Source organism: Hemitrygon akajei, chromosome 6 (genome assembly GCF_048418815.1).
Source record: "Hemitrygon akajei chromosome 6, sHemAka1.3, whole genome shotgun sequence".
NCBI lineage: Eukaryota > Metazoa > Chordata > Chondrichthyes > Myliobatiformes > Dasyatidae > Hemitrygon > Hemitrygon akajei.
In genome coordinates this window covers 10128995-10705710 of record NC_133129.1, presented here as the reverse complement: position 1 = coordinate 10705710, position 576716 = coordinate 10128995, and the positions used below count along the sequence as shown (strand labels likewise).

The 576716-nt window shown below is 45.9% G+C and overlaps 5 protein-coding genes and 1 long non-coding RNA gene across 8 annotated transcripts in view; 4 read left to right on the top strand and 2 right to left on the bottom strand.

Moving 5' to 3' along the window:
• LOC140728692 (uncharacterized) overlaps positions 1-36130 on the top strand; it is a 48158-nt gene extending 12028 nt beyond the window's left edge. For both annotated transcript variants that reach the window (XR_012099150.1, XR_012099149.1), the window contains one exon: positions 35585-36130. This is a non-coding gene — a long non-coding RNA (uncharacterized lncRNA). The remainder of the gene's footprint in view (positions 1-35584) is intronic.
• Positions 36131-64352: 28222 nt separating this feature from the next.
• On the bottom strand, positions 64353-74552 carry LOC140728851 (selenoprotein P-like). Its single transcript, XM_073047855.1, has 5 exons — positions 74399-74552; positions 71631-71842; positions 68946-69158; positions 67139-67256; positions 64353-65704 (listed from the first exon to the last, which is right to left on the bottom strand). The coding sequence occupies exons 2-5, from the start codon at positions 71822-71824 to the stop codon at positions 65483-65485; spliced, it is 747 nt and encodes a 248-aa protein (XP_072903956.1). The 5' UTR covers positions 71825-71842; positions 74399-74552; the 3' UTR covers positions 64353-65482.
• Positions 74553-128408: 53856 nt separating this feature from the next.
• On the top strand, positions 128409-217965 carry LOC140728799 (von Willebrand factor-like). Its single transcript, XM_073047755.1, has 15 exons — positions 128409-128481; positions 133011-133056; positions 140792-140825; positions 179745-179814; positions 182917-183059; positions 186941-187056; positions 188380-188546; positions 195568-195662; positions 195768-195862; positions 202941-203041; positions 205764-205883; positions 214764-214872; positions 215901-215947; positions 216866-217002; positions 217873-217965. The coding sequence occupies exons 2-15, from the start codon at positions 133049-133051 to the stop codon at positions 217963-217965; spliced, it is 1335 nt and encodes a 444-aa protein (XP_072903856.1). The 5' UTR covers positions 128409-128481; positions 133011-133048.
• Positions 217966-218848: 883 nt separating this feature from the next.
• On the top strand, positions 218849-454628 carry LOC140728850 (uncharacterized). Its single transcript, XM_073047854.1, has 28 exons — positions 218849-218934; positions 225568-225748; positions 229795-229919; positions 241331-241546; positions 244562-244742; positions 245029-245115; positions 250175-250227; positions 252897-253038; positions 254016-254126; positions 258897-259038; positions 261675-261815; positions 264421-264564; positions 266354-266461; positions 272100-272204; positions 274120-274276; positions 282385-282411; positions 283566-283712; positions 288624-288902; positions 290836-290953; positions 297488-297567; positions 300113-303714; positions 309584-309695; positions 316980-317143; positions 327855-327962; positions 371131-371253; positions 441358-441409; positions 451459-451532; positions 454240-454628. Exons 1-28 carry the CDS (start codon positions 218868-218870, stop codon positions 454438-454440), a joined length of 7047 nt encoding a protein of 2348 aa, XP_072903955.1. The 5' UTR covers positions 218849-218867; the 3' UTR covers positions 454441-454628.
• A 31505-nt stretch (positions 454629-486133) lies between these two features.
• On the bottom strand, positions 486134-544607 carry LOC140728849 (UDP-glucuronosyltransferase 3A1-like). Its single transcript, XM_073047853.1, has 8 exons — positions 544476-544607; positions 543820-543954; positions 512407-512508; positions 511126-511246; positions 506243-506774; positions 500270-500501; positions 492219-492438; positions 486134-486864 (listed from the first exon to the last, which is right to left on the bottom strand). The coding sequence occupies exons 2-8, from the start codon at positions 543911-543913 to the stop codon at positions 486600-486602; spliced, it is 1566 nt and encodes a 521-aa protein (XP_072903954.1). The 5' UTR covers positions 543914-543954; positions 544476-544607; the 3' UTR covers positions 486134-486599.
• A 2933-nt stretch (positions 544608-547540) lies between these two features.
• Positions 547541-576405, top strand: capslb (calcyphosine-like b). Of its 2 annotated transcripts, XM_073047850.1 has the most exons (6): positions 547541-547571; positions 549382-549572; positions 560359-560536; positions 568093-568302; positions 570679-570801; positions 575449-575557. In XM_073047850.1, the coding sequence occupies exons 2-5, from the start codon at positions 549436-549438 to the stop codon at positions 570778-570780; spliced, it is 627 nt and encodes a 208-aa protein (XP_072903951.1). In that variant the 5' UTR covers positions 547541-547571; positions 549382-549435; the 3' UTR covers positions 570781-570801; positions 575449-575557. The 2 variants fall into 2 exon arrangements, with proteins under 2 accessions (XP_072903951.1, XP_072903952.1); XM_073047851.1 differs by lacking the exon at positions 570679-570801 and having other exon boundaries at positions 575449-576405.
• The last annotated feature ends 311 nt before the right edge of the window (positions 576406-576716 follow it).

Genomic DNA, 576716 nt, shown 5'->3' with positions numbered 1-576716 from the left:
TGTCACCAAGTACTCCATCACCTCATCCTTGACAATTGACTCTAACATCTTCCCAACCACTGAGGTCAGGCTAACTGGTCTATAATTTCCTTTCTGCTACCTTCCTCCTTTCTTAAAGAGTGGAGTAACATTTACAATTTTCCAGTCATCTGGCCCCATGCCAGAGTCCAATAATTTCTGAAAGATCATTTCTAATGTCACCACAATCTCTAACGCTACCTCTTTCAGAACCCTAGGGTGCAGTTCCTCTGGTCCGGGTGACTTGTGTACCTTTAGGTCTTTCAGCTTTTTGAGCGCCTTTTCCCTTGTAACAGTAACTGCTCCCACTTCTCTTCCTTCACACACTACAACATCTGGCACACTGCTCGTGTCTTCCACAGTGAAGACTGATGCAAAATACTCATTTGGTTCATCTGTCATTTCCTTGTCCCCTGTTATTATTTCTTCTGCCTCATTCTCTAGCGGTCCTATATCCACTCTCATTTCTTTTTTATTTTTAACATACTTGAAAAAACTTTTAATATCCATTTTGATATTATTCTTGTTTCATCCTTTCTTTTCTAATGATTTTTATAGATGCTCTCTGTAGGTTTTTAAAAACTTCCCAATCCTCTATCTTCTCCCTAATTTTTGCTTTGTTGTATGCCCTTTCTTTTGTTTTTACAATAGCTTTGATTTACCTTGTCAGCCACTGTTGTGCTATTTTACCATTTGAGTATTTCTTCATTTTTGGAATACACATGTCCTGCACCTTCCTCATTTTTCCCAGAAACGCACACCATTGCTGCTCTGCTGTCATCCCTGCCAGCAGCTCCTTCCAATTTACTTTGGCCAACTCCTCTCTCATACTACGGTAATTTCCCTTACTCCACTGAAATACTGCTATGTCAAACTTTACTTTCTCCCTATCAAATTTCAAGTTGAACACAATCATATTGTGATCATGGGTTCCTAAGGGTTCTTTTACCTTAAGCTCCCTAATCGCCTCTGGTTCATTACATAACACCCAATCCAGTGTATCTGATCCCCCAGTAGGCTCAATGACAAACTGCTCTAAAAAACCATCTCTTAGACATTCAACAAACTCACTCTCATGAGATCCATTACTGACCTGATTTTCCCAATCAACCTGCATGTTAAAATCTCCCATGACTACCATAACGTTGCCCCTTTGCCTCACCTTTTCTATTTCCTGTTGTAATCTGTGGTCCACCTCCCAGTCACTGTTGGGAGGCCTGTATATAACTGCCATCAGGGTCCTTTTACCCTTGCAGTTTCTTAACTCAACCCACAAGGATTTAACATTTTCTGATCCTATGTCACATCTTTCTACTGATTTGATGCCATTCTTTACCAGTAGAGTCACACCATCCCCTCTGCCTACCTTCTGATCCCTCTGATATAATGTGTAACCCTGGACATTCAGCTCCCAACTACAACCATCCTTCAGCCACGATTCAGTGATGGCCACAACATCATACCTGGCGATCTGTAATAGTGCAACAAGATCATCCACCTTATTTCCTATACACGTGCATTTAGATACAACACCTTGAGTAAATGACTTCACCTCCACAGCCATCCATAGCAATGAATTCAGATTCACTACCTTCTGGCTAAATAAATTCCTCCTCCTCTCTGTTGTAAAGGGATGATTTTGTACCCTGAAGGTGTGCTCTCTGGCCCTTGATTCCCCCACTATAGGGAACATCCTCTGTACATCCACTCTTTCTAAGCCTTTTAATATTCAATAGGTTTCAATGAGATCCCCCTCATTCTTCTAATTCCAGCATAAGCAGTGGTAGCTCCAGGGTTAACTTCAGTCCACTGCTTTTTCTGGTCCTATTTGAAAGCTTGAAGATATCCAAAACTGAGGCTTATTAATAAATAGCGAGAAAGAACGTGATAGCTATTGGAAATACATAAAATGTCTGGGCTAGCACTCAGCAGGCAAAAGTTAATGCCAAGCACTGTAAAGTGATAACTTGTTGTGCGGGTGAATGAGAAGTTTAAATAAAATGCTGAAATATTTATGCAGGGGTGAGAATATAAGAGGCCTAAGTGATATATGATTACAAGTCTTAAGGACGTAGAAAAATCTGATAAGGTGATTAATCAGAGGTAAGAAATAATTGGTTTTGTAAACAGGAGTGTAGGCTACAAGGACATTATGCTTAGAGAAAATGCAGTGAAAATTTAATAGAATTGTGTTTTTGGGATGAAAGCCTTTATTTTTGAAAAGTGTGTAACTCTTGCTTCGGCTAGGGGCTTAATACAGGGAGTGATAGCCCCCGGTCAGGCCAAACTTAAGAAATCTCATTTGGGTGGATGCTGCATGATGTGTCCCCTGTTACAAATCAGTACCCAAACTACCAAACAGTACACAATATGCAATTAAACCATTAAGCTTTGTAATTCTTACTTTGACTACCGTAGATGTCGGATTATAAGCCGCTACTTTTTTCCCACATTTTGAACAGCTTTGAACTCTGCGGCCTTTAATACGGTGTGGCTAATACATGATTTTTTTTCATGCCGCCAAAAACATTTTGCCTCGTAACAGTAGACCAATAAAATTGATGAGTAGTTCACAGAGGTCCAATGAAATTGTACGATAAATCAAGCGCACTTTCACAATTAAATTATTGTAAATCAGTCATTTGTACTCACCCTCATCAACATGGAAAACACTCGAAGAAAAGCATTGTGCTGCCTTTATGGCAGTTATTTAGTTTATATATTTTCGCTTAGTAATTCATTTTCTAGTTAAAGTTAGAAGTGTTTTAACTATATTTGTTTTCTGTACTACATCGCGGGATGCTATGACGTCACACCCGGTTTCGCCGCGTCTTGTGGGAAAAATGCCAGTTTGCGATAAACGGGAAGGAGGGGGGCGAGCGGCATTATGCGAGCGGCATTGGATCTGAGCGAACGCTGCTTTTAAGTTAAAGGCGATCAATAACTTTTCCTGGTAGGCTGCAGTATATATATTTTTTACCAGTTGTTAGGAGATATTGGAATGTTGTTCAGTAAAAAAGTATACGCAACGTATATTTAAAAGTAGCCGCGTTACAGGCACGGTTCGAAAAAAAGCATTTGCAATATGTATTTGTTTATGTTACCATATGGATTTAATTAAAAGTTAAAAAATCCTCACGTGTAATATCTTTCTGTGTAAATATCTCATATTACAACGTGGGATACCTGCGGCCGAAAATCCGGTGCGGCCTGTACAAGTAAAAAATTGATTTTCTTTCTAAAATTAGAGCCAGCGGCTTTTAATCAGGTGCGCTCTGTAGTCCGGAATCTACGGTATATGGTTAGTAAAGAAATGAAAAAAAGAAAAAAAGGGCCCAATCTTATTAAACAGTCTGTGCACAAAGTTGGAGCTCACTGATAAATCAGTTGTCCACCATCGACCTCCTCCGATCATCGCTGCCCTTTGGACCCTCGCTCCGAGTCCACCCCGTCTCTACCAGCTCTCTCCATTCACATCTTCTCTCCTCATCTCTCCCCAGCAAAAGACCATGAAAATCTCTCTTCCACTCACAAGAAAGAACAGCATTCCTAACCCCGTTATCTCTAGTCATAACCCTAACATTGCTGCTACATTAGCAGTGAAACCCTACAGCACGTTACACTCTGCCCCCCCCCCACCAAATTTAGTCATGTCCTCATGACATTGAGATAATTCGCCAATGCTTCCTGCCAAACACAAAGTCCAATCTACGTGTAAAAGGCAGTGACATAGCTCCCCAACACAGTAGGGTTCACACTCTGCTCCCCTGGTGCTACGTAGGCCAACCTATCCATGGTCTCCTAATTCTCTGAGACCCCCGCACCCCATCATCTAACTCTTCAGATTCAGACACTACTGGGGATACTTCTGGTTTATATGATGAGGCCACCCCTGATCTATCACTCGTGCCCACCTGCAACTTGGAGCCCTCTGTCCCGTGATCAAACCCCGCTTCCTCCCCTGCAGAGTCCCGCTGCACCCCAGGCTGCCCATAGATAGCCCCCCCCACTTCACCTTTCTCAATGGGAGATGAGCTGGGAGTCTCTTCCTCAATCACTGGGGAGTTAGCGAAAGGCAGCATAGACCACTCATCCAGGTCCTCATCCTCCGAATCAGTATCCCTCTCAGGGGTGGGGGCTGGCCTAACCTCGCCTGTTGGGTGCCCTGTAGTCCCCCCGCATTTCCAAAGAGTCCTCTTACTAGGTGTAGGTTCCAGGTCGGGCTCTAGGTCTACCTGCACCTCTCGACCCAGGGCCAGCAGGAGGTTCTGATGGAGAATCTTGACAGCCATTCCCATCCTTTGGTTTCACCTGGAAAACTGGTAGGTTCGGCATCGGACTCTCCACCACATACGGCATGGCCGCCCAGCAGTCAGCTGGCTTGTGCTTTCCAGGTAGCCCCAAACTCCTTATGAGGACTCGGTCTCCCGGCGGGAGTTGAGAGAACCTCACTTTCTGATCATACCTCCTCTCATTCCCTTGATTCTGCTGGGCAGCCACAACCCCAGCTAATTCATAAGCTCTTTTCAACTCTCTCCTCATATCAGACACATACTTCAGATAGGGCTTCAGTGGTAAGTCACCCTCGTCAGTCCCAAAACAAAGGTCAATGGGCAACCTGGCCTCGCGCCCAAACATCAGATAGTATGGTGAGTACCCAGTAGCTTCATTTCGCGTACAATTATAACTGTGAACCAGATGCCCAATATGTTGACTCCACCTGCTCTTCTTGCTGATCTCCAGGGTCCTGAGCATGTCTAGCAAGGTCCAGTTAAACCTCTCGGGCTGGGGATCACCCTACGGGTGATAGGGTGTGGTTCTCGACTCCAAGCATGCCCAGTAACTCATGGAAGAGTTTGCTCTCAAAATCCCGTCCCCAATCACTATGTATCCATCTGGGAAAGCCATAATAAATGAAATACTTCTCCCATAACACCTTTGCCACTGTGGTCGCCCTCTGGTCCTTGGTATGAAAGCCTGAGCATATCTGGTGTGGTAGTCCGTGATGACTAAGATGTTCGCTGTGCTGCTGGCATCGGGTTCTATTGACAGGAAATCCATACACACCAGGTCCAAGGGCCCGGCACTCTGCAGGTGGGACAAGGGTGCTGCCCTCGTAGGCAGTGTGTTATGCCGTATGCATCGAATGCATGACGCTGTATTCTTCGACCTCCGACCTCATTCGGGGCCAGTAAAACCGATCTCTGAGCAATCCGTATGTCTTTTCCACCCCCAAATGTCCAGAATCACCATGAAGTGATTTCAATGTCATCCTCCAATACTTCTTGGACGGAACCAGCTGGCAACGCCGAGGTCAGTCCGGGGGTAATGTGACCCAGTGTAGGATCTGGTTCTTCAACTCCAACAGAGGCCATTCTTTCAGTAATGGAGGCACCGAAGCGTGTTTCATCTTCTCCTGAGCCATGTCTCCCTTTTTGACAGCCGCCCAAGTAGTACCAATGCCCGGATCATCTCGCTGAACAGCTGCCTCTTCCCCAGAACTCAATTCCGGCAGCTGATTTGTCTTCAGAGCAGTCAGGTTACAGTAAACTTGGGGTATGACGTCATCAGAAACCCCCGGTTGATCCACCGCTCGCTCCTGCCCCTCCTTTTCCTCGACCTTCACAGTAATGGCAAACTAACAGAGGGCCTTCTCCCCAGGGGCAGGAATGTTCTCACACTCCTCATCCCTGACCAGTCCCTCATGTGGGACAAAACATCAGCATCAATGTTCCGGCTCCCCAGCCAGTACTTTCCCCAGGCTGAAATCATAGGCAGACAACTTCACCAACCACCAATGGTCTGTGGCATCCAGTTTTGCCGAGGTCAGGATACAAATTGTTTGTTCTCACCTCAAACTTGGCCCTGTAGAGGTAGTCACTCAGCTTATCCACCACCGCCCATTTCAACGCCAGAAATTCCAACGTGCGTGGGATAGTTTTTCTTGGAGAGCAACAGACTCTGGCTGACAAACGCAACGGGCCTCAACCCGGAGCCCTGATCCTGATAAAGGACGCCCACTAAACCATCTGGGCTGGCATCCGTGTGCAGTACATATGGTAACCGGGGGTCTACAGAAGCCAGCACTGGCGCCTGGGTCAGCAGCTCCTTCAGCGACTGAAAGGCCTCCTCACATTTTGCATCCCACCTCGGTCCAAAGGGCTCCAATGGGCTAAGATACTCTCCACCCTCCTGTCCTTTCTCCCCCTCTCTTTCTTCCCCAAGGGAGGGTAACCGACAGAAGCTGATTCAAAGGGTGACTCACTTTCGCATAGCCTTTCATAAACCTTCGATAGTAACCACAGAACCCAAAGAGCGAGCTCACAGTCTGGGGTCTTGGCCAAGTGGTAACTGCCGCGATCTTAGCCGGATCTGTAGTTACTCCATCCCATGAGATTATGTGCCCAACATAACTAACAGATGTTTGGCAGAACTGGCACTTGTCCCGGGAAAGTTTTAACCCTTCAGCCTTCAGGTGGCTCAGCACCTTCAGCAACTTCGCTTCATGATCCTCCAAGGAGGATCCAAACACTATGAGGTCATCCAGATACACCAACACCTCCAGCAAGTTCATATCCCCCACCGTCTTCTCCATGACCTGCTGGAAGGTTGCGGGAGCTCCCGAGATGCCCTGGGGCATCCTTTCAAACTGGAAAAATCCCAGGGGACATATTAATGCCGTCTTCTCTTTGTCAGCCTGACTCATGGGGATCTGGTAATACCCACTCCTCAAGTCCAGCACACTGAACCACGTCACACCACTCAGACAGGCCAGTGTGTCTTCGACCCTCGGGACAGTACACTGGTCAGGGACAGTGTGCCTGCTTTGAGTCCTATAGTCCACACACATGCGCACCTTCCCATTCTTCTTTTGGGCCACTATTATTGGGGACACATAGGGGCTTCGGGACTCGGTGATGGCCCCAGCTTCCTTCAACTTACACAAATGCTGCCGAGCGTCCTCCACCTCTGCAGGGGCCATTCACCGTGACCTTTCTCTGAACGGGGTATCCTCAGTCACCTGGATAGTGTGGCGAATGCTCTTGGAACAACCCACATCAAACTCATCAGTAGAAAAGACACCTTTCAGCTTCAACATCTTCTCTACCAGTCTCCTGTTCCAACCCGCAGGAACCCAGGAGTCCCCAAAGCTCAATGACTCAGCGGTCAACTTTCCCACCTTTTCCAATAGTTTCTCCCTGGCGTGTCTCACAGGGGCACTAGACATTACCGTCACCGGGGAACAAATGTGCCAGGGGCATCACCAGCTTGAAGGTGACCTCCCTCTTCGTAGTGTTCCTGACGATCACTGCCATCCTGCGTTCCTGCACAACCGAGGGCGTCTGCAATTCGGGCCTCACCAGTACCCCAGCAGGAAACCCCAACTCCCCCTCGTGGTCTTCTGAGCGTCCACTAAGAGGGCTTTGCCCTCAGGCACTCTGGGAAATTTGGGGGTCCCCATCACTCTCGCTATTTCCCTGGGCTGTATCACCATTGGCTTCAACTGGGTGAACCACACAGTCCCTCGTTTAAATTGGGTATCCGGCCCAATGCAGCCACGCACTTCCTCAAAACCAGCTCAAAACCCCAGGTGCACGGACAATGCTCCCAGAAAGCTCTTGCCAGCCTTCTCCTTGCAGGCCCCCATGAGCCTCCTCACACGAGGGGCATTGGTCCCCAACAGAATTGAAACACCACCCTTCTCAACAGGGTCTGAACAAACCAGCACCAATGTATCAAAGGCCTCAGACACTCCCACATCGGCCTCTGGGAACTCCAACTTCACTGACAAATAACCGTTGTATGGATAATCACCACACTGAGACCCCAGATCTCCAGTGCACTGAGTGGTGTCAAGGGTAAATGCTTCAGATACTGATGGTAAAACGAACAGTACAGTAACGTGACCTGCGACCCGGTGTCGAGTATGGCTTTAGTATAAACACTCTCTATCCATAGTGGCACACTGGAGCATGGTCCCACTAAGCCTTCAGGAATTGGGTCTTTCGCTTTCGGGGGTTCCTTGGTGCATTGCTGGGAATGTGTTCCCACAGAGACACCAGGCCATTCCCCCACTGGGTCTCCTCTATGTTTTCCCAATGACTCTCCCTGCTGAGGTACCCGGGGGCTCCCTCTCCTTCTGGCGTGACACCTGCTGCCAGCAGCCCTCCACCCACAATTGCAACTTCAACAGTAATTAACAGTGGAATTAACAATTCATCCGGAGTACAAATATCTGCTCCACTGGTTCATTGCTCAGGGTAATCACACAACATCCAACGGAACCAATCCTGAACGTAGCCCCCACAATCATAACTCTTGCTTCGGCTAGTGGCTTAATATAGGGGGTGATAGCCCCCCAGCCTGGCCAACTTAAGAAATCTCGTTTGGCTGGATGCTGTGCAATGTGTCCCATTTACTATTCAGTACCCTGAAATGAAAAGCAGTACACAATATGCGATTAAACGATTAAGCTTTATAATTCTTACTTTGACTATATGGTTAGTAAAGAAATGAAAAAAATAAAAATAAGGGCCCAATCTTATTTAACAGTCTGTTGTGCAATGTTGGAGCTCACTGATAAGTCGATTGTCCACCATCGACCTCCTCCGATCGTCGCTGCCCTTCGGACCCTCGCTCCGAGTCCACCCTGTCCAGCGGTTTACCAACTCTCTCCATTCATGTCTTCTGTCATCTCTTACTGGCAAAAGACCATGAAAATCTCTCTTCCAGCTTACAAGAAAGAACAACAACATTCCTAACCCCATTATCTCTAGTCATAACCCAAACATTGCTGCTACAGAGAAACCATTACATTGTCAGTGAAACCCTACAGCATCTTACAAGTGCAATTGTTATGAGAGTAGAAAGATGATTTAAGAACTGCATCGAACTCTTCTTTATAGAGTAAGTAAGGAGAAATGGTGTCCACGGCCAGTGAAGTGAAGAGAAGGAGAGGTAAGCTGGTTAGTGCAGAATATCGAGAAATCTGAGGAAACATTTTATTTAAATGTCAAGTTGTTCTGGTCTGGAACACATTATTTAAAGGATGATGAAAGCTGGTCCATCAGAAATCAATTAGATGAATAATGGAAGGCAAGGGAATGGGAAGAGAACTAATTTAGTAGCACCTTCTGACTGTTACAATGGAAACGAATCAAGAGTCGACGTTTTGGGCCGAGACCCTTCATCAGGACACCTTATGAAGGGTCTAGGCCTGAACCATCAACTCTTTATTCCTCTCCGTAGATGCTGCTCAGCCTTTTGAGTTCCTCCAGCATTTTGTGTGTGTTACTCCGTATTTCCAGCATCTTTTCCTATTGCACCTGATTGTTTACCCGCACTGCACTTTCTCTGTAGTTGTTAAGCTTCATTCTGTGCTGTTAAAGTTTTAACCTTTTCTTCCTCAATGCACTGTGTAATGATTTAATCTGTGTGGACAATATTTCATTGTACCTCAGTACGTGAGACAATAATAAACCAATTCCACTTCCATTAGGTGTCACTGTTGCCATGTGAAAACAAGAAGTCTGATCTTGCAGTCAACATTGAGTCAGCTTTGTCAGTGGTTCAAGTCAAGTCAAGTTTATTGTCACTTCGATCATAAACTGCTGGTACAGTACACAGTAAAAACAAAACAACTTTCCTCCAGGACCCTGGTGCTACATGAAACAACACAAAACTACACTAGACTATGTGAGACAGCACAAGGCTACACTAGACTACGAAAGGTGTTGGGGAGGCAGCATTAAGAAGAGGGACGCCTCACGTCTTAATAAGCTGGTAAGGAAGGCGGGCTCTGTCGTGGGCAAAGTACTGGAGAGTTTAACATCGGTAGCTGAGCGAAGGGCGCTGAGTAGGCTACGGTCAATCATGGAAAACCCTGAACATCCTCTGCATAGCACCATCCAGAGACAGAGAAGCAGTTTCAGCGACAGGTTGCTATCGATGCAATGCTCCTCAGACAGGATGAAGAGATCAATACTCCCCAATGCCATTCGGCTTTACAATTCAACCGCCAGGAGTAAGATATGTTAAAGTGCCGGGGTTATGACTGAGCTTAAGTTACCATTCAATGTATTTTAGTAAACTATTTAAGAACTTTTTAAAAGCTATTTATTAATGCTTTTTTTGAGAGGGTGATTTTAGATACATATCATATTTATACTGAGTTAAGTATTGTATGTAATTGTTTTTTTGATATAATAAGTGTATGGGACATTGGAAAAATGTTGAATTTCCCCATGGGGAATAAAGTATCTATCTATCTATCTATCGATCTATCTATCTAAAACAACATAAAAACTGCACGGTCTACAGACCGGCACAGGACTACATAAAGTGCACAAAACAGTGCAGGGCAACACGATAATTAATAAACAAGACAATAGGCACAGTAGAGGACAAATTACAATATAATAATAAATGATGTAGATGTCAGTCTAGACTCTGAGTATTGAGGAGTCTGATAGCTTGGGGGAGGAAACTGTTACATAGTCTGGTCGTGAGAGCCCAAATGCTTCGGTACCTTTTCCCAGATGGCAGGAGGGAGAAGAGTTTTCGAGGGGTGCATGGGGTCCTTCACGATGCTGTTAGCTTTACGGTGCAGTGTGTTGTAAATGTCTGTAATGGCAGGAAGAGAGACCCCGATGATCTTCTCAGCTGACCTCACTATCCACTGCAAGGTCTTGCGATCTGAGATGGTGCAATTCCTGAACCAGGCAGTGATGCAGCTGTTCAGGATGCTCTCAATACAACCTCTGTAGAATGTGGTGAGGATGGGGGGTGGGAAACGGACTTTACTCAGCCTTCGCAGAAAGTAGAGACGCTGCTGGGCTTTCTTGGCTATGGAGCTGGTGTTGAGGGACCAGGTGAGATTCTCCACCAGGTGAACACCAAGAAATTTGGCGCTTTTTATGATCTCTACAGAGGAGCCGTCGATGTTCAGCGGGTAGTGGTCGCTCCGTGCCCTCCTGAAGTCAACAATCATCTCTTTTGTTTTGTTCACATTCAGAGACAGGTTGTTGGCTCTGCACCAGTCCGTTAGCCACTGCACCTCCTCTCTGTAAGCTGACTTGTCGTTCTTGCTGATGAGACCCACCACAGTCGTGTCATCGGCGAACTTGATGGTATGGTTCGAGCTGTGTGTTGCAGCACAGTCGTGAGTCAGCAGAGTGAACAGCAGTGGACTGAGCACACAGCCCTGAGGGGCCCCTGTGCTCAGTGTGATGGTGTTGGAGATGCTGCTCCCGATCCGGACTGACTGAGATCTCCCAGTCAGCAAGTCTAGGATCCAGTTGCAGAGGGAGGTGTTCAGGCCCAGTAGGCTCAGCTTTCCAGTCAGTTTCTGAGGGATGATTGTGTTGAATGCTGAACTGAAGTCTATGAACAGCATTCGAACGTACATGTCTTTTTTGTCCAGATTTTTGTCCCGTTTTGGTTCAGAATGCTGTTGTTGTTCACTTCAATTGTTTGCATGATTTAATATTTTTTCTTTCTGTTGCACACCCAGTGTTGGCCTTTATCTTTACTTTTATTGTTATTCTTTAATTGGGTTCTTTTGGGTTTCTTGCTTTGTGGCTACCTGTGAGTGAACAAATCTCAAAGTTGTAGAATTCATACATTCTTTGATAATTATAAATGAATCTTGAGGAGTGTTTGATAGTTCTGGGCCGGTACTCACTGGAGTTCAGGAGAAAGAAAGGGAATTTCACTGAAACTATTGAATATTCAAAAGTTAGATAGAGTAGACATGGAGAGGATGTTTCCTATAGATGGGGAGTGTAGGACCAGAGGGCACAGATAGAGTGGATGTGGAGAGGATGTTTCCTATAGATGGGGAGTGTAGGACCAGAGGGCACAGATAGAGTGGATGTGGAGAGGATGTTTCCTATAGATGGGGGGTGTAGGACCAGAGGATACAGATAGAGTGGATGTGGAGAGGATGTTTCCTATAGATGGGGAGTGTAGGACCAGAGGATACAGATAGAGTGGATGTGGAGAGGATGTTTCCTATAGATAGGGGGTGTAGGACCAGAGGACGCAGATAGAGTGGATGTGGAGAGGATGTTTCCTATAGTGGGGGGTGTAGGACCAGAGGGCACAGATAGAGTGGATGTGGAGAGGATGTTTCCTATAGATGGGGGGTGTAGGACCAGAGGGCACAGATAGAGTGGATGTGGAGAGGATGTTTCCTATAGATGGGGGGTGTAGGACCAGAGGACGCAGATAGAGTGGATGTGGAGAGGATGTTTCCTATAGATGGGGAGTGTAGGACCAGAGGACACAGATAGAGTGGATGTGGAGAGGATGTTTCCTACAGATGGGGAGTGTAGGACCAGAGGGCACAGATAGAGTGGATGTGGAGAGGATGTTTCCTATAGATGGGGGGTGTAGGACCAGAGGACACAGATAGAGTGGATGTGGAGAGGATGTTTCCTATAGATGGGGGGTGTAGGACCAGAGGACACAGATAGAGTGGATGTGGAGAGGATGTTTCCTATAGATGGGGAGTGTAGGACCAGAGGGCACCACCTCAGAATACAAGGTCATCCCTTTAGAACAGAGATGAGGAGGAATTTATTTGGCCAGATGGTGGTGGATCTGTGGAATTCATTGTCACAGATGGCTGTGGAGGCCAAGTCATTGGGTATATTTAAAGACAAACAAGAGAAAATCTGCAGATGCTGGAAATCCAGCAATACACACAAAATGCTGGAGGAACTCAGCAGGCCAGGCAGTATCTAGGAAAAGAGCACAGTCGATGTTTCGGGCCGAAACCGCTCGGCAGGACTGGAGAGAAAAGCTGAGGAGTAGATTTAAAAGTAGGGGGAGGGGAGAGAGAAACACAAGGTGATCCGTGAAACCTAGAGAGGGAAAAATGAAGTAGGGAGCTGGAAGTTGTTTGGTGAAAGAGACCGAAGGCCATGGAAGAAAAAAAGGGGGGAGGAGCACCCAAGGGAGGCGATGGGTGGGCAAGGAGATAAGGTGAGAGAGGGAAAAGGGGATGGGAAATGGTGAAGGATGGGGGTGGATCATTATTGGAAGTTTGAGAAATCAATGGTTCATGCCATCAGGTTGGAGGGTTCCCAAATGGAATATGATGTTGTTCCTCCAAACTCAGTGTGGCCTCATCATGACAGTGGAGGAGTCCTTGACTGGACATATTGGAATGGGAATGGGAAGTGGAATTAAGTTGGGGGGCCACTGGGAGATCCTGCTTTTCCTAGTGGACAGAGCATAGGTGCTTGACGAAGCTGTCTCCCAATCTATGTCTGGTCTCACCGATATCCAAGAGGCCACATTGAACACAGCGTGTCACCTCACCTGAAAGGACCCTGAATGGTGGTGAGGGAGGCGGTGAAGGGGCAGGTGTAGAACTTGTTCCGCTTGCAAGGATAAGTGCCGGGAGGGAGATCAGTGGGGAGGGAGGAATGGGCAAAAGAGTCGCGTAGGAAGTGATCCCTGTGGAAAGTAGAAACTGGGGTGGGCTGGGGAGGAAAAGCTGTGCTTGGCGGTAGGATCCCGTAGGAGGCTGCGGAGGTTTTGGAGAATTATGTGCTGGATGTGGAGGCTGGCGGTGTGGTAGGTGAGGTCAAGAGGAACCCTACCCCTGGTAGGGTGGCAGGAGAATAGGTTAAGAGCAAGCGTGCGTGAAATGGAGGAGATGTGGTTGAGGGTAGTGTTGATGGTGGAGGAAGGGAAGCCCTTTTCTTTGAAAAAGGACACTCCTTTGTTCTAGAATGAAAAGCCTCATCCTGAGAGCAGATGCAGCGGAGACCGAGAAATTGAGAGACGGGGATAGCATTTTTAAAAGTAACAGGATGAGACGAAGTATAGTCTAGGTAGCTGTGAGAGTCCATTGGTTTATAACAGACATCAGTGAATAATCTGTCTCCAGAGATAGAGACAGTGAGATCGAGAAAGGGGAGGGAGGTGTCGGAAATGGACCAGGTAAAGTTGAGGGCAGGATAGAAGTTGGTATACTTAAAGCAGAGGTTGATAGCTACTGGATTAGGGTAAGGCAGGAGAATGGGGTTGAGAGGGATAATAAATCAGCCATGGCCGTATAGATCAATTCTGCTCCTGTGATCGTCTGGTGGGAAATCAAGAGCAGTTTGGATGATACTGGATGTCAATGCTCCAATGCCACACAGTTTGAGTTCAAGTTAAAAGTGAATACTGCAGAAATGGAGTCAGTATTTCTGCAATATTATACTCCCAGTGAATCCGTAACGTAGGAACACTGCGCTATCAGATGGTCAACACCTATGGGATTTTACCTTCCCAGAGGATTGCTAATGAGCAAATGCTGCGCAGAGAATTGGTACTGAGGGAGCACTGTTCTGAGATTTAAGATTCGAGATTCAAATTTGTTTATCATGTCTACTTGTGACGTGTCATTTGCGTGAACAACCAGGGGTGTGCAGGGTGCAGCCTGTAAGTGTCGCCACACATTCCAGTGCTAGCGTAACATTCCCGGTGCTCGGCAGAACAATACAGAAGGAATATGGCACTGTCTTAATACAGAGGGAGCAGGGTGGTGAGGAAGGCTAACAATGAGATTTATTTATAAAAGCAACACTGCTGTGGGAACTCAGCAAGGAGTTCCACTCTCCTCACCTGCCCACCACCTCACTCTGGGTCAGACAGGATGAAGAGGTCAATACTCCCCAATGCCATTAGGCTTTACAATTCAACTGCCAGGACTTAAGAACTTTTTTAAAGCTATTATTAATGCTTTTTGAGTTAGTGATTTAGATGCATATCATATTATTACTGAGTTAAGTATTGTATGTAATGAGTTTTTGCTACAACAAGTGTATGGGACATTGGAAAAAATGTTGAATTTCCCCATGGGGATGAATAAAGTATCTATCTATCTATCTATCTATCTTTCTCCCCTCGTCCACTCTGCTGTCCTATCTGATTCCTTCTTCACCTTTTCCACCTATCACATCCCAGCTTCTCGCTTCATCACACCTCTAACTCACCTGGTTTCACCTATCACCTGTCAGCTTGTACTCCTTGTCCTCCCCCTCCCCCACCCCACATAGGTGCTGCCCGACCTGCTGAGTTCCTCCGGAATTTTGTGAGTGTTGCTCTGGATTTCCAGCATCTGCAGAATCTCTTTTATTTACAATAGAGTCTGGAAATGTGCATCAATGTTCCTTCAGTACTAAACCCAACGTGACCACTGCAGCCCCTCAGCACAACCATCAGTGAATGGAAGAGAACTGTGAACTGTGATGGGTTTGATTATTATTTCAACACCTCATTCACCAGGATAAAATATCATTATTGTAATGTGTGCATAACAGATCAGAGGCAATAATTAGACAGCCTCAGTACAGAAAAAGACAATGCAAATTGACTGTCAAAAATGAGAAAAAGGAGTTTTCATTTAGAAAGAAATTGAATTTATAAAGGAGATAAATTGGGTAAAAGATTGATCTATAAAAATGCTAAAAATGAGAGATTCTGCGGATGCTGGAAATCTGAGCGACACACACAAAATGCTGGAGGAACTCAACAGATCAGGCAGCATCTATGGGGAGGAATGAACAGTCAAAGTGCTGGGCTGAGACCCTTCATCGGGACTGGAAAGAAATGGGGTAAAAGCCAGAATAGAATGTGGAGTTGTAGGAAGGAGTACAAGCTGGCAGGTGATAAGTGAAACCAGATGGGGGCGGGGAATGGAGTAAAAAGCTGGCAGGTGATAGGTGAAACCAGATGGGGGCGGGGAATGGAGTAAAAAGCTGGCAGGTGATAGGTGAAACCAGATGGGGGTGGGGAATGGAGTAAAAAGCTGGCAGGTGATAGGTGAAACCAGATGGGGGCGGGGAATGGAGTAAAAAGCTGGCAGGTGATAGGTGAAACCAGATGGGGGCGGGGAATGGAGTAAAAGGCTAGCAGGTGATAGGTAGAAGTGGTAAAGGTCTGAAGAAGAAGGAGGGGAGAGATGGTTTCTTCTGAGTGTTCCGTTTTCCTCTCACATTCCCAAGATGTTAGTAATACATAGGCATGCTACTTTGGTGCTGGAAACATGGTGACGTTTGTGGGAGGCCTTCAGAGAAGATTTGGACTATATTGGTCATTGATGCATTCCTCCATATGGTTCACCATAAAGCCATAAGATATAGGAGCAGAATTTGCCCATTTGGCCCATCGAGTCTGCTCTGTCATTTCATCATGGCTGATCCAAATTTCCTCTCACCCCCAGTCTCCTGCATTCTCTGCGTATTCCTTCATGTCCTGACCGATCAAGAATCTATCAGCCTCTGCCCTAAATATACGTAAAGACTTGGCCTCCACAGGTGCCTGTGGCAAAAGAACCATAGATTCACCACCCTCTGAGTAAAGAAATTTCTCTGTTCTGAAAGGACGCCCCTGTATTCTGAGGCTGTATCCTCTGGTCTTAGACACTCCTGCCATAGGAAACATCCTCTCCACATCCACTCTAACAGGGCCTTTCACCATTCAATAGGTTTCAATAAAGCCACCCCCCATTCTTCAGTGAAGAATACAAGCCCAGAGCCATCAAACATTCTTCATATGATGAGCCATTTAATCCTGGAATCATTTTTACCCATCTTTCTTCTAAAACGATGAACCTCTGAACCCTCTTCAGTTTCAACGCATCCTTTCTAAGATAAGGGGCCTAGACTGCTCATAATACTCCAAGTGAGGCCTTGCCAGTCCTTTATAAAGTTTCAATATTACATCCTTGCTTTTATATTCCAGACCTATAGAAACAAATACTAACATTGCATTTGCTTTCCACACACAGACTCATCCCACAAATTAACCTGTAGGGAATCCTGCACAAGGACTCCCAAATCTCTTTGCACCTCAGATTTTTGTATTTTCTCTCCAGTTAGAATATAGTCAACCCTTTCATCCCTTCTGCCAAAATGCATGACAAAACACTTCCGAACACTGTATTCCATTTGCCACTTCTTTGCCTATTCTCCTAATCTGTCTAGGTCCTTCTGTAGCCTCTCTACTTCCTCAAAACTACCTGCTACATCATCTACCTTTGTATCATCTGCAAACTTTGCAACAAAACCTTCAATTCCATCATCCAAATCAAGGGCATATAATGTAAAAAGAATCGGTCCCAACACAGACCCCTGTGGAACACCACTAGTCACCAGAAGCCAACCTGTAAAGGCTCCCTTTATTCCCACTCTTTGCCTCCTCCCAATCAGCCATTACTTTATACATGCTAGAATATTTCCTGAATACCATGGGCTCATATATGATACCTTGTCAAAGACCTTCTGAAAATCCAAGTACACAACATCAATCAATTCTCCTTTGTCTATCCTGATTGTTATTTCTTCACAGAATTCCAAGATTTGTCAGGCAAGAAACCATGCTGACTACAGCCTATTTTATCATGTGCCTCCAAGTACCCTGAGACCTTGTCCTTAATAATCTACTCCAACATCTTCCCAACCACTGAGGTCAGACTAACTGGCCTATAGTTTCCTTGCTTCTGCCTCTCTCCCTTCCTGAAAAGTGGAGTGACATTTGTAATTTTCCAGTCTTCTGGAACCATTCCAGAATCTAGTGACTCTTGAAAAATCATTACTAATGCTTTGATGTACAATAAAGCTAATCTCTTTAATCTCTCTTTAATGAAATGATCTGTATGGATGGTAAGCAAAACTATATTTCACTGTATCTCGGTACATGTGGCAATAATAAAACATTCCAGATCAAGTTCCAAAACTCCTAACTTTCATGAGTTAATTTTGGAGGTTTCGCAAATTTGCTACCAAATATCTCTGACATAATAAGAGTGCCAGGGGGCAGAACGTAGTTGCTATTACTAAGGAGGAGATGTATGGGAAGCTGAAAGGTCTGAAGGTAGGTAAATCAACTGGACCAGATGGTGTACACCCCGGGGTTCTTAAATGGTGGCTGAAGAGATTGTGGAGGCATTAGTAATGATCTTTCAAGAACTACTAAATTCTGAAATGGTTCTGGAAGACTGGAAAATTACAAGTGTCACTCCACTCTTCACGAGAGAAGGGAAGCAGAAGAAAAGGAATTATATGCCAGTTAGCCTGGCCTCAGTGGTTAGAGTCCATTATTATGATTGAGGCTTTGGGGTATTTGGAGGTACATGATAAAATAGGCCAAAGTCAGATGGTTTCCTTAAGGGGAAATCTTTCCTTATAGATCTGTTGGAGGTCTTTGAAGAAATAACAAGCACTATAGACAAAAGTGAATCAGTGGATGTTTCATACTTGTGTTTTCAGAAGTCCATTGACAAGGTGCTGTATATGAGGCTGCTTAACAAGTTAAGAGCCTATGGTATTATAGGAAAGATACTAGCATGGATAAAAGATTGGCTGACTAGCAGGAGTCAAAGAGTGAGAATAAAGGGGCCCTTTTCAGGTTGGCTGCCAGTGGTGTTCCATGATGTCGGTGTTGGGATTGCTTCTTTTCATGTTCAATAACTTGGATGACGGAATTGACGGCTGTATGACTAAGTTTGCTGACATTATGAAGATAGTTGGTGGGACAGGTAGTGTTGTGAGAGCAGGGAGTCTTTAGATTGGGAGAATGGGCGAAGAAGTGGCAGATGGAATATTGTGTAGGGAATTGTATGGTCATGCACTTTGCTAGAAGGAGTAAAGGCATAGACTATTTTCAAAATGGGGAGAAGATTCAAAAATCAGAGCTGCAAAGAGACTTGGGAGTCATCGTACAGGATTCCCTGAAGTTTAACTTGCAGGTTGAGTTGGTGGTAAGGAAGGTAAATGCAACGTTAGCATTTGTTTCGAGAAGACTGGAATATAAAAGAAAGGATGTAATACTGATGGTTTATAAGTCATTGGACAGACCGCACTTGGAGAATTGTGAGCAGTTTTGGGCCCCTTATCTAAGAAAAGTTGTGCTGGCATTGGAGGGGGTCCAGAAGAATGATTCCAGGAATGAATGGGTTAACAGAGCTTTTGACTGCTCTGGGCCCAGACTCTCTGGAGTTTAGAAGAAAGATGGGTAATCTCATTGAAACCTATCAAATATTGAGATGCCTAGATGGAGTGGATGTGCAGCGGATGTTTCCTATAGTGGGGGAGTCTAGGACCAGAGGATACAGATAGAGTGGATGTGGAGAGGATGTTTCCTATAGTGGGGGAGTCTAGGACCAGAGGACACAGATAGAGTGGATGTGGAGAGGATGTTTCCTATAGTGGGGGAGTCTAAGACCAGAGGATACAGATAGAGTGGATGTGGAGAGGATGTTTCCTGTAGTGGGGGAGTCTAGGACCAGAGAACACAGATAGAGTGGATGTGGAGAGGATGTTTCCTATAGTGGGGGAGTCTAGGACAAGAGGGCACAGCCTCAGGATAGAGGGATGTCACTTTAAAACAGAGATGAGAATGAATTTCTTTAGCCAGAGGGTGGTGATCCTGTGGAATTCATCACCACAGGCGGCAGTGGAGGCCAAGTCATTGTGTATATTTAAAGCAGAGATTGATAGATTCCACTAGTTAGGGTGACAAAGGTAATGGGAAGAAGGCAGGAGAATAGGGTTGAGAGAGTTAATATGTCAGCCATGAAGGAATAGCGGAGCAGAATCGATGGTCTGAGTGACCTAATGATGTTCCTATGTCTTATAGTCTTATGATCTTACTTACACTTAAAGCCTGAAAGAATGTACTACTGGCTTCAAGTACATCCTGCTGTTAGAAGTCTATTGAATGGTTCCCTAGTACCATAAGGTAGACTCTTCTCTGTTGAGGCAACTGCTTAGCAGCAAAAGGGCAAAACAAACAGTGCCAGCAGCACCCAGCGTCACCCAACGTCCAACAAGAATCACCGGCCAGAGGAACACGAGAAAGCCGGAGCAGAAATTGGCCCCACGCCCCCTCAAGCACCGCACGTCTTTCAGTCTGATCATGGCTACCTGGGGGAAGCCTCTGGCACTGAGTCTGGCCCTGTGGCTCAGAAGGGTAGGGAACTGAAGAGTTTGGCAGCAGTAACAGGGGCTCTATAGTCAGGGCATTGATAGCGATTCTGTGGACACAGGAAAGAAACTTGGATGGTAGTTTGCCTCGCAGGTGCCAGGGTCTGTGCCATTTCTGAACCCGTCCACAATATCCTAAAGAGTGTGGGTGAGCCACCAGAAGTTGTGGTACATATTGGTACCAACGACATAAGTAGAAAAAGGAGGGAGGTCCTGAATTCAGAGAGTTAGGAAGGAAGATGACAGCAGGACCTCAAGGGTAGTAATCTTGAGATTCCTACCTGTGCCATGCGGCAGTGAGGATCGGAATAGAATGAGGTGGCGAATAAACGTGTGGCTGAAGAATTAGAGCGGGGGCAGGGATTCCAATTTCTGGCTAATTGGGACGTCTTCTAGGGCAGGTGTGACCTATACGAAGGGGCGGATTGTACTTGAATCTGAGGGGAACCAATATTCTTGCAGGCAGTTTTACTAGAGCTGATGGGAGAAGTTTAAACTAATATGGCAGGAAGAGTGAACCAGTGTGATGGAACTGAGGATGAGCCTCAATGCTGAGGACTTCATTGGTGCTGCCTCCTGCACGCATGCTGAGCTCGTCGACTGCATTAACTTTGCCTCCAACTGTCACCCTGCCCTCAAATTTACCTGGTCCATTTCCGACACCTCCCTCCCCTTTCTTGATCTTTCTGACTCCACCTCTGGAGACAAACCTATCTACTGATATCTACTATAAGCCTAAAGACTCTCACAGCTACCTGGACTATTCCTCTTCCCACCCTGTCTCTTGCAAAAATGCTATCCCCTTCTCACAATTCCTCCGTCTCCGCCGCATCTGCTCTCAGGATGAGGCTTTTCATTCCAGGATGAAGGAGATGTCTTTCTTTTTTAAACAAAGGGGCTTCCCTTCCTCCACCATCAACTCTGCTTTCAAATGCATCTCTCCCATTTCCCGCACATCTGGCCTCACCCCATCCGCCCGCCACCTCACTCGGGATAGGGTTCCCCTTGTCCTCACCTACCACCCCACCAGCCTCCAGGTCCAACGTATAATTCTCCATAACTTCTGCCACCTCCAACGGGATCCCAGTACCAAGCACATCTTTCCCTCCCCCCTTCTGCTTTTCGCAGGGATCGCTCCCTACGTGACTCCCTTGTCCACTCGTCCTCCCCCCCCACCATCCCTTCCCACCGATCTCCCTCCTGGCACTTATCCTTGCAAGTGGAACAAGTGCTACACCTGTCCTTACACTTCCTCCCTCACCACCATTCAGGACCCCAGACAGTCCTTCCAGGTGAGGCGATACTTCACCTGTGAGTCGGCTGGTGTGGTATACTGCGTCCGGTGCTCCCGGTATGGCCTTTTATATATTGGTGAGACCCGATGCAGACTGGGAGACTGTTTCGCTGAACACCTACGCTCTGTCCACCAGAGAAAGCAGGATCTCCCAGTGGCCACACATTTTAATTCCATGTCCCATTCCCATTCTGTTATGTCTATCCATGGCCTCCTCTATTGTCAAAATGAATCCAAACTCAGGTTGGAGGAACAACACCTTATATACCGGCTGGGTAGCCTCCAACCTGATGGCATGAACATTGACTTCTCTATCTTCTGTTAATGCTCCTCCCCTTCTTACCCCATCCCTGACTTATTTAGTTGTTTGTTTTTTTCTCTCTTTCTGCCCATCACTCTGCCTGTTCTCCATCTCCCTCTGGTGCTCCCCTCCCCCTTTCTTTCTCCCAAGGCTTCCTGTCCCATGATCCTTTCCCTTCTCCAGCTCTGTATCACTTTCGCCAATCACCTTTCCAGCTCTTAGCTTCATTCCACCCCCTCTGGTCTTCTCCTATCATTTTGCATTTCCCCCTCCCCCCACTACTTTCAAATCTCTTATTATCATTCCTTTCAGTTAGTCCTGACGAAGTGTCTCGGCCCGAAACGTTGACAGTGCTTCTCCCTATAGATGCTGCCTGGCCTGCTGTGTTACACCAACATTTTGTGTGTGTTGTGAGGATGAGCCTGCAGATTTACAAGTAGATGATGGGTATAACATGAATGTAAGGAAGGACAAGCCAATGATTGGGTACAAATGCAGTCGGAGCATAGAGTTAAATTTGTACCACAGAAACAAAATTCAAAAGGGCAAAGAATTCAGGACTGAAGGTGCTGTATTTAAATGTGCATAGCATTTGGAATAAGGTGGACAAACTTGTGATGCATTTAGAGATTGGTTGGTATGACGTTGTGGTCATCACTGAGTCACGGCTGAGTATTGGGAGCTTAGCATCAAAGGATATACTTTGTATCAAAAGGACATGCAGGAAGGTATAGGCAGTGGTGTGGCTCTGTTGGTAAGAGATGGAATTGCATCTTTAGAAAGAGGTGACAGAGGGTCAAAGAATGTTGAACCTTTGTGGGTGGAGTTGAGAAACTGCAAAGGTAAAAAAAAACATTATGGGAATTATATACAGGCCTCCAAAGAGTAGCCAAGATGTGGGGTTGAGATTGTAAAGAGAGCTGGAAAAGGCATATAATAAGGGTAATGTCACAATTGTAATGGGAGGCTTCATATTGCAAGGGGATTGGGAAAGTCAGGTTGGTGTTGGATCACAAGAGAGGTAATTTGTTTGTACAATGTACTGTGTATGTTAATCAAAATGGCTTCTTTGTTTTGTTAAGAGTAGGAATGCTTCTTTGTATGATAAGTGCTTTCTCTCGCAGTTGTTTAGCTTTGGACTTGCTGATATCGGGATTGTATTCATTTGTTGACCAATGGGGAATGTTATTTTGTTTTGTGGGTCTGGGAGCGGGGGTTTTGCGGTCTTTTCAGGGGAGGCGGGAAGGAGACGCCGAGTGAGGTGGACGTGCGCTGCACTGCTCGGTCGACTACCAGGGTGGTCCCAGGTGCGAGGACGTGGAGGTCGGAGGAAAGCGACGAGGGGTCGAATTGTTCGATGGTTGAGCTCCAACGATGTGCACTAATCTGACTGAACTTTGATAAGTTGGCGCCTTTTACTTTATTTTCTTTTCCTTCATATATATATTGTATTGCATAGTACTCTTTTAGTTTTAGTAAAATCTTTAAAGTGTATTCCGTAACGGTATCTGGTGTGAGTTTGATATTGTGTGTGTGTGCGCGTGGCATAAACTTGATTCCTATAGCACCTGCGTGTATTGGAGGTGGGGTTGGTGAGTGGCTGGATCCCCTTTTCCTCTAGACATATACCAGCCTGTTGAGTAAGTGTTACATGTTGAATGCCTATGAGATGGCTTTTTAGAGCAGCTTGTGCTTGAACCTACTCATGGAAAGGCTGTCTTAGATTGGGTGTTGTGTAGTAATCCAGATCCTATTAGGGAGCTGAAGGTAAAGGAACCTTTAGGAGGCAGTGATCATAATATTATTGGAATCTTACTGCAATTTGAGAGAGAGAAGCAAAAGTTACACATATCAGTATTGCAATGGAATAAAGGGAATTACAGAGGCATGAGAGAGGAGCCTGCCCAGGTGGATTGGAGAGGGATACTGGTGGGGATGATGGCAAAGCAGAGATGGCTGAAGTTTCTGGGAGTAGTTCACAAGGCACAAGATAGATATGCTCACAGAAGTAGTTCTCAAATGGCAGGCTTAGGCAACTGTGGCTGACAAGGAAAGTTAGGGACTGCATAAAAGCCAAGAAGAGGGCATATAAGGTAGCAAAAGTGAGTGGGAAGTTGGAATATTGGGAATAAAAGCCAATAAAAGGCAACTAAAATAGCTATAAGAAGGGAAAAGATGAAATATGAGGGCAAACTAGCCAATAATATGAAACAGGATACCAAAAGTTTCTTCAGTTATATAAAGATTAAAAGGAAGGAGAGAGTTGACATTGGACCACCAGAAAATGATGCTGGTGAGGTAGTAATGGGGTCAAAAAATGGCGGATGAACTTAATCAGTATTTTGCATCAGTCTTCACTGTGGAAGACACCAGCAGTGTGCCAGAGGTCCGTGAGTGTCAGGGAACAGGAGTGATTGTCATTGCTATTGCAAAGGAAACAATGCTGGGCGAATTCAAGGGTCTTAAGGTGGATAAGTCACCTGGACCAGATGGACTACATCCCAGAGTCCTGAGGAGGTTGCTAAAGAGATAATGGATGCATCAGTCTTGATATTTCAGGAATCACTTGATTCTGGAATGGCCCCAGAGGACAGAAAGATTGCAAATGTCACTCCAATCTCTGAGAAGAGAGGATGGCAAAAGAAAGGAAATTATAGGCCAAACACGAGGAAATCTGCAGTTGCTGGAAATTCAAACAACAACACACACAAAATGCTGGTAGAACACAGCAGGCTAGGCAGCATCTATAGGGAGAAGCCCGAAACGTCGACAGTGCTTCTCCCTATAGATGCTGCCTGGCCTGCTGTGTTCCACCAGCATTTTGTGTGTGAAATTATAGGCCAGTTAGCTTAACCTCAGTGGTTGGGAAAGTGTTGGAGTCTGTTATTAAGGATGGGGTTCTGGGTTACTTGGAGACTAATGATACAAGAAATCAAAGTCAGCGTGGTTTCTGTAAAGGGAAATCTTGCCTGACAAATCTGTTAGAGTTCTTCAAGGAGGTAACAAGCAGGGTGGACAAAAGAGAGGCAGTGGATGTCATTTACTTGGATCTTCAGAAGACATTTAATAAGGCGTCACACATGAGGCTACTTAACAAGATAAAATCCTATGGTGTTACTGGAAAGATGGTGACATGGTCAGAGGAATGACTGACAGGCAGGAGGCAGCCAGAAGGAATAAAAGGAGCCTTTTCTGGTTGGCTGCAGGTGTTCCTCAGGGGTCAGTATTGTGATAATACTTCTCACATTGTTTGTCAATGATTTAGTTAATGGAATTTGTGGCTTTGTGGCAAAATTTGCAGATGGTATGAAGATAGGTGGAGAGGTGGGTAGTGCTGAGGATTGCAGCAGGACTTAGACAAATTTGAAGAATGGGCAAAAATGTGGCAGATGGCATACAGTGTTGTGAGATGTATGATAATGCATTTTGGTAAAAGGAACAATAGTGCAGACTATTATCTAATTGGGACAAAGTTCAAACATCAAGAGGTGCAGAAAGACTTAGGAGGTTTTGGGCAAGACTCCCAGAAGGTTAATTTACTGGTTGAGTCTGTGGTAAAGAAGGCAAATGCCATGTTGCCTTTTATTTCAAGGGGAATAGAATATAAAAGCAAGGAGATAATGCTGAGGCTTTATAAGACACTAGTCAGGCCGCACTTGGAATATTGTCAACATGTCTCAGAAAGGATGTTTTGTCATCGGAGAGAGTCCAGAGGAGGTTCATGAGGATGACTCTGGGAATGAAGGAGTTAACATTTGATAAGTGTTTGGCAGCTTTGAGCCTGTACTCAGTGGGATTTTGGAAGAACGCTGGGGGATTTCATTGACATCTACTGAATGTTGTTTTATATGGTGGGGTATCCAGAACTAGAGGGCACTGCCTCAAAATTGAGGGGTGACCTTTTAGAACAGAGGTAAGGAAGAATTATTTTACCCAGAGAGTAGTGAATCTATGGAATGTTCTGCCACAGTTTGTGGTGGAGACCAATTCCATGGGTATATTTAAAGTAGAAGTTGATAGTTTCCTGATTGATCAGGGCATCAAAGGATATGATGAGAAGGTTGAGTGGAATCCGGGATAAGACATGATGGAATGGCAGAGTAGACTTGATGGGCTGAATGGCCTAATTCTGCTATTCTATCTTATGGTCTTTTGCCTGACCTATCCCAGGCATGAACACGCCGATTTCCCTGATACCTACCTCCTTCTAATATACTCCCAGAGATCCAATCTCCACATCACTCCGAGGCAGAGATTTCCCAGGGTTCACCACTGTCTGGAAGAAATATTTCTACACACCTCACTTTTAGATTTCTGACCCTTTATCTTGAACTATATTCCTTTGTTTGAGACTCCCACAGAAGCATAGTTTGGAGTTCAATTCCAGTGCTGACTTTACATCTTCCCAGTGGAACGCCTGGGTTTCCCTGGGAGCAGAATTAGGCCATTTGGCCCAACAGGTTTGCTCCACCATTTCATCATGGCTGATCCATTTCCCTCTCAATCATGGCCTAGCTAATCAAAAGCCTATCAAGCTTTGCCTTAAATGCATCTAATGACTTGGCCTCCACAGCTGCCTGTGGAAATGAATTCCACAGATTCAGCACTCTCTGACTAAAGAAATTCTTCCTCATCCCACTTCTAAGTGGATGTCCTTCTGTTATGAGGCTGTGCCCTCTGGTCCTAGACTCCCTCACCATAGGAAACATCTTCTCCATATCCACTCTGTCTTGGCCTTTCAACATTCTCGCGAACCACCTCTGAACCCTCTCCAATGCTGGCACATCCTTTCTTAAATGAGGGGCTCAAACCTGCTCACAATACTCCAAGGGAGGCCTCACCAGTGCCTTATAAAGCCTCAGCATTACATCTTGGCTTTCATATTCTAGTCATCTCGAAATCTCACAGTCTATTTTAATGTTTTGATGTACATTTGACAAATAAAACTAATCTTTAATCTATATTCAACTTCATTTACTTCAGCGAAGCCAAATCTCAGCCTATCCAATCTCTCCTTGTAAGTTAAGTCCTTCAATCCAGGCCATGTCCTGGTGAATCTCCTTTTGGTGGCGGCCTGCAATATTTAACAGGAAACCTATGCAGGAGAGTTTTTAAAGAGGAGAAGCTGCGGCACTGGGGCAGTTCCAGTCTCTCTTCCTCAGAAGTCTGGGTCCAGTGGTATAATTAATAGTCACAGCTGGGGTCGCCCTTGGTTGCAGTGCATGACCATGACCTTTTCTGTGCCTCCTCATGTCATGGAGCGTTGCTGCTCCGCCTTCCTCGCCATTGGATCTGACTGCAGATTTCATCCACCCTGTCTGTTGGAGCTGACCTCGCTCGCGTGCTCCATGCTAAGGCAGGCATGTGCCGATTTCACCCAGGTGCGAGACCCACCTGGTTTAGCCCGCCTCTCGAAGCTGTGCACTGCGGTGTGGCTGCTGTCTCATGCAAACAACCATTTGGAGCCACAGGTGAGAGCTGAGTGTCGGGTGGGGACCAAAGTTGAACGAGCTGTCCCAGACTGGACATGACAAACCCCTTCACCGGAGCTACCCCTTCCTGTATACTCCATACACTACATATCTCCTCTACACCCAATCAGACACAACCATGGACTTCCTGTGATGAGAGAAATGTACACAATGCTCCAGCATTGCATCATAATGTGACTTTCATATTCTCTGCCCTAACCAATTGCAGACGAAGAAGAAGATGGAAGCCCTTACCTCCAAGTGGAGTCATCGGGACGCCGTTGTGACGGCGTTTTTTTTTAGCAGGCTTTCTTGCTTTTACAAGGCCGAGTTATTTGCTTGACGCTCAACCCAGCACAGATGGAAAGCGTGCAAGGGAGCCGGCTGGATTCGAACTCGGGAGCCTTCGCTCTGAAGTTCGGCACTGACTACACCACCAGCCGGCTGACCAATTGTAGGATGTCTGTTTATTTTCTGACCCTTAGGGTTCTGTCGGGAGTCAAGAATGGCGAGCAGAATTAATACTTAACAATTGTTTATTTTAAAGTTCAGACAAACATACAAACACTAAGCAAACTAGATAAAGAGCTGATAAATTAGGAGAAGATGAATGAACAGCAAAGAAGTGAAAAGAAAAGAGAATAAGATGGCGGCTCTGAAAAATACATCACCTTTATAACCGAGGTAGGAAAATTCCTTGGATTAACTAAACCAATCAATGATTGCACAATTACATCATGTGGATAATGTGCAAATACTCAGCCAATGAGAAGTGAGAAAGGTGATAAACAGTTAGCTTAGCTGCTGTACCACTTTGTGCCAGTAAGTGGGATGAACCACCGCACACTATGAAAAACATGAGTTTGTTAAAAGTACAAATGATTAAGCTACCACTTTAGACTTATATTAATTTATCTAATATCTTAAAAAATATTATTTTAAAAAATAATTTCCAACACTATGAAGGCAAACATGCCACATGACTTCTCCACCCCTTACTGTTGCCACTTTCAAAGAACTATGGACTTGAATCTCTAAGTTCTCCCTGCTCATGAAAATTCCTCTGTGCGAAATCAAAATAATTTACTGCATATTACCATCATCATTGCTGAGTCCTGTTGTCGATACTGAAGCCTGAAGGTCAATCGGAGGTCTGGAAGTCAAAGCCCAAAGGCCAAAGCCTGAGTGTGTGAGGACGGACTCTGGGGAAATTGGATGCTGATGTCTGCCAGGCCAGTCCATGAGTGCAATGGAGGCGGGAGGCCCGTCCTCTCCTGGAGGTGTGTGTGTGTGTGTGTGTGTGTGTGTGTGTGTGTGTGTGTGTGTGTGTGTGTGTGTGTGTGTGTGTGTGTGTGTGTGTGTGTGTGTGTGTGTGTGTGTGTGTGTGTGTGTGTGTGTGTGTGTGTGTGTGTGTGTGTGTGTAGAGGGCTTGTTTTGCTATTGTTGTTTTGTTGCTGTCATTCTGCTGAACATTGAGAACAAGCTATGCTGGTTCAAAGTTCAAGGTAAATTTATTATCAAAGTACATATATGTCATCGTACACAACCTTGAGATTTATTTTCTTGTGTGCATATCCTGTTACTTCATAATAGAATTATAACTATAATAGAATCAATGAAAGACCACACCAACTTGTGGTTTAACTGGTAGCAAATGCAAAAAGAAAGAAAGAATAATAATAAATAAACAATAAATAGCAAAGACATGAGATGATGAGTCCTTGAAAGCGAGTCCATAGGTTGTGGAAATATCTCAATGATGGGGCAAGTGAAGTTGATTGAAGTTATCCCCTTTGGTTCAAGAGCCCGATGGTTGAGGGGTATGAACTGTTTCTGAACCGGTGTGGAACCTGCGGCATTCTGTGTCAGAATGTGTGGTTTGCACTCTGCCACCAGAACATCCTTAGGTTATTGACACAAACTATGCATTTCATTGTATGTTTTCATGTAAATAAATCTGAATCTGATTCTGAATTTATCTTACCTCTATGACTTCCCAAAATGCATCACCTACACTTATCGCGATTAAATTTATTTGGCTTTGACCTCATCAGTGTTATGGTAATGGACTTATCAATATCTTACTCATGTTTGATTTGGGAACTTTTCAGTAAGAATGCACAATGAACTTCACATAGCCCTTGCAAGTCCACAGTAGCCCGAGCTTAGACTGAATAAAATTCTCGTGCCTCCGGCTGGTTTGAACAAACAAGATGCAGGCATACCATTCTATGATCAGAGATCTCTTTACAGACTTGATCACAGAGTGAATACAATCATGTTGTGCTGAATAGGTCAGATACTGGATTTCACTATTCACAGGAATAGATTTATCCACTTTTGGTATTTCCAGATACTGAACATGTTGAACTCTGTAATTTTCCCAGGTGGCCAATTTGAATATTTATGTTCGCCTTCCTGCTTGAACTGATTGGAAATGCAGTGTCGAGGAGACAAGAAAACAAGTAGATGCTTAAATCTCTGAAAGGATTTTTTATTATTTAAAAGTTAGAGAGGGCAAATCTGTTTGGGTGTAGAGTAAGTATTCATGCCATAACCAAGGAGACCTAGTTCTAAATTTTTACCACTTTTATGCTCTCGATGCTCCCTGAGTTTTTCCCGGAGGGTTGTACTTAAAGTTCAGATTCATTGATTTGTGATTTCTTTGTCTAAGTACAGTATATAATTTTTCTGTGACAGAAGAGTTTTTGTAGATGCTGGAATTCTTGAGAAACACACACAAAGTACAAAGACCCCCCCTTTAGAACAGAGATGAGGAGGAAAGTTTTTAGCGGGAGGTGGTGAATCTGATATTCATTGCCACAGACGGCTGTGGAGGCCAAGTCATTGGGTACAATTAAAGCAGAGGCTGAAAAGTTCTTGATTAGTAATGGTGTCACAGTTATGGGGAACAGGCAGGAGAGTGCAGTTGAGAGGGATAATGAATCAGCCATGGTGGAGCAGACTTGATGGGCTGAATGGCCTAATTCTACTCCCATGTCTTATGAGATAAAATACTGGAGGAATTCGGCAGGTCAGGCAGCATCTGAGGAGTGAAATAAACTATCAATGTTTCATTCCAAGACCCTCTCTCTGGAATCATCGTCACAAATAGGTCCTGATGAACGTTTTGCAGCCCAAAACATCGACTCCCCTCCTGACCTGCTGAAACCCTCCGGCATTTTGTTCATGTTGCTCTGTAATTTCTCAGCTTCTACCAGACCAAATATCTCCTTGGAATCAGCAGAGGAAATCCAAATGACAGGTGTTTGTTGGTCAAAGGAATTAAGTAATTTTATGGAGTTATGGCAAGATCAGTGAATGACGACCCAGCTTGTGAGGCTGAGTAGCCTCTTAGTCCCTATTTTTCCTATAGAATTGATGATTGGAAATTGGTTTTGTTACGTATTCAGGCAACAATAAATATATGAGTTAGGCAAGGGTTTTTATAACAAATAACACGTTTATTAAACACCGAAAACAAACCCCCCAAAAGTAAACAAATCACTAACGTAACCGGAAATCAGCTGCTGTGCGGCAGCTTAAACAGTTCTTGAAGCAATGAAGCTTAAACAGTTCTTAAAGCGATGTTGCAAAAACAGTTCTTTATAGTATTATTGCCAAAAGTTCAAAATGCTCACAGTCCATTTAAGGGGGAGACTTTTTAAGACGATTTAAATTCTCTTTCACGTCGTTTTGTTTCAGTCCCCAAAGTCGAACTTTTCCCACGAAGAATTTTACGAAACGAAACGTCTTAAAGGCACTGACCTTTCCTTTATCACACTGTCCTCAATCTTTTCTGCTATCTCACAGAGATTAACACGAGAACAGTCAACGAATTCCTTCTGAATAAGGATCAAATAAGGTTGACCCCGTTTCACCGTCGAAATCGATTCTCCTCGATCTTTAACTCCCAAACTCCGATCTTCACTCTCCACTGATTCTCAACTAGCAGTATTGTAAAGAAACTGCTGGCAATGACCTTTTAAACTTTAGGCATTAGACAAAACTTCATTTTTCAACTAAACTGCGTCATCACATTAAATCACGCAGTGACATGAAGTCAACATGGCAAATCCAGCCACAAACTGCCCCTCCTCACTGGGAGGGGTCCTCCTTTTATACCCTGTAAAAAAAACCTGTCACATGATCTCTACTGGCGGGAAAATGACGTCACTCCACCATCACAAGACCATTACCTCAAGTCCAGTATAGCTTCAACCCCAGTCACGGGACAAGGGTACCACTGTCACGTGTCACGGGTACGTAACAGTTTATTATCATTGCACTTAACGAGATAGGTGAGAAGCTTTGTTTATATGCCACATGTACATCAAGGTACTACGATGGGAAAAACAATAAGAGAATGCAGAATATAGAGATTCTGTGACAAGAAAGTGCAGTGCAGGTAGATAATAAGTTGCAAAGGTCATGAGGAGGTTGAAGGCCTGAAGTCTGTGAGTCTGGGTCAGGAACTGGAGGTTGGAGGCCCAATATTTGCGACTCTGAGAGTCCAGGGCTAAGAAATGGAGATCAGTGTCCTATCCTGGGATTGGAGGCCGGTCTATGTGTATGAGTGGGTGGAGGGGAGGGAGGTAAGAGGCCCAATATTTGGGAGTCTGAGAGCCTAGGGCTAAGAAATGGAGATCAGAGGTCCAGAAGTGGTCTATCCTAGGATTGGAAGCCTGTCGATGTGTGAGAGTGGGTGGGTGGGAGGGAGGTAGGAGGCCCAATATTTGAGAGTCTGAGAGCCTAGGGCCAAGAAATGGAGATCACAGGCCTGTAAGTGGCCTACCCTGGGGTTGGAGGCCTGTTGACGTGTGTGAGCAGGTGGGAAAGGAACTTGTTTTGCTTTTCTTTTTTGTTGTTGTTGTGTTGTTGTTTCTTGTAGCTTCTGTTGTCCTGCAGAACACGGTGGGCATGCTATGTAGGTGCCAGAACGTGCAGCAACACATGTGGGCCTGCCACAAGCACATCCTTAGGTTGTGTTGGTTGTTAATGTAAATGACACATTTCACTGTGTGCTGGGATATGTTCAATCTCAGTTTATTTTCTGATCTTTAGGGTTCTTCCAGGAATCAAGAATGGCGGGCAGTCTTAAATTCTTAATGATGGTTTATTTTAAAGTACAAACAAACATACAGATACTAAAAAAACTAAATAAAGGGCTGCGAAAGAAAGTGAAGATGAATGAAAAGCAGTCAGAAGCTGAAGATAAAAGATGGCACCTCTGAAAAATCCATAACTTTTATAACTGAGAAAGAGAAATTCCTTAGATAAACTAAACCGATCAATGACTGCACAATTACGTCACGTGGATAATGTGCTAGTACTCAGCAAATGAAAACTGAGAAAGGTGATAAACCATTAGTTTAGCTGCTATACCGCTTTCTGCCAGTATAGATCCACCACATATTCCAAAAAGTACATGAGTTTGTTAAAAAGTACAAATGATTAAAATACAACTTCAATCATATTAATTCATCTTATAAAAAGTATTAATAAAACACTGGTTTCCAACAGATATACATGTGATTAATGAATGAATGAATGAATGAAAGGACTGTGAGATCAAGAGTTTATCAATGAGAGGTCCATTCAAATGTCTGACAACTGAGGGATAGAAGCTGTCTTTGAGCTTGGTTGTAGATGCTCTCATGCTTTCTTATCTTCTGCCCAATAGAAGGGTAGGAGGGGTCTTTGATGATGTTGGCTGTTTTCCTAAGGCAGCAGGAAGTGTTGACAGAGTCAATGGAGAGCTTGCATATTGCACTGGGCTGTGTTCACAACTCTCTGCAATATCTCGTGGACGAGAGCAGAGCTGTGGTGCATCTGGATAGGATGCATCCTCTTGTGCATCTATAAAAAGCAGTAAGAGTCATGTTGGAAAACCATTGCCGGGGGGAGATGGTGGAAGACAGGAAGAAGAGGAAGGCACTGCCAAGGCTTTGCTGGTGTCTTCATGGGGAGTAAATGGAAACAGATTTGTCAGTGATGAGACTCTACAGTGTCTGAGAGATATCAGAGTGGATTACCATTTACTGACTATGGTGCTGTAGGAATGATGCCGTTCCAACAAAGCTTCTTGGAAACAGATGTTCTCTCTTGCTGAGCACTATCTTTGATTGACACAATGCTTGTTCTGGAACAAGGTCCAACATGTTGAAACACTGATCGGGCATGTCGAGCATGATGTTCTCATAAGGGGCTGTCTACTGGTGGGTCCGCAGGTGGCTGTAGAGGCTGATCTGGGATCCACATAATCCAGGATGTTCGGGTGGACTCCCTTAATGGGGGATGCCTGTGCATGACTTTGCATAATGTGGGGAGACTGATGCACAGGCAGCCACTACACAGTTCTTGCTTGAGGGCAAGCAATTGTAACTCTCAGGTTCGGCTAGTGGCTTAATGTAGGGGAGGACAACCTCTGGCCCAGCCAAACTTGAGAAATCTCATTTGTGTGGATGCTGCTTGATGTGTTCCCCTGTTACAAATCAGTACCACGAAATAACAAACAGCACACAATATGCAATTAAACAACTGACCTTTATCATTCTTAATTTGGCTATATGGTCAGTAAAGAAACAGAAAAACGAAAAGGGCCACTCTCATGAAACAGTCTAATGCACAAAGTTGGAGCTCACTGTGTCGTCCATTTGTTCCCCGTCGACCTCCTCCGAGCATTGCTGATCCTCGGACCCTCACTCTGAGTCCGTTCCGTCCGGCGGTCTACCAACTCTCTCCATTCGCATCTTCTCTCTTCATCTCTTGCCGACAAAAGACCACAAATCCCTTCTGCCAGCCTCACGAGAAAGAAACAACATAGAAACATAGAAAATAGGCCCTTCGAGCCTGCACCGCCATTCAGTATGATCATGGCTGATCATCCAACTCAGAACCCTGTACCTGCTTTCTCTCCATACCCCCTGATCCCTTTAGCCACAAGGGCCATATCTAACTTCCTCTTAAATATAGCCAATGAACCGACCTCAACTGTTTCCTGTGGCAGAGAATTCCACAGATTCTCCACTCTCTGTGTGAAGAAGTTTTTCCTCATCTCGGTCCTAAAAGGCTTCCCTTTTATCCTTAAACTGTGACCCCCTCATTCTGGACTTCCCCAACATCGGAAACAATCTTCCTGCATCTAGCCTGTCCAATCCCTTTAGAATTTTATACGTTTCAATAAGATCCCCCCTCAGTTTTCTAAATTCCAGTGAGTATAAGCCTAGTCGATCCAGTCTTTCTTCATATGAAAGTCCTGCCATCCCAGGAATCAATCTGGTAACATGCCTCTCATTGGATGGCGCACATTCTAAAGTCATAACACAAACGTTGCTGCTACAGAGAAACCATTACATTAGCAGTGAAACCTTACCTTACATTCACAAAATCTTACACTGGTGACACCAAGCTCATCAAATGCACAGCCTTCTGAAAAAAAACTAAAAAAATTTGCCCAGTTCCAGGACAATCAGGAATGAGTAATAAATGTTCGGCTTGCTACCAGTTCTTATGCCCCATGAAAGTTTAGGAATTCCAAGGAATGGTGACAGTTTCAGAGTGTGAGGAGGAAAGTTGCTTTGACTGTTTCAGTGTGCTAGTGACTTTATAAATCCATGGCGTTAAACCAAAGTTCTACACCACGGTTCAAAGTTGAAAGCAAATTTATTATCAAAGTAGGTGCTTTTTCATTGTATACTACCCTGAGATTCATTTTCTTGCAGGCATTCACAGTAGATGAGAAGGTCTCAAAACGTGGATTTACATACAACAGCCACTTTATTAGGTACACCCGTACACCTGCTCGTTAATGCAAATATCTAATCAGCCAATCATGTGGCAGCAACTCAACGCATAAAAACTTCCAGACATGGTCAAGAGGTTCAGTTGTTGTTCAGACCAAACATCAGAATGGGGAAGAAATGTGATCTAAGTGACATTGACCACAGAACCAAGTTGGTGCGGCCTTTCATTGATTCTATTATGCTATTATTCTATTATGGATTTATTGAGCATGCCCACAAGAAAGTGAATCTCAGGGTTGTATATGGTGACATATATGTACTTTGATAATAAATTACTTTGAACTTTGAGTGATTGAAGGTGCCAGACGGGGTGGTTTGAGTATCTCAGAAGCTGCTGATCTCCTGGGATTTTCACACACAACAGTCTCTAGAGTTTACGGAGAATAGTGTGAAAAATAGTAGCCAGCAGTTCTGTGGGCACAAACACCTCATTAATGAGAGAGGTCAGAGGAGAATGGCCAGATTGGTTCAAACTGACAGGAAGGCAATAGTAACTCAAATAACCATGTGTTACAACAGTGGTGTGCAGAAGAGCGTCTCCGAATGCACAACACATCAAACCCTGAAGTGGATGGACTACAGCAACGGAAAATCACAAACATACAGACACGCGGAGCGAAGTCAAGATGGCGTTAAACAGTGACTCCTTTGATTGCCTCTTCGGAAACAGCTCTATTTCCATCTTTAATATTTTTATTTTTCCCTTTCAGAGTTCTTTTGAAGACCCTGACCTGGAGTTATACGCTGACTTTGGTTCTTTGAGGGACTGGGACCCGTTCTCAGGGTTTCAGGACTGGCCGTTGTTCGGCACGCCAAGGGCTCGGCCTGAGGGTCTGGCTCAGATTTAGAAGCCTGGGATCTTGAGGCTCTGGAGACAGGCAGATCGAGGGCCGGTGTCACGGCAGGAGACCCGCGTGTCGTCGGTGGAGTCGGAAAATCTTCCGCTGTGTGCCCAAAGACCCGGGATCTTTGAGAGCTTTGGGAACAGAGTTTGGAAAAAGTGACGTAACAGAATTTTAACATCGTAAACCAGCGAGTTGTTTGTCATGTCTCCCCACTCACTGGGAAAAACAGAGACAACTCCTTCTCCCTTATCAGGGAGAGTGAGAGCCTGTGGTATGTTAAACGTCGGGTGAAATGCTAAGTCTTTGGGGTAACTGCAAGTTTGTGTCTTTGCTGTTGCTTTGCTCACGCTCGAGTGCTCGGTGATGGTGCCAATGTTTTTATTTGCTAATGGGGGAAGGGGGGATTGTTGCTTGCTGCCGCTTACGCGTGGGAGGGAGGGGAGCTGAGGGGGGACTTTGGGGTTCTAAAGACTAATTGTCATTCATTCTTTGGGGCACTCCTCTGTTTTTGTGGATGCTTGTGGAGAAAAAGCATTTCAGGATGTATATTGTATGCATTTCTCTGACATTAAATTGAACCTTTGAACATACACTTAATGGCCACTTAATTGGATGCAGGAGGTTCGAATAAAGTGGCCACTGAGCGTATTATCATGAGCAAGCTCCTCCATGTAGTAACTTCACTTCACCCCAAAGATATTAACTATATTTTTGCTACCAATAAGACATAGTGATGCGGATTTTTGAGGATGTCTCTTGTCTGGCACAGGACAACATGGATTTAAATGCAAGTCTTTCTATTGCAATAGCACTTATGCCTGAAGTTCTGAAAGTGCTAACATTCTGTAAAAGCAAAACAAATTAAACCACATTTCATAGTTCCTTGCACCCATTTATTGAACGTTATAAAATGTGGTTCTTAAAATGGATATAAATGAGTTTCGCTGAATATTGCATTGTGGAAATTATTACTATTTTCAAATAGTAGCGCATTCAAGCCTAAGATGCAAACCTTTTTATTCTCACTGCTCTTTGTATAGAACCTATTTCCTTTTCAAAGCAACTTCACTCAATAAGCTAGTCAGTAAATGAGTATGTATTTACGTCTGGGATTCCTTGGTGAGGGGATCAAAGCACAAATGGTGGCAGAGCTTATCGACTTCTCTACTTTTTGATCAAAATGCAATTTTTGGTCAACTTTATATATCAAAGGTGCCAACCATTGACTCCATGCCATCATGCAGGTCATCCTTGGGCAAGGTGTAGCACCTGCTTAGCCACCCCTGATCAGGGTCATGTGAAACCATGGGAGCAGGTGGCGGATGGTCGTATGAGCTGCTGGTGCATATCACAAGTCCTGGTCATGTGACCACAGATGCCAGGCAGATGATCACTGAAGAGTAGTTGTTAACGGTCTGGGCCACTGGTTTTTGGTGACAGAACAAATGCATACGAGAGAGTGTTCGCTGAGACTTTGGAAGTAGGGTGGCTGCATTTGAAAGTAAAATAAAAAATAACTTGTATTTCTGCTTCACAGAATGCTACAAAGAATTTTGCAACCTATCATAGAATTATAGAATCGATGCAAATGTGCAGAATTATACGTTAAGGAGTGAACTCATTTGGTTCACTGTGCATGTCCTAGTTGTATGAAAAAAGATAAGTGAATCATTTCTGCTATACCTCTGTTTCAAACAGGCCAAAGATAAAGAGCATGGTGCATTGCCAGGTTCTGAGGAATTACCCTGGGAAGGAAAATCTTAATTTATGAGGAGCGTTTGGTTTCCCTGGACCAGTACTTACTGGAGTTCAAAAGGCTGAGATGGGGGATCTCATTCAAACCTTATGGATACTGAAAGGCCTGGATAGAGAGGACGTGGAGATGATGTCACTATTAGTACGAGAGTCTAGGACCAGAGGGCACAGACACAGGATAGAAGGATGCCCCGGGAGACTGAGATAAGGTGGAATTCTTTAGACAGGGGTGGAATATCTGTTGAATTCATTGCCACGGGGCTGTGAGGACAAATAATTGGGTGTATTTAAGGCAGAGATGGATATGTTCTCAATTGGTAAAGGGGTTAATAGTTACTGAGAGAATGGCGTTGAGAAAAAAATAATCAGTCATAATTGAAAGGTGGTGTAGACTTGATGGACTAAATGTGTTCCTTTATTTTATGCACAAACCTGGTATATGATTCTCTGACTCAGTTTGTCCTTTAGATATTTGTATAATTACTATGGATTTACAGTATATAACAAACATCTTACATATAAATGCACATGTATCATACATTTTTACAACGCAAGGATCACATGTGTGATCGTACACTCAGTTGCCACTTTATTAGGTACCTCTGTAAATAATAAGGTAGCCACTTAGCGTATGTTCATGGTCTTCTGCTGCTCTGGCCCATCCAGTTCAAGTTTCGATGTGTCGTCCATTCACCAATGAGGTGAGGGACGGCCGGCTCAGATCACAGCTCCACAACTTGGCTCTGCGCTGAACTCTGGGACTTTCTTTGTAGACTTCAGTCCAGAAAGCCATTTGCTTGTGGTTATTGTCTGCATGATGTGTTTTGCTCTCTCTGCACATTGGGTGTACGATGGTCTTTTATTATAAAAGGATTCTTTTGTGTTTCTTTGTTTCGTGTCTGCCTGTTAGGAGATGAATCTCAAGGTTGTATAATATATACATACTTTGATAATAAAAGTACTTTGAACTTTGATTCTGCAATGCTTTCTGCACACCACTGTTGTAACTTGTGGATGTTTGAGTTCCTGTCACCCCGGCCATTCTCCTCTGACCTCTCTCATTAATGAGGTGTTTTTGCCCACAGACCTGCTGGTCACTGGATGTCTTTTTGTTTTTTTTCCTTTTTTTTACACCACGTTCTGTAAACTCATCCGACTCCTGTGTGTGAAAATCCCAGGAGATCAGCAGTTTCTGAGATACTCAAACCACCCCGTCTGGCACCAACAATCATTCCACAGTCAAAGTCACTCAGATCACATTTCTACCCCATTCTGATGTTTGACCTGAACAACAACTGAAGCTCTTGACCATGTCTGCATGCTTTTATGCGTTGACTTGCTGCCACATGATTGGCTGATTAGATATTTGCATTAGCGAGCAGGTGTCTAGGTGTACTTAATAACGTGGCCACCGAGTGTATATCGTTCATTTACACAACCTATAGCTCAGTTAGCAACTTGGTCAGCATGGGTAGGTTGGACCAAAGGGCCTGTTTTCATGTATACATCTATTATTGGAAATAATCTACCTCGACTTACTCTGCCATCTACTACAGGCTCCTTAAGGATATAAATTTGATGATCTCCTAATCTTCTGTAATCATGGAAACGCCAGCCTTGAATTGGGTCTTGTACTCACTGTAATCTCACTCGAAATTTAACACTTTATCTTCCTGGTGAAAGCAGGCAGCAGTACCTCCAACTCTGAGCTCTGGGGTGAAAGATGAGATATTTATGGGAAATCTGAGGGAAACATCTTCACTCATCGTGGAATGAGCTGCCAGAGGAAGTGCTGGATGCGGGTTCAATCGCAACATCCAAGAGAAGCTTGGATAGGTAGACAGAGGGACATGGAGGGCCATGATCCAGCTGTGGCTAGATTGGACCCGGCTGAAAAACAGACAAGCATGGACTAGATGGGCCGAAAGGTATGCTTCTGTGCTATAGTGCTCTATGGTTCTACATTACAGATCTCTGAGATGCAATCTGAATGTCTGAGTGCATGATTCACAAATAACCATAATAATGGTAATTATTATCAAAAATGATAATAATGCAAGTAGAATCAGAAACAGGTTTAATATCGTTGGGATACGGTGTGAAATTTGTTGCTCTGTGGCAGCAGTATAGTGCAAGACATAAAATGTATATATTACAATAAGAACTATAAGTTACAATATTATTAGGAAAGTTGTCTGTTTTGTCCAGGAGTATTGTACGGAAGAGTAGGGAGGTGATGATTCAGTTATTGAAAGTGATTTGACATCTGGTGCACTGTGTCTATTGGTGGTTGTCTGTTCTGTCTGCCGGTGATGGGATACCTGTGCAGGAGAGTTTTTAAAATGGAAAAGCCATTGGACTGGGGCAGTTCCACTCTCTATACCTCAGAAGTCCAGGTCCAGTGGTACGAACAAGTGTCACAAATGGGGTCTTCCTCAGTTGCAATGGATGACCAAGACATCTTCTGTGCCTCGTCATGCCCTTCGCTCTCCACGGAGTGTTGCAGAATCACCTTCCTGGCTGTTGGATCTCATCTGCCTCGTCTACTGGAGCTGACTTTGAGACCACCTGTTGAATCTACGTACCGGGGAGTGGCTGCTATCACATGCACACAGCTACTTGGAGCCACCGGCAAGAGTTGAGCGTCTCGTGGGGACCAAAGGTGAGTGGGCTGCCCTAAAATAGACACAACAAACCCCTTCACCAGAGATGTTACCCCTCCCTGGACACCCCATTCACCCCTCTGTGTCTATTACTGGTCTCCGTATTTAAGGAATGTCATAAATGCATTGAAAGCAGTGCAGAGAAGGTCAATTAGGCTCTCTTATGAGAACAGGTTGGCCAGGCTGGGCTTATATCCACTGGAGAGTTTCCTTCAGCATATCCTCGGACTGTGTTGGTCAAAGTCATAGAACACTACAACACAGAAACAGGCCCTTCAGCCCATCTAATCCACACTGTACTATTATTCTGCCTAGTTCTATCGAATTGCACCTGGACCATAGCCCTCCAAACCCATCCCATCCATGTACCTGTCCAAATTTCTCTTAAATGTTGAAATCAAACCCACTTCTGCTGGCAGCTTGTTCCACGCTCTCAGCACCCTGATTGAAGAAGTTCTCCCTCACGTTCATCTTAAACTTTTCCCTTTCACCCTTAACCATGACTTCTAGTTCTAGTCTCACCCAACCATTTTGGAAAAAGTCTGCTTGCATTTACCCTATCTATGCCACTCATAATTGTGTATACCTCTGTCAAATCTCCCCTCATTCTCCTATGCTATAGGGAATAAAATCCTAACCCATTCAACATTTCCTTATAACTCAAGTCCTCAAGTCCCATCTATGTCCTTGCAAAGTTTCTCTCCACTCTTTCAATCTTATTGATATTTTTCCTGTAGGTGACCAGAACTGCACACGACACTCCAATCTAGGCCTTACTAATGTATGATATAACTTCAAAATACCGTCCCAACTCCTGTACACAATGTTATGATTTATGAAGGCCAATTTACCAAAAGTTCTCTTTACAACCCGATCTACCTGTGGAACCATTTTCAAGGAATTATGGATCTGTATTCCCAGGTTTTTCTGTTCTACTGATCTTCTCAGTGCATACCGCTCGCTGTGTAAATCCTCCCAAAAGGCAACACCTCACACTTGTCTGCATAGTTCTTGAGGCAAACAACACTTTTCACTAAAAACACAAAATGCTGGCAGAACTCAGCAGGCCAGACAGCATCTATGGGAGGAGGTAGGGACAACGTTTTGGGCCGAAACCCTTCATCAGGAACCCTCCTAATGAAGGGTTTCGGCTCGAAACATTGTCACTACCTCCTCCCATAGATGCTGTCTGGCCTGCTGAGTTCTGCCAGCATTTTGTGTTTTTATTTATTTCCAGCATCTGCAGATTCACTCGTGAACACTTTTCACTGTATGTTTGGATGTTTTGATGTACATGTGACAAATAAAGCTAACGTATTCTATTCCATAAAACCATAAGATATAGGAGCAGATTAAGGCTATTTGGCCCATCGAGTCTGCTCCACCCTTTTCTCATCGTTGATTCAATTATCGTCTCAGCCCCAGTCTCCTGCCTTCTTCCCATATCCCTTTATGCCCTGGCCAATCAAGAATCTATCAACCTCTGCCTTAAATACACATGGAGCCTTGGTCTTCACAGCTGCCTGTGGCAATGAATTCCACAGATTCACCACTCTGAGGCTAAAGAAAATCCTCCTCATCTCCGTTCTAAAAGGACACTCCTCCATTCTGGTCTTAGTCTCTCCCACCAGGAGAAACATCCTCTCCAAATCCATTCTATCAAGGCCTTTCATCATTTGTTAGGTTTCAATGAGGTCACCCTCATTCTTCTGTATTCTAGGCCCAGAGCAGTCAAGTGCTCTTCATTTGACAAGCCATTCAATCCTGGAATCATTTCCATGAAACTCTCTCCCTTCATTGACTTGAGGTAGTGCTGATGGACAGCAATGCTCTGAGTGACCAGCAGGTGGCAGCAAACCACCAGATTCTGAGCACAGGGGCAGCATAGAATGAACGGAGAACAAAGAGCTGTTCTGAGACCCAGCAAGTGTAAAACTAATAAAGCTGTTGATTCGTAATAATTCCAGTCGAATAACCATGGGCTATGTTAACTACTGTCAACTTATTTGCTTTTCCTAATGTATTGTATTGATCAATAGGCTGTGAGATGGAGGTAGAGACAGATACACTGGGGATTTTTAAGATACATTTAGATAGTTACATGGATGTGAGGGAAGTAGAAAGATATGGACATTATGTGGGCAGGATGGATTAATTTAGTTGGCCATTGGATTGCTGGGTACAACATTGTGGGCTGAAGGGCCTCTTCCCGTACTGTTCTGTGTTCAATGTTCTAAGAGACGGGAGCAGGATTAGGTCTTTCCGCCCATCGAGTCTGCCGACTTACTTTTAACCCAATTTTTCTGCCTTTTCCCTGTAACCCTTAACCCTTTTACCAACCAAGAACCGATCAATCTCCACCTTATCTATAACTTACACATAGTTTTGTTTTTGTAAATTCTACTGTATTTCACGAGGTTAATTCCTGGGATGTCCAGACTGTCTTACGCAGAGAGGTTAGAGAGACTGGGCTTGTACACGCTGGAATTAAGGAGATTGAGAGGGGATCTGATTGAAACATATAAGATTATTAAGGGATTGGACAAGAAAGAGGCAGGAAATATGTTCCAGATGCTGGGGGAGTCCAGTACCAGAGGGCATGGTTTGAGAATAAGGGGTAGGTCATTTAGGACAGAGTTAAGGAAAAACTTCTTCTCCCAGAGAGTTGTGGGGGTCTGGAATGCACTGCCTTGGAAGGCAGTGGAGGCCAATTCTCTGGATGCTTTCAAGAAGGAGCTAGATAGGTATCTTATGGATAGAGGAATCAAGGGATATGGGGACAAGGCAGGAACTGGGTATTGATAGTAGATGATCAGCCATGATCTCAGAATGGTGGTGCAGGCTTGAAGGGCGGAATGGTCTACTTCTGCACCTACTGTCTATTGTCTATTGTCTATTTCTTGTTCTTCCTTAAATGCCTACAAGAAAATGAATGTTAGCGTAATACATAGAAACATATATTATAAATTTATATCATAATATTATATTATATCATAAATTTACTTTGAACTAATTGCACCCAAAGGCTTGGCCTGCAATGACTTCCACAGATTCACCACCCCCAGTTGGAAAGGGTCCTTCCAAGGCATACGTGAATGGTATACGTAATTATGTCACCGTGTTACTACTCCACTAAAGGAAAACTATGCACAACTTCCCCGGCTCCTGTGTTTTTCTTTCATTTAGTTGCTGGAGTTACAAAACATTACAGTGGTGATGAGTAAGTTTTAAATTGAACCCGACATGACTTCCTACCTGTTGAAGCACAGCATGTTTTTCCCTTTGGAAGGTGAGAGAGATGTTAGAGTTTAAAGAAAGGCAGAAGACGGACACAATTCATGGGTTCAGAAACAGTGAGTGCCAGGTGATAACAATAATACATCTTAAAAGAGCAGAAATAGCTGGTTACATCAGAGATATAGCTGTGTTCAGTTGCACAACAGGTAACTGGATGATGTATACTGAATGAATGGAGTAGTATTTTGGAGCAAATGAAATAGGCAATGAAAAGTGAGTGCCAGTGTCACTGAGTGTAAGAGGTGGAAAAACATACAGTTTAATTATGAAGTTTAACTGCTCCAACCAAACCAACTGAAATGAACTTTGCTGCTATTATGAACATAATGCAGGAACATTTAGAACAGAAACCATTGTTGATTGCAGAATGCTTTAGGTTTCATAAGTAGTATCGAAAGGAAGGGGTGTCCATTTCAGCTTATATTGCTGAGTTGAAGAGATTGTCTGAACATTGTCAGTTCAGTGATGGGCTTAATGATGCACCAGGAGATCACTTAGTTTGTGGAATCTTTCAAGAAAGCATTCTAAAATTGCTCCTAACTCAGTGGTTCCCAACCTTTTCTATGCCCCACACCCCCAGGAAATGTTTGATTCATGTTCACACCCCCTACAAAAGTAATATCACATTTGAAGATGAAGAAGTCTAATTTCTAATTTTTGAACCACATACAATACTGCGGGTGAACAAATTGAACTTAAAAAAAAATAAGCTTTTAACTCAGTGCATAAAATGCAAATATAAATTGAGCAATTAGATTCTAATTTAATCAGAAAAAATTGTAAACAGTAAAATCAATCCCAATTGTGAACATAAAATTCAATGACTTCTTTGCTCCTGCTTCTCATTCATGATTTTGTCAAAACGTGGAACTTTCTTGCTGACTGCGATCCGCAGGTCTGCCTGTGGATTCAGGCGATTCCTAGATTTTGTCTTGACTGACAAAAGAGAACTGAATCCAGATTCACTCAAGTATGTTGTTGCAAATGGAATGAGGACACAGAGTGCTTTTCCACCAAGTCTTGGGAACATATCCAGTGCTGCACTCCAAAACTCCTCCAAAGTCTTGCTTTCAAATTGCATTTCAAGAACTCGATTTGTCTGCAAATCAATAAGATCTTCCTTCAGCTCTTCAACATCTGACATTTTCTCCAAATTGTAGGAGTATGGATTCACGATCCATTCTTCTGAAACCTTCAGGTCTCCAGCAGCAAAATATCCGTCAAACGATTCTGACAGCATTTCCAAATGAGCCATGATTTCTTCACGCACAGCAGGAGTTATGGATCCAGCATCATCAACCATCTCTTCTAGTGAAGGAAAATTTGAGAGACTGCCTCTTTCCATCCTTTGACGCCAAAGGCGTAACTTTTCTTTGAAGGCATTCAACTTTACACAAGCCTTCAATTTGTTTATCCCTTTTTCTTGAAGAGAAACACTCAGGTCATTCATACGAGTGAAAATGTCAGCTAAGTAAGCCAACATTTGGGTGAATTCCTGTGATTCCATTGCCCCACCCAGATCACATTCACACTCCTCCAGAAAAACTCTGATTTCTTCCCGCAGCTTAAAGAAGCGGGTTAAAGCTTGTCCTCGTGACAACCAACGGACTTCTGTGTGGAAAAGCAAAACTGATTGCTCACTTCCCAGATCCTCACAAAATGATTTGAAGATGCGATGGTTCAAAGCATGCCCCCTGATCCAGTTGATGATCTTCACACAAGTATCAAGGACTTTCTTCAAATTTGGAGGCAATGTTTTTGATGCCAAAGCATGCCGATGAAGAAAACAATGGGTAACTTGCAAGTCTGGAATCTCCTTTTTCATCAATGCAGAAAAACCAGATTTATTTCCAAGCATTGCAGGTGCCCCGTCAGTGCACACAGAACCAATGACTTTGATATCTGAATCATGTTTGGCAAAGAAGTCTTTCACCAGCTGCATCACATCCTTTGCAGCTGTGTTTGTTTTCAGATCTTTACAAAACAGGAAATCTTTCTTCACAGCACCATCATTGACATACCTCACTAATGTGATGAGTTGAAGTGTGCGTGGGACAAACGTTACTACCACTTCTCAAGGCACACTGGCAGCTGGCTGAGTGATGACTCGTGACTCATCACTCAAGGTCATAAGCCACTCTTTGTCACACCTCCTGAAATTCCATCTCACACCCCCTGGGGGTGCAGGCACCCAGGTTGGGAACCCCTGTCCTAACTGAAACACAACTTACATTTAAAAGAGCAGTTGAAATTGTTGTATCAATGGAAACGGCAGCAGGAGACGCAATCGATGAATGAAAGTGAGCGTGAACAAAATGGCAATGTCTAAACAGAAACCGGCCTGGCTGAACACATTATGTTACCAACGTGGCAGAGGCTCACATATACCAGACCAATGCAGGTTTAGAGATGAAGCAGGTTCAGGACACATACAAAGAGCATGTCAGGCATTAATGGACTGCACAAGGAAGACAAAAAAGATAAAAAGTCAAGTTGCAGTTTCATGAAGAGCACTACTCTGCATGCTGTCGATGAAAATTCTGATAATGGTAGAGGACTGGGTAGCTTTGAGATTTACAATGTGAAAACTAACAAGAGACAAGCAATATGGCTCACACCAGAAGAGAACAGAAATTAATTAAGATGAAACTGGACACAGACCCGGCTGTTCCAGTCATTCCACAAAATGAGTTAGGGTGGCATTTCAAAGATACTGAAGAGAAGCCTGCAGCTATCCAAATCAGAACTTGTCCAGTTCCTCATACCATTTGTGATAGAGTAGCCAGTGAGCTGGACTGCATGGGTACCGAAGGAACTCCTTTCAAGGATGAATGGAGCCCATGGGCAATGCCAGTGGCCCCAGTAGTCAAGAAGAATGGGTCTGTGATGATTTTTAGGTCACCATCAACCCGGCATAGAAAGTAGATCAATTATCTCTGTCTAGGATAGATGATATCTTTGCAAACCTTTCTGGAGGACAACATTCAGCGAAGTGGATTTAGCAGAGGCCTCCTTGCAGATGGAGTACTTGCAGAAGTACTTGGAAAAATTAGGGACAGAAATGGACTATTCTCTTACACTGTGGCGAATGCGTCTGATGTCATCTGGAGACCATGCATTGATCAGTTGAGGAGAACATAGTCAACTGTTAGAGAAGAAAGGTCTCCAGAGCAGACAGAACCACTTCCTGCCATCCCAGAGTCAACTCCTACAACCAACACGGAGAGACACTCCAGAACATGAGATTGTTTCACAGCCACAAGTCTCACCTGCCAAGGAAAGACATTTTTTCACAAGAGTAAGAAATTCTCTACAGCGATTAATTCATTAGGTCTCAGTGGGACAACTTAAAACTTACCCTGCTGTTGATGTCTATATAGTGGTTGTATTATATAGGATATGCGTAAGATGACTAGAGAGGAATACGTTACATATTTGAGTTAAGGTGCATTCTATGTTGGGTTGGAGTTTATAGCAAAGCAGGGAGTAGTGTAGTGTATTTAATATTTCAGTAATACTGTAAATATATTGTTCGATAAAGCATTCTTTGTTTACGTAATTCATTACGGGTTATAGGTACGAAGTACGTGAATGGCACGCGTCATTAGTGAGTGCTTCACTAACAGTAAATGTGCAAAGCAACACACGCAAAGCACTGGAGGAACTCAGTGGGTCGGCAACATCAATGGGAAAGAATAAGCGGTCGACATTTCAGACCAAGACCCTTCTTCCATACTAAGCAGACAAGTTTCCTGAGCTTTTGTGTTTTTCTTTCGATTAATTTCTGGAATTACAACACATAACATTGGTGTGTCTACAGATGTACCTTGGAGAGTATCTGGACTGGTTGTATCTCCACCTGGTATGGAGACTCCAATGCACAGGACTGAAGGGGACTGCAGGACATTATAGACTCAGCCAACTCCATCATGGCATAAAAACACAAAATGCTGGCAGAACTCAGCAGGCCAGACAGCATCTATGGGAGGAGGTAGTGATGACGTTTCGGGCCGAAACCCTTCATCAACCCCTCTTGCTGTGTAGCACCTCTCTGCCCCTTTATTAGGGTGAGGGAGAGTTTGTGGGATGTCGAATTGTCGGGTGAGCGATGATCTTTTGTTGTAAAGCAGATCATGGTCTCTCTCGGGGGCTTTGCTATTGTTTGCTTGGTGAGTGGTGGGTGCTGATGGTTTTTGCTGAAATACATGAAGGAGAAGGAGGAGGAGGGGGAGTGGAGGGTTGACGTTTTGCTTCTGCTTGTGCACGGAAGGGGGACTGGGAGGGCTTTGGGGTTCGAATGATTTTACTGTCACTCATTCTTTAGGGTGCTCTTCTGTTTTGTGTCTGTCTGTGAAGAACAAGAATGTCACATTGTATATTGTATACATTCTCTGTTATCGATTGGAACTGTTGAGCTATTGAAACCCTGTCATGGTTCGGAGGCTGGCGTGCCTCAATGATCCAGAGAGTTTCATTGGCTGGAGTCTGGGCTTTGTGCTTTGGCTCTTGGCTGGGTTACCCATGCCAAACAGGTCAAAGGGTAGAGGTCAGACTAAGAGTGGTCACACCAGTCCTCCAGGTTTGGGGGCTCAGCTCAGGGCAACAACACTGACTCATCAAAAATGTTGTTATGGAAACAGCAGTGAAGAATCCTGCTACTGTATATCTATATGTGTGATGGTATGGACAGTCAGGTGGAGGACTTTCATTGCTGTCCTAAATGCTAGCGGCATAATGGACAGTAAGTAAGTAAGTTAGGCAGTGAGGTTGCCCTACTAGTCTGAGATACCTTGTGTAGGATGTTTTCTGTGGTGTGTTTTAGGACTATCCCTTGGATATTGATATTCCGTTCTGTAAAACAACTCACCATCCCAAGCCACTGTTGTTCAGGATGCAACTAGGAATAGAGCATGCACAGGTTGATGGAGCAAATCAACTGGTCAGGCGGCATTTACGGAGGGAAATTGATGGTCAGCGTTTCAGCTCGAGGCCATTCATCTGCCTGGGATTTGGAGTCAAAGACTCTTAGAACCAGACAATGCTGATATAAGCCCTTCAGTACATCTTTCCCACAATGGCCATCCAATACCAATCTATACTAATCCTATTCACCAACCATCAATCTGCAGAATGGTTATGCTTTGGTGATTCAAGCGCTTTTCCAGAGGCTTGTTAAATGTAGTGAGAGTCTCTGCCTCCCCCAGGAGGTATATTCCAGATTCCACCCACCTTCAGTGGTAAAAACACTTTTTCTCAGATTACCTCTCAACCTCCCATCTTGTACCCGAGATCTACATCAGCCTGATGCACAGTCTCCTTCAAAATGTCGACACCTCCTTTACCAGCTGAAGATATCACTCGTGCCACTGAGATCCTTCAGCTGACTGCCAACCTGGCCTGAACTCTGATACCAATACCAACTCAATATTCAGATTCATTTATTGATCACATGTAAATCAAAACATACAGGGTGTCATGAGTAACCTTAGTTGGTAACAGGGTCCAGAATAGACCCTATGAACTGTGCTGCTGTTAAGAGAGAGGGAGGGAGGTGTCCAGCACAATGAGAAACAGGGAGACAGAAACTGCTGGAAAGATTGATGTTATGGTTTCTCTGCAAGTTGTTTACCTTTCCACAAGGACAGTGCCTGCTTGTTGAAGTTCCTGCAGAGAGAGGAGAATGGAGCAGGTTGACGGACAGCTGGTGTCCAACATGTGGAGATAAAAACCAGGTCCGCTGGGACACAGACAGACACACAGTTCAGACACTGAATGAGCTTGTGCGTCCATCCTTGCCTGGGTGATAATTCCACCACTGAAGAACGGTCGTACATGTTGTGGTCATAGTTGGTGACCACAACAGGATTTCGGAAGACAATGTGAAGATCGACGACATCACCCCTCAGCTCTCTCTCTCTCTCCAACGTTATTCAACGAACTACCTCAAACTGAACTGAATTCCCTCGTTCATTGTAAGACTGTACCCATTTACCCGTAGGTTTGAAAGAGCCTAGTTTTATTCCTATTTACACACACACACACACACACACACACACACACACACACACACACACACACACCTGTTGCTAACCTATTCAATATATTTGCGTTTATATTACTGAATTGCTTAGTTACTAATAAACACTAGTAGTTTATAGCAATACCAGACTCCAGTGCTTTCTCCATTTCTGCTGATTTTCCACACAACCAAATCAAATAAGGGAATTTCCCCAATCAATTCAAACAAACCCCCACACAATTTTGTTCAAATCCTGGACACAGGCTCCAATTTTGTCACGTACCCCGTGACCGGGTTAAAGAACCAGCAGAAATGGTACCAGACTCCAGTGCGTTCTCCATTTCTGCTGGTGCTTTAACCCGGTCATGGGATACGTGACAAGGGAAATGCATCATTTCCATTAAAAACCAACATAACCTAGGGGCAAGTGTCACCACACATTCTGGTGTCAACATAGCATGCCCACAATGCTCAGCAGAATAACACAAAACACATGAAGCAAAAAAAAACCCTTTTCCTCCTTCCCATGCACCCAATTACCCCCACAGTCAGTCGTGCAATCCCAGCATAGGCCGCCAGGTATCCAGCGATGTTGATGACAACAGGCCTCTGACTTCCCAGTAGATTTCAAACACATCGACCCAGGGCTTTGATGAATGGGCTTGGACTTCCATACTTCCAACCGACCTTCAGTCTTCGGCCTTTGGTATTGACCCCAGAACTAACTGATGATGGGAGCCTGAACTCCAGGCTCACCGGCATACGCAGAGTGTCTCTGGCTCTCTAGCCTCCTGCTTGCGTGGACATATGATCCCATGATCCACCAGGCTGAGGGTAGTAGCTGACCCTCGACCTCACTGGTCCACCATTGAGCACGTCTACACAGAGCACAATCGCAGGAAAGCAGCTTCCATCATCAAGGACCACCAACATCCAGGCTGTGCTCTCTTCTCACAGCTGTCATCTTGAAGAAGGTACAGGACCCTCAGGACCCACACCACCAGGTTCAGGAACAATTATTACCCTTCAACCCTCAGGCTCCTGAACCAGAGGGATGACTTCTCTCAATTTCATTTGTTCCCACACTCTATGGGCTTACTTTCAAGGGGCTTTTCATCCATTGTTCTCCATACTTATTGCTTTCATAACAAGTTTACTCTGTGAAGTCCTATTCCAGCAAAGACTGACATTCTAAATTGTTTTAAAGTTGGCATGGTAGCGTAGTGGTCAGCGCCACGTTATTACAGTTCAGGGCATCGGAGTTCAGAGTTCAATCCTGGCGTCCTCTAAGATGAGATGTTTATCAGAGGATCTGTCTCTCTGCTTCTGTTTACATCAACGGTGTTGAGGTTGACAAGCTCAACTAATTATGTGACTTCTAAAATCAATTGGGTGCACTAGTGATGATCTGGTGTGTCATTAAAGGGGGTGAATGCTTATGCAATCAATTATTTTGTGCTTTATATTTGTAATTAATTTAGATCACTTTGTAGAGATCTGTTTTACTTTGACACAAAAGAGTATTTTTCTGTTGATCAGTGTCAAAAAATCCAAATTAAATCCACTGTGACTCAATGTGGTAAAACAATAAAAAATGAAAACTTCTGGGGGTGGAATACTTTTTATAGGCACTATATGTCTATCCAAGAGATTTTTAAATGCCCCTTTTGTATCAGCCTTTACCACCACTCCCAGCAGTGTGTTCCAATCACCCAACACTATTCATGTTTAAAAAAACACTTCTGATTTCTCCCCTATACTTTCCTACACTTAGACAAATGTCCTCTGCAATTGACCATTGCTGCCCTGGGAAAACAGTTCTGGCTGTCCACTCAGCTCTAAAAAGCCCTGGTTAGACCACACTTGGATTATAGTATTCAGTTCTAGTTGCCTCATTATAGGAAGGAGGTAGAAATTTTAGAGAGGGTACAGAGGAGATGTACCAGGGTGTGCTAATGGAACAGAGGTCTTACCAGTGTCTTATAGAGCCTCAACATCAAATCCCTGCTCCTATACTCTACTCCTCTAGAAATGAATACCAACATTGCATTCACCTTCTTCACCACTGACTCAACCTGGAGGTTAACCTTAAGGGTATCCTGCACGAGGACTCCCAAGTTCCGTTGCATCTCAGAACTTTGAATTCTCTCCCCATTTAAATAATAATCTGCCCGTTTATTTCTTCCACCTAAGTGCATGACCGTACACTTTCTGACATTGTAATTCAGAATTACAATGGCCACTTCTTTGCCCATTCCCCCAATCTATCCAAGTCTCTCTGCAGACTCTCTGTTTCCTCAGCACTACCGGCCCCTCCACCTATCTTTGTATCATCAGCAAATTTAGCCACAAAGCCATCTATTTCATAATCCAAATCGTTGATATACAACGTAAAAAGAAGCGGCCCCAACACGTCCCCTGTGGAACACCACTGGTAACCGGCAGCCAACTAGAATGGGATCCCGTTCTTCCCGCTCTGTTTCCTGCCAATTAGCCAATGCTCTATCCACGTATGTAACTTTCCCGTAATTCCATGGGCTCTTATCTTGTTTAGCAGCCTCATGTGCGGCACCTTGTCAAAGGCCTTCTGAAAATCCAAATACACAACATCCACTGCATCTCCCTTGTCTAGCCTACTTGTAATTTCCTCAAAAAATTGCACTAGGTTTGTCAGGCAGGATTTTCCTTTAAGGAAACCATGCTGAGTTCTGCCTATCTTGACATGTGCCTCCAGGTACTCCGTAACCTCATCCTAGACAATCGACTCCAACAACTTCCCAACCACCGATGTCAAGCTAACAGGTCTATAATTTACTTTTTGCTTCCTTGCCTCCTTCTTAAATAGCGGAGTGACATTTGCAATCTTCCAGTCCTCCGGAACCAAGCCAGAACCTATTAACTTTTGAAAGATCATTGCTAATGTCTCCGCAATCTCCACTGCTACTTCCTTCAGAACACGAGGGTGCATTGCATCTGGTCCGGGAGATTTATCTACCCTTAGACTATTCAGCTTCCTGAGTACTTTCTCTGTCGTAATTGTGACTGTGCATATTTCTCTTCCCTGACACCCTTGAGTATCCGGTATATTGCTGATGTCTTCCTCAGTGAAGACTGATGCAAAACACTCGTTCAGTTCCTCCGCCATCTCCTTATCTCCCAGTACAATTTCTCCAGCATCATTTTCTATCAGTCCTATATCTACTTTCACCTGTCTTTTACTCTTTATATACTTGAAAAAGCTTTTAGTATCCTCTTTGATATTATTTGCTAGCTTCCTTTCATAGTTCATCTTTTCCCTCTTAATGACCTTCTTAGTTTCCTTTTGTAAGCTTTTAAAAACTTCCCAATCCTGTCTTCCCACTAATTTTTGCTTCCTTGTATGCCCTCTGCTTTGCTTTTACTTTGGCTTTGACTTCTCTTGTCAGCCACGGTTGCATCCTTTTTCCATTCGAAAATTTCTTCTTCCTTAGAATATATCTGTCTTGCACCTTCCTCACTTCTCGCATAAACTCCAGCCACTGCTGCTCTGCCATCCTTCCTGCTAGTGTCCCTTTCCAGTCAATTTTGGGCAGTTCCTTTCTCATGCCACTGTAATTTCCTTTATTCCACTGAAATACCGACACATCGGACTTCGGCTTCTCTTTCTCAAATTTCACAGTGAACTGAATCATGTTATGATCACTGCCTCCTAAGGGTTCCTTCACTTCCATCTCTTTAATCACCTCTGATTCATTACACAATACCCAATCCAGCACAGCCAATCCCCTAGTGGGCTCAACAACAAGCTGTTCTAAAAAGCCATCTTGTAGACATTCTACAAATTCTCTCTCTTGAGATCCTGTGCCGACCTAATTTTCTCAAACCACTCGCATGTTAAAATTCCCACACAATTATCATAACACTGCCCTTCTGGCAAGCCTTTTCTATTTCCTTTTATAATTTGTAGTCCACATCACTGCAGCTGATAGGAGGCCTCTATATAACTGCCATCAGGGTCCTTTTACCCATAGAACCATAGAACATTACAGCACAGAAACAGGCCTTTTGGCCCTCTTGGCTGTGCCAAACCATTTTTCTGCCTAGTCCCGCTGACCTGCACCTGGACCATATCCCTCCAAACCCCACTCATCCATATACCTGTCCAAGTTTTTCTTAAATGTTAAAAGTGAGCCCGCATTCACCATTTCATCTGGCAGCTCATTCCACACTCCCACCACTCTCTGTGTGAAGAAGCCCCCCCCCCCCAATGCTCACTTTAAATTTTTCCCCCTTCACCCTTAACCCATGACCTCTGGTTTTTTTCTCCCCTGGCCTCAGTGGAAGAAGCCTGCTTGCATTGTCTATCTATACCCATCATAATTTTATACACCTCTATCAAATCACCCGTCATTCTCCTACACTCCAGGGAATAAAGTCCTAACCTATTCAACCTTTCTCTGTAAATCAGTTTCTCAAGTCCCAGCAACATCTTTGTAAACCTTCTCTGCACACTTTCAACCTTATTAATATCCTTCCTGTAATTAGGTGACCAAAACTGCACACAATACTCCAAATTCAGTCTCACGAAAGTCTTATACAACCTCACCATTACATTCCAACTCTTATACTCAATACTTTGATTTATAAAGGCCAATGTACCAAAAGCTCTCTTTACAACCCTATCTACTTGTTACGCCACTTTTAGGGAATTATGTATCTGTATTCCCAGATCCCTTTGTCCTATTGCACTCCTCAGTGTCCTACCATTTACCTTGTATGTTCTACCTTGGTTTGACCTTCCAAAGTGCAATACCTCACACTTGTCTGCATTAAACTCCATCTGCCATTTTTCAGCCCATTCCTCCAACTGGTCCAAATCCCTCTGCAAGCTTTGAAAACCTTCCTCACTGTCCACTACACCTCCAATCTTAGTATCATCAGCAAATTTGCTGATCCAATTTACCACATTATCATCCAGATCATTGATATAGATGGCAAATAACAATGGACCCAGCACTGATCCCTGTGGCACACCACTAGTCACAGGCCTCCACTCAGAGTAACAATCCTCCACTACCACTCTCTGACTTCTTCCATTGAGCCAATGTCTAATCCAATTTACTACCTCTCCATGTATACCTAGCGACTGAATCTTCGTAACTAACCTCCCATGCGGGACCTTGAATGCCGGCGCTCGGTTCTCCAGCAGTGGCGGGATCTCCCTGTGGCCACACACTTCAATTCCACAGACCACTCCCACTCCGATATGTCTGTCCATGGCCTCCTCTACCGTCAAGATGAGGCCACACGCAGGTCGATGGAGCAATACCTTATCTCCCGCCTAGGTAGCCTCCTTCCTGCCGGCATGAATATCCAACTCACTGACTACCGTTGATACCCCTGCCCCCCACCCTTACCCCCATCCCTATCTATAATTTTAGTCTGGTTGTCTTTCTCTCTCTTTCCCCCCTCACTATAATCTCCCCCCAGCCCTACCTTTCTTTCTCTTTTATTTCCCATAATTCTCCACCTTCCCCCTAGCCCATTTCCCTCCAGCCTATCACTTCCCAGCTCTCTACTTCATCCCTCCCCCCACTTCTTATCCCCCCTCGACCATCCCATGTTACTTCACTCCTGATGAAGGGTTTCGGCCCGAAACGTCATTATTACCTCCTCCCATAGATGCTGTCTGGCCTGCTGAGATCTGCCAGCATTTTGTGTTTTTTATTTATTTCCAGCATCTGCAGATTCACTCGTGTTCCTTATTCTTATTCATTTTGCCTTTAACCCTGACCGGAACATACAAACTCTGCACTCTCAAAATCTCTCCTTTGAAGGCCTCCCACTTACCAATGACATCCTTGCCAGAGAACAACCTGTCCTAATCTACACTTTTTAGATCCTTTCTCATTTCTTCAAATTTGGCCTTTTTCCAGTTTAGAATCTGAACCCGAGGACCAGATCTATCTTTATCCATGATCAAGTTGAAACTAATGGTGTTATAATCACTGGAACCAAAGTGTTCCCCTACACATACTTCCGTCACCTGCCCTAACTCATTTCCTAATAGGAGATCTAATATTGCATCCTCCCTAGTTGGTACATCCATATATTGAATTAGAAAACTTTCCTGAACACATTTCACAAACTCTAACCCATCTAGACCTTTAATAGTATGGGAGTCCCAATCAATGTGGAAAATTAAAATCCCCTAAAATCACAACTTTCTGTCTCCTGCAGTTGTCTGCTATCTCTCTGCAGATTTGCTCCTCCAATTCTCACTGACTATTGGGTGGTCAATAATACAACCCTATTAATGTGGTCATACCTTTCCTGTTTCTCAGCTCCACCCATATGGCCTCAGTAGACAAGCCCTCTAATCTGTCCTGCCGAAGCACTGCTGTAATATTTTCCCTGACTAGCAAAGCCACCCCCCCCCCCCCCAACCCTTCATCCCTCTGTCTCCATCACGTCTGAAACATCGGAACCCTGGAACATTGAGCTGCCAGTCCTTCCCCTCCTGTAGCCTAGTTTCAGTAATGGCTATGATGTCATAATTCCACGTGTCAATCCAGGCCCTCAGCTCCCACAATACTTCTTGCATTTTAATATACACACCTCAGAAGATTTCTTAGCTCAACCCATAAAGATTCTGCACCTTCCGATCCTATGTCACCTATTTCTAATGATTTAATATCATTTCTTACCATTAAAGCCACACCACCCCCTCTGCCTACCTGCCTATCCTTCTGATACACTGTGTATCCTTGGACGTTCAGCTCCCAGAGACATGCATCCTTTAGCCACGTCTCGGTGACGGCCACAACATCATACCTGCCAATCTGCAGCTGTATGACAAGATCATCCACCTTATTCCTTATGCTGTGTGTATTTAAGTATAACACCTTAAGTCCAGCATTTGGTACTTTTTGCTTTGATTGCACTGCAACTCATCCCAATGGCTGCAAATTTGCCCCATCACCTGCCGGTCCTCCCTGACATCTTTACTGCTCACTATCTAAGATTTATTTCTGTTTTCCCCCTCCTCTGCTCTATCATTCTGGCTCCCATCCCCCTGCCAAATTAGTTTAAACCCTCCCTAACAGCTCTATTAAACCTTCCCACCAGGATATTGGTCCCCTTCGGGTTCAGGTATAACCTGTCCTTTTTGAACAGGTCATACTTCCCCCAGAAGAGATCCCAATGATCCAAGAATCTGAAGCCCTGCCCCCTGCACCAGTCTCTCAGCCACGCATTCATCAGCCTGATCCTACTATTCCTGCCCTCGCTAGCACGTGGCACAGGTAGCAATCCTGAGATTACTACCCTGGTGGTCCTGCTTCTTAGCTTCCTTCCTAACTCCCGGAAATCTCTCTTCAGGACCTCCTCCCTTTTCCTATCTATGTTATTGGTACCAACATGTACCAAGACAGCTGGCTGCTCGTCCTCTCCCTTCAGAATATTCTGGACCCAATCCGAGACATCCCGTACCCTGGCACCTGGGAGGCAACACACCATGCAGGTACCTCTATCAGGCTCACAGAATCTCCTGTCTGTTCCCCTGACTATGGAATCCCCTATGACTACCGCATTCCTCTTCTCCCTCATTCCCTCCTGCACAACAGCACCAGGCCCAGTGCCAGAGATCCGGTCGCCGTGGCCGTCCCATGTCAGGTCATCCCCCTTAACAGCATCCAAAGTGATATACTTGTTGCTGAGGGGGGCAGCGACAGGGGTGCTCTCCACTATCCGGGCATTTCCCCTCCCTCTCCTGACAGTCACCCAGTTTTCTGACCCCTGTAGCCTAGGGATTACTACCTGCCTGTAGCTCCTGTCTATCACCTCTTCACTTTCCCTAATAAGCAGTAGGTCATCAAGCTGCAGCTCCAGACCCCTAACACCGTCTCCGAGGAGCTGCATCTTGGTGCACCTGGTGCAGATACGGCCATCAGGGAGGCTGGAGGTCTCCCAGGAGTCCCACATCTGACACCCTGAACAAAGTACTAACCCTGCAGACATGCTACCTAACTCTACAGGAATGAAACAAGGAAAAATAAGTCTACTCACCCACTTACCTCGCCAAACACACAAACTTTTTAAACTGTTAGCTCGTACCATTAGCTATATGAGCCCTGCTGTTCCTCCGTCTGTCCGGGCCGATTCGCCAAGGTGGAAAAGAAGAGTTGGTGCCTCGGCCTCGCCTCTTCCCGTTACCGCCTAAGCCCGTTGAGCCAAAGCCCTACACTCTGCTGCCACTCACTCCGCTGCCCGCTGTATAGGGTGTTCTTCTTTTTAAACTCTCCGCGCTGTCCTGCCTACGTCAACCCAAGGAGAGACTACCTCTGGGCCTTGTCTCTGGACTTGCATGCATTGGGCCTCCCACTTCAGACTTCACCCCAGGACACCGATTGCAAGTCTGACTGCCGGACTCATACAACCTCTGACCTTGGTGACCAAGGCCCCTGTGACTCTCTTGGACCCTCGTGATTCCTAAAAAGAGGGAATGAGGGTAAAAAAAAATCAGAGACGTTTGGGGCAAGATTTCTTTTTTACATGGATGGTGAATACCAGGAATGCATTGTCAGCAGTAGCGGTGAAGACAGATACCATAGAAACGGTTCAGAGGCTTATTAGAATATGCAGGAATTGGAGGGATATGGACCATGTTGAGGCAGAATGGATTAATGTAATTAGACATCATTTGATTAATTGTTACACCACAACATCGAAGAATCTGTTCAAGTCGATGGTCATTGAAACATACATATGTTTACGGCTAAGCGAAACATCATTCCTCTGGAGGCAAGGTGCAAACCACAGTACGTAGGATCACACCCAACACATTTAGCTATATAATCACAAAATAATATTAGCACAAGTCCATGAAGCTTGATAGGTTGACGTAAAATGCAAAGCACACGTTTATGTAAGCTAGTATAATATTCCTAACATTATTATAATGGGGGTAGGTGGAGCTAAGATTTCACTAGATAGCGACTTCTATGAGCTTATCTGCAGAAATGGCTTATTTCTACCTTTAGTGTCTCCCTTTTTCTTTTCAAGGTGGATGGGGTTCTGTCGAATACCCTGACCTAGAGCTACCCTCAAACTTTGGTTCTTTGCGGTGAAGGGACCTGCTCCCAGTGCTCATCAGCCGGCTGTTTCTGATATCCCAAGGACGTGGCCTAGAAGGTGAGCGTGCCTTTGGGCCTAGAAGGTGAGCGTGCCTTCGGCCTAGAAGGTGAGCGTGCCTTCGGGCCTAGAAGGTGAGCATGCCTTTGGGCCTAGAAGGTGAGCGTGCCTTCGGCCTAGAAGGTGAGCGTGCCTTCGGGCCTAGAAGGTAAGCGTGCCTTCGGGCCTAGAAGGTGAGCGTGCCTTCGGGCCTAGAAGGTGAGCATGCCTTCGGGCCTAGAAGGTGAGCGTGCCTTCGGGCCTAGAAGGTAAGCATGCCTTTGGGCCTAGAAGGTGAGCGTGCCTTCGGCCTAGAAGGTGAGCGTGCCTTCGGGCCTAGAAGGTGAGCGTGCCTTTGGGCCTAGAAGGTGAGCGTGCCTTTGGGCCTCGGAACATCCAGAGCAGCAGATCAGCTGTGGGGGGCTCTGTACTTCGGAACCGGAAAGGTGGCCATGGAGGGGGCCAAGAACACTTATCATTTGGACTGACCAAAAGAATCTCGTCTACATTCAGGAGGTCAAGAGGCTGAATTCCAGGCAGGCCAGATGGTCTTTGTTTTTTAACCAGTTTAATCTCATCCTGACCTATCGACCACGGTCTAAGAACCAGAAGCCAGATGCCCTGTTCTGCCAGTTTGACGAACCAGAACGAGAGGAGCAGCTGACCACCATTTTGTCCCAAGTCAGGGTGTAGCACCAATTCACTGGGGAATCGACTGCGAATGGTCTTCTGGGTCAGCTGATCGTCACAAGTTCCCTCCGTTCTCAGGTACTCCAATGTGGACATTCATTGAGAATGACCGCTCACCCAGATATTGCCAGCACCCTCGAGTTTATCAGGAGGAGATATTGGTGAGAGAGGTTCAGCAGTACATGCAGCAAGTGAGGTGTGCGTTCAGGACAAGGAGTGGGGCAATCTTGGCCGTTTCCCCCATGGAAGGGTAGCTTCTCCAAGGCCAGCACATATTTTCTTAGATAAGGGGCCCAAAACTGCTCACAGTACTCAAAGTGTAGTCTGACCAATGCCTTATAAAACCTCAGCATTAAATCCTTGCTTTTATATTAAGGGGCAAAAGTTTAGGGGTAACACGAGGGGGAACTTCTTTACTCAGAGAGTGGTAGCTGTATGGAACGAGCTTCCAGTAGAAGTGGTGGAGGCAGGTTCGATATTGTCATTTAAAGTAAAATTGGATAGATATGTGGACAGGAAAGGAATGGAGGGTTATGGGCTGAGTGCGGGTCGGTGGGACTAGGTGAGAGTAAGCGTTCGGCACGGACTAGAAGGGCCGAGATGGCCTGTTTCCGTGCTGTAATTGTTATATAGTTATTCTAGTCCTCTCAGATTGAATGCTAAGATTGCACTAGCCTTCCTCACCACTGACTCAAATTGCAAGTTAACCTGAAGGGAATCCTGCTCGAGGACTCACAAGTCCCTTTGCACCCTCAGATTTCTGAATTTTCTCCTCATTTGGAAAACAGTCCATGCCTTTATTCCTTCTACCACAGTGCATGACCATACACCTGCCACTTTTTTTACCCATTCTCCTAATCTGTCTGAGTGCTTCTGTCACCTTCCTACCTGCCCCTCCACCTGCCTTCGTATCGTCTGCAAAGCCGGGCGCAAAACCATCAATTCCATCACCCAAATCATATAACGTGAAGGAAGCGGTCCCAATACCGGCCCCTGCGGAAACCCACTAGTCACAGTCAGCCAACCAGGCGGGTCCCCTTTACCTCTTCCCATTGCATGTCAGCTAATCTTCTATCCATGCTAGTATCTTTCTTGTAACAATGGACTCTTATCTCGTTTAGCAGCCTCATGTGCAACACCTTGTCAACGGCTTTCTGAAAGTCCAAGTGAACATCCACCGACTCTCCTTCACCTATCCTGCCTGTTATTTCCTCAAAGAGTTCCAGCAGATTTGTCCACTTAAAGAAATGCTGACTTTAGCCTATGTTATTAAGGTAAACAACAGCTTGTATTTCTATACTGCCAATGACATGGGGAAAATATCCCACCATTTTGCAGTGAGACCAAAGAGGTAGGGAGCCACAGAAGGAGAAGATAGGGAAATAAAATTCTGCAGACACTGGAAATATGAGATCAATTTTCCATGGCATAGGTGTGGCGGTGTAGCAGTTAGCATGGTGTTATTTGAGCACCAGCGACCTGGGTTCAATTCCACAGTTGCCTGTAAGAAGGTGTCTCCATGATCGCATGGGCTTCTTCTGGGTGCTCCAGTTTCTTCCCACATTCCAAAGACCAAAGTGCCAGTAGGTTCATTGGCCACATGGGTGTAATTGGGCAGTATGGAATCATTGGGCTGGAAGAGCTTTTTTGCTGAACTGTGTGTCTAAATAAAAAAAAATAAGTTCAAGTGATTTTTCTGATTCCTCCATTGTACTGCGTGTGTTGAGGCAGGTACAATGGTGCCATTTAAGAAGTACTTGGGTAAGTTCATGGAGGGTAGGACTTGGAGGAGTAAGGCCTGAACGTAGAAAATTGGGACAAGCTGGGTGGGCACAATGGTTAGTATGGACTCGATGGGCTGAAGGGTGAACCTCAGTGTGTAAACATGGTTGGAAAGTGTAGAAGGGTTACAGCTCCTGTGCTCAGCGGCCAGCTGGAAGGGCAGAGGGTTTCAGACTCATTTACTTGTGACGTGCACATCAAAAACTAGTGTCATGTGTTCACAGCCTACGCAAACTAAGGATGTGCTGGGGGCAGCCTGCAAGGGTCGCCACATATTCCAGTGCTATCATAGCAGGCCCACAATGCTCAGCAGAGCTGCACAACAACATTAAAACGAGCCCCTCACTCACCCACCACCCACTTCCACACGCAGACAGGCCTCCAACTCCAGAACACACCTCTGGACTTCCAGCTGGACTCACGAGCCTGCAGACACTGGGGTTCCCAGAGGACTCACAGATTCGTACACCCAGGACCTTGAACATCCAGACTCAGCTTGCTGAGCTAGGGGCTCACCGGCCCTCGTGCCTCCTGTCTGCACGGACCTCTGGTGCCAGACCTGCCAACCTGGAGGAATTCACCGACCTGCGTAGTGGCAAGGGGGTAGTCAACCTTTGACCTTGCTGGTCTTTGTCCACAGCACTTATCAACCCATCATCTGTCTGTGTGGGTCGCTGGCCTTTGACCACTGAGTCCTCCAACCTGGACTCCGGCCTGACCTCTAACTTACCCACATCCCTGACCCTAAAACGCTAACCTGACTCCTAATTCCCCACTCTGTGCCGAAAACCATCCTTGTGAACATAAAACAGCTAAATCTGAGACAAAACCTCGACGGACATTGCTGTTTGGTGCCATCTTGAACAGAAGGTGAACAGAACCGAGATGGTGCAATTTCCGAACCAGGCAGTGATGCAGCTGCTCAGGATGCTCTCAATACAACCCCTGTAGAATGTGATGAGGATGGGGGGGGGGGGGGGGGAGATGGACTTTCCTCAGCCTTCGCAGAAAGTAGAGACACTGCTGGGGTTTCTGTGCTATGGAGCTGGTGTTAAGGGACCAGGTGAGATTCTCCACCAGGTGAACACCAAGAAATTTGGTTCTCTTAACGATCTCTACCGAGGAGCTGTCGATGTTCAGCGGGGAGTGGTCGCTCCGTGCCCTCCTGAAGTCAACAACCATCTCTTTTGTTTTGTTCACATTCAGAGACAGGTTGTTGGCTCTGCACCAGTCCGTTAACTGCTGCACCTCCTCTCTGTAAGCTGACTCGTCGTTCTTGCTGATGAGACCCACCACGGTTGTGTCATGCTTGAGAAATAACTTGGATCTGCTCAGGATGCTTTTTATTGATTTCAGCTTGGCATTTAATGTTATCATTATCTCAGAACTAACCAATTAGGTTCAAGGCCTTGGCTGCTTGTGCAATTGGATTCTGGATTTCCTCACTTAGTCAGTTCAGTTTGGCAACAGCATCTCGTCCACAATCTCCTTCATTTTAGGTTCATCACAAGGCTGTATACTTAGCTCCTGGCTCTACTCACTTTCCATTGAGTGGCTTTACACTCACTCGACTGTGTGGCTAAGCACAGCTCCCATGGCATGTGCAAGTTTGCTGACAACACCACTGTAGTAGGCTTATTCAAAGGTGGTGACACATCAGCACATAGGAGGATGATGGATACAACCACCACCTCTCAATCAGTATCAGCAAGACCAAAGAGCTGTTTATTAACTTCAGGAGGAGGAAACCAGAGGTCCATGAGCCAGTCCTCACCGGGGGATCAACGACTTTAAATTCATCATTGTTGTCATTATGGAGGACCTGTCTTGGGTGCGGCATGTGTGGGCAATTAAAAAGAAAGCATGACAACGCCTCTACTTCCTGAGGAGATTGTGAAGATTCAACATGTCATCTAAAACTTCAGCCAACTTCAATAAATGCGTGGTGGAGAATATATTGACTGCCTGGAATGGAAACACCAATGTCCTTGAAAGGAAAATCCTACAAGTAGTAATGGATTTGGCCCAGTCCATCATGGGTAAAGCCCTCCCCACCACTGAGCACATTTATGTCAAACATTGTCACAGGAAAGCAGCACCCGTTATCGGGGGCCCCCACCACCCAGGTCATGATCTCTTCTCACTGCTGCCATCAGGAAGAAGGTACAGAAGCCTCAGGACCCACAGCACCAGGGTCAGGAATAGTTATTACCCCTCATCCACCAGGCTCTTGAACCAAACAGAGTAACTTCACTCAATTTACTTGCCCATCTCATTGAAATGTTCCCATAACCTATGGACTCACTTTCAAGGAAACTACATCTCACGTTCTCAATATTTATTGCTTACATATTTCTTTTCTTTTTGTATTTGCACAGTTTGTGTCTTTGGCACATTGGTTGAACACCCAAGTTGCTGTGGTCTTTCACTGATTCTATTATCGATTTATTGAGCATGCCCACAAGAAAGTGAATCTCAGGGTTGGATATGGTGACATGTAAGTACTTTGATAATAAACTTACTTTGAACTGAAGTGGACGAGGCTGAGAAGAAACCTAATGAAGTTTATAATGAGTGGCATAGTTAGCTGGTTTTTTTTCTCAGGGTCAGAATGTTACTATCAGAGAATGTGTGTTTAAGGTGAGGAGGAGGTTCAAAGGAGTCTCTACACAGAGTGGTGGGCCCCTGGGTTGCACCAGAGGCAAATATAAAAGAGGTGTTTAAAAGGCTCTTTGACGGATATATTAATGTGGAGGAAATAGAGGGATACGGACATTGTGTAGGCAGGTGAGGCTAGTTTAATTTTGCATTTAGTTACTAGTTGAATTGGTTCAGCACAGCATTGTGGGCTGAAGGGCCTGTTCCTGTGCCGTACTGCTCTGTGTTCCATTTAAAAAATCTATCTTTGTTAAGTTCATCATTTCATTAAATATGACTGGAATGTTTGGAGACAGAAAGGATTAATCTTAACACAAGAGATTGTATAGATGCTGGAAATCCAGAACACACACAAAATGCTGGAGGAACTCAGCAGGTCATGCAACGTTGATGGAGATGAATAAACAGTCCAAGTTTCAGGCCGAGATGCTTCATCAGGACTGGAAAGGAAGAGGGAAATTGCCAGAATAAGAAGGTGGGGGGTGGGGGGGGGGAGTACATAGTAGCAGGTGATAGGTGAAGACAGGTGAGGATTAATCTTTGAATTGTCACATTTAATACTAGTTAATTGATGTGATTGTTTGGTAAAACTGTTCCCAAGCACACAACTGTACAAAGATTTCCAGAAGCAGACATTTTATTGACATTTTTTAACACTTTCTGTGCATTACAATCCTTCCAGGAATGTAATCTGCCTGCATTTGCCATAGTGGGATTTCAGGTTAACTAGGGTTACAGTTTCCCTAGTAACTGTCATGAAGTATGGCGCTTGCCTTCAAACAGATCACATGTACTTTTCCATCTTCTCTTTTGTTTTTTAACTAAATGCCTTTCTGTGGTCTGCTAGCTGGATATTGACAATTATGTTAATTTCTTTGATTGGCCATAAAGCAAATGGAAAAATGATCTATCTGAGATGAGATTCAGTTCGTACTCTAGATGTGTTTAATTCCAGTAACTTTAGCTGTTACTTGCTAACTGTTAAGAATCTCTCTTGCTTGCTTCATGCAGCAGAATTTCATGGGATAATGCAATGTAGAGGAATTCACGTTTTCAAAATTCTTGCAGTAAAAGCAGATGGATTAGAATGCAAATTCGTTGATTTGGTAAGTTGTTGCAGGCTGTGAAGATTAGCTTCTCCGTTTTACTCATTTTCCCTTTGTGCTTGTCTTACATCAGCTAGCAGCTACTACAGTGTAGTTTGTGCTGCTGTCCTCATAGAAACAACCACAAGGAATGGGAAAAGATGCAAAATGGACAAGGACTAACCTGGATGTTATACTGATGGGGCAAGTAATACTGACTGGTCCTCACGATGGAGTATAGGATTTGCAGAAAATCTTAAAGTTGAAATCCAAGTGGTTTCAAACTTAGGAGAATGAACAGCAGTTTACATTCCGATGAGAGCGCTTACTGCTGCCCATTTTGTCATTCTCCGTTTCTGCTCGGTTGTCATTGGTCCTGCTGCAGCACAGTGCGGTCTGGTCAGAGCGCAGACAGCGGTCGTCACTGTCAGGATTCGGACAGCTTCACCCCATCAACCTCTACCTGTCATTGTCAGGATGATGACCGCGTGCTGCACTGTCAGAACACTCCTCCATTTGAGGAGCTTTGATGGTGCAGTTGGCGGCAGTATCATCATCACCTGATCCCTACTGGAGCTGACATGCCGCTGGGCTTTCAGCTGTACATCCTCTTTCAGCTCTGTGTGTCTGTTCATGAATCTCCCTGAGAGTGTGTGTTGTGGGTTCATCCTTCACTCGCCAGGTCGTGTGAGTGCTGGAGATGATGGTGATGGTGCTGCTGATGGTCGTGGTCGCCCGATTCTGAGTGCGTTCTGTTCTTGAGAGGACGTCTCACAGGTTTTTTATGGGAATGATGTACGTGGCTGTGACCGTGGCCTTGATGGTCCTCTACTTCAGTTTCTCCTTGTTCCTCTGTACTTCTGACGTGACATACCGAGGGCTGGTCCTGAGGGTGGGAAGAAAGAATATTTCAAATGCTGTAAATGTGCCTCACAGTTCCAATTGCATTTAATTCAGAATCCGTGTATACATTATAAGTGTGGCAATCAATCATGTAATCATGGTCTTCAAATAAATCCTTGATGCACTCTTACCAGATGAACCTCCCTGCTATTCTGCTGGTAACCAACTGATTTCACATCTTAGAAGACAGTGATAATAAACCTGGATTACTAATTCTCCTCAAGTTTCAAGTTCAGTTTATTGTCATTCAACAGTACATGTGTATACTGCCGACCGAAACAATGTTCACCACACAGTACATATAACTCGGGAAGTATTATTACACAAATAAATTAACAAATAATAAGGTGCACTTATGACACAAGTTTAAAAAGTAAACGGTATAACACTACTGGCACTTCATAAGTGATGAGACCTGAGTGGTGACAGGGAGTTCAGTATCCTTACTGTCTGGGGGAAGAAGCTGTTTCATATCCTAATGCTTTGGTACCTCCTGCCTGATGGTACGGGGTCAAAGAGATTCTTGGACAGAGGACAGATGGGAGGTATCATTGACAATGCTAAGAGCCCTGCACATGCATCGTCCCTGATAAATATCTCTGATGGGTGGAAGGGACACCCTAATGATCCTCTCAGCAGTGCGTGCAATCCTTTGTAGGGATTTGTGCTCAGAAGCCTTGCAGATGAATGTGTTAGCGAAGTGCTAAATACATTGCTGCAGCATGACCGTGGTTCCAGCCTGAAATTTAAATCATGGACCCTCACAGGAGACCTAGGACTAGTTCTTCTGCACGTGTCTGGTCACAGCAGTAGGGGTGACACTCCATGCAGTTGCACACAGGGGCAGGAAGCGCAACCACGCTGGTGAGGGAGCAGAAGGCTTTCTGTTTTCCTCTGAAAATTGAATTCGAGATAGACATTCCTTCTCTCTTTATATCTGTACATGATCACATACAGACATGTCAGCGTGACAGCTCCTGTATGTCCAATCTGAAGATAAAGATTAACTGTTAGGCCTGTTCCCACAGGCACCTCCCAGTCTCCACTCAGCTAACAGAATTCACCTGTTGCTCATTCCAGTCTCATCACCGGCAGCCTATTTAAACCCAGCTCTGATCCACAGTCTTTGTTCACTCATCGGACCAACCGGCCTCCTACCTTTCACTCTCCCTGCCTGAAGTTTACCTTGTTACCTGTTGTGTTTAGCTTCTGTTTCTCTCTTGTTTTCTGGCCCCTCATGGCTTGTTATTTTGTGGACTAACATTAAAGTTATCATTCACCACTGAATCAATTCTGCTGCTCTGCCTTCAACTTCCTTCTCCACCATCTGATCCACTGCCCAGCTTCTGTCCCAGGACTTCTGTCACTGGCATTCCCACCAGGGTAATACAGGGCAAATTTACAACTTGATCCTTACCGTCAAAGAACAATTGGTGCAGACTGTTTGACAATATGTTTGCTTAATTCCATTCTCCACATATGCTTGTTTCAGGTTGGTGTATGGCAGTGCCAAGTGAAAGGTCTGTTGGCCACACCTGTTGGATACATATGCACACACCAATCAATGAATGGCTCTAGACTGATGGAGCACCACAACACAGAAGCATGTCCTTTGGCCTATCTAGCCTGTGCTGAATTGTTATTCTGCCTAGTCCTATTGACCTGCACCCAGACCACACCCCTTCCATCCGCGCACTTAACCAACTTCCTTTAGATGTTGAAATTGAACCCACATCCACCATTTAGACTGGCGGTTTGTTCCACACTCTCACCGCCCTCTGAGTGAAGAAGTTGCCCCCTTATGTTCCCCTTAAACAGTTCACCTGCCACCCTTAACCTCTAGTTCTAGTCTGACCCAACCTCAGTGGAAAAAGCCTGCTTGCTTTTACCCCATATATACCCCTTATAATTATGTTTACCTCTATTTACTTGTTTATTGTAAAGCAGCAGGGGGCCACTCAGCCTACCAGATTCATACTGGCTCTTAGCAGAGGAATCCCATCAGCCCCATTCATCCTGTATCTCACATGCTCAGCATTGCCACTTTAATCTTTTTGCAGGGAGCATGAGGATGTCAGTATTCGAAAGATGGAAGTGTTAGATGTCTTGGAAAGCAAAAGGGTGGATAAATAGTAGGTGGTAAGGACATGAAGGAGCTGCAAAGAGAATGGTGGAGGCAACTTCACAACATTGAAGAGACATTGGTACATAGATGGGAATGGTTTAGAGGGATACAGGCTAAACTTAGGTAAATGGGACTGGCTTATCTTGGTCAGCATGAGTGAGCTAGGCGACAGGGCCTGTTACTCTGGTGCATATATGTCTCTAGACTAGTCCAGAGGATGAAGGCACAGGGTAGCTGGCTGATTGGATCCAAACTTGGGCTGGCAATAGGAAGCGCAGGGCATTGTTGAAGGGATGTACACACGAGAGAGAGAGATTGCAGACACTGGAATCTGGAACAGACAATCTGCTGGAGGAACTTAACAGGTCGAGCAGCATCTGTGGAGGAGATGGAACTGTTGAGACCCTGCACCAGCAGATTATTCTTGGTGAAGGAGTATTTTTCTGATAGGAAGTCTGTGACCTGCAGTGTGCGATAGGGATCAATTGTGTGAGTATTTTTCCCACAGAGAGTGAAGCATACTTGGAACGGACAATTAGAGGTGATGGTGAAAGCAAAACTGTTTGTGGTGTTCAGGAGCTTGTTAGATGGAGGCACTGTATGACAGTGCAGAGAATGGAGGGGTGTTGACGATATCCAGAGAGAAAGGACGGAGTTTAATTTGCCATTGTGTTTTGTGTGGGCTGAATGGCCTGTTCCTCTGCTGTACTGTGTAGTAAGCTGCTCATTGCTTTCTTTCCTATCTATCTATTTACTTCCCTGCTTGTTTGCTTGTCTATTTATTCATTTCATTTTTAGTGATACAGCACAGTAACAGGCCCTTCTGGCCCAGGGAGCCTGCACTGCCCCACTACACCCCTGTGACCTGGTAACCCAAATGTGTTTGGAATGTGGGAGGACACCCACGTGGTCACATACAAACACCTTATAGACAGCAGTGGGAATTGAACCCAAGTCCTGCTGCTGTAAAAGTGTTACACTAACTGCTACTCAACGGTGCTGCTATATTACCTACGTAGTGGTGAGCGTGGGTGGGGTGATTGCACTGTATGGCAATGGCTGGAAGACCATTAGATACCCACACAATGTGAAAACTGACCTGTCGTAGATGAGGAAGTCATCCTTCTCGCCTCGCAGGAGTGTCCACACATCAGCCTGATTCTCTTCCTGTTTGTACACCGGCAGGGCATCTGACAGCTTTGCCTTCAGCTGTTGGTGAAGTTCACGGGACCTGTTTCCCTGGTGATTTACCACCATGTAGGAGACATTCAAGAAACCCTCCCGATCCAGTCTCTGCTTCAGGCGCCTCAGTCTGCAATGATAAATCACGCAGTAACACAGTGACAAAGCTGTAACCTGATGTAAATCAGGCCGTGGTGGACGTGCCTGGATGTTTTACTGAGCTAAACACATTAGACCATAAGATATAGGAGAAGAATTAGTCATTCGCTCCATCGAGTTTGCTCTGCCATTGCAACATGGCTGATTTACTTTCCCTCTCAACCCCATTCTCCTGCCTTCTCACTGTAACCTTTGACACTGTGACTAATCAAGAACCTATCAAATCCAGGGGCCTGTGTACTCTGAATTGTAGCGTTTGTTTCACAGTCCAGCAAAAAGAATGAATACTATAATCAGCAATATCATCCACTCAGTACAAGTCAATAGGTTTCAAAACCTGGCCACTGTTCCACTCGATACAACTGGATCACTGACGTCCCACAGTGATCCAGTTCATCACACTGGGTGACTGAGACAGTGAGACCACAGTCACTGCAGTGCCTCAGTCACACTGTCTCAGTGTGAACAGTCTCGCTGTCTCAGTGTGAACAGTCTCGCAGTCTCAGTGTGAACAGTCTCGCTGTCTCAGTGTGAACAGTCTCGCAGTCTCAGTGTGAACAGTCTCGCTGTCTCAGTGTGAACAGTCTCGCAGTCTCAGTGTGAACAGTCTCGCTGTCTCAGTGTGAACAGTCTCACAATCTCAGTGTGAACAGTCTCACAGTCTCAGTGTGAACAGTCTCACTCTCAGTGTGAACAGTCTCAGGTTCTCAAAGGGCAATGATTAAACTGTCAAGTTGTTCAACTGTGTGAAAAACTGCAATGAGCAGCTCTGCCATCCTGCCAGTAGGGGGCAGCGTGTCTGCTGGCAGCTAGGAGGACCTCCAGTGGCGACACTGCTGCATTACAATGTAGCTGACATGGACATTTACCGCGTTCAATTCTATCACTCCTCTTTAGACAGCCCCTAAATTAGATGGTGAGTAAAAAAAATGTAAACTCCTATACTCTGCAGTAACAATAATAAAACAAATTCATAATGGACAATAAAATATATGGTTAAAATACAAAAAATAAATCTACCATTATATTTAAAGCATTTCATGACAGGTTTGGTCTGAATTAATTCCACCCCCAACAACAAGAATCATTAAAAAGTGGTTCTAATCTTGATGGAAGTTTGTCAATTCGTATTCGGTGTGAAAAGCCCAGTGATTTTCCATGTCAAGTCCTGGACCGCACGTCATCTTCCCTCCTCAGATGAATACAAGAAGGACGAAGTTCCAAGCACTATCTTTCTTGGGGAATGTATAACCTCTACACAAGGGATGTTTTGCACCAGGATTCAAGGGGGACGTTTATCTTTGCAGGCAGATTTGTTAAAGCTGTCGGGGAGGGCTTAAGCCAGTTGGGCAAGGGGATGGGAGCCAAAATCTTATACTTTGAGCGATACTTTGATAGATTTTCTCTTTGGAGTGAAGGAGGATGAGAGGTGACTAGTCAGAGATTTTTTCCTGGGGTGGAAATGGTTAGTTCAAGGAGCTACAATTTAAAGGTGAAAGTGGTATGTCATTGGTAGGTTTTACAAAGAGTGTGGTTGGTGGGTGTGTGGAATCCCTGCTAAAAGTGGCAGTAGAACCAGATGCATTAGGGACATTTAAGAGACTCTTGCAAGATAAGAAAATGGAAGGCTATGTTGGAGGGAAGAGGTAGATTGACCTTAGAGTAGGTTAAACGGTCAGCACAACATCATGGGCTGAAGGGCCTGTGCTGTGCTGTGATGTTCTGTGTTCTAGCTTTAACTAGTATTAAGCAGGAGAGAGCTACACACTCAGAAGTGGGCTCCTGCAAAACTGAGCTGACTGTTGTGCTGAACATAAGAAGTAGGAGCAGGAGTCGGCCATCTGGCCCATCGAGCCTGCCCCACCATTCAATAAGATCGTGGCTGATCTGTCCGTACACTCAGCTCCATCTACCTGCCTTTTCCCCAAAACCCTTAATTCCCTTACTATGTAAAAAGGTATATACAGCAACTGAAGATTTCTTCATGTTCTCACCAGCAACATTGAGATCAGCATTCGTGTGGTGTCTCTGTCTTTGTTGATGAGCAAAGATATTACCGTGGTTCTGTGTTTTTGGATTGTGGGCTTTCTCAGATTTATGGTTTTTATATTCTGTGTGTTTCACCGGTTTCTTTCTGTTTTGTGCGAGGGTAGGGGGTTTGGGGTCAATATTCTTGTTGCATTGTGTGCAGGGGAAGGAGGGATTTGGGGTTGACGATCAGGATGCCATTCTTTAATGTGCGAGAGGTGGGTTTGATGTTCCTCTCTGAACCGCTTCCATGTTCGTTCTTTGTTTCGTGGCTATCTGGGGAAGATGAAACTTAAATTTGTATATGGATATAAACTTTGATAATAAATGAACCTTTGAGATTCTACAAGTGATTATCAAAATAGTTTACCTTATTAACATAATTAGGAGCAACTGTTTACTTCCGAGTCCTTACCTGGCTGCCTGTACCAGACAGAACTGTCAGCTAGCCTGGAATAATGCCACCACTGTCACTTTCCCCAACGACTCCTTCATGGGGTCTTTGGATTCAATAGTCCATGCTGATGGTTTCTCACATTGTCCCTGACTCTCTGCCCACCCCACTAGGAGCAGGCAGAGAGTCAGGGCAACACCCAGGTCCTTCTGCATTGATGCAGAGGGCTTTGGCTGAAACAGAAGCATAGAGGTACAGGTTCAGTCTCATCTTCAACATGACATTCCTCCTGAACTAAACATTCATCGTGACTCATGGAAAGTTCACCTGTGGTATAGTTTGTTGAGGGTGGAGGGGGTGGTTTCAGATTAGTGAAATTCCATAGATCAGAGCTGTTTTGATTGGATCACAGTCTGATGCATCTTCAATTCTCAATAAAGGACTCAATTTCTCAACATGTCCCTAATTGACACATAACATTGGAGCAACTGCTCAGGCTGGAGAATGATCTGTGTTGTTCCATGTCGGAACGAAGGCAGAATCTGCTGTCAGTTCCCCGATTCTCAGGTGGAGAATGATCTGTGTTGTTCCATGTTGGAACGAGGGCAGAATCTGCTGTCAGTTCCCCGATTCTCAGTTCGGAGAATGATCTGTGTTGTTCCATGTCGGAACGAGGGCAGAATCTGCTGTCAGTTCCCCGATTCTGAGCGCTTTCCTGGTCATTTGGGAATTGTATTTTGTGGTACTACTCCACATATACAGCAGAGTGCTGGAAAAGAGCCAGTAACATCATGAAGGATCCCAGCCACCCTGCTCATGGACTGTTTGACCCACTCCCATTGGGAGGAGGCTACGTGGCATCCACACCAGGACCACTAGACACAAAGACAGTTACTTTCCCCCAGCAGTAAGGCTGATCAACACCTCCACCCACTAACCCACCTCTCCACTTCCCCACCATCCACAGGTTCTGTGCCTGTGATGGAGAAGCGAATAGCTTTTCATTGCGCTCGTGCACATGACAATAAACTTGACTTTGACGTGTCAAGTTGAGGATTTTTCAAAGATCTTTAGATAGGCACGTGAATATAAGGGAAATGGGGGAATATGGACATTGTGTAGGTGTTAGTTTAGTTAACCATTCGATTACTAATTTATTTGGTTCAACACAACATTGTGGGCTGAATGGCCTGTTCCTTGGCTGTACTGTTCTGTGTTCTTTACAACAAAATGTTGTGGACTCCTGATATCTAATGGTCAAACAGGGAGATCAGGTGCCAGTTATGAATCTCAGTGTTTTAAACCGATTATCCTTTGTCCAAACCTTGAAAAAAAGTCCTTGAACTGATCCCGTCTCTTCTCAGATGTTCCTCAGCTGGTCTACATTTCCTGTATGATCCAGTTTGGTGTCAACAGCCTCTGAACCAACAGCACATTTTAATCATTGTTCAGCTGGATTTATTTATAGTTGGTACAGACAACAAGGTCATTGGTTATTAAACAGGACCAAATATGTCTCTGATATTAGTTCAGCCCTCTCTCATTGCTCCCATCAGGGAAAAGGTACACAAGCCTGAAGATCCGCACTCAATGATTCAGGAACAGCTTCTACCCCTCTGCCCTCAGATTTCCAACAGGCAATGAACCCATGAACACTAACTCATTATTTTGCTCTCTTTTTGCACTTTTGAAAAAATATTTCTTATTTAAACTTGTGGTACATTTTTATGTATTGCACTGTGTAGCTGGCATAAACAATTTCACGACAAAATGTCAGTGATAATAAACCTGCTTCTGATTCAGTTTTTTTGCTTCATTCCAAATTTGGCTGACGTCCAAGCATAAAATATCCTTACCAACACTGTCTGTCAGAAAAGCGAAGCAATATTGTATATTCTTTGTGCATTAAATGGTGTGGAAACAGGTGAGACTCATGTTAACTGTGACAAAGCTGGCTGAGATATGGGAAAGGTGTGCTCTCACTATGTAATACTCCACTGCTCTCGTACAGAAAGGGCAAAGTTCGGAGTATCACATTAAGCATCAGCCTGTTGCACAATCAGAAGCAAAGTTGGCTGACAGCTTCTCTTACTGACGGTCGCTCATTGCTGTGTGAGAGAGCGCCCTGATAAGCCCAAGCAGTATTGCAATGCAAAGCTGCAGCACAACAAAGATTGTCATGGATTTGCACCCTACAGCAGCACAGGAATAGTTTATTTAGTCAATCAGGAAACTGCTGGCACTTCCCCAACATCTTTGCAATATTTTCTTCTGCAATTACAGTATTTATCCAGTTTCCTCACTTTTTTAAAGTCTACTGTCAGTGGAGAATTGTTTTCTTTCCTTACTGTTGATGACTTTAAACACTCTGTAAAATTCTTCTCTTTTCTAACAATCCCAGATTTTCAGGTCTGTTTACCCAGCTGCCCCTTAATCCAGAACCTGTCCAGTAGTAAATAATTACCACATAATCTAACACTACAATGTTAACGTGGGTCAAATCTGTTAGTTTTGTGTGGCAAAACAATTTATGAAAATGAAAACTAATGCAATAAAAGTAATCAAAATTATTCCAGAACTTAGAAGGTGTCACCCACTGGTTAAAACGCTTGTGGGTTGCAATGAAGAACATGACACACTGCCCGAGTAAACTGAGCACATTAACAAGTTCAGGCAATTTTGTTTTCCTGAGATCATTGATATTTACAAATTTCACAAATCTTTAAAAATTAAATCCTTTTTACCCTGATAAATCGATGGGAAAAAAGATGATAAAATAATGTTCTTACGTGTTTTTGTTCACTGCTCCTTCCTGTACTGGTCTGCTTTCTCTTGTTATTCAGATCCCAGATGTTCTCGGCTATTTATACCGTTGTTGATTTCTCTCTCTCGTTTTGCAGTCACAGGATTTGGCTCAAAGTTCAGATGTGTCAATCAAGAAATAAAAAAACCAGTTCATTTGCCAAATTCCTGTTTCTGCTTTTTTCTTTTTATTCTGGAATTCTGAGTCTCCTTCAGTGAAGAAAAGGAATCTGTCAGCCAGCTAGCTACAGAGGTCTCCAAACTTTGCATCAAAACAAAAGTTAATTTACAGATTTTCTGTTGAAGGCTACCCGAATATAGTTGGTTTAAAGCTGTGGCCCTTTAATTACATGGGATCTGGAGACATTTCCAGAATCACACATTGTAACTAGCACTGAGGCTGAGGCTGAATGTGTGATACATGTTGCAGATGTGAAGGTCTTGTTTAGGCATGATGTAATTTGGAATAATGCACATGATTCAAAAGGCTAAACTGAGCATTTGCATTGTTATTCACGTGAAATACTAGAGAAGTTCAGAGGGAAAAGACAACGTTTCAGCCGAGACCCTTCATCAGGACTGGAAAGGGAGGAAGAAGAGACTTCTTTTCCAGCTTCTTCCCTCTTCATTTTCAGTCCTGGTGAAGGATCTCGGCCCGAAATGTCAACTGTTTATTCATTTCCATAGATGCTGCTTGACCTGCTGAGTTCCTCCACTATTCTGTGCACGTTGCTCTAGATTTCCAGCATCTGCAGAATCTCCTGTGATTCTCAATTGCATTGTTATAAAAGCAAGGATGTAATACTGAGGCTTTCTAAGGCTTTGGTCAGACCACATTTGGAATATTGTGAGCAGTTTTAACCATATAACAATTACAGCACGGAAACAGGCCATCTCGGCCCTTCTAGTCTGTGCCGAACGCTTACTTTCACCTAGTCCCACTGACCTGCACTCAGCCCATAACCCTCCATTCCTTTCCTGTCCATATACCTATCCAATTTTACTTTAAATGACAATATCAAACCCGCCTCTACCACTTCTACTGGAAGCTCATTCCACACAGCTACCACTCTCTGAGTAAAGAAATTCCCCCTCGTGTTACCCCTGAACTTTTGCCCCCTAACTCTCATGTCTTCTTGTTTGAATCTCCCCCACTCTCAATGGAAAAAGCTTATCCACGTCAACTCTATATATTTTGGGCCTCATATCTAAGAAAGGATATGCTGGCATTGGAGGGGATCCACAGGAGGTTCACGAGAATGATCCAGGAATGAAACAATTAACAGACAAGGAGTGTTTGATGACTCTGGGTTGTCCTCACTGAAGTTTAAAAGAATGGATAAGGGGTCATCACTGAGGCTACATCCACACTAGACTGGATAATTATGAAAACGCTGGTTTCGCGTAAAAATGATAGGCGTCCACACCAAGCGTTTTTGAAAAGACCTCTGTCCACATTAAAACGGGTATTTGGGCGAATCTCCTCCTACTGGGCATGCGCAGGACACATCGACAGAAAACAAGCAACATGTTTGGTGTTGAATCTCGCAATGAAAGTGTGCGTTTGTGCAGTTACAGACAAGGAAAATTAAAAGGAAATTGCCAAACAATGGACAGCTGTTGGCTCTTGCGCAGGAGGACTTAAAACTAAAAAAACTAAAAAAAAGAAATACTGGACCGTATGGAGGCAACCGATGGAGTTCACGGACAGTATGACCCAGCTGACGACAAACATTGAAAAACTCTGACTAACTCTGCTGCATTAATAAAGCACCTTGTTAAATGTATAAAACATAAAACACAACATATTGTGTACAGTTCTGGTCACCGAATTATAGGAAAGATGTCAACAAAATAAAGAGAGTACAGAGGAGGTTTACTAGAATGTTACCTGGGTTTCAGCACCTAAGTTACAGAGAAAGGTTGAATGAGATAAGCCTTTATTCTTTGGTGCATAGAAGGTTGAGGGGGGACTTGATAGAGGTATTCAAAATTATGAGGGGGATAGATAGATTTGACATGGATAGGCTTTTTCCTTTGAGAGTAGGGGAGGTTCAAGCAAGAGGACATGAGTTGAGAGTTAGGGGGCAAAAGTTTAAGGGTAACACGAGGGGGAACTTCTTTACTCAGAAAGTGGTAGCTGTGTGGAACAAGCTTCCAGTAGAAGTGGTAGAGGCAGGTTCAATTTTATCATTTAAAAAAAAATTGGATAGGTATATGGACAGGCAAGGAACGGAGGGTTATGGGCTGAGTGCAGGTCGGTGGGACTAGGTGAGAGTAAGTGTTCAGCACGGACTAGAAGGGCCGAGATGGCTTGTTACCGTGCTGTAATTGTTATATGGTTACATGTCTGCATCAGTGTTATCTTGTATTTCCATACAATGTTACATTAGGCTGTTACACATCTATTGTCAGAGAAGTACTTGCATAAATAGGTAAACCACCTTCATAAAAGCAAGGACAGAAAACAGGGCAAAGTGAATATACTTATTTATTCAGTAAGTTATGGGTCAAAGTATTTGGTGAGTACATTTCTGACTCTTCTGGCTTCAGTCTCGTTGCCATCTGTTCTGAAATTGTTTGGTTGTGTGGGGGGGGGGGTTGCGTTCAGGAAAACAATGAAATGCTGCCATCTGTTCCGGCACGGCATGACAGCGTTTCTAGAAATCTCTGGTTACCCCGTCCACACTATGCTTGCCCAAGCAGCATTTTCAAATTTACACACACTGGAGGGCATTTTAGAAAAGCTCCATTTTCGGGGGAGGAAAATGCCATTTCAGTGTGGATGGAGGGTCAAAACAAAGAGAAAAGGCTTCGGTTATGGATTTATCTGGTCTAGTGTGGAATAGCCTCAGAGACTAACCTAATACTGAAAGACCTAGATAGGGTGAACGTGCAGATCATGGTTCCAATAGTGGGAGAGTCTAGGTCCAGAGGGCACAGCCACAGAATAGAAAGATGTCCCTGTAGAACAGAGATGAAGAGGAAATTCTTTTGCCAGAGCGTGGTGACTCTGGGGAATTCATTTCTACAGACAGCCATGGAGGCCAGGTCATTGAGTATACTTAAAGCGGAGACTGGTACATACTTAATTCGGAAGTGTGTCAAAGGTTACGGGGAGAAGACAGGACAATGGGGTTGAGAGGGATAATAAACCAGCCATAATCAAATGGCAGAGCAGACTTGAATCAGAATCAGGTTTATTATCACCGGCGTGTGTGGTGAAATTTGTTAACTCAGCAGCAGCAGTTCAATGCAATATGTAATCTAGAAGAATGAAAAATAAATAAATAAATCAATTACAGTATACGTATATTGAATAGATTAAAAATCGTGCAAAAGCAGAAATAATATATATTTAAAAAAGTGAGGTATTGGGTTCAATGTCCATTTAGGAATTGGATGGCAGAGGGGAAGAAACTGTTCCTGAATTGCTGAGTTTGTGCCTTCAGGCTTCTGTACCTCCTACCTGATGGCAGCAGTGAGAAAAGGGCTTGCCCTGGATGCTGGAGGTCCTTAATGTAGCATGTACTTTGGAGCTCACGCCTCCAGTTCTATCCACAACGACCTTCCGAGCCTTTGGCCACCGTCCGAACCGCCAACATCCAGTATCTTCCACCCTGGAACCGCTGTCCGCTCCTCACACGTCCATCCTCCACTCGTCTCCTCGAAAAAGACTGTGAACTCCTGATTAGTTCACAGAAACAAGGTAGCATAACAATTCTCCATTGGTTAGTTCCCCCCTTATCTGCAGTCATAACCCAAACATTCCAGCTACAGAAACCCATCACAGCATTAAGAAACATTACAGAGAAGCCAGTTTGTTAGCCTGAACAGTCAACAGTTAATGGTACTGAGAGCCCTACATTAATAATGGACGCTGCCTTTCGGAGACACTGCTCCTTGAAGATGTCCTGGGTACTTTGTAGGCTAGTGCCCAAGATGGAGCCGACTAAATTTACATCCCTCTGCAGCTTCTTTCAGTCCTGTACAGTAGCCCCCTCCCCAACCCCCATACTCGACAGTGATGCAGCCTGTCAGAATGCTCTCAACGGTACATCTGCAGAAGTTTTTGAGTGTTTTTGTTGACATACCAAATCTCTACAAACTCCTAATGAAGTATAGCTGCTGTCTTGCCTTCTTTATAACTGCATCAATATGTTGGGACCAGGTTAGATCCTCAGAGATCTTAACACCCAGGAACTTGAAGCTGCTCACTCTCTCCACTTCTGATCCCTCTGTGAGGATTGGTATGTGTCCCTTCGTTCTACCCTTCCCGAAGTCCACAATCAGCTCTTTTGTCTTACTGCCAGGTTGTTGCTGCGACACTACTCCACTAGTTGGGATATCTTGCTCCTGTATGCCCTCTCGTCACCACCTGAGATTCAGCACAGTGTATGGTGCACTCCCGTGGTCAAGGTCCTGGGTGTCTGCGTCTCCTGGGCCCGATAAATCAATGCAGTTGCAAAGAAGGCGTGACACTGCCTGTACTTCATTGGGAGTTTGAGGATATTTAGTATCTCACCAAAGATACTTGCAAATTTCTACAGATATACCATGGAGAACCTTCATCACCATTAGGTAGGGGGAGTGGGACTCTGCACAGGATCGGGAAATGCTGCAGAAAGTTGCAAACTTAGCCAGCTCCATCATGGACACTCACCTCCCCAGCATTGAGGACATTTTCAAAAGGCAATGCCTCAAAAAGGCAGCACCTATCATTAAGGACCCTCATCCCCCAGGACATACCCTCTTCTCATGGCTACCATCAAGGAGGATATACGAGAGCCTGAAGACCCACATTCTGAAAGGAGAGTGAATACTGCCTCACTGTTTTCTTCTTTTTTGCTCTCTTTTTGCACTACTCGTTGAATTTTTATTTATTTCTTTATTGTATTATTGTAATTTATAGTTTTTATATTATGTATTGAAATGTATTGCTGCCACAAAACAACAAATTTCAAGGCATACGGCGCTGATATTAAACCTGATTCTGGTTCTGACTCTGAATGTGGTTGATAGAGAAAATAAATCAGCAGAAACAATGGGCTGAATGGCCTAATTATGCTCCCATGGCGTATTACTTTCTGCCCTTTGAAAGTCTGCAGTAGCAAAGATTTTGTTTTATTATGCCTGAGGAAGGTGCTGAGGGAGCGTTTATTGTTTCCGGGTTTGGACCTATCTTTTCAGTCAGGACTTGACGCTCTGCGAAAGGGTGCAAGGTCAAGGAGATTTGTGAAGTGCCTCAGTCAGCAGTCTGACTATCAACTGATGTAATCTCTTCAATGGTTTTGTTCTGAGAAACCGTAGGAAGGAGTTGCTTACTTTTTAGCTGATGATAGGGCAAAATTGCAGTCAACAGGATGAGCTGCAATGTAAAAGGCTGATAAAATAAAAAAGGGTGAATACAGGACTGGGGATGTTAGATCTGAATGTGCGCAGTATACAGAATAAGGCAGATGAACTTGCAGCGCAGTTACAGTTTGGCTTGCATAATGTCGTAGGCATCACTGAATAATGTCTGAAAGAACATTATAGCGGGCAGCTCCATGTCCAAGGATACACATTATATCAAAAGTACAGGCAGGAAGCCAGAACGGTGGTGTTGCTCTACTGGTAAAAAATGATATCAAATCATTGGAAAGAGGTGACATAGAGTCAGAACCTCTTGCATCATTGCAGATAGAACTAAGGAACTGCAAGGGTAAAAAGACCCTGACTGGAGTTCTAAACAGACCCCAAACTGTAGTAAAGATGTGGTCTACAAATTACAACGGAGGACAGAAAACGCATAACAAAAGGGAAATGTTACAGTAGTCATGGGGATTTCACAATGCAACTAGACTGGGGAAATCAGGATGGTGCTGGATTCTGTCATGGTTTCTCGTACCCCACAAATGACCAGGAGACACAGAAGATTCTTCAAGAAGGGTTAAACTTTAATTTGCAAATCAAAGCTGAGACAGTCATTGAGCTAGTCGCTGATTGCCCACCGATCCTCGGACACAGCATTTTTTATAGCAATCTTCTGGTCCAGTTGCATTAGCATATGTAATTGGTCTATAGTTGCGTATCACACGTACCACACGTACATCTTGCCACTATTGTTTTTATCCATGTTCTAATCTACATCTCTTAGCTACCTCTCATTAACACACCATTGTCTTCTACATTCTTAAGATTTCGTGACTTAATCATGTTCTAATCTACATCTCTTAGCTACCTCTCATTAACACACCATTGTCTTCTACATTCTTAAGATTTCATTCTCCTACTAAATTGAGTACATGCTTATCAAATAGCAAGTTTCAAAACTGACTTCATAGTTTTGGTTACACAGCAAAATTTATACTTTTATACTCCAATAATTCCAAGAGGATGAATCTAGACTGCCTATGAGATGTCTTTTCGTAGCAGCTCGTGGTCGAGCCCACTAGGGGATCAGCTCTTCTGGGTTGGATGATACGAAATTGATTAGCGAGCTTAAGGTAAAAGAACCCTTAAGGGGAAACTGATCATAATATGATCGAATTCACCCTGAATTTTGAGAGAATAAAGTCAGATGCATCACTATTACAGTGGAGTAAAGGGAATTACAGAGATATGAGTGAGGAGACAGCCAAAATTGATTGGAAAGAACACTGGCAGGGATGACAGAAGCAATTTGGAAGGCACAGGATATATACATCCCAAAGATGCATTCCAAAGGCAAGATGACACAGTCATAGCTGACAAGAGAAGTCAAAACCAACTTTAAAGCCAAAGAGAGGGCAGATAATAGAGCAAGAATTAGTGGGAAGTTAGAGGATTGGGAAGCTTTCAAATACCAACAGAAGCCAACTAGTAAGTCATAAAGACAGTAAAGATGGAATACAAAAGTAAGCTAGATAATAATATTAGAGGATGCCAAAAGTTTCTTCAGAATTATAAAGTATAAAAGAGAGGTGAGAGTGGATATCAGACTGCTGGAGACATAGTAATGGGGGACAAGGAAATCACATGCAAACTGAATAAGTATTTTGCATCAGTCTTCACTGTGGAAGACACTTGCAGTAAGGTGGAAATTTGAAGTGTCAAGGGTCATGAAGTGTGTGAAGTTACCATTACTAACCATATAACCATATAACATATAACAATCACAGCACGGAAACAGGCCATTCCGGCCCTCCTAGTCCGTGCCGAACTCTTAATCTCACCCAGTCCCACCTACCCGCACTCAGCCCATAACCCTCCACTCCTTTCCTGTCCATATACCTATCCGATTTTACCTTAAATGACACAACTGAACTGGCCTCTACTACTTCTACAGGAAGCTCATTCCACACAGCTATCACTCTCTGAGTAAAGAAATACCCCCTCGTGTTTCCCTTAAACTTTTGCCCCCTAACTCTCAAATCATGTCCTCTCGTTTGAATCTCCCCTACTCTCAATGGAAACAGCCTATTCACGTCAACTCTATCTATCCCTCTCAAAATTTTAAATACCTCGATCAAATCCCCCCTCAACCTTCTACGCTCCAATGAATAGAGACCTAACTTGTTCAACCTTTCTCTGTAACTTAAGTGCTGAGAAAGAGCACTAAAGAGAAGGTTCTTGAGAAACTGAAAGGTCAGAAGATAGATAAGTCACCTCAGAATCAGAATCAGGTTTATTTTCACCGGCATGTGTTGTGAATTTGTTAACTTAGCAGCAGCAGTTCAATGCAATACATAAGACAAATAAATAAATAAGTCTGTTACGAATAGATAGATAGATACTTTATTCATCCCCATGGGGAAATTCAACATTTTTTCCAATGTCCCATACACTTATTGTAGCAAAACTAATTACATACAATACTTAACTCAGTAAAAATATGATATGCATCTAAAATCACCCTCTCAAAAAGCATTAATAATAGCTTTTAAAAAGTTCTTAAGTAGTTTACTTAAATACATTGAGTCCTAACCCCGGCACTTTAACATATCTTACTCCTGGCGGTTGAATTGTAAAGCCGAATGGCATTGGGGAGTATTGATCTCTTCATCCTGTCTGAGGAGCATTGCATCGATAGCAACCTGTCGCTGAAACTGCTTCTCTGTCTCTGGATGGTGCTATGTAGAGGATGTTCAGGGTTTTCCATAATTGACCGTAGCCTACTCAGCGCCCTTCGCTCAGCTACCGATGTTAAACTCTCCAGTACTTTGCCCACGACAGAGCCCTCCTTCCTTACCAGCTTATTAAGATGTGAGGCGTCCCTCTTCTTAATGCTGCCTCCCCAACACGCCACCACAAAGAAGAGGGCGCTCTCCACAACTGACCTATAGAACATCTTCAGCATCTCACTACAAACATTGAATGACGCCAACCTTCTAAGGAAGTACAGTCGACTCTGTGCCTTCCTGCACAAGGCATCTGTGTTGGCAGTCCAGTCTAGCTTCTCGTCTAACTGTACTCCCAGATACTTGTAGCATATGTATGTTGGAGATTAAAAATCACGCAAAAACAGAAATAATATATTTTGAAAAAGTGAGGTAGTGTTCACAGATCTATGGCCATTTAGGAATCAGATGGCAGAGGGGAAGAGGCTGTTTCTGAATCGCTGAGTATGTGCCTTCAAGCTTCGGTACCTCCTACCTGAAGGTAACAGTGAGAAAAGGGCACCTAGACCAGATGGTGTGCACCCAGGGTTCTGGAAAAGGTGGCTGAAGAGATCGTAGTAGTAATGATCTTTCAAAAATCACTAGATTCTGGAATGTTTCCGGAAGACTGGAAAATTGCAAATGTCACTCCACTTTTAAGAAGGGAAAGAGGCAGAAGAAAGAAAACTATAGGCCAGTTAGTCTGAGCTCAGAGGTTGGGAAGATGTTGGCGTTGATTATCAGGGTACTTGGAGTCAGCATGATTTTCTTAAAGGAAAGCTTTGCCTGACAAATATGTGGGAATTCTTTGAAGAAATAATAGTCAAGATTGATAAAGGAGAGTCAATTGATATAGTATTTGGATTTTCAGAAGACCTTTGACAAGTTCCCATGCATGAGGCTGCTTAACAAGCTATGAGCCCATGGTATTACAGGAAAGATTCTAGCACAGATAAAGCAGTGGCTGATTGGCAGGAGGCAAAGAATAGGAGTAAAGGGGCCTTTTCTGGCTGGCTGCTGGTGGCTAAAGGTGTCTCACAGGGTTCTGTACTCAGACCGATTCTTTTTTACGTTACGTGTCAACAATTTGGATGATGGAATTGATGGCTTTGTTGCAAACTTTGCAGACGATATGAAGATAGGTGGAGGGGCAGGAAGTTCTGAGGAAGTAGAGGGGCTTCAGAAGGACCTAGACAGATTAGGAGAATGGGCAAAGAAGTGGCAGATGGATTACAGTGTCGGGAAGTGCATATTGGTTGAAGAAATGAAAGAGTTGACTATTTTCTAAATGGAGAGAAATTATAAAACTCTGAGGTACAAAGGGACTTGGGAGTCTTTGTGCAGGATTTCCTAAAGGTAAATTTGCAGGCTGTCGGTGGTGAGGAAGGCAAATGCAATGCTAGTATTCATTTCTGGAGGACTAGAATGTAAAAGCAAGGATGTAATGATGAGATTTTATAAAGCACTGGTGAGGCCTCACTTGGAGTACTGTGAGCAGTTTTGGGCCCCTTATTTTACAAAGGATGTGCTGAAGCTGGAGAGGGTTTAAAGGAGGTTCATGAAAGTGATTCCGGGATTGAATGGCTTATCATATAAAGAGCGTTTGATGACTCTGGGCTTCTATTCACTGGAATTCAGAATGGTGAAAGGTTTGATAGAGTGGATGTGGTAAGGATGTTTCCTATGGTGGAGAGTCTATGACCAGAGGACACAGCCTCAGAATGGGGGGGGGGGGGGGGTGGGGGGGGAGGGGCGTCATTTTAGAACAGAGATGAGGAGGATTTTTTTAGCCAGAAAGTGGTGAATCTGTGGAATTCTTTGCCAGAAGAAGCCGTGGAAGCCAAGTCTATATGTATTTAAGCAGAAGTTGATAGATTTTTGATTGATCAGGGCATGAAGGGATACAGGGAGAAGGCAGAAGATTGGGGCTGAGAGGAAAATTGGCTGAGCAGACTAGATGGGCCAAATGTCCTAATTCTGCTACTTTATTTTATTGTCTTACGTAGTACACTGGAATTCTAGAAATCATTCAGTCAAGTGCGACTTAGAAGATTTTTGCATGAAGTAAGAGCAGTCAGGTTGAGTTAGATTATGACATGGAAAGAGGATGAAACGTACACAGACAGGTGATGATTGTGAAGAAGATTGTTCTAAAGTGTAACTAGGAAAGTAACCAAAGCAGAGGTTGAAGGAAATTAACTTTGAACTATTACGTGCAGCTATGGTCACCTACCTACAACTGAAAAAGTACAGAGGAAATTTACAAGTATTTTGCTGGGACATGAGGACCTGAGATATAGGGGAATGTTGGATAGGTTCTGAATTTATTCCCCAGAGCATAGGTGAATGAGGGGAGATTTGATCACGGTGTACAAAATGATGAAGAGTACAGATAGGGAAAATGCAAGCAGTTTTTTTCCACTGAGCTTGGGTGAGATTAGACCTGGAGGTCATGGGTTAAGGGTGAAAGGTGAAATATTCAAAGGGAACATGGGTGGGGGGAACTTCTTTACTCAGGGTGGTGAGAGTGCAGAACGAGCTGCCAGCAGACACTCATGTTTTGCCACATGGTCTTTAGCCATAAAAGACACTTTTTTTTTCAAATAATGTGCTATTGTTTAACAGGTTGGCCTTGTAAAGAACGCTGTGTTTGGCTTTGCATATGACCCAAGCATTGCAGTCCCTTCTTCCTTGCCTGACCCTGCTTCTTCATGCCCATGCCCTCTTGATGGGGGGGGGGGGTCTGCTAGCCCCCACCTCACCCATGGCACATCAGTTCAGTTCTCCTGGCAAATACAGATTTAACAGTGTACTTTTTGGCCTGCTTAACTGGGACCTGGGTTTGTTGTTTGTCAGTTCTTGGCAATGTGAAGCAGGGGAGGGTTGGAATGCAGATCAACAAGTTACAAAATACTCAGTTTCAAGGCTGTAGAGATTGAGAAATCCCAGGCACTTTTTAACGCCTGGGTAAGAAATTCATTGAGTCAGACGAGGCGTCTATGAACCTAGGTCCTTTCAAATGAGACAAGAGCCTTAACAGCGTTGATGAGCAGAGGGATCTTGGGGTCTAATTTCACAGCTCACTGAAAGTGGCTACACGGGTCGATTGGGGGTTTGAAAAGGCTTATCGCAGGCTTGCCTTTATTAGACTGAGTTCAAACGTCAGGAAGTTATGTTGCAGTTTTATAAAACTCTAGTTAATCTATATCTGGAGAATTGCACAAAGATATGGTTACCCCTTTACCTTGTCGAGGGTTGGAGAGGGTGCAGAAGAGACTTACCAGGATGTTGCTTGGATTGAAGGGCATGAGCTTTAATGAGAGGTTGAACACAAGGAAATCTGCCGATGCTGGAAATTCAAGCAACACACACAAAATGCTGGTGGAGCACAGCAGGCCAGGCAGCATCTATAGGAAGAAGTACCGTTGATGTTTCGGGCCGAGACCCTTCGTCAGGACTAACTGAAAGAAAAGGGCAAACTTGGCTTGATTTCTCTGGAGCAGTGGAGTCTGACGGGATCTGATAGAGGTTTATAAAATTATGAGGGGCACAGATAGAGTAGACAGACAATATCATGCATTTAAGATGAGAGGGGGTATTTTTCAAAGGAGATGTGAGAAGTAAGTTTTTTACTCAGAGAATGGCGGGTGCTGCCTGGGGTGGTGCTAGAGGTAGATATTTTAGGGACTTTTAAGAGATGTTTGGATAGGCGCATGAATGTTGGAAAAATGGAAAGATATGCACATTGTGCAGGCAGAGGAGATTAGTTAGTCACTTATTTACTAATTTAGTTAGAACTTTGTGGGTCAGAGGGCCTGTTCCTGTGCTGTGCTGTTCTAGGAAAGTTAGCTGAATAGCAACAGCACAGCCTACAAGTTACTTGTATAGGATAGACTAAGGATCCCAGCTCAGCGGTTTTTGCTGGTGCCTTCTAGCTGATAAACTTTTAACTTTTACAGTTTAGTTTAACAATTTGTTACTGTCTATGGGTAGGAAACAGAGGAGGGACTCTTATCAGGGTCAGTCAGTACTGGCAATATCTATTGTCCAGCCCATTTTCACAAATGTGTTTTGTAAAGAATTCATTGCACATTCCAACTAAAATGAAACAAGCTAATGTTCAAAGTTCAAAGTGCATCTGCGTCACCACATACAACCCCGAGACTGGTTTTCTCGTGGGCATTCTCAGTAAAATCCATAGTACAGTAGAACAATAACCATAATTGAATCAGTGAAAGACCTCACCAGCTAAATAACAACATGAAAAACTGGAAACACATTTAAAGTAGAAAAAGATGCTTCAAAGCTTTCAAGTGCTATGTACACTGAGTGGCTACTTTATTCGGGACTAATAAAATGGCCACTGAGTGTGCGTTCATATTCTTCTGCTCCTGTAGGCCTCGTGTTTCAGCTTCGACATGTGCATTCAGAGCTGTTCTTCTGCACACTGAATGTAATCAGAGAATTTAAAGCACAGACAGACTATTCAGAGAGGTGATTATGTTCTTAAAGAGGATTCACATAAACAAAAGGAACTGTGCAGACAGGAGATGGAATTCACTGAAACAGGGCATTAAGAGAAGTGAATGGGAGTAATTCATAGATCTATTAGACCAGTAGACCACAGGAGCAGAATGAGGCCATTCGGCCCATCGAATCTGCTCTACCATTCCATCACGGCTGATTTCTTATCCCTCTCCACCCCATTCTTCTGTGTTATCCCCGTAACCTTTGACACCCTGACTAATCAAGAACCTATCAACCTCCACTTTAAATATACCCAATGACTTGGTCTCCACAGCCGTCTATGGTTATGAATTCCACAGATTCACCACCCCCTGGCTGAAGAAATTCCTCCTCATCTCTGTTCTAAATGGACATCCCTCGATTCCAAGGCTGTGCCCTCTGGTTCTAGATTCCCCCACAACAGGAAGCATCCTTTCCACATTCACTCTATCTAGACCTTTTAATATCTGGTATGTTGCAATCAGATCGCCCCTCGTTCTTTTGAACTCCAGTGAGTACAGGCCCAGAGCTATCAAACACTCCTCATACATTAACCCTTTCATTCCTGGAATAATTCTCGTGAACCTCGCCAGCACATTTTTTTTCTTAGCTACGGGACGCAACAGCTCACAATATTCATACTGGGAAAGAGTAGGGAAATGGGACTGACAAGATGACTTGTTCCAAGCCAGCTCATCTCCAGCCTCCTTGACCTGAGACTTAACTCCTCCCTTTGCTGCTGGATCCTTGACTTCCTGACCTTCAGACCACAATCAATAACTCCACCACGATTACCCTCAGAACAAGACTATATGCTTAGACCCCTGCTCTACCTCACAATTTTGCTGTAACGAGCTAGGGTTCCCTCAGATAATATAGCTGTTCATATCTCAGAGTACAGGAGGGAGGGAGACAGCCCAGTGACCTGGTTTTCCCGCAGAGTCAGCAGATCACTGGAGCTGGTCATTGACTTCAGAAGGGATGTGCTGTACATGATCGTGCTTACATCAACAGTCCTGAGAGCTTCGTGTTTCTATGAATAAACATCGCCAATAGCCTGTCCTCGTCCACATTTGTAGCTTACCAGAGCCTCTGTTTCCACAGGATACGGAAGAAATCTGGCACCAAGTTGACCTTTTGACCAGCACCAATAGTTACAGATGCACAATGGAAATCTTCCTTTCTGGATGCATTACGGCCGGGTATGGCAATGGCTTTCCTGAGACTGCAAGAAACTGCAGGGAATGGTGGACACAGCTCAGCAGAACTCAGTAAATAGTCTCCCCCTCCATGGACTTTAACTGATTTCCTTTTGCCTTGGTAAAGCAGTCAACATAATCAAAGACCATCCCAGACATTCTCTCTTCTCCTTCCCATTGAGCAGCAGAGGCAAAAGCCTGAAGTACGTAGCCCTGTGCTCAAGGGCAGTTTCTCTCAAGCTGTTATTAGACTGTTGAATGGTTCTCTAGTACGTAAAGATGAACTCGATCTCAAAATATGTCTCATTATGACCTTGCACCACACTATCTGCCTGTACTGCACTTTCTCTGTAACTGTAACACTTTATTTGACATTTATTGTACTACCTCGAATGGCTGTTGTAATGAAATATCTGTATGGATGGAAAAGCTTTTCACTAAACCTCGGTACATGTGACAATAATAAAACAACTTACTAGCTGCTGGCATGGGCCAAGAGGCCTTCTCCTATAGAGTAATAACAGAGGAATACTGATCCATGATTCCTGGAAAATGACGTCACATGTAGATAGGGTTATAAAGAAAACCTCGTGAATTAAAGTATTGGGTACGGGAGTTGGGATGTTATATTGAAGTTATATACATAAGACAGGAAAGTTCTTAATAAGATTGGAAGAATACAGGACGTTCCCAGGACTTGAGTGATAGGGAAAGGTTAGGACTTTATTCCCTGCAGTGTGGATGGAGAGAGATTTGATAGAGGTATACAAAATGATGAGCGGTATTGGTACAGTAAATGCAAGCAGGCTTTTTTCACTGAGGCCACAACCAGAGGTCATAAGTTAAGGGTGAAAGATGAAGTACTTGAGGACCCTGATGGGGAACCCCTTCACTTAGAGGGAGGTGTGATTGTGGAATGAGCTGCCAGTGGAAGTGGTGGATGCGGGATTGATGACTATGTTTTAGAGAAGTTCAGAGAGATACATGGATGGCAGGAGTATGGTCTGGAGTATGATCAATGGGAATGGGAGTGGACTGGATGTGCCACAGGGCCTGTTTCTATGCTGCAGCGCTCTATGACTCTATGAATCGGTGCCCTCATATAGGAGACCATCAATATATTTCACCTGCACACTCTACAATGTCTCAGAGGTCTGACTAAGAAATGGTCTAGAGATTTGCTAGATGAATATCTGATACCAGCACCGGCTCAGTGTTAGAAAGGTAAAGATTAATTTTATTTGCCACATATACATCAACATCAGTGAGGAATTGCTGGGGGCACCCCACAAGCATCATAATGCTCCTGGCACCAGCATGGCACGCCTACAGCTCATTAATCCTAACTCTAACCCTTATGTCTTTGGGCTGTGGGAGGAAACTGGAGAATGCAGAGGAAAGGTCTCCTTACTTGAGGAAGGATATACTGGCTTTGGATGATTCCAGAGTTGAGGGGGTTAGACTATGAGCAGAAATTGAGTCACCTGGGACTGTATTCACTGGAATTCAGAAGAATGAGAAGATATCTTATAGAAACATCTAAAATGTCGGTATCCACGGGTGAGGTGCCGGAGGATTGGAGGATAGCTCATGTTGTTCAGTTGTTTAAAAAAGGCTCTAAAAGTAATCCAGGAAATTATAGGCCGGTAAGTTTGATGTCGATAGTAGGTAAATTATTGGAAGGAGTACTAAGAGATAGGATCTACAAGTATTTGGATAGACAGGGATTTATTAGAAACAGTCAGCATGGCTTTGTGCGTGGTAGGTCATATTTAACCAATCTATTAGAGTTTTTCGAGGAGGTTACCAGGAAAGTGGATGAAGGGAAGGTAGTGGATGTTGTCTACATGGACTTCAGTAAGGCCTTTGACAAGGTCCCACACGGGAGGTTAGTTAGGAAGATTCAGTTGCTAGGTATACATGGTGAGGCAGTAAATTGGATTAGACATTGGCTCAATGGGAGAAGCCAGAGACTGGTAGTGGAGGATTGTTACTCTGAGTGGAGGCCTGTGACTAGTGGTGTGCCACAGGGATCAGTGCTGGGTCCATTGTTATTTGTCATCTATATCAATGATCTGGATGATAATGTAGTAAATTGGATCAGCAAATTTGCTGATGATACAAAGATTGGAGGTGTAGTGGACAGTGAGGAAGGTTTTCAAAGCTTGCAGAGGGATCTGGACCAGCTGGAAAAATGGGCTGAAAAATGGCAGGTAGAGTTTAATACAGAAAAGTGTGAGGTATTGCACTTTGGAAGGACAAACCAAGGTAGAACATACAAGGTAAATGGTAGGACACTGCAGAGTACAGTAGGACAGAGGGATCTAGGAATACAGATACATAATTCCCTGAAAGTGGCATCACAGGTAGATAGGGTCGTAAAGAGAGCTTTTGGCACATTGGCCTTTATAAATCAAAGTATTGGGTATAAGAGTTGGAATGTAATGGTGAGGTTGTATAAGACATTGGTGAGGCCGAATTTGGAGTATTGTGTGCAGTTTTGGTCACCTAATTACTGGAAGGATATTAATAAGGTTGAAAGAGTGCAGAGAAGGTTTACAAGGATTGTGGTGAACTACATATACCTGTCTGGACACGCCCCCTGCTGACTGCTCCTGTGGCCCCTCCCACTGACCGTGGCTCCTCCCACAGACCCCGGTATAAAGGCGATTGAGGCCTGAGCCCGGCCCTCAGTCTCCAGGATGTAGTATGGTGGTCAACTACTGCTTGTTCTTTCTTCCAGTCAATAAAAGCCAATATCTCGCCTTCACGTCTCAGAGAGAGTTATTGATGGTGCATCAAGAATGTTGCTGGGATTTGAGAAACTGAGTTACAGAGAACGGTTGAATAGGTTAGGACTTTATTCCCTGGAGCGTAGAAGAATGAAGGGAGATTTGATAGAGGTATATAAAATTATGATGGGTATAGATAGAGTGAATGCAAGCAGGCTTTTTCCATTGAGGCCAGGGGAGAAAAAAACCAGAGGACATGGGTTAACGGTGAAAAGGGAAAAGTTTAAAGGGAACATTAGGGGGGTGCTTCTTCACACAGCGAGTTGTGGGAATGTGGAATGAGCTGCCAGATGAAATGGTAAATGTGGGCTCACTTTTAACATTTAAGGAAAACTTGGACAGGTACATGGATGAGAGGTGTATGGAAGGATATAGTCTAGGTGCAGGTCAGTGGGACTAGGCAGAAAAATGGTTCGGCACAGCCAAGAAGGGCCAAAAGGCCTGTTTCTGTGCTGTAATGTTCTATGTTCTATGGTTCTAAACATTTAAAATTATGAAATGGATAGATGAGATAGAGGCAGGAAAGTTGTTTCCACTGGTAGGTGAGACGAGAACTAAGGGACATAACCTCAAGATTCGGGGGATTAGATTTAGCATGGAGATGAGGAGAAACTGCTTTTCCCAGAGAGTGGTGAATCTGTGGAATTCTCTGCGCAATGAAGCAGTGGAGGCTGCCTCAGTAAATATATTTAATATGAGGTTGGATAGTTTTTTGCATGGTAGATGAATTAAGGGTTATGGGAAAAGACAGGCAGATGGAGATGAGTCCATGGTAACATCAGCCACAAGCTTATTGAATGGCGGAGCAGGCTCGATGAGCCAGATGGCCGACTCCTGCTCCTATTTCTTATGAAGCCTATGTAGACACAGGGAGAATGTACAAACCCATTTCAGGAATTGGGGAACTTAACCCTGACTGGTGATTGCTGGCACTGAAAAGCAATGTGCTATTGTGCTGGATAGGTGTGTGGTCTTCAATCTGGCTGGATTACAGTTTCAAATGGGTCTGTATTTCAGCCTGATTTCTGGGTTTAGTGCTTTGTAGCTGAATCCATCGACACCAGTGTCTGACCCTAGCAAATGATAACAACATTAAACTTAAATTTACGTGAATTTGAGTGAACAGATATGTAAAAAGTGACAATTTCCTGGGAGCTCCGAACAGTTCAGTGAACTGTGCTTTGCTAGCAAATGGAGAAGGCAAAAAAAAAGTTTCCAAGGTCAAAATGTAGCTTTTGGAACTGGTAACTATTAGCCAATGGATTCAAAGACCATTCAGTACAAAGGGCCGTCCCTTGTAAACAACGAGATATGATATACAGAGTATCTCCTGTGACTATCTTATAGCAATGTGGGCAAAGCCTTTTGCCACAGTAAACTATCCAAATTTCTTTTAAATGTTGAAATCAGCCCCACATTCACCGTAAGTACTAGCAGCTCGTTCCACACTCTCACCACCATCTGAGTGACAATGTTACTCTTCAGGTTCTCCTTAAACATTTCACCTTTCACCCTTAACACATGACCTCTGGTTCTAGTCTCACCCAGCCTCAGTGGAAAACATCTGTTTGCGTTTACCCTATCTAAACCCCTCATAATTTTGTATCATCAGCATTATGTGCCTGTCATATGATGTGGGTGATCATGACCTTTGACCATGACTGTTCTAGGCAATTATTTTTACAGAAATGCTTTGCCATTTGCCTCCTTCTTCCTGGCAGTGTCTTTACAAATTGGGTGGCCCCAGCCATCATCAAACACTCTTCAGAGGTTGTCTGCCCGGTGTCAGTGGCCATAAAAACAGGACTTCTGATCTGCACCGGCTGCTCATATGACCGTCCACCACCTGCTCCCATGGCTTCAGGTGACCCTGATCAGGGGAGGGCTGGATGCTAAGTAGGTGCCATATGTTGCCCAAGGCAAACTTGCAGGCTAGCAGAAGGAACGAGCACCTTACACCTCCTTTGGGAGACATATCTCCACCCTATCACCCAATAATTTTGTATACATCCATCAAATCTCCTTTCACTCTTCTACATCCTAGGGAATAAAGGCCTAAACTATTCAAACTTTCCCTAAACTCACAGTCACACACCCATCCCCTGATGTCCTCTCCTGTCCTGTACAGTTCCCTCAGTCACACACCCATCCCCTGATGTCTTCTCCTGTCCTGTACAGTTCCCTCACAGTCACACACCCATCCCCTGATGTCTTCTCTTGTCCTGTACCGTTCCCTCAGTCACACACCCATCCCCTGATGTCTTCTCCTGTCCTGTACAGTTCCCTCAGTCACACACCCATCCCCTGATGTCTTCTCCTGTCCTGTACAGTTCCCTCAGTCACACACCCATCCCCTGATGTCTTCTCCTGTCCTGTACAGTTCCCTCAGTCACACACCCATCCCCTGATGTCTTCTCCTGTCCTGTACAGTTCCCTCAGTCACACACCCATCCCCGATGTCTTCTCCTGTCCTGTACAGTTCCCTCAGTCACACACCCATCCCCTGATGTCTTCTCCTGTCCTGTACAGTTCCCTCAGTCACACACCCATCCCCTGATGTCTTCTCCTGTCCTGTACAGTTCCCTCAGTCACACACCCATCCCCTGATGTCTTCTCCTGTCCTGTACAGTTCCCTCAGTCACACACCCATCCCCTGATGTCTTCTCCTGTCCTGTACAGTTCCCTCAGTCACACACCCATCCCCTGATGTCTTCTCCTGTCCTGTACAGTTCCCTCAGTCACACACCCATCCCCTGATGTCTTCTCCTGTCCTGTACCGTTCCCTCAGTCACACACCCATCCCCTGATGTCCTCTCTTGTCCTGTACCGTTCCCTCAGTCACACACCCATCCCCTGATGTCTTCTCCTGTCCTGTACAGTTCCCTCAGTCACACACCCATCCCCTGATGTCTTCTCCTGTCCTGTACCGTTCCCTCAGTCACACACCCATCCCCTGATGTCTTCTCCTGTCCTGTACCGTTCCCTCAGTCACACACCCATCCCCTGATGTCTTCTCCTGTCCTGTACAGTTCCCTCAGTCACACACCCATCCCCTGATGTCTTCTCCTGTCCTGTACAGTTCCCTCAGTCACACACCCATTCCCTGATGTCTTCTCCTGTCCTGTACAGTTCCCTCAGTCACACACCCATCCCCGATGTCTTCTCCTGTCCTGTACAGTTCCCTCAGTCACACACCCATCCCCTGATGTCTTCTCCTGTCCTGTACAGTTCCCTCAGTCACACACCCATCCCCTGATGTCTTCTCCTGCCCTGTACAGTTCCCTCAGTCACACACCCATCCCCTGATGTCTTCTCCTGTCCTGTACAGTTCCCTCAGTCACACACCCATCCCCTGATGTCTTCTCCTGTCCTGTACAGTTCCCTCAGTCACACACCCATCCCCTGATGTCTTCTCCTGTCCTGTACAGTTCCCTCAGTCACACACCCATCCCCTGATGTCTTCTCCTGTCCTGTACAGTTCCCTCAGTCACACACCCATCCCCTGATGTCTTCTCCTGTCCTGTACAGCACAGATAAGCAGTGAACAGCTTGCTGACCTAGTGATGATACCTCGATGGTGTCATTAGTCTCAGCCTGAGGGAGGAAGCTGTTACCCAGCCTGGCGGTCCTAGTCCTGATGCTCCTCTACCTGCTACCCGACGGTGGTGGATGAAAGAGATTGTGGGACGGGTGGTGGGGATCCTCAGCTATGCTTCAGCCTCTTCATCTACACCAGTCAGGGTAAATGTCACAAAGAGGGTGAGGGATCCTCACGGTGGTTTCTACTCTCCTCTGTACGGTTTGTGGTCTAGTGCCTTTGCTAACTTGATTGAGTTTTTCAAGCTGACGAAGGCGAGTGAAGAAGTTTGTGGCGTGAATGTCTTCTCTGTGGATTTTTGTAAGATTTTTATTTATTTGTTTAGAGACACAGTGCGGTAAAGGCTTTTCCGACCCTTTGAGCTGCACTGCCCAGATACCACTCATTTAGCCCTAGCTGGCACGATTTACAATGACCAATCATCCTACCGCTCAGTACGTCTTTGGACTGTGGGAGGACACCGGAACATCTGAAAGAGATCCACACGTTCCATGATGAGGACGTAGAAACTCCATGCAAAGGATGGTGGGATTGAACTTTGAACTCCAATGCCCCGAGCTGCAATAGTGCTACACTAACCACTGCACTATCATGGTACCCCATTGACATTGTGCAGGCAGAAGTGATCAGTCTACGTGAGCAATTCGTGACTGAAGACTATAGCACCACACACAGAATGCTGGAGGAACTCAGCAGGCCAGGCAGCGTCTGTGGAAAAAATTATTGCCGACATTTTGGGCTGAGGCTCTTTCACCAATCAACTTCCCAGCTCTTTACTTCACCTCTCCCCCTCCAGGTTTCACCTACCGCCTCGTGATTCTCTCTCCCCTCCCCCACCTTTTAAATCTACTCCTTAGCTTTTTTTTCCAGTACTGCCGAAAGGTTTTGGCCTGAAACTTCGACTGTACTCTTTTCTATAGAGGCTGCCTGGCCTGCTGAGTTCCTCCAGCAATTTGTGTGTGTTGCTCAGATTAGATAAATAGATAGATAGATAGATACTTTATTCATCCCCATGGGGAAATTCAACTTTTTTCCAATGTCCCATACACTTGTTGTAGCAAAACTAATTACATACAATACTTAACTCAGTAAAAAATATGATATGCAACTAAATCACTATCTCAAAAAGCATTAATAATAGCTTTTAAAAAGTTCTTAAGTCCTGGCGGTTGAATTGTAAAGCCTAATGGCATTGGGGAGTATTGACCTCTTCATCCTGTCTGAGGAGCATTGCATCAATAGCAACCTGTCGCTGAAACTGCTTCTCTGTCTCTGGATGGTGCTATGTAGAGGATGTTCAGAGTTATCCATAATTGACCGTAGTCTACTCAGCGCCCTTCGCTCAGCTACCGATGTTAAACTCTCCAGTACTTTGCCCACGACAGAGCCCGCCTTCCTTACCAGCTTATTAAGACGTGAGGCGTCCCTCTTCTTAATGCTGCCTCCCCAACACGCCACCACAAAGAAGAGGGCGCTCTCCATAACTGACCTATAGAACATCTTCAGCATCTCACTACAGACATTGAATGACGCCAACCTTCTAAGGAAGTACAGTCGACTCTGTGCCTTCCTGCACAAGGCATCTGTGTTGGCAGTCCAGTCTAGCTTCTCGTCTAACTGTACTCCCAGATACTTGTAGGTCTTAACCTGCTCCACACATTCTCCATTAATGATCACTGGCTCCATATGAGGCCTAGATCTCCTAAAGTCCACCACCATCTCCTTGGTCTTGGTGATATTGAGATGCAGGTAGTTTGAGTTGCACCATATCACAAAGTCCTGTATCAGTTTCCTATTCTCCTCCTCCTGTCCATTCCTGACACACCCCACTATGGCCGTGTCATCAGCGAACTTCTGCACATGGCAGGACTCCGAGTTATATTGGAAGTCTGATGTGTACAGGGTGAACAGGACCGGAGAGAGTATCCAGCATCTGTAGATTTTCTCTTGTTTGTTAAGATTATAGATTAGCTTTATTTGTCACACTGAAGATAGATTGAAATGTATTGTTTGCATCAATGACCAACACAGTCCAAGGACATTTGGGGGCAGCCCACAAGTGTCACCACTCTTCTAGCAATGACACAACGTGCCCAAAACTCACTAACCCTTATCTGTACGTCTTTGGACTGTGGGAGGAAACCGGAGCACGCTGCCATGGGGAGGACGTACAAAATCCTTACCGACAGTGACAGGAACTGAACCTGGGTTGCTGGTACTGTAAACCATTGTTCTACGTTACTGCATTGTCTCTCATCGTTCACTAGTTTAACACTAGTGCCCCATGATGGGCTGACAGACCCGTTCCTGTGCAGTACTGATTTGTGGTCCAAGTGGACATTCTTGTTAAAGCCGCAGACTGAATTCTGGACGGTGGGCTGAGACTGGGTTGACCAGTGTCTAGAATTCAGCAAAGCCACAGACTAATTCTGGACGGTGGGCTGAGACCGGGTTGACCAGTGTCTAGAATTCAGCAAAGCCACAGACTAATCCTGGACGGTGGGCTGAGACCGGGTTGACCAGTGTCTGGAATTCAGCAAAGCCACAGACTAATCCTGGATGGTGGGCTGAGACCGGGTTGACCAGTGTCTAGAATTCAGCAAAGCCACAGACTAATCCTCGACGGTGGGCTGAGACTGGGTTGACCAGTGTCTGGAATTCAGCAAAGCCACAGACTAATCCTGGACGGTGGGCTGAGACTGGGTTGACCAGTGTCTGGAATTCAGCAAAGCCACAGACTAATCCTGGACGGTGGGCTGAGACCGGGTTGACCAGTGTCTGGAATTCAGCAAAGCCGCAGACTAATCCTGGACGGTGGGCTGAGACCGGGTTGACCAGTGTCTGGAATTCAGCAAAGCCGCAGACTGAATCCTGGACGGTGGGCTGAGACCGGGTTGACCAGTGTCTGGAATTCAGCAAAGCCACAGACTGAATTCTGGACGGTGGGTGAGACTGGGTTGACCAGTGTCTGGAATTCAGCAAAGCCACAGACTAATCCTGGACGGTGGGCTGAGACCGGGTTGACCAGTGTCTGGAATTCAGCAAAGCCACAGACTGAATTCTGGACGGTGGGCTGAGACCGGGTTGACTAGTGTCTGGAATTCAGCAAAGCCACAGACTAATTCTGGACGGTGGGCTGAGACTGGGTTGACCAGTGTCTGGAATTCAGCAAAGCCACAGACTAATCCTGGACGGTGGGCTGAGACCGGGTTGACCAGTGTCTAGAATTCAGCAAAGCCACAGACTAATTCTGGACGGTGGGCTGAGACCGGGTTGACCAGTGTCTAGAATTCAGCAAAGCCACAGACTAATCCTGGACGGTGGGCTGAGACTGGGTTGACCAGTGTCTGGAATTCAGCAAAGCCACAGACTAATCCTCGACGGTGGGCTGAGACCGGGTTGACCAGTGTCTAGAATTCAGCAAAGCCACAGACTAATCCTGGATGGTGGGCTGAGACCGGGTTGACCAGTGTCTGGAATTCAGCAAAGCCACAGACTGAATTCTGCACGGTGGGCTGAGACCGGGTTGACTAGTGTCTGGAATTCAGCAAAGCCGCAGACTGAATTCTGGACGGTGGGTGAGACTGGGTTGACCAGTGTCTGGAATTCAGCAAAGCCACAGACTAATCCTCGACGGTGGGCTGAGACTGGGTTGACCAGTGTCTGGAATTCAGCAAAGCCACAGACTGAATTCTGCACGGTGGGCTGAGACCGGGTTGACTAGTGTCTGGAATTCAGCAAAGCCGCAGACTGAATTCTGGACGGTGGGTGAGACTGGGTTGACCAGTGTCTGGAATTCAGCAAAGCCACAGACTAATCCTGGACGGTGGGTTGAGACCGGGTTGACCAGTGTCTGGAATTCAGCAAAGCCGCAGACTGAATTCTGCACGGTGGGCTGAGACCGGGTTGACTAGTGTCTGGAATTCAGCAAAGCCACAGACTGAATTCTGGACGGTGGGTGAGACTGGGTTGACCAGTGTCTGGAATTCAGCAAAGACGCAGACTAATCCTGGACGGTGGGCTGAGACTGGGTTGACCAGTGTCTGGAATTCAGCAAAGCCGCAGACTGAATCCTGGACGGTGGGCTGTGACCGGGTTGACTAGTGTCTGGAATTCAGCAAAGCCGCAGACTGAATTCTGGATGGTGGGTGAGACTGGGTTGACCAGTGTCTAGAATTCAGCAAAGCCGCAGACTGAATCCTGGACGGTGGGCTGAGACCGGGTTGACTAATGTCTGGAATTCAGCAAAGCCGCAGACTGAATTCTGGATGGTGGGTGAGACTGGGTTGACCAGTGTCTGGAATTCAGCAAAGCCGCAGACTGAATCCTGGACGGTGGGCTGAGACTGGGTTGACCAGTGTCTGGAATTCAGCAAAGCCGCAGACTAATTCTGGACGGTGGGCTGAGACTGGGTTGACCAGTGTCTGGAATTCAGCAAAGCCGCAGACTGAATTCTGGACGATGGGCTGAGACTGGGTTGACCAGTGTCTGGAATTCAGCAAAGCCACAGACTAATTCTGGACGGTGGGCTGAGACTGGGTTGACCAGTGTCTGGAATTCAGCAAAGCCGCAGACTGAATTCTGGACGGTGGGCTGAGACCGGGTTGACCAGTGTCTGGAATTCAGCAAAGCCGCAGACTGAATCCTTGATGGTGGGCTGTGACCGGGTTGACTAGTGTCTGGAATTCAGCAAAGCCGCAGACTGAATTCTGGATGGTGGGTGAGACTGGGTTGACCAGTGTCTAGAATTCAGCAAAGCCGCAGACTGAATCCTGGACGGTGGGCTGAGACCGGGTTGACTAGTGTCTGGAATTCAGCAAAGCCGCAGACTAATCCTGGACGGTGGGTTGAGACCGGGTTGACCAGTGTCTGGAATTCAGCAAAGCCGCAGACTGAATTCTGCACGGTGGGCTGAGACCGGGTTGACTAGTGTCTGGAATTCAGCAAAGCCACAGACTGAATTCTGGACGGTGGGTGAGACTGGGTTGACCAGTGTCTGGAATTCAGCAAAGCCGCAGACTAATCCTGGACGGTGGGCTGAGACTGGGTTGACTAATGTCTGGAATTCAGCAAAGCCGCAGACTAATCCTGGACGGTGGGCTGAGACTGGGTTGACCAGTGTCTAGAATTCAGCAAAGCCACAGACTAATCCTGGACAGTGGGCTGAGACTGGGTTGACCAGTGTCTGGAATTCAGCAAAGCCACAGACTAATCCTGGACGGTGGGCTGAGACCGGGTTGACCAGTGTCTGGAATTCAGCAAAGCCACAGACTAATCCTGGACGGTGGGCTGAGACCGGGTTGACTAGTGTCTGGAATTCAGCAAAGCCACAGACTAATCCTGGACGGTGGGCTGAGACTGGGTTGACCAGTGTCTGGAATTCAGCAAAGCCACAGACTAATCCTGGACGGTGGGCTGAGACTGGGTTGACCAGTGTCTAGAATTCAGCAAAGCTGCAGACTAATCCTGGACGGTGGGTGAGACCGGGTTGACCAGTGTCTGGAATTCAGCAAAGCCACAGACTAATCCTGGACGGTGGGCTGAGACTGGGTTGACCAGTGTCTGGAATTCAGCAAAGCCACAGACTAATCCTGGACGGTGGGCTGAGACTGGGTTGACCAGTGTCTAGAATTCAGCAAAGCTGCAGACTAATCCTGGACGGTGGGCTGAAACCGGGTTGGCTAGTGTCTAGAATTCAGCAAAGCCGCAGACTAATCCTGGACGGTGGGTGAGACCGGGTTGACCAGTGTCTGGAATTCAGCAAAGCCACAGACTAATCCTGGATGGTGGGTGAGACCGGGTTGACCAGTGTCTGGAATTCAGCAAAGCCGCAGACTGAATTCTGGATGGTGGGTGAAACTGGGTTGACCAGTGTCTGGAATTCAGCAAAGCCACAGACTGAATCCTGGACGGTGGGCTGAGACTGGGTTGACTAGTGTCTGGAATTCAGCAAAGCCGCAGACTAATTCTGGACGGTGGGCTGAGACTGGGTTGACCAGTGTCTGGAATTCAGCAAAGCCGCAGACTGAATTCTGGACGATGGGCTGAGACTGGGTTGACCAGTGTCTGGAATTCAGCAAAGCCACAGACTAATTCTGGACGGTGGGCTGAGACTGGGTTGACCAGTGTCTGGAATTCAGCAAAGCCGCAGACTGAATTCTGGACGGTGGGCTGAGACCGGGTTGACCAGTGTCTGGAATTCAGCAAAGCCGCAGACTGAATCCTGGACGGTGGGCTGTGACCGGGTTGACTAGTGTCTGGAATTCAGCAAAGCCGCAGACTGAATTCTGGATGGTGGGTGAGACTGGGTTGACCAGTGTCTAGAATTCACCAAAGCCGCAGACTGAATCCTGGACGGTGGGCTGAGACCGGGTTGACTAATGTCTGGAATTCAGCAAAGCCGCAGACTGAATTCTGGATGGTGGGTGAGACTGGGTTGACCAGTGTCTGGAATTCAGCAAAGCCGCAGACTGAATCCTGGACGGTGGGCTGAGACTGGGTTGACCAGTGTCAGGAGGTTTGACCCAGAAGCAGAAGAGCAAAGACAGTTCATCAGAGAATGATAACAAACACTAAACACAACAGGCAGCAAGGTAAACTTTAGGCATGGAGAGTGAAAGCTCAGAACAACTGGCTGGGACTGACTAGTCCGATGAGAGAACAAAGACTGCAACGGCTGGGTTTAAATAGGCTGCCGGTGATGAGACTGGAGTGAGCAGCCAGTGAACCCTGTTAGCTGGGTGGAGACTGGGAGGAGTTTACGTGTGTGACGGGGGTGTGCGCGTGTAACTGTTGGTGTCTGCATGGGCGTCTGTGCGTGACGGGGGGTTGTCTGTGTGACTAGGAAGAGTCTGTGTCTGACTGGGAAGAGTCTGTGAGTGTGACTGGGAGGTGTCTGCATGTCTTTAAAGAGAGTGAACCCTTGCAAGGCAGAAGGTCCCGATGGAGTACCTGGTAAGGCTCTGAAAACCTGTGCCAACCAACTAGCGGGAGTATTCATGGACATTTTCAACCTTTCACTGCTATGGGCAGAAGTTCCCACTTGCTTCAAAAAGGCAACAATTAAACCAATAACTAAGTGGGCTGCCTTAATGACTATTGCCCAGTAACACTCACATCAACAGTGATGAAATGCTTTGAGAGGTTGGTCATGACTAGACTGAACTCCTGCCTCAGCAAGGACCTGGACCCATTGCAATTTGCCTGTCGCCACAATAGGTCAATGGCAGATTCAATCTCAATGGCTCTCCACATGGCTTTAGACCACCTGGACAATACAAACACCTATGTCAGGATGTTGTTCATCGACTATAGCTCAGCATTTAATACCATCATTCCCACAATCCTAATTTAGAAGTTGCAGAACCTGGGCCTCTGTATGTCCCTCTGCAATTGGATCCTTGACTTCCTAACTGGAAGACCTCAATCTGTGCAGATTGGTGATAACATCTCCTCCTCGCTGATGATCAACATTGGTGCACCCTTTCTGTGTTGTGTGTGAGTTATATGTACTGTGTTGTGCACCTTGGTCCAGAGGCACATTGTTTCATTTGGTGGCATACATGTGTACAGTTGAATGACAATAAACTGGACTTGAACTTAAGGGCAAGACTCTTAAGAGAGGGAACTTGGAGTCTAAATTCATAACTCCCTGACTACACAGGATGGTAGGGTGGTTCAGAAGGAATATGGCATGCAAAGACAGTTCATCAGAGAATGATAACAAACATTAAACACAACAGTTTATTAGTTGAGACATTGAACTCAAAAGTCAGGAAGTTATGTTGCAGCTTTATAAAACCCTAGTCTGGCTGCATCTGGAGTATTGCTCACAGTTCTGGTCGCCCCACTATAGGAAGGATGTGGAGGCTTTGGTGAGGGTGCAGAAGAGGTTTAGCAGGATGCTGCCTGGTTTAGAGGGCATCTGCTGTAAGGAGAGGTTGGATAAACGGGTTGTTTTCTCTGGAGCGTTGGAAGCTGAGGGGAGACCTGAGAGGTTTATAAACCTAACACTAAACCTTAGATTCGGCTCATACAGGAAACTGAGCAGATGATAGATCGGAACTACAGGTAGTCACCCCCAAGTTGCAGGAGGCAGGACTGTCAGCAGAGGGAGGGAAATGGTACCCCTGTGGCCATTCCTCTGAACAATGAGTGTACCTTTTTAGACACTGTTGAGGGGGATTACCAACCAGAGGTGAGGGCGGAGGACTCTGATGCTGTGGCTCAGAAGTGAAAGGGGGAGAAGTTGTGATGGGGATTCCATAATTAGAGAAGGAGACACAAGATTCTGAGGACACTATAGAGACACACGAATAGTATGTTGCCTCCCAGGTGCCCCAGTCAGGGACGCCTTGCATTAGGTCCATGGTATTCTAAAGGGGGAGGGGGAGCAGCCAGAAGTCTTGGTACATATTGCCAACAATGGCATCGATAGGAAAAGCAAGGAGGTCCCAAAGAGAAAATTTAGGGAGCAATTTCGAAAGCTGAAAAGCAGGACCTCCTGTGCCAGTGAGTAAGAATAGAATGATTTGGCAGATGACTGCGTGGCTGAGAATCTGGTGCAGATGGCAGAGTTTCAATTCTGGATCACTGGAATCTCTCCTGTGAAAGATATGACCTGTACAAAAGGGGCAGGTGACCCCTGAACCTGAAGGAGACCCAATATCCTTGTGGTCAGGTTTGCTGGAACTGCTTGGGAGGGTTTAAACAAATTTCACAGAAGGGTGGGAACCACAGTGATAGGACTGTTGTTAGGCAAGTATCTTTGCTTATAAGGAGAGCTTTGCGGGCATTTGGGCTCATTCTGGTGGCACAATAAGCAGCAGGATCGGGCCACAGTAACAATGTTTCTTCCAGGTCAGCGACGCTTGGTTAAAAGTAGAGAAGAGACAAGCGGAGCGGCCATTGTTGGGATTAGGCAAGTGGTCAAAGTATGAGTGTCAGGCTTTGGCTTGTTACAAGAAACACAGGCTCGTACTGTGAGCGTTACCTTAAGAGTGCCTGATGAGGTGGGACTATGACGTCAGTCACAAACTGTGGCAGACTTAAACCGAGAGAGAGAGGTCGAGAGAGAGAGGAAGAGACTGGACAAGGTGTGAAACTTCAGCTTGTCGCTGCTATGGTTTGGAACTCTTCGAGGCCCAAAAGATTTGATGATCATCGACACGCAGTGCACAACAGACATGTGACTGTCACTTCATGTAATCCATATGTGTGGATTTGTTGGGGTGTCCTGTGGTATCACTTTTGTTGGCCCTTACCTGGAATCGGGGTGTTATGTGGTAACCACTTGAAGACAATATTACTGTGACTGTCACCTGGTGATACTTTTAAGTGGATTTGGGAATGACTCGACAGATAAGATCTTCAGTGACTGTTATTTCATTTTACCAGCGGGGAACTTGTGGAATTCGACGTAATCGCCTTCTCTCTATATTATATCCTGGGTTACAAATCTCTCTTCCCATCATCTATTCCGTGGATTACTGAACTTTTCTACTTTACCATCTTAAGACTTTAAGAATTGTTCCTAAGCATGATTGTTTGGAAGCCACACACGCATATACACAGACATAACGCTGTTAACTTCTGTATATTTCATTTAAGTTACTATATTATAAGTAGATACTAGTAAAGATAATGGTTTTAACATTAAAACTTGACTCACTGTGTGCTCTCTTACTGCTGGTACATAACAAAATTGGGGGCTCATCCGCGACATTAACAAAATTGGAGCTTATTGATTATTGATCTGATTGGTTATTTCCTTTTTGATTGACCTGTGTGTGGAAACCCAGCAGCAATGGATATTGGGGAATTTCTGGCATTGCCAACTCCTGAGGCATTAGAGAATGCAAAAAAGGATGACTTGTTGGCCATTGCTAGAGAGCTGGACCTTGCTGAGGTAAAGCAGTCTATGAGAAAGCCAGAGATTCAGAGGAAAATACCTGAGCACTATATAGCTATGGAGAAGTTTGAAGATGAGGTGTCAGAAAGGTTTCCTGAAAGTAAACCAGCTAGCCCTGAGCTCCAGTTGAAGCTGGAACAAATAAAGTTAGAAAAACTTAGATTAGAGATTGAAAAACAACGAGGACAGCTAGAGGCTGCCGAAAGAGAAAATGAAAAACAAAGGCAGTTTGAAGCTGCAGAGAAAGAAAAATGGGCAGTTTGAGGCTGCACAACAACAAAGATTACTAGAGGCTGCTGAGTTAGAAAAACGAAGGCAGTTTGAGCTAGACGAGGTAAAGCTCGAGAGGCAACCTTTTGTCTCTGGTGATAAGTTTGTTGCCAGTCGGGAAGTTAAATTGGTCCCTCCATTTGACGAAACTGAGGTTGAAACTTTCAGCATTTTGAGAAGGTGGCTCAAAACCTAAAGTGGCCAGAGGGTAGTTGGCCTCTCTTGTTACAGAGTGTAATTAAGAGTAAGGCTAAGCAGGCTTATTCTGCCCTATCAACTGAAGATGCAGCTGATTATGAGACAGTGAAAGAGGTTGTGTTTAAAGCCTATGAGCTAGTTCCAGAAGCTTACAGACAAAGGTTTAGGAATTTGAAGAAATCTGTGAACCAGACTGGTGTGGAATTTGCTTATGAGAAGTCTGTGTGTTTTGAACGACGGTGCACATCTAAAAATGTGGATGGTAATTCTGATAGACTGAAAGAGTTGGTTTTAAATGAAGAATTTAAAAGGTGCATCCATAATGATATAAAGGCATATTTAGATGAGAAGGATGCTGCCACGTTGCAAGAGTCTGCTAAATTAGCAGATGAGTTTACCCTTGTGGGTAAACTTTACCCACAAGGTTAAGTTTACCCTGAGTAAGACCTTCCAAAAGAGTAGCACGGACAGTCAGGGTAAACCAGAAATCAAGTCTGGGACTAGTGACTAAAGTAAGGATGAAGGGAAGCAATTAAAGGAGAAACATTCTGGCCTTACTTGTTACTATGGTAGGAAACCTGGTCATGTCATGGCTAACTGTTTCCTCTTAAAGAAGAAGAAAGATAAGTTCCAGATGCCTGTATGCAACGCATTGAAACACCCATAAACCCACAGGGCTCTGAACATTCTGATGAAGCTCTGTTAAAGGCTGAGGTGTCTGGTCGGGTTAGGGAAGAATTCCTTCATTTTACATTAGATGGGTTTGTTTCAACAAAGGAAGAGTCAACCCCAATACCAGTGAGAATTCTTCGAGATACTGGGGCTTCTCAGTCACTTATATTAGACAGCGTTCTAAAGTTTAGTGATGAGACTGCCACTGATGAGGTAAATCTTATTCAAGGTATTGGAGGTGACATTGTTTCTGTACTTCTGCACAAGGTAATTTTGAAGTCGGAGTTAGTTTTGGGACCTGTTAAAATAGGACTACGACCCAGTTTACCGGTGGATGGTGTTACTCTGTTGTTAGGGAATGACCTAGCAGGTGGTAAAGTTGTTCCTGCAGTGCAGCTGATGACTAAGCCAGCCACTGATGACCCACAGATGGATTCTACCATTTACCCCTCCTGTGCAGTAACTCAAAGCATGGCTAAGAAGTCAACCAATGCAGATAGTTCTGCGCAGCATGGTTCTGCTACCCATGATAGCCAAAATCGGGATTCAGGTTTTGATGACTTTTCTGCCTTTATTATTTCACCAGGATCCAGGTATTAAATTGGACGATAAAGATTTATCTCTGTCTAGAAAGGACTTTATAGCAGAACAGAGCAGAGACCCTGAGATTGAAGTTTTAAGAGAAAAAGCTCTCTCAGGTGATGAGATTGGGAAAGTGCCAGTTGGATATTATTTCAAAGATGGAGACCCAGATTCTCCCAGGGAACTACATCTTTGTGAAGTGCATCCAGCTGCAGCTCCTTGAACACCATGTTAGGGATCTGGAGCAGCAGCTGGATGACCTTCGGCCTGTATAGGAGAGTGAGGAGATCATCGATCAGAGTTACAGGGAAGTAGTCACACCGAAGTTGCAGGAGGTGAGTCGCTGGGTGACTGTCAGGAGAAATGGAAATGTGAATAGGCAGTTAGCGCAGAGCACCCCTGTGGCCATTCTCCTCAATAATAAGTATACAGTTTTGGATACTTATTGGCAAGGAAAGTTAAAGCCAGTGTAAAAAACAAGAGAGGGCATACCACAAAGCAAAATTCAGTGGGAAGACAGAGGATTGGGAAGAGAGCAACTAGAAGAGTCATTAGGAGGGAAAAAGATGAAAAATAAAAGCCAACTAGTAAACAGGACCGCTAGAAAATGAGGCCGGAGAAATAATAATGGGGGACAAAGAGATGGCAGATGAACTAAATGAGTATTTTACATCTGTCTCCACTGTGGAAGACACTAGCAGTGTTCCAGTGAAGGGTGTGAGGAAAGCAATGTGGGTGCAGTTACAGGGGAGAAGGTGCTCAAAAAGCTGAAAGACCTAAAGGTACATAAGTCACCCTGACCAGATGAACTGCACCCTAGGATTCTGAAACAGGTAGCAGTAGAGATTGAGGAGGCATTAGTAACGATCTTTCAAAAATCATTGGATACTGGCATAGTGCCAGAGGACTGGAAAACTGCAAATGTCACTCCACTCTTTAAGGAAGGAGGGAGGCAGCAGAAAGGAAATTACAGAGCAGTTAGCCTGACCTCAGTGGTTGGGAAGATGGTGGGGTTGATTGTGAAGGATGTAGTTTCAGAGTACTTAGAGATACAAGGTAAAATAGGCCAATGTCAGCATGGTCCCTTTTGGGAAAATTTTGCTTGACAAATTTGTTAAAATTCTTTGAGGAAATAACAAGCAGGATAGACGAAGGGGAATTGGTGGATGTTGTGTACTTGGATTTTGAGAAGGCCTTTGACAAGGTGCCGTAAGTGAGGCTGTTTAACAAGTTAAGAGCCCATGGTATTACAGGAAAGAAACTAGTATGGACAGAGCTTTGGTTGATTGGCAGGAGACAAAGAGTGTGAACAAAGGGAGCCTTTACTGATTAGCTGCCAGTGACTCATGGTGTTCTGCAGGGATTGTTGATGGGATCACTTCTTTTTACGTTATATGTCAATAATTTGGGTGATGGCCAAGTTTGCGAATGATATGAAGATACTGTAAGTGGAGGCACAGGCAGTGTTGCAGAAGGATTTGGACAGATTAGGAGAATGGGCATAGAAGTGGTAGATGGAATGCAGTGTAGGAAGTGTATGGTCATGCACTTTGGTAGAAAGAATAAAAGTATAGATCATTTTCTAAACGGGAAGACCATTTAAAACTTCAAGGTGCAAAGGACCTTGGGAGTCTTTGTGCAGGGTTCCCTGAAGGTTAATTTGCAGGTAGAGTCAGTGGTGAGGAAGGCAAATGCAACGTTAGTATTCATTTAAAGAGGACGAGAATATAAAAGCAAGAATGTAATGCTGAGGCTTTATAAGGCACTGGTGAGGCCTCACATTGAGTATTGTGAGGAGCTACGGGCCCCTTATTTAAGAAAAGATGTACTGACATTGGAGTGGGTTCAGAAGATGTTCACGAGAATGATTCCAGGAATGAAACGCTTATCGTATGAGGAACGATTGATGGCTCTGGGCCTGTACTCATTGGAATTTAGAAGAATGAGGGTAATTCTCATTGAAACACATCGAATGATGAAAGGCCTAGATAAAGCGGATGTGGAGAGGACGTTTCCTATGGTGGGGGAGTCTAGCACCAGAGGGCACTACCTCAGAATAGAGCGATGTTCCTTTAGAACAGAGATGAGGAAGTATTTCTTTAGCCAGGGCATGGAATTCATTGCCACAGACACTTGTGGAGGCCAGGTCATTGGGAGTATTTGGGGCAGAGATTGATTGATTAGTCAGGGCTTGAATGGCTACGGAGAGAAAGCAGTTGAGAGGGATATGGTGCAGCCATGATGAAATGGTGGAGCAGACTTGATGGACTGAATGTCCTAGTTCAGCTCCTATGTCTTAAGGTCATATGGTCTTAATGTGAGAGGCATAGATAGAATAGACTGTCTGTATCTTTTTCCTGGGGTAGTAATGTCTCATACCAGAGCCAGAGGGTGTGCATTTCAGGTGAGGGGGTAATTTCAAAGGAGATGTGAGAAGTAAGTTTTTTGCCTGGAATGCACTGCCTGGGGTGTTGGTAGAGGCAGAAATGTAATGGACTTTTAAGAGGTGTTTAGATAGGCACTTGAATGAGAGGAAAATGGAAGGATATGGACATTGTGTAGGCAGAGGGGATTAATTGGGTTGCCCATTTGAGTCCTAATTGAATTGGATTTGTGCAATCTAATGGGTCAAAGAACCTGTTCAATGTACAAAGCTGTACTACAGTTCTCTGCTCTGTGTTTTATACCCCTAGGTCTCTTGGTTCCAGAGCACTCTCCAGGGCTCTTGCACAGGTAACATTCAGGATGGTCTGATATGATATTGCCACCATTGCTGTATTAATGGATCCATATTCATTAATGTACCATGCGCAGAATGCTGGAGGAACTCAGCAGGTCAGGCAGGATCTATGGAAATGAATACAGTTGATGTTTCGGGCCAAGACCCTCAATGTACCTGCTCCTGACCTGCTGAATTTCTCCAGCATTTTACATTTGTTGCGCTGGATTTCCAGCATCTGCAGAATCTTTGTCGTACATATAAAAACTATAGCATTGTCTTACCAAACCCATCTTTGCTGAAGTCTCTCACCGACAGCTAGAGTGCTGACAGCTGTGGAACTACTTGTTGACAGTTAACAGTGCCTGCATTTATTTTAGATTTTTAGCACCAGAAATCCCAAAAATAGAGCTTGTGGATTTAGTAAATGTAATAAAAACTGGATACCATGAATTAAACATTAAAATAACATTATTCATCCTGTAATGATTACACTCAAAAAAGCTTAGAAAATAGCGGGTGTCCTGGTTAACTTTTAAATCACTGGAACAGTACAAAGCGTATTCTCTGAAGTTATGAACAATTTGTACAGAACAGGTATGTCATTCTTGCTATTTCTTAACCTCAGGTTCCTTGTTTTAACTTTGTTCAACTCTCTGATGAAAATGAATGCTCTATTGATATCATTAATATTTCCCCCCTAAGATCCTTATAATTTCTTTGTTTATAGTTGTGCTGGTCCTTGGGGGAACATGATAGATGGAGAAAGCATAGACTAAGACCAAGGAGGTGTTGAGTGCAAGGTCTAGGAGTTTTTAGGTGAGATTGCTTGGAATTACAGTATTGAAGGTGGATCTGTAGTCAATAAACAATAGTCTAAAGTAGATGCCTTTACTGTCCAGATGTCCCAGAGATGAGGGATGAAGCTTTCTCGAAGATAGGGCAAATTGCAGTGGTTGAGGTGGTCTGGCGGGCTGAAGTTGATGAGTACCATGAAGAGCCTTTTGAAGAACTTTATTATGGTAGATATCAGGAGCAGAAGTCATTAAGACATTACATTTTTGTTATAGCATAGATAAGACATGCCTCTTGATGAACGGAAGACCAGGTACACTGTGCACTTCACCGTGTCTTTGCCATACGGGACCAGGACCAGTGGTGAATGTTCTCAGCCAGCCATGTCTAAACTTGTGTGATTTTTCTCTAACAAGGAGATTGAAGTTTTCATTTGAAAATCCTGGCAATTTGGACAATGTTTCTTACCCCCTGCACGCACCTTGCCTGAACAGAGGAGCACTTTCAGAAATAGACTAAGCCAACTGCACTGCTCCAGAGAGAGCTATACGAGGTCATTCTTACCCTTGGCTATTAGGCTTTATGATGAGTCAACCCATAGCCGGGGGAACAATCTTGTACTTCTTATTTTTAAGGTAACTTATTTTTATTCTTTCTTACTTCTCTTCTGATATTTGTATATCTGTGCACTTGCAATGCTACAGCAACACTGTAATTTCCTTTGGAACCAATGAAGTATCTGTCTATCTATTTATCTACCTGCATGTGAACTGAAGGGAAGACACCAGGATGTACTGTATTTCTCCATGGTCAAATGACTGTTGCTGTATGTGATGTTCCTCGGTTCCATACAGTTCCTGTACAATCTTCGGGAGGATCTATAGTCAAAGAGCATATGCTGAAAGGTCCTTCCTCTGCCCAGCAGTGAACATCATCTCCTGGCACCCATTCCTCATCCTCATTGTACTTCTCTTTCGGAGACCGGGCCAAAATAGTGAGCTCTCTTGAAAGCTGAGTTTATTCAGGATGCATAGATGGCAATGAAGATTAAAATCCAGTCTGGTGTGTAGCGAAAGGTGCCTGGAACGGTGCATACAGTGGACTCACATCTCAAATCCTTGTGGACTCTCCACCACGTTCCTAACGTTGGCACGGCTGTCTTTAGAGTCGCAAGGTAAGAAGCTTAGAAAGAGGTTTAGCCACAAACAAGAGAAAATCTGCAGATCTTGGAAATCTGAGCGACACACACAAAATGCTGGAGGAACTCAGCAGGCCAGGCAGCATCCATGGAAAGAAGTACAGTCGACATTTTGATCCAAAACCCTCCGGCAGGACAGTTTAGCCCTTAGTCCAAGTTATTCTGCCCCGATATTAATCTTAAAATCCTGTTCTGGTCACGGAAAACAAGGAGAAGCAAATGGAACTTGGAACAGAATTGGATACAATTAAGCAGTCAATTAATAATGGCAGCAGATAGACATATTGGAATAATTTTTTGGGCAAATTGATTATGGAAATACATACATAGTCTTGTAAAGAGGAATTGTTTAGTAGTAATGCTACAATGAGACTGCCTGCCTGCGATCTTATGTATGCATGAGTTATTTGGGAGCATTCATTGATGAGGAAGCTATGTCCCGAGTACAGTTTAAGTAGTGGAAAAAGTTGGCAAGCGATAAAAGATTTTACACAATGTTATTTTCTAAGCACAAGCTGATCCTGTCTCTCAGACAATTAAACACAAGATACGAAGTCACAGACTATTACGGCAGCTCCAGGTATCACGTTTGAGTTAGTGAATTGTCAGATTGTTGTGAAGGCCATTAGTCTATGGTTGTTTTTCAAGCAATCTAGTCCGTCCCATTCCCCTCGCCTGTATGTTGTGAATTATTCTCCCACCATCACCTGTCCAGTGCCCTTTCAAAAAGCCCTGGTTGACAACAGAAGTACTTTAGTAATTAAGCCTCTGATATCACCCATGATCAATGGAAAACTAGTTTTAAAAAGATTGAAATATTGGGTTTATTTGATGCTGGAAAATCTGAAATAAAAGGGAAAATTGCTGGAAACATACAAAATTGAAGATCAGCTTTATTTGTATAGTGCATTGAAACATACAGTGAAATGCGTTGTTTGCAACGACGACCGACACAGTCTGGGATGTGCTTGTGGCAGCCCATAGGTGCCGCCACTCTTCAGTGCCAGTGTAGAATGCCCACAGCTTAACCTTAAGTCATTGGAAAGTGGGAAGAAACCAGAGTACCCGGAGGAAACCCATGCAGTACAAACTCCTTACAGGCAGCAGCAGGAGTCAAACTGTGATCTTCTGATCACTGGCACTGTAAAGTGTTACAGTGCTGTGCCACTGTAGCAGTGCTGCTATACTACTGTGCACAGAGTACAGTGCGATACACCATCATCTAGATTATACTGTAAACTTTCATTTAACCTCAAAAACTTCCACCTCCTCAAAAAACCAATAAAATTTGTGAAACAGGACTTCTTCCTCACAAAGCCACATTGACTATCCTAAATAAATCCATGTTTTTCCAAGTGTTAGCAAATCCTGTCCCTAAGAATATTCTCAAAGGAACTTTATTCTCAAAGTGTATCTATGGCACCATATACAACCCCGAGATTCATTTGTACATAGCCCGCAGAACGTTGCTGGTGTCACTTTGAAAAAAAAGATTCTGAAGATGCTGAAATCAGCAAGGAATTCTTCAGTTACAGACATAAAATACTGGAGGAACTCAGCAAGTCAGACAGCACCTATGGAGGGGAATAAACAGTCGACATTTCCCTTCAACAGGTATGGAAAAGAAGAAGGCAGAGTCATAATTAAAAGGTAAACACAAAATGGTCAGGTCACAGATGAACTGGATAGGGTTCTGAAAAACTCCAGCTGCAGTCAGTGGAAGAAAAGGATGTGTGGATAACTTACTGGATTATTATAACTCAAGTCACTGGCAATGCTGGCCTAACAGAACTGCGTGTAGACCAGAAAAATGTACGGTGTTGTCCAAATGGCATGCTTTGTGTTTCCAGAAACAAAGCAGTGGAAACTGGAGCAACACACACAAAATGCCGGAGGAACTCACAGATCAGGCAGCATCGATGGAAATGAACAATCAGTAGAAGTTTCAGGCTTAGACACTGTTAGACAACTTAGACAAGTTTCTGGACACTGTGAGTGCATCATCTGTTCCAAGTGGAGAAGCCTCTGAGGGGTTAAACAAAATACAAAATGTACATGGAAAGTAAGAGAACTCCCTTCATTGGTTAATTACGTTTATGTACAATGTCATGATACATTAACTTTGGGATAAACATTTAACTGCAGACACAGATATACCTCATTAGATCTCCAGCAATTTTACTGAATCATGTACTTAAAGGATTATCACAAATTACATTTAGATAGCTTGGGTGGTTACGTAAAGGATTGAGGTTAGTTTCATGCCAACAATCAGGACTAATGCATTTCAGTTAAGTATTGATTAACTAACAGAATTTGGAAGTTGTGGACAAAGAAAGGTTAAAACACCAGAGATTCTACAGATACTAGAAATCCAGAGCAACACACACAAAATGCTGGAGGAACGCAGCAGATCAAGCAGCATCTATGGAGGGAAATAAACAGTGGACATTTAGGCCCAATAAGTTAAAAGCATTGTGACATTTTAATGCCTTTTGAATAGAAAATACTTTTTCTCAAAAAGAGGTCGGATCCCATTTTGTGGGAGAACATGAGAAATGTTAATTTCATTGCAAACTGGAATTTGGAAGGAAATCTTTGAGCTTTTCCATGAGGTTCTCAGTTAAATAATTTCTCAGCTTTTCTAACAAGGTTCAGCTGTGCCTCTGGTTGTGTAGACAGGGAATCCATTTTATTTCTGATATGTGGGCTCCACTAGCATCGCTCGCCTTGGATCGTCCTTAAGAAGTTGGTGAAGAGGTGAAGGGGTATATGAACCTGAGAACAAAAGAGTAAAATCTGGAAACATGTTTCTTGATGAAGGGACTCAGCCCGAAATGTTGGCTACTCTTTTGTCACGGATGCTGCCTGACCTGCTGAGTTTTTCCAGCGTTGTGTACGTAAGTAAAATCTGGAGCAGGCTGCATGGTGAGCTCAACAACTCTGACAGAGCGACCTTGCCTGGTGCTCTATTTCATATTCCCACCTGATCTTCATGTGCCTTGCCCAGAGATGTATCAGTGTTCTTATGGTACTGGCACAACCCCCTTAGAACTGTCATCATTCAACTGCATTATTCCTCTGTGTCTGATCCGTTTCCTCATATACATGGAGTGTACTGAGTAGGGTAAGGATTGGTGATGACATGGAGTGTATTGAGTGGGGTAAAGATTGGTGATGACATGGGGTGTACTGAGTAGGGTAAGGATTGGTGATGACATGGGGTGTATTGAGTGGGGTAAAGATTGGTGATGACATGGGGTGTATTGAGTGGGGTAAAGATTGGTGATGACATGGAGTGTATTGAGTGGGGTAAAGATTGGTGATGACATGGAGTGTATTGAGTGGGGTAAAGATTGGAGATGACATGGAGTGTATTGAGTGGGGTAAAGATTGGTGATGACATGGAGTGTATTGAGTGGGGTAAAGATTGGTGATGACATGGAGTGTATTGAGTAGGGTAAAGATTGGTGATGACATGGGGTGTATTGAGTGGGGTAAAGATTGGTGATGACATGGAGTGTATTGAGTGGGGTAAAGATTGGTGATGACATGGGGTGTATTGAGTGGGGTAAAGATTGGTGATGACATGGAGTGTATTGAGTGGGGTAAAGATTGGTGATGACATGGAGTGTATTGAGTGGGGTAAAGATTGGAGATGACATGGGGTGTATTGAGTGGGGTAAAGATTGGAGATGACATGGGGTGTATTGAGTGGGGTAAAGATTGGAGATGACATGGGGTGTATTGAGTGGGGTAAAGATTGGAGATGACATGGGGTGTATTGAGTGGGGTAAAGATTGGAGATGACATGGGGTGTATTGAGTGGGGTACTGCGATGGTGTGAATATCAGGAGCGTGAGGTGAATCAGCCACTAAGCACTTTCATGCAACACGGTCATGCCTTGCACTCACATGCAAGTCTGTGCCTTCATTGGCAATTGGCGTGCCTATTGAACCTCTGCCATTCGTTGTCACCACATTTTCCTAGCTTTTGTGCATAATAGCTACTATCCTGTCACTTTTTACTAAGCCTGGGCCTCTCCTGGGAATACCACACAATCTGATCAAAGCTGTTCACTGTATGAAACCATAGCCGTTTCTTTAAGCACAGTGTGATGGCTAGAGTGGTCAACTTCCAACTTGTATTATCAGCAAGTTGATGAGCTTAGGTTGAGATCAAATAACTCATTCCCTCATCTCAGCTCTCTCTTTGCCTGTTGCAAGATTCAAGATTCAAAATTCAGAAGTGTAAAAGAGAAAAAAATTGTTACTCCAGATCTGATGTAGCACAAAAATGCAATAAGGCAATGAACACAATAATAATAAACACAGTAAATATAAATACTTAAGATAGATTATACACACAGATTGATGTATGTCCATGAAGTGATGCTAGGTACAGGAGTGTCTGTACAAAAGGTGACTGACAGGAAATGATAAAGAAGTGGTGGTTTGGGGTGTGGAGGGGTGGATCAGCCTTACTGCTTGGGGAAAGTAACTGTTTTTGAGTCTGGTGGTCCTGGTGTGGATGCTACGTAGCCTCCTCCCTAATTGGAGTGGGGCAAACAGTCCATGAGCAGGATGGGTGGGATCCTTCATGATGTTACTGGCCCTTTCCCACCACCTTTCTGTTTACACAGAATGACCTTGATGGTGGGTTGGCTGGTGCTGGTGATGTGTTGGGCGGTTTTGACGACCCACTGCAGATCCTTGCTGTCCACCACGGTGCGGAGATTTCCTGATTGTGGGTCCACAAGAGCTAGTGTGAGACGTGCGCTCCCCAGGAGTTTGAAACTGCTTGCAGTTCCACTGTTGTGCCGTTGATGTAGAGCAGTGTGAGTGGTGCAAGTTTGCCTGAAGCCGTCTCCTTTGTCTTGTTGACTTCGAGGAAGAGGTTACTTGCCTGGCACCAGGCCTCAAGCTCTTTCACCTCCTCTCTGTAGACCATCTCACTGTTGTTGGTGATGAACACCACCATTGTCAGTTCATCAGTAAACTTGCTGGAGAGCGTTCTGATAGAGACGAGAAAAATGTCTAAGCAGAAGAGAAGCTGAGTACGGTATGTGAAATCAAAATGACTATATCTGTTTTTCACACAAAGTTTTCTGAAGAACTGTGTTTGACTTGAAATGTCAAGTCTTTTGTAATTTCAGAAGGCATTTGATAAGGTCCCACATAGGAGTTTGGTGGGTAAAATCAAAGCTCAGGGCATCGGGGGGAAGACATTGACATGGATAGAAAACTGGTTGGCAGATAGAAAGCAAAGGGTAGCGGTGAATGGGTGTTTCTTGGAATGGCAGGTGGTGACTAGTGGGGTGCCACAGGGCTCGGTATTGGGACCACAGCTGTTTACGATTTACATCAACGATTTAGATGAAGGCATTGAGAATAACATCAGCAAGTTTGCTGATGATACTAAGCTGGGTGGCAGTGTGACATGTGATGAGGATGTCAGGAGAATTCAGGGTGACTTGGATAGGCTGGGTGAGTGGGCAGATACTTGGCAGATGGCGTTTAATGTGAATAAGTGCGAGGTTATCCACTTTGGGAGTAAGAACAGGAAGGCAGATTATTATCTGAATGGTGTAGAATTAGGTAAGGGAGAAATACAAAGAGATCTAGGAGTCCTTGTTCATCAGTCACTGAAGGTGAATGAGCAAGTGCAGCAGGCAGTGAAGAAGGCTAATGGAATGTTGGCCTTTATTACAAAGGGAATTGAGTACAAGAGCAAGGAAATCCTCTTGCATTTGTACAGGGCCCTGGTGAGACCACACCTGGAGTATTGTGTACAGTTTTGGTTTCCAGGGTTAAGGAAGGACATCCTGGCTGTAGAGGAAGTGCAGCGTAGATTCACAAGGATAATTCCTGGGATGTCTGGACTGTCTTATGCAGAGAGGTTAGAGAGACTGGGCTTGTACACGCTGGAATTAAGGAGATTGAGAGGGGATCTAATTGCAACATATAAGATTATTAAGGGATTGGACAAGATGGAGGCAGGAAATATGTTCCAGATGCTGGGAGAGTCCAGTACCAGAGGGCATGGTTTGAGAATAAGGGGTAGGTCATTTAGGACAGAGTTAAGGAAAAACTTCTTCTCCCAGAGAGTTGTGGGGGTGTGGAATGCACTGCCTCGGAAGGCAGTGGAGGTCAATTCTCTGGATGCTTTCAAGAAGGAGCTAGATAGGTATCTTATGGATAGGGGAATCAAAGGATATGGGGACAAGGCAGGAACCAGGTATTGATAGTAGATGATCAGCCATGATCTCAGAATAGTGGTGCAGGCTCGAAGGGCCGAATGGTCTACTTCTGCACCTATTGTCTATTGAAATGTTAAATCACGTTTTTTAAATGAAAGATTAAAGAAATTAAGTGATGTTGTCTGATCTGCTGAGTGTCTTCACAATCTTTGTGTTTCCGTATTAGATGAACTGACCATGAGCAAAACAGAATATCTCATAATTAATCAGGTTTCTGTCTGGCGAATTTGACTGTGCCAAATTCCCAGCGTTTTAGGTTCAAGTTCAGTTAATTATCATTCAACCATACATATGTATACCACTAAACGAAACAACATCCCACAGACCAAGGTGCACAAGACAGTACATATAATTCACACACACAGCATGTAAAGTAATATTATAACAAATCAATTAACTATGTAAATGTGAGTTCTCTGCAGCTCAATTAAAAGTTAAACAAAAAGATGTATGTGCAAAGAGCTGACAACAATGTTTTAAAGGAACTGTGATCATATACATTGCTTCCAGTTAGATATTTATTTTCTGATGTTGAAACACGCCCCACCCACCTGTCACGTGGATATGAGGTGTGCATAAAGGTTGGAAAGCAGACGAATTGGATGAGGGAGGAATGTGATGGAACATTACAGAATAATCCCTCACTTAACCAGGCTGAGCCTCCACTCTGGAATGCCTGTCATTAGTTCACTCATCCTCACCCTCTTTATCCTGGTACAAACAGGTATTTGAAGTGTGTTTCTCAATAGATATTGACTAAAATTTTTTGTCATATCATTTACAAAATGATCCATGTTTTCTATATAATCATTGTGCTTCAGATGGAGCATTGAATATTTGCCGACTGGGATATTTTTAGGAATGTAGGTTTTTACTTTACTTTGCCTTTTCCCTTCTGATGAAGTCTTTGCCCTCAGGAGTGAGTGCGAACTGTCTTCTGACACCTCGAAGGGTTTCTATACCTGAAAAGTGGGCACAAATAACATGCAGGAATTACAGCTGGTTCTTGTATAGTTTGTAATAGCTGTTCTTTGGCTGATTTATATTATCAATAGTTGGAAGCTGACAAAAATTAGTTGATGGCACGTTGTAGGCATGAATTGGGGCTCTCTTTGCCCTATTTGGATGTATAGCATTTAGTATTAGCATTTATATCATGCCAATAGTAATAATAATATTACAGTAATTTATTCATTGACACTTTTCATACAGACAATGTAGTTCAAAGTGCTTTACAATGGGATACGGTATTGAAAACATGAAAATAAAATTTAAAAAGATGTCCATTAAAACATGGTTAAATAACTAGGGTTGGAGCTGGTGTTTAAAAGTGTTAACTGAGTCTGCATCCCATCAGGCAGGGGGTACCATAGCATTAGGACAAGGACTATTAGTATGGGAAACAGCTTCTTCCCCCCTAACGGAACTCTCTGCCAACACCCAGTCTCATCAGGCATGAAGCGGCAGTAGCATCATACAGTTCACTTTTTAACTTATGTTGCACATGAACCTTATTATTTGCTAATTTATTTGTGGTGATGTTTCTTTATGTGATATGTGTGTGAGTTATATGTCCTGTGTCCGGGGAAACATTGTTCTGTTTGATTTTAGTCCTGGCCTGAACCATCCACTTGCATGGTTAAATGACAATGGACTGAACTTGAACTTGAATTTCAATTCCACAATTTAAGAGCAGAGTTTAAAAAAAAACAGACCTGCAAAATTTCTTTTGAGGGAGGCTGCTTAAATTGAAGAGAAGAGGAGCTGAGAGATCGAGTAGGATTATAAAGTAGGATCTTCGTCTTGTGGTTCATTGTTTCCAGGTGACAGAGTAATAATTGAGTTTTAATTGGGAGTATGCTCAGCTTAAAGAATGGCCATTTAGAGAGCAAACAAATTCAAGGACTTTTGTGAAGGTGCTGGTTGGACTGTTAAATTCATAGGTTTAAATTATTAATTGCTTAGGTAATACAGAGTTAAGTAGTTATTAATTTGGTACGGTATTTGCATTTTAATTTTTCAAATACATGAGGACATCTCTATCCTGTAGAACTCAATTCATATGTCAAGTAGGAAATTTGGGATACTTTTCACTTCTTACTCAATCACACATGCAGGAAATATTGTCAGCTAGAACAGATCAACGTCTAAATTTTAAACATCATAGTAGAGCACTTGCAAGAGTATTACCCTCTCTCATGTTAAAGGCATACCCTCAGGTATTAGACATTGCAATGCTGGGAAAAATTATTCGCTGTCTACTCATCCAATGACTGAACCCTTATGTGAACAGCAGGTTCCAGAAAGTTGTCGCCAACAGCTTTAGCGTTTCTGAAAGAGAGGGATCAGTTGACATACTGGGCCCGTCGCACTGCAGGCCAGATTACATGTGACCCAGAGTGAGATAGCAAAGGAGGCACAAAGTTGCCTTGGTAGCAGGTGGTAGTAGAGGGCCTGTTCTTCAGCTTAGAAACCTGTAACCAGTGCTGTGCTGTAGGGATCGGTGCTCTGTCTTTTAACCAGTGCTGTGCTACAGGGATCGGTGCTCTGTCTTTTAACCAGTGGTGGGCTGTAGGGATCGGTGCTCTGTCTTTTAACCAGTGCTGTGCTACAGGGATCGGTGCTCTGTCTTTTAACCAGTGGTGGGCTGTAGGGATCGGTGCTCTGTCTTTTAACCAGTGCTGTGCTACAGGGATCGGTGCTCTGTCTTTTAACCAGTGCTGTGCTACAGGGATCAGTGCTCTGTCTTTTAACCAGTGCTGTGCTACAGGGATCAGTGCTCTGTCTTTTAACCAGTGCTGTGCTACAGGGATCGGTGCTCTGTCTTTTAACCAGTGCTGTGCTACAGGGATCGGTGCTCTGCCTTTTAACCAGGGCTGTGCTACAGGGATCGGTGCTCTGCCTTTTAACCAGGGCTGTGCTGTAGGGATCGGTGCTCTGTCTTTTAACCACTGCTGTGCTGTAGGGATCGGTGCTCTGTCTTTTAACCAGGGCTGTGCTACAGGGATCGGTGCTCTGCCTTTTAACCAGGGCTGTGCTGTAGGGATCGGTGCTCTGTCTTTTAACCAGTGCTGTGCTGTAGGGATCGGTGCTCTGTCTTTTAACCAGTGCTGTGCTACAGGGATCGGTGCTCTGTCTTTTAACCAGGGCTGTGCTGCAGGGATCGGTGCTCTGTCTTTTAACCAGTGCTGTGCTACAGGGATCGGTGCTCTGCCTTTTAACCAGTGCTGTGCTACAGGGATCGGTGCTCTGTCTTTTAACCAGTGCTGTGCTGCAGGGATCGGTGCTCTGTCTTTTAACCAGTGGTGTGCTGCAGGGATCGGTGCTATGTCTTTTAACCAGTGCTGTGCTGTAGGGATCGATGCTCTGTCTTTTAAACAGGGCTGTGCTACAGGGATCGGTGCTCTGTCTTTTAACCAGTGCTGTGCTACAGGGATCGGTGCTCTGTCTTTTAACCAGTGGTGTGCTGCAGGGATCGATGCTCTGTCTTTTAACCAGGGCTGTGCTACAGGGATCGGTGCTCTGTCTTTTAACCAGTGGTGGGCTGTAGGGATCAGTGCTCTGTCTTTTAACCAGGGCTGTGCTACAGGGATCGGTGCTCTGTCTTTTAACCAGTGCTGTGCTGCAGGGATCGGTGCTCTGTCTTTTAACCAGTCGTGTGCTGTAGGGATCGATGCTCTGTCTTTTAACCAGGGCTGTGCTACAGGGATCGGTGCTCTGTCTTTTAACCAGTGCTGTGCTACAGGGATCGGTGCTCTGTCTTTTAACCAGGGCTGTGCTACAGGGATCGGTGCTCTGACTTTTAACCAGTGCTGTGCTGCAGGGATCGGTGCTCTGTCTTTTAACCAGGGCTGTGCTGCAGGGATCGGTGCTCTGTCTTTTAACCAGTGCTGTGCTACAGGGATCGGTGCTCTGTCTTTTAACCAGGGCTGTGCTACAGGGATCGGTGCTCTGTCTTTTAACCAGTGCTGTGCTGCAGGGATCGGTGCTCTGTCTTTTAACCAGGGCTGTGCTGCAGGGATCGGTGCTCTGTCTTTTAACCAGGGCTGTGCTACAGGGATCGGTACTCTGTCTTTTAACCAGTGCTGTGCTACAGGGATCGGTGCTCTGTCTTTTAACCAGTGCTGTGCTACAGGGATCGGTGCTCTGTCTTTTAACCAGTGCTGTGCGGTAGGGATCAGTGCTCTGTCTTTTAACCAGTGCTGTGCTGTAGGGATCGGTGCTCTGTCTTTTAACCAGTGCTGTGCTACAGGGATCGGTGCTCTGTCTTTTAACCAGGGCTGTGCTGTAGGGATCAGTGCTCTGTCTTTTAACCAGGGCTGTGCTGTAGGGATCGGTGCTCTGTCTTTTAACCAGTGCTGTGCTGTAGGGATCAGTGCTCTGTCTTTTAACCAGTGCTGTGCTGTAGGGATCGGTGCTCTGTCTTTTAACCAGGGCTGTGCTACAGGGATCGGTGCTCTGTCTTTTAACCAGTGCTGTGCTACAGGGATCGGTGCTCTGTCTTTTAACCAGTGGTGGGCTGTAGGGATCGGTGCTCTGTCTTTTAACCAGTGCTGTGCTGTAGGGATCGATGCTCTGTCTTTTAAACAGGGCTGTGCTACAGGGATCGGTGCTTTGTCTTTTAACCAGTGCTGTGCTACAGGGATCGGTGCTCTGTCTTTTAACCAGTTGTGGGCTGTAGGGATCAGTGCTCTGTCTTTTAACCAGGGCTGTGCTACAGGGATCGGTGCTTTGTCTTTTAACCAGTGCGGTGCTGCAGGGATCAGTGCTCTGTCTTTTAACCAGTGGTGTGCTGCAGGGATCGGTGCTTTGTCTTTTAACCAGTGGTGTGCTGCAGGGATCGGTGCTCTGTCTTTTAAACAGTGCTGTGCTGTAGGGATCGGTGCTCTGTCTTTTAACCAGTGGTGGGCTGTAGGGATCAGTGCTCTGTCTTTTAACCAGTGGTGTGCTGCAGGGATCGGTGCTCTGTCTTTTAACCAGTGGTGGGCTGTAGGGATCAGTGCTCTGTCTTTTAACCAGTGGTGTGCTGCAGGGATCGGTGCTCTGTCTTTTAACCAGTGCTGTGCTGCAGGGATCGGTGCTCTGTCTTTTAACCAGTGGTGTGGTACAGGGATCGGTGCTCTGTCTTTTAAACAGTGCTGTGCTACAAGTATCGGTGCTCTGTCTTTTAACCAGTGGTGGGCTGTAGGGATCAGTGCTCTGTCTTTTAACCAGTGGTGTGCTGCAGGGATCGGTGCTCTGTCTTTTAACCAGTGCTGTGCTGCAGGGATCGGTGCTCTGTCTTTTAACCAGTCGTGTGCTGTAGGGATCGGTGCTCTGTCTTTTAACCAGTGATGGGCTGTAGGGATCAGTGCTCTGTCTTTTAACCAGGGCTGTGCTACAGGGATCGGTGCTCTGTCTTTTAACCAGTGCTGTGCTACAGGGATCGGTGCTCTGTCTTTTAACCAGTGCTGTGCTGCAGGGATCGGTGCTCTGTCTTTTAACCAGTGCTGTGCTGTAGGGATCGGTGCTCTGTCTTTTAACCAGGGCTGTGCTACAGGGATCGGTGCTCTGACTTTTAACCAGTGCTGTGCTGCAGGGATCGGTGCTCTGTCTTTTAACCAGGGCTGTGCTGCAGGGATCGGTGCTCTGTCTTTTAACCAGTGCTGTGCTGCAGGGATCGGTGCTCTGTCTTTTAACCAGGGCTGTGCTGCAGGGATCGGTGCTCTGTCTTTTAACCAGGGCTGTGCTACAGGGATCGGTGCTCTGTCTTTTAACCAGGGCTGTGCTACAGGGATCGGTGCTCTGTCTTTTAACCAGTGCTGTGCTGCAGGGATCGGTGCTCTGTCTTTTAACCAGGGCTGTGCTGCAGGGATCGGTGCTCTGTCTTTTAACCAGTGCTGTGCTACAGGGATCGGTGCTCTGTCTTTTAACCAGTGCTGTGCTGTAGGGATCGATGCTCTGTCTTTTAAACAGGGCTGTGCTGTAGGGATCGATGCTCTGTCTTTTAAACAGGGCTGTGCTACAGGGATTGGTGCTTTGTCTTTTAACCAGTGCTGTGCTGTAGGGATCGGTGCTCTGTCTTTTAAACAGGGCTGTGCTACAGGGATCGGTGCTCTGTCTTTTAACCAGTGCTGTGCTACAGGGATCGGTGCTCTGTCTTTTAACCAGTGCTGTGCTACAGGGATCGATGCTCTGTCTTTTAAACAGGGCTGTGCTACAGGGATCGGTGCTTTGTCTTTTAACCAGGGCTGTGCTGCAGGGATCGGTGCTATGTCTTTTAACCAGTGCTGTGCTACAGGGATCGGTGCTCTGTCTTTTAACCAGTGCTGTGCTGTAGGGATCGGTGCTCTGTCTTTTAACCAGTGCTGTGCTGTAGGGATCGATGCTCTGTCTTTTAAACAGGGCTGTGCTACAGCGATCGGTGCTTTGTCTTTTAACCAGTGCTGTGCTACAGGGATCGGTGCTCTGTCTTTTAACCAGTGGTGGGCTGTAGGGATCAGTGCTCTGTCTTTTAACCAGTGCTGTGCTACAGGGATCGGTGCTTTGTCTTTTAACCAGTGCTGTGCTACAGGGATCGGTGCTCTGTCTTTTAACCAGTGCTGTGCTGCAGGGAATGGTGCTCTGTCTTTTAACCAGTGGTGTGCTACAGGGATCGGTGCTCTGTCTTTTAACCAGGGCTGTGCTGCAGGGATCGGTGCTCTGTCTTTTAACCAGGGCTGTGCTACAGGGATCGGTGCTCTGTCTTTTAACCAGTGCTGTGCTACAGGGATCGGTGCTCTGTCTTTTAACCAGGGCTGTGCTACAGGGATCGGTGCTCTGTCTTTTAACCAGTGGTGGGCTGTAGGGAATGGTGCTCTGTCTTTTAACCAGGGCTGTGCTGCAGGGATCGGTGCTCTGTCTTTTAACCAGGGCTGTGCTACAGGGATCGGTGCTCTGTCTTTTAACCAGTGCTGTGCTACAGGGATCGGTGCTCTGTCTTTTAACCAGTGCTGTGCTACAGGGATCGGTGCTCTGTCTTTTAACCAGTGCTGTGCTACAGGGATCGATGCTCTGTCTTTTAAACAGGGCTGTGCTACAGGGATCGGTGCTTTGTCTTTTAACCAGGGCTGTGCTGCAGGGATCGGTGCTATGTCTTTTAACCAGTGCTGTGCTACAGGGATCGGTGCTCTGTCTTTTAACCAGTGCTGTGCTGTAGGGATCGGTGCTCTGTCTTTTAACCAGTGCTGTGCTGTAGGGATCGGTGCTCTGTCTTTTAACCAGGGCTGTGCTACAGGGATCGGTGCTCTGTCTTTTAAACAGGGCTGTGCTACAGCGATCGGTGCTTTGTCTTTTAACCAGTGCTGTGCTACAGGGATCGGTGCTCTGTCTTTTAACCAGTGGTGGGCTGTAGGGATCAGTGCTCTGTCTTTTAACCAGTGCTGTGCTACAGGGATCGGTGCTTTGTCTTTTAACCAGTGCTGTGCTACAGGGATCAGTGCTCTGTCTTTTAACCAGTGGTGGGCTGTAGGGATCAGTGCTCTGTCTTTTAACCAGTGCTGTGCTACAGGGATCGGTGCTTTGTCTTTTAACCAGTGCTGTGCTACAGGGATCGGTGCTCTGTCTTTTAACCAGTGCTGTGCTGCAGGGAATGGTGCTCTGTCTTTTAACCAGGGCTGTGCTACAGGGATCGGTGCTCTGTCTTTTAACCAGTGCTGTGCTGTAGGGATCGGTGCTCTGTCTTTTAACCAGTGCTGTGCTACAGGGATCGGTGCTCTGTCTTTTAACCAGTGCTGTGCTGTAGGGATCGGTGCTCTGTCTTTTAACCAGGGCTGTGCTACAGGGATCGGTGCTCTGTCTTTTAACCAGTGCTGTGCTGCAGGGATCGGTGCTCTGTCTTTTAACCAGTGCTGTGCTGTAGGGATCGGTGCTCTGTCTTTTAACCAGGGCTGTGCTACAGGGATCGGTGCTCTGTCTTTTAACCAGTGCTGTGCTACAGGGATCGGTGCTCTGTCTTTTAAACAGTGCTGTGCTACAAGTATCGGTGCTCTGTCTTTTAACCAGTGGTGGGCTGTAGGGATCGGTGCTCTGTCTTTTAACCAGTGCTGTGCTGTAGGGATCGATGCTCTGTCTTTTAAACAGGGCTGTGCTACAGGGATCGGTGCTTTGTCTTTTAACCAGTGCTGTGCTACAGGGATCGGTGCTCTGTCTTTTAACCAGTTGTGGGCTGTAGGGATCAGTGCTCTGTCTTTTAACCAGGGCTGTGCTACAGGGATCGGTGCTTTGTCTTTTAACCAGTGCGGTGCTGCAGGGATCAGTGCTCTGTCTTTTAACCAGTGGTGTGCTGCAGGGATCGGTGCTTTGTCTTTTAACCAGTGGTGTGCTGCAGGGATCGGTGCTCTGTCTTTTAAACAGTGCTGTGCTGTAGGGATCGGTGCTCTGTCTTTTAACCAGTGGTGGGCTGTAGGGATCAGTGCTCTGTCTTTTAACCAGTGGTGTGCTGCAGGGATCGGTGCTCTGTCTTTTAACCAGTGGTGGGCTGTAGGGATCAGTGCTCTGTCTTTTAACCAGTGGTGTGCTGCAGGGATCGGTGCTCTGTCTTTTAACCAGTGCTGTGCTGCAGGGATCGGTGCTCTGTCTTTTAACCAGTGGTGTGGTACAGGGATCGGTGCTCTGTCTTTTAAACAGTGCTGTGCTACAAGTATCGGTGCTCTGTCTTTTAACCAGTGGTGGGCTGTAGGGATCAGTGCTCTGTCTTTTAACCAGTGGTGTGCTGCAGGGATCGGTGCTCTGTCTTTTAACCAGTGCTGTGCTGCAGGGATCGGTGCTCTGTCTTTTAACCAGTCGTGTGCTGTAGGGATCGGTGCTCTGTCTTTTAACCAGTGATGGGCTGTAGGGATCAGTGCTCTGTCTTTTAACCAGGGCTGTGCTACAGGGATCGGTGCTCTGTCTTTTAACCAGTGCTGTGCTGTAGGGATCGGTGCTCTGTCTTTTAACCAGTGCTGTGCTACAGGGATCGGTGCTCTGTCTTTTAACCAGTGGTGGGCTGTAGGGATCAGTGCTCTGTCTTTTAACCAGTGGTGTGCTGCAGGGATCGGTGCTCTGTCTTTTAACCAGTGCTGTGCTGCAGGGATCGGTGCTCTGTCTTTTAACCAGTCGTGTGCTGTAGGGATCGGTGCTCTGTCTTTTAACCAGTGATGGGCTGTAGGGATCAGTGCTCTGTCTTTTAACCAGGGCTGTGCTACAGGGATCGGTGCTCTGTCTTTTAACCAGTGCTGTGCTGCAGGGATCGGTGCTCTGTCTTTTAACCAGTGCTGTGCTGTAGGGATCGGTGCTCTGTCTTTTAACCAGGGCTGTGCTGCAGGGATCGGTGCTCTGTCTTTTAACCAGTGCTGTGCTGCAGGGATCGGTGCTCTGTCTTTTAACCAGGGCTGTGCTGCAGGGATCGGTGCTCTGTCTTTTAACCAGTGCTGTGCTGCAGGGATCGGTGCTCTGTCTTTTAACCAGGGCTGTGCTGCAGGGATCGGTGCTCTGTCTTTTAACCAGGGCTGTGCTACAGGGATCGGTGCTCTGTCTTTTAACCAGGGCTGTGCTACAGGGATCGGTGCTCTGTCTTTTAACCAGTGCTGTGCTGCAGGGATCGGTGCTCTGTCTTTTAACCAGGGCTGTGCTGCAGGGATCGGTGCTCTGTCTTTTAACCAGTGCTGTGCTACAGGGATCGGTGCTCTGTCTTTTAACCAGTGCTGTGCTGTAGGGATCGATGCTCTGTCTTTTAAACAGGGCTGTGCTGTAGGGATCGATGCTCTGTCTTTTAAACAGGGCTGTGCTACAGGGATTGGTGCTTTGTCTTTTAACCAGTGCTGTGCTGTAGGGATCGGTGCTCTGTCTTTTAAACAGGGCTGTGCTACAGGGATCGGTGCTCTGTCTTTTAACCAGTGCTGTGCTACAGGGATCGGTGCTCTGTCTTTTAACCAGTGCTGTGCTGTAGGGATCGATGCTCTGTCTTTTAAACAGGGCTGTGCTACAGGGATCGGTGCTTTGTCTTTTAACCAGGGCTGTGCTGCAGGGATCGGTGCTCTGTCTTTTAACCAGTGCTGTGCTACAGGGATCGGTGCTCTGTCTTTTAACCAGTGCTGTGCTGTAGGGATCGGTGCTCTGTCTTTTAACCAGTGCTGTGCTGTAGGGATCGATGCTCTGTCTTTTAAACAGGGCTGTGCTACAGCGATCGGTGCTTTGTCTTTTAACCAGTGCTGTGCTACAGGGATCGGTGCTCTGTCTTTTAACCAGTGGTGGGCTGTAGGGATCAGTGCTCTGTCTTTTAACCAGTGCTGTGCTACAGGGATCGGTGCTTTGTCTTTTAACCAGTGCTGTGCTACAGGGATCGGTGCTCTGTCTTTTAACCAGTGCTGTGCTGCAGGGAATGGTGCTCTGTCTTTTAACCAGGGCTGTGCTGCAGGGATCGGTGCTCTGTCTTTTAACCAGTGCTGTGCTGCAGGGAATGGTGCTCTGTCTTTTAACCAGGGCTGTGCTACAGGGATCGGTGCTCTGTCTTTTAACCAGTGCTGTGCTACAGGGATCGGTGCTTTGTCTTTTAACCAGTGCTGTGCTACAGGGATCGGTGCTCTGTCTTTTAACCAGGGCTGTGCTACAGGGATCGGTGCTCTGTCTTTTAACCAGTGCTGTGCTACAGGGATCGGTGCTCTGTCTTTTAACCAGTGCTGTGCTACAGGGATCGGTGCTCTGTCTTTTAACCAGGGCTGTGCTGTAGGGATCGGTGCTCTGTCTTTTAACCAGTGCTGTGCTACAGGGATCGGTGCTCTGTCTTTTAACCAGTGCTGTGCTGTAGGGATCGGTGCTCTGTCTTTTAACCAGTGCTGTGCTGTAGGGATCGGTGCTCTGTCTTTTAACCAGTGCTGTGCTACAGGGATCGGTGCTCTGTCTTTTAACCAGTGCTGTGCTACAGGGATCGGTGCTCTGTCTTTTAACCAGTGCTGTGCTACAGGGATCGGTGCTGTGTCTTTTAACCAGGGCTGTGCTACAGGGATCGGTGCTCTGTCTTTTAACCAGTGGTGTGCTGTAGGGATCGGTGCTCTGTCTTTTAACCAGGGCTGTGCTGTAGGGATCGGTGCTCTGTCTTTTAACCAGTGGTGTGCTGTAGGGATCGGTGCTCTGTATTTTATTGCACTCCATTTGTACTAGTGACAGCGGAGAATGTCGCCAGCACAATGAGCAAGCTTGGACATGACACCAACATTTGTGAAGAGGTTTTCCAGGACCTAGATCAACTGGGAAGGTGGACAAGAGAATGGCTAGTGGAATTTAATTCAGACTAGTGTAAAGTGATGTATTCAATCAGACAAGCTCATAGGGACCTAGTAAACAGGGAGGTGAAATCAGAGATTAAATTACTGAAAGATTTATCCAGAATCAGAATGAGATTTATTGTCAGTGACATAGATGTGAAAATTGTTTTGCAGTAGCAGTACAGTGATTTACAAGAAATAAATAGTGCAAAGGTAAACTGAATAACGAGGTAGTTTTCATGGGTCCATGGACATTTTAAAAATCTAATGGTGGACAGGAAAAAGCTGTTTCTGAGTCATTGAGAGCAAGAGTTTATGGTGGAGCTGAGAAATAAGAAGAGGCTGGTCACCCTTCTGGGATCGTAACACAGGCCCATGAATAGTCATCATGAATTAGAGGAACAAGTATGCAGGGAGATTGCAAAAAGTTGCAAGAATAGTTGAGGCGTCCCAGTCGGGGATTTTAACTTTCCCAATATATACTAGGCGTGCATAGTGCTGAGGACCGAGATGGGGCAGAATTTGTTAAATGTATTCAGGAAAGTTTCCACAGGCGATATATAGAGGGCAGAACTTGGCCTATTGTTGGCAAGCAGGGCAGGACAAGTGACTGAGGGGGCAGCAGGAGAGCACATTGGTATCAGTGACCATTGTTCTATTCATCTTAAAGTAGTGATGGAAAGGGACACACCTGGACCACAAGTTCCAGATTAGGGCAAAGCAAAATGTAGACAGTATTAGACAGGAACTGACACAACTTGATTGATTCTATTATGGTTACTATTCTGATCTGGATTTGTTGAGTTTGCCCACAGGAAAATGAATGTCAGGATAGTAAATGCTGACATAAAATATTTTGATCATAAATTTACTTTGAACTTTGATTGAAGTAGGGTTTTTGTGGACAAAAAGGGTCATCTGACAAGTGGGAACATTTAAAAGTTGTATATCAAAAGTTTTCTTGACTGGAACCAGGTTGGTCTGGAACTACATGATAGTGGAGGTCAGGAATTTTCGGAGTTAGAAAATGGAGCTATGATTTTTGATTGTCTTAAATTTACAGAGGGTGAGCAGTGGACACCAACCGTGCATGATGTAGAATATGAGATTGACCAGGAGTGGTGTGGAATGTGAGACTGACCGGGAGTGGTGTGGAATATCAGATTGACTGGGAGTGGTGTGGAATGTGAGACTGACCGGGATTGGTGTGGAATATCAGATTGACCAGGAGTGGTGTGGAATATCAGATTGACCAGGAGTGGTGTGGAATATCAGATTGACCAGGAGTGGTGTGGAATATCAGATTGACCAGGAGTGGTGTGGAATATCAGATTGACTGGGAGTGGTGTGGAATGTGAGACTGACCGGGAGTGGTGTGGAATGTGAGACTGACCGGGATTGGTGTGGAATATCAGATTGACCAGGAGTGGTGTGGAATATCAGATTGACCAGGAGTGGTGTGGAATATCAGATTGACCGGGAGTGGTGTGGAATATCAGATTGACTGGGAGTGGTGTGGAATGTGAGACTGACCGGGAGTGGTGTGGAATGTGAGACTGACCGGGATTGGTGTGGAATATCAGATTGACCAGGAGTGGTGTGGAATATCAGATTGACCAGGAGTGGTGTGGAATATCAGATTGACCGGGAGTGGTGTGGAATGTGAGACTGACCTGGAGTGGTGTGGATGCGAGACTGACCAGGAGTGGTGTGGAATGTGAGATTGACCAGGAGTGGTGTGGAATGTGAGATTGACCAGGAGTGGTGTGGAATATCAGATTGACTGGGAGTGGTGTGGAATATCAGATTGACTGGGAGTGGTGTGGAATATCAGATTGACCAGGAGTGGTGTGGAATATCAGATTGACCGGGAGTGGTGTGGAATATCAGATTGACCGGGAGTGGTGTGGAATATCAGATTGACTGGGAGTGGTGTGGAATGTGAGACTGACCGGGAGTGGTGTGGAATGTGAGACTGACCGGGATTGGTGTGGAATATCAGATTGACCAGGAGTGGTGTGGAATATCAGATTGACCAGGAGTGGTGTGGAATATCAGATTGACCGGGAGTGGTGTGGAATGTGAGACTGACCGGGAGTGGTGTGGATGCGAGACTGACCAGGAGTGGTGTGGAATGTGAGATTGACCAGGAGTGGTGTGGAATGTGAGATTGACCAGGAGTGGTGTGGAATATCAGATTGACCAGGAGTGGTGTGGAATGTGAGATTGACCAGGAGTGGTGTGGAATATCAGATTGACCAGGAGTGGTGTGGAATGTGAGACTGATCGGGAGTGGTGTGGAATGTGAGACTGACCGGGAGTGGTGTGGAATGCGAGACTGATCGGGAGTGGTGTGGAATGTGAGACTGACCGGGAGTGGTGTGGATGCGAGACTGACCAGGAGTGGTGTGGAATGTGAGATTGACCAGGAGTGGTGTGGAATGTGAGATTGACCAGGAGTGGTGTGGAATATCAGATTGACCGGGAGTGGTGTGGAATGTGAGACTGACCAGGAGTGGTGTGGAATATGAGATTGACCGGGAGTGGTGTGGAATGTGAGATTGACCGGGAGTGGTGTGGAATGTGAGATTGACCAGGAGTGGTGTGGAATGTGAGACTGACCGGGAGGGGTGTGGAATGTGAGATTGACCAGGAGTGGTGTGGAATGTGAGACTGACCGGGAGTGGTGTGGAATGTGAGACTGACCGGGATTGGTGTGGAATGTGAGATTGACCGGGAGTGGTGTGGAATGTGAGATTGACCAGGAGTGGTGTGGAATGTGAGACTGACCGGGAGTGGTGTGGAATGTGAGACTGACCGGGAGGGGTGTGGAATGTGAGATCGACCAGGAGTGGTGTGGGATGTGAGACTGACCGGGAGTGGTGTGGAATGTGAGATTGACCGGGAGTGGTGTGGGATGTGAGACTGACCGGGAGGGGTGTGGAATGTGAGATTGACCAGGAGTGGTGTGGAATATCAGATTGACCAGGAGTGGTGTGGAATATCAGATTGACCAGGAGTGGTGTGGAATGTGAGATTGACCTGGAGTGGTGTGGAATGTGAGATTGACCTGGAGTGGTGTGGAATGTGAGATTGACCTGGAGTGGTGTGGAACGTGAGACTGACCAGGAGTGGTGTGGAACGTGAGACTGACCAGGAGTGGTGTGGAATGTGAGATTGACCAGGAGTGGTGTGGAATGCGAGATTGACCAGGAGTGGTGTGGAATGTGAGATTAAATGTAATATATGCAATCTTCTGAGCTAAGGCAGGACTGGGAGAAACTGGACAATGCTTAAAGGAGTTGCGAGTGGACCGTGTGAATCACGTTGGCGTAATAGGATTTTCGCTCATCTCTGCATCAAATTTGCAGGTTACAGTTGAGAGTTGGCAGGAAGAGGCATGAAATCACTGTTTCGGGCAATTTGAGGCAGGATCTGAAAATTATAGTTTTTGTGTTCCTGGTGTTCAATTGCAGGATACTTCTCTCATTCGTACTTGATGTGGTATAAGCAGCCTGATATGCCAGTACTAGCTGTGGGCTGAAGAGAGCTTCAGCAGGTGGAGTTGGGATCAGTGCTCGTGTGGACAGGTTGTCACCGAGAAGCAGCTTCTTGATGAGAAGAGAGATGGTACCAGTGGAGATACACTGAGAGATAAATGCGCTGGCCACAGGAGCAGAGCAGAGGCTGAGAGTCTTGTGCCCCGTGACCTGTCTCCTCATACCCCAAAGCCTTGCCGCCAGCTACGAATCAAGAGCATGATTAAATGCTGCCTGTGTTGCTTGGATGAATGGTCTGAAGAACAGGATATCATTCAGCTTGCTTGGCATCCAGCTCACTGTTCATTCACACTGCACTTTGGCTGCAGAATGTATCTTCTACAAAATGTGCTGCAGTTACTCAGACAGACTACTCCAACGTGACAACCTCTTCCCACCAGGAATGACAGCAGCTTCGGACACATAGGAGAACTATCAGTTAAAGGTTCCTCTCCAAATTCCTTGTCGGACTGACTTGAAAACCTATTGCTCCTTGGCCAAAATACAAGATCTCTCTTTTCATTAAGACACTGGCACCTTCACAGCAAAGATTACGATGTTTTAAGGTGGCAGCTTGCCACCATCTTATCAAAACAGTCTGGGTAGGCGTAGCTACTGACCTTATCCAGTTTCCAATCCAAACAATAATTACACGAAATAAAAGGCTGATTCCAGGGTTGAAAGGGTTAAGGAAAAGGTTGAACAGGCTGGACCTCATCCTTGGAGTTTAGAAAAGTGAGATGTATAATATTCGTGGGGATTTGACATAGTGATTATTGGGAGATTAGAATAAAAGGAGATCGATTCAGAATTCAGCAGATTGTGTGGAAGAATTCAGTTTGAATACATCCAACAAGTATTTTGTATCATGTCTGCACTGGTATTTAGTTCTGATGGGATAAACCAACCAATTTGTTGCAATGTGCAATTTTTACTATAAAAATAGTTTATTTTAAATAAATTTCCTTTTGGTTTTCAAGGTTTAGCAAAAAATGACACTGATGTTTTGAAGAGAGGCATGACAAGGTAAGAGAATTTTGATCATTCACATGAAGACGTTGATGAATTAGCAGCCGCAGTGTCAATAGGCAGGAGACTATGAAGGTGTGGTATTGAAAATAAATGTCCGCTCAACTGAGCAAAGGACTTGTGAGTTTCTTCCCTCACGTCGCAACTCACTTGCTCAGACCTCCTTTACTAATATTTCTTAAACAGAATTCAATTTCTCAAATCACCTCAGCGAACTTAAAAGATTAGAAGATCAAGGAACAGAATTAGGCTATTCGGCCCTTCGCACCCGTTCTGCCATTTCTTCATGGCTGATCTAATTTTCCTCTCAACCCCAATCTGCTCCCCCTCTCCCCATATCACTTTTATGCCCTGACCAATCAAGAATCTATCAACATCTGCCTTAAATATACATAAAGGCTTGACCTCCACAGCTGCCCGGGGCAAAGAATTCCACAGATTCACCACCCTCAGGCTGAAGAAGTTCCTCCACATCTCTGTTCTAACCTCTATTCTGAGGCTGCCTGAGACTCTCCCATCATAGGAAGCATTCTCTCCACATCTACTCTATCAGGGCCTTTCACCATTCAATAGGTTTCAATGAGGTCCCCCTCATTCCTCTGAATTCCAGTGAGTACAGTTTCAGATACATCAAAAGCTCCTTATATGACAAGCCATTCAATCCTGGAATCTTTGAACCCTCTCCAGTTTCAGCACATATTTTCTCAGAAGAGGAGCCCAAAACATCTCACAATACTCCAAGTGAGGCCTCACCAGTGCTTTATAAAGCCTCAACATTACATCCTTGCTTTTATATTCTAGTCCTCTTGAAATAATACCATAAGATCATAAGACATAAAAGCAGAATTATGCCATTTGGCCAATTGAGTCAGCTCCACTATTCAATCATGGCTGATAAATTTTCCCCTCCTCAGCCCCTGTCCCCGGCCTTCTCCCTGTAACCTTTGATGCCATGTCCAATCAAGAACCTGCTTTAAATACACCCAACGACCCGGCCTCCACAGCTGCCTGTGCTAATAAAGTCCACAAATTCACCACCCTCTGGCCGAAGAAATTTCTCTGCATCTCTGTTTTAAATGGACACCCCTCTATCCTGAGGCTGTGCCCTTTTGTCCTAGACTCTCCCACCATGGGAAACATCCTTTCCACATCTACTCTGTCTAGGCCTTTCAACATTCGAAAGGTTTCAATGAGATCCCCCCTCATCCTTCCAAATTCCAGTGAGTACAGACCCAGAGCCATCAAACGTTCCTCGTATAAAAACCCTTTCATTTCCAGAATCATCCTTGTGAACCTCCTCTGGACCCCCTCCAATGCCAGCACATCTTTTCTAAGATGAGGAGCCCAAAACTGTACACAATACACAAGGTTAGGCCTCTCCAGTGCCTTATAAAGCCTCAGCATCACATCCCTGCTCTTGTATTCCAGACCTCTTGAAATGAGTGCGAACATTGCATTTGCCTTCCTCACCACTGACTCAACCTGTAAGTTAACCATTAGGGTGTCCTGAAGTCACAAGGACTCCCAAGCCCCTCTGCATATCAGATTTTTGGATTTTCTCCCTATTTAGAAAATAGTCTGCACATTTATTTCTACTACCATTCTTTACCAGCAGAGCCATGCCACCTCCTCTGCCTACCTTCCTACCCCTCTGATACAAACTGTAACCCTGGATGTTTAGTTCCCAACTACAACCATCCCTCAGCCACAATTCAGTGATGGCCACAACATCATACCTGACAATCTGTAAAAGTGCAACAAGATCATCCACCTTATTTCTTATGCTCTGTGCGTTATGATACAACACTTTGAGTGCTGTATTTGGTACCCTTTTTGATTCTGCATCCCTAATGCACTGACAAGAGAGGGAGGGGAGAATGTCAAATAGTGGAGAGCACCCCTGTGGCTGTCCCTCTCAACAATAACCACTCCATATTGAGTACTGTGGGGGGGGGGGGGCATGAACTACCTGGGGGAAGTAGCAGTGGCCATTCCTCTGGCACTGAGTCTGGCCCTCCGGCTCAGAACAGTAGGGAACAGAAGAGGATGGCAGCAGTTATTAGGGACTCTATAGTCAGGGGGACGATTCTGTGGAAACATGGGTGGTAGTTTGCCTCCCAGGTGTCAGGGTCCCAGATGTATCTGAACGTGTCCACAATATCCTGAAAAGGGAGGGTGAGCAGCCAGAAGTCGTGGTACATATTGGTTCCAGTGTCATAGGTAAAAGAAAGGGAGGAGGTCCTGAAAATAAAAAATACAGGGAGTTATGGAGGAAGTGAGAAGCAGGACCTCAAGGATAGTAATCTCAGAATGCTGCCTGTGCCACGTGACAGCGAGGAGAGGAATAGAATGAGACGGCAGATAAATGCCTGGCTGAAGAATTGGAGCAAGGAACGATTGGGACCTCTTCTGGGGCAGGTGGGACCTGTACAAAAGGGACGGCTTGCACTTGAATCCGAGGGGGACCAATATTCTTGTAGGCAAGTCTAGAACAGTTGGGAGTGGTTTAACCTAATATGGCAGGCGGATGGGAACCAGTATATAGAGCTGAGGATCAGCCAGCAGGTTTACAAGTAGATAATGGGTGTAACATGAAGGTAAGGAAGGCCAGGCCAATGATTGGGTACAAATGTTAAATTGTACCACAGAGGCAAAATTCAAAAAGGCGAAAGGTGCAACACTGAAAGTCCTGTGTTTAAATGCGCGTAGCATTCAGGAATGAGGTGGATGCACTTGTGGCGCAATTAGAGACTAGAAACATAGAAACATAGAAAATAGGTGAAGGAGTAGGCCATTCGGCCCTTCGAGCCTGCACCACCATTCAGTATGATCATGGCTGATCATCCAACTCAGAACCCTGTACCTGCTTTCTCTCCATACCCCCTGATCCCTTTAGCCACAAGGGCCATATCCAACTTCCTCTTAAATATAGCCAATGAACCGGCCTCAACTGTTTGCTGTGGCAGAGGATTCCACAGATTCACCACTCTCTGTGTGAAGAAGTTTTTCCTCATCTCGGTCCTAAAAGGCTTCCCCTTTATCCTTAAACTGTGACCCCTCGTTCTGGACTTCCCCAACATCGGAAACAATCTTCCTGCATCTAGCCTGTCCAATCCCTTTAGAATTTTATACGTTTCAATAAGATCCCCCCTCAATCTTCTAAATTCCAGTAAGTATAAGCCTAGTCGATCCGGTCTTTCTTCATATGAAAGTCCTGCCATCCCAGGAATCAATCTGGTGAACCTTCTCTGTACTCCCTCTATGGAAAGAATGTCTTTCCTCAGATTAGGGGACCAAAACTGCACACAATATTCTAGGTGCGGTCTCACCAAGGCCTTGTACAACTGCAGTAGAACCTCCCTGCTCCTGTACTCAAATCTTTTTGCTATGAATGCCAACATACCATTTGCCTTTTTCACTGCCTGCTGTACCTGCATGCCCACCTTCAATGACTGGTGTACAATGACACCCAGGTCTCATTGCACCTCCCCTTTTCCTAATCGGCCACCTTTCAGATAATAATCTGTTTTCCTGTTCTTGCATCCAAAGTGGATAACCTCACATTTATCCACATTAAATTGCATCTGCCATGAATTTGCCCACTCACCTAACCTATCCAAGTCACCCTGCATCCTCTTAGCATCCTCCTCACAGCTAACACCGCCGCCCAGCTTCGTGTTATCCGCAAACTTGGAGATGCTGCATTTAATTCCCTCATCTAAATCATTAATATTTATTGTAAACAACTGCGGTCCCAGCACTGAGCCTTGCGGTACCCCACTAGTCACTGCCTGCCATTCTGAAAAGGTCCCATTTACTCCCACTCTTTGCTTCCTATCTGCCAACCAATTCTCTATCCACATCAATACCATACCCCCAATACCGTGTGCTTTAAGTTTGCACACTAATCTCCTGTGTGGGACCTTGTCAAAAGCCTTTTGAAAATCTAAATATACCACATCCACTGGCTCTCCCCTATCCACTCTACTAGTTACATCTTCAAAAAATTCTGTAAGATTTGTCAGACATGATTTTCCTTTCACAAATCCATGCTGACTTTGTCTGATGATTTCATCTCTTTCCAAGTGTGCTGTTATCACATCTTTGATAACCAACTCTAGCATTTTCCCCACCACCAATGTCAGACTAACCGGTCTATAATTCCCCGGTTTCTCTCTCCCTCCTTTTTTAAAAAGTGGGGTTACATTAGCCACCCTCCAATCCTCAGGAACTAATCCAGAATCTAAGGAGTTTTGAAAAATTATCACTAATGCATCCACTATTTCTTGGGCTACTTCCTTAAGCACTCTGGGATGCAGACCATCTGGCCCTGGGGATTTATCTGCCTTTAATCCCATCAATTTACCTAACACCATTTCCCTGCTAACATGTATTTCCCTCAGTTCCTCCATCTCACTAGACCCTCGGTCCCTTACTATTTCCGGAAGATTATTTATGTCCTCCTTAGTGAAGACAGAACCAAAGTAGTTATTCAATTGGTCTGCCATGTCTTTGTTCCCTATGATCAATTCACCTGTTTCTGACTGTAAAGGACCTACATTTGTCTTGACCAATCCTTTTCTTTTCACATATCCATAAAAGCTTTTACAGTCAGTTTTTATGTTCCCTGCCTGCTTTCTCTCATAATCTTTTTTCCCTTTCCTAATTAAGCCCTTTGTCCTCCTCTGCTGGTCTCTGAATTTCTCCCAGTCCTCAGGTGTGCTGCTTTTTTTTGCTAATTTATATGTTTCTTCTTTGGACTTGATACTATCCCTAATTTCTCTTGTCAGCCATGGGTACACTACCTTCCCTGGTTTATTCTTTTGCCAAACTGGGATGAACAATTGTTGTAGTTCATCCATGCGATCTTTAAATGCTTGCCATTGCATATCCACCGTCAACCCTTTAAGTACCATTTGTCAGTCTATCTTAGCTAATTCACGTCTCATACCTTCAAAGTTACCCTTCTTTAAGTTCAGAACCTTTGTTTCTGAATTAACTATGTCACTCTCCATCTTAATGAAGAATTCCACCATATTATGGTCACTCTTACCCAAGGGGCCTCGCACGACAAGATTGCTAACGAACCCTTCCTCATTGCTCAATACCCAGTCTAGAATGGCCTGCTCTCTAGTTGGTTCCTCGACATGTTGGTTCAGAAAAACCATCCCGCATACATTCCAAGAAATCCTCTTCCTCAGCACCCTTATCAATTTGGTTCACCCAATCTATATGTAGATTGAAGTCACCCATTATAACTGCTGGTCCTTTATTGCACGCATTTCTAACTTCCTGATTAATGCCATCCCCAACCTCACTACTACTGTTAGGTGGCCTGTACACAACTCCCACCAGCGTCTTCTGCCCCTTAGTGTTATGCAGCTCTACCCATATCGATTCCACATCCTCCAGGCTAATGTCCTTCCTTTCTATTGCATTAATCTCCTCTCTAACCAGCAATGCTACCCCACCTCCTTTTCTTCCCTGTCTATCCCTCCTGAATATTGAATATCCCTGGATGTTGAGCTCCCATCCTTGGTCACCCTGGAGCCATGTCTCTGTGATCCCAACTATATCATATTCATTAATAACTATCTGCATATTCAATTCATCCACCTTGTTACGAATGCTCCTCGCATTGACACACAAAGCCTTCAGGCTTGTTTTTACAACACTCTTAGCCCTTATACAATTATGTTGAAAAGTGGCTCTTTTTGCTTTTTGCCCTGGATTTGCCTGCCTGCCACTTTTACTTTTCACCTTACTACTTTTTGCTTCTACCCTCATTTTACACATTTTAGACTGGTTGATATGAATTTGTGGGCATCACTGAGTCGTGGCTGAAAGAAGGCTGTAGTTGGGAGCTTAACTTTGTATCAAAAGGACCGGCAGGATGGCATAGGCGGTGGTGTGGCTCTGTTGGTAAGAGATGGAATTACATCCTTAGGAAGAGGTAATGTAGGGTCAGAGAATGTTGAATCTTTATAGGTGGAGTTAAGAAATTGACAGGGTAAAAGAAAATATTATGGGAATAATATATGGGTCTCCAAATAATAGCCAAGCCGTAGGGTTGAGATTACAGAGGGAGCAGGGGAGGGTATTTGTTGAACGCCTGTGAGATGGCTTTTTAGAGCAGCTTGTACTTGAGCCTACTGAGGGAAAGGCTGTCTTAGGTTGGGTGTTGTGTAATAACCCAGATCTTATTAGGGAGCCTAACGTAAAAGGGACCCTTGGGAGGCAGTGATTACAATATGATTGAATTCATACTGCAATTTGAGAGGGAGAAGCAGAAGTCACATGTATCAGTATCACAATGGAATAAAGGGAATTACAGAGGCCTGAGAGAGGAGCCTGTCCAGGTGGACTGGAGGAGGATACTGGTGGAGATGACAGCAGAGCAGAGATGGTTCAAGGCACAGGAACGATTTGTCCCACAGAGGAAGAAGTTCTCAAGTGTTGGGTCGGCAACCGTGGCTGACAAAGGAAGTTAAGGACTGCATAAAAGCCAAGGAAAGGGCATATATAAGGTAGCAAAAGTGAGTGGGAAGTTGGTTGATTGGGAAGCTTTTAAAGTCCAACAAAAGGCAACTAAAAGAACTATTAGAAGGGAAGAGATGACAAAGAAGAGGCAGTGGATATCATGTACTTGGATTTTCAGAAGGCATTTGATAAGATCCCACACTTGAGGCTGCTTAATAAGATGAAATCCTGTGGTGTTAGAAGAAGTATGCTGGCATGGATAGAGGAATGGCTGACAGGCAGGAGACAGCAACTGGGAATAAAAGGGGCCTTTTCTGGTTGGCTGCCGGTGACTAGTGGTGTTCCTCAGGGGTCAGTATTGTGGCTACAGTTTTTCACAATATTTATCAATGATTTGGATAATGGAATTGATGGCTTTGTGGCAAAGTTTGCGGATGATACGAAGGTAGGTGGAGGGGTAGGTAGTGCTGAGGAAGCGATTGCAGAAGGACGTAGACAAGTTGGAAGAATGGGCAAAAAAGTGACAGGTGGAATACAATGTTGGGAGATGTATGATAATACATTTTGCTAAAAGGAACAATAGTGCAGATTATTATCTAAATGGGGAAAAGGTTCATACATCAGAGGTGCAGAGGGACTTTGGAGTCCTTGTGCAAGATCCCCAGGAGGTTAATTTACAGGTTGAGTCTGTGGTAAAGAAGGCAGATGCAATGTTGGCATTTATTTCAAGAGGAACAGAATATAAAAGCAAGGAGATAATGCTGAGTCTGTGTAAGACACTAGTCAGGCTGCACTTGGAGTGTTGTCAACAGTTCTTGAAGAGTGGAGTGACATTTGGAATTTTCCAGTCTTCCAGAACCATTCCAGAATCTATGTTATTAATGAAAGATCATTACTGATGCCTACATAATCTCTTCAGCCACCTCTTTCAGAACCCTGGGGTGTACACCATCTAGTCCAGGTGATTTATCTATCTTCAGACCTTTCAGTTTCCCAAGAACCTTCTCCCTATTCTTGGTAACTTCACACTTCATGACCCCTGACACCTGGAATTTCCACCTCACAGCTAGTGCCTTCCACACAAAAACTGATGCAAAGTATTTATTCAGTTCGTCCGCCATTCCCTGGTACCCCATTTCTACTTCTCCAGCATTGTTATCCGGTGGTCTGATATCCACTCTTCCTGCTCTTCTATTAATCGCAGATCACTGCTTCATCCTGTATCCTTATTAATCCATTGTTCTTATTTCAGGAAGAATGTCACATTACAGGAGCAAGCAATAGAGGTAAATTAATTCAAAACTTTACACATCATTTTAAACAATGCTTATCCCCAGGGCATAATACATGGGGCATAATTTTAATAATACATGGGGGCATAATTTAAGGTGATTGGAGTAAAGTGTAAGGCGGGTGTCAGAGGGAAGTTTTTACACAGAGGGTAGTGGGTGCGTGGAATGCCCTGCCGGGGTGGTGGGAGAGGCAAATACTTAAGGGACTCTTAGATAAGCACAGGGATGATAGAAAAATGGAGGAGTAGGAATGAAGATTTAGATGGAGTAGGTTAAAAGGGCGGCTGAATATTGTGGGCTGAAGGGCCTATACTGTTCTAATCAGAAGTTTATTTTGATGCCGTTGGTTATTTAAGATAATTTGTGCCCTGATTTCAATCTGGTCTTTATCCATGATTCTGGAAATGCCCTGATAAATGACCAGGGTATCCTGTCACTCCTTATTAAGACTGGAAGATGCAAACAGCGTGGAAGCAGTACGTGTCCACACTGAGCAGTGGACACCCATCTGTACTGGGGAATTCAGCTGCTCGTGTAGAACCTCCTTAAACGCTGTCAGTGACTCTGCTTCTGCTGCTCTCCCTGGCAACGTATTCCAGGTGCTCACATCTCCCTGGGTGAAAAAGGTTCTTTTCCATACAGCGTTTCTTCTTTACTTCCCCACTCCAGAATGGACGGTGATTTCCACCATGCCAAACACAAGAAGGCTTAGTGTTCATCTCGTCTGGAGGAGGGCTTATCCATACGCAAAGGATGGGTTGCATCTGAACTGGAGTGAAACTAGTATTCTTGAAGGAAGATTTGCTCGTGCTGCTTGGGAGTGTTTAAACTGGCGAGGCCGAGAGGCTGTCAGTTCAGCAGAGGTGCAGATTGACCAGTGTGTACAAAATAAAACAGGCAGGTCCAGTAGAAAGAGTAGGCAGAGTCATGAAGGGAAACATGGCAGGGCTTTGTGGCCAGGTTTGCAGACCATATGAAGATAGTTGAAGGGGCAGAGAGTGCTGAGGAAGTAGAGAGTGTGCAGAACAACTTAGACCAGCGGTTCTGTGGTGAACTACATATACCTGTCTGGACACGCCCCTCTGCTGACTGCTCCTGTGGCTCCTCCCACAGACCCCTGTATAAAGGCGATTGGGGCACTGCTCCTCCCTCAGTCTCCAGGATGTTGTGTGATGGTCTCTTGCTGCTGACAATGCTTTCTTCCAGCTAATAAAAGCCTATCTCTCGCCTCACGTCTCCGAGAGTTATTGATGGTGCATCAGGTTCCCAACCAGGAGTGCATGGCATAAAAACGGTCGGCTGTTATCGAATGTTGAAAGGCCCAGATAAAGTGAATGTGGAGAGGCTGTTTCCTATAGTGGGGGAGTCTAGGACCAGAGGACACAGATAGAGTGGATGTGGAGAGGATGTTTCCTATAGTGGGGGGAGACTAGGACCAGAGGACACAGATAGAGTGGATGTGGAGAGGATGTTTCCTATAGTGGGGGAGTCTGGGACTAGAGGATACAGATAGAGTGGATGTGGAGAGGATGTTTCCTGTAGTGGGGGAGTCTAGGACCAGAGGACACAGATAGAGTGGATGTGGAGAGGATGTTTCCTATAGTGGGGGAGTCTAGGATCAGAGGACACAGATAGAGTGAATGTGGAGAGGATGTTTCCTGTAGTGGGGGAGTCTAGGACCAGAGGGCACAGATAGAGTGGATGTGGAGAGGATGTTTCCTATAGTGGGGGAGTCTAGGACCAGAGGATACAGATAGAGTGGATGTGGAGAGGATGTTTCCTGTAGTGGGGGAGTCTAAGACCAGAGGGCACAGATAGAGTGGATGTGGAGAGGATGTTTCCTATAGTGGGGGAGTCTAGGACCAGAGGATACAGATAGAGTGGATGTGGAGAGGATGTTTCCTATAGTGGGGTGTCTAGGATCAGAGGATACAGATAGAGTGGATGTGGAGAGGATGTTTCCTGTAGTGGGGGAGTCTAGGACCAGAGGGCACAGATAGAGTGGATGTGGAGAGGATGTTTCCTATAGTGGGGGAGTCTAGGACCAGAGGACACATATAGAGTGGATGTGGAGAGGATGTTTCCTATAGTGGGGGAGTCTAAGACCAGAGGACACAGATAGAGTGGATGTGGAGAGGATGTTTCCTATAGTGGGGGAGTCTAGACCAGAGGATACAGATAGAGTGAATGTGGTGAGGATGTTTCCTATAGTGGGGGAGTCTAGGACCAGAGGACACAGATAGAGTGGATGTGGTGAGGATGTTTCCTATAGTGGGGGAGTCTAAGACCAGAGGACACATATAGAGTGGATGTGGAGAGGATGTTTCCTGTAGTGGGGGAGTCTAAGACCAGAGGGCACAGATAGAGTGGATGTGGAGAGGATGTTTCCTATAGTGGGGGAGTCTAGGACCAGAGGAAACAGATAGAGTGGATGTGGAGAGGATGTTTCCTATAGTGGGGTGTCTAGGATCAGAGGATACAGATAGAGTGGATGTGGAGAGGATGTTTCCTGTAGTGGGGGAGTCTAGGACCAGAGGACACAGATAGAGTGGATGTGGAGAGGATGTTTCCTATAGTGGGGGAGTCTAGGACCAGAGGACACATATAGAGTGGATGTGGAGAGGATGTTTCCTATAGTGGGGGAGTCAAAGACCAGAGGACACAGATAGAGTGGATGTGGAGAGGATGTTTCCTATAGTGGGGGAGTCTAGGACTAGAGGACACAGATAGAGTGGATGTGGTGAGGATGTTTCCTATAGTGGGGGAGTCTAAGACCAGAGGACACAGATAGAGTGGATGTGGAGAGGATGTTTCCTATAGTGGGGGAGTCTAGGACCAGAGGGCACAGATAGAGTGGATGTGGAGAGGATGTTTCCTATAGTGGGGGAGTCTAGGACCAGAGGACACAGATAGAGTGGATGTGGAGAGGATGTTTCCTATAGTGGGGGAGTCTAGACCAGAGGATACAGATAGAGTGAATGTGGTGAGGATGTTTCCTATAGTGGGGGAGTCTAGGACCAGAGGACACAGATAGAGTGGATGTGGAGAGGATGTTTCCTATAGTGGGGGAGTCTAGGACCAGAGGGCACAGATAGAGTGGATGTGGAGAGGATGTTTCCTATAGTGGGGGAGTCTAGACCAGAGGATACAGATAGAGTGAATGTGGTGAGGATGTTTCCTATAGTGGGGGAGTCTAGGACCAGAGGACACGGATAGAGTGGATGTGGAGAGGATGTTTCCTATAGTGGGGGAGTCTAAGACCAGAGGACACAGATAGAGTGGATGTGGAGAGGATGTTTCCTATAGTGGGGGAGTCTAGGACCAGAGGACACAGATAGAGTGGATGTGGAGAGGATGTTTCCTATAGTGGGGGAGTCTAAGACCAGAGGACACAGATAGAGTGGATGTGGAGAGGATGTTTCCTATAGTGGGGGAGTCTAGGACCAGAGGATACAGATAGAGTGGATGTGCAGAGGATGTTTCCTATAGTGGGGGAGTCTAGGACCAGAGGACACAGATAGAGTGGATGTGGAGAGGATGTTTCCTATAGTGGGGGAGTCTAGGACCAGAGGACACATATAGAGTGGATGTGGAGAGGATGTTTCCTATAGTGGGGGAGTCTAAGACCAGAGGACACAGATAGAGTGGATGTGGAGAGGATGTTTCCTATAGTGGGGGAGTCTAGGACCAGAGGACACAGATAGAGTGGATGTGGTGAGGATGTTTCCTATAGTGGGGGAGTCTAAGACCAGAGGACACAGATAGAGTGGATGTGGAGAGGATGTTTCCTATAGTGGGGGAGTCTAGGACCAGAGGGCACAGATAGAGTGGATGTGGAGAGGATGTTTCCTATAGTGGGGGAGTCTAGGACCAGAGGACACAGATAGAGTGGATGTGGAGAGGATGTTTCCTATAGTGGGGGAGTCTAAGACCAGAGGATACAGATAGAGTGAATGTGGTGAGGATGTTTCCTATAGTGGGGGAGTCTAGGACCAGAGGACACAGATAGAGTGGATGTGGAGAGGATGTTTCCTATAGTGGGGGAGTCTAGGACCAGAGGGCACAGATAGAGTGGATGTGGAGAGGATGTTTCCTATAGTGGGGGAGTCTAGGACCAGAGGACACGGATAGAGTGGATGTGGAGAGGATGTTTCCTATAGTGGGGGAGTCTAAGACCAGAGGACACAGATAGAGTGGATGTGGAGAGGATGTTTCCTATAGTGGGGGAGTCTGGGACCAGAGGATACAGATAGAGTGGATGTGGAGAGGATGTTTCCTGTAGTGGGGGAGTCTAGGACCAGAGGACACAGATAGAGTGGATGTGGAGAGGATGTTTCCTATAGTGGGGGAGTCTAGGATCAGAGGACACAGATAGAGTGAATTTGGAGAGGATGTTTCCTGTAGTGGGGGAGTCTAGGACCAGAGGGCACAGATAGAGTGGATGTGGAGAGGATGTTTCCTATAGTGGGGGAGTCTAGGACCAGAGGATTCAGATAGAGTGGATGTGGAGAGGATGTTTCCTGTAGTGGGGGAGTCTAAGACAAGAGGGCACAGATAGAGTGGATGTGGAGAGGATGTTTCCTATAGTGGGGGAGTCTAGGACCAGAGGATACAGATAGAGTGGATGTGGAGAGGATGTTTCCTATAGTGGGGTGTCTAGGATCAGAGGATACAGATAGAGTGGATGTGGAGAGGATGTTTCCTGTAGTGGGGGAGTCTAGGACCAGAGGACACAGATAGAGTGGATGTGGAGAGGATGTTTCCTATAGTGGGGGAGTCTAGGACCAGAGGACACATATAGAGTGGATGTGGAGAGGATGTTTCCTATAGTGGGGGAGTCTAGGACCAGAGGACACAGATAGAGTGGATGTGGTGAGGATGTTTCCTATAGTGGGGGAGTCTAAGACCAGAGGATACAGATAGAGTGGATGTGGAGAGGATGTTTCCTGTAGTGGGGGAGTCTAAGACCAGAGGGCACAGATAGAGTGGATGTGGAGAGGATGTTTCCTATAGTGGGGGAGTCTAGGACCAGAGGATACAGATAGAGTGGATGTGGAGAGGATGTTTCCTATAGTGGGGTGTCTAGGATCAGAGGATACAGATAGAGTGGATGTGGAGAGGATGTTTCCTGTAGTGGGGGAGTCTAGGACCAGAGGACACAGATAGAGTGGATGTGGAGAGGATGTTTCCTATAGTGGGGGAGTCTAGGACCAGAGGACACATATAGAGTGGATGTGGAGAGGATGTTTCCTATAGTGGGGGAGTCTAAGACCAGAGGACACAGATAGAGTGGATGTGGAGAGGATGTTTCCTATAGTGGGGGAGTCTAGGACTAGAGGACACAGATAGAGTGGATGTGGTGAGGATGTTTCCTATAGTGGGGGAGTCTAGGACCAGAGGACACATATAGAGTGGATGTGGAGAGGATGTTTCCTATAGTGGGGGAGTCTAGGACCAGAGGACACAGATAGAGTGGATGTGGTGAGGATGTTTCCTATAGTGGGGGAGTCTAAGACCAGAGGATACAGATAGAGTGGATGTGGAGAGGAAGTTTCCTGTAGTGGGGGAGTCTAAGACCAGAGGGCACAGATAGAGTGGATGTGGAGAGGATGTTTCCTATAGTGGGGGAGTCTAGGACCAGAGGATACAGATAGAGTGGATGTGGAGAGGATGTTTCCTATAGTGGGGTGTCTAGGATCAGAGGATACAGATAGAGTGGATGTGGAGAGGATGTTTCCTGTAGTGGGGGAGTCTAGGACCAGAGGACACAGATAGAGTGGATGTGGAGAGGATGTTTCCTATAGTGGGGGAGTCTAGGACCAGAGGACACATATAGAGTGGATGTGGAGAGGATGTTTCCTATAGTGGGGGAGTCTAAGACCAGAGGACACAGATAGAGTGGATGTGGAGAGGATGTTTCCTATAGTGGGGGAGTCTAGGACTAGAGGACACAGATAGAGTGGATGTGGTGAGGATGTTTCCTATAGTGGGGGAGTCTAAGACCAGAGGACACAGATAGAGTGGATGTGGAGAGGATGTTTCCTGTAGTGGGGGAGTCTAAGACCAGAGGGCACAGATAGAGTGGATGTGGAGAGGATGTTTCCTATAGTGGGGGAGTCTAGGACCAGAGGAAACAGATAGAGTGGATGTGGAGAGGATGTTTCCTATAGTGGGGTGTCTAGGATCAGAGGATACAGATAGAGTGGATGTGGAGAGGATGTTTCCTGTAGTGGGGGAGTCTAGGACCAGAGGACACAGATAGAGTGGATGTGGAGAGGATGTTTCCTATAGTGGGGGAGTCTAGGACCAGAGGACACATATAGAGTGGATGTGGAGAGGATGTTTCCTATAGTGGGGGAGTCTAGGACTAGAGGACACAGATAGAGTGGATGTGGTGAGGATGTTTCCTATAGTGGGGGAGTCTAAGACCAGAGGACACAGATAGAGTGGATGTGGAGAGGATGTTTCCTATAGTGGGGGAGTCTAGGACCAGAGGGCACAGATAGAGTGGATGTGGAGAGGATGTTTCCTATAGTGGGGGAGTCTAGGACCAGAGGACACAGATAGAGTGGATGTGGAGAGGATGTTTCCTATAGTGGGGGAGTCTAGACCAGAGGATACAGATAGAGTGAATGTGGTGAGGATGTTTCCTATAGTGGGGGAGTCTAGGACCAGAGGACACAGATAGAGTGGATGTGGAGAGGATGTTTCCTATAGTGGGGGAGTCTAGGACCAGAGGGCACAGATAGAGTGGATGTGGAGAGGATGTTTCCTATAGTGGGGGAGTCTAGACCAGAGGATACAGATAGAGTGAATGTGGTGAGGATGTTTCCTATAGTGGGGGAGTCTAGGACCAGAGGACACGGATAGAGTGGATGTGGAGAGGATGTTTCCTATAGTGGGGGAGTCTAAGACCAGAGGACACAGATAGAGTGGATGTGGAGAGGATGTTTCCTATAGTGGGGGAGTCTAGGACCAGAGGACACAGATAGAGTGGATGTGGAGAGGATGTTTCCTATAGTGGGGGAGTCTAGGACCAGAGGTCACAGATAGAGTGGATGTGGAGAGGATGTTTCCTATAGTGGGGGAGTCTAGGACCAGAGGACACAGATAGAGTGGATGTGGAGAGGATGTTTCCTATAGTGGGGGAGTCTAGGACTAGAGGACACAGATAGAGTGGATGTGGTGAGGATGTTTCCTATAGTGGGGGAGTCTAGGACCAGAGGACACATATAGAGTGGATGTGGAGAGGATGTTTCCTATAGTGGGGGAGTCTAGGACCAGAGGACACAGATAGAGTGGATGTGGTGAGGATGTTTCCTATAGTGGGGGAGTCTAAGACCAGAGGATACAGATAGAGTGGATGTGGAGAGGAAGTTTCCTGTAGTGGGGGAGTCTAAGACCAGAGGGCACAGATAGAGTGGATGTGGAGAGGATGTTTCCTATAGTGGGGGAGTCTAGGACCAGAGGATACAGATAGAGTGGATGTGGAGAGGATGTTTCCTATAGTGGGGTGTCTAGGATCAGAGGATACAGATAGAGTGGATGTGGAGAGGATGTTTCCTGTAGTGGGGGAGTCTAGGACCAGAGGACACAGATAGAGTGGATGTGGAGAGGATGTTTCCTATAGTGGGGGAGTCTAGGACCAGAGGACACATATAGAGTGGATGTGGAGAGGATGTTTCCTATAGTGGGGGAGTCTAAGACCAGAGGACACAGATACAGTGGATGTGGAGAGGATGTTTCCTATAGTGGGGGAGTCTAGGACTAGAGGACACAGATAGAGTGGATGTGGTGAGGATGTTTCCTATAGTGGGGGAGTCTAAGACCAGAGGACACAGATAGAGTGGATGTGGAGAGGATGTTTCCTGTAGTGGGGGAGTCTAAGACCAGAGGGCACAGATAGAGTGGATGTGGAGAGGATGTTTCCTATAGTGGGGGAGTCTAGGACCAGAGGAAACAGATAGAGTGGATGTGGAGAGGATGTTTCCTATAGTGGGGTGTCTAGGATCAGAGGATACAGATAGAGTGGATGTGGAGAGGATGTTTCCTGTAGTGGGGGAGTCTAGGACCAGAGGACACAGATAGAGTGGATGTGGAGAGGATGTTTCCTATAGTGGGGGAGTCTAGGACCAGAGGACACATATAGAGTGGATGTGGAGAGGATGTTTCCTATAGTGGGGGAGTCTAGGACTAGAGGACACAGATAGAGTGGATGTGGTGAGGATGTTTCCTATAGTGGGGGAGTCTAAGACCAGAGGACACAGATAGAGTGGATGTGGAGAGGATGTTTCCTATAGTGGGGGAGTCTAGGACCAGAGGGCACAGATAGAGTGGATGTGGAGAGGATGTTTCCTATAGTGGGGGAGTCTAGGACCAGAGGACACAGATAGAGTGGATGTGGAGAGGATGTTTCCTATAGTGGGGGAGTCTAGACCAGAGGATACAGATAGAGTGAATGTGGTGAGGATGTTTCCTATAGTGGGGGAGTCTAGGACCAGAGGACACAGATAGAGTGGATGTGGAGAGGATGTTTCCTATAGTGGGGGAGTCTAGGACCAGAGGGCACAGATAGAGTGGATGTGGAGAGGATGTTTCCTATAGTGGGGGAGTCTAGACCAGAGGATACAGATAGAGTGAATGTGGTGAGGATGTTTCCTATAGTGGGGGAGTCTAGGACCAGAGGACACGGATAGAGTGGATGTGGAGAGGATGTTTCCTATAGTGGGGGAGTCTAAGACCAGAGGACACAGATAGAGTGGATGTGGAGAGGATGTTTCCTATAGTGGGGGAGTCTAGGACCAGAGGACACAGATAGAGTGGATGTGGAGAGGATGTTTCCTATAGTGGGGGAGTCTAGGACCAGAGGACACAGATAGAGTGGATGTGGAGAGGATGTTTCCTATAGTGGGGGAGTCTAGGACCAGAGGACACATATAGAGTGGATGTGGAGAGGATGTTTCCTATAGTGGGGGAGTCTAAGACCAGAGGACACAGATAGAGTGGATGTGGAGAGGATGTTTCCTATAGTGGGGGAGTCTAGGACCAGAGGACACAGATAGAGTGGATGTGGTGAGGATGTTTCCTATAGTGGGGGAGTCTAAGACCAGAGGACACAGATAGAGTGGATGTGGAGAGGATGTTTCCTATAGTGGGGGAGTCTAGGACCAGAGGGCACAGATACAGTGGATGTGGAGAGGATGTTTCCTATAGTGGGGGAGTCTAGGACCAGAGGACACAGATAGAGTGGATGTGGAGAGGATGTTTCCTATAGTGGGGGAGTCTAAGACCAGAGGATACAGATAGAGTGAATGTGGTGAGGATGTTTCCTATAGTGGGGGAGTCTAGGACCAGAGGACACAGATAGAGTGGATGTGGAGAGGATGTTTCCTATAGTGGGGGAGTCTAGGACCAGAGGGCACAGATAGAGTGGATGTGGAGAGGATGTTTCCTATAGTGGGGGAGTCTAGGACCAGAGGACACGGATAGAGTGGATGTGGAGAGGATGTTTCCTATAGTGGGGGAGTCTAAGACCAGAGGACACAGATAGAGTGGATGTGGAGAGGATGTTTCCTATAGTGGGGGAGTCTGGGACCAGAGGATACAGATAGAGTGGATGTGGAGAGGATGTTTCCTGTAGTGGGGGAGTCTAGGACCAGAGGACACAGATAGAGTGGATGTGGAGAGGATGTTTCCTATAGTGGGGGAGTCTAGGATCAGAGGACACAGATAGAGTGAATTTGGAGAGGATGTTTCCTGTAGTGGGGGAGTCTAGGACCAGAGGGCACAGATAGAGTGGATGTGGAGAGGATGTTTCCTATAGTGGGGGAGTCTAGGACCAGAGGATTCAGATAGAGTGGATGTGGAGAGGATGTTTCCTGTAGTGGGGGAGTCTAAGACCAGAGGGCACAGATAGAGTGGATGTGGAGAGGATGTTTCCTATAGTGGGGGAGTCTAGGACCAGAGGATACAGATAGAGTGGATGTGGAGAGGATGTTTCCTATAGTGGGGTGTCTAGGATCAGAGGATACAGATAGAGTGGATGTGGAGAGGATGTTTCCTGTAGTGGGGGAGTCTAGGACCAGAGGACACAGATAGAGTGGATGTGGAGAGGATGTTTCCTATAGTGGGGGAGTCTAGGACCAGAGGACACATATAGAGTGGATGTGGAGAGGATGTTTCCTATAGTGGGGGAGTCTAGGACCAGAGGACACAGATAGAGTGGATGTGGTGAGGATGTTTCCTATAGTGGGGGAGTCTAAGACCAGAGGATACAGATAGAGTGGATGTGGAGAGGATGTTTCCTGTAGTGGGGGAGTCTAAGACCAGAGGGCACAGATAGAGTGGATGTGGAGAGGATGTTTCCTATAGTGGGGGAGTCTAGGACCAGAGGATACAGATAGAGTGGATGTGGAGAGGATGTTTCCTATAGTGGGGTGTCTAGGATCAGAGGATACAGATAGAGTGGATGTGGAGAGGATGTTTCCTGTAGTGGGGGAGTCTAGGACCAGAGGACACAGATAGAGTGGATGTGGAGAGGATGTTTCCTATAGTGGGGGAGTCTAGGACCAGAGGACACATATAGAGTGGATGTGGAGAGGATGTTTCCTATAGTGGGGGAGTCTAAGACCAGAGGACACAGATAGAGTGGATGTGGAGAGGATGTTTCCTATAGTGGGGGAGTCTAGGACTAGAGGACACAGATAGAGTGGATGTGGTGAGGATGTTTCCTATAGTGGGGGAGTCTAAGACCAGAGGACACAGATAGAGTGGATGTGGAGAGGATGTTTCCTATAGTGGGGGAGTCTAGGACCAGAGGGCACAGATAGAGTGGATGTGGAGAGGATGTTTCCTATAGTGGGGGAGTCTAGGACCAGAGGACACAGATAGAGTGGATGTGGAGAGGATGTTTCCTATAGTGGGGGAGTCTAGACCAGAGGATACAGATAGAGTGAATGTGGTGAGGATGTTTCCTATAGTGGGGGAGTCTAGGACCAGAGGACACAGATAGAGTGGATGTGGAGAGGATGTTTCCTATAGTGGGGGAGTCTAGGACCAGAGGGCACAGATAGAGTGGATGTGGAGAGGATGTTTCCTATAGTGGGGGAGTCTAGGACCAGAGGACACAGATAGAGTGGATGTGGAGAGGATGTTTCCTATAGTGGGGGAGTCTAAGACCAGAGGATACAGATAGAGTGAATGTGGTGAGGATGTTTCCTATAGTGGGGGAGTCTAGGACCAGAGGACACAGATAGAGTGGATGTGGAGAGGATGTTTCCTATAGTGGGGGAGTCTAGGACCAGAGGGCACAGATAGAGTGGATGTGGAGAGGATGTTTCCTATAGTGGGGGAGTCTAGGACCAGAGGACACGGATAGAGTGGATGTGGAGAGGATGTTTCCTATAGTGGGGGAGTCTAAGACCAGAGGACACAGATAGAGTGGATGTGGAGAGGATGTTTCCTATAGTGGGGGAGTCTAGGACCAGAGGACACAGATAGAGTGGATGTGGAGAGGATGTTTCCTATAGTGGGGGAGTCTAGGACCAGAGGGACACAGATAGAGTGGATGTGGAGAGGATGTTTCCTATAGTGGGGGAGTCTAGACCAGAGGATACAGATAGAGTGAATGTGGTGAGGATGTTTCCTATAGTGGGGGAGTCTAGGACGAGAGGACACAGATAGAGTGGATGTGGAGAGGATGCTTCCTATAGTGGGGGAGTCTAAGACCAGAGGACACAGATAGAGTGGATGTGGAGAGGATGTTTCCTATAGTGGGGGAGTCTAGGACCAGAGGACACAGAAAGAGTGAATGTGGTGAGGATGTTTCCTATAGTGGGGGAGTCTAAGACCAGAGGACACAGATAGAGTGGATGTGGAGAGGATGTTTTCTATAGTGGGGGAGTCTAGGACCAGAGGACACAGATAGAGTGGATGTGGTGAGGATGTTTCCTATAGTGGGGGAGTCTAAGACCAGAGGACACAGATAGAGTGGATGTGGAGAGGATGTTTCCTGTAGTGGGGGAGTCTAAGACCAGAGGGCACAGATAGAGTGGATGTGGAGAGGATGTTTCCTATAGTGGGGGAGTCTAGGACCAGAGGATACAGATAGAGTGGATGTGGAGAGGATGTTTCCTGTAGTGGGGGAGTCTAAGACCAGAGGGCACAGATAGAGTGGATGTGGAGAGGATGTTTCCTATAGTGGGGGAGTCTAGGACCAGAGGATACAGATAGAGTGGATGTGGAGAGGATGTTTCCTATAGTGGGGTGTCTAGGATCAGAGGATACAGATAGAGTGGATGTGGAGAGGATGTTTCCTGTAGTGGGGGAGTCTAGGACCAGAGGACACAGATAGAGTGGATGTGGAGAGGATGTTTCCTATAGTGGGGGAGTCTAGGACCAGAGGACACATATAGAGTGGATGTGGAGAGGATGTTTCCTATAGTGGGGGAGTCTAAGACCAGAGGACACAGATAGAGTGGATGTGGAGAGGATGTTTCCTATAGTGGGGGAGTCTTGGACTAGTGGACACAGATAGAGTGGATGTGGTGAGGATGTTTCCTATAGTGGGGGAGTCTAGGACCAGAGGACACATATAGAGTGGATGTGGAGAGGATGTTTCCTATAGTGGGGGAGTCTAGGACCAGAGGACACAGATAGAGTGGATGTGGTGAGGATGTTTCCTATAGTGGGGGAGTCTAAGACCAGAGGATACAGATAGAGTGGATGTGGAGAGGATGTTTCCTGTAGTGGGGGAGTCTAAGACCAGAGGGCACAGATAGAGTGGATGTGGAGAGGATGTTTCCTATAGTGGGGGAGTCTAGGACCAGAGGATACAGATAGAGTGGATGTGGAGAGGATGTTTCCTATAGTGGGGTGTCTAGGATCAGAGGATACAGATAGAGTGGATGTGGAGAGGATGTTTCCTGTAGTGGGGGAGTCTAGGACCAGAGGACACAGATAGAGTGGATGTGGAGAGGATGTTTCCTATAGTGGGGGAGTCTAGGACCAGAGGATACAGATAGAGTGGATGTGGAGAGGATGTTTCCTATAGTGGGGTGTCTAGGATCAGAGGATACAGATAGAGTGGATGTGGAGAGGATGTTTCCTGTAGTGGGGGAGTCTAGGACCAGAGGACACAGATAGAGTGGATGTGGAGAGGATGTTTCCTATAGTGGGGGAGTCTAGGACCAGAGGACACATATAGAGTGGATGTGGAGAGGATGTTTCCTATAGTGGGGGAGTCTAAGACCAGAGGACACAGATAGAGTGGATGTGGAGAGGATGTTTCCTATAGTGGGGGAGTCTTGGACTAGTGGACACAGATAGAGTGGATGTGGTGAGGATGTTTCCTATAGTGGGGGAGTCTAGGACCAGAGGACACATATAGAGTGGATGTGGAGAGGATGTTTCCTATAGTGGGGGAGTCTAGGACCAGAGGACACAGATAGAGTGGATGTGGTGAGGATGTTTCCTATAGTGGGGGAGTCTAAGACCAGAGGATACAGATAGAGTGGATGTGGAGAGGATGTTTCCTGTAGTGGGGGAGTCTAAGACCAGAGGGCACAGATAGAGTGGATGTGGAGAGGATGTTTCCTATAGTGGGGGAGTCTAGGACCAGAGGATACAGATAGAGTGGATGTGGAGAGGATGTTTCCTATAGTGGGGTGTCTAGGATCAGAGGATACAGATAGAGTGGATGTGGAGAGGATGTTTCCTGTAGTGGGGGAGTCTAGGACCAGAGGACACAGATAGAGTGGATGTGGAGAGGATGTTTCCTATAGTGGGGGAGTCTAGGACCAGAGGACACATATAGAGTGGATGTGGAGAGGATGTTTCCTATAGTGGGGGAGTCTAAGACCAGAGGACACAGATAGAGTGGATGTGGAGAGGATGTTTCCTATAGTGGGGGAGTCTAGGACTAGAGGACACAGATAGAGTGGATGTGGTGAGGATGTTTCCTATAGTGGGGGAGTCTAAGACCAGAGGACACAGATAGAGTGGATGTGGAGAGGATGTTTCCTGTAGTGGGGGAGTCTAAGACCAGAGGGCACAGATAGAGTGGATGTGGAGAGGATGTTTCCTATAGTGGGGGAGTCTAGGACCAGAGGAAACAGATAGAGTGGATGTGGAGAGGATGTTTCCTATAGTGGGGTGTCTAGGATCAGAGGATACAGATAGAGTGGATGTGGAGAGGATGTTTCCTGTAGTGGGGGAGTCTAGGACCAGAGGACACAGATAGAGTGGATGTGGAGAGGATGTTTCCTATAGTGGGGGAGTCTAGGACCAGAGGACACATATAGAGTGGATGTGGAGAGGATGTTTCCTATAGTGGGGGTGTCTAGGACTAGAGGACACAGATAGAGTGGATGTGGTGAGGATGTTTCCTATAGTGGGGGAGTCTAAGACCAGAGGACACAGATAGAGTGGATGTGGAGAGGATGTTTCCTATAGTGGGGGAGTCTAGGACCAGAGGGCACAGATAGAGTGGATGTGGAGAGGATGTTTCCTATAGTGGGGGAGTCTAGGACCAGAGGACACAGATAGAGTGGATGTGGAGAGGATGTTTCCTATAGTGGGGGAGTCTAGACCAGAGGATACAGATAGAGTGAATGTGGTGAGGATGTTTCCTATAGTGGGGGAGTCTAGGACCAGAGGACACAGATAGAGTGGATGTGGAGAGGATGTTTCCTATAGTGGGGGAGTCTAGGACCAGAGGGCACAGATAGAGTGGATGTGGAGAGGATGTTTCCTATAGTGGGGGAGTCTAGGACCAGAGGACACAGATAGAGTGGATGTGGAGAGGATGTTTCCTATAGTGGGGGAGTCTAAGACCAGAGGATACAGATAGAGTGAATGTGGTGAGGATGTTTCCTATAGTGGGGGAGTCTAGGACCAGAGGACACAGATAGAGTGGATGTGGAGAGGATGTTTCCTATAGTGGGGGAGTCTAGGACCAGAGGGCACAGATAGAGTGGATGTGGAGAGGATGTTTCCTATAGTGGGGGAGTCTAGGACCAGAGGACACGGATAGAGTGGATGTGGAGAGGATGTTTCCTATAGTGGGGGAGTCTAAGACCAGAGGACACAGATAGAGTGGATGTGGAGAGGATGTTTCCTATAGTGGGGGAGTCTAGGACCAGAGGACACAGATAGAGTGGATGTGGAGAGGATGTTTCCTATAGTGGGGGAGTCTAGGACCAGAGGGACACAGATAGAGTGGATGTGGAGAGGATGTTTCCTATAGTGGGGGAGTCTAGACCAGAGGATACAGATAGAGTGAATGTGGTGAGGATGTTTCCTATAGTGGGGGAGTCTAGGACCAGAGGACACAGATAGAGTGGATGTGGAGAGGATGCTTCCTATAGTGGGGGAGTCTAAGACCAGAGGACACAGATAGAGTGGATGTGGAGAGGATGTTTCCTATAGTGGGGGAGTCTAGGACCAGAGGACACAGAAAGAGTGAATGTGGTGAGGATGTTTCCTATAGTGGGGGAGTCTAAGACCAGAGGACACAGATAGAGTGGATGTGGAGAGGATGTTTTCTATAGTGGGGGAGTCTAGGACCAGAGGACACAGATAGAGTGGATGTGGTGAGGATGTTTCCTATAGTGGGGGAGTCTAAGACCAGAGGACACAGATAGAGTGGATGTGGAGAGGATGTTTCCTGTAGTGGGGGAGTCTAAGACCAGAGGGCACAGATAGAGTGGATGTGGAGAGGATGTTTCCTATAGTGGGGGAGTCTAGGACCAGAGGATACAGATAGAGTGGATGTGGAGAGGATGTTTCCTATAGTGGGGTGTCTAGGATCAGAGGATACAGATAGAGTGGATGTGGAGAGGATGTTTCCTGTAGTGGGGGAGTCTAGGACCAGAGGACACAGATAGAGTGGATGTGGAGAGGATGTTTCCTATAGTGGGGGAGTCTAGGACCAGAGGACACATATAGAGTGGATGTGGAGAGGATGTTTCCTATAGTGGGGGAGTCTAGGACCAGAGGACACAGATAGAGTGGATGTGGTGAGGATGTTTCCTATAGTGGGGGAGTCTAAGACCAGAGGATACAGATAGAGTGGATGTGGAGAGGATGTTTCCTGTAGTGGGGGAGTCTAGGACCAGAGGACACAGATAGAGTGGATGTGGAGAGGATGTTTCCTATAGTGGGGGAGTCTAGGACCAGAGGATACAGATAGAGTGGATGTGGAGAGGATGTTTCCTATAGTGGGGTGTCTAGGATCAGAGGATACAAATAGAGTGGATGTGGAGAGGATGTTTCCTGTAGTGGGGGAGTCTAGGACCAGAGGACACAGATAGAGTGGATGTGGAGAGGATGTTTCCTATAGTGGGGGAGTCTAGGACCAGAGGACACATATAGAGTGGATGTGGAGAGGATGTTTCCTATAGTGGGGGAGTCTAAGACCAGAGGACACAGATAGAGTGGATGTGGAGAGGATGTTTCCTATAGTGGGGGAGTCTTGGACTAGAGGACACAGATAGAGTGGATGTGGTGAGGATGTTTCCTATAGTGGGGGAGTCTAGGACCAGAGGACACATATAGAGTGGATGTGGAGAGGATGTTTCCTATAGTGGGGGAGTCTAGGACCAGAGGACACAGATAGAGTGGATGTGGTGAGGATGTTTCCTATAGTGGGGGAGTCTAAGACCAGAGGATACAGATAGAGTGGATGTGGAGAGGATGTTTCCTATAGTGGGGGAGTCTAAGACCAGAGGGCACAGATAGAGTGGATGTGGAGAGGATGTTTCCTATAGTGGGGGAGTCTAGGACCAGAGGATACAGATAGAGTGGATGTGGAGAGGATGTTTCCTATAGTGGGGTGTCTAGGATCAGAGGATACAGATAGAGTGGATGTGGAGAGGATGTTTCCTTTAGTGGGGGAGTCTAGGACCAGAGGACACAGATAGAGTGGATGTGGAGAGGATGTTTCCTATAGTGGGGGAGTCTAGGACCAGAGGACACATATAGAGTGGATGTGGAGAGGATGTTTCCTATAGTGGGGGAGTCTAAGACCAGAGGACACAGATAGAGTGGATGTGGAGAGGATGTTTCCTATGGTGGGGGAGTCTAGGACTAGAGGACACAGATAGAGTGGATGTGGTGAGGATGTTTCCTATAGTGGGGGAGTCTAAGACCAGAGGACACAGATAGAGTGGATGTGGAGAGGATGTTTCCTGTAGTGGGGGAGTCTAAGACCAGAGGGCACAGATAGAGTGGATGTGGAGAGGATGTTTCCTATAGTGGGGGAGTCTAGGACCAGAGGAAACAGATAGAGTGGATGTGGAGAGGATGTTTCCTATAGTGGGGTGTCTAGGATCAGAGGATACAGATAGAGTGGATGTGGAGAGGATGTTTCCTATAGTGGGGTGTCTAGGATCAGAGGATACAGATAGAGTGGATGTGGAGAGGATGTTTCCTGTAGTGGGGGAGTCTAGGACCAGAGGACACAGATAGAGTGGATGTGGAGAGGATGTTTCCTATAGTGGGGGAGTCTAGGACCAGAGGACACATATAGAGTGGATGTGGAGAGGATGTTTCCTATAGTGGGGGAGTCTAAGACCAGAGGACACAGATAGAGTGGATGTGGAGAGGATGTTTCCTATAGTGGGGGAGTCTTGGACTAGAGGACACAGATAGAGTGGATGTGGTGAGGATGTTTCCTATAGTGGGGGAGTCTAGGACCAGAGGACACATATAGAGTGGATGTGGAGAGGATGTTTCCTATAGTGGGGGAGTCTAGGACCAGAGGACACAGATAGAGTGGATGTGGTGAGGATGTTTCCTATAGTGGGGGAGTCTAAGACCAGAGGATACAGATAGAGTGGATGTGGAGAGGATGTTTCCTGTAGTGGGGGAGTCTAAGACCAGAGGGCACAGATAGAGTGGATGTGGAGAGGATGTTTCCTATAGTGGGGGAGTCTAGGACCAGAGGATACAGATAGAGTGGATGTGGAGAGGATGTTTCCTATAGTGGGGTGTCTAGGATCAGAGGATACAGATAGAGTGGATGTGGAGAGGATGTTTCCTGTAGTGGGGGAGTCTAGGACCAGAGGACACAGATAGAGTGGATGTGGAGAGGATGTTTCCTATAGTGGGGGAGTCTAGGACCAGAGGACACATATAGAGTGGATGTGGAGAGGATGTTTCCTATAGTGGGGGAGTCTAAGACCAGAGGACACAGATAGAGTGGATGTGGAGAGGATTGTTCCTATAGTGGGGGAGTCTAGGACTAGAGGACACAGATAGAGTGGATGTGGTGAGGATGTTTCCTATAGTGGGGGAGTCTAAGACCAGAGGACACAGATAGAGTGGATGTGGAGAGGATGTTTCCTGTAGTGGGGGAGTCTAAGACCAGAGGGCACAGATAGAGTGGATGTGGAGAGGATGTTTCCTATAGTGGGGGAGTCTAGGACCAGAGGAAACAGATAGAGTGGATGTGGAGAGGATGTTTCCTATAGTGGGGTGTCTAGGATCAGAGGATACAGATAGAGTGGATGTGGAGAGGATGTTTCCTGTAGTGGGGGAGTCTAGGACCAGAGGACACAGATAGAGTGGATGTGGAGAGGATGTTTCCTATAGTGGGGGAGTCTAGGACCAGAGGACACATATAGAGTGGATGTGGAGAGGATGTTTCCTATAGTGGGGGTGTCTAGGACTAGAGGACACAGATAGAGTGGATGTGGTGAGGATGTTTCCTATAGTGGGGGAGTCTAAGACCAGAGGACACAGATAGAGTGGATGTGGAGAGGATGTTTCCTATAGTGGGGGAGTCTAGGACCAGAGGGCACAGATAGAGTGGATGTGGAGAGGATGTTTCCTATAGTGGGGGAGTCTAGACCAGAGGATACAGATAGAGTGAATGTGGTGAGGATGTTTCCTATAGTGGGGGAGTCTAGGACCAGAGGACACAGATAGAGTGGATGTGGAGAGGATGTTTCCTATAGTGGGGGAGTCTAGGACCAGAGGGCACAGATAGAGTGGATGTGGAGAGGATGTTTCCTATAGTGGGGGAGTCTAGACCAGAGGATACAGATAGAGTGAATGTGGTGAGGATGTTTCCTATAGTGGGGGAGTCTAGGACCAGAGGACACGGATAGAGTGGATGTGGAGAGGATGTTTCCTATAGTGGGGGAGTCTAAGACCAGAGGACACAGATAGAGTGGATGTGGAGAGGATGTTTCCTATAGTGGGGGAGTCTAGGACCAGAGGACACAGATAGAGTGGATGTGGAGAGGATGTTTCCTATAGTGGGGGAGTCTAAGACCAGAGGACACAGATAGAGTGGATGTGGAGAGGATGTTTCCTATAGTGGGGGAGTCTAGGACCAGAGGATACAGATAGAGTGGATGTGGAGAGGATGTTTCCTATAGTGGGGGAGTCTAGGACCAGAGGACACAGATAGAGTGGATGTGGAGAGGATGTTTCCTATAGTGGGGGAGTCTAGGACCAGAGGACACATATAGAGTGGATGTGGAGAGGATGTTTCCTATAGTGGGGGAGTCTAAGACCAGAGGACACAGATAGAGTGGATGTGGAGAGGATGTTTCCTATAGTGGGGGAGTCTAAGACCAGAGGGCACAGATAGAGTGGATGTGGAGAGGATGTTTCCTATAGTGGGGGAGTCTAGGACCAGAGGATACAGATAGAGTGGATGTGGAGAGGATGTTTCCTATAGTGGGGTGTCTAGGATCAGAGGATACAGATAGAGTGGATGTGGAGAGGATGTTTCCTGTAGTGGGGGAGTCTAGGACCAGAGGACACAGATAGAGTGGATGTGGAGAGGATGTTTCCTATAGTGGGGGAGTCTAGGACCAGAGGACACATATAGAGTGGATGTGGAGAGGATGTTTCCTATAGTGGGGGAGTCTAAGACCAGAGGACACAGATAGAGTGGATGTGGAGAGGATGTTTCCTATAGTGGGGGAGTCTAGGACTAGAGGACACAGATAGAGTGGATGTGGTGAGGATGTTTCCTATAGTGGGGGAGTCTAAGACCAGAGGACACAGATAGAGTGGATGTGGAGAGGATGTTTCCTGTAGTGGGGGAGTCTAAGACCAGAGGGCACAGATAGAGTGGATGTGGAGAGGATGTTTCCTATAGTGGGGGAGTCTAGGACCAGAGGAAACAGATAGAGTGGATGTGGAGAGGATGTTTCCTATAGTGGGGTGTCTAGGATCAGAGGATACAGATAGAGTGGATGTGGAGAGGATGTTTCCTATAGTGGGGTGTCTAGGATCAGAGGATACAGATAGAGTGGATGTGGAGAGGATGTTTCCTGTAGTGGGGGAGTCTAGGACCAGAGGACACAGATAGAGTGGATGTGGAGAGGATGTTTCCTATAGTGGGGGAGTCTAGGACCAGAGGACACATATAGAGTGGATGTGGAGAGGATGTTTCCTATAGTGGGGGAGTCTAAGACCAGAGGACACAGATAGAGTGGATGTGGAGAGGATGTTTCCTATAGTGGGGGAGTCTTGGACTAGAGGACACAGATAGAGTGGATGTGGTGAGGATGTTTCCTATAGTGGGGGAGTCTAGGACCAGAGGACACATATAGAGTGGATGTGGAGAGGATGTTTCCTATAGTGGGGGAGTCTAGGACCAGAGGACACAGATAGAGTGGATGTGGTGAGGATGTTTCCTATAGTGGGGGAGTCTAAGACCAGAGGATACAGATAGAGTGGATGTGGAGAGGATGTTTCCTGTAGTGGGGGAGTCTAAGACCAGAGGGCACAGATAGAGTGGATGTGGAGAGGATGTTTCCTATAGTGGGGGAGTCTAGGACCAGAGGATACAGATAGAGTGGATGTGGAGAGGATGTTTCCTATAGTGGGGTGTCTAGGATCAGAGGATACAGATAGAGTGGATGTGGAGAGGATGTTTCCTGTAGTGGGGGAGTCTAGGACCAGAGGACACAGATAGAGTGGATGTGGAGAGGATGTTTCCTATAGTGGGGGAGTCTAGGACCAGAGGACACATATAGAGTGGATGTGGAGAGGATGTTTCCTATAGTGGGGGAGTCTAAGACCAGAGGACACAGATAGAGTGGATGTGGAGAGGATTGTTCCTATAGTGGGGGAGTCTAGGACTAGAGGACACAGATAGAGTGGATGTGGTGAGGATGTTTCCTATAGTGGGGGAGTCTAAGACCAGAGGACACAGATAGAGTGGATGTGGAGAGGATGTTTCCTGTAGTGGGGGAGTCTAAGACCAGAGGGCACAGATAGAGTGGATGTGGAGAGGATGTTTCCTATAGTGGGGGAGTCTAGGACCAGAGGAAACAGATAGAGTGGATGTGGAGAGGATGTTTCCTATAGTGGGGTGTCTAGGATCAGAGGATACAGATAGAGTGGATGTGGAGAGGATGTTTCCTGTAGTGGGGGAGTCTAGGACCAGAGGACACAGATAGAGTGGATGTGGAGAGGATGTTTCCTATAGTGGGGGAGTCTAGGACCAGAGGACACATATAGAGTGGATGTGGAGAGGATGTTTCCTATAGTGGGGGTGTCTAGGACTAGAGGACACAGATAGAGTGGATGTGGTGAGGATGTTTCCTATAGTGGGGGAGTCTAAGACCAGAGGACACAGATAGAGTGGATGTGGAGAGGATGTTTCCTATAGTGGGGGAGTCTAGGACCAGAGGGCACAGATAGAGTGGATGTGGAGAGGATGTTTCCTATAGTGGGGGAGTCTAGGACCAGAGGACACAGATAGAGTGGATGTGGAGAGGATGTTTCCTATAGTGGGGGAGTCTAGACCAGAGGATACAGATAGAGTGAATGTGGTGAGGATGTTTCCTATAGTGGGGGAGTCTAGGACCAGAGGACACAGATAGAGTGGATGTGGAGAGGATGTTTCCTATAGTGGGGGAGTCTAGGACCAGAGGGCACAGATAGAGTGGATGTGGAGAGGATGTTTCCTATAGTGGGGGAGTCTAGACCAGAGGATACAGATAGAGTGAATGTGGTGAGGATGTTTCCTATAGTGGGGGAGTCTAGGACCAGAGGACACGGATAGAGTGGATGTGGAGAGGATGTTTCCTATAGTGGGGGAGTCTAAGACCAGAGGACACAGATAGAGTGGATGTGGAGAGGATGTTTCCTATAGTGGGGGAGTCTAGGACCAGAGGACACAGATAGAGTGGATGTGGAGAGGATGTTTCCTATAGTGGGGGAGTCTAAGACCAGAGGACACAGATAGAGTGGATGTGGAGAGGATGTTTCCTATAGTGGGGGAGTCTAGGACCAGAGGATACAGATAGAGTGGATGTGGAGAGGATGTTTCCTATAGTGGGGGAGTCTAGGACCAGAGGACACAGATAGAGTGGATGTGGAGAGGATGTTTCCTATAGTGGGGGAGTCTAGGACCAGAGGACACATATAGAGTGGATGTGGAGAGGATGTTTCCTATAGTGGGGGAGTCTAAGACCAGAGGACACAGATAGAGTGGATGTGGAGAGGATGTTTCCTATAGTGGGGGAGTCTAGGACCAGAGGACACAGATAGAGTGGATGTGGTGAGGATGTTTCCTATAGTGGGGGAGTCTAAGACCAGAGGACACAGATAGAGTGGATGTGGAGAGGATGTTTCCTATAGTGGGGGAGTCTAGGACCAGAGGGCACAGATACAGTGGATGTGGAGAGGATGTTTCCTATAGTGGGGGAGTCTAGGACCAGAGGACACAGATAGAGTGGATGTGGAGAGGATGTTTCCTATAGTGGGGGAGTCTAAGACCAGAGGATACAGATAGAGTGAATGTGGTGAGGATGTTTCCTATAGTGGGGAAGTCTAGGACCAGAGGACACAGATAGAGTGGATGTGGAGAGGATGTTTCCTATAGTGGGGGAGTCTAGGACCAGAGGGCACAGATAGAGTGGATGTGGAGAGGATGTTTCCTATAGTGGGGGAGTCTAGGACCAGAGGACACGGATAGAGTGGATGTGGAGAGGATGTTTCCTATAGTGGGGGAGTCTAAGACCAGAGGACACAGATAGAGTGGATGTGGAGAGGATGTTTCCTATAGTGGGGGAGTCCGGGACCAGAGGATACAGATAGAGTGGATGTGGAGAGGATGTTTCCTGTAGTGGGGGAGTCTAGGACCAGAGGACACAGATAGAGTGGATGTGGAGAGGATGTTTCCTATAGTGGGGGAGTCTAGGATCAGAGGACACAGATAGAGTGAATTTGGAGAGGATGTTTCCTGTAGTGGGGGAGTCTAGGACCAGAGGGCACAGATAGAGTGGATGTGGAGAGGATGTTTCCTATAGTGGGGGAGTCTAGGACCAGAGGATTCAGATAGAGTGGATGTGGAGAGGATGTTTCCTGTAGTGGGGGAGTCTAAGACCAGAGGGCACAGATAGAGTGGATGTGGAGAGGATGTTTCCTATAGTGGGGGAGTCTAGGACCAGAGGATACAGATAGAGTGGATGTGGAGAGGATGTTTCCTATAGTGGGGTGTCTAGGATCAGAGGATACAGATAGAGTGGATGTGGAGAGGATGTTTCCTGTAGTGGGGGAGTCTAGGACCAGAGGACACAGATAGAGTGGATGTGGAGAGGATGTTTCCTATAGTGGGGGAGTCTAGGACCAGAGGACACATATAGAGTGGATGTGGAGAGGATGTTTCCTATAGTGGGGGAGTCTAGGACCAGAGGACACAGATAGAGTGGATGTGGTGAGGATGTTTCCTATAGTGGGGGAGTCTAAGACCAGAGGATACAGATAGAGTGGATGTGGAGAGGATGTTTCCTGTAGTGGGGGAGTCTAAGACCAGAGGGCACAGATAGAGTGGATGTGGAGAGGATGTTTCCTATAGTGGGGGAGTCTAGGACCAGAGGATACAGATAGAGTCGATGTGGAGAGGATGTTTCCTATAGTGGGGTGTCTAGGATCAGAGGATACAGATAGAGTGGATGTGGAGAGGATGTTTCCTGTAGTGGGGGTGTCTAGGACCAGAGGACACAGATAGAGTGGATGTGGAGAGGATGTTTCCTATAGTGGGGGAGTCTAGGACCAGAGGACACATATAGAGTGGATGTGGAGAGGATGTTTCCTATAGTGGGGGAGTCTAAGACCAGAGGACACAGATAGAGTGGATGTGGAGAGGATGTTTCCTATAGTGGGGGAGTCTAGGACTAGAGGACACAGATAGAGTGGATGTGGTGAGGATGTTTCCTATAGTGGGGGAGTCTAAGACCAGAGGACACAGATAGAGTGGATGTGGAGAGGATGTTTCCTATAGTGGGGGAGTCTAGGACCAGAGGGCACAGATAGAGTGGATGTGGAGAGGATGTTTCCTATAGTGGGGGAGTCTAGGACCAGAGGACACAGATAGAGTGGATGTGGAGAGGATGTTTCCTATAGTGGGGGAGTCTAGACCAGAGGATACAGATAGAGTGAATGTGGTGAGGATGTTTCCTATAGTGGGGGAGTCTAGGACCAGAGGACACAGATAGAGTGGATGTGGAGAGGATGTTTCCTATAGTGGGGGAGTCTAGGACCAGAGGGCACAGATAGAGTGGATGTGGAGAGGATGTTTCCTATAGTGGGGGAGTCTAGGACCAGAGGACACAGATAGAGTGGATGTGGAGAGGATGTTTCCTATAGTGGGGGAGTCTAAGACCAGAGGATACAGATAGAGTGAATGTGGTGAGGATGTTTCCTATAGTGGGGGAGTCTAGGACCAGAGGACACAGATAGAGTGGATGTGGAGAGGATGTTTCCTATAGTGGGGGAGTCTAGGACCAGAGGGCACAGATAGAGTGGATGTGGAGAGGATGTTTCCTATAGTGGGGGAGTCTAGGACCAGAGGACACGGATAGAGTGGATGTGGAGAGGATGTTTCCTATAGTGGGGGAGTCTAAGACCAGAGGACACAGATAGAGTGGATGTGGAGAGGATGTTTCCTATAGTGGGGGAGTCTGGGACCAGAGGACACAGATAGAGTGGATGTAGAGAGGATGTTTCCTATAGTGGGGGAGTCTAGGACCAGAGGGACACAGATAGAGTGGATGTGGAGAGGATGTTTCCTATAGTGGGGGAGTCTAGACCAGAGGATACAGATAGAGTGAATGTGGTGAGGATGTTTCCTATAGTGGGGGAGTCTAGGACCAGAGGACACAGATAGAGTGGATGTGGAGAGGATGCTTCCTATAGTGGGGGAGTCTAAGACCAGAGGACACAGATAGAGTGGATGTGGAGAGGATGTTTCCTATAGTGGGGGAGTCTAGGACCAGAGGACACAGATAGAGTGGATGTGGTGAGGATGTTTCCTATAGTGGGGGAGTCTAAGACCAGAGGACACAGATAGAGTGGATGTGGAGAGGATGTTTTCTATAGTGGGGGAGTCTAGGACCAGAGGACACAGATAGAGTGGATGTGGTGAGGATGTTTCCTATAGTGGGGGAGTCTAAGACCAGAGGACACAGATAGAGTGGATGTGGAGAGGATGTTTCCTATAGTGGGGGAGTCTAGGACCAGAGGACACAAATAAAGTGAATGTGGAGAGGATGTTTCCTATAGTGGGGGAGTCTAGGACCAGAGGACACAGATAGAGTGGATGTGGAGAGGATGTTTCCTATAGTGGGGGAGTCTAGGACCAGAGGGCACAGATAGAGTGGATGTGGAGAGGATGTTTCCTATAGTGGGGGAGTCTAGGACCAGAGGACACGGATAGAGTGGATGTGGAGAGGATGTTTCCTATAGTGGGGGAGTCTAAGACCAGAGGACACAGATAGAGTGGATGTGGAGAGGATGTTTCCTATAGTGGGGGAGTCTAGGACCAGAGGACACAGATAGAGTGGATGTGGAGAGGATGTTTCCTATAGTGGGGGAGTCTAGGACCAGAGGGACACAGATAGAGTGGATGTGGAGAGGATGTTTCCTATAGTGGGGGAGTCTAGACCAGAGGATACAGATAGAGTGAATGTGGTGAGGATGTTTCCTATAGTGGGGGAGTCTAGGACCAGAGGACACAGATAGAGTGGATGTGGAGAGGATGCTTCCTATAGTGGGGGAGTCTAAGACCAGAGGACACAGATAGAGTGGATGTGGAGAGGATGTTTCCTATAGTGGGGGAGTCTAGGACCAGAGGACACAGAAAGAGTGAATGTGGTGAGGATGTTTCCTATAGTGGGGGAGTCTAAGACCAGAGGACACAGATAGAGTGGATGTGGAGAGGATGTTTTCTATAGTGGGGGAGTCTAGGACCAGAGGACACAGATAGAGTGGATGTGGTGAGGATGTTTCCTATAGTGGGGGAGTCTAAGACCAGAGGACACAGATAGAGTGGATGTGGAGAGGATGTTTCCTGTAGTGGGGGAGTCTAAGACCAGAGGGCACAGATAGAGTGGATGTGGAGAGGATGTTTCCTATAGTGGGGGAGTCTAGGACCAGAGGATACAGATAGAGTGGATGTGGAGAGGATGTTTCCTGTAGTGGGGGAGTCTAAGACCAGAGGGCACAGATAGAGTGGATGTGGAGAGGATGTTTCCTATAGTGGGGGAGTCTAGGACCAGAGGATACAGATAGAGTGGATGTGGAGAGGATGTTTCCTATAGTGGGGTGTCTAGGATCAGAGGATACAGATAGAGTGGATGTGGAGAGGATGTTTCCTGTAGTGGGGGAGTCTAGGACCAGAGGACACAGATAGAGTGGATGTGGAGAGGATGTTTCCTATAGTGGGGGAGTCTTGGACTAGAGGACACAGATAGAGTGGATGTGGTGAGGATGTTTCCTATAGTGGGGGAGTCTAGGACCAGAGGACACATATAGAGTGGATGTGGAGAGGATGTTTCCTATAGTGGGGGAGTCTAGGACCAGAGGACACAGATAGAGTGGATGTGGTGAGGATGTTTCCTATAGTGGGGGAGTCTAAGACCAGAGGATACAGATAGAGTGGATGTGGAGAGGATGTTTCCTGTAGTGGGGGAGTCTAAGACCAGAGGGCACAGATAGAGTGGATGTGGAGAGGATGTTTCCTATAGTGGGGGAGTCTAGGACCAGAGGATACAGATAGAGTGGATGTGGAGAGGATGTTTCCTATAGTGGGGTGTCTAGGATCAGAGGATACAGATAGAGTGGATGTGGAGAGGATGTTTCCTGTAGTGGGGGAGTCTAGGACCAGAGGACACAGATAGAGTGGATGTGGAGAGGATGTTTCCTATAGTGGGGGAGTCTAGGACCAGAGGACACATATAGAGTGGATGTGGAGAGGATGTTTCCTATAGTGGGGGAGTCTAAGACCAGAGGACACAGATAGAGTGGATGTGGAGAGGATGTTTCCTATAGTGGGGGAGTCTAGGACTAGAGGACACAGATAGAGTGGATGTGGTGAGGATGTTTCCTATAGTGGGGGAGTCTAAGACCAGAGGACACAGATAGAGTGGATGTGGAGAGGATGTTTCCTGTAGTGGGGGAGTCTAAGACCAGAGGGCACAGATAGAGTGGATGTGGAGAGGATGTTTCCTATAGTGGGGGAGTCTAGGACCAGAGGAAACAGATAGAGTGGATGTGGAGAGGATGTTTCCTATAGTGGGGTGTCTAGGATCAGAGGATACAGATAGAGTGGATGTGGAGAGGATGTTTCCTGTAGTGGGGGAGTCTAGGACCAGAGGACACAGATAGAGTGGATGTGGAGAGGATGTTTCCTATAGTGGGGGAGTCTAGGACCAGAGGACACATATAGAGTGGATGTGGAGAGGATGTTTCCTATAGTGGGGGTGTCTAGGACTAGAGGACACAGATAGAGTGGATGTGGTGAGGATGTTTCCTATAGTGGGGGAGTCTAAGACCAGAGGACACAGATAGAGTGGATGTGGAGAGGATGTTTCCTATAGTGGGGGAGTCTAGGACCAGAGGGCACAGATAGAGTGGATGTGGAGAGGATGTTTCCTATAGTGGGGGAGTCTAGGACCAGAGGACACAGATAGAGTGGATGTGGAGAGGATGTTTCCTATAGTGGGGGAGTCTAGACCAGAGGATACAGATAGAGTGAATGTGGTGAGGATGTTTCCTATAGTGGGGGAGTCTAGGACCAGAGGACACCGATAGAGTGGATGTGGAGAGGATGTTTCCTATAGTGGGGGAGTCTAGGACCAGAGGGCACAGATAGAGTGGATGTGGAGAGGATGTTTCCTATAGTGGGGGAGTCTAGGACCAGAGGACACAGATAGAGTGGATGTGGAGAGGATGTTTCCTATAGTGGGGGAGTCTAAGACCAGAGGATACAGATAGAGTGAATGTGGTGAGGATGTTTCCTATAGTGGGGGAGTCTAGGACCAGAGGACACAGATAGAGTGGATGTGGAGAGGATGTTTCCTATAGTGGGGGAGTCTAGGACCAGAGGGCACAGATAGAGTGGATGTGGAGAGGATGTTTCCTATAGTGGGGGAGTCTAGGACCAGAGGACACGGATAGAGTGGATGTGGAGAGGATGTTTCCTATAGTGGGGGAGTCTAAGACCAGAGGACACAGATAGAGTGGATGTGGAGAGGATGTTTCCTATAGTGGGGGAGTCTAGGACCAGAGGACACAGATAGAGTGGATGTGGAGAGGATGTTTCCTATAGTGGGGGAGTCTAGGACCAGAGGGACACAGATAGAGTGGATGTGGAGAGGATGTTTCCTATAGTGGGGGAGTCTAGACCAGAGGATACAGATAGAGTGAATGTGGTGAGGATGTTTCCTATAGTGGGGGAGTCTAGGACCAGAGGACACAGATAGAGTGGATGTGGAGAGGATGCTTCCTATAGTGGGGGAGTCTAAGACCAGAGGACACAGATAGAGTGGATGTGGAGAGGATGTTTCCTATAGTGGGGGAGTCTAGGACCAGAGGACACAGAAAGAGTGAATGTGGTGAGGATGTTTCCTATAGTGGGGGAGTCTAAGACCAGAGGACACAGATAGAGTGGATGTGGAGAGGATGTTTTCTATAGTGGGGGAGTCTAGGACCAGAGGACACAGATAGAGTGGATGTGGTGAGGATGTTTCCTATTGTGGGGGAGTCTAAGACCAGAGGACACAGATAGAGTGGATGTGGAGAGGATGTTTCCTGTAGTGGGGGAGTCTAAGACCAGAGGGCACAGATAGAGTGGATGTGGAGAGGATGTTTCCTATAGTGGGGGAGTCTAGGACCAGAGGATACAGATAGAGTGGATGTGGAGAGGATGTTTCCTATAGTGGGGTGTCTAGGATCAGAGGATACAGATAGAGTGGATGTGGAGAGGATGTTTCCTGTAGTGGGGGAGTCTAGGACCAGAGGACACAGATAGAGTGGATGTGGAGAGGATGTTTCCTATAGTGGGGGAGTCTAGGACCAGAGGACACATATAGAGTGGATGTGGAGAGGATGTTTCCTATAGTGGGGGAGTCTAGGACCAGAGGACACAGATAGAGTGGATGTGGAGAGGATGTTTCCTGTAGTGGGGGAGTCTAAGACCAGAGGGCACAGATAGAGTGGATGTGGAGAGGATGTTTCCTATAGTGGGGGAGTCTAAGACCAGAGGGCACAGATAGAGTGGATGTGGAGAGGATGTTTCCTATAGTGGGGGAGTCTAGGACCAGAGGATACAGATAGAGTGGATGTGGAGAGGATGTTTCCTATAGTGGGGTGTCTAGGATCAGAGGATACAGATAGAGTGGATGTGGAGAGGATGTTTCCTGTAGTGGGGGAGTCTAGGACCAGAGGACACAGATAGAGTGGATGTGGAGAGGATGTTTCCTATAGTGGGGGAGTCTAGGACCAGAGGACACAGATAGAGTGGATGTGGAGAGGATGTTTCCTATAGTGGGGGAGTCTTGGACTAGAGGACACAGATAGAGTGGATGTGGTGAGGATGTTTCCTATAGTGGGGGAGTCTAGGACCAGAGGACACATATAGAGTGGATGTGGAGAGGATGTTTCCTATAGTGGGGGAGTCTAGGACCAGAGGACACAGATAGAGTGGATGTGGTGAGGATGTTTCCTATAGTGGGGGAGTCTAAGACCAGAGGATACAGATAGAGTGGATGTGGAGAGGATGTTTCCTGTAGTGGGGGAGTCTAAGACCAGAGGGCACAGATAGAGTGGATGTGGAGAGGATGTTTCCTATAGTGGGGGAGTCTAGGACCAGAGGATACAGATAGAGTGGATGTGGAGAGGATGTTTCCTATAGTGGGGTGTCTAGGATCAGAGGATACAGATAGAGTGGATGTGGAGAGGATGTTTCCTGTAGTGGGGGAGTCTAGGACCAGAGGACACAGATAGAGTGGATGTGGAGAGGATGTTTCCTATAGTGGGGGAGTCTAGGACCAGAGGACACATATAGAGTGGATGTGGAGAGGATGTTTCCTATAGTGGGGGAGTCTAAGACCAGAGGACACAGATAGAGTGGATGTGGAGAGGATGTTTCCTATAGTGGGGGAGTCTAGGACTAGAGGACACAGATAGAGTGGATGTGGTGAGGATGTTTCCTATAGTGGGGGAGTCTAAGACCAGAGGACACAGATAGAGTGGATGTGGAGAGGATGTTTCCTGTAGTGGGGGAGTCTAAGACCAGAGGGCACAGATAGAGTGGATGTGGAGAGGATGTTTCCTATAGTGGGGGAGTCTAGGACCAGAGGAAACAGATAGAGTGGATGTGGAGAGGATGTTTCCTATAGTGGGGTGTCTAGGATCAGAGGATACAGATAGAGTGGATGTGGAGAGGATGTTTCCTATAGTGGGGTGTCTAGGATCAGAGGATACAGATAGAGTGGATGTGGAGAGGATGTTTCCTGTAGTGGGGGAGTCTAGGACCAGAGGACACAGATAGAGTGGATGTGGAGAGGATGTTTCCTATAGTGGGGGAGTCTAGGACCAGAGGACACATATAGAGTGGATGTGGAGAGGATGTTTCCTATAGTGGGGGAGTCTAAGACCAGAGGACACAGATAGAGTGGATGTGGAGAGGATGTTTCCTATAGTGGGGGAGTCTTGGACTAGAGGACACAGATAGAGTGGATGTGGTGAGGATGTTTCCTATAGTGGGGGAGTCTAGGACCAGAGGACACATATAGAGTGGATGTGGAGAGGATGTTTCCTATAGTGGGGGAGTCTAGGACCAGAGGACACAGATAGAGTGGATGTGGTGAGGATGTTTCCTATAGTGGGGGAGTCTAAGACCAGAGGATACAGATAGAGTGGATGTGGAGAGGATGTTTCCTGTAGTGGGGGAGTCTAAGACCAGAGGGCACAGATAGAGTGGATGTGGAGAGGATGTTTCCTATAGTGGGGGAGTCTAGGACCAGAGGATACAGATAGAGTGGATGTGGAGAGGATGTTTCCTATAGTGGGGTGTCTAGGATCAGAGGATACAGATAGAGTGGATGTGGAGAGGATGTTTCTTGTAGTGGGGGAGTCTAGGACCAGAGGACACAGATAGAGTGGATGTGGAGAGGATGTTTCCTATAGTGGGGGAGTCTAGGACCAGAGGACACATATAGAGTGGATGTGGAGAGGATGTTTCCTATAGTGGGGGAGTCTAAGACCAGAGGACACAGATAGAGTGGATGTGGAGAGGATGTTTCCTATAGTGGGGGAGTCTAGGACTAGAGGACACAGATAGAGTGGATGTGGTGAGGATGTTTCCTATAGTGGGGGAGTCTAAGACCAGAGGACACAGATAGAGTGGATGTGGAGAGGATGTTTCCTGTAGTGGGGGAGTCTAAGACCAGAGGGCACAGATAGAGTGGATGTGGAGAGGATGTTTCCTATAGTGGGGGAGTCTAGGACCAGAGGAAACAGATAGAGTGGATGTGGAGAGGATGTTTCCTATAGTGGGGTGTCTAGGATCAGAGGATACAGATAGAGTGGATGTGGAGAGGATGTTTCCTGTAGTGGGGGAGTCTAGGACCAGAGGACACAGATAGAGTGGATGTGGAGAGGATGTTTCCTATAGTGGGGGAGTCTAGGACCAGAGGACACATATAGAGTGGATGTGGAGAGGATGTTTCCTATAGTGGGGGTGTCTAGGACTAGAGGACACAGATAGAGTGGATGTGGTGAGGATGTTTCCTATAGTGGGGGAGTCTAAGACCAGAGGACACAGATAGAGTGGATGTGGAGAGGATGTTTCCTATAGTGGGGGAGTCTAGGACCAGAGGGCACAGATAGAGTGGATGTGGAGAGGATGTTTCCTATAGTGGGGGAGTCTAGGACCAGAGGACACAGATAGAGTGGATGTGGAGAGGATGTTTCCTATAGTGGGGGAGTCTAGACCAGAGGATACAGATAGAGTGAATGTGGTGAGGATGTTTCCTATAGTGGGGGAGTCTAGGACCAGAGGACACAGATAGAGTGGATGTGGAGAGGATGTTTCCTATAGTGGGGGAGTCTAGGACCAGAGGGCACAGATAGAGTGGATGTGGAGAGGATATTTCCTATAGTGGGGGAGTCTAGACCAGAGGATACAGATAGAGTGAATGTGGTGAGGATGTTTCCTATAGTGGGGGAGTCTAGGACCAGAGGACACGGATAGAGTGGATGTGGAGAGGATGTTTCCTATAGTGGGGGAGTCTAAGACCAGAGGACACAGATAGAGTGGATGTGGAGAGGATGTTTCCTATAGTGGGGGAGTCTAGGACCAGAGGACACAGATAGAGTGGATGTGGAGAGGATGTTTCCTATAGTGGGGGAGTCTAAGACCAGAGGACACAGATAGAGTGGATGTGGAGAGGATGTTTCCTATAGTGGGGGAGTCTAGGACCAGAGGATACAGATAGAGTGGATGTGGAGAGGATGTTTCCTATAGTGGGGGAGTCTAGGACCAGAGGACACAGATAGAGTGGATGTGGAGAGGATGTTTCCTATAGTGGGGGAGTCTAGGACCAGAGGACACATATAGAGTGGATGTGGAGAGGATGTTTCCTATAGTGGGGGAGTCTAAGACCAGAGGACACAGATAGAGTGGATGTGGAGAGGATGTTTCCTATAGTGGGGGAGTCTAGGACCAGAGGACACAGATAGAGTGGATGTGGTGAGGATGTTTCCTATAGTGGGGGAGTCTAAGACCAGAGGACACAGATAGAGTGGATGTGGAGAGGATGTTTCCTATAGTGGGGGAGTCTAGGACCAGAGGGCACAGATACAGTGGATGTGGAGAGGATGTTTCCTATAGTGGGGGAGTCTAGGACCAGAGGACACAGATAGAGTGGATGTGGAGAGGATGTTTCCTATAGTGGGGGAGTCTAAGACCAGAGGATACAGATAGAGTGAATGTGGTGAGGATGTTTCCTATAGTGGGGGAGTCTAGGACCAGAGGACACAGATAGAGTGGATGTGGAGAGGATGTTTCCTATAGTGGGGGAGTCTAGGACCAGAGGGCACAGATAGAGTGGATGTGGAGAGGATGTTTCCTATAGTGGGGGAGTCTAGGACCAGAGGACACGGATAGAGTGGATGTGGAGAGGATGTTTCCTATAGTGGGGGAGTCTAAGACCAGAGGACACAGATAGAGTGGATGTGGAGAGGATGTTTCCTATAGTGGGGGAGTCTGGGACCAGAGGATACAGATAGAGTGGATGTGGAGAGGATGTTTCCTGTAGTGGGGGAGTCTAGGACCAGAGGACACAGATAGAGTGGATGTGGAGAGGATGTTTCCTATAGTGGGGGAGTCTAGGATCAGAGGACACAGATAGAGTGAATTTGGAGAGGATGTTTCCTGTAGTGGGGGAGTCTAGGACCAGAGGGCACAGATAGAGTGGATGTGGAGAGGATGTTTCCTATAGTGGGGGAGTCTAGGACCAGAGGATTCAGATAGAGTGGATGTGGAGAGGATGTTTCCTGTAGTGGGGGAGTCTAAGACCAGAGGGCACAGATAGAGTGGATGTGGAGAGGATGTTTCCTATAGTGGGGGAGTCTAGGACCAGAGGATACAGATAGAGTGGATGTGGAGAGGATGTTTCCTATAGTGGGGTGTCTAGGATCAGAGGATACAGATAGAGTGGATGTGGAGAGGATGTTTCCTGTAGTGGGGGAGTCTAGGACCAGAGGACACAGATAGAGTGGATGTGGAGAGGATGTTTCCTATAGTGGGGGAGTCTAGGACCAGAGGACACATATAGAGTGGATGTGGAGAGGATGTTTCCTATAGTGGGGGAGTCTAGGACCAGAGGACACAGATAGAGTGGATGTGGTGAGGATGTTTCCTATAGTGGGGGAGTCTAAGACCAGAGGATACAGATAGAGTGGATGTGGAGAGGATGTTTCCTGTAGTGGGGGAGTCTAAGACCAGAGGGCACAGATAGAGTGGATGTGGAGAGGATGTTTCCTATAGTGGGGGAGTCTAGGACCAGAGGATACAGATAGAGTCGATGTGGAGAGGATGTTTCCTATAGTGGGGTGTCTAGGATCAGAGGATACAGATAGAGTGGATGTGGAGAGGATGTTTCCTGTAGTGGGGGAGTCTAGGACCAGAGGACACAGATAGAGTGGATGTGGAGAGGATGTTTCCTATAGTGGGGGAGTCTAGGACCAGAGGACACATATAGAGTGGATGTGGAGAGGATGTTTCCTATAGTGGGGGAGTCTAAGACCAGAGGACACAGATAGAGTGGATGTGGAGAGGATGTTTCCTATAGTGGGGGAGTCTAGGACTAGAGGACACAGATAGAGTGGATGTGGTGAGGATGTTTCCTATAGTGGGGGAGTCTAAGACCAGAGGACACAGATAGAGTGGATGTGGAGAGGATGTTTCCTATAGTGGGGGAGTCTAGGACCAGAGGGCACAGATAGAGTGGATGTGGAGAGGATGTTTCCTATAGTGGGGGAGTCTAGGACCAGAGGACACAGATAGAGTGGATGTGGAGAGGATGTTTCCTATAGTGGGGGAGTCTAGACCAGAGGATACAGATAGAGTGAATGTGGTGAGGATGTTTCCTATAGTGGGGGAGTCTAGGACCAGAGGACACAGATAGAGTGGATGTGGAGAGGATGTTTCCTATAGTGGGGGAGTCTAGGACCAGAGGGCACAGATAGAGTGGATGTGGAGAGGATGTTTCCTATAGTGGGGGAGTCTAGGACCAGAGGACACAGATAGAGTGGATGTGGAGAGGATGTTTCCTATAGTGGGGGAGTCTAAGACCAGAGGATACAGATAGAGTGAATGTGGTGAGGATGTTTCCTATAGTGGGGGAGTCTAGGACCAGAGGACACAGATAGAGTGGATGTGGAGAGGATGTTTCCTATAGTGGGGGAGTCTAGGACCAGAGGGCACAGATAGAGTGGATGTGGAGAGGATGTTTCCTATAGTGGGGGAGTCTAGGACCAGAGGACACGGATAGAGTGGATGTGGAGAGGATGTTTCCTATAGTGGGGGAGTCTAAGACCAGAGGACACAGATAGAGTGGATGTGGAGAGGATGTTTCCTATAGTGGGGGAGTCTGGGACCAGAGGACACAGATAGAGTGGATGTAGAGAGGATGTTTCCTATAGTGGGGGAGTCTAGGACCAGAGGGACACAGATAGAGTGGATGTGGAGAGGATGTTTCCTATAGTGGGGGAGTCTAGACCAGAGGATACAGATACAGTGAATGTGGTGAGGATGTTTCCTATAGTGGGGGAGTCTAGGACCAGAGGACACAGATAGAGTGGATGTGGAGAGGATGCTTCCTATAGTGGGGGAGTCTAAGACCAGAGGACACAGATAGAGTGGATGTGGAGAGGATGTTTCCTATAGTGGGGGAGTCTAGGACCAGAGGACACAGATAGAGTGGATGTGGTGAGGATGTTTCCTATAGTGGGGGAGTCTAAGACCAGAGGACACAGATAGAGTGGATGTGGAGAGGATGTTTTCTATAGTGGGGGAGTCTAGGACCAGAGGACACAGATAGAGTGGATGTGGTGAGGATGTTTCCTATAGTGGGGGAGTCTAAGACCAGAGGACACAGATAGAGTGGATGTGGAGAGGGTGTTTCCTATAGTGGGGGAGTCTAGGACCAGAGGACACAGATAAAGTGAATGTGGAGAGGATGTTTCCTATAGTGGGGGAGTCTAGGACCAGAGGACACAGCCTCAGAATAGAAAGCTGTCCTTTTAGAACAGAGATAAGAATGGGTAAAGAAATGTCAGATGGAAATACTGTAGGGAAATGTATAGGTGCACTTTTGTAGAAGGAACAATGGTGTGGACTAATTTCTAAATGGGGAGAAAATTCAAAAATCAGCAATGCAAAGGGACTTTGGTGTCCTCGTGCAGGGTTCCCTAAAACTTGCTGGCAGAATCGGCAGTGAGGAAGGCAAATGTAATGCTAGCATTCATTTGGAGAAGGCTCGAATACGAAAGCAAGGATGTAATGCTGAGGCTGTATAAGGCAATGGTCAGACTGCACTTGGATTATGTGAGCAGTTCTGGGCCCCTTATTTAAGAACCGATGTGCTGACATTGCAGAGGATCTAGGGGAGGTTCACGAGAATGATTCTGGTAATGAAAAGGTTAATGTATGAGCAATGTTTGATGGCCCTGGGCCTGTACTCACTGGAGTTTAGAAGAATGAGGGAGGATCTCATTGAAACCTATCAAACATTGAAAGGGCTAGCTGAAGTGAATGTAGAGAGGGTGTTTTCTATAGTGGGGGAGTCTAGGACCAGAGAGCACTGCCTCAGAATGGAGAGATGTCTTTTTACAACAGAGATGAGGAGGAATTTCTTTAACTAGAGGGTGGTGAATCTGTGGAATTCATTGTCACAGACGGATGTGGAGGCCAAGTCGTCGGGTATATTTAAAGCAGAGGTTGATAGGCTCTCGATTGATAAAGCTGTAAAAGGTTCCAGTGAGAAGGGTGGATAATAAATCAGCCATGAATGGGTGGCAGAGCAGACAATGGGCTGAATGGCCTCATTCTGCTCCTGTGCCTTATGGTCTATGAGCAGGTTGTTTATTTTAATGCAAGTAGTTTCAGTGGTAAAACAACTGAGCTGAGAGATCACATTGGATTGATGCAGTCATGGAAACGTTGAGGGAAGGGCGGGACTGGCAGCTTAGTGTGCTTGGGAATGAGAAGTTTGAAGTTTGACAGAGAGGGGTGCAAAAGTAGAAAGGTTGCTTCACAGGTAGATAGAGGTTACAGGTCCTTAGATCAGCTAAGCGGTTGGACGGCAGGGCTGCAGATGAAATTTAATGGAGGTAAGTGTGGTGGGATAACGCACTTCAGATATATGGCAGGGGTCAGAGGATCGTTGGTGTACTGACATACATTGGGATGCAAGTGCTTGAGTCCCAGAAAGTGGTAAAATGAGTGGAAAAGAGAGTTAAAAATACATATGGTTTTGCTTGTCTAGGCTAAGGCATTGAGTATAAGGTTTGGGATATCATGTTCAAAGTTTATTATCAAACTATGTCTGCATTATACAACCCTGAAGATTCGTCTCCTTACAAACAGCGACAAAACAAAGAAAGCCGAAAGAACCCAGTAATAAAAGAGAAAAAAAACCAAAACATGCGAACACTAAAAACAAGCAAATAGTGTTCTGAACTGACATCTACCAACAGAGTTTGTCCACGGACCCTGGGACTTGTTCAGAACAGTGGTTAGCCTGCACGGAGCACCGTGCCACAGTACAGGAAGGATGGAGTCGCAATGGAAGAGTGCAGGAAATTGAACCGGCTGCTGCTGCAAGAGAGGGCTGCACTTATAAGGAGAGACTGGCTGGGTGGATTTATTCTTCCTGCAGCTTGAAGGTTGAGGGGTGATGTGATAGTGGTTAGCAAAATCTGCAGGAAGCACCTTGCTCCCTGTGAAAATTGAAGGGCATAGACAGGCTATGTAGCCAGAATTAATCTCCCAGGGCAATGGAGTGTAGTAGTAGAGGGGAAAGATTTAAAATAAGAGGAGAGAAGTTTAGTTTGTCCACACTGAGGAAGTGGTGGAAGCAGATACATTAATGATGTTTGAAAGGTCATTATACAGGTATTGAATGGTCACTGAACCCATGAACACAGTAATAATAGTTATAGGCATCCATTAGTCTTGTGAGACCATGGATTTGCACCTTGGAAGGTTTCCAGGGTGCAGGCCTGGGCAGGGTTGTATGGGAGACCGGCAGTTGCCCAAGCTGCAAGCCTTCCCCTCTCCACGCCACCGATGTTGTCCAAGGGAAGGGCACTAGGACCCAAGCAGCTTGGCACCGGTGTCGTCACAGAGCGATGTGTTATATGGGGTATAAGGATATGGGGAGAAGGCAGGAACAGGGTACTGATTGTAGATGATCAGCCATGATCACATTGAATGGCGGTGCTGGCTCGTAGGGCCGAATGGCCTACTCCTGCGCCTATTGTCTATTGTTGTTAAGTGCCTTGCTCAAGGACACAACACGTTGCCTCAGCCGAGACTCGAACCAACTTCACTACATTTTTATTTCCTATTTTTGTACTAATTTAATTTCACTATTTATATATATATACACACACACACAGTTACTGTAATTCACAGTTTTTTCCACATTATCATGCATTGTAATGTACGGCTGCTGAAAGTCAGTAAATTTCCTGACTTATGCTGGTGGTATTAAACCGATTCTGATTCTGAAAGGCACAGAGCAAGGGTTTCCAGACTTCTTTAGGCCATGGACCTCTATCATTAGGCAAGGGCTGCGTAGACCCGGTGTAGAGGGATACAGTCAGGCACCACAAACAGCATGGGCAAAGTGGGGCCGTTTCTGTCCTGTACAATTACAGAACAGTCAGAGAGTACATTGCATTAAAAATATTGTCCTATTAACACCCAAAGATACGATAGTGCTTTTGCTGTTAAAGAGGCTGAGAATATAAGCACTGACTCACTAAGCCTGTTTGCCTCATATTGTAGGTCCAGGGAAGCAAGAAAGGGCTGGGAGTGAAAATGAAGCAAAATCTCATAAGTCACTTCACTTTGTGTCATTATGTTCATAGGGTAAAAGAGACGTGGTGGATCTGTTAAGAAAATCAAACTCAACTGGTGAAGAATTTATTAGAGTTGAAGGTAAATGAAGTTTCAGTAATTGAGGACGGGCTATCAAAGTAACATTTATTATCAGAGTACACACGTGCCACCACACACACCCTGTGGGTGTACTCAGCAAATCTGCACTGGAGCACAGAGTGATGAGGTCTCCTCTACCCAGTGTCTTGTTGGCGAATGTGTAGCCGGTCCCAGGGCAAGGCTGCCGTATCAGAGGCAGATGGGACAGGTCTCAATTGTTTGTTACACCGAGACTTGGTTAACAATGAATACGCTGGACGATTTTCAGAACGGGTCGAACCGCAAACTCTGGTAAGGAAAAAGGAGGCAGCGTGTGCTTTTTAGTCAATTCTCATTGGTGTTCGGACGTTGGGGTTATGTCGACCTCTTGTACCTCTTGTTCCCTTCCTTAGAACACCTGACTATCAAATGTAGACCATTCTATTTGCCTTGGGAGTTCTGACCGTGATCCTGACTGCAGTTTATATACCACCAGTGACAGATTATAAGCAAGCACTCGTGAAACTGTGTGATGTCATCTGCAGGCAAGAAACAGCCCATTCTTACGCTTTTCAGATTATACTCGGTGACTGTAACCAGTCCTGTTCAAAGAAAACCCTGCCCAATTATTACTAGCATGTAACCTGTTGCACCATTGGGCCCAACACACTCGACCACTACGGTAAGAAATGCCTATCATTCCTTCCCTGGACCACATTTTGGCAAATCAGACCATTTGTCTGGACTCCTATTACCTGCATGCAAACACAGCCTAAAGAGCAAGGCCCCAGTGATGCAGACAGCTCGGGCGGTCACGGGAGGCAGAGGAACGGTTACAGGGTTGCTTCGACTCAGCACTTATCTGAGGATCTGAATGACTACACCAGACTTTACTAAAACAACTGTAGATGAGTGTGCCCCCACAAAGTCTTTCAGGATTTACCACAATCTGAAGCCCTAGATTAACTATGAAATCCGGAATTTGCTGAGGGCCACATCAGCGGCATTCAAGTCTAGAAGTCAAGAATGCTACAAGAGTTGCAGGTATGATCTCCGGAAAACCATCTCGTGGGTGAAGTGGAGATTCCGGACTGGACTAGAATCAATGAGGGATGCTTGACAGCTGTGGCAGGGTTAGAATGCCATAATCTCTTATGAAGTTAAATCTAGTGACACAGGGGACAGCAGAGCTTCAGTTCCAGATGAGCTGAATGTGTTCTGTGCTCGCTTTGACCACCAGAACGTGGAGGAACAATCGCGCACCCCCATGCCTCCAGATACTCCTTTGGTCTCAGTATCTGAAGATGACATGTGGCCTGCCTTTAGAGAGTGAATCCAAGGGAAACATCCAGTCCCTGGCTGAGTACTGAAGGCCTGTGCTGACCAACTGGCCGGTGTGTTCACAGACACCTTTAACCTCTCTCTCCGGCAGTGCGTGGTACCCACCTGCTCCAAGCAGGCTGCAATCGTACCGGTGCCCAAGAAGAGCGTGTAACCTGCCTCAAGGACTGCTGCACAGTGGTGCATATATCCACAGTGATTAGGTGTTTTGAGAGGCTAGTGTGAAAGATATCAGCTCCGTGAGTCTATCCCGAGTGTATGAGGGATATCATACAAAAGAAGGATGTTGTGACTTTGCCTTTCTTGTAACTTCTCTTCAGACCACATTTAAAGCACTTTTTCTCTATCAAGTTCAAGTTTATTGTCACCTAACTGTACAAAAGAATATCAGTGACTGGTCTGACACCTTGGTTCCCATCCCCCTTCAACTCTAGTTTAACCCCCATCATGTAGCATTAGCAAAGCTTCCCACTGGGATATTGGTCCCCCTCCAGTTCAGGTGCAAACTGTCCCTTTTGTACAGGTCCCACCTTCCCTGAAAGAGAGCCTAATGATCCAAAAATATTATGCCCTCCCTCCTACACCAACTTCTTATCCACGTATTAAACTGTATAATCTTCCTAGATCTGGCTTCACTAGCATGTGGTACGGGCAGCCAGAACTAGATCACAACCCTGGAGGCCCTGCTCTTTAATTTAGCACCTAACTCCATGAACTCTCTATGCAGAACATCATCACTCGTCCTACCCACGTCATTAGAGCTACATGGACCACGGCTTCTGGCTGTTCACCCTCCCACGTAAGAATGCTGAGGACTCGATCTGAGATATTCATGACCCTGGCAGGTGGGGGGGTAACATACCATCCGGGAATCTCGTTCTCGCCAGAGAACCCCCTGTCTGTTCCCCTGACTAGTGAATCCCCTATCACCACAGCATGCCTCTTCTTTCCACTCCCTCTTCTGAGTCACAGAGGCAGAGACAATGCCAGAGAGCTGTCACTTTCCTCTGTTAGGTCATCTCCCCCCCCGCCACCAAAGTGATATACTTGTTGTTGAGAGGAATGGCCATGGGGCACTCCTTAACCCCTTTCCACTTCCTAACTCACCCAGTTCCCTATGTCCCACAGCTTGGGTGTGCCTACCTCTCTACGTGTCCTATCTATCATCTCTCAGCCTCCCGAATGATCCGCAGTTCATCCAGTTCCAGCTCCTACTCCTTAACATGGAATTTTAGAAGCTGCAGGTGATGCACTTCTCGAAGTTGTCGTCAGGGACACTGGAGGTCCCTCTGCCATCCCAGATCCCGCAGGAGGAGCATTCAACTATCCTGCCTGGCCCCTCTGCTGTCCTAGCTGAGCAGATATAAAGAAGGGCAGGGAAGGAAGGGAAAACCTAACCTGGAGCTGTCTCTCCTTTGCTTTCTCTTGGTGAAGCCTCTCTTCACTGAAGCTTCGAAGAGCTAAAGCCTCAAGATCACCAGACTGACTGTCCACCCAGACGATGGCCGCTGCCTTCCTTTAATTTGCTCTTCCTAGTCAATCCCTAACGTGGACTGGTGGCTGGTCAAAGCTCTTTTGTTACACGTTGTGTTCTGAGTTGTTCTGCTGGAGCCGGAATGTGTGGCAACACTTGTGGGTGGGCTGCCCCCAGCACATGCTTAGCTGTGTTGGTCAGTAACACAAACGATGCACTTCACTGTATATGTGATAAGTAAATCTGAATGTGAAAATTATATTGAAAATACCAGTCACAACTAACATACGTCTGCCTGACTTCCACAGGTGAGAAAGAGCAACAGTGTATAGTAACTGGCATTGGGAACACGTACGTCTCCACATTCAGAGAAAGTCAGTTTGAGTTTCGTGGGCACTGCATGTATATGTTACTCACTGAACTGAAAACACCCTCTGCCTTCAGCATTGTGGTAAGTTAACAAATGATAATAAACCTGATTCTGAGCAAAAGCTGATACGCCAATGAAACTGGCGATAGCTTGTTTTATGTTAGACACTGTCTTCAGATTCCCTCTCTCTTCAACTAGTAGACTGCCATCACTGTCAGTTTTACTTCCTTCTTTATCAACTCTGAATAAAACAACCATGAAGCAACAAGTTCAGTCTGACCTCCAAACAAGGAAAAGATGCACTGAACTTGTTTTTCTTTTTAATGATATAGGGGGTATGTCTAAATTAATCATATGGGATACACTTAAAGCATTTTTACGTGGTCAGATCATCTTATTCAGCTAAGGTTAAAATACAGACTAAAGCAGCAGATGTCTGTCCTGATGAAGGATCTTGGCCCGAAATGTCGACAGTGCTTCTTCCTATAGATGCTGCCTGGCCTGCTGTGTTCCACCAGCATTTCGTGTGCATTGCTAAAGTAGAATTAGGTAAGATTTCAAAACAAATTAAAGACTTAGATAATATTTATACTATTTTCCCTAATATTGACTTATTTAAACAAAGGGTGGAACTTCAATCACAATATAATTTATTATTAACTCATCCTATTGAAGGCTACTTGCTTAAGCTAAAAAGTCAATTTTATATGTTTGGAGATAAAAATAACAAATTGTTTGCATCTCAATTAAAAACGGCCAGAACCAAAAGGCAAATTTTGAAACTCTGTAGGAAAGATAGTACCCTGGCTTGGGAATATGAAGAAATTAATAAGATTTTTCAAGATTTTTATACTGAATTTTATAAATCTCAATTTCCAGTGGACTCTTCTAAAATGAATGCTTTTTTATGAAGGATTGTTTTTCCTCAAATTTCTGTTGATCAAAAAACTCTTGATGTCCAAATTACTGAAGCCGAAATTCATAAAGCTATTTTTTCAATGCAATCCGGTAAGGCCTTGGATTTGATGGCTACCCTGTAGAATTTTATTAAAAAATTTTGGAAAATTGCTCTCTCCATATATGTTGGAAATGTTTAAGGACTCTTTTGTGAAAGGTGATTTACCCTCTACTTTTCATGAGGCTTCTATTTCTTTAATTCTTAAAAAGGATAAAGATTCTACTGATTGTGCCTCATATAGACCTATTTTATTATTGAATGTTGATGCTAAGATCCTGTCAAAGATAATGGCCGATCAGTTGGAAAATATTTTGAGTAAAATTATTTTTAAAGATCAAACAGGCTTTATAAAGGGTCATTATTCTTTTTCAAATGTTCAGAGATTATTTAACATTATATACTCGACTTCTTTTAAAATTCCACAATGCGTCGTCTCTTTGGATGCTGAAAAAGCATTCAATCGAGTCGAATGGAAATATTTATTTAATGTTTTAGAGAAATTTGGTTTTAGTGTTAATTTTAATAATTGGAGTAGAATGATATATAAAACCTATTGCTACTGTCATTACTGTAGATTCTCTTTTTTCAGCTTTCACGGGGGACAAGACAAGATTGTCCATTAAGTCCTTTGTTATTTAACTTAATATTAGAACCCCTTGCTATTGCTCTTTGTGAAGCTAAAGATATTCATGGGATTCTTGTGCATTCATAAGATTTCTCTTTATGCTGATGATTTACTGGTTTATATATCTAATCCTGAGGAATCTATCCCTGCCTTGCTAAAATTATTTAATGAATTTGGAGATTTTTCAGGATATAAAATTAACTTTAATAAAAGTGAACTGTTTCCTTTAAATGAATCTGTTTCTATATATGATCATATTCCTTCCAAAGTTACAGATTCCTTTAGATATCTAGGCATTATAATCACTAGGAAATATAAGGATCTTTATAGAGCTTACTTTGTTCCCTTGGTTGGTACCAATCTGTACCACGACCTCTGGCTGCTCACCCTCCCATTTCAGGACATTGTGGATGCGATCAGAAACATCACGAACCCTGGCATCTGGGAGGAAAACTACTATCCTTGTTTCTTTTTCATGTCCACAGAATCACCTATCTGTCCCCCGAACTATAGAGTCCCCTATAACCACTGCCATTCTCTTCCGTTCCCTACTCTTCTGAGCCACAGGGCCGGACTCTGTGCCAGAGGCACGGCCCCTGCCGCTTCCCCCAGGTAGGCTGTTCCCCCCCCCCCCCCCCCAACAGCACTCAAACAGGAGAACTTATTTAAGGGGGACAGCCACAGGGGTACTCTCCACTCCCTTCTCTCTCCTGCCGGTCACCCACTTATCTGTCTCCTGTGACTCTAAGGTGACTACCTGCCTGTAGCTCCTGTCTATCACCTCCTCTCTCTCCCTAACAAGCTGAAGGTCATCGAGCTGCAGCTCCAGTTCCCTAACACTGTCTCGAAGGAGTTGCAGCTCGATGTGGTGATCAGGGAGGCTGGAAGTCTGACCCCCAGAGCAGAAAACTGGCCTTGGAGTCATACCCACTAAACTCTGCTCTCTGACCTGTGCAATCTCTCTCTCTCTTCGAACTGATTGGTCCACCGCTAATGCGCTGAGCCCTGGGAAACACTCCTTTTTAAACTTTTCTCCCCAACATGCACAAAGCTCTCTCTCCCTTCAAATCAACTGGTCTGCTGACGAGCCTGGTAAATTTGAGCCAGCACATAATTCTTCCTACCTTCGACCATCTCCAATGGAATCCCATCACCAAACACATCTTTCCCTCCAACCCCCCACTTTCTGCTTTCTGCAGGGATCACTCCCCACATGACTCCCTTCGTTCCTCCCCACTGATCTCCCTCCTGGCACTTAACCTTGTAAGTGGAACGTGCTATACCTGCCCCTACACCTCCTTCCTCACTACCGTTCAGGGCCCCAAACAGTCTTTCCAGATGAGGCAACACTTCACCCATGAGTCTGTTGGGGTCACCTACTGCATCTGGTGTTCCCAGTGTGGTCTCCTGTATATCAATGAGACTAGATGTAGGTTTGGACACCGCTTCACCGAGCACCCTCGCTCCATCGGTCATAAAAAGTGGGACCTCCCAGTGGCTACACATTTCAATTCTATTTCCCATTCCTATTCCAAAATGTCAGTCCCTGACCTCCTGTACTGCCAAAAGGAGGGCAACACCTTCTATCCAATCTGATGGCATGAACATAGACTTTTCGAACTTCTGATAATTGCTCCCCCCTCTCGTTCACCATTCCCTATCCCCTTTTTCCTCTCTCACCTTACCCACCCATCACCTCCCTCTGGTGCTCCTCACCCTCCTTTCTTCCATGATCTTCTGTCCCCTCCTATCAGATTCCCACTTCTCCAGCCCTTTATCTCTTTCATCGGTCAACTTCCCAGCTCTTTACCACACCTCCTCCCCCTCTCCCAGTTTCACCTATCACCTGGCTCCTAGTACATCTTCCTTCCCTCCCCTCAACTTCTTCGTCTGACTCCTTTATCCCTTCCTTTTCAGTCAGCCCAAAACGTTGACTATTTACTCTTTTCTGTAATGGCCTGTGGAGGGAGAGAGGGAGATGAATGTTTCATGATGATTCCAGTATCAGTTAAGTTGAAGTTAAGGTCTCTTTCCGTGGTGTGAAGCGACTGAGAGTCTGAGACCCCCCCCCCCCCCGGATAGGACACCAGTCTATCGCGAGGTTAACCCCACCTCCCCCCAGCATTTTGTCGGTACCCATTTTCAGCTGGGTGGACTTGGAGCAATGTGTGGTTAAGTGCCTTGCTCAAGGACACAACACATTGTCTTGGCTGGGGCTAGAACTCACAACCTTCAGATCGCTAGTCCAATGCCTTAACCACTTGGCCACGCACCACACAATTCCAGTATCAGTCGTTTACTAATCACTTTCCACTGAAGAGTTGTATTAAGTGTGAAATTGATTTATTAGCTTGATGTCTATTTTAATTTTGATTATAGATTGACCAACAAGAGGATTGTCTGAAAGGGAAGTGCACCCGAAACATCATCATAAGCAAAGGGAATTTGCCTCGATTGGAGCTGATAAATATGACACAGTTCATTCAACAACATGGGTGAGAAGGAGTTACATGATGCAACTCTCTGTCTCTGGTTTTACATGTTCAATGTGTTAAAATTATGGATTTATTGAGTGTGCCCACAAGAAAATGAATCTCAAGGTTGTATATGGTGACATAGATGTACTTTGAAAATAAGTTTACTTTGAACTTTGAAAATTGTTTACAACACAAGTATTACACAGCCTAGAACTTTGCTTCTTTCACCACAAGTAAGAGGAATGGTTAGATATGTTGTTTCAAAGTACAAAAGTTCAGAAGTAGAAGTATTATGCTGGATGTCTCAGTAGCTCAAGCAGAAAGGAATAAAAAGTTGACGTTTCAAGCTAAGGGCTTTTAACAATTAACAACCAGTCCTATGGTTCAACTTAATATCAGAGAATGTCTCCTGTATACAAACTGAAATCTTACTCTTTTCAGAAATCCACGACACAGAGAGAGAAAAAAAAAACAAAGAATGAATGACAGACAACATTGGAAGCCCTATTGTGTCAGATATTAATAAGAAACTATTCATGTTTGGCAAAATTTATTCAATAAGGAACTGAACATTCAAGGAGAAAGAAGTAATTGTTACTCAGGGTTCAATGCAGCACAAAAAACACATTAAAAACAGAATAAATAAAAATACTTAAGATAGCTTATATACATTGATTGATTGTGTGTTCATAAAGTGACACCAGGCACAGGGGTGTCTGTCCATAAGGTGACTGACAGGAAGTGATAAAGTAGTGGTGGTTGGGTGTGTGGAGGGGTGGGTCAGTGGGTGGTTGGGTGTGTGGAGGGGTGGGTCAGTGGGTGATTGGGGGTGTGGAGGGGTCGGTCAGTGGGTGATTGGGGGTGTGGAGGGGTGGGTTAGTGGGTGGAGGTGTTGATCAGCCTCACTGCTTGGGGAAAGTCAATGTTTTTGAGTCTGGTGGTCCTGGTGTGGATGCCACGTAGCCTCCTCCCTTATTGGTGTAGGACAAACAGTCCATGAGCAGGGTGGGTGGGTGCGACCCTTCATGATATTAATGGTCCTTTTCCGACACATTTCTGCTGGTGTCAGTAATTTGTTTCATATCAGAATAATAAAGTTTTAGGTTTGAACATCACCTTTAGAGACATAACTCTGAGCATTCTGGCACATAAGATCCAAACTAATGCTCAAATGGACATTGAATGATGAATGTGTTGCAGACTTTATTATCTGATTTACTGGTACATGCTGCTAATGTTTATTTTCAGATAAAAACTGCTGAAGTACAACTCATATCTCAGAGTGATGGAGAGGGGAAGAAATCAAAGAGTTTATTTATAAATGTATTATTCAATCTACAGGCAGTCCTTTCCAATTTCCTACAGTGGAATGTCTATCTATGGCACACAGGAAGAGCTGCTTATCGAAATTAACAAGCATCTGACAGTCCACTGGAATGGAAAGGGAACAGTTATAGTTTCTTTGAAGAAGCAGAAAGATTTGGCTGGTCTTTGCTGCTACTCAAGTGGTAAGGAATGTTTCATGAGTTTAAAAATGGTGCTACAGCGGACAAATCTAGAGGTGACAGCACGTGGTTGGAGATTTTAGCTTCAGATGATGTGAGGCAAGGGTGGAACTGATTTCGGAAGTAGTCTTGGAGCAACACAGCTTTGTAGTCAATAGCCAACCGATGATGCCGTGTAAGTACATCAGGGCAAGCAGCGGCTTCTGTCTATGTCATTTTCAGTGGAAGACAACAATCTGACAAATTCCAGATGGAAGTTCCATGTGTCAGGGATCATGAAGTGTGTAAAGTTACCCTAACTAGAGAGAAGGTTCTTGGAAAGTAAATGAGTCACCTGGACCAGATGATGTAAACCACAAAGTTCTGGAAGAGGTGGCAAAAGAGGTTGTGGAGGCATTAGTGATGTTCAAAGGAGGTTCACAAAAATGATTCCAGGATTTCAGGCAGAGGCTGATAGATTCTTGATTGATCAGGGCTGAAGGGATGTGGGGGGAAGGCAGGAGAGTGGGGATGAGAGGAAAAATAGATTAGCCAGCTGAAGTGGCGGAGCAGACTCGATGGTCTAGTTCTGCTCCTATATCTTATGGACTAAATTAGAGACAGTGGGTGTAGTGTGGGCAGTCAGGCTGATCACCACCACTAGCCCACCCCTCGACAGTCATGTTATGTACAGACACTCCTGTGCCTAGCATCACTTCATGAACATACAATCAATCTATGGATATAAGCTATCTTATGCATTTATATTCATTGTGTTTTAGAAACATAGAAACATTGAAAACCTACAGCACAATACAGGCCCTTCGGCCCACAAAGTTGTGCTGAACATGTCCCTACCTTAGAAATTACTAGGCTTACCCATAGCCCTCTATTTTTCTAAGCTCCATGTACCTATCCAAAAGTTTCCTAAAAGACCCTATCATATCCACCTCCACCACTGTTGCCGGCAGCCCATTCCACGCACTCACCACTCTCTGTGTAAAAACACTTACTCTAGACATCTCCTCTGTACCTACTCCCCAGCACACTAAACCTGTGTCCTCTTGTGGCAACCATTTCAGCCCTGGGGAAAAGCCTCTGACTATCCACACGATCAATGCCTCTCATCATCTTGTACACCTCTATCAGGTCACCTCTCATCCTCTTCGCTCCAAGGAGAAAAGGCCGAGTTCACTCAACCTTTTCTCATAAGGCATGCTCCCCAATCCAGGCAACATCCTTGTAAATCTCCTCTGCACCCTTCCCATGGCTTCCACATCCTTCCTGTAGTGAGGCAACCAGAACTGAATTAGAGATAGTTTTCTTCTCTAGACTTACGCTGCCAAGGAAGCCTGGGGGTTCAATCATTATCGTGTTCTTTATCTTACTGTTTTTTTGTGCTGCATCAGATAGGGGTTAACAGTTATTTCATTCTCCTTTACATTTGTGTACTGGAAATAACATTAAACAATGTTGAATCTTAAAGAGACATACAGTATCAAAACTTCCATGCTGACCTTTTGGCCTACACTACTAGCCTGCATTAATATCTTCATTGTCCATCTGTTCGTCGAGCACATTCGAAATGCTGAGGTAGCATGTATAGGAGAGGATCGAAGATCAGCCCACTGGTGTGGAATCACCAGTGCTCAGAACAGAAAAGTCAGCAGACAGCAGAGTTTTCCACAGACCATCACAGGCAAAGCCCGCCCCACCATTGAGCACGTGTACGCGCAGCGTGCCACGAGAAAGTAGCATCAAAGACCCTCACCATTTCTCACTACTTCCATTACAGAAACCTTGAGTCCATCACCACAAAGTTCAGGGACAGTTATTGACTTGTAACCATGAGGTGGCTGAACCAGGGGGGGTAACTTCAACAGTGAACTGGTTCTACAAGCTACACACTCTCTTTCAAGCACTCAACAATTCATGTTCTCCGCACTGCTTATTTACTTTATAATTTGTACAATTTCCTTTTATGCACATTAGTTGTTTATCATCCTTTCTTTATACATAGTTATTGATAAATTCTATTGATCTTATTTACTTTATTATAAATGCCTGCAAGGAAATAAGTCTTAAGGAAGGTAGGATATGGTATAATACGATATAATATATGATGATAATATGATATAATAGGTAGCTACAGTATGTTGGTAATAAACTTTGACTTTGAGATACTTGAGGTAAATGTATATAGTGCCTGCTGGAGTCAAAGCAGAGCTGAGATAATTAACTAAACTCTGATACAAGAAAGGTTTCATAATAAAGCAGGTCGTTCATCAGCGTTGTTATTCAATGGAGACACTTTACATTGTTACCCAGCAAGCTTTTTATGTGACTCTAGACTCAAATCAGTGAAGGTGATTCTGAACTGCCCTCTAAACTGAAGCCAGACACATGATGAGGAAGTCTAGGACCAGAGGACACATGGTGGGAGAGTCCAGGACTGCTCACAGCACTCCAAGCAAGACCTCACCAGTGCTTTATAAAGCTTCAACATTATATCCTTGCTTTTATATTCTAGTCCTCTTGCAATGAGTGGTAACATTGCATTTGCCTTTCTCACCACCGACTCTACCTGCAAATTAACCTTTAGGGAATCCTGCACAAGGACTCCATAGTCCCTTCGATCCTCAGATTTTTGAATTTTCTTTCTATTTAGAAAATAGTCACCCTTTCATTTCTTCTACCCACGTCCATGACCATACACTTCCCAACACTGTATTCCATCTGCCACTTCTTTGCCCGGTCTCCTAATTTGTATGTCATTCTGTAGCCTCTCTACTTCCTCAAAACTACCTCCCCCTCCAGCTCTCTTTGTATAGTCCATAAACTATGCAACGAAGCCATCAATCCCATCATTCAAATCATTGACATATAACATAAAAGAATCAGTCCCAACACAGACCCCTGTGGAACACCACTAGTCACCAGCAACCAACCAGAAAAGGCTCCCTTTATTCCCACTCTGCCTCCTGCCAATCAGTCACTGCTTTATCCATGACCAAGCCCTGTAATACCATGGGCTCATAGCTTATTAAGCAACCTCATGTGTGGCACCTTGTCAAAGGCCTTCTAAAAATCCAAGTATGCATCAACTGATTCTCCTTTGTCTATCCTGCTTGTTATTTCTTCTAAGAATTCCAACAGATATATCAAGCAAGATTTTTCCGTGCTCACTACGGCCTATTTTATCATGTGTCTCTAAGTACCCCCAAAACAACATCCTTGGCAATCAACTCCAACAAGTTCCCCAGCCACTGAGGTCAGACTAACTGGCCCATAGTTTCCTTTCTTCTGCCTCTCTCCGTTCTTGAGGAGTGGAGTGACATTTGCAATTTTCCTGTCTTCTGGAACAATTCCAGAATCTAGTGATTCCTGAAAGATCATTACTAATGCCTCCAGAATCTCTTCAGTTACCGTACAGTTCTTCTTTCAGAACCCTGCGAGTATTCCATCTGGACCAGGTGACTTATCTACCTTCAGATCTTTCAGTTTCCCAAGGGACTTCTTCCTAGTAATGACAACTTCACACATATGAGCCCTAACACTCTCGAATCTTCAGCATACACGTCAGTATCTTCCAAAGTGAAGACTGATGCAAAATACTCATTCCGTTCGTCTGTCATCTCCTTGTCCCATATTTCTTGGTTTTGATCAAGGCATGACTGCGCAGGTGCGTGGATATCAGCCAGTTAGAACTGCGAGAAGAGTTTAAAAAGCTGACAGCTTTATAGAGCGGGCTAAAGAGTAGAGGGAGACAGAGTAGGAAGGCTTTGGCTCAACAGGGCTTAGGCAATAACGCGTCGAGTCGAGGTAGGTTGCCTGTGTAGAATAGAGACAGAAAGTCTGTGTGTGAGGCCGGTGGGTGACAGATGTGGGAAGTCCGGGAGACTCCCAACCTCCCAGACAGCCACATCTGCACCAGGTGCGTCAAGGTGTAGCACCTTAGGGACTGGGTTAGGGAAGTGGAGATGCAGCTCGATGACCTTCGTCTGGTCAGGGAAAGTGAAGAGGTGATAGAGAGGAGCTATAGGCAAGTAGTCACACCGGGGTCTCAGGAGGCAGATAAGTGGGTCACAGTCAGGAGAGGAAGGGCAGGAGTCAGATACCCCTGAACAATAAGTACTCCTGTTTGAGTACTGTTGGGGGGGACAGCCTACCTGGAGGAAGCAAACAGTGGCTGTGCCTCTGGCACAGAGTCTGGCCCTGTGGCTCAGAAGGGTAGGGAAAGGAAGAGGAAGGCAGTAGTGATAGGGGACTCGATAGTCAGGGGGTCAGACAGGCGATTCTGTGGATGCAGGAAAGAAACGCGGATGGTAGTTTGCCTCCCAGGTTTCAGGGTCCAGGATGTTTCTGATCCCATCCACGATATCCTGAAGTGGGAAGGAGAACAGCCAGAGGTCGTGGTACATGTTGGTACCAATGACATAGGTAGGAAAAGGGAGGAGGCCCTAAAAACAGACTACAGGGGGTTATGAAATGAAATGAAATATCTTTATTGTCATTGCATTGTACAATTTTCACGCACCAATACGCGAAAATGAGTTTGCAACTCTCGTACTCAATGCTATAAAACAACAAATAAAATAAACAAACAATAAATAAAATCCAGTAACCAGCCAGTACAAGCAATGTCCAGCAGCACGAAAGAGCAACTCGGACGCATGACGGCCATAAAACCAGGATTAAAAGTAGCAATATAACAAATTTATGGATGATGCTTGATCGATTGGTTCAGAGCAATTATAGCTCTGGGGAAAAAGCTATTTTTCAGTCTGGAAGTGCGGGCATAGAAAATCTTATAACGTCTGTCAGATGGGAGAAGTTCAAACAGATGATTGCATGGGTGTGCATTGTCCTTACAGATGCTTGTAGCTTCCCTTAGGCAGCGTGAGCTGTAGGTGTCCTCCAGGGCTGGGAGCTGTGTCCCGATGATCTTCTGTGCACTAGAGACGACCCGCTGAAGTGCTTTCCTATCAGCTGTTGTACAACTGAGATACCACACAGAGATGCAGTATGTTAAGATGCTCTCTATGGTGCAGTGGTAAAATGTCACCAGCATCTGTTCAGGTAGACCAGCTTTCTTCAGCGTCCTGAGGAAAAACAAGCGTTGCTGTGCTTTCTTAACTATTGTTGTGGTGTATGTGGATCATGTAAGGTCTTCTGAGATGTGTATTCCCAGAAACCTGAAACTGGACACTCTCTCCACTATGTCTATTAATGGAGGAAGGAAGTTGAGAAGCAGGACCTCAAAGGTAGTAATCTCGGGATTACTGCCTGTGCCACGTGGCAGTGAGTATAGGAATAGAGTGAGGTGGAGGATAAATGTGTGGCTGAGGGATTGGAGCAGGGGGCAGGGATTCAGAAATCTGGATCATTGGGACCTCTTTTGGGGCAGGTGTGACCTGTGCAAAATGAACGGGTTGCATTTGAATCAGAGGGGGACCAATATCCTGGTGGGCAGGTTTGCTAAGGCTATTGGGAAGAATTTTAACTAGAATTGCAGGGGTGTGGGAACCAAAATGAAGAGACGGAGGAAGGGGCGGTTGGCTCACAAACAGAGAAAGCTTGGAGACACTGTGAGAGGGAGGACAGGCAGGTGATAGTGAAGGCATGCGATCAGACCGATGGCTTAAGATGTGTCTATTTTAATGCAAGGAGTATAATGAACAAAGTACATGAGCTTAGAGCATGGATCAGTACTTGGAGATGTGATGTTGTGGCCATTACAGAGACTTGGATGGTTCAGGGGCAGGAATGGCTACTTCAAGTGCCAGGCTTTAGATGTTTCAGAAAGGACAGGGAGGGAGGCAAAAGAGGTGGGGGTGTGGCACTGTTGATCAGAGATAGTGTCACAGCTGCAGAAAAGGAGGAAGTCATGGAGGGGTTGTCTACGGAGTCTCTGTAGATGGAGGTTAGGAACAGAAAGGGGTCAATAAATCTACTGGGTGTTTCTTATAGACCAGCTAATAGTAACAGGGACATCGAGGAGCAGATAGGGAGACAGATTCTGGAAAGGTATAATAATAACAAGGTTGTTGTGGTGGGAGATTTTAATTTCCCAAATACTGATTGACATCTCCCTAGAGCAAGGGGTTTAGATGGGGTAGAGTTTGTTAGGTGTGTTCAGGAAGGCATTTGATAAGGTACCCCATGCAAGGCTTATTGAGAAAGTAAGGAGGCATGGGATCCAAGGGGACCTTGCTTTGTGGATCCAGAACTGGCTTGCCCACAGAAGGCAAAGAGTGGTTGTAGACGGGTCATGTTCTGCAAGGAGGTTGGTCACTGTTGGAGTGCCTCAGGGATCTGTTCTGGGATCCTTACTCTTTGTGATTTTTATAAATGACCTGGATGAGGAAATGGAGGGAGGGAAAGCAGCATCCATCATCAAGGACTCCCACCACCTGGGCTATACTCTCTTCTCACTTCTGCCATCAGGAAGAAGGTACAGGAGCCTCGGGACCCACACCACCAGGTTCAGGAACAGTTATTACCCCTCAACCATCAGGCTTCTGAACCAAAGTGGATAACTTCACTCAACTTCACTTGCCCCATCGTTGAACTGTTCCCACAACCTATGGACTTGTTTTCACGGACTCTACATCTCATGTTCTCGACATATTTATTTATTTATCTATCTCTCTATCTAGTTATTTATTTGTTCATTCATACACTCTCTTACTGGTTAATTAATTATTTACTATTTCTTATTTCTTTTTGTATTTACGCAGTTAGATTGTCTTTTGCGCATTGGCTTTCTGTCCAGTTGATGCGGTCTTCCGTTGATTCTATTACGGTTATTGGATTTATTGAGTATGCTTGCAAGAAAATGAATCTCAGGGTTGTATATGTTTACGTATATGTACAGTACTTTGATAATAAATTTACTTTGAACTGATGAATGCAGGGCTCAAGGGTAGACGTTTGAAAATTTAAATTGCATTCATCTAATAAGCATGGTTTGGTTGCAATAATTATGGAGAGCATTGTGTTTAAGATACACTTCATATTCTTGTGCTTTATCTCATTGTTGAAGATGTTTTGGGCCAGACGGCTGCAGCAATGTGGGAATTAAAAATGAACGGGAGGTCCTGCGTTACCAAGTTTGCTGAAGATCAACAGCTGTGTCAGGTGGGGAGATGCAACCTTTTTTTTTAGTCACAAATACTTTTCTTCTGTGCATTTGGTTTATATAAAACAAAAATGTCAAGCTGATGAATGATTTCTTCATTTCAGGCTTCAGTAAATTGCTTAGACAAAGGGGATTATGGCCAATGTTCTTTGAAAACATTAAGCATTCTCCAGCGCGCCTGTAAGAATGATGCCTGCTGGTGAGTTCCTGTATTTTGGCCATGAGAGGCAATTGAACCCAAATTTAAATATAAGACCATAAGGCATAGGAACAGAATTAGCCCATTCAGTCTATTGAGTCTGCTCTGCCGTTCCATTATTTATTATTTCCCTCAACCCCATTCTCCTGTCTTCTCTCCATCACCTTTGATGCCCTGACTCTTCAAGAGCTGCTCAACCTCCATTTAAAATGTACCCAATGACTCGACCTCCACTGCTGTCTGTGGCAATGAATTCCACAGGTTCACCACCCTCTGGCTAAAGAAATTGCTCTTCATCTCCGTTCTAAAAGGACATTCTTCTATTCAGAGGCTGTGCCTCTGATCCTAGACCTTCCCACTATAGGAAACATCCTCTCCACATCTACTCTAACTAGATCTTTCAATATCTGATAGTGAATCAGAACCAGGCTTATTATCACCGGCATGTGACGTGAAATTTGTTAACTTAGCAGCAGCAGTTCAATGCAATACATAATCTAGCAGAGAAGGAATATAATAATAATAATAAATAAAATAATAATACATAAACAAGGAAATCAATTATGTATATTGATAGATTTTAAAAATGTGCAAAAACAGAAATACTGAATATTAAAAAGAAGTGAGGTAGTGTCTGAAGATTCAATGTCCATTTAGGAATTGGACGGCAGAGGGGAACAAGCTGTTCCTGAATCACTGAGTGTGTGCCTTCAGGCTTCTGTACCTCCTACCTGATGGTAACAGTGAGAAAAAGGCTTACCCTGGGTGCTGGAGGTCCTTAATAATGGATGCTGCCTTTCTGAGATACCGATCCCTAAAGATGTCCCGGGTACTTTTTAGGCTAGTGCCCAAGATGGAGCTGACTAGATTTACAACCCTCTGCAGCTTCTTTCGGTCCTGTGCAGTAACCTCTCCATACCAGACAGTGATGCAGCCTGTCAGAATGCTCTCCACGGTACAACTATAGAAGTTTTTGAGTGTATTTGTTGACATATCAAATCTCTTCAAACTCCTAGTGAAGTATAGCCACTATCTTGCCTTCTTTATAACTACATTGATATGTTGGGACCAGGTTAGATCTTCAGAGGTCTTGACACCCAGGAACCTAAAGCTGCTCACTCTCTCCACTTCTGATCCCTCTATGAGGATTGGTATGTGTTCCTTCATCTTACCCTTCCTGAAGTCCACAATCAGCTCTTTCGTCTTACTGATGTTGAGTGCCAGGTTGTTGCTGTGGCCCCACTCCACTAGTTGGTATATCTCACTCCTGTACGCCCTCTCATCACCACCTGACATTCTACCAACAATGGCTGTATAATCAGTAAATTTATAGATGGTATTTGAGCTATGCCTAGCCACACAGTCATGAGTATAGAGAGAGTTGAGCAGTGGGCTAAGCACGCACCCCTGAGGTGCACCAGTGTTGATCATCAGCGAGGAGGATACATTATCACCAATCCGCACCGATTGTGGTCTTCCGGTTAGGAAGTCGAGGATCCAATTGCAGCGGGAAATACAGAGGCCCAGGTTCTGCAACATCTCAATCAGGATTGTGGGAATTATGGTATTAAATGCTGAGCTATAGACGATGAACAGCATCCTGACATAGGTGTTTGTGTTGTCCAGGTGGTCTAAAGCCGTGTGGAGAGCCATTGAGATTGCGACTGCTGTTGACCTATTGTGGTGATAGGCAAATTGCAATGGGTCCAGGTCCTTGCTGAGGCAGGAGTTCAGTCTAGTCATGACCAACCTTTCAAAGCATCTCAAAGACCACCGCCATCATTTTTCTAAACCCCAGTAACTAGAGGCCCAAGGCCATCAAACGCTCCTCATACGTCAGCCCTTTCATTCCCAGAATGATTCTCTGGACCCTCTCCAATGCCAGCACATCTTTTCTTAGATAAGGGGCCCCAAACCCCTCTCAACATTCCGTACGTCGTCTGACCGATGTCTTAGAAAGTCTCAGCCTTACATTCTTGCTCCTACATTCTCGCCCTCTCACAACAGATGCTGAAAGAATATAAAAGCAAGAACCCAGAATCTCAGAGATTCTCTGCAGTTGTAGGACATAGAGACAGAACCTTCAACCCACTGCATCTCAGAGATTCTCTGCAGCTGTAGGATATAGAGACAGAACCTTCAACCCACTGCATCTCAGAGATTCTCTGCAGTTGTAGGACATAGAGACAGAACCTTCAACCCACTGCATCTCAGAGATTCTCTGCAGTTGTAGGACATAGAGACAGAACCTTCAACCCACTGCATCTCAGAGATTCTCTGCAGTTGTAGGACATAGAGACAGAACCTTCAACCCACTGCATCTCAGAGATTCTCTGCAGTTGTAGGACATAGAGACAGAACCTTCAACCCACTGCATCTCAGAGATTCTCTGCAGCTGTAGGACATAGAGACAGAACCTTCAACCCACTGCATCTCAGAGATTCTCTGCAGTTGTAGGACATAGAGACAGAACCTTCAACCCACTGCATCTCAGAGATTCTCTGCAGTTGTAGGACATAGAGACAGAACCTTCAACCCACTGCATCTCAGAGATTCTCTGCAGTTGTAGGACATAGAGACAGAACCTTCAACCCACTGCATCTCAGAGATTCTCTGCAGTTGTAGGACATAGAGACAGAACCTTCAACCCACTGCATCTCACTGGCCATCACGCCTGTCTATACTAACCCCACTTGCTCGTGTTAATTTCATATTTCTCTGCACCCTGCTCATTCAAGTAACCTTCAAATTATTGTTCCTGTCCCTTCCTCCACTAACTCTTCTTGCAGTTCATTCCACACGTCCTGTCCAGACACTAGTTATCAAAGTTCAATGTAACTTTATATTAAAGTACCTATATGTCATCATATACAATCCCGAGATTCATTTTCCTGCAGACATTCACACTACATACAAAGAAACAGAATAGAATCAATGGAAAACTACACACAAACAGTGACAGACAAACAACCAATGTTCAAAAGACAACAAATTGTACAAAAACAAAAAGAAAGAAAAGAGTACAGGTTGAGTACCCCTCATCGAAAATACTTTGAGCTGGATAGAAATCTTTCATCCATACAATGAAATAGTTTGAGATGGGACCCAAGTCTAAACACAAAATCCATTTGCATTGCATACATAGCTTTCACATTTACCCTGAAGATAGTTTTAGATAATATTCTAATAACTTTATACAAAAATCAATGATGTATGCATTGAACCATCAGAAAGGTACGCTATCACTCTCTTGGCCACCCAAGTGGACAGTCAATGGCCGTTTGACATCGCCAGCATTCCCGACTCTGAATTAATGTGCTACCAGGTGGCAGCCAATGCCTTACACTTGTTCATCACACATATCTACTGTGCAGCCGTCGGAATTTCACCAGCGACGATCTTGGGAAACTCAGTGAATTTCTCTGCTGCTTCATGATCAGCAGACACTTTATCACCACAAATCTTTAAACATTTAACACCATGCCTTTTCTTAAATTTCTGCAACCAATTGCTGAATATTCACAATTACCTTCAATTTTCAGTTTGCCCTGATAGATCTTCGCTTGTTTCGTGATCAGCATACCGTTTAGCAGCTTACGTTCACTCCGATGCTGACAAATCCACACTTTCAATACACGATTGAGATTTTCACTTTATGAGGTGTTTTTCTATTTTGCATTAACTTCTATTCATTACATATGTGAGGTCACTTCTCAGAACTGTCTGAGACTCCTGGGAACTCATGGCCTGGGAACCTTCCCAGTGCCTTTCACAATTTTCCATTTGTAATGTCATGTCCGTACTCAATCCGGGATTTCGGAGGTTTTCAGATTTCGGAATTTTGGATAAGGGGTGCTTAATGATGACAATAAATAAATAAAGAAATAATATTGAGAACACAAGTTATCTACTCTAGGATAATTATCTACTCTCTTATTATCTCTGATCATTTTCCAGACCTCAGTCATGTCAATTCTCAGCCTTCTTTGCTGCAGACAAAAAAGATCCAGCCTATTCAATCTCTTCTGATCACCCAAGCCTTCTCTCTAGTCAAGGCAAAGTTTTGTGAATATTTTCTGTCTCCCTGGCTTAATCACATCTTTCCTGCAGAGTGGTAATCAGTACTGCTCACAGTACTCACAAGGGCATCAAACCAACATGTGGGACTACGATGTTACATTATTCAAAACTCTTGTACTCGATACCTTGGCCAATGGTGGAAGGGATGCCATAGGACATATCCCTCATCAATTTATTTATACTGATGTACCACAGCTTGGTATGACAAATGCTCTGACTGCGACCTCCAGAAGCTGCTGAGAGTCATGGACACAGCTCAACACATCTCGGAAACCAGGGGCGCTGTCCACACTGGTCGCTGCTTTAGCAAAGCCGTCAGCTTAATCAGAGACACCTCCTGTCCTGGACTCGCCCTATTTGCACCAGTAGACAGGGTGGCAATTGGAATAGGTGTATTATTCCAATACATTGTGCTGAGATACAATGAAACTCTAAGCCAATCATTACAGATCGTTTGAAAACAAGAATATGGAGCTAGTGTGAGGATAAAGCAATAACAGAATGAAATTTTATGCTACAGTCACAATTAACAGGTCAGCATACACCCTTCCCGCTGCCCCTTATCATCTCATTTCTTTCCCCTTCTCCACCCATTCTACCCACATCACCAATCGACTCCTCCCACTGGGGTCCCCCCCCCCTTCCACTGTTCCCATCTCCCTTATTTGGTTCCATACTCGATCTTCCTTTCCTATCAGATTTGACCATCTGCAGCCCTCTGTTGCCTCCTCCTCATTCTCAGACTTTATCAATGTTTCTACTCTTCCGCATCTACTTGTCACCTGATCTACCTACTCTTGCCAGCTCTTGCCCCAAACCCTTCTCCTCACCCCTTTTTATTGGCTATCACCCCTCTATATTTCAGTCTTGACACAATACTTCCACTATCCATTTCCCTCCACAGACACTGTCTCATTCCTCCAGCGGTTCATTGCTCCATCTTCCAGCATCTGCTGTCAATTGAGTCTCTTTCTCCACAGTAGGCCTCAATGAGATACAGAGCCTGATGCCACAGCTTGCTTTGGGCAGTTGAGTCTCTTTCTCCACAGTAGGCCTCAATGAGATAGAGAGCCTGATGCCACAGCTTGCTTTGGGCAGTTGAGTCTCTTTCTCCACAGTAGGCCTCAATGAGATACAGAGTCTGATGCCACAGCTTGCTTTGGGCAGTTGAGTCTCTTTCTCCACAGTAGGCCTCAATGAGATACAGAGCCTGATGCCACAGCTTGCTTTGGGCAATTGAGTCTCTTTCTCCACAGTAGGCCTCAATGAGATACAGAGCCTGATGCCACAGCTTGCTTTGGGCAGTTGATTTGGTGAAACTGGTGAGCCTGTTGGCCTTCACTCACATGAGAGAAATGAGAAAGAATGGGAAAGGTGGAGAAGTGGAGTGAGCTGAAAATGGAAAGAAGGGAACATGGAAAAAGCAAAAGAAGGATTGAGAGGCACAAGAAAATGAGAAGCAGTAATGGATAGAAACACAGAAAACCTACAGCACACTACAGACCCTTCAGCCCACAATGCTGTCCTTACTTTAGAAATTACCTAGGGTTACCCATAGCCCTCTATTTTTCTAAGCTCCATGGGCCTATCCAGGAGTCTCTTAAAAGACCTTTTTATATCTGCCTCCACCACCATTGCCGGCAGCCCATTCCACACACTCACCACTCTCTGCGTAAAAAAATTTACCCCTGACATCCCCTCTGTACCTACTTCCAAGCACCTTAAACCTGTGCCCTCTCGTGCTAGCCATTTCAGCCCTGGGAAAAAGCCTCTGACTATCCACACGATCAATGCCTCTCATCATCTTATACCCCTCTATCAGGTCACCTCTCATTCTCTGCCGCTCCAAGGAGAAAAGGCTGAGTTCACTCAACCTATTCTTGTAACGCATGCTCCCCAATCCAGGCAGCATCCTTGTAAATCTCCTCTGCACCCTTTCTATATTTTCCACATCCTTCCTGTAGTGAGGCAACCAGAACTGAGCACAGTACTCCAAGTGGGGTCTGGCCAGGGTCCTATATAGCTGCAACATTACCTCTCAGCTCTTAAACTCAATCCCATGCTTGATGAAGGCCAATACACCATAGAACTTCTTAACCACAGAGTCAACCTGCATAGCAGATTTGATTGTTTTATGGACTAGGAGCCCAAGATCCCTCTGATCCTCCACACTGCCAGGTGTCTTACCATTAATGTTATATTCTGCCATCATATTTGACCTACCAAAATAAACCACCTTACACAGAAAGGAATGGAGAAATATGGAGAGAGAAAAGAGAGGGTGAAGACGTGTTGGTAAAAGGGGAAGAGAGAAAATTATCTGGTTTTATTGTCAATGGATAGGGAGGATGAGTTTAAATGGATAGGGAAGGTGGGTTTATTGTCATATACACCCTTGTGCAATGAAGTTTTTTATTCATATGAAAGATGCAAGAGAAGTGGTCAGAAATAAAAGGGAAGAGGGCAGTAAGAGGGATATTAAATGAAAATTATTCAGCAAAGCGTATAGACTTGGAATATTTATAAAGTCTAAGAAACTTGATTGGGGACCCTGGAGCAGTGGTGTACATGAAGGTGATATTTATGAAGCTAAGTACAAAGCTATGTAAATATTCTGGAATTTTGCTTCACCAACTTTAAAGGAATATTTGAACAATATCTTCCCTCAGAAGATCAAATGGACAGAACACTGTTTAAACCAGGACAATCTGAACATGAGGCAGTGTCCAGAGATAGTGTGAGTGGATTAAATGGTCTGTAGAGTCCATAACGTGAGTAGGGATTAATAGGCAACTAGTGACCAGAATTAGATGCTGAAACATTAGCTGCTAAAATGGCATCATTCTTCCTCTCTGGTGTTGTAATAAAATAATTAACTATTCACAAATGGTAAATCAATACAGCACAAAGATAATAAAGTATAGTAATGTGGTTAGCAGATACAGCTAGTTCCGGTTTCAACAGGTCTGCCTGTATTAATATTTTTGATTTGTTGTAGGGGTAATGAAATCTGTTCGTCACGTTTAACGTTGCTGAGACAATGTGCTACGGGTGGGTTTGAAAACCACATAACAGCAGAAACGAAGCACTGTTTTCCAGGTAACTGCGACGTCGTCCATTCAGCTGGGAAGTCCTTTCAGAAACCTTCTCCACAAGCAATCGAGTCAGTAGCAAGGACATAAATTAAAGATCACTCCATGAGAATGAAGGAAAAATGATGAGAATGTATTTTGCACAGCGAATACTTAGGATAAAGAGAACATTGAATTTGTTAGGGGATGCACAAAATGCTGGAAGAACTCAGCAGGCCAGGCAGCAGCCACTGAGGGGAATAAACAGACAATGTTTTGGGCCAAGACCCTTCATCATGTCATCTCTATCCATGCCAGTATCTTTCCTGTAAGGCCATAGGATTTCATCTTGTTAAACAGCCTCATGGGTGGCACCTTATCAAACACCTTCTGAAAATCCAAGTAAATGACATCCACTGCCTCTCCTCTGTCCACCCTGCTTGTTACTTCCTCAAAGAACTCTAACAGATCTGTCAGGCAAGATTTCCCTTCACAGAAACCACCCTGACTTTGACTTACTTCATCATTAGTCTCCAAGTACTCCGAAACCTTATCCCTACTAATAGACTCCAACACTTCCCCAACCACTGAGGATGGGCTAACTGGCCTATAATTTCCTTTCTTTTGCCTTCCTCACTTCTTAAAGGGTAGAGTGACATTTACAATCTTCACGTTGTCTTGAAAGACCATGACCAATGCATCTCGTCAGCAACCTCTCTCAGGACTCTGGGATGTAGTCCATCTGGTCCAGGTGACTTATCCACCTGAAGACCTTTGAGTTTGCCTGGCACTTTTTCCTTTGTAATAGCAGTGGCACTCACTCCTGCTCCCAAATACACATGGGGAAGACACATGCAAAGTAGCCATTTAGTTCATCTGCCATTTCTTTGCCCTCTATTATTACCTCACCAGCATCATTTTCCAGTGGTCCAATATCAACTCTCACCTACCTTTTACTCTTTATATAATTGAAAAAGCTTTTGGTATCTTATATTATTGTCTAATTTGCCCTCATATTTAATCTTTTCCCATTTTATAACTTTTTTTAATTGCCTTTTGTTGAATCCCAATCATCCGACTTCCCACTCACCTTTGCTACCTTATATGCCCTCTCTCTGGCTCTTAACTTCCCTTTCAGTCATGGTTGCCTACCCCTACCATTTGAGAGCTTCTTCCTCTGTGGGCATATCTATTCTGTGCCTTGTGAACTACTCCCAGAAACTTCAGCCACCTCTGCTCTGCCGTCGTCCTCACCAGGATCCTCCTGCAATCCACCTGGGCAGGCTCCTCTCTCATGCCTCTGTAATTCCCTTTATTCCATTGCAATACTGATACATGTGACTTCTGCTTCTCCCTCTCAAATTGCAGTATGAATTCAATCATATTATGATCACTGCCTCCTAAAGGTTTCTTTACATTAAGCTCCCTAATAAGATCCAACAACACCCAATCTAAGACAGCTTTTCCCCTAGTAGGCACAAACAGAAACTGCTCTAAAAATCCATCTCAGAGGCATTCAACAAATTCATTCTGTTGTGATCTGACACCAACCTGATCTTCCCAATCTCCTCGCATATTGAAGTCCCTCATTCGATTTGTGTCATTATCGTTATTACGTGCCTTTTCCAGCTCCCTTTGCAACTCAATCCCACACCTTGGCTACTATTTGGAGGCCAATATATGATTTCCATAATGGTTTTTACCCTTGCAGTTTCTTAACTCTGCCCACAAAGATTCAACATTTTCTGACTCTATGCCACCTCTTGTTAAAGATGTAATTCCATCTCTTACCAACAGAACCACACCACTGCCTATGCCTTCCTGCCTGCCCTCTTGATGCAAAGTATATCCTTTGATGTTAAGCTCCCTACTAAGGCTTTTTTACAGCCACGACTCAATGATGCCCATAAGTCATATCAACCAATCTCTAACTGTGCCACGAGTTTATCCACCTTAGTTCGAATGCTACATGCTTTTAAATACAGTGAAATCAGTCCTGGATTCTTCACCCTTTTGAATTTTGCCTCTGTGATACAATTTAACTCTTTGCTCTGTCTGCATTTGTACCCAATCATGGGCTTGTCCTTCCTTACATTCATGTTACACCCATCATCTATTTATTTATTTAGAGATACATCACAGAATGGGCCTTTTTGACTCAATGAGCCAACTGCCTAGCAACCCAACTATTTAACCGTAGCTAATCGCAGGACGATTCACAATGACCGATAATCTACTAATTGGTACATCTTTGGACTGTGGGGGGAAACCCAAATGATCACGGGAAGGACATGCAATCTCCTTAAAGAGGACACAGGAATTAACTCTGAAGGACACCCTGAGCTATACTTGTACATTGTTAAAACACTAAATGCACAGTGATAATGGTGAGTAACTAAGGGGGAAAAGAGAATAAAAATGTAAAATAACGACCTAACCTAAAGGGACTAAGATGTAAAGATCTAATAGGTTGCATCGAGTGCATGCAGGGAAAGCCCACGAGGCCACGGAGAGAGAGAATACAAATCCCAGAGCGGTGAGGTACTGTCTGCTGACCTGACCCACTGTGATAGGTATCACAGATAAAGTTCTGCTCCCCCCCTGCCCCCCACCACCACTCCAACAACTCACAGTTTTGAGTGTGAGTTGAGCTTTCTGCAATTGTTGATGGCCTAATTTTTTTTTCATAGCATTGAGGTAAGAGCTATTTTAAATTTTAAATCTTCCTCGTTTCTCTCTTTGTTCCTTAGAATGTCGTCCCTCACACTATTTCAGTTACAACATCAGTATTTGTCCCAAAACCTGTCAGACCTACTGGAACAATGCTCAGTGCAAGGGGCCAGCTCTCATGGGATGTGTCTGTCCTGATGGTAAGAGAAAATATGAAAATATCAGATTTCCGTTTGTCTGGGAGCTGCATTAGTTATGAATATCAGTTGAAGTTAGGATTAAATGTTTACTTCCTGTTTGTATACAGTAAATGTACGGGACACTGCATGATTTTTTCAAAGGATTGAATATAACAATAGAAACTAACTGATACTATGGATACAAATTCAGTTTCTCAACACCTATCCCAGCAGCTGAGTGTGTTTGATTCGGTGGAATGTGCATATTTCTGACATGTATTACCCTTAACCACTGAATGTTTCAACACCAGTTCAAAAAACCAATTAAGATTCATGGAGTCACAGAACACTACAGAATAGAAACAGGTCCTTTGGCCCATCTAGTCCATGCCGAACTATTAATTTGTCTAGTCCCATCAACCTGCAACTGGACCAACCCCCTCCATACCCCTTCCATCCATGTACCTCTCCAAATTTCTCTTAACCTTTGAAATTGAACCCATATCCGTTACTTCCACAAGCAGCTCATTCCACACACTCTCACCTTCCCCTAAGTGAAGAAGTTACCCCTCATGTTCCCCTGAATCATTTCACCTATGAAGTCACGAGGGCTAAAAGAAGGCATGAAGTTGCTCTAGAAAACAACATAAAGGAGAATCCTGAAGGATGCTATAAATATGTTAAGGGCAAAAGGATTTCAAGGGACAAAATTGGTCCTCTGGAAGACCAGAATGTGTGGAGCCAAACAGATGGAGACCTTAAATAATTCTTTTTGCATCTGTATTTATTCAGGAGACAGACTCAGTACCCATAGAAGTGAGGCAAAGCAGCAGCAACTTCATAGACCCTGTACAGACTGCAGAGGAGGAGGTGTTTGCTATCCTGAGGCAAATCAGGGTGGATAAATCTCCAGGGCCAGACAAGGTGCTCCCTCTTTTCCTAAGGAGGCAAATGCAGAAATTGCCGGGGCCCTAGCAGACATATTAAAACCATCCTTAGCAACAGGAGAGATACCAGAGGACTGGAGGACAGCCAAAATTATTTTACTGTTTAAAAAAGGCTCTAAACATAAACCAGGAAATTATAGGCCAGTAAGTCTGACATCAGACACAAGACTCCAAATTAGGCCTCACCAATGTCTTATACAACTTCAATGTAACACCCCGACTCCTGTACTCAATACTTGGATTTATGAAGTCCAATGTGCCAAAAGCTTTCTTTATGACCCTATCTACCTGTGACACCACCTTCAAGGAATTGTAGACCTGTATTGTCAAATCCCTTTGTTCTACCACACTCCTCAGTACCCTACCGTTTACCGTGTAAAACCTACTCTGGTTGGTTCTACCAAAGTGCAACACCTTGCTCTTGACGGCATTTAAGTATCTCTGCTGGAAGACCTGCAATTTCTGCAGAAGCCTCCCATAAGATCTGAGGAACATCTTGTCAAGCCTTCAGGATTAATCCACCGCATTTTGCCTCAAGACAGCGAACACCTCCTCCTCTGAAAACACAAAGTAACTGCAGCTGCTGTGGTCAAAGCAACACGTACAACAAGCTGGAGGAACTCAGCAGGTCGGACACCTCCTCCTCTGTAATCTGTATAGGGTCCATGACCTTGTTACTGCTTTGCCCCACTTTGTGTTCATCTCCCTCGTATCTCTGGATTTTAAATGGATTTTTTGCATCTGCATTTCTGTGGGTTAAGGTTTCACACAAAGACCTGACTGGGTAAGAATAACACATTTCCTTCTCACAGCTAATTTCGTCAATGTCTCCATTCTGTCACCAGCAACCACTCCACACTCGTCAGTCACAGCTTCATTGAAAACGGATTGTTGGACCCATGCTGTTGAACTGATTGAGAAAGGGATCCCAACCTGACCACACTCCCCTGCAGAGGTCCTGAACCCTGCTCATGACTCTTCATGTACAGACCCAAGATCTCCTTTGTTCCAAATGAGCAAACTCAGATTATCCAGTTCTTCATTACTGCAAGTCTATTGTTACTCAGAAGCACGGGAAAAGTGAAGAACTCATTTCTAGCAGCATCAGATACACCCATTCATTACAAAGTAAAGCATACATCAGACATAAATGATACGTGAATTCAGAAGTCCATTGTAGTATAAAGTGAGTAAAGTGGAGAGGTTGAAGGGAAGTAGCAGTTCTTGAACCTGGTTATGAGGGACTCGGGCTTCTGCGCCTTCTGCCTGAGAAAATGGCGTGGCCTGCATGGTGGGGAACTTTGCCGACCGATGTTGTTCTTGAGGCAGCACCTCCTGTAGATAAACAAACAGGAGAGAATCTGCAGATGCTAGAAATCCAAAGCAACATTCAGGAACTCAGCAGTCCTGAAGAAGGGTCTCAGCCTGAAATGTTGACTGTTCACTCTTTTCCATTGATGCTGCCTAGCCTGCTGAGTTCCTCCAGCATTTTGCATGTGTTACCTCCTGTAGGTAATACCAATGGTGGGTATTCCAGTGATGTTGTTGGTTCCCTCACCTCCTGGAGACACTGCTGATGGTGGGTGTCCCAGTGATCTGGTTCATTCCCTCACCTCCTGTAGGTACCACCAACAGTGGTTCCCTCACAGACAGACAGACATACTTTATTGATCCCGAGGGAAATTGGGTTTCGTTACAGTCGCACCAACCAAGAATAGTGTAGAAATATAGCAATATAAACCATAAATGATTAAATAAAAGTAAGTAAATTATGCCAAGTGGAAATAAGTCCAGGACCAGCCTATTGGCTCAGGGTGTCTGACACTCTGAGGGAGGAGTTGTAAAGTTTGATGGCCACAGGTAGGAATGACTTCCTCTGACGCTCAGTGTTGCGTCTCGGTGGAATGAGTCTCTGGCTGAATGTACTCCTGTGCCTAACCAGTACATTATGGAGTGGATGGGAGACATTGTCCAAGATGGCATGCAACTTGGACAGCATCCTCTTTTCAGACACCTCCTGTAGATACCACCACTAGTTCCCTCACCTCCTGTAGGTACCACCAAAGGTTCCCTCACCCCCTGTAGATACCACAAACGGTTCCCTCACCCCCCGTAGATACAACCAATGATTCCCTCACCTCCTGTAGATACCACCAATAATTCCCTCACCTCCTGTAGATACCACCAACGGTTCCCTCACCCCCTGTAGATACCACAAATGGTTCCCTCACCCCCCCCCGTAGATACCACCAATGATTCCCTCACCTCCTGTAGATACCACCAATGATTCCCTCACCCACTGTAGATACCACCAATGATTCTCTCACCCACTGTAGATACCACCAATGATTCCCTCACCTCCTGTAGGTACCACCAATAATTCCCTCACCCCCTGTAGATACCACCAATGATTCCCTCACCCCCTGTAAATACCACCAATAATTCCCTCACCTCCTGTAGATACCACCAATGATTCCCTCACCCACTGTAGATACCACCAATGATTCCCTCACCTCCTGCAGGTACCACCAATGATACCCTCACCTCCTGTAGATACCACCAATGATTCCCTCACCCCCGTATATACCACCAATGATTCCCTCACCCCCTGTAGATACCACCAATGATTCCCTCACCCCCTGTAGATACCACAAATGGTTCCTTCACCCCCCATAGATACCACCAATAATTCCCTCACCTCCAATAGATACTACTGATATGTAGTATCTATTCCCAAACTGGTAAATACTGTATGTGTGGTAATGAATGTCCTGTTACTTATGAGGTAATATCAAGCTGAAATCTCCTCCGCTATCATCTGACAAATTCTATAACCTTTCCCAACTATTGACATTATTGGAATGGTAATATATCATGAGTCGATATTTCAGTGATGAGGTTCCCAAGTTACTGGTAGAGCAGTAGTTGTAGAATGGCTGGAAGAAAGAGTTGATATGAAAAATATGTCAGAGAATGGGTTTGATATTTATTATTATTATTGCAATAGAAGAGAGCTACACCGGGAGAGCCAGGGAAGGGAAATCTTGATCAAATAGTGAGGCAATATATCGGGCAAAAGTCAGGCATAATCTGTCTAGGTGATTTCAGGCCTCATCTCAGCTTTAGTTCAAACAAAGAATAGACATAAATGGGCCATATTTTTGGATAGACAGGGATAGTGAGATGTGTGCCACAGGGATTGGGCCAGACCCTCGAAATGTTAAAAATTATAAGTAAGATTTGAATAATGTGCCAAATGTATGGCTGTGAAATTTGGTGATCCCACATGCAGCAATGATAGGCTGTAAGGAGTACAGAAGGAGCTGTTAAGGGATATAGATAGGCTCAGTGAGTGGGCAAAGATTTGGTATACTGTATATAGTATTATGGGACAAAGTGTGAAGTTGTTTATTTCTTCTTGGACAATAAAGCTCCATGATGACATATTGCAGGGCTCTGAGATTCAGAAGGCAAGCAGAATTCTTGGGAACACTGTTGTACAAAGAAATCTTGGGATCACAGAGAGTTAGCTTGCTTTCTCTAAAATGTCAGGCACTACAGGGAGATCTGACAGAAGTTTATAAAACTGAGAGGCATAAACATAGAAACGCACACAAAATGCAGGAGGAACTCAGCAGGGCCATAGGACCACAAGACATAGCAGCAGACTGAGGCCATTCAGCCCATTGATTCTGCTCTGCCTTTCCATCATGACTGATCCGGGATCCCACCCAACCCAAAAATCTGCCTTCTTGCCATATCCTTTGATGCCCTGGCCGATCAAGAAACGATCAACTTCCGCCTTAAATATACCCATGCACTTGACTGCCATGGCAGACTGTGGCAGAGTATTCCACAGATTCACTACTCCCTAAGAAAATTCCTCCTTACCTCTGTTCTATATGGTTGCCCCTCAATTTTGAGACAGTGAATTGAATTGAGTTGTGTCTTCAAGTTCTGGAACATAAGTGGAGATGTGGAGAAAGCGAACCAGCTGAACAACTTCTTCAACAGGTTCGACAGCTCAATCTCATCCTCACCGCAGAAATCCACACCAGGCTTACTTCCCTCACAGGAAAATAGCCACTCACAGGAGACCTTGCCCACGCCCAGGATTACGGCTGCACAGGTGGAAGGTCAACTGAGGAAGATCTGTACCAGCAAGGCGGCTGGACCGGATGGAGTTTCCCACGATTACTGAGGGCCTGTGCGACTGAGCTGGGAGAACCACTACAGCGCATCTTCAACATGAGCCTGGAGCAGAGAAGAGTACCCAGACAGTGGAAAACATCCTGTATTGTCCCGGTACCGAAGAAACCACAACCAAAGGAGTTGAATGACTTCAGACCTGTTGCCTTGACATCGCACGTGATGAAGACCATGGAGCGGCTGATAATACAGAATCTGAGGCCACAAACCAGGCACGCCCAGGATCCTCTTCAGTTTGCGTATAAGGAGAAGGTGGGAGTGGAGGATGCTATCACGTATTTGCTGCACAAATCACTCTCTCACCTAGAGGGGGTCAGTTGTGCTGTGAGGATTACATTCCTTGACTTCTCTAGTGCCTTTAACACCATCCAGCCCAAGATCTTAAGGCACAAACTAACGGAGATGGGAGTAGACTCTCACATGGTGGATTGGATAGTGGACTACTTGACAGATAGACCTCAGTATGTGCGGTTGGGAGACTGTAGGTCTGACACGGTGGTCAGCAGCACAGGGGCGCCGCAGGGAACCGTACTCTCTCCGGTCCTGTTCACCCTGTACACATCAGACTTCCAATATAACTCGGAGTCCTGCCATGTGCAGAAGTTTGCTGATGACAGAGAAGCAGTTTCAGCGACAGGTTACTATCGATGCAATGCTCCTCAGACAGGATGAAGAGGTCAATACTCCCCAATGCCATTAGGCTTTACAATTCTACCGCCAGGACTTAAGAACTTTTTAAAAGCTATTATTAATGCTTTTTGAGATAGTGATTTAGATGCATATCATATTTTTTACTGAGTTAAGTATTGTATGTAATTAGTTTTGCTACAACAAGTGTATGGGACATTGGAAAAAAGTTGAATTTCCCCATGGGGATGAATAAAGTATCTATCTATCTACCCCCACCATTAGGAACATCCTCTCCACATCCACCCTATCTAGTCCTTTCAACATTCGGTAGGTTTCAATGAGATCCCCCTGCATTCTTCTAAATTCCAGTGAGTACAGACCCAAAACTGCCAAACGCTCCTTATATGTTAACCCCTTCATTCCTGGAACCATCCTTGTGAACCTCCTCTGGACTCTCTCCAATTACAACACATCCTTTCTGTGATATGTGGCCCTAAACTGTTGAAAATACTCCAATTGCAGCCTGACTAGTGTCTTATAAAGCCTCAGCATTATCTCCTTGCTTTTATATGCTATTCCCCTTGAAATAAATGCCAACATTGCATTTGCCTTCTTTACCACAGACTTGACCTGTAAATTAATCTTCTGAGAGTCTTGTACAAGGACTCCTAAGTCTCTCTGCACCTCTGATGTTTGAACCTTCTCCCCATTTAGATGATAGTCCACACTAATGTTCCTTGTACCAAAGGCATTAACATACATTTTCCAACACTGTATTCCATCTGCCACTTTTTTGCCCATTCTTCCAATTTGTCCAAGTCCTGCTGCAATCGCATTGCTTCCTCAGCACTACCTACCCCTCTACCTATCTTCATATCATCCGCAAACTTTGCAACAAAGCCACAAATTCCATTAGGCAAATTATTAACAAACAATGTGAAAAGTACCGGTTCCAATACTGACCCCTGAGGAACACCACCGGTTGTGGATAATCAGCCAGAAAAGGCCCTTTTTTTCCCCACTCACTGCCTCCTGCCTGTCAGCTATTCCTCTATCCATGCCAGTATCTTTCCTGTAACGTCACAGGATTTTATTTTGTTAAGCAGCCTCATATGCGGCACCTTATCAAACACCTTCTGAAAATCCAAGTAAATAGCATCCACTGCCTCTGCTTTGTCCACTCTGCTTGTTACTTCCTCAAAGAACTCTTATAGATCTGTCAGGCAAGATTTCCCTTTACAGAAACCGTGCTGACTTTGACTTATTTAATCATTAGTCTCCAAGTACCTTGAAACCTCATCCTGAATAATAGACTCCAACACTTTCCCAACCCTTGAGTTTGGGCTAACTGGCCTATAATTTTCTTTCTTTTGCCTTCTTCCTTTATTAAAGAGTGGAGTGACATTTGCAATTTTCCAGTCCTCTGGGACCATGCCAGAATCAAGTGATTCTTGAAGATCATGACCAATGCATCTGTTATCTCTTCAGCAACCTCTCTCAGGACTCTGGGATGTAGTCCATCTGGTCCAGGTGACTTATCCACCTTAAGACTTTGAGTTTGCCTGGCACTTTTTCCTTTGTAATAGCAATGGTCCTCACTCCTGCTCCCTGACACACACGGACCTCTGGCACAGAGGTAGTCCTTCCACAGTGAAGACTGATGCAAAGTGCCCACTAAGGACAGGCAACGCCTATGGAAATGAATAAATAGTGAACACTTTGAGCTGAGACCCTTCTTTAGGACTGGAAAGGAAGAAGGAAGATGTCAGAATATAAAAGTGTGAGGTAGAAGGTGATAGGTGAAGTCTGGTGGGTAGGAAAGATCAAAGGCTGGAGAGGAAGTCATCAGGTAAGAGAAGAGAGTGGACCATAGAGAGGGGGAAGGAGGAAGGGAACCGGGGGAGGTGATAGTCATTTGAGAAGAGGCAAGAGGCCAGAGTGGGGGATGGAAGAAGAGGAGAGGGGAGGATAAATACTTTTACGGTAAGAAGAAATCAATATTCATGCCCATTTTGGAGACTACCCAGACAGAATATAAGGTGTTGCTCCTCCATCCTGAGATTGGCCTCATCCTGGCACAAGAGGACGTCTTGTTCCGACATATTGGAATGGGAATGGGAATTGGAAATATCATGTTGGCCATGGGGCAAGCTCTGCTTTAGGCAAGATGGAGTGGAGATGCTTGATTTGATGAGGCGGTCCTTCAATTTACAGTGGGCCTCACCAATGTAGAGGAGGCCACATCTGGAGCACCGGACACAATAGATGACCAGAGCAGATTGAGAGGTGATGTGTGGTGCCTCACTGGGCAGTCTGCTTGGGGCCCTGAATGGAGGAAAATCACTTCCATTTGCTTTATTTGCAAGTCCAGTGCTGTCCCATAGAAAGACAAGAAGTGGTAAGTCTCATCATCCTGCAGCATAAATCAGGGAATGACAGTCCATGACAACCCATAACTTTTCCTGTTCATTTAAAGAATGCATATTCATTTAAAGAACGCATATTCATTTAAAGAACATTTTAGAGACTGTTGTTAGGAAATACTAAATCAGGTCAAACATTTGCAAAATCATCCTGAGAGAAAATACAAGTAAAAAGCAAAAAAAGAAACACAAATTCAGTAAATATTCAGCAGGTTGGGCAGCATCTGCGGAGAAAGAAACATTTTGCCAGAAAGCTCATTGACCCTCTTTCTTCATGTTTCAACATTTTCCATTTTATGATGAAATTTAGATTCCGATTCAGATTTACTTGTGTATATCAAGACATAGAGTGACACGTATCATATACATTAACAACCAACACACCCAGGGATGGACTGGAGGCAGCCGGCAGGAAGTGCCATCTATTCTGACGCCAACGTAGTATGCCCACAATGCTCAGCAGAACAGCACATGCAGTAGCAACATCAAAGCAAGCCCCTTTCCCACCCTCCCACCCACTCACACTCACGGACTAACCCCGGGACTGGGCAGCTCTGGGACTCCCGTCCTTCCCCCAGCCTCTCAGACTTGCCCCCACTTGGTACGTCACTTCAGCTGACCAGCCAATGTGTTGTGCGTCACCGCGGATGGTATTTTCATGCTGATAACCCGTTATGAATACTTTTGTCCAGGTTTAGTTTCTTACCATGGGAAGTGCATCCAGCCTGAAGACTGTCCGTGTTCGTATGATGGACAAGTGTTTGAAAGTGGAAAGAGTGTGCAGTTGCATTGTTTTAAATGGTAAGCTGTATTCACCGGGTTCAGGAAACGTGCAATGAGAAGTCTATTCATAGCTTGTGCTTTTTGCCCTTGGCATTGGTTTTATATGAAAGACAATGATGGGATAGTCTGTCCTGGCAGATCCTGAATATCATAGTGTGGACTGAGTGTTCTCCGAGGGTATCACAAATATCAAACTGTTTTTGTTACGTGCAGCCATTGTTATTTTCACAATATTTGCTGTGTCTATTGTAATAATTTTTTGAAATATTTTTTACTTATAAAAAATCATCATCACTGGAAAAGAGCTCTGCAAATATTTAATTGCTGGATGGTAGATTTATCCACTACAGCAGATACTGGAGAAAGCATTAATTCTCACAATGTGCAGTTGAAATGGACGTGGAGATTAATGTTTATAAATCTGACCAGCACAGTGTGAGATTGTATTGTATTGCAGCATTTAACCAGTGTTAAATGTAAGCAATTAAGGGGAATCATTCGAAGTTCAAAGCAAACTTATTATCTAAGTACAAATATGTCACCATTTCCAACACTGAGGTTCCTTTTCACGCAGCATGCACAGTAAATCCAAGAATCACAATGGAATCAATGAGACCACAGCCAACAGGGCGGACAAACAACCAATGTGCAAAAGACACCAAACGGTGCCAATCCAAAAACAAATAAATAAATAAATCAACCAACCCAACCGATCAATCAATCAATAAATAATCAATCCAGCAAGCGAGCAATAATGATCAAAAACACGAGATGAAGAGATATTGAAAGTGAGTCCATGGGTTTTGGGAACAGTTCAGTGTTGGGGTGAGTGAAGTTATCCCTTTTGGTTCAGGAGCCTGATGGTCGATGACTGTTCCTGAACCTGCTGGTATGGGTCCTGAGGCTCCTGAAGTTACTTAAACGGTTATAAAAATAGAACATGGAAGATCAGTGGTTTTCATCAATAGTAACACACAACTCATTAGCTTAATTAGATCTCTTCTTCATTTGTCCTTCTGATGCGATGCATTGGTTTTCCTCTGCAGTGATTGCAACGCTGGACAGTTGGAATGCAGTGAGTCAGATTGCCCAGGTAACGTTTGTACTTTCTTCAAACTCTGTTATTACTGATAATGGTAGCAATCTAGTCAGTTAATCACTCTCAGAAAGACAGAACCAGTGACTTCCTCCTTTGTTTTGAAATACCTAAGATAGTAACATCTTTCCTCCAGAATAGGGGAGTCCAAAACTAGAGTCATAGATTGGGTGAGAAGAGGGGCAACTTTCTCATGTAGAGGGTGCTGAGTAGCTGGAAGGAGCCAAAGGATGTTGGGGCAAGTGTAATATCATCATTTCAGATAGGCCTTGGCTTCCTCTTCTGCCATGATGAGGCCACACAGGCTAGAGGAGCAACACTTCATAATCTATCTAGGTAGCCTCCAACCTGATGGTATAAACTTCCAATGATCCCTCCACCCTCTCCTCTTCATCTATTCCTCACTATAGCCTCTTATCTCTTCTCACCTCCCCCATTGACCCTCCTGCTTCCCTTTCTCCCATGGTTCACTTTCCTCTCCTATCAGATTCCTCCTTCTTCAGCCCTTTACCTTTTCCACCTATCACCTCCCAGCTTCTTACTTCACCACCCTCTCCCACGGTGCTGACTTCACCTATCACCTTCTAACTTACACTTCTTCCCCTCCCCGCCACCTTCTTATTCTGGCCCTTGGTTTCCAGTCCTGAAGAAGGGTCTCAGCCCAAAACGTTGACTGCTTGCTCATCTCCATAGAGGCTGCCTGACCTGATGAGTTGCTCCAGCATTCTGTGTGTGTTACTTGTTTATGAGCCAAATGCAGGAAATTGGAATTGTCTTGGGGGGTGTGTGCGTATCGTGGTAGGCATGGACTCGGTGGGCATCTTACTGTATGATTCATTTTATTTCAAACTACCTGTGATTGCTGCTTCCTTGTAATTTCACATAACTATTCTCCTGTTTCTTATTATCTTGCAGTGGTTTGTTCAGTCACCGGTAGTCAGTACATCACGACCTTCGATGGACTTCAGTATTACTTCTATGGTGGATGTGTTCACATCTTAGTGAAAGCTGATGCGTTTGTCATCTACATTGGCACAAACACATGTCAAAAGGTGAGAAGAGGGTGTGGAACATTTTAAACAAAAGAGTAAGAAATGGGCAATTTGGCCCGTTGAATCCGCTCTATTATGTGCTGAAATGATTTCATTCATTTAAGGCAAGAGATTCCTTGCCTCATATACATCCTCCAACCCCTTTCTTCCCAGTTCTGCCTCAGCCTGCCTCATCGCTCCCACCTACCTCGGCCTACCTCATCACCCCCCACCTGCCTCACCCTGCCTCATCACCCCCCACCTGCCTACCTTATTGATTCATCTGCCTTGACCTACCTCATCGACTCAACCTGCCGCATTGAACTTTTCTGACAAAATTATGCACAAGCATGTCACCTTTATGCAAGAATGAGGTCTGCCTGATGCTGCATTCTTTGCCACAATGTATTTGATCTTCCCTTGTATTCTGTGGATGTGAAAACTTTCACTACATCGAGTATGATTAGTTTCAGAAACAGAATCAGGTTTAATTTCACTGGACTGGCATATGTTGTAAAAATTGTTGTTTTGTGGCAGCAGTACATTGCAATACATAATAAAAGAAAATTTATGAATTACAATAAGAAATATATAAGAAAAATTATAATAATAAGCAGCACAAAAAGACAGCCAAAAAAAGAGAAAAAAATGAGGTAGTGTTCATGGGTTCACTGTCCATTCAGAAATCTGTTGGCGGAGGGGAAGAAGCTGTGTCTGAAACACTGAGTGTGTTAAATTGAGTTCCTGTACCTCCTTCCTGATGTGCAATGGGAAGAGGGCATGGCCTGGATGATGCTGGGGGAGGGGACGGGGTTGGGTCCTTAATTCGACCAATTGCTTTATGAGTTCTAGCACTTCCGTTAAATTATTTTGAACATCCTGTTTGCAAAGAGCAAGTTTTGCTGCACCGAGAGGTCCCAAGTGGAAGCCAGGCATCCTTCCACAGCATTGAATAATAAATCGTCCTCCTCCCTCAGTACTTAACTTGGCAGTGATACGTAATTGCAACACTGGGATGGGGAACAGCAGTGCTCCCTACTGCAACAGGGGGTCAGGCAGCGTCTGTGGAGGAGAATGGAACTCCTGGTCCAGACCTGATGTGGGAAATTGGAGAAGAAGCTGGGCGTGCCTTTGCAGAGACTTTTGCTTCACCTCTGGCCTCACATGGAGGACAGGTGCGAGGCTGATGAGGTAGTTTGTTTACACAGAGCGTGGGAGGTGTGTGGAACACCCCGGCCAGGGGTGGTAGAGAAACTCTTCGACAGGCAGATGATGGTAGAAAAATGGAGGGCTATCTGGGAGGGAAGTGTTAGATAGATCTTGGTTAAAAGATTGTCAGGACATTGTGGGCGAAAGGGCCTGTATGGGGCTGTAGTGCTCTATGTTTAAAACTGCAGAATTACTGGAGGTGATTGAGATTCAGGATTTGCCAACATATGGAAACAGAGTACAAGAAGTACAAGCCAAGGAGCTAGAGAGGAACCTGTAGATGTAGTGTAGACTTGCAGAAGTCATTTGGCAAAACGCTACAGGAAAAATCTGGTGTAAAGGTAAGTGCTCATGGTATTAGGGGAAGTTTGTTAAGTGTGCATTGAAGTTTGACAGTTGAAGGACTTCTACAGCTGTAAATGTTGAACTGGAAGTGATTCTGATTGGAGCTGAAAACGCTCAGGGGAGAGATGTGCAGTTGTGTACGCATGCTGCCACAGACCTGTGATTCTGATTGGAGCTGAAAACGCTCAGGGGAGAGATGTGCAGTTGTGTACGCATGCTGCCACAGACCTGTCGCTGAGCCTAATCTGAAGTTTTGTTTTCCTTAGGCTGAGAATGGTAACTGTATTGAATACATAATTCTAGCAATCAAGGAGCTTGGAATATCAATTAAGATGACCAAAACTGGCCGTGTCCTTCTTGGACAGAAAGAGATTGGGCTTCCCTATGTCTACGAGGCAGGTAAATTCCCCATCTCCGCAGATTAAAATGTGTGATTTGGAATTTTCTTGTGGGCATTCACAGTAAACCTATAGAATAGTATCCATAACAGAATCAATGAAAGGCCTGCCCCCAACCTGGGCGTTCAGCCAGAGTGAGGAAGACAACAAGCTGTGCAAATACAAAAAGAAAGAAATAATAATAACAAATATCAAGAACATGAGATGAAAAGTCCTTGAAAGTGAGTCCATAGGCTGTGGGAAGATTTCAGCGATGGGGCGAGTGAAGTTGAGTGAAATTATCCACTTGAGTTGAAGAGCCTGACAGGTGAAGGGCAGTAACTGTTCCTGAACCTGGTGGTATGGGTCCTGAGGCTCCTGTACCTTTTCTTGATGTCAGCAGAGAGAAGAGAGCATGGCCTGGGTGCTGGGGTCCTTGATGATGAAGGCTGCTTTCTTGCGACAAAGATCTGTGTGGTTGTACTCATTGTGGGGAGAACTTTACCGCTGATGGACTGAGCCGTACCTGCTACTTTCTGAACCACCTTCCATTCAAGGGCATTGGTGCTTCCGTACTAGGCTGAGGATTATACAAAAGTTCTTGCAAGGACTTGTGATTGTGAGCAGCAAATCACACTAGAATAGGTTTCAGGGATTGTAGCGAGAGAGGTGGACTGGGGAGAGAATATGCATAGCAGAAGAAGGGTTGAACTTAGCCAGGGGTATAAAATTATGAGGGGCATAGACAGGGTGAATGCACACTCTTTCTCCCAGGGTTGATAAATCAGAGAACTAGAGGGCACAGGGTTAAGGTGAGGGGGTGATATTTCATGCAGGGAGTGGTCAGTATATGGAAAAAGCTGCCAGAGGAAGTAAATGAGGCAGGTATATTAAAAACATTTAAAATGTACATGAATAGGAAGGTTTAGAGCAGGGACTCCCAATCTGAGGTCGCTATGGTGATAGGAGATTCATCGGTTAGAAGAAGAGGCAGGAGGTTCTCAGACAGACAGACATACTTTATTGATCCCGAGGGGAAATTAGGTTTCGTTACAGCCGCACCAACCAAGAATAGCGTAGAGATATAGCAAAATAAAACCATATATAATTAAATAATCATGTTAATCATGCCAAGCGGAAATAAGTCCAGGACCAGCCTATTGGCTCAGGGTGTCTGATGCTCCGAGGGAGGAGTTGTAAAGTTTGATGGCCACAGGTAGGAATGACTTCCTATGAAGTCATTCCTACCTGTGGGCGAGAACAAGATTCCCGGATGGTACGTAGCTTCCCAGGTGCCAGGGTTCGGATATCTCAGATCGAGTGCTCATCATTGTTGACTGGGAGGGTGAGCAGCCAGAAGCCGTGGTCCATGTAGGTACCGATGACATGGTCAGGACGAGTGATGAGTTTCGGCCAGGGAGTTATGTGCTAAGTTAAAGGGCAGGGCCTCCAGGATTGCTACACCTGCAACGTGCCAGTGAGGCCAGAATTTAATACGTGGCTAAGGAGTTGGTATAGGAAGGAAGGCAAATGCCATGTTGGCATTCACTTCAAGAGGGCTGGAGTATAAAAGCAAGGATGTAATATTGAGACTTTATAAAGCCAGAGGGGTGAATCCATGGAATTTTTGCCACAGGCAGCCAAGTTTTTATGTATGTTTAAGGCAGAGATTGCTAGATACTTGAATGATCAAGCAGGGAAGAATATGGGGTGAAGGCAGGAGATTGGGGGTGAGGGGAAAATTGGAACAGCCATGATGAAATGGTAGAGTAGACTCGACAGGCCAAATGTCCTAATTCTGCTCCTATATCTTATAGCCCATGAACCCCTCAGTTAATGGTAAGGATCCATTGCATTAAAAATGTTGGAAACCCCTGGTTTAGAGGGATATAGACCCAAAGCAGGGACATGGGTCTATCTTGGTTGACATGGGCTAGATGGGCTGAATAGCCTGTTTCCTTGCTCTATTACTCTATCACTTCAACAAGAGCATCAAGGTGAGTTCAGACCTCTATCTCCATGTCTCTCATATAGTATTTACATTTCCTCTTCCTCACTACGTTCAATAGTACCAACCCCCTTCATCACACCCTGCACCCTGCACTCGTTCACACTCAAAGCACACCAGTTTCTTTGCGGTCACCATAGATTTGTGAGAATGGAAGACAAAGAAGGAGGCTTTTTGGCTCATCATGACTGTGCCATCAAAGAAAAAAGAGATATCTATCCTAATAACATCACCAAGTCCTCGGTCAGCGTGAACATCATCGGGTGGAGGACCTGTTTCCATGCTGTGTTATTTTACCTTCGCCCACCCCTCCTCCTACAAATACTTGATTCCATTCTCCTTTTTATATTTGCTCTCATTCAAGATTCGAGATTGTTTCACATCATTTCCAGTACACAAGTGTAAAGGAGAACAGGTTAATTGTCACTCCGCATCTAATGCAGCACAAAAAACCAATTAGATAAAAGAACACAATAATAATAAAACGCAATAACTATAAATTCATAAGATAGCTTATACACACAGATTGATTGTCCATAAAATGATGCTGGGTACAGCAGTGTCTGTACATAAGGTGACTGACAGGAAGTGATAAAGTAATGGTGGTTGGGGATGTGGAGGGGTGGGTTAGTGGGCGAAGGTGTTGATCAGCCTCACTGCTTGGGGAAAGTCACTGTTTTTGAGTCTGGTGGTCCTGGCGTGGATGCTACGTAGCCTCGACCCTGATGGGAGTGGGACAAACAGTCCATAAGGAGGGTGGGTGGGATCCTTCGATGTAGAGGTGTTAATGAGCTTTGTCGATTGTTTAGGATGAAACTTGATGGAACATTTTGTACAGGTGCCTCTAAAATGTCTTCCAGAACTGTGATTTGCCCTCTGCCATTATTAACAAAGTCCTTGATCGCATTTCATCCACTTCCCATGCTTCTACTCTCACAGGAATTGAATAAGGATAGAGTTCCAATGGTCCTCACATTCTGTCCCAGCAAATTCCAAACTGAACAGATCATACCCAATCATCTCCAAAATCTTCACTGAGAAGACACACCAGTGTCTCAGTGTGCGCTGGTAAAGGCTGAACCCAAGGGTGGAGCAAAGTCAAATTCCCAGGTAGAGACGGCAACCAGGTTTATTAATAAGAATTCCAGCAAAACATTGATGGCTCAGCTGAGCAACACTGTGAGATGTAATGTTCTCAAAGCCAGAACCCCCGATGAGTGCCAATCAGGTGTCTGCTTAAATAATCGCAGCACCCTGAAAAGCTGAACTAATCAAAATAAATTTAATAAAGTTAAGCAGAAAGCTTCAGGGATTAACGACTCTTGTTCAAACAACAATTAACAAACGGGTGCTTTAGAAACCTCAGAGCCTAATGATCTCTGGCCCCCCACACTGGCCTGGAGAGCTCATTGCACCATACACATCACACCTTTCAGCATTCTGTTTGTAGCTCTTGTGTTCAGTCTTCCTTTTCCACAAGCACTTCCCTTCAAACAACACCTTCCCTGATGATGGAACACCTGTCCTTTCACCGCTGCCCTTCCCACCAAACAGTCTCTCCAGGAGAGGCACCGTTACGTGCACCGTTTCCAATCTAGTGCAATGCAGTGTTCACAATGCGGTCCTTACTGGAGAAACCAAACACAGACTGGGTGATCATTTTGTTAACTGTGCCCAGTCCATAGAGGTGACCCTCAGCTTCCCCTTCCCTGTCACGTTAATTTCCCATCCCTTTCCCATTCTGATTTATTGGTCTGTGGCTTCCAGTACTGCCAGTGAAGTCCAACGCGTGGGGACTGGCACCTCGTCATTTGTCCACACCTTGCAGCTTCCTGGAATTTTGCAAATATGAAATTCTGCAGCTTTAGGTAATTAGATTCCTAATCCTGATGAAGGGATTTGACCCAAAACATCAACAAATTCTTTTCATCACAAAGATGCAGTTCAACCCATTGAGTTCTTCCAGCAAATAGTTTTTTGCTCCAGATTCCAGCATCTGCAATCTCTGCTGTCTCTAACTTGATTTTGTTCAGATATGCGTTATCCATCAGTGAGGTAGGCTCAGCTTGCTTTGCCACGGTAGTGTGGCGGTTAGCACAACGCTATTTCAGCTCCAAGTGTCAGAGTTTGCAGTTCAATTCAGGCACCAAATGGAAGAAGTTTGTCTGTCCTTCCTATGACCATGTGGGTTTCTTCCGGGTGCTCCAGTTTCCTCCCACAGTCCAAAGATGTACTGGTTAGCGGGTTAATTGGTCATTGTAAGTTGTCCTGTGATTAGGCTAAGGTTGGTTGGCATCCGTCTATCTCAAAGGACAATGGGTGATGATGATCATCATCAGAAGCCTGGCTGGAAGGTTTGGAGATCCTGAGCTGTCCAGTCATCAAGATCCCCGTCCCGGCCTCACCAGTGTAGTCCAAAGGAAAGCTAATGAAGCAATACGTTTGGCACCAGCTTGGCTGCAGGAGCTGCCGGAAGGATGTTCAGTGACGTCCAGCCATCTTAGTGCTCCACTCTGAATTTGCTGCTTGTGTTTACTCCCGTAGCCTTCACCTTTCCTGAGGCTGCCCACAAGGTAGTGGGGCTATTTACCTTTAGCTGGGTATCTGGTTCATGAGCACCAGGGCGTGTCCACACACTGGTGGGTCTGCAGGGTCCAGACCTTCCTCCCCATCCTCTGCAGTTTAACCTGAGTTTCCATGTGTCGCAGCGAGGAGACACTACATGAGGCTCGCTGTTGGAGAGGCCGTGTACTGGCAGAGAGAGTCTTACACACTTAGCTCTCCTTTTCACAAGACTGCGAGCCAGTGGTGGAAGCTGAAAGTGAGAGTGACAAGCATTCCCACTACACTCCCACACTACACTCCCACACTACACTACCACACTACACTCCCACACTACACCCCCACACTACACTACCACACTACACTCCCACACTACACCCCCACACTACACTCCCACACTACACTCCCACACTACACTACCACACTACACCCCCACACTACACTACCACACTACACTCCCACACTACACCCCCACACTACACCCCCACACTACACTCCCACACTACACTCCCACACTACACTACCACACTACACTCCCACACTACACCCCCACACTACACTACCACACTACACTCCCACACTACACCCCCACACTACACCCCCACACTACACCCCCACACTACACTCCCACACTACACTCCCACACTACACTACCACACTACACTCCCACACTACACCCCCACACTACACTACCACACTACACTCCCACACTACACCCCCACACTACACCCCCACACTACACAACCACACTACACTCCCACACTACACTCCCACACTACACCCCCACACTACACTCCCACACTACACTCCCACACTACACCCCCACACTACACCCCCACACTACACCCCCACACTACACTCCCACACTACACTCGCACACTACACTCGCACACTACACCCCCACACTACACTCCCACACTACACAACCACACTACACTCCCACACTACACTCCCACACTACACCCCCACACTACACTACCACACTACACTCCCACACTACACCCCCACACTACACCCCCACACTACACTCCCACACTACACTACCACACTACACTCCCACACTACACTCCCACACAACACTCCCACACTACACTCCCACACTACACCCCCACACTACACCCCCACACTACACTCCCACACTACACTCCCACACTACACTCCCACACTACACCCCCACACAACACTCCCACACTACACCCCCACACTACACTCCCACACTACACTACCACACTACACTCCCACACTACACTCCCACACTACACCCCCACACTACACCCCCACACTACACTCCCACACTACACCCCCACACTACACTCCCACACTACACTCCCACACTACACCCCCACACTACACTACCACACTAGGTGCGTCACCTCAACCATTTCGATGGGTTGCTAGTTCGTACAACCTGACAGGCCTGTTCTACACTCTATCTCTGAATAAATAAATAAAATTAAGTAAATATTCTGTATTTTGCAATTCCTACATTCTTCTGACTATGTTTTCACTTTCTAACTGCTCATTGGTCAGATAACTTTATTTACTCCTTATCTCTATGATCTCACAGGTTTGAGCCTATCATAGACATCCCCATTCTGCAACCGTCCATCCCCGCAGCTGGAGGAGCTTCCCATTTCTCCTTCCCAGCTCTGAGCAGGAGTTTTCCACCCAAAATATTCGTTCTGTTTCTCAGCCCACAGATGCTGCCTGATCTCATGTTCTTAATCTCAATTCAGGAGCTCTCCAACCACATTAGGAAAACTCTTACTCCAATGACTGAAGTTGTTCTAACGAAAAAAAAGAAAATGGTGATTGAAGATGCGAAATAAACACTGTGTAAGATAGCTAATGTACATCCCAAAAATGAATACAAGTGTAAAAGGCTTTGGCTCAAAGTTCCAATGGTGCTTATAAGGGGAACATGTTTGGGGAATAAACTATAAGAACTTCTATGAATTGGAAAACAATTTACCGAAGAATTTCATTTATCTTTCCTTCCAAAAGTATTCTGAGTCTCTCTTTGTCATTTCAATGTAGAAATTCCACAGGATTCCCACTTTCATTCCTAACTTCTTTTTTGTGTAGCCCCTTTCTTGACTGTCCGTCTGGCATCTTCAATGTTCCTGGAGATACTGAGTGCATCTAGAGTGCATATCCAGTACGATTTCAAAGGTGGCAGAGTCTATGTAATCATGCACCAATACACAATCGGAGAAACTCTTGGGCTTTGTGGAACATTTACTAGGAACCACCTGGAGAACTTAATGTGAGTAAATAACATCCTGTTATTTAGATTTATGGATTTCAGTCCTTCCAACGTTTGATGCTGTTCACTGGGTGGGGGCCTCGGCTTTTCATCGTAATGCACAGGTTTAGCTACTGATCTAGTAATCCAGAAACATGAGCTTGAAGTACATTGAATTCCAGTTAATTGGGACAGATTGGGACCACGACATTTTGGCTCACTTAAGTGGCTGCCCCAATTAGCCAATTGTTGAAGAAAATGTTTGACACGCTTAGTTATGGCATTGTGTATTGGAGTGGGGACGGCGTGTTACAACTGTATAAAATGTTGGAGTATTGTGTGTAGCTGTGGTCATCTCGCCATAGGAAGGATGTGATCGGTCTGCAATGGAAGTTCTCAAGGATGTCACTGGAACTGGAAGGTTTGAGTTATAAGTAACTGGATAGGCTGAGACTGTTTTCCCCTTGATCGTAGGATGTTGAGGGTGACTTTATATAACCATGAGGGGCACAGATAACAGAATACATACAACAGAACAGCACAGGAACAAGCTCTTCAGTCCACAGTAGATGGAAGCTCCGCTTGATCCCTTCGACAGATCCATGTGCCAACCTAAAAGCCTCTGTTTTCCTCTACCACCCCTGGCACTGTGTTCCAGACACCTACCATTCTGTAAAACAAACATTTGCCCTGCACATCCCCTTTTTTCCCATAGATGCTGCCTGGCCTGCTGAGTTCCCCCAGTATTTTGTGTGCCCCCCCTTTATCCGGGCTCTCTACCCTACCAATCATCTCCTTTAAACTTTACCCCTCTCTCAGTAAAGTCATGCTGAAAGGAAGATCCTGGCTGTCTACCCTCTCTATGCCTCTCATCATCTACAAACCTTTATCACAACTTCCCCAGCTTTCATTGTTCTCATCCTGCTGAACGTCTTCTGTGCCCTCTCCAGAACCTCCACGTTGTCCCTGTAATGATGTGATCAGAGTTCCACACAATACTCAAGTGCAGACTAACCAAAACTGTATACAATTACGACATGACTTTGCCACTGTGAGACTCGGTGATAAAGGTAAGCATGCCATAGACTGCTTACTTACATAACCACACTCAGGATGAATATGGCAAAGTAAGTAAATGGAAGGTGTGGACGGACCCCATCCAGGATCCCTCTGTACATCGATGCTGTCAACGTTCCTGCCATTAACTTTGACCTTCCAGAGTGCATCACTTCACACTTGCCCAGATTAAACTCCATCTGCCGTTTATCCACTCATCTACATCCTGCTCGATCTTTTGTCAGCCTTCCTCACTGTCCACAAATCTACCAGAACATTCTCCTCACACTCAAAAATCATTCTCCAGGAAGCATTGAGTAGAAGATTGGGCTAGGGTTAAATTGGGGTTTTGCCGGGCAGTTTGGCTCAAATGGCCGGAAGAGCCTACGCCGCATTGTATTGTCAAATAAGTAAATGAAAACAGCAAACCATCCAGTTAATACTGACAGAGTTGTTGTCAGCATCCAGACGCCTCGAGAGACGATGGTGTGACACTTTTTTGACGGTTCTTGGGGCTACTTGCACTTTCTGGAGTGGCTGTCCAGCCCCGCTACAGTCTTGTTCACAGCGGCTGCAGGTGACGGAGGAAGGTGCTCTGCATGATGAAGCTCTGGTTCTCTTGTTGATGAGCATGTTGGTCCTTGCTATCTCAGTACGTTGAGCACTGCTTTTGACTGTGGCCCTCCATGCTGTCTGTGTCACCGGGTTCAGATATGGCCCACGTGCATAGTGAGAGACACTGAAAGGGGTCAGTAGTTCACAAAACTTTAATGCGAACAGTGTTCAAGGGAAAATAAAACAATAGATGCAAGGCCAAACAGGGCCGTTAACTAAAACTCTCAATGGGAAATGGAGCCTACACTGCGGCTGAAAAGAACATCTACTTGTTAAATGAATACCGCGAGTCTTCAGAGTCAGTTGACTCGACTGTCCAATTTCTCAGGCAAGGCCGATGCAAACAGGCAGCGAAGCATTGCTGTGCTCTGTCCGATCTCGACAAGCACTATGATGACAAGTATGGGGTCAAATACTATCATGATTAAATAATAATTAGCTGATACGTGCAAATTCACAAGCACAATTTCCATATCTACTGCGCTGCCGAATCTGTGCTTGTGACAGTCTGGTCTTCAAGTGTTTCCTCCCATTGTTGAGGTCGATGCCAACCAGCTTTATGTCGCGTTTGCAGACGTCCCTGTAGCGGAAGCATGGTCTTCCTCGTGGACGTTAACCCTCACTCAGCTCACGTGCAGCATGACCTTGGGAATGCGTCACTGGTCCATTTGTCTGACATGGCCCAACTATCTGAGGAGTCTGTGGCTGAGTAGTGTGTGGATGCTGGAGGTGTCAGCCTGCTGCAGAACCATTGTGTTGGTGATTCTGTCCTGTCAGGAGATGTGCCTGAGGCTGCGTAGATGGAACGAGTTTAGCCTGTTCTCTTGGCTGATGTAGGGTGTCCAAGCCTTGCTGGTATAGAGGGACAGGGAGCTGGTGATGGAAGGTGAAGGAGTTAACTACATCAAGAGAGCAACCATCAGTGGTGATGTTTGGGGGAGATTCAGCACCCTGGGCATGACGTTTGTCTTCTTCAGACTGATGGTGAACCGACAGTCCCTGCGGGCGTGGGCGAAGCAGTTAATCGGTTGCTGGAGTCCGCCTTCAGTATGTGACGTCATCTGCCAACAGCATCTCCCGGGTGAGGGCTGTTCTAACTTTGATCTTGGAGCCCAAGCGAGCGATTGAACAGCTTGCCATCCCCTCTTGTGCGAGGCGAAGGTAGATGCCCTCAGTGTAGTCTGAAAGCACAGTGAAGGAGCATGGAGAAGGTGATTCCAAACAGGGTCGGTGCCAGGACACAACCTTGTTTCACTGGAAAGGCTCGATTGGAGCAGACAGTGCTGACCCTGTCCTTATGGCATGAAAACATGGTGATAAATAAGAATGAAAACAGCAGACCATCCAGTTGATACTGACAGTGAACTCAGAGTAACACACACAAGATGCTGGAGGGACTCAGCATGTCAGCAAGCAGCTGTGGAGGGGAGCAAGCTGTTGATGTTTCAGGCCGAGACCCTATCAGGACTCAAAAGGAAGGGGGAAGATGCCAGAATAAGAAGGTGCGGGAAGGGGAAGGAGTACAAGCTGGCAGGTGATACGTGAGGCCAGGTGAGGGGGAAGATAGGTGGGAGGGAGAGGAGGGTTGAAGTAAGAATCTGAGAGGTGATCGGTAAAAGAAATAAAGGCTTGAAGAAGAAAGAATCTAATTGAAGAGGGGAGAAGACCATGGAGAAAGGGAAGGAGGAGGGGCACTGGGGAAGCTGTGAGCAGATGAGGAAAGATAGAGGGCAAGAAGGGGGCCAGAATGGAAGAAGAGAGAAGGGGAAGGGGGGAAGCGGGAGAAATTATTGGAAGTTAAAACGTTCAATGTTCATGCCACTGTCTGGAGGACACCCTGACGGTGTAGATCCATGTAGCTCCCCAGTCCGACAGTGGCTTCTCTGTGGCAGTAGAGGAGGCATTGCCCGACCTACTGAGGGTTCCTCCAGCATTTTGTTTGTGTTATTGTGGATTTCCAGCACCTGCAGAATCTCTTATGTTTGTCAACAGTGAGCTCATAAAACTTTGTGCCAAAATGGGCAAATTTTATCCAGGTTGTGCGCACACTTTTTCGAGAGCTGAAAGTGTCACCGAAGAGTTTTATACTTCACGATTCTCCGTCTGGGAAAGGGCTTCATGCACTGGAAGGATTTTTATGGCAATCAATGGTTGCATTACAGAGATCTTTTTGCTTTTAAGTTTAAGCTCCAGGTTTATTTTTGTGATTGAAATTAAATTCCCCTGCTTCATGGTGAGATTCAAGTTTTAGCAGTGGTCATACCTCACTAGATCAGTGATCCAGCATTCTGTCTACTAGCCCATAAACAAATCACTGTGCCCACTCTATCGGTGCAGGAGTGAAAGAAAAGCTAGCTAGTTCAGTAATAAGCACCATGTTATTATTTATTCTACAGGTCTGCAAATTACTTGATTGATTCTGTGCCAAGGGTCTTTGTCAACTCTTGGAAAGCAAGTCCACAGTGTATTGACCTACCCCCAATGCCAGTGTATGACCCTTGCAAGGCTAACCCTCAGAAAGGTAAGAGATTCTTTATTTCAACCATACACTCGAGCAGGTATTCACTGGAGGATCAGAAGGGCAGATATTACTTGGCATTTCTTTGTTAAATTTAGTAATCAGACTGACAAATGCATATTCTCTCCTGTTTTTTCCCCACAAAATGTGTCTGGAATAAAAGTAATGATAACACAAATCTGATGGTGCAAAACCATAGAATCATAGAGGTATACTGCATGAGAAGATCTGCAGATGATGAAAGTTCAAAGCAACACATAAAATGCTGCAGGAACTCAACAAGTCAAACAGCATCTGTGGAGAAGAGTAAACAGTCAACCCGCAAGTTAACCCTTAGGGTGTCCTACACCAGGACTCCCAAATCCCTTTGCACCTCAGATTTTTGTATTTTCTCTCCATTTAGAAAATAATCTGCGCATTTATTTCTTCTACCAAAGTGCGTGACCAAACATTTTTCAACATTGTTGCAATCTTGGCAACAAAGCCATCTAGTCTATCATTTAAATACAGCATTAAAAGAAATGGTCCCAACACCAACCCCTGTGGAACACCACTAGTCACTGGCAGCCAACCAGAAAAGGAACCTTTTATTCCTACTCGCTGCCTCCTACCAATCAGCTAATGCCCTAACCATGTTAGTAACTTTCCTGTGATAGCATAGGCTCTTAACTTGGTAAGCAACCTGATGTGTGGCACCTTGTCAAAGGACTTCTGAAAGTCCAAATATACAATATCCACTGTATCCCCTTTATCTATCCTACTTGTAATCTCCTCAAAGAATTCCAACAGGTTCGTCAGGCAAGATTTTACTTAAAGAAACCATGCTGATTTTGTCCTATCCTGTCCTCTGTCACCTAATTCTTCATAACCTCATCCTTAACAATTGACTCCAACATCTTCCCAACTACTTGGTCAGGCTAACTGGTCTATAATTTCCTTTCTGCAGCCTTCCTCCTTTCTTAAAGAGTGGAGTGACATTTGCAATTTTCCTGTCCTCTGGCACCATGCCAGAGTCCAATGATTTTTGAAAGATCATTGCTAAAGTCTCCACAATATCTACTGTTACCTCTTTCAGAACCCTGGATTCAGTTTTTCAGCTTTTTGAGAACCTTCTCCCTTGTAATAGTAACTACACTCACTTCTCCTCCCTCACACCCTTCAACACTGATATACAGATAGAGTCTTCCACAGTGAAGACAGATGCAAAATACACATTTAGTTCATCTGCTGTCTCCTTGTTCCCTGCTATTATTTCTCCAGCCACATTTTCTAGTGGTCCTATATCCACTCATCTCTCTTTTATATTTTATATACTTGAAAATGCTTTTTCTATCCAGCTTGATATTGTTTGCCAGCTTGCTTTCTCATTTCATCTTCTTCCTCCTAATGATTCTGTTAGTTGCTTTCTGTAGGTTTTTAAAAGTTCCCCAATTGTCTACTTTCCCACTAATTTTTGCTTTGCTGAATGCCCCCTCTCTCGCTTTTAGATTAGATTTGACTAAGTTAACTAATTTCCCAACACATGCCGGTGATAATAAACCTGATTCTGACTTCCTTTACAGCCATGGTTGTACTATTTTGCCATTGGGGCATTCCTTCATTTTTGGAATGTATTTATCCTGCACCTTTCTCATTTTTCTTAGAAACAGATGCCAGCATATCCTTCCAATTTACTACGACCAACTCCCCTCTTATACCACCGTAATTTCCTTTACTCAGCTGAAATACAGTTACTTCAGTCTTTACTTTCTCCCTATTTTATTTCATTTTGAACTCAATCATAATGTGATTACTGCTTACTAAGAAACATAGAAACACAGAAAACCTACAGCAGAATACAGGACATTTCACCCACAAAGCTATGCTGAACATGTTCTTACTTTAGAAATTACCTAGGGTTGCCCACCTAGATGGTATATATAATTATCTGGATAGACAGGGTCTGATGAGGAACAGTCAACATGGATTTGTGCGTGGAAGGTCATGTTTGATAAATCTTACTGAACTTTTTGAAGAGGTTGCAAGGAAAGTTGATGAGGGTAAAGCTGTGGATGTTGTCTATATGGTAAGGCCTTTGACAAGTTTCTGCACGGAAGGTTAGTTAGGAAGGTTCAATCATTAGGTATTAATATTGAAGTAGTAAAATGGATTCAACAGTGGCTGGATGGGAGATGCCAGAGAGTAGTGGTGGATAACTGTTTGTCAGGTTGGAGGCCAGTGATTAGTGGTGTGCCTCAGGGATCTGTACTGGGTCCAATGTTGTTTGTCATATACATTAATGATCTGGATGATTGAGTGGTAAATTGGATTAGTAAGTATGCAGATAATACTAAGGTGGGTGGTGTTGTGGATAATGAAGTAGGTTTTCAAAGCTTGCAGAAAGATTTAGGCCAGTTAGAAGAGTGGGCTGAACGATAGCAGATGGAGTTTAATGCTGATAAGTGTGAGGTGTTACATTTTGGTAGGAATAATCCAAATAGGACATAGATGGTAAATGGTAGGGCATTGAAGAATGCAGTAGAACAGAGTGATCTAGGAATAATGGTGCATAGTTCCCTGAAGGTGGAATCTCAAGTGGATAGGGTAGTGAAGAAAGCTTTTGGTACGTTGACCTTTATAAACCAGAGCATTGAGTTTAGGAGTTGGGATGTAATGTTAAAATTGTACAAGGCATTGGTAAGGCCGAATTTGGAGTATTGTGTACAGTTCTGGTCACCAAATTATAGGAAAGATGTCAACAAAATAGAGAGAGTACAGAGAAGATTTACTAGAATGTTACCTGGGTTTCAGCACCTGAGTTACAAGGAAAGATTGAACAAGTTAGGTCTTTATTCTTTGGAGCGTAGAAGGTTGAGGGGGGACTTGATAGAAGTATTTAAAATTATGAGGGGGATAGATTGAGTTGACGTGGATAGGCTTTTTCCATTGAGAGTAGGGCAGATTCAAACAAGCGGACATGAATTGAGACAGGGGGCAAAAGTTTAAGGGTAACATGAGGGGGAATTTCTTTACTCAGAGAGTGATAGCTGTGTGGAACGAGCTTCTAGTAGAAGTGGTAGAGGCAGGTTCGGTATTGTCATTTAAAGCAAAGTTGGTTAGTTATATGGACAGGAAAGGAATGGAGGGTTATGGGTTGAGTGCGGGTCAGTGGGACTAGGTGAGAGTAAGCATTCGGCACGGACTAGAAGGGCCGAGATGGCCTGTTTCCATGGTGTAATTGTTATATGGTTATATGACAAGCCATTCAATCCTGGAATCATTTTCATGAACCTCCTTTGAACCCTCTCCAGTTTCTGTACTTCCCTTCTAAGATTAGGGGTCCAAAACTGCTCATGTTATAAAGTCACAACATTACATCCTTGCTTTAATATTTCAGTCCTCTTGAAATGAACGCCGACATCACATTTGCCTTCCTCACCACAGGCTCTACCTGCAAATTAACCTTCATGGAATCCTGCACAAGGACCGTACACTTCCGGACACTGTATTCCATCTGCCATTTCTTTGCCCATTCTCTAATCTGTCTAAATCCGTCTGTTGCCTCTCTATTTCCTCAAAACTACCTGCCCCTCCACCTATCTTTGTATTGTCTGCAAACTTTGCAAAATAGCCATCAATTCCATCATCCAAATCATTAACATATAATGTAAAAAGAATTGATCCAAATACAGACCCCTGTGGAACACTACTAGTCACGGGCAGCCAACCAGAAAAGGCTCTCTCTTGCCAATCAGCTTTACCCATGCTAGAATCTTCCCTGTAATACCATCCATGGACTCTTAGCTTGATAGCAGTCTCACTTCTGTAAATCCAAGTACACAACAACCACCGATTCTCCTTTGTCTATCCTGCTTGTTATTTCTTCAAAGAATTCCAACAGATTTAGAAACATAGAAACATTGAAAGCCTACAGCACAATACAGGCCCTTTGGCCCATGATGCTGTGTGGAACATATACTTACTTCAGAAATTACCTAGGGTTACCCATAGCTCTCTATTTTTCTAAGCTCCATGTACCTATCCAGGAGTCTCTTAAAAGACCCTATCATATCTGTCTTCACCACCATCGCTGGTAGCCCATTCCACGTACTCACCACTCTCTGCATAAAAAACTTACCCCTGACATCTCCTCTGTACCTACTTCCAAGCACCTTAAAACTGTGCCCTCTTGTGTTAGCCATTTCAGCCCTGGGAAAAAGCCTCTGACTATCCACACGATCAATGCCTCTCATCATCTTATACACCTCTATCAGGTCACCTCTCATCCTCCGTCACTCCAAGGAGAAAAAGCCAAGTTCACTCAACCTATTCTCATAGGGCATGCTCCCCAATCCAGACAACATCCTTGTAAATCTCCTCTGCACCCTTTCCATGGTTTCCACATCCTTCCTGTAGTGAGGTGACCAGAACTGAGCACAGTACACCAAGTGGGGTCTGACCAAGGTCCTATATAGCTGCAACATTACCTCTCGGCTCTTAAACTCAGTCCCACAGTTGATAAAGGCCAATACATTTGGACCCCATAGGACACTCAAAGCTGCCATACAATATTTGTCAGGCAATATTTCCCCTTGAGGAAATCATGCTGACTCTGGCCGATTTTATCATGTGCTTCCAAGTACCCTGAGAATTCATCCTTAATAATCGACTCTAACATCTTCCCTACCACTGAGGGCAGACAAACTGGCCTATAGATTCCTTTCTTCTTCCTTTCTCCCTTCTTGAAGATTGGAGTGACATTTGCACTATTGCAGTCTTCTGGAACCATTCCAGAATCTTGTGATTTTTGAAAGATTGTTTCAAATGCCTCCACAATCTCTTCAGTCACCTCTTTCAGAACCCTGGGATGTACACTATCTGATCCAGGTGACTTATCTACCTTCAGACCTTTCAGTTTCCCAAGAACCTTCTCTCCAGTTATGGTAACTTCACACTTCATGACCCCTGACACCTGAAACTTCCACCATACTGCTAGTGTCCTCCACAGTGAAGACTGATGCAAAAAACTTATTCGATTCTTCAGCCATTACCTTGTCTCCCTTTGCTACCTCTTCAGCATTGTTATTCAGTGGTCCGATATTTCCTCTCGCCTCTCTTTTACACTTTACATATCTGAAGAAACTTTTGGTATCCTCCTTAGTTTTATCGGCTAGCTTACTTACACTTTCCATAAGGGTTCTTCTACTCAAAGCTCTCTAATCAATTCTGAATTATTGTAAAACACCCAATCCAGAATGTCTCATCCTTGATTAGGCTCGACCACGAGTTGCTCTAAAAAGCCATCTTGTAGGCACTCTGGAAATTCCCCCTCCTGGAATCCAGCACCGACCTGATTTTCCCAATAAACCGGCATATTGAAATCCCCCATGACTAGTGTAACATTGCGCTTTTGCTATGAAAAGATGCATAACCCCAGTCACAGCTTCAGCAAAGCAGCAATGATAACTTTGCATGACAACGGACATTTTTGAGTTCTAATTATGTTCGTCCTTGTGTGTAATTAATGTTTTTTGTGTATGCTGTTTACCTGATGCTCTGTGCCAGTGATGCGGCTGTAAGTAAGTTTTTCATTCCACCTGTATATACCATTGCAGGGAACTGTGCTTTAGTGTACAGTATTTCTGTAGGTGACAGACACTGATATGTGCTTTAGTGTACAGTATTTCTGTAGGTGACAGACACTGATATGTGCTTTAGTGTACAGTATTTCTGTAGGTGACAGTCACTGATGTGTGCTTTACTGTACAGTATTTCAGTAGGTGACAGACACTGACATGTACTTTAGTGTACAGTATTTCTGTAGGTGACAGACACTGATATGTGCTTTAGTGTACTATTTCAGTAGGTGACAGTCACTGACATGTGCTTTACTGTACAGTATTTCTGTAGGTGACAGTCACTGACATGTGCTTTACTGTACAGTATTTCTGAAGGTGACGGACTCTGACATGTGCTTTACTGTACAGTATTTCTGTAGGTGACAGACACTGATATGTGCTTTAGTGTACTATTTCAGTAGGTGACAGTCACTGACATGTGCTTTAGTGTACAGTATTTCTGAAGGTGACAGTCACTGACATGTGCTTTACTGTACAGTATTTCTGTAGGTGACGGACTCTGACATGTGCTTTAGTGTACAGTATTTCAGTAGGTGACAATCACTGACATGTGTTTTAGTGTACAGTATTTCTGTAAGTGACAGTCACTGACATGTACTTTAGTGTACAGTATTTCTGTAGGTGACAGTCACTGACATGTGCTTTAGTGTACAGTATTTCTGAAGGTGACAGTCACTGACAGTTGTTTTAGTGTACAGTATTTCTGTAGGTGACAGACTCTGACATGTGCTTTAGTGTACAGTATTTCTGTAGGTGACAGTCACCGACGTGTGCGTTAGTGTACAGTATTTCTGTAGGTGACAGACACTGATATGTGCGTTAGTGTACAGTATTTCTGAAGGTGACAGTCACTGACAGTTGTTTTAGTGTACAGTATTTCTGTAGGTGACAGACTCTGACATGTGCTTTAGTGTACAGTATTTCTGTAGGTGACAGTCACCGACGTGTGCGTTAGTGTACAGTATTTCTGTAGGTGACAGACACTGATATGTGCGTTAGTGTACAGTATTTCTGAAGGTGACAGTCACTGACATGCGCTTTACTGTACAGTATTTCTGTAGGTGACAGTCACTGACATGTGCTTTACTGTACAGTATTTCAGTAGGTGACGGACTCTGACATGTGCTTTAGTGTACAGTATTTCTGTAAGTGACAGTCACTGACATGTGCGTTAGTGTACAGTATTTCTGTAGGTGACAGACACTGATATGTGCGTTAGTGTACAGTATTTCTGAAGGTGACAGTCACTGACATGCGCTTTACTGTACAGTATTTCTGTAGGTGACAGTCACTGACATGTGCTTTACTGTACAGTATTTCAGTAGGTGACGGACTCTGACATGTGCTTTAGTGTACAGTATTTCTGTAAGTGACAGTCACTGACATGTGCTTTAGTGTACAGTATTTCTGTAGGTGACAGTCACTGACATGTGCTTTACTGTACAGTATTTCAGTAGGTGACGGACTCTGACATGTGCTTTAGTGTACAGTATTTCTGTAGGTGACAGTCACCGACGTGTGCGTTAGTGTACAGTATTTCTGTAGGTGACAGACACTGATATGTGCTTTAGTGTACAGTATTTCAGTAGGTGACAGTCACTGACATGTACTTTAGTGTACAGTATTTCTGTAGGTGACAGTCACTGACATGTGCTTTAGTGTACAGTATTTCTGAAGGTGACAGTCACTGACAGTTGTTTTAGTGTACAGTATTTCTGTAGGTGACAGTCACCGACGTGTGCGTTAGTGTACAGTATTTCTGTAGGTGACAGACACTGATATGTGCTTTACTGTACAGTATTTCTGAAGGTGACAGTCACTGACATGTGCTTTACTGTACAGTATTTCTGTAGGTGACAGACTCTGACATGTGCTTTAGTGTACAGTATTTCTGTAGGTGACAGTCACTGACATGTACTTTAGTGTACAGTATTTCTGTAGGTGACAGTCACTGACATGTGCTTTAGTGTACAGTATTTCTGAAGGTGACGGACTCTGACATGTGCTTTAGTGTACAGTATTTCTGTAGGTGACAGTCACTGACATGTGCTTTACTGTACAGTATTTCAGTAGGTGACAGTCACTGACATGTGCTTTAGTGTACAGTATTTCTGTAGGTGACGGACTCTGACATGTGTTTTAGTGTACAGTATTTCTGTAGGTGACAATCACTGACATGTGTTTTAGTGTACAGTATTTCTGTAAGTGACAGTCACTGACATGTACTTTAGTGTACAGTATTTCTGTAGGTGACAGTCACTGACATGGACTTTGTACAGTATTTCTGTAGGTGACAGACACTGACATGTGTGTTAGTGTACAGTATTTCTGTAGGTGACAATCACTGACATGTGTTTTAGTGTACAGTATTTCTGTAGGTGACAGTCACTGACATGTACTTTAGTGTACAGTATTTCTGTAGGTGACAGTCACTGACATGTGCTTTACTGTACAGTATTTCTGTAGGTGACGGACTCTGACATGTGCTTTAGTGTACAGTATTTCAGTAGGTGACAATCACTGACATGTGTTTTAGTGTACAGTATTTCTGTAGGTGACAGTCACTGACATGCACTTTAGTGTACAGTATTTCAGTAGGTGACAGTCACTGACATGTGCTTTAGTGTACAGTATTTCAGTAGGTGACAGTCACTGACATGTGCTTTAGTGTACAGTATTTCTGTAGGTGACAGTCACTGACATGTGCTTTAGTGTACAGTATTTCTGAAGGTGACAGTCACTGATATGTGCTTTAGTGTACAGTATTTCTGTAGGTGACAGTCACTGACATGTGCTTTAGTGTACAGTATTTCTGAAGGTGACAGTCACTGACATGTGCTTTACTGTACAGTATTTCTGTAGGTGACGGACTCTGACATGTGCTTTAGTGTACAGTATTTCTGTAGGTGACGGACATTGATATGTGCTTTACTGTACAGTATTTCTGTAGGTAACAGTCACTGACATGTGCTTTAGTGTACAGTATTTCAGTAGGTGACGGACTCTGACATGTGCTTTAGTGTACAGTATTTCTGTAGGTGACGGACTCTGACATGTGCTTTAGTGTACAGTATTTCTGTAGGTGACAGTCACTGACATGTGCTTTACTGTACAGTATTTCTGTAGGTGACAGTCACTGACATGGACTTTGTACAGTATTTCTGTAGGTGACAGACACTGACATGTGTGTTAGTGTACAGTATTTCTGTAGGTGACAGTCACTGACATGTGCTTTACTGTACAGTATTTCTGTAGGTGACAGACACTGACATGTGTGTTAGTGTACAGTATTTCTGAAGGTGACAGTCACTGACATGTACTTTAGTGTACAGTATTTCTGTAGGTGACAGTCACTGACATGTACTTTAGTGTACAGTATTTCTGTAGGTGACAGTCACTGACATGTGCTTTAGTGTACAGTATTTCTGTAGGTGACAGTCACTGACATGTGCTTTACTGTACAGTATTTCTGTAGGTGACAGTCACTGACATGGACTTTGTACAGTATTTCTGTAGGTGACAGACACTGACATGTGTGTTAGTGTACAGTATTTCTGTAGGTGACAGTCACTGACATGTGCTTTACTGTACAGTATTTCTGTAGGTGACAGACACTGACATGTGTGTTAGTGTACAGTATTTCTGTAGGTGACAATCACTGACATGTACTTGTGTGTACAGTATTTCTGTAGGTGACAGACACTGACATGTGCTTTAGTGTACAGTATTTCAGTAGGTGACAATCACTGACATGAGTTTTAGTGTACAGTATTTCTGAAGGTGACAGTCACTGACATGTGCTTTACTGTACAGTATTTCTGTAGGTGACAGTCACTGACATGGACTTTGTGTACAGTATTTCTGTAGGTGACAGACACTGACATGTGTGTTAGTGTACAGTATTTCTGAAGGTGACAGTCACTGACATGTGCTTTACTGTACAGTATTTCTGAAGGTGACAGTCACTGACATGCGCTTTACTGTACAGTATTTCTGTAGGTGACAGTCACTGACATGCACTTTAGTGTACAGTATTTCTGTAGGTGACAGTCACTGACATGTGCTTTAGTGTACAGTATTTCTGAAGGTGACAGTCACTGATATGTGCTTTAGTGTACAGTATTTCTGAAGGTGACAGTCACTGACATGTGCTTTACTGTACAGTATTTCTGTAGGTGACGGACTCTGACATGTGCTTTAGTGTACAGTATTTCTGTAGGTGACGGACATTGATATGTGCTTTAGTGTACTATTTCAGTAGGTGACGGACTCTGACATGTGCTTTAGTGTACTATTTCTGTAGGTGACAGTCACTGACATGTGCTTTAGTGTACAGTATTTCTGAAGGTGACAGTCACTGACATGTGCTTTACTGTACAGTATTTCTGTAGGTAACAGTCACTGACATGTGCTTTAGTGTACAGTATTTCTGTAGGTGACAATCACTGACATGTGCTTTAGTGTACAGTATTTCAGTAGGTGACGGACTCTGACATGTGCTTTAGTGTACAGTATTTCTGTAGGTGACGGACTCTGACATGTGCTTTAGTGTACAGTATTTCTGTAGGTGACAGTCACTGACATGTGCTTTACTGTACAGTATTTCTGTAGGTGACAGTCACTGACATGGACTTTGTACAGTATTTCTGTAGGTGACAGACACTGACATGTGTGTTAGTGTACAGTATTTCTGTAGGTGACAGTCACTGACATGTGCTTTACTGTACAGTATTTCTGTAGGTGACAGACACTGACATGTGTGTTAGTGTACAGTATTTCTGAAGGTGACAGTCACTGACATGTACTTTAGTGTACAGTATTTCTGTAGGTGACAGTCACTGACATGTACTTTAGTGTACAGTATTTCTGTAGGTGACAGTCACTGACATGTGCTTTAGTGTACAGTATTTCTGTAGGTGACAGTCACTGACATGTGCTTTACTGTACAGTATTTCTGTAGGTGACAGTCACTGACATGGACTTTGTACAGTATTTCTGTAGGTGACAGACACTGACATGTGTGTTAGTGTACAGTATTTCTGTAGGTGACAGTCACTGACATGTGCTTTACTGTACAGTATTTCTGTAGGTGACAGACACTGACATGTGTGTTAGTGTACAGTATTTCTGTAGGTGACAATCACTGACATGTACTTGTGTGTACAGTATTTCTGTAGGTGACAGACACTGACATGTGCTTTAGTGTACAGTATTTCAGTAGGTGACAATCACTGACATGTGTTTTAGTGTACAGTATTTCTGAAGGTGACAGTCACTGACATGTGCTTTACTGTACAGTATTTCTGTAGGTGACAGTCACTGACATGGACTTTGTGTACAGTATTTCTGTAGGTGACAGACACTGACATGTGTGTTAGTGTACAGTATTTCTGAAGGTGACAGTCACTGACATGTGCGTTACTGTACAGTATTTCTGAAGGTGACAGTCACTGACATGCGCTTTACTGTACAGTATTTCTGTAGGTGACAGTCACTGACATGTGCTTTACTGTACAGTATTTCTGAAGGTGACAGTCACTGACATGTGCTTTACTGTACAGTATTTCTGTAGGTGACAGACTCTGACATGTGTTTTAGTGTACAGTATTTCAGTAGGTGACAGACACTGACATGTACTTTAGTGTACAGTATTTCTGTAGGTGACAATCACTGACATGTACTTGTGTGTACAGTATTTGTGTAGGTGACAGACACTGACATGTGCTTTAGTGTACAGTATTTCTGTAGGTGATGATCATTGAAATGTGCTTTACTGTATTTTTTTCTTTCTTACAGAGTCCTATGCAAAAGAGAAATGCAGCATCATCAAGAGTCGCATATTTAACAGTTGTCATTTCATCAGTCCGGACCAGTTCTATGATCAGTGCCTGCAGTATGTCTGCAGTTGTTCTGACCCTCAGAAATGTATGTGTTTGGCTCTAGCCAATTATGCCCACTTTTGCCTTCTGTATGGTGTCTACATTGATTTCCGAGCTGCAGTTCTCGAGTGCGGTAAGTGCCCTTGATAATGATCACAGAGTGTGTATGGAAATCCTTGGCTAATGTAGCACAGCAGCTTGTGAGGCGCCGTTGGAGCCCAGAGTCTCCGAGATTGGAGTTGAATGCCAGCGTCCTCAGTAAGGAGATTGTACGAGGGGTGATTAATAAGTTCATGGCCTGAGGTAGTAGGAGTCAATTTTAGAAAACCTAGCACATTTATTTTCCAACATAGTCCCTCCTACATTTACACACTTAGTCCAGCGGTCGTGGAGCATATTGATCTTGGACCTCCAGAAAGTGTCCACAGCAGGGGTGATTGATAGATTCGTGGCCTAGGGTAGAAGGAGATGAGTTATACAGCTCTCATTACATGCACATGCAGTTCAACTCTTTAAGTGATTATGCACAGAGTTTGAAGTTAATAACTCATCTCCTTCTAAATTGGGCCACGAACTTATCAATCACCCCTCGTATGTCCTCCCCGTGGTTTTCCACTTGTGGTTCCGGTTTCCTCAAACATTCCCTCGACCTACCGGTTAATAGGTTAGTTGGTTATTGTAAATTGTCCTGTGATTAGACTATCTTTAAATCGGGGTTTGCTCGGTGGCTCAGCCTGAAGGGCCAGATGGCCTCCTATGCACTGTATCTCTAAATAAATGAATAGTCAAAAAATAACTATTTAATTTAATACATTAGCCTGGTGTTGGTTAAGTTTAACAATTAAACTACTCATTGCAACTCACTGAACTTTTTCAATGTTATGGAATCTCTGACCTTTTTGGGACAGGCTTTGCCCCATCCAAGGAGGCTTTTCGAGCCAGTCCCATTCCCCTGCATTTGGCTCACAGCCCTCACATTTTCTTTTCATGTGGATTACGTGTATCGGATGACATTTTCATCCAGACGTCCCTGGGGGAGATGGGCTTCCATGGCAACAAAGAGACTCGCACAGCATTGAATTTCCAGCATCTGCGGATTTCCTCGTGTTCGCACAGCACTATTTCAGTTCAGGGCTTTGGTGCTCAGAGTTCAATTCCAACACTCTCTGTAAGAAGCTTGTACATCCTTCCTGTGAGCGTGTGGGTTTCCTCCGGGCGCCCTGGTTTCCTCCCACTGTCCAAAGATGTCATTTCCATACGTCAGAGGAGGCAGGAACATAACGATGTCTCAGAGGAGAACTGCTCGACCAATGAGCCATTTTCAACTCAATACGTATGAACACTTAACGTTTCAGGAACAGTTTTTTCCCCCTCAACCTTCAGATTTCCCATTGGTCTGTGAACACTACCTCACCATTTTACTCCTTTTTTTTATATTCTTTATGTAATGTCGTATTTCTTATTGTGACTGCCCAGTTCTGGACGAGCATCAGCCTGCCCGCCGTCAAAGACATATGTACAGAAAAGAGCCAGTGACGTCACGAAGGATCCCAGCCATCCTGCTCACGGTCTGCTCGTCCCACTCCCATCAGGGAGGAGGCTACATAGCATCAACTCCAGAAAAGATCAGGCTCAAAAACAGTTCCTTCCCCCAAGCAGTAAGGCTGATCAACACCTCCACCCACGAGCTCCACCACTACTTTATCATTTCCGGTCAGAGTCACTTTATGTACAGACACCCCTGTGACTGGTGTCACTTCAGAATCAGAATTAGGTTTAATATTATCGGCAAATGTTGTGAAATCTGTGGTTTTGCGGCAGCAGTACATTACAATAAAAATAAATTACAATAAGAAGTATACATATAAAAGAATATTAAATACACAATGCGAAAAGAGTAATGTTCATGGCTTCATTGTCCATTCAGAAAGCTGATTGCAGAGGGGAGGAAGCTGTTCCTGAAACATCGAGTGTGTGTCTTCAGGCTCCTGTACCTCCTTGCTGATGGAAGCAATGAGACGAGAGCATGTCTTGGGTGATGGGGTCTTTACTAATGGGAGTCTCATTTTTGAGTGTCCCCGATGCTGGGGAGGCCGGTGCCCATGATGGAGCTGACTGAGTTTACAACTTTCTGCAGCTTTTTCCGATCCTGCACAGTGACTCTCCCCCCCGCCATACCAGACGGTGATGTAGCCAGTTAGAATGCTCTCCACAGTACATCTGTAGTTTGACTGTCTTTGGTTATGTACTTATTCTCCTCAAACACCCAATGAAATAGAGCTGCTGTGGTGTCTTCGATATGTTGGGTCCGAGACAGGTCCTCAGATGCTCAGAAACTACTCACACGTTCCTCGATGACGGCTGGTTTGTGTGCCCTGGATTTCCTCTTCCTGGAGTTCACAAATAATTCCTTGATTTTGACATTGACTGGGAGGCTGTTGCCACACCACTCAGCCAGCTGATCTCTCTTGCTCCTGTACGCCTCCTCGTCACCATCTGAAATTCTGCAAACAATAGTTGTGTCATCAGCAAATTTATAGAACATAGAATAGTACAGCACATTACAGGCCCTTCGGCCCACAATGTTGTGCCGACCCTCAAACCCTGCCTCCCACATAACCCCCCACCCTAAATTCCTCCATATACCTGTCTAGTAGTGTCTTAAATTTCACCAGTGTGTCTGCCTCCACCACTGACTCAGGCAGTGCATTCCACACACCAACCACTCTCTGAGTGAAAAACCTTCCTCTGATATCCCCTTGAACTTCCCTCCCCTTACCTTAAAGCCACGTCCTCTGGAGTTTGAGCTGAGCCTAGCCACACAAATTTATAGATGGAGTTTGAGCCACACAAAGGACATACAATGTGAAGCTATCTTACATACATAGACGCTATCATATAGTATGTGTAGAAGCTATCTTACATATTTAGATTTACTGTGTTTTTAAAAATTTTTTTTGTGTTCTTGAATTTATTGTGATATCTTTGTGTTGCATTGGATCCGGTAACAATTATTTCATTCTCCTTTACGCGTGTACTGGAAATGAACCTTGAAAATAACAAATTTCACAATATATAGCAAAGCTGATTCTGATTCTAGACCCAGACCATGTATCAATCTTGTTACTAATTCTTCTCTCCTTTACAGCGGTGAATTGCACTAATGACATGGTGTACACTGTAGACAAGTACACGTGTGAAAGAAATTGTTACCACCTGAGTACTGGGAAAACCTGCCACTTTCTCCCATCGTCAGGACCTGTAGAAGGATGCAGGTGCCCTGAGGACACGTACTACAATCCACACACTCAGACCTGTTCTGACACCATGTGAGCAAACGTCTATAACTTCAGAGAGACCAGTGTCTCAGAAAATTCAGAGTATGATATCTTGCTCCCCAGTCATTACGGTCCACACGTTTCTCTGATTATTTTGTGATTTGTGGTTGATGTGTTTGTCAAAGCAAAAGATTTTGGTGAAGGAGAATGGGAGAGTTCACAGTTTTGAATTTGCTGACTTTAATTAGCGATAAGTTTAGTACAACTGCAGTTTTTTTTTCTTGTTGACAACTTCATTTCATTCTGTAGCTCAATCTGTTCTTTCTTGTTTTTGAAGAATGGATTGTCCTTGTTACTTGAATGAGTTGGTGTATAAACCTGGTGAGAAGACACTGTCACCTTCTCCGATGAAGTACCAAGACTGGTGAGTGTATGTAGCAGTTCAGTATTTACTCTCCTGTGCACAAGTGTGTGATGACACTCCTCGCAATATGAACTGAACACAAAGAAGGGCAGCTATTTGACTACACAGGTTGACAGAGTGCTTACGAAGGCGGTCGGCAGGCTTGCCTTTGTTAGTTGAGACATTGAGTTCAAAAGTCAGGAAATTATGTTGCAGCTTTATAAAACCCTAGTCTGGCTGCATCTGGAGTATTGCTCACAGTTCTGGTCGCCCCACTATAGGAAGGATGTTGAGGCTTTGGAGAGGTTTCCCAGAAAGTTGTCTGGATTAGAGGACATGTGCTATCGTGAGAGATTAGACAACCTTAAGTTGCTTTCTCTCAAGCAGCAGAGGCTGAGGGGAGATCTGATAGATTATGAAGGGCACAGATAGAGTGGAGAGATGGTATCTTTTTCCAAGGGTTGAAATGTCTAATAACTGAGGGCGTGCATTAAAGATGAGAGGGTGTAGGTTCAAAGGAGATGTGAGGGACATGTTTTTTTACACAGAGAATGGTGGTGAATGGAATGCACTGCCTGGGAGGTGGTAGAAGCAGATACATCAGGGACATTTGAGAGACATTTAGGTAGGCAGATGGATGTGAGGAAAATGGAAAGATACGGACATTGTGAAGAGATTAGTTTAGATTACTAATTTTGTTCCAAAGTTGTACTGTCACATGTTCTACATTTTAATTGGCCCTCGAACTCCCAAACTCCTGAATTGTAACCATTGGAAGCTTTCAACACCTTTGATAGTTTAGAGATGATAAGTAGAGCTGTGCCATATTTGTTTTTGATAATTTAACAGTTAAGTAGCATGAGGTTTGTGAAAATATTCTGTGAAAAGATTTAGTTAGTACAATTTAGCACAGATAGTTCTCACAGCATTTGTTAGTTTTGATAACAGATTTATGGATTTTTACAGAGTTTGTACTTGTTGGTTTGGGTATTCTGTGTTCTGATATTTCCATGGTTTGGGTAGCAAAAAGAGGTAGAAATAAACCAGCCTGAATTTTGTACACATTCTTCTTATACCCAATAAGGACAGTGCATTAAAGATTTCGTACATTACTCCTCTGCCCAGTCAGGACAGTGAGTCCGGATTTGGGAGTTTACTCCTATACCCAGTCAGGACAGTGAGTCCGGATTTAGGAATTTACTCCTATACCCAGTCAGGACAGTGAGTCCGGATTTAGGACATTACTCCTATACCCAGTCAGGACAGTGAGTCCGGATTTAGGAATTTACTCCTATACCCAGTCAGGACAGTGAGTCCGGATTTAGGACATTACTCCTATACCCAGTCAGGACAGTGAGTCCGGATTTAGGAATTTACTCCTATACCCAGTCAGGACAGTGAGTCCGGATTTAGGACATTACTCCTATACCCAGTCAGGACAGTGAGTCCAGGATTTGGGAATTTACTCCTATACCCAGTCAGGACAGTGAGTCCGGATTTAGGAATTTACTCCTATACCCAGTCAGGACAGTGAGTCCAGATTTGGGAATTTACTCCTATACCCAGTCAGGACAGTGAGTCCGGATTTAGGACATTACTCCTATACCCAGTCAGGACAGTGAGTCCGGATTTGGGAATTTACTCCTATACCCAGTCAGGACAGTGAGTCCGGATTTAGGACATTACTCCTATACCCAGTCAGGACAGTGAGTCCGGATTTAGGACATTACTCCTATACCCAGTCAGGACAGTGAGTCCAGGATTTGGGAATTTACTCCTCTGCCCAGTCAGGACAGTGAGTCCGGATTTAGGACATTACTCCTATACCCAGTCAGGACAGTGAGTCCGGATTTAGGACATTACTCCTATACCCAGTCAGGACAGTGAGTCCGGATTTGGGACATTACTCCTATACCCAGTCAGGACAGTGAGTCCGGATTTAGGACATTACTCCTATACCCAGTCAGGACAGTGAGTCCAGATTTGGGACATTACTCCTATACCCAGTCAGGACAGTGAGTCCGGATTTAGGACATTACTCCTATACCCAGTCAGGACAGTGAGTCCAGGATTTGGGAATTTACTCCTCTGCCCAGTCAGGACAGTGAGTCCGGATTTAGGACATTACTCCTATACCCAGTCAGGACAGTGAGTCCAGGATTTGGGAATTTACTCCTCTGCCCAGTCAGGACAGTGAGTCCGGATTTAGGACATTACTCCTATACCCAGTCAGGACAGTGAGTCCAGGATTTGGGAATTTACTCCTCTGCCCAGTCAGGACAGTGAGTCCGGATTTAGGACATTACTCCTATACCCAGTCAGGACAGTGAGTCCAGGATTTGGGAATTTACTCCTCTGCCCAGTCAGGACAGTGAGTCCGGATTTAGGACATTACTCCTATACCCAGTCAGGACAGTGAGTCCGGATTTAGGACATTACTCCTATACCCAGTCAGGACAGTGAGTCCGGATTTAGGACATTACTCCTATACCCAGTCAGGACAGTGAGTCCGGATTTAGGACATTACTCCTATACCCAGTCAGGACAGTGAGTCCGGATTTAGGACATTACTCCTATACCCAGTCAGGACAGTGAGTCCGGATTTAGGACATTACTCCTATACCCAGTCAGGACAGTGAGTCCGGATTTAGGACATTACTCCTATACCCAGTCAGGACAGTGAGTCCGGATTTAGGACATTACTCCTATACCCAGTCAGGACAGTGAGTACAGGATTTGGGAATTTACTCCTATACCCAGTCAGTCAAGGACATACAAACTCTGAGCTCTAAGACCTGTAATAGTATCACACCCTCGTCTATGGTACTATGGTGCCCCATAATGATCTAGTCTGAATTGACATGAATATTAAAGGCTAGTTATCAGAATTATTGATAATTCTGTTTCAGAATTTGGCCCCTGTTTCCACATTCAGTGGATCATCATCTGTGATTCCTGCAACCTTCAACAATATTCCACAGAACACATCTTCTCCTTTCAGCATTTCCTCTACAATTCCTCTGGCCCGATCTTCCATTTCCACAGCCCCTCATTCCCATGCATCTCCAGGATCCCTGGTCTTCCAGCATCCAGGGATCCAATACTCTGGGTGAAGCAGATCAACTTGCACTTTCTGTTCACTGTACTGTCTCCAGTGCTCACAGTGCAATCTCCTCTGCACTGGAGATGACTTCTGCAAAGGACGTCTCCGCAGCCTGCAAGGGTGTCCATCAGTGTCCAGTTGTCTGTCACTTTAATGGTCCACTCTACTTCCACTGTGGACTGAGTGTTTCTCTGCAAAGTGGTCAGCCCCTCTGCATCTTGTTTCTCCGAGGATTAGGTCACCACATTGTGAACATTGGAATGAGTGTGTGTGAAATGATGATTCACCTGGAAGGAGAATTTGAATCTTTGAAGTGGGAGGGGAGACGAGATAAACAGGACAAGTGAGGAGAGGGAAGTTCTCTTTGCTTTCCCATCCTGAGCAAAAACAGAGTTCCAACAAAACCTGTCTTGGGCAGAGAATCTCACCTTTCATCATGGCATTGGGGACTTTACAGCAATTTCAGGTAACCAGTTATGTCAGGACCAGTCATTCCAGCTGTAACGGTGACTCATGTTTCCCTATCTGCTGATCTGTGGAGTGTTTCCAACGTACTCTTTCATTGTAGACTATAACGACTGCCGGCTTCTGCACCTCTCCATTCCAGAATTGTATTTGATCTCTCCGGGCCAGCAAAAGACAACAAACTGTGTACATAAACAAAGAAAGAAAGACAATGACTAGAGTGTGGAGAATAGAGTTAGTGAACTTGTGAATCTGGTCTATCACGATTAAACAAAAAGATATTTGGGAAGTACTCAGCAAGCCGATGATTTGTGCCAAGACTTTGAATGTCCTGATTCAAAGTGCAAAGTAAATTTATTGTGAAAGTGCCATATATGACCCTGAGATTAATTTTGCCACAGGAAGTCACAGTAAATCCAATAACTATGACAGAATCAATGAAAGATCGCACTAACTGGGTGGACAACCGGTGTGCAAAAGACAACAAACTGTGTAACTACAAAAAGAAAGAAAAAGAAAGATATAATAGTAAATAAGTAAGGATAAATATCAAGAACATGAGAAGAAAAGTCCTTGAAAGTTGGAACAGTTCAGTGATTGGGCAAGTGAAATTGAGTGAAGTAATCCCTTTTGGTTCAAGAGCCTGATGGTTGAGGAGTAATAACTGTTTCTGAACTTGGTGCTGTGAGCCCGAAGCTCCTGTACTCTCTTCCTGATGGCAGCAGCAAGAAGAGAGCACAACCTGGGTGGTGAGGATCCCTGATGATGGATGCTGTTTTCCTGCAACAAAGCTCCATGTAGATGTGCATAGTGGTGAGGAGGGTTTTATTCGTGATAGTCTGGCCCATATCCACAACTTTCTGGAAGATCTCAGCCCAAACTGTCTGTTTATTCCCTGCCATGGACGCTGCCTGACTTGCCGAGATCTTCCAGCATTTTGTGTGCGTTGCTCAATATTTCCAGCATCTGCAGAATCTCTTACGTTTACGTCAGAGGAGTACTGGCGTGGAAAGTCTTTACATCAGAGCTGGAATGACAAAGAGTGACGCTTTAGGAGAGTTTATGGGCGTGCATGAAGCAGTGTGGATGGAGGTATAGTCACAATTGCTATAGGAATCTGTGGGCTTGTTATCAAATTTACTAGCCTTTTCTTTTCTCTGGCTAAAGCTACCCCTTGGAGAAGGTGAGTGGGTTAAACTTGTTTGATAAGAAGGTTGACTGTTTAAGAGAGATGTGTAGGGCCCTCAGACCCTCCTGGTGTTGTATTAAGGAATCACAGGACTGCACTTTAAAGATGAGCTTTTGTGAAACAGGAAGAGGGAAGCTGTCAAAATGGCAAAGAGCTTTAGAGGTGATATGGATATAACTGGGAAAGGGTGGAAAGAATAGACTCAAAGTTGGACAAAATAGACTGTAGTGCTAGAGTAAATAATCTCTTGATTGTCATTTAAAATGTTATGAAGTGAATATGTGTGTAGAAATACATTAATTGCTTTGTATCATTAACTGCAGTGTCTGCAAGGCAGCTGAAATCAACTGTTCCCAAGTTTTAGTTTATCAGAAAGGTAAGAAAACATAGAGGAATGAATATATTAAAATTCTCCATTGCACATTGCAATTTCATTTTTGCCCATGCTTTTCTTTCATCATTTTACACAAAGCTGCAGGTTCAGTCTCATCAGGGCCCCATACAGTTTCTGTAAGACATCTTTACCTCCATTTTGTTTCACTGGTGTGTTCAGTTCTTTGCTGCAACGACAGGTTGGCTTTCAGTCACCTGTGTTCGAGCACATCAACAATATATAATCCCTTACCATTTAAAAATTCTCCACTTTATACTTTGTGACCCAAATTGAATAAGTTCACGTATTTCCATGTTATATTCCTTTTGCCTTCTTCTTACTGACTTACTTATCTTGACTATATTCCCTTGAAGCCAATGAATCGTTTGATATCGCTCCTTATTTTCCAAAAGTTCAAATATATCACATCTACTCATTTCCCTTATTTATTCAACAAGAGATAACCTCAAAGAACTCCAGAAGATCAGCCAAATCCTTTCGTTAGTTCATGCTGATTCTGCTCGATCCTGGTAAACGGGTTGAGATGATGGAGATCTGAAATATCTGAAGAGGAGAGACAGAAGATAATTAATTCTTGAAATGAGATACAAGATATGAAAGACTAATGTTCTGAAATTGAATGTGTAAAACAAATTTCATGACATATGTGAGTGATGATAAACCTGATTCTGATATGGGTCTCTATTGTGAACTGAAAGGGCAGGGAGAAGGGAATCATGGTTGGGAAAACGGGAAGGGTGAGGGGAAGAAGTGGGAAGGATCAGAAAGTTATTCCGTAATGATCAATAAACCAGTTGTTCGGAATCAAATGACCTTGCCTGGTGTCTCAGGACTGGGTGCGTCTACACCTGTGCCACTCCCATCCCTGGCACCCTTCTTTGCCACCTGTTCCACACCCCTCCCGCAGTGCTCCACCCCACCATTCCCAACATCCTTTGCTCCCACCATATTTATAAACTTGCCCTCTGCTCTGTGTTGACAAATACAGTACTATTCAAAATTCTTTGGCGCCCCAGCTGTATAAAAGTCCCTTTGCACAGTACTGCAGCAATCCACATTCAGTTGTTTAAGTCCCCGGGCAACTGAAAGGGAAAGGTAAAAAGGCAGGTGTATTTCATCACATGAACTGCCTACCAGGATACGTTTTCCCTGGAGCAGATCAGATTAAGAGGGGACATAATTGATCTATAAAATATTGTGATCAGTAGAACGTTTTCCCCTTATCAGAATCAACTCAATCTGGAGGTTAACCTTTAGGGTATCTTGCACAATGACTCCCAAGTCCCTTTACGTCTCTGCATTTTAAATTCTCTACCCATGTAAATAATAGTCTGGCTGCTGTTTGGAGGCCTGTATACAACTGCCATTAGGGTCCTTTTACCCTTGCCATTTCTTAACTCAACCCATGGAGACTCAACACCTTCTGATCCTATGTCATCTCTTCATAATGATTTAATATTATTTCTTATACACAGGGCCACACCATCCCCTCTGCCTAGTAACCTATCTTTCCGATACACCGTATATCCTTGGACATTCAGCTCCCAATGGCAGCCATCCTTTAGCCAAGTTTCAGAGATGGCCACAACGTCATACTTGCCAATCTGTAGCTGAATTTCAAGATCGTCCATTTTATTTCTTACGCTGCGTGCATTCAAATGAGCTGCTCGATGTCTCTGTTGACAACATTCTCCAGGACTCTATCACCCACTGGGGCCAAACTACGTCTCTCACTTTGTCAGATGCATAGAACATTCCTTGTGTTTACTTCCTCCAGCAATTAATAATAATGTTTTAGAGTAACACACACTAAATGCTGGGAAACCTCAGCAGGTCAGGCAGCATCCAAGGAGGTGAATGAACAGTCGATGTTTGGGGCTGAGACCCTTCATCAGGACTGGAAATAATAACATTTTATCAGCTTTCCTAATTATTTGCTGTAACCGCATTTTGCCCTTGGTAGGTTCTGCAATAGGACACTGGAATCCCCCTGCATCTCAGAGCCCTTCAGCCTCTCACCATTTCTCTGGTATTCCACTATGTTCATTTTTCCTCTCAGAATAAGCAGTCTTAATTTTTCACGCCTTGTGCTCCATTTGCCCATTCACTGAACCTATCTATATCCATCTGTGACCTCCTCGTGCCCTGCTTTCCCACCTTTGAGCCACCAGCACTGATCACTATGACTCAACTCTCATCAAGTGGAAAAATGTCTGTGGATTGGTTATGGAGCCCTGGAGTAATAAAGCATGGAAACATACCCCCCAGGGCAAGGATTCCTTTCCAAAGAAACGGGCGTGGAAGAGCAAACACGAGGAAATCTACAGATGCTGGAAATTCAAACAACACACACAAAATGCTGGTGGAACACAGCAGGCCAGGCAGCATCTACAGGGAGAAGCGCTGTCCTGACGAAGGGTCTCGGCCCGAAACGTCGACAGCGCTTCTCCCTATAGATGCTGCCTGGCCTGCTGTGTTCCACCAGCATTTTGTGGGCGTGGAAGAGCTCCGATTCAGAACTCACTGTTACAAAGGCGTACAATTATTTTTTACTGAGCTCCTCTGTAGCGGAATTGCCACTGTAGAACTTTAAATCTGCTGGGCTAAAGTTACAATACTATGTTTCTGATGTGAAATTCTACACTTTACAGAACAGTGTACGAAAAATGAAGTGTACGTAAACTGCATGGGTAATGAAGTTGGGAAGAAGTGTGAGCCAAGCTGTGAGAGCCTCAGCAACAAGCAGAACTTGTGCTCGCTCACCTGTGAAGAAGGCTGCATGTGTAAGCCAAAGTAGGTGGAGATCATTACCTTTGCCATGAAATATATTGACTGGGGGTACAAGCACCTAGTGAATGTAGAGTTAGATTTAGTACCAGAAATGGGAGAGTTACATGGAGAAACTGAAGAAGCCTGGGATTGTTCTTCCTAAAACAGAGTTGGTAGGGAGAGTTGATCAAGATATTTGAAATCATGAATAGGTTTTAGAAGTAAATATGGAAAAAGCTTTTCCTGGTGACTGGGAATTCCTCAGTGGCAGTAGATGGAGCAAAAATTGTTTGGTGCTTCCAGACTTTCATGAAATCATACCATAATTCCAAACAAACACATCTCCAACCTCCTAGACCCAGGACTCAGCACTTGTCATTGTAACTGGATCCTTGACTTCCTGACCATTAGTAAGTTGTGGCATCATCAATACCACAACACTTGTGTCCTCAGCCCCCTTCTTTTCAAATTACAAATATAGGGACAGCACAGTGTTGTAGCAGTTAGAGCAATCCAGCGATAACTAGTCACTGTTCGATTCCCACCATTGCCTGTAAGGAGTTAGTTCATTCTCCCTGTGACTACGTGGGTTTCCTGCGGATGCACGGTAACGTTAGTGGTTAGTGCAATCACCTCACAGGCTAGTGATAACTAGTCAGCGTTCGATTCCCACCATTGCCTGTAAGGACATGGTTTTCTCCCTGTGACTACATGGGTTTCCTGCGGCTGCTCTGGCTTCTTCCCACGTGTCATAAGAGACATGTCCAGGGTTAGGGTTGGGGTTAATAAGCTATCGGCATATGTTGACCCTGGAAGAGTGGCAAACTTGCAGGCTGCCCATCGCACAGTCCTTGTTCATTTGATTTGACATTTCACTCAATGTTTTGATGTACATGTGACAAATAAAACAAATTTCTTTTTAGTCACCAGACGTAGTAGGACTAATGACCATCTGAAATGTTACTGTTCCCAGTTCTTATTGTATAACATTTTTCCAACAGCTTTGTTCGAAGCCCAGAAGGTAGATGCATCAACAAGAATATGTGCCCATGTAAACATGATGGCATGCTATACTTTCCGGGAGAGGTCTTCCTGGACAACTGCAACGTGTGGTAGGTTCTAAACGGTGGCTGATTCTTTGAGCTTGGCTTGGAAATCTGTTTGCATATTGTGATTGGATACGCACTGCTCCAGAATTGTGAATGGCTGAGAAGAGAAAATGAGTACAGACGTTTCAGCTTGAAGGACACAGATATAACATGGCTGAGAAAAGAATCAATCACAAGGGACTGCGCTGTGGTCTGTAAACTGAACCGGGTTTGGTCCTGGTGGCTTGGGCAGCCCACAATATCCTCTTGTTTGATCAGTTGACAGATGGGCATGCCAGGTAGTCAGCCAGTGTTGTCGTGGCATCAGCACTGGACTTGAGGTGAGTGGTCCTGGGGTCAACCTGGCCAGCTCCTTGCACGCTTTCCATCAATTCTGGGTTGTGTTAAGCTAGCAACTCAGCCTCGTTAAAAAAAAAGACAAAATGCTAAAGAAACGGCTAGGTTGTCACCCAAGGCATAGAGGGGAACGTGATAACATCTACCAGGTACGACATCAAACATCTTAAAGTCAGCCAAGCCTTTTAATTGAATTGAATTGACTTTATTTCTTACATCCTTCACATACATGAGGAGTAAAATCGTTTATGTTACGTCTCCGTCTGAATGTGCAATTTATAGTAATTTGTAATAAATAGTTTGTGCAACAGGACAGTCTATAGAATTGAAATACCACGTGAGTTCATCAGTCGGATGGCCTGGTGGAAGAAGCTGTCCCAGAGCCTGTTGGTCCTGGTTTTTATGTTGCCGTATCATATCCCAGATGGTAGCAGCTGGAACAGTTTGTGGTTGGGGTGACTCGGGTCCCCAATGATCCTTTGGGCTCTTTTCTTACACCTATCTCTGTAAACGTCCTGAATGGGACATCAGATGGGAAACAGCCATCGGCCCGGCCAAACTGGGTAATCGCATTTCGTGTGGATGCTGTGTAATGTAGCCCCCGTTACAAACCCACAACCCAAAATATCAGACAGTTCACCAAATGCAATAAAATGATTGAATGCTATGAATCTTAATCTGAATATAGGGTTAGTAATGAAAATTTTAAAAAGGGCCCAAGTCAAGTCAAAGTCTCGTTGGAGCTCACTCAGTAGTCCTTCTTCCCCCATTGGTCTCCTCCGAGTGTCACCAACTTTCGGACCCACTGCACTCTGTCCGGTGGTCTACCAGCTCTCTCCACATACGTCTTCCCTCTTCATCTCTCCTCGACAAAACGACCAGAAAAACATTTGTCCAGACTGACAAGACACAGCAACAATCCCTTATCGGCTAACATGCATCCTGTTATCTCCAGCCATAACCCAAACATTGCTGCTACAGAGAAACCGTTACCTCAGCAGTGAACATTACAGAGAAGCCATTACATTAGCAGTGAAACCTTACAGCACCTTACATTAGGATTTGAGGGCCCATACCAAACTTCTTCAACCGTCTGAGGTGATAGGGGTGCTGTGGTGCTTTTCTCACCATACAGCCGGTGATGTTTATGCCGAGGAACGTAAAGCTGCTCACACTCTCAACCCCAGATCCATTGACGTCAATCGGGATTAGCCTGTCTCCATTCCCCCTGTGGTCCACAACCAGCTCCTTTGATTTTGCGACATTGAGGGAGAGGTTGTTTTCTTGACACCACTGTGTCAGGGTGATGACTTCTTCCCTGTAGGCTGCCTCGTTATTGTTTGAGATTAGGCCAATCAGTGTCGTGTCGTCAGCAAATTTAATTATCAGATTGGATCTGTGGGTGGCGACACAGTCATGGGTGTACAGAGAGTAAAGGAGGAGGCTTAGTACACAGCCCTGAGGGGCATCTGTGTTGAGGGTCAGAGGTGAGGGAGTCCACTCTTACCACCTGCTGGCAATCTGACAGGAAGTCCAGGATCCAGCTGCACAAGGCAGGGTGAAGGCCGAGGTCTCCGAGCTTCTTGTCGAGCCTGGATGGAATTATGGTGTTGAATATTGAACCATAGTCCAAGAACAGCATTCTCACATAAGCATCCTTCTTCTCCAGATGTGTAAGGACAGTATGTCCCTGTATACATAGTAAGGTGGCTATTGCGTCATCTGTTGATCGGTTGTGTCGCTAGGTGAATTGTAGGGGGTCCAGTGTGGGTGGTTGCAAGCTGAAGATGTAATACTTGACCAGCCTCTCAAAGCATTTGTTTATTATTGACAGGACGCCAGTCACTCAGACATGTTACCTTGGTCTTTTAGGTACAGGGACAATGGTGGATGTTTTGAAGCAGAAAGGCACTCTACACTGGGACAGGGAGTATTTGAAAATGCCAGTTGTGCTGTGCACATCCTGAGTACTCGCCCTGGGACGCCGTCCGGTCCCGCAGCCTTGTGACTGTCCACTCGTCGGAAACACCTGTATACCTCAGCCTCAGAGATGACTGTGGTGCAGGTTACTTCGACGGCTCTCCTCGGGGGCTCAGTGTTGCTGATATCGAACCAAGCGTAAGAAAGATTTAGCTCATCTGGGAGAGAGGCAGCAATGTTAGAAACTCTACTGTGTTACACTTTGAAGTCTGTGATGGTGTGCAGACCTTGCCATAAGCTGTGTGCGTTAGTGCAAAGTTGTGTCTGGGTCTTGTCCGTGTTGTCGTTTCACTGCATTGATGACTTTGTGCAGATTGTAGCTGCATTTCTTGAGCTCTAGCTGATTACCGGCAACGTCAGCTCTGCTTTGTGCGGTAAGCGCTGCTCGCTCGGAACTGTTGACCCAGGCTTCCTAGTTTGGATAGACCCTGACCGATTTCTCAGGGACCACATCCTCAATGCACTTCCGGATGAAACTCGAGACCCCATCCCTGTACTTGGAGAGATCCTCATCATGGAAGACTTTCCAGCTGATGTCATCGAAGCAGTCCTGTAGCACGGAGGCGAGATTAGTCAGATCAACCGTGGACGGTTTTAACTATGGCCGCCTCTAGTTTCAGCTTCTGCCTGTACATCAGCAGAAGCAAGATGGAGGAGTGATTCGAGAACCCAGAGGGCTCGATGGTGTGATCCGGTATCTCCTCCATCAGCCAGGTCTCCACAAAGCACAAATCATTACATTCCCTTGTTTCCCACTGAAAGGAGTTTCTGGCTCTCGGTTGGTACAGCTTATTATCCAGGGACTGAACGTTAGCCAGGAATAGGCCAGGGAGCAGTGGCTGATTAGCACGCTGTCTCAACCTCACCAGGCGCCATGCCTTCTCCCTCACCTCTGACGCCATTTCCGAGGCAGTGGCGGTGTAATAAATGAGCCTCCCGTGGATCACGTAAGCAGCGGTTCCCAGCATCGGAAAGCTGGCACATTGTGGGAAAATGCCATCTTCCCGACGTTCTGAAGAGTCAGTCAATCATATCTGATGTGACTATCAGCTTCTTGAGCAGGAAATGCGAAGGAAATTGCAGAAATTAGCCACACGGTAAAGTTGGTACAGAGCTCACAATATGGCTGCCGTACACAGAACCATCTTGTTGTTTAAATGGGTGTATGTGCTCTGGCTGAATGCACAAAAGAATATTGTGCCACATCAGAGGGTAAAGATAGATAACCACATGCCCTCAGCCCCATCAGTTAGAGCTGGAATGCTGACAGAAGTGCATCGGTAAGGCTATGAATTTGTGTATGCACATTTAGGGAGGTGCTCACACTGCAGTTTAATCAAAAGCAACAAAGGGGGTGTGCACGACAATAGGGACAGAGCTGAGGTACAGGGAGCTCGTGCAAGCGCCCCCACACCAAACACGTTTTCCCTTTTGGAAGATGTGAGGGAGAGAATTCCACAGGGAGGGACCGAGAGGGAGAGGATTCCACAGGGAGGGACTGTGAGGGAGAGGATTCCACAGAGAGGGACCGTGAGGGAGAGGATTCCACAGGGAGGGACTGTGAGGGAGAGGATTCCACAGAATGGGTCTGTGAGGGAGAGGATTCCACAGAGAGGGACTGTGAGGGAGAGGATTCCACAGGGAGGGACCGTGAGGGAGAGGATTCCACAGAGAGGGACCGTGAGGGAGAGGATTCCACAGGGAGGGACTGTGAGGGAGAGGATTCCACAGGGAGGGACCGTGAGGGAAAGGATTCCACAGGGAGGGACCGTGAGGGAGAGGATTCCACAGAATGGGACTGTGAGGGAAAGTATTCCACAGGGAGGGACCGTGAGGGAGAGGATTCCACAGAGAGGGACCGTGAGGGAGAGGATTCCACAGAATGGGTCTGTGAGGGAGAGGATTCCACAGAGAGGGACTGTGAGGGAGAGGATTCCACAGGGAGGGACCGTGAGGGAGAGGATTCCACAGAATGGGACTGTGAGGGAGAGGATTCCACAGGGAAGGACCGTGAGGGAGAGGATTCCACAGAATGGGACCGTGAGGGAGAGGATTCCACAGAATGGGACCGTGAGGGAGAGGATTGAGGATTCCACAGAGTGGGACTGAAAGGGAGGGAATTCCACAGAGCAAGACCTTTGCACTATAAACGACTTCACTGGTTGCTGGGCTCAGCTGGGCCCTGATGAATTACAGAGTCCGATTTAGACTGGAATTCCAGTGGAATTTGGTTTTGTGATCAATGTAGACAAGGTCCAGTCGCCTGACGTCACAGGTGTATCAATAAGCTGGCAGCAGTGTAAGATTGCTGGGCGACGGTCCTGAATGATCACCCTGGTAACGTACTGCTGCTGCACCAGGGATGCTAACCCTCCATTATAGCCATGTCACATGTGCCTATTTAAATGGTGCTGACCATTTCAGCAGCAGTGATACAAGCTCTCTCTGTAATTCCAGCACGTGCCTGGGAGGACTGGTGAACTGCAGAGAAGCTGACTGCAGCAAGACCTGCGTTGCCCATGGCGAGTCCCAGTACGTTCTCTTTGATAAACTTTGGCTGGAATACCAAAGCAACGACTGCAAAGTTTTGCTGACTGAAGTGAGTATCCACTAATTGCTCACTAATCTGTCTTTCTGTCTGATCAGTCATCTCTGGGTGATGACAGGAGATTCTTTGTCATCCGCAGTGAGACTTTGAATGAGAATGTCGTTGGCAAGTTTAGTAGGGCACCAACATTGATGCTTCAGTGACCCCCTGACCCCTTTTAAATCTTTCTCCTCTCATTTTAAACATGTGCTTCAGTCCCAGGGCCATCAGTGCACCATATTGGTTAACCCTTTCCTGTCATCGTTCTTGCGAACCTCCTCAGCACCCTCTCCAATGCCAGCGCATCCTTTCTTAGATAAGAGGCCCAAAACTCCTCACAATACTCATTTATCATCTGACATATAAAGTCTCAACATTACATCATTGCTTTTATGTTCTAGTCCTCTTGAAATGAACGCTAACATTGCATTTGCCTTCCTCACCTCAGACTCGACCTGCACGAAGACTCCCAAGTCTCTTTGCACTTACAATTTCTAAATTCAGTCTCCATTTAGAAAGTAGTCTACACTTTTATTCCTTCTCCTGAAGTGTGTGATCACACACTTCCTGACACTCTATTCCAGCTGCCACTTCTTAGTCCAGTCTCCTAATCTGTCCAAGTCTGTCAGCAGACTCGCTGCTCCCTCAGCACTGCCTGCCCCTCCAGCTCCGGTCACACTGCCACAGAAACCAGGATATCAAGATGGCAGTGCTGAACAGAAATGCAAGACTGGGAGAGTCTAAAGCTCAGAGGCACCGGTTTAACGTGAGAGGGGATCAGAGAAGCAACTTCTTCACACGGAGGTGGGCAGGCAGTATCTGTGGAAATGAAACAGTCGGTGTTTCAGGCTCAGACCCTTAATTAGGGCAGGAGCCAGATAACAGGGCCCCCCTCACCCACACACCGATCAGCAGCCAACTTGTACTCCCCCAACCCCCACCTACTTACTCTTATTCTGTCCCCTTTCTTTGCAATTCTCATGAAGGATTTCAGCCCGAGCTATCCAGGAATATAGGACCACCAGACTCAAAAGCTGCTACTTTCTCCAAGCAGTAAGGCTGATCAACACCTCCAGCCACTAACCCACCACCACTACCTTATCAACTCCTGTCAGAGTCACCTTATGTACAGATGCACCTGTGCCTAGTGTCACTTCATATATACACACACACATACAAATAATCAAAGTTCAAAGTACAGTTACTCTCAAAGTATGTATACATTATATCTGTCATATGCATTTATATTTGTTGTGTTTTTACTTTTATCTTACTGTGTTTTTTGTGCTGCATCGGATCCAGAGTAACAATTATTTCCTTCTCCTTTACACTTGTGTGCTGGAAATGACATTAAACTGTCTTGAATCTTGAATCAGAATCAGATTTAATACCACTGGTAAATGTCATGAATGTGTTATTTTGCAGCAGCAGTATTTTGCAATACAGGATGATAATAAAATACCAAATTACAATAAGATGTGGTGCTTAAAACAATGTTACTTCCTGTGGATTTCAGCTGAACAGGAATATTTGATGATTCCCATTGGAGCTGTGGGCAACGAGTCGCCCCTTATTGGCACCAGCTTTTCCAATCCATCTCAGATGAGTTTCCATGCTGTCTAAGAGGAGGACTTTACTAGCCTCTTCTCAAAGGCATTTAAGGATGAGCTATAAATGCTGGTACGGACATATATAGATACATAGGCATCTGTTAGACCCGTGAGACCGTGGATTTGCGCCTTGGAAGGTTTCCAGGGTGCAGGCCTGGGCAGGGTTGTATGGGAGATCGGCAGTTGCCCAAGCTACAAGCCTTCCCCTCTCCACGCCACCGATGTTGCCCAAGGGAAGGGCACTAGGACCCAAGCAGCTTGGCACCGGTGACGTCGCAGAGCAATGTGTGGTTAAGTGCCTCGCTCAAGGGCACAACACGCTGCCTCAGCTGAGGCTCGAACCAGTGACCTTCAGATCACTAGACCACTAGGCCACGTGCCAACTATGGTATGGATAATGATGGTGAGATTCATGGAGAATGATGTAAAAGTATCTTGAGAAGTCACCTGGGAGAAGGTCACAAAGAATCTGGATCAATGAAGTGAATGGGCAAAACGTTATTCTGTGCCTGTGGGGAAATACAAGGTTGTTGTCTTTGGGAGGAAGAATTGAGAGGCTGAGTCTGTTTTCCCCAGAGTGGAGGAAATGACTGTGTATTAAATTGTGAACGGTATAGCAGGTACCCTTTCCCCAGACAAAGGTGATCAAAATGAGAGGACGTGGTTTAGGGTAAACGACTTTGAGGAGTTCTTTACCAGAGAGGGGTGTGTGCCTGGAATGCACAGCTGGGGAGAATGGTGAAAGCAGAGCTACTGGGAGCGCTTACAAAGTGACTAGGTGAGCACTTGATCACTTAGGCATACAAGGCTATGGGCTAGTGATAGCCCATGGGATTAATATAGAAGGGTTGGCATGGGTTTGGTGGGATGAGTGGCCTGTTTCCATGTGCATGACTCTAGGATGCTGTTGATCAAATGGATAGAAACTGGAAAGAGTGTATGAAGGGCAAAAGTAAAGACAAAAACTAATTTTAAAAGGAATTTTTAACGAAGCTTTTCTAAGACGTTTATTCTACTATGTTCTTTCTGTTCCAATAGTCAATGCCGAACACCACAGACGTTCCCTTCAAGGTGGAGGTGCAGAATGCTGCCTGTGCTAGCTTTGGAAGTGGCATTTGCAGGAAGAACGTTTATGTCACTGTTGGCGCTGTTACCCTAACACTGGATAGCACAGATGGGGTGAGAACCACCACCTTTTGTAAAGTGATGTAACAAAAAGGGATGCAATGTGGTGAAAGTGTACGTTAGGCCAGTTAGTATTTACACTGAGAACAGATGATTCAGAGTTAACCCCTTGTTTGGAAATGGAAGGCAACTCTGAGACCTTTATTGGAATTCAACGGGGGGGGGGGGGTAAAGAATTAAACCTGTTAATTGTATAAACAGGGCTTCTTTGAAAGCTGGAAGAAGGTGTAATTGGCACTAATTATGGATCCATCTCGAATCAGCCTGTTCGCCTGATCACATCTGGAGCAATCTCTCTGAGAAAAGGAATCAGTTAACACTTTACGTTGAGTTGTAGAACACTACTGCACAGAAAGAGGCCTTTCAGCCCATCTAGTCTGTGCTTCTATTAATCTGCCTGGTCCTGTCAAGCTGCACTTGGACCAGAGCCCTCCATACCCCTCCAACCCATGTACCTATCCAAATTTCTCTTAAATGTTGAAATTGAACGCACATCCACCACTTGTGCTGGCAGCTCATTCCACACTCTCACCACCCTCTGAGTGAAGAAGTTTCCCCTCGTGTTCCCCTTAAACATTTCACCTTTCACCCTTAACCCATAACCTCTAGTTATACTTCAGTGGAAAAAGCCTGCTTACCAAAGGCTGAAAGTATTTAGTACTTACCTTATCTATACACCCCATAATTCTGTAATGTTCTATCAAATCTACCCTCATTCTCATACACTCCAGGGAATAAAGTCCTAACCTATTCAACCTTTCCCTATCACTCAGGACCTCACAGGACTCAAGTTCATTTACAGTTCATACCAGAGGAAGGCTATGGGCTGGTTCAGACAAGGTGACAGTGGACTGTTAGAGATTGCAGTGATGGAGCTATAACACCTGAACACTCCTTTTCAATTCCAGTTTTTGCACTTTGTGAACACCGATTGCCCTGCTGGGAGTCTGGTTAACAGCGTTAATATACAGTGAGTGGCCACCTCATTAGGTGCAGGAGAGGAACCTGGTGTGGTCTTCTGCTGCTGTAGCCCATCCACTTCAAGTGTGCATCCTGAGTTGCTCGTCTGCACACCACTGTTGTAACATGTGGTTATTTGGGTTATTGTCACCTTTCCATCAGCTTGAACCAGCCTGGCCACCCTCCTCTGACCTCTCTCATTAACAAGGCAGTTTGTCCACAGCTCACTGGATGTCTTTTTTTGTTTTTTGCACTATTCTCTGCAAAGATCTAGAGACCGGTTGTGAAATTCCCAGGGGTTCAGCAGTTTCTAGGGTACTCAAACCACCCCGTTTGGCACCACAGTCAAAGCACTTAGATCACATTTCTTCCCCATTCTGGTGTTTGGTCTGAACAACAACTGAACCTCTTGGCCATTTCTGCATGCTTTTATGCGTTGAGTTGCTGCCACATGATTGGCTGATTAGATATTTTCATTAACAAGTGGTCACTGAATGTAATAAGCTTCCTTTTGCTTTCAATATGTGCCTGTAAGGGGGTTTCTTCTTTCTTTATGTTACTGCGTGTGTTAATCAAAATGGCTTCTTTGTTTTGTTAAAAGTAAAAATGCTTCTTTGTTATGTTAACTGGTGAGAGAGTGCTTTCTCTCGCAGCTTGTTTGGGTTATAGTTGCTGATAACGAGGATTGTATTTGTTTGTTAACCAGTTGGGATAGATGTTGTTCTTTCTGGTGGGTCTGTAAGCTAGTGTTGTGCGGGGCTTTGGGGGAGATGGCGTGAGGGGGTTAGAGGGAGAAGACGCGATGTTGTAAGCTGGGCGATGGAACGGACCCCGAGCGGGGGTCCCGGGCCCAGGGTTTTCGGTGAGCAGAGGAGACGAGGACAGATTCGTGTGGAGCGTCTGGTCGACCACCGTGGTTGGTCCCAGGCGGCGGGTCGAGGAGGTCGGAGGAGATCGAATGGTGGCAAGAAGACTTTGTTAACTGAGCTCCAACGGTTGTGCACGAAGTGGTTGGACTTTGATAAGTTTGGCACCTTTTCTTTATTTTCTTTTCCTTCATATATACTGTATCGTTATTAATCACTTAGTTATAGTAATCTCTATAAAGTGTAATAATTTAATCGCATATGGTGTACTGTCTGTTATTGGGCGTGGTGGGGACATCACACAGCATCTACACAGGCTGATTACCCAGTCTGGCGGGCCCAAAGGCTGCTCCCCCTAGACGGAAGCAAGCTGAGCGAGCCTGAGGCCTACCAGGGGGCTACATGCCTTTTCAGAATTTATCCAAGTGCAGGGTTATGCACTTTGGGAGGTCAGGTTCAGTTAGGATGTGTAAATGATAGATTACAAGTACTGAAGCATAGAGGGACCTTGGTTGAAAGTCCATTGCCCTCTGAATGTGGCAACGCAGGTGTTGCCAGCAGTGAAGGTATGTGGTATTGTTAAATTCATAGACTGAGGCAGTTCATTACTAGTTCAGTTGTTTTAGCACAGCACTTGGCAGAATGGCCTGCTCTTGCATTGTCTTCCATGTCCTGTCTGGGATTTGCCTAAAACAAGAATCCTCTTGTCAAAAATATCAGTATCAATGAAATATAAATTTAGCCAGCATTGTCCTCTCTCTCTGTTGCCACAGATCATTCCGTATCCAGAAGACCCGAGCTCTCCATTCCGAATATCTCATCTCGGCTTCTTCGTCATTGTGGAAACTGTCATCGGCCTGACGGTATTGTGGGATTTACAGATGCAAGTGCTAGTTCAGATTAAACCTGAACTCATGGTGAGGTCATAATTCTTAAAATTAAAAACGAATATGCTTGTTTTACTTTTGCCCTGTATTTAATTGAGTAGCCGTGAGCGCCGGGTGAATGCACCTTGTGCGTTACGCCTGTCACAGTGCTCAGCTAGTTTTTCCCCTGCCTGTAGATGGTGGAATGGGCAGATCGGGCTATTGAAGGAACAATCCCTGGTGCACAGGTAGGTCATAAACAGGCATCGTAGGAGGGCTTAAAATATCACTCAGAGATTTGCTATCTCTCCTTCCATTGGATAATGACTGTCCAAAACCTCTCGGTCTGTGGGCATGAGATGTATTTTTTTCCTGTTTATCCAAATGGGAAACTTCTCTTTCTCATTAGGAAAGTTTTAAAGAATCTCCTGCCCCTATAGGAAGGTTGATGGTGTTGGGGAGTGTAGAAAGTTGTCATAGGTTACAACAAGACATTGACTGAGCTGAGAATCAGCAGATGGAGTTCAATCCAGTAAAGTGCAAAGTGATACAACACACACGAAGTGCTGGAGGAACTCAGCAGGTCAGGCAGCATCGATGGAGATGAATAAACAGTCAATGTTTCAGGTTGAGACCCTTCATCAGGACAACACACACAAAGTGCTGGAGGAACTCAGCAGGTCAGGCAGCATCTATGGAGATGAATAAATAGTCAATGTTTCAGGTCGAGACCCTTCTTCAGGACAACACACACAAAGTGCTGGAGGAACTCAGCAGGTCAGGCAGCATCTATGGAGAGGAGCAAAAAAGTCAACATTCCTGGAGAGTCTCGGCCCAAAACATTGACAGTTTGTTCATTAGTTTTTCCATAGATGCCGCCTGAACTTCTGAGTTCCTCCAGCATTTTGAGTGTGCTGCTTTGAATTTCCCACAACAGCACAATCTCCAGAGTTATTGATACATGTTGTAAGGTAGAACTTGATGGCAGAATACAGGGTTAACCGCAAGATTCTCAGTGTGGAGGAATAGAGGGATCTTGGGTTCCACATCCATAGATCCCTCACAGCTGAGGCACTAGTTGAAAGGGTGTTTAAGAAGGTGTATGTTGTGTTGTCCTCACAGTACACTTGGAATATTATGCTCAGTTCTGGTCATCTCACTATAGGAAGGACATGGAGGTTTTAGGGAGAATACAAAGGAGACTGACCAGCGTACTGCTTGATTGGAGAACATGTCTTATGAGGCTAGGCTGAGCAAGCGAGGACTTTTTACTTTGGAACAAAGGAAGATAAGAGGAGGCTTGATAAAGGTGTTTAAGATGATGAGGCATAGAAAGAATGGACAGTCAGCACCTTTTCCCGGGCTGGCAATTGCAACAGTGGTAATGGAAATGGTCTTATGAAAGGTAAATCACTTTTAACTAACGCGCACACTTTGATGAGGCGGCTCTCAATGTAGAAAAAGGTCGGCCACTAAGTTTGCTACATTTATGAAGTTTTAAAAGATCATTGTCCCAATCTATGGTAGCAGCCTGCTTTCATGAAATAACCTGTCTAACACTATTCTCCGTATTCTATTCTGCAATCAATCATCTTTGCTGGTATTTATTTTGGTATTCAGTTTTGAAACTTTGAAAAGCAGTATTTTGGCTCATTAATTTCTGACTTAATATCTTCCTGGAAATCATATTTGGACATTTTCCCGAGTTGAACTTCCTTTTTAAATAGTTAGCTTTTGTTTGTATTTTTCTCATGCATTGTAGCTTGTTGACTGAGAATAATCATTGTACAAAAAAAATTAAGCATGGGCCTTTGTAATAATTATCTTTCTTCTTCTCCAGAAATATGTGCATGGTTTTTGTGGAGAGGGAGATGAATCGGTGTCAGCTCATCTTCACAACATCAAAACACTTGGCTCAGATTATGGTAAACAGTGGGTTATGTCCATGGTGAGTGTGCAGGGTTCTTTGGGACAAGGTGTTCCCCATTCTTCATGTTATTTTAACATAGGGTCAACCGTCAGGCGAGGACAACAACTTCTCTACCTTCAGAGCTGGGTTTCAGCTCTCCTGAGGAGTTCAACTGTGATAATTTGTGTGCCACTTCCTCAGCTACCTTTCTAGTTATATATTTGTGCTGGTGTGACGATGATACTTCACGTGTACTGAGATGCAGTTTGTTTGTGAGCTGTCCATTCAGATCACACTTTCTTCCCCCTACCATCGGGCAGAAGATATAAAAAACACGTATGACCATGCTCAAGGATAGCTTCAATCCCGCTCTTAAATGATTGTTCACTAGTTCCCCAGTATGATAAAATAGTCTCTTGACCTCACAATTTACCTCATTATGGCCTTTTGCCTTATTGTGCCTGCACTGCACTTTCTCTCTAACTGTAACACTTTCTTCTGCACTCTGTTACTGTTCTCCCCTGGACTGCCTCAATGCGCTGTGTTCTGAAGTGATCTATGTGGATGGCATGCAAAACAGAGTTTTTCACTGGGCATCAGTACACATGGCAGCAATAAACTAATTTACCAATGTAAGTAACAATCACTATAACCTGGAATGGTCCGGAAGACTGGAAAATTGCAAATGTCACTCCACTCTTCAAGAAGAGAGGGAGGCAGAAGAAAGGAGGAACATGATAAAGTAGGCCAAAGATGGCATGGTTTCCTCAAGGGAAAATCTCGCCTGACAAATCTACTGGAATTCTGAGGAAATAACATGCAGGATAGACGATGGAAAATTGATGGATATTGTGTACTTGGATTTTTAGAAGGCCTTTGACAAGGTGCCACACACGAGGCTGCTTAACAAGCTATATGCCTATGGTATTACAGGAAAGGGTCTAGCAAGGATAAAGCGTTGGCTGATTGGCAGGAGACAAAGAATGGGAATAAGCCTTTCAGACTGGCAGCAGATACTAGTGGTGCTCCACAGGAGGCTGTGTAGGGGCCACTTCTTTTTATGATGGAATTGATGGCTTTGTGGCCAATTTTGCCATGATACAAAGATAATGGAGGGCAGGTAGTGCTGAGGAAGCAGGAAGGCTGTAGAAAGACAGACAGATTAGGAGAATTGGCAATGAAGTGGCAAATGGAATAAAGTGCTGGGACGTGTTTGGTCACGCATGCTGGTGGAAGAAATGAAAGCATAGACTGTTTTCTGAACAGGGAGGAAATTCAAAAATAAGAGGTGCAAAGGGGCTTGGGAGTCCTTGTGCAGGATACCCTAAAGGTTAATTTGCAGGTCGAGTTGGTGGTGAGGAAGGCAAATGCAATGTTAGCATTAATTTTGAGAGGACTAGAATTTAAAAGCAAGATGTAATGTTGAGTCTTGATAGAGCACTGGTGAGATCTCACTTGGTGTATTGTGTGCAGTTTGGGCCCCTATTTTAGAAAGGATGTGCTGACATCGGAGAGGGTTCACAGGAGGTCCATGAGAATGATCCTGGGAATGAAGGGGTTATCATATGAGGAGAGATCGATGGCTTTGACCCTGTACTCGCTGGAATTTTGAAGAATGTTGGTAGGTGGGGAGAATCTCATCGAAACCTGTCATTATGTTTGGATGTGGCCTAAATGCGGAGAGAGAGACTGAAGCAGGTGAACTGTTCAGTAACTTTAATGAGACCTGTTGTGGAATTTAAAGAAAAACAATAAATGCTCGTCCAGCAGGGCTGTTAATGAAAACTCAAACTAAAAGTTTAGCACCAACACTGGAAGCAATAACTAAACACTTAATGAATACAGCTCCTTTACAGCATCAGTCAAAGCGGTAACCCTTTTACCCAGACAAGTACGAGGGTAAGCAGGGAGGACAAGACTAGAATGAAAAGGGAGTTAAATGCCATCAGAACGAAACAGTAAATAGCTGGAACATGCATATTCATGAGTGCAGTTGTCAAATGTGTTGCACAGCCTGGCTATGAGGGCTCATAGAGTCTATGGATGTTTAGGGCCCCCTCCCTTGGTGCTTCTCCTGAGGCACCACAGACCTGTACCTGCCGGACGTCCTGGTTGAGAGTTTTGTCAAGAATTGCATTGGCCGTCACTGCAAATGTTCCTGAGGACCATACCCCTCCCAATCTACCAGGTATTGGACCTTGCCCCACAAGGCAGAACAGGGTTGTCTCCAGCTCCTGGTTTACTCTCTCAGTCTGGCTGTTAGATTGGTGGTGGAAACTAGATGAGCGTCTGGCTGTGGCTCCGACAAAAGAACATACAATACTTGGATAGTAAATTCACCTTGAACTTTGTCAATCCAGTTGTCCGTGAACCTCTCTAAGCTGATCAACACCTCCACCCACTAACCCACCTCTCCACACCCCCTACCTTATGTACAGACACTCCTGTGCCTGGTGTCACTTTATGCAGATAAGCTATCTTATTTAATAATATTTATTTTGTTTTTTATTATTCCATTCCTTATTGTGTTTATTTCTGCTGCATTAGATCCAGGGTAATAATTATTACGTTCTCCTTTGCAATGTGTACTGGAAATAACATTAAACAAACTTGAATCTTGAAGCTTTGTGGCTAATCCTATGGCCATTTGGAAATCCTTTCTTCTCAATCTCACAATCTCAGATTTGGTTCTCTCTCTATTAGGCTAAAATCCATAAAACCATAAGATATAGGAGCAGAAGTAGACCATTTGGCCCATCGAGTCTGCTCCGCCATTCAATCATGAGCTGATCCAATTCTTCCGGTTATCCTCACTCTCCTGCTTTCACCCCGTACCCTTTGATGCCCTGGCTAATCAAGAACCTATCTATCTCTGCCTTAAATACACCTAATGATTTGGCCTCCACAGCCACTCGTGGCAACAAATTCCACAGACTTACCACCCTCCGACTAATTTCTCCACATCTCAGTCCTGAAGTCATGCCCTCTTGTCCTAGAATCTCCTACCATAGGAAATAATTTTGCCATATCTAATCTGTTCAGGCCTTTTAACATTCGGAATGTTTTTATGAGATTCCCCCCTCATTCTCCTGAACTCCAAGGAATACAGTCCGAAAGCTGCCAGATGTTCCTCATACAGTAACCCTTTCACTCCTGGGATCATTCTCGTCAATCTTCTCTGAACCCACTCCAATGTCAGTATATCCTTTCTAAAATAAGGAGCCCAAAATTGCACACAATACTCCAAGTGTGGTCTCATGAGTGCCTTATAGAGCCTCAACATCACATCCCTACTCTTATAGTGATTATAATTCTATCTCCTTTACAATAGCATTGCAAGTTAGAAAAGCATTTAATTGGAGTAAGGGGGATTATGAGGCTATCAGGCAGGAAATTGGAGGCTTAAATTGGAAGTGGATGTTCTCAGGGAAAAGTACAGAAGAAATGTGGCAAATGTTCAGGGGACATTTGTGTAGAGCTCTGTATAGGTATGTTCCAATGAGACAGGGAAGTTATGGTAGGGTACAGGAACCGTGGTGTACAAAGGCTGTAATAAAACTAGTCAAGAAGAAAAGAAAAGCTTACAAAAGCTTCAGAGAGCTAGGTAATGTTAGAGATCCAGAAGATTATAAGGCTACTAGGAAGGAGCTTAAGAAGGAAATTAGGAGAGCCAGAAGGGGCCATGAGAAGGCCTTGGCAGGCAGGGTTAAGGAAAACCCCAAGGCATTGGACAAGAATGTGAAGAGCAGAAGGATCAGACATGAAAGAATAGGACCTATCAAGTGTGACAGTGGGAAAATGTGTATGGAACCGGAGGAAATAGCAGATGTACTTAATGAATACTTTGTTTCAGTATTCACTATGGAAAAGGATCTTAGTGATTGTAGTGATGACTTGCAGCAGACTGAAAAGCTTGAGCAAGTAGATATTAAGAAAGAGGATGTGCTGGAGTTTTTGGAAAGCATCAAGTTGGATAAGTCACTGGGACCAGACGAGATATACCCAAGGCTACTGTGGGAGGTGAGGGAGGAGACTGCTGAGCCTCTGGCAATGATCTTCGTATCATTAATGGGGATGGAAGATGTTCCGGAGGATTGGAGGGTTGCGGATATTGTTCCTTTATTCAAGAAAGAGAGTAGAGGTAGCTCAGGAAATTATAGACCAGTGAATCTTACCTCAGTATTTGGTAAGTTGATGGAGAAGATCCTGAGAGGCAGGATTTATGAACATTTGGAGAGGTATAATATGATTAGGAGTAGTCAGCATGGATTTGTAAAGGTCAGGTTGTACCTTACAAGCCTGATTGAATTTTTTGAGGATGTGACTAAACACAATGATGAAGGACGAGCAGTAGATGTAGTGTGTATGGATTTCAGCAAGGTATTTGATAAGGTACCCCATACAAGGCTTATTGAGAAAGTGAGGAGACATGGGATACAAGGGGACATTGCTTTGCGAATCCAGAACTGGCTTGCCACAGAAGGCAAAGAGTGGTTGTAGACAGGTCATATTCTGCATGGAGGTCCGTCACCAGTGGTGCACCTCAGGGATCTGTTCTGGGACCCTTACTCTTCATGATTTTTATAAATGACCTGGATGAGGAAGTGGAGGGATGGGTTAGTAAGTTTGCTGATGACACTAAGGTTGGAGGTGTTGTGGATAGTGTGGAGGGCTGTCAGAGGTTACAGCGGGACATTGATAGGATACAAAACTGGGCTGAGAAGTGGCAGATAGAGTTCAACCCAGATAAGTATGAAGTGGTTCATTTTGGTAGGTCAAATATGTTGGCAGAATATAGTATTAATGGTAAGACTCTTGACAGTATGGAGGATCAGAGGGATCTTGAGGTCCGAGTCCATAGGACACTCAAAGCAGCTGTGCAGGTTGACTCTGTGGTTGAGAAGGTGTACGGTGTATTGGCCTTCATCAATCGTGGCATTGAGTTTAGGAGCCAAGAGGTAATGTTGCAGCTCTATAGGCCTGGTCAGACCCCACTTGGAGTACTGTGCTCAGTTCTGGTCACCTCACTATAGGAAGGATGTGGAGGCCATAGAAAGGGTGCAGAGGAGATTTACAAGGATGTTGCCTGGATTGGGGAGCATGGCTTATGAGAATCGGTTGAGTGAACTCGGCCTTTTCTCCTTGGAGTGACGGAAGATGAGAAGTGACCTGATAGAGGTGTACAAGATGATGAGAGGCATTGATCGTGTGGATAGTCAGAGGTTTTTCCCAGGGCTGTAATGGTTGCCACAAGAGGACACAGGTTTAAGGTGCTGGGGAGTAGGTACAGAGGAGATGTCAGGGGTAAGTTTTTTACTCAGAGAGGTGAGTGTGTGGAATGGGCTGCCGGCAGCAATGGTGGAGGTGGATACAATAGGGTCTTTTAAGAGACTGTTGGATAGGTACATGGAGCTTAGAAAAATAGAGGGCTATAGGTAAGCCTAGTAATTTCTATGGTAGGGACATGTTCGGCACAACTTTGTGGGCCGAAGGGCCTGTATTGTGCTGTAGGTTTTCTATGTTTCTATATTCTATACCTCTAGAAATGAACGGCAACATTGCATTCGCCTTCTTCACAACCGACTCAGGGCAGTAATTTCCAGATCCCATTGTCAATATTTTATATTGTGCTCGAACCTGATTAAATCCACTTTCTTATGTTTCTTTCTCATCACAGTGCAAACCTCTTCTGGTGGACATTCCGAAAGCAGAGGACGTTGGTTACGCGGAGACTCAGTGCAACCAGTTATTGGGTAAACTGTTCTCCTCATGTCATCAAGAGGTAGGAGTCACAACTCGTGCTCAACCTTTACAACTATAGAAACATGCACGATGCCGAATTGTGCAGGAAACGTGCATGATTCCAAATTGTGCAGGAAACGTGCACTATTCCGAAATGTGCAGGAAACGTGCACGATGCTGAATTGTGCAGGAAACGTGCATGATTCCAAATTGTGCAGGAAACGTGCACTATTCCAAATTGTCCAGGAAATGTGCACTATTCCGAAATGTGCAGGAAACACGCCACAATGCCGAATTGTGCAGGAAACATGCACGACTCCAGATTGTGTTGGAAACGTGCACAATTCCAGATTGTGCGGGAAATGTGCTAATGCCGAATTGTGCAGGAAATGCCTACCTCTGGTAACTGTACAACATTTCTCCAACGTAATCTCACAGACTTTCCACTGCTCCAAACCTACACAGACATCTTATACCTTATACAGACATCTACCAGGCACTTATCCCCTCCCTTACAAGTGGAGATGTAATGCAATGCAGGATGATGGGGTGGGGTATGAGACAGAGGGGAGAGGATTGTGAGTGGTGTGGAATATAACCACAGTTCTGCAATATTGATTTCGGGCATTTTCGAATCCAGCACAGCACCTGAGGAATTTAGATTAAACTAATTAAATAAAAATTCATAATTAAAACAAATGATTTCACCACTAGTGACCATGAAACTACTAGAGAGTCATTAGCCCCTCTGCTCATGTCTATACTGGCTATCTCCGTCTGCAATCTCAATCCTGACGCAGCATGTCAACTCAATACATCAACAATTGGGATCCCCAGACGCTGCCTGACTTGTTGAGTTCCTCCACAGATTGCTTGTTGTTCCACATTCCAATGTCCACAGTCTGTTGTGTCTTCAAGATAATCTACCACTTCCTTACAGAATGGAATTTCTTTGGCCAAAGGGTAGTGAATCTGTGGAATTCTTTGCCCCAGATGGCTGTGGAGGCCATCATTGAGTATACTTGAAGTGGAGGTTGACAGATTCTTGATTAATCGGCAAGAGAATGTGGTTGAGAGGAATAATAAATCACCAATAATAGAATGACGGAACCGACTTGATGGGCTGAATGGCCTAACTCTGCTCCTATGTCTTATCATCAGTAGCAAAACACAAACTGCTGGAGGAACTCGGTTAGTTTGGCTGCAATAAATTGTCGATGGGTCTCGGCTGGAAATATTGACTCAACACAGATGCTGCCTGACCTGCTGAGTTCCTTCAGCATTTCCTGTGTGTTGCCCTGGATTTCCAGCATCTGAAGAATCCCTTGTGTTTATGATCTTGCATCTTTATCTGGTTAGTTAGTTATTACTGAAATATGGCTGCAGGGTAACCGATATTACAGATTATACACTGTCACAGAAGAACAGGCACAAGGAGGCAGGAAGTGAGTGAGTGGTGCTGCTGATATGAAGGTGGTGGGTAGTGATGGAGAATTGGTTTTGGTGGATTTCACGGCTTGCTGGGGAAGGAAGACATGGGTGTGTGTGGTCTAAAAACTTCCAAACGTGATCTCTCAATAGCTCAGAGCATAAATGGGGAAATATCAAGGGCACATTTGAATGGAATACAATTTGTTTTGGAAATTTTAATTCATATTCAACGGATTTTTACATCTTCAGGAGAATTCTCACAGGAACAAATTCCATTCTCAATGCAAATTTGACTGGACAAACCCAGCTGATGAAGTATCAAAGAAGAGGAATTTGTGGAATGAGCTTTTTACTGCATTTCTCTCAAACAGGACAGCAGACAGAAAATGGAACAAGGATGATATGATTTACTTTAATTTATTGGTGCTAGAATTGGGATATTAGTTTTGTTCTTCATTCCCTCTACATTCTAATTTTAGTTGCCATTAATTTCTTTTGGCACTGTCAACATCTTGTTTCTCTAGATTCACGTTGACCAGTATTACAAATCCTGCAAATCGGTGACTGCAAAATGCTACAAAGGAAAGGGGGATATGTGTTACTGTGGCTCCATTGCTGCCTACAGCCAAACATGTTGCCGGGAGGGCATCACCATTGACTGGAGGAAGCCGGACAATTGCCGTAAGTAACATCACTTGCTGACTGTAGTTTCTTATAAATTGTACAATTTTGAAAATCATCTTTCCGCTTTTCATTAAAATAAATAAGGAAATAACAGCCTTATTGTGGACCACCTTGTTTTCAGTTCATGCAGTCAGTTAAATTCAGAACTGAGAATTAACTTTATACATTTTGACTTCATTGGCATGAATTCCATTCCTAATGAATGACGGGAGTTATATACAGACCCTGAACAGTAGTCAGGACGAGGGATATAAATTTCAATGGAAGACAGAAAAGGCATGTAAACTGGGTAACATGATAGTCATGGGGAGATTTCAATATGTATGAAGCTTGGGAAAATCAGGTTGATGCTGGATCCCAAGAGGGAATCTCTAGAATGCCTACAAGATGGCTTTTTAGAACAGTATGTGGTTGAAACCACTATGGGGAAAGGCAATTCTGGATTGGGAGTTTTGGAATGAAACAGATTTGATTAAGAAGCTTCAGGTAAAGGCACCTGTAGAGATAGTGATCATAATATAACCGAATTCACACTGCAATTTGAGAGGGAGAAAATAAAGTCAGATGTATCAGCTATACCCTAGAGTAAAGGGGAATTGCAAAGAGGAGCTGACCAAAGTTGATTGGAAAAGAACACTGGCAGGGATGATGGTAGAGCAGCAATGGCTGGAATCTCTTGGGGCAATTCGGAAGGCGCAAGATAGATACATCCCGAAGTGTTCTAAAGGGAGGAGGAGGCAACTGTGGATGAGAAGGGAAGTCAAAACCAACATAAAAGCAAAAGACAAGGCATATGATAGAGCAAAAATTAGTGGGAAGTTAGAGAATTGGGAAGCTTTTAAAAACCAACAGAAGGCAACTAAAAAAATGAGAGAAAAGATGAGATATGAAGTTAAACTAGCCAATAATTTCAAAGAGGATACCAATAGCTTTCTCAAATATGTAAAGAGTAAAAGAGAAACAAGTAGATATCAGACTGCTGGACAATGACGCTGAAATGAGATAAGGAAATAGCAGATGAACTGAATAAGTGTTTTGGTCAGTCTTCACTATGGAAGACATTAGCAGTATGCCAGAAATTTGAGAGTGTCAGGAAGCCGAAGTCAGTGTAGTTGATATTACTAAGGAGGAGGTGCTTTGGAAGATGAAAACTCTGAAGGTAGATAAGTCACCCAGATCAGATGGACTATAGCCCAGGGTTCTGAAAGAGGTGGCTGAAGAGATTATGAAGGCATCAGTGATGACCTTTCAAGAATCACTAGGTTCTGGAGGACTGGAAAACTGAAAATATCACTTCACTCTTCAAGAAGGGAGGGTGACAGAAGAAAGGAAATTATAGGCCAAATAGCCCTTCTTCAGTATTTGAGAAGCTGTTGGAGTCTATTATTATGGATGTGGTTTCAGGGTAGTTGGAGCCACATGATAAAGTAGGACAAAGTCAGCATGGTTTCCTTAAGGGGAAATCTTGCCCGACATATCCGTTGGAATTCTTGCAGGAAGTAACAAGCAGGATAGACAAAGGAGAGTTAGAGGATGTTTACTTGGATCTTCAGAAGGACTTTGACAAGGTGCCACACGGGCTGCTTAATAAGGTAAGAGTCCATGGTGTTACATGAAAGATACAAGCATGGATAGAGCTTTGGCTGATTGGCAAGAGCAAAGAGTGGGAATAAAGGGATCGTTTTCTGTTTGGCTGCCAGCGGCCAGTGGTATTCCACAGGAATCGACTTTGGGACCGCTTCTTTTCACATTATATGTTAATGATTTGGATGACCAGAAGACCATAAGATATAGGGGCAGAATTAGGCCATTTTGCCCATTGAGTCTGGTCTGCTACTTCATCATGGCGGATCCAATTTCCCTCTCAGCCCCAATCTCCTGCCTTCTCCCCGTATCCCTTCATGCCCCGACCAATCAAGAACCTGTCAACTTCTGCCTTAAATATACATAAAGACATGGCCTTCACAGCTGCCTGTAGCAATGAATTCCACAGATTCACACATCTCTCTGGCTAAAGAAATTCCTCATCTTCATTCTAAAAGGACACCCCTCTGTTCTGAAGCTGTGTCCTCTGGTTTCAGACTCTCCCTGAAAACATCCTCTCCACATCCACTCTATCAAAGCCTTTCACCATTTGTTAGGTTTCAAAGAGAATGCCCCTCATTCTTCTGGATTCCAGTGAATACAGGCCCAGAGCCGTCAAACGCTCTTCATATGACAAGACATTCAATCCTGGGATCGTTTTCATGAACCTCCATTGAACCCTCTCCAGTTTTAGCATCTCCTTTTGAAGATAAGGTGCCCAAAATTGCACACAATACTCCAAGCGAGGCCTCACCCTTGCTTTATAAAGTCTCAACATTGTATCCTTGCTATTATGTTCCAGCCCTCTTGAAATTAATACTAACATCACATTTGCCTTCCTCACCACAGACTCAACCTGCAAATTAACCTTCAGGGAATTCTGCTCAAGGTTTCCAAGTTCCTTTGTGCCTCAGTGTTTGTATTTTCTCCCCATTTGGAAAATAGTTTACCCTTTCATCTCTTCTACCAAAGTGTATGGCTACTAAGGAAGTACACTAAGGAAATCAAAGATAGTACCAAGTTAAAAGCTCGTGTGTCCAAAGTTGCAAACAGTAGTGGGGGACTGGAGGATTGGGAAAACTTTAAAAAGCAACAGAGAACAACTAAGCAAGAAATAAGGAAAGGGAAAATAGAGTATGAAAGTAAATTAGCATAAAATATAAAAACAGATAGCAAAAGTTTTTATAAATATATAAAGTGGAAGAGGGTGGCTAAAGTCAACGTAGGTCCTTGGAAGACGAGAAGGGGAAATTGATATTGGATGATAAGGAAATGGCTGAGACGTTGAACGACTATTTTGTGCCGGTCTTCATGGTGGAGGACACGTCTAATATGCCAATAATCTAATATGTTATGGACAAAATGGGAGGTGAGGACCTCGATAAAATCACTGTCATTAAAGAGATGGTGATGAGCAAACTAGAGGGCCTGAAGGTCGATAAGTCCCCTGGTCCTGATGGGATGCATCCCAGGGTGCTGAGGGAATTGGCGGAGGTTATAGTAGACACGTTGGTAATCATTTATCAAAACTCTTTAGACTCTGGGCAGGTCCCGGCAGATTGGAAAACAGCAAATGTCAAGCCACTTTTTCAAAAGGGATGTAGGCAAAAGGCGGGCAACTAGAGGCCAGTTAGCTTAACATCTGTAGTTGGGAAAATGCTTGAAGCTGTCACAAAGGAAGAAATAGCGAAACATTTAGAAAGGAGTGGTTCCATTAGACAGATGTAGCATGGATTCAGAAAGGGCAGGTCCTGTTTAACGAAGTTACTGGAGTTCTTTGAGGACATAATGACTGCAGTGAATAGAGGGGAACAGGTGCATGTCGTATAATTGGATTTCCAGAAGGTGTACGATAAGCTGCCACACAAGAGACTTATAAATAAGATACGGATGCATGGAGTCAGGGGAAGTGTATTGGCAGGATAGTAGATTGGTTAAGCGATAGAAGGCAGAGAGTTGGTATAAATGGGTATTTCTCCGGTTGGCAGTCAGTGGTGAGTGGGGTGCCGCAGCTGTTTACCATTTACATTGATGATTTGGAAGAGGGGACTGAGTGTAGTGTGGCAAAATTTGCTAATGACACTAAACTGAGTGGAAAGGCGAATTGTACAGAGGATGTGGTGGGTCTACAGAGGGATATAGATAGGTTAAGTAGGTGGGCCAAGGTCTGGCAAATGGAATACAATGTTGGTAAATGTGAGATCATCCATTTTGGAAGGAATAATAGAAGAGCAGATTGTTATTTAAATGGTGAAAGATTTCAGCATGCTGTTGTGCAGAGGGACTTGGAAGTGCTTGTTCATGAATCGCAAAAGGTTGACTTGCAGGTGCAACAGGTTATTAAGAAGGCAAATAGAATATTGGCCTTCATTGCTAGAGGGATTGAATTCAAGAGCAGGGAGGTTATGCTGCAACTATACAGGGTACTGGTGAGGCCGCACCTGGAGTACTGTGAGCAGTTCTGGTCTCCATACTTGAGGAAGGATATACTGGCTTTGGAGGCAGTGCAGAGGAGGTTCACCAGGTTGATTCCAGGGATGAAGGGGTTAACCTATGAGGAGAGATTGAGTCGCCTGGGACTATACTCTCTGGAATTCAGAAGAATGAAAGGGAATCTTATAGAAACATACAAAATTTTGAAAGGGATAGATAAGATAGAAGTAGGAAAGTTGTTTCCATTGGTAGGTGAGACTAGAACTAGGGGACATTCCCTCAAGATTCAGGGGAGAAGATTTAGGATGGAGATGAGGAGAAACTGTTTTTCCCAGGGAGTGGTGAATCTGTGGAATTTTCTGCCCAGGGAAGCAGTTAAGGCTTCTTCACTAAATATATTTGAGGTACAGTTAGATAGGTTTTACATAGTAGGGGAATTCAGGGTTATGGGGAAAAGGCAAGTAGATGGAGCTGAGTTTATGAACAGATCAGCCATGATCTTATTGAATGGTGGGGCAGGCTCGATGGGCCAGGTGGCCGACTCCTGCTCCTATTTCTTAAGTTTTTATTTTCTTATGACAATTAGTGTTGAGGAAGCAGGGAGTTTGCAGAAGGACTTGGACAGTTGGGGAGAATGGGGAAAGAAGTGGCAGATGAATATAGTGTAGGGAAGTGTCTGGTCATGCACTTTGGTAGAAGAAATAATGACATAGACTATTTTCTAAATGGGGAGAAAATTCAATAATCAGAGGTGCAAAGGGGCTTGGGATTCCTTGTGTTGAACTCCCTGAAGTTTAACTTGCATGCTGAGTCAGTGGCAGGGAAAGCAAATTGAGAGAACTAGAATATAAGTACAAGATGTAATAATGAGGCTCTATAAGGAATTGATCAGACCACACTTGGAGAACTATGAACAGTTTTGTGCTCCTATCTAAGAAAATATGTGCTTGCTTTGGAGGGAGCCCAAAGGAGGTTCAGGAGAATTATCAGGAACGGAAGGCTTGACGTATGAGGAGTGGTTGATGGCTCTGGGTCTGTATGCACCGAAGTTCAGCGGGGGGGGAGGGGATCTCACTGAATCCCATTGAATATTGAAATGTCTAGACGGAGTGGATGTGGAGAGGATGTTTCCTATTGTCAGTGAGTCTAGGACCAAAGGTCACAGTATCAGTGTAGAGGGATGTTCAGTTAGAACAAATATAAGAAAATTTGTTAGGCAGAGTGTGGTGAATCTGTGGAATTCATTGCCACAGACAGTTGTGGAGACCAAGTCATTGAGTATATTTAAAATGGAGGTTGATAGTTTTTTGTTAGTCAAAGCGTCAAAGGTTACAGGAGAATGAGGTTGGGAGCAATAATAAATCAACCATGATGGGATGGTGGAGAAGACTCGATGGGCCAAATAGCCCAATTCTGCTCCTATGTCTTATGGTCTTATCTGCATTCTTGCCTTAGTAATGGTCAAATACTTGCCTTTTTCCACATCTTCTGGAAATATCTCAAAGCAAAAAAACTTTAAAAATATCAGATACCACCTTGTTAATTTCTTGTCATTATTTCTGTAAACCTCTTGCATTTCCTGGATAATATTGTGAGTATGATGATTTCATCACTCTGCAATGTTACTATCACATCTGCACATGTGAATTCAGACCAGGACTAAGCACTCAACTGCTCGATCACCCAGGCTGATCAGATTGCTATCTCAATGCCCTTGATAGCTTTAAAATCAATAATTCTACTTCCAGCATTTTTTAAGGAACAAAGTTCTAAAGATTCATTGTCCTCTGAGAGAAAAAAAACCCACCTCATTTTTTGCTTAAATAGTAAAAACCAACACCATCACACTGAGCACGGGGGCCCCCCAGGGTTGTGTGCTCAGTCCACTGCTGTTCACTCTGCTGACCCATGACTGTGCAGCAACACACAGCTCAAACCATATCATCAAGTTCGCCAATGACACGACCGTGGTGGGTCTCATCAGCAAGAACGATGAGTCAGCTTACAGAGAGGAGGTGCAGTTGCTAACAGACTGGTGCAGAGCCAACAACCTGTCTCTTAATGTGAACAAAACAAAAGAGATGGTTGTTGACCTCCGGAGGGCACGGAGCGACCACTCCCCGCTGAACATCGATGGCTCCTCGGTAGAGATCGTAAAGAGCCCCAAATTTCTTGGTGTTCACCTGACGGAGAATCTCACCTGGTCCCTCAACACAAGCTCCATTGCAAAGAAAGCCCAGCAGTTTCTCTACATTCTGTGAGGCTGAGGAAAGTCCATCTCCCACCCCCCATCCTCATCACATTCTACAGGGGTTGTATTGAGAGCATCCTGAGCAACTGCATCACTGCCTGGTTCAGAAATTGCACCATCTCGGATCGCAAGACCCTGCAGCGGATAGTGATGTCAGCTGAGAAGATCATCGGGGTCTCTCTTCCCGCCGTCATGGACATTTACACTACACGCTGTATCCGCAAAGGAAACAGCATTATGAAGGACCCCACGCACCCCTCATACAAACTCTTCTCCCTCCTGCCATCTGGGAAAAGGCACCGAAGCATTCAGGCTCTCACGACCAGACTATGTAACAGCTTCTTCCCCCAAGCCATCAGACTCCTCAATACCCGAAGCCTGGACTGACACCTTGCCCTACTGTCCTGTTTATTATTTATTGTAATGCCTGCACTGTTTTTGTGCACTTTATGCAGTCCAGTGTAGGTCTGTAGTCTAGTGTAGCTTTCTCTGTGTTGTTTTTTTTAAGTAGTTCAGTCTAGTTTTTATACTGTGTCATGTAACACCATGGTCCTGAAAAACGTTGTCTCATTTTTACTGTGTACTGTACCAGCAGTTACGGTCGAAATGACAATAAAAGTGACTTGACTTGACTTGACGAACGGGAACCCATGGTTCTAGATTTTTCCATGGCCACTCAGAGTCTTAGATGTTTCAATTCAACTCTCGCTCTTCTCAACTCCAGCAACACAAGTCAATCCCACCAACTTCTTCTGACAGGTCAACTTTCTGAACTCAAGACTATAAAGCTTCTCAAGTTGCAACACACAAGGGACCTGGAGGAGCTCGACGGGTCAGACAGCATCTATAGAGGGAAATGGACAGTCGATGTCTCAGATTGAGACTCATCACTGGGGCTATCCATTTCCCTCTATAGATCCTGGCTGACCTGCTGAGTTCCTCCAGGTCTCTCTCTCTTTCACTCACTTCTCCCGAAGGAAGGTCCTTGTGTTTGAGTAAGAGAGTCTCTCTCCCTCAATGCTGTTGGTGGATGGGGCTGGACAAGGTTTAATCGACTTGGATTGTAGGTTTCGACTCTAATTTAGGTTTATGATGCGTTCTCATTCTAGTTTAGTTTGTTACTACTTCTGAGCAATTTTTGAATCGGGGTGGCCACAGATGATGAAATTTGCCTTTTGATTTTATGTTTTATATTCTGTGTTTTCACTCTTTCTGTGCTGCCATTTGTGTGATATTTTCCCGTTGGGGGGAAGGAGCGTTTGATGTTTGACATTTTTCTTTGAACAGGTTGGTTCCATGGTGTTTCTTTGTTTCGTGACTGTCTGTGGGGAAGAAGAATCTCAGGGTTGACTACACCATTCGCAGTTTGATAATGAATGTGCTTTGAACCTTTGAATGTTTCTGTGATGCTCCGCATTTCCAGTATCTGCATTCCCTTGGGTCTCCAAAGCTCCTCCCATCTGTGATTTGTAAATATCGTCACGAGTTCCTGAGTTGATATTGTCCAGATCACACAAAGGATGCAAAAATCTGTCCAACTACTTCCTTCAGAAATAAGTTATCATAAATAACCAATAATTTATCATAGCATAAAGCAGAATGAATAAATGTATTTATCACAGATTGAATCTCAAGGTTGTATATGGTGTATATGTAATTTACTTTGAACTCTGAACAGGTCACCTTGCCAAATGTGGGACATTTAGAACTAAGTTTGAGCTACCTATAAAATTAATAGCAGGATTTCTGTAGCATTTATCTCAATCAGTTTTTTTCTATGTAATACTTCTAACAAAAGTCAAATTATAATTGAGAATATCTTTGCTCTGTGTTTCAGCATCTGACTGTGAGAATTATAACCGAGGTATGTTGTGCTTTCCTTGCCTGACACTTGTGACTGATCCTGTGATCTGAGTAAGCAGCACCTTCATTCTGTCTGATGTGTTAGATAGAGAAAGCTGTTCATCATATAAGGAACAGAACAGTTATGTTGCAGTGACTTTTACCATAAAACATCATTCACATATTCACTGTTCTGAGTTTAAACATTGTACAAAAGTAACGTGATTTTTGGGGATCGGTCCTGGGTCTGTTCTTTATAATCTGTCTTAAATATTTAGATCATAATGTGGAAAACTGTTCCAGTTAGTTTGAGGATGACACCAAGATTGAGGGGGCCGTGCTTATCAAAGCTTGAAAAGTGATCTGGATCAGCTGAAAATTGGCAGATGGAATTCAATGCAGACAAGTGAAGGGTTTACACGGTGAATAATAGGGCACTGAGGTGTGGAGTGGAACAATGGGACCTTGAAATACTGATCCATAATCCAGAATTCCCTGGCAGTGGCATCACAGGCAGACGGGCTTGTAAAGAGAGCTTTTGGCCTTTATAAATCAGATTTTCGAGTACAAGAGTTGAGATTCGATGTTGAAATTGGATAAGACATTGATGAGGCCAAATTTGGAGTATTGTGTGCAGTTCTGGTCACCTACCTACAAGAAAGATGTCAATAAGATTGAAAGAGGGCAGAAAAGCCTTTTGAGGATGTTGCTAGGAATTCAGGACAGGGAAAAGTTGAATAGGTTAGGACTTTGTTCTCTGGAGTGCAGGAGAATGAGGACAGATCTTACAGAGGTACAGTAAACAAAATTGGAGTGGAGTGAACCATCAGCCCCAGCACTTACTTCACAGATTAACTCAAAGTGGTAGTTTCAGGACCAGAGGCTGGAGACAGAAAATCCTAGAATGATGGATGCTGATATCATAGAATCTATAAACTTTACAGCAAGACAGGAGTCACTCAGCCCATCATGTCCAGTCTTGCCAAAAGTAGAGCTACCTGGGGTTTCAATACAATAGGCTGTACAAGTGAGATTCTAAGTTGATAATGTTATTACCTTCTCCCTCTGCTGTCCAGGAGTCTGGCATTGCATGCTGCAGGGAAAGAGATTTTGAAATTAGTGAGGTTAGATTCTAAACATTAGATGACAAATGATGTTTATCCTTTTTCCTTTCAGAACCTGGCACCGGACCGCTTTCTATCTTTAATAAGAATGGTCAGGCCATTTCCGTAGAGGCGGCCAGCCGAGGTCTGTCGTTAGAAAAGCAGAGCAGCTCGAAGGAACTGTGGACAAGCTTTATGGTCACACCGGCTCTGTACAAAGGTAATGCCAGTAAGTGAGACGTTCTGACAGAGCCCACATTGTGCTAGCAGTTGCTTTGTTACCTTAACTGTGGCTTAGAGTCATAGAGTGATGGAACACTACAGCACAGATTCAGGCCCTTCAGCCCATCTAGTCCGTGGCAAACTGTTATTCTGTCAAAGAGTCATTTAACACTACAGCACGGATACAGGCCCTTTGGCCCAAAGAGTCTGTGCTGAACCATTAATGTGCCCGGTCCCACTGACCTGCACCCAGACAATCCCCCTCCACACCTACCACCCATGTACCTTCACACTACGCCTCTTGGTTGTTGAGATATTTTTTAATGCAGATGAAATCACCTTCCAGCTTGTGTTCCTTCCCCTCCACCCACCTTCTTATTCTGGCATCTTCCCGCTTCCTTTCCAGTCCTGATGAAGGGTCTCAGCCGGAAACATTGACTATTCTTTCCGTAGATGTTTCTGATGATGTGCTGAATTCCTCCAGCATTTTACGTGTGCTGCTCTGGATTTCCAGCATCTGCAGAGTCTCTTGTATTGAATTTTTAAAAACATTCCTTTCCTTCTGAGTGATCCGCTGAGAAAATCTCTGTCCTTTCTTGGGAAGAGTGGGGGCGAGGATTAGTAGTGGGTAAGAGGACATTTCCCCAGAAGAGGTGGTGGTCCAGAAACATCTCCAATGTTGCTATGTAAAGCAGCTGCCTTGCATATCATCAGTGCACGCAGGGTCCACCATGTCCAATAGTTGATCAGCACAGGGTTGGGCCCATCAGTGGACTGTGAATGGTAATGGCTAATATGGGGGGGGGGGGGAACATAATCGTAAGGTGAATAGAGTAACATATCGGGGGGATTGCCAGAGGTTTGTTTAAACATGGATAGAGCTTGGTGTGTGGAACATGCTGCTAGAGCTGCTGTTTGACACAGATCCATTTGGGACATTTAAGAGACACATAGATGAAAGAACACATGGGCTATGTAGGAGGGTGGGGTTAGATTGATCTTAAAGTAGACCATACTGGCTGTGTGGTGAAAAAGGCATAACACCACCTCTTTCACCTCAGATGCTTGAGGAAGTTTGATATGGGCCCCCAGATCCTAAGAACTTTCTACAGGGGCACAATTGAGAGCATCCTGACTGGCTGCATCACTGCCTGGTATGGGAACTGTACTTCCATCAATGGCAGGACTCTGCAGAGAGTGGTGCAGACAGCTCAGCGCATCTGTAGATGTGAACTTCCCATGGTTCAGGACATTTACAAAGAGAGGTGTGTAAAAAGGGCCCGAAGGATCATTGGGGACCCAAGTCACCCCAACCACAAACTGTTCCAGCTGCTACCATCTGGGAATCGGTACCACAGCAAAAAAGCCAGGACCAACAGGCTCCGGGACAGCTTCTTCCACCAGGCCATCAGACTGATGAACTCACACTGACACAACTGTATATCTATGTCATATTGACTCTCCTGTTGTACACAATATTCATTATAAATTACTATAATAGCACATTGCACATTTACACAGAGATGTAATGTAAACATTACTCCTCATGGATATGAAGGATGTAAGCAATAAATTCAATTCAATAAGACCATTGCAATAGGAGCAGAATTAGGCCATTCAGCCCATCAAATCTGCTCTGCCATTCCATCACGGCTGGTCCATTTCCCTCTCAACTCCATTCTTCTGCCTTTACTCTGTTCCCTTTCCCACGCTGACTAATCAAGAATCCATCACCCTCCACATTAAATACACCCACTGGCTTGTCCTCCACAGCCACCTGTGGCAATGAATTCCACAGATCTCCACCCTCTGGTCCTCTTCTCTGTTCTAAATTGGCATCACTCTATTCTGTGTCCTCTGAAACATCCTCTCCACATCCACTCTGTCGAGGTTTTCCAATATTCGACAGGTTTCATCGAATGCTCCTCATACAATAACCCTTTCCATTCTTAGAATCATTCTTATGAACCCCCTCCAAATCCTCAACAATGTCAGCACATCCTTTCTTAGATAAGGGGCCTAAAACTGCTCAGAAATCTCCAACTGAGGCCTCACCAGGGCTTTATAAAGCCTAACATAACATCCTGGCTTTTATATTCCAGTCTTCAAGAAATGAATGCTTACATCTCATTTACCTTCCATGCCACTGGCTCAACCTGCAAGTTAACCTTTAGGGAACCCTGCACAAGAACTCCCAAGACCTTTTGTGCATCAGACTTTTTAATTTTCTGCCCATTAAGAAAATAGTCTTCACTTTTCTTCCTTCTACCAAAGTGCATGACCATACACCTTCTGACACAATATTCCATCTACCACATGTGTGCCCATTCTCCTAATCTGGGTAAGTCCATATGAAGCCTCCCTGCTTCCTCAACACTACCTGCCCCTCCACCTATCTTCATATTGCCTGTAGACTTAGCTATGTCATCAATTTCATCAGCCAAACCATTGGCATATAATGTAAAAAGAAATGGTCCCAACACCAAACCCTGCAGAACACTAGTCACTGGCAGCCAATCAGAAAAGGCCCCTATTATTCTCACTCTATGCCTCCGGTCATCAGCCAATCTTCTATCCATGCCAGTATCTTTCCTGTAATACCGCGGGCTCTTATCTTGTGTGGCACCTTGTCAAAGGCCTTCTGAAAATCCAAGTGCACGACATCCACTGATTCTCCTTGGTCTATCCTGCTTGCTATTTCCAACAGGATAGTCAGGCAAGATTTTCTGGTCCAGGTGACTAATCTAACCTCAAACCTTTCAGTTTCCCAAGCACCTTCTCCCTAGGAATAGCAATTGTACTCACTTCTGTCCCCTGATATTCTCAAACCTCCCGCATTCAGCGAGTGTTTTCAACAGTGAAGTCTGATGCGAAACACTTACTCCATTTATCCACCATTTCCTTTCCCTGCATTGCTACCTCCCCAGTGGGCTAATATCTACTCTTGCTTCTTTTTACTCTTTATATATCTGAAAAACCTTTTGTATCCTCTTTGATATTATTGGCTAGCTTACCTTTATATTTAATCTTTTCCTTCCTTGTGGCTCTTTAGTTGCCTTCTGTTGGATTTTAAAAGTTTCCCAATCCTCTAATGTTTGCTCGATTATATGCCCTCCCCTTGGCTTTTACGTTGGCTTTGACTTCCCTTGTCAGCCTCGGTGGTGTCATCCCGCCTTTAGAATACTTCTTTGGGTTGTATCTATCCTGCGCCTTCTGAATTGCTCCCAGAATTTCCAGCCTTTTCTGTTCTGCCGTCATGTCCTCTTCCAATCAATTTTGGCCAGCTCCTTTCTCATGCCTCTATAATTCTCCTTACACTACTGTTCAAGTCAAGTCACTTTTATTGTCATTTTGACCATAACTGCTGGTACAGTACATAGTAAAATGAGATGACGTTTTTCAGGACCATGGTTTACATGACACAGCACAAAAACTAGACTGAACTACGTAATTAAAAAAAAACAGAGAAAGCTACACTAGACTACAGACCTACACTGGACTGCATAAAGTGCACAAAAACAGTGCAGGCATTACAATAAATAATAAACAGGACAATAGGGCAAGGTATCAGTCCAGGCTTCGGGTATTGAGGAGTCTGATAGCTTGGGGGAAGAAACTGTTACATAGTCTGATCGTGAGAGCCCAAATGCTTCAGAGCCTTTTCCCAGATGGCAGGAGGGAGAAGAGATTGTATGAGGGGTGCATGGGGTCCTTCATGATGCTGTTTGCTTTGTGGATGCAGCGTGTAGTGTAAATGTCCATGATGGCGGGAAGAGAGACCCCGATGATCTTCTCAGCTGACCTCACTATCCGCTGCAGGATCTTGCGATCCGAGATGGTGCAATTTCCGAACCAGGCAGTGATGTAGCTGCTCAGGATGCTCTCAATACAACCCCTGTAGAATGTGATGAGGATGGGGGGGGGGGGGGGGTGGGAGATGGACTTTCCTCAGCCTTCGCAGATAGTAGAGACACTGCTGGGCTTTCTTTTCTATGGAACTGGTGTTGAGGGACCAGGTGAGATTCTCCGTCAGATGAACAACAAGATATTTGGTGCTCTTAATGATCTCTACCGAGGAGCCATTGATGTTCAGCGGGGAGTGGTCGCTCCGTGCCCTCCTGAAGTCAACAACCATCTCTTTTGTTTTGTTCACATTAAGAGACAGGTTGTTGGTTCTGCACCAGTCCGTTAGCCACTGCACCTCCTCTCTGTAAGCTGACTCGTCGTTCTTGCTGATGAGACCCACCACTGTTGTGTCATTGGCGAGCTTGATGATATGGTTTGAGCTGTGTGTTATACAGATACACCCGACTTTAGCTTCTGCCTCTCAAATTGCAGGGTGAATTCTGCTGGGCTATTGTCCCAAAGCCTCTCCACTCTAACACCGTTCCACCTACACAGTGGCCACTCCAACAATGGCTATTCTGCTTGTCCCTGCTTGATTTTTCTTTACCCTTTGTAATGAATCCCGATTTGATTCAGCAGCTGAAGAAAAAGATTTGGTTAAAAGGTTAGCACAATGTTGTGGGCTGAAGGGCCTGTAGTGTACTCTCCTGTTCTAAGTTCTACCTTCTACACCTCACATTTGAATCAGTTTGCTGCTGCAATATGATCACCTATTTATCATCAGTTCTAGGAGTTTAAATATGCAAGCATAAACACATTGTAAATAGCAAGATCTGTGACAATGCCTTTCCACTGTCGAGCTCTTTCAAGCCAACACAGACAGCACCTTACTAACGAAGGCCTTTGGATCTGAAAAGTTAATCCTGTTCCCCTCTCCGCAGATGCTGCCTGACCAAGTGTTTCCTGAATTCTCTGATTTTATTCCAATATTGCATTTTCTGTTTTATACTGGCTAGAATATCTTTCAGTCCTGTTGTCTAAGTATTTCTCTTTGAATTTTCAGCGTCGCTGAATGGCCTTTCACTGGAATCTGTGAACTACCCGAATTATTTTGTCCGTTATTATGATAATGGGACAGTTTCTCTTGAGAAGTGGCAGATGGCTAATGAGTTTCTGAAACAAGCCTCATTTGTCATCCATAAGAATAAATGGTTTGACAATCACGATGCGTTTGAATCATACATTTCTCCAAACCACTATCTCACTGCCGATCCAAATGGACATTTATCAATGAGAGGCTATACTGTCGGGAATGAGGACAATATGAGTTTCACGTACACAGGTAATTCTTCTTTAGCTTATTTTCAGAATGTAAGCGTCTCCAGAAAAAAATCGTACTTCACTTACGTCAGTGACGCCCATCTGAGAGCTGTGTACAGTCACAGTCTCCCTACTTCAAGCCGGATCGTGCAGCCCATCACCTTCACACTGACCTGTGGCCACCTATCCATATTAATTCATGTCCCACAGCCTGAAGTGCCTTGTCGATTCTGGTCCTATCAGTGACTCTGCTTCTGCACCCTTTCCGGCAGTGTCTTCACCACCGTCTGGGTGAGAAAGGGCCCTCTTACATCTCTTACTCCAAGTCAAAGCTGTCTAGTATTATTCGTCTCTGGTAAGAGAAAGTTCGAGATAAGAGATCTATCTATACCCCTCATAGTTCTATACAGCTCAATCATGTCCTCTTATAACTTCCTCCACTGCAGGGCAAACAGACCCTGTCTCCATTCCCTCCTCACTCTAACGCTGTCCATTCCAGGCAACGTCCTGCTGAATCTCTCACAGGCCATTGTCCCTCTGTTCCTCAGTGCTGTCTGGAAGGGCGCAAATTGGTAAATTTGCTTACCACTGTCACATGTACCAGATGGATCCAACCAAAGTTTTCTAGAGCAGCAACATTATATCTCAGCTCTTGAAGCCAATCCCCAGCTAATGAAGCTTCCACACCATTCATCATCTTAACTATCCCATCAACTTGCGCAGTAACTGAGGGATGGTCTCATAAGGCTCCTCTGTTCTTCCACTAGGAATTCTGCCATTAACCCTGTGCTCTGTTTCCAACATTCATCACTTCACACTTTACTGCATTGAACTCCATCTACCATTTCTTGTCCTAAGGAAAAACATCAACCCCCAACCTCCATGGGCAAAAAAACCCCAAATCACATGAACAGCAACAAGAACATCAAACCCCAAATCCCAAGTCATCGATAACAGAGGGTTTAAAGTAAGGGGTTAGGAGAATTGGTGGAGATTTGGCGGAGATTTGGCATTAGAGGATAGCTATAACATTTAAGTAGCATTATGATAGGCCTGTGAATCACTAAGGCATTGTAGGCTTATGGTCTGTTGGGAACTGGTATTTGTATAGATTGGCATTGGATGACCAGCAGGAATATGATGGGCTGAAGAGCCTCTTTTCCACAGTTGATACTTTCATAACAATGTTGGCCTGATCCAAGTCCTGCTCATCGTAGATTTAAGTCAGGCCCAGTCAGTGAGCCTCCACGAGCTCAGATAGTGATGACTTCTGGAACTGGCTTCCTGCATGGAGAATTATTGACCATGTCTGCTAATGTGGAGATAAAAGGAGTCTTTTGTCTATTGACTACAAACTTCAGAACTGAAGTTGTTGCAAACACATGAAATACTTCCCTTAACTGACAAGTGATTTCATGTGGAGATATGGTGTCGGCCAGGCCCTTCTGGCCCACCGAGCCACACCGTCCCACAACTCAACTATTAAACACTAGCCTGTTCACAGGCAGTTTACAGTGACCAGTTACCTACTAACCAGTACGTCTATGGACTGTGGTAAGAAACTGGAGATAATCCCACAAATCTTCAGCAAATTTATTTTGAAAACTGTTGACAGAATAATGATGATTGTCTGAACATCAGGGCATTTCATATCGACACAGATGTAGAGATTAGTCGATGAATTGACAACTGTAAGTTGCCTCTAATGTAGGTGGGAGGATGGAGAATCAAGGAAGGGGAGCTGATGGAGATACAAGGGAACTGGGATCAGCGACAGCGTGGATGGGAGCAGATGCTGTGTTTCTGTGTCCCAGGATTCTCCATCACTCCGTCGCTCTGTGCCCAGAATGATCATCGAGGAAATCATCTGTTTTCACTCTTTAAGCGATATAAACCTTTCTGCAAGGAAGGGAAATTAATTGCCAGCATTTCTTATAATTCTGTTACATTTGCAGAGAGTGACTCTGTGATGAAAAACTACGTCCCGTGTAAGTGGAGGTATCGACCGTGTGAAAACCCTTGTACAAAGACCTGCCAGGACCCGCTGGGAGCCAAGTGTACACTGATATTAAAGTAAGTGTATAGTCCCCGCACAAGCCACACTTCCCTCGAACAGAGGCACCATCAAATGAAAAGCACGAGGGCAGCATGTTAGCGTAGCGGTTTCTCCAGTTCCCGCGGTGTCTGTAAGCAGCTTAATCTTTCTCCTGGTGATCGTGCGGCTGCTCTGACCTACTCCCACATTCCAAAGGATACGCTCTGTGCCACTGAAAGCGTAACACATTTGTGGGCAAGGATGGAATGCCGAGACTTTATAAAGCACGGGTGAGGCCTCTCTCGGAGTATTCGCAGCAGTTTCAGGCCCCTTATCGAAGAAGGATGTGCTGACGTTGGAGAGGGTTCAAAGGAGGCTCAGAAAAAGGATTTCAGAATGTCGTATGAAGACCGTTTGATGGCTCTGAGCCTGTACTCACTGGAATTCAGAAGAATAGGGGTGACCTCATTGAAACCTATCGAATGGTGAAAGACCTTGATAGAGTGGATGTGGAGAGGATGTTTCCTGTGGTGAAAGAGTCTGACACCAGAGGACACAGACTCAAAATAGAGGGGTGTCCTTTTAGAATGGAGTTGAGGAGGAATTTCTTTAGCCAGAGGGTGGTGAATCTCTGGAATTCGTTGCCACAGGTAGCTGTGGAGGCCAAGTCATTATGTATCTTTAAGGCAGAGGTTGATAGATTCATGATTGGTCAGGGCATGAAGGGATACACTGCAGGAGACTGGGCAGTGAGGAAAATTGGATCAGCCATGATGAAATGGCGGAGCATACTCAATGGGCCAAATGGCCTAATTCTGCCCCTATATATAATGGTCATATGGTCTAAATTCAAGTTAAATTATCATTCACCATGCATGGGTACAGCTGAACAAGACAGTGTTCCTCTGGCGCCAAGGTGCACAGCACTTTTAAAATAGGGAGCACTCACACTGATGCAAAAAACATATATATGGGTGAAGTCGATGAGTGACGTGTCCCACAAATTAATGGTTAAGCTCCGGGCAATGCGCAGACAAAAATACGCATGCAATCCAACCTGTCATTCCACTGGTCGAACACTGGGGGGCAGCACGGACAGGAGAGGCCAGCACTGCCTCTGGCGTTTCCTCTCCTCGTCTGCAGCAGCAGGCTGGTCTGTGACTAGAGGCCACACAGCTCCCTCACCATCTGTCATGTCACAAAACAAGGCATCTTATATCATCAGTGTACACCAGGCTCTTTCAATCACAAGAGAAACATCCAAGACAATCAGCCATGTTACGCTTTCACTGCCTTGACACACCAATACATTTTAAAAGGCATCTGGATAAGCAGATGCATAGGAGGGGTTCAGAGGGATATGGGCAAATCAGACCAGTTTGGTGGGCACATGGTGAGTTGAAATAGGGGCCTGTTTCTGTGCTATAGAACCATAGAAAACCTACAGTACCATACAGGCCCTTCAGCCCACAATGCTGTGCCAAATATGTACTTACCATAGAATGTACCTATTTTTTAAGCTCCATGTACCTATCCAGGAGTTTCTTAAAGGGCCCTATCGCATCTGCCTCCACCACTGTCGCTGGCAGCCCATTCCACGCACTCACCACTCTCTGTGTAAAAAAAAAACTTACCCCTGACATTTCTTCTGTACCTACTTCCAAGCACCATAAAACTGTGCCCTCTCGTGCTAGCCATTTCAGCCCTGTGGGGAAAAGCCTCTGACTATCCACATAATCAATGCCTCTCATCATCTTATACACCTCTATCAGGTCACCTCTCATCCTCCATCACTCCAAGGAGAAAAGGCCAAGTTCACTCAACCTGTTCTCATAACACATGTTCCCCAATCCAGGCAACACCCTTGTAAATCTCATCTGCACCCTTTCTATGGCTTTCACATCCTTCCTGTAGTGAGGCGACCAGAAATTAGCACAATGCTCCAAGTGGGGTCTGACCAGGGACCTATATAGCTGTAACATTACCTCTCGGCTCTTAAACTCAATCCCATGGTTGATGAAGGCCAATGTACTATATGACTTCTTAACCACAGTCAACCTGCGCAGCTGCTTTGAGTGTCCTATGGACTCGGACCCCAAGATCCTTCTGATCCTCCACACTGTCAAGAGTCTTACCACTAATACAATATTCTGCCATCATATTTTGAAATGAACCACCTCTCACTTATCTGGGTTGAACTCTGTCTGCCACTTTTTAGCCCAGTTTTACATCCTATCAATGTCCCATTGTAACCTCTGACAACCCTACACACTAACCACAACACCTCCAAACTGTGTCATCAGCAAACTTACTAACCCATCCCTCCACTTCCTCGTCCAGGTCATATATAAAAATCACAAAGTATAGGGGTCCCAGAACAGATCCCTGAGGCACACCACTGGTCACCGACCTCCATGCAGAATATGACCCGTCTACAACCACTCTTTGCCTTCTGTGGGCAAGCTAGTTCTGGATCCACAAAGCAAGGTCCCCTTGGATCCCATGCCTCCTTACTTTCTCAATAAGCCTTGCATGGGGTACCTTATCAAATGCCTTGCTGAAATCCATATACACTACATCTACTGCTCTTCCTTCATCAATGTGTTTAGTCATATCCTCAAAAAATTCAATCAGGCTCATAAGGCATGACCTGCCCTTGACAAAGCCATGCTGACTATTCTTAATCATATTATGCCTCTCCAAATATTCATAAATCCTGCCTCTCAGGATCTGTTCCATCAACTCACTGGTCTATAATTTCCTGGGCTATCTCTACTCCCTCCCTTGAATAAGGGAACAACATCTGCAACCCTCCAATCCTCTGGAATCGCTCCCGTCCCCATTGCTGATGCAAAGATCATTGCCAGAAGCTCAGCAATCTCCTTCCTCGCCTCCCACAGGAGCCTGGTGTACATCTCGTCCAGTCCTGGAGACTTATCCAACTTGATGCTTTCCAAAAGCTCCAGCACATCCTCTCTTTTGATGTCTATATGCTCAAGCTTTTCAGTCCGCTGTAAGTCATCATTACAATCACCAAGGTCCTTTTCCGTAGTGATTACTGAAGTAAAGTATTCATTAAGTACTTCTGCTCTCTGCTCCAGTTCCATACACACTTTTCCACTGTCACACTTGATGGCTGCTATTCTCTCACGTCTTATCCTCTTGCTCTTCACATACTTGTAGAATGCCTTGGGGGTTTTCCTTAATCCTGCCCGCCAAGGCCTTCTCATAGCCCCTTCTGGCTCTCCTAATTTCATTCTTAAGCTTCTTCCTGCTAGCCTTATAATCTTCTGGATCTCTATCATTACCTAGTTTTTTGAACCTTTTATAAGCTTTTCTTTTCTTCTTGACTAGATTTTCAACTACCTTTGTACACCACGGTTCCTGTACCCTACCATCCTTTCCCCGTCTCATTGGAATGTACCTATGCAGAACGCCATGCAAATATTCCCTGAACATTTGCCACATTTCTGCCGTACATTTCCCTGAGAAAATCTGTTCCCAATTTATGCTTCCAAGTTCCTACCTGACTTTCCCCTTACTTCAATTAAACGTTTTCCTAACTTGTCTGTTCCTATCCCTCTCCAATGCTATGGTAAATGAGATAGAATTGTGATCACTGTCTCCAAAATGCTCTCCCACTGAGAGACCTGACACCTGACCAGGTTCATTTCTCAATATCAGATCAAGTACAGCTTCTCCTTTTGTAGGCGTCTCTCCATATCGTGTCAGGAAACCTTCCTGAACACACCTAACAAACTCCACCCCATCTAACCCCCTTTGCTCTAGGAAGATGCCAATCAATATTCGGGAAATTAAAATTTCCCACCACAACAACCTTGTTATTATTACACCTTTCCGGAATCTGTCTCCCTATCTGCTCCTCGACATCCATTTTACTATTGGGTGGTCCATAAAAAACACCCTGCAGAGTTATTAACCCCTTCCTGTTCCTAACTTCCACCCACAGAGACTCCGTAGACAACCCCTCCATGACTATCTTCTTTTCTGCAGCCGTGACACTATCTCTGATCAACAGTGCCATATCCCCACCTCTTTTGCCTCCCTCCCTGTCCTTTCTGAAACATCTAGAGCCTGGCACTGGAATTAACCATTCCTGCCCCTGAGCCATCCAAGTATCACTTGGTGCTGTAAGTTCAAGTAAACAGCGACGAGACCTCGGTGGTGGCAGGGTGCTCATTAGTCTCACAGCCTGAGGGAAAAAGCTGTTATTCAGTGTGACCGTTCTAGTCCCTATGCTCCTGTAACTCCTTCCTGGCGGTAGTGGGTCAGAGAGATTGTGACGTGGGTGGGATGTTTTATAACCATATAACAATTACAGCACAGAAAAAGGCCATCTCGGCCCTTCTAGTCTGTGCCGAACGCTTACTCTCACCTAGTCCCACTGATCCGCACTCAGCCCACAACCCTCCGTTCCTTTCCTGTCCATATACCTATCCAATTTTACTTTAAATTACAATACCAAACCTGCCTCTACCACTTCTACTGGAAGCTCGTTCCACACAGCTACCACTCTCTGAGTAAAGAAGTTCCCCCTCGTGTTACCGTCTAAACTTTTGCCCCTTAACTCTCAACTCATGTCCTCTTGTTTGAATCTCCCCTACTCTCAATGGAAAAAGCCTATCCACGTCAACTCTACCTATCCTCCTCATTATTTTAAATACCCCTATCAAGCCCCCCTCAACCTTCTACGCACCAAAGAATAAAGACCTAACTTGTTTGACCTTTCCCTGTAACTTAAGTGCTGAAACCCAGGTAACATTCTAGTAAATCTTCTCTGTACTCTCTCTATTTTGTTGACATCTTTCCTATAACTCGGTGACCGGAACTGTACACCATACTCCAAATTCAGCCTTATCAATGCCTTGTACAATTTTAACATTACATCCCAACTCCTATACTCAATGCTCTGATTTATAAAGGCCAACATACCAAAAGCTTTCTTCACCACCCTATCCACACGAGATTCCACCTTCAGGGAACTATGCACCATTATTCCTAGATCACTCTGTTCTACTGCATTCTTCAATGCCCTACCATTTACCATCTATGTCCTATTTGGATTATTCCTACCAAAATGTAGCACCTCACACTTATCAGCATTAAACTCCATCTGCCATCGCTCAGCCCACTCTTCTAACTGGCCTAAATCTCTCTGCAAACTTTGAAAACCTACTTCATTATCCACAACGCCACCTACCTTAGTATCATCTGCATACTTACTAATCCAATTTACCACCCCATCATCCAAATCATTAATGTATATGACAAATAACATTGGACCCAGTACAGATCCCTGAGGCACACCACTAGTCACTGGCCTCCAACCTGACAAACAGTTATCCACCACTACTCTCTGGCATCTCCCATCCAGCCACTGTTGAATCCATTTTACTACTTCAATATTAATACCTAATGATTGAACCTTCCTAACTAACCTTCTGTGTGGAACCTTGTCAAAGGCCTTACTGAAGTCCACATAGACAACATCCACTCTTTTACTCACGTCAACTTTCCTCGTAACCTCTTCAAAAAATTCACTAAGATTTGTCAAACATGACCTTCCACGCACAAATCCATGTTGACTGTTCCTAATCAGACCCTGTCTATCCAGATAATTATATATACTATCTCTAAGAATACTCTCCATTAATTTACCCACCACTGACGTCAAACTGACAGGCCTATAATTGCTAGGTTTACTCTTAGAACCCTTTTTAAACAATGGAACCACATGAGCAATAGGCCAATCCTCCTGCATCATCCTGGTTTCTAATGACATTTGAAATATTTCTGTCAGAGCCCCTGCTATTTCTACACTAACCTCCTTCAAGGTCCTCGGGAATATCCTGTCAGGACCTGGAGATTTATCCACTTTTATATTCCTTAAAAGCGCCAGTACTTCCTCCTCTTTAATTGTCATAGTTTCCATAACTTCCCTACTTGTTTCCCTTACCTTACACAATTCAATATCCTTCTCCTTAGTGAATATCGAAGAAAAGAAATTGTTCAAAATCTCCCCCATCTCTTTTGGCTCCACACATAGCTGTCCACTCTGATTCTCTAAGGGACCAATTTTATCCATCATTATCCTTTTGCTATTAATATAACTGTAGAAACCTTTTGGATTTATTTTCACCTTACTTGCCAAAATAACCTCGTATCTTCTTTTCTAATTTTTTTCTTAAGATTCTTCTTACATTCTTTATATTCCTCAAGTACCTCATTTATTCCAAGCTGCCTATATTTATTGTAGATATCTCTCTTTTTCCTAACCAAGTTTCCAATATCCCTTGAAAACCAAAGTGCCTTTTTGGGTGCCTTGTCTACACTGCTTCTAATAAATGTCACAACTGGGAGGAAGGAGACCCAATGATCCTCTCAGTAGTTTTTACTGTGACTATCAACTCTAATTGTTACTGGAGAAGTGTACAAGCACCTGTGGGAAAGATATCAATCAATGCTAGTTTCCCCTTTCGTGTAACTCCTACACCGTAACAATAGCATCCTGATCATCTCACTGAATGGCATGTCCCCATTTTCTTCCACAGAATTGAAGGCTGTTTTCCATATTGTCCAGAAGATATGCTACTGGATGAAATAACACACAGATGTGTGCATCTGGCTGACTGTAAGTTTGCAAAGGTGCTAATCAAAATGGCATTCCTTTACTTTGTGGGAGTTCAAATAATAGTGAAATGATTCATTTAGGGTCTGAAACATGAAATCAAAGAAAGTGTGATAATTGGCTAAAATTTGACATTTTCAAGTAGCTGGCACAGTACCATAGGGGTTAACACAGGCTATTACATTGCCAGCAACCCTGGTCCAGTTCCTACCACTCTCTGTAAGGAGTTTGTACATTCTCTTCATGACCCCACGAGTTTCCTCTGGGTGCTCTGCTTTGCTCCAACAATTCAAAGGCTTACCGGTTGGTGGGTTAGTTGGTTACATGAGTGGGCGTTGGGACCCACTGGGCTGGGAGGGCCTGTCACCATGCAGTATCTCTAAATAAAATAAAAATAAATAATGAAAATGTCAACTCTTGCCAGACTTTAGACTGCACTGCAGGGATTGGGATGTCATTAACATTGTACGAGACGTTGGGCAGACTGCACTGCAGGGATTGGGATGTCACTAACATTGTACGAGACGTTGGGCAAGCTGTGATGCAGGAATTGGGATGTCACTAACATTGTACGAGACGTTGGGCAGGCTGTGATACAGGAATTGGGATGTCATTAACATTGTACGAGACGTTGGGCAGGCTGTGATACAGGAATTGGGATGTCATTAACATTGTACGAGATGTTGGGCAGACTGTGATACAGGAATTGGGATGTCATTAACATTGTACGAGACGTTGGGCAGACTGTGATACAGGAATTGGGATGTCATTAACATTGTACGAGACGTTGGGCAGGCTGTGATGCAGGAATTGGGATGTCATTAACATTGTACGAGATGTTGGGCAGACTGTGATGCAGGAATTGGGATGTCACTAACATTGTACGAAACGTTGGACAGACTGTGATGCAGGAATTGGGATGTCACTAACATTGTACGAGACATTGGGCAGACTGTGACGCAGGAACTGGGATGTCATTAACATTGTACGAGATGTTGGGCAGACTGTGATGCAGGAATTGGGATGTCACTAACATTGTACGAGACATTGGGCAGACTGTGACGCAGGAACTGGGATGTCATTAACATTGTACGAGATGTTGGGCAGACTGTGATGCAGGAATTGGGATGTCATTAATATTGTACGAGACGTTGGGCAGACTGTGATGCAGGAACTGGGATGTCATTAATATTGTACGAGACGTTGGGCAGACTGTGATGCAGGAACTGGGATGTCATTAACATTGTACGAGATGTTGGGCAGACTGTGATGCAGGAATTGGGATGTCACTAACATTGTACGAGACATTGGGCAGACTGTGACGCAGGAACTGGGATGTCATTAACATTGTACGAGATGTTGGGCAGACTGTGATGCAGGAATTGGGATGTCACTAACATTGTACGAGACGTTGGGCAGGCTGTGATGCAGGAATTGGGATGTCACTAACATTGTACGAGACGTTGGGCAGACTGTGATGCAGGAACTGGGATGTCATTAATATTGTACGAGATGTTGGGCAGACTGTGATGCAGGAATTGGGATGTCATTAACATTGTACGAGACGTTGGGCAGACTGTGATGCAGGAATTGGGATGTCACTAACATTGTACGAGACGTTGGGCAGACTGTGATGCAGGAACTGGGATGTCATTAATATTGTACGAGATGTTGGGCAGACTGTGATGCAGGAATTGGGATGTCATTAACATTGTACGAGACGTTGGGCAGACTGTGATGCAGGAATTGGGATGCCATTAAAATTGTACGAGACGTTGGGCAGACTGTGATGCAGGAATTGGGATGTCATTAATATTGTACGAGATGTTGGGCAGACTGTGATGCAGGAATTGGGATGCCATTAACATTGTACGAGACGTTGGGCAGGCTGTGATACAGGAATTGGGATGCCATTAACATTGTATGAGATGTTGGCAGACTGTGATGCAGGAATTGGGATGTCATTAACATTGTACGAGACGTTGGGCAGACTGTGATACAGGAATTGGGATGTCATTAACATTGTACGAGACATTGGGCAGACTGTGATGCAGGAATTGGGATGTCATTAACTGATTTAAATGTCAGCAAGTACCCACCTACCAGAGCCTGAGTTTCAGGCAGTGCATTGCCTGGCCTTAAACTGGCATATGGGCGTGGATAGGTGGGCAGAGTTCCAAAGCTTTCATGTTGTAACCTCACACCCTCCTGTGGCCCCAATCATTTTGTCTAAAATGAGGACCCCTAGTATCCCGGCCAATGTAACTGTTGTCACAGTGCTGTCTAAGGTAAGTGTGGATACGTACTTCTATAGACAAGATTGTTACATCAGTCCATAGTGAATTTTGAAATGGAATCCAGTGACCAAGGTGCAATTATATCATGAATAAGTGGGTTATTCATAATAAATTAAATTTAAGAATAATTCTATTACGAATCATTATATTATAAATAAATGTTGCTAAAGTTTCCATTATAATTCAAAGGATATCTTTCAAGACAGACAAAATTCAAATTCAAATCAGTAGAACATTTCTTACTTCTCTAGGTAACTCACCTGCAACATCACTTGGAATGGAACCAGAAGCTGAGAGTGAATCCTTGGCCACCGGCTCCAGTTCACACTCATTTGAACCCAAACTCACTGAGAACCATGCAAACTCTTCCTCAGCTACGGCCACCAATAAAAATGAAACTGCTTCAGAAACTGTGGTAAGTCACATCATTGTTAATAAGGAACTCTCCACCAATGACATGACCCCTCTAATGTTGGGCGCCCACTCCACCGCAGAGCCTTTTGATACTGTCAAAATCTCGACCAGTAGAACTCCAGAAGACAGGGATACCAGAAAAAGTACCATTCACCCAATAGGAAGCAGCCACACTAACGAAACTGCTCCTGGAACTATGGGTATTCTCCTTAATGAAACTACTCACAATACAAGCAGAATCGAAGACAAACGCAACACTACTACTCTGGAAAATTACCCCAGTACAGCTTCTCCTGCAACTGAAGGTATGCAGTTGAAAATAGCTGTTCATGAAATTACAGCCACCTACAACAATGCAACCAATTTGGCAACAAGGGAGTCCCATGCCACTGCAAGGTATCCTGAGACTAGGGAACCCCAAGCTCATGCAGCCAATCCTGAACGTACTGACAATCACGCCAATGTAATTGGTCCTGAAACTGGAATCATTCACACACATACAGCTAGTTCTGAAACTACAGGTGTCAACTATAGAGCCACACCAGCGATCACAGGTAATGACACGGTCTCAGTTTTCCATGAGACTCGCAGCATTAACAAAGCCACTCCAGGAACTTTGTCCAACAATGTTGATACATCTGCTTTTGAATCTATAAGGAACCATGACAATATAATTATTTGGGATACCAGAAGATTCCACAGTGATAAAAGTGTTCAGGATACAAGGAATGCGCTTAGTGGCTATAAAACTGCTCCACTAACAATGAGCAAAGACTCGGATGTTCCAGAAATTCCTCATTCTTCTGCTGATCCAATAACCTCTGAATCAAGGGAAAGAGTCATAATCAAAATCACCCCCAGGAACCTGAGAAACATCAGGGAAATCACTGCAAAAGCTCCCAAAGATAAGAAGATGGAAACCCATGCAGCTGCTGCCAAAACTAGTGTTACACTCATCAATACGTCTGCTCCAGAAACTAGATTCACTCACACTGATGCAACGCATAACCACACCAATGCATTCCCTGAAATTAACGTGAAATTCCCTGAAGCCAGTGTCACCTTCACCAATATGACCTATATCGAAGCTAGGAGCAGCTGGGAAAATGAGACCACTCCTCAACCTCGTGACACCCACACCACTGCAGCTCTCAAAGCAAATCTCTTACGTCCAGCACCCACCATCATCCACACCAATGTTTCTAAAGCAAGTGATGCCCACAACAGTCCTGAAACTAGCATCGTTTTAACTGGTAGAACTTCTGAAATTAGTGGCACCTACACCACGACAGCTGGAATTGTCCACATCACTGCAAACACCCCAGGATCCAGAATAACCCATAATTCAGCCCCTCCTGAAAATAGTGACATCCAGCCCGATAAAGCTGTTCCTGATGGTAGTGTCATTGACATTAATACCACCAACCATGAAACTAACACCAGCTACACCACTGCAAGAGTTCCCGAAGCAAGAGGCAGCCATTACAATGGAACTTCTGCTGAAATTGTTGATACCCCCACCAGTCCTGAATCTGCCGTCACCCTCAACAATGCAACCTCTCCTGGTTTCAGCGCTCCTCGAACTGGCATCGACGTAGCTGCTCCTGAATCTAACGTCACCCACGTCAATGCCGCCAGTCCGAAAGCCAGCACCAACCCCGATAATTTCTCTGCTAAACCTAGAGCTGCCTATGTCAGTGTAAGTACTGTGGTCCACACTAATGCAACAGCTCAGGCAATTCATGTCAGCCACCCTGGTGCAACCAGTAGGGAAATACATACCAGTGCATCTCTCAATGGAACTAGACACAGGGAGAAAAAATCAGCTCTTGTTGAACCTCATATCCATTCTAATATAACTACCTGGGAAGCTGGCATCCTCTATGTCAACACAACGGCTGGTGAAGCGAGCGGCATGCTCTCCGATGCAGCCACGGAAACTAGCATTACCCACACTGACGCAGTCTCTCCTGAAATTGCTGGCCTCTACAACAAAGCAACAATTGCTCAGACCGCTGCAAGCAAAGCGGCTCCTATCAAGAATAATGCAACCCCCACCCGTGAAACCTTCACCAGTACATCTGCCCCTGAAACTGCCACCCCTGTCAACGAAACTAGCATCACCAGCACTTCTCCACCTGAACATCGTCTCACCCACGTCAATCGAAACTGTCCTGAGACTGACAACCCACAAACCAATAGAACTGCTTTCGATTCTAATGTCGACCGCACAGATACACCTGTTCTTAAAACTAGCAACACCTACATTAATGCAACGGCAAATGAAATTCATGTCAGCAGCACCAATGAAAATTCTCCTACAACTACCAGTAGTTACGGAACTGAAATTAGCATCAACCACGCTAGTGCAACAGTTCAGGAAGTGAGTTTCACTGACACAAGTGCAAGCCCTGCTCAAGTGACTGGTTCACAAGCCGGTGTAACTTCCCCTGAAAGCTGGCATCCTCACACCAGTGCAGCGGGTCCTGAAGATAGCATTGTATGCGCCAGTGGTGAAATCAGTGTAATCAATATTAATGCAACTTCTCCTGAAAACACTGCTACTTACACCAATGCAACCACTCCTGATTCGCGTGTCATGCACTCCGATGCGATGGGTCCTGAAACTGCCTTCATCCAAACCAGTGCAACCACACCTGAACCTAGGGAGGTCCACACCCATACAACATCTCTTGGAACAAAGCACAGCTGCATCAGTGTATCTGATCGTGGAATTAGGGACATTAATGTCCATTTATCAATGGGGAATTATACTGAGTCAGCCCCTCCTGGAACTAGTGCAGCTGAACAAAGGAAAATGGCTGCACATCGAACTGTTTCTGGAGTGTGGAGCAGCTCCACCAATACTACTGCCCCTGAAACTATGAACTATGAGCTCAATACAACAGATCAAATGACCTTGGATATGATCATCAACGCACAGGTCCGTGAAAGCTTTAGCATCGAACCCAATACAACAACTCCTGAAATCAGAGATGCTGCACCCTCTGTAAACTTCCGTGAAGTGCTTAGTGCCCACAGGAATATCAGGAACCACATGATAATGGACAATATCATTACTTTCATGGGTCTGAAGACACGGAAAACCAAAAGCAATGCAAGAGCATTGGAATTGGGCCTCACCAGGTCAACAAAAACGCCTGAAGCAGCAGCTGTCAAATCTATTGCAGGCACTTCTGAGATAAAGGGCTCCAGGACAAACACAACTGCTCTGGAAAGAATTGGCCACAGCAAGAATCCCACTGCTCCTGAGACCACTGGCAATGATCTGCTCACTGCTGTACCTGTGGTCACCAGCTACAGCACTCCTGGAACGGGTATCTCCACCAACACAACTCCTGAAACTGTGGTTACTGAGACCAATTCAACTGTTCCCAGAACTAGAGGTATCTCCACTAGTACGACAACTCCTCAAACCGTGAGTACTGAGATCATTTGTTCCACTCCTGAAATTAGAAACATTCACATCCTAGTGAAAGATTCCAAAAGTAGTTTTCAATGTTAAAATAACTATTTATAGAACATAGAATAGTACAGCACATTACAGGCCCTTCGGCCCACAATGTTGTGCCAACCCTCAAACCCTGCCTCCCATATCACCCCCCACCTTAAATTCCTCCATATACCTGTCTAGTAGTCTCTTAAACTTCACTAGTGTATCTGCCTCCACCACTGACTCAGGCAGTGCATTCCACGCACCAACCACTCTCTGAGTGAAAAACCTTCCTCTAATATCCCCCTTGAACTTCCCTCCCCTTACCTTAAAGCCATGTCCTCTTGTACTGAGCAGTGGTGCCCTGGGGAAGAGAAGCTGGCTGTCCACTCTGTCTATTCCTCTTAATATCTTGTATACCTCTATCATGTCTCCTCTCATCCTCCTTCTCTCCAAAGAGTAAAGCCCTAGCTCCCTTAATCTCTGATCATAATCCATACTCTGTAAACCAGGCAGCATCCTGGTAAATCTCCTCTGTACCCTTTCTAATGCTTCCACATCCTTCCTATAGTGAGGCGACCAGAACTGGACACAGTACTCCAAGTGTGGCCTAACTAGAGTTTTATAGAGCTGCATCATTACATCGCGTCTCTTAAACTCTATCTCTCGACTTATGAAAGCTAACACCCCATAAGCTTTCTTAACTACCCTATCTACCGGTTAGGCAACTTTCAGGGATCTGTGGACATGTACCCCCAGATCCCTCTGCTCCTCCACACCACCAAGTATCCTGCCATTTACTTTGTAATCTGCCTTGGAGTTTGTCCTTCCAAAGTGTACCACCTCACACTTCTCCGGGTTGAACTCCATCTGCCACTTCTCAGCCCACTTCTGCATCCTATCAATGTCTCTCTGCAATCTTTGACAATCCTCTACACTATCTACAACACCACCAACCTTTGTGTCGTCTGCAAACTTGCCAACCTACCCTTCTACCCCCACATCCAGGTCGTTCATAAAAATCACGAAAAGTAGAGGTCTCAGAACAGATCCTTGTGGGACACCACTAGTAACAACCCTCCAATCTGAATGTACTCCCTCCACCACGACCCTCTGCCTTCTGCAGGCAAACCAATTCTGAATCCACCTGGCCAAACTTCCCTGGATCCCATGCCTTCTGACTTTCTGAATAAGCCTACCGTGTGGAACATTGTCAAATGCCTTACTAAAATCCATGTAGATCACATCCACTGCACTACCCTCATCTATATGTCTGGTCACCTCCTCAAAGAACTCTATCAAGCTCGTTAGGCACGATCTGCCCTTCACAAAGCCGTGCTGATTGTCCCTGATCAGACCATGATTCTCTAAATGCCCATAGATCCTATCTCTAAGAATCTTTTACTACAGCTTTCCCACCACAGACGTAAGGCTCACTGGTCTATAATTACCTGGACTATCCCTACTACCTTTTTTGAACAAGGGGACAACATTCGCCTCCCTCCAATCCTCCGGTACCATTCCCGTGGACAACGAGGACATTAAGATCCTAGCCAGAGGCTCAGCAATCTCTTCCCTCGCCTCGTGGAGCAGCCTGGGGAATATTCCATCAGGCCCTGGGGACTTATCCATCCTGATGTATTTTAACAACTCCAACACCTCCTCTCCCTTAATATCAACATGCTCTAGAACATCAACCTCACTCATATTGTCCTCACTGTCATCAAGTTCCCTCTCATTGGTGAATACCGAAGAGAAGTATTCATTGAGGACCTCGCTCACTTCCACAGCCTCCAGGCACATCTTCCCACTTTTATCTCTAATCAGTCCTACCTTCACTCCTGTCAACCTTATGAGACCAATTATGAGACTCATCCATTTATGAGACCAATTCAGAACATATTTAATGAGCAAATTGCTACAGAATTCTAGGGTAACAAAAATATTGTGAGCTCTTGTATCCTGAATCAGTTAATGTGCTGAATGTGTCTTTAACTTGCTCTGCCATTGTCAAGTGAACATTGGAAAAGAAGGGCAGGTAATGGTGGAATGGGCACAGTACTGGGGATTGGCTCGGGGTATTAGGGAAATCTCAGTTAACTGCAAGGCTTCAACTCAAGAACTCTTAGAAATTGTATTGTATGAGGCAAATAAACCTAATGCTTACTCTGTGTGTGTGTGTGTGTGTGTGTGTGTGTGTGTGTGTGTGTGTGTGTGTGTGTGTGTGTGTGTGTGTGTGTGTGTGTGAGTGTGTGTGCATGTGAGTGTGTGTGCATGTGAGTGTGTGCACATGTGGGTGTGTGTGTATGTACAAACAAGTGTGAGAGTGTGTGTGTGTGAGTGTGTGCGCATGTGAGTGTGTGCGCATGTGAGTGTGTGTGTGAGTGTGTGGGTGAGTGTGTGTGCGTGTGAGTGTGTGCACATGTGGGTGTATGTGAGTGTGTGTGTGTATGTACAAACAAATGTGAGTGTGTGTGTGTGTACAAATGAGTGTGAGAGTGTGTGTGTGAGTGTGTGCACATGTGGGTGTGTGTGAGTGTGTGTGTGTATGTACAAACAAGTGTGAGAGTGTGTGTGTGAGTGTGTGCGCATGTGAGTGTGTGGGTGAGTGTGTGTGTGTGTGAGTGTGTGCACGTGTGTGTGTATATGTACAAACGAGTGTGAGAGTGTGTGTGTGTATGTACAAATGAGTGTGAGAGTGTGTGTGAGTGTGTGCATGTGAGTGTGTGCACATGTGGGTGTGTGTGAGTGTGTGTGTATGTACAAACAAGTGTGAGAGTGTGTGTGTGAGTGTGTGGGTGAGTGTGTGTGCATGTGAGTGTGTGTGTGTGTGTATGTACAAACGAGTGTGAGAGTGTGTGTGTGAGTGTGTGGGTGAGTGAGTGTGTGCGTGTGAGTGTGTGCACGTGTGTGTGTGTGTGTGCATGTATGTGCATCAGTGTGCATGTGTGTGACTGTGTGTGTGTATGTGCAACATATTTAAAGGCATTTGAAGAAAGCAATCTTTGTTGAGGTTGCAGTGGACAGCGAGGAAGCCTGGCATGGCTCGCAGTGGGATCTGTCCAGCTGGAGAAAAGGGTTGCAAATGGCAGGTGGAGTTTAATGCAGACAATTGCAAGGTAGGACCAACTATAGAAGGTCTTACACAGTGAACGGTAGGGCACTGAGGAACGTGGCACAACAAAGTGATCTGTGAATACAGGTCCATAATTTATTGAAAGAGGCATCACAGGTAGATAGGGTCGTAAAGAAAGGTTTTGTCTCATTGGCTTCATAAATCAAAGTACTGAGTACAGGAGATGGGATGTTATGTTGAAGTTGTATAAGACATTGGTGAGGCCAAATTTGAAGTAGTGTGTGCATTTGTCACCTACCTACAGTTTAAGGGGCACCTGAGGGGTATCTTCTTCACTCAAAGAATCTCGAGAGTGTGGAATGAGCTGCCAGCACGTGAGCTCAATTTCAATCTTTAAGAGAAGTTTGGATAGGGACATGGAAGGTAGGGGTATGGAGGGCTATGGTCCCAGTGCAGGTTAATTGGAGTAGGCAGTTTAAATGGCTTGGCAGAGACTAGATGGGCCAAAGGGCCTGCTTCTGTGTTGTACGTTTCTATGACTCTATGACTAGAGCAGTTAAATTAATTTGTTGGGAGAAAGAATTTGGGGAAGTACTAATGAAAACCATGTGTCAAGGTCACACATTGTAGATTGGTTCAGGAGGTTGAGGCACAAGAGATCTGAGGAGAGCTGGCTAATTGGTTCCAAAAGTGGGGTGACGATGGGAGGCCAGGGTAGTTGTGGGTGTCTGTGACCAGAGGGGTGCTGGTTCCACTGCTGTTTACTATATATATATATATATTTGGTGAGACTGTAGGTGGCATGTTTAGTAAGTTTGCAGATGGCACCAAAATTGGTATATAATGGACAGTTTAGAAGACTGTCTAAGGTTACAAGAGGACCTATGTCAGTTGGGAAGGTGGACCAGAGAATGGCAATCAGAATTTAACTCAGACAAGTGTGCAAGTTACATCTGGCCGTTAAACCAGACAGGACCATGTGTGGTAGATGAAAGAGATCTAGGAGTACGGAGTTCTCTGAAAGTAACTTCACAGATTGGTGAGGATAGCATACGGCATGCTTGCTTTCATTGGTTGGGACTTTGAGTACAAAGGTTGGGATGTCTTGTTCTAGCCATACAAGATGATGGTAAGAAGGCATCTGAATACTATGTGCAGTTCTGATTGCCATACTTAAGTTAGAAATGGTGCAGAAAGGATTCATTAATAATTTTACTGGACTGAAGGGCTTAGGTTGTAAGGAGAGGGTGGATTGGTGAGCATTGTTTCCCTGGAGTGAAGAGGCAGAGGGGATGACCAAACCGAGATTATAAAAATGGTGAAGGACATGGGTAAGTTCTCCATGCAGTTGATGGTGGACATTTGGACAGCTATATGGGTTGGAAATGTTAGAGGGATATGGACCAAGTGTAGGCATCCATTCAATTCTGGATCAACCTGCACAACACTAATCACTTCATAGATTATAGTCGATCTGTTCTAGTTGTGTTCTTTCTTGTATCATGTGTGCTCAGTTTATGTTTTTCTTGTGAATGTTGTGGTCTCTGATTCTCTGTGGCCGTGATATTCCTGCGAGGAAGTTTTTCATTACACCCATCCGTACACGTACTTGTGCATCTGTCAACCCTTGACTTTGACTTTGAACTCAGGTAGGTGCCTTCTTTAGCATGGGGTAATGGGCCGAAGGGCCTTCTTCTAGAACATAGAACCTACAGTACAGGAACAGGCACAAGGTTGTGCTGAAGTAATTAAGCTAAAGACACCTAATCCCTTCTGCCTGCACATGGTCCATATCCCTCCGTTCTCTTCAGAGCCTCTTGAACACCACTATCATATTTGCCCCCAACACCACCATTCTTTACCACTCTCTGTAAAAGCATCTTGCCTATGTTTCTCCTTTAAATCTTAACTGCACGCCCTCTAGAATTAGACGCTTCAACCCTGAGAGGATGATACTGCTGGGCAACTCTATCTATGCCTCCTATAAAATTACAAACTTTCATCAGGTCTCCTTCCTTGCCAGAGTAAACAACCTGAGTGTGTCCAAACTCTCCTTATAGTACGAGCCCCCCAATCCGGGCAGTATCCAGGTAAACAGCTTTTTCACCTTCTCCAAAGTCTCTGTATCTTTCCTGTAGGTTGTCCAGAATGAATGCAAACTCCAGATGAGGTAACTGGAATGTTATATGGTTTCTGTTCTGTGGAACTATGGGGGTCTTAAGCCAAGGTGCCCAACTACAGTTCCCAGAATGCTGAAGTGCCAAATAGCTCTGTGTTGCTGAAATTTAGAGAGCTCCCCTCAGGATTCCACCTGATCCATTTCCAGGATCCTGCATCCTATTGCTATCAGTGGGAGTTTGCTGCACCATGTCGTCACAGAGTCACAGAAAAGTACGGCACAGAAACAGACCCTTCAGCCCATCTAGTCAGTGCTGAACCATTTAAACTGCCTGGAACCATCGACCTGCACCGGGACCATAACCCTACCATCCATGTACCCATCCAAACTTCTCTTAAGCATTGAAATCGAGCTCACACGCACCACTTGCACTGGCAGCTCACTCCACACTCTCACAACCCTCAGAGTGAAGAAGCTTCCCTTCATATCCTCCTTAAACTTTTCACCTTTTACCCTTAACCCAATGACCTGCTTGCATTTACCCGATCTATACTGTATGTGAAAGCACTTTAGTGTCTAGATAGCACTTTCAGGGAATCCTGATCAGTGAAGAGTGTAAAGAAATGAATTAGTTTAAATATTTTCTTTTCTTTTATTAGCTTTCCTGTGATGAAACAAAATGTGCCCATCCTCGCACGTGTGATAAGTATGGAGAAGCCCCTATTTATTCTGTGAATGTCAGTGATCCCTGTTGCAATATTACAACGTGTGGTAAGTATGACATATCTCCTTCACTTGCGTGTATTGTGGGCTGTTGGTTAACAAATTCATTGATGTGGGAATCAGGAAAACAAGTATTGCTTAATTTGTTTATCTGTTTATATTTATTTAGAGATACAGCTCCGAGCCGTGTCTCCAACAACCCACCTATTAACCCTGGCCTATTCTCAAGCTCACAAGACAAAGGAGCAGACGTAGGCCATTCGGCCCATCGAGTCTGCTCCACCACTCCACCATGAGCTAAACTATTCTCCCATCTAGTTCCAATTGCTGGCTTTTTCCCCATATCCCTTGATACCCTGACTAATTAGATACCTGTTAATCTCCTCCTTAAAAACCCTCAATGATCGGGCCTCCACAGCTGTATGTGGCAACAAATTCCATAAATCCACAACCCTCTGGCTAAAAAAAATTCTCCTCATCTCTGTTTTAAATGGGTACCCTCTGATTCTAAGACTGTGACCTCTTGTCCTGGACTCACCCACCAAGGGAAACAGCCTTTCCACATCTACTCTGTCCAACCCTTTCAACATTCGAAATGTTTCTATGAAATCCCCTCTCATTCTTCTATACTCGAATGAATACAATCCAAGAGCCAACAAACGCTCCTCACACGTTAGTCCCTGCATTCCAGGAATCATCCTCGTGAATCTTCTCTGAACTCTCTCCAACATCAGCACATCCTTTCTAAGATAGGGGGTCCAAAACTGCACAGAGTATTCCAAATAAGGTCTCACCAGTGCCCCATAGAGCCTCATCAACACCTCCTTACTCTTATACACTATTCCTCTTGAAATGAATGCCAACACAGCATTCGCTTTCCTTACTGCCGATCCAACCTGGTGGTTAACCTTTAGGGTATCCTGCACAAGAAACCCCAAGTCCCTCTGCACTTACGATTTTTGAATTTTCTCCCCATCTAAATAATAATCTGCCTGATTATTTCTTCTTCCAAAATGTACAACTATACATTTCTCAACATTGTATCTCATCTGCCATTTCTTTGCCCACTCTTCTAAACTGACTAAGTCTCTCTGCAACCTTTCCGTTTCTTCAACACTTCCTGCTCTTCCACCTATCTTGGTGTCATCTGCAAACTTAGCCATAAAACCATTTAATCCATAATCTAGATCATCGATATACAGTGTATAAAGAAGAGGCCCCAACACCAACCTCTGCGGAACACCACTTGTAACCAGCAACCAACCAGAATAGGATCCCTATATTCCCACTCTTTGCTATCTGCCTATCAGCCAATGCTCCACCCATTGCAATATCTTTCCTGTAATTCCATGGGCCCTCATCTTATTAAGCAGCCTCTTCTGTGGCACCTTATTGAAGGCCTTTTGAAAATCCAACTACACAACATCCACAGCCTCTCCCTTGTCAATTTTATTTGAGATTACCGCAAAAAATTCCAATAGGTTGGTGAGGCAGGATCTTCCCTTCATGAAACCATGTTGGCTTGGGCCTATTTTGTCATGCACCTCAAGGTAATTCATAATCTCATCCTTGAAGATCGACTCCAGTAACTTTCCAACTACCGATGTCAGACTAATAGGTTTATAATTTTCTTTTTGCTGCCTCCCCCCTTTCTTAAACAGCGGAAATACATTTGCGACCTTCCAGTCCTCCAGAACCGTGCCAGAGTCTACTGATTCCTGGAAGATTATTTCCAATGCCTCCACAATCTCCAAAGCCACCTCCTTCAGAACCTGTGGATGCATCTCATCCGGTCCGGGAGACTTATCTATCCTTAGTCCATTTAGCTTCTCAAGCACTTTCTCTCTAGTAATCTTGACTGTACCTAATTCTATTCCCTGAGACCTCTGGCTATCAGGTATGTTGCTAATGTCTTCCACTGTGAAGACTGATGCAAAATACTCATTTAGTTCCTCTGCCATCTCTTTGTTACCCATTATAATTTCTCCAGCATCATTTTCAATCGGTCCTATATCTACCCGTCTCACTCTTCTATTCTTCATATATTTAAAAAAGCTCTTAGTGTCCTTTTTTATGTCAATAGAACATTGAATAGTACAGCACATTACAGGCCCTTCAGCCCACAATGTTGTGCCGACCCTCAAACCCTGCCTCCCATATAACCCCCCACCTTAAATTCCTCCATATACCTGTCTAGTAGTCTCTTAAACTTCACTAGTGTATCTGCCTCCACCACTGACTCAGGCAGTGCATTCCACGCACCAACCACTCTCTGAGTGAAAAACCTTCCTCTAATATCCCCCTTGAACTTCCCTCCCCTTACCTTAAAGCCATGTCCTCTTGTACTGAGTAGTGGTGCCCTGGGGAAGAGATGCTGGCTGTCCACTCTGTCTATTCCTCTTAATATCTTGTACACCTCTATCATGTCTCCTCTCATCCTCCTTCTCTCCAAAGAGTGAAGCCCTAGCTCCCTTAATCTCTGATCATAATCCATACTCTCTAAACCAGGCAGCATCCTGGTAAATCTCCTCTGCACCCTTTCCAATGCTTCCACATCCTTCCTAGCGACCAGAACTGGACACAGTACTCCAAGTGTGGCCTAACTAGAGTTTTATAGAGCTGCATCATTACATCGCGTCTCTTAAACTCTACCCTCGACTTATGAAAGCTAACACCCCATAAGCTTTCTTAACTATCCTATCTACCTGTGAGGCAACTTTCAGGGATCTGTGGACATGTACCCCCAGATCCCTCTGCTCCTCCACACTACCAAGTATCCTGCCATTTACTTTGTACTCTGCCTTGGAGTTTGTCCTTCCAAACTGTACCACCTCACACTTCTCCGTGTTGAACTCCATCTGCCACTTCTCAGCCCACTTCTGCATCCTATCAATGTCTCTCTGCAATCTTCGACAATCCTCTACACTATCTACAACACCACCAACCTTTGTGTCGTCTGCAAACTTGCCAACCCACCCTTCTACCCCCACATCCAGGTCGTTAATAAAAATCACCAAAAGTAGAGGTCCCAGAACCAATCCTTGTGGGACACCACTAGTCACAACCCTCCAATCTGAATGTACTCCCTCCAACACAACCTCTGCCTTCTGCAGGCGAGCCAATTCTGAATCCACCTGGCCAAACTTCCCTGGATCCCATGCCTTCTGACTTTCTGAATAAGCCTACCCTGTAGAACCTTGTCAAATGCCTTACTAAAATCCATGTAGATCACATCCACTACACTACCCTCATCTATATGCCTGGTCACCTCCTCAAAGAACTCTATCAGGCTTGTTAGGCACGATCTGCCCTTCACAAAGCCATGCTGACTGTCCCTGATCAGACCATGATTCTCTAAATGCCCATAGATCCTATCTCTAAGAATCTTTTCCAACAGCTTTCCCACCACAGACGTAAGGCTCACTGGTCTATAATTACCTGGACTATCCCTACTACCTTTTTTGAACAAGGGGACAACATTCGCCTCCCTCCATTCCTCCAGTACCATTCCTGCGGCCAGTGAGGACATAAAGATCCTAGCCAGAGGCTCAGCAATCTCTTCCCTTGCCTCATGGAGCAGCCTGGGGAATATTCCATCAGGCCCCGGGGTCTTATCCGTCCTAATGTATTTTAACAACTCCAACACCTCCTCTCCCTTAATATCAACATGCTCCAGAACATCAACCTCACTCATATTGTCCTCACCGTCATCAAGTTCCCTCTCAGTGGTGAATACCGAAGAGAAGTATTCATTGAGGATCTCGCTCACTTCCACAGCCTCCAGGCACATCTTCCCACTTTTATCTCTAATCGGTCCTACCTTCACTCCTGTCATCCTTTTGTTCTTCACATAATTGAAGAATGCCTTGGGGTTTTCCTTTACCCTACTCGCCAAGGCCTTCTCATGCCCCCTTCTTGCTCTCCTCAGCCCCTTCTTAAGCTCCTTTCTTGCTACCCTATATTCCTCAATAGACCCATCTGATCCTTGCTTCCTAAACCTCATGTATGCTGCCCTCTTCCACCTGCCTAGATTTTCCACCTCACTTGGTGGTTCCTTCACCCTACCATTCTTTATCTTCCTCACTGGGACAAATTTATCCCTAACATCCTGCAAAAGATCCTTAAACATTGACCACATGTCCATAGTACATTTCCCTGCAAAAACATCATCCCAATTCACACCTGTAAGTTCTAGCCTTATAGCCTCATAATTTGCCCTTCCCCAATTAAAAATTTTCCTGTCCTCTCTGATTCTATCCTTTTCCATGATGATGCTAAAGGTCAGGGAGCGGTGGTCACTGTCCCCCAGATGCTCACCCACTGACAGATCTGTGACCTGACCCAGTTCGTTACCTAATACTAGATCTAGTATGGCATTCCCCCTAGTCAGCCGGGGATTGCCAATTTCATTTAATCGCCAATTTAATTGCCAATTTCCTTTCATAATTCATCTTTTCTTTCCTAATAACTTACTTAGTTTCCTTCTGTAAATTTTTAAATTTCATCGAGTCCTCAGTTTACCCACTAATTTTTGCTTCCTTGTACGCTGCCTCTTTTGCTTTTATTTTAGCCTTAACTACTCTCGTTAGCCACATTTGTGTCATTTTTCCTTTTATGATTTTCTTTTTTCTTGGAATATATTTTTCCTGCACTCTCCTTATTTCTTGTAGGAATTTCATCCAATTCTGCTCTACTGTCCCTCCATTTAGCTTACTTTTCCAATCAGCTTGGGCCATTTCCTCTCTCATACCACTGTAATTTCCTTTGTTCTACTGAAATATCGATACACCTGATACCAGCTTCTCCTTTTCAAATTTGAAACTGAACTCGATCGTATTATGATCACTACTTCCAGGGGATTCCATTATCTCCAGCTCTCTAATCACCTCAGCCTCATTACACAGCACCCAATCCAAAACAGCTGATCCCCTGGTGGGCTTATGGACAAGCTGCTCCAGAAAGCCATCCCGTAGGCATTCTACAAACTCCCTCTCCTGAGATCCAGTATCTTCCTGACTTTCCCAATCCACTTTCATATTAAAATCTCCCATAATTATCTTGACATTTTCCTTCTGACATGCTTTTTACACCTTTTTACACAGTTCCAGCTGTAACTTGTATTCCACATCCCGGCTGCTGTTTGGAGGCCTGTATACAACTGCTATTAGTGTATTTTTACCCTTGCTATTTCTTAACTCGACCCGTAGGGATTCTACTTCTTCTGATCCTATGTCCCTTCTTTCTAGTGATTTGATATCATTGCTTATCATCAGGGCCACACCACCCCCTTTACCTACCTTCCTATCTTTCCTATACACGGTGTATCCTTGAACATTCAGCTCCCAATCACATCCATCATTTAGCCATGATTCAGTATTCAGCTATTCAGTATCATAGCCATGATACTCACCGGACAATTTACAGTGACTAATGGGTTCATCCTTGGACAGTGGGAGGAAACCAGGGCACCCGGAGGAAACCCTCACGCTCATGGGAAGGATGTACAAGCTTCTTACAGAGGATGCTGGAATTGAACTCCAAACTCCGATGTCCTGAGCTATAACGGTGTTGCACTAACCACTGAGGCACCCCTAGTTCTTATATAAACTGTTGCTCCAAAGAGCTATGTGGAAGGAATTCTTGGTGGTTATGTTTCTCCCAACTGGGGAAGATCAGTGGTGATATGTAATTCCTCACTGAGGAATGTAAGATGTTCAAGCTTCATCCTTATCCTGCAATCACAAGACACAGGAGAAACCCACCCTCCTCTCCTCCACGTGCAACTTTCACTCTTCAACAATGTGTGGAAGCATGGGGGGTGCTGTATGCTGAATTTCACATAAATACATAACTGAAAAGTATTACTCAGAACACTAGCTTCTTTAATAACGTCAATCTCTGTACATCAAAGCTATTTTTTAAAAATCAAAGTTTTGATAGACTTCTTGCAGGCAGCCAGTAAACAACAAAACACAATCGAACCCATTTTAAAAAACAAAGACAAACATCCAGTGTGTGAGAAAAACAAATCACTCACACGACTTGTTTAACTATTTCATATCTACTGTGATTCACGTTTTCTCTTCCTGTTACAGTGTATTGCACTGTACTGCTGCCACAAAGTTAAATTTCCCAGTGTATGCCGATATTAAACCTGATTCTGAACAATAAAAATATAAAGAAGTGAACTGCAGAGTCCGTGAAGGTGAACCCAGAGCAGCAGTTCAGCACTGACTCGTCTCTCTCGTATAGAAGCTTGAAGTTACAGTCTGTACGCAGTCTGACTTCCTACGTCTCATTAAGCTTTTTAATCTATTTATTCGAGGCACCCCTCAGGGCACCTTCTCTTTGCATTATAGAACAGTAAATCCAGTGGGAAGCCAGTGTTTAATCTGGCTCTTCTCAAAAGCAATAAGGGCAAAGAGGCAAGGATAGAGCCCGTACAACACCCAGGACAAAGGTGGGGGGGGGGGCTCATGACCTTATCTGCCAATGTGCTTATGGCCATTGCTAATCCCTTGTTACTAGGTAAGAAGGAGGTGAGGGTTCAAGGTAGGACAATAAAGATCACTGCCGGGACAGCTACAGAAATCAGGAGGGTAGACTGGAATATTTTATTAAAATGATAATCATTTTAGGAACAGACAGAGTGGATGGCCAGAGATTTTTTCCCAGGGCAGAAATGGCTAAGACAAGGGGCATCATTGGAGGAAGGTATGGAAGGGAATATGAGGGGCAGGTCTTTTACAGAGACCTAGTTTGACGTGGTAGATGGCTCCCCCTTGTGGAGACTGAGAGTTGTGCAGAATCCCTTGCTGGGGTGGTGGGAGAGGCAGCGGACATTTAGTAGTTGCTTAGTTAGACACATAGATGATAGAAAATGGAAGGCAATGTGGGAGGGAAGGGTTAGATTGATCTTAGAGTAGATTAAAGGTCAGCACTAAATTGTGGGCTGAAGGGCCTGTACTGTGCTGTAGTGTTTTATGCTCTGTGTTCAAACCCATAATAGTCAGGGCATTGTAAATGTGGAATGAAAACAGGAAATGCCAGAACATTGCAGTACGTGAAGACTGTTGGGAATTTGGGACAGATCCTTCCTCAGAACTCATTCCAAATGAGCAAGAACATTGCTAAGACAAATATACAAATACTTCAAACCTCATCTGCTCAGTGGAAAGTGAGAAGGAGAATGGAGCCGTTATGTTTCCGCTGCCTTCCTGCAGTAAGGGAGAGACGAGGCGTGTAGTTTAATGACTTACTGCATTTCTCGGGCTGCTGATCTAGCTGAGCAGCATGGCAGAAGAGAAATGAAGCCTGGTTTTTCTCTCACAGGTCCTGTGTGTTCTTTCAATAACACCTCCATCATGCCCGGCCAAACCAGACAGCGCCTCGATGGACAAGTCTGTACCACATTCACTTGCACCAATGAACTTAATAGTGATGGATTTCTGACATTAAATGTGTCCACGCAGATGTGCGAGACGTCTTGTGATGAGGTAGGATTTTTTTCATTCCCTAGCAATGCTACTGCTGACTGCTACACCATATTGAGTGAGAAAATCAATACTCTGCCTTGGAGTTTGTCCTTCCAAAGTGTACCACCTCACACTTCTCCGGGTTGAACTCCATCTGACACTTCTCAGCCCACTTCTGCATCCTATCAATGTCTCTCTGCAATCTTCGACAATCCTCTACACTATCTACAACACCACCATCCTTTGTGTCATCTACAAACTTGTCAACCCACCCTTCTACCCCCACATCCAGGTCGTTCATAAAAATCACGAAAAGTAGAAGTCCCAGAACAGATCCTTGTGGGACACCACTAGTCACAACCCTCCAATCTGAATGTACTCCCTCCACCATGACCCTCTGCCTTCTGCAGGCAAGTCAATTCTGAATCCACCTGGCCAAACTTCCCTGGATCCCATGCCTTCTGACTTTCTGAATAAACCTACCGTGTGGAACCTTGTCAAATGGCCTTCAATCGTGGAATTGAATTTAGGAGCCAAGAGGTAATGTTGCAACTATATAGGACCCTGGTCAGACCCCACTTGGAGTACTGTGCTCAATTCTGGTCGCCTCATTACAGGAAGGATGTGGAAACCATAGAAAGGATGCAGAGGAGATTTACAAGGATGTTGCCTGGATTGGGGAGCTTGCCTTGTGAGAATAGACTGAGTGAACTCTGCCTTTTCTCCTTGGAGCAACGGAGGATGAGAGGTGACCTGATGGAGGTGTATAAGATGATGAGAGGCATTGATAGTGTGGATAGTCTGAGATACCAGGGCTGAAATGGCTAGCACGAGAGGATACAGGTTTAAGGTGCTGGGAAGTAGGTACAGAGGAGATGTCAGGGGTAAGTTTTTTTACTCAGAGAATAGTGAGTGTGTGGAATGGGCTGCTGGCAACAGTGGTGGAGGCGGATACAATAGGGTCTTTTAAGAGGCTTTTGGATAGGTCCATGGAGCTTAGAAAAATAGAGGGCTATGGGGAAGTCTAGTAATTTCTAAGGTAGGGACATGTTCAGCACAACTTTGTGGGCCGAAGGGCCTGTATTATGCTGTAGGTTTTCTATGTTATGCTGAAATTGTATAAGACATTGGTGAAGCCTAATCTGGAGTGTTATGTGCAGTTTTGGTCACCTACCTACAGGAAAGATATCAATCAGGTTGACAAAGTGCAGAGAAAATTTACAAGGATATTTCTGGGACTTGAGGACCTGAGTTATAGGGGAAGGCTGAATAGGTTAGCACTTTGTTTCCTAGACTATAGGAGAATGAGGGCAGATCATATAGAGGTGTTCAACATTATGATGGATAAATGCAAGCAGGTTTCTTCCACTGAGTTTGGATGAGACTACATCAAGAGGTCCAGGGTGAAGAGTGAAATGCTTAAGGGGAAAATGAGGGGGTACGTCTCACTGAGAGGGTAATGAGAACATGGAAGAACTGACAGCAGAAGTGCCAGATTAAGAGTTTGGCTAAGTAGGTGGATGGGAGGAGTATGGAAGGCTATGGTGCGCGGGTGACTCTGCGGAGAGACACAGGTCAGCACAGACTAGATGGACCAAAAGGTCTGTTCTGTAACTCTAACAGGTGCTATTCATCTAGCCACTGGCTCTACCAACGGGCTCACTATTAGATTGGAAAGGGAAGTGTTACGTATTCAAGCAACAATAAATATATGAGTTAGGCAGGGGTTTTTATAACAAATAACATGTTTATTAAACACTGAAAACAAACCACCCAAAAGTAAACAAATCACTAACGTAACCAGAAATCAGCTGCTGTGTGGCAGCTTAAATAGTTCTTAAAGCAATGAAGCTTAAACAGTTTTTAAAGTGTTGTTGCAAAAACAGTTCTTCAAAGTAGTATTGCAAAAGTTCAAAATGCTTACAGTCCATTTAAGGGAGAGACTTTTTAAGACGATTTAAATTCTCTTTCATGTTGTGATGCTTCGGTTCCCAAATCGAACTTTTCCCACGAAGAATTTTACGAAGATGAGATGTAACGGCTTAAAGGCACTGACCTTTCCTTTACAGAACTGTTCCCAATCCTTTCTGCTATTTCACAGGGATTAACACGAGAACAGTCAACGAATTCCTTCCGAATAAGGATCAAACAAGGTCAAACCTGTTTCACCGTCGAAATCGATTCTCCTCGATCTTTTAACTCCCGAACTCCGATCTTCACTCTCCACTGATTCTCAACTAGCAGTATTATAAAGAAACTGCTGGCAATGACCCTTTAAACTTTAGGCATTAGATAAAACTTCATCTTCCAACTAAACTGCGTCATAACATTAAATCACGCAGTGGCATGAAGTCAACATGGCAAATCCAGCCACGAACTGCCCCTCCTCACAGGGAGGGGTCCTCCTTTTATACCCTGTAAAAAAAAAACTGTCACATGACCTCTACTGGCGGGAAAATGACGTCACTCCACCATCACAAGACCATTACCTCAAGTCCAGTATAGCTTCAACCCCGTGTTACGTGTCACGGGTACGTAACAGAAGAAGAAGTAAATAGTCTGTCTTACTATATGTTCATTATTTTAATTAGCATTAATGCTTTTCATTTATATACATCAGTTGCATGTTAAGTACATTTAATGTTTATTTTAGTATGTTTAGTTGATTTAAGTCAATCTGAACAGTTTTCGGGTATCACAAATTACAAAAGCAGTGGTGAACAAGGCCTTAGACTCTTGTGTGGTTGTACTGAGGCTTCTCTTTGGAGTATTATGTTCAGTTTTGTTCCCTTGCTGTCGGGAGAGTGACATTTAAACTGGAAAGAGTGCAGAAAGGATTAACTGTACAAGGACGTTGCCAGTGTTGTGTATTCAATATCTTAGCAGTATATGAATAATAGTGTAAATATAACACTTACACAACCCGCTGGTGTATGTCTAGGGGAAAATTCGTCCATATATTGCTTGATTAAGCATACCTGTTCATTTAAATAATTCATTCCAGTTCATATGTAAAAGTACGTGAATCACACGTCATCACAGCACCACATGATGTCCATGCCCTGCTTAAAATAAAAATGAAACTAAGACATATTTTCCTGGGCTCCCATCTTTTTCTTGCAATTAGTTTTTTTGTGTTTTGGAGTTAGAAAACATGAAAATGGTGACAAGGAAGTTTTAAATGAATCTGGGATGACTGTTCAAGCACAGCGAGATGTTTGAGTTTTGAAAAAGCGGTCGAGGAAAACACAGCGTAGCAAGTGCTTCTTTGAGAACAGACAGAGACTGTGGAGTTAAAATAAAAGGGAAAAAACAGAAGAATTCACGGGTTCATAAATAGTAAGTACCAAGTAATAATAATCATTAAAAAACCAGAAATGGCTGCATCAGAAAGATAGACAGCTTCGATTGCACAACGGATATCTGGCTCATGTATACTGAGTAAATTGCGCAGTATTTTGAAGCAAATGACATAGCCAATGTGAAGAGTGTGCCAGTTTTGCTGAGTTGTTGTGTGGAAGTGCATACAGTTTGCTTCAAAGTTTAACTACTCCAACCAAGCCAACTGAAATGAGCTTTCCTGATAGTGTGAAAGTGATGCAGGAACATTTAGAACTGAGACCATTGTTGATTGCAGAACGCTTTAGGTTTCATAAGCAGAATCAAAAGGAAGGGGAGTCCATTTCAGCATACACGGCTGAATTGAAGAAATGGTCTGAACATTGAAGAATTGTTCAGTGATGAGCTTAATAATGCTCTGAGAGATCATTCAGTTTGTGGAATTTTACCCAAAAACAATTCAAAAAGAGCCAAACACTCTCTCTCTGGTTGGAAAGCATATTGGAATGTCCATGCTGCTCAGATGAATTGTAAAAGTGACGAAAACAGTGGTGCAACAACAATTTTCGTGGGTAACTTATTGAGAAAGCCTCTAGAGATAGTAATCGGGCAGATACTTGCAAAATGTGGGTTGGTTTTAAGCTGGAAGAGAGTTTAGCAAGCTTCAGGAAAGATGCAAGCATCTGGGTTTTGTGAGTATAAAAAATTAAAATCTACTCTGTATACTTTAAGGTTATTGCATGAAGTTCAAGTGTGAGACTCTCTCACCTAGAGGGGGTCAGTTGTGCTGTGAGGATTACATTCCTTGACTTCTCTAGTGCCTTTAACACCATCCAGCCCAAGATCTTAAGGCACAAACTAACGGAGATGGGAGTAGACTCTCACATGGTGGATTGGATAGTGGACTACTTGACAGATAGACCTCAGTATGTGCGGTTGGGAGACTGTAGGTCTGACACGGTGGTCAGCAGGGGACCGTACTCTCTCTGGTCCTGTTCACCCTGTACACATCAGACTTCCAATATAACTCAGAGTCCTGCCATGTGCAGAAGTTCGCTGATGACAAGGCCATAGTGGGGTGTGTCAGGAATGGACAGGAGGAGGAGTATAGGAAACTGATACAGGACTTTGTGATATGGTGCAACTCAAACTACCTGCGTCTCAATATCACCAAGACCAAGGAGATTGTGGTGGACTTTAGGAGATCTAGGCCTCATATGGAGCCAGTGATCATTAATGGAGAATGTGTGGAGCAGGTTAAGACCTACAAGTATCTGGGAGTACAGTTAGACGAGAAGCTAGACTGGACTGCCAACACAGATGCCTTGTGCAGGAAGGCACAGAGTCGATTGTACTTCCTTAGAAGGTTGGCGTCATTCAATGTCTATAGTGAGATGCTGAAGATGTTCTATAGGTCAGTTGTGGAGAGCGCCCTCTTCTTTGTGGTGGCGTGTTGGGGAGGAAGCATTAAGAAGTGGGACACCTCACGTCTTAATAAGCTGGTAAGGAAGGCGGGCTCTGTCGTGGGCAAAGTACTGGAGAGTTTAACATCGGTAGCTGAGCGAAGGGCGCTGAGCAGGCTACGGTCAATTATGGATAACTCTGAACATCCTCTACATAGCACCATCCAGAGACAGAGAAGCAGTTTCAGCGACAGGTTACTATCGATGCAATGCTCCTCAGACAGGATGAAGAGGTCAATACTCCCCAATGCCATTAGGCTTTACAATTCAACCGCCAGGACTTAAGAACTTTTTAAAAGCTATTATTAATGCTTTTTGAGATAGTGATTTAGATGCATATCATATTTTTTTTACTGAGTTAAGTATTGTATGTAATTAGTTTTGCTACAACAAGTGTATGGGACATTGGAAAAAAAGTTGAATTTCCCCATGGGGATGAATAAAGTATCTATCTATCTATCTAAAAAGTAGATGTAAAGGCCAAAGCCCAGCTGGATGAACGGACGGCCAAAGAAAGGAGTCCATGGAGACACAAAAACAGAGGATTCATCAGATAATGTTGTGGATGAGGAAACCAAGAGGAGAGATCAGATTGCAAAGGGAGCAAAAGAAGGATTAATAAGGAAATACTCCAGTGAACTCCCCAAGATCAAGATACACAAACTAGAAGAAAGGGGTCCAGAGCTGTCAGAACCACTTCCTGCAGTCTCAGAGTCGACTCCTGCAACTGCCCTGGAGGATACCCTGGAAACTGAGATTGTTTCACAGACACAGGTTTCACTCTGCCAGACAGAGTGAACCGCTTGTCAGGAAACACATTATCCCACAAGAGCTCAGAAATCTTCCACTCAGGCCTAATTCTCTTTAGGTCAGAATGGGACAATTTAAAATTTACTGCGCTGCAGATGTCTGTATACAGACATAAAATATATTCACACCCCCTTGGAGGTTTTCATGGTTTATTGTTTTACAACATTGTATCACAGTGGATTTAATTTGGCTTTTTTGACACTGATCAACAGGAAAAGACTCTTTCGAGTCAAAGTGAAAACAGATCTGTGCAAAGAGATCTAAATTAATTACAAATATAAAGCACAAAGTAATTGATTGCATAAGTATTCACCCCCTTCAGGTCAGTATTTAGTAGATGCACCTTTGGCAGCAATTACAGCCTTGTGTCTGTGTAGATAGGTCTCTATTAGCTTTGCAAATCTAGACCCTGCAATTTTCCCCCATCCTTCTTAACAAAACTACTCAAACTCTTGTCAGATCGCATGGGGATTGTGAGTGAACAGCTCTTTTCAAATGCAGCCACAAATTCTCAATTGGGTTGAGGTCTGAACTCTGACTTGGCCACTCCAGAACATTAATTTTGTTGTTTTTTAATCCATTCCTGCATAGCTTTGGCTTTATGCCTGGAGTCATAGTGTTGTTGGAAAACAAATCTACTCCCAAATCACAATTTGGGATTGCATCAGGTTTTCCTCCAGGATTTCCTGTATTTTGCTGCGATCATTTTACCCTCTACCATTTTACCCTCTACCTTCACCAGTTGCCTCACTGTGAAGCAACCCCACAGCACGATGCAGCCACCACCGTGCTTCAAAAAACATCATGTTTTTAATGACGTACAGTGTTTGGCTCACACCAAGCATAGTTTTAAACCTTCTTCCAGCTGACTTCGGAGTCTCCCACATGCCTTCTGGCAAACTCTCGTCAAGATTTCATGTGAGTTTTTTTTCCCAACAACAGCTTTCTCTTTGCCACTGTCCGATAAAGTTGCGATGGGTGAAGCACCCGGGTAACAGTTGTTGTATGCGCAGTCTCTTCATAGATAGATAGATACTTTATTCATCCCCATGGGGAAATTCAACTTTTTTTCCAATGTCCCATACACTTATTGTAGCAAAACTAATTACATACAATACTTAACTCAGTAAAAATATGATATGCATCTAAAATCACCCTCTCAAAAAGCATTAATAATAGCTTATATAAAAAAAAGTTTTTAAGTAGTTTACTTAAATACATTGAGTCCTAACCCCGGCACTTTAACATATCTTACTCCTGGCGGTTGAATTGTAAAGCCGAATGGCATTGGGGAGTATTGATCTCTTCATCCTGTCTGAGGAGCATTGCATCGATAGTAACCTGTCGCTGAAACTGCTTCTCTGTCTCTGGATAGTGCTATGTAGAGGATGTTCAGGGTTTTCCATAATTGACCGTAGCCTACTCAGCGCCCTTCGCTCAGCTACCGATGTTATACTCTCCAGTACTTTGCCCACGACAGAGCCCGCCTTCCTTACCAGCTTATTAAGACGTGAGGCGTCCCTCTTCTTAATGCTGCCTCCCCAACACGCCACCACAAAGAAGAGGGCGCTCTCCACAACTGACCTATAGAACATCTTCAGCATCTCACTACAAACATAGAATGGAAGTACAGTCGACTCTGTGCCTTCCTGCACAAGGCATCTGTGTTGGCAGTCCAGTCTAGCTTCTCGTCTAACTGTACTCCCAAATACTTGTAGGTCTTAACCTGCTCCACACATTCTCCATTAATGATCACTGGCTCCATATGAGGCCTAGATCTCCTAAAGTCCACCACCATCTCCTTGGTCTTGGTGATATTGAGACGCAGGTAGTTTGAGTTGCACCATATCACAAAGTCCTGTATCAGTTTCCTATACTCTTCCTCCTGTCCATTCCTGACACACCCCACTATGGCCGTGTCATCAGCGAACTTCTGCACATGGCAGGACTCCGAGTTATATTGGAAGTCTGATGTGTACAGGGTGAACAGGACCGGAGAGAGTGCTCCTGTGCTGCTGACCACCGTGTCAGACCTACAGTCTCTCCCATCTCAGCCACTGAAGCTTGTAACTCCTTCAGAGATGTCATAGCTGTCTTGGTGGCCTCTCTCACTAGTCCCCTTCTTGCACAGTTACTAAGTCTTTGAGGACAACCTGCTCTCAGCAGTTTCCAGCTGTGCCATATTCTTTCCATTTCTTGATGTTTGACTTAACTGTACTCCAAGGGATATTCAGTGATTTGGAAATTTTCTTTTATCCATCTCCTGACTTGTGCTTTTCGATAACCTTTTGCGGAGTTGTTTGGAGTGTTCTTTTGTCTTCATGGTGTAGTTTTTGCCAGGATACTGACTCACCAGCTGTTGAACCTTTCAGACTGCACACAGTGATCTCCATTTAACTGATTATATGATTTCTAAAACCAATTGGCTGCACCAGTGATGATTTGGTCTGTCATATTAAAGGGGGTGAATACTTATGCAATCAATTACTTTGTGCTTTATATTTGTAATTAATTTAGATCACTTTGTAGAAATTTGTTTTCACTTTGACATGTTGATCAGTGTCAAAAAAAGCCAAATTAAATCCACTGTGATTCAATGTTGTGAAACAATAAAACATGAAAATTTCAGGGGCGGGCGGGTGGGGGGGGGGGGTGGTATGTGAATACTTTTTATAGGCAAGGTATACTGTATACATAGTTGAGACTTGTTTTCCTGAGCTCCAATCTTTTTCTTGCAATTAGTTTTTCTGTTTCAGAGTTCCAAACTATAACAGGCAGGTCTCCAGGAACTGAGCTATAGGGAGAGATTGAATGGGCTAGGAGTTTATTCCTGGCGTGTAGGAAGCTGAGAGGGGATGATATAGATTTGTATAAAATCAGGAGCAGCAGAGGGAGGGAGAATGCACACAGTCTTCTTCCAGGGTTGGGGAACCAAAACCTAAAAGGAATAGGCAGGTTTAAGATGCGAGGGGAAGGTTTTAGTAGTATCTTGAGGAGTGACAATTGAGAAAGAGTGAACAACTCAAGTTAGGTCTGAGGACCTAACCTGGACCCAACATATTGATGCAGCTATAAAGAAGTCAAGACAGTGGCTATATTTCATTGGGAGTTTAAGGACATTTGGTATATCACCAAAAACACTCGCAAATTTCTACAATGTACTGTGCAGAGCGTTCTGACAGGCTGAATCACCATCTGGTATGGAGGTGGGGTCTACTGCACAGGATCGAAGAAAGCTGCAGAGAGTTGTAAAATCAGTCAGCTCCATCATGGGCACCAGCCTCCATAATATCCACGATATTAATATCTTCAAGGAGCGAGCGATGCCTCAAAAAGGCAGCATCAATCATTAAGGGCCCCCATCACACAGGACATGCTCTCTTCTCATTGTTACCATCCGGGAGGAGGTACAGGAGCCTGAAAGCACACACTCAACGATTCAGGAACAGCTTCTTTCCCTCTGCAATTACATTTCTGAATGGACATTGAATACTACCTCACTACTTTTTATTTCCTTTTTTGAACTACTTATTTAATTTAACTATATAAATTGTGAATTGTATACATACACACTTACTGTGATTCAGTTTTTTTCTCTATTATCATGGTGCTAGTGATGCAAAGGTAACAAATTTCACAACATCTGCTGGTGATATTAAACCTGATTCTGACTTTGCTTTTACATAAAGATTGGTTATCTATCTGGTTCTGTAAAGTGGTAATGGGACAAGCTCCCACTACCTATTAAATGCTCCCAATGACATGTGTCTCAAATAGCCTCTGACAACCAAGTCCGGCTCCTGGCCTTCACGTGTGGCTTAGCTACAAAGCCCGGGGGAACCATTTCTACTGACAGCAGTGGGGCAGAGGATGGGTACTGGCACCTTAATACCAGTTGGTTTGGGCAGATGGGGCTGGTTGGCAGCTCAGCTAGGAGAAGGAAAACTCTGATCTCAAACCTCCGCCACCTTGCGGCTATACCCACTCATGGGGAAGGGTTCAGGAGTAAACCCCGAGGGAAATGTCCAGAGTCAGGATCGCTAAGGCAGTCCGACGTTGTGTTCAACGATGACTGGTGAGCCCTGCGATGTCGCTGGTGCCAAACTATGTCGGTCTCTGCTGTTCCATTGGATTCATCAGCTGCATGGAGAGGGGCAACCAGTTATGTGGGCAACAGCTCACTCTCCATATCGTACTGCCCTGGCTTGCGTGTCACGTAGACAGCTAGGACGCCACGTCTGTGGTCAATCCCGGCCTCAGTTATTATGTACGTACGCTGTCAAAGGAGGTGGTTGAGGCAGATACAATAACGTTGGGCCAGGTACATGGATTAGAAGGGTTTAGAGCAGGGGTCCCTGACCCTTGTATGCTGTGGACCCTACCATTAACGGAGGGGTGAGTGGACACCAGGTTGGAAATCTCTGGTTTAGAGGGATTTGGGCCGATCATTGACATGTGAGACCAGCATGAATGGGGAAATTTGGTCTTCATGGACCAGTTAGTCTGAAGACTTTGTTTCTGTGCTGTCTGAGTCTATGACTGCCTGACAACGGTAACGGTCTGGGGGTGGTGCCAAGCTGTTACTCTGCTGTTTGGGATAGCTGTGGCATCGTCAGTTCGGCTGGACCCATGCAGTGCTAAATAGTTAAAGCAGCCAGTACTCTTCATTTGTACAAACTAACGGTGCAGAGTACAGGAACATCATGCAGTATTCTTTCACTTCCGTCCTGCTTCCCTTGTCATTATTTTCTTCTTCTCTTTAATATTTCTGCCTTCACTTCCCAAACACTCCAATCCCCCCACCGAACCTGCTGTCATATTCCTGCCACAACCATCCTCACAGAGAAAATACAACTATAATTCTTCTAATGTTGTTTCAACACTTGGTCTCTCTTATTCTTGTTCCTGTTCCATTTAATCCTTTGTATAATTCTTGGATGTTATGCCCACTTTGTAAATATGTGCACAGTATACCCATCCAAAACAATCTTCTGTGTGAGGTTAGAAAATACTTGATGAAGAGAAAACTCAGCCAAAAAACTGAGCAGTACATTGTTGAAAAGCAAATTAAATCTGAATTCAAATCATTTCTCAAGGTTTGTCTTTTTTTAATCCCCCAGGGTTTTGAGCTAAGGAAGTCACAGGACAAGAATGTATGCTGTCCAGAGTGTGTTCAAGTAAACTGCGCTTACATCTCGCCAAATTCTTCTGAAATCATCTTGATCAAGGTATGGATCTGCCTTCAGGTTATAGGACAAAACGTACTGCTGATAGATAGCAAACTTCTAGCCCTGGCACCAGTGTTGTAACCACAGTTGTAAAATGATTTAATGAGAGGAAGATGGGGAAATACCAGGGTGAGGAGGATATGGTCTGAGTTAAAGTTCAGAGTAGAAGCCATGGTGCAGGAGAATATTGTGTCGGGGGGTGGTGATTCCAGCAGTTTGGGAGATGTGGTGTCTAAGTGTTCAGTACTGGGGTCAGTGCAGTTTGGGAGATGTGGTGTCTAAGTGTTCAGTACTGGGGTCAGTGCAGTTTGGGAGATGTGGTGTCTAAGTGTTCAGTACTGGGGTAGATGCAGTTTGGGAGATGTGGTGTCTAAGTGTTCAGTACTGGGGTCCGTGCAGTTTGGGAGACGTGGTGTCTAAGTGTTCAGTACTGGGGTCCGTGCAGTTTGGGAGATGTGGTGTCTAAGTGTTGAGTACTGGGGTCCGTGCAGTTTGGGAGATGTGGTGTCTAAGTGTTCAGTACTGGGGTCAGTGCAGTTTGGGAGATGTGGTGTCTAAGTGTCCAGTACTGGGGTCAGTGCAGTTTGGGAGATGTGGTGTCTAAATGTTCAGTACTGGGGTCCATGCAGTTTGGGAGATGTGGTGTCTAAGTGTTCAGTACTGGGGTCAGTGCAGTTTGGGAGATGTGGTGTCTAAGTGTTCAGTACTGGGGTCAGTGCAGTTTGGGAGACGTGGTGTCTAAGTGTTCAGTACTGGGGTCCCTGCAGTTTGGGAGACGTGGTGTCTAAGTGTTCAGTACTGGGGTCCGTGCAGTTTGGGAGATGTGGTGTCTAAGTGTTCAGTACTGGGGTAGATGCAGTTTGGGAGACGTGGTGTCTAAGTGTTCAGTACTGGGGTCCGTGCAGTTTGGGAGATGTGGTGTCTAAGTGTTCAGTACTGCGGTCCGTGCAGTTTGGGAGATGTGGTGTTTAAGTGTTCAGTACTGGGGTCCGTGCAGTTTGGGAGATGTGGTGTCTAAGTGTTGAGTATTGGGGTCCGTGCAGTTTGGGAGATGTGGTGTCTAAGTGTTCAGTACTGGGGTCAGTGCAGTTTGGGAGATGTGGTGTCTAAGTGTTCAGTACTGGGGTAGATGCAGTTTGGGAGATGTGGTGTCTAAGTGTTCAGTACTGGGGTCCGTGCAGTTTGGGAGATGTGGTGTCTAAGTGTTCAGTACTGGGGTCAGTGCAGTTTGGGAGATGTGGTGTCTAAGTGTTGAGTATTGGGGTCCGTGCAGTTTGGGAGATGTGGTGTTTAAGTGTTCAGTACTGGGGTCAGTGCAGTTTGGGAGATGTGGTGTCTAAGTGTTCAGTACTGGGGTCCGTGCAGTTTGGGAGATGTGGTGTCTAAGTGTTCAGTACTGCGGTCCGTGCAGTTTGGGAGATGTGGTGTTTAAGTGTTCAGTACTGGGGTCCGTGCAGTTTGGGAGATGTGGTGTCTAAGTGTTCAGTACTGGGGTAGATGCAGTTTGGGAGATGTGGTGTCTAAGTGTTCAGTACTGGGGTAGATGCAGTTTGGGAGATGTGGTGTCTAAGTGTTCAGTACTGGGGTCAGTGCAGTTTGGGAGATGTGGTGTCTAAGTGTTCAGTACTGGGGTCCGTGCAGTTTGGGAGATGTGGTGTCTAAGTGTTCAGTACTGGGGTCCGTGCAGTTTGGGAGATGTGGTGTCTAAGTGTTCAGTACTGGGGTCCGTGCAGTTTGGGAGATGTGGTGTCTAAGTGTTCAGTACTGGGGTCCGTGCAGTTTGGGAGATGTGGTGTCTAAGTGTTCAGTACTGGGGTAGATGCAGTTTGGGAGATGTGGTGTCTAAGTGTTCAGTACTGGGGTCAGTGCAGTTTGGGAGACGTGGTGTCTAAGTGTTCAGTACTGGGGTCCGTGCAGTTTGGGAGATGTGGTGTCTAAGTGTCCAGTACTGGGGTAGATGCAGTTTGGGAGATGTGGTGTCTAAGTGTTCAGTACTGGGGTCAGTGCAGTTTGGGAGATGTGGTGTCTAAGTGTTCAGTACTGGGGTCCGTGCAGTTTGGGAGATGTGGTGTTTAAGTGTTCAGTACTGGGGTCCGTGCAGTTTGGGAGATGTGGTGTCTAGGTGTTCAGTACTGGGGTCAGTGCAGTTTGGGAGATGTGGTGTCTAAGTGTTGAGTACTGGGGTCCGTGCAGTTTGGGAGATGTGGTGTCTAAGTGTTGAGTACTGGGGTCCGTGCAGTTTGGGAGATGTGGTGTCTAAGTGTTCAGTACTGGGGTCAGTGCAGTTTGGGAGATGTGGTGTCTAAGTGTTCATACTGGGGTCCGTGCAGTTTGGGAGATGTGGTGTCTAAGTGTTCAGTACTGGGGTAGATGCAGTTTGGGAGATGTGGTGTCTAAGTGTTCAGTACTGGGGTCCGTGCAGTTTGGGAGATGTGGTGTCTAAGTGTTCAGTACTGGGGTCAGTGCAGTTTGGGAGATGTGGTGTCTAAATGTTCAGTACTGGGGTAGATGCAGTTTGGGAGATGTGGTGTCTAAGTGTTCAGTACTGGGGTCCGTGCAGTTTGGGAGATGTGGTGTCTAAGTGTTCAGTACTGGGGTCAGTGCAGTTTGGGAGACGTGGTGTCTAAGTGTTCAGTACTGGGGTAGATGCAGTTTGGGAGATGTGGTGTTTAAGTGTTCAGTACTGGGGTCCGTGCAGTTTGGGAGATGTGGTGTCTAAGTGTTCAGTACTGGGGTCAGTGCAGTTTGGGAGATGTGGTGTCTAAATGTTCAGTACTGGGGTAGATGCAGTTTGGGAGATGTGGTGTCTAAGTGTTCAGTACTGGGGTCCGTGCAGTTTGGGAGATGTGGTGTCTAAGTGTTCAGTACTGGGGTCCGTGCAGTTTGGGAGATGTGGTGTCTAAGTGTTCAGTACTGGGGTAGATGCAGTTTGGGAGATGTGGTGTCTAAGTGTTCAGTACTGGGGTCAGTGCAGTTTGGGAGATGTGGTGTCTAAATGTTCAGTACTGGGGTAGATGCAGTTTGGGAGATGTGGTGTCTAAGTGTTCAGTACTGGGGTCCGTGCAGTTTGGGAGATGTGGTGTCTAAGTGTTCAGTACTGGGGTCAGTGCAGTTTGGGAGATGTGGTGTTTAAGTGTTCAGTACTGGGGTCCGTGCAGTTTGGGAGATGTGGTGTCTAAGTGTTCAGTACTGGGGTCAGTGCAGTTTGGGAGACGTGGTGTCTAAGTGTTCAGTACTGGGGTCGGTGCAGTTTGGGAGATGTGGTGTCTAAGTGTTCAGTACTGGGGTCAGTGCAGTTTGGGAGATGTGGTGTTTAAGTGTTCAGTACTGGGGTCCGTGCAGTTTGGGAGATGTGGTGTCTAAGTGTTCAGTACTGGGGTCAGTGCAGTTTGGGAGATGTGGTGTCTAAGTGTTCAGTACTGGGGTAGATGCAGTTTGGGAGATGTGGTGTTTAAGTGTTCAGTACTGGGGTCAGTGCAGTTTGGGAGATGTGGTGTCTAAGTGTTCAGTACTGGGGTAGATGCAGTTTGGGAGATGTGGTGTTTAAGTGTTCAGTACTGGGGTCCGTGCAGTTTGGGAGATGTGGTGTCTAAGTGTTCAGTACTGGGGTCCGTGCAGTTTGGGAGATGTGGTGTCTAAGTGTTCAGTACTGGGGTCCGTGCAGTTTGGGAGATGTGGTGTCTAAGTGTTCAGTACTGGGGTCAGTGCAGTTTGGGAGATGTGGTGTCTAAGTGTTGAGTACTGGGGTCAGTGCAGTTTGGGAGATGTGGTGTCTAAATGTTCAGTACTGGGGTCAGTGCAGTTTGGGAGATGTGGTGTCTAAGTGTTCAGTACTGGGGTCAGTGCAGTTTGGGAGACGTGGTGTCTAAGTGTTCAGTACTGGGGTCAGTGCAGTTTGGGAGATGTGGTGTCTAAGTGTTCAGTACTGCGGTCCGTGCAGTTTGGGAGATGTGGTGTTTAAGTGTTCAGTACTGGGGTAGATGCAGTTTGGGAGATGTGGTGTCTAAGTGTTCAGTACTGGGGTCCGTGCAGTTTGGGAGATGTGGTGTCTAAGTGTTCAGTACTGCGGTCCGTGCAGTTTGGGAGATGTGGTGTCTAAGTGTTCAGTACTGGGGTAGATGCAGTTTGGGAGATGTGGTGTCTAAGTGTTCAGTACTGGGGTCAGTGCAGTTTGGGAGATGTGGTGTTTAAGTGTTCAGTACTGGGGTCCGTGCAGTTTGGGAGATGTGGTGTCTAAGTGTTCAGTACTGGGGTCAGTGCAGTTTGGGAGACGTGGTGTCTAAGTGTTCAGTACTGGGGTAGATGCAGTTTGGGAGATGTGGTGTTTAAGTGTTCAGTACTGGGGTCAGTGCAGTTTGGGAGATGTGGTGTCTAAGTGTTCAGTACTGGGGTAGATGCAGTTTGGGAGATGTGGTGTTTAAGTGTTCAGTACTGGGGTAGATGCAGTTTGGGAGATGTGGTGTCTAAGTGTTCAGTACTGGGGTCAGTGCAGTTTGGGAGATGTGGTGTTTAAGTGTTCAGTACTGGGGTCCGTGCAGTTTGGGAGATGTGGTGTCTAAGTGTTCAGTACTGGGGTCAGTGCAGTTTGGGAGACGTGGTGTCTAAGTGTTCAGTACTGGGGTAGATGCAGTTTGGGAGATGTGGTGTTTAAGTGTTCAGTACTGGGGTCAGTGCAGTTTGGGAGATGTGGTGTCTAAGTGTTCAGTACTGGGGTAGATGCAGTTTGGGAGATGTGGTGTTTAAGTGTTCAGTACTGGGGTCAGTGCAGTTTGGGAGATGTGGTGTCTAAGTGTTCAGTACTGGGGTCAGTGCAGTTTGGGAGATGTGGTGTCTAAGTGTTCAGTACTGGGGTCCGTGCAGTTTGGGAGATGTGGTGTCTAAATGTTCAGTACTGGGGTAGATGCAGTTTGGGAGATGTGGTGTCTAGGTGTTCAGTACTGGGGTAGATGCAGTTTGGGAGATGTGGTGTCTAGGTGTTCAGTACTGGGGTAGATGCAGTTTGGGAGATGTGGTGTCTAAATGTTCAGTACTGGGCAAGATGCAGTTTGGGAGATGTGGTGTCTAAGTGTTCAGTACTGGGGTAGATGCAGTTTGGGAGATGTGGTGTCTAGGTGTTCAGTACTGGGGTAGATGCAGTTTGGGAGATGTGGTGTCTAAATGTTCAGTACTGGGCTAGATGCAGTTTGGGAGATGTGGTGTCTAAGTGTTCAGTACTGGGGTAGATGCAGTTTGGGAGATGTGGTGTCTAAGTGTTCAGTACTGGGGTAGATGCAGTTTGGGAGATGTGGTGTCTAAGTGTTCAGTACTGGGGTCAGTGCAGTTTGGGAGATGTGGTGTCTAAGTGTTCAGTACTGGGGTCCGTGCAGTTTGGGAGATGTGGTGTCTAAGTGTTCAGTACTGGGGTCCGTGCAGTTTGGGAGATGTGGTGTCTAAGTGTTCAGTACTGGGGTCCGTGCAGTTTGGGAGATGTGGTGTCTAAGTGTTCAGTACTGGGGTCCGTGCAGTTTGGGAGATGTGGTGTCTAAGTGTTCAGTACTGGGGTCCGTGCAGTTTGGGAGATGTGGTGTCTAAGTGTTCAGTACTGGGGTAGATGCAGTTTGGGAGATGTGGTGTCTAAGTGTTCAGTACTGGGGTCAGTGCAGTTTGGGAGACGTGGTGTCTAAGTGTTCAGTACTGGGGTCCGTGCATTTTGGGAGATGTGGTGTCTAAGTGTCCAGTACTGGGGTAGATGCAGTTTGGGAGATGTGGTGTCTAAGTGTTCAGTACTGGGGTCAGTGCAGTTTGGGAGATGTGGTGTCTAAGTGTTCAGTACTGGGGTCCGTGCAGTTTGGGAGATGTGGTGTTTAAGTGTTCAGTACTGGGGTCCGTGCAGTTTGGGAGATGTGGTGTCTAGGTGTTCAGTACTGGGGTCAGTGCAGTTTGGGAGATGTGGTGTCTAAGTGTTGAGTACTGGGGTCCGTGCAGTTTGGGAGATGTGGTGTCTAAGTGTTGAGTACTGGGGTCCGTGCAGTTTGGGAGATGTGGTGTCTAAGTGTTCAGTACTGGGGTCAGTGCAGTTTGGGAGATGTGGTGTCTAAGTGTTCAGTACTGGGGTCCGTGCAGTTTGGGAGATGTGGTGTCTAAGTGTTCAGTACTGGGGTCCGTGCAGTTTGGGAGATGTGGTGTCTAAGTGTTCAGTACTGGGGTCCGTGCAGTTTGGGAGATGTGGTGTCTAAGTGTTCAGTACTGGGGTAGATGCAGTTTGGGAGATGTGGTGTCTAAGTGTTCAGTACTGGGGTCAGTGCAGTTTGGGAGATGTGGTGTCTAAGTGTTCAGTACTGGGGTCCGTGCAGTTTGGGAGACGTGGTGTCTAAGTGTTCAGTACTGGGGTCCGTGCAGTTTGGGAGATGTGGTGTCTAAGTGTTCAGTACTGGGGTCGGTGCAGTTTGGGAGATGTGGTGTCTAAGTGTTCAGTACTGGGGTCAGTGCAGTTTGGGAGATGTGGTGTTTAAGTGTTCAGTACTGGGGTCCGTGCAGTTTGGGAGATGTGGTGTCTAAGTGTTCAGTACTGGGGTCAGTGCAGTTTGGGAGATGTGGTGTCTAAGTGTTCAGTACTGGGGTAGATGCAGTTTGGGAGATGTGGTGTTTAAGTGTTCAGTACTGGGGTCAGTGCAGTTTGGGAGATGTGGTGTCTAAGTGTTCAGTACTGGGGTAGATGCAGTTTGGGAGATGTGGTGTCTAAGTGTTCAGTACTGGGGTAGATGCAGTTTGGGAGATGTGGTGTCTAAGTGTTCAGTACTGGGGTCCGTGCAGTTTGGGAGATGTGGTGTCTAAGTGTTCAGTACTGGGGTCCGTGCAGTTTGGGAGATGTGGTGTCTAAGTGTTCAGTACTGGGGTAGATGCAGTTTGGGAGATGTGGTGTCTAAGTGTTCAGTACTGGGGTCCGTGCAGTTTGGGAGATGTGGTGTCTAAGTGTTCAGTACTGGGGTCCGTGCAGTTTGGGAGATGTGGTGTCTAAGTGTTCAGTACTGGGGTAGATGCAGTTTGGGAGATGTGGTGTCTAAGTGTTCAGTACTGGGGTAGATGCAGTTTGGGAGATGTGGTGTCTAAGTGTTCAGTACTGGGGTCCGTGCAGTTTGGGAGACATGGTGTCTAAGTGTTCAGTACTGGGGTCCGTGCAGTTTGGGAGATGTGGTGTCTAAGTGTTCAGTACTGGGGTCCGTGCAGTTTGGGAGATGTGGTGTCTAAGTGTTCAGTACTGGGGTCCGTGCAGTTTGGGAGATGTGGTGTTTAAGTGTTCAGTACTGGGGTAGATGCAGTTTGGGAGATGTGGTGTCTAAGTGTTCAGTACTGGGGTAGATGCAGTTTGGGAGATGTGGTGTCTAAGTGTTCAGTACTGGGGTCCGTGCACTTTGGGAGATGTGGTGTTTAAGTGTTCAGTACTGGGGTCCGTGCAGTTTGGGAGATGTGGTGTCTAAGTGTTCAGTACTGGGGTCCGTGCAGTTTGGGAGATGTGGTGTCTAAGTGTTCAGTACTGGGGTCCGTGCAGTTTGGGAGATGTGGTGTCTAAGTGTTCAGTACTGGGGTAGATGCAGTTTGGGAGATGTGGTGTCTAAGTGTTCAGTACTGGGGTCAGTGCAGTTTGGGAGATGTGGTGTCTAAGTGTTCAGTACTGGGGTCCGTGCAGTTTGGGAGATGTGGTGTCTAAGTGTTCAGTACTGGGGTAGATGCAGTTTGGGAGATGTGGTGTCTAAGTGTTCAGTACTGGGGTCCGTGCAGTTTGGGAGATGTGGTGTCTAAGTGTTCAGTACTGGGGTAGATGCAGTTTGGGAGATGTGGTGTCTAAGTGTTCAGTACTGGGGTCCGTGCAGTTTGGGAGATGTGGTGTCTAAGTGTTCAGTACTGGGGTAGATGCAGTTTGGGAGATGTGGTGTCTAAGTGTTCAGTACTGGGGTAGATGCAGTTTGGGAGATGTGGTGTCTAAGTGTTCAGTACTGGGGTAGATGCAGTTTGGGAGATGTGGTGTCTAAGTGTTCAGTACTGGGGTCCGTGCAGTTTGGGAGACATGGTGTCTAAGTGTTCAGTACTGGGGTCAGTGCAGTTTGGGAGATGTGGTGTCTAAGTGTTCAGTACTGGGGTAGATGCAGTTTGGGAGATGTGGTGTTTAAGTGTTCAGTACTGGGGTCCGTGCAGTTTGGGAGATGTGGTGTCTAAGTGTTCAGTACTGGGGTCCGTGCAGTTTGGGAGATGTGGTGTCTAAGTGTTCAGTACTGGGGTCCGTGCAGTTTGGGAGATGTGGTGTCTAAGTGTTCAGTACTGGGGTCCGTGCAGTTTGGGAGATGTGGTGTCTAAGTGTTCAGTACTGGGGTCAGTGCAGTTTGGGAGATGTGGTGTCTAAGTGTTGAGTACTGGGGTCAGTGCAGTTTGGGAGATGTGGTGTCTAAATGTTCAGTACTGGGGTCAGTGCAGTTTGGGAGATGTGGTGTCTAAGTGTTCAGTACTGGGGTAGATGCAGTTTGGGAGATGTGGTGTCTAAGTGTTCAGTACTGGGGTAGATGCTGTTTGGGAGATGTGGTGTCTAAGTGTTCAGTACTGGGGTAGATGCAGTTTGGGAGATGTGGTGTCTAAGTGTTCAGTACTGGGGTAGATGCAGTTTGGGAGACGTGGTGTCTAAATGTTCAGTACTGGGGTCCGTGCAGTTTGGGAGATGTGGTGTCTAAGTGTTGAGTACTGGGGTCCGTGCAGTTTGGGAGATGTGGTGTCTAAGTGTTCAGTACTGGGGTCCGTGCAGTTTGGGAGATGTGGTGTCTAAGTGTTCAGTACTGGGGTCCGTGCAGTTTGGGAGATGTGGTGTTTAAGTGTTCAGTACTGGGGTCCGTGCAGTTTGGGAGATGTGGTGTCTAAGTGTTCAGTACTGGGGTCAGTGCAGTTTGGGAGATGTGGTGTCTAAATGTTCAGTACTGGGGTCAGTGCAGTTTGGGAGATGTGGTGTCTAAGTGTTCAGTACTGGGGTAGATGCAGTTTGGGAGATGTGGTGTCTAAGTGTTCAGTACTGGGGTCCGTGCAGTTTGGGAGATGTGGTGTCTAAGTGTTCAGTACTGGGGTCCGTGCAGTTTGGGAGATGTGGTGTCTAAGTGTTCAGTACTGCGGTCCGTGCAGTTTGGGAGATGTGGTGTTTAAGTGTTCAGTACTGGGGTAGATGCAGTTTGGGAGATGTGGTGTCTAAGTGTTCAGTACTGGGGTCCGTGCAGTTTGGGAGATGTGGTGTCTAAGTGTTCAGTACTGGGGTCCGTGCAGTTTGGGAGATGTGGTGTCTAAGTGTTCAGTACTGGGGTCCGTGCAGTTTGGGAGATGTGGTGTCTAAGTGTTCAGTACTGGGGTCGGTGCAGTTTGGGAGATGTGGTGTCTAAGTGTTCAGTACTGGGGTCCGTGCAGTTTGGGAGATGTGGTGTCTAAGTGTTCAGTACTGCGGTCCGTGCAGTTTGGGAGATGTGGTGTCTAAGTGTTCAGTACTGGGGTAGATGCAGTTTGGGAGATGTGGTGTCTAAGTGTTCAGTACTGGGGTCAGTGCAGTTTGGGAGATGTGGTGTTTAAGTGTTCAGTACTGGGGTCCGTGCAGTTTGGGAGATGTGGTGTCTAAGTGTTCAGTACTGGGGTCAGTGCAGTTTGGGAGACGTGGTGTCTAAGTGTTCAGTACTGGGGTCCGTGCAGTTTGGGAGATGTGGTGTCTAAGTGTTCAGTACTGGGGTCAGTGCAGTTTGGGAGATGTGGTGTCTAAGTGTTCAGTACTGGGGTAGATGCAGTTTGGGAGACGTGGTGTCTAAGTGTTCAGTACTGGGGTAGATGCAGTTTGGGAGATGTGGTGTCTAAGTGTTCAGTACTGGGGTAGATGCAGTTTGGGAGATGTGGTGTCTAAGTGTTCAGTACTGGGGTAGATGCAGTTTGGGAGATGTGGTGTCTAAGTGTTCAGTACTGGGGTCCGTGCAGTTTGGGAGATGTGGTGTCTAAGTGTTCAGTACTGGGGTCCGTGCAGTTTGGGAGATGTGGTGTCTAAGTGTTCAGTACTGGGGTCCGTGCAGTTTGGGAGATGTGGTGTCTAAGTGTTCAGTACTGGGGTCCGTGCAGTTTGGGAGATGTGGTGTCTAAATGTTCAGTACTGGGGTAGATGCAGTTTGGGAGATGTGGTGTCTAGGTGTTCAGTACTGGGGTAGATGCAGTTTGGGAGATGTGGTGTCTAGGTGTTCAGTACTGGGGTAGATGCAGTTTGGGAGATGTGGTGTCTAAATGTTCAGTACTGGGCTAGATGCAGTTTGGGAGATGTGGTGTCTAAGTGTTCAGTACTGGGGTAGATGCAGTTTGGGAGATGTGGTGTCTAGGTGTTCAGTACTGGGGTAGATGCAGTTTGGGAGATGTGGTGTCTAAATGTTCAGTACTGGGCTAGATGCAGTTTGGGAGATGTGGTGTCTAAGTGTTCAGTACTGGGGTAGATGCAGTTTGGGAGATGTGGTGTCTAAATGTTCAGTACTGGGCTAGATGCAGTTTGGGAGATGTGGTGTCTAAGTGTTCAGTACTGGGGTCCGTGCAGTTTGGGAGATGTGGTGTCTAGGTGTTCAGTACTGGGGTCCGTGCAGTTTGGGAGATGTGGTGTTTAAGTGTTCAGTACTGGGGTCCGTGCAGTTTGGGAGATGTGGTGTCTAAGTGTTCAGTACTGGGGTAGATGCAGTTTGGGAGATGTGGTGTCTAAGTGTTCAGTACTGGGGTAGATGCAGTTTGGGAGATGTGGTGTCTAAGTGTTCAGTACTGGGGTCCGTGCAGTTTGGGAGATGTGGTGTCTAAGTGTTCAGTACTGGGGTCCGTGCAGTTTGGGAGATGTGGTGTCTAAGTGTTCAGTACTGGGGTAGATGCAGTTTGGGAGATGTGGTGTCTAAGTGTTCAGTACTGGGGTAGATGCAGTTTGGGAGATGTGGTGTCTAAGTGTTCAGTACTGGGGTCCGTGCAGTTTGGGAGATGTGGTGTCTAAGTGTTCAGTACTGGGGTCCGTGCAGTTTGGGAGATGTGGTGTCTAAGTGTTCAGTACTGGGGTAGATGCAGTTTGGGAGATGTGGTGTCTAAGTGTTCAGTACTGGGGTCCGTGCAGTTTGGGAGATGTGGTGTCTAAGTGTTCAGTACTGGGGTCCGTGCAGTTTGGGAGATGTGGTGTCTAAGTGTTCAGTACTGGGGTCCGTGCAGTTTGGGAGATGTGGTGTCTAAGTGTTCAGTACTGGGGTCGGTGCAGTTTGGGAGATGTGGTGTCTAAGTGTTCAGTACTGGGGTCCGTGCAGTTTGGGAGATGTGGTGTCTAAGTGTTCAGTACTGGGGTAGATGCAGTTTGGGAGATGTGGTGTCTAAGTGTTCAGTACTGGGGTCCGTGCAGTTTGGGAGATGTGGTGTCTAAGTGTTCAGTACTGGGGTAGATGCAGTTTGGGAGATGTGGTGTCTAAGTGTTCAGTACTGGGGTCCGTGCAGTTTGGGAGATGTGGTGTCTAAGTGTTCAGTACTGGGGTAGATGCAGTTTGGGAGATGTGGTGTCTAAGTGTTCAGTACTGGGGTCCGTGCAGTTTGGGAGACATGGTGTCTAAGTGTTCAGTACTGGGGTCCGTGCAGTTTGGGAGATGTGGTGTCTAAGTGTTCAGTACTGGGGTCCGTGCAGTTTGGGAGATGTGGTGTCTAAGTGTTCAGTACTGGGGTCCGTGCAGTTTGGGAGATGTGGTGTCTAAGTGTTCAGTACTGGGGTCCGTGCAGTTTGGGAGATGTGGTGTTTAAGTGTTCAGTACTGGGGTCCGTGCAGTTTGGGAGATGTGGTGTCTAAGTGTTCAGTACTGGGGTCCGTGCAGTTTGGGAGATGTGGTGTCTAAGTGTTCAGTACTGGGGTCCGTGCAGTTTGGGAGATGTGGTGTCTAAGTGTTCAGTACTGGGGTAGATGCAGTTTGGGAGATGTGGTGTCTAAGTGTTCAGTACTGGGGTCCGTGCAGTTTGGGAGATGTGGTGTCTAAGTGTTCAGTACTGGGGTAGATGCAGTTTGGGAGATGTGGTGTCTAAGTGTTCAGTACTGGGGTAGATGCAGTTTGGGAGACATGGTGTCTAAGTGTTCAGTACTGGGGTAGATGCAGTTTGGGAGATGTGGTGTCTAAGTGTTCAGTACTGGGGTAGATGCAGTTTGGGAGATGTGGTGTCTAAGTGTTGAGTACTGGGGTCCGTGCAGTTTGGGAGATGTGGTGTCTAAGTGTTCAGTACTGGGGTCCGTGCAGTTTGGGAGACGTGGTGTCTAAGTGTTCAGTACTGGGGTAGATGCAGTTTGGGAGATGTGGTGTCTAAGTGTTCAGTACTGGGGTCCGTGCAGTTTGGGAGATGTGGTGTCTAAGTGTTCAGTACTGGGGTAGATGCAGTTTGGGAGATGTGGTGTCTAAGTGTTCAGTACTGGGGTAGATGCAGTTTGGGAGATGTGGTGTCTAAGTGTTCAGTACTGGGGTAGATGCAGTTTGGGAGATGTGGTGTCTAAGTGTTCAGTACTGGGGTCCGTGCAGTTTGGGAGATGTGGTGTCTAAGTGTTCAGTACTGGGGTAGATGCAGTTTGGGAGATGTGGTGTCTAAGTGTTCAGTACTGGGGTAGATGCAGTTTGGGAGATGTGGTGTCTAAGTGTTCAGTACTGGGGTCCGTGCAGTTTGGGAGACATGGTGTCTAAGTGTTCAGTACTGGGGTCCGTGCAGTTTGGGAGATGTGGTGTCTAAGTGTTCAGTACTGGGGTCCGTGCAGTTTGGGAGATGTGGTGTCTAAGTGTTCAGTACTGGGGTCCGTGCAGTTTGGGAGATGTGGTGTCTAAGTGTTCAGTACTGGGGTCAGTGCAGTTTGGGAGATGTGGTGTCTAAGTGTTGAGTACTGGGGTCAGTGCAGTTTGGGAGATGTGGTGTCTAAATGTTCAGTACTGGGGTCAGTGCAGTTTGGGAGATGTGGTGTCTAAGTGTTCAGTACTGGGGTCAGTGCAGTTTGGGAGATGTGGTGTCTAAGTGTTCAGTACTGGGGTCCGTGCAGTTTGGGAGATGTGGTGTCTAAGTGTTCAGTACTGGGGTCCGTGCAGTTTGGGAGATGTGGTGTCTAAGTGTTCAGTACTGCGGTCCGTGCAGTTTGGGAGATGTGGTGTTTAAGTGTTCAGTACTGGGGTAGATGCAGTTTGGGAGATGTGGTGTCTAAGTGTTCAGTACTGGGGTCCGTGCAGTTTGGGAGATGTGGTGTCTAAGTGTTCAGTACTGCGGTCCGTGCAGTTTGGGAGATGTGGTGTCTAAGTGTTCAGTACTGGGGTAGATGCAGTTTGGGAGATGTGGTGTCTAAGTGTTCAGTACTGGGGTCAGTGCAGTTTGGGAGATGTGGTGTTTAAGTGTTCAGTACTGGGGTCCGTGCAGTTTGGGAGATGTGGTGTCTAAGTGTTCAGTACTGGGGTCAGTGCAGTTTGGGAGACGTGGTGTCTAAGTGTTCAGTACTGGGGTCCGTGCAGTTTGGGAGATGTGGTGTCTAAGTGTTCAGTACTGGGGTCCGTGCAGTTTGGGAGATGTGGTGTCTAAGTGTTCAGTACTGGGGTCCGTGCAGTTTGGGAGATGTGGTGTCTAAGTGTTCAGTACTGGGGTCCGTGCAGTTTGGGAGATGTGGTGTCTAAATGTTCAGTACTGGGGTAGATGCAGTTTGGGAGATGTGGTGTCTAGGTGTTCAGTACTGGGGTAGATGCAGTTTGGGAGATGTGGTGTCTAGGTGTTCAGTACTGGGGTAGATGCAGTTTGGGAGATGTGGTGTCTAAATGTTCAGTACTGGGCTAGATGCAGTTTGGGAGATGTGGTGTCTAAGTGTTCAGTACTGGGGTAGATGCAGTTTGGGAGATGTGGTGTCTAGGTGTTCAGTACTGGGGTAGATGCAGTTTGGGAGATGTGGTGTCTAAATGTTCAGTACTGGGCTAGATGCAGTTTGGGAGATGTGGTGTCTAAGTGTTCAGTACTGGGGTAGATGCAGTTTGGGAGATGTGGTGTCTAAATGTTCAGTACTGGGCTAGATGCAGTTTGGGAGATGTGGTGTCTAAGTGTTCAGTACTGGGGTCCGTGCAGTTTGGGAGATGTGGTGTCTAGGTGTTCAGTACTGGGGTCCGTGCAGTTTGGGAGATGTGGTGTTTAAGTGTTCAGTACTGGGGTCCGTGCAGTTTGGGAGATGTGGTGTCTAAGTGTTCAGTACTGGGGTAGATGCAGTTTGGGAGATGTGGTGTCTAAGTGTTCAGTACTGGGGTAGATGCAGTTTGGGAGATGTGGTGTCTAAGTGTTCAGTACTGGGGTCCGTGCAGTTTGGGAGATGTGGTGTCTAAGTGTTCAGTACTGGGGTCCGTGCAGTTTGGGAGATGTGGTGTCTAAGTGTTCAGTACTGGGATAGATGCAGTTTGGGAGATGTGGTGTCTAAGTGTTCAGTACTGGGGTAGATGCAGTTTGGGAGATGTGGTGTCTAAGTGTTCAGTACTGGGGTCCGTGCAGTTTGGGAGATGTGGTGTCTAAGTGTTCAGTACTGGGGTCCGTGCAGTTTGGGAGATGTGGTGTCTAAGTGTTCAGTACTGGGGTAGATGCAGTTTGGGAGATGTGGTGTCTAAGTGTTCAGTACTGGGGTCCGTGCAGTTTGGGAGATGTGGTGTCTAAGTGTTCAGTACTGGGGTCCGTGCAGTTTGGGAGATGTGGTGTCTAAGTGTTCAGTACTGGGGTAGATGCAGTTTGGGAGATGTGGTGTCTAAGTGTTCAGTACTGGGGTAGATGCAGTTTGGGAGATGTGGTGTCTAAGTGTTCAGTACTGGGGTCCGTGCAGTTTGGGAGACATGGTGTCTAAGTGTTCAGTACTGGGGTCCGTGCAGTTTGGGAGATGTGGTGTCTAAGTGTTCAGTACTGGGGTCCGTGCAGTTTGGGAGATGTGGTGTCTAAGTGTTCAGTACTGGGGTCCGTGCAGTTTGGGAGATGTGGTGTCTAAGTGTTCAGTACTGGGGTCCGTGCAGTTTGGGAGATGTGGTGTCTAAGTGTTCAGTACTGGGGTAGATGCAGTTTGGGAGATGTGGTGTCTAAGTGTTCAGTACTGGGGTCCGTGCAGTTTGGGAGATGTGGTGTCTAAGTGTTCAGTACTGGGGTAGATGCAGTTTGGGAGATGTGGTGTCTAAGTGTTCAGTACTGGGGTCCGTGCAGTTTGGGAGATGTGGTGTCTAAGTGTTCAGTACTGGGGTAGATGCAGTTTGGGAGATGTGGTGTCTAAGTGTTCAGTACTGGGGTCCGTGCAGTTTGGGAGACATGGTGTCTAAGTGTTCAGTACTGGGGTCCGTGCAGTTTGGGAGATGTGGTGTCTAAGTGTTCAGTACTGGGGTCCGTGCAGTTTGGGAGATGTGGTGTCTAAGTGTTCAGTACTGGGGTCCGTGCAGTTTGGGAGATGTGGTGTCTAAGTGTTCAGTACTGGGGTCCGTGCAGTTTGGGAGATGTGGTGTTTAAGTGTTCAGTACTGGGGTCCGTGCAGTTTGGGAGATGTGGTGTCTAAGTGTTCAGTACTGGGGTCCGTGCAGTTTGGGAGATGTGGTGTCTAAGTGTTCAGTACTGGGGTCCGTGCAGTTTGGGAGATGTGGTGTCTAAGTGTTCAGTACTGGGGTAGATGCAGTTTGGGAGATGTGGTGTCTAAGTGTTCAGTACTGGGGTCCGTGCAGTTTGGGAGATGTGGTGTCTAAGTGTTCAGTACTGGGGTAGATGCAGTTTGGGAGATGTGGTGTCTAAGTGTTCAGTACTGGGGTAGATGCAGTTTGGGAGACATGGTGTCTAAGTGTTCAGTACTGGGGTAGATGCAGTTTGGGAGATGTGGTGTCTAAGTGTTCAGTACTGGGGTAGATGCAGTTTGGGAGATGTGGTGTCTAAGTGTTGAGTACTGGGGTCCGTGCAGTTTGGGAGATGTGGTGTCTAAGTGTTCAGTACTGGGGTCCGTGCAGTTTGGGAGACGTGGTGTCTAAGTGTTCAGTACTGGGGTAGATGCAGTTTGGGAGATGTGGTGTCTAAGTGTTCAGTACTGGGGTAGATGCAGTTTGGGAGACATGGTGTCTAAGTGTTCAGTACTGGGGTAGATGCAGTTTGGGAGATGTGGTGTCTAAGTGTTCAGTACTGGGGTAGATGCAGTTTGGGAGATGTGGTGTCTAAGTGTTGAGTACTGGGGTCCGTGCAGTTTGGGAGATGTGGTGTCTAAGTGTTCAGTACTGGGGTCCGTGCAGTTTGGGAGACATGGTGTCTAAGTGTTCAGTACTGGGGTCCGTGCAGTTTGGGAGATGTGGTGTCTAAGTGTTCAGTACTGGGGTCAGTGCAGTTTGGGAGACGTGGTGTCTAAGTGTTCAGTACTGGGGTAGATGCAGTTTGGGAGATGTGATGTCTAAGTGTTCAGTACTGGGGTCAGTGCAGTTTGGGAGATGTGGTGTCTAAGTGTTCAGTACTGGGGTCAGTGCAGTTTGGGAGATGTGGTGTCTAAGTGTTCAGTACTGGGGTAGATGCAGTTTGGGAGATGTGGTGTCTAAGTGTTCAGTACTGGGGTAGATGCAGTTTGGGAGATGTGGTGTTTAAGTGTTCAGTACTGGGGTCAGTGCAGTTTGGGAGATGTGGTGTCTAAGTGTTCAGTACTGGGGTCCGTGCAGTTTGGGAGACGTGGTGTCTAAGTGTTCAGTACTGGGGTAGATGCAGTTTGGGAGATGTGGTGTCTAAGTGTTCAGTACTGGGGTCAGTGCAGTTTGGGAGACGTGGTGTCTAAGTGTTCAGTACTGGGGTAGATGCAGTTTGGGAGATGTGGTGTCTAAGTGTTCAGTACTGGGGTCCGTGCAGTTTGGGAGATGTGGTGTCTAAGTGTTCAGTACTGGGGTCCGTGCAGTTTGGGAGATGTGGTGTCTAAGTGTTCAGTACTGGGGTCCGTGCAGTTTGGGAGATGTGGTGTCTAAGTGTTCAGTACTGGGGTAGATGCAGTTTGGGAGATGTGGTGTCTAAGTGTTCAGTACTGGGGTAGATGCAGTTTGGGAGATGTGGTGTCTAAGTGTTCAGTACTGGGGTCCGTGCAGTTTGGGAGACGTGGTGTCTAAGTGTTCAGTACTGGGGTAGATGCAGTTTGGGAGATGTGGTGTCTAAGTGTTCAGTACTGGGGTCCGTGCAGTTTGGGAGACGTGGTGTCTAAGTGTTCAGTACTGGGGTCAGTGCAGTTTGGGAGATGTGGTGTTTAAGTGTTCAGTACTGGGGTCCGTGCAGTTTGGGAGACGTGGTGTCTAAGTGTTCAGTACTGGGGTCCGTGCAGTTTGGGAGATGTGGTGTTTAAGTGTTCAGTACTGGGGTCCGTGCAGTTTGGGAGATGTGGTGTTTAAGTGTTCAGTACTGGGGTAGATGCAGTTTGGGAGATGTGGTGTCTAAGTGTTCAGTACTGGGGTCCGTGCAGTTTGGGAGACGTGGTGTTTAAGTGTTCAGTACTGGGGTCCGTGCAGTTTGGGAGATGTGGTGTCTAAGTGTTCAGTACTGGGGTCCGTGCAGTTTGGGAGATGTGGTGTCTAAGTGTTCAGTACTGGGGTAGATGCAGTTTGGGAGATGTGGTGTCTAAGTGTTCAGTACTGGGGTCGGTGCAGTTTGGGAGATGTGGTGTTTAAGTGTTCAGTACTGGGGTCCGTGCAGTTTGGGAGATGTGGTGTCTAAGTGTTCAGTACTGGGGTCCGTGCAGTTTGGGAGATGTGGTGTCTAAGTGTTCAGTACTGGGGTCCGTGCAGTTTGGGAGATGTGGTGTCTAAGTGTTCAGTACTGGGGTAGATGCAGTTTGGGAGACGTGGTGTCTAAGTGTTCAGTACTGGGGTCCGTGCAGTTTGGGAGATGTGGTGTCTAAGTGTTCAGTACTGGGGTCCGTGCAGTTTGGGAGATGTGGTGTCTAAGTGTTCAGTACTGGGGTCCGTGCAGTTTGGGAGATGTGGTGTCTAAGTGTTCAGTACTGGGGTAGATGCAGTTTGGGAGATGTGGTGTCTAAGTGTTCAGTACTGGGGTAGATGCAGTTTGGGAGATGTGGTGTCTAAGTGTTCAGTACTGGGGTCAGTGCAGTTTGGGAGATGTGGTGTCTAAGTGTTCAGTACTGGGGTAGATGCAGTTTGGGAGATGTGGTGTCTAAGTGTTCAGTACTGGGGTCAGTGCAGTTTGGGAGATGTGGTGTCTAAGTGTTCAGTACTGGGGTAGATGCAGTTTGGGAGATGTGGTGTCTAAGTGTTCAGTACTGGGGTAGATGCAGTTTGGGAGATGTGGTGTCTAAGTGTTCAGTACTGGGGTCAGTGCAGTTTGGGAGATGTGGTGTCTAAGTGTTCAGTACTGGGGTCCGTGCAGTTTGGGAGACGTGGTGTCTAAGTGTTCAGTACTGGGGTCCGTGCAGTTTGGGAGATGTGGTGTCTAAGTGTTCAGTACTGGGGTCCGTGCAGTTTGGGAGATGTGGTGTCTAAGTGTTCAGTACTGGGGTCAGTGCAGTTTGGGAGATGTGGTGTCTAAGTGTTCAGTACTGGGGTAGATGCAGTTTGGGAGATGTGGTGTTTAAGTGTTCAGTACTGGGGTCAGTGCAGTTTGGGAGATGTGGTGTCTAAGTGTCCAGTACTGGGGTCAGTGCAGTTTGGGAGACGTGGTGTCTAAGTGTTCAGTACTGGGGTAGATGCAGTTTGGGAGATGTGGTGTTTAAGTGTTCAGTACTGGGGTCCGTGCAGTTTGGGAGATGTGGTGTCTAAGTGTTCAGTACTGGGGTCCGTGCAGTTTGGGAGATGTGGTGTCTAAGTGTTCAGTACTGGGGTCCGTGCAGTTTGGGAGATGTGGTGTCTAAGTGTTCAGTACTGGGGTCCGTGCAGTTTGGGAGATGTGGTGTCTAAGTGTTCAGTACTGGGGTCAGTGCAGTTTGGGAGATGTGGTGTCTAAGTGTTGAGTACTGGGGTCAGTGCAGTTTGGGAGATGTGGTGTCTAAATGTTCAGTACTGGGGTCAGTGCAGTTTGGGAGATGTGGTGTCTAAGTGTTCAGTACTGGGGTCCGTGCAGTTTGGGAGATGTGGTGTCTAAGTGTTCAGTACTGGGGTCCGTGCAGTTTGGGAGATGTGGTGTCTAAGTGTTCAGTACTGGGGTCCGTGCAGTTTGGGAGATGTGGTGTCTAAGTGTTCAGTACTGGGGTAGATGCAGTTTGGGAGATGTGGTGTCTAAGTGTTCAGTACTGGGGTCCGTGCAGTTTGGGAGATGTGGTGTCTAAGTGTTCAGTACTGGGGTCCGTGCAGTTTGGGAGATGTGGTGTCTAAGTGTTCAGTACTGGGGTAGATGCAGTTTGGGAGATGTGGTGTCTAAGTGTTCAGTACTGGGGTAGATGCAGTTTGGGAGATGTGGTGTCTAAGTGTTCAGTACTGGGGTAGATGCAGTTTGGGAGATGTGGTGTCTAAGTGTTCAGTACTGGGGTCAGTGCAGTTTGGGAGATGTGGTGTTTAAGTGTTCAGTACTGGGGTCAGTGCAGTTTGGGAGATGTGGTGTCTAAGTGTTCAGTACTGGGGTCCGTGCAGTTTGGGAGATGTGGTGTCTAAGTGTTCAGTACTGGGGTCCGTGCAGTTTGGGAGATGTGGTGTCTAAGTGTTCAGTACTGCGGTCCGTGCAGTTTGGGAGATGTGGTGTTTAAGTGTTCAGTACTGGGGTAGATGCAGTTTGGGAGATGTGGTGTCTAAGTGTTCAGTACTGGGGTCCGTGCAGTTTGGGAGACGTGGTGTCTAAGTGTTCAGTACTGGGGTCAGTGCAGTTTGGGAGATGTGGTGTCTAAGTGTTCAGTACTGGGGTCCGTGCAGTTTGGGAGATGTGGTGTCTAAGTGTTCAGTACTGGGGTAGATGCAGTTTGGGAGATGTGGTGTCTAAGTGTTCAGTACTGGGGTAGATGCAGTTTGGGAGATGTGGTGTTTAAGTGTTCAGTACTGGGGTCCGTGCAGTTTGGGAGATGTGGTGTCTAAGTGTTCAGTACTGCGGTCCGTGCAGTTTGGGAGATGTGGTGTCTAAGTGTTCAGTACTGGGGTAGATGCAGTTTGGGAGATGTGGTGTCTAAGTGTTCAGTACTGGGGTCAGTGCAGTTTGGGAGATGTGGTGTTTAAGTGTTCAGTACTGGGGTAGATGCAGTTTGGGAGATGTGGTGTCTAAGTGTTCAGTACTGGGGTCCGTGCAGTTTGGGAGATGTGGTGTCTAAGTGTTCAGTACTGGGGTCAGTGCAGTTTGGGAGACGTGGTGTCTAAGTGTTCAGTACTGGGGTCCGTGCAGTTTGGGAGATGTGGTGTCTAAGTGTTCAGTACTGGGGTCCGTGCAGTTTGGGAGATGTGGTGTCTAAGTGTTCAGTACTGGGGTCCGTGCAGTTTGGGAGATGTGGTGTCTAAGTGTTCAGTACTGGGGTCCGTGCAGTTTGGGAGATGTGGTGTCTAAATGTTCAGTACTGGGGTAGATGCAGTTTGGGAGATGTGGTGTCTAGGTGTTCAGTACTGGGGTAGATGCAGTTTGGGAGATGTGGTGTCTAGGTGTTCAGTACTGGGGTAGATGCAGTTTGGGAGATGTGGTGTCTAAATGTTCAGTACTGGGCTAGATGCAGTTTGGGAGATGTGGTGTCTAAGTGTTCAGTACTGGGGTAGATGCAGTTTGGGAGATGTGGTGTCTAGGTGTTCAGTACTGGGGTAGATGCAGTTTGGGAGATGTGGTGTCTAAGTGTTCAGTACTGGGGTCCGTGCAGTTTGGGAGATGTGGTGTCTAAGTGTTCAGTACTGGGGTCAGTGCAGTTTGGGAGATGTGGTGTCTAAGTGTTCAGTACTGGGGTAGATGCAGTTTGGGAGATGTGGTGTCTAAGTGTTCAGTACTGGGGTAGATGCAGTTTGGGAGATGTGGTGTCTAAGTGTTCAGTACTGGGCTAGATGCAGTTTGGGAGATGTGGTGTCTAAGTGTTCAGTACTGGGGTCCGTGCAGTTTGGGAGATGTGGTGTTTAAGTGTTCAGTACTGGGGTCCGTGCAGTTTGGGAGATGTGGTGTCTAAGTGTTCAGTACTGGGGTAGATGCAGTTTGGGAGATGTGGTGTTTAAGTGTTCAGTACTGGGGTCCGTGCAGTTTGGGAGACGTGGTGTCTAAGTGTTCAGTACTGGGGTCGGTGCAGTTTGGGAGATGTGGTGTCTAAGTGTTCAGTACTGGGGTAGATGCAGTTTGGGAGATGTGGTGTCTAAGTGTTCAGTACTGGGGTCCGTGCAGTTTGGGAGACATGGTGTCTAAGTGTTCAGTACTGGGGTCCGTGCAGTTTGGGAGATGTGGTGTTTAAGTGTTCAGTACTGGGGTCAGTGCAGTTTGGGAGATGTGGTGTCTAAGTGTTCAGTACTGGGGTCAGTGCAGTTTGGGAGATGTGGTGTCTAAGTGTTCAGTACTGGGGTCCGTGCAGTTTGGGAGATGTGGTGTCTAAGTGTTCAGTACTGGGGTCCGTGCAGTTTGGGAGATGTGGTGTTTAAGTGTTCAGTACTGGGGTCCGTGCAGTTTGGGAGATGTGGTGTCTAAGTGTTCAGTACTGGGGTAGATGCAGTTTGGGAGATGTGGTGTCTAAGTGTTCAGTACTGGGGTCCGTGCAGTTTGGGAGATGTGGTGTCTAAGTGTTCAGTACTGGGGTCCGTGCAGTTTGGGAGATGTGGTGTCTAAGTGTTCAGTACTGGGGTAGATGCAGTTTGGGAGATGTGGTGTCTAAGTGTTCAGTACTGGGGTCCGTGCAGTTTGGGAGATGTGGTGTCTAAGTGTTCAGTACTGGGGTCCGTGCAGTTTGGGAGATGTGGTGTCTAAGTGTTCAGTACTGGGGTCCGTGCAGTTTGGGAGATGTGGTGTCTAAGTGTTCAGTACTGGGGTAGATGCAGTTTGGGAGATGTGGTGTCTAAGTGTTCAGTACTGGGGTCCGTGCAGTTTGGGAGATGTGGTGTCTAAGTGTTCAGTACTGGGGTCCGTGCAGTTTGGGAGATGTGGTGTCTAAGTGTTCAGTACTGGGGTCCGTGCAGTTTGGGAGACATGGTGTCTAAGTGTTCAGTACTGGGGTCCGTGCAGTTTGGGAGATGTGGTGTCTAAGTGTTCAGTACTGGGGTCCGTGCAGTTTGGGAGATGTGGTGTCTAAGTGTTCAGTACTGGGGTCCGTGCAGTTTGGGAGATGTGGTGTCTAAGTGTTCAGTACTGGGGTCCGTGCAGTTTGGGAGATGTGGTGTTTAAGTGTTCAGTACTGGGGTCCGTGCAGTTTGGGAGATGTGGTGTCTAAGTGTTCAGTACTGGGGTCCGTGCAGTTTGGGAGATGTGGTGTCTAAGTGTTCAGTACTGGGGTCCGTGCAGTTTGGGAGATGTGGTGTCTAAGTGTTCAGTACTGGGGTCAGTGCAGTTTGGGAGATGTGGTGTCTAAGTGTTCAGTACTGGGGTCCGTGCAGTTTGGGAGATGTGGTGTCTAAGTGTTGAGTACTGGGGTCCGTGCAGTTTGGGAGATGTGGTGTCTAAGTGTTCAGTACTGGGGTAGATGCAGTTTGGGAGATGTGGTGTCTAAGTGTTCAGTACTGGGGTAGATGCAGTTTGGGAGATGTGGTGTCTAAGTGTTCAGTACTGGGGTAGATGCAGTTTGGGAGATGTGGTGTCTAAGTGTTCAGTACTGGGGTCCGTGCAGTTTGGGAGACATGGTGTCTAAGTGTTCAGTACTGGGGTCCGTGCAGTTTGGGAGATGTGGTGTCTAAGTGTTCAGTACTGGGGTCCGTGCAGTTTGGGAGATGTGGTGTCTAAGTGTTCAGTACTGGGGTCCGTGCAGTTTGGGAGATGTGGTGTCTAAGTGTTCAGTACTGGGGTCCGTGCAGTTTGGGAGATGTGGTGTTTAAGTGTTCAGTACTGGGGTCCGTGCAGTTTGGGAGATGTGGTGTCTAAGTGTTCAGTACTGGGGTCCGTGCAGTTTGGGAGATGTGGTGTCTAAGTGTTCAGTACTGGGGTCCGTGCAGTTTGGGAGATGTGGTGTCTAAGTGTTCAGTACTGGGGTAGATGCAGTTTGGGAGATGTGGTGTCTAAGTGTTCAGTACTGGGGTAGATGCAGTTTGGGAGATGTGGTGTCTAAGTGTTCAGTACTGGGGTAGATGCAGTTTGGGAGATGTGGTGTCTAAGTGTTCAGTACTGGGGTCCGTGCAGTTTGGGAGATGTGGTGTCTAAGTGTTGAGTACTGGGGTCAGTGCAGTTTGGGAGATGTGGTGTCTAAGTGTCCAGTACTGGGGTCAGTGCAGTTTGGGAGATGTGGTGTCTAAGTGTTCAGTACTGGGGTAGATGCAGTTTGGGAGATGTGGTGTCTAAGTGTTCAGTACTGGGGTCAGTGCAGTTTGGGAGATGTGGTGTCTAAGTGTTCAGTACTGGGGTAGATGCAGTTTGGGAGATGTGGTGTCTAAGTGTTCAGTACTGGGGTAGATGCAGTTTGGGAGATGTGGTGTCTAAGTGTTCAGTACTGGGGTAGATGCAGTTTGGGAGATGTGGTGTCTAAGTGTTCAGTACTGGGGTAGATGCAGTTTGGGAGATGTGGTGTCTAAGTGTTCAGTACTGGGGTAGATGCAGTTTGGGAGATGTGGTGTCTAAGTGTTCAGTACTGGGGTAGATGCAGTTTGGGAGATGTGGTGTCTAAGTGTTCAGTACTGGGGTCAGTGCAGTTTGGGAGATGTGGTGTCTAAGTGTTCAGTACTGGGGTCCGTGCAGTTTGGGAGATGTGGTGTCTAAGTGTTCAGTACTGGGGTAGATGCAGTTTGGGAGATGTGGTGTCTAAGTGTTCAGTACTGGGGTAGATGCAGTTTGGGAGATGTGGTGTCTAAGTGTTCAGTACTGGGGTAGATGCAGTTTGGGAGATGTGGTGTCTAAGTGTTCAGTACTGGGGTAGATGCAGTTTGGGAGATGTGGTGTCTAAGTGTTCAGTACTGGGGTCCGTGCAGTTTGGGAGATGTGGTGTCTAAGTGTTCAGTACTGGGGTCCGTGCAGTTTGGGAGATGTGGTGTCTAAGTGTTCAGTACTGGGGTAGATGCAGTTTGGGAGATGTGGTGTCTAAGTGTTCAGTACTGGGGTCCGTGCAGTTTGGGTGATGTGGTGTCTAAGTGTTCAGTACTGGGGTCCGTGCAGTTTGGGAGATGTGGTGTCTAAGTGTTCAGTACTGGGGTAGATGCAGTTTGGGAGATGTGGTGTCTAAGTGTTCAGTACTGGGGTCCGTGCAGTTTGGGAGATGTGGTGTCTAAGTGTTCAGTACTGGGGTAGATGCAGTTTGGGAGATGTGGTGTCTAAGTGTTCAGTACTGGGGTAGATGCAGTTTGGGAGACATGGTGTCTAAGTGTTCAGTACTGGGGTAGATGCAGTTTGGGAGATGTGGTGTCTAAGTGTTCAGTACTGGGGTAGATGCAGTTTGGGAGATGTGGTGTCTAAGTGTTGAGTACTGGGGTCCGTGCAGTTTGGGAGATGTGGTGTCTAAGTGTTCAGTACTGGGGTCAGTGCAGTTTGGGAGATGTGGTGTCTAAGTGTTCAGTACTGGGGTCCGTGCAGTTTGGGAGACGTGGTGTCTAAGTGTTCAGTACTGGGGTAGATGCAGTTTGGGAGATGTGGTGTCTAAGTGTTCAGTACTGGGGTAGATGCAGTTTGGGAGATGTGGTGTCTAAGTGTTCAGTACTGGGGTCCGTGCAGTTTGGGAGATGTGGTGTCTAAGTGTTCAGTACTGGGGTCCGTGCAGTTTGGGAGATGTGGTGTCTAAGTGTTCAGTACTGGGGTCCGTGCAGTTTGGGAGATGTGGTGTCTAAGTGTTCAGTACTGGGGTAGATGCAGTTTGGGAGATGTGGTGTCTAAGTGTTCAGTACTGGGGTAGATGCAGTTTGGGAGATGTGGTGTCTAAGTGTTCAGTACTGGGGTAGATGCAGTTTGGGAGATGTGGTGTCTAAGTGTTCAGTACTGGGGTCCGTGCAGTTTGGGAGACGTGGTGTCTAAGTGTTCAGTACTGGGGTAGATGCAGTTTGGGAGATGTGGTGTCTAAGTGTTCAGTACTGGGGTCAGTGCAGTTTGGGAGATGTGGTGTCTAAGTGTTCAGTACTGGGGTAGATGCAGTTTGGGAGATGTGGTGTCTAAGTGTTCAGTACTGGGGTCCGTGCAGTTTGGGAGATGTGGTGTCTAAGTGTTCAGTACTGGGGTAGATGCAGTTTGGGAGATGTGGTGTCTAAGTGTTCAGTACTGGGGTCAGTGCAGTTTGGGAGATGTGGTGTCTAAGTGTTCAGTACTGGGGTCAGTGCAGTTTGGGAGATGTGGTGTCTAAGTGTTCAGTACTGGGGTAGATGCAGTTTGGGAGATGTGGTGTCTAAGTGTTCAGTACTGGGGTAGATGCAGTTTGGGAGATGTGGTGTCTAAGTGTTCAGTACTGGGGTAGATGCAGTTTGGGAGATGTGGTGTCTAAGTGTTCAGTACTGGGGTCCGTGCAGTTTGGGAGACGTGGTGTCTAAGTGTTCAGTACTGGGGTCCGTGCAGTTTGGGAGATGTGGTGTCTAAGTGTTCAGTACTGGGGTCCGTGCAGTTTGGGAGATGTGGTGTCTAAGTGTTCAGTACTGGGGTAGATGCAGTTTGGGAGATGTGGTGTCTAAGTGTTCAGTACTGGGGTAGATGCAGTTTGGGAGATGTGGTGTCTAAGTGTTCAGTACTGGGGTAGATGCAGTTTGGGAGATGTGGTGTCTAAGTGTTCAGTACTGGGGTCCGTGCAGTTTGGGAGATGTGGTGTCTAAGTGTTGAGTACTGGGGTCCGTGCAGTTTGGGAGATGTGGTGTCTAAGTGTTCAGTACTGGGGTAGATGCAGTTTGGGAGATGTGGTGTCTAAGTGTTCAGTACTGGGGTAGATGCAGTTTGGTAGATGTGGTGTCTAAGTGTTCAGTACTGGGGTAGATGCAGTTTGGGAGATGTGGTGTCTAAGTGTTCAGTACTGGGGTCCGTGCAGTTTGGGAGATGTGGTGTCTAAGTGTTCAGTACTGGGGTAGATGCAGTTTGGGAGATGTGGTGTCTAAGTGTTCAGTACTGGGGTCAGTGCAGTTTGGGAGATGTGGTGTCTAAGTGTTCAGTACTGGGGTAGATGCAGTTTGGGAGATGTGGTGTCTAAGTGTTCAGTACTGGGGTCCGTGCAGTTTGGGAGACGTGGTGTCTAAGTGTTCAGTACTGGGGTAGATGCAGTTTGGGAGATGTGGTGTCTAAGTGTTCAGTACTGGGGTAGATGCAGTTTGGGAGATGTGGTGTCTAAGTGTTCAGTACTGGGGTAGATGCAGTTTGGGAGATGTGGTGTCTAAGTGTTCAGTACTGGGGTAGATGCAGTTTGGGAGATGTGGTGTCTAAGTGTTCAGTACTGGGGTCCGTGCAGTTTGGGAGACGTGGTGTTTAAGTGTTCAGTACTGGGGTCCGTGCAGTTTGGGAGATGTGGTGTCTAAGTGTTCAGTACTGGGGTAGATGCAGTTTGGGAGATGTGGTGTCTAAGTGTTCAGTACTGGGGTAGATGCAGTTTGGGAGACGTGGTGTCTAAGTGTTCAGTACTGGGGTCCGTGCAGTTTGGGAGATGTGGTGTCTAAGTGTTCAGTACTGGGGTAGATGCAGTTTGGGAGATGTGGTGTCTAAGTGTTCAGTACTGGGGTCAGTGCAGTTTGGGAGATGTGGTGTCTAAGTGTTGAGTACTGGGGTCCGTGCAGTTTGGGAGACGTGGTGTCTAAGTGTTCAGTACTGGGGTAGATGCAGTTTGGGAGATGTGGTGTCTAAGTGTTCAGTACTGGGGTAGATGCAGTTTGGGAGATGTGGTGTCTAAGTGTTCAGTACTGGGGTAGATGCAGTTTGGGAGATGTGGTGTCTAAGTGTTCAGTACTGGGGTAGATGCAGTTTGGGAGATGTGGTGTCTAAGTGTTCAGTACTGGGGTCCGTGCAGTTTGGGAGACGTGGTGTTTAAGTGTTCAGTACTGGGGTCCGTGCAGTTTGGGAGATGTGGTGTCTAAGTGTTCAGTACTGGGGTAGATGCAGTTTGGGAGATGTGGTGTCTAAGTGTTCAGTACTGGGGTAGATGCAGTTTGGGAGACGTGGTGTCTAAGTGTTCAGTACTGGGGTCCGTGCAGTTTGGGAGATGTGGTGTCTAAGTGTTCAGTACTGGGGTCAGTGCAGTTTGGGAGATGTGGTGTCTAAGTGTTCAGTACTGGGGTCCGTGCAGTTTGGGAGATGTGGTGTCTAAGTGTTCAGTACTGGGGTCCGTGCAGTTTGGGAGATGTGGTGTCTAAGTGTTCAGTACTGGGGTAGATGCAGTTTGGGAGATGTGGTGTCTAAGTGTTCAGTACTGGGGTAGATGCAGTTTGGGAGACGTGGTGTCTAAGTGTTCAGTACTGGGGTCCGTGCAGTTTGGGAGATGTGGTGTCTAAGTGTTCAGTACTGGGGTCCGTGCAGTTTGGGAGATGTGGTGTCTAAGTGTTCAGTACTGGGGTCCGTGCAGTTTGGGAGATGTGGTGTCTAAGTGTTCAGTACTGGGGTAGATGCAGTTTGGGAGATGTGGTGTCTAAGTGTTCAGTACTGGGGTAGATGCAGTTTGGGAGATGTGGTGTCTAAGTGTTCAGTACTGGGGTCAGTGCAGTTTGGGAGATGTGGTGTCTAAGTGTTGAGTACTGGGGTCCGTGCAGTTTGGGAGACGTGGTGTCTAAGTGTTCAGTACTGGGGTCCGTGCAGTTTGGGAGATGTGGTGTCTAAGTGTTCAGTACTGGGGTAGATGCAGTTTGGGAGATGTGGTGTCTAAGTGTTCAGTACTGGGGTCCGTGCAGTTTGGGAGATGTGGTGTCTAAGTGTTCAGTACTGGGGTCCGTGCAGTTTGGGAGATGTGGTGTCTAAGTGTTCAGTACTGGGGTCCGTGCAGTTTGGGAGATGTGGTGTCTAAGTGTTCAGTACTGGGGTCCGTGCAGTTTGGGAGATGTGGTGTCTAAGTGTTCAGTACTGGGGTAGATGCAGTTTGGGAGATGTGGTGTCTAAGTGTTCAGTACTGGGGTCCGTGCAGTTTGGGAGATGTGGTGTCTAAGTGTTCAGTACTGGGGTCCGTGCAGTTTGGGAGACATGGTGTCTAAGTGTTCAGTACTGGGGTCCGTGCAGTTTGGGAGATGTGGTGTCTAAGTGTTCAGTACTGGGGTCCGTGCAGTTTGGGAGATGTGGTGTCTAAGTGTTCAGTACTGGGGTCCGTGCAGTTTGGGAGATGTGGTGTCTAAGTGTTCAGTACTGGGGTCCGTGCAGTTTGGGAGATGTGGTGTTTAAGTGTTCAGTACTGGGGTCCGTGCAGTTTGGGAGATGTGGTGTCTAAGTGTTCAGTACTGGGGTCCGTGCAGTTTGGGAGATGTGGTGTCTAAGTGTTCAGTACTGGGGTCCGTGCAGTTTGGGAGATGTGGTGTCTAAGTGTTCAGTACTGGGGTCAGTGCAGTTTGGGAGATGTGGTGTCTAAGTGTTCAGTACTGGGGTCCGTGCAGTTTGGGAGATGTGGTGTCTAAGTGTTGAGTACTGGGGTCCGTGCAGTTTGGGAGATGTGGTGTCTAAGTGTTCAGTACTGGGGTAGATGCAGTTTGGGAGATGTGGTGTCTAAGTGTTCAGTACTGGGGTAGATGCAGTTTGGGAGATGTGGTGTCTAAGTGTTCAGTACTGGGGTAGATGCAGTTTGGGAGATGTGGTGTCTAAGTGTTCAGTACTGGGGTCCGTGCAGTTTGGGAGACATGGTGTCTAAGTGTTCAGTACTGGGGTCCGTGCAGTTTGGGAGATGTGGTGTCTAAGTGTTCAGTACTGGGGTCCGTGCAGTTTGGGAGATGTGGTGTCTAAGTGTTCAGTACTGGGGTCCGTGCAGTTTGGGAGATGTGGTGTCTAAGTGTTCAGTACTGGGGTCCGTGCAGTTTGGGAGATGTGGTGTTTAAGTGTTCAGTACTGGGGTCCGTGCAGTTTGGGAGATGTGGTGTCTAAGTGTTCAGTACTGGGGTCCGTGCAGTTTGGGAGATGTGGTGTCTAAGTGTTCAGTACTGGGGTAGATGCAGTTTGGGAGATGTGGTGTCTAAGTGTTCAGTACTGGGGTAGATGCAGTTTGGGAGATGTGGTGTCTAAGTGTTCAGTACTGGGGTAGATGCAGTTTGGGAGATGTGGTGTCTAAGTGTTCAGTACTGGGGTAGATGCAGTTTGGGAGACATGGTGTCTAAGTGTTCAGTACTGGGGTAGATGCAGTTTGGGAGATGTGGTGTCTAAGTGTTCAGTACTGGGGTAGATGCAGTTTGGGAGATGTGGTGTCTAAGTGTTGAGTACTGGGGTCCGTGCAGTTTGGGAGATGTGGTGTCTAAGTGTTCAGTACTGGGGTCAGTGCAGTTTGGGAGATGTGGTGTCTAAGTGTTCAGTACTGGGGTCCGTGCAGTTTGGGAGACGTGGTGTCTAAGTGTTCAGTACTGGGGTAGATGCAGTTTGGGAGATGTGGTGTCTAAGTGTTCAGTACTGGGGTAGATGCAGTTTGGGAGATGTGGTGTCTAAGTGTTCAGTACTGGGGTCCGTGCAGTTTGGGAGATGTGGTGTCTAAGTGTTCAGTACTGGGGTCCGTGCAGTTTGGGAGATGTGGTGTCTAAGTGTTCAGTACTGGGGTCCGTGCAGTTTGGGAGATGTGGTGTCTAAGTGTTCAGTACTGGGGTAGATGCAGTTTGGGAGATGTGGTGTCTAAGTGTTCAGTACTGGGGTAGATGCAGTTTGGGAGATGTGGTGTCTAAGTGTTCAGTACTGGGGTAGATGCAGTTTGGGAGATGTGGTGTCTAAGTGTTCAGTACTGGGGTCCGTGCAGTTTGGGAGACGTGGTGTCTAAGTGTTCAGTACTGGGGTAGATGCAGTTTGGGAGATGTGGTGTCTAAGTGTTCAGTACTGGGGTCAGTGCAGTTTGGGAGATGTGGTGTCTAAGTGTTCAGTACTGGGGTAGATGCAGTTTGGGAGATGTGGTGTCTAAGTGTTCAGTACTGGGGTCCGTGCAGTTTGGGAGATGTGGTGTCTAAGTGTTCAGTACTGGGGTAGATGCAGTTTGGGAGATGTGGTGTCTAAGTGTTCAGTACTGGGGTCAGTGCAGTTTGGGAGATGTGGTGTCTAAGTGTTCAGTACTGGGGTCAGTGCAGTTTGGGAGATGTGGTGTCTAAGTGTTCAGTACTGGGGTAGATGCAGTTTGGGAGATGTGGTGTCTAAGTGTTCAGTACTGGGGTAGATGCAGTTTGGGAGATGTGGTGTCTAAGTGTTCAGTACTGGGGTAGATGCAGTTTGGGAGATGTGGTGTCTAAGTGTTCAGTACTGGGGTCCGTGCAGTTTGGGAGACGTGGTGTCTAAGTGTTCAGTACTGGGGTCCGTGCAGTTTGGGAGATGTGGTGTCTAAGTGTTCAGTACTGGGGTCCGTGCAGTTTGGGAGATGTGGTGTCTAAGTGTTCAGTACTGGGGTAGATGCAGTTTGGGAGATGTGGTGTCTAAGTGTTCAGTACTGGGGTAGATGCAGTTTGGGAGATGTGGTGTCTAAGTGTTCAGTACTGGGGTAGATGCAGTTTGGGAGATGTGGTGTCTAAGTGTTCAGTACTGGGGTCCGTGCAGTTTGGGAGATGTGGTGTCTAAGTGTTGAGTACTGGGGTCCGTGCAGTTTGGGAGATGTGGTGTCTAAGTGTTCAGTACTGGGGTAGATGCAGTTTGGGAGATGTGCTGTCTAAGTGTTCAGTACTGGGGTCCGTGCAGTTTGGGAGATGTGGTGTCTAAGTGTTCAGTACTGGGGTCCGTGCAGTTTGGGAGATGTGGTGTCTAAGTGTTCAGTACTGGGGTAGATGCAGTTTGGGAGATGTGGTGTCTAAGTGTTCAGTACTGGGGTCAGTGCAGTTTGGGAGATGTGGTGTCTAAGTGTTCAGTACTGGGGTAGATGCAGTTTGGGAGATGTGGTGTCTAAGTGTTCAGTACTGGGGTCCGTGCAGTTTGGGAGACGTGGTGTCTAAGTGTTCAGTACTGGGGTAGATGCAGTTTGGGAGATGTGGTGTCTAAGTGTTCAGTACTGGGGTAGATGCAGTTTGGGAGATGTGGTGTCTAAGTGTTCAGTACTGGGGTAGATGCAGTTTGGGAGATGTGGTGTCTAAGTGTTCAGTACTGGGGTAGATGCAGTTTGGGAGATGTGGTGTCTAAGTGTTCAGTACTGGGGTCCGTGCAGTTTGGGAGACGTGGTGTTTAAGTGTTCAGTACTGGGGTCCGTGCAGTTTGGGAGATGTGGTGTCTAAGTGTTCAGTACTGGGGTAGATGCAGTTTGGGAGATGTGGTGTCTAAGTGTTCAGTACTGGGGTAGATGCAGTTTGGGAGACGTGGTGTCTAAGTGTTCAGTACTGGGGTCCGTGCAGTTTGGGAGATGTGGTGTCTAAGTGTTCAGTACTGGGGTAGATGCAGTTTGGGAGATGTGGTGTCTAAGTGTTCAGTACTGGGGTCAGTGCAGTTTGGGAGATGTGGTGTCTAAGTGTTGAGTACTGGGGTCCGTGCAGTTTGGGAGACGTGGTGTCTAAGTGTTCAGTACTGGGGTAGATGCAGTTTGGGAGATGTGGTGTCTAAGTGTTCAGTACTGGGGTAGATGCAGTTTGGGAGATGTGGTGTCTAAGTGTTCAGTACTGGGGTAGATGCAGTTTGGGAGATGTGGTGTCTAAGTGTTCAGTACTGGGGTAGATGCAGTTTGGGAGATGTGGTGTCTAAGTGTTCAGTACTGGGGTCCGTGCAGTTTGGGAGACGTGGTGTTTAAGTGTTCAGTACTGGGGTCCGTGCAGTTTGGGAGATGTGGTGTCTAAGTGTTCAGTACTGGGGTAGATGCAGTTTGGGAGATGTGGTGTCTAAGTGTTCAGTACTGGGGTAGATGCAGTTTGGGAGACGTGGTGTCTAAGTGTTCAGTACTGGGGTCCGTGCAGTTTGGGAGATGTGGTGTCTAAGTGTTCAGTACTGGGGTAGATGCAGTTTGGGAGATGTGGTGTCTAAGTGTTCAGTACTGGGGTCAGTGCAGTTTGGGAGATGTGGTGTCTAAGTGTTGAGTACTGGGGTCCGTGCAGTTTGGGAGACGTGGTGTCTAAGTGTTCAGTACTGGGGTCCGTGCAGTTTGGGAGATGTGGTGTCTAAGTGTTCAGTACTGGGGTAGATGCAGTTTGGGAGATGTGGTGTCTAAGTGTTCAGTACTGGGGTCCGTGCAGTTTGGGAGATGTGGTGTCTAAGTGTTCAGTACTGGGGTCCGTGCAGTTTGGGAGATGTGGTGTCTAAGTGTTCAGTACTGGGGTCCGTGCAGTTTGGGAGATGTGGTGTCTAAGTGTTCAGTACTGGGGTCCGTGCAGTTTGGGAGATGTGGTGTCTAAGTGTTCAGTACTGGGGTAGATGCAGTTTGGGAGATGTGGTGTCTAAGTGTTCAGTACTGGGGTCCGTGCAGTTTGGGAGATGTGGTGTCTAAGTGTTCAGTACTGGGGTCCGTGCAGTTTGGGAGATGTGGTGTCTAAGTGTTCAGTACTGGGGTAGATGCAGTTTGGGAGATGTGGTGTCTAAGTGTTCAGTACTGGGGTCCGTGCAGTTTGGGAGATGTGGTGTCTAAGTGTTCAGTACTGGGGTCCGTGCAGTTTGGGAGACATGGTGTCTAAGTGTTCAGTACTGGGGTCCGTGCAGTTTGGGAGATGTGGTGTCTAAGTGTTCAGTACTGGGGTCCGTGCAGTTTGGGAGATGTGGTGTCTAAGTGTTCAGTACTGGGGTCCGTGCAGTTTGGGAGATGTGGTGTCTAAGTGTTCAGTACTGGGGTCCGTGCAGTTTGGGAGATGTGGTGTTTAAGTGTTCAGTACTGGGGTCCGTGCAGTTTGGGAGATGTGGTGTCTAAGTGTTCAGTACTGGGGTCCGTGCAGTTTGGGAGATGTGGTGTCTAAGTGTTCAGTACTGGGGTCCGTGCAGTTTGGGAGATGTGGTGTCTAAGTGTTCAGTACTGGGGTCAGTGCAGTTTGGGAGATGTGGTGTCTAAGTGTTCAGTACTGGGGTCCGTGCAGTTTGGGAGATGTGGTGTCTAAGTGTTGAGTACTGGGGTCCGTGCAGTTTGGGAGATGTGGTGTCTAAGTGTTCAGTACTGGGGTAGATGCAGTTTGGGAGATGTGGTGTCTAAGTGTTCAGTACTGGGGTAGATGCAGTTTGGGAGATGTGGTGTCTAAGTGTTCAGTACTGGGGTAGATGCAGTTTGGGAGATGTGGTGTCTAAGTGTTCAGTACTGGGGTCCGTGCAGTTTGGGAGACATGGTGTCTAAGTGTTCAGTACTGGGGTCCGTGCAGTTTGGGAGATGTGGTGTCTAAGTGTTCAGTACTGGGGTCCGTGCAGTTTGGGAGATGTGGTGTCTAAGTGTTCAGTACTGGGGTCCGTGCAGTTTGGGAGATGTGGTGTCTAAGTGTTCAGTACTGGGGTCCGTGCAGTTTGGGAGATGTGGTGTTTAAGTGTTCAGTACTGGGGTCCGTGCAGTTTGGGAGATGTGGTGTCTAAGTGTTCAGTACTGGGGTCCGTGCAGTTTGGGAGATGTGGTGTCTAAGTGTTCAGTACTGGGGTCCGTGCAGTTTGGGAGATGTGGTGTCTAAGTGTTCAGTACTGGGGTAGATGCAGTTTGGGAGATGTGGTGTCTAAGTGTTCAGTACTGGGGTAGATGCAGTTTGGGAGATGTGGTGTCTAAGTGTTCAGTACTGGGGTAGATGCAGTTTGGGAGATGTGGTGTCTAAGTGTTCAGTACTGGGGTAGATGCAGTTTGGGAGATGTGGTGTCTAAGTGTTCAGTACTGGGGTAGATGCAGTTTGGGAGATGTGGTGTCTAAGTGTTCAGTACTGGGGTAGATGCAGTTTGGGAGATGTGGTGTCTAAGTGTTCAGTACTGGGGTAGATGCAGTTTGGGAGATGTGGTGTCTAAGTGTTCAGTACTGGGGTCAGTGCAGTTTGGGAGATGTGGTGTCTAAGTGTTCAGTACTGGGGTCCGTGCAGTTTGGGAGATGTGGTGTCTAAGTGTTCAGTACTGGGGTAGATGCAGTTTGGGAGATGTGGTGTCTAAGTGTTCAGTACTGGGGTAGATGCAGTTTGGGAGATGTGGTGTCTAAGTGTTCAGTACTGGGGTAGATGCAGTTTGGGAGATGTGGTGTCTAAGTGTTCAGTACTGGGGTCAGTGCAGTTTGGGAGATGTGGTGTCTAAGTGTTCAGTACTGGGGTCCGTGCAGTTTGGGAGATGTGGTGTCTAAGTGTTCAGTACTGGGGTAGATGCAGTTTGGGAGATGTGGTGTCTAAGTGTTCAGTACTGGGGTCCGTGCAGTTTGGGAGATGTGGTGTCTAAGTGTTCAGTACTGGGGTAGATGCAGTTTGGGAGATGTGGTGTCTAAGTGTTCAGTACTGGGGTAGATGCAGTTTGGGAGACATGGTGTCTAAGTGTTCAGTACTGGGGTAGATGCAGTTTGGGAGATGTGGTGTCTAAGTGTTCAGTACTGGGGTAGATGCAGTTTGGGAGATGTGGTGTCTAAGTGTTGAGTACTGGGGTCCGTGCAGTTTGGGAGATGTGGTGTCTAAGTGTTCAGTACTGGGGTCAGTGCAGTTTGGGAGATGTGGTGTCTAAGTGTTCAGTACTGGGGTCCGTGCAGTTTGGGAGACGTGGTGTCTAAGTGTTCAGTACTGGGGAAGATGCAGTTTGGGAGATGTGGTGTCTAAGTGTTCAGTACTGGGGTAGATGCAGTTTGGGAGATGTGGTGTCTAAGTGTTCAGTACTGGGGTCCGTGCAGTTTGGGAGATGTGGTGTCTAAGTGTTCAGTACTGGGGTCCGTGCAGTTTGGGAGATGTGGTGTCTAAGTGTTCAGTACTGGGGTCCGTGCAGTTTGGGAGATGTGGTGTCTAAGTGTTCAGTACTGGGGTAGATGCAGTTTGGGAGATGTGGTGTCTAAGTGTTCAGTACTGGGGTAGATGCAGTTTGGGAGATGTGGTGTCTAAGTGTTCAGTACTGGGGTAGATGCAGTTTGGGAGATGTGGTGTCTAAGTGTTCAGTACTGGGGTCCGTGCAGTTTGGGAGACGTGGTGTCTAAGTGTTCAGTACTGGGGTAGATGCAGTTTGGGAGATGTGGTGTCTAAGTGTTCAGTACTGGGGTCAGTGCAGTTTGGGAGATGTGGTGTCTAAGTGTTCAGTACTGGGGTAGATGCAGTTTGGGAGATGTGGTGTCTAAGTGTTCAGTACTGGGGTCCGTGCAGTTTGGGAGATGTGGTGTCTAAGTGTTCAGTACTGGGGTAGATGCAGTTTGGGAGATGTGGTGTTTAAGTGTTCAGTACTGGGGTAGATGCAGTTTGGGAGATGTGGTGTCTAAGTGTTCAGTACTGGGGTCCGTGCAGTTTGGGAGATGTGGTGTCTAAGTGTTCAGTACTGGGGTAGATGCAGTTTGGGAGATGTGGTGTCTAAGTGTTCAGTACTGGGGTCCGTGCAGTTTGGGAGATGTGGTGTCTAAGTGTTCAGTACTGGGGTAGATGCAGTTTGGGAGATGTGGTGTCTAAGTGTTCAGTACTGCGGTCCGTGCAGTTTGGGAGATGTGGTGTCTAAGTGTTCAGTACTGGGGTAGATGCAGTTTGGGAGATGTGGTGTCTAAGTGTTCAGTACTGGGGTCCGTGCAGTTTGGGAGATGTGGTGTCTAAGTGTTCAGTACTGGGGTCCGTGCAGTTTGGGAGATGTGGTGTTTAAGTGTTCAGTACTGGGGTCCGTGCAGTTTGGGAGATGTGGTGTCTAAGTGTTCAGTACTGGGGTAGATGCAGTTTGGGAGATGTGGTGTCTAAGTGTTGAGTACTGGGGTCCGTGCAGTTTGGGAGATGTGGTGTCTAAGTGTTCAGTACTGGGGTCAGTGCAGTTTGGGAGATGTGGTGTCTAAGTGTTCAGTACTGGGGTCAGTGCAGTTTGGGAGATCTGGTGTCTAAGTGTTCAGTACTGGGGTAGATGCAGTTTGGGAGATGTGGTGTCTAAGTGTTCAGTACTGGGGTCCGTGCAGTTTGGGAGATGTGGTGTTTAAGTGTTCAGTACTGGGGTAGATGCAGTTTGGGAGATGTGGTGTCTAAGTGTTCAGTACTGGGGTCCGTGCAGTTTGGGAGATGTGGTGTCTAAGTGTTCAGTACTGGGGTAGATGCAGTTTGGGAGACGTGGTGTCTAAGTGTTCAGTACTGGGGTAGATGCAGTTTGGGAGATGTGGTGTCTAAATGTTCAGTACTGGGGTAGATGCAGTTTGGGAGATGTGGTGTCTAAGTGTTCAGTACTGGGGTAGATGCAGTTTGGGAGATGTGGTGTCTAAGTGTTCAGTACTGGGGTAGATGCAGTTTGGGAGATGTGGTGTCTAAGTGTTCAGTACTGGGGTCCGTGCAGTTTGGGAGATGTGGTGTCTAAGTGTTCAGTACTGGGGTCAGTGCAGTTTGGGAGATGTGGTGTCTAAGTGTTCAGTACTGGGGTAGATGCAGTTTGGGAGATGTGGTGTCTAAGTGTTCAGTACTGGGGTCCGTGCAGTTTGGGAGATGTGGTGTCTAAGTGTTGAGTACTGGGGTCCGTGCAGTTTGGGAGATGTGGTGTCTAAGTGTTCAGTACTGGGGTCCGTGCAGTTTGGGAGATGTGGTGTCTAAGTGTTCAGTACTGGGGTCCGTGCAGTTTGGGAGATGTGGTGTCTAAGTGTTCAGTACTGGGGTAGATGCAGTTTGGGAGATGTGGTGTCTAAGTGTTCAGTACTGGGGTCAGTGCAGTTTGGGAGATGTGGTGTCTAAGTGTTCAGTACTGGGGTAGATGCAGTTTGGGAGATGTGGTGTCTAAGTGTTCAGTACTGGGGTCCGTGCAGTTTGGGAGACGTGGTGTCTAAATGTTCAGTACTGGGGTCCGTGCAGTTTGGGAGATGTGGTGTCTAAGTGTTCAGTACTGGGGTCAGTGCAGTTTGGGAGATGTGGTGTCTAAGTGTTCAGTACTGGGGTCAGTGCAGTTTGGGAGATGTGGTGTCTAAGTGTTCAGTACTGGGGTCAGTGCAGTTTGGGAGATGTGGTGTCTAAGTGTTCAGTACTGGGGTAGATGCAGTTTGGGAGATGTGGTGTCTAAGTGTTCAGTACTGGGGTAGATGCAGTTTGGGAGATGTGGTGTCTAAGTGTTCAGTACTGGGGTAGATGCAGTTTGGGAGATGTGGTGTCTAAGTGTTCAGTACTGGGGTAGATGCAGTTTGGGAGATGTGGTGTCTAAGTGTTCAGTACTGGGGTAGATGCAGTTTGGGAGATGTGGTGTCTAAGTGTTCAGTACTGGGGTCCGTGCAGTTTGGGAGACGTGGTGTTTAAGTGTTCAGTACTGGGGTCCGTGCAGTTTGGGAGATGTGGTGTCTAAGTGTTCAGTACTGGGGTAGATGCAGTTTGGGAGATGTGGTGTCTAAGTGTTCAGTACTGGGGTAGATGCAGTTTGGGAGACGTGGTGTCTAAGTGTTCAGTACTGGGGTCCGTGCAGTTTGGGAGATGTGGTGTCTAAGTGTTCAGTACTGGGGTAGATGCAGTTTGGGAGATGTGGTGTCTAAGTGTTCAGTACTGGGGTAGATGCAGTTTGGGAGACGTGGTGTCTAAGTGTTCAGTACTGGGGTCCGTGCAGTTTGGGAGATGTGGTGTTTAAGTGTTCAGTACTGGGGTCCGTGCAGTTTGGGAGACGTGGTGTCTAAGTGTTCAGTACTGGGGTCCGTGCAGTTTGGGAGATGTGGTGTCTAAGTGTTCAGTACTGGGGTCCGTGCAGTTTGGGAGATGTGGTGTCTAAGTGTTCAGTACTGGGGTAGATGCAGTTTGGGAGATGTGGTGTCTAAGTGTTCAGTACTGGGGTAGATGCAGTTTGGGAGATGTGGTGTCTAAGTGTTCAGTACTGGGGTAGATGCAGTTTGGGAGATGTGGTGTCTAAGTGTTCAGTACTGGGGTCCGTGCAGTTTGGGAGACGTGGTGTTTAAGTGTTCAGTACTGGGGTCCGTGCAGTTTGGGAGATGTGGTGTCTAAGTGTTCAGTACTGGGGTCCGTGCAGTTTGGGAGATGTGGTGTTTAAGTGTTCAGTACTGGGGTCCGTGCAGTTTGGGAGACGTGGTGTCTAAGTGTTCAGTACTGGGGTAGATGCAGTTTGGGAGATGTGGTGTCTAAGTGTTCAGTACTGGGGTAGATGCAGTTTGGGAGATGTGGTGTCTAAGTGTTCAGTACTGGGGTCCGTGCAGTTTGGGAGATGTGGTGTCTAAGTGTTCAGTACTGGGGTCCGTGCAGTTTGGGAGATGTGGTGTCTAAGTGTTCAGTACTGGGGTCCGTGCAGTTTGGGAGATGTGGTGTCTAAATGTTCAGTACTGGGGTCAGTGCAGTTTGGGAGATGTGGTGTCTAAGTGTTCAGTACTGGGGTCCGTGCAGTTTGGGAGATGTGGTGTCTAAGTGTTCAGTACTGGGGTAGATGCAGTTTGGGAGATGTGGTGTCTAAGTGTTCAGTACTGGGGTCCGTGCAGTTTGGGAGATGTGGTGTCTAAGTGTTCAGTACTGGGGTAGATGCAGTTTGGGAGATGTGGTGTCTAAGTGTTCAGTACTGGGGTAGATGCAGTTTGGGAGATGTGGTGTCTAAATGTTCAGTACTGGGGTCCGTGCAGTTTGGAAGATGTGGTGTCTAAATGTTCAGTACTGGGGTCAGTGCAGTTTGGGAGATGTGGTGTCTAAATGTTCAGTACTGGGGTCAGTGCAGTTTGGGAGATGTGGTGTCTAAGTGTTCAGTACTGGGGTCAGTGCAGTTTGGGAGATGTGGTGTCTAAGTGTTCAGTACTGGGGTCAGTGCAGTTTGGGAGATGTGGTGTCTAAGTGTTCAGTACTGGGGTCCGTGCAGTTTGGGAGATGTGGTGTCTAAGTGTTCAGTACTGGGGTAGATGCAGTTTGGGAGATGTGGTGTCTAAGTGTTCAGTACTGGGGTCCGTGCAGTTTGGGAGATGTGGTGTCTAAGTGTTCAGTACTGGGGTCCGTGCAGTTTGGGAGATGTGGTGTCTAAGTGTTCAGTACTGGGGTCCGTGCAGTTTGGGAGATGTGGTGTCTAAGTGTTCAGTACTGGGGTAGATGCAGTTTGGGAGATGTGGTGTCTAAGTGTTCAGTACTGGGGTCCGTGCAGTTTGGGAGATGTGGTGTCTAAGTGTTCAGTACTGGGGTAGATGCAGTTTGGGAGATGTGGTGTCTAAGTGTTCAGTACTGGGGTAGATGCAGTTTGGGAGATGTGGTGTCTAAATGTTCAGTACTGGGGTCCGTGCAGTTTGGGAGATGTGGTGTCTAAATGTTCAGTACTGGGGTCAGTGCAGTTTGGGAGATGTGGTGTCTAAATGTTCAGTACTGGGGTCAGTGCAGTTTGGGAGATGTGGTGTCTAAGTGTTCAGTACTGGGGTCAGTGCAGTTTGGGAGATGTGGTGTCTAAGTGTTCAGTACTGGGGTCAGTGCAGTTTGGGAGATGTGGTGTCTAAGTGTTCAGTACTGGGGTCCGTGCAGTTTGGGAGATGTGGTGTCTAAGTGTTCAGTACTGGGGTCAGTGCAGTTTGGGAGATGTGGTGTCTAAGTGTTCAGTACTGGGGTAGATGCAGTTTGGGAGACGTGGTGTCTAAGTGTTCAGTACTGGGGTAGATGCAGTTTGGGAGATGTGGTGTCTAAGTGTTCAGTACTGGGGTCCGTGCAGTTTGGGAGATGTGGTGTCTAAGTGTTCAGTACTGGGGTAGATGCAGTTTGGGAGATGTGGTGTCTAAGTGTTCAGTACTGGGGTAGATGCAGTTTGGGAGATGTGGTGTCTAAGTGTTCAGTACTGGGGTCGGTGCAGTTTGGGAGATGTGGTGTCTAAGTGTTCAGTACTGGGGTAGATGCAGTTTGGGAGATGTGGTGTCTAAGTGTTCAGTACTGGGATAGATGCAGTTTGGGAGATGTGGTGTCTAAGTGTTGAGTACTGGGGTCCGTGCAGTTTGGGAGATGTGGTGTCTAAGTGTTCAGTACTGGGGTCCGTGCAGTTTGGGAGATGTGGTGTCTAAGTGTTCAGTACTGGGGTAGATGCAGTTTGGGAGATGTGGTGTCTAAGTGTTCAGTACTGGGGTCCGTGCAGTTTGGGAGATGTGGTGTTTAAGTGTTCAGTACTGGGGTCGGTGCAGTTTGGGAGATGTGGTGTCTAAGTGTTCAGTACTGGGGTCAGTGCAGTTTGGGAGACGTGGTGTTTAAGTGTTCAGTACTGGGGTCCGTGCAGTTTGGGAGATGTGGTGTTTAAGTGTTCAGTACTGGGGTCCGTGCAGTTTGGGAGATGTGGTGTCTAAGTGTTCAGTACTGGGGTCAGTGCAGTTTGGGAGATGTGGTGTTTAAGTGTTCAGTACTGGGGTCCGTGCAGTTTGGGAGATGTGGTGTCTAAGTGTTCAGTACTGGGGTAGATGCAGTTTGGGAGATGTGGTGTCTAAGTGTTCAGTACTGGGGTAGATGCAGTTTGGGAGATGTGGTGTCTAAGTGTTCAGTACTGGGTTCCGTGCAGTTTGGGAGATGTGGTGTCTAAATGTTCAGTACTGGGGTCCGTGCAGTTTGGGAGATGTGGTGTCTAAGTGTTGAGTACTGGGGTAGATGCAGTTTGGGAGATGTGGTGTCTAAGTGTTGAGTACTGGGGTAGATGCAGTTTGGGAGATGTGGTGTCTAAGTGTTCAGTACTGGGGTCCGTGCAGTTTGGGAGATGTGGTGTCTAAATGTTCAGTACTGGGGTCCGTGCAGTTTGGGAGATGTGGTGTCTAAGTGTTGAGTACTGGGGTCCGTGCAGTTTGGGAGATGTGGTGTCTAAGTGTTCAGTACTGGGGTAGATGCAGTTTGGGAGATGTGGTGTCTAAGTGTTCAGTACTGGGGTAGATGCAGTTTGGGAGATGTGGTGTCTAAGTGTTCAGTACTGGGGTCAGTGCAGTTTGGGAGATGTGGTGTCTAAGTGTTCAGTACTGGGGTCCGTGCAGTTTGGGAGATGTGGTGTCTAAGTGTTGAGTACTGGGGTCCGTGCAGTTTGGGAGATCTGGTGTCTAAGTGTTCAGTACTGGGGTAGATGCAGTTTGGGAGATGTGGTGTCTAAGTGTTCAGTACTGGGGTAGATGCAGTTTGGGAGATGTGGTGTCTAAGTGTTCAGTACTGCGGTCCGTGCAGTTTGGGAGATGTGGTGTCTAAGTGTTCAGTACTGGGGTCAGTGCAGTTTGGGAGATGTGGTGTTTAAGTGTTCAGTACTGGGGTCCGTGCAGTTTGGGAGATGTGGTGTTTAAGTGTTCAGTACTGTGGTCCGTGCAGTTTGGGAGATGTGGTGTCTAAGTGTTCAGTACTGGGGTCAGTGCAGTTTGGGAGATGTGGTGTCTAAGTGTTCAGTACTGGGGTCCGTGCAGTTTGGGAGACGTGGTGTCTAAATGTTCAGTACTGGGGTCCGTGCAGTTTGGGAGATGTGGTGTCTAAGTGTTGAGTACTGGGGTCCGTGCAGTTTGGGAGATGTGGTGTCTAAGTGTTCAGTACTGGGGTCCGTGCAGTTTGGGAGATGTGGTGTCTAAGTGTTCAGTACTGGGGTCCGTGCAGTTTGGGAGATGTGGTGTCTAAGTGTTCAGTACTGGGGTAGATGCAGTTTGGGAGATGTGGTGTCTAAGTGTTCAGTACTGGGGTAGATGCAGTTTGGGAGATGTGGTGTCTAAGTGTTCAGTACTGGGGTAGATGCAGTTTGGGAGATGTGGTGTCTAAGTGTTCAGTACTGGGGTCAGTGCAGTTTGGGAGATGTGGTGTCTAAGTGTTCAGTACTGGGGTCAGTGCAGTTTGGGAGATGTGGTGTCTAAGTGTTCAGTACTGGGGTCAGTGCAGTTTGGGAGATGTGGTGTCTAAGTGTTGAGTACTGGGGTCCGTGCAGTTTGGGAGATGTGGTGTCTAAATGTTCAGTACTGGGGTCCGTGCAGTTTGGGAGATGTGGTGTCTAAGTGTTGAGTACTGGGGTCCGTGCAGTTTGGGAGATGTGGTGTCTAAGTGTTCAGTACTGGGGTCCGTGCAGTTTGGGAGATGTGGTGTTTAAGTGTTCAGTACTGGGGTAGATGCAGTTTGGGAGATGTGGTGTCTAAGTGTTCAGTACTGGGGTCAGTGCAGTTTGGGAGATGTGGTGTCTAAGTGTTCAGTACTGGGGTCCGTGCAGTTTGGGAGATGTGGTGTCTAAGTGTTCAGTACTGGGGTCCGTGCAGTTTGGGAGTTGTGGTGTCTAAGTGTTCAGTACTGGGGTAGATGCAGTTTGGGAGATGTGGTGTTTAAGTGTTCAGTACTGGGGTAGATGCAGTTTGGGAGATGTGGTGTTTAAGTGTTCAGTACTGGGGTAGATGCAGTTTGGGAGATGTGGTGTCTAAGTGTTCAGTACTGGGGTCCGTGCAGTTTGGGAGATGTGGTGTCTAAATGTTCAGTACTGGGGTCCGTGCAGTTTGGGAGATGTGGTGTCTAAGTGTTCAGTACTGGGGTCGGTGCAGTTTGGGAGATGTGGTGTCTAAGTGTTCAGTACTGACTGTGGGAGGAAACCGAAGCATCCACAGAAAGCCCACACATTCCACAGGGAAAAGATACAAATTCATTACAGTTGGTGCGGGATTTGAACTCCGAACTGCAACACCCTGAACTGTAATATCGTCATGCTAGCCACTATGCCACTGTGGTGCCCATCATTCTTAGCAATCACACTCTGACTACTCTGCCTGTCCATACAGCCTGTATCAGTGAGATTCAGCCTGTATCAATGTAGCTGAAAATGCCATCTGCTCCCTTGGTTGAGGAAATATGGTGACAGGTGCCTATGGGGCATGGTGTTTGACAGAAGGGAGGCTGATTTTCAGAATACAAAGATGATATACCTGGAATTAAATCCAATCCGTTGTATTGCTTAATCTGCCAAGATTGTTTTTAGCAGTCTAAAGAAAACTTAAGAGTTTCACTTGCAGAGATCACAATATATCATTGTTGGCGATAATTTCATAATAATAAGACACTCTTCATTGCTATGTTCTCAGATGGAGAGAAAGTTGTAAGGTTCAGTGAATGGGAATCTCTGTTGTCTTTTTCAGTTACATCAGACATACATTGTCGATAACTGTACCCGTGTTCTCTGTGTGGAGATTGATGGTCACCTTGTCACTGAGGTAGAATCTGTAATTTGCCCGGAATTAGATGAAGCTGTCCACAGAGTGGTAAGGATGAGAACTGTGTGTTATAAGATGAAAAAATTAATTTTGTAATGAGGGCTGACAGCATTACATTTTAAACAAATGCGTTTAAATGCTGTACTAATTTACGAAGCTCCCATTTGTATGAAAATGATTGGCAGACAAAGTAACATCAATGATTTTTCTGAGTACTATTTGTTAACTGGATTTCCTGCCAGACCTGCAGCTCACAATATGTTTATGCCACGTGCTTGATGAACAGTCCAATGTGTACTCAGTCGAGCATGACATTCGCTGATTTCTCCCAATAGCATCAGCCTATTGTGACCAGGTGGCCTGTGGAGAGCTGGAGGGAGCTGCGTTTGTGAAGAGTATGCTCTCACTGTGAGTAAGATTGAGCTCACAGCTCAGATCACAGAGCCCTTCAGCCACGTGTTGTGCTCTCCTCTATCAATCTAACTCTTGCCTCCTACATAGACACCATTTTTCTATCATCCGTGGGCCTACCTAAGAGTCTCTGAGATGTCCCAAAGCTTTTACTAGGCATGAAAGTTCCCCCAACAGCCTTCATGGAGCAAGAGTTTCATAATTCCAGCCTTTAACAGTACTTGAGAGTGTTGTACTCCTGGGGCCATCAAAGTGGGTCAGGCAGCGTTTGTGGAGCGGAATTGTCAATGTTTTGGTTAGAAAGGTTTCTCCACTCCCTACCATGCTGAACATGTCTTTCCAGTTAGTACTGAACCCAAACAATTACACTCTCTCACACTGGGGCTTGGACTGATATAGTCAACTCTGATTGGGATGTTCCTGGATGTAGACACACAACATGATGAGTGAATTGTTTAGAACATCAGACATAGGAGCAGTATTAGGCCATTCTGTCCATCAATCTGCGCTGCCATTCCATCTTGGCCCTCTCAACCCCATTCTCCACCTTCTCCACATAACCTTTGACGCCTTGACTAATCAAGAACCTATCAACCTCTGCCTTAAATATACCCAATGACTTGGTCTCCATAGCCATCAGTGGCAATGAATTCCACAGAGTCACCACTCTTGGGCTAAATGAATCCTCCTCATCTCTGTTCTAAATGGACGTCCCTCTATTCTGAGGTTATGCCCTCTGGTTTTATACTCCCCCACCAAAGGAAACATCCTCTCCACGCTCACTCTATTGAGGCCTTTCGATATTTGATAGGTTTCAATGAGATACCCCCACATTCTTCTAAACACCAGTGAGTACAGACCCAGAGACATCAAACGCTTCTCATATGTTAACTCTTTCATTCTCAGAACATTCCTTGTGAACCTCCTCTGGAGCATCTCCAGTGTCAGCACGTCACAGAGAGCCCATTCAGCAACGTTGGGTCCATACCCCTGCAGGGCATCACTCCTCAGATATACTGTACATCCCAGTACCGACAACTGTCCACTTCCCTCCGCAGATGCTGCCTGACCTGCTGAGTGCCTCCAGTACCTTGTGTATTGTGTTTAACAAGCAAGTTCTGTTTAAATGTAACAAGCACTACAGCCTTTCTCAATGCATTCTGCAGTCCCACCACCCTATGGATGGAAAAGGTTTCATCGTCACATGCATTCAAAACTGACTGGGAAAGGAAGGAGAACAGGAATAAACAGGAGGGCAGACGGTGATGAGCAGGGTTGTTCTCAGGCTCAGCTGTCCACATTAAACATTGTGCTTTGATTGAGAACACTGAATGGAATATTTCTAATTCCGTCAATGACAAGAAACTGGGTGGGTTTGAGTTCTGATCCTTCGCTGGTACATTACAATACACAAAACCCCAACTCAGAATTCAACCTCTTTGTTGCAAATGTAGATCATACAGTTCAGCAGATGATAATCTGAACTATTTATCTGATTATAGCAATTGTTTTAACCATGGTGATTTATGTATAGTTTTAAGTTATTGATCATATTTTGCTTGAAGCTTAGAAAGAACTGCTTTAAGTGAGAGGTGAGAAATATAATCCAGTGTTCAGCAGCCAGTTACTTTCGTGACCTTCCTTGGTGGCACATTTTCACCTTCTTCCAATTCATGACTTGGCTCATTTTATTTGGCTGATTAATTCATTCCATCAAACTTCCCACTTCCCAAACCACTGACAATTTCATCTACCCTCCAACTCTCCAAACCACTGACAATTCAATCTACCATCCCACTTCCCAAACCACTGACAATTCAATCTACCTTCCCACTTCCCAAACCACTGACAATTCCATCTACCTTCCCACTTCCCAAACCACTGACAATTCCATCTACCTTCCCACTTCCCAAAACTCTGAGAATTCCATCTACCCTCCAACTCTCCAAACCACTGACAATTCCATCAAATTTCCCATTCCCCAAACCACTGACAATTCCATCAAATTTCCCATTCCCCAAACCACTGACAATTCCATCAAATTTCCCATTCCCCAAACCACTGACAATTCCATCAAATTTCCCATTCCCCAAACCACTGACAATTCCATCTACCATCCCACGCTCCTGACCACTGACAATTCCATCTACCATCCCACTCTACAAATCACTGACAATCTCACTATCTAACCCATTCTCCTGACCTCTGGCAACTCCATCTAGCTTCACACTCCCCACACCACAATGACAATTCCATCTACCATCCCACTCTCCAAACCACTGACAATTTCATCTACCATCCCACTCTCCTGACCACTGACAATTCCATCTACCATCCCACTCTACAAATCACTGACAATCTCACTATCTAACCCATTCTCCTGACCTCTGGCAACTCCATCTAGCTTCACACTCCCCACACCACAATGACAATTCCATCTACCATCCCACTCTCCAAACCACTGACAATTTCATCTACCATCCCACTCTCCAAACCACTGACAATTCCATCTAGATACCCATTCTCCTGACCACTGACAATTCCAACTACCATCCCACTCTCCAAACCACTGACAATTCCATCTACCATCCCACTCTCCAAACCACTGACAATTTCATCTACCATCCCACTCTCCAAACCACTGACAATTTCATCTACATGCCCACTCTCCAAACCACTGACAATTCCATCTACCATCCCACTCTCCAAACCACTGACAATTCCATCTACCATCCCACTCTCCAAACCACTGACAATTCCACCTAGATACCCATTCTCCTGACCACTGACAATTCCAACTACCATCCCACTCTCCTGACCACTGACAATTCCATCTACCATCCCACTCTCCAAACCACTGACAATTCCACCTAGATACCCATTCTCCTGACCACTGACAATTCCATCTACCATCCCACTCTCCAAACCACTGACAATTTCATCTACATGCCCACTCTCCAAACCACTGACAATTCCATCTACCATCCCACTCTCCAAACCACTGACAATTCCATCTAGATACCCATTCTCCTGACCACTGACAATTCCATCTACCATCCCACTCTCCAAACCACTGACAATTCCATCTAGATACCCAATCTCCTGACCACTGACAATTCCATCTACCATCCCATTCTCCTGACCACTGGCAATTCCATCTACCATCCCACTCTCCAAACCACTGACAATTTCATCTACCATCCCACTCTCCAAACCACTGACAATTCCATCTACCATCCCACTCTCCAAACCACTGACAATTCCATCTACCATCCCACACTCCAAACCACTGACAATTCCATCTACCATCCCACTCTCCAAACCACTGACAATTCCATCTACCATCCCACTCTCCAAACCACTGACAATTCCATCTACCATCCCACTCTCCAAACCACTGACAATTCCATCTACCATCCCACTCTCCAAACCACTGACAATTCCATCTACCATCCCACTCTCCAAACCACTGACAATTCCATCTACCATCCCACTCTCCAAACCACTGACAATTCCATCTACCATCCCACTCTCCAAACCACTGACAATTCCATCTACCATCCCACTCTCCAAACCACTGACAATTTCATCTACCATCCCACTCTCCAAACCACTGACAATTTCATCTACATGCCCACTCTCCAAACCACTGACAATTCCATCTACCATCCCACTCTCCAAACCACTGACAATTCCATCTACCATCCCACTCTCCAAACCACTGACAATTCCACCTAGATACCCATTCTCCTGACCACTGACAATTCCAACTACCATCCCACTCTCCTGACCACTGACAATTCCATCTACCATCCCACTCTCCAAACCACTGACAATTCCACCTAGATACCCATTCTCCTGACCACTGACAATTCCATCTACCATCCCACTCTCCAAACCACTGACAATTTCATCTACATGCCCACTCTCCAAACCACTGACAATTCCATCTACCATCCCACTCTCCAAACCACTGACAATTCCATCTAGATACCCATTCTCCTGACCACTGACAATTCCATCTACCATCCCACTCTCCAAACCACTGACAATTCCATCTAGATACCCAATCTCCTGACCACTGACAATTCCATCTACAATCCCATTCTCCTGACCACTGGCAATTCCATCTACCATCCCACTCTCCAAACCACTGACAATTTCATCTACCATCCCACTCTCCAAACCACTGACAATTCCATCTACCATCCCACTCTCCAAACCACTGACAATTCCATCTACCATCCCACACTCCAAACCACTGACAATTCCATCTACCATCCCACTCTCCAAACCACTGACAATTCCATCTACCATCCCACTCTCCAAACCACTGACAATTCCATCTACCATCCCACTCTCCAAACCACTGACAATTCCATCTACCATCCCACTCTCCAAACCACTGACAATTCCATCTACCATCCCACTCTCCAAACCACTGACAATTCCATCTACCATCCCACTCTCCAAACCACTGACAATTCCATCTACCATCCCACTCTCCAAACCACTGACAATTCCATCTACCATCCCACTCTCCAAACCACTGACAATTCCATCTAACATCCCACTCTCCAAACCACTGACAATTCCATCTACCATCCCACTCTCCAAACCACTGACAATTCCATCTACCATCCCACTCTCCAAACCACTGACAATTCCATCTACCATCCCACTCTCCAAACCACTGACAATTCCATCTACCATCCCACTCTCCAAACCACTGACAATTCCATCTACCATCCCACTCTCCAAACCACTGACAATTCCATCTACCATCCCACTCTCCAAACCACTGACAATTCCATCTACCATCCCACTCTCCAAACCACTGACAATTCCATCTAGATACCCATTCTCCTGACCACTGACAATTCCATCTACCATCCCACTCTCCAAACCACTGACAATTCCATCTACCATCCCACTCTCCTGACCACTGACAATTTCATCTACCATCCCACTCTCCAAACCACTGACAATTTCATCTACCATCCCACTCTCCAAACCACTGACAATTCCATCTAGATACCCATTCTCCTGACCACTGACAATTCCATCTACCATCCCACTCTCCAAACCACTGACAATTCCATCTACCATCCCACTCTCCTGACCACTGACAATTCCATCTACCATCCCACTCTCCAAACCACTGACAATTCCATCTACCATCCCACTCTCCTGACCACTGACAACTCCATCTACCATCCCACTCTCCAAACCACTGACAATTCCATCTACCATCCCACTCTCCAAACCACTGACAATTCCATCTACCATCCCACTCTCCAAATCACTAACAATTCCATCTACCATCCCACTCTCCAAACCACTGACAATTCCATCTACCATCCCACTCTCCAAACCACTGACAATTCCATCTACCATCCCACTCTCCAAACCACTGACAATTCCATCTACCATCCCACTCTCCAAACCACTGACAATTCCATCTACCATCCCACGCTCCAAACCACTGACAATTCCATCTACTATCCCACTCTCCAGACCACTGACAATTCCATCTACCATCCCACTCTCCAGACCACTGACAATTCCATCTACCATCCCACTCTCCAAACCACTGACAATTCCATCTACCATCCCGCTCTCCAAACCACTGACAATTCCATCTAGATACCCATTCTCCTGACCACTGACAATTCCATCTACCATCCCACTCTCCAAACCACTGACAATTCCATCTAGATACCCATTCTCCTGACCACTGACAATTTCATCTACCATCCCACTCTCCAAACCACTGACAATTCCATCTAGATACCCATTCTCCTGACCACTGACAATTCCATCTACCATCCCACTCTCCAAACCACTGACAATTCCATCTACCATCCCACTCTCCAAACAACTGACAATTCCATCTACCATCCCACTCTCCAAACCACTGACAATTCCATCTACCATCCCACTCTCCAAACCACTGACAATTCCATCTACCATCCCATTCTCCTGACCACTGACAATTCCATCTACCATCCCACTCTCCAGACCACTGACAATTCCATCTACCATCCCACTCTCCAAACCACTGACAATTCCATCTACCATCCCACTCTCCAAACCACTGACAATTCCATCTACTATCCCACTCTCCAAACCACTGACAATTCCACCTACCATCCCACTCTCCAAACCACTGACAATTCCATCTACCATCCCACTCTCCAAACCACTGACAATTCCATCTACCATCCCACTCTCCAAACCACTGACAATTCCATCTACCATCCCACTCTCCTGACCACTGACAATTCCATCTACCATCCCACTCTCCAAACCACTGACAATTCCACCTACCATCCCACTCTCCAAACCACTGACAATTCCATCTACCATCCCACTCTCCTGACCACTGACAATTCCATCTACCATCCCACTCTCCTGACCACTGACAATTCCATCTACCATCCCACTCTCCAAACCACTGACAATTCCATCTACCATCCCACTCTCCAAACCACTGACAATTCCATCTACCATCCCATTCTCCTGACCACTGACAATTCCATCTACCATCCCACTCTCCAAACCACTGACAATTCCATCTACCATCCCACTCTCCTGACCACTGACAATTTCATCTACCATCCCACTCTCCAAACCACTGACAATTTCATCTACCATCCCACTCTCCAAACCACTGACAATTCCATCTAGATACCCATTCTCCTGACCACTGACAATTCCATCTACCATCCCACTCTCCAAACCACTGACAATTCCATCTACCATCCCACTCTCCTGACCACTGACAATTCCATCTACCATCCCACTCTCCAAACCACTGACAATTCCATCTACCATCCCACTCTCCTGACCACTGACAATTCCATCTACCATCCCACTCTCCAAACCACTGACAATTCCATCTACCATCCCACTCTCCAAACCACTGACAATTCCTTCTACCATCCCACTCTCCAAACCACTAACAATTCCATCTACCATCCCACTCTCCAAACCACTGACAATTCCATCTACCATCCCACTCTCCTGACCACTGACAATTCCATCTACCATCCCACTCTCCAAACCACTGACAATTCCATCTACCATCCCACTCTCCAAACCACTGACAATTCCATCTACCATCCCACTCTCCAAACCACTGACAATTTCATCTACATGCCCACTCTCCAAACCACTGACAATTCCATCTACCATCCCACTCTCCAAACCACTGACAATTCCATCTAGATACCCATTCTCCTGACCACTGACAATTCCATCTACCATCCCACTCTCCAAACCACTGACAATTCCATCTAGATACCCAATCTCCTGACCACTGACAATTCCATCTACCATCCCATTCTCCTGACCACTGGCAATTCCATCTACCATCCCACTCTCCAAACCACTGACAATTTCATCTACCATCCCACTCTCCAAACCACTGACAATTCCATCTACCATCCCACTCTCCAAACCACTGACAATTCCATCTACCATCCCACACTCCAAACCACTGACAATTCCATCTACCATCCCACTCTCCAAACCACTGACAATTCCATCTACCATCCCACTCTCCAAACCACTGACAATTCCATCTACCATCCCACTCTCCAAACCACTGACAATTCCATCTACCATCCCACTCTCCAAACCACTGACAATTCCATCTACCATCCCACTCTCCAAACCACTGACAATTCCATCTACCATCCCACTCTCCAAACCACTGACAATTCCATCTACCATCCCACTCTCCAAACCACTGACAATTCCATCTACCATCCCACTCTCCAAACCACTGACAATTTCATCTACCATCCCACTCTCCAAACCACTGACAATTTCATCTACATGCCCACTCTCCAAACCACTGACAATTCCATCTACCATCCCACTCTCCAAACCACTGACAATTCCATCTACCATCCCACTCTCCAAACCACTGACAATTCCACCTAGATACCCATTCTCCTGACCACTGACAATTCCAACTACCATCCCACTCTCCTGACCACTGACAATTCCATCTACCATCCCACTCTCCAAACCACTGACAATTCCACCTAGATACCCATTCTCCTGACCACTGACAATTCCATCTACCATCCCACTCTCCAAACCACTGACAATTTCATCTACATGCCCACTCTCCAAACCACTGACAATTCCATCTACCATCCCACTCTCCAAACCACTGACAATTCCATCTAGATACCCATTCTCCTGACCACTGACAATTCCATCTACCATCCCACTCTCCAAACCACTGACAATTCCATCTAGATACCCAATCTCCTGACCACTGACAATTCCATCTACAATCCCATTCTCCTGACCACTGGCAATTCCATCTACCATCCCACTCTCCAAACCACTGACAATTTCATCTACCATCCCACTCTCCAAACCACTGACAATTCCATCTACCATCCCACTCTCCAAACCACTGACAATTCCATCTACCATCCCACACTCCAAACCACTGACAATTCCATCTACCATCCCACTCTCCAAACCACTGACAATTCCATCTACCATCCCACTCTCCAAACCACTGACAATTCCATCTACCATCCCACTCTCCAAACCACTGACAATTCCATCTACCATCCCACTCTCCAAACCACTGACAATTCCATCTACCATCCCACTCTCCAAACCACTGACAATTCCATCTACCATCCCACTCTCCAAACCACTGACAATTCCATCTACCATCCCACTCTCCAAACCACTGACAATTCCATCTACCATCCCACTCTCCAAACCACTGACAATTCCATCTAACATCCCACTCTCCAAACCACTGACAATTCCATCTACCATCCCACTCTCCAAACCACTGACAATTCCATCTACCATCCCACTCTCCAAACCACTGACAATTCCATCTACCATCCCACTCTCCAAACCACTGACAATTCCATCTACCATCCCACTCTCCAAACCACTGACAATTCCATCTACCATCCCACTCTCCAAACCACTGACAATTCCATCTACCATCCCACTCTCCAAACCACTGACAATTCCATCTACCATCCCACTCTCCAAACCACTGACAATTCCATCTAGATACCCATTCTCCTGACCACTGACAATTCCATCTACCATCCCACTCTCCAAACCACTGACAATTCCATCTACCATCCCACTCTCCTGACCACTGACAATTTCATCTACCATCCCACTCTCCAAACCACTGACAATTTCATCTACCATCCCACTCTCCAAACCACTGACAATTCCATCTAGATACCCATTCTCCTGACCACTGACAATTCCATCTACCATCCCACTCTCCAAACCACTGACAATTCCATCTACCATCCCACTCTCCTGACCACTGACAATTCCATCTACCATCCCACTCTCCAAACCACTGACAATTCCATCTACCATCCCACTCTCCTGACCACTGACAACTCCATCTACCATCCCACTCTCCAAACCACTGACAATTCCATCTACCATCCCACTCTCCAAACCACTGACAATTCCATCTACCATCCCACTCTCCAAATCACTAACAATTCCATCTACCATCCCACTCTCCAAACCACTGACAATTCCATCTACCATCCCACTCTCCAAACCACTGACAATTCCATCTACCATCCCACTCTCCAAACCACTGACAATTCCATCTACCATCCCACTCTCCAAACCACTGACAATTCCATCTACCATCCCACGCTCCAAACCACTGACAATTCCATCTACTATCCCACTCTCCAGACCACTGACAATTCCATCTACCATCCCACTCTCCAGACCACTGACAATTCCATCTACCATCCCACTCTCCAAACCACTGACAATTCCATCTACCATCCCGCTCTCCAAACCACTGACAATTCCATCTAGATACCCATTCTCCTGACCACTGACAATTCCATCTACCATCCCACTCTCCAAACCACTGACAATTCCATCTAGATACCCATTCTCCTGACCACTGACAATTTCATCTACCATCCCACTCTCCAAACCACTGACAATTCCATCTAGATACCCATTCTCCTGACCACTGACAATTCCATCTACCATCCCACTCTCCAAACCACTGACAATTCCATCTACCATCCCACTCTCCAAACAACTGACAATTCCATCTACCATCCCACTCTCCAAACCACTGACAATTCCATCTACCATCCCACTCTCCAAACCACTGACAATTCCATCTACCATCCCATTCTCCTGACCACTGACAATTCCATCTACCATCCCACTCTCCAGACCACTGACAATTCCATCTACCATCCCACTCTCCAAACCACTGACAATTCCATCTACCATCCCACTCTCCAAACCACTGACAATTCCATCTACTATCCCACTCTCCAAACCACTGACAATTCCACCTACCATCCCACTCTCCAAACCACTGACAATTCCATCTACCATCCCACTCTCCAAACCACTGACAATTCCATCTACCATCCCACTCTCCAAACCACTGACAATTCCATCTACCATCCCACTCTCCTGACCACTGACAATTCCATCTACCATCCCACTCTCCAAACCACTGACAATTCCACCTACCATCCCACTCTCCAAACCACTGACAATTCCATCTACCATCCCACTCTCCTGACCACTGACAATTCCATCTACCATCCCACTCTCCTGACCACTGACAATTCCATCTACCATCCCACTCTCCAAACCACTGACAATTCCATCTACCATCCCACTCTCCAAACCACTGACAATTCCATCTACCATCCCATTCTCCTGACCACTGACAATTCCATCTACCATCCCACTCTCCAAACCACTGACAATTCCATCTACCATCCCACTCTCCTGACCACTGACAATTTCATCTACCATCCCACTCTCCAAACCACTGACAATTTCATCTACCATCCCACTCTCCAAACCACTGACAATTCCATCTAGATACCCATTCTCCTGACCACTGACAATTCCATCTACCATCCCACTCTCCAAACCACTGACAATTCCATCTACCATCCCACTCTCCTGACCACTGACAATTCCATCTACCATCCCACTCTCCAAACCACTGACAATTCCATCTACCATCCCACTCTCCTGACCACTGACAATTCCATCTACCATCCCACTCTCCAAACCACTGACAATTCCATCTACCATCCCACTCTCCAAACCACTGACAATTCCTTCTACCATCCCACTCTCCAAACCACTAACAATTCCATCTACCATCCCACTCTCCAAACCACTGACAATTCCATCTACCATCCCACTCTCCTGACCACTGACAATTCCATCTACCATCCCACTCTCCAAACCACTGACAATTCCATCTACCATCCCACTCTCCAAACCACTGACAATTCCATCTACCATCCCACTCTCCAAACCACTGACAATTCCATCTACCATCCCACTCTCCTGACCACTGACAATTCCATCTACCATCCCACTCTCCTGACCACTGACAATTCCATCTACCATCCCACTCTCCAAACCACTGACAATTCCATCTACCATCCCACTCTCCAAACCACTGACAATTCCATCTACCATCCCACTCTCCAAACCACTGACAATTCCATCTACCATCCCACTCTCCAAACCACTGACAATTCCATCTACCATCCCACTCTCCTGACCACTGACAATTCCATCTACCATCCCATTCTCCTGACCACTGACAATTCCATCTACAATCCCACTCTCCTGACCACTGACAATTTCATCTACCATCCCACTCTCCTGACCACTGACAATTCCATCTACCATCCCACTTCCCAAACCACTGACAATTCCATCTACCATCCCACTTCCCAAACCACTGACAATCCCATCTAGATACCCACTCTCCTGACCACTGACAATTCCATCTACCATCCCATTCTCCTGACCACTGACAATTCCATCTACCATCCAACTCTCCAAACCACTGACAATTCCATCTACCATCCCACTCTCCAAACCACTGACAATTCCATCTACCATCCCACTCTCCAAACCACTGACAATTCCATCTACCATCCCACTCTCCAAACCACTGACAATTCCATCTACCATCCCACTCTCCAGACCACTGACAATTTCATCTACCATCCCACTCTCCAGACCACTGACAATTCCATCTACCATCCCACTCTCCAAAGCACTGACAATTCCATCTAGATACCCATTCTCCTGACCACTGACAATTCCATCTACAATCCCACTCTCCTGACCACTGACAATTTCATCTACCATCCCACTGTCCTGACCACTGACAATTCCATCTACCATCCCACTTCCCAAACCACTGACAATTCCATCTACCATCCCACTTCCCAAACCACTGACAATTCCATCTAGATACCCACTCTCCTGACCACTGACAATTCCATCTACCATCCCATTCGCCTGACCACTGACAATTCCATCTACCATCCCACTCTCCTGACCACTGACAATTCCATCTACCATCCCACTCTCCAAACCACTGACAATTCCATCTACCATCCCACTCTCCAAACCACTGACAATTCCATCTACCATCCCACTCTCCAAACCACTGACAATTCCATCTACCATCCCACTCTCCAAACCACTGACAATTCCATCTACCATCCCACTCTCCAAACCACTGACAATTCCATCTACCATCCCACTCTCCAAACCACTGACAATTCCATCTACCATCCCACTCTCCAAACCACTGACAATTCCATCTAACATCCCACTCTCCAAACCACTGACAATTCCATCTACCATCCCACTCTCCAAACCACTGACAATTCCATCTACCATCCCACTCTCCTGACCACTGACAATTCCATCTACCATCCCACTCTCCAAACCACTGACAATTCCATCTACCATCCCACTCTCCAAACCACTGACAATTCCATCTACCATCCCACTCTCCAAACCACTGACAATTTCATCTACCATCCCACTCTCCAAACCACTGACAATTCCATCTAGATACCCATTCTCCTGACCACTGACAATTCCATCTACCATCCCACTCTCCAAACCACTGACAATTCCATCTACCATCCCACTCTCCTGACCACTGACAATTCCATCTACCATCCCACTCTCCAAACCACTGACAATTCCATCTACCATCCCACTCTCCTGACCACTGACAATTCCATCTACCATCCCACTCTCCAAACCACTGACAATTCCATCTACCATCCCACTCTCCAAACCACTGACAATTCCATCTACCATCCCACTCTCCAAACCACTAACAATTCCATCTACCATCCCACTCTCCAAACCACTGACAATTCCATCTACCATCCCACTCTCCTGACCACTGACAATTCCATCTACCATCCCACTCTCCAAACCACTGACAATTCCATCTACCATCCCACTCTCCAAACCACTGACAATTCCATCTACCATCCCACTCTCCAAACCACTGACAATTCCATCTACCATCCCACTCTCCTGACCACTGACAATTCCATCTACCATCCCACTCTCCTGACCACTGACAATTCCATCTACCATCCCACTCTCCAAACCACTGACAATTCCATCTACCATCCCACTCTCCAAACCACTGACAATTCCATCTACCATCCCACTCTCCAAACCACTGACAATTCCATCTACCATCCCACTCTCCAAACCACTGACAATTCCATCTACCATCCCACTCTCCTGACCACTGACAATTCCATCTACCATCCCATTCTCCTGACCACTGACAATTCCATCTACAATCCCACTCTCCTGACCACTGACAATTTCATCTACCATCCCACTCTCCTGACCACTGACAATTCCATCTACCATCCCACTTCCCAAACCACTGACAATTCCATCTACCATCCCACTTCCCAAACCACTGACAATCCCATCTAGATACCCACTCTCCTGACCACTGACAATTCCATCTACCATCCCATTCTCCTGACCACTGACAATTCCATCTACCATCCCACTCTCCAAACCACTGACAATTCCATCTACCATCCCACTCTCCAAACCACTGACAATTCCATCTACCATCCCACTCTCCAAACCACTGACAATTCCATCTACCATCCCACTCTCCAAACCACTGACAATTCCATCTACCATCCCACTCTCCAGACCACTGACAATTTCATCTACCATCCCACTCTCCAAACCACTGACAATTCCATCTACCATCCCACTCTCCAAACCACTGACAATTCCATCTACCATCCCACTCTCCTGACCACTGACAATTCCATCTACCATCCCACTCTCCAAAGCACTGACAATTCCATCTAGATACCCATTCTCCTGACCACTGACAATTCCATCTACCATCCCACTCTCCAGACCACTGACAATTCCATCTACCATCCCACTCTCCTGACCACTGACAATTCCATCTACCATCCCACTCTCCAAAGCACTGACAATTCCATCTAGATACCCATTCTCCTGACCACTGACAATTCCATCTACAATCCCACTCTCCGGACCACTGACAATTTCATCTACCATCCCACTGTCCTGACCACTGACAATTCCATCTACCATCCCACTTCCCAAACCACTGACAATTCCATCTACCATCCCACTTCCCAAACCACTGACAATTCCATCTAGATACCCACTCTCCTGACCACTGACAATTCCATCTACCATCCCATTCGCCTGACCACTGACAATTCCATCTACCATCCCACTCTCCTGACCACTGACAATTCCATCTACCATCCCACTCTCCAAACCACTGACAATTCCATCTACCATCCCACTCTCCAAACCACTGACAATTCCATCTACCATCCCACTCTCCAAACCACTGACAATTCCATCTACCATCCCACTCTCCAAACCACTGACAATTCCATCTACCATCCCACTCTCCAAACCACTGACAATTCCATCTACCATCCCACTCTCCAAACCACTGACAATTCCATCTACCATCCCATTCTCCTGACCACTGACAATTCCATCTACCATCCCACTCTCCAAACCACTGACAATTCCATCTACCATCCCACTCTCCAAACCACTGACAATTCCATCTACCATCCCACTCTCCAAACCACTGACAATTCCATCTACCATCCCACTCTCCTGACCACTGACAATTCCATCTACCATCCCACTCTCCAAACCACTGACAATTCCATCTACCATCCCACTCTCCAAACCACTGACAATTCCATCTACCATCCCACTCTCCAAACCACTGACAATTCCATCTACCATCCCACTCTCCAAACCACTGTCAATTCCATCTACCATCCCATTCTCCTGACCACTGACAATTCCATCTACCATCCCACTCTCCAAACCACTGACAATTCCATCTACCATCCCACTCTCCAAACCACTGACAATTCCATCTACCATCCCACTCTCCTGACCACTGACAATTCCATCTACCATCCCACTCTCCAAACCACTGACAATTTCATCTACCATCCCACTCTCCAAACCACTGACAATTCCATCTACCATCCCACTCTCCAAACCACTGACAATTCCATCTACCATCCCACTCTCCTGACCACTGACAATTCCATCTACCATCCCACCCTCCAAACCACTAACATTTCCATCTACCATCCCACTCTCCAAACCACTGACAATTCCATCTACCATCCCACTCTCCAAACCACTGACAATTCCATCTACCATCCCACTCTCCTGACCACTGACAATTCCATCTAACATCCCACTCTCCAAACCACTGACAATTCCATCTACCATCCCACTCTCCAAACCACTGACAATTCCATCTACCATCCCACTCTCCAAACCACTGACAATTTCATCTACCATCCCACCCTCCAAACCACTGACAATTTCATCTAGATACCCATTCTCCTGACCACTGACAATTCCATCTACCATCCCACTCTCCTGACCACTGACAATTTCATCTACCATCCCACTCTCCAAACCACTGACAATTCCATCTAGATACCCATTCTCCTGACCACTGACAATTCCATCTACCATCCCACTCTCCAAACCACTGACAATTCCATCTACCATCCCACTCTCCAAACCACTGACAATTTCATCTACCATCCCACTCTCCAAACCACTGACAATTCCATCTACCATCCCACTCTCCAAACCACTGACAATTCCATCTACCATCCCACTCTCCAAACCACTGACAATTCCATCTACCATCCCACTCTCCAAACCACTGACAATTCCATCTACCATCCCACTCTCCAAACCACTGACAATTCCATCTACCATCCCACTCTCCAAACCACTGACAATTCCATCTACCATCCCACTCTCCAAACCACTGACAATTCCATCTACCATCCCACTCTCCAAACCACTGACAATTCCATCTACCATCCCACTCTCCAAACCACTGACAATTCCATCTACCATCCCACTCTCCAATCCACTGACAATTCCATCTACCATCCCACTCTCCAAACCACTGACAATTCCATCTACCATCCCACTCTCCAAACCACTGACAATTCCATCTACCATCCCACTCTCCTGACCACTGACAATTCCATCTACCATCCCACTCTCCAAAGCACTGACAATTCCATCTAGATACCCATTCTCCTGACCACTGACAATTCCATCTACAATCCCACTCTCCTGACCACTGACAATTTCATCTACCATCCCACTGTCCTGACCACTGACAATTCCATCTACCATCCCACTTCCCAAACCACTGACAATTCCATCTACCATCCCACTTCGCAAACCACTGACAATTCCATCTAGATACCCACTCTCCTGACCACTGACAATTCCATCTACCATCCCATTCGCCTGACCACTGACAATTCCATCTACCATCCCACTCTCCTGACCACTGACAATTCCATCTACCATCCCACTCTCCAAACCACTGACAATTCCATCTACCATCCCACTCTCCAAACCACTGACAATTCCATCTACCATCCCACTCTCCAAACCACTGACAATTCCATCTACCATCCCACTCTCCAAACCACTGACAATTCCATCTACCATCCCACTCTCCAAACCACTGACAATTCCATCTACCATCCCACTCTCCAAACCACTGACAATTCCATCTACCATCCCACTCTCCAAACCACTGACAATTCCATCTACCATCCCATTCTCCTGACCACTGACAATTCCATCTACCATCCCACTCTCCAAACCACTGACAATTCCATCTACCATCCCACTCTCCAAACCACTGACAATTCCATCTACCATCCCAACTCCAAACCACTGACAATTCCATCTACCATCCCACTCTCCTGACCACTGACAATTCCATCTACCATCCCACTCTCCTGACCACTGACAATTCCATCTACCATCCCACTCTCCAAACCACTGACAATTCCATCTACCATCCCACTCTCCAAACCACTGACAATTCCATCTACCATCCCACTCTCCAAACCACTGACAATTCCATCTACCATCCCACTCTCCAAACCACTGACAATTCCATCTACCATCCCACTCTCCAAACCACTGTCAATTCCATCTACCAACCCATTCTCCTGACCACTGACAATTCCATCTACCATCCCACTCTCCAAACCACTGACAATTCCATCTACCATCCCACTCTCCTGACCACTGACAATTCCATCTACCATCCCACTCTCCAAAGCACTGACAATTCCATCTAGATACCCATTCTCCTGACCACTGACAATTCCATCTACCATCCCACTCTCCAGACCACTGACAATTCCATCTACCATCCCACTCTCCTGACCACTGACAATTCCATCTACCATCCCACTCTCCAAAGCACTGACAATTCCATCTAGATACCCATTCTCCTGACCACTGACAATTCCATCTACAATCCCACTCTCCTGACCACTGACAATTTCATCTACCATCCCACTGTCCTGACCACTGACAATTCCATCTACCATCCCACTTCCCAAACCACTGACAATTCCATCTACCATCCCACTTCCCAAACCACTGACAATTCCATCTAGATACCCACTCTCCTGACCACTGACAATTCCATCTACCATCCCATTCGCCTGACCACTGACAATTCCATCTACCATCCCACTCTCCTGACCACTGACAATTCCATCTACCATCCCACTCTCCAAACCACTGACAATTCCATCTACCATCCCACTCTCCAAACCACTGACAATTCCATCTACCATCCCACTCTCCAAACCACTGACAATTCCATCTACCATCCCACTCTCCAAACCACTGACAATTCCATCTACCATCCCACTCTCCAAACCACTGACAATTCCATCTACCATCCCACTCTCCAAACCACTGACAATTCCATCTACCATCCCATTCTCCTGACCACTGACAATTCCATCTACCATCCCACTCTCCAAACCACTGACAATTCCATCTACCATCCCACTCTCCAAACCACTGACAATTCCATCTACCATCCCACTCTCCAAACCACTGACAATTCCATCTACCATCCCACTCTCCTGACCACTGACAATTCCATCTACCATCCCACTCTCCAAACCACTGACAATTCCATCTACCATCCCACTCTCCAAACCACTGACAATTCCATCTACCATCCCACTCTCCAAACCACTGACAATTCCATCTACCATCCCACTCTCCAAACCACTGTCAATTCCATCTACCATCCCATTCTCCTGACCACTGACAATTCCATCTACCATCCCACTCTCCAAACCACTGACAATTCCATCTACCATCCCACTCTCCAAACCACTGACAATTCCATCTACCATCCCACTCTCCTGACCACTGACAATTCCATCTACCATCCCACTCTCCAAACCACTGACAATTTCATCTACCATCCCACTCTCCAAACCACTGACAATTCCATCTACCATCCCACTCTCCAAACCACTGACAATTCCATCTACCATCCCACTCTCCTGACCACTGACAATTCCATCTACCATCCCACCCTCCAAACCACTAACATTTCCATCTACCATCCCACTCTCCAAACCACTGACAATTCCATCTACCATCCCACTCTCCAAACCACTGACAATTCCATCTACCATCCCACTCTCCTGACCACTGACAATTCCATCTAACATCCCACTCTCCAAACCACTGACAATTCCATCTACCATCCCACTCTCCAAACCACTGACAATTCCATCTACCATCCCACTCTCCAAACCACCGACAATTTCATCTACCATCCCACCCTCCAAACCACTGACAATTTCATCTAGATACCCATTCTCCTGACCACTGACAATTCCATCTACCATCCCACTCTCCTGACCACTGACAATTTCATCTACCATCCCACTCTCCAAACCACTGACAATTCCATCTAGATACCCATTCTCCTGACCACTGACAATTCCATCTACCATCCCACTCTGCAAACCACTGACAATTCCATCTACCATCCCACTCTCCAAACCACTGACAATTTCATCTACCATCCCACTCTCCACACCACTGACAATTCCATCTACCATCCCACTCTCCAAACCACTGACAATTCCATCTACCATCCCACTCTCCAAACCACTGACAATTCCATCTACCATCCCACTCTCCAAACCACTGACAATTCCATCTACCATCCCACTCTCCAAACCACTGACAATTCCATCTACCATCCCACTCTCCAAACCACTGACAATTCCATCTACCATCCCACTCTCCAAACCACTGACAATTCCATCTACCATCCCACTCTCCAAACCACTGACAATTCCATCTACCATCCCACTCTCCAAACCACTGACAATTCCATCTACCATCCCACTCTCCAATCCACTGACAATTCCATCTACCATCCCACTCTCCAAACCACTGACAATTCCATCTACCATCCCACTCTCCAAACCACTGACAATTCCATCTACCATCCCACTCTCCTGACCACTGACAATTCCATCTACCATCCCACTCTCCAAAGCACTGACAATTCCATCTAGATACCCATTCTCCTGACCACTGACAATTCCATCTACAATCCCACTCTCCTGACCACTGACAATTTCATCTACCATCCCACTGTCCTGACCACTGACAATTCCATCTACCATCCCACTTCCCAAACCACTGACAATTCCATCTACCATCCCACTTCCCAAACCACTGACAATTCCATCTAGATACCCACTCTCCTGACCACTGACAATTCCATCTACCATCCCATTCGCCTGACCACTGACAATTCCATCTACCATCCCACTCTCCTGACCACTGACAATTCCATCTACCATCCCACTCTCCAAACCACTGACAATTCCATCTACCATCCCACTCTCCAAACCACTGACAATTCCATCTACCATCCCACTCTCCAAACCACTGACAATTCCATCTACCATCCCACTCTCCAAACCACTGACAATTCCATCTACCATCCCACTCTCCAAACCACTGACAATTCCATCTACCATCCCACTCTCCAAACCACTGACAATTCCATCTACCATCCCACTCTCCAAACCACTGACAATTCCATCTACCATCCCATTCTCCTGACCACTGACAATTCCATCTACCATCCCACTCTCCAAACCACTGACAATTCCATCTACCATCCCACTCTCCAAACCACTGACAATTCCATCTACCATCCCAACTCCAAACCACTGACAATTCCATCTACCATCCCACTCTCCTGACCACTGACAATTCCATCTACCATCCCACTCTCCTGACCACTGACAATTCCATCTACCATCCCACTCTCCAAACCACTGACAATTCCATCTACCATCCCACTCTCCAAACCACTGACAATTCCATCTACCATCCCACTCTCCAAACCACTGACAATTCCATCTACCATCCCACTCTCCAAACCACTGACAATTCCATCTACCATCCCACTCTCCAAACCACTGTCAATTCCATCTACCATCCCATTCTCCTGACCACTGACAATTCCATCTACCATCCCACTCTCCAAACCACTGACAATTCCATCTACCATCCCACTCTCCAAACCACTGACAATTCCATCTACCATCCCACTCTCCAAACCACTGACAATTCCATCTACCATCCCACTCTCCAAACCACTGACAATTCCATCTACCATCCCACTCTCCAAACCACTGACAATTCCATCTACCATCCCTCTCCAAACCATTGACAATTCATCTACCATCCCACTCTCCAAACCACTGACAATTCCATCTACCATCCCACTCTCCAAACCACTGACAATTCCATCTACCATCCCACTCTCCAAACCACTGACAATTCCATCTACCATCCCACTCTCCAAACCACTGACAATTCCATCTACCATCCCACTCTCCAAACCACTGACAATTCCATCTACCATCCCACTCTCCAAACCACTGACAATTCCATCTACCATCCCACTCTCCTGACCACTGACAATTCCATCTACCTTCCCACTCTCCAGACCACTGACAATTCCATCTAGATACCCAATATCCTGACCACTGACAATTCCATCTACCATCCCATTCTCCTGACCACTGGCAATTCCATCTACCATCCCACTCTCCAAACCACTGACAATTTCATCTACCATCCCACTCTCCAAACCACTGACAATTCCATCTACCATCCCACTCTCCAAACCACTGACAATTCCATCTACCATCCCACTCTCCAAACCACTGACAATTCCATCTACCATCCCACTCTCCAAACCACTGACAATTCCATCTACCATCCCACTCTCCAAACCACTGACAATTCCATCTACCATCCCACTCTCCAAACCACTGACAATTCCATCTACCATCCCACTCTCAAAACCACTGACAATTCCATCTACCATCCCACTCTCCTGACCACTGACAATTCCATCTACCATCCCACTCTCCAAACCACTGACAATTCCACCTACCATCCCACTCTCCAAACCACTGACAATTCCATCTACCATCCCACTCTCCAAACCACTGACAATTCCATCTACCATCCCACTCTCCAGACCACTGACAATTCCATCTAGATACGCATTCTCCTGACCCCTGACAATTCCATCTACCATCCCACTCTCCAAACCACTGACAATTCCACCTACCATCCCACTCTCCAAACCACTGACAATTCCACCTACGATCCCACTCTCCAAACCACTGACAATTCCATCTAGATACCCATTCTCCTGACCACTGACAATTCCATCTACCATCCCACTCTCCAAACCACTGACAATTCCACCTACCATCCCACTCTCCAAACCACTGACAATTCCATCTACCATCCCACTCTCCTGACCACTGACAATTCCATCTACCATCCCATTCTCCTGACCACTGACAATTCCATCTACAATCCCACTCTCCTGACCACTGACAATTTCATCTACCATCCCACTCTCCTGACCACTGACAATTCCATCTACCATCCCACTTCCCAAACCACTGACAATTCCATCTACCATCCCACTTCCCAAACCACTGACAATCCCATCTAGATACCCACTCTCCTGACCACTGACAATTCCATCTACCATCCCATTCTCCTGACCACTGACAATTCCATCTACCATCCCACTCTCCAAACCACTGACAATTCCATCTACCATCCCACTCTCCAAACCACTGACAATTCCATCTACCATCCCACTCTCCAAACCACTGACAATTCCATCTACCATCCCACTCTCCAAACCACTGACAATTCCATCTACCATCCCACTCTCCAGACCACTGACAATTTCATCTACCATCCCACTCTCCAGACCACTGACAATTCCATCTACCATCCCACTCTCCTGACCACTGACAATTCCATCTACCATCCCACTCTCCAAAGCACTGACAATTCCATCTAGATACCCATTCTCCTGACCACTGACAGTTCCATCTACAATCCCACTCTCCTGACTACTGACATTTTCATCTACCATCCCACTGTCCTGACCACTGACAATTCCATCTACCATCCCACTTCCCAAACCACTGACAATTCCATCTACCATCCCACTTCCCAAACCACTGACAATTCCATCTAGATACCCACTCTCCTGACCACTGAGAATTCCATCTACCATCCCATTCGCCTGACCACTGACAATTCCATCTACCATCCCACTCTCCTGACCACTGACAATTCCATCTACCATCCCACTCTCCAAACCACTGACAATTCCATCTACCATCCCACTCTCCAAACCACTGACAATTCCATCTACCATCCCACTCTCCAAACCACTGACAATTCCATCTACCATCCCACTCTCCAAACCACTGACAATTCCATCTACCATCCCACTCTCCAAACCACTGACAATTCCATCTACCATCCCACTCTCCAAACCACTGACAATTCCATCTACCATCCCACTCTCCAAACCACTGACAATTCCATCTACCATCCCATTCTCCTGACCACTGACAATTCCATCTACCATCCCACTCTCCAAACCACTGACAATTCCATCTACCATCCCACTCTCCAAACCACTGACAATTCCATCTACCATCCCACTCTCCAAACCACTGACAATTCCATCTACCATCCCACTCTCCTGACCACTGACAATTCCATCTACCATCCCACTCTCCAAACCACTGACAATTCCATCTACCATCCCACTCTCCAAACCACTGACAATTCCATCTACCATCCCACTCTCCAAACCACTGACAATTCCATCTACCATCCCACTCTCCAAACCACTGTCAATTCCATCTACCATCCCATTCTCCTGACCACTGACAATTCCATCTACCATCCCACTCTCCAAACCACTGACAATTCCATCTACCATCCCACTCTCCAAACCACTGACAATTCCATCTACCATCCCACTCTCCTGACCACTGACAATTCCATCTACCATCCCACTCTTCAAACCACTGACAATTTCGTCTACCATCCCACTCTCCAAACCACTGACAATTCCATCTACCATCCCACTCTCCAAACCTCTGACAATTCCATCTACCATCCCACTCTCCTGACCACTGACAATTCCATCTACCATCCCACCCTCCAAACCACTAACATTTCCATCTACCATCCCACTCTCCAAACCACTGACAATTCCATCTACCATCCCACTCTCCAAACCACTGACAATTCCATCTACCATCCCACTCTCCTGACCACTGACAATTCCATCTAACATCCCACTCTCCAAACCACTGACAATTCCATCTACCATCCCACTCTCCAAACCACTGACAATTCCATCTACCATCCCACTCTCCAAACCACTGACAATTTCATCTACCATCCCACCCTCCAAACCACTGACAATTTCATCTAGATACCCATTCTCCTGACCACTGACAATTCCATCTACCATCCCACTCTCCTGACCACTGACAATTTCATCTACCATCCCACTCTCCAAACCACTGACAATTCCATCTAGATACCCATTCTCCTGACCACTGACAATTCCATCTACCATCCCACTCTCCAAACCACTGACAATTCCATCTACCATCCCACTCTCCAAACCACTGACAATTTCATCTACCATCCCACTCTCCAAACCACTGACAATTCCATCTACCATCCCACTCTCCAAACCACTGACAATTCCATCTACCATCCCACTCTCCAAACCACTGACAATTCCATCTACCATCCCACTCTCCAAACCACTGACAATTCCATCTACCATCCCACTCTCCAAACCACTGACAATTCCATCTACCATCCCACTCTCCAAACCACTGACAATTCCATCTACCATCCCACTCTCCTGACCACTGACAATTCCATCTACCATCCCATTCTCCTGACCACTGACAATTTCATCTACCATCCCACTCTCCAAACCACTGACAATTCCATCTACCATCCCACTCTCCAAACCACTGACAATTCCATCTACCATCCCACTCTCCAAACCACTGACAATTCCATCTACCATCCCACTCTCCTGACCACTGACAATTCCATCTACCATCCCACTCTCCAAACCACTGACAATTCCATCTACCATCCCACTCTCCAAACCACTGACAATTCCATCTACCATCCCACTCTCCAAACCACTGACAATTCCATCTACCATCCCACTCTCCAATCCACTGACAATTCCATCTACCATCCCACTCTCCAAACCACTGACAATTCCATCTACCATCCCACTCTCCAAACCACTGACAATTCCATCTACCATCCCACTCTCCTGACCACTGACAATTCCATCTACCATCCCACTCTCCAAAGCACTGACAATTCCATCTAGATACCCATTCTCCTGACCACTGACAATTCCATCTACAATCCCACTCTCCTGACCACTGACAATTTCATCTACCATCCCACTGCCCTGACCACTGACAATTCCATCTACCATCCCACTTCCCAAACCACTGACAATTCCATCTACCATCCCACTTCCCAAACCACTGACAATTCCATCTAGATACCCACTCTCCTGACCACTGACAATTCCATCTACCATCCCATTCGCCTGACCACTGACAATTCCATCTACCATCCCACTCTCCTGACCACTGACAATTCCATCTACCATCCCACTCTCCAAACCACTAACAATTCCATCTACCATCCCACTCTCCAAACCACTGACAATTCCATCTACCATCCCACTCTCCAAACCACTGACAATTCCATCTACCATACCACTCTCCAAACCACTGACAATTCCATCTACCATCCCACTCTCCAAACCACTGACAATTCCATCTACCATCCCACTCTCCAAACCACTGACAATTCCATCTACCATCCCACTCTCCAAACCACTGACAATTCCATCTACCATCCCATTCTCCTGACCACTGACAATTCCATCTACCATCCCACTCTCCAAACCACTGACAATTCCATCTACCATCCCACTCTCCAAACCACTGACAATTCCATCTACCATCCCAACTCCAAACCACTGACAATTCCATCTACCATCCCACTCTCCTGACCACTGACAATTCCATCTACCATCCCACTCTCCTGACCACTGACAATTCCATCTACCATCCCACTCTCCAAACCACTGACAATTCCATCTACCATCCCACTCTCCAAACCACTGACAATTCCATCTACCATCCCACTCTCCAAACCACTGACAATTCCATCTACCATCCCACTCTCCAAACCACTGACAATTCCATCTACCATCCCACTCTCCAAACCACTGTCAATTCCATCTACCATCCCATTCTCCTGACCACTGACAATTCCATCTACCATCCCACTCTCCAAACCACTGACAATTCCATCTACCATCCCACTCTCCAAACCACTGACAATTCCATCTACCATCCCACTCTCCAAACCACTGACAATTCCATCTACCATCCCACTCTCCAAACCACTGACAATTCCATCTACCATCCCACTCTCCAAACCACTGACAATTCCATCTACCATCCCACTCTCCTGACCACTGACAATTCCATCTACCATCCCACTCTCCTGACCACTGACAATTCCATCTACCATCCCACTCTCCTGACCACTGACAATTCCATCTACCATCCCACTCTCCAAACCACTGACAATTCCATCTACCATCCCACTCTCCTGACCACTGACAATTCCATCTACCATCCCACTCTCCTGACCACTGACAATTCCATCTACCATCCCACTCTCCTGACCACTGACAATTCCATCTACCATCCCACTCTCCAAACCACTGACAATTCCATCTACCATCCCACTCTCCAAACCATTGACAATTCATCTACCATCCCACTCTCCAAACCACTGACAATTCCATCTACCATCCCACTCTCCAAACCACTGACAATTCCATCTACCATCCCACTCTCCAAACCACTGACAATTCCATCTACCATCCCACTCTCCAAACCACTGACAATTCCATCTACCATCCCACTCTCCAAACCACTGACAATTCCATCTACCATCCCACTCTCCAAACCACTGACAATTCCATCTACCATCCCACTCTCCTGACCACTGACAATTCCATCTACCTTCCCACTCTCCAGACCACTGACAATTCCATCTAGATACCCAATATCCTGACCACTGACAATTCCATCTACCATCCCATTCTCCTGACCACTGGCAATTCCATCTACCATCCCACTCTCCAAACCACTGACAATTTCATCTACCATCCCACTCTCCAAACCACTGACAATTCCATCTACCATCCCACTCTCCAAACCACCTACAATTCCATCTACCATCCCACTCTCCAAACCACTGACAATTCCATCTACCATCCCACTCTCCAAACCACTGACAATTCCATCTACCATCCCACTCTCCAAACCACTGACAATTCCATCTACCATCCCACTCTCCAAACCACTGACAATTCCATCTACCATCCCACTCTCCAAACCACTGACAATTCCATCTACCATCCCATTCTCCTGACCACTGACAATTCCATCTACCATCCCACTCTCCAAACCACTGACAATTCCATCTACCATCCCACTCTCCAAACCACTGACAATTCCATCTACCATCCCAACTCCAAACCACTGACAATTCCATCTACCATCCCACTCTCCTGACCACTGACAATTCCATCTACCATCCCACTCTCCTGACCACTGACAATTCCATCTACCATCCCACTCTCCAAACCACTGACAATTCCATCTACCATCCCACTCTCCAAACCACTGACAATTCCATCTACCATCCCACTCTCCAAACCACTGACAATTCCATCTACCATCCCACTCTCCAAACCACTGACAATTCCATCTACCATCCCACTCTCCAAACCACTGTCAATTCCATCTACCATCCCATTCTCCTGACCACTGACAATTCCATCTACCATCCCACTCTCCAAACCACTGACAATTCCATCTACCATCCCACTCTCCAAACCACTGACAATTCCATCTACCATCCCACTCTCCAAACCACTGACAATTCCATCTACCATCCCACTCTCCAAACCACTGACAATTCCATCTACCATCCCACTCTCCAAACCACTGACAATTCCATCTACCATCCCACTCTCCTGACCACTGACAATTCCATCTACCATCCCACTCTCCTGACCACTGACAATTCCATCTACCATCCCACTCTCCTGACCACTGACAATTCCATCTACCATCCCACTCTCCAAACCACTGACAATTCCATCTACCATCCCACTCTCCTGACCACTGACAATTCCATCTACCATCCCACTCTCCTGACCACTGACAATTCCATCTACCATCCCACTCTCCTGACCACTGACAATTCCATCTACCATCCCACTCTCCAAACCACTGACAATTCCATCTACCATCCCACTCTCCAAACCATTGACAATTCATCTACCATCCCACTCTCCAAATCACTGACAATTCCATCTACCATCCCACTCTCCAAACCACTGACAATTCCATCTACCATCCCACTCTCCAAACCACTGACAATTCCATCTACCATCCCACTCTCCAAACCACTGACAATTCCATCTACCATCCCACTCTCCAAACCACTGACAATTCCATCTACCATCCCACTCTCCAAACCACTGACAATTCCATCTACCATCCCACTCTCCTGACCACTGACAATTCCATCTACCTTCCCACTCTCCAGACCACTGACAATTCCATCTAGATACCCAATATCCTGACCACTGACAATTCCATCTACCATCCCATTCTCCTGACCACTGGCAATTCCATCTACCATCCCACTCTCCAAACCACTGACAATTTCATCTACCATCCCACTCTCCAAACCACTGACAATTCCATCTACCATCCCACTCTCCAAACCACTGACAATTCCATCTACCATCCCACTCTCCAAACCACTGACAATTCCATCTACCATCCCACTCTCCAAACCACTGACAATTCCATCTACCATCCCACTCTCCAAACCACTGACAATTCCATCTACCATCCCACTCTCCAAACCACTGACAATTCCATCTACCATCCCACTCTCCAAACCACTGACAATTCCATCTACCATCCCACTCTCCTGACCACTGACAATTCCATCTACCATCCCACTCTCCAAACCACTGACAATTCCATCTACCATCCCACTCTCCTGACCACTGACAATTCCATCTACCATCCCACTCTCCTGACCACTGACAATTCCATCTACCATCCCACTCTCCTGACCACTGACAATTCCATCTACCATCCCACTCTCCAAACCACTGACAATTCCATCTACCATCCCACTCTCCAAACCATTGACAATTCATCTACCATCCCACTCTCCTGACCACTGACAATTCCATCTACCATCCCACTCTCCAAACCACTGACAATTCCATCTACCATCCCACTCTCCAAACCATTGACAATTCATCTACCATCCCACTCTCCAAACCACTGACAATTCCATCTACCATCCCACTCTCCAAACCACTGACAATTCCATCTACCATCCCACTCTCCAAACCACTGACAATTCCATCTACCATCCCACTCTCCAAACCACTGACAATTCCATCTACCATCCCACTCTCCAAACCACTGACAATTCCATCTACCATCCCACTCTCCAAACCACTGACAATTCCATCTACCATCCCACTCTCCTGACCACTGACAATTCCATCTACCTTCCCACTCTCCAGACCACTGACAATTCCATCTAGATACCCAATATCCTGACCACTGACAATTCCATCTACCATCCCATTCTCCTGACCACTGGCAATTCCATCTACCATCCCACTCTCCAAACCACTGACAATTTCATCTACCATCCCACTCTCCAAACCACTGACAATTCCATCTACCATCCCACTCTCCAAACCACCTACAATTCCATCTACCATCCCACTCTCCAAACCACTGACAATTCCATCTACCATCCCACTCTCCAAACCACTGACAATTCCATCTACCATCCCACTCTCCAAACCACTGACAATTCCATCTACCATCCCACTCTCCAAACCACTGACAATTCCATCTACCATCCCACTCTCCAAACCACTGACAATTCCATCTACCATCCCATTCTCCTGACCACTGACAATTCCATCTACCATCCCACTCTCCAAACCACTGACAATTCCATCTACCATCCCACTCTCCAAACCACTGACAATTCCATCTACCATCCCAACTCCAAACCACTGACAATTCCATCTACCATCCCACTCTCCTGACCACTGACAATTCCATCTACCATCCCACTCTCCTGACCACTGACAATTCCATCTACCATCCCACTCTCCAAACCACTGACAATTCCATCTACCATCCCACTCTCCAAACCACTGACAATTCCATCTACCATCCCACTCTCCAAACCACTGACAATTCCATCTACCATCCCACTCTCCAAACCACTGACAATTCCATCTACCATCCCACTCTCCAAACCACTGTCAATTCCATCTACCATCCCATTCTCCTGACCACTGACAATTCCATCTACCATCCCACTCTCCAAACCACTGACAATTCCATCTACCATCCCACTCTCCAAACCACTGACAATTCCATCTACCATCCCACTCTCCAAACCACTGACAATTCCATCTACCATCCCACTCTCCAAACCACTGACAATTCCATCTACCATCCCACTCTCCAAACCACTGACAATTCCATCTACCATCCCACTCTCCTGACCACTGACAATTCCATCTACCATCCCACTCTCCTGACCACTGACAATTCCATCTACCATCCCACTCTCCTGACCACTGACAATTCCATCTACCATCCCACTCTCCAAACCACTGACAATTCCATCTACCATCCCACTCTCCTGACCACTGACAATTCCATCTACCATCCCACTCTCCTGACCACTGACAATTCCATCTACCATCCCACTCTCCTGACCACTGACAATTCCATCTACCATCCCACTCTCCAAACCACTGACAATTCCATCTACCATCCCACTCTCCAAACCATTGACAATTCATCTACCATCCCACTCTCCAAACCACTGACAATTCCATCTACCATCCCACTCTCCAAACCACTGACAATTCCATCTACCATCCCACTCTCCAAACCACTGACAATTCCATCTACCATCCCACTCTCCAAACCACTGACAATTCCATCTACCATCCCACTCTCCAAACCACTGACAATTCCATCTACCATCCCACTCTCCAAACCACTGACAATTCCATCTACCATCCCACTCTCCTGACCACTGACAATTCCATCTACCTTCCCACTCTCCAGACCACTGACAATTCCATCTAGATACCCAATATCCTGACCACTGACAATTCCATCTACCATCCCATTCTCCTGACCACTGGCAATTCCATCTACCATCCCACTCTCCAAACCACTGACAATTTCATCTACCATCCCACTCTCCAAACCACTGACAATTCCATCTACCATCCCACTCTCCAAACCACTGACAATTCCATCTACCATCCCACTCTCCAAACCACTGACAATTCCATCTACCATCCCACTCTCCAAACCACTGACAATTCCATCTACCATCCCACTCTCCAAACCACTGACAATTCCATCTACCATCCCACTCTCCAAACCACTGACAATTCCATCTACCATCCCACTCTCCAAACCACTGACAATTCCATCTACCATCCCACTCTCAAAACCACTGACAATTCCATCTACCATTCCACTCTCCTGACCACTGACAATTCCATCTACCATCCCACTCTCCAAACCACTGACAATTCCACCTACCATCCCACTCTCCAAACCACTGACAATTCCATCTACCATCCCACTCTCCAAACCACTGACAATTCCATCTACCATCCCACTCTCCAGACCACTGACAATTCCATCTAGATACGCATTCTCCTGACCCCTGACAATTCCATCTACCATCCCACTCTCCAAACCACTGACAATTCCACCTACCATCCCACTCTCCAAACCACTGACAATTCCACCTACCATCCCACTCTCCAAACCACTGACAATTCCATCTAGATACCCATTCTCCTGACCACTGACAATTCCATCTACCATCCCACTCTCCAAACCACTGACAATTCCACCTACCATCCCACTCTCCAAACCACTGACAATTCCACCTACCATCCCACTCTCCAAACCACTGACAATTCCATCTACCATCCCACTCTCCTGACCACTGACAATTTCATCTACCATCCCACTCTCCAAACCACTGACAATTCCATCTACCATCCCACTCTCCAAACCACTGACAATTTCATCTACCATCCCACTCTCCAAACCACTGACAATAGCATCTACCATCCCACTCTCCAAACCACTGACAATTCCATCTACCATCCCACTCTCCAAACCACTGACAATTCCATCTAGATACCCATTCTCCTGACCACTGACAATTCCATCTACCATCCCACTCTCCAAACCACAGACAATTTCATCTACCTGCCCACTCTCCTGACCACTGACAATTTCATCTACCATCCCACTCTCCAAACCACTGTCAATTCCATCTACCATCCCACTCTCCTGACCACTGACAATTCCATCTACCATCCCATTCTCCTGACCACTGACAATTTCATCTACCATCCCACTCTCCAAACCACTGACAATTCCATCTACCATCCCACTCTCCAAACCACTGACAATTCCATCTACCATCCCACTCTCGAAACCACTGACAATTCCATCTACCATCCCACTCTCAAAACCACTGACAATTCCATCTACCATCCCACTCTCCAAACCACTGACAATTCCATCTACCATCCCACTCTCCAAACCACTGACAATTCCATCTACCATCCCACTCTCCAAACCACTGACAATTCCATCTACCATCCCACTCTCCAAACCACTGACAATTCCATCTACCATCCCACTCTCCAAACCACTGACAATTCCATCTACCATCCCACTCTCCAAACCACTGACAATTCCATCTACCATCCCACTCTCCAAACCACTGACAATTTCATCTACCATCCCATTCTCCTGACCACTGACAATTCCATCTACCATCCCACTCTCCTGACCACTGGCAATTCCATCTACCATCCCACTCTCCAAACCACTGACAATTCCATCTACCATCCCACTCTCCAAACCACTGACAATTCCATCTACCATCCCACTCTCCAAACCACTGACAATTCCATCTACCATCCCACTCTCCAAACCACTGACAATTCCATCTACCATCCCACTCTCCTGACCACTGACAATTCCATCTACCATCCCACTCTCCTGACCACTGACAATTTCATCTACCATCCCACTCTCCAAACCACTGACAATTCCATCTAGATACCCATTCTCCTGACCACTGACAATTCCATCTACCATCCCATTCTCCTGACCACTGACAATTCCATCTACCATCCCACTCTCCAAACCACTGACAATTCCATCTACCATCCCACTCTCCAAAACACTGACAATTCCATCTACCATCCCACTCTCCTGACCACTGACAATTCCATCTACCATCCCACTCTCCAAACCACTGACAATTCCATCTACCATCCCACTCTCCAAACCACTGACAATTCCATCTACCATCCCACTCTCCTGACCACTGACAATTCCATCTACCATCCCACTCTCCTGACCACTGACAATTCCATCTACCATCCCACTCTCCAAACCACTGACAATTCCATCTACCATCCCACTCTCCAAACCACTGACAATTCCATCTACCATCCCACTCTCCAAACCACTGACAATTCCATCTACCATCCCACTCTCCAAACCACTGACAATTCCATCTACCATCCCACTCTCCAAACCACTGTCAATTCCATCTACCATCCCATTCTCCTGACCACTGACAATTCCATCTACCATCCCACTCTCCAAACCACTGACAATTCCATCTACCATCCCACTCTCCAAACCACTGACAATTCCATCTACCATCCCACTCTCCAAACCACTGACAATTCCATCTACCATCCCACTCTCCAAACCACTGACAATTCCATCTACCATCCCACTCTCCAAACCACTGACAATTCCATCTACCATCCCACTCTCCTGACCACTGACAATTCCATCTACCATCCCACTCTCCTGACCACTGACAATTCCATCTACCATCCCACTCTCCTGACCACTGACAATTCCATCTACCATCCCACTCTCCAAACCACTGACAATTCCATCTACCATCCCACTCTCCTGACCACTGACAATTCCATCTACCATCCCACTCTCCTGACCACTGACAATTCCATCTACCATCCCACTCTCCTGACCACTGACAATTCCATCTACCATCCCACTCTCCAAACCACTGACAATTCCATCTACCATCCCACTCTCCAAACCATTGACAATTCATCTACCATCCCACTCTCCAAACCACTGACAATTCCATCTACCATCCCACTCTCCAAACCACTGACAATTCCATCTACCATCCCACTCTCCAAACCACTGACAATTCCATCTACCATCCCACTCTCCAAACCACTGACAATTCCATCTACCATCCCACTCTCCAAACCACTGACAATTCCATCTACCATCCCACTCTCCAAACCACTGACAATTCCATCTACCATCCCACTCTCCTGACCACTGACAATTCCATCTACCTTCCCACTCTCCAGACCACTGACAATTCCATCTAGATACCCAATATCCTGACCACTGACAATTCCATCTACCATCCCATTCTCCTGACCACTGGCAATTCCATCTACCATCCCACTCTCCAAACCACTGACAATTTCATCTACCATCCCACTCTCCAAACCACTGACAATTCCATCTACCATCCCACTCTCCAAACCACTGACAATTCCATCTACCATCCCACTCTCCAAACCACTGACAATTCCATCTACCATCCCACTCTCCAAACCACTGACAATTCCATCTACCATCCCACTCTCCAAACCCCTGACAATTCCATCTACCATCCCACTCTCCAAACCACTGACAATTCCATCTACCATCCCACTCTCCAAACCACTGACAATTCCATCTACCATCCCACTCTCAAAACCACTGACAATTCCATCTACCATTCCACTCTCCTGACCACTGACAATTCCATCTACCATCCCACTCTCCAAACCACTGACAATTCCACCTACCATCCCACTCTCCAAACCACTGACAATTCCATCTACCATCCCACTCTCCAAACCACTGACAATTCCATCTACCATCCCACTCTCCAGACCACTGACAATTCCATCTAGATACGCATTCTCCTGACCCCTGACAATTCCATCTACCATCCCACTCTCCAAACCACTGACAATTCCACCTACCATCCCACTCTCCAAACCACTGACAATTCCACCTACCATCCCACTCTCCAAACCACTGACAATTCCATCTAGATACCCATTCTCCTGACCACTGACAATTCCATCTACCATCCCACTCTCCAAACCACTGACAATTCCACCTACCATCCCACTCTCCAAACCACTGACAATTCCACCTACCATCCCACTCTCCAAACCACTGACAATTCCATCTACCATCCCACTCTCCTGACCACTGACAATTTCATCTACCATCCCACTCTCCAAACCACTGACAATTCCATCTACCATCCCACTCTCCAAACCACTGACAATTTCATCTACCATCCCACTCTCCAAACCACTGACAATAGCATCTACCATCCCACTCTCCAAACCACTGACAATTCCATCTACCATCCCACTCTCCAAACCACTGACAATTCCATCTAGATACCCATTCTCCTGACCACTGACAATTCCATCTACCATCCCACTCTCCAAACCACAGACAATTTCATCTACCTGCCCACTCTCCTGACCACTGACAATTTCATCTACCATCCCACTCTCCAAACCACTGTCAATTCCATCTACCATCCCACTCTCCTGACCACTGACAATTCCATCTACCATCCCATTCTCCTGACCACTGACAATTTCATCTACCATCCCACTCTCCAAACCACTGACAATTCCATCTACCATCCCACTCTCCAAACCACTGACAATTCCATCTACCATCCCACTCTCGAAACCACTGACAATTCCATCTACCATCCCACTCTCAAAACCACTGACAATTCCATCTACCATCCCACTCTCCAAACCACTGACAATTCCATCTACCATCCCACTCTCCAAACCACTGACAATTCCATCTACCATCCCACTCTCCAAACCACTGACAATTCCATCTACCATCCCACTCTCCAAACCACTGACAATTCCATCTACCATCCCACTCTCCAAACCACTGACAATTCCATCTACCATCCCACTCTCCAAACCACTGACAATTCCATCTACCATCCCACTCTCCAAACCACTGACAATTTCATCTACCATCCCATTCTCCTGACCACTGACAATTCCATCTACCATCCCACTCTCCTGACCACTGGCAATTCCATCTACCATCCCACTCTCCAAACCACTGACAATTCCATCTACCATCCCACTCTCCAAACCACTGACAATTCCATCTACCATCCCACTCTCCAAACCACTGACAATTCCATCTACCATCCCACTCTCCAAACCACTGACAATTCCATCTACCATCCCACTCTCCTGACCACTGACAATTCCATCTACCATCCCACTCTCCTGACCACTGACAATTTCATCTACCATCCCACTCTCCAAACCACTGACAATTCCATCTAGATACCCATTCTCCTGACCACTGACAATTCCATCTACCATCCCATTCTCCTGACCACTGACAATTCCATCTACCATCCCACTCTCCAAACCACTGACAATTCCATCTACCATCCCACTCTCCAAAACACTGACAATTCCATCTACCATCCCACTCTCCTGACCACTGACAATTCCATCTACCATCCCACTCTCCAAACCACTGACAATTCCATCTACCATCCCACTCTCCAAACCACTGACAATTCCATCTACCATCCCACTCTCCAAACCACTGACAATTCCATCTACCATCCCACTCTCCTGACCACTGACAATTCCATCTACCATCCCATTCTCCTGACCACTGACAATTTCATCTACCATCCCACTCTCCAAACCACTGACAATTCCATCTAGATACCCATTCCCCTGACCACTGACAATTTCATCTACCATCCCACTCTCCTGACCACTGACAATTCCATCTACCATCCCATTCTCCTGAACACTGACAATTTCATCTACCATCCCACTCTCCAAACCACTGACAATTCCATCTACCATCCCACTCTCCAAACCACTGACAATTCCATCTACCATCCCACTCTCCAAACCACTGACAATTCCATCTACCATCCCACTCTCCTGACCACTGACACTTCCATCTACCATCCCACTCTCCAAACCACTGACAATTCCATCTACCATCCCACCCTCCAAACCACTGACAATTCCATCTACCATCCCACTCTCCAAACCACTGACAATTCCATCTACCATCCCACTCTCCTGACCACTGACAATTCCATCTACCATCTCACCCTCCAAACCACTGACAATTCCATCTACCATCCCACTCTCCTGACCACTGACAATTCCATCTACCATCCCACTCTCCAAACCACTGACAATTCCATCTACCATCCCACTCTCCTGACCAGTGACAATTCCATCTACCATCCCACTCTCAAAACCACTGACAATTCCATCTACCATCCCACTCTCCAAACCACTGACAATTCCATCTACCATCCCACTCTCCAAACCACTGACAATTCCATCTACCATCCCACTCTCCAAACCACTGACAATTTCATCTAGATACCCATTCTCCTGACCACTGACAATTCCATCTACCATCCCACTCTCCTGACCACTGACAATTTCATCTACCATCCCACTCTCCAAACCACTGACAATTCCATCTACCATCCCACTCTCCAAACCACTGACAATTCCATCTAGATACCCATTCTAATGACCACTGACAATTCCATCTACCATCCCACTCTCCAAACCACTGACAATTCCATCTACCATCCCACTCTCCAAACCACTGACAATTCCATCTACCATCCCACTCTCCAAACCACTGACAATTCCATCTACCATCCCACTCTCAAAACCACTGACAATTCCATCTACCATCCCACTCTCCAAACCACTGACAATTCCATCTACCATCCCACTCTCCAAACCACTGACAATTCCATCTACCATCCCACTCTCCAAACCACTGACAATTCCATCTACCATCCCACTCTCCAAACCACTGACAATTCCATCTACCATCCCACTCTCCAAACCACTGACAATTCCATCTACCATCCCACTCTCCAAACCACTGACAATTCCATCTACCATCCCACTCTCCAAACCACTGACAATTTCATCTACCATCCCATTCTCCTGACCACTGACAATTCCATCTACCATCCCACTCTCCTGACCACTGGCAATTCCATCTACCATCCCACTCTCCAAACCACTGACAATTCCATCTACCATCCCACTCTCCAAACCACTGACAATTCCATCTACCATCCCACTCTCCAAACCACTGACAATTCCATCTACCATCCCACTCTCCAAACCACTGACAATTCCATCTACCATCCCACTCTCCTGACCACTGACAATTCCATCTACCATCCCACTCTCCTGACCACTGACAATTTCATCTACCATCCCACTCTCCAAACCACTGACAATTCCATCTAGATACCCATTCTCCTGACCACTGACAATTCCATCTACCATCCCATTCTCCTGACCACTGACAATTCCATCTACCATCCCACTCTCCAAACCACTGACAATTCCATCTACCATCCCACTCTCCAAAACACTGACAATTCCATCTACCATCCCACTCTCCTGACCACTGACAATTCCATCTACCATCCCACTCTCCAAACCACTGACAATTCCATCTACCATCCCACTCTCCAAACCACTGACAATTCCATCTACCATCCCACTCTCCAAACCACTGACAATTCCATCTACCATCCCACTCTCCTGACCACTGACAATTCCATCTACCATCCCATTCTCCTGACCACTGACAATTTCATCTACCATCCCACTCTCCAAACCACTGACAATTCCATCTAGATACCCATTCCCCTGACCACTGACAATTTCATCTACCATCCCACTCTCCTGACCACTGACAATTCCATCTACCATCCCATTCTCCTGAACACTGACAATTTCATCTACCATCCCACTCTCCAAACCACTGACAATTCCATCTACCATCCCACTCTCCAAACCACTGACAATTCCATCTACCATCCCACTCTCCAAACCACTGACAATTCCATCTACCATCCCACTCTCCTGACCACTGACACTTCCATCTACCATCCCACTCTCCAAACCACTGACAATTCCATCTACCATCCCACCCTCCAAACCACTGACAATTCCATCTACCATCCCACTCTCCAAACCACTGACAATTCCATCTACCATCCCACTCTCCTGACCACTGACAATTCCATCTACCATCTCACCCTCCAAACCACTGACAATTCCATCTACCATCCCACTCTCCTGACCACTGACAATTCCATCTACCATCCCACTCTCCAAACCACTGACAATTTCATCTAGATACCCATTCTCCTGACCACTGACAATTCCATCTACCATCCCACTCTCCTGACCACTGACAATTTCATCTACCATCCCACTCTCCAAACCACTGACAATTCCATCTACCATCCCACTCTCCAAACCACTGACAATTCCATCTAGATACCCATTCTAATGACCACTGACAATTCCATCTACCATCCCACTCTCCAAACCACTGACAATTCCATCTACCATCCCACTCTCCAAACCACTGACAATTCCATCTACCATCCCACTCTCCAAACCACTGACAATTCCATCTACCATCCCACTCTCCTGACCACTGACAATTCCATCTACCATCCCACTCTCCAAACCACTGACAATTCCATCTACCATCCCACTCTCCAAACCACTGACAATTCCATCTACCATCCCACTCTCCAAACCACTGACAATTCCATCTACCATCCCACTCTCCTGATCACTGCCAATTCAATCTACCATCCCATTCTCCTGACCACTGACAATTTCATCTACCATCCCACTCTCCAAACCACTGACAATTCCATCTAGATACCCATTCCCCTGACCACTGACAATTTCATCTACCATCCCACTCTCCTGACCACTGACAATTCCATCTACCATTCCATTCTCCTGAACACTGACAATTCCATCTACCATCCCACTCTCCAAACCACTGACAATTCCATCTACCATCCCACTCTCCAAACCACTGACAATTCCATCTACCATCCCACTCTCCAAACCACTGACAATTCCATCTACCATCCCACTCTCCTGACCACTGACAATTCCATCTACCATCCCACTCTCCAAACCACTGACAATTCCATCTACCATCCCACTCTCCTGACCACTGACAATTCCACCTACCATCCCACTCTCCAAACCACTGACAATTCCATCTACCATCCCACTCTCCAAACCACTGACAATTCCATCTACCATCCCACTCTCCAAACCACTGACAATTCCATCTACCATCCCACTCTCCAAACCACTGACAATTCCATCTACCATCCCACTCTCCTGACCACTGACAATTCCATCTACCATCCCACTCTCCAAAGCACTGACAATTCCATCTAGATACCCATTCTCCTGACCACTGACAATTCCATCTACAATCCCACTCCCCTGACCACTGACAATTTCATCTACCATCCCACTCTCCTGACCACTGACAATTCCATCTACCATCCCACTTCCCAAACCACTGACAATTCCATCTACCATCCCACTTCCCAAACCACTGACAATTCCATCTAGATACCCACTCTCCTGACCACTGACAATTCCATCTACCATCCCACTCTCCAAACCACTGACAATTCCATCTACCATCCCACTCTCCAAACCACTGACAATTCCATCTACCATCCCACTCTCCAAACCACTGACAATTCCATCTACCATCCCACTCTCCAAACCACTGACAATTCCATCTACCATCCCACTCTCCAAACCACTGACAATTCCATCTACCATCCCACTCTCCAAACCACTGACAATTCCATCTACCATCCCACTCTCCAAACCACTGCCAATTCCATCTACCATCCCACTCTCCAAACCACTGACAATTCCATCTACCATCCCACTCTCCAGACCACTGACAATTCCATCTAACATCCCACTCTCCAAACCACTGACAATTCCATCTACCATCCCACTCTCCAAACCACTGACAATTCCATCTACCATCCCACTCTCCAAACCACTGACAATTCCATCTACCATCCCACTCTCCAGACCACTGACAATTCCATCTAACATCCCACTCTCCAAACCACTGACAATTCCATCTACCATCCCACTCTCCAAACCACTGACAATTCCATCTACCGTCCCACTCTCCAAACCACTGACAATTCCATCTACCATCCCACTCTCCAAACCACTGACAATTCCATCTACCATCCCACTCTCCTGACCACTGACAATTCCATCTACCATCCCACTCTCCAAACCACTGACAATTCCATCTAGATACCCATTCTCCTGACCACTGACAATTCCATCTACCATCCCACTTCCCAAACCACTGACAATTCCATCTACCATCCCACTTCCCAAACCACTGACAATTCCATCTACCATCCCACTTCCCAAACCACTGACAATTCCATCTAGATACCCACTCTCCTGACCACTGACAATTCCATCTACTATCCCATTCTCCTGACCACTGACAATTCCATCTACCATCCCACTCTCCTGACCACAGACAATTCCATCTACCATCCCACTCTCCAAACCACTGACAATTCCATCTACCATCCCACTCTCCAAACCACTGACAATTCCATCTACCATCCCACTCTCCAAACCACTGACAATTCCATCTACCATCCCACTCTCCAAACCACTGACAATTCCATCTACCATCCCACTCTCCAAACCACTGACAATTCCATCTACGATCCCACTCTCCAAACCACTGACAATTCCATCTACCATCCCACTCTCCAAACCACTGACAATTCCATCTACCATCCCACTCTCCTGACCACTGACAATTCCATCTACCATCCCACTCTCCAGACCACTGACAATTCCATCTAACATCCCACTCTCCAAACCACTGACAATTCCATCTACCATCCCACTCTCCAAACCACTGACAATTCCATCTACCATCCCACTCTCCAGACCATTGACAATTCCATCTACCATCCCATTCTCCTGACCACTGACAATTCCATCTACCATCCCACTCTCCAAACCACTGACAATTCCATCTACCATCCCACTCTCCAAACCACTGACAATTCCATCTACCATCCCACTCTCCTGACCACTGACAATTCCAACTACCATCCCACTCTCCAAACCACTGACAATTCCATCTACCATCCCACTCTCCAAACCACTGACAATTCCATCTACCATCCCACTCTCCAAACCTCTGACAATTCCATCTACCATCCCACTCTCCTGACCACTGACAATTCCATCTACCATCCCACTCTCCAAACCACTGACAATTCCATCTACGATCCCACTCTCCAAACCACTGACAATTCCATCTACCATCCCACTCTCCAAACCACTGACAATTCCATCTACCATCCCACTCTCCTGACCACTGACAATTCCATCTACCATCCCACTCTCCAGACCACTGACAATTCCATCTAACATCCCACTCTCCAAACCACTGACAATTCCATCTACCATCCCACTCTCCAAACCACTGACAATTCCATCTACCATCCCACTCTCCAGACCATTGACAATTCCATCTACCATCCCATTCTCCTGACCACTGACAATTCCATCTACCATCCCACTCTCCAAACCACTGACAATTCCATCTACCATCCCACTCTCCAAACCACTGACAATTCCATCTACCATCCCACTCTCCTAACCACTGACAATTCCATCTACCATCCCACTCTCCAAACCACTGACAATTCCATCTACCATCCCACTCTCCAAACCACTGACAATTCCATCTACCATCCCACTCTCCAAACCTCTGACAATTCCATCTACCATCCCACTCTCCTGACCACTGACAATTCCATCTACCATCCCACTCTCCAAACCACTGACAATTCCATCTACCATCCCACTCTCCAAACCACTGACAATTCCATCTACCATCCCACTCTCCAAACCACTGACAATTCCATCTACCATCCCACTCTCCAAACCTCTGACAATTCCATCTACCATCCCACTCTCCTGACCACTGACAATTCCATCTACCATCCCACTCTCCAAACCACTGACAATTCCATCTACCATCCCACTCTCCAAACCACTGACAATTTCATCTACCATCCCACTCTCCAAACCACTGACAATTCCATCTAGATACCCATTCTCCTGACCACTGACAATTCCATCTACCATCCCACTCTCCTGACCACTGACAATTCCATCTACCATCCCACTCTCCAAACCACTGACAATTCCATCTACCATCCCACTCTCCAAACCACTGACAATTCCATCTACCATCCCACTCTCCAAACCACTGACAATTCCATCTACCATCCCACTCTCCTGACCACTGACAATTCCATCTACCATCCCACTCTCCAAACCACTGACAATTCCATCTACTATCCCACTCTCCAAACCACTGACAATTCCATCTACCATCCCACTCTCCAAACCACTGACAATTCCATCTACCATCCCACTCTCCTGACCACTGACAATTCCATCTACCATCCCACTCTCCAAACCACTGACAATTCCATCTACCATCCCACTCTCCTGACCACTGACAATTTCATCTACCATCCCACTCTCCAAACCACTGACAATTTCATCTACCATCCCACTCTCCAAACCACTGACAATTCCATCTACCATCCCACTCTCCAAACCACTGACAATTCCATCTACCATCCCACTCTCCAAACCACTGACAATTCCATCTACCATCCCACTCTCCTGACCACTGACAATTCCATCTACCATCCCACTCTCCAAACCACTGACAATTTCATCTACCATCCCACTCTCCTGACCACTGACAATTCCATCTACCATCCCACTCTCCAAACCACTGACAATTCCATCTACCATCCCACTCTCCAAACCACTGACAATTTCATCTACCATCCCACTCTCCAAACCACTGACAATTCCATCTAGATACCCATTCTCCTGACCACTGACAATTCCATCTACCATCCCACTCTCCTGACCACTGACAATTCCATCTACCATCCCACTCTCCAAACCACTGACAATTCCATCTACCATCCCACTCTCCAAACCACTGACAATTCCATCTACCATCCCACTCTCCAAACCACTGACAATTCCATCTACCATCCCACTCTCCTGACCACTGACAATTCCATCTACCATCCCACTCTCCAAACCACTGACAATTCCATCTACTATCCCACTCTCCAAACCACTGACAATTCCATCTACCATCCCACTCTCCAAACCACTGACAATTCCATCTACCATCCCACTCTCCTGACCACTGACAATTCCATCTACCATCCCACTCTCCAAACCACTGACAATTCCACCTACCATCCCACTCTCCAAACCACTGACAATTCCACCTACCATCCCACTCTCCAAACCACTGACAATTCCATCTACCATCCCACTCTCCAAACCACTGACAATTCCATCTACCATCCCACTCTCCAAACCACTGACAATTCCATCTACCATCCCACTCTCCAAACCACTGACAATTCCATCTACCATCCCACTCTCCAAACCACTGACAATTCCATCTACCATCCCACTCTCCAAACCACTGACAATTCCATCTACCATCCCACTCTCCTGACCACTGACAATTCCATCTACCATCCCATTCTCCAAACCACTGACAATTCCATCTACCATCCCACTCTCCAAACCACTGACAATTTCATCTACCATCCCACTCTCCAAACCACTGACAATTCCATCTACCATCCCACTCTCCAAACCACTGACAATTCCATCTACCATCCCACTCTCCAAACCACTGACAATTCCATCTACCATCCCACTCTCCTGACCACTGACAATTCCATCTACCATCCCACTCTCCAAACCACTGACAATTTCATCTACCATCCCACTCTCCAAACTACTGACAATTCCATCTACCATCCCACTCTCCTGACCACTGACAATTCCATCTACCATCCCACTCTCCAAACCACTGACAATTCCATCTACCATCCCACTCTCCTGACCACTGACAATTCCATCTACCATCCCACTCTCCAAACCACTGACAATTTCATCTACCATCCCACTCTCCAAACTACTGACAATTCCATCTACCATCCCACTCTCCAAACCACTGACAATTCCATCTACCATCCCACTCTCCAAACCACTGACAATTCCACCTACCATCCCACTCTCCAAACCACTGACAATTCCACCTACCATCCCACTCTCCAAACCACTGACAATTCCATCTACCATCCCACTCTCCTGACCACTGACAATTCCATCTACCATCCCATTCTCCTGACCACTGACAATTCCATCTACCATCCCATTCTCCTGACCACTGACAATTCCATCTACCATCCCACTCTCCAAACCACTGACAATTCCATCTACCATCCCACTCTCCAAACCACTGACAATTCCATCTACCATCCCACTCTCCAAACCTCTGACAATTCCATCTACCATCCCACTCTCCTGACCACTGACAATTCCATCTACCATCCCACCCTCCAAACCACAGACAATTCCATCTACCATCCCACTCTCCAAACCACTGACAATTCCATCTACCATCCCACTCTCCAAACCACTGACAATTCCATCTACCATCCCACTCTCCAAACCTCTGACAATTCCATCTACCATCCCACTCTCCTGACCACTGACAATTCCATCTACCATCCCACTCTCCAAACCACTGACAATTCCATCTACCATCCCACTCTCCAAACCACTGACAATTTCATCTACCATCCCACTCTCCAAACCACTGACAATTCCATCTAGATACCCATTCTCCTGACCACTGACAATTCCATCTACCATCCCACTCTCCTGACCACTGACAATTCCATCTACCATCCCACTCTCCAAACCACTGACAATTCCATCTACCATCCCACTCTCCAAACCACTGACAATTCCATCTACCATCCCACTCTCCAAACCACTGACAATTCCATCTACCATCCCACTCTCCTGACCACTGACAATTCCATCTACCATCCCACTCTCCAAACCACTGACAATTCCATCTACTATCCCACTCTCCAAACCACTGACAATTCCATCTACCATCCCACTCTCAAAACCACTGACAATTCCATCTACCATCCCACTCTCCTGACCACTGACAATTCCATCTACCATCCCACTCTCCAAACCACTGACAATTCCATCTACCATACCACTCTCCTGACCACTGACAATTTCATCTACCATCCCACTCTCCAAACCACTGACAATTCCATCTACCATCCCACTCTCCTGACCACTGACAATTCCATCTACCATGCCACTCTCCAAACCACTGACAATTCCATCTACCATCCCACTCTCCAAACCACTGACAATTCCATCTACCATCCCACTCTCCTGACCACTGACAATTCCATCTACCATCCCACTCTCCAAACCACTGACAATTCCATCTACCATCCCACTCTCCAGACCACTGACAATTCCATCTAACATCCCACTCTCCAAACCACTGACAATTCCATCTACCATCCCACTCTCCAAACCACTGACAATTCCATCTACCGTCCCACTCTCCAAACCACTGACAATTCCATCTACCATCCCACTCTCCAAACCACTGACAATTCCATCTACCATCCCACTCTCCTGACCACTGACAATTCCATCTACCATCCCACTCTCCAAACCACTGACAATTCCATCTAGATACCCATTCTCCTGACCACTGACAATTCCATCTACCATCCCACTTCCCAAACCACTGACAATTCCATCTACCATCCCACTTCCCAAACCACTGACAATTCCATCTACCATCCCACTTCCCAAACCACTGACAATTCCATCTAGATACCCACTCTCCTGACCACTGACAATTCCATCTACTATCCCATTCTCCTGACCACTGACAATTCCATCTACCATCCCACTCTCCTGACCACTGACAATTCCATCTACCATCCCACTCTCCAAACCACTGACAATTCCATCTACCATCCCACTCTCCAAACCACTGACAATTCCACCTACCATCCCACTCTCCAAACCACTGACAATTCCACCTACCATCCCACTCTCCAAACCACTGACAATTCCATCTACCATCCCACTCTCCTGACCACTGACAATTCCATCTACCATCCCATTCTCCTGACCACTGACAATTCCATCTACCATCCCATTCTCCTGACCACTGACAATTCCATCTACCATCCCACTCTCCAAACCACTGACAATTCCATCTACCATCCCACTCTCCAAACCACTGACAATTCCATCTACCATCCCACTCTCCAAACCTCTGACAATTCCATCTACCATCCCACTCTCCTGACCACTGACAATTCCATCTACCATCCCACCCTCCAAACCACAGACAATTCCATCTACCATCCCACTCTCCAAACCACTGACAATTCCATCTACCATCCCACTCTCCAAACCACTGACAATTCCATCTACCATCCCACTCTCCAAACCTCTGACAATTCCATCTACCATCCCACTCTCCTGACCACTGACAATTCCATCTACCATCCCACTCTCCAAACCACTGACAATTCCATCTACCATCCCACTCTCCAAACCACTGACAATTTCATCTACCATCCCACTCTCCAAACCACTGACAATTCCATCTAGATACCCATTCTCCTGACCACTGACAATTCCATCTACCATCCCACTCTCCTGACCACTGACAATTCCATCTACCATCCCACTCTCCAAACCACTGACAATTCCATCTACCATCCCACTCTCCAAACCACTGACAATTCCATCTACCATCCCACTCTCCAAACCACTGACAATTCCATCTACCATCCCACTCTCCTGACCACTGACAATTCCATCTACCATCCCACTCTCCAAACCACTGACAATTCCATCTACTATCCCACTCTCCAAACCACTGACAATTCCATCTACCATCCCACTCTCAAAACCACTGACAATTCCATCTACCATCCCACTCTCCTGACCACTGACAATTCCATCTACCATCCCACTCTCCAAACCACTGACAATTCCATCTACCATACCACTCTCCTGACCACTGACAATTTCATCTACCATCCCACTCTCCAAACCACTGACAATTCCATCTACCATCCCACTCTCCTGACCACTGACAATTCCATCTACCATGCCACTCTCCAAACCACTGACAATTCCATCTACCATCCCACTCTCCAAACCACTGACAATTCCATCTACCATCCCACTCTCCTGACCACTGACAATTCCATCTACCATCCCACTCTCCAAACCACTGACAATTCCATCTACCATCCCACTCTCCAGACCACTGACAATTCCATCTAACATCCCACTCTCCAAACCACTGACAATTCCATCTACCATCCCACTCTCCAAACCACTGACAATTCCATCTACCGTCCCACTCTCCAAACCACTGACAATTCCATCTACCATCCCACTCTCCAAACCACTGACAATTCCATCTACCATCCCACTCTCCTGACCACTGACAATTCCATCTACCATCCCACTCTCCAAACCACTGACAATTCCATCTAGATACCCATTCTCCTGACCACTGACAATTCCATCTACCATCCCACTTCCCAAACCACTGACAATTCCATCTACCATCCCACTTCCCAAACCACTGACAATTCCATCTACCATCCCACTTCCCAAACCACTGACAATTCCATCTAGATACCCACTCTCCTGACCACTGACAATTCCATCTACTATCCCATTCTCCTGACCACTGACAATTCCATCTACCATCCCACTCTCCTGACCACTGACAATTCCATCTACCATCCCACTCTCCAAACCACTGACAATTCCATCTACCATCCCACTCTCCAAACCACTGACAATTCCATCTACCATCCCACTCTCCAAACCACTGACAATTCCATCTACCATCCCACTCTCCAAACCACTGACAATTCCATCTACCATCCCACTCTCCAAACCACTGACAATTCCATCTACGATCCCACTCTCCAAACCACTGACAATTCCATCTACCATCCCACTCTCCAAACCACTGACAATTCCATCTACCATCCCACTCTCCTGACCACTGACAATTCCATCTACCATCCCACTCTCCAGACCACTGACAATTCCATCTAACATCCCACTCTCCAAACCACTGACAATTCCATCTACCATCCCACTCTCCAAACCACTGACAATTCCATCTACCATCCCACTCTCCAGACCATTGACAATTCCATCTACCATCCCATTCTCCTGACCACTGACAATTCCATCTACCATCCCACTCTCCAAACCACTGACAATTCCATCTACCATCCCACTCTCCAAACCACTGACAATTCCATCTACCATCCCACTCTCCTGACCACTGACAATTCCAACTACCATCCCACTCTCCAAACCACTGACAATTCCATCTACCATCCCACTCTCCAAACCACTGACAATTCCATCTACCATCCCACTCTCCAAACCTCTGACAATTCCATCTACCATCCCACTCTCCTGACCACTGACAATTCCATCTACCATCCCACTCTCCAAAGCACTGACAATTCCATCTACGATCCCACTCTCCAAACCACTGACAATTCCATCTACCATCCCACTCTCCAAACCACTGACAATTCCATCTACCATCCCACTCTCCTGACCACTGACAATTCCATCTACCATCCCACTCTCCAGACCACTGACAATTCCATCTAACATCCCACTCTCCAAACCACTGACAATTCCATCTACCATCCCACTCTCCAAACCACTGACAATTCCATCTACCATCCCACTCTCCAGACCATTGACAATTCCATCTACCATCCCATTCTCCTGACCACTGACAATTCCATCTACCATCCCACTCTCCAAACCACTGACAATTCCATCTACCATCCCACTCTCCAGACCACTGACAATTCCATCTACCATCCCACTCTCCTGACCACTGACAATTCCATCTACCATCCCACTCTCCAAACCACTGACAATTCCATCTACCATCCCACTCTCCAAACCACTGACAATTCCATCTACCATCCCACTCTCCAAACCTCTGACAATTCCATCTACCATCCCACTCTCCTGACCACTGACAATTCCATCTACCATCCCACTCTCCAAACCACTGACAATTCCATCTACCATCCCACTCTCCAAACCACTGACAATTCCATCTACCATCCCACTCTCCAAACCACTGACAATTCCATCTACCATCCCACTCTCCAAACCTCTGACAATTCCATCTACCATCCCACTCTCCTGACCACTGACAAATCCATCTACCATCCCACTCTCCAAACCACTGACAATTCCATCTACCATCCCACTCTCCAAACCACTGACAATTTCATCTACCATCCCACTCTCCAAACCACTGACAATTCCATCTAGATACCCATTCTCCTGACCACTGACAATTCCATCTACCATCCCACTCTCCTGACCACTGACAATTCCATCTACCATCCCACTCTCCAAACCACTGACAATTCCATCTACCATCCCACTCTCCAAACCACTGACAATTCCATCTACCATCCCACTCTCCAAACCACTGACAATTCCATCTACCATCCCACTCTCCAAACCTCTGACAATTCCATCTACCATCCCACTCTCCTGACCACTGACAATTCCATCTACCATCCCACCCTCCAAACCACAGACAATTCCATCTACCATCCCACTCTCCAAACCACTGACAATTCCATCTACCATCCCACTCTCCAAACCACTGACAATTCCATCTACCATCCCACTCTCCAAACCTCTGACAATTCCATCTACCATCCCACTCTCCTGACCACTGACAATTCCATCTACCATCCCACTCTCCAAACCACTGACAATTCCATCTACCATCCCACTCTCCAAACCACTGACAATTTCATCTACCATCCCACTCTCCAAACCACTGACAATTCCATCTAGATACCCATTATCCTGACCACTGACAATTCCATCTTCCATCCCACTCTCCTGACCACTGACAATTCCATCTACCATCCCACTCTCCAAACCACTGACAATTCCATCTACCATCCCACTCTCCAAACCACTGACAATTCCATCTACCATCCCACTCTCCAAACCACTGACAATTCCATCTACCATCCCACTCTCCTGACCACTGACAATTCCATCTACCATCCCACTCTCCAAACCACTGACAATTCCATCTACTATCCCACTCTCCAAACCACTGACAATTCCATCTACCATCCCACTCTCCAAACCACTGACAATTCCATCTACCATCCCACTCTCCTGACCACTGACAATTCCATCTACCATCCCACTCTCCAAACCACTGACAATTCCATCTACCATACCACTCTCCTGACCACTGACAATTTCATCTACCATCCCACTCTCCAAACCACTGACAATTCCATCTACCATCCCACTCTCCTGACCACTGACAATTCCATCTACCATCCCACTCTCCAAACCACTGACAATTCCATCTACCATCCCACTCTCCTGACCACTGACAATTCCATCTACCATCCCACTCTCCAAACCACTGACAATTCCATCTACCATCCCACTCTCCAGACCACTGACATTTCCATCTAACATCCCACTCTCCAAACCACTGACAATTCCATCTACCATCCCACTCTCCAAACCACTGACAATTCCATCTACCGTCCCACTCTCCAAACCACTGACAATTCCATCTACCATCCCACTCTCCAAACCACTGACAATTCCATCTACCATCCCACTCTCCTGACCACTGACAATTCCATCTACCATCCCACTCTCCAAACCACTGACAATTCCATCTAGATACCCATTCTCCTGACCACTGACAATTCCATCTACCATCCCACTTCCCAAACCACTGACAATTCCATCTACCATCCCACTTCCCAAACCACTGACAATTCCATCTACCATCCCACTTCCCAAACCACTGACAATTCCATCTAGATACCCACTCTCCTGACCACTGACAATTCCATCTACTATCCCATTCTCCTGACCACTGACAATTCCATCTACCATCCCACTCTCCTGACCACTGACAATTCCATCTACCATCCCACTCTCCAAACCACTGACAATTCCATCTACCATCCCACTCTCCAAACCACTGACAATTCCATCTACCATCCCACTCTCCAAACCACTGACAATTCCATCTACCATCCCACTCTCCAAACCACTGACAATTCCATCTACCATCCCACTCTCCAAACCACTGACAATTCTATCTACGATCCCACTCTCCAAACCACTGACAATTCCATCTACCATCCCACTCTCCAAACCACTGACAATTCCATCTACCATCCCACTCTCCTGACCACTGACAATTCCATCTACCATCCCACTCTCCAGACCACTGACAATTCCATCTAACATCCCACTCTCCAAACCACTGACAATTCCATCTACCATCCCACTCTCCAAACCACTGACAATTCCATCTACCATCCCACTCTCCAGACCATTGACAATTCCATCTACCATCCCATTCTCCTGACCACTGACAATTCCATCTACCATCCCACTCTCCAAACCACTGACAATTCCATCTACCATCCCACTCTCCAAACCACTGACAATTCCATCTACCATCCCACTCTCCTGACCACTGACAATTCCAACTACCATCCCACTCTCCAAACCACTGACAATTCCATCTACCATCCCACTCTCCAAACCACTGACAATTCCATCTACCATCCCACTCTCCAAACCTCTGACAATTCCATCTACCATCCCACTATCCTGACCACTGACAATTCCATCTACCATCCCACTCTCCAAACCACTGACAATTCCATCTACGATCCCACTCTCCAAACCACTGACAATTCCATCTAACATCCCACTCTCCAGACCATTGACAATTCCATCTACCATCCCATTCTCCTGACCACTGACAATTCCATCTACCATCCCACTCTCCAAACCACTGACAATTCCATCTACCATCCCACTCTCCAAACCACTGACAATTCCATCTACCATCCCACTCTCCTGTCCACTGACAATTCCATCTACCATCCCACTCTCCAAACCACTGACAATTCCATCTACCATCCCACTCTCCTGACCACTGACAATTCCATCTACCATCCCACTCTCCAAACCACTGACAATTCCATCTACCATCCCACTCTCCAAACCACTGACAATTCCACCTACCATCCCACTCTCCAAACCACTGACAATTCCACCTACCATCCCACTCTCCAAACCACTGACAATTCCATCTACCATCCCACTCTCCTGACCACTGACAATTCCATCTACCATCCCACTCTCCAAACCTCTGACAATTCCATCTACCATCCCACTCTCCTGACCACTGACAATTCCATCTACCATCCCACTCTCCAAACCACTGACAATTCCATCTACCATCCCACTCTCCAAACCACTGACAATTCCATCTACCATCCCACTCTCCAAACCACTGACAATTCCATCTACCATCCCACTCTCCAAACCTCTGACAATTCCATCTACCATCCCACTCTCCTGACCACTGACAATTCCATCTACCATCCCACTCTCCAAACCACTGACAATTCCATCTACCATCCCACTCTCCAAACCACTGACAATTTCATCTACCATCCCACTCTCCAAACCACTGACAATTCCATCTAGATACCCATTCTCCTGACCACTGACAATTCCATCTACCATCCCACTCTCCAAACCACTGACAATTCCATCTACCATCCCACTCTCCTGACCACTGACAATTCCATCTACCATCCCACTCTCCAAACCACTGACAATTCCATCTACCATCCCACTCTCCAAACCACTGACAATTCCATCTACCATCCCACTCTCCTGACCACTGACAATTCCATCTACCATCCCACTCTCCAAACCACTGACAATTCCATCTACCATCCCACTCTCCAAACCACTGACAATTCCACCTACCATCCCACTCTCCAAACCACTGACAATTCCACCTACCATCCCACTCTCCAAACCACTGACAATTCCATCTACCATCCCACTCTCCAAACAACTGACAATTCCATCTACCATCCCACTCTCCAAACCACTGACAATTCCATCTACCATCCCACTCTCCAAACCACTGACAATTCCATCTACCATCCCACTCTCCAAACCACTGACAATTCCATCTACCATCCCACTCTCCAAACCACTGACAATTCCATCTACCGTCCCACTCTCCAAACCACTGACAATTCCATCTACCGTCCCACTCTCCAAACCACTGACAATTCCATCTACCATCCCACTCTCCAAACCACTGACAATTCCATCTACCATCCCACTCTCCTGACCACTGACAATTCCATCTACCATCCCACTCTCCAAACCACTGACAATTCCATCTAGATACCCATTCTCCTGACCACTGACAATTCCATCTACCATCCCACTTCCCAAACCACTGACAATTCCATCTACCATCCCACTTCCCAAACCACTGACAATTCCATCTACCATCCCACTTCCCAAACCACTGACAATTCCATCTAGATACCCACTCTCCTGACCACTGACAATTCCATCTACTATCCCATTCTCCTGACCACTGACAATTCCATCTACCATCCCACTCTCCTGACCACTGACAATTCCATCTACCATCCCACTCTCCAAACCACTGACAATTCCATCTACCATCCCACTCTCCAAACCACTGACAATTCCATCTACCATCCCACTCTCCAAACCACTGACAATTCCATCTACCATCCCACTCTCCAAACCACTGACAATTCCATCTACCATCCCACTCTCCAAACCACTGACAATTCTATCTACGATCCCACTCTCCAAACCACTGACAATTCCATCTACCATCCCACTCTCCAAACCACTGACAATTCCATCTACCATCCCACTCTCCTGACCACTGACAATTCCATCTACCATCCCACTCTCCAGACCACTGACAATTCCATCTAACATCCCACTCTCCAAACCACTGACAATTCCATCTACCATCCCACTCTCCAAACCACTGACAATTCCATCTACCATCCCACTCTCCAGACCATTGACAATTCCATCTACCATCCCATTCTCCTGACCACTGACAATTCCATCTACCATCCCACTCTCCAAACCACTGACAATTCCATCTACCATCCCACTCTCCAAACCACTGACAATTCCATCTACCATCCCACTCTCCTGACCACTGACAATTCCAACTACCATCCCACTCTCCAAACCACTGACAATTCCATCTACCATCCCACTCTCCAAACCACTGACAATTCCATCTACCATCCCACTCTCCAAACCTCTGACAATTCCATCTACCATCCCACTCTCCTGACCACTGACAATTCCATCTACCATCCCACTCTCCAATCCACTGACAATTCCATCTACGATCCCACTCTCCAAACCACTGACAATTCCATCTACCATCCCACTCTCCAAACCACTGACAATTCCATCTACCATCCCACTCTCCTGACCACTGACAATTCCATCTACCATCCCACTCTCCAGAGCACTGACAATTCCATTTAACATCCCACTCTCCAAACCACTGACAATTCCATCTACCATCCCACTCTCCAAACCACTGACAATTCCATCTACCATCCCACTCTCCAGACCATTGACAATTCCATCTACCATCCCATTCTCCTGACCACTGACAATTCCATCTACCATCCCACTCTCCAAACCACTGACAATTCCATCTACCATCCCACTCTCCAAACCACTGACAATTCCATCTACCATCCCACTCTCCTGACCACTGACAATTCCATCTACCATCCCACTCTCCAAACCACTGACAATTCCATCTACCATCCCACTCTCCAAACCACTGACAATTCCATCTACCATCCCACTCTCCAAACCTCTGACAATTCCATCTACCATCCCACTCTCCTGACCACTGACAATTCCATCTACCATCCCACTCTCCAAACCACTGACAATTCCATCTACCATCCCACTCTCCAAACCACTGACAATTCCATCTACCATCCCACTCTCCAAACCACTGACAATTCCATCTACCATCCCACTCTCCAAACCTCTGACAATTCCATCTACCATCCCACTCTCCTGACCACTGACAATCCCATCTACCATCCCACTCTCCAAACCTCTGACAATTCCATCTACCATCCCACTCTCCTGACCACTGACAATTCCATCTACCATCCCACTCTCCAAACCACTGACAATTCCATCTACCATCCCACTCTCCAAACCACTGACAATTTCATCTACCATCCCACTCTCCAAACCACTGACAATTCCATCTAGATACCCATTCTCCTGACCACTGACAATTCCATCTACCATCCCACTCTCCTGACCACTGACAATTCCATCTACCATCCCACTCTCCAAACCACTGACAATTCCATCTACCATCCCACTCTCCAAACCACTGACAATTCCATCTACCATCCCACTCTCCAAACCACTGACAATTCCATCTACCATCCCACTCTCCTGACCACTGACAATTCCATCTACCATCCCACTCTCCAAACCACTGACAATTCCATCTACTATCCCACTCTCCAAACCACTGACAATTCCATCTACCATCCCACTCTCCAAACCACTGACAATTCCATCTACCATCCCACTCTCCTGACCACTGACAATTCCATCTACCATCCCACTCTCCAAACCACTGACAATTCCATCTACCATCCCACTCTCCTGACCACTGACAATTTCATCTACCATCCCACTCTCCAAACCACTGACAATTCCATCTACCATCCCACTCTCCTGACCACTGACAATTCCATCTACCATCCCACTCTCCAAACCACTGACAATTCCATCTACCATCCCACTCTCCAAACCACTGACAATTCCATCTACCATCCCACTCTCCTGACCACTGACAATTCCATCTACCATCCCACTCTCCAAACCACTGACAATTCCATCTACCATCCCACTCTCCAAACCACTGACAATTCCATCTACCATCCCACTCTCCTGACCACTGACAATTCCATCTACCATCCCACTCTCCAAACCACTGACAATTTCATCTACCATCCCACTCTCCAAACCACTGACAATTTCATCTACCATCCCACTCTCCAAACCACTGACAATTTCATCTACCATCCCACTCTCCAAACTACTGACAATTCCATCTACCATCCCACTCTCCTGACCACTGACAATTCCATCTACCATCCCACTCTCCAAACCACTGACAATTCCATCTACCATCCCACTCTCCTGACCACTGACAATTCCATCTACCATCCCACTCTCCAAACCACTGACAATTTCATCTACCATCCCACTCTCCAAACTACTGACAATTCCATCTACCATCCCACTCTCCAATCCACTGACAATTCCATCTACCATCCCACTCTCCAAACCACTGACAATTCCACCTACCATCCCACTCTCCAAACCACTGACAATTCCACCTACCATCCCTCTCTCCAAACCACTGACAATTCCATCTACCATCCCACTCTCCTGACCACTGACAATTCCATCTACCATCCCATTCTCCTGACCACTGACAATTCCATCTACCATCCCATTCTCCTGACCACTGACAATTCCATCTACCATCCCACTCTCCAAACCACTGACAATTCCATCTACCATCCCACTCTCCAAACCACTGACAATTCCATCTACCATCCCACTCTCCAAACCTCTGACAATTCCATCTACCATCCCACTCTCCAAACCACTGACAATTCCATCTACCATCCCATTCTCCTGACCACTGACAATTCCATCTACCATCCCACCCTCCAAACCACTGACAATTCCATCTACCATCCCATTCTCCTGACCACTGACAATTCCATCTACCATCCCACCCTCCAAACCACAGACAATTCCATCTACCATCCCACTCTCCAAACCACTGACAATTCCATCTACCATCCCACTCTCCAAACCACTGACAATTCCATCTACCATCCCACTCTCCAAACCTCTGACAATTCCATCTACCATCCCAGTCTCCTGACCACTGACAATTCCATCTACCATCCCACTCTCCAAACCACTGACAATTCCATCTACCATCCCACTCTCCAAACCACTGACAATTTCATCTACCATCCCACTCTCCAAACCACTGACAATTCCATCTAGATACCCATTCTCCTGACCACTGACAATTCCATCTACCATCCCACTCTCCTGACCACTGACAATTCCATCTACCATCCCACTCTCCAAACCACTGACAATTCCATCTACCATCCCACTCTCCAAACCACTGACAATTCCATCTACCATCCCACTCTCCAAACCACTGACAATTCCATCTACCATCCCACTCTCCTGACCACTGACAATTCCATCTACCATCCCACTCTCCAAACCACTGACAATTCCATCTACTATCCCACTCTCCAAACCACTGACAATTCCATCTACCATCCCACTCTCCAAACCACTGACAATTCCATCTACCATCCCACTCTCCTGACCACTGACAATTCCATCTACCATCCCATTCTCCTGACCACTGACAATTCCATCTACCATCCCACTCTCCAAACCACTGACAATTCCATCTACCATACCACTCTCCTGACCACATACAATTTCATCTACCATCCCACTCTCCAAACCACTGACAATTCCATCTACCATCCCACTCTCCTGACCACTGACAATTCCATCTACCATCCCACTCTCCAAACCACTGACAATTCCATCTACCATCCCACTCTCCAAACCACTGACAATTCCATCTACCATCCCACTCTCCTGACCACTGACAATTCCATCTACCATCCCACTCTCCAAACCACTGACAATTCCATCTACCATCCCACTCTCCTGACCACTGACAATTCCATCTACCATCCCACTCTCCAAACCACTGACAATTTCATCTACCATCCCACTCTCCAAACTACTGACAATTCCATCTACCATCCCACTCTCCAAACCACTGACAATTCCATCTACCATCCCACTCTCCAAACCACTGACAATTCCACCTACCATCCCACTCTCCAAACCACTGACAATTCCACCTACCATCCCACTCTCCAAACCACTGACAATTCCATCTACCATCCCACTCTCCTGACCACTGACAATTCCATCTACCATCCCACTCTCCAAACCACTGACAATTCCATCTACCATCCCACTCTCCAAACCACTGACAATTCCATCTACCATCCCACTCTCCAAACCACTGACAATTCCATCTACCATCCCACTCTCCAAACCACTGACAATTCCATCTACCATCCCACTCTCCAAACCACTGACAATTCCATCTACCATCCCACTCTCCTGACCACTGACAATTCCATCTACCATCCCATTCTCCTGACCACTGACAATTCCATCTACCATCCCACTCTCCAAACCACTGACAATTTCATCTACCATCCCACTCTCCAAACCACTGACAATTCCATCTACCATCCCACTCTCCAAACCACTGACAATTCCATCTACCATCCCACTCTCCAAACCACTGACAATTCCATCTACCATCCCACTCTCCAAACCACTGACAATTCCATCTACCATCCCACTCTCCTGACCACTGACAATTCCATCTACCATCCCACTCTCCAAACCACTGACAATTTCATCTACCATCCCACTCTCCAAACCACTGACAATTTCATCTACCATCCCACTCTCCAAACTACTGACAATTCCATCTACCATCCCACTCTCCTGACCACTGACAATTCCATCTACCATCCCACTCTCCAAACCACTGACAATTCCATCTACCATCCCACTCTCCTGACCACTGACAATTCCATCTACCATCCCACTCTCCAAACCACTGACAATTTCATCTACCATCCCACTCTCCAAACTACTGACAATTCCATCTACCATCCCACTCTCCAAACCACTGACAATTCCATCTACCATCCCACTCTCCAAACCACTGACAATTCCACCTACCATCCCACTCTCCAAACCACTGACAATTCCACCTACCATCCCACTCTCCAAACCACTGACAATTCCATCTACCATCCCACTCTCCTGACCACTGACAATTCCATCTACCATCCCATTCTCCTGACCACTGACAATTCCATCTACCATCCCATTCTCCTGACCACTGACAATTCCATCTACCATCCCACTCTCCAAACCACTGACAATTCCATCTACCATCCCACTCTCCAAACCACTGACAATTCCATCTACCATCCCACTCTCCAAACCACTGACAATTCCATCTACCATCCCACTCTCCAAACCACTGACAATTCCATCTACCATCCCACTCTCCAAACCACTGACAATTCCATCTACCATCCCACTCTCCTGACCACTGACAATTTCATCTACCATCCCACTCTCCAAACCACTGACAATTCCATCTACCATCCCACTCTCCAAACCACTGACAATTCCATCTACCATCCCATTCTCCTGACCACTGACAATTCCATCTACCATCCCACTCTCCAAACCACTGACAATTCCATCTACCATCCCACTCTCCAAACCACTGACAATTCCATCTACCATCCCACTCTCCAAACCACTGACAATTCCATCTACCATCCCACTCTCCTGACCACTGACAATTCCATCTACCATCCCACTCTCCAAACCACTGACAATTCCATCTACCATCCCACTCTCCAAACCACTGACAATTCCATCTACCATCCCACTCTCCAAACCACTGACAATTCCATCTACCATCCCACTCTCCAAACCACTGACAATTCCATCTACCATCCCACTCTCCAAACCACTGACAATTCCATCTACCATCCCACTCTCCAAACCACTGACAATTCCATCTACCATCCCACTCTCCAAACCACTGACAATTCCATCTACCATCCCACTCTCCAAACCACTGACAATTCCATCTACCATCCCACTCTCCTGACCACTGACAATTCCATCTACCATCCCACTCTCAAAACCACTGACAATTCCATCTACCATCCCACTCTCCAAACCACTGACAATTCCATCTACCATCCCACTCTCCAAACCACTGACAATTCCATCTAGATACCCATTCTCCTGACCACTGACAATTCCATCTACCATCCCACTCTCCAAACCACTGACAATTCCATCTACCATCCCACTCTCCAAACCACTGACAATTCCATCTACCATCCCACTCTCCAAACCACTGACAATTCCATCTACCATCCCACTCTCCAAACCACTGACAATTCCATCTACCATCCCACTCTCCAAACCACTGACAATTCCATCTACCATCCCACTCTCCAAACCACTGACAATTCCATCTACCATCCCACTCTCCAAACCACTGACAATTCCATCTACCATCCCACTCTCCAAACCACTGACAATTCCATCTACCATCCCACTCTCCAAACCACTGACAATTCCATCTACCATCCCACTCTCCAAACCACTGACAATTCCATCTACCATCCCACTCTCCAAACCTCTGACAATTCCATCTACCATCCCACTCTCCTGACCACTGACAATTCCATCTACCATCCCACTCTCCTGACCACTGACAATTCCATCTACCATCCCACCCTCCAAACCACAGACAATTCCATCTACCATCCCACTCTCCAAACCACTGACAATTCCATCTACCATCCCACTCTCCAAACCACTGACAATTCCATCTACCATCCCACTCTCCAAACCTCTGACAATTCCATCTACCATCCCAGTCTCCTGACCACTGACAATTCCATCTACCATCCCACTCTCCAAACCACTGACAATTCCATCTACCATCCCACTCTCCAAACCACTGACAATTTCATCTACCATCCCACTCTCCAAACCACTGACAATTCCATCTAGATACCCATTCTCCTGACCACTGACAATTCCATCTACCATCCCACTCTCCTGACCACTGACAATTCCATCTACCATCCCACTCTCCAAACCACTGACAATTCCATCTACCATCCCACTCTCCAAACCACTGACAATTCCATCTACCATCCCACTCTCCAAACCACTGACAATTCCATCTACCATCCCACTCTCCTGACCACTGACAATTCCATCTACCATCCCACTCTCCAAACCACTGACAATTCCATCTACTATCCCACTCTCCAAACCACTGACAATTCCATCTACCATCCCACTCTCCAAACCACTGACAATTCCATCTACCATCCCACTCTCCTGACCACTGACAATTCCATCTACCATCCCACTCTCCAAACCACTGACAATTCCATCTACCATACCACTCTCCTGACCACATACAATTTCATCTACCATCCCACTCTCCAAACCACTGACAATTCCATCTACCATCCCACTCTCCTGACCACTGACAATTCCATCTACCATCCCACTCTCCAAACCACTGACAATTCCATCTACCATCCCACTCTCCAAACCACTGACAATTCCATCTACCATCCCACTCTCCTGACCACTGACAATTCCATCTACCATCCCACTCTCCAAACCACTGACAATTCCATCTACCATCCCACTCTCCTGACCACTGACAATTCCATCTACCATCCCACTCTCCAAACCACTGACAATTTCATCTACCATCCCACTCTCCAAACTACTGACAATTCCATCTACCATCCCACTCTCCAAACCACTGACAATTCCATCTACCATCCCACTCTCCAAACCACTGACAATTCCACCTACCATCCCACTCTCCAAACCACTGACAATTCCACCTACCATCCCACTCTCCAAACCACTGACAATTCCATCTACCATCCCACTCTCCTGACCACTGACAATTCCATCTACCATCCCACTCTCCAAACCACTGACAATTCCATCTACCATCCCACTCTCCAAACCACTGACAATTCCATCTACCATCCCACTCTCCAAACCACTGACAATTCCATCTACCATCCCACTCTCCAAACCACTGACAATTCCATCTACCATCCCACTCTCCAAACCACTGACAATTCCATCTACCATCCCACTCTCCTGACCACTGACAATTCCATCTACCATCCCATTCTCCTGACCACTGACAATTCCATCTACCATCCCACTCTCCAAACCACTGACAATTTCATCTACCATCCCACTCTCCAAACCACTGACAATTCCATCTACCATCCCACTCTCCAAACCACTGACAATTCCATCTACCATCCCACTCTCCAAACCACTGACAATTCCATCTACCATCCCACTCTCCAAACCACTGACAATTCCATCTACCATCCCACTCTCCTGACCACTGACAATTCCATCTACCATCCCACTCTCCAAACCACTGACAATTTCATCTACCATCCCACTCTCCAAACCACTGACAATTTCATCTACCATCCCACTCTCCAAACTACTGACAATTCCATCTACCATCCCACTCTCCTGACCACTGACAATTCCATCTACCATCCCACTCTCCAAACCACTGACAATTCCATCTACCATCCCACTCTCCTGACCACTGACAATTCCATCTACCATCCCACTCTCCAAACCACTGACAATTTCATCTACCATCCCACTCTCCAAACTACTGACAATTCCATCTACCATCCCACTCTCCAAACCACTGACAATTCCATCTACCATCCCACTCTCCAAACCACTGACAATTCCACCTACCATCCCACTCTCCAAACCACTGACAATTCCACCTACCATCCCACTCTCCAAACCACTGACAATTCCATCTACCATCCCACTCTCCTGACCACTGACAATTCCATCTACCATCCCATTCTCCTGACCACTGACAATTCCATCTACCATCCCATTCTCCTGACCACTGACAATTCCATCTACCATCCCACTCTCCAAACCACTGACAATTCCATCTACCATCCCACTCTCCAAACCACTGACAATTCCATCTACCATCCCACTCTCCAAACCACTGACAATTCCATCTACCATCCCACTCTCCTGACCACTGACAATTTCATCTACCATCCCACTCTCCAAACCACTGACAATTCCATCTACCATCCCACTCTCCAAACCACTGACAATTCCATCTACCATCCCATTCTCCTGACCACTGACAATTCCATCTACCATCCCACTCTCCAAACCACTGACAATTCCATCTACCATCCCACTCTCCAAACCACTGACAATTCCATCTACCATCCCACTCTCCAAACCACTGACAATTCCATCTACCATCCCACTCTCCTGACCACTGACAATTCCATCTACCATCCCACTCTCCAAACCACTGACAATTCCATCTACCATCCCACTCTCCAAACCACTGACAATTCCATCTACCATCCCACTCTCCAAACCACTGACAATTCCATCTACCATCCCACTCTCCAAACCACTGACAATTCCATCTACCATCCCACTCTCCAAACCACTGACAATTCCATCTACCATCCCACTCTCCAAACCACTGACAATTCCATCTACCATCCCACTCTCCAAACCACTGACAATTCCATCTACCATCCCACTCTCCAAACCACTGACAATTCCATCTACCATCCCACTCTCCTGACCACTGACAATTCCATCTACCATCCCACTCTCAAAACCACTGACAATTCCATCTACCATCCCACTCTCCAAACCACTGACAATTCCATCTACCATCCCACTCTCCAAACCACTGACAATTCCATCTAGATACCCATTCTCCTGACCACTGACAATTCCATCTACCATCCCACTCTCCAAACCACTGACAATTCCATCTACCATCCCACTCTCCAAACCACTGACAATTCCATCTACCATCCCACTCTCCAAACCACTGACAATTCCATCTACCATCCCACTCTCCAAACCACTGACAATTCCATCTACCATCCCACTCTCCAAACCACTGACAATTCCATCTACCATCCCACTCTCCAAACCACTGACAATTCCATCTACCATCCCACTCTCCAAACCACTGACAATTCCATCTACCATCCCACTCTCCAAACCACTGACAATTCCATCTACCATCCCACTCTCCAAACCACTGACAATTCCATCTACCATCCCACTCTCCAAACCACTGACAATTCCATCTACCATCCCACTCTCCAAACCTCTGACAATTCCATCTACCATCCCACTCTCCTGACCACTGACAATTCCATCTACCATCCCACTCTCCTGACCACTGACAATTCCATCTACCATCCCACCCTCCAAACCACAGACAATTCCATCTACCATCCCACTCTCCAAACCACTGACAATTCCATCTACCATCCCACTCTCCAAACCACTGACAATTCCATCTACCATCCCACTCTCCAAACCTCTGACAATTCCATCTACCATCCCAGTCTCCTGACCACTGACAATTCCATCTACCATCCCACTCTCCAAACCACTGACAATTCCATCTACCATCCCACTCTCCAAACCACTGACAATTTCATCTACCATCCCACTCTCCAAACCACTGACAATTCCATCTAGATACCCATTCTCCTGACCACTGACAATTCCATCTACCATCCCACTCTCCTGACCACTGACAATTCCATCTACCATCCCACTCTCCAAACCACTGACAATTCCATCTACCATCCCACTCTCCAAACCACTGACAATTCCATCTACCATCCCACTCTCCAAACCACTGACAATTCCATCTACCATCCCACTCTCCTGACCACTGACAATTCCATCTACCATCCCACTCTCCAAACCACTGACAATTCCATCTACTATCCCACTCTCCAAACCACTGACAATTCCATCTACCATCCCACTCTCCAAACCACTGACAATTCCATCTACCATCCCACTCTCCTGACCACTGACAATTCCATCTACCATCCCACTCTCCAAACCACTGACAATTCCATCTACCATACCACTCTCCTGACCACATACAATTTCATCTACCATCCCACTCTCCAAACCACTGACAATTCCATCTACCATCCCACTCTCCTGACCACTGACAATTCCATCTACCATCCCACTCTCCAAACCACTGACAATTCCATCTACCATCCCACTCTCCAAACCACTGACAATTCCATCTACCATCCCACTCTCCTGACCACTGACAATTCCATCTACCATCCCACTCTCCAAACCACTGACAATTCCATCTACCATCCCACTCTCCTGACCACTGACAATTCCATCTACCATCCCACTCTCCAAACCACTGACAATTTCATCTACCATCCCACTCTCCAAACTACTGACAATTCCATCTACCATCCCACTCTCCAAACCACTGACAATTCCATCTACCATCCCACTCTCCAAACCACTGACAATTCCACCTACCATCCCACTCTCCAAACCACTGACAATTCCACCTACCATCCCACTCTCCAAACCACTGACAATTCCATCTACCATCCCACTCTCCTGACCACTGACAATTCCATCTACCATCCCACTCTCCAAACCACTGACAATTCCATCTACCATCCCACTCTCCAAACCACTGACAATTCCATCTACCATCCCACTCTCCAAACCACTGACAATTCCATCTACCATCCCACTCTCCAAACCACTGACAATTCCATCTACCATCCCACTCTCCAAACCACTGACAATTCCATCTACCATCCCACTCTCCTGACCACTGACAATTCCATCTACCATCCCATTCTCCTGACCACTGACAATTCCATCTACCATCCCACTCTCCAAACCACTGACAATTTCATCTACCATCCCACTCTCCAAACCACTGACAATTCCATCTACCATCCCACTCTCCAAACCACTGACAATTCCATCTACCATCCCACTCTCCAAACCACTGACAATTCCATCTACCATCCCACTCTCCAAACCACTGACAATTCCATCTACCATCCCACTCTCCTGACCACTGACAATTCCATCTACCATCCCACTCTCCAAACCACTGACAATTTCATCTACCATCCCACTCTCCAAACCACTGACAATTTCATCTACCATCCCACTCTCCAAACTACTGACAATTCCATCTACCATCCCACTCTCCTGACCACTGACAATTCCATCTACCATCCCACTCTCCAAACCACTGACAATTCCATCTACCATCCCACTCTCCTGACCACTGACAATTCCATCTACCATCCCACTCTCCAAACCACTGACAATTTCATCTACCATCCCACTCTCCAAACTACTGACAATTCCATCTACCATCCCACTCTCCAAACCACTGACAATTCCATCTACCATCCCACTCTCCAAACCACTGACAATTCCACCTACCATCCCACTCTCCAAACCACTGACAATTCCACCTACCATCCCACTCTCCAAACCACTGACAATTCCATCTACCATCCCACTCTCCTGACCACTGACAATTCCATCTACCATCCCATTCTCCTGACCACTGACAATTCCATCTACCATCCCATTCTCCTGACCACTGACAATTCCATCTACCATCCCACTCTCCAAACCACTGACAATTCCATCTACCATCCCACTCTCCAAACCACTGACAATTCCATCTACCATCCCACTCTCCAAACCACTGACAATTCCATCTACCATCCCACTCTCCAAACCACTGACAATTCCATCTACCATCCCACTCTCCAAACCACTGACAATTCCATCTACCATCCCACTCTCCTGACCACTGACAATTTCATCTACCATCCCACTCTCCAAACCACTGACAATTCCATCTACCATCCCACTCTCCAAACCACTGACAATTCCATCTACCATCCCATTCTCCTGACCACTGACAATTCCATCTACCATCCCACTCTCCAAACCACTGACAATTCCATCTACCATCCCACTCTCCAAACCACTGACAATTCCATCTACCATCCCACTCTCCAAACCACTGACAATTCCATCTACCATCCCACTCTCCTGACCACTGACAATTCCATCTACCATCCCACTCTCCAAACCACTGACAATTCCATCTACCATCCCACTCTCCAAACCACTGACAATTCCATCTACCATCCCACTCTCCAAACCACTGACAATTCCATCTACCATCCCACTCTCCAAACCACTGACAATTCCATCTACCATCCCACTCTCCAAACCACTGACAATTCCATCTACCATCCCACTCTCCAAACCACTGACAATTCCATCTACCATCCCACTCTCCAAACCACTGACAATTCCATCTACCATCCCACTCTCCAAACCACTGACAATTCCATCTACCATCCCACTCTCCTGACCACTGACAATTCCATCTACCATCCCACTCTCAAAACCACTGACAATTCCATCTACCATCCCACTCTCCAAACCACTGACAATTCCATCTACCATCCCACTCTCCAAACCACTGACAATTCCATCTAGATACCCATTCTCCTGACCACTGACAATTCCATCTACCATCCCACTCTCCAAACCACTGACAATTCCATCTACCATCCCACTCTCCAAACCACTGACAATTCCATCTACCATCCCACTCTCCAAACCACTGACAATTCCATCTACCATCCCACTCTCCAAACCACTGACAATTCCATCTACCATCCCACTCTCCAAACCACTGACAATTCCATCTACCATCCCACTCTCCAAACCACTGACAATTCCATCTACCATCCCACTCTCCAAACCACTGACAATTCCATCTACCATCCCACTCTCCAAACCACTGACAATTCCATCTACCATCCCACTCTCCAAACCACTGACAATTCCATCTACCATCCCACTCTCCAAACCACTGACAATTCCATCTACCATCCCACTCTCCAAACCTCTGACAATTCCATCTACCATCCCACTCTCCTGACCACTGACAATTCCATCTACCATCCCACTCTCCTGACCACTGACAATTCCATCTACCATCCCACTCTCCAAACCACTGACAATTCCATCTACCATCCCACTCTCCAAACCACTGACAATTCCATCTACCATCCCACTCTCCAAACCACTGACAATTCCATCTACCATCCCACTCTCCAAACCACTGACAATTCCATCTACCATCCCACTCTCCTGACCACTGACAATTCCATCTACCATCCCACTCTCCAAACCACTGACAATTCCATCTACCATCCCACTCTCCTGACCACTGACAATTCCATCTACCATCCCACTCTCCAAACCACTGACAATTCCATCTACCATCCCACTCTCCAAACCACTGACAATTCCATCTACCATCCCACTCTCCAAACCACTGACAATTCCATCTACCATCCCACTCTCCTGACCACTGACAATTCCATCTACCATCCCACTCTCCAAACCACTGACAATTCCATCTACCATCCCACTCTCCAAACCACTGACAATTCCATCTACAATCCCACTCTCCTGACCACTGACAATTCCATCTACCTGACCACTCTCCGAACTGTTGGAAATATCCTGGACTGAAATGCACTGACTGTGTGCTCAGTTCCCTTTCCTTCCTCCATGACCTCTCCCTTTTTGAGGCTGATGCAGATTTTGCTGAAAATCCATGTCTGTCATTTGCTGTTATTTCCTATGAAGTCTGCACATGCCTTTGTTCATCAGATCAAAGGTGGGGTTGGGCTTTGCCAACAACCCGCCTCAGCTTTCCTAGTGGCCCGTGCTATTTATTGTTCTTGTTTTAAAATATTGTTGTGGGATTGTGGTGGGATGTTCAAGTTCATTTAGTTTTACATTTTAGCTCAGGTCATACAGCTAGTGGCATGTATTTGCAGGTAACCAGGGTGTGTCATAATCCCCTGCCCTGTCTGTAATGGACTGAGTGGGTTCTCTCCCCAGGTCATAGTGCACGGTTTGTTCCTGTGCTTTTTGCAATAAGAATGGCTGGAAAGTTAAACAATCTTCTCTCATCTGTCATGATGGATCAAATGCTCGCTGCAGTATGTCTGTGTGGACATTCCTGAAACACTGTCAGACGCCCAGCTTCAGCCGTTCTCTCGGGCAGTGCATCCAGGCTCTGTTTTACTGTTTTACCTTGAATTCATGCAGTATAATTATTGGTCTGTAAGGCTGACAGGCTGTAGTGGGGAAAAACAAATAACGTTATTTACATTCTAACTCTGTATTGTTCTCCTCAGTCCGGTGGCGAGGTTGTCGCAGATTCCTCCAACTGCTGTCAACATTGTACCTGTAAGCAAAATATCATTTTCAGTAATAATCATTCAACACAAGCTGGTTACCATTTGTCCCTTCAGTCTGTCCTATCCTTTGGAAGAGGTCGTTAATCCCCTCTTGTTCTGTCCTTACACCCTTTCAGTGTATACATCCATTCCTTTTCAATCATTAATTGTAAATCTGCAAATCCTTGGCTGAGAAATTCATTGGCAGTTTGCTAACAAACATTTTGAATCATTGCTGCAAGATTCTTCAGAGTTGTGTATAAAACAGAAATGAACAGCAATACCTTAACATACACACACACACACACACACACACACACACACACACACACACACACACACACACACACACACACACACACACACACACACACACACACACACACACACACACACACACACACACACACACAGAGATATATATAGTGGCATGCAAAAGTTTGGGCACCCCTGGTCAAAATTTCTGTTACTGTGAATAGTTAAGTGAGTAGAAGATGAACTGATCTCCAAAAGTCATAAAGTTAAAGAAACATTATTTTCAACATTTTAAGCAAGTTGTTTTTTTGTTTTATACAATTTTGGAGTGAAAAAAGGGAAAGGAGCTCTATGCAAAAGTTTGGGCACCCCAAGAGATTTGAGTTCTCAGATAGCTTTTACCAAGGTCTCAGTCCTTAATTAGAGCTATGGCTTGTTCACAGTCATCGTTAGGAAAGGCCAGGTGATGCAAATTTCAAAGCTTTATAAATACCCTGACTCCTCAAATCTTGTCCCAACAATCAGCAGCCATGGGCTCCTCTAAGCAGCTGCCTAGCACTCTGGAAATTAAAATAAATGATGCCCACAAAGCAGGAGAAGGCTATAAGAAGATAGCAAAGCATTTTCAGGTAGCTGTTTCCTCAGTTCGTAAAGTAATTAAGAAATGGCAGTTAACTGGAACGGTGGAAGTCAAGTTGAAGTCTGGAAAACCAAGAAAACTTTCTGAGAGAACTGCTCGTAGGATTGCTAGAAAGGCAAATCAAAACCCCCGTTTGACTGCAAAGACCTTCAGGAAGATTTAGCAGACTCTGGAGTGGTGGTGCACTGTTCTACTGTGCAGCAACACCTGCACAAATATGACCTTCATGGAAGAGTCATCAGAAGAAAACCTCTCCTGCATCCTCACCACAAAATTCAGTGTCAGAAGTTTGCAAAGGAACATCTAAACAAGCCTGATGTATTTTGGAAACAAGTCCTGTGGACTGATGAAGTTAAAATAGAACATTTGGCTGCAATGAGCAAAGGTATGTTTGGAGAAAAAGGGGCGCAGAATTTCATGAAAAGAACACCTCTCCAACTGTTAAGCACGGGGGTGGATCGATCATGCTTTGGGCTTGTGTTGCAGCCAGTGGCACAGGGAACATTTCATTGGTAGATGGAAGAATGAATTCAAGTAAATACCAGCAAATTCTGGAAGCAAACATCACACTGTCTGTAAAAAAAGTTGAAGATGAAAAGAGGATGGCTTCTACAACAGGATAATGATCCTAAACACACCTCAAAATACACAATGGACTCTGTACAATACACAAGAGGCGCAAGCTGAAGGTTTTGCCGTGGCCCGCACAGTCCCCCGACCTAAACATCATCAAAGATCTGTGGATAGACCTCAACAGAGCAGTGCATGCAAGACAGCCCAAGAATCTCACAGAACTAGAAGCATTTTGCAAGGAAGAATGGGCAAAAATCCCCCAAACAAGAACTGAAAGACCCTTCGCTGGCTACAGAAAGAGTTTACAAGCTGTGATACTTGCCAAAGGGGGCGTTACTAAGTACTGACCATGCAGGGTGCCCAAACTTTTGCTTCGGACCCTTTTCCTTTTTTGTTATTTTGATAACTGTAAAAGATGGAAATAAAGTAATCTTGCTTAAAATATTAAAGAAATGTGTCATCTTTAACTTTATGCCTTTTGGAAATCAGGTCATCTTTTACTCGCTTAGCTATTCACAGTAACAGAAATTTTGACCAGGGGTGCCCAAACTTTTGCATGCCACTGTAGGTAACTACTAATTCACAGGTTGCAGCTGCGTGGGAGTTGTATAAAGTGTGACACCAGGCTGCTAGGAGGTCGGGGTGAGAGTGAACACGATTCCTGTTTGGTCAGGAGAGTCCTAGGATTAAGTCACACAGTACAGGGGTTTCGGCCACTCCTCTATGCTGACCATCAATCACAAATCCATACTATCCCATTAACCATTCCTGATGTCGTCCATCCTTGTGTCTCCACAGATGCTTTTTGACCCATTAGGTTCCTCCAGAGTTTAGATTGAACCAAATTTTGTTCAGTAACATAGAATGTAGAACATAGAAATTTGCAGCACATTACAGGCCCTTCAGCCCACAATGTTGTGCTGACCATGTAACCTACTCTAGAAAGTGCCTAGAATTTCCCTAGCCCATAGCCCTCCATGTACCTATCAATGAGGTTCTTAAAATACCCTAATGTATCCGCTTCCACCACTGCTGTCGCAGCCCATTCCATCCACCCAACACCCTCTGTGTGGAAAAACTTACCCCTGACATCCCCTCAGTACCTACTTCAAAGCACCTTAAAACTATACCCCCTCGCGTTAGCCATTTCAGTCCTGGGAAAAAGCCTCTGGCTATCCACACGATCAATGCCTCTCATCATCTTGTACACCTCTATCAGGTCACCTCTCATCCTCCGTCACTCCAAGGAGAAAAGGCTGAGTTCACTCAACCTATTCTCACAAGGCATACTCCCCAATCCAGGCAACATCCTTGTAAATCTCCTCTGCACCCTTTCTATGGCTTCCACATCCTTCCTGTAGTGAGGCGACCAGAAATGAGCCCAGTACTCCAAGTGGGGTCTGTCTGACGAGGGTCCTATATAGCTGCAACATTACTTCTCAGCTCCTAAATTCAATACCACGATTGATGAAGGCCAATTCACCATACGCCTTCTTAACCACGGTCTCAACCTGCACAGCTGCTTTGAGTGTCCCATTGGCACGGACCCCAAGATCTCTCTGATCCTCCACACTGCCAAGAGTCTTAACATTTATATTATATTCTGTCTTCAAATTGGACCTACCAAACTGAACCACCTCACACTTATCTGGATTGAACTCCACCTGCCTCTTCTCAGCCCAGTTTTGCATTCTATCGATGTCCCACTGTAACCTCTGACAGCCCTCCACACTATCCACAACACCTCCAACCTTTGTGTCATCAGCAAATTTACTAATCCATCCCTCCACTTCCTCATTCAGGTCATTTATAAAAATCACAAAGAGGTAGGGTCTCAGAACAGATCCCTGAGGCATACCACTGGTCACCGGCCTCCATGCAGAATATGACCCGTCTACAACCACTCTTTGCCTTCTGTGGGCAAGCCAATTCTGGATCCACAAAGCAAGGTCTCCATGGTTCCCATGCTTCATTACTTTCTGAAGGAGCCTTGCATAGGGAACCTTATCAAATGCCTTACTGAAATCCATATACACCACATTCACTGCTTTACCTTCATCAATGTGTTCTGTTACATCCTCAAAGAATTCAATCAGGCTCATAAGGCACGACCTGCCCTTGACAAAGCCAAGCTGACTATCCCTAATCAGATTATGCCTCTCCAAATGCTCATAAATCCTGCCTCTCAGGATCTTCTCCAACAACTTGCCAATCACTGAAGTCTGACTCACTGGTCCATAATTTCCTGGGTTATCGCTACTCCCTTTCTTGAACAAAGGAACATTTGCAAACACAAAGTAGTCAACATTTTGGGCCGAGATCCTTCGTCAGGACTAAAGAAGGAGGGGGCAGGGGCCCTATTATTGAAGCTGGGGGGAGGGTGGAATGTGCCAGGTGAAAAACCAATCAGAAGAAATATCAAGGGGTGGAGGAGGGGAACAACATTTGTAATCGTCCAATCCTCTGGAAACTCTCCCGTCCCTATTGATGACACAAAGATCATCGCAAGAGGCTCAACAATCTCCTCCCTCGCCTCCCACAGTAGCCTGGGGTACACCTCGTCCGTTCCTGGTGACTTATCTAATTTAATTCTTTTCAAAAGCTCCAGCACACCATCTTTCTTAATGTCTATATGCTCAAGCATTTCAATCTGCTGTAGGTCATCCCCACAATTCGACCATAAGATCATAAGATATAGGAATAGAAGCAGGACATTCGGCCCATCGAGTCTGCTCCGCCATTCAATCATGGGCTGATCCATTTCTTCCAGTCATCCACACTCCTTTGCTTTCACCCCGTACCCTTTGATGTCCTGGCTAATCAAGAACCTATCTATCTCTGCCTTAAATACACCCAATGACCTGGCCTCCACAGCCACCTGTGGCAACAAATTCCACAGATTTACCACCCTCTGACTAAAGTAAATCCTCTGCATCTCTGTTCTAAATGCACTTCCTTCAATCCTGAAGTCATGCCCTCTTGTCCTAGAATCCTCTACCATGGGAAATAACTTCACCATATCTAATCTGTTACTATGAGATCCCCCCCTCATTCTCCTGAACTCCAGGGAAAACAGCCCAAGAGCTGTCAGACATTCCTCATACAGTAACCCTTACATTCCTGGAATCATTCTTGTCAATTTTCTCTGAATACTCTCCAATGTCAGTATTTTCTTCCTAAAATAAGGAGCCCAAAACTGCACACAATACTCCAAGTGTGGTCTCACGAGTGCCTTATAGAGCCTCAACATCACATCCCTGCTCTTATATTCAATACCTCTAGAAGTTAATACCAACATTGCATTCGCCTTCTTCACCACTGACTCAACCTGGAGGTTAACCTTTAGGGTATCTTGCACATGGACTCCCAAGTCCCTTTACATCTCTGCATTTTGAATTCACTACCCATCTAAATAATAGTCGGCCTGTTTATTTCTTCCACCAAGGTGCATGACCATTCACTTTTCAACATTGTATTTCATTTGCCACTTCTTTGCCCATTCCCCTAAACTATCTAAGTCTCTCTGCAGGCTCTCTGTTTCCTCAACACTACCCGCTCCTCCACCTATCTTTGTATCATCAGGAAATTTAGCCACAGATCTATTAATCCCATTGTTCAAATCATTGACATACATTGTAAAAAGCAGCGGTCCCAACACCGACCACTGTGGAACTCCACTGGTAACTGGCAGCCAGACAGAATAGGATCCCTTTATTCCCACTCTCTGTTTTCTACCAATCAGCCAATGCTCCACCCATGCTGGTAACTTCCCTGTAATTCCACGGGCTCTTATTTTTTTAAGAAGCCTCATATGCAGTATAACCAGCTGGTCACGTAGTGGTATCAGCACTGGACTTCGGGGCGAAAGGTCCTGAGTTCGAAACCAGCCGGCTCCATTTCACACTCTCCATCCGTGCCTGGGTTGAGTGTTGAGCTAGCAACTCGACCTCGTAAAAAAACCTGGAGAGTTTTCCAGGTTTCAGATGAGCAATCACCAAAATGATCGGTGCAAAAAGCTTGTCGTGATGGCGCGCACGCACGCACGCACACACACACACGCACGCACGCACGCACGCACGCACGCACGCACGCACACACACACACACACACACACACACACACACACACGCACGCACGCACACACACACACACATTCTTGTCAAATGCCTTCTGAAAATCCAAGTACACCACATCTGCTACATCTCCTTTCTCTACCCTGCTTGTAATTTCCTCAAAATTAGGTTTGTCAGGCAGGATTTCCCTTTCCCTTTGGCCTATCTTGTCTTGTGCCTCCAGATATCCCATAATCTCATCCCAAACAGTCGATTCCAACAACTTCCCAGCCACTGATGTCAGGTCTACAGTTTCCTTTCTGCTGCCTCCCACCCTTCTTAAATAGCGGAGAAACATTCCAGTCATCTGCTACAATGTCAGAATCTATCGATTCTTGAAAGATCATTGTTAATGCCTCCGCAGTCTCTCCATTTACTTCCTTCAGAACCCGAGAGTGCATTCCATCAGGTCCAGGAGGTTTATTCACCCTCCTTAGCACCTTCTCAGTCATAATTTTCACTGCACAAACTTCACTCCCCTTACACTCTTGAATGTCCGGTATACTATAGATGTTTTCCACTGTGAAGACTGATGCAAAAGCACGCATTCAGTTCCTTTGCCATCTCTGTGTTTCTCATTACAATATCTCCAGCGTCTTATTCTATTGGTTCTATATCTACCTTCAACTCTCTTTTACCTCTTATATACTTAAAAAAGCTTTTAGTATCTTCTTTGATATTAGTCACCAACTTCCTTACAAAATTCATCTTTTCCTTCCTAATGACCTTCTTAGTTATCTTCTGCAAGTTTTTAAAAGCTTCCCAATCTTCTATCTTCCCACTATCTTTGGCTTCCTTGTATGCCCTCTCTTTTGCTTTTACTTTGGCTCTGACTTCACTTGTCATCCATGGTAGTGTCCTATTTACATTCAAAAATTTCTTCTTATTTGGAATATATTTGTCTTGCACTTCCCTCATTTTTCACAGAAACTCCAGCCATTGTTTCTCTAGTGTCTTTTCTGCAAATGTCCCTTTCCAGTCAACTTTGGCCAGTTCCCCTCTCATGTCATTGTAATTTCCTTTATTCCACTGAAATACTGACACATTGGATTTTATTTTTTTTCCCTCTCAAATTTCAATGTGAACTCGATCATATTGTGATCACTGTTCCCTAAGGGTTCCTTAACCTTAAGCTCTCTTATGACCTCCGGATCATTACACAACACCCAATCCAGCACAGCCGGATTGTTTAGTGGGCTCAACAACAAGCTGTTCTAAAAAGCCATCCCTTAGACATTCTACAAATCCTCTCTTTTGAGGCCCAGTACTGGTCTGGTTTTTCCAATCCATTTTCATGTTAAAATCCCCAACGATTATTATGACATTACCTCCTGCTGTAATTTGTAATCCACTTCCCGACTGCTGTTTGGAGGCCTGTATACGACTGCCATTAGGTTCCTTTTATCTTTGCCATTTTTAAATCCAGCCATAGCGACTCTACACCTTCCGATCCTAAGTTGTCCCTTTCTAATGATTTAATATTATTTCTTATACACAGAGCCACACCATCCCCTCTGCCTACTAACCTATTTTCCGATACACCGTATATCCTTAGACGTTCAGCTCCCAATGGCAGCCATCCTTTAGCCAAGTTTCAGAGATGGCCACAACATCATTTTTGCCAATCTGTAGCTGAATTTCAGGTCACCCCTCTCAACAGCATCTAAAACAAGATAACTGTTACTGACTGTCACCCACTTACCTAACTCCTGCAGCCTCGGGGTTACTAACTCCCTGTAGCTTCTATCCATCTCCTGCTCACTTTCCCTACTAAGCTGTAGGTCATCGAGCCGCAGCTCCAGATCCCTAACACGGTCTCTCAGGAGAGGCCATCTGGGAGACTGGAAGATTCCCAGGATTCCCACATCTGACACCCAGAGCAAAGAACTAACCTGGCAGACATGCTCTCTATTCCTCAAAAAATGCAAGGAACAAACAAAGTCCACCTACGCACTTACCTCGCCAAAGCCCAAAATGAGCCATAGCCCTACCACTCTGACTCAGACCACTCCCTCGATGACTGCTCCGGCTAGGCAGTGTGTCCCTTTCACGCTGGAACTTTCCCTGTTCTTCAGCACACGATTGGTGCTCCAGTTATAGCCGAGTTCCCGCAAAACTTTCCCCTTTTAAACTTTGCTCCCGGACCCATGCACCGCCTCCTCTCTTGTAGCTCTCAAACTCACGATTATAGCCCAATTTCCAAGGTCTTTTTCTCTGGTGAATACTGAAGCAAAGTATTCATTAAGTACCTCTGCTACCTCCTCCGACTCCTTGCACGTGTTTCCACTATCACACCTGGTTGGTCCTATTCTCACACGGTTCATCCTCTTGCTCTTCACATACTTGTAGAATGCCTTAGGGTTTTCCTTAATCCTGCTCACTAAGGTCTTCTCACGGCCCCTTCTGGCTCTCCTAATTTCATTCTTAAACTCCTTCCTAGCAACCTTGTAATTTTCTAGAACTCTATCAGTACCTAGTTTCTCGAACCTTTTGTAAGCTTTTCTTCTTAACTAGATTTTTTACATACTTTGTACACCATGGTTCTTTAACTCTACCATCCTTTCCCTGCCTCAATGTAACATACCTGTGCAGAACTCCATGCAAATGTTCCCTGAACATTTGCCACATTTCCACCATGCATTTCTCTGAGAACATCTGCTCCCAAGTTTCTGCCCAATAACATCATATTTCCCCCACCCCAATTAAATGTTTTCCCAAATTGTCTGCTTCTATCCCTCTCTAGCGCTATGATGAAGAAGATAGAGTTGTGATCACTACCTCCAAAATGCTCTCCCACTGAGAGATCTGACACCTGACCAGGTTCATTTCCCAATACCAGATCAAATGCAGCCTCTCCTCTAGTTGGCTTATTTACATATTGCATCAGGAAACCTTCCTGAACACATCTAGCAAACTCTACACCAACTCAATCCTTTGCTCTAGGGAGATGCCAATTGATATTAGGAAAGTTAAAATCTCCCATCACAGCAACCCTATTATTAATCTTCTGTCTTAGTGATTCAGGTCCTCACCTAGATTCTTGAGCGTGTCTGTCACCACTTCCCCGGCCAACAGGCATTGTGTTCTCATCCCACCTCTCCCCTCTACTCCACCTCCAGTCTCCCCAATCTCCAGTGTTGCAGCAGGTAGTGCCAAGGCCTCTCAATCCTGACCTCAGATGCTGTCTGTGTGGAGTGCGTATGTTCTCACTGTGAGTGTATTGGGTCCTTCCGTTCCCACCCATGTCCCACAGATGTCCCAGTGGGTGGATAACTTGGCCACTGCAAATTGCTCCAAGTTTGTGGGTGATTTGGGTGAGGGGGCTGGGAGTTAGTAGAAATAGAAAGTTTGATGCAAGATTAAAAGTAAATCTATTATCAAGGTACATATATGTCACTATATACAATGTTGAAATTGATTTTCTTTTGGACATTCACAAGAAATACAAGAAACACAATAAAAATAATGAAAAACTGCACAGAACAAAGTCAAACAAACAACCAATGTGCAAAAGACAACAAACTGTGCAAAATAAAAAAAATTAATCATAGTAAATAAATTAGCAATAAATATCGAGAACATGAGATGAAGAGTCCTTGAAAACGAGTCCATAGGCTGTGGGAACAGTTCAGTGATGGGACAAGTGAAGTTGAGTGAAGTTTTCCCCTCTGGTTCAAGAGCCCAATGGTTGAGGGGCAATAACTGCTCCTGAACCTGGTGGTGTGAGTCCTAATCAGCGGTAAATTGATGCTCAATCATTGTCCTGGCCTCACTAGGCTGAGTAGCCTGTATCTCTGTTTTGACAACTCTATGTTTCTCCTTTGTCATCTCATCTGGCCCCTTCCTCCCAACTTCATTATCTCCTCAGGCTATCCTAATCATCTTTCTGGGCATGACCCCCATGTCCTGATCATGTTCTCAGACTCACGCCCGGATAACTCTCCTTGCATTTATCATTTGCTCAAAACCCCTTCCAAACTCCATTTCCATTGGCTCCTATCCACAGCCTCCACCCTGCCCCCCAGCTTCAGCCATTTTGTTAGCCCACCATCTTAATTGGCACCACAGCACAAATTATCTGTCCCTTCCCTTGCTCAGATCCTTTCCCTTTTGGTGAGGTTAGAGTAATGCAGTCTGCCATATCTCCATAGTTTCTGATGTTGGGGACTTGGAGAGAAGAGGCAATCATGTTTGTTTGCGTCTGTAATGTTAATTCCGTTATATAGGTTGCCTGGGCCTGGTGTGCAGCAAAACTGGGAAATGTCTCAACACAGTGAAGAACTTCCACACCAAAAACTTGAAATAAATTAAATTTCCTAATCTCGAGCACTGCTGTAAGAGACAAACATCGCTGTTTCAGCCCAATTTTTGAAAGGCCGAGGGGATGGTGAGACTGGGAAAGTGGCACTGAAGTAAAAACTCTTACCGAAGGTGACCGACTCCCGCTCCTGTTCCTTAGATCTTCTGTTCTGTTTCCAGATCAACAGATGATTGCACAATGCAGTAAGACAGTGAAGAATGTCAAACTGATGGCTGGATCCTGCTCTACTGAGGTAATGTACACACTGACACAGGTCCGCACTGTGCTCACGTATGAATGCTTCACTGACAGAGCATAGAACAATGCACAACATTGTCCTCTAGCTTCAATTCTTCAAATCACTGACAAATAAATAAACCATTCAAAACTTTATAACAAGTTAATCTTCCATATTTACAAATTTTTTGAAATTAATGTCCATTTACTCATGTTCTTATCCTCAGAAACATCGTGGCAACTTGTTTTTACTTAATCGGAGGTTTAGTGTGAGACAAGGTGCTTCACAGAAGTGTTAGAAAAACAAAACCATGTACAGATACTAAGACAACTTGATTAAGATGAGATTTTATAAAGTTAAAACTGACAGCATTTAACCAACCTTAACCCCACCAGGCAGTTCCTGGTTACTTAAATCTCTGATCCATGTAGCATCCTGATAAATCTCCTTTTCACCCGCTCTAAAAGCCTCCACATCCTTCCTCTCATGAGGTGACCGGAGCTGAACACAATATTGCAAGTGTAGTCCTACCAGAGGTTTAAAGAGCTACAACATTACCTTGCGGCTCCTGAACTCAACCCCCTGACTAAAGAAGCCCAACAAACCAGATACCTTCTTAACCAACCTGTCAACTTGCATGACAAATTCGAGGGACCTAAGGATCTGGACCAGAAGGTCCCCCTCTTCCTCCACACGCTGAGAATCCCAGCAATAATCTTACATTCTGCCTTGAAGTTGGACCTTGAAGAGTGTACCACTTTCATTCTTGCAGAGGAGAATACCTTTGACCCTTCACTATCTCCAACATTAAGAGGGACAATGTAAGTGTGAATATATAAGTGATATTCACTCAGCCTCATGAACCTGCTCCACCAGTAACTTCTATCCCCACACTCTCATCTACCAAGCACAACCTTTCGCTCCTCCCCCTTGATTACTGAGTTTCCATCATTGTCTGTCTTAAAGATATTCAGAAATTCTACCTTCACTGTCCTTTACGGAGTGATTTTCAAAGATTCGCCACCCTCTGCAAGAAAACATTTTGTCTCATCCGTCATAATTCGGCAACTCTTTAATGTTAAACTGATCCCTGCTTCTGTTTCCTTCTACAAGAAGGAAAACCCTCTCCATCTCTACTTTTCAACACCCCTCAGGATCTTGTCATCTCTCCCTCTGCTAAACTCTGGTGGATATAGACCAAGCCCTTCAAAACCAACTCTCTGTCCTGGATCTGCTTTGGAGAGACTTAAAAATATTCCTATGATAGATAGATAGATAGATAGATACTTTATTCATCCCCATGGGGAAATTCAACTTTTTTCCAATGTCCCATACACTTGTTGTAGCAAAACTAATTACATACAATACTTAACTCAGTAAAAAATATGATATACATCTAAATCACTATCTCAAAAAGCATTAATAATAGCTTTTAAAAAGTTCTTAAGTCCTGGCGGTAGAATTGTAAAGCCTAATGGCATTGGGGAGTATTGACCTCTTCATCCTGTCTGAGGAGCATTGCATCGATAGTAACCTGTCGCTGAAACTGCTTCTCTGTCTCTGGATGGTGCTATGTAGAGGATGTTCAGAGTTATCCATAATTGACCGTAGCCTACTCAGCGCCCTTCACTCAGCTACCGATGTTAAACTCTCCAGTACTTTGCCCACGACAGAGCCCGCCTTCCTTACCAGCTTATTAAGACGTGAGGCGTCCCTCTTCTTAATGCTTCCTCCCCAACACGCCACCACAAAGAAGAGGGCGCTCTCCACAACTGACCTATAGAACATCTTCAGCATCTCACTTTCCTCAGTTGACCTTCCACCTGTGCAGCCGTAATCCTGGGTGTGGGCAAGGTCTCCTGTGAGTGGCTATTTTCCTGTGAGGGAAGTAAGCCTGGTGTGGATTTCTGCGGTGAGGATGAGATTGAGCTGTCGAACCTGTTGAAGAAGTTGTTCAGCTGGTTCGCTTTCTCCACATCTCCACTTATGTTCGCCCCCCGCTTTGCACCGCATCCGGTGATGATCTTCATCCCATCCCACACCTCCTTCATGCTTTTTTTCTGCAGCTTTTGTTCTAGCTTCCTCCTATACTGCTCCTTTGCCCCCCTTATCTGTACTCTGAGTTCCTTCTGAACTCTTTTAAGCTCCAACCGATCACCATCTTTAAAGGCCCTCTTCTTCTGGTTTAGGAGGCCTTTGATGTGACTAGTGATCCAGGGCTTATTATTGGGATAGCAGCGAACAGTTCTAACAGGGACAACGGCATCCACACAAAAGTTAATATAGTCCGTTGTGCATTCAGTGACCTCCTCAACGCCCCCACAGAGCCCCCCTTGCAGTACATCCCAGTTAGTAGTACCGAAGCAGTCTCTCAGGGCCTGTTCAGCTTCAGGAGTCCACTTCCTAAAAGAGCATGTGGTAGTGGGATGCCTCATCACAATTGATTTATATCTGGGCTGTAACAAAACCAGGTTGTGATCAGCTTTCCCCAATGAAGCAGTATGCTTACACAGACTGCCAAAACTGATAGGGAAACTTGGTTCAAACATTGACGAAGGTGCGTGGAATGGGCTGCCAGCGACGGCTATGGGTAGCCCTAGGTAATTTCTAAAGTAAGTACATGTTCGGCACAGCTTTGTGGGCTGAAGGGCCTGTATTGTGCTGTAGGTTTTCTATGTTTCTAGAGGTTCCGCCTCTAAGTTTGTGCTCTTTAAATGCACAGGCAGATATTGCAGTTTGTGAGGGGCGGTGTTCCTCCATCACCTGCTACGACCCATCCTCGGAGCGTACAGCAACACACAGCAGCTGCTGTTTACCAGATGGTGCCAAGTCTACAGAAGTCACCTTGACCTGTACCAACGGCAAGACCCGTAGATACAGCATTACCGAACCAGGTTCCTGCCGCTGCAGGACCAGCTGCTGAACAGAGTTTGGATTCAACAACGAACCAATGCAAAAGCATTCCCAAAGTTCTTCACCCAGTGTCACAGAAAGGACGTCACAATAACGCGGAAAGGCGGTTGTTGAAGGACAGTGTCACTGCAGCGGTGTGAATGCCTGTAGTTTTGCATTGTATAAATCATATTTTCTGAATAAATCTCTCTCACTCTGTGTTTCTGCTATGTGGTTCTGAGCCAATGAGCATTTAGTGAAAGGCTTTGGTGCCGGACAGAATAAGTGTTTGTAAAACCCACCCAAACACAGTAGGTGAGCAGTAGAAATTTACACGTCAGTATACTCAGACAAGTCTAGCATAGCTCAGGGCAAGAATCACATCAGCTTGACCCACTTCCAGCAGATTGGGCTTTTTTACCTACCTCTTCAGTTCACCAATCATCCTGGAATCTTTTCTTGCCGCTGCCCTTTTCTTTGTGTTGGAAATCTCACCTCTCCTCTCAGTCTTGATGCAGGGTTTCGATCCAAAGCTTCAGCAATTTTTTTCCCTCTCACTGGTATTGTGTGACACACTGTTCTTCCAGCAGATTGTGGCTCTGTTTATTGCAGTCTGGTTCTAAAAACACAAGTAGTCCCCTACAGTGTCTGTACACTCTGACAATCCACATTCCTGCTCGATTATGACAGATATTATCCATTTACAATCCCAAAATGCAGCTGGAAACAAAAACAACTGATTTTCCTTTTGATCAGTAAGAAATGAGATGTGTGAGGTTTCAAAGTTAAAAACACACAGGATGGCTTTGCATATTTTATGATTGAAATAGATTGATGAAATATTTAGAGATACAACATGGTAACAGCTGTTTCTGATCCACCTAATTATATCCGTATGACCAACTAACCTACTAACCCGTCCATCTTTCCAGTGTAGAAGGAAATCAAAGCACTCAGGGGAAACTCAGGCAGTCACAGGGAGAACGTACAAGCTCCTTACAGACAACAGCAGGAACTGAACCCGTATCACTGATGCTGTAATCGTCCTCCACTACCATGTTGCCCCGAGACTCCCTTAGATAAATATTATATTATTCTTAAAAAGGCTTTTCTTCAGTTTACCTTTCTAAAATGAAGCTGTAATGAATGAATTATTCATTCACTTTTAGTTCTGTTAATTTCTTGAAATAAATGATATGCAACAGGAAAATGCTTAACATGTTTTAAAATCAGGACATTATCATTCCTGAATTGCTCATAGAAGTTATTCTTGAAATTGATCCAATCTAATCATCTCCAATGAGTATCAGAGAGAGAGAGAATGGTAAACTATCTATTGGATTCAAAGTACAAGACAGAATAGTGGAGGGCTGTATCTCTCGCTGGTGTTCCTTGCCAAGACCTCTGTTGTTCATGATGCAAATAATCTGGATTAAGATGTAGGTGGACTTATGACTTTGAATATGACACCAAGAATTGGTGGAGTTACGGGCAGTGAGAAACATTGTCAAAACATACAGCAAGGACATAGACCAGTTGAAAACGTGGACAGAGAGAACGGGAGATCGAGTTTGATTTGAACAGGTACAAGGAATGACAATAAAAGGGTAAATGGCAAGACCCTGAGGGGCTTCGATGTACAGAGCAATAGTTCCCTGAAAATTGCAATACAAGTAGTTAAGTTGGTAAAGGCAGTATGTATCATACTTGCCTTCATTGCCCAGGGTGCTGAGTATAAAATTCAGGAAACCATGTATAAAACTTTGATCAGATGACATTTGGAGCATGGCACATTGTTCTGTGCAGACCTGCTGGAGATGATGCAGAAGATCAATATTCACCACAATATTGCCTAGATTAGAGAAAATTAGGTGAAAGGAGAGGTTGAATAAACTTGGATTGTTTTAAGACCATAAGACATAGGAGCAGAATTAGGCCATTTGACCAATTGAGTCTGCTCTGCCATTCAATCATGGCTGATCCCATTCTCCCCTCTTCAACCCCACTCCCTGGCCTTCTCCCTGTAACCTTTGATGCTGTGTCCAATCAAGAAGCTATCAGTCACTGCCTTAAATACACCCAATGACCTGGCTGCCTGTGCTAACAAATTCCACAAATTCACTACACTCTGGCAAAAGAAATTTCTCTGGATTTATTTTAACTGGATGCCTCCCTATCCTGAGGCTGTGCCCTCTTGTCCTAGACTCTCCCACCATGGGAAACATCCTTTCCACATCTACTCTGTCTCGGCCTTTCAACATTCAAAAGGTTTCAATGGGATCCCCCCTCATCCTTCTGAATTCCAGTGAGTACAGACCCAGAGCCATCAAACGTTCCTCATATGATAGACCTTTCATTTTTTGACCTTTTTTGAGCTTTTCTCCCCATTTAGAAAAGAATCTGCACATTTATTTCTACTAGCAAAGTGCATGACAATGCATTTTCCAACACTGTATTCCATTTGCTAATATCAAAGAATTCCAACGGGTTTGTCAGGCAAGATTCTCCCTGAAGGAAACCATGCTGACTTTGTACAATCTTGTCCTGTGTCACCAAGTACTCCATCACCTCATCCTTAACAATTGACTCTAACATCTTCCCAACCACTGGGGTCAGGTTAACTGGTTTATAATTTTCTTTCTGCTGCCTCCTTCCTTTCTTAATGAGTGGAGTGACATAGTCCCAGCCCTCTGGCACCATGCCAGAGTACAACAATTTTTGAAAAGTCATTGCTAATGCCTCCACAATTTCTACTGCTACTCCTTTCAGACCCCTAGGGTGCAGTTCATCTGGTCCTGGTGACTTATACCCTTAGATCTTTTAGCTTTTTGAGCACCTTCTCCCTTGGGAATCCAAGATGGCGGTGCAACGCAGCTTGCAGCGGCCACTCCAGAGCTGATATCTGTTATTTGTTAAGCTGGGTGCCGTGCACAATCCTAATCTGATGAAAAACGGACGTGGGAGCACGGAGGAACATCTGGAAATCTCCAGGAAGGCCTTTTTCGTTGCTGCTGCTGCTGTGAGGTCTGGGTCTCTGCTAGGAAGAACAGGCCCCCAGTCCTTGGGGTCACATTGCCGGTGGCCGTTGGCGGGGACATCTTAATGCGCTCGGCAGAGGATGGTGCTCAGAGAGGCTGTGCCGAGGGGATGGTCGGAGGCTCGGAGGTTCGATCGACTTGGAGTCCGCTGCGGTCGGGGTGCTGGGGAGCTGTCTGTGAGACTGGGTCGTCTGAGCTTTCATTGTGTGCTGCGTCTGCGAGGCTGTGTCCGGCAGCACCTTGGAAGTCCATAGCGGGGTATTCCCTTCTGCCGGCTGCATGGGATGACGAGTCTATCGGGACACTGAGGACTTGTGGAAACTGTGTGCTGGTTTCTTTCAAACTTATAGTCTTTTAACATCTTTGGACTATTTTTACCGTGCCCATGGTCTGTTTTTTTTATCAATTATGCTATTGTTTGCACTGTTGTAACTATATGTTGTAACTATGTGGTTTTGTGTAGGTCTTGTAGCTTTAGTTTTTGGTTTGTTGGGTGCTAGAGTTGGTCTCCTGACTTGGTGTGTCTGGGAAATTTATCCAATTTCCCTCGGGATCAATAAAGTATGTCTGTTTATCTGTAGTCTTGTTGTGTCTGGGAAATTTACCCAATTTCCCTCGGGATCAATAAAGTATGTCTGTCTGTCTGTAGTCTTGGTTTGTCTGGTGGGTTTGGAGCTCCTTTCCGGGGAACGCGCTAAGATGCTAGTGTGATATTAATACGCAGCAGCCTCTCCGAACTCTGGATTGGGGATTGCCAAACGTTATGTGGATTTTCTGGTGTAGTCTGCTTTGTCGTATGCTTTTGTGATATCATTCTGGAGGAATGTTGTCTCATTTTTTAAACTGCATTGCATTTGTGGTTTCTAAATGACAATAAACTGAAACTGAACTGAACTGAACTGAACTTGTAACAGTAACTGCACCCACTTCACTTCCTTCACACCCTTCAATATCTGGCACACTGCTAGTGTCTTCCACAGTGAAGACTGATGCAAAATACTCAATTAGTTCACCTGTCATCTCCTTGGTTCCCATTGTTATTTCTCCAGCCTCGTTTTCTAGTGGTTCGATATCTACTCTCATCTCTCTTTTAACTTTTACACATTTGAAAGAAGTTTTACTAACCTCATTTATACTTTTTGCAGCTTGCTTTCATATTTCATCTTTTCCCTCCTAAAGATTATTTTAGTTGCTCTCGGTTGGGTTTTAAAAGCTTCCCAACCCTCTGTCTTCCCACTAGTTTTTGCTTTGTTTGCCCTGTCTTTTGCTTTTACATTGGCTTTCACTTCCCTTGTCAGCCACGGTTGTACTATTTTGCCATTTGAGTATTTCTTTGTCTTTGGAATACATTTATCCTGCACCTTCCTCAATTTTTCCAGAAATTCACCCCATTGCTGCTCTGCTTTCATCCCTGTCAGCATCTCCTTCCAGTTTACTTTGGCCAACTCCTCTCATACCACTGTAATTTCCCTTACTCCACTGAAATACAGTACTGCTATGTCAGACTTTACTTTCTCCCTATCAAATTTCAAGTTGAACTCAATCATATTGTGTTCACTGCTTTCTAAGGGTTCTATTACCTTCAGCTCACTAATTGTCGTCATTACATTACACCCAATCCAGTGTAGCTGATCCCCTAGTCGGTTCAACGACAAACTGCTCTAAAAAGCCATCTCTTAGGCAATCAACAAACTCACTCTCGAGATCTGTTTCCAAACTGATTTTCCCAATTGATCTGCATGTTAGAAACTCCCATGGCTATTGTAGCATTTTCTCTGGTGCGCCAGAGAGTGAGTTGTGACCTGATGGAATTATATAACATTATGAGGGGACAGATAGGGTAAATAGATCCTTTTCTCCCCTAGGGTGGAAATGTCAAATACTAGAGGGCATAACTTTAAAATGGTAGTGGGGTTGTGCATGTGTTTAAGGGAGATATACCACACAAGTTATTTTTTACACAACAGTTGCTTGGAACGCGCTGCCAGGGAAAGCGGTGAGATCAGATATGAGAATGTGTTTGAAAGGCATTTGGGCACGTAACCAGGCAGGGAATGTTGGGGCATGTGCAGGCAAACGGATGAGATTCACTCAGTACACATACGATGGGTTGCAGGGCCTGTTCCTGTGCTGTACTGTACTCTTATCCTTTCTGCTCTTTTGACAAGGTTGACCATACCATCACATCCAGGGTGATTAGTTGGGAATCCACCCTCTCCCAGATGGTCCCATGCCAGATCAGTGAAGATCTTTCACTGATCCCCTCCCACTTCCCAACTCTGCCTGACAACTCACATCATTCTTGTCCCAGGGCTGAGCGTTGGATCAGGTATGAATATGGTCAAGTTTCTACATGACATGAAAAATAGCATTGTTGAAGGCAAGGATAGCCCTGGATTACAAAATGGTAAAGAGCAATGACAGAAAGAATTTAATCCTACTAGGTGCAAGGGAATGCATTAATACGAGAAGATATACACAATGAATGTGGGCATTAAACGATACAGGCAGTCCCTGGGATCCATTCCTGAGATCCGCTTATAAACTGAGCTTCCCCCAAGTTAGGAACATCTGTTGCTGGGTTTACCGCTCTGCACACACACAACTCTTTGCTCAGTGAATATTCACCTAACATTACCCATAATTAAGCTAATGGAATATTTATTCTGTACAGTCAAAAAACTATTACTCTCTTGAATAATTCCTAAAGTATGTATGGGAGAATTTGCGTAGAGATGGATTTCTGTAAATCGGGTCTCCTGTAACCCAGGGCCACCTGCGTCAAGAATCACAGAGATGTTGCTGTACTGTCCAAAAAGTCCCTGGAGGTGGCAGCATAGTTAAGGTGGTAAAGAGGGCACTTTGGATAATTGCCTTCAAATAAAGATTCAAGGTAAATTTATTATCAAAGTATGCGTACAGAATACGACTCTGAGATTTGTCCTCCCATGGGCAGTACGAAAACTTCAAACACCCAATGTGGAAAAAAAAACCCAAATTGTGTAAGTGGCAAAAAGCGACACATAGAATATCAAATATTAAAGCTGTAGTATCCGGTCTCGTTCAGCTCAGTTCTGCATTGCTAGCCAATGATGCCGCAGGGCCATTCTTCGCCAAAGTGCCCAGTCTGTTCGATCGATTACAGACATGGAAGTCACGGTACAACACAGCTGGATACCGGGTGCAGTTCAGGAAAGATGTGATTGCCTTGGAGAGGGTGTTGAGGAGATTCACCAGGGCCTTACCTGGGTTGGACCATATCAGTAACGAGGAGAGACTGGAGCACGTTTGGTTGTTTTCATTAATACAGTGCACAAAATTATGTTGGGGGAGGGAGACAAAGTGGAAGCTTTTCCCCCATAACAACAGTTGTCAAAAACTGTAGAAAGATAGAGGGGGCTGAAGAGATTATGGAGGCATCAGTAATGAGCTACGGATGAGAATGTCGGTGGCGTGATCAATTCAGAGACATCAAATAGAGATATCCCAAAGAGGATGAAGCAACTCTGAATGATGAGGCAAGTCAAAGACAGACAAAAGCAAAAGAGCGGGTGTATAATAGAGAAAAAATTTGTGTGAAGTTAAAGGATTGGGAAGCTTTTCAAATCCAACTGAAGGCAACTAAAAATCTATAAGGGGGAAAAGATTAAATATGTAGGTAGGCTAGCAAAAAATTCAAAGAGTATACCAAAAGATTATTCAGATATATAAAGTGTAAAACAAAGGTGAGAGTGGGTATCAGACTGCTGGAAAATGATGCTGAAAAGGTCATAATGAGGGGACAAAGAAATGGTGGATGAACTGAATAAGTCTTTTACTTTTTCACTGTGGAAGATATTAGCAGGACACCAGAAATTTGGGAGTGTCAGGAGGCAGAAGTGAGTGTGGTTGCCAAAAATAAGATAGTACTTGGGACACTGAAAGAACTGAAGGTAGCTAAGTCACCTGGATCAGATGGACTATGCCCCAGGGTTCTGAAAGAGGGGGCTGAAGAGATTATGGAGGCATCAGTAATGATCTTTCAAGAATCAATAGATTCTGGCATAGTTCCGGAGGACTGGAAAATCATAGATGTCAGTCCTCTCCAAGTAGAGAGGAAGCAGATGATTATTGGCTGGTTAGTCTGACCTCAATGGTTAGGAAGATGTTGGAGTCCATTACTAAGGATGAGATTTTGGGATAAAACAGGCCAAAGGCCTTAGGGGGAGATATGGCCTGACAAATCTGCTGGAATACTTTGAGGAAATAGCAGGCGAGATAGACAAAGAGTTAGTGGATTTAGATTTTCAGAAGGCCTTTGACAAGGTGCCACACATGAGGCTGCTTAACAAGATAAGGGCCCAATTATTACGTTAAAGATACTAGCATGAATAGAGATTTGGTTGACTGGCAGAAGGCAAAGAGTGGAAATAAAGGGGGCATTTTCTGGCTGACTGCTGGTGACCAGTTTAGTTCAGTAGGGGTTGGTGTTGGGACTACTTCTTTTGACGATATATACCAATGATTTGGCTGATGAAATTGATGGCTTTGTGGATCATATGAAGGTAGTTGGAGGGGCAGGTAGTGTTGAGGAAGCAAGGAGTGTACAGAAGGACTTGGTCAACTCAGGACAATGGGCAAAGAAGTGGCAGCTGGAACACACTGGAGGGGAGTTAATGGTCATGCGCTTTGGCAGAAGGAATAAAGGAGCAGGCCGTTTTCAAAATGGGGTGAAAATTCACAAATCAGAAGTGCAAGGGGTCTTGGGAGTCCTCATGCAGGATTCTCTAAAGGTTAATTTGCAGGTTGAGTTGGTGGTGAGGAAGGCAAATGCAATGTTAGCTTTCATTTCCAGAGGACTGGAATGTAACAGCAAGGATGTAACATTGAGGCTCTATAAGGCATTGGTCAGATTGTACTTGGAGTATTGTGAGCAGTTTTGGGTCCTTTATCTAGGAAAAGAAGTGTTGATATTGGTGACGGTCCAGGGAGGTTCACAAGAGTGATTCAGGTATTATGTATGAGGAGTGTTTCATAGCTGTGGGCCTGTACGTGCTGGAGTTTAGAAGAATGGTGAGGGGATCTCATTGAAACCTACTGAATAATGAAAGGTCTAGATGGAATGAAAGGGGGAGGTTGTTTCCTAGAACCATAGAACACTACAGCACAGTACAGGCCCTTCAGCCCTCCATGTTGTGCCGACCCATATAATACTTTTTAAAAAAGTACTAAACCCACACTGCCCCATAACCCTCCATTTTTCTTTCATCCATGTGCCTGTCCAAGAGGCTCTTTAATACCCCTAATGTTTTACCCTCCACCACCATCCCTGGCAAGTCATTCCAGGCACTCACAACTGTCTGTATAAAAAACTTACCCCTGGTGTCTCCCCTAAACTTCCCTCCCTTAATTTTGTATATATGTTTGCTATTGGTGCCCTGGGAAACAGGTACAGACTATCCATCCTATCTATGCCTCTCATAATCTTGTAGACCTCTATCAAGTTCCCTCTCATTCTTCTATGCCCCAAAGAGAAAAGTCCCAGCTCTGCTAACCTTGCTTCATATGACTTGTTCTCTAATCCAGGCAACATCCTGGTAAATCTCCTCTGCACCCTCCCCATAGCTTCCACATCCTTCCTATAATGAGGTGACCAGAATTGAACACAATACTCTAAGTGCGATATCACCAGAGATTTGTAGAGTTGCAACATGACCTCTCTACTCTTGAACTCAATCCCCGTGTTAATGAAGCCTAGCATCCCATAGGCCTTCTTAACTACCCTATCAACCTGTGCAGCGACCTTAAGGGATGTATGCATTTGAACCCCAAGGTCCCTTTGTTCATCCACACTCTTAAGTAACTGACCATCAATCCTGTACTCAGTCTTCTGGTTTGTCCTTCCAAAATGCATCACCTCACACTTGTCCGGATTGAACTCCATCTGCCATGTTTCTGCCCAACTCTGCAGCCTGTCTATATCCTCTTGTAACCATCGACAACCTACAGCTCCATCCACAACTCCTCCAATCTTCGTGTCATCTGCAAACTTACTCACCCATCCTTCCACCTCTACATCCAGGTCATTTATAAAAATCACAAATAGCAGGGGTCCCAGGACAGATCCCTGCGACACTCCACTAGTCACCGACCTCCAGGCAGAATACTTTCCTTCCACAACTACCCTCTACTTTCTTCCTTTAAGCCAATTTTTTATCCAAACAGCCAAGGTTCCACTTATCCTGTGCCTCATGACTTTCTGGATGAGTCTCTCATGAGGGACCTTGTCAAATGCTTTGCTAAAGTCCATGTAGACCACATCTACTGCCCTACCCTCATCAATTTCTTTTGTTAACTCTTCAAAAAACTCAATCAGGCTCATGAGGCACGATCTTCCCTTCACAAAGCCATGTTGACTATCCATGAGTAGACTGTACTTCTCCAAATGCTCGTAAATTCTATCCTTAAGAATCCTCTCCAGTAGTTTGCATACCACCGACGTAAGACTCACCAGTCTATAGTTCCTAGGTTTCTCCCTATTACCTTTTTTAAACAAGGGAACTACATTTACCATTCTCCAGTCCTCCGGCACTTCTCCTGCAGCCAAAGAGGATTCAAAGATCATGGCTAATGCTCTTCTCTCAATTCCCACAACAACCTGGGGTGTATCGTATCCAGCCCTGGGGATTTATCAATCTTAATGTTTTTAAGAAGATCCAGCACTTCTTCCTTAATCTCCACGTTGCCCAGCACACAGGCCCGCTCTACTTCAACCTCATCCTGATCAAGATCCTTTTCACTTGTGAATACTGAAGCAAAGTATTCATTTAGGACCTCCCCAACCTCCTCCGCCTCCAGGCACATGTTGCCCTCTTTATCCTTTAGCGGTCCCACCTTCGTTCTCGTCATCCTCCTATTCTTCACATACGTATAGAACGCCTTGGGGTTCTCCTTAATCCTATATGCCTAGGCCTTCTCATGCCCCCTTCGAGCTCTCCTAAGTCCTTTCTTTAGCTCCTTCCTGGCTACCCTATATTTCTCATAAGCCCCTCCTATTTCCTGCTTTTTATATCTAACATATGCTTCCTTTTTCCTCTTGATGAGTTGCCTCACATGTTTCGTCAGCTACGGTTCCCTTTTCCTACCATTTTTTCCTTGCCTCAGTGGGACAAACCTATCCTGAACGCAGCTCAAGTGGTCCCTAAACTTCTCCCACATTACTTCTGTGCGTTCCCTTTTGAACATCTGTTTCTAATTTACTCTCGCTAGTTCCTGCCTCATCCCTTCAAAGTTAGTCCTTCCCCAGTTAAGCACTTTACCATTTCATCCGATTTTATCCCTTTCCATAGCTATTGCTGAAGCTAAGGGAGTTGTGGTCACTCTCACCAAAATGCTCCCCCACCAAGAGGTCTGTCACCTGTTATGACCCCAGCCCCCTCCTTTGTGAGAATCGCAAGAGAGAGAGAGAGAGAGAGCAGCCTTACAGTTTGGAATGTTGCCTGGCCTCTCAGCCAGACAAAAGCCATGGAAATAGCCATTGTCTTGGGAGACACCTTTGTGGAATAAGGGACTGGACTACGTGCAAACCCTCAGGGCAACGTGGGCTGGGTGATGGGGGAAAGATTGCCTCACCCCCCCACCCTGATTGACATCTACAACCCTGCCAGTCCAGATAAAAGGTGGGCTGCCGAGGCGGGGCCTCAGACGCACCAAGGAGACACACGAAGAAGACACGATAGCGCGTCCCGTCGGAGCGGGAAGCCATTTTGAAGGAAGCCATGTGCGTTAGATTCCGGATCGGGAGACTGTGGCTGAAACCAAAGGAAAACCGTTTTAACTAACAACCGGGATTTTCTTTGTAAAGACGACGGGCAAGTGTTCCTTCTTTCTCACCACTCTCTCTCTCCAACACGTGAAATGCCAGCAGTTCCCAAACGGAAAGCCTGAAGATTTATGAGTGACCTTTATATTCCATTGGACTCAGTATTCCCCTAGACAATGATAGAGCTTATTTTTGATTGATTATTACTATACCTGTGCTTTAGATTGAGTTTTGACGATGTATATGATCTGAATGTTTTGTATTAACCATATGTTTGTGCCCCTTTATAAATAAAAACGTTTGAAAACAGTACCATCAGACTTCAGCGGACCTCTCTATCTTTGCTGGTAAGTCACCCGGTTACTGGGAACGTAACACACCTGACCAGGTTCATTACCCAGAACTAGATCCAGTATAGCCTCTCCTCTCGTCGGCCGGTCCACATATTGTGTCAGGAATCCTTCTTGAACACACCTGACAAATTCAGCCCCATCTATCCCCCTTGCACTCAGGAGGTGCCAGTCAATATGAGGGAAGTTGAAATCACCCATAACTACTACCCTGTATTTCCTGCACCATTCTAAAATCTGCCTGCTTATCTGCTCCTCAGTGTCCTGAGGGCTATTTGGGGGCCTATAGACTACTCCCAGCACAGTGATTGATCCCTTCCTATTTCTGACTTCCACTCAGACTGACTCTGTGGACACTCCTTCTGCAGCGTCCTCCCTTTCTATAGCCGTGATACTATCCCTGACCAGCAATGCCACCCCCCCACCTTTTCTACCTCCCACCCTATTCCTTTTAAAACACCTGAACCCCAGGACCTGCATCATCCAATCCTGCCCTTCCTCTAACCAAGTTTCAGTAACGGCCACAACATCGTAGTTCCACGTACTGATCCATGCTCTAAGTTCATCCTCCTTGTTCCTAATACTCCTAGCATTGAAATAGACACATTTCAACCCCTTTAACTGGCTACAATTATGTTCTGTCCCCTGCCTGTCCTTCCTCATCAACTCAGAACTCTTAGCATCATGCCCTTGTCCTTCTACCTTAATCCCTGCAATCACATTCTGATTCCCACCCCCCTGCCAAACTTGTTTAAACTCTCCCCAACAGCTCTATCAAACCTGCCAGCCAGGATATTGGTCCCCCGGGATTCAAGTGCAACCCGTCCTTTTTGTACAGGTCACACCCGCCCCAAAAGAGGTCCCAATGATCCAGAAATCTGAATCCCTGCCCCCTGCTCCAATCCCTCAGCCACGCATTTATCCTCCACCTCATTCTATTCCTATACTCACTGTCACGTGGCACAGGCAGTAATCCCGAGATTACTACCTTTGAGGTCCTGCTTTTCAACTTCCTTCCTAACTCCCTGTAGTCTTCTTTCAGGACCTCTTCCCTTTTCCTACCTATGTCATTGGTACCAATATGTACCACGACCTCTGGCTGTTCTCCCTCCCACCGCAGGATATCTTGGATGCGATCAGAAACATCCCAGACCCTGGCACCTGGGAGGCAAACTACCATCCGAGTTTCTTTCCTGCATCCACAGAATCGCCTGTCTGACCCCCTGACTATAGAGTCCCCTATCACTACTGCCTTCCTCTTCCTTTCCCTACCCTTCTGAGCCACAGGGCCAGACTCTGTGCCAGAGGCACGGCCCCTGCCGCTTCCCCCAGGTAGGCTGTCCCCCCAACAGTACTCAAACAGGAGTACTTATTGTCAAGGGGTACAGCCACAGGGGTACTCTCTAGTACCTGACTCTTCCCCTTCCTCCTCCTGACTGTGACCCATTTCTCTGTCCCCTGTGGGCCCGGAGTGATCACCTGTCCTGTATCACCTGACCAGACGAAAGTCATCGAGCTGCAGCTCCAGTTCCCTAACACGGTCCCTTAGGAGTTGCATCTCGATGCACCGGGTGCAAATGTGGCCGTCCGGGACGCTGGGGGACTCCAGGACCTCCCACATCTGACACCGACCACAGAAAACTGGCCTCACACACATACTACCTCCTTCAGCAATCAACAATTGCCTCACCTTGTCCCGTTACCACCGAAGCCCGTAGAGCCAAAGCCCTTTCACTCCGCTGCCCGCTCCCAACACTGCCCGCTGGATATGGCTGCCCTCTTTTTAAACTGCTCACGCTCAACTGGCTGACGTCACGTGCCTGCGCAGTCTGGCCTCTCTCTTCCCCCGAGAACTCAAAATGTCTTCCTGCTGGAAGTCCTTAAGTGCTCTCCCGCTACCTTCTTGTTCCGAATCCACAGTGGCTGTGCCTAGGATCAGAGGGCACAGCCTCAGAATAGAGGGACATCCATTTACAACAGAGATGAGAAGGAATTTATTTAGCCAGAGGAAGGTGAATCTGGAGAATCCATTCTACAGACGGCTGTTCAGACCAAGTCACTGAGTGTATTTAAAGCAGAGACTGATCGTTTCTTGATTAGTCAGTGTGTGAAAGGTTTCGGGGAGAAGAATGGGGTTGAGAAATCAGCCATGATGGAATGGCAGAGCAGACTCGATGGACTGAATGGCCTCATTCGGCTCCTATGTCATATGGTCTTTGGACTATGGGAGGAATGAACCATTGTAATCTAGAGTCCATTACACCTGCTGCACAGAACCAGTCCCTTCAGCTCACCACGTATGTGCTCGATATCATACCCATCCATCATAAGCAACACACACAACGTGCTGGAGGAACTCAGCAGGCCTGTCAGCATCCATGGAAATGCGTACAGTCAGTGTTCCAGCCCAGACCCTTCATCAGGACCGAGTAAAAAGATGAGAAGTCAGGGTAAGAAGATGGCGGATGGGGAAGAAGTACAAGATAACAGGTGATAGGTGAAACCAGGAGAGGGGAGGGGAGAAGTACAGAGTCAATTGATGAAAGAAACAAAGGGCTGGAGAAGAGGGGATCTGATAGGAGAGGGCAGACAGCTATGGAAGAAGGGGAAGGGGAAGGAGCACCAGAGGGAGGTGATGGGCAGGAAAGGAGACAAGGTGAGAGAGGGGAATGGTGTGGTGTGGAGAAGGGTCAGTAACCAGAAGACTGAGAAATCGATGTTCGTGCCATTAGATGGAATATGAGGTGCTGCTCCTCCAGCCTGAGTGTGGCCTCATTACGACAGCAGAGGAGCCAATGGGCTGACATGCCAGAATGGGAATGGGAAGTAGAATTAAAATGAGTGGCCACTGGGTCTCCACTGGACGGAGCATTGGTGCTCGGTGAAGCGGTCTCCCAATCTACGTCGAGTTTCACTGATATACAGGAGGCCACATTGGGAGCACCAGATACAGTTGATGACCCCAACAGACTCACAGGTGAAGTGTTGCCTCTCCTGGAGGGACTGTTTGGGGCCCTGAATGGTAGTGATGGAGGAGGTGCAAGGGCAGGTGTGGCTCTGCTTGGAGGGGGATCTGTGGGGAGGGACGAACGGACAAGGGAGTTGTGTAGGGAGCAATCCTTGCGGAAAGCAGACAGTGAAGGGAGGGAAAGATGCGCTTGGTGGTGGAAACCCTTTTGAGATGGCAGAAGTTATGGAAAATTATGTGCTGGACACGGAGGCTGAGGGGGATGGGAGGTGAGGACAAGAGGAATCCTGTCCCTGGTGAGGTGGTGGGTGGATGAGGTGAGGGCAGTCATGCATGAAATGGAAGAGATGTGGTTCATTGAGGAGGAAGGGAGCCCCTTTCTCTGAAGAAGGAGGACATCTCCGTTCTGGAATGAAAAGCCTCATCCTGAGACCAGACCTGGCAGAGACGGAGGAATTGGGAGAAGGGGATGGCGTTTTTACAAGTAAGAAGGTGGGAAGAGGTATAATCCAGGTAGCTCTGTGAGTCCATGGATTTATCAACGATAGCAGTAGATAAGCCGTCTCCAGAGATGGAGACAGTGAGAGGGATGAAGGGGAGGGAGGTGTCGGAAATGGAGAAGGTAAAATTGAGAGCAGGGTGGAAGTTACGGGCAAAGTTGATGAAGTGGCCGAGTTCAGATTGCATGCAGGATGCAGCACCAATGCAGTCATCGATGTGGTATAGGAACTGTGCAGGATAGTTGCCAGCGTAGGCTTGGAACATAGACTGTTCCAGGTAGCCGACAAAAAGGCAGGTACAGCTGGGACCCATGCAAGAGCCCCTGGCCATCCGTTTTGTTTGAAGGAAGTGGGAGAAATTCTGGAGAGTGAGGACAAGTTCTGCCAGACGGAGGAGGGTGTTGGTGGAGAGGACCTTATTGCGTCTGGTGACCAGAAAGGAACGGAGAGCTGTGAGGCCTTCCTGGTGGGGGCTGGAGGTTTATAGGGACCGGACATCCATAGTGAAAATAAGACAAACGGGGCCAGGGAACCTGAAATCATTGAAAAGATTGAGAGTGTGCAAAGTGTCACAGGTGTAGGTAAGAACAGACTAAACCGGGGGGGGTAAACTGAATCAAGATAGGCAGATATGAGTTTGGTGGGCAAGTACAAACAGAAACAATGGGTCCACCTGGACAAACAAGAGAAAATCTGCAGATGCTGGAAATCCAAGGTACACAAAACCCAATGGCAAATAGATGGTAAAACGCCCAGGTTTAAAGTCCCAGCTATCGTAAGCTCAGCATTCTCTCAGGAATGAAGTCGCCCCTAAAGGGGAAGAGGAGTGTGAGGCCTCAGATGCTGGATGAGTGACAGTACTCTGATGACGTACAAGACAGTGATTGGTTGAGAGCTCGAGAGGGCAGGCTGCTGCTGTAGGGAGATCCGTAAAGACACAGAACCCTTTTGCTACCTCTGCAGTTACGTGCAAGCGCTAGAAAACGCTTTTGGTGCGACGGGAAGCCCAATGGAGCTTATGACGGGGTCTTAGGACATGTTTAGAGAGAAGGGGTAAAGCTTTCTGCCTACATTTTCGACTAGAGAGGCAACTAAACTGATGGCGGTGTAGAGGGACCATTCAAACGGCTGAGGTGAATCAGTTAAGACTGGACGAAATAGCGAAGGTGCCCCAATCTGGGACCTGATCGCTTGGGTGTCTCCGACTGTCTCGTCAGACGCACCCCTCTCCCTCGTTTGCTGAGCCGATCAGAGAAGGAGAGTGTGTCGGAGGTGCAGAGGGGGGTCTCCGTCAGCAGGGTACCGCCCTCGGGAGTGGCCCCTGACTGCCCATCCCCGCGGGGGGGGGGGGGGGGGGGCGGGTAAAGGAGCTCGTGGCGGAGTTGAGAACTGAGATGTCCTGGTTGTTATCAGCGGGTGCGGCCATCCTGCAGTACAAAGCCGACAGGGACTCAGACCCGGAGTGGACGGACTAAGCAGAGGGCTGTTAGTGAAGGGGTCCCGAGAGAAGGAGAGCGATCGGTATTGTCTGTGGTGAAGAAGGACACGTCAGGCGGGAGTGTGGAGGATGGGAAACCCCTCGGAGAGTGAGCCCCCGGGTACCCAAGAGGAGAGACCCAGTGAGGGAACAGCTTGGCATCTCGAGGAGAACACATTCCCAGCAATATATCAAGGAACACCCTAAAGCAAAACACCCGATTCCTGAAGGCTCAGTGGGGCCAGGCTCCAGTGTATGGCTACGGATAGAGGGTATTTATGCAAGAACCATACTTGACTCCGGCACTCGGGTTACTCTCTGGTACTGTTCATTTTACAGTTACCATTGACACCACTTAGTGTGCTAAAGATCGGGGCTTAGTACGGATGGCTGTCCGTACGATGGTTACTTGTTGTTGAAGCTGGAGTTTTCAGCGGCAGGCGTGGGAGTAGGTGAGGTCCTTGATACATTAGTGTTGGTTTGTCTGGACCTGGTCAAGAAGGTTGAAGCTTCAGGTCTCGTGGGGATGAATACTCCGATTGTGAGGAGGCTAGAGAGCCTGCAAGGAGAAGGTTGAGAGAGCTTTCTGAAAACACTCTCCATTCACCCTGTGTTTTGAGCTGGTTTTAAGGAAGTGCGTGGTCGCTCAGAGCTGGATGATGAACATAAATGAGGGACTGTGTGGTTCATATTACAGCCTGGGGAAGTGACGAGAGTGACGGGAAATTCCCCGGAATGCCTGAGGCCGAGGTCCTCCTGGTGGGTGCTCCGGAAAAGCACGGAGAGGAGTCAGGCTTACCTGCTGGGGTACTGGTGAGGCCCGAATTGCAGAAGCCCTCGGTCGTACAGGTGAACAGAATGGCAGTGGGTGTCAGGAACACTTCGGAGTGGAATGTCACCCTCAGGGGGGGAGTACCACTGGTGCACCTCTTCCCGGTGACACTGATGTCTAGTATCCCTGTGAAGAAACCCTCTGGGAAAAGGGAAGTTGGCTGCCAAGTCATTTAACTTTGGGGACCCCCCTGGTACCTGGAGGTTGGAAGAAGAGGTTGTTAGATAAAATATTGAAGCTAGAAGGTGTCTTTTCTACTGACGAGTTTGATGTGGGTTGTTCCAAGAGCAGTTGCCTCACCATCCGGGTGACTGAGGACACCCCGTTCAGAGAAAGGTGATGACGTAGGATCGAGACGTGGAAATCCAGCTGCCCCGTAAAAAATCAGTAAAGTATCGTTTAAATGAAGAAAAGTTAATAAATATTTTTTGAAAACTACTTGTGAACTACTCAAGATAATATTAAGATATGTCTCGTAAACAGAAATCGAAGAAGACTACCGCTTTGACGACACCGTGAGATGGGAAGAAAAAAGGGCCTACTACTACGATGGAGCTTCGTGCTCAGGTTGGATCTCCTTTCGAGGAGGCACACTTTGTCTCCAGCGCTGAAGAACAGGAGGCAGTGGCAACGGCAGCGATCTCTAGGAAGAAGAAACGGGAATTGCACACGCGTAAAGAAGCGGGCAAGTGCAAATCGGTACAAGCCGAACTACAAGTTCCAACTGCCACTGAAAGTGAGAGTGATTTGGAGTTAGAATCAGATTCCCTGGAGAATACAGATGATGAAAAAGAGGTTGAAGAACAAGAAGAGATTAAAAGTAAAAAACATTGTGGAGACATAAGAGAGGCCTTAGTGCAAATAATGGCTGAATTAGTAGTAATAAAAACAGATGTTAAAAACATGAATAATATGTTTGATAATGTTATGAAAAAACAGGAGAAAACGGATAAGAAAGTTAAAAAGTTGGGAGAAATAATGGAGGACACCAAAGACAGAGTGGACAAGATAGAAGATAATATCCTTGCCTGGACAACAGAAAGAAAACGGCTGTTGGAAAAAGTGGATGTGCTGGAAAATTTTAGTAGGTGAAATAATATTAAGATTGTTGGTCTTAAAGAAGGTATGCAGGGGGAGGATCCAATAAAATTTTTTCAAAGATAGAACCCGGAAATTTTGCAAATGGAAGAGGGAAATCGGTCAATTGAAATTGAAAGGGCACATAGAGCTTTAAGACCAAAACCACAACATGACCAAAATCCACGATCAATTTTAATAAAATGTTTAAGATATCAAGACAAAGAAAGGTTCCAAAAAGAGAAACAGGCCATTGATGATAGAAGGGAACAGAGTTCTTTTCTACCCTGACATAAGTTAGGAACTTTTGAAGAGAAGGAAGGAATTCAACCCAGTGAAAAAAGTCTAACGGGAGAATGGTTATCAATTTATACTGCACCATCCTGCAATGTTAAAGATTTTTTTGGCTGATGGAGAAAGAATTTTTTTTACTGATTATCAGAAGGCGGAGTTGTTTGTACAAGAATCTTTGAATATCCGTTAGACACAGGAAGAAATCCAGGGGGACGAGATGGATTAAAGATGAAGACTGGGATAGGGAATAAACTTGGTGGATCTTTAAGGGTGGAAGAATATTCAAATATATTCTTAATTACATAATAGGGTGAAGAAACGTAAAAGTTTGAGGAATATTAGTCGGGAGTAGTGATATTAAAGTTTTTTTTATATATATGTTTTTTTGTTATGGGGGAGCTGGAAGAACTTCTGATTGATTACACGGGATTCATGTGTGTAATCATGGCGGCAGCCATGGCCCACAAAATGGAGGGGGGTAATGTTGTGGTTCTTTTTACTCGCAACATTAGTAGGGGGGTATTTTGTTACTTTTTTTTCATAATCTATCTTTCTTTTATTTCTTTCTCTTTGCCTGGATGATTGGGGGGAGACACATAGGAATTTTAATGTTAATGGGCTTAATGGACTGGTGAAAAGAAAATGAATTTTAACGTGTATTAAGAAAATGAAGGTAGATGTAGCCTTCTTGCAGGAAACACATTTAACAGAGATAGAACATCAGAAATTAAAGAGAGATTGGGTGGGAAGTGTTATTGCTACTTCATTTAATTCAAAAGCGAGGGGAGTTGCAATTTTGATCAATAAAACGTTACCAATTAAAATACAAAATGTAATAACTGATTCTGTGGGGAGATATGTGATTATACATTACCAACTTCTTTCGGAATTATGCACTCTCATGAATATTTATGCTCCAAATGAAAATGATGCAAAATTTATACAGGAAACCTTTTTGAATTTGGCTGATGCACATGATAAAATATTAATAGGTGGAGACTTTAACTTTTGTCTAGACCCAGTTTTAGATAGGTCAACCAAGGCTGTTACAAAATCAAAAGTAGTAAAATTAACTTCATCATTGATGAAAGGTTTAAATTTGATTGATATATGGAGAAGAATCAATCCAAGAGAAAGAGATTATTTGTTTTATTCAAACAGACATAAAACTTACTCAAGGATAGATTTTTTTTTACTATCAATGAATATTCAGGATAGAGTGAAAAATATGGAATATAAAGCGAGAATATTGTCAGATTATTCTCCTTTAATAATGACAATGATAATGATGGATAAGGAGGAATCAACTTATAGATGGAGATTTAATTCAATATTATTAAAACGTTAAGATTTTTGTGATTTTATGAAAAAACAGATTCAATTTTTTTGGTTACAAACTCATATTCAGTTGATGATAAATTTGTATTATGGGAAGTGATTAAAGCATATTTGAGGGGTCAGATAATAAGTTATACTTCTAAAATTAAGAAGGAATATATGGTAGAACTAAACCAACTGGAAAAAGAGATTACAAAATTGGAAAAAGAATCTCAAAGGCATATGACAGAAGAAAACTTGTCAATAGGAAGCTACAATATAATACGCTTCAGACATATCGAACAGAAAAAGCAATTATAAGAACTAAGCAGAGGTATTATGAGCAAACACGAGGAAATCTGCAGATGCTGGAAATTCAAACAACAACACACACAAAATGCTGGTGGAACACAGCAGGCCAGGCAGCATCTATAAGGAGAAGCACTGTCGACGTTTCAGGCCGAAACCCTTCGTCAGGACTCTTAGTCCTTAGTCCTTAGTCCTTAGACCCTTAGTCCTTAGTCCTGATGAAGGGTCTCGGCCCGAAACGTCGACAGTGCTTCTCCTTATAGATGCTGCCTGGCCTGCTGTGTTCTACCAGCATTTTGTGTGAGAGGTATTATGAGTTAGGTGAGAGATCACACAAGATTCTTGCCTGGCAGTTGAAAACAGAACAGGCTTCCAAAACGATAAATGCAATTAGAACAAGTGCAAATAAAATTACTTATAAACCTTTAGAAATTAACGAAACCTTTAAAAGTTTTTACTCTGAATTATATCAATCGGAATCACAAAATGATGTTAATGAGATAGAAAGATTTTTATCACAAATAACTCTCCCAAAATTGAATTCGGAAGAACAGAAGGGATTAGATATGCCTTTTACATTAAAAGAGGTTGAAGAAGCTTTAGGATCACTTCAGAGTAATAAATCTCTAGGAGAGGATGGTTTTCCACCTGAATTTTACAAAAAGTTTAAAGATTTATTAATTTCTCCTCTTATGCAGCTAATACGTCAAGCAGAAAGAACACATAAACTTCCAGAATCTTTTTCAACAGCGATTTTAATAGTATTGCCAAAAAAAGATAGAGATCCTTTAAAACCAGCATCATATAGGCCTATTTCTTTGTTGAATACGGATTATAAAATAATAGCAAAAATTTTATCTAGTAGATTATCTAAATATTTACCAAAATTAATACATATGGATCAAACAGGATTTATTAAAAATAGACAATCGGCAGATAATGTAACTCGGTTACTTAGTATAATTCATTTGGCACAAAAGAGAGAGGAAATGAGTGTGGCAGTAGCTTTGGATGCAGAAAAAGCATTTGATAGATTGAAATGGGATTTTTTATTTAAGGTATTAGAAAAATATGGGTTAGGAGTACTTTTTATAAACTGGATTAAAAGCTTAAATACTAATCCCAATGCTAGTGACAAATGGCCAAATTTCAACACCATTCCAGTTAAAAAGGTCAACTAGACAAGGGTGTCCATTATCACCTGCTTTACTTGTATTGGTGATAGAACTATTAGCTGAATTAATTAGAACTGATTCAGATATTAAGGGTTTTAGAGTTAATCGGGAAGAATATAAGATTAATTTATTTGATGATGATGTTTTGATCTATTTAACAAACCCATTGCATAAATTATCTTCTAGACTGGAAGAATATGGGAAAGTATCAGGGTATAAAATAAACTGGGATAAAAGTGAAATTTTACCCCTTACTAAAGGAGACTATAGTCAATGTCGATTAGCAACTCGATTTAGATGGCCAATAAATGGTATAAATTATTTAGGTATAAGAGTTGATAATGATATAAAGAATTTGAGTCTGTCAACTATGGTGGGTACACAGTCTCAGGGGATGGAGTAGCTACAGATCCATCTGCTGACCACATGACCAAGGCCCCAGACTGTGAGCACTTTGCGTTCGTTCCTTGGGTACTATCAGAGGCTCGTGAAGGACTACTATAAAGTGAGTCACTCTTTAAATCAGCTTCTTCCTTGAGGAAGAAAGGGAGGATGAAAGGAGAGGATGGTAAAGATTACCTTAGCCCTTCGGAGCCTTTTGGAGTGAGATGGGATGCGAAATACGAAGAGGCCTTTCAGTTGCGGAAGGAGCTGCTGACGAAAGCGCCTGTGCTGCATTTTGCAGACCCCCCCACCCCCAGTTGCTGTATGCATTGCACACAGATGCCAGCACAGAGGGCTTAGGGGGTGTCCTGTATCAGGATCAGGGCACAGGGTTCAGACCTGGCGTGTTTGTCAGCCGGGGTCCGTAACTCTCTGAGCTAAACAAGTTGGAGTTCCTGGCATTGAAGTGGACTGTGGTGGATAAGCTAAGTGACTACCTATATGGTGCCAAGTTTGAGGTGAGGACTCATATCCTGACCTCGGCGAAACTGGAAGCCACAGGTCATCGGTGGTTGGCAGCGTTGACTGCCTATGGTTTCAGCCTGAAGTACCAGCCGGGGAGCCGGAACATTGATGCTGATGCTTTGGTTTGGGGTGGGAGAGACACCTCAATCTCATGGATTTGGTGGGACCGGAGTGTGTCTACCCTAGACTTAAACAGCCAAGGAAACCTACAAGGTTTCACTATTAGGAGAAAACGTTTCTGCTTTAAAATTTTATTTGCCTTTAAACCTAGCTTACACAGTACCTGTTCGCTGTACAGCAGCTTCGATATCAATGTGATCCTTGAGCTTGAGGGATTTTAGCAGAAGTTGAAATATCTGGTTCAAGTTGTGACAGCAAAAGCCGTTTCTGTTTTTTGTGAGCGTGTGGTTCACTGCACCGAAACCTACTTCAGCAAGGTGAGCAACCTGGCTCTTCTACAAAGACCAGGAAACTGTGTGACTGTGTAGTCATTCACCACAAAAGCTGACACTTATGAAAAGTATTTTTGCTTCTTCATCATTCTGAATTTTGATCATTTCTTCTTGCAAGCTCTCTTCCTGTTCTTCCACCTTGCAAAGAAATGGGTTAGTTACCCCAGTCTGAAATTCTCAGATCCTTCAATTCCTGAATCGAGTGTGAAAATCTTTCTTTAGTAACTGCAGGTGTTAAGCAGTACTCTTGCAAAGCACCATCTGTGAAAGATTGAGTGAGTCCTGACGAAGGGTCTCGGCCCAAAACGTCGACAGTGCTTCTCCCTATAGATGCTGCCTGGCCTGCTGTGTTCCACCAGCATTTTGTGTGTGTTGCTTGAATTTCCAGCATCTGCAGATTTCCTCGTGTTTGCATCTGTGAAAGAGAGTGCCATACTTCCTATGTAGGGAAACTGTGAGAACATTCGTTTCCCACTGTTTTGCTTATATATTTCCAATTTCCTGATGAAAGTGGATACTGTGGTGACCCACTTCCCAGGGCACTCGAACCGGCTCCCAAAAAGGGCGCCAAGCCTGCTTCACCAGCAAGGGGAAAAGCCCACACGCGGGACGGGACGGTGAATATGCGCCCCCTACAGTATTCCCACCCGGGGAGGGCAGGAACAGGAAGGCTTAAAAGTGAGGCCGCAAAGTTTGAATAAACCTCTTTTGCAACTGCAGCTCACCGACTGCGTGTCGTTATTTCAGCGCTGCGTGTAGCACACCACTGCAATTGGTGACCCCGACGGCCCAACTGATACTTGGACCGGAGATGAACGACACCGCATCTGTTCATGCAGTTTTGTTAAAACTGCCAAGCTTCTGGACGCTGTGACCTCACCTATGGTTCCAGCAAGCAGAAGCCCAATTCCACGTTCGGCAGATAACCTCGGATGCCACACGTTACTACTACGTGGTGAGCTCCCTCGACCAGGAGACAGCCGCCCAGGTTGAGGAGTTCATACAGTCGCCCCCGGAGAACGGCAAATACACAGAATTCAAAGCCCTGCTCATAAGGACTTTCGGATCTCTCACGGCGCGAGCAAGCTGCCCGTTTACTGCACCTGGATGGTTTGGGGGACAGGCCACCGTCGGCTTTGATGAACGAGATGCTGTCCCTGGCCGGAGGTCACAAGCCCTGCCTCATGTTTGAGCAGGCATTCCTGGAGCAGTTGCCCGAGGACATACACCTGCTGCTGTCCGACGCGAATTTCAGCGACCCCCGGAAGGTGGCGGCCTGGGCAGACATGCTGTGGAAAGCCAAGAAGGAGAGCAGGGCGTCCGTTGCACAGATCACCAGGCCACGCTCCCAGCAGCAGTCCAGACCAGGCCCGGCCGCAGAGCCCGCTAACCCCAGAGGCAGGGGTGAGGAGACCAACGAACAATGGTGCTTCTACCAGCAGCGGTGGGGCGCAGAAGCCCGCCCTGCAAGTTCCCGGGAAACGCCAGGGCCAGCCGCCACTGATGGCTACGGTGGCTGGCCGTCGGGATAGCCTCCTGTATGGGTGGTACAAGCAGTTGGGACGCACTTTTTGGTCGACACCGGAGCCGAGATCAGCGTCTTACCTCCGACGAGTTACGACACCTGCAACAGAGAACCGGGTCCCACCCTGAGGGCCGCGAACGGCAGCACAGTAAGGACCTACGGCACCTGTACAGTGCGGCTACAGTTAGGCTCCAGCCGGTTCACGTGGGACTTCACACTGGCCGCCGTAGCCCAACCGCTCCTGGGAGCGGATTTTTTGCGAGCTCACAGCCTACCGGTCGACCTGCCAAGGAAGAGACTGGTCCACGCCAAGACCTTTCAAACGTTCTCCCTGGGTGAAGCCCAGTTGCCGGCCCCACACCTAGACTCCATCACGCTGTCGGACAACGACTTCACCAGAGTCCTGGCGGATTTCCCATCGGTTCTGGCACCGCAGTTCACGGCAGCCATGCCCTGACACGGCGTACAGCACCACATCCCGACCCAGGGACCACCCCTCCATGCCCGTGCTCAGCAGCTTCTCCCAGACAAGCTCCGACTGGCGAAGGAGGAGTTCAAGAGGATGAAGGAATTGGGGATCATACAGCGGTCCGACAGCCCATGGGCCTCCCCCCTGCACATGGTGCCCAAAGCAGCCGGGGGTTGGAGACCATGCGGCGACTACCGCAGGCTGAACGATGCTACAACACCGGACCGCTACCCTGTGCCACACATTCAGGACTTTGCAGCAAACCTGCACGGTGCACGGATCTTCTCCAAGGTAGACCTTGTCCGAGGATACCATCAAATCCCGATGCATCCGGACGATGTCCCCAAAACGGCTCTCATCACCCCTTTCGGCCTTTTCGAGTTCCTCCGTATGCTGTTCGGCCTAAAGAATGCCGCACAGACGTTTCAGCGGTTAATGGACGCAGTGGGATGTGACCTGGACTTCGCTTTCATCTATTTGGACGACATCCTCATAGCCAGCAGCAGTTGTCAGGAGCATCTGTCCCACCTCCGTCAACTCTATGCCCGACTGAGTGACTACGGTCTAACAATCAACCCGGCCAAATGCCAGTTCGGGCTCGACACCATCGACTTCCTGGGCCACAGGATTACTAAAGACGGGGCAACCCCTCTGCCTGACAAGGTAGACGCGGTCCGCCATTTCCCCCGACCCAACACAATCAAAGGCCTTCAGGAATTTGTGGGTATGGTGAATTTCTACCACCGCTTCCTCCCTTCAGCTGCCCGGATCATGCGTCCCCTGTTCGCCCTGGTGTCGGGTAAGGGCAAGGACATTACCTGGGACAAGGAGTCCACCGCCGCTTTCATTAAAACCAAAGAAGCCTTAGCAAACGCCGTGATGCTAGTGCACCCCAGAACGGACGTCCCTACCGCCCTCACAGTGGACACATCTAATACGGCAGCCGGTGGGGTACTGGAGCAGCTCATCGCGGGCCGCTGGCAACCCCTGGCGTTTTTCAGCAAACACCTGCGGCCACCCGAGCTCAAATACAGTGCTTTCGACCAGGAGCTGTTGGCACTATACCTGGCAATCCAGTATTTTCCGGTACTTCTTAGAAGGTAGGCCCTTCACCGCATTCACGGACCACAAACCGCTTACCTTTGCGTTCACGAAAGCATCCGACCCCTGGTCGTCCCGCCAGCAGCGATACCTGTCCTACATCTCCGAATACATGACGGATGTCCGGCATGTCTCGGGAAAGGACATTGTCATGGCGGACGCCCTCTCCCGCCCTAACATCCAAGCCCTGTCCCAGGGGGTTGACTATGAAGCGCTGGCGGAGGCACAGCAGGCAGACGAGGAGATCCCTAGTTACAGAACCGCAGTCTCCGGTTTGCAGCTCCAGGACCTCCCCATAGGCCCAGGTGAGAGGACCCTACTCTGTGACGTCACCACTGGCCAACCCCACCCCGTCATCCCGGCAGCCTGGCGGCAGCGCGTTTTCAACTCCATTCGTAACGTAGCGCACCTCTCCATCAGGACAACCGTCCGGATGGTCTCCAGCAGGTTAGTTTGGCACGGACTCCGCAAGCAGGTCAGTGAATGGGCCAAAACGTGCATGCACTGCCAAACGGCCAAGGTGCAGCGGCACACCAAAGCCCTGCCGCAGCAGTTCCACCCCACCCACCGGCGTTTCGACCACATTCATGTGGATATCGTGGGCCCCCTGCCAGTGTCGCGAGGAGCGCGGCACCTCCTGACTATCGTGGACCGGTTCACAAGATGGCCAGAGGCGGTCCCGCTCACCGACACCACCTCTGAATCTTGCGCCCGGGCACTGATTGCAACCTGGGTATCTCGCTTTGGTGTACCGGCCCACATTACCTCTGACAGAGGCGCCCAGTTCACCTCCAGCCTGTGGTCAGCTATGGTCAGCCTTTTGGGAACACAGCTACACCACACAACTGCCTACCACCCACAGTCGAACGGACTAGTGGAGCGTTTCCACCGTCACCTGAAGTCGGCTCTCATGGCCCGCCTCAAAGGGCCTAACTGGGTGGACGAGCTTCCCTGGGTCCTGCTCGGAATCCGCATGGCGCCCAAAGAAGATCTGCACACCTCGTCGGCCGAGTTGGTGTACGGCGCATCCCTGGTCGTCCCAGAAGAGTTCATACCAGCCCCAAAGGGGCAAGAGGAAGAACCCGCAGCAGTCCTGGACAGACTACGCGAGATGCTCGGTAACCTGGCCCCCATACCCACTTCACAGCATGGGCAGAACCCGACCTGCATACCCAAAGACCTGCAAACTGTAAGTTCGTTTTTGTACGACGGGGCAGACAGCGGCCCTACGAGGGGCCGTTTACGGTGATCAGAAACAACGGGTCCACATTCGTGCTGGAAATTGGGGGGAAAGAGGAGGTTTTCACAGTGGACCGACTCAAACCAGCCCATGTGGACTTGGCGCAGCCGGTCGAGATTCAGGCACCGCGGCGCAGAGGCAGACCTCCCAAACAGAGTCCGACCCAGACTGAGGACATTGGGGGGTGTATCGCCGGTTTTGGGGGGGTGGTTATGTGATGACCCACTTCCCAGCGCACTCGAACCGGCTCACAAAGTGGCGCATGCCGGCATTGAGGCCGGTCCCAAAGAGGGCGCCAAGCCTGCTTCACCAGCAAGGGGAAAAGCCCACGCGCGGGACGGGACTGTGAATATGCGCTCCCTACAGCATGCCCACCTGGGGAGGGCGGGAACAGGAAGGCTTAAAAGTGAGGCCGCAAAGTTTGAATAAATCTCTTTTGCAACTGCAACTCACCAACTGCTTGTTGTTATTTCAGCGCTGTGTGTAGCACACCGCTACAGTACTGCACTTTTTACCCAGATTAAATTGAAGTTATCACCCTGCAGTTTCATATTTAATATGTTCACTTTGTCATATAGATCAGCTACATATTCCACTTCTCCATGGAAATTCAATCTTGTTTCCCAAGCTCTTGTTGACTTCAACAAAAATTCAACTATAGCGTCAAAAAAATCAAAGAAACATTTTAAGCATCAGCCTTTTGACAGCCAACCCACTTCTGTGTGAAGAAGCAAGTGTTCAAACTCTTCATCATTATCTTGGATAACTGGTGAAATGTTCTGCTATTTAATGGATGAGCTTTAATTTTGTTGATAGCAGATATTACAAGAGTCATGTTTGAACAAAGTTGCTGGCTGAGGTTTCTGGCTGCAAGATGTTGATGATGAATTACACAATAGATTGCAAACAGATTTGGAATTTCCTTTTTCATAAAGGCCTCTAAACCAGCACGGTGACCTGTCGTATATGGTGCTGCATCTGTTGCACAAAAAATCGTGTTCCTAATCAGAATTCTTTTATCCTCAATATACATTTTGAGCTTATCATAGACTGATTCTGTTTTTAACTTTTTACAAAGCAGAATATCTTCATAAGCCTTTCCGTTTTGGTTAAATCTAACATATGCCATTAGCAACGCCTCGTTGTCTCACACCATGACTTATCCAGTTGTATCCCAAATTCTGTATTTTGTAGCTCTGTGCATAGTTGTGTTGGTCAGAAAGAACTACAGTCTGCAAATCAGTGAATTTGAATGAATTAAGGACAATGGAAGCAGACGGACCAATTGCCTTTGTTCCTGCCCTAAGAGGGGAGATGCCATTTTATGAAGCACTCTGTTCTCCATTTCGTGAGTGATGCACCATCAATAACTCTCTCTGAGACGTGAGGCGAGATATCGGCTTTTATTGACTGGAAGAAGGAACAAGCAGTGGTTGACCACCATACTACATCTTGGAGACAGAGAGGCCGGGCTCAGACCTCAATCGCCTTTATACAGGGGTCTGTGGAGGAGCCACAGGAGCAGTCAGCAGAGGGCGTGTCCAGACAGGTATATGTAGTTCACCACAGTGAGTTAGTCGCTTGGTTTGATCAGTGTTTTAAAGTTGACACAATGATGCTTCAGGTAATCTGCTGAACTACGGATCATTTCCAGATAAGAAATTATTTGTGAGGTGTTCTTTGGTGGATATTATATGCAGGTTTGTGACAGGGGTTTCTAGCTGTTCTGCGTGATTCAAGCCTGTTGCTGATTGAGAATAAATACCCATAAATTACTGATTGTCACTTGCTGGGAAGAGGGCAATAAATAGTCGCTGAGCTGGAGCAGAGCCAATAACAAGGTGTTAAAGGTCAGCACGTGACCTGTGGGCAATGGCACTGGAATGTAACGTTTGAATCGGTAAGGAATGGATATAAAAGCAGATGCTTTACGTGTGATGGCAGCGATAACCCTGTAGAACAACTATCATGGATATGAGGAGCCCCACAGACACATGGAGATTTGAAATGGGATGATGAGGAACATGTAGCCAGCAGCAGACACTCCTTTTTAACTAGTATTATCGTTTTTATTCTTTGACTGGTTACTGAAGGTCAGGAAAACACAGTACGTGGGCACACAGGTATTCAGTTGTGTCAATTCACATGTTCTTCTGTTGAGACAATAAAGGTACTTGTTGGTAATTACAGATTCTCCCTGATCATCATTACCAGGGGTGATTCATGTAATCATCGATACTCAATGTCTTCCCAACACGATGAGCTACAGTTATTACTCAGAGGGATTGATTTTAAAATTCTGGTATCCATTTTTGAGAAGAGTGATGAGCACTTCTGATACAGCAAGCATTATTAATCTCTCACCAATTGTATGAGATTTTCCACACTATGCTATCATTTTGGAAATGTTATAAGAAGCAACGAGACCACTATCAAGGTCATTTTAGCTTCTTGGTAAATGACTCGAGTGTGCAATACTTTTCAAATGCTTCTTTCATCTTCTGGAACTGAGTAATACCATAAGTAGCCTTTTCAGCGTGTCTTTTACGGAAGTGTTCTTGCAATCTTGATGGTTTCAGTATTACAAGTAAGAAACATGTGGCATCACTGATCTGATGGGAACATAATAAACCATACTCCAGGTATGTAGCATTGTATTGATGCACTTTCTGTAGTTTTTGTTTCTGAGCAGGATTAGAATTCAAGGCTTCACTGCCTCCAGACTCAGAGACCGTGCCGTATGTATTTATCCATCATATGAAACAGAGGTCACTTTGAATACCTCAAGAGGAATCTTCAGGGTCAGCAGGTTCAGCGATTGGCTCTGTTTCACCATTTGGTTCTGGCCCCCGCTGTATTATCGTGAGACCTGTTTTCCGTAGATCTGTAGAGAAAGCTGAAATGAAATGAAATATCTTTATTGTCATTGCATAGTACAATTTGTTATGCACCAATACAGCGAAAATGAGTTTGCAACTCTCGTACTCAATGCTATAGAACAACAAATGAAATAAAATAAACAATAAATTCAGATTCAGATTATTGTCATTTATAAACCACAAATACAATGCAGTTAAAACATGAGACAACGTTCTCCGGAATGATATCACAAAAAAGCACAAAACAGACCACACAAGAAAAACCACATAATGTTTGGTAATTCCCAATCCAGAGAGAGGCTGCTGTGTATCGATATCGTGCTACCGTCTTAGCACGTTCCCCGGAAAGGAACTACAAACCCATCAGACAAAACTAAAGCTACAAGACCTACACAAAACCACATAGTTACATATAGTTATAGTTAACATATAGTTTCAACACTGCAGACAATACCATAATTGATAAAGACTAACTGACAAAGACCACATAATTATAACACATAGTTTCAACAGTGCAAAGCAATACCGTAATCTGATAAAGAGCAGTCCATGGCACGGTTTAAAAGAAAGTCTCAAAGTCCCGACAGCCCATCATCTCACACAGACACAGAAGGAAGAAAAACTCTTCCTGCCATGAACCTCCAGCGCCGCAGCTTGCCGATACAGCACTTTGGGGGCCCCGACCACAGCCAACTCCGAGTCCGTCCGAAAACTTCGAGCCTCCGACCAGCCCTCCGACACCGAGCACCATCTCTGCCGAGCGTTTCGACCCCGGTCCCCAGGCAAAAGGCAAAGCCGAAGATTCGGGGCCTTCCTCCCGGAGATTTTCTGATCGCACAGTAGCAGCGGCAGCGAAACAGGCATTTCAAAAGTTTCACCAGATGTTCCTCCGTGCTTCACATGTCCGTCTCCCATCAAATCAGGATTGTACACGGCATCCTACTTGACAGATTTCAGATATTCATTCGGAAGTGGCCGCTGCGCGCTGTGTCGTGCCGCCATCTTGCATCTAGATTGCAAGTAAATAAAAATAAAATCCAGTAACCAGCCAGTACAAGCAACGTCCAGCAGCACGAAAGAGCAACTCGGATGCATGACGGCCATAAAACCAGGATTAAAAGTAGCAATATAACAAATTTATGGATGATGCTTGATCGATTGGTTCAGAGCAATTATAGCTCTGGGGAAAAAGCTGCTTTTCAGTCTGGAAGTGTGGGCATAGAAAATCTTATAACGTCTGCCAGATGGAAGAAGTTCAAACAGATGATTGCATGGGTGTGTATTGTCCTTACAGATGCTTGTAGCTTTCCTTAGGCAGCGTGAGCTGTAGGTGTCCTCCAGGGCTGGGAGCTGTGTCCCGATGATCTTCTGTGCGCTTTCTTACCAAAGAGGGCGAACTTTCTTACCAACTGTTAAATTGCATGAATTCATTCTGTGCCACGAGTCAAGGGGAACAAGGGGAACAGGGTGCTGGGCACCCTGGTTGCTAATTTATGCATCTCCAATAATGTCTATTTGGTTGATAAGGCCGGAGGAGATTGCCGAGTTTCAGACGCATTGTGATGAGTGCTCACCGCCTACAGAGCTATGGTTCTTCTGGTGGTCCAGGGCCTCATCCTGTTTGTTTGGAAATGCCTGCTCCACTAATGGTTGGTCAGGTCTTGTGCCTCAGGTCCTGGTGCCCCCACCCCAAGAATATTGAATGCTGCCCCCTCCAACAACTTCTATTTTCCCTAATGCACCCTGAGGACATGCCCCAATTGGGAACCTCTGGTTTAGATGTTTCAGCATGGATTAGATGGACAAAAGGGCCTTTTTCTGTGCTGTATGTTTTCTATGATATTTGAGTCTATGAAGGACCCTCACCACCCAGGACATGCCCTCTTCTCATTACTGCCAATGAGAATAGGTACAGGAGCCTGAAGACCCACACTCTATGTTTTAAGACTAATCTGACTCTTCCCCTCCACCATCAGATTTCTGAATGGAGCATAAACCCACAAACACCAGCTTCTTGTTTCTTTGCACTTTATTTGTTTTAAAAATTAATAATATATATCTTTACACTGCTAACAAAAATCAACAAATTTCACATTATCATAAACACAAGTGATCTAACAAATGCTGGAAATCTTCAGCAACTCATAGAAAATGTGGGAAGAACTCAGCTGGTCAGGCAGCATCTGTGGAGGGAAATGAAACTGATGATTCAGTCCGAGTCCTGATGAATGGTCTCAGCCTGAAATATGACTGCTTATTCCCCTCTATAGATGCTACCTGACCTACTGAGTTCCTCCAGCATCTTATGTGATTTTCTCATGTCATCTAAATCAGTAACAATATATCTGATCAGGAAACCCAAGATAATAACTCCATCTCTACATGGGGCCTCAATCAAGTCCCAAAACTCTGCAAGGCAAACTAGCTCCTTTTAAAAGAATTTTAAATCTGGGGCTGTGTGTTCACCAGCAGTCACTTCAATCCTTTTTCACTTTTCCGACCCCCTTCAGGCAGTACACAACCCTGAGCATGAGGTAGACCAACACAGAGGCACTGCCCAGCAGGAAGAGGATGACGTCCAGGAGGTGGTATTGGTACCAGGGCAGTTGCAAACCGTAGGGTCTCAAATGATCACCTCCTTTAAACTCCAGTATATGCTCCAGCCACTGCACCAGGCGCTGGCGTGGGGGAAATGGGTACGAGCGGTGGACACGGCTCAGAGTCTCTGCTGAAGCTTTGTACCTGTCGGGAAACACAGATATAATTGTAACCGGATCAGACAGCCATTGCTGGAGTCCAGATCAAACACTGGTTCTTTATATTGCCAAGGTACATCCTCACTTTATGGGCTTCCCTGTCTCAGGTCATGTCCAAGTTACACAGAGCAAAGGACAGAACAGCCCTTTGATCTATGATGCTATGGCAACCCTTTGACCTGCTCCAAGATCAATCTAACCCTCCACTTTTCTATCATCCTTGTGCCCAAGAGCCTCTTAAATGTCCCTAATGAATCTGCCACCCCTGGCAGTGCATCCCACGAACCCACAGAGGGAGGTTAGTGTAAAGAACCTACCTCTGATATCCAGTCACCTTGTATCAGCCATTTTCACCCAGGAGAAAAGTGATTGATGCCTCTTGTCATCTTATACACCACTATCAAGTCACCTCTCATCTTCCTTCACTCCAAAGAGAAAAGCTTTAGCTCGCTCAACCTATCCTCACAAGACATGCTCTCTAATCCAGGTAGTATCGTGGTCAATCTCCTCTGCACCCTCTTTAAAGGTTTTAATGTAGAAGACAGCCAGTGTCTTTTTTCCCAGGGCAGACGTGTCAGAGTACTAGAGGGTATGGCTTTAATGGGAAGGGGTAAGTTTAAAGGATGTGTACAGGGTGAATGTTTTTGACAGAGTGGTGAGTGCCTGGAATGTGCTGCCAAGGATGGTGGTGGAGGCAGATATGATAGAGGTGTTTTAAGAAACATTTAGCCAACACATGACAGACGGGGCGGATGGGCAGAGGTTTACAGCCAATATATAGGCTAATGGGATTAGTTAAATTGACATCCGGGTCAGTACAGTCATGGTGGGCTGAAGAGCCTCAGTCACATGAGGGCTCTGGGGGTCTCCACACATCATGTAGCCAAAGGCAGCTCTGGGAGTGCTCTGAGAACAAGGTCCCTCACACAATGTGGCACTGGGGACGTTTCGGGCCGAAACATCGTTATTACCGCTTCCCACAGATGCTGTCTGGCCTGCTGAGTTCTGCCAGCATTTCGTGTTTTTTTTATTTATTTCCAGCATCTGCAGATTCACTCGTGTTGCCATAATTTGGATTTTGGGTTTTGAGCCTGGAAGACACAGGTTTGACATCAGCACATTACAAGTGTGGCAAATGCAGATTAAAATGAGAACAGATTTAGGAGAATGCGAGCAGGCTGACTGAGCAACCAAACGCAAGACAAAGAAAATGTAACACAGGATGTGTGAGATGATCTGTTCTGGTAGGAAGGAAGGGGATGGTAGCTCTCTCAAGGATTTAGAGACAAGTGCCCGAGGCAGTCTGATTGCACAAATCTGGAGTTTACCTGGACTGTATCTCCGTGAACTTCATAAGAATGAGGATGAGCTCACAGGGTCAGTGTAACCTGCTGACCTGCACACATTAAGAGGGAGGTCATGGTCCACAGTGATATGGCTAGGAAGTGTGACAAGGTTCTGCAAAGTGAGCTCAGGGAGTAATATAACCATATAACAATTACAGCGCAGAAACAGGCCATCTCAGCCCTTCTAGTCCGTGCCAAATGCTTACTCTCACCTAGTCCCACTGACCCACACTCAGCCCATAACCCTCCATTCCTATCCTGTCCATTTACCTATCCAATTTTGTTTTAAGTGACAATACCGAACCTGCAAAGTAATGTGCTAAGTTAAAGGGCAGGATCTTCAACATTGTGATCTCAGGATTGCTACCCCCAGCACGTGCCACAGAAGCCAGAAACAGGAAGACCGTACAGTTTAACATATGACTAAGGACTCAGTGTAGGAGGTAGGGTGTCAGATTTTTGGATCATTGAGCTCCCTTCCAGGGAAGGTGAGACCTGTGCAGAAGAGACAGTTTACACCTGAACTGGAGTGGAACTAATATCCTATTGTGAAGGAGACAGACCTCAGACAGACTCGGGAATCAAAAGATGTGACTAATGTCCTTAGCTGATTATATTTCAATGTAAGAAGTATTGTAGGAAAGGCAGATCAGTTCAGGGCATGGATCAACACATGGAGTTACGATATTATAGCCATTAGTGAGACTTGGTTGCAAGAGGGGCAGGACTGACAGCTCAATATTTTCAAGTGCGATTGTTTAGTTGCGACAGAGTGGGGAGGTGTTTACCACATGGGTTCCATGAAGTTTCCTTAGGCAGTATGTATAAGTCCTAATGAGAGAGTGTGTGATGCTTCATCTGTTATTAGGGAATGAGACAGGGCAGGTGACAGAAGTTTATGTAGGGGGACCCTTTGCTACTAGTGATCATGATGCCATTAGGTCCAAAGTATATACAGAAAAGGATAGGTCTGGTCCACGGGTTAAGATTCCGAATTGGAGAAAGACCAATTTTGATAGTATCAGAAGGGTCTGGCAGGTGTGGATTGGGAAACACTGTTTTCTGGCAAAGGGTTTCTTGGTAAGTGAGAGGCCTTCAATGAGAAATTTTGAGAGTACTAAACTTGTATGTGCCTGTTAGAGTAAAAGGCAAAGATGACAGATTTAGGGAACGTTGGTTTTCAAGTGACACTGAGACCCTGGTTAAAAAAACAAAGGAGGTGCATTGCAGGTAGAGGCAGGTAGGAACAAATAAGGTGTTAATGGACTATAAGAAATGCAAGAAAACACTTAAGAAAGAAATCAGGACGGCTAAAAGAAGGCATGGGGCTACCCTAGTAGACAAGGTGAAGGAGAATCCTAAGGGATTTTACAAAGATGCAAAAAAAATTTTTTAGGCATCCGTTAGTCTCGTGAGACCATGGATTTGCGCCTTGGAAGGTTTCCAGGCCTGGGCAGGGTTGTATGGGAGACTGGCAGTTGCCCAGGCTGCAAGCCTTCCCCTCTCCACGCCACCGATGTTGTCCAAGGGAAGGGCACTAGGACCCATGCAGCTTGGCTGCCAGTGTCGTCACAGAGCAATGTGTTGTTAAGTGCCTTGCTCGAGGACACAACATACATGCCTCAGCTGAGGCTCGAACCAGTGACCTTCAGATCACTAGACCAATGCCTTATCCACTAGGCCACGCACCAATACAAGAGCAAAAAAAGAAGAAAAAATTGCTAGGGACATAATTGGTCCTCTAGAATTTCTAAATGGTCATCCATGCATGGAGCTAAAAGATTAGGGAGATCTTAAATGAAATGTTTGCATCTGTATTTGTTTAAGAGACAGACACAGAATTTATAGAAGTGATGCAAAGCAGCATCGACTTCATGAACCCTAAACAGTTGAGGATGTGTTTGCTCTCTTAAGGCAAACTAGTGTGGATAAGTCTCCAGGTCCTGACGAGGTGTCCCTCAGACCCTGTGGGAGGCAAGTGCAGAAATTGCAGGGGTCCTAGCAGATATATTTAAATCATCTTTGGTGACAGGTGAGGTACCAGAGGACTGGAGGATAGCTAATGCTATTTTGCTGTTTAAGAAAGCCTCTAAAAATAAACCAAGAAATTATAGGCTGGTGAGTCTGACATCAGTTATGGGAAAGTTATTGGAAGGTAACCTAAGGGACAGGATATATGAGTTTTGGATGGACATGAACTGATTAAGGATCGTCAGCATGGCTTCATATGTGGTAGGTCTTATCAAACCAAACTAATAGAGATTTGAGGACATCACAAGGAATGTGGATGAAGATAAGACAGTGGATGTTGTTTACATGAACCTTAGCAAGGCAAATGAGAAAGTCCCACATGGGAGGTTGCTCAAGAACGTTCAGTCATTCGGCATTCAAAATGAAGAAGTAAATTGGATTTGAATTGGTTTGTGGGAGAAGCCAAAGAGTGGTACTAGATGATTGCCTCTCTGACTGGAGTGCCACAGGGATCGGTGCTGGGTCTGTTGTTGCTTGTCATCTTGATCATAATGTGCTAAATGAATAGGCAGATTTGCAGATGACACCAAGATTGGGGGTGTAGTGGGTAGCTAAGAAATGGGATCTGGACCAGCTAGAAGATGGGCTGAAAAAAGTAGCAGATGGAATTTAATACAGGCAAATCAGAGGGGTTGAGTAGGATCAACCAAGGTAGGACTTACACAGTGAACAGTAGGGCACTGGGGAGCGTTGTAGAACAAAGGAATCTGGGAATACAGATACATAATTGAAAATGGATCATAAAGATATTGTAAAGAAAGCTTTTGACACATTGGCCTTCATAAATCAGAGTACTGAGTACAGGAGATGGGATATTATATTGAAGCTGTATAAGATGGTGGTGAGGCCTAATTTGCAGTATTGTTTGCAGTTTTGGTCACTGATGTACAGTAAAGATTTAAGTAAGGTTGAAAGATTACAGAGAAATTTTACAAGGATGTTGCTGGGACTGGGCGACCTGTGTTATAAGGAAAGATTGAATAGGTTAGGACTTCATTCCTTGGAATGTAGAAGACTAACGGAATTTGATAAAGGTATACAAAATTGTGAGGGGTATAGATAGGATAAATACAAGCAGACTTTTTCCACTGAGGGTGGGTGATACTACAACTAAAGGTCATGGGTTAAGGGTGTAAGGTGAAAAGTTTAAGGGGAACATAAGAAGAATCTTCGTCACTCAGAAGGCTGTGAGAAGGTGGAATAAGCTGCCAGTGTGGAGTGGTGCATGCAAGCTTGAATTCAATGTTTAAGAGAGGTTTAGGCAGGTACATGGATGTGGGAAAGGTATAGAGGGCTATGGTTCTGGTGCAGGTCGATGGGAGTAGGCAGTTTAAATAGTTTGACATTGACTAGATGGGCCAAATGGCCTGTTTCTGTGCTGTACTTTTCAATAACTCTGTCTTCAGGGGAACTCACATAGTCACAAGGAGAACGTGCTGGACACCAATGCGGTGGAGGCCAAATCCATGTTTGAGGTGGAAGTTGAGCATTCCCTGATCGGTCAGGGCACCAAAGGAGAAGGTGTGTGGGGTTGAGTAGAAATTTGGGATCAGACATGGCAGAGCAGACTCGATGGGCTGAATGGCCTAATTCCGCTCCTATGTCCTGTGGTCCAATATCCTCTGCCCATGATTCCATTCACCCACAACCTGAAGTTAAATGCTGAGCTGTACAGTTTCTCAGAGCCTTCTATATAAAACCTCTCCCTCCTTTGCCCCGAACCTCAGGGACAGTGTAGAACCTCCAGAGGAGATGGAGAGAAGGTAGGAAGTTCAAATCCCAACTTGCCAGAGGGATCCACATCAAGCAAACACTCACACGTATCCATCACACTCACAACACACACATGGACACACGCATATACTTGCAAGCATGCACACGGACAGGTATATACACACGTATACACACACAACCCCACATACCAAAACACAACCATACACACAGTCCAACAAGTTGCACATACCTTTTGTTCTTGATGACAGTGGCCATGGTGTGACTCAGGTGGTCTGCCTGTACTTGGGTGACATGAACAGTCAGCCCGAGGCCCTTGGCCTCCACCCTCACCATGTTATCAAACTGATCTCCGAAGAGCGGGATGCCGATCACAGGCACTGCGTGGTACACGGCCTGCAGCAGGCTGTTCATGCCCCCGTGTGTCACCAGGAGACGAGCCTTGGGATGACCTGTCAGCCCAGACCGAAGTACAGTGAGAGACATCTTCAACCCATTAACTCTGCGAAGAAGCACCCGCCATTTCCCAAAGAAAATCAGACAGATACTCCCAAAGCCAGTGGAGAACAGATCAACTGTAGCATCAGATTATAAGACCATAGATATGAGCAGAAAGAGACCATTTGGCCTATCGAGTGTGCTCCACCATTTCATCATAGATGATCCATTTTTCCTCTCAGCCCCAATCTCCTGCCTTCTTCCTGTATCTTTTCATGCCCCGATAAATCAAGAATCTATCAACCTCTGCCTTAAATATACCCAATGACTTGGCTTTCACAGCCACGTGTGACAACAAATTCCAGAGGTTCACCACTCTCTAGCTAAAAGAATTCCTCCTCATATCTTTTCTAAAAGGATGCCCCTCTGTTCTGAGGTTGTGCCCTCTGGTCCTAGACTCTCCACCATAGGAAACATCCTCTCCACATCCACTTTATCCCAGACTTTCAACATGATAGGATTCAATGAGATCCCCGCTCATCCTTCTAAATTCCAGTGAGTAGAGGCACAGATCCATCAAATGCTTTTCATATGATAAGCCATTCTATCCTGGAATCATTTTTGTGAACCTCCTTTGGACTCCCTTTAGTGCCGGCACATTCGTTCTTAGATACGGGGCCCAAAACTGCTCACAATACTCCAAGTGAGGCCTCACCAGTGCTTTATATAAAGTCTGAACATTACATCCTTGCTTCTATATTCAGCCCTCCTGAAATGAATGATAACATCGCATTCGCCTTCCTCACCACTGACTCAACCCGCAAATTAACCTTTAGGGAACCCTGTACAAGCACTCCCAAGTCTCCCAAGTCCCTTTGCAACTTAGATTTTTGAATTTTCTGTTAATTTAGAAAATAATTGATGCTTTTATTTCTTCTACCAAAGTGCATAACCATACACTTCCCTACACTGTATTCCATCTTCCACTTCTTTGCACATTCTCTTAATCTAAGTCCTTCTGTAGCTTCTCTACTTTCTCAAAACTACCTACACCTCCACCTACCTTTTTACTGTCTGCAGACTTTGCAAAAAAGCCATCAATTCCATCATCTAAATCACTGACATATAATGTAATAAGAAGCAGTGTCAACACAGACCCCTGTGGAACACCACTAGTCACAGGCAGCAAACCAGAAAAGGCACCCTTTAGTCCCACTCTTTGTCTCCTGCCAATCAGCCAAAGTTTTACCCATGCTAGTATCTTTCCTGTTCTAAAATGGGTGCTTAACTTGTACAGCAGTCACGAGTGGCACCTTGTCAAAGTCCTTCTGAAAATCCAAGTACTCAACATCTACCCATTCTCCTTTGTCTGTCATGCTTGTTACTTCTTCAACTGCTTGATATTTCTTCAGAGAATTCCAAAAGCTTTGTCAGGCAAGATTTCCCCTTGAGGAAACCATGCTGACTACTGCCTATTGGTGGGATTATTGATGATACATGTTACTTTCTTGAAAGCACATTCTTAAGAATTGACTCCATCTTCCAACCACTGAGGTCAGTCTAGCTGGACTATAATTTCCATTTTTCTGCCCTTCTCACTCCTTCAAGAGTGGAGTGACATTTGCAATTTCCAGTTCTCTGGAACCATGCCAGAATCTAGTGATTCTTATAAGATTATTAGTAAAGCCTTCACAATCTCTTCAGCAAATTCTTTCACCATCTGGTCCCAGTGACTTATCTACCTTCAGATCTTTCAGTTTCTCAAGAACCTTCTCCCCAGTAATGGCAACTTCACACACTTCTGCCCCCTGATATCCCAAATTTCCGGCATACTGCTGGTATCTTCCACAGTGACAACTGATGCAAAATACTTATTCAGTTTGTCCACCATCTCCTTGTCTTCCATTACTGCCTCTCCAATGGTCTGATACCTACTCTCACTTCTCTATTACACTTTGTATATCTGAAGAAACTTCTGTTATACTCTCTAACATTATTGGCTAGCTTACTTTCGTATTCCATCTTTATCTTCTTACTAACTTACTTAGTTGCCTTCTGTTGGTTTTTAAAAGCTTCCCAATCGTCTAATTTCCCATTAATTTTTGCTCTATTATATGCTCTCTCGTTGGATTTGACTTCTCTTGTTAGCCACAGTTGTGCCACCTTGCCTTTAGAATACCTCTTCCTGAAACATAAGAACATAAGGAATAGGAGCAGGAGTCGGCCATCTGGCCCAATGAGCCTGCTCCACCATTCAATAAGCTCGTGGCTGATCTGGCCATGGACTCATCTCCACATAACTGCCTTTTCCCCATAACCCTTAATTCTTCTACTATGCAAAAATCTACCCGACCTTGTCTTAAATATATTTACTGAGGTAGCCTCCACTGCTTCGTTGGGCAGAGAATTCATCAGATTCACCACCCTCTGGGAAAAGCAGTTCTTCCTCATCTCCGTCCTAAATCTACTCCCCCAAATCTTGAGGCTATGTCCCTAGTTCTAGTCTCACCTACCAGTAGAAACAACTTTCCTGCCACTATCTTACCTATTCCTTTCATAGAACCATAGAACATTACAGCACAGAAACAGGCCCTTTGGCCCTTCTTGGCTGTGCCGAACCATTTTTCTGCCTAGTCCCACTGACCTGCACCTGGGCCATATCTCTCCAAAACCCCTCTCATCCATATACCTGTCCAAGTTTTTCTTAAATGTCAAAAATGAGCCCACATTCACCACTTCATCTGGCAGCTCATTCCACACTCCCACCACTCTCTGCGTGAAGAAGCCCCCCTAATGTTCCCTTTAAACTTTTCCCCTTCACCCTTAACCCAATACCTCTGGTTTTCTTCTCCCCTAGCCTCAGTGGAAAAAGCCTGCTTGCATTCACTCTGTCTATACCCATCATAATTTTATACACCTCTATCAAATCACCCCTCATTCTCCTACGCTCCAGGGAATAAAGTTCTAACCTATTCAACCTCTCTCTGTAACTCAGTTTCTCAAGTCCCGGCAACATCCTTGTAAACCTTCTCTGCACTCTTTCAACCTTATTAATATCCTTCCTGTAATTAGGTGACCAAAACTGCACACAATACTCCAAATTTGGTTTCACCAATGTCTTATACAACCTCACCATTACATTCCAACTCTTATAGTCAATACTTTGATTTATAAAGGCCAATGTACCAAAAGCTCTCTTTACGACCCTATCTACTTGTGACGCCACTTTTAAGGAATTATGTATATGTACTCCAGATCCCTCTGTTCTACTAAACTCCTCAGTGTCCTACCATTTACCTTGTATGTTCTACCTTGGTTTGACCTTCCGAAGTGCAATACCTCACACTTGTCTGCATTAAACTCCATCTGCCATTTTTCAGCCCATTCCTCCAACTGGTCCAAATCCCTCTGCAAGCTTTGAAAACCTTCCTCACTGTCCACTACACCTCCAATCTTAGTATCATCAGCAAATTTGCTGATCCAATTTGCCACATTATCATCCAGATCATTGATATAGATGACAAATAACAATGGACCCAGCACTGATCCCTGTGGCACACCACTAGTCACAGGCCTCCACTCAGAGAAGCAATCCTCCACTATCACTCTCTGGCTTCTTCCATTGAGCCAATGTCTAATCCAATTTACTATCTCTCCATGTATACCTAGCGACTGAACCTTCCTAACTAATCTCCCATGCGGGACCTTGTCAAAGGCCTTACTAAAGTCCATGTAGACAACATTCACTGCCTTCCCTTCATCCACTTTCCTGGTAACTTCCTCGAAAAACTCTAATTTTATATTTTTCTATAAGATCTTCTCTCATTCTTCTGAATTCCAGTAAGTACAGTCCCAGATGCTTCAATCTCTCCTAATAGTCTAACCCACCATCTCTGGAATCAACTTGGTGAACCTCCCCTGTACCGCCTCCAAAGCCAGTATGTCCTTCCTCAAGTAAGGAGACCAGAACTGCTCACAGTACTCCAGGTGCGGCCTCACCAGTACCCCATACAGTTGCAGCATTATCTCCTTACTCTTAAATTCAATCCCTCTAGCAACAAAGGCCAACATTCCATTTGCCTTCTTGATAGCCGGCTGCACCTGCAAACCAACGTTTTGTCATTCATGGACAAGCACTCCCAAGTCCCTCTGCACAGCAGCATGCTGCTATTTTTACCATTTAAATAATAAACTGATCTTCCATTTTTCCTTCCAAAGTAGATGATCTTGCATTTACCAACATTGTATTCCATCTGCCAGGCCCTTGCCCACTCACTTAATCTATTTATATCTCTCTGCAGACTCTCTGTATCATCTATGTGACTTGCTTTTCCACTCAATTTACTTCCATCAGCAAACTTAGATACACTACACAGTCCCCTCTTCCAGATCGTTAATTTATATCGTGACAGTTGCAGGCCCAGCATCGAACCCTGCGGCACACTGTTCACCACTGATTGCCAACCAGAGTAACACCCGTGTATCCCAACTCTCTGCTTTCTATTAGATAACCAATCCTCTATCCATGCTAATACATCACCCCCAAACTCTATGTATCGTAATCATATGGATAACTATCGAGCACCTTCTGGAAGTCAAAGTAAATATCTTCCATCTGTTCCTCTCTATCCACTGCACTCATTATATCCTCAAAGAACTCCAGTAGGTTTGTCAAACAGGACCTGCCTTTGCTGAATCCATGCTGTGTCTGTCTGATGGATCCGTTTCTTTCCAGATGCCTCACTCTTTCTTCTTTAATGATAGCTTCAAGCATTTTCCCAACTAATTGGCCTATAGTTACTTGCCTTTTGCCTACTTCCTTTTTGGAACAGTGGCGTGACATTCACCATCTTCCAATCTGCCGGGACTTGCCCAGAGTCCAGAAAATTTTGGTAAATTATCACCAAAGCCTCTACTGTAACTTCTGCCATTTATTTCAGTATCTGGGATGCATTCCATCAGGACCAGGGGGCTTGTCTATCTTCAGGCCCACAAGTTTTCTCAGCAATACCTCTTTAACATAGAACATAGAATAGTACAGCACATTACAGGCCCTTCGGCCCACAATGTTGTGCTGACCCTCAAACCCTGCCTCACATATAACCCCCCACCTTAAATTTCTCCATATACCTGTCTAGTAGTCTCTTAAACTTCACTACTGTATCTGCCTCCACCTCTGACTCAGGCAGTGCATTCCACGCACCAACCACTCTCTGAGTGAAAAACCTTCCTCTAATATCCCCCTTGAACTTCCCTCCCCTTACCTTAAAGCCATGTCCTCTTGTACTGAGCAGTGGTGCCCTGGGGAAGAGGCGCTGGCTGTCCACTCTGTCTATTCCTCTTAATATCTTCTACACCTCTATCATGTCTCCTCTCGCTCTCCTTCTCTCCAAAGAGTAAAGCCCTAGCTCCCTTAATCTCTGATCATAATCCATACTCTCTAAACCAGGCAGCATCCTGGTAAATCTCCTCTGTACCCTTTCCAATGCTTCCACATCCTTCCTATAGTGAGGCGACCAGAACTGGACACAGTACTCCAAGTGTGGCCTAACCAGAGTTTTATAGAGCTGCATCATTACCTCGTGACTCTTAAACTCTATCCCTCAACTTATGAAAGCTAACACCCCATAAGCTTTCTCAGCTACCCTATCTACCTGTGAGGCAACTTTCAGGGATCTGTGGACATGTACCCCCAGATCTCTCTGCTCCTCCACACTACCAAGTATCCTGCCATTTACTTTGTACTCTGCCTTGGAGTTTGTCCTTCCAAAGTGTACCACCTCACACTTCTCCGGGTTGAACTCCATCTGCCATTGCTCAGCCCACTTCTGCATCCTATCAATGTCTCTCTGCAATCTTCGACAATCCTCTACACTATCTACAACACCACCAACCTTTGTGTCATCTACAAACTTGCCAACGACAAGTTTAGTTTAGTGATCGCTATTGTATCAAGGTCCTCATCTCCATCGCATCCATAACGTCTCTGTTCAGCATGTTAGATGTGTCCTCCACCATGAAGACCGACACCAAATAGTCATTCAAAGCCTTTGACATTTTCTCATTCCCCTTTCTCATCCTCCAAAGGACCTATGTTCACTTTAGCCAACCTTTTCTGCTTTATTTAATTATAAAAACTTTTACTATCTGTTCTCAACCCCTGACAAATTAACTTGAAACCCTCCTGAACAGCTCTAACAAACCTGCTCGAAAGGATATTGGTCCCCCTTGGACATCAGGTCATTAGACACATGAGCAGAATTTGCTATTTACCCATCGAGTTTGCTCCACCATCCATCATGGCTGATTTATTATCCCTCTCAACCCCATTTTCCTGCCTTCTCCCCGTAACCTTTGATGCCCTCTCTTAGCAAGATCCTTTTTATTTTCATCCTATCATCCTCCGCTTTAAATATACCCAATGACAGCCTTCACAGCTGCCTTGGGCAAAGAATTCCACAGATTCACTGCCCTCTGGCTAAACAGATTCCTTTCGCCTCTGCTCTAAAGGGATATCCCTCTATTCTGAGTCTGTGCCCCTGGTCCTAGTCTCTCTCACTATTGAAACATAGAAATATAGAAAATAGGTGCAGGAGTAGGCCATTCGGCCCTTTGAGCCTGCACCGCCATTCAGTATGATCATGGCTGATCATCCAACTCAGAACCCTGTACCTGCTTTCTCTCCATACCCCCTGATCCCTTTAGCCACAAGGGCCATGTCTAACCTCCTCTTAAATATAGCCAATGAACCGGCCTCAACTGTTTCCTGTGGCAGAGAATTCCACAGATTCACCACTCTCTGTGTGAAGAAGTTTTTCCTCATCTCGGTCCTAAAGGCTTCCCCTTTATCCTTAAACTGAGACCCCTCGTTCTGGACTTCCCCAACATCGGAAACAATCTTCCTGCATCTAGCCTGTCCAATCCCTTTAGAATTTTATACGTTTCAATAAGATCCCCCCTCAATCTTCTAAATTCCAGTGAGTAAACATTGGAAACATCCTCTCCAAGTCCACTGTATCAAAAGGAGACAGACTGTACGAACTCTGAGAATGTGAGTGGTAGAGCTTTGAAACTCTGCCCATAAGTTGTGAAATTATTTCGGAGTTGAGGTGAGTGAAGTAATCCACACCAGTTTGGGAGCCTGATTATTGTAGTGTCGTAATTTTTCCTGAACCTGGTGTTGTGGGACCCAAGCCTTCTGTACCCCCTACCCGATGATAGTCACAAAGAGAGGGCAAGGGCTCGATGGTGGGATTATTGATGATACATGCTACTTTCTTGTGACAGTGCTGCATGTAAATATGCTGAATGTAGGGAGGGTTTTGCTGTGAAAGACTGGGCTGTATCCGTCACTTTCTGTAGACTTCTGGTGTTTCTATAGGAGACAGCGATGCAACCAGTTCAAAGTTCTGAGTACATTTATTATCCAAGTATGTATACCATTTAGAACCTTAATACTTGCCACTGTGCATCTACATAAGTCTTTATTTTACACCAGATGCCATCATCTGCAGGCCTTTGTTGCTTCCAGCTGTCACCTTCTAGCCTCAGAAAGTACACTGCAGATGCTGGGGTCAAATCAACATGTACAACACACTGGAGAAACTCAGCAGGTCAGGAGTCCTGATGAAGGGTCTCGGCCCGAGACTTCGACTGCTCGCTTCCACGGATGCTGCCCGACCTACTGAGTTCCTACCCCTTGTTTGTACGTGTTGACCTTCTAGCCTCTGATGCCATCTTCACTCCTTCCGTTGCCCATAACCCCTCTTCACCACCCCTCCTCCTTACTTCTCCAGGTTCCAGAATCTCATCTCAGAGAGGGACCACTGGTGGGCTGGTACTTACCAAGCAGATCATTCTGCGGGAGCCAATCGAGCAGCTTGACATTGGGGGCAGGTTGGAGATCACTTGGCCAGTTACTGCGCAGTTGTCTCCAGATTATCAACTGGGGGAGCTGGGCAAAGGCAGCGTTCATCTCTTTCAGCAGCTCAGGGAGGCTGACAGACATCAGCATAGAGCCAAAGGTCACCACCACAAAGCCGTTCTCTCCGGCAGTCTGTAGGAGATCTTCCAGTTCCTGACAACAGCAAGGACAGGTCAACACTCGAACCCCCAACACAACAAGGCCAGCAGATTACACTGAGTGCCAAGAGTAAAGTGGAGGTAGCCCAAGCTGTCAGGGAAAGTCCCAGGTGGTGCAGGCAGAGGATTGGAGTGGAGAGGACTTGTTTTTCTTAAATGAATAATGGTAAGTAATGAGTGGTCAGCCCAAAGGGAAATATGAGGAACAGAGGAACCTTGGTGAACACATTAAAGGAGCCATGGTGGTGAAGGTGTATGAGATAATTTCCTTTCTGAGACAAGGCATGGGTGTGCAGAATATGTCTGGGAGTGAGGAAATGAGAGGGAAGAGAGTGAGTGGGAGAGGGAAGAGAGCAGGTGGAAGAGGGAAGAGAGCAGATGGGAGAGGGAAAAGAGTGGGGTGGGAGAGGGAAGAGAGTGGGGTGGAAGAGGGAAGAGAGCAGGTGGGAAAGAGAAGAGAGCGGATGGGAGAGGGAAGAGAGTGGGGTGGGAGAGGGAAGAGAGTGGGGAGGGAGAGGGAAGAGAGCGGGGTGGGAGAGGGAAGAGAGTGGGGTGGAAGAGGGAAGAGAGCGGGATGGGAGAGGGAAGAGAGCAGGTGGGAGAGGGAAGAGAGCGGGATGGGAGAGGGAAGAGAGTGGATGGGAGAGGGAAAAGAGTGGGGTGGAAGAGGGAAGAGAGTGGGGAGGGAGAGGGAAGAGAGCGGGGAGGGAGAGGGAAGAGAGCGGGGTGGGAGAGGGAAGAGAGCGGGGTGGGAGAGGGAAGAGAGCGGGTGGGAGAGGGAAGAGAGCGGGATGGGAGAGGGAAGAGAGCGGGGTGGGAGAGAGAAGAGAGTGGGGTGGAAGAGGGAAGAGAGTGGATGGGAGAGGGAAGAGAGTGGGGAGGGAGAGGGAAGAGAGTGGGGTGGAAGAGGGAAGAGAGTGGATGGGAGAGGGAAGAGAGTGGGGAGGGAGAGGGAAGAGAGTGGGGTGGGAGAGGGAAGAGAGCGGGGTGGGAGAGGGAAGAGAGCGGGGTGGGAGAGGGAAGAGAGCGGGATGGGAGAGGGAAGAGAGTGGGGTGGGAAAATGTGGGGGAGGGAATGTGAATCCCTGCAGCATCCAATAACCACGTGATCTTTGTCTCAGGGGCAGACATATGAACATCTTTTAAGAGGATGAACCTTTGCAAAGCATCAGGCCCTCATGGCATAGCTGTTAGGAAAGAGGATACCTGTGCCAACCAACTGTCAAGACAACTTCAATCTCTCCCTCACAGTCGGAGGGTGACAATCATACCAGTGCTGAAGATCAGGGTGAGCTACCTCAACGACTACCGCCAAGAGTCATTCCCACCAGCTCTGAGAGGTTGTTCAATGATAGAATAAGCTCCTGCCTAAGAAAGGATCTACACCCACTGTAATTTGTTGCAACAATAAGTCACAATTGTCACTGTAATTTGCCTATTGAAACAATTGCGGGAGCAATCTTTGGCCTCTCCTCTTGGCTATCGATCTCCTGGACAATAGAAATATTTATGTCAGGCTGCTGTTTACTGATTACAGCTCAGCATTCAACACAATCACACCTTCAGTTCTAATCAAAAACCTCCTAAACCTGGATCTCTGTACCTCCACCAGTATCTGGACCCTTGATTCCTCATTGCTGACAATCAGCACAGGTTAACCTCAAGGATACATGCTTAGTCGACTGCTCTGCTCTCTCTACACGCATGACTGTGTGGCTAGGCTCAGATCAAATACCATCTATAAATTTGTGTGGCTGGGCTCAGCTCAAACTCCATCTATAAATTTGGCGACGACACAACTATCATTAGCAGAATTTCAGTTGGTGATGAGGCGGCGTACAGGAGCGAAACAGACCTCAAGCACAAGAGAATCTGCAGACGCTGGAAATCTGAGCAACACACACAAACTGCTGGAGGATCTCAGCAGGGCAGGCAGAATCTATGGAAAGAGTAAACAGTCGATGTTTCAGACTGAGACCCTTCATCAGGACTGGAAAAGAAGAGGAGAAGTCAGAATAAGAAGGCGGGGGAGGGGAGGAAGAAGTACAAGGTGGCAGGTGATGGGTGAAACCGGGAGAGGGGAAGCGGCTGAGGGGCAACAATTGGCAAGTTATTTGGTGAAAGAGATAAAGGGAAAGAGAAGTGGGAATCTGATAGGAGAGGACAGAAGACCATGGAGAAAAGAAAGGGGAGGAGCACGAGAAAGAAAAGATGTGTAGGTAAGGAGAGAAGGAGTGAAAAGGAAACAGGAATGAGGAATGGTGAAGAGGAGAGGGGTCAATTCCTGTTTGTTCAAGAAATTGATGTTCATGCATTCAGGATAGAGGCTACCCAGACAGAATATAAGGAGTTGTTCCTCCAACCAGATTGAGGCCTCATCCTGGCAGAAGAGGAGGCTACGGATGGGCATGGGAAATAGAATTGAAATATATGGTCAGTGGGAGATCCACTTTTCTGGCAGTTGAAGCAGTCTCCCAATCTACGTTGGGTCTCACCAATATACAGGAGGCCACGCCAGGAGCACTGGATATATTAGATGATCCCAACCGACTTGCAGATGAGGTGTTGCCTCACCTGAAAGGACCTGAATGGCAATGAGGAAGATGGTGTGGTTCTTGTTCCACTTGCAAGCACAAGTACCAGGAGAGAGATCAGTGGAGAGGGATGAGTGGACAAGGCTGTCATGGAGGGAACAGTCCCTGTGGATGCTGCCTGGCCTGCTCAGTTCCTCCAGCATTTTGTGTGTGTTGCAAGATAAATCAGCTGGTTGAGTGGTGCTGCAGCAACAACGTTGCTCACAACTTCAGTAAGACCAAGGAATTGATTGTAGACTTCATGAAGGGGAAGTCAAGGGAACACACAACAGTCACCATTGAGGGATCAGAAGTGAAAAGGTTCAGCAGGTTCAGATTCCTGGGTGTCAGCATCTCTGAGGATCTATCCTGGGTCCAGCATGTTAATGCAATTACAAAGAAGGCATGACAGTGGCTACATTTCATTAGGAGTTTGAGGAGAATTGATTTGTCACCAAAGACACTTGCAAATTACTACAGATACCATGGAGAGCACTCTAACTGGCTGCATCATTGTCTGGTTTGGCGGGTCCACGGCACAGGATCAGAAAGAGCCTTAAAAAGTTGTAAACTCAGCCAGTTCCATCATGGGCACTGGTCTCCCTAGCATCCAGAACATCTTCTAAAGGGGGCATTCATCATTAAGGACTCCCATTATCCAGAACATACCCTCTCTCATCAGGGAGGAGGTACAAGTGCCTGAGACACACACTCAAAGTTCAAGAACAGCTTCTTCACCTCAACCATCAGATTTCTGAATGGACAATGAACCCAGGAACACTTGCCACTTGCATAGTATTATTATTATTTTCCCCTCTCTACTTACAGGACTCATTTAATTTATTGCTATATATACCTGTACTCTTATTGTAATTGGTATTTTTATTGCAATGTACTGCTGCTACAAAACAACAAATTTCACAAAGGGGGTAGCACAGTAGCGTAGTGCTTAGCACAACGGTTTACAGTACCACTGACCCAGGTTCATTTCCCACTGCTGTCTGTAAGGAGTTGGCACATTCTCCCCAGACTCACGTGGATTTCCTCTGGCTGCTCCGGCTTCCTCCCACAGTCCAAAGACGTAATGGCTGGTGGGATAAAAAGTAATTGATAGTTGCCCCTTGATTAAGATAGGGATAAATTGGAGATTGCTAGCTCAAAGGGCTGGAAGGGCCTATTATGTACTGGATCTCAATAAATAAATAAACCAATAAAAACACACCAGGATGCTGAAGTTGGAGGGTGTCCGAAGGTAGAAGAGTGTGAAGTTACTATTACTAGGGAGATGGAGCTTGGAAAGCTGAAAGGTCTAAAGCAGATGGACCAGATGGTGTAGACCCCAGCGTTCTGAAAAAGGTGGCTAAAGAGATTATGGAGGCATTAGTAATGATTTTTCAAGAATCACTAGATTCTGGAATGTCTCTGGAAGACTGGAAAATTGCAAATGTCACTCCATTCTTCAAGAAGAGAGAGAGGCAGAAGAGAGAAAACTATAAGCCAGTTAGTCTGACTTCAGTGTTTGGGAAGACTTTGGAGTCAATTATTAAGGATGAAGTCTCAAGGTTCTTGGATGCACATGATAAAACAGGCCGCAGTCAGCATGGTTTCCTCAAGGAAACGTCTTGCCTGACAGATCTTTTGGAATTCTTTGAAGAAATAACAAGTAGGATAGACAACGGAGAATTGGTTGATGTTGTGTACTTGGATTTTCAGAAAGCCTTTAACAAAGTGCCAGACATGAGGCTGCTTAACAAGCTACAAGCCCGTGGTATTACAGGAAAGAAGCCAGTATGAATAAGGCATTGGCTGATTGGCAGAAGTCAAAGAGTGGGAATAAAGGGAGCCTTTATTTGGTTGGCTGCCAGTGACTAGTGGTGTTCCAATGGGGTTTGTGTTGGGGCCGATTCTTCTTATGCTATATGACAATGATTTGGATGAGGGAATTGATGGCTTTGTGGCCAAGTTTGTGGACGATATTAAAATAGGTGGTGGGGAAGGTGGTTTAGAGGAAGTAGGGAAGCTTTAGAAGGACTTAAACAGATTAGGAAAATGGACAAAGAAGTTGCAGATGGAATGCAGTGTTGGGAAGTGTATGGACATGCACTTTGGTAGAGAAATAAAAGTGTAGACTATTTTCTAAATGGAGAAAAGATTTAAAAATTTGGAGCCCTTGTGCTGGATTCCCTCAAGGTTAATTTACATGTTGATTCAGTGGCGAGGATAGTAAATGTGATGTTAACAATCATTTCAAGAGGACTAGAATATAAAAGTAAAGATGTAATGTTGAGGCTTTATAAAGCACTGGTGAGGCCTCACGTGGAGTATTGTGAGCAGGTTTGGACCCCTAATCTAAGAAAGGATGTGCTGACATTGGAGAGCTTTCAAAGGAGGTTCATAGAAATGATTCTGTGATTAAAAGGCTTGTCATATGAGGAGTGTTTGATGGCTTACTGGAATTCAGAAGAATGAGGCGTGACCTCATTGAAGCCTATCAAATTGTGAAAGGCCTTGATAGAGTGGATGTAGAGAGGACATTTCCTATGGTGGAGGAGTCTAAGATCAGAGAATAGCCTCAGAATAGAGAGGCATCACTTTAGAATGGAAATGAGGAGGCATTTCTTTAGCCAGAGAGCGGTGAATCTGAGGAATCTGTTGCCACAGGTGCCTGTGGAGGCCAAGTCATTGGGTATATTTAGGGCAGAAGTTGATAAGTTCTTGATAGGTCAAGAGACAAGCGGATATAGAGAGAAGGCAGGAGATTGGAGCTGAGAGGGAAATTGGATCAACCATGATGAAATGGCAGAGCAGATGATGGGCCAAATGGCCTAATGCTGCTCCTCTCTCTCATGGTCTTATATTAAACCTGAATCGGAGATTTAGAAATACACATATAAAACAGAGATGGGAAACAGACACACTGGGCCACAATGGTCCCAAACACAAAATGTAGAGAGGTACGATGGGACTGGAGACACACAAACATGCTGGCTCTAGGGAGACAGTCTTGTGATATATATATACACACACACACACACACACAGTGATTGGGTGTACAGAAGGACTGTGGGACTGGAGACACATACACTGGGTCTATGGAGACAATCCTGCGATGGGGTGGATTGGAAATGGAGAAAGCCTCTAAATGAGAGACCGTTGCACTTACCTGTGGGACTGGCTTTGACGGTTTTGAAAGCAACCCTCCAACACAAATCACATTAGGAGGCAGTGGCCGTGAGAATTCCAGGGTAAAGTCAGTGTTGTAGATTGCCAGCTGGGCCTTCGTGTATAGTTTGGAGAGGCTGATGTCAGTTCCAGGGAAGTGTTCCCTGATGGCTTTTTCAAACCGTGCCTGGATCCTCATCTCAAACCCAAGAGAGCCCAGGAACATTAAGGAATTCTTCAGCCGTTGCCAGAAATCCATGCGATCGGTGAGTAGTGAGCGATGGACGGGAACAAAGGAGAGAGGGACTGCCATCCCCCATTGGTGAACATTCCAGAAATTACCCCCATGGACGGTGACAAACTGTAAACCCAGCTTCTCGGCCACCAGGAATGAGCAAGGATTAAAGGCATCGATCACTGCAATATCGAAGTGCTCACCTCTTAAAGAGTTCATGATATTAACATCACTCATTATCCACTCACACTGCAGGGCAAAATGACCCATTAAATCCAGGAACATGTCCGCAGTTTCTCTGAAATCAGGAAGGTAGAGTCTATTCACATCAATCAGGCAAACCTGTGAGATCAAATTCTCTGCAACAGCCCCCTTTTCATCTCCTCCAATCCATACCATAGAAAGGTAGCGTAGTGGTTAGAGTTATGCTTTACAGTACTAGTGACCAGGGTTCAATTCCCGCATCTGTCTGTAAGGAGTTTGTACGTTCCACCTACGGCTGTGTGGGTTTCCTCTGGGTGCTCTGGTCTCCTCCCATATTCCAAAGATGGACATTATTTCCCTCTGGCTTTTTCCACTGAGGTTGGGTGAGACTAGAACTAGAGGTCTTGGGCTAAGGGTGAAAGGTGAGTTGTTTAAAGGGAACCTGAAGGGGAACTTCTTCACTCAGAGGGTGGTTAGAGTGTTGAATGAGTTGACAGCAGAAATGGTGGATGTGGGTTCAGTTTCAGCACTTTAGAGAAATTTGGATAGCAACATGGATAGGAGACGTTTGGAGGGCTACATTTTGGGTGCAGGTCGATGGGACTTGGCTGATTAATGGTTCATCACAGGCTAGATGGGCTGATTAACCTGTTTTGCCGCTACGGTGGTCTATGATTCTATGACTGTGTGCTGGGGGCAGCCATGTGTCAAAGTTCTAAGTATATACTAAATCAAAGTGCATATATATCACTATATATAACCCTGAGATTCATTTACCCTATCGATACCCTTCATAATTTTTATACCTAATTTTATATAAAATCTCTCCTCAATCTTCTATGCTCTAGGGAATAAAGTTATATCCTATTCAACCTTTTTCTATAACTCAGGTCTTCCAGTCCCAGCAACATCCTTGTAAATTTTCTCTGCACTTTGTCAATCTTATTTACAGCCTTCCTATAGGTATGTGACTAAAACACAAAGCTTTATTTTTAATCAAAGCATGTATCTCTATAAAACTCTGAGATTTGTCTTCTCCAGATAGCCATGAAACAAAGAGCGTGAAAGTTGTTCAGAGAGGAGCATCAAACCCACCTCGCATATAAAACAGAAAGGCAGCCTGATCATTAAACCCGTCCCCTGCACAAAACGGGACAGAAACATTGAAACCCCCCCCCAAAAAAAAGCCTGTTCACACTAAATTGTCTTATACAATATCAACAAAACATCTGAACATTGATTTATGAAGGACAATGCACTAGAAGCTTTCTTTGCAACTATATTTACCTGTATCACGTCTTTCAAGGAATGTCGATCTGTATTCCTGATCCTTTTTTTCCTACCACACTCTGCAATGCCCTACTGAGCACTGTGTAGGACCTACCCTGGTTGGTTCTCGCGAAGTGCAACACCTCACACTTAAATTCTACCCGACTTTTTCAGCCCATTTTTCCAGCAGGCCTAGATCCCTGCAAACTTTGATAGTCTTCCTTGCTGACTACACCCCCAATCTTGGTGTCATCAAGATTGTTTGCCACATTATCATCCAAATCATTGATGTAGATGACAAACAAAAACAGAACCAGCACTGATCCCTGCGACACACCACTAGTCACAGGCCTCCAGTCAGAGAGGCAACCATCTACTACCACTCTCTGGCTTCTTCCACAAAGCCAATGTCCAATCCAGTTTACTACCTCATTTTGAATGCCAAGTGACTGAACCTTCTTGACCATCCTCCATGTGGGCCCTTGTCAAAGGCCTTGCTAAAGTCCATGTAGACAACATCCACTGCCTTGCCTTCATCCACTTTCATGGTAACTTCCTCAAAAAACTCTATAAGGTTGGTTAGCTACAACTCACCACGCACAAAGCCACATTGACTATTCCTAATCAGTCCCTATCTATCAGGAATCTTAGAATACCTTCCAATAACTCTCCCACTACAAAAGACAGGCTTACCGGCCTAAAATTTCCTGGCTTATTCTTAGAGCCTTTCTTAAACAATGAAACATTAGATATGCTCCAATCCTCCAGCACCTCACCTCACCCGTGGCTAAGGATGAATTAAATATCACCACTGAGGCCCCTGCAATTTCTGCATTTGCCTCCCACAGGGCCTGAGTGAATACATTATCAGGCTTTGGGGATTTAGTCAGCAAACACCTCCCCTCTGTAATCTGTATAGGGTCTACCACCTTGCTACCTCACATCTATAGACTGTCCATCTCCAGAGTAAAGACAGAAGCAAAAGGACCACTTAAGATCTCCCCCATCTTTTTTGGCTTCACACATAGATTACCATTCTGATCTTCCAGAGGACCAATTTTGTCTCTTGCTATCCTTTTGCTCTTAGTATATCTGTAGAATCCCTTAGGATTTTCTTTCACCTTGTCTACTCGCGCATCCTCATGCCTTCTTTTAGCCCTCCTGATTTCTTTCTTAAGTGTTTTCTTGCATTTCTTATATCCCTCAAATATTTCATTTGTTCCTACCTGCCTATACCTGCTATGCACTTTCTTCTTCTATAAGCAGGGCCTCAATATAAGTCCATAGACATAGGAGCAGTATTAGGCCATTCAGTCCATCAAGCCCGCTCCTCCGTTTCATCATGGCTGATTCCGGATCACGAAAACCAAGGTACCCTAAGCCTGTTATTCTTGCCTTTTATTCTGACAGGAACATATAAACTCTTTACTCTCAAAACGTCATTTTTGAAGGCCTCCAAGCTACCAAGTACACCTTTATCAGAAAACATTTGCCAGATCCTTTCTGATACCATCAAAATTGGCTTTTCCCCAAATTAGAATCTCAACGAGGACAAGACACATCTTTTTCCATAATTACCTTGAAACTAATGTCATTGTGGTCACTGGATGCAAAGTGTTCCCCTGCACAAACTTCTGTCACCTGCCCTGTCTCATTCCCTAATAGGAGATCCAGTATCACATGCTCTCTGGTTGGGACTTCTATGTACTGATGAAGGAAACTTTCATGAACACATTTAACAGGCTCTTTCCCACCCAGTCCTTTTACAGTATGGGAGTCCCAGTCAATATATGGAAAGTTAAAATCTCCTACTATCATAACACGGTTGCTTATGTGAGAATGCTGTTCCTGGACTACAGTTTAGCATTCAACACCATAATTCCCTCCAGGCTTGACAAGCAGCTCAGCAGTGCCTCTTTCACCTCATATGGTTGAAGAAGTTTGATATGGGTCCCCAAATCCTACAGACTTTGTACAGGGGCTCAATTGAGAGCATCTTGACTGGCTGCATCAATGCCTGGTATGGGAACGATACTTCCTTCAATTGCAGGACTCTGCAGAGAGTGGTGTGGACAGTCCAGCACATCTGTAGATGTGCACTTCCCACTATTCAGGACATTTATGGAGACAGGTGTGTATAAAGGGCCCAAAGCATCAAACCACAGCTGCTACCATCCGGGAAACGGTACCGCAGCATAAAAGCCAGGACCAACAGGTTCTGGGACAGCTTCTTCCACCAGGCCATCAGACTGATTAATTCATGCTAATACAATTATATTTCTACGCTCTATTGACTGTCCTGTTGTACATGCTGTTTATTACAAATTACTATAAATTGCACATTTAGACGGAGATGTAATGTAATGATTTTTACTCAAGTGTGTGAAGGATGTCAGTAATAAAGTCAATTCAATTCAAATCCATTCAACCTTATATTTGCTGTAACAGTCTGTGATTGCTCTAAAAACTTGCTCCTCTAAATCCAACAGGTTTTTGAGTGCTCGATAATAAAATCCCATTAACACGATTCTTATTCCTCAGTTCTACCCATAAAGCCTCACTGAGCAAACATTCCAGTCCGTCCTGACTGAGCGCAACCATGACATTTTGCCTGACTAGTGACGCCACCCCTCCGCCATTAATCCCTCCCACTCTATCATGTCTAAAACAACAGAACTCCAGACATTGAGCTGCCAGTCCTGCCCCTCCTGCAACCAAGCCGCACTAATGGCTACAACATTATAATTCCATCTGCTGATCCAGGCCCTGAGCTCACCCACATTTCCTATGATACTTATTGCATTGAAGAAGTATCAACTCAGAACAATAATCCCACCATGCTCAACCTTTTGATTTCTGACTTTATATGTATGCTTAACAACATCTTTCTCCACAACCTCTCCACTATCTGTTCCGGTGCTCTGGCTCCCATCCCCCAGCAACTTGAGTTTAATCACCCCACTGTGTAGCATTAACAAACCTTCCTGCTAGGATATTAGTCCCCCTCCAGTTCGGGTGAAAACTATCTCTTCTCTGAAGGTCCTACCTTCCCTGGAAGGGAGCCCAATGATTTAAAAATGTCAGACTGTGTTGGTCATTGACGCAAACAATGTACTTCACTGTATATTCTAATGCTTCAGTGTAGATTTGACAAAGAAAACTAATCGTAGCTGTACCTGCCCAGGAAGAACTCTCGCTGCTTCTCCAAGAACCACTGCTCATATCTGGACAGATATTCCTCACTTGCAGACCACACTGTAACCCGGTAACTGTTGTTTCTCCCAGTGTAGTTTAAACCTGTAGCAATGAGAGAATTGTGGTGTGTTCTTACAGGCAATAGTTAAACTGATCACCAACAGAGAGGTCTAGTCCCTCTGGGGGGGGGGGGGGGTCTCACTTTCCAATTGCCCTCCTGCCCTCCACCAATTTGTGAGTTATTTGGCCCTTGCCCATAAGACCATAAGACATAGGTGCAGAATTAGGCCACTCAGCCCATCGATTCTGCTCTGACATTCCATCATGGCTGATCCTGGACCCCACTCAACACCATACACCTGCCTTCTCACCATATTCTTTGATGCCCTGACCAAACAGGAAACTATCAACTTCTGCCTTAAATATACCCACGGACTTGGTTTCCAGTGCAGTCTGTGGCAGAGCATTCCACAGATTCACTAATCTATGGCTTAAAAAATTCCCCACTTCTTTTCTAAAGAATCACACCTAAATTTTGAGGCTGTGCCTTCTAGTTCTGGATGCCCCCACCAAAGGAAATATCCTCTCCATATCCACCCTATCTAGTCCTTTCAACAGTCGGTAGGTTTCAATGAGATCCCCCTGCATGCTTCTAAATTCCAGCAAATACAGGCCCAAACACTCCTCATATGTTAACCCCCTCATTCCTGGAATCATCTTCGTGAACTTCCTCTGGAGGAACAGCTCAAGGGGGCAAGTGTTCCATCTTTCAATTCAATCCCGGCTGATCTAACTGAGTGGGAACGAGCTGGGGGTTGTGCAAGTTGGATTATCAGAGGAAAGGGTTTAGCGGTGGGGAAGAAACAGGGGTAGAGAGGACTGCTGTGAGGAGGGTAGGGGGAGCAGGATGCAATTGAATCATCAGCAACAGAGCGATACAGTTAAATACTGAAGCAACACACACAAAATGCTGGAGGGGCTCAGCAAGCCAAGCGGCATCTGTGGATTAGAGTAAACATTTGGGCTGAGACCTTTCATTAGGACTCCAGGTTAAACACTAAACGGGGCATAGTGAGACCTCCTTGGAAAAGGACAGGGAGTCAGTAGATGTAAATGCCTGCAAGAAAATGAATCTTAAGGTAGTATATAGTTACATATACGTAGTGTACTTTGATAATAAATTTACTTTGACTTTTTGACTTTGAAAATGGATGAGTAGGCTGTGGCTAGAGTCTGCCTGACAGCTGATTCTGAATAATTACCTTTAATTCGTGGGACACCAGACTGAACCAGCATGTGCACATCATGGCCACTCTGGTGAAGTGTGTGAGAAATCTCATCAAACAGCAAGTAGTGGCTTCCCCCTGTGGACAGAGCAAGCAATAAGTCAGAACTGCAGATCTCACCCTGGCTCCCCTAACCAGGCTGACAACGGAGGGGAAAATGTGGTGGATGCAGCCCAGCCCATCGCAGACAAAAGCCTCCCCACCAATGAGCACATTGACATGGAGCACTGTCACAAGAAAGCAACATTCCTCATTAAAGATGTCCATGCTCTCCTCTCATGACCATTGGGCACAAGGCGCAGGAGCCTTGGTTTGCACACTTGCAGGTTCAGGAACAATTATTACCCTACAACCACCGGGCTCTTGAACCTTAGTGGATAACTTCATTCTCCTCAATACTAAACTGATTCCACAACGTGCAGACTCACTTTAAAGGTCTCTACAACTCATGCTCTCAGAATTATGTTTTCATTTGCAAAGTTTGTCTTCCTTTGCACATTATAAACACAAGAAATTCTGCAGGTGCTGGAAATTCAGAGCAACACACACAAAATGCTGGAGTAACTCAGCAGGTCGGGCAGCATCTATGGCAATGAATAAACTGTCGGCATTTGGGAGTGAGACCCTTCTTCGGTCCCAAAGAACGGTTCCTCCAGCATTTCGTGTGTGCTCTTTTGCACATTAATAGTTCATCGGTCTTTGTTTATGTATTGTTTTTCTTAAAATTCTATTGAATTTTTCTTTTTTCCCTGTGAATGCCTGCAAGAAAATGAATCTCAAGATAAGATATGGAATGCTACAAAGGATTGTGAACTGCTGAGAGGATCTTCAATATCTCTGTTCCACCCATCTGAGATATTTATCAAAATGCTGTATATACAGGGCCCTTAGCATTGTAAATCATCCCTCCTATCTGTCCTACAATCTCTTTGCCCCCCTACCATCAGGCAGGAGGTACTATAGCATTAGGACAAAGACTGTTAGGATGTAAAACAGATTCTTCCCCCACACTGTAAGACTAATGAAGTCCCTGCCACCACCAGAGTCCCATCACGTATGAAACACCAGTGGCCTTATACTGTTTACTTTATAGCTTGTGTTGTAAATGAACTTTATGCTAAATGCAAATCTTCTGGAAGATAGTTGACTACTTATTAACTTACTTCTGGAAATATGACTTTACGTGTTGCGTGTGAGGAGGGATATTGTTTTGCTTGCTGGTATACACATGTTCAGTTGGATGACAATAAACCTGACCTTTAACTTGTCACATATATACTCTTTGATAATAGATTTGCTTTGAACCTTTGAGTCTGTAAATAGTGCTTCTCTAGTTGACAGTGAGTGGTGAGCAGAGTTTCACAGGGGTCAGTGCTTTTCACAACACCCAACATCGATTTGGAAGAGAGGACTGAGTGCAGTGTACCTAAGTTTGCTGATGGCAGTGAATGAACTGATAAAGCAAATTGTACAGAGGATGCAGAGAGATTGCAAAGAGATACAGATAGGTTAAGTGTTTGGCAGAATGGAGTATAATGTTGGGAAATATGAGGTCATCTACTTTGGAAGGAAAATAAAAGACCAAATTATATAAATGCAGAATTTATAAATATATAAATGGTATAAGATTGCAGAATGCTGTTGTGTAGATGAACTTGGGAGTGCTTGTGCATGAAGGTTGGTTTGCAGGTGTAAAAGGTTATCAAGAAGGTAAATAAAAAGGTGGCCTTCATTGCTAGAGCAATTGAACACAGGAGCAGGGATGTTATTCTATATCTGTACAGGGTATTGTAACAGAGTGGATGTGAGTGTCCAGACAATTTTTCCTGCTGTGGGGGGGGGGGGGGGGTATAGTCTCCGAATATGAGGATATCCCTTTAGAACAGAGATGAGAAGGAATTACTTTAGACCATAAGACATCAGAGCAAAATGAGGCCATTTGGCCCATTGGCTCTGCTCTGCCTTTCCATCAAGACAGATTTATCATCCCCCTCAACCCCATTCTCCTGCTTTCTCCCCGTAACATTTGATGTCCTGACTAATCAAGAACCTATCAACCTCCGTTTTAAATATACCAAATGACTTGGCCTCCACAGCCATCAGTGGCAAGGAATTCCACTGATTCTCCAGCCTCTGGCTAAAGAAATTCCTCCTCATCTCTGTTCTAAATGGACATCCCTCTGTTCTGAGGCTGTGCCCTCTGGTCATAGACTCAACATCTTTTCCAGATCCACTTTGTTCAGGCCTTTCAATATTCCATAGCTTTCAATGAGATCCTCCCTCATTCTTCTAAGCTCCAAGAGTTGAAAGTGCACCAATGTCTCTACTTCCTTAGAAGTTTGCACATGACATCTAATACTTTGACAAACTTCCATAGATGTGTGTGGAGAATATATTGACTGATCGCATCATAGCCTGTGTTGGAAACACCAATGTCTTGAATGGAAAATCCCACAAAAGGAAGTGATTACAGCCCAGTTCATCTCAAGTAAAGCTCTCCCCTCCATTGAGACATCTACACAGTGATGTTGCGGGAAAGCAGCATCCATTGTCAGGAGCCCCCACCATCCTGTTCATGCTTTCTTCCCTCTGCTGCTGCCATCAGGAAGAAGGTACAGGAGCCTCAGGACCCACACCACCAGGTTCAGGAATAGTTATTACCCCTCAGCCATCAGGCTCTTGAATCAGAGGTAATAACACAGACCCAAACAAAGGGGAGCTGAGTCTGCCAGAGAAAGCAGGATCTCCCAGTGGCCACTCATTTTAATTCCACGCCCCATTCCCATTCTGATATGTCTATCCATGGCTTCGTCTACTGTCAAGATGAAGCCACACTCAGGTTGGAGCAACAACACCTTATATTTCGGCTGGGTAGCCTCCAACCTGATGGCATGAACATTGACTTCTCTAACTTCTGTTAATGCCCCTCCTCTTACCCCATCCCTTATTTATTTATTTATTCCCCCTTTTTTTTCTCTCTGCCCCTCTCCCAATCACTCCTTGCCTGTTCTCCATCTCCTTCTGGTGCTCCCCTCCCCCTTTCTTTCTCCCTAGGCCTCCTGTCCCATGATCCTTTCCCTTCTCCAGCCCTGTATCCCTTTTGCCAATCACCTTTCCAGCTCTTAGCTTCACCCCTCCCCCTCCTGTCTTCTCCTATCATTTCGGATTTCCCCCTCCCACTTTCAAATCTCTTACTATCTTTTCTTTCAGTTACTCCTGATGAAGGGTCTCGGCCCAAAACGTCAACAGTGCTTCTTCGTATAGATGCTAAAATACAACTGCAGATGCTGTGGATCAAAGAATACGAACACAACGCTGGAAGAACTCAGCAGGTCAGGCAGCATCCGTGAGAAAAGAGTAGCCAACGTTTCGGGCCGAGATGTTGGCTACTCTTTTCTCACGGATGCTGCCTGACCTGCTGAGTTCTTCCAGCGTTGTGTACGTATTCCTATAGATGCTGCCTGGCCTGCTGCGTTGCACCAGCATTTTGTGTGTGTTGCATGAATAATAGTGTTCAGTACACAGTGAGAGACGCACAATGAGCAAAGTTAAAGTGAAAATAATGTGATGATGGTCAGGAAAGTTGAATGCTTTGATAGTGCTAATGTGGACTGGGAATCACATGTCGAGAGGGTTGAACTGTATTGTAATGCAAACCACGTGGATGAAGAAAGTACTACATCCACACTTCTTAGCTCAGTGGCTGCTAAAACATACAGGCTTTTCAGCGATTCAATTATCTCCTGAAAGGCCAGCAAACAAGACATTTGAATTGTTACAATTTTACAAAATCATTTGAGCCCTAAACTGCTGATAATAGCGGAGTGATTTAGATTTAATAAAAGGAACCAGTCAAAGGATGGCCATTGCTGAACATTGCAGAACTACGCTAAGTTTCCCGGTACAATGACTCGAGAGACTTTCTGATGCATTCAGGGACAGGCTTGCATATGGTATGCATAGTCAAAGCTCTCAAAAGAGGCTGCTGACAGAAAGAGACCTAACCTTAGAACGGGCATTGCCCATTACAATATCGTTAGAGACTGCAGCAAAGGATGCATCAGACCTACAGGAAAAGAGTTTAGAATGTGAAACGTACAAAATGTTCCTGAATGGTGCAAAAAGTCTAGAATGGAGCTATCATGCCTAGAACAGCATTGATGAAGCAAATCGCTGAACCATATGAATCACAACAGATGTGTCAGGTGTAAAACTGAAAATGGAGCCGGGTACAGTGTCCCCTTTGTCTATAATTTCAGAGGCTGCCTACAACAGGTTGTTTTCTAAGCTACCATTAGAAAAGACCTCAGTGATGCTAAAGACCTGCACAGGCAAAAATCCCAAAGGCAAACTGTAAGTGAGCAGTTGGAACTTTCTGGGTTGTATGGTGGAGGGCCAGCACTTTTCACACGTGAATACTCAAGAGAAACCCAGCAGACAGGCACATGATGAATGCTCTGAATATGTAACTGCAGCCCAAACGGTAGTGCTAATCAGAGACTGGCACAGTTGCTTAATGCCAGTGAGGTGTTTAACCATATAACCATATAACAATCACAGCACGGAAACAGGCCATTCCGGCCCTCCTAGTCCGTGCCGAACTCTTAATCTCACCTAGTCCCACCTACCCGCACTCAGCCCATAACCCTCCACTCCTTTCCTATCCATATACCTATCCAATTTTACCTTAAATGACACAACTGATCTGGCCTCTACTACTTCTACAGGAAGCTCATTCCACACAGCTATCACTCTCTGAGTAAAGAAATACCCCCTCGTGTTTCCCTTAAACTTTTGCCCCCTAACTCTCAAATCATGTCCTCTCGTTTGAATCTCCCCTACTCTCAATGGAAACAGCCTATTCACGTCAACTCTATCTATCCCTCTCAACATTTTAAATACCTCGATCAAATCCCCCCTCAACCTTCTACGCTCCAATGAATAGAGACCTAACTTGTTCAACCTTTCTCTGTAACTTAAGTGCTGAAACCCTGGTAACATCCTAGTAAATCGTCTCTGCACTCTCTCTAATTTATTGATATCTTTCCTATAATTCGGTGACCAGAACTGTACACAATATTCCAAATTTGGCCTTACCAATGCCTTGTACAATTTTAACATTACATCCCAACTTCTGTACTCAATGCTCTGATTTATAAAGGCCAGCGTTCCAAAAGCCTTCTTCACCACCCTATCTACATGAGACTCCACCTTCAGGGAACTATGCACTGTTATTCCTAGATCTCTCTGTTCCACTGCATTCCTCAATGCCCTACCATTTACCCTGTATGTTCTATTTGGATTATTCCTGCCAAAATGTAGAACCTCACACTTCTCAGCATTAAACTCCATCTGCCAACGTTCAGCCCATTCTTCTAACCGGCATAAATCTCCCTGCAAGCTTTGAAAACCCACCTCATTATCCACAACACCTCCTACCTTAGTATCATCAGCATACTTACTAATCCAATTTACCACCCCATCATCCAGATCATTTATGTATATTACAAACAATATTGGGCCCAAAACAGATCCCTGAGGCACCCCGCTAGTCACCGGCCTCCATCCCGATAAACAATTATCCACCACTACTCTCTGGCATCTCCCATCTAGCCACTGTTGAATCCATTTTATTACTCCAGCATTAATACCTAACGACTGAACCTTCTTAACTAACCTTCCATGTGGAACTTTGTCAAAGGCCTTGCTGAAGTCCATATAGACTACATCCACTGCCTTACCCTCGTCAACATTCCTCGTAACTACTTCAAAAAATTCAATAAGGTTTGTCAAACATGACCTTCCACGCACAAATCCATGCTGGCTACTCCTAATCAGATCCTGTCTATCCAGATAATTATAAATACTATCTCTAAGAATACTTTCCATTAATTTACCCACCACTGATGTCAAACTGACAGGTCTATAATTGCCAGGCTTACTTCTAGAACCCTTTTTAAACAATGGAACCACATGAGCAATACGCCAATCCTCCGGCACAATCCCTGTTTCTAATGACATCTGAAAGATCTCCGTCAGAGCTCCTGCTATCTCTACACAAACTTCCCTCAAGGTCCTGGGGAATATCCGGTCAGGACCCGGAGATTTATCCACTTTTAAATTTCTTAAAAGCGCCAGTACTTCCACCTCTTTAATTGTCATAGGTTCCATAACTTCCTTACTTGTTTCCCACACCTTACACCATTCGATATCCTTCTCCTTAGTGAATACCGAAGAGAAGAAATCGTTCAAAATCTCTCCCATCTCCCTCGGCTCCACACATAGCTGACCACCCTGATTCTCTAAGGGACCAATTTTATCCCTCACTATCCTCTTGCTTTTAATATAACTGTAGAAGCCTTTCGGATTTACTTCCACCTTATTTGCCAAACCAAACTCGTAACTTCTTTTAGCTTTTCTAATCTCTTTCTTAAGTTTCCTTTTACATTCTTTATATTCCTCGAGCAATTCCTTTACTCCATGCTGCCTATATCTATTGTAGACATCCCTCTTTTTTCGAACCAAGTTTCTAATATCCCTTGAAAACCATGGCGCTTTCAAACCTTTAACCTTTCCTTTCAACCGAACAGGAACATAAAGATTCTGTACCCTCATAATTTCACCCTTAAATGACCTCCATTTCTCTATTACATCCTTCCCATAAAACAACTTGACCCATTCCACTCTCTCTAAATCCCTGCGCATCTCCTCAAAGTTAGCCTTTCTCCAATCAAAAATCTCAACTCTAGGTCCAGTCCTGTCCTTCTCCATAATTATATTGAAGCTAATGCTATTGTGATCACTGGACCCGAAGTGCTCCCCAACACATACATCTGTCAGCTGACCTATCGCATTCCCTAACAGGAGATCCAACACTGCCCCATCTCTAGTCGGTACTTCTATGTATTGTTGCAAAAAGCTATCCTGCACACATTTCACAAACTCTAAACCATCCAGCCCTTTTACAGAATGAGCTTCCCAATCTATGTGTGGAAAATTAAAATCTCCCACAATCACCACCTTGTGTTTACTACAAATATCTGCTATCTCCTTACACATTTGCTCTTCCAATTCACGCTCCCCATTAGGTGGCCTATAATACACTCCTATCAGTGTTACTACACCTTTCCCATCCCTCAATTCCACCCAAATAGCCTCCCTAGAGGAGCTCTGTAATCTATCCTTCCAAAGCACCGCCATAAGATTTTCTCGGACAAGCAATGCAACACCTCCTCCTCTGGCCCCTCCTACTCTATCACACCTGAAGCAACTAAATCCAGGAATATTTAGTTGCCAATCACACCCTTCCTGCAACCATGTTTCACTAATAGCTACAACATCATAATTCCAGGTATCAATCCACACTTTAAGCTCATCCACCTTTCTTACAATGCTCCTAGCATTAAAATAGATACATTTAAGATACTCTCCACCTCCTCCTCTCTTTTCATCCCTAGCAATGCATTCAAATCTATTATCCTTTTCTTTCTTCTCCCCTACAACTTCGGGCTGAGCGCATCCCTCCTCCATCACCTGCCTGTCCTCCCTCACACACGGTCTACTTACTTGCTCTACTGGTGAACTAACCTCCTCTCCCATAGTTTCCTCAAATTGATTTACGCCCCCCCATCTTACTAGTTTAAAGTCTGCCCCGTAGCCCTAGCAAACCTCCCCGCTAGGATATTGGTCCCCCCAGGATTCAAGTGTAACCCGTCCTTCTTGAACAGGTCACGCCTGCCCCAGAAGAGGTCCCAATGATCCAGAAACTTGAAGGGCATTGGTAAACTCAAAGGGATTGAACTGGATAAAGCAGGAACACCAAGATTCCATAAAGCTTGCCAGTGCCTTATGCACTATGTCCTGAAGTGGATGCTGAAATTCAGAGCTTGGAGATGTTCTCCAAGGTTGAGTGGAGTGACTGGGCCGCATTCATTCTATCGGTGATGAAAAGAGGAAGGCCGTCTATGTGGGGACTTCAAAGTGAGCACGAACCCTGTGCTACGTACTGTGCCTGCCACAAATAAAAGACGACTTTGCATCTTTGGCAGGCAGCGAGAGAGAGGTTTTCAAAGATTGACTTGTCACAAGCCTATTTGCAAATGGAGAGTGAGAAGTCTAGCAGGAAGTTCCTCACAATCATCTCTCACAAGGGACTATTCCAGTATAATTGCCTCAACTTTGGCTTCACATCAGCTCCAGCAACTGGCAGAGAATGGATCAAGTGCTCTAAGCTATCCCAGGAACACAGCGTTACCTTGACGACATCATTGTGACTGGCAAGATTGATGAAGAGCACCTCCAGAACCTTGGTAAAGTGCTTCCCAGGCTGAGTGAGTATGCTCTGTGTGCAATGAGAGAGAAATGAGAGATTTTCAAGAATGAAATCTCATATTGTGGACATGTCATTGACAAGAATGGCTTACATAAGTCACAGGAGAAGACTGAGGCAGTGCTAAAGGCACCCAAACTGGAAAAAATGTCACAACTCAGGACATACTTGGGCCTTGTAAACTACTACCACCAGTTTCTCTCAAATGTTGCTACAGTGCTGCATCCATTGAACACTCTTGTTGCAGACAGGATCAAAGTGGGTATGGTCAGAAAGATGTGAAAGCATTCAAGAGACTAATAATCTCAGGTGAACTGCTCACCCATCATAACCTATCTCTGCCCATCAGACTGGCATGTGATGTGTTCCTTTATGGCATTGGTGCCGTATTGTCGCACACCATGAAAGATGGATCTGAATGTCTGAATGTGTTTGCTTCCAGATCACTAAGGAGCGTAAAATGCAACTATGCACAAATCGACCAAGAGGCCCTTAGTCTGGTATGGGAAATAAATAGGTTCCGCCACTACCTCTACAGACAAAGGTTTACTCTAGTCACAGACCACCAGTCTCTTGTGTCCATTTTCAATCCCAGGAAGGGAATCCCAATGTCATCTGCTACCTGGTTGCAATGTTGGCCACTTTCCCTAGGAGGCAATACAACGGCAGAGAGTTCAAAGGTAAAAAACAACACAGCAACTGAAGAAGAAAATTCTTCATGGCTAACACGAGGGGACGCAGTTTTAAGGTGCTTAGAGGGAGATGTCAGGGGTAAGTTTTTCACACAGAGAATGGTGGGTGCATGGAATGCACTGCTGGCGATGGTGGTGGTGGCAGATACAATAGGGCCTTTTAAGAGACTCTTGGATAGATACATGGCGCTTGGAGAAAGAGAGGGCTGTGCAACAGGGAAATTCTAGGTAGTTTCTAGAGTAGGTTACATGGTCAGCACAATATTGTGGGCCAAAGTGCCTGCAGTGTTCTGTAGATTTCTATGTTCTATACTGTGACCCAGCAGACGTGTCTTACACAGCAGTGGTGGACCAGTTTCCTGTACAAAATTCTGAAGTACACAAGGAATGACCCAACATTGCCAGAAGTCTGTAATATCACCATGGAAGGATGGCCAGCTCATGGTAATCCTGTTTCCAGAGTTCTCAATGAGACAAGACTAACTGTCTGTCTGTTAAAGAATGCTGATGTGGTTCCCTCTAAACTGCGCACCAGGGTGTTAGAGAGTCTGCATGGAGGACACCTGGCTGCAGTCAAGATGAAGAGTCTCACCCAGAGCTACATGGGAATAGATTGACAGATTGAGGACTTGGCCAAAAGCTGTTTGGGATACTACAAAGTTCAAAAGACACAGGCACCGTTACACCCATGGAAGTGGCTGCCTTCACAAAGGCAAAGAGAACATGTTGACTTTGCAGGCCATTCATGGACTCCATGTTTCTGATTGCTGTGGATACTCATTTAAAGTGGCCGAAGGTCAAGTCAACCACCTCACAAAACACTGTTTCTGCTCTGAGGACTACCTTGGCTTACCTGACCCAATTGCGAGTGACAACAGGCCACAATACACATCAGAGGAGTTCAGGCTATTCATGACGAAAAATGGCATCAAACATTTCAAGTCAGCTCCTCACCACCCAGCAATGAATGGATGAGCTGAGTGGTTTATCCAAACCTTCAAGAAGTTCATTGAAGTCTTGTATCAAGTTAGATAATTTTTGGAAAGAGGTCTTTAAAACTTTATCAAAGGTTCTGAATTTGGATCTACAACCGTATTTACTTACAGCAGTTTTTGAGATCATTCCATCGGAAGCAGGAGATATTCCTGCTTCCACCCAATGGATGATAGCTTTTACAACTTTACTGGCTAAGAGAGCCATTTTGCTTAAATGGAAGGACTCTAATCCACCTACTGTTATTCATTGGCTTACCTCCATTATGTCCTGTCTAAGTTTAGAGAAAATAAGAAGTCAGACATTTGATATATCCTTTAAATTTAAGGAAACTTAGCCATCTTTTATTTGATATGTTCATATGCTCTGACTTATGGCCCTTCCAGTTACATTTTTGAAGTTTTGGATTTGATCAGAAAGTTTTTCCTTTTTTTTTTGCTTTCACTCTCAGTTTGAGCTGCCCAGTTTTTTTTTCTTTTTTTTGGTTTTATTTTGTGTTTTGGGTTTTTTTTCTGTACATTTCAATTATAAAAGTCTCTTTATCTTTTTTTCTTTTTATGGATAAGAAGAGAATCAATTACCTTTCTCTTTATTGTATACTATTAGATTAATACTATGATCTTGATAACGTTTATTTTTCCTTTTATTCGAACTGTTATTGATATAGATATATGCGATAATTCTCCTCTTGCTAATATAAATGTACTTTTTTATTTAACCAATAAAAAGATTGATAAAGAAAGAAGTCCATTGAAGTGATGGACAAGGAGGACATTTTCTCAAGAGAGAGAATTTGTAGAATGTCTAAGGGATGGCTTTTTAGAACAGCTTGTTGTTGAGCCCACTAGGGGATCGGCTGTGCTGGATTGGGTATTGTGCAATGATCCGGAGGTGATAAGAGAGTTTAAGGTTAAGGAACCCTTAGGGAACTGTGATCACAATATGACTGAGTTGACATTGAAATTTGAGAGGGAAAAAATAAAATCCAATGTGTCGGTATTTTAGTGGAATAAAGGAAATTACAATGGCATGAGAGGGGAACTGGCCAAAGTTGACTGGAAAGGGACATTTGCAGGAAGGACAACAGAGCAGCAATGGCTGGAGTTTCTGTGAAAAATGAGGGAAGTGCAAGACGGATATATTCCAAATAAGAAGACATTTTTAAAGGGAAGAAGGACACTACCGTGGCTGACAAGTGAAGTCAGAGCTAAAGAAAAGGCAAAAGAGAGGGCATACAAGCAAACAAGAGCTACTGGGAAGATAGAGGATTGGGGAGCTTTTAAAAACCTGCAGAACAAAATTAAGAAGGTCATTTGGAAGAAAAAGATGAATTATGAAAGGAAGCTGGTGACTAATATCAAAGAAGATACTAAAAGCTTTTTTGAGTATATAAAGGGTAAAAGAGAATCGAGGATAGATATAGGACCAATACAAAATGATGCTGCAGATATTGTAATGAGAGATGCATAGATGGCAGATGAACTTAATGTATATTTTACATCAGTCTTCACAGTGGAAGATGTCTGCAGTACACTGGACATTCAAGAGTGCCAGGGAAGTGAAGTATGTGCAGTGAAAATTAGGACTGAGAAGGTGCTCAGGAAGCTTAATGGTCTGACTGTGGATAAATCTCCTGGACTTGATGGAATGCATCCTCGGGTTCTGAAGGAAGTAGCTGGAGAGATTGCAGAGGCATTAATGATCTTTTAATAATTGATAGATTCTGGCATTATACCAGATGACTGGAAAATTGTAGATGTTACTCCACTATTTAAGAAAGGTGGGAGGCAGCAGAAAGGAAACTGTAGACCTGTTAGCCTGACATCAGTAGTTGGGAAGTTGTTGGAATGGATTGTTAGGGATAAGATTATGGAGTACCTGGAGGCACATGTCAAGACAGGCCAAAGCCAGCATGGTTTCCGGAAAGGAAATTCCTGCCTGACTAACCTACTGCAATTCTTTGAGGAAATTACAAGCAGGGTAGACATAGGAGATGCAGTAGACGTGGTGTACTTAGATTTTCAGAAAGCCTTTGACAAGGTGCCGCACATGAGGCTGCTTGGCAAGATATGAGCCCATGGAATTACAGGGGAGTTACCAGCATGGGTGGAGCATTGGCTGGTCGGCAGAAAACAGAGAGTGGGAATAAAGGGATCCTATTCTGGCTGGCTGCCAGTTACCAGTGGAGTTCCACAGAGGTCGGTGTTGGGACCGTTGCTTTTTACGATGTATGTCAATGATTTGGACAATGGTATTAATGGATTTGTCCTTAAGTTTGCCAATGATACAAAGAACGGTGGAGAGGCAGGTAGTGGTGAGGAAATAGAGAGCCTGCAGAGAGACTTAGTTTACAGGAATGGGCAAAGAAGTGGCAAATGAAATACAATGTTGGAACGTGTGTGGTCATGCACTTAGGTGTGTTATGCCGTTGGCCCCCTCCTTTGTGAGAATCACAAGAACCCTAGTTAAGGGGGGGTCAACTGACCCAAAAAGAGAGAGAGACCATGTTCTCCCAAGAAGCAGAATGAAGGTGACATTGACTATTGTCTCATGGAGACCACGTGAAAAGCCCTCGGGCAAAGTGGGCTGGTTGAGAGAGAGATCGCATTACCTGCAACTTAATTGACACCTGCGATCCCGTGAAGAAGTATAAAGGCGGGTCTGAGGGGGGAGAACCCTCAGACGCACCCAGGAGACACCAAGGAAACACGATATCGATTCCCGTGGGAGCGGGACGCCATTTTGAAGGAAGCCACGTGCGTTAGATTCCGAATTTGAATCTGTGGCTAAAACCAACGAAAGACTGCTTTTAAATAACAACGGGGAAGTCTGCTCCCCTGATTCCAAGGATTTGCTCTGCCAAGACGATGGGCAAGTGTTCATCTTTTCTAAATCATCTCTCTCTCTCTCTACAACGTGAAAACCCCAGCGGGTTCCCAGAAAGGAAAAGCCTGCAAACTTCTGAGTGACTCTTTATATTTCCGTTGGACTCAGTATTACCCCCTAGACAACTGTAGAGCTTATTTCTGATTGATTATGGTTACACCGGTGTTTTAGATTGAGTTTTGACGACGTGTATGATCTGAATGTTTTGTATTAACCATACGTTTGTGCCCTTGTTGAATAAAACGTTTGAAAATAGTAGCATCCGACTCAGCTGATCCATCTATCTTTGCTGGTAAGTTACCTGGTTACGGGGTTTCGTAACAGGTGGAAGAAATAAACAGGCAGACTATTATTTAGATGGGGAGAGAATTCAAAATTCAGAGATGCAAAGGGACTTGGGAGTCCTGGTGCAAGATACCCTAAAGGTTAACCTCCAGGTTGAGTCGGTTGTGAAGAAGGCAAATGCAATGTTGGCATTCATTTCTAGAAGTAAAGAATATAACAACAGGGATGTGATGTTGAGGCTTTCTAAGGTACTTGTGAGACCACACTTGGAGTATTGTGTGCAATTTTGACCTCCTTATTTTAGAAAGGATATACTGACATTGGAGAAGATTCAGAGAATGATTCCAGGAATGAAAGGGTCACCGTATGTGGAACGTCTGGCAGCTCTTGGGCTGTATTCCCTGGAGTTCAGGAGAATGAGAGGAGATCTCATAGAAACATTACGTATGTTTAAAGACCTGAACAGATTAGATATGGCAAAGTTATCTCTCATGGTAGGGGAGTCTAGGACAAGAGGGCACGACTTCAGGATTAAAGGACGTCCATTTAGAACAGAGATGCGGAGAAATTACTTTAGTCAGAGGGTGGTAAATCTGTGAAATTTGTTTCCAAGAGCAGCTGTAGAAACCAAGTCACTAAGTGTATTTAAGACAGAGATAGATCAGTTCTTGATTAGCCAGGGCATCAAAGGGTATGGGGTGAAGGCAGGGAGTGGGAATGACTGGAAGAATTGAATCAGCCCATGATTGAATGGCAGAGCAAACCCAATGGGCTGAATGGCCTAATTCTGCTCCTATATCTTATGGTCTTAAGAACATTTCTCTACAGCACAAGGTGGACAATTTCCTTTAAGAGTATCGGAACTCTGTTCATGCAACAAAAAATTAAACATCTGCAATGCCGTTCATGAGCAGGAATCTGAGATCTCGCACAGACCTCCTGAAACCGGATCTGCGGAGGGAAGTGCAGAATAACCAGTTCAGCCAGTTGCCAAGTGAATCAGCAAGGAACTTCGAGGCTGGACAGGAAGTCCTAGCACATGATTACTGAGAAGGCAAGTGGACGTACAGTAGGATAGCTACAAGATCTGGACCACCAATGTACACAGTGGATGTTGGAGATCATACATGGAGATGTCATGTGGACCAGATACTGGATGGTCAGCCGAAGAACATGGCTGAGTTGACAGCATCCAACAAGACCAAACTTGCCTCTCAGTAATGATCATGTCACCAACAGCAATGTGATACTGGAGGCAGAGAAAGTTGTCTTTGACAAGACACCTACCAAACCTGATACCACTCCACAGGTCCAGGGGTGCTATCCCGAGAAGAAACAGAGCACCACCCAAAAAACTGAATCTTTAGTATCGTGAAGTTAGTTATGAACTGTTATTGTGAAAGCATGTTGATTTGAATATGGTCTGTTAAAGGGAAATTGAATGCTTTGTTACACATATGGTTTTTTGGCAAATTAATCTGAAGGGGGAAGAAGTGTAATGTATGGATCTCTTTCTTTTAGCGCAATGATTACGGACTAGTAGCTATGCATGTGCATCAATCTGCTCTCTCTGTCTCCTCACTGTCTAACTCGCTCTCGCTCTGCAACGTGAATACATGAGCTAACCTCACCTCCCGTATGAGTGCTTTTATTTAATTGATATGCAGTTGTACAGACACAAAAGTTATCTTTTGCGTATTGCTTGTTAGTCCGCCCTGTGGGGTGCGGCATTTCATTGATTCTATTATTGTTCTTGGACTTAGTGAGTATGCCTGTAAGAAAGCAAATTTCAGGGTTGTATATGGTGACAAATATGAACTTCGAAAATAAATTTATTTTGAACTTTTATGTACAGGCCCAGAGCCATCAAACCCTCCTCACACATTAACCATAAGACCATAAGATATAGGAGCAGAATCAGGCCATTTAGCCCATCAAATCTGCTCTGCCATTAAATCATGGCTGACCAAATTTTCCTCTCAGCCCCAGTCTCTTGCCTTCTCTTTGTATCCATTCATGCCCTGACCAAGCAAGAATCTATAAATCTCTGCCTTAAATATATATAAAGACTTGGCCTCCACAACTGCCTGTGGCAAAGAATTCCACAGATTCACCACTCTCTGGCGAATGAAATTGCTCCTTATCTCTGTTCTAAAAGGTTGCCCCTCTATTCTGAGGCGGTATCCTCTGGTCTTAGACTCTCCCATCATAGGAAGCATTCTCTCCACATCCACTCTTTTAGATTTGCTAGGTTTTAATGAGGCCACCCCTCATTCTTCTGAATTCTAGTGAATACAGGCCCAGAGCCATCAAACGTTCTTCATATGACATGCCATTCAATCCTGGAATCATTTCCGTGAACCTCCTTTGTACTTTCTCCACTTTTAGCACCTCCTTTCCAAGATAAGGGACCCAAAACTGCTCACAAGTGAGGCCTCACCAGTGCTTTATAAAGTATCAACATTACATCTTTGTTTTTATATTCCAGTCCCCTTGAAATGAATGCTAACATCACATTTGCTTTGCCCACTTGCAAATTAGTCTTTAGGGAATCCTGCACAAGAACTCCCAAGTACCTTTGCACCTCAATTTTTTGTATTTTCTCTTTTAGAAAATAGTCAACTCTTTCACTTCTACCAAAGTGCATGACCATATTACATCTGCTCCTTCCCTGCCCATTCTCCTAATCTGTCTAAGTCCTCCTGTAGTCTACTTCCTCAAAACTACCTGCCTCTCCACCAATCTCCATATCGTCTGCAAACATTGCAACAAAGCCATCAATTCTATCATCCAAATCATTGACATATAGTGTAAAAAGAACTGGTCTTCCACAGATCCCTGTGGAACACCACTAGTCACCAATAGCCAACCAGAACAGGCTCCCTTTATTCCCACTCTTGCCAGTCAGCCACTGCTTTATCCATGCTAGAATCTCTCCTGTAATGCCATGGACTGGTAGCTTCTTAAGCAGCCTCATGTTGGGCATCTGCTCAAAGGCTTTCTGAAAATCCAAGCACATAACTTCAACTGATTCTCCTTTATCTATCCTGCTTGTTTTTTCATCAAATAATTCAAAGAGATTTGTCAGGCAAGGTTTTCACTTTTGGAAATCATGCTGCCTTTGGACTATTTTATCATGTGCCTCCAGCAACCCTGAGGCCTCGTTCTTGACGATTGACTCCAGCATCTTCCCAACCACTGAGGTCAGACTAACTGGCCTATAGTTTCCTTTCTTCTGCCTCTCTCCCTTCTTGAAGTGTGGAGTGATTTTTGCAATTTTCCAGTCTTCTGGATCCATCCCAGAATCTGGTGATTCTTGAAAGATCACTACTAATGCCTCCATAATCTCTTCAACCACCTCTTTCAGAACCCTGGGTGCACGCCACCTGGCCCAGGTTACTTATCTACCTAGAGACCTTTCAGTTTCTCAAGAACCTTCTCTCTAGTTATGTCAAGTTCAAGCACTTCATGTCCCCTGACACCTGAAACTTCCACCATACTGCCAGTGTCTTCCACAGTGAAGAATGATGCAAAATACTTATTCAGTTCATCCACCAATTTCCTTGACCCCCAGTACTACCTCTCCAGCATCATTTTCCAGTGGTCAAATATCCACATTCACCTCTGTTTTACACTTTATGTATCTGAAGAAACTTTTGGTATCTTCTTGCATATTACTGGCTAGATGGAATACAAAAGTATTACTTTCTTAATGACTTTTTTTAGTTGTCTTCCGTTAGTTTTTATAAGCTTCCCACAAATTTTGCTCTATTACATGCCCTCTCTTTGGCTTGTATGTTGGCTTTGACTTCTCTTGTCAGCCACAGTTGTGTCAACTTAACTTTAGAATACTTCTTTCTCTTTGTGATGTACATATCCTGTGCCTTCCAAATTGCTTCCAGAAATTCCAACCATTGTTGCTCTGATGTCATCCCTGCCAGTGTTCTTTGTAATGTCTCTGCAATTACATTTACTCCACTGCAATACTGATCCATCTCAAATGTCAGGGTGAATTCTATCACATTATGTTCACTGCCCCTAAAGGTTCATCGAAACATTTTTAAAAACCATAGAAAACCTACAGCACAATACAGGCCCTTCAGCCCACAAAGTTGTGCTGAACATGTCCCTACCTTAGAAATTACTAGGCTTACCCATAGCCCTTTATTTTTCTAAGCTCCACGTACCTATCCAAAAGTCTTTTAAAAGACCCTATCATATCCGCCTCCACTACCGTTGCTGGCAGCTCATTCCACACACTCACCACTCTCTGAGTAAAAACTTATCCCTGACATCTCCTCTGTACCTACTCCCCAGCATCTTAAAACTTGCGTCCTCTTGTGGCACCCATTTCAGCCCTGGGAAAAAGCTTCTGACTATCCACATGATCAATGCCTCTCATCATCTTATACACCTCTATCAGGTCACCTCTCATCCTCCGTCGCTCCAAGGAGAAAAGGCCAAGTTCACTCAACCTATTCTCATAAGCCATGCTCCCCAATCCAGACAACATCCTTGTAAATCTCCTCTGCACCCTTTCTATGGTTTCCATGTCCTTCCTGTAGTGAGGCAACCAGAACTGAGCACAGGGTCCTACATAGCTGCAACATTACCTCTCGGTTCCTAAATTCAATTCCATGATTGATGAAGGCCAACACACCGTACACCTTCTTAACCACTGAGCCAACCTGTGCAGCTGCTTTGAGCATACTATGGACTCGGAGCCCAAGATCCCTCTGATCCTCCACACTGCCAAGAGACTTACCATTGATACTATATTCTGCCATCATATTTCTTCTACCAAAATGAACCACTTCACACTTATCTGGGTTGAACTCCATCTGCCACTTCTCAGCCCAGTTTTGGATCCTATCAATGTCCCGCTGTAACCTCTGACAGCCCTCCACACTATCCACAACACCCCCAACCTTTGAGTCATCAGCAAACTTACTAACCCTTCCCTCCACTTCCTCATCCAGGTCATTTATAAAAAAATCACGAAGAGTAAGGGTCCCAGAACAGATCCCTGAGGCACCCCACTAGTGACCGACCTCCATGCAGAATATGACCCGTCTAGAAACACTCTTTGCCTTCTCTGGACAAGCCATTTCTGGATCCACAAAGCAATGTCCCCTTGGATCCCATGTCTCCTTACTTTCTCAATAAGCCTTACATGGGGTATCTTATCAAATGCCTTGCTGAAATCCATATATACTACATCTACTGATCTTCCTTCAGCAATGTGTTTAGTCAATGTGTTTAATCTCCTCCCTCACCTCCCACAGTAGCCTGGGTACATCTCATCTGGTCCCGGCGACTTATCCAACTTGATGCTTTCCAAAAGCTCCAGCAAATCCTTTCTTAATATCTACATGCTCAAGCTATTCAGTCTGCTGAAAGTCATCACTACAATCACCAAGATCCTTTTCCATAGTGAATACTGAAGTAAAATATTCATTAAGTACCTCTGCTATTTCGTCCGGTTCCATGTACACTTATCCACTGTCACACTTGATAATTCCTATTCTTTCACGTCTTATCCTCTTGCTCTTCACATACTTGTAGAATGCCTTGGGGTTTTCCTTAATCCTGCCTGCCAAGGCCTTCTCATGGCCCCTTCTGGCTCTCCTAATTTCCTTCTTAAACTCCTTCCTATTAGTCAGTTCAGTTTCAGTTTATTGTCATTTAGAAACCACAAATGCAATGCAGTTAAAAAATGAGACAACGTTCCTCCAGAATGATATCACAAAAGCACATGACAAAATAGACTACACCAGAAAATCCATGTAACATTTGGTAATCCCCAAATCCAGAGTCCGGAGAGGCTGCTGCGTATTAATATCACGCTACTGTCTTAACGCATTCCCCAGAAAGGAGCTCCAAATCCACCAGACAAAACAAGACTACCCAGACACACCAAGTCAGGAGACCAACTCTACGACCAACTACTAAAGCTACAAGACCTACACAAAACCACATAGTTACATATAGTTACAACAGTGCAGACAATACCATAATTGATAAAAAAAAAGACCATGGGCACAGTAAAAATAGTCCAAAGATGTTAAAAGACTATGTTCGAAAGAAACCACCACACAGTTTTCACAAGTCCTCAGTGTCCCGATAGACTCGTCATTCCATGCAGGCGGCAGAAGGGAATACCCCCGCTATGGACTTCCATGGCTCCGGACCCAGCATCGCAGACGCAGCACACAGTGAAAGCGCCCTGACCGAGCCGACGCTGAGTCCGTTGAACCTCCGAGCATCCGACCATCCCCTCCGGCACAGCCTCTCTGAGCCCCATCCTCTGCCGAGCGCACTACAATGCCCCCGCCAACGTGACCCCGAGGACTGGGGGCTTATAATCTTCCAGATCTCTAACACTACCTAGCTCTCTGAACCTTTTGTAGGCTTTCCTTTTCTTCTTGACTAGATTTATTACAGACTTTGTACATCATGATTCCTGTACCCGACCATAACTTCTCTGTCTCTTTTACCTTAAGCTCTCTAATCAATTCCAGTTAATTGCACAACACCCAATCCAAAATAGCTCTCATGGGCTCAACCACGAACCGTTCTAAAAAGCCATCTCATTGGCACTCTAGAAATCAGCACCAAACTGAGTTTTTCCAATCCAGCTACATGTTGAAATTCCTCGTCGTAATTTGTAGCCCACAACTTTACTACTGTTTGGGGTCAGTATACAGCTCCCATAAGGGTCTTTTTACACTTTCAGTTCCTTAGCTCCATCCACAATGATTCAACACCTTCCAGCCCTATATCAGTTCTTTCTAATGATCTGATTTCATTTTTTTAAACAAGCTGAGCAATGCCACCCTCTCTGCCCTCCTGCCTGTCCCTTCGATACAATGTGTATCCTTGGACATTAAGCTTCCAGCTATAATCTTCTTTCAGCCATGATTCAGTGATGCCTACAACATCATACATGCCAATCTGCAACTGTGCCTCAAGTTCACCTACCTTATTCCGTATACTGCACCTTCAGTCCTGTCTTCACCCTTTACAATCTTGTCCACCTTTTACATTGCAACTCATCCTGTTGACTGCAATTTTGCCCTATCAACAGCCTCTCCTCACATTGCCTCTGTTTGTAAACCAGTTACCTCATCTTCAGCTCTATCAACCTCCTTTCCTACGACACTTCTTGCATTGAAACAGAGGCAGCTCAGGACACTAGTCACACTATACTTAACCTTTTGATTCCTAACTTTGATTCCTAATGTTGGTCTTACCAACATCTTCCTCCACAACCTCACCACTAACTGTCTGGCACTCTGGTTCCTATCCCACTGCAAATCTTGTTCAAACCCCACTGTGCAGCATTAACAAACCTTCCTGCTATGATATTAGTCCCCATCCAGTTCAGGTACAAACTGTACCTTCTGTACAGGTCTCATCTTCCCTGGAAAAGAGCCCAATGATCCAAAAATCTTATGGCCACCCTCCTACACCAGCTCATTATCCACGTGTTAAACTGTATAATCTTCCTAGTTCTGTCCTCACTGGCACCTGGCATGGGTAGCAATCCTGAGATCATAACCCTGGAGGGCCTGTCCTTTAACTTAGCACCTAACTCCCTGAACTCCCTATGCAGAACCTTGTCACTCATCCTACCCATGCCATTGGTACCTACATGGACCACGGCTTCTAGCTGTTCACCCTCTCACTTAGGAATGCTGAGGACTCGATCTGAGATGAGATATCCTGGACCCTGGCACCTGGGAGGCAACATACCATCTGGGAATCTCATTTTCACCCACAGAGCCTCCTGTCTGTTCCCCTGACTAACAAATCCTCTATCACCATAGTGTGCCTCTTTGCACCACCCCCCACCTTCCCTTCTGAGTCACAAACCCACACTCAGTGCTAGAGACCTGACTACTGTGACTTTCCTCTGTTAGGTCAACCCCTACAACAGTATCCAAAGTGTTATTGAGGGGGATGGCCACAGGTATGCATTACACTGGTTCCTTAACTCCTTTCTGTTTCCTGACTGTCACCCAGTCTCCTGGGTCCTGCACCTTGTCTGTAACTACCTCTTTATATGTCCTACCTATCACCCCTCAGCCTCCCAAATAATCCACAGTTCATTCAGTTCCAGCTCCAACTCCTTATTGTGGATTGTTAGAAGCTGCAGCTGGGCGTACTTCTTGCAGTAGTAGTTGTCAGGGAAAGTGGAGGTCTCCCTTTGAATTTTATTCCTGGATTAATTCTCGTGAACCTCTTCAACGTCAGCACTTCCTTTCTTAGATAAAACTGGTCATAGTACTCCCAGTGCAATCTGACCAATACCTTGTAAGTATCTTTACATGTTTGCTTTTGTTTTTGAACCCTCTTGAAGTGAATGCTAACATTGCTTTTGCCTTCCTTACAATTGACTGAACCTATATCCACTCCTGCCTCTCTTTTATTCTTTACATATCTGAAAAACCTTTAGATATCTTCTTTGGTATCACTTCTCAATGACCTTCATATTTAATCTTTTTCCTCCTTATGACTTGTTAGATATAGGACCACTGGAAATTTAAACCCTCCCCAACAGTTCTAGTAAACCTGCCCACAAGGGTATTGGTCTCCCTTGGGTTCAGGTGTAACCAGAGGTCATAGCTTCACCAGAAGAGATTCCAATGATCCAATCATCTGAAACCCTGCCCCCTGCACCAGTTCTTTGGCCACTCATTCATCAGTACTATCTTCCTATTCCTGTCCTAAGTAGCACATGGTACTAAGAGTATACCTGGGAGGTTCTGTTCTTTAGCTTCTCCCCTAACTCCCTATACTCACTGCGCAAGAACACTTACCGCTTTCCACCCATGTCATTCATGCCACGTGCACCACGGCCACTTGCTGCTCACCCTCATTCTTGAGGCTCTTTTGTAGACCCTCTGAGACATCCTGGATCCTAGCACCTGGGAGGCAACACACCATCCTGGCATCTCTTTCTTAGCCACAGAATCTCCTGTCCATCTCTCCAAGTACTGAGTCTCCTATCACGATCACTCCACCTGACCATACCCTTCTCTGCTGAGCCTCAGAGCCAGCTACAGTGCCACTGGCCTGGCTGCTGTCGTTGTGCCCTGATAGGTCATCCTGCCCAGCAATATCCAAAAGGGTATACTTGTTGCTGAGGAGAATGGCCACAGAGAAACACTACTTTAGCCGGAGGATGGTGAATCTGTGGAATTCATTGCCACAGACGCCTGTGGAGGCCAAGTGGAGGTTGATTAGCTCTTGATTAGTCAGGGTGTCGAAGGTTATGGGGAGAAGGCTGGAGAATGAGTTTGATATCAGCCATGATGGAGTGGTGGAGTAGACTCAAAGGGCTGAATGGTCTAATTCTGCTCCTGTGTCTTTTGGGTACTGATAAGGCCACAACAGGATACTGTTTGCAGTTCTGGTCTCCTTACTTAAGGAGAGATATACTGGCTTTAGAAGTAGCGCAGAGGATGTTCACCAGGATGATTCTGGGGGCAAAGGGGTTATTTTAATGGGGAGAGATTGAATTGCCTGGGTCTATACTCACTGGAATCCAGAAGAATGAGAGGGGAATTTTATAAAAAACATAAAATTATGAAAGGGATTAATTAATTAGATCCAGGAAACAAGCAGGGTTTGGAGTTTTATAAATCGAGTGAGTTTCGAAAGAAGTGCTGTAGCTGATCTTGGAAGTAATCAGATATCTCAACAAACAATCTCCAACAACTTCTGATGCTGTTTGTTACCACAGAGACACAAGTTCAGAAATATTCTCCTGACTGCAGTTTCTTTGGGAGGTGACGGGGCTGAGGAAATACAAGCCTTTTCCCCATCCCATCCCAACTGTCAGAAAAACTGCATTCTTTAAGAACCACTGAGAATATGCAATCAGTGACTGTAGGCCTCCTTTATGTTCCTGTTGTATCTGACCCACTTGAGAATGAGACCAAACCCTGCTTGAGTGGCTCACATTTGGTTCTTCAACTGCACATTTGCTTTATTTGTCACAAGACACAGGAGCAGAATCAAGCCATCAAGTCTGCTCTGGCGGAGCATCATGGTTGATTTATTAGCTCTCTCTCTCAACCCCACTCTCCCTCCTTCTCCCTCTAACCTTTGGCACCCTGGCTAATCAAGAACCTATCAACCTCCACTTTAAATATACCCAATGACTTGGCCTCCACAGGTGTGTGTGTGTGTGTGTGTGTGTGTGTGTGTGTGTGTGTGTGTGTGTGTGTGTGTGTGTGTGTGTGTGTGTGTGTGTGTGTGTGTGTGTGTGTGTGTGTGTGTGTGTGTGTGTGTGTGTGTGTGTGTGTGTGTGTGAGAGATGTCAAAAATGATGGAGTGAACAGTAACTGTTTGATGTACTGTAGACCATAGGCTCTCTTTGGAGGCTTTGCTGTTGCTGGCATTGTGGGTGGTGAGAATGCTAGAATAAGTGGAGGAAAGTTGATGCTATTTGCTGTGCATGGGAGAGAGGCAGAGGTTTTGGGGTTCTTACAATTTTGCTGTCACTCATTCTTTGGGGGTTTTCTTCTGTTTCAAGGATGTCTGTGTAGAGTAAGAATTTCAGGTTGCAAATTGTACACATTCTCTGATATTAAATGGAGCTATAGAACTGTACAAAACATCCTCGCCATATCTACTCTATACAGACCTTTCAATAATCAGTAGGTTTCAATGAGATTCCTCCCTCATTTTAAACTCGAGAGAATACAGGCCCAGGGCCATCAAATGCTCCTCATATGTTAACCTTTTCATTCCTGGAATCATTCTTGTAAACCTCTTCTGGACCCTCTCCAATACCAGCACACCTTTCCTTAGGTAAGGGGCTCACGACTGCTCACAATACTCCAAGTGTGGTCTGACCATTGCCTCAGTGTTACATCTTTGCTTCTGTATTCTAGTCCTCTCGAAATGAATGCTAAGTGTTACCACACTTCTGACACCAACATAGCATGTCCACAACTAACCTGTAGATCCTTGAAAAGTTGTGAAAATTATGTATATTTATGTCTGAAATGTAACTGCGCTGCTACTGGTAAAAGGTGAATTTTCATGGCATTTATACCCTGAGTACGTGTGCCTGTGACAATTTTGAGCTTGTAGGAATCCAGATACGATCAGCAATCTCAGTGGTATGAGGGCCCCACAAACAACATAACAGGGCTGCAGCCATCCCAAGGGGAAATCCAGCAACGTCTTCCATGAGGAGACTGATAAACAAGATCTTGGCAGTGACATCATGCCGCAAGCATGAATTCGAAAAGAACTCATAACGTAATGCACAACTCACAGAACTTATTTATCAACTTACCTTGAAGTGTGAAAGTGGGTAAAGGAGATAGATTTCAATGTTACTGGTACTTCTGGAGCATAGAACAGTACCACCCAGGAAAAGACCCTTCAGCCCTCAATCTCACTACTGACCACGATGCTAATTTGAACTAATCCATTCCGCCTGCACGTGATCCATATTTCTCCATTCCCTGTCTAATGCCTCTTAAACATCACTACTGTATTTTTTCTCCACCACCACGCCTTGTGGCACTGTAGCAATTAGTGTAATGATTTGCAGAGCCAGTGATCGAAGTTCAATTCCCGCTACTGTCTGTAAGGAGTTTGTATATTCTCCCTGTAAAAATGTGGGTTTCCTCTAAGTGCTCCGGTTCTCCCCTGCATCCTAAAGACGTACAAATTAGTGTTAGTAAGTTGTGGGCATACAATGTTGTTATGGCGACACTTGGAGGCTGTTCCTAGCACATCCTTGGACTGTGTTGGTTGTTAACACAAATGAGGCATTTCACTGTATGTTTCGATGTACATGAGATACATGTAAAGCTTATTTTTATCTATAGAATCTTTTGTTTTAATCCCCTGATTTCCAGCATCTACAGAATCTCCTGTATTTACTCTTGACCTTTAATGAATTGCAGAGAACCACCACTCTCTGAGTAGAATAACTTGCCTCACAAACTTCCTTTAAATTTTGGCCCTCACCTTAAATCTCTGCCTTCCAATATTTGACATTTTAGCGCAGGGGAAATCTCTGGCTATCCAAGTTGGTGTTGGAGAGAGGTGACTCACTGTGTGCTGCTCTCAACATTGACTCATCACATCTATTGCATTTAATATTTAGATATTAGATATAGGAGCAGAATTAGGCCATTCATCCCATTGAGTCTGCTCTACCATTCCATTATGGCTGATCCCAGATCCCACTCAACTCCATACACCTGCCTTTATTGGAGAATAAAGTTGCATTGTTTGCTCTGTAACCAAAACTATGTAACCAGCCTTGTGTTTTCTATTTGCTATGTATCCAATTTATTAGCCAGAATGAAATCTCTGTATTGTCTCTGTACTATTGAACACATCAGTGCCTTAAGAATGTAGCTAGCCTTAAGAAAGTAGCGAACAGTGAGAAACCAGCCTTATATTTACTATGTATCCAACGTATTTCCAGAATGAAATCTCTGTATTGTCTCTGTACTATTGAACACATCAATGCCTTGAGAATGTAGCTAACAGTGAAAGTAAGCATGTAGAGATAACGGTGGTAGACGGGATCGTGGAGTGGTGTGATGGTATGGGGACCAGTCAAGGCACTAGAACAAGTATATGCTAATGCGACTAAGATAAAAAATTACTATAAAGAACACTTTATAGTAATAGTAATAGTATAGTAATATAGGGCTCGGCGGACAATTAGTGACACGCTCATTAATTGTCTCCGCTTTTGTTTGCAAATAAAGGCTTAAACTTCTCGAAGAACCTTCTGCATCTCCTGATTATTTCAAGAAACCACAACACCTTCTTGCTATATTCTTTGATATCTTGACCGATCAGCAAATCATCAACTTCTGCCTTAAATAAACGCACGGACTTGGCCTCCACCCCACTCTGAGGCAGAGCATTCCACAGATTTACTACTCACTGGTGAAACAATTCCTCCTTACCTCTGTTCTAAAGGGTCACCCCTCAATTTTGAGGCTGTGCCCTCTAGTTCTGGATACCCCCACCATAGAAAACATCCTCTCCACATTCACCCCATCTAGTCCTTTCAACATTCGGTAGGTTTCAATGAGATCCCCTCAGAATACTTCTAAATTCCAGTGAGTACAGACCCAAAGCTGCCAAATGTTCCTTATATTCCTGGAATCATCCTCATGAACCTCCTCTGGACTCTCTCCAAAGGCAACACATCCTTTCTGAGATATGGGGCCCAAAACTGTAACAATACTCCAAGTGTGGCCTAAATCTGTGGAATGCTCTGCCACAGACTGTGGTGGAGGCCAAGTCCGTGTCTTATAAAGGCACAGCATTATCTCCTTGCTTTTATATTCTACTCCTCTTGAAATAAATGCCAACATTGCATCTGCCTTCTTTACCACAGACTCAACCTGTAAATTAACCTTCTCTGAGTCTTGCATGAGGACTCCTAAGTCCCTCTGAACCTCTGATATTTGAACCTTTTCCCCATTTAGATAACAGTCCACCCTAATGCTCCTTTTACCAAAATGCATTTCCATACATTTCCCAACACTATATTCTATCTGCCACTTTTTTGTCCATTCTTCCAATTTGTCTGTCCTGCTGCAATGGGATTGCTTCCTCAGCACTACCTACCCTCCACTTATCTTCATATCATCCACAAAGCCATCAATTCCATTATCTATCTCAGGGACAAACAATGTGAAAAGTACCGGCCCCAATACTGACCCTTGAGGAACACCGCTAGTCACTGGCAGCCAATCAGAAAAGGCCCCTTTTATTCCCACTCACTGCCTCCTGCCTGTCAGCCATTCCTCTATCCATGCCAGTATCTTTATTGTAACGCCATAGGATTTCATCTTGTTAAACAGCCTCATGTGTGGCATCTTATCAAACATCTTCTGAAAATCCAAGTAAATAGCATCCACTGCCTCTGCTTTGTCCACCCTGCTTGTTACTTCCTCAAAGAACTCTAACAGAATTCTAGAAGAAGGTGGAGCTTTGGAGGGTTAATAGTGCCTATCAGCGACTCCTTTGCTTGCATCTTCGGAAACAGCTCTATTTCCATCTTTAGTATCTCTATTTTTTCTTTCAGAGTCCTTTTGAAGACCCTGACCTGGAGTTACATGCTGACTACGTTTCTTTGTGGGAATGGGACCTGCTGTCGGGGTTCCATAACTGGCCATTGTTTGGCACGCCAAGGCCTCAGCCTAAGAGTCTGGCTTGGATTCGGAAGCCTAGGACATCGGGGCTCTGGAGACGGGCGGATCAAGGGTCAATGTCATGACAGGAGACCCATGTGTTGTCAGGGGAGTTGGGATATCTGCTGTGCGCCTGGAGACCCGGGATCTTTGCGATCTTCAGGCACTGAGCTTGAAAAAAGTGACGTAATGGACTTTTAACATCGTAAACCAGCGAGTTGTCTGTTATGTCTTCCCGCTCGCTGGGAAAATGGAGACACCTCTTTCCTCCCTTATTAGGGAGAGAGAGAGCCTGTGGTATGTCGTATACTGGGTGAAATGCTAAGTCTTTGGGGTAACTGCAAGTCTGTGTCTCTGCTGTTGCTTTGCTCACACCTGAGTGCTCGGTGGTGGGTGCCGATGCTGTTTTTTGCTGGTGGGGGACGGTGGGGGGGGGGATTGTTGCTTACATGCGGAATGGGGGAGCTGAAGGGGGGACTTTGGGGTTCTAACATTTAACTGTTGTTCATTCTTTTGTTTTTGTGGATGGTTACGAAGAAAAAGCATTTCAGGATGTATACTGTATACATTTCTCTGACATTAAATGTACCTTTGAAACCTTTGAGATTTTTCAGGCAAGATTTCCCTTTCCAGAAACCATGCTGAATTTGACTTATTTCATCATTAGTCTCCAAGTACCTCAAAACCTCATCCTTAATAATAGACTCCAACACTTCCCCAACCACTGAGTTTGGGTTAACTGGCCTATAATTTCCTTTCTTTTGCCTTCCTCCCTTCTTAAAGAGTGGATTGACATTTGCAATCTTCCAGTCCTCTGGGACCATGCCAGAATCAAGTGATTCTTGAAGATCATGACCAATGCATCTGTTATCTCTTCAGCAACCTCTCTCAGGACTCTGGGATGTAGTCCATCTGGCCCAGGTAACTTATCCACCTTAAGAACTTTGAGTTTGCCTGGCACTTTTTCCTTTGTAATAGCAATATTTACCCACGTTTGGAATGCAAAGCAAAGTTTTTCCATTATATGTAGTTATATGTGACAATAATAAACCAATTAACAATTATGTACCCTGGTTGCATGAATATCTGGTATGGAGGGGCCAACGCACAGAATTGGACAAAGCTGTAGAAGGTTGTAAACTCAGCCAGCTCCATCATGGGCACAACCCTCCCCACCATCGAGGGCATGTTCAAAATCCGGTGCCTCAAGAAGGTAGTATCCATCACGAAGAACCCTCGTATTTCCAGGACATTCCTTTCTTCTCATAACTACTATCAGGGAGGACGTACAGGAGCTTGAAGACGCACACAATGTTTTAGAAACAGCATCCCTTCCAATATCAGATTTTTGAACTGTCCATTAACACTATTACACTCTCTTTTTGTATAATTTATTTGTTATATATATTTATTATAATTTTTATGTATTGCACTATAGAGCTGCACAAAACAACAAATTTCATGACATATATCAATGATGATAAACCTGATTTCATTACATCTTCCATAACTCTATATATAAACTGGGTCTCCCTCCAGCTTCCAACACTCCAAAGAAATCAACCTCTGCTTGTAGCTCACACTCCCAGTGCAAGCTGAGGACAGACATGTCACTTGCTGTGAGAGTAGGAAGGGAAGTTGAGGTGACATACAACGGAGAGCTGGAGGTAGTCGTGCTGGAGTGGCAGGTGCTGGGCAAAGTGGTCATCCAGTTTTCCCTCGGTCTCTATGCTGTAGGGAGGACCACCTCAGGAGCAGTGAATGCAGCAGAGAAGGATGTAGGGCAACTTTGGCTGAACTTTCCTTATAGCCCAGTAAGACCATGCTGCCCACTTACACCCATGTGGCCAATCAACCAACTAACCTGTACATTCTCTGCATGAAGATGCCAGAAGTGCCAGTGTGAATACGACTGGAAGGGGCAATCAGTGGCTCACCTTATCTGAGCCATTGGCAGGCTCTTCCCACTGCTGGTGCCAAAAGGAAATGTGAAGATCTCTTCACTCTGGAAGACACTAGCAGAATGCCAGAAATACGAGTGTGTCAGGGCACAGAAGTGAGTGTTGTTGCTGTTACTACGGATAAGGTGCTTGGGAAGATGAAAGGTCTGAAGGTAGATAAGTCACTTGAACCAAATGGTATACACCCCATGGTTCTGACAGAAGTAGCTGAAGAGATTGTGGAGGCATTATTGATGATCTTTCAATAATCACCAGATACTGGAATGGTGCTGGAGGACTGGAAAATTGCAAATGTCACTCCGCTCTTTAAGAAAGGAGGGAGGCAGAAGAAAGGAAATTATAGGCCAGTTAGCCTGATTTCAGGGGTTTAGAAGATGTTGGAGTTTATTAGTAAGGATGAGATTTTGGTGTACTTGGAGGCCAAAGTCAGCATTGGTTTTCTCAGGGGAAATCTTGTCTGACAAATCTGCTGAAATTCTTTGAGGGAATAACAGGCAGGATAGACAAAGGAGAGTCAGTGGATATTGTTTATTTGGATTTTCAGAAGGCCTTTGACAAGGTACTGCACTTAAGATTGCTTATAGGAAAGGTACTAGCATGGAAAGAGCAGTGGCTGATTGGCAGGAGGCAAAGAGTGGGAATAAAGGGGGCCTTTCTAGTTGGCTGCTGTTGACCAGTGGTGTTCTGCAGGAGTCGATGTTGGGACCAATTCTTTTTACATTATATGTCAATTATTTGGATGAAGGAATTGTTGGCTTTGTGGCCATGTTTGCAGATGATGTGAAGAAAGGTGGAGGGGCAGATAATGTTGAGGAAGCAGGGTGTCTGGAGAAGCACTTAGACAGATTGGGTGAATGAGCAAAGAAGAGGCAGACGGAATACAGTGTACACTTTGGTAGAAGGAATAAAAACGTACACTGCTTTCTCAGTGGAGAGAAAATTCAAAAATCTGAGGTGCTTACGGACTTGGGAGTCATCATACAAGATTCCCTAAAGGTTAACTTGCAGATTTCCAGCGTCTGCAGATTTTCTCTTATTTGAGGTTAACTTGTGGGTTGAGTCAGTGGTCAGGAAGCCAAATGCAATGTTAGCACTGGTTTCAAGAAGACTAGAATACAAAAGCAAGGATGTACTGGTGAGGCTTTATAGGGCATTGGTCAGAAAAGATGTGCTGGTATTGGAGAGGGTTCTCAAGAATGATCCCAGGAATGAAAGGGTTAACGAGGGGTACAAAAGCGCTGGATGAACTCAGCAAGTCGGGCAGCATCTGCAGTGTACTTTGTGTTAACATGAGGGGTGTTTCATGGTTCTGTACTAACTGGATGTTAGAAGAATGAGGAGGGATCTCATTGAAACCTATCCAATGTTGAAAGGTCTAAAATGAGTAGATAGGAAGAGGATTTTTCCTATAGTGGAGGAGTCCAGGACCAGCGGACACAACCTCAGAACTGAGGTATAAACCATTTAGGACAGAAATGAGGAAAAATTTATTTAGCCAGAGGGTGGTGAAAGTGGAATTAATTGTCACAGACAGCTTTGCAGGCTTAAAACACGTTTATAAGTTCTTGATTAGTATAGGCATCAAAAATTATGAGGTGAAGGCAGGAGAGTGGTGTTGAGAGAGATAATGTCAGTCACAATGGAATGAGGGAGTGGACTCGATGGGCCAAAAGGTCCAATTCCGCTCCTGTGTCTTATGGTCTTTGGAATATGGGGGGGGGGGGGACTCAGAGGAAACCCCTGCTGACAGAGACAGTCACGGAATTGACCCCAGGGCACTGACACTGTACAGCATTGCACTAACTGGAGTGCTGCCCTCACCATGGAAGGGCTGTGTAGGTCCGCAGATGGCACTGAGGGAACAGACGCACCTTTAGGTGTCAGGGATGGGGAGCGGTGAGATCAAGGAGTTAAGGAGAGAGAAAGCAGGTAGGGGTGGGGAGGGGAGGTTGTGTCTCGTGGTGGCATCATGTTTAAACTCGAAGTTGGCGGGCTTGGGGGAGACTGTACATTGAACAACATTCAGCCTGGAGCTGCCGGGTCTAACTTACCGACCAGAGAGATTATCAGGATTTTAGCCGACTGTGAAGACGCCAGAAGTACAAGCGTGCACACCATTGGAAGGAACAATCTGTGGTTCTCCATGCCTGAGCCGTTGGCAAGCTCTTCCCACCGCCGAAGCCAAACTGAGACGTGAAGATTGAGAAAGAATTCAGTGACCTCAGCGACGAAACAAACTGCCTCAGATCAGGAAGGAAAACAGATTCGGGAGCGTCCGGATAGCGGCACTGGCCGGAAAGAGCCGGATTCGCAGAGCCAGGAGGGTCGCTGGAGTTAGGCGGACCCCTGGTGACACGACGGAGGGAGGGATTGGGATCGAGTCCGTGGCTGTTCCTCCCCCGACCGGTCGCTGAGGGGGAATAGCTCAGACTCCGGGCTCGGCCAGAATTGCGATCTGCTCGCTATCCCCAGTCCCCAGCACTTCCCCTCCCACATCTCCGACCTCAGCCTGTTCATATAGGGATGGGGAACGGGCGCCCCCGCTCCCAACCCCATCCCTGGGATGGCGCCGTGCCCCGAATCCTCGTCTCCAGAGATCCGGAGAGGTGCAGCACCTAGCGCTCTCCGGAATCCGCTGTGGGACTGCAGGATCCCCCCACCCGCTTCTATTTAACTCTGTACTCGCCCACAATGAATCCCATGCCACCTTATCTTCCAGATCAGCCTGATGTTGCACCATCAATAACTCCAGACTGGAAGTAAACGATAGGCTTCAATTAACACCGAAAAGGGAGCATGACCATGTCGTGACTGAGGGAGGAGCAGTGCCCCAATCGCCTTTATACCGGGGTCTGTGGGAGGAGCCACAGGAGGAGTCAGCAGACAGGCGTGTCCAGACGGGTAGATGTAGTTCACCACACCTGACATGCAGGACTTCGTCAAGGGGCTCACTAAATTTTATACAGACAACATCCACTTCGTCTATCCCCTCAATTACGGTACCTCTACGAAAACTCCAAAAGATTCTTCAGATATGACCTCCCACACACTATTCCTGATCAGGCTTCCACTTCCCAACTGTTCGTGGATCTTGTCCCTCAGAATGATGTCGGGCTCACTGGCCAGAAGGTCCCGGGTTTGTCTTTACCTCCCTTCTCGAAAAATAGCCACTCTACTTCAATTCCTGCTCCTTCGCAGTCACTTATTGCCCAGACTTGGAAATCTGGCACTGTTTCTAAACGCCGTCACTGGGTCCGAACCCTGGAACACCCTACCCAACAACACCGTGAGATCACCTTCACTAGCTCTCCAGTGGGACAAGAGGGCCCCTCATCCCCACCAATTCTGGATGGGCAAACTGCCGATTCTGAAGTGAGATGGAATCTCCATGTTTAATCCCAGTATCCCCTCCTGTCAGAATTGCCAGAGCCCACAATTGTGAAGACACCATATTCTATTCACTCAAAACACACAAAATGCCCAGGGAGCTCAGCAAGCCAGGCAGCGTCTATGGAAAAGAGTACAGTCGACTTTTCGGGCCAAAACCCTTTAGTCCTGCTGAAGGGTTTCCACCGGAAACATCAAATGTACTCTTCTCCCTAGACGCTGCCTGGCCTGCTGAGTTCCTGCAGCATTTTGTGTGTTTTGCTCAGATTTCCAGCATCTGCAGATCTTCTCTTGTTTGACATTCTATTCACTCTCTCCCCTCCCACTCTGTCATCCTCTGCACCACCTACTCTTTATTTGTGGGTCTGGGAAGTCACAAGGTCAACTTCAAGGGTCAGTGATATCACTTCCTTTCTATTGCAGGTGATTGCCATGGAAACCACGGAGTGGGGAGGAACTTCAAACGACCGTCCACCCCAAAACATGTCATGGTTTTCCATGTCCATATCTGGACACCCTGGACTTCTGTGTCAAACATCTGGATCCACAGGATTTCTGTGTCAGACACCTGGATCCACAGGATTTCTGTGTCAAACACCTGAATCCACAGGATTTCTGCGTCAAGCATCTGGATGCACAGGATTTCTGTGTGAAACATCTGGATCCACAGGATTTCTGTGTGAAACATCTGGATGCCCGGATTCAATTTCAAGCAGCTGGATGCCTAGGGCTTCTGCATCAAATGTATGGATATCATTTGTACATTTGGAAGGATCCAAGTCAAACCATTGGATGTCCAGAGGTTCATGCCAAACATTTGGATGCTCAGGGTCTCGGTATCAAACATCTGGACGCTAACAGATTCTATATTATACTATGGGTTTTTAGGATTTCTATGTAAAACATTTGGACACCAGATAGCCCCATCAACCTGCAGCTGGACCATTGTCCTCCATAGCCCTCCCATCCACGTTCTTATGCAAGATTCTCTCAAATGTTGAAATTGAACCCGCATCCACCATTTCTGCTGGTGGCTCATTCTATACTCTCATCACCCTCCGAGTGAAGTTCCCCTTCATATTGCCCTAAAACATTTTGCCTTTAATCTGTGACCCACCCAACCTCAGTAGAGAAGGGCTGTTTGCATTTACCCTCATACACCTCACCATTTTGTATACCTCCATCAAATCTCCGCATTGTCTTTCCTTCATTATTTTGTTTCCTTTTTCTATGTCAGTTCTAACCTATTCAATTTTTCCTTATAACTCAGGTCCTCAAGTCCTTGTAAATTTTCTCTTTCAACCTTACTCACATCTTTCCTGTAGGGAGGTGACTATAACTACACACTATACTCCAGAGTAAGCCTCACCAATGTCTTATACAACTCAGCATAACATCCCATTTCCTGTACTCAATACATTGATTTATGAAGGCCAATGTGCCAAAAGCTTTATGACTCTACTAACCTGCGATGCAACTTTCAAAGAATTATTTATCTGAATTTTCAGATCACTTTGTTGGACTGCACTCCTCAGTGCCTTACCGTTCACTGTGTAAAACCTACCCTTGTTTGTCCTCCCAACGTGCAACACCTCACACTTGTCTGCCTTACATTCAATCTGCCAATTTTTCCATCTGGTCCAGATCCTACTGCAAGCTTTGATAGTCTTCCTCGCTGTCCACTGCACCCCAATCTTGATGTCACCTGCAAATTTACTGAACCACCTTATCACCCAGATCATTGATATAGCTGACAAACAACAATGGACCCAGCACAGATCCCTGTGGCACTACACTCATTACAGACCTCCAGTAAGAGAGACAACCCTCTTCACGACCAGACGCTGCCTTCTCCCACAAAGCCAATGATCCTGAATGCCCAGTGACTAAACTTTCTTGACCCACCTCCCACGTGGGACCTTGTCAAATGCCTTTCTAAAGTCGATGTAGACAACATCAACTGCCTGTCCTTCATTTCCTCCCCCATTTAATGTAAGTGATAATCAACCTGATTCTAACATGGGCTCCTTTGCCTCACGTGACTTGGCTTTAACTGTTGGCATGGGAACGTTCCCGAGGGAAGGTTCATTGTTTTAGTTGCTATAGAAATATGTTGGCTCTAGTTCCTGGGCAGTCCCGGGCAGTAAGCCTCCACCGCCCCCAGCCACTGCCCTTCCCTTATCTCACACCCCCTGCGCCCGACAATGGCGCCGCCGCCGCTCGGTTGACCGTTTCCATAGCAGCGAAGTCACGCCGTCAATCCGAAGGCGGGGTTCATTGTAGTGATTGATGGTTTAGTATACCAATCATCATAGGAGACCATTGATTGACAGCGAATGTTGGCCAATAAGCTATAGTTGTAGGCGAGTCCAAATTTAGTGGCCCGATCACCGAACCCGAAGACGAAGAAACAGAGGTGAGTTGGAGAGGGAGAGGGAGAGGGAGAGGGGCAGAGATTGAGAGTGTAGGAAGGAGGTGCGGCGAGATAGGTAGTGAAGGGGAGAGGGGTAGGTGGTGATGGAAGGGAAGAAGGAGCGGAGGGATTGATGGGGTCATGAATAGTAGGAGGGGAAGGGGAGCGGTGAGGGGGTTGGGAGAGGGTGGGGATGAGGAGGAGGAAGCTGGGAGAAGTGGAGTGATGGGAGGGAGAGGGGAGGCACACTGGCCCTCAGTTTTGATTCTGGTTAGACCTCAGCATCAGCTTCAAGGGAATCTGTAAGGCAACTCTCCTCCGACACTCTCACAACCTGTTGGTCCCCATGAGCTAGAGTCAATGAGGAAATAAAACCAGGAACACACAACAAATCAAGCAGCATCTGTGGGAAGAGACAGTGCATCAGGTCCAAATTCTCCACAGTGTACTGGCAATGGCCAGGATCGTGTGGCTTCTGCACTGTGAAAACCAGACCTGCTTGTTTAAGATGAATTAGGAGCTACTTATTTTCAAACACCAGGTCAGAGGACAAAAGTAGCTGTACAGATACATGGAGCTGGGGGTCCTGCAGAAACCCCTTGCCCTAGAGAACAGAAGGTGGGTGGGGAAAGCACTTGAAGTGGAGCAACTCACTGTAAGACACAAATACTGTACAATAAGTCCATCAATATCTCTGTTTCACTGTGTGCCGGAAACAGAGGAGAATCAGGTTTAATATCACTGTCATATATCATGAAATTTGTTGTTTAGTGGCAGTAGTACATGTACAGTACTTTAAAAAAAACAATAACAAGAAATATATTTTAAAAATTCATTTAAGTAAGTAGTGCTAAAAGAAAGCAAAATAAAAATATTGGGGTAGTGTACATTGTCCATTCAGAAATCGGATGACCAAGGGGAAGAAACTGTTCCTGAAACACTGAATGTGTGACTTCAGGCTCCTAGATGGTAGCAATGAGAAGAGGGCATGTCCTTGATTATGGGGATTCTTAATGATGGATTTGAGTCATCGCCTTTAGAAGGTATTCTCCATGCTGGGGAGGCTAATGCCCATGATGGAACTAACTGAGTTTACAACTGTCTGCAGTTTTTTCTCATCCTGTTTAGTACCCTGCACCCCCCACCTCCTGCACTTCCATACCAGACGGTGATGCTCTCCATGGTACGTCTGTAGAAATTTGCATCAAGGACAGAGAGGCGCTGAATGCCTGTTGTAGGGACATTTTGAAGACCTCCTTATCTCGTGACTCTGTGTTTCACGTGAGTGCTCTTAGTGTATTAAATGGAAGCCAGATAACTCCATCCTTCTCACTGGACCAGCAAACAATCGTAAATTCTTAAATTAAATCCAGAAGGACCTTGGGAGAAGATGGTACTGGAAATAAAATTTTACTATCTTGAATCTTGAACCTTAAACAATCTTGCATTTACAATGACCAATAAATCATGGGGTGGTGTGTGAGACATTGATGAGGAACCATTCTGAAGGAATCTAGTAAAGGAATTGGTGCTGTGAGGTGACGGGGTATTTGAGAACTTGGTAGAAGAGGGGAGGTGGAGACAAGTCCTTACAGATTGAGGGTGCCTAAGGTTTTCTTTATGGACAGATTTACAAGATGGGCTCAGTTGAGGGAAGTTGAGGTGGAAGCTCGGGAGCATTCTGCTGCAGTGCAACGTGGTTCTGAGCACTGTCTCAATATCCTGTGGTCCTCATTCAATGGTGTGGGCCTTGTGACCAGCTCCACTGCCAGACTTGGCCATTTCCGACAGGTTTTGTTGCCGTTCTGTTCAGCAGCACACCGGAGAGAGTCCTGGGACGAATTGACTGTGAATACGCTGTGAGGAGATGGCGGGAACTGCCAGACATGACCGTGAAATGGCGATGAACGCCAAGAAGAAGTTGCAGCAGAGCACGGACCCGATTGAGAAGTTACGGCTACAGTGCCTGTCCCGGGGTTCTGCCGGAATCAAAGGGCTGGGCAGGTAAAGGCGGGGAGTCTGATCACTGTGGGGCAAGTTACACATAGAGTACTTTCGGCCCACCTAGTCCATGGCAAACCTGCCGGGAAATGTGACATCTCACCTGATGTGCAGAGTCTTTGTCAACCCTTTGATATCAGAAATCCATGTTGGTGATACTATTTGTCTGGTGGTGGTGGGGAGAGGTATTTGATAGTGCCATGTGTTTGGAAGAGTTCCCCCTCCCCCCATACTAGGTTGGGTTATTTGCCCATGTGTGGGTAATGGAGAATTTGTCTGAGGTAGTGTTTGCCCCCAGTTTGGGGGAGGGGAATGTTTACCCAGCATGGAAAAGGGGAGTGCTTGCCCCTGATATGGGTAGGGTGTGTTTACCCTCCCCGGTGTTTATGAGGGAATGTTTGTGGAAGTATGGGTAAGGGGAGTGTTTGCCCCAGCTGTGGGTGAAGGGAGTGTTTGCCTGCACACAGTGTGGGTGAGGGGAGTGCTTGCCCCTGGTGTGAGTGTGGGTAGTGTTTGTCCCCAGTGAGGGTGAGAGGGTGTTTGCCCCTGGTTTGGGTGAGAGCAGTATTTGCCCCCAGGCATGGATGAGGAAGAGTTTTCCCCCAGTGTGAGTGGGGGAGTGTTTGTCCCTGGTGTAGGTGGGGGAGTGTTTGTCCCAGTGTGAGTGGGGGAGTGTTTGTCCCTGGTGTAGGTGGGGGAGTGTTTGTCCCCAGTGTGAGTGAGGGGAGTGTTCGTCCCCGGTGTGAGTGGGGGAGTGTTCGTCCCCGGTGTGAGTGAGGGGAGTGTTTGTCTCAGTGTGAGTGGGGGAGTGTTTGTCCCCAGTGTGAGTGAGGGGAGTGTTCGTCCCCGGTGTGAGTGGGGGAGTGTTCGTCCCAGTGTGAGTGGGGGAGTGTTTGTCCCAGTGTGAGTGAGGGAGTGTTCGTCCCCGGTGTAGGTGGGGGAGTGTTCGTCCCCAGTGTGAGTGGGGGAGTGTTTGTCCCTGGTGTAGGTGGGGGAGTGTTTGTCCCCGGTGTGAGTGAGGGGAGTGTTCGTCCCAGTGTGAGTGGGGGAGTGTTCGTCCCAGTGTGAGTGGGGGGAGTGTTCGTCCCAGTGTGAGTGGGGGAGTGTTCGTCCCAGTGTGAGTGAGGGAGTGTTTGTCCCCGGTGTGAGTGAGGGGAGTGTTCGTCCCCGGTGTGAGTGGGGGAGTGTTCGTCCCAGTGTGAGTGGGGGGAGGGTTCCTCCCAGTGTGAGTGGGGGAGTGTTCGTCCCGGTGTGAGTGGGGGAGTGTTCCTCCCGGTGTGAGTGGGGGAGTGTTCGTCCCTGTGTGAGTGGGGGGAGGGTTCCTTCCAGTGTGAGTGGGGGGAGGGTTCCTCCCAGTGTGAGTGAGTGGAGTGTTCATCCCAGTGTGAGTGGGGGAGTGTTCGTCCCCGGTGTGAGTGGGGGAGTGTTCGTCCCGGTGTGAGTGGGGGAGTGTTCGTCCCGGTGTGAGTGAGGGAGTGTTCGTCCCCAGTGTGAGTGGGGGAGTGTTCGTCCCCGGTGTGAGTGAGGGGAGTGTTCGTCCCCGGTGTGAGTGGGGGAGTGTTCGTTCCCGGTGTGAGTGAGGGGAGTGTTCGTCCCCGGTGTGAGTGGGGGAGTGTTCGTCCCCGGTGTGAGTGAGGGGAGTGTTCGTCCCCGGTGTGAGTGGGGGAGTGTTCGTCCCAGTGTGAGTGGGGGAGTGTTTGTCCCCAGTGTGAGTGGGGGAGTGTTCGTCCCTGGTATGGGTGTAGGTGGGGGAGTGTTCGTCCCCGGTGTGAGTGGGGGAGTGTTCGTCCCCGGTGTGAGTGAGGGGAGTGTTCGTCCCCGGTGTGAGTGGGGGAGTGTTCGTTCCCGGTGTGAGTGGGGGAGTGTTCGTCCCCGGTGTGTGTGAGGGGAGTGTTCGTCCCCGGTGTGTGTGAGGGAGTGTTGGTCCCCGGTGTGAGTGGGGGGAGGGTTCCTCCCAGTGTGAGTGAGTGGAGTGTTCATCCCAGTGTGAGTGGGGGAGTGTTCGTCCCCGGTGTGGGTGGGGGAGTGTTTGTCCCGGTGTGAGTGGGGGAGTGTTCGTTCCCGGTGTGAGTGAGGGGAGTGTTCGTCCCCGGTGTGAGTGGGGGAGTGTTTGTCCCAGTGTGAGTGGGGGAGTGTTTGTCCCCAGTGTGAGTGGGGGAGTGTTTGTCCCTGGTATGGGTGTAGGTGGGGGAGTGTTCGTCCCCGGTGTGAGTGAGGGGAGTGTTCGTCGCAGTGTGAGTGGGGGAGTGTTCATCCCCGGTGTGAGTGGGGGAGTGTTCGTCCCCGGTGTGAGTGAGGGGAGTGTTCGTCCCCGGTGTGAGTGGGGGAGTGTTCGTTCCCGGTGTGAGTGGGGGAGTGTTCGTCCCCAGTGTGTGTGAGGGGAGTGTTCGTCCCCGGTGTGAGTGAGGGAGTGTTGGTCCCCAGTGTGAGTGGGGGGAGGGTTCCTCCCAGTGTGAGTGAGTGGAGTGTTCATCCCAGTGTGAGTGGGGGAGTGTTCGTCCCCGGTGTGAGTGGGGGAGTGTTCGTCCCGGTGTGAGTGGGGGAGTGTTTGTCCCGGTGTGAGTGAGGGAGTGTTCGTCCCCAGTGTGAGTGGGGGAGTGTTCGTCCCCGGTGTGAGTGAGGGGAGTGTTCGTCCCCGGTGTGAGTGGGGGAGTGTTCGTTCCCGGTGTGAGTGAGGGGAGTGTTTGTCCCAGTGTGAGTGGGGGAGTGTTTGTCCCCAGTGTGAGTGGGGGAGTGTTTGTCCCAGTGTGAGTGGGGGAGTGTTTGTCCCCAGTGTGAGTGGGGGAGTGTTTGTCCCTGGTATGGGTGTAGGTGGGGGAGTGTTCGTCCCCGGTGTGAGTGAGGGGAGTGTTCGTCGCAGTGTGAGTGGGGGAGTGTTCGTCCCCGGTGTGAGTGAGGGGAGTGTTCGTCCCCGGTGTGAGTGGGGGAGTGTTCGTCCCCGGTGAGAGTGAGGGGAGTGTTCGTCCCCAGTGTGAGTGGGGGAGTGTTTGTCCCAGTGTGAGTGGGGGAGTGTTTGTCCCCAGTGTGAGTGGGGGAGTGTTTGTCCCTGGTATGGGTGTAGGTGGGGGAGTGTTTGTCCCAGTGTGAGTGAGTGGAGTGTTCGTCCCAGTGTGAGTGGGGGAGTGTTCGTCCCCGGTGTGAGTGGGGGAGTGTTCGTCCCCGGTGTGTGTGCGGGGAGTGTTCGTCCCCGGTGTGAGTGCGGGGAGTGTTCGTCCCAGTGTGAGTGGGGGAGTGTTCGTCCCCTGTGTGAGTGAGGGGAGTGTTTGTCCCCAGTGTGAGTGGGGGAGTGTTTGTCCCAGTTTGAGTGGGGGAGTGTTTGTCCCAGTGTGAGTGAGGGAGTGTTCGTCCCGGTGTGAGTGAGGGGAGTGTTCGTCCCAGTGTGAGTGGGGGAGTGTTCGTCCCGGTGTGAGTGAGGGGAGTGTTCGTCCCAGTGTGAGTGGGGGAGTGTTTGTCCCCGGTGTGAGTGGGGGAGTGTTCGTCCCCAGTGTGAGTGGGGGGATGTTTGTCCCAGTGTGAGTGGGGGAGTGTTCGTCCCCGGTGTGAGTGAGGGGAGTGTTTGTCCCCAGTGTGAGTGAGGGGAGTGTTTGTCCCTGGTGTGAGTGGGGGGATGTTTGTCCCGGTGTGAGTGAGGGAGTGTTTGTCCCGGTGTGAGTGGGGGAGTGTTCGTCCCCGGTGTGAGTGAGGGAGTGTTCATCCCAGTGTGAGTGGGGGAGTGTTTGTCTCAGTGTGAGTGAGGGGAGTGTTCGTCCCTGGTGCAGGTGGGGGAGTGTTTGTCCCTAGTGTGAGTGGGAGAGTGTTCGTCCCAGTGTGAGTGAGGGGAGTGTTCGTCCCTGGTGCAGGTGGGGGAGTGTTTGTCCCTAGTGTGAGTGGGAGAGTGTTCGTCCCAGTGTGAGTGGGGGAGTGTTTGTCCCCAGTGTGAGTGGGGGAGTGTTCGTCCCTGGTGCAGGTGGGGGAGTGTTTGTCCCTAGTGTGAGTGGGGGAGTGTTCGTCCCAGTGTGAGTGAGGGAGTGTTTGTCCCCAGTGTGAGTGAGGGGAGTGTTCGTCCCTGGTGCAGGTGGGGGAGTGTTTGTCCCTAGTGTGAGTGGGAGAGTGTTCGTCCCAGTGTGAGTGAGGAGAGTGTTCATCCCTGGTGCAGGTGGGGGAGTGTTTGTCCCCAGTGTGAGTGAGGGGAGTGTTTGTCCCAGTGTGAGTGGGGGAGTGTTTGTCTCAGTGTGAGTGAGGGGAGTGTTCATCCCTGGTGCAGGTGGGGGAGTGTTTGTCCCAGTGTGAGTGAGGGGAGTGTTTGTCCCCGGTGTGAGTGAGGGAGTGTTCATCCCAGTGTGAGTGGGGGAGTGTTCGTCCCTGGTGCAGGTGGGGGAGTGTTTGTCCCCAGTGTGAGTGAGGGGAGTGTTTGTCTCAGTGTGAGTGGGGGAGTGTTTGTCTCAGTGTGAGTGAGGGGAGTGTTCGTCCCTGGTGCAGGTGGGGGAGTGTTTGTCCCAGTGTGAGTGAGGGGAGTGTTTGTCCCTGGTGCAGGTGGGGGAGTGTTTGTCCCAGTGTGAGTGAGGGAGTGTTTGTCTCAGTGTGAGTGGGGGAGTGTTCATCCCAGTGTGAGTGAGGGGAGTGTTCGTCCCTGGTGCAGGTGGGGGAGTGTTTGTCCCAGTGTGAGTGGGGGAGTGTTCGTCCCTGGTGCAGGTGGGGGAGTGTTTGTCTCAGTGTGAGTGAGGGGAGTGTTCGTCCCTGGTGCAGGTGGGGGAGTGTTTGTCCCTAGTCGAGGTGGGAGATTATTACTTTCCAGTTTCTGTCACCAACCTGTCTCCTAGCCCAGTGTGTAGAAGCTCACCGTGCTTGTGTGTAAACAACATTGTCATAGTGACTAATGGCTTCATAGTCATTCAGTTTGTGCAATTGCCACACCTCAGCACCAAGCATTCATGAGTTATTCACAGCTAGAAAGGTAAAGAGATTAGCTTTACCTGTCACAGGGGTTGATTGTACAAAAATCAGATCAGTGAGCATTGTGCAGGCTGGGTTGCCATGTGAGTCTGAGGACTCCATCGGTCAGGCTAGACTATGGATGTTGCGTCCTAGCTGTCTCGATACGCAAGCCTGAGTGGTATGATATGGAGAGCAAGTTGGCTCCCCCTCTCCATGCATCTGATAACCCAAAGGAACAGCAGCGATACAGTTTGGTCCTAGCAGCGTCACAGGAGTCGGCGCCAGTCAGCATTATACTCAACATAGGACCACCTTAGGGACTCCAGCTCTGGAATTTTCCGTAGGGGTTTACTCCTGAAGCCTTCCTCATGAGTGAGTAGTGGAGGATTGAGATCAGAGTTTTCCTTCTCCTAGATGAGCTGCCAACCACGGCTGATGTGCACCATCTGCCTGAAGCAACTGTTTTTTAGGTGCCAGTCACCCATCTTGGCCATTTCTCCCGTCAGTAGAAACGGTTCAGCAGGACTTAGTAGCTATGCCACACATGAAGGCCAGGAGCTGGACTTGGTTGTCAGAGGCTACTTGAGACAAACTTAATAGGTAGTGAGAGTTTGTCCCCATTACCACCCCGGCTATAACAAGCTTATGACATCCTAACATAGGATGCCCACGACTCACTAACGCTGACCCTTGGAATCTGTGAGGAAACTGGATCACCTGTAGGAAACCCACGTGGTTACAGGCAGAACGTACTAACTCCTTAAAGACAGCGAGGGGAATTGAATCCTGATCTTACAGCTGGTGCTGCAAAGTGTTCAAAGTTCAAGGTAAATTTATTGTCAAAGTATGTATATGTCACCATATACAACCCTGAGATTAATTTTCTTATGGGCAATTACAGTAAAAACTATAACCATAAGACCATAAGATATAGGAACAGAAGTAGGCCAACTGGCCCATGGAGTCCTCTCCACCATTTCATCATTTTCCTCTCAGCCCCAGTCTCCTGTTTTCTTTGTGTCCCTTCACACCCAGACAAATCAAGAATCTATCAACCTTTGCCTTAAATATACTGATCACTTGGCCTCCACAGGCATCTGTGGCAATGATTCCAGATTCACTATCCTCTGACTAAAGAAATTCCCCCTCATCTTTATTCTAAATGGTCATCCCTCTATTCTAAGGCTGTGTCCTCTGGGCCTAAGCTCACCCCACCGTAGGAAACATCCTTTCCACATTCACTGCATCTCGGCCTTTCATCATTCATATGACAAGCCTTTCAATCCTGGAATTATTTTTGTGAACCTCCTTTGGACCCTCGCAATGTCAGCACACCCTTTCTTGGATAAGGGACCCAAAACTGCTCTCAATACTCCGTGAGACCTCGCCAGTACTCAACATTACATCCTTGCTTTTATATTCCAGTCCTCTCAAAACAAATTTGCCTTCATCACCACTGACTAAATCTGCACATTAACCTTTAAGGTATCCTGCATAAGGACTCCTTTGTACCTCTGACTTTTGAATTTTCTTTCCATTTAGAAAAAAGTCTTTATTTCTTCTACCATTGTGTACGACCATACATTTCCCAACACCGTATTCCATCTGCCACTTCTTTGCCCATTCGTCGAATCTGTGTAAGTCTTCTGTAGCCTTGCTATTTCCTCAATACTACCTGCTCCTCTAGCTATTTTCATATTGTCTGCTAACTTGGCCACAAAGCCATCAACTCCATCATCCAAATCATATAACCATATAATAATTACAGCATGGAAAAAGGCCAACTTGGCCCTTCTAGTCCGTGCTGACGCTTACACTCACCTAGTCCCACTAGCCTGCACTCAGCCCATAACCCTCCATTGCTTTCCTGTCCATATACCTATCCAATTTTACTTTAAATGACAATACCAAACCTGCCTCTACCACTTCTACTGGAAGCTCGTTCCACACAGCTACCACTCTGAGTAAAGAAATTCCCCCTCGTGTTACCCTTAAACTTTTGCCCCCTAACTCTCAACTCATGTCCTCTTGTTTGAATCTCCCCGACTCTCAATGGAAAAAGCCTATCCACGTCAACGCGATCTATTCTCCTCATTATTTTAAATACCTCTATCAAGTCCCCCCTCAACCTTCTACACTCCAAAGAATAAAGACCTAACTTGTTCAGCCTCTCCCTGTAACTTAGGTGCTGAAACCCAGGTAACATTCTAGTAAATCTTCTCTGTACTCTCTCTATTTTGTTGATATCTTTCCTATAATTCGGTGACCAGAACTGTACACAATACTCCAAATTCGGCCTTAGCAATGCCTTGTACAATTTTAACATTACATCCCAACTCCTATACTCAATGCTCTGATTTATAAAGGCCAGCATACCAAAAGCTTTCTTCACCACCCTATCCACATGAGATTCCACCTTCAGGGAACTATGCACCATTTTTCCTAGATCACTCTGTTCTACTGCATTCTTCAATGCCCTACCATTTACCATCTATGTCCTATTTTGATTATTCCTACCAAAATGTAGCACCTCACACTTATCAGCATTAAACTCCATGAACGCTCCAGAACGCTCTGCTCTCCCTCCGCACCGATCCCAACCTCGCTATAAAACCTGCTGATAAGGGGGGAGCTGTTGTTGTCTGGCATACTGACCTCTACCTGGCCGAGGCACAGCGACAACTCTCTGATACCTCCTCTTATTTACCCCTTGATCATGACCCCACTAAGGAGCACCAGGCTATTGTCTCCTATACCAACAGCAACCTTATCAGCTCTGGGGATCTCCCATCCACTGCCACCAACCTCATAGTTCCCACACCCCGCACTTCCCGTTTCTACCTCCTACCCAAGATCCACAAACCTGCCTGTCCAGGTAGACCTATTGTCTCAGCTTGCTCCTGCCCCACCGAACTCATTTCTGCATACCTTGACACTGTCTTATCCCCCCTTGTTCAATCTCTTCCCACCTATGTTCATGACACTTCTCATGCTTTGAATTTTTTCAATGATTTTAAGTTCCCTGGCCCCCACCGCCTTATTTTCACCATGGACATCCAGTCCCTATATACCTCCATCCCCCACCCGGACGGTCTCAAAGCTCTTCACTTCTTTTTGGATTCCAGACCTAACCAATTCCCCTCTACCACCACTCTCCTCCATCTAGTGGAATTAGTTCTTACTCTCAATAATTTCTCCTTTGGCTCCTCCCACTTCCTCCAAACCAAGGGTGTAGCCTTGGGCACCCGTATGGGTCCCAGTTATGCCTGCCTTTTTGTTGGCTTTGTGGAACAGTCCATGTTCCAAGCCTATACGGGTATCTGTCCCCCTCTTTTCCTTCGCTACATTGACGACTGCATTGGTGCTGCCTCCTGCAGGCATGCTGAGCTTGTTGACTTCATTAACTTTGCCTCCAACTTTCACCCTGCCCTCAAATTTACCTGGTCCATTTCCGACACCTCCCTCCCCTTTCTTGATCTTTCTGTCTCCATCTCTGGAGACGGCCTATCTTCTGATATCTACTATAAGCCTACAGACTCTCATAGCTACCTGGACTATTCCTCTTCCCACCCTGTCTCTTGCAAAAAGGCTATCCCCTTCTCACAATTCCTCCGTCTCCGCCGCATCTGCTCTCAGGATGAGGCTTTTCTTTCCAGGACGAAGGAGATGTCTTCCTTTTTTAAATAAAGGGGCTTCCCTTCTTCCATCATCAACTCTGCTCTCAAACGCATCTCTCCCATTTCCCGCACGTCTTCCCTCACCCCATCTGCCCGCAACCCCACTCTGGATAGGGTTCCCCCTGTCCTCACCTACCACCCCACCAGCCTCCAGGTCCAACATATAATTCTCCGTAACTTCTGCCACCTCCAACGGGATCCCACTACCAAGCACATCTTTCCCTCCCCTGTTCTTTCTGCTTTCCACAGGGATCGCTCCCTACGCAACTCCCTTGTCCATTCATCCCCCCCCATCCCTCCCCACCAATCTCCCTCCTGGCACTTATCTTTGTTAGCGGAACAAGTGCTACACCTGCCCTTACACTTCCTCCCTCACCACCATTCAGGGCCCCAGACAGTCCTTCCAGGTGAGGCGACACTTCACCTGTGAGTCAGCTGGTGTGGTATACTGTGTCCGGTGCTCCCGGTGTGGCCTTTTATATATTGGTGAGACACGACGCAGACTGGGAGACCGTTTCACTGAACACCTACGCTCGGTCCGCCAGAGAAAGCAGGATTTCCCAGTGGCCACACATTTTAATTCCACGTCCCATTCTGATGTGTCTATCCGTGGCCGCCTCTACTGTCAAAATGAATCCAAACTCAGGTTGGAGGAACAACACCTTATATACCGGCTGGGTAGCATCCAATCTGATGGCATGAACATTGACCTCTCTAACTTCCGTTAATGCCCCTCCTCCCCTTCTTACCCCATCCCTGACATATTTAGTTGTTTGCCTGTTCTCCATCTCTCTCTTGTGCTTCCCCTCCCTCCCCCTTTCTTTCTCCCGAGGCCTCCCGTCCCATGATCCTTTCCCTTCTCCAGCTCTGTATCACTTTCGCCAATCACCTTTCCAGCTCTTAGCTTCATCCCACCCCCTCTGGTCTTCTCCTATCATTTCGCATTCCCCCCTCCCCCCACTACTTTCAAATCTCTTACTATCTTTCCTTTCGGTTAGTCCTGACGAAGGATCTCGGCCTGAAACGTCGACAGTGCTTCTCCCTATAGATGCTGCCTGGCCTGCTGTGTTACACCAGCATTTTGTGTGTGTTGCTTGAAAGTCAGTCGATTGTTTGTGGCAACTGTTTATTGATGGAGTGAGTTTTTCACCTCTGATTTAAGAGCCTGATGGTTGAGGGATAATAACTGTTCGTGAACCTGCTGCTGAGACTTCTGTACCTTCATCCCGATGGCAGCAGTGAGAAGAAAGCATGGGTTGTGTCATTAGCAAACATAAGTATGGCATTTGAGCTGTGCTTAGCTGCACAGCTGTGACCGGTACTCTACCATGCCACTGTGTCGATGCACAGTCTCATTTGCCCCGTGTCCCCAGCCTGTCACTCATTTTGCTGATGGTGAACTTTGTTACTGACTACCCAATGTCTCCGGGTGAAGTTGTGAGTCAGCCACTGGAAACGGGTGTGAAGCGGGAGAAAGTGCCAGCTGGGGACTAGACTGCTGCTGCAGAGGTGGCATGGATCCATTCACAAAATGCAGAATTTCACAGTGGCCAATATTTTAATCCCCATTCCCATTCCAGCATTTTGGTTATGGCCTCCTCTACTGCCACATGGAGGAGCCACCTCAGATTCCATCTAGGTAGCACTCCTCCTGAACCTCTTCTTCAAATCCCCAGTCTGGTCCTCACCAGCCCAACACCTCCCTCTGTGGACCCTCCTCCATGGTTCACTCTCCTCTCCTATCAGATTCCTTCTTCTCCAGCCCTGTACCTTTTTCACTTATCACCTCCCAGCTTCTTACTTCATCTCCCCTATCTGGCTTCACCTATCACCTTCTAGCTTGTCCTCCTTCCCCTTAAGCAACACACACAAAATTCTGGAGGAACCCAGCAAGCCAGGTAGCATCTATGGAAAAGAGTACAGTTGATGTTTTGGGCAGTCCTTCCCCTCCCCGATATTCTTTTCCTGGCACCTTCCCCTTCCTTTCTAGTCCTGATAAAGTCTTGGCCAAAACATCCACTGTTTATTCACTTCCATAGAAGCTGCCTGACCTGCTGAGTTCCTCCAGTGTTTTGCTCTGGATTTCCAGTATCTGCAGAATTTCTTGTGTTGATGAGATACAGATTTTCTTCAGTGCCATGATGGTACCTATGATTCTGCTTGGCCGTCACCAGCATGTTTCTGCTTGTGTGATGTAGGGTGTTCCGCATCATGGACGATGACAGAAACCGGAGCCTCGATTTTAAGGAGTTTGTGAAGGGTCTGAATGATTATGGTGTTCTGTTGGAGAAGGAGGACGTGGAAGCTGCCTTCAAACACTTTGATAAGGATTCAAGTGGAACAATTGACTATGACGAGTTCCTCAGTACATTACGGGTGAGTGTCAGACACCGAGTAATTGATCAACGGCAGGAGACAGAGCACAGTTAGAGTAGATTGCCTTCAACCACAGCCTACAGAACACCTGCCTTTAATATGGCTCTTTGCCACAGAGACCACCCAATCAACCTTCCTTTTCTGCTCTGAACCACCAGGCCAGATTATCCATGGCATTACCATATGAGGACTGATTGATGGCTGTAGGCCTGTATTCCGTGGAATTGAGAATAATGAGGGGGATCTCATTGAAACCCATTGTATGTTAAAAGAATTTGATAGAATTGATGTGGAGAAGGTATTTCCTACAGTGGGGGATTCTAGGACCAGAGGGCACAGCTTCAGAGTAGAGGAAAGTCAATTTTGAACATAGAACATCGAACACAGCACAGTACAGGCCCTTCGGCCCACAATGTTGTGCCAACCCTTAAACCCTGCCTCCCATATATTCCCCCACCTTAAATTCCTCCATATACCTGTATAGTAGTCTCTTAAACTTCACTAGTGTATCTGCCTCCACCACTGACTCAGGCAGTACATTCCACGCACCAACCACTCTCTGAGTGAAAAACCTTCCTCTAATATCCCCCTTGAACTTCCCTCCCCTTACCTTAAAGCCATGTCCTCTTGTACTGAGCAGTGGTGCCCTGGGGAAGAGGCGCTGGCTATCCACTCTATCTATTCCTCTTAATATCTTGTATACCTCTATCATGTCTCCTCTCATCCTCCTTCTCTCCAAAGAGTAAAGCCCTAGCTCCCTTAATCTCTGATCATAATGCATACTCTCTAAACCAGGCAGCATCCTGGTAAATCTCCTCTGTACCCTTTCCAATGCTTCCACATCCTTCCTATAGTGAAGCAACCAGAACTGGACACAGTACTCCAAGTGTGGCCTAACTAGAGTTTTATAGAGCTGCATCATTACATCGCGTCTCTTAAACTCTATCCCTCGACTTATGAAAGCTAACACCCCCTAATTTTTCTTAACTACCCTATCTGCCTGTGGGGCAACTTTCAGGGATCTGTGGACATGTACCCCCAGATCCCTCTGCTCCTCCACACTACCAAGTATCCTGCCATTTACTTTGTACTCTGCCTTGGAGTTTGTCCTTCCAAAGTGTACCACCTCACACTTCTCCGGGTTGAACTCCATCTGCCACTTCTCAGCCCACTTCTGCATCCTATCAATGTCTCTCTGCAATCTTTGACAATCCTCTACACTATCTACAACACCACCAACGTTTGTGTCATCTGCAAGCTTGTCAAACCCACATCCAGTTCGTTAATAAAAATCATAAAAAGTAGGGGTCCCAGAACTGTTCCTTATGGGTCACCACTAGTCACAACCCTCCAATCCGAATGTATTGCCTCCACCACGACCCTCTGCTTTCTGCAGGCAAGCCAATTCTGAATCCACCTGGTCAAACTTCCCTGGATCCCATGCCTTCTGACTTTCTGAATAAGCCTACTGTGTGGAACCTTATCAAATGCCTTACTAAAATCCATGTAGATCACATCCACTGCACTACCCTCATCTATATGCCTGGTCACCTCCTCAAAGAACTCTATCAGGCTTGTTAGACACGATCTGCCCTTCACAAAGCCATGCTGACTGTCCCTGATCAGACCATGATTCTCTAAATGCCCATAGATCCCATCTCTAAGAATCTTTTCCAACAGCATTCCCACCACAGACGTAAGGCTCACTGGTTTATAATTACCCAGACTATCCCTACTACCTTTTTTGAACAAGGGGACAACATTCGCCTCCCCCCAGTCCTCTGGTACCAGAATGGAGATGAAGAAGAATTTCTTTCGCTAGAGCGTGGTGAATCTGTGGAATGTATTGCCACAGGCAGCTTTGGAGGCCAAGTCATTTGGTATACTTAAGGCAGAAACTGATAGACTGTTGATTATTCAGGGCATGAAGGGTTACAGTGAGAAGGCAGGAGGTTGGGGCTGAGAGGGAAATGGATCAGTTATGATGAAATGGTGGAACAGACTTGATGGGCTTAATAGCCCAATTCTGTTCCTATGTCTTACAGTATTATCCAGTTTCTTTTCAGTCGCATCTTTCTCCAGTTCCTCTGCACCTGCAAACTCATCGTGGCCTTCAAACCCACCTGCTCCTCCCTCCACTCCAGTGCTTCCAATTTCCTCTACTTGGGATTCCCTTACCCTGGGTTTGATTCCCGCTACTGCCTGTGTTTGTGTGGTTTCTTCCGGGTGCTCCGGTATCCTCCCACATTCCAAGGATTTATGGGTTAGTAGGTTAATTGGTCGCATCTGTGTAATTGGGTGGCACGGACTCGTTGGGCCGGAGGGGCCTTTAACTATGCTGTATCTCAAAATAAAAAAAAATAACTGACAGGAAGAATAATTGTGTCCGTTCATTTCCCACACTTCCCTGACAGAACAAGGATAGGATTCCCCTTGCTCTCTGCACCAACAGATCCTTCCTAGGTTCCCTCATGGTGTTCCTCCAGTCACTTTAGCAACATTCTGACAGACATTTGCTCTGTGACTCCCTTGCCTGCTCTTCCATCCACTCCCACTCTTCCCTTTCCACAGGACCTCCACATACAACCACAGGAGATGAAACACTACACGTTCCCTTTTTCACAATCTAGTGACCCAAGTATTCCTTCTAATTGAGGGAATCTCATCTCATTGCTACCATCAAGGAAGTAAAGGAGCCTGAAGACACATACTCAATGTTTCAGGAAAAGCTTCTTCTCCTCCACCATCAGATTTTTGAATGGCCAATGAACCTATGAACACTATCTCACTTTTTTTTCTCTCTCCCCTTTTGCATTTCTTATATAATTTAATATTTTTACTTATACCATATTCCTCATTATAATTTTATAGTTTTTTGTTATTACAGACAATGTACTGTTGCTGCAAAACAACAAGTTTCAGAACAGATGACAGCGATATTAAATCTGATTCTGAAATCATTTGTTGTTCTTTCAGTCTAGTGTAGGACTTAGGAGTGGCAAATTATGTTAATAGTGAGAGATTGCAGGGTCTGAGATGCTGACAGATTTGGGTGCCCTTGAACATGGTTCATAAAAGAACAGTACTCAGCTGCCTGGGGAACTGAATGCAAACAGTTGGAGGGTATCCATCATTTGTAAACACAAGATACTAAGCAGGTATACACAATTATGAGGGAGTTAGGTAGGGTAAAAGCAAGCAGAATTTTCACTGACGATGGATGAGACTATAATTAGAGGTTATGAGTTAAGGATAAAAATTGAAATGTTTAAAGGGAACAAAGGCTGAACTTCTTCACACAGATGTTAGTGAGGGTGTGGAACGAGCTGGCAACAGAAGTGGTGGATGCAGGTTCAATTTCAACATTTTAGAGAAATTAATGGCTAAGTATACAGACTTCCTGCGCTGTAGTGTTCAATGATTGTATGGCTGTATGAGAAGTTTGGATAGGTATATGGATGAGAAGGGTATGGTCCAGGTAAATGGAACTAGGCAGGATAGCAGTTTGGCACAGACTTGATGGCTGAAGGGCTGTTTCTTTGCTGCAGTGTTATACAACAGTTGAGCACAAAGTTGAAGGGCCAAAGGGCCTGTTTCTCTGTTGTGGTGTTCGTAGACTCTAACCATGAAGTAACTTGTACTCCATGAGTTGAGGCAAGGAGGAGGTAGGCGGTCACAGCAATAGGTATGTGGAGAGGATATGGGAGAAATGGGAGGTTTGGAAACTTCACCAAGGATGGTCCCAAGCCCCACTGCAAAAGGAAGAGGGATTTGGATGGGACTATCAATCTCATCCCATAAAAACCCCAGAGCTACAGAAATGCCAACAGAAGCTCCGAAGACCTCATCCCTGATGAAGAAAAGGATACACCAAAAAGTTGGGCTACAAAAAGTGGAGAGTGTGGAGGGCTGTCAGAGGTTACTACAGGACATTGATAGGATCCAAAACTGGGCTGAGAAGTGGCAGATGGAGTTCAACCCAGATAAATATGAAGTGGTTCATTTTGGTAGGTCAAATATGATGGCAGAATATAGTATTAATGGTAAGACTCTTAGCAGTGTGGAGAATCAGAGGGATCTTGAGGTCCGAGTCCATAGGATGCTCAAAGCAGCTGCGCAGGTAGACTCTGTAGTTAAGAAGGCATATGGTGTATTAGCCTTCATCAATCGTGGAATTGAATTTAGGAGCCGAGAGGTAATGTTGCAGCTCTATAGGACCCTGGTCAGACCCCACTTGGAGTACTGTGCTCAGTTCTAATTGCCTCACTACAGGAAGGATGTGGAAGCCTTAGAAAGGGTGCAGAGGAGTTTTACAAGGACGTTGCATGGATTGGGGAGCATACCTTATGAGAATAGGTTGAGTGAACTTGGCCTTTTCTCCTTGGAGCGATGGAGGATGAGAAGTGACCTGATAGTCAGATGCTTTTGTCGCAAAGGTAATGATACAGTTGTCATGGGGGATTTCAACATGCAGGTAGACTGGGAGAATCAGAATGGTACCTGACCCCAAGAAAGGGAGTTTGTGGAGTGCCTCCGAGATGGATTCTTAGAACAGCTTGTACTGGAGCCTACCAGGGAGAAGGCAATTCTAAATTTAGTGTTGTGCAATGAACTAGATTTGATCAGGGACCTCGAGGTAAAGGAGCCATTAGGAGGTAGTGACCATAATATGTTTTAACCTACAATTTGAGAAGTAGAAGGGAAAATCAGATGTGTCAGTATTACAGTTGAACAAAGGGAACTATGGAGCTATGAGGGAGGAGCTGGCCAAAGTTCAGTGGAACAATACCCTAGCAGGGAAGACAGTGGAACAACAATGGCAGGTATTTCTGGGAATAATGCAGAAGGTGCAGGATCGGTTCATTCCAAAGAGGAAGAAAGATCCTGAGGGGAGTAAGGGGCAGCCGTGGCTGATGAGGGAAGTAAAGGACAGTATAAAAATAAAAGAGAAGTATAACATAGCAAAGATGAGAGGGAAGCCGGAGGACTGGGAAGCTTTTAAAGAGCAACAAAAGATAACAAGAAAGGCAACACATGGAGAAAAGTGAGGTACGAAGGTAAACTAGCCAAGAATATAAAGGAGGATAGTAAAAGCTTCTTTAGGTATGTGAAAAGAAAAAAAAAGTTTAGACCAAAATTGGGCCATTGATGTCAGAAACGGGTGAATTTATAATGGGGAACAAGGAAATGGCAGATGAATTGAACAGGTACTTTGGATTTGTCTTCACTGGGGAAGACACAAACAATCTCCCAGAGGTAATAGTGGCTAAAGGAACTAGAGTAATGGATGAACTGAAGGAAATTTATATTAGGCAAGAAACGGTGTTGGATAGACTGTTGAGTCTGAAGGCTGATAAGTCCCCGGGACCTGATGGTCTGCATCCCAGGGTACTTAAGGAGGTGGCTCTAGAAATCGTGGACACATTGGTAATCATTTTCCAATGTTCTATAGATTCAGGATCAGTTCCTGCAGATTGGAGGGTGGCTAATGTTGTCCCACTTTTCAAGAAAGGAGGGAGAGAGAAAACAGGGAATTATAGACCGGTTAGCCTGACGTCAGTGGTGGGAAAGATGCTGGAGTCAATTATAAAAGAGGAAATTACGACACATTTGGATAGCAGTAGAAGGATCAGTCCGAGTCGGCATGGATTTACAAAGGGAAAATCATGCTTGAATAATCTTCTGGAGTTTTTTGAGGATGTAACTATGAAAATGGACAAGGGAGAGCCAGTGGATGTAGTGTACCTGGACTTCCAGAAAGCTTTTGATAAAGTCCCACATAGGAGATTAGTGGGCAAAATTAGGGCACATGGTATTGGGGGCAGAGTACTGACATGGATTGAAAATTGGCTGGCTGACAGGAAACAAAGAGTAGCGATTAACGGGTCCCTTTTGGAATGGCAGGCTGTGACCAGTGGGGTACCGCAAGGTTTGGTGCTGGGACCACAGCTGTTTACAATATACATTAATGATTTAGATGAAGGGATTAAAAGTAACATTAGCAAATTTGCTGATGACACAAAGCTGGGTGGCAGTGTGAAATGTCAGGAGGATGTTATGAGAATGCAGGGTGACTTGGACAAGCTAGGTGAGTGGGTGAATGTATGGCAGATGTAGTTTAATGTGGATAAATGTGAGATTATCCACTTTGGTGGCAAGAACAGGAAGGCAGATTACTATCTAAATGGAGTCAAGTTAGGAAAAGGGGAAGTACAACGAGATCTAGGTGTTCTTGTACATCAGTCAATGAAAGCAAGCATGCAGGTACAGCAGGCAGTGAAGAAAGCTAATGGTATGCTGGCCTTTATAACAAGAGGAATTGAGTATAGGAGTAAAGAGGTCCTTCTGCAGCTCTACAGGGCCCTGGTGAGACCCCACCTGGAGTATTGTGTGCAGTTTCGGTCTCCAAATTTGAGGAAGGACATTCTTGCTATTGAGGGAGTGCAGCGTAGGTTCACAAGGTTAATTCCCGGAATGGCAAGACTGTCATATGTTGAAAGATTGGAGCAACTGGGCTTGTATACACTGGAATTTAGAAGGGTGAGAGGGGATCTGATTGAAACATGTAAGATTATTAAGGGATTGGACACTCTGGAGGCAGGAAACATGTTCCTGCTGATGGGTGAGTCCAGAACTAGAGGCCACAGTTTAAGAATAAGGGGTAGGCCATTTAGAACAGTGAAGCAGAAAAACTTTTTCACCCAGAGAGTGGTGGATATGTGGAATGCTCTGCCCCAGAAGGCAGTGGAGGCCAAGTCTCTGGATGCTTTCAAGAGAGAGTTAGATAGAGCTCTTATAGATAGCGGGGCCAAGGGATATGGGGAGAGGGCAGGAACGGGGTATGATCAGCCATGATCACAGTGAATGGCGGTGCTGGCTAGAAGGGCCGAATGGCCTACTCCTGCACCTACTGTCTATTGCTTTTTCCCAGGGATGAAATGGTTGCCACAAGAGGACACAGGTTTAAGGTGCTGGGGAGTAGGTACAGAGGAGATGTCAGGGTTAAGTTTTTTATTCAGTGGTGAGTGCGTAGAATGGGCTGCCAGTAACGGTGGTAGAGGCGGATACCATATAACAATGACAGCACAGAAACAGGCCATCTCGGCCCTTCTAGTCCGTGCCGAACGCTTACTCTCACCAAGTCCCACCAACCTGCACTTAGCCCATAATCCTCCATTCCTTTCCTGTCGATACGATAGGATCTTTTAAGAGACTTTTAGATAGGTACATGGAGCTTAGAAAAATAGAGGGCTATAGGTAAGCCTAGTAATTTCTGAGGTAGGGACATGTTCGGCACAACTTTGTGGGCTGAAGGGCCTGTATTGTGCTGTAGGTTTCTTATGTTTCTACCTAGGGACAATTTGAAATAATGGCTCAGGGCAGAGGACTCTGGCAAGCTGCTGTAAGAGTGATGGGCTAAAAAAATGAAAGTTTTGGTGTATAATGATAGTTTGATGAAGATCCAGTCCTGGAATTAGATATGTATTGGGATTATATTGTGTTAGAGAGTATGGTTTCACTCTTTTTATCTCTCTCTCTCTTGCGCTCTGTCTCAGCCGCCCATGTCCAACGCAAGAAAGGAAATCATCACACAGGCCTTCCGTAAGCTGGACAAGACCGGAGATGGTGTGATCACCATCGAGGACCTGCGAGGGGTGTACAATGCCAAACACCACCCCAAGTATCAGAATGGGGAAATGACAGAGGAGCAGGTTTTCCGCATATTTCTCGACAACTTTGACTCACCCTACGATAAGGATGGAATTGTAAGTAGAGGAAGAGAACTGACCCCTCAATAGCTTGGGGATCTAGGGATTTCCTGTTGTAGTTTAACTGAGTCCCTGATAGCTGACAGGATGTTCATTATGTCCAAACCATGGGCCCTGTCCACCTCTTAGACCCTCACCATCCTCCTCAATGCAGGTACCTCAACCACCACTACTTTATCATTTCTTATCAGTCACCTTATGTACAGACACTCCTGCACCTAGCATCACTTTAGAGTCAGTCATGTCGATAAGCCATTTTATATTTATTGTGTTTTCTATTATTATAGGGTCTCATTGTGTTTGTTTTTGTGCTGCATCACACTTTATACTTGTGAACTGGAAATGACATTAAACTATCTTGAATCTTGAGTATTCATAGGAGTAGAATTAGGCCATTCACCTCATTGAGTCTGCTCCATCATTCTATCATAGACAATTTATTATCCCTCTCAATCCCTTTCTCCTGCCTTCTCCCCATAATCTTTGATGTCCATATCAAGAGAACCCCAGTGACTTAGCCTCTACAACTGTGGCATGAATTCTACAAATTCACTATGTCTGACTGAATAAATTCCTCACCTGCTAGAGGTGGAGATCTGGAGCTCTGCTATAACATTCACTCTTACCTCAGGCAGCATGGCACACCAGCAGCAGCTGCTATTCAGTCGATATACAGTATAATCAGAACCAGTAGGTTTTTTTCTGTGCAATTCCCTTTATTAATTTTCCACAGCCTACTTCCGAGGCTTCATTTGACAAACTGAGTGGGTTTAGTCAACAAAGTACAAAGACTTCTCTGATCGGGTTGCAGTCTGTCAAATGGAGGAATGTGTGGAGTGGGGTTGCACATGAGGTGCACAGATTTGGATCGGAGGCAAGGTGCGGATGGTTCTTGCTCAGAGGACAGTCTAAACTGGAGGAGTTGGTGATTTCAGTCTGAGGTGTGGAAGAGAAATAACACAGTCGGGAGAGGGGTTGGTTTGGGAATGGGAATGGTGCGGGGGAGGGGTTGGGAATGGGGTTGTTGTTGGGTGAGGAATTGGGAGTGGGGCTGGTGTTGGGAATGGGTTTTGGTGTTGGGGAAGGATTGGGTTGAGAATGGGTTTGGTGTTAGGGGTTGGGCTGGCAATGGGGTTGGTGCTAAGGGGAAGGGGTTGGGTTAGGAATGGGATTAGTGTCAGGGAGGGGTTGGGTTAAGAATGAGGTTGGTGTTGGGGGAAGGATTGGGTTGAGAATAGGGCTGGTGTTGGGGGAAGGGTTATGTTGGGATGGAGTTGGTGTAGGGGTAGGAGTTGGGTCGAGAATGGGACCAGTGTCAGAGGAAGAGTTGGGTTGAGAATGGGATTGGGGGAGGGGATGGGGTTGGTGTCAGGGGAGGATTGACGTTAGTATCGGGGAGGGGTTGCGTTGAGAACAGTTTTTGTGTCAGGTGAGGGATAGGGTTGGTGTCAGGGGAGGGGTTGGGTTGGGGATGGGATTGGTGTTGGGGGAAGGGTTATGTTGGGATGGAGTTGGTGTAGGGGTAGGAGTTGGGTCGAGAATGGGACCAGTGTCAGAGGAAGAGTTGGGTTGAGAATGGGGTTGGGGGAGGGGATGGGGTTGGTGTCAGGGGAGGATTGACGTTGGTATCGGGGAGGGGTTGCGTTGAGAACAGTTTTTGTGTCGGGTGAGGGATAGGGTTGGTGTCAGGGGAGGGGTTGGGTTGGGGATGGGGTTGGTGTTGGGGAGCATTTGGGTTGAGTATAGGGTTGGTGTCGGGGGTGGAGTTGAGTTGAGAATGGGTTGGTGTCTGGGAGGGGTTAGCTTGAGAATGGGTTTTCTGCCAGGGAATGATTGGGTTGGTGTTGGGGGAGGAATTGGGTTGCAAGTGGGGTTAGTGTTCGGTCGAGAATGGGGTTAGTGTCGGGGAGGAGTTGGGGATGGGTTTGGTGCCAGGGGAGGGATTGGGAATGGGGTAGGTGTCAGGCGAGGTGTTGGGAATGGGGTTGATGTCGGCAAGGGGTTGGGTTGAGAATGGGGCTAGTGTCGGGGGATTGGTAGTGTTGGGGATGGAGTTGGTGTTGGGTTGGGAATGGGATTGATGTTGGGGAGGGGTTGGGTTGAGAACAGGGTTAGCTGGTGGTGGTGGCTTTGGGAATGCAGTTGGTGTTGAAGAGTGGTTGGGTGAGAATGGGTTTGGTGTTGGGGTTTGGGTATAGGAATTGGGTTGGTGTCAGGGAATTGATTTGGTTTGGATGGGGTTGGTGTTGGGGCAGAGTTGGATGTCAGGACAGGGGTTTGATGTCTCTGCTCCTGCCACTTTACCCTGCCATGTTCCTTCCACACATCAGTGAGTTGATGTGTAGTGTGGTAATCCGTTTGATGTGACTGTAGGTGACAATGGAGGAGTTTCTAAATTACTACGCGGGTGTCAGTGCTTCCATCGACACGGACGTCTATTTCATCGTCATGATGCAAAATGCCTGGAAACTTTAACAGGCATCCTTGTGCCTGGGGGTAAACACTTTCTGTTCCTCTCACTCTCTCACCCACCAGGGTTAGACAAATCACCACTCTGCACTCTGAAGAGAATAACCTGGCCCCAACATATCCACAGCTCGGGTCAGTGAGAATCCCAGTCCCCGACAGAATGTACTTGACTAACTTGGTGATGAAGATTAGGCGTTCCTGACAAACAATGAAGCGGCTTGTTGATCACCCTGCCCCTTTGAACTATTCTGCTGTACGCAGAGTGTGGGAGAGAAACCTTGGGTTATTTCATCAGAGTGTCAGATTCACTGTTTCCCTGAAGCTCACCCTCTGTGTCTGCTGCTGTTATATGTGTATGTGGTTTAACTGGAGAGGGGAGGCAGAAGCTGCCTACTGCAGCACTGTGATTACTGGATCGCTAGCTCCCTCTGGCTGTCTGCACTATACTTTCCACTAACCTGTGTTCACAGAGTAAATTTTATGCCCAGCATCTGACGTGTTGAAGGGGCTTTGCCATCCAGCAGTATGCCCATCTTGCACCAGGGTGGGTGTTAGCTGGGCCACTGGCTGATACCCTGCAGCAGGATCACCTGGAAATCTGGCCTGTGCTTTTCAAAATAAGGACAGAGAATGCTGGAAACACTCAAGTCAGGCAGCATCTGTGCAGAAACAGTCACGTTTTGGGTTGAAGGTTTTTCATTGGAATGGGAAAAGGTGAAAATAAGTTTTAATTTGCTGAGTGAACTGGGAGGACTACAGAGAACCTCACTGAGGGGTGGTGGTTCTGTGGCAGAGTGTAGACCAGGAGAGGTTGACACTGCCTGTGAGAGGGTACCAGGAAGAGAACCAAGATCAAAAGTTAAAACTTGCATGTTTTAATTTGATGTGAGGTGTAAGGCTGGAGTACTGCATCCAGAAGTCTTCAGTGATACCAGTCAGAAGGTGAGGTGCTGTCCTTGGGTTTTGCATTGAGTTTAATGGGAGTAAAGTCAGATACCAAAGGAGGAGGTCAAAGTTGGCAGTGGGATGGGGAATTAAAGTGGCCAACGACAGGAAGGTCTGGGAAGACCCTCTGGACTGAAGTCAAAGTGAAGCACATACACTACCTTGAGATTCATTTTCTTGCAGGCATTGATAGAAAATAAAGAAATACAATAGAATTTATGAAAAGTATACATAAACAAAGCAGGTTCTCTACAATCCACTGTAGTACAGACGCAATACACGGAATAGGTCTGTGTGTAGGCGACCTCAGTATGGAAACCAGTGTGAGTGAGGTGGTATGAAGGGAAGAGATGAAGGAATAGTGGTGGGAGGAGGTATGGTCAGGACACTGCTTGAGGAGTTACTACATTGACCTTCTGCATTGAACACTTGGGGTTTTCAGTCAGTCAAGTCCTAACTCGAGCCCAGAACCCTCCTCAGACTGATGGCACAGCCCCTTTCAATCACTGCGGGAAGAGGGCAGGCTTGGGCAATGATGGACGACAGGACCCTCACACGGACTGGCGCTGTGACCAACCTGGCAGACTCCATCATTGTGATTCAATGGCACCTTAACTTCCCAGCTACCACCCCCCACACCCCGTCCCCATTCCCAGCCTATCCCACACAACCTCCCAAACAAGTGTCATTGAATCTGAACTTGAAATTACTACTAACACCCAGCTAACTGGTCCCAGGTCAGTGTGACAGGTCTGGCCTAACAACCTGAGCTCAGACCAACAGTCAACAAATGTGTACTTATGTGTAGAGGCACAGGAAAACTAGTATTCTCAGTGCCAAACTGTAAACATTTAGATTACGGAGCACATAGTGACAGACTGCGGGGAGATGGTCGTGTCGAAGGCAACATGTATGAGCCCATGGAGTGTATTCAGTGGGTGTGGAGGATGCCTGTATTTTACAGAGTCTGTGTGAGTATACTGTGTTCTTCAGAATGTACTAGACTGTGCATGTTTTGCATGAGTGTGCATGGAAGGTGCGTAGGAGGAGTGTGTGGGCATGTAGGACCACGTACTCGTCCCTTGCAGGATGGGCAAGTGCGATGCCCATGTTCCACAGGTGGTGTATCAGGCCGTGTCCTGACGAGAGAATGTGTGGTCCATGGATGGAGCACTCCGCATTGTGTATGTGTGCAGGACTGTATGTGTAGTGCAGATGTCCTGTTTAAGTGTATGTGTTCTGTAGAACATAGAACATACAAAACCTACAGCACAATACAGGCCCTTTGGCCCACAATGCTGTGCCAAACATGTACTTACTTGGAAATTACCTAGGGTTACCCATAACCCTCAATTTTTCTAAGCTCTATATACCTGTCCAGGAGTCTCTTAAAAGACCCTAACATATCTGCCTCCACCACCGTTGCTGGCAGCCCATTCCATGCACTCACCACTCTGTGTAAAAAATTTACCCCCGACATCTCCTCTGTACCTACTCCCCAGCACCTTAAAACTCTGCCCTCTTGCGTTAGCCATTTCATTCCTGAGGAAAAAGCCTCTGACGATCCACATGATCAATGCCTCTCATCATCTTGTACACCTCTATCAGGTCACCTCTCATCCTCTGTCACTCCAAAGACAAAAGGCCGAGTTCACTCAACCTATTTTCTTAAGGCACGCTCTCCAATCCAGGCAACATCCTTGTAAATCTCCTCTGCACCCTTTCTATAGTTTCTACATCCTTCCCATGGTGACCAGAACTGAGCACAGTACTCCAAGTGGAGTCTGACCAGGGTCCTGTATAGCTGTAACATTACCTCTCAGCTCTTAAACTCAATCCCACAATTGATGAAGGCCAATGCACAGTACGCCTTCTTAACCACAGAGTCAACCTGCGCAGCAGCTTTGAGTGTCCTATGGACTCGGACCCCAAGATCCCTCTGATCCTCCACACTGTCAAGTGTCTTACCATTAATACTATATTCTGCCATTATATTTGAACTATCACAATGAACCACTTCACACTTATTTGGGTTGAACTCCATCTGCCACTTCTTAGCCCAGTTTTGCATCCTATCAATGTCCTGCTGTAACCTCTAACAGTCTTCCACAGTATCCATAACCTTTCTGTCAGCAACAGATCACCCAACCCTCCACTTCCTCATCCAGGTCATTTATAAAAATCACAAAGAGAAGGGGTCCCAGAACAGATCCCTGAGGCACACCACTGGTCACTGACCTCCATGCAGAATATGACCCATCTACAACCACTCTTTGCCTTCTGTGGGCAAGCCAATTCTGGATCCACAAAGCAAGGTCCCGCTGGATCCCAGGCCTCCTTACTTTCCCAATAAGCCTTGCATGGGGTACCTTATCAAAGGCCTTGCTGAAATCAATATACTCATCAATGTGTTTCGTCACATCCTCAAAAAATTCAATCAAGCTTGTAAGGCACGACCTGTCTTTGACAGAGCCTTGCTGACTATTCCTAATCATATTATGCCTCTTCAAATTTTCATAAATCCTGCCTCTCAGGATCTTTTCCCTCAACTTACCAACCACTGAAGTAAGACTCACTGATCTATAATTTCCTGGGCTATCTTTACTCCCTTTCTTGAATAAGGGAACGACATCTGCAAACCTTCAATCCTCCGGAATCTCTCCCGTCCCCATTGATGATGCAAAGATCATTGCCAGAGGCTCAGCAATCTCCTCCCTCTCCTCCCAGAGTAGCCTGGGGTACATCTCGTGTGTTCCCGGAGACATGCTACTTGACACTTTCCTGAAGTTCCAGCACGTCCTCTTTCTTAATGTCTATATGCTCAGGCTTTTCAATCCGTTGTAAGTTTTCCCTACAATCGCCAAGATTCTTTACCGTAGTGAATGCTGAAGCAATGTGTTCATTAAGTACCTCCGCAGTGGAGGATGAGAGGTGACCTGATAGAGGTGTACAAGATGATGAGAGGCATCGATCGTGTGGATAGTCCGAGGCTTTTTCCCCAGGGCTGAAATGGCTAACACAAGAGGGCACAGTTTTAAGGTGCTTGGAAGTAGGTACAGAGGAGATGTCAGGGGTAAGTTTTTTACGCAGAGAGTGGTGAGTGTGTGGAATGGGCTGCCAGCGACAGTGGTGGAGGCAGATACGATAGGGTCTTTTAAGAGACTCCTGGACAGGTATATGGAGCTCAGAAAAATAGAGGGCTATGGGTAACCCTAGGTAATTTCTCAGGTAAGGATATGTTCGGCACAGCTTTGTGGGCCGAAGGGCCTGTTTTGTGCTGTAGGTTTTCTATGTTTTTATCTCCTCTGGTTCCATACACACTTGATTGGTCCTAGTCTCTTACGTCTTATCCTCTTGCTCTTCACATACTCATAGAATGCCTTGGGGTTTTCTTTAATCCTGTTCACCAAGGCCTTCTCATGGCCCCTTCTGGCTCTCCTAATTTCATTCTCAAGCTCCTTCTTGCTAGCCTTATAATCTTCTAGATCTCTGTCATTACCTAGTTTTTTGAACCTTCTGTAAGCTTTCATGTATTGCAAAATATGTGTCTCTGAGCTGTGAATCTGTGCATATGATTGTGTTTTCCAGGAGAGATGTGGGACTGTGCATGTTCCTCTGGAGAAGTGTGTTCTGCGTGTGTTCCTCGTGTATAGAGTAGTGTTACCCGGAGGTGTAGAGGATATTCTAGGCTGTTTCTCAGCTTCCAGCTCATTCTCTGTTTATTTGCAGGTCACCCAATGTGAATTTATTAATTACTATTCGGGAGTGAGTGCCTCTATTGACAATGATGCCTACTTTATCCTAATGATGAGGTCCTGCTGGCGAATGTGATCGACGCTGTTATCATTTGGGAAAGTGCAGACTGATGAGATGGATGTATCACCGTGTTTCCAGGTCAGGGGCTGCCTCTCTGCCCTTATACACAACGCTGCTGACTTCACCTCTGCTCTCTACCGAGGCCACTGGCGGGGCTGATTACCCTGTACAGAGCCTTGAGACCCTCCACCCTCTGACACCACCCCCACTGATCGGGGCATTGCCAGAACTCAGATTCCTTTAAAATTTCTTACCCTTTGTCATATAAACGGCACAATTCAGTACAGCACAGCCTCTACTGGGAGAACAGGTTAACATCTGCTCAGAACTGAAGTGCCCACCCTGATTAAACAACATCCAAAAACTCCAGAGACCCTCAGCAGGTTGGGGTAAGCAGAGGCAACATTTCAGGTCAAAAACTTTCAGTCAGGCAGGTTCTGCGATTCTCTAGCACAGAATCTCACTTCAGCTTACCTTGTCTACACTAACCCTGTGGTCTGTAGTGTGTGTCTGGCCCACCCTGTCAATGTCTACACTATCCCTGTGGTCTGCAGCCTTTGTCTGGCCCACCTTGTCCATGTCTACCCTAACCCTGTGGTCTGCAGCCTGTGTCTGGCCCACCTTGTCCATGTCTACCCTAACACTGTGGTCTGTAGTGTGTGTCTGGCCCACCCTGTCAATGTCTACACTATCCCTGTGGTCTGCAGCCTTTGTCTGGCCCACCTTGTCCATGTCTACCGTAACCCTGTGGTCTGCAGCCTTTGTCTGGCCCACCTTGTCCATGTCTACCCTAACCCTGTGGTCTGCAGCCTGTGTCTGGCCCACCTTGTCCATGTCTACCCTAACCTTGTGGTCTGTAGCCTGTGACTGCCCCACCTTGTCCATGTCTACCCTAACCCTGTGGTCTGTAGCCTGTGTCTGGCCCACCTTGTCCATGTCTACCCTAACCCTGTGGTCTGCAGCCTGTGTCTGGCCCACCTTGTCCATGTCTACCCTAACCCTGTGGTCTGTAGCCTGTGTCTGGCCCACCTTGTCCATGTCTACCCTAACCCTGTGGTCTGCAGCCTGTGTCTGGCCCACCTTGTCCATGTCTACCCTAACCCTGTGGTCTGCAGCCTGTGTCTGGCCCACCTTGTCCATGTCTACCCTAACCCTGTGGTCTGTAGCCTGTGTCTGGCCCA

Bases quoted from the DNA above. Each gene is read 5' to 3' on its own strand.
- LOC140728849 (XM_073047853.1), bottom strand. From the start codon at position 543,913: ATGGAGAACCACAGATTGTTCCTTCCAATGGTGTGCACGCTTGTACTT. The intron at 500,502-506,242 runs GTAAGTGCAACG...TGCTGTTGTCAG, and splicing joins CGTCAAAGCCAGTCCCACAG to GAACTGGAAGATCTCCTACA. The intron at 492,439-500,269 runs GTAAGTACCAGC...CTGGGCTGACAG, and splicing joins CCCGCAGAATGATCTGCTTG to GTCATCCCAAGGCTCGTCTC.
- LOC140728850 (XM_073047854.1), top strand. From the start codon at position 218,868: ATGACCAAAACTGGCCGTGTCCTTCTTGGACAGAAAGAGATTGGGCTT. The intron at 282,412-283,565 runs GTATGTTGTGCT...TTTTCCTTTCAG, and splicing joins CTGTGAGAATTATAACCGAG to AACCTGGCACCGGACCGCTT. The intron at 283,713-288,623 runs GTAATGCCAGTA...TTGAATTTTCAG, and splicing joins CACACCGGCTCTGTACAAAG to CGTCGCTGAATGGCCTTTCA.
- capslb (XM_073047851.1), top strand. From the start codon at position 549,436: ATGGCGGGAACTGCCAGACATGACCGTGAAATGGCGATGAACGCCAAG. The intron at 560,537-568,092 runs GTGAGTGTCAGA...GCTCTGTCTCAG, and splicing joins AGTTCCTCAGTACATTACGG to CCGCCCATGTCCAACGCAAG. The intron at 568,303-575,448 runs GTAAGTAGAGGA...GTTTATTTGCAG, and splicing joins CCTACGATAAGGATGGAATT to GTCACCCAATGTGAATTTAT.
- LOC140728799 (XM_073047755.1), top strand. The intron at 187,057-188,379 runs GTGAGAAGGAGT...TTCAATCTACAG, and splicing joins CAGTTCATTCAACAACATGG to GCAGTCCTTTCCAATTTCCT. The intron at 195,663-195,767 runs GTGGGGAGATGC...TCTTCATTTCAG, and splicing joins AAGATCAACAGCTGTGTCAG to GCTTCAGTAAATTGCTTAGA.